General features: G+C 40.3%; 5 protein-coding genes across 7 annotated transcripts; 1 reads left to right on the top strand and 4 right to left on the bottom strand.

The window, feature by feature from the left end:
* Window positions 1-44,163: 44,163 nt before the first annotated feature.
* Window positions 44,164-53,510, top strand: KCNV2 (potassium voltage-gated channel modifier subfamily V member 2). The gene is made up of 2 exons (XM_070736267.1): window positions 44,164-45,498; window positions 53,229-53,510. Exons 1-2 carry the CDS (start codon window positions 44,164-44,166, stop codon window positions 53,508-53,510), a joined length of 1,617 nt encoding a protein of 538 aa, XP_070592368.1.
* A 31,361-nt stretch (window positions 53,511-84,871) lies between these two features.
* PUM3 (pumilio RNA binding family member 3) lies at window positions 84,872-130,626 on the bottom strand. 2 transcript variants are annotated; one of them, XM_070742601.1, is made up of 18 exons: window positions 130,377-130,626; window positions 127,787-127,872; window positions 125,665-125,844; window positions 125,139-125,274; window positions 124,645-124,720; window positions 123,253-123,346; window positions 122,960-123,026; window positions 120,089-120,263; window positions 116,158-116,261; window positions 114,710-114,788; window positions 112,120-112,218; window positions 110,599-110,652; window positions 109,888-109,968; window positions 103,892-104,034; window positions 98,159-98,381; window positions 93,692-93,779; window positions 90,663-90,753; window positions 84,872-85,289 (listed from the first exon to the last, which is right to left on the bottom strand). In XM_070742601.1, exons 2-18 carry the CDS (start codon window positions 127,860-127,862, stop codon window positions 85,157-85,159), a joined length of 1,899 nt encoding a protein of 632 aa, XP_070598702.1. In that variant the 5' UTR covers window positions 127,863-127,872; window positions 130,377-130,626; the 3' UTR covers window positions 84,872-85,156. The 2 variants fall into 2 exon arrangements, with proteins under 2 accessions (XP_070598702.1, XP_070598704.1); XM_070742603.1 differs by having other exon boundaries at window positions 125,665-125,841; window positions 130,377-130,620.
* An 11,702-nt stretch (window positions 130,627-142,328) lies between these two features.
* LOC139162347 (histone-arginine methyltransferase CARM1-like) lies at window positions 142,329-213,319 on the bottom strand. The gene is made up of 13 exons (XM_070742600.1): window positions 212,764-213,319; window positions 185,827-185,952; window positions 182,120-182,226; window positions 181,131-181,235; window positions 176,788-176,898; window positions 168,008-168,185; window positions 165,653-165,743; window positions 152,823-152,904; window positions 149,579-149,664; window positions 147,286-147,375; window positions 145,420-145,557; window positions 143,965-144,054; window positions 142,329-142,594 (listed from the first exon to the last, which is right to left on the bottom strand). Exons 1-13 carry the CDS (start codon window positions 212,927-212,929, stop codon window positions 142,585-142,587), a joined length of 1,380 nt encoding a protein of 459 aa, XP_070598701.1. The 5' UTR covers window positions 212,930-213,319; the 3' UTR covers window positions 142,329-142,584.
* Window positions 213,320-233,513: 20,194 nt separating this feature from the next.
* On the bottom strand, window positions 233,514-453,569 carry RFX3 (regulatory factor X3). 2 transcript variants are annotated; one of them, XM_070742599.1, is made up of 17 exons: window positions 452,975-453,569; window positions 345,523-345,647; window positions 319,403-319,500; window positions 308,609-308,867; window positions 296,364-296,438; window positions 289,056-289,237; window positions 286,380-286,499; window positions 273,760-273,881; window positions 268,981-269,093; window positions 267,271-267,386; window positions 266,696-266,850; window positions 251,516-251,613; window positions 247,731-247,880; window positions 243,798-244,006; window positions 242,023-242,176; window positions 236,777-236,819; window positions 233,514-234,466 (listed from the first exon to the last, which is right to left on the bottom strand). In XM_070742599.1, the coding sequence occupies exons 2-17, from the start codon at window positions 345,637-345,639 to the stop codon at window positions 234,228-234,230; spliced, it is 2,250 nt and encodes a 749-aa protein (XP_070598700.1). In that variant the 5' UTR covers window positions 345,640-345,647; window positions 452,975-453,569; the 3' UTR covers window positions 233,514-234,227. The 2 variants fall into 2 exon arrangements, with proteins under 2 accessions (XP_070598700.1, XP_070598699.1); XM_070742598.1 differs by having other exon boundaries at window positions 234,134-234,499; window positions 452,975-453,057.
* Window positions 453,570-472,224: 18,655 nt separating this feature from the next.
* Window positions 472,225-476,902, bottom strand: LOC139159581 (collagen alpha-2(I) chain-like). The gene is made up of 3 exons (XM_070736889.1): window positions 476,803-476,902; window positions 474,462-476,398; window positions 472,225-472,494 (listed from the first exon to the last, which is right to left on the bottom strand). Exons 1-3 carry the CDS (start codon window positions 476,900-476,902, stop codon window positions 472,225-472,227), a joined length of 2,307 nt encoding a protein of 768 aa, XP_070592990.1.
* Window positions 476,903-528,822: the final 51,920 nt, after the last annotated feature.

Here is a 528,822-nt window from a genome sequence, read left to right as displayed (position 1 = left end):
AGATTAGAATGGCCCCCACCCTCCTTGTGTTTCGCAAATTACTCAAGACCCACCTTTGTCACCAGGCATGGGGGAGTTAGGATATTCCTTCCCCTAGGCCATTACAAGTTATGTATGGTACGTTTGTGTGTATCTTTGGTTTTTATAATAAGGGTTTTTAGTTGTTTTATTAAATTGGATTGTTACATATTGTTTTTTATCATTGTTGTTAGCCGCCCCGAGTTTGCGGAGAGGGGCGGCATACAAATCCAATAAATAAACAAACAAACAAACAAATAAATAAATATATATATATAATGAAAGATGCTAGACAGAAAAGAGGAGGGGGGGGAGAGAGAGAGAGACTACCAGCATACATGGAAATATGCTTAAATTCCATCTCCATGAGTACAAGGCAGTCTGGTCACTGGAACCAGCAATGTCTGGAATAGGACAGGTTGCTCACCTTTATCTGTATGTTTGGGTTTCACAATGTATTTACTAAGAAAAGCCATGCCATATAGTATTAAAAGTTGTTGCCTTGATCTCCCGGCATATTTCTCTTCTCTCCGGGATGCTTTGCTTGTGTTCATTTCTTGTTTTAGATCTTGGTGTCAATATCCTTGACGGAGGACCCTCTCTTGATCTCTTGCAAGCCTGCATGGTTAACTTCAGAACTATCAGCATGTCGTTCATGTATTTGCTGTTCTCATAGGTATATATCAGTATCGGGCTCCTATACAGTACGGGCTGCACTGCGCTCCGGTAATAAAATGGGAGCTGCGCCTGCAGCCTCTGGTGTCCAGCATGCGCGCATGTGCATCCCAGCAACATTTTGCTTCTGCACATGCACAGGAAGCAGAATCTTGTTAGACGACATGCGTGAGAGAGAGATTTCAGTGTTTTTTTGCTTCGGCCTGGTATAACATAACATATTTAACGTATTTTTGTTTATAATAAAAAGGAAGAGAGACTAGTATGGATCTATTTTGAGGTCTTTTGCTCTCTTCAGGTAGCCATACTTTTACTGGGATTGAATCTGGGGGTCTGCCTTGCAATATATATGTGTATGTATACATGTGTGTGCGTGTGGTGTGTAGTGTGTAAGCAACCTGACACAGGAAAAGGCCCAAATATGCCTAGACCTATATTTGGGTTTCTTCTTCAACATACAGGGGTGCGTTCAAAAAGTAATGGAATTTTTTTTTTTAAAGCAATTTATTGAACAGATTTGCACAAATACTTAAAATTCTTCAAAGTACTGTCCTGGGGCCTCTACACATTTTTTCCAGTGACTCTGCCATGACCGGTATGCACCCTGGAAGGCGTCTTCAGGGACCTCTCACAAGGTCTTCGTCACAGCTGATTGGATCTCTTCCACGGATGAAAAATGGGTTCCTTTCAGGGCTGGGAACAAAAAGAAGTCTGCTGGGGCGACGTCAGGACTATGGGGTGGTGGGGCAGCGTTGGCACCTGGCGTTTGGCCAAGAACTCGCAGACTCATAACACGTTGTGGCAAGGCATGTTTTTCGTCCACAGAAGAGATCCAATCAGCCGTGATAAAGACCTTGCAAAAGGTCCCTGAAGACGCCTTCCAGGGCACGTTCCGGTCATGGCAGAATCTCTGGAAAAGATGTGTAGAGGCCCAAGGACAGTACTTTGAAGAATTTTAAGTGTTTGTGCAAATCTGTTCAATAAATTACTTTAAAAAAAATAATTGCATTGCTTTTGAAACGAACCCTGTACATACATACACACGCACGCACGCACGCACGCATCTTCCTTTTTTCAACATTGTTGGTTGTGATCTCTTCCAGAATACTGATATATAAACAGTTCAATTCGAATCAATTTCCGCAAGTTCTTCTCTGGTAACTGTGTGCTTTTTGGAATAATGGTGTCCCAGGTGGCTTCAAACCTTGCGAGTATAAATTTCTACAAGAGAGATATTATGCAAATAAGATCCTCATGGTCCGAAGAATGATAGCACATCCCCTTGGATTATAAAGTCAGTTGTTAAAGTGTCAGTTCAGTTTTACCGCACAAGCTTTCCGTCTTATTTAATGATAAAGAATCCTTCTGACCCATCTTGCCTCGTGCAATCTTGGAGGATGATGAGCAATTATCTGGGATGTCTGCACACTGGGACTCTTTGCGTGACGAACAAAAATGATTTATTAATATTGGGCCTCCAGCCAGGAAGCAATCCATCCCCAATTTTAAAAAAATCAATAATCAAAGAACAATTAAAAGCACATGAAAGTAATGAAACAGGCATGCATCGTGACATACTATACAAGTAGCCCTTCACTTACGACCACCATTGAACCCAAACTTCTGTTGTTGTTAAGTGAGATATTTGTTAAATGAGTTTTGTCCTATTTTACAACCTTTCTTGCCCCAGCTGTTAAGCGAACCGATGCAGTTGATAAGTTAGTCACCCGGTCATTAAGTGAACCGGGCGTCCCCATTGAGTTTGCTTGTCAGAAGGTCGCAAAAGGAGATCATATGATATTGGGGCACAGCGAGGGTCATATATATGAACCAGTTGCCAAGCATCTGAATTTTGATCACAAGATCATGGGGATGTTGCAAAAGTCATTGATTGTGAAAAGCGGTCCTAAGTCACTTTAACTTTGAACTGTCACTAAACGGAACTGTTGTAAGTCAAGGACTACAGTGGTACCTCTACTTAAGAACTTAGTTTGTTCCATGACCAGGTTCTTAAGTAGAAAAGTTTGTAAGTAGAAGCAATTTTTCTCATAGGAATCAATGTAAAAGCAAATAATGTGTGCAAACCCATTAGGAAAGGAATAAAAGCTTGGAATTTGGGTGGGAGGAGGAGGAGGAAGAAGAGGAGGAGGACAGTCGCTGCCCAGAGCGAAGGGAGCGTTTCTTTTCTCTGGGCGCTGGCAGAGGTTTATTCCCTCTCCAAGTGCCCAGAGAAAGGAAAATGCTTCGTTCGCTCTGGACTGCCAAAGCCTCTTTAAGTGCCACCAAAAGGCTCCTCTGGCAGCCCAGAAAAGCCCGAGATGGCCAGGATTAAAGGTGGGATGGCAGGAAACTGGCCGGGCCTTCGTGCCGCTGAGTGAGATCATCCAAGGGCATGGGGTGAGGTATCATCAGTATGCTGATGATACCCAGCTTTACATCTCCACCCCATGTGCAGTCAACGAAGCAGTGGAAGTGATGTGCCGGTGTCTGGAGGCTGTTGGGGCCTGGATGGGTGTCAACAGATTCAAACTCAACCCTGATAAGGCGGAGTGGCTGTGGGTTTTGCCTCCCAAGGACAATTCCATCTGTCCGTACATCACCCTGGGGGGGAATTATTGACCCCCTCGGAGCGGGTTTGCAACTTGGGCGTCCTCCTCGATCCACAGCTCACATTAAAGAAACATCTTTCAGCTGTGGTGACGGGGGCGTTTGCCCAGGTTCGCCTGGTGCACCAGTTGCGGCCCTATTTGGACCGGGGGTCACTGCTCACAGTCAGTCATGCCCTCATCACCTCGAGGCTCAACTACTGTAATGCTCTCTACATGGGGCTACCTTTGAAAAGTGTTCGGAAACTTCAGATCGTGCAGAATGCAGCTGCAAGAGCAATCATGGGCTTTCCCAAAAATGCCCATGTAACACCAACACTCCGCAGTCTGCATTGGTTGCCGATCAATTTCTGGTCACAATTCAAAGTGTTGGTCATCACCTATAAAGCCCTTCATGGCACCGGACCAGGGTATCTACGAGACCGCCTTCTGCTGCACGAATCCCAGCGACCAGTTAGGTCCCACAGAGTGGGCCTTCTCTGGGTCCCATCAACAAAACAGTGTCGTTTGGCGGGCCCCAGGGGAAGAGCCTTCTCTGTTGCGGCCCCGGCCCTCTGGAACCAACTCCCCCCCCCCCGGAGATTAGAATTGCCCCCACCCTCCTCGCCTTTCATAAGCTCCTTAAAACCCACCTCTGCCGTCAGGCATAGGGGAACTGAGATATTCTTTCCCCCTAGGCCTTTACAATTTATGCATGGTATGTTTGTTTGTTTGTTTGTATGTATGTTTGGTTTTACAAATAAGGGTTTTTTAATTGTTTTAGTATTAGTTTTTAGTATTGGATTTACATGATGTTTTCTACTATTGTTGTTAGCCGCCCCGAGTCTACGGAGAGGGGCGGCATACAAATCCAATAAATAAATAAATAAATAAAATAAGTTTCCTGGGAAATTTTTCCCGGCTCAGGTTCTTAAGTAGAAAATGGTTCGTAAGAAGAGGCAAAAAAATCTTGGAACATTTGGTTCTTATCTAGAAAAGTTCTTAAGTAGAAGTACCACTGTACTTGTATTTACAGGACCAATATATATTCTAGAAGCACACTTCAAAAAAACGAATCTTTTTTGGTATACTGCAGATTTAATAGCATGTTTTAGGATTTTATCCTGTATTGATATTACATAGGTCTTTCCCCCCTTTTTTCCCTTCCTTCTCTCCCCCCCAACATCCCTTTCTACTTTTTTCCATTATTGTGAGGTACGTTTCAGGTGGGCGTTGCCTCTTCTGCTGCTACCTGTGCGCTGTGCATGCAGCTCTGTGTCTCTGCTGTGTTTGCGCGTGTTTGTGCGAGATATTGCTTCTGCGCATGCTCAGGAAGCAAAATCTTGGGAGGGGACTCGTGCAAGAGACAGATTTCAGCGGGGGGTTTTTTGCTTTCGTGAATGCGCAGAAGCAAAAAAATTAAAATAGTCAAAATCTCACACACGCATCCTCTCACAACATTTTGTTTCCTGCGCATGCTCAGAAGCAAAATCTTGGTCAAATGCACACATGTGCCAGAACTGCACGAGCAGCTCCATTTTCGCTACTGATACAATGGCGTCGACTGTACCAGTAAGAACCCACTATTGGTATGGTTACTGATGTACATTCATTCATTCATTCATTCATTCATTCAACAGTAATCTGTCACTACTTCGCGGTTCATCTTTTGCGGATTCGCTACTTCACGGGTTTTCAAAGGGGGCTTAAATCCATTACATCCATTGAAAATTTAAAATCCATTAAAAATTCATAAAATTCTTCCACAGTACTACTGTACTCTGTTAAAGAAACTGGTAGGATGTCACATGTAGTTCCAGCTGAGAAACATTATAGAATGACTGTTTAATGCAAAGGGTGAATTTTAAAGTCCAAATACTCGTTTAAAAGTACAAATACTCATTAAATACTTGAAAAAAAATCTTTCCTCTACTTCACGGAAATTCGTTTTTCACGGGTGGTCTTGGAACGCATCCCCATGAAAAACAAGGGATTACTGTACATCGATAATAAAAAATAATTTAAAAAAGCAACTGAACACCAAGAGGAATAGAACAACTCAATCTGTCTGTGGGCGGCATTGGTACTCCAGCCAGTAATTAAGTTAATCTTTTTTTTGCACAGTCGGAGCCTGATTACCTCCCACTAGTGTATTGTAAAACCATAAAGATATCGATAAAAAAACCAATCTGGGCAGAGTTTTTATCTTTCCTGTTTATCAACACATGTTTAAACCATTTCAAAAAATGGAGGGATAACCTAATGAACCCCAGGCTATCAATTCCTGATATGGTGTAAAAATGTGTAGATACATAGACACACACACACCACACATAAAGTGGTGGGGTTGTTTTTTTAAAAAAAATAGTTTTTATTAGTGTTTAAAATTAAAAGAAAGTATAAACATACAAACAATAACAAGAAAAAGGAAAAAAGAAAAGAAACATATATATAATATTATAAGTACATTTACAAAAACATCAACATCATACACCTTCCTTGTATTCTTTTGTTTTCTTGTTTTGGCAAATACAGCCATTAAAAAAGTAGAAAAATCATTTCGGTTATTAAATTCTTCAAAATATTAAAACAACAATTTGTTTTCAAATTTCACACTGAATTTGACTATTTCAATCATATAAATTTTTGTACCAAAGATTAAGATAAGGCGGTAGGAAAGATAACAAATATATTGATATAGAGAATTTGATTTATGACCATTTTTCACACTTGCAACCGTTGCAGAATCCCCGTGGTCAGGTGATCAAAATCCCAAAGCTGGCTAACTGACATATTTATGATGGTCGCAGTGTCCTGAGGTAACATGATCACCTTTTGCGTCCCTCTGTCAAGTAGCATCAATAAGGAAGCCACATTCACTTTACAGATTGCCAGATTTTACAATTTGCACATGACTGCTCCAGTGCCAGTTCTATGGGTGCCACCATCTTTTTTCTTCAATTTTTCATATTTTTTACTTCGTGTGCTGCTGCTTCTTCTTCTTCTTCTTCTTCTTCTTCTTCTTCTTCTTCTTCTTCTTCTTCTTCTTCTTCTTCTTCTTTCCTTCTCCTTCCCTCTTTCCCTCCCTCTCTCCCTCCTTCTCCTTCGTCCCCCTCTCCTCCTCCTCTCTCCTCTCTCTCCCCCTCCTCCTCTCCTCTCTCTCCCTCTCTCTATATATCTTCTTCTCTCTCCCTCTCTCTCCCTCCCTCTCCATCTCTCTCTTCCCCTCTCTCTCTCGGGATCTGCTTTCCCATGTCTGCGGAGAGGGGCTGCATACAAATCTGAATAATAAATAATAAATAAATAAATAAATGTGTTGAACAAGGTCTCCAGAACAGATAATCAGGATAACAAAATAAATAGGAAGGGACCTTGAAGCAGGAGATTCTATAACAAGCGGTGGAAGTGATGTGCCGGTGCCTGGAGGCTGTTGGGGCCTGGATGGGTGTCAACAGACTCAAACTCAACCCGGATAAGACGGAGTGGCTGTGGGTTCTGCCTCCCAAGGACAATCCCATCTGTCCGTCCATTACCCTGGGGGGGGAATCATTGCCCCCCTCAGAGAGGGTCCGCAACTTGGGCGTCCTCCTCGATCCACAGCTCACATTAGAAAACCATCTCTCAGCTGTGGCGAGGGGGGCGTTTGCCCAGGTCCGCCTGGTGCACCAGTTGCGGCCCTATCTGGACCGGGACTCATTGCTCACAGTCACTCATGCCCTCATCACCTCGAGGTTCGACTACTGTAATGCTCTCTACATGCGGCTACCTCTGAAAAGTGTTCGGAAACTTCAGATCGTGCAGAATGCAGCTGCGAGAGCAGTCATGGGCTTACCTAGGTATGCCCATGCTTCACCATCACTCCGCAGTCTGCATTGGCTGCCGATCAATTTCCGGTCACAATTCAAAGTGTTGGTTATGACCTTTAAAGCCCTTCATGGCATCGGACCAGAATACCTCCGAGACCGCCTCCTGCCGCACGAATCCCAGCGACCGATTAGGTCCCACAGAGTGGGCCTTCTCCGGGTCCTGTCAACTAAACAGTGTCGGTTGGTGGGCCCCAGGGGAAGAGCCTTCTCTGTGGCGGCACCGGCTCTCTGGAACCAACTCCCCCCGGAGATTAGAACTGCCCCTACTCTACCTGCCTTCCGTAAACTCCTTAAAACCCACCTTTGCTGTCAGGCATGGGGGAACTAAGACATCTCCCCCTGGGCATGTTTAAATTGTGTATGGTATGCTTGTGAGTGTGTATGTACTATATGGGGTTTCTTTTTAAATCTTAAATGTTTTAAATGTATTCAGATTATTTATGATTTGTTTTTCTCTGCTGTGAGCCGCCCGGAGTCCTCGGAGAGGGGCGGCATACAAATCTAAATAATAAATAAATAATAAATAAATAAATAAATTTTGGACAAGGATAAAAACCCTGCTCAGTTGTTAGAAAAGGGGAAAATTCAAACACACAAATAACATGGATGAAACCAAGCTCAAATAGCTGGAAGGTGATAAAAAATGTGTGTCATAATATCACCTGGAGATAACGATGCTGATTGGCCGAAACAATCTGGGATGAAGAGGTGTACCCAGTCTAGTCAAAATGTAAATAATCGACTTTAGATTAATTTACTTTTGTTCCTGTAGCTCTCTCATTGTTTACAAGAACTTTGGAATTCAGTGATAAGCAATTCAGTAAGCAGTATCAGATCGTCCTCCTTCTGCCGGTGACCAAATTGAACAGGAGGACTGCATCCATATCTATCAACTCTATATCTCATGCAAATTGTGCAATATTTGGGTGGAGGAAGTACAATTAAACAAGATCACATTAACTTGTCAGAGGCTTGATGTAATCATTCAGAGATACCAGCATTTGTCACTGTTCCTCATTCACAACCCAGTGATTAAAATAATTGACACAGAGCAGTTTATAATAGTTTCCTGCCTCTCCCATTCCATTTAGTTAGGACCTACACAGGCTAACATCCTGCCAGATTGTTTAACTATTGATGTTCTTACTTTTGGATGGAATATCTCATATCAGGTGATCAGAGGGTATATATGTAGCCTTTGACTTGCCACCATTTGTTTAGCGACCATTTGAAGTTATAACAGCACTGAAAAAAGTGACAAAGCATCTGTCTGTAGAGAGTCTCAGTTACCCAGCAATCTTGGCACTAAAATTCACAATCTTCCAGTTTCTAGCCTGGCGCCTTAACCACTAGATCAAACTGGCTTTTAAAAAAAACAAACCTTTTTTTTACATTCTAATAAAACTTGGATCATGTGGATTTTGCATAAGCTATAAAAATATTGGCATGAAAGAGGCAAACATTTTGAAATGTACATGTAGGGTCATAGCCCTTACACTATTTGAGCTCTTCGTACATTTAATTCTCTAAACCTTGACTGTACATCATCACTAGATGGCACAACCTGGTTTGTTCTATCTGATCACTGCTAAGTCTTCAGGAAATTATTATATTGTATCATACGGATTTCTTAAACTTCAGTTGTTAAATCTGAGGTGGCCTGAGATTTTACAGAAGTCCAATTTAATAAAAGGATTCAGAGCTAATTCTTCAAGCCAATACAGGAAAGAAATATCACTGAATTCTGGGATTTGCTGTGATGTAACCTTTAATTTGTATTTCATTTGTCTTTTTTCCATTATGCTACCTTAGAAGGGAATAGAATCTAGTTTAGACCCAGTTCAAAAATAAAACAATAAAGATTAGTAAAAGATTAAGCTTAAAACTGTTCAGTAGGCAAAACAATCCTGTTTGTTTGTTGTTTATTATTTGTTTATTATTTATTTGGATTTATATACAAAGGTTCCTCCAGGACTCCATTTGAATGTCCCAAATTTGAGCATTCAGATAACCAGCTAGCTTTAGGAACAGTATTTTCTGTCCACACTAATTTGATTGTAACAACAAAAATTCCTTCTGTCATTTCAAGTGGGAGAAAATTTAAATTAGGCATAAAAGTCTTCATATAATATGATATGGCAAAGAATTAAAAGATTTAGGGTACACCTTGAATTCTTGCCTGTTTGCTCTATTTGGGTACTTTCAGAATATCCCGATTCCAAAGAGATCCCGTGGAGATGCTTTCAGAGATCAGAGAACAGGGATCCAGTGCTGGATTCTGGATTCGACCCTCTGTGCTCAAATGAAGGGAAATGCAGAGAAATTGAATATATTTATTTATTTATTCAATTTCTACAGCTGCCAATCTCAGGGTTGCCTTTGATCTCGAGAAGTGGAGTGGGGACAGGGATGGGCTGGGTGCTGGAACGGTGGGAATGCTGTTCTGGTGGTGGCAATGGAGCATGTAGCTTGCCGCCTAGCAATTTCAGTAAAAATTACCAGGTTTTTTGCTGCCCACATGCACGGAAACAAAGAAACCAGCAATTTTTGCTGGCAGAAGGATGTCCATGCGCGAGATGTGCAGCAGCCGAATCTCGCCGTGGCGCCTAGAGCGGCAGCTAGGGCCAGAAGCAAAAGTGGCCTGCCTGAGCTCCGGCCGCGTAATCTGCTTTCTGCTCTCCCGCGCCAGAGGCATCTCTTGGCCTGGCGATAGCGCCCCGATCGAGTCGTGGCCTTTGGGAGCAGCAGCATTCGTGGAAGCAAAAAAAGCCGGTAATCACATGTCCTCGCGTGAGATTTGGCTTCTGCGCATGCTCAGAAGCTGAATCCCATTCCAGTGGCACCGGGAATGGTGGCCCATCGCTGAGTTGAGGGCATGGCTGTGTGTGTGTGTGTGTGGCCAACTCGACATCACTCATGTCGAAACCTGTGGTTGCCCAAACGTTCTGCCAGTGAAAATGAAGCTCAGAAGGCCCACATGCAGCCCAGCTGAGCTCCATTTTTTCTGGCAGAGACACTATGGAACAGTGCTTCACTTTTTCCAGGGCAGCTCCGTGAGCCAGATCCAAGCACCCCATAGGCTGGATCCTGCCCGCGAACCTTGAATTTGATACCCCTGCCTTACAAGAAGCCAAGAGGCTTAGGGTCAACCTGGATTCTGAGGCAAGAATGTTTCAGAGGGCATGGAAGGCGTATCCAATATTCTATGGCTTGCTTATATTATTTATTTATTTATTTATCTATCTATCTATCTATCTATCTATCTATCTATTTATTTATTTATTTATTTATTCAATTTTTATGCCGCCCTTCTCCTTAGACTCAGGGCAGCTTACAACATGTTAGCAATAGCACTTTTTAACAGAGCCAGCATATTGCCCCCACAATCCGGGTCCTCATTTTACCCACCTCGGAAGGATGGAGGGTTGAGTCAATCTTGAGCCAGTGATGAGATTTGAACTGCTGACCTGCAGATCCACCAGTCAGCTTCAGTGGCCTGCAGTACAGCACTCTACCTGCTGCGCCACCCCATAACATGTCCAACCTGCTGGACCAATTTAGATGGGTAGAAAGAAACCATTGGGAGAAGACAATCACTCAGAATGCTATTTTAGAAGCTACATCTGGTGGGCCTTCATGCTTTGCAGTGTTTCAGATAGGATTTCAAAAAGGCATTTCAAAATACCAAAGGTGCAGCCTCTCACTACAATCCCTTAAGAGCAACCACATCTTTTTTCAAGATCAAATGCGGAGGCATCAACAGAATCCCAGGAAAAGATTCAGCTGCTTTAATAAATTAAAAATCATGCTTCTAGGTGTTTCAAACCCCTTTTCCAAATTATTCTGAAGTGCTGCATCTCTCTGTTCGCTTCAGCTGAACCTTATAGTAGCTGTTACTTGGGAGGATGGCAGCAAAGTTGACCATCCCCTGAGGTAAGGCAGGACTGTGTAACAGTCATTAAATGTTTATGGTTAGGATCCGTAGGGATAGAATTATATTTTTTTTCTTGGTAGATGGATAACTGGTTCACTAAGCCAGGTGGAAATTATAGCTTTTGAGCTAGGTGAAATCATAGCTTTTCCACAGGAGGAGGATATGAAGCATGCTACATTAGATGAAAGAAAATAAATCATCTAACTAATGATTATCCAGCTGTCTTCCCCATATCCAAAAATAGAATATAAAGGCTGTTGGTTCCTGATATTTACAGATTCTGAAGTTAGAATCTGAAATTGTCTAGTCTGTGTTGTGGTTGGCTCTGGCCCAGCTCCTGCCCCAGCAGTGTGGAGGTGGATGTGGGGGAAACATCCACATGCCACAGGTCTGTTTTGCTTCCGATAGAATCTCCTGACGAAGGCTCCTCTGGTGAAGGAAGCGTGAGTAGCAGGGAAGGGGGGAGTTTGGCAGACAGCCCAGGAGGAGATCAATCATCCTTATCATCCCTGGATTCTGAACAAGAACGTATGACAGATCCACGCATGTGGAGAGTGATGCATAGGAGAGAACAACTGAAGGATTATTACAGGAGATAAGTGAGGCCACCTGTGGTTGGGTGGGGCTGCTGTAATTAGTGCTACAGATAAAAGAGCAGCATGCTGGTTTAGCCTCGTAGCAGTTTATCTGATTCATAGTTTCATCAAGATCGTGGTTTTTGCTGTTTCCCTGTTCAAGTTTGTGTGTGGACTTTCTGGACTTTAGAATTGGACTCAATTTCCCAGTTATTGGGTGAGCAATTGGATTGCATTTAATCTGTGCCTTGTGTGTTATCAGAAGATCCCTTTGACATTTAAAAAGGGATCTGTTTCTGTTTTTCTGTTTGTTAAAGACTTTTGGTTTTCCTTCTATCGTATGGTGTGTGTCTTTCTGGACTAATTACCCTGTAATTACAGGCGGTTGGGACACGCCGGCAGAACAGTCTGTAGAGCAGTGGTTCTTAACCTGGGGGTCGGGACCTCTTTGAGGGTCGAATGACCATTTCACAGGGGTTGCCTAAGACCATAGGGGAAAAAACAAATTTCCCCTGGTGTTAAGAACTAAAGCTTCTATTCTGGTGCCTTAGAATATATTTTTACAATCTGACCAATCAGGCGTTTACAGTGGGGGTGTCCCTCTGACCTTCTTGTCAATCATCTTAAAGCTCTGTTGGGAGAATTGGCGCTAGAGTTATGGTTGGGGATCACCACAACATGAGGAACTGTATTAAGGGGTCGTAGCATTAGAAAGGTTGAGAACCACTGCTGTAGCAAGTAATCAGAAGCCATATTCACCCAAAATGTGCTTATCAAATAAATAGGAAAAATGAATGTAATTGTTCTGCCGGCGTGTTTCAACTGCCCGTAATTACAGGGTAATTAGTCGAGGAAGACACACACCACACGATAAAAGGAAAACCCAAAAGTTTTTATAAACAGAAAAACAGAAACAGCTCCCTTTTTAAAATGTCAAAGGGATTTTCTGGTACACACAAGGCACAGGTTAAATGCAATCCAATTGCTCACCCAATAACTGGGAAATTGAGTCCAATTCTAAAGTACAGAGAGTCCACACACAATCTTGAACAGCACAAAAACCACGATCTTGACGAAACAATGAATCAGATAAACTGCCATGAGGCTAAAGCACTAGGTTACACTTTTATCTGTATCACTAATTACAGCAGCCCCACCCAACCACAGGTGGCCTCATTTTCTCTTGTAATAATCCTTCAGTTGTTGTCTCCTGTGCATCACTCTACACATGTGTGGATGTGTCATTAATTCTTGTTCAGAATCCAAGGATGATACAGATGATTGATCTCCTCCTGGGCTGTCTGCCGAACTCCCCTCTTCCCTGTCACTCACGCTTCCTTTGTCAGAGGAGGCTTCGTCGGCAGATTCCGTCGGGAGCAGAACAGGCCTGAGGCATGTGGATGTTTCCCCCACATCCACCTGCACATTCCTTGGGGCAGGAGCTGGGCCAGAGCAAACCACAACAGTAATATTCCCAATTTATGAACATATCACATAAATGAGAATTGACCAGAAAGCCCCCCCCTCTTTTTCTCTTTCTCTCTCCTTTCCTCCCTCCTTCTCTCTCTCTCTTTCTCCCTCCCTCCCCCCCTCTCTCTCCACTGCCTCCATCCCCCATATATATGATATGTGAATTCAGATTGCTCAGGACTTAGGCAAAAAGCATGAAAATAAGTTTGGTAATGCTGATTTCCTCATTTTGCAAATCCCGTATCCCCTACCAGATTCACATAGAGAAATCTACAAGCTTTTGTCAAGTTCTTTGTCGTTTTCTTCCTCTCCTGCAGTTTATCTCTTTCATCAGGAGAAGCCACCAGTTACTTTTCATACTTTTCATTTTTAAATCTTGAACACAAGATTTAAACAAGCATATTAGGCAGCGAGGATTTTTTAAAATCATGTAGAAAATGTCCTGAATAAATGCTTGTTTAATTTCAACAACAAAGTGAATTTTTAAAGAACCATTTCAGGCTTCAGATGTCTTTTCTGGCCCTTCAGCAATTAAACAGCAGACTTACAAAAATGCAAGCAGCAGCTTACTGCATCTGCTTACAAGCAGCTGATTCTAAATTTATTTTGAGGTTGTTGTTTTTTTAAGTGAAATGTCACTTTGGGCTCCTTGGTACTCTCTGAGCTTGGTTATTTTCTTGCATTTTATTAGAAAACTAGGTAATGAAAAATATGCAAAAAACCCACCATGTTCAGATAGCACCAAGGATCAACAGCTCAACCCTGAGCTACAAATATTCTCTTCTATCCTGCTACATCCCACATGGTGCAATAAAAATCGAGACTGAAGTGAGTTCAGCACTTTATTCCATAGAGCAGGAATTTGCACAAGCTGCAGGGAGAATGACAGCTCTGCCGACCAATGAAAGGATATTGAATCTGCCGCCGCTTTATTTGCCAATCAGCAGTGGCTCTGCTAATTTGGATGTACCTTCGTACGTAACATATCCATAAATGGCACTTTTGGATTTCCCCTCCATTCTATGGTGAGACTTTTAAGTTATAATATTACCAGAATAGAATATGATTCTATATATTCTATTCTCCTTTTTTTATTCTTTTCTTAAAACCAAAATCATGTTAGTGATTCGTTTGCATCTGTTTTGAGTTCTACCTCATCACATGGTCAGAATTCTATAAAATATTTGAACTGTGGCTGCCCCACAGATTCGGACTGTCTTTCCCCATATTTTGCACTTAATCTTGCATTTATCCATCTCTACTCCAAAGTTTCCTTCCCTGGATTCCCAGAGCTATTTCAGATCTCAACTCTAGGTACATGGAGCTGTGATTTTTCTTGCCCCGATTAGTATTAGATGATGCTGTACTTAAGTTGCCATTATACTTATTTAATATCACCTCTGCTGACTTCAGTATTGAACATAAGAATCAAGAAACATTTCATCACTGCCTTTCTCTAAGAGGGGGAAAGGAGAAAGGAAAAGGGAGAAGAGTGAGACGAGAGAGAGAGAGAGAAGGAAAGGGGGGACGACTAGAATTCTGACAAATGCCCACAAGCTCCACAGAACCTCTAGCATTTCAAAGAAATTGCAGCTGCACTTGAAATAAAGTGGCTGAGCTGGCAAATTCCAGAGGAGGAGGATATGAGATCACACAGATGTGGATCTATTTATTTTATTTATTTATTTTGTCAAATACGTACTTGTAATATACATAGATATAACACTGTTTATATACATAAGATCAGCGGTCCCCAAACTATGGCCCGCGGGCCACATGTGGCCCGCTGAGGCCATTTATCCGGCCCGCGGGTGAGTGACAGGAGCACATCTAATTTTCCATGAATAAAATGAGGTATTTTGTTAGTAATTAATATCAATCATCAAAAAAGTTGCATACGTTTTTTTTCTAATTTTGTCATCCAGTTACATTCATTTTCTTTTAATTAAATTCCCTCCTCAAAAAAGTATAACACCAATTATATTTCTAACTTATTAACCATTATGCCAAAGTGCTTCCTTCTTTCTTTATACATTTTTCTATAAGCCAAGAAAACCTTGTATAGCCAATCAGATGTTAACAAAAGAAAATTAAAAACAAAACATAAACATATATGAATTTCAGACTTCTTTTTTACTTTAAAATAAGGTATGTGCAGTGTGCATAGGGATTTGTTCATAGGGGTTTTTTTATAGTCCGGCCCTCCAACAGTCCGAGGGACAGTGAACTGGCCCCCTGTGTAAAAAGTTTGGGGACCCCTGCATAAGATGGGTACTGATAAGAGGGAACAATTGGACAGGGATGGTAGGTACACTGGTGCACTTATGCAAGCCCCTCACTGACTTCTTAGGAATTGGGTGAGGTCAACAGTGGATAGTCTAAGGGTAAAGTTTTGGGAGGTTGGTGATGAAACTACAGAGTCAGATGAGTTCCAAGCATTAACCATTCTGTTGGTAAAATTGTATTTTCTACAGTCAAGTTTGGGGTGGTTCACTTTGAGTTTGTATCTGTTGTATGCTCATGTATTGTGGTTGAAGGTGAAGTAGTCATTGACAGGTAGGACATTGTAGCAGATAATCTTATGAGCTATACTTAGGTCATGCAAAAGGCGATGTAGTTCTAAGCTTTCTAAGCCCAATATTTTAAATCTGGTTGTATAAAGGTATTCTGTTGCAAGTAGAGGAATGGAGGACTCTTCTCATAAAGTATCTCTGGACACTTTCTAATGTATTTATGTACAATATGCGGTGTGGGTTCCAGACAGATGAGCTGTATTCAAAATTGGTCTGGCTAATGTTTTGTATGCTCTGGTTAGTAGCATGATATTACCGGAGAAGAAGCTGCGTAAGATTAGGTTAACAACTCTTGAAGCCTTTTTAGTGATGTTGTTGCTGTGGGCTTTGGCACTTACGTCATTTGATATGAGTATTCCAAGATCTTTGACAGAGTGAGGATCTAAATCCAAAGAAATGTGAAAATCCTATGTGGAAGGATCACTTTGTTCAGAGGGATCTGCTTGGAGTTCACTAAGTTCACTAAGCTTCATCTTGAAGCCTTTTTAGTGATGTTGTTGCTGTGGGCTTTGGCACTTACGTCATTTGATATGAGTATTCCAAGATCTTTGACAGAGTGAGGATCTAAATCCAAAGAAATGTGAAAATCCTGTGTGGAAGGATCACTTTGTTCAGAGGGATCTGCTTGGAGTTCACTAAGTTCACTAAGCTTCATCAGCCAGCCTGAATAATTTAGCATCAATCATAATTTTAGTTCTTCCCTAATCCAGGTTTGACCTTTTGCAGTCTGATGTAAGTGCTAAACAGCTGGGAGGGTGCCTGGTGGGGATATTTGGGGGTAACCTATGAATAAATTGAACAATGCAGTCCCATCAAACTCTGTTCTCTCTCTGGCTTCTTTTAAGCCTTCACTTAAAAGGAGCATTTGCCGAGTTCCTTCCCTTCTCTTTGCATAAACCTCTCCAGTTCATTAAATTCTAACAATCTCAATGTTATAGCCATGACAGCATCCATCCATTTGGTGTCTCTCAACAGGGGGTGTGTCGGGAAAGCATTTCATTTGGGAGTCAATTCTTCAACGCTTCCAGAAAGTGGGGCATCCTTTTTGATCTGAAAGGCATCGCTCAGTTTCTAAAGCAATCAAGAACCGAGCTGAACAAACTTCCATGTAGGTGTTAGTTAGATTAACTAACAGGTATTTTGAGATGCGGAATGAGGCGTAGACCCTGAGAATTTGAATTCAGAACACTGTGATTCAAAGACGACAGTGCCATTTGTCACAATATCCTAAGGGATGCAGAACAAAAACCATTTTCTTCAAATGTTCCTCAGAAGCTGTTGTAGCATGTCTATGCCATCTGGCTTTAGATTGTATCTGCTGCCTGCTCCATATTCAGCAACTTTGTTTGTCATGGCACATATTTCACGATTCTGTAGAAATGGATTCCTCATTTAAATAACGATCAAATGGAAAATAAGTTGGGGGTGCTTAGACTTCAGTGGCTTGGCTACTTATGGAACTTTTAGATAAGCAGCAGACCAATTTGTAAGTGTGAAAAATCAGTGAGAATGAACCAAGAGGCACATGTCAAGTAGGCCCATCAGACAATGCCTTAGGCAGAGCCAGGTCATGGGCCAGTCTGACTCCAAAAGAGTAACACTTAAGGCAGGCCTGGGCAACTATGGCAATTTTACGACCTTAGGATTTCAACTCCCAGCATTCCTGAGCCAGCCATGCTAGCTTAGGAATTCTGGGAGTTGAAGTACACAGGTCATAAAATTGTCATAGTTGCTTACCCTTGCTCTAGGCCAGTAATGGCAAACCTTTTTACCCATGGGTGCCGAAAGTGCGTGCGTGTGTGCTATCACTCATTGACGAGTGTTCACACCTGGGGAGGGTGAAAACGGTCTCCCCCTTCACCTGGAGGCCCTCTGGCGGCCAAAAATGGTCCGTTTCCCAACTTCTAGTGGGCCTGGTAGACTCATCTACAAGCTTTTCTGGAGCCTGAAGAGGGCAAAAATGCCCTGCACCCCAGTCCCCTGGAGGCCCTCTGTAAGCCAAAAATGCCCTCCCATAGCCTCCCTGTGAGCCAAAAATCATCTGGCCAGCATGCACATGCATGTTGGAGCTGAGCTAGGGCAATGGCTTGTGTTCCAGCAGATATGGCTCCACGTGCCACTTGTTGCACCAGTGCCATAGGTTCGCCATCACTGCTCTAGGCTTTCGGAGCCACCTATGGAAAGTAGGGCTGAATCCAATAGCTTCTGTATGCTAGAACCATATCAATAGAGCGATGACACCATATGTTGATTTAGGTTGGAAGTTCAAGGAAAGCATTTAACCTTTTCCAGAGTATACAATTCTAGATTTGATTTGATTTGATTTGATTTGATATGATTTGATTTGATTTGATTTGAGATTTGATTTGAGATTTGATTTGAGATTTGATTTGAGATTTGATTTGAGATTTGATTTGAGATTTGATTTGAGATTTGATTTGATTTGATTTGATTTGAGATTTGATTTGATTTGATTTGTATGCCGCCCCTCTATGTGGACTCGGGGCGGCTAACAACAGTGATAAAACAACATGTGACAATCCAATAGTAAAACAATTAAAAACCCTTATTATAAAACCAAACATACATACAGTTGTACATCTCCACCCCATGTCCAGTCAACGAAGCAGTGGAAGTGATGTGCCGGTGCCTGGAGGCTGTTGGGGCCTGGATGGGTATCAACAAACTCAAACTCAACCCAGACAAGACGGAGTGGCTGTGGGTTTTGCCTCCCAAGGACAATTCTATCTGTCCGTCCATTACTCTGGGGGGGGGAATTATTGACCCCCTCAGAGAGGGTCCGCAACTTGGGCGTCCTCCTCGATCCACAGCTCACATTAGAAAAACACCTTTCAGCTGTGGCGAGGGGGGCGTTTGCCCAGGTTCGCCTGGTGCGCCAGTTGCGGCCCTATTTGGACCGCGAGTCATTGCTCACAGTCACTCATGCCCTCATCACCTCGAGGCTCGACTACTGTAACGCTCTCTACATGGGGCTACCTTTGAAAAGTGTTCGGAAACTTCAGATCGTGCAGAATGCAGCTGCGAGAGCAATTATGGGCTTCTCCAAGTGTGCCCATATCACTCCAACACTCCGCAGTCTGCATTGGCTGCCGATCAGTTTCCAGTCACAATTCAAAGTGTTGGTTATGACCTATAAAGCCCTTCATGGCACCGGACCAGAATATCTTCGGGACCGCCTCCTGCCGCACGAATCCCAGCGACCGGTTAGGTCCCACAGAGTTGGCCTTCTCCGGGTCCCGTCGACTAAACAATGTCGTCTGGCGGGACCCAGGGGAAGAGCCTTCTCTGTGGGGGGCCCGACCCTCTGGAACCAGCTCCCCCCTGAGATTAGGATTGCCCCCACCCTCCCTGCCTTTCGTAAACTCCTTAAGACCCACCTTTGCCGTCAGGCATGGGGGAACTAAAACACCTCCCCCTTGCCCATGTTGTTTTGTTGATTGATTGACTGTGTGCCTGTTTTTTATATATACTGTTTTTTATGAGATTATTAATTTAAATTGGAACTGGATGGGTGGGCATTGGATTTGGTATTGTGTACTGTACTGTTTTTTATTATTGTTGTGAGCCGCCCCGAGTTTGCGGAGAGGGGCGGCATATAAATCCAATAAACCTAAACCTAAAACATACCATGCATAACTTGTAAAGGCCTAAGGGGGAAAGAATCTCAATTCTCCCATGCCTGATGGCAGAGGTGGGTTTTAAGAAGCTTACGAAAGAATATTCTTCCATCCCTAAAAGAAATTAATTGTGAGGAAGCAGGATCTACTTTCATTTACCTCAAGCTTGAATAAATCCACAAATATTCTCATTTGTGGTTTCTCTCCATTTTTTCTTGCAAGGTTTGGCACTGGAGGTGGCTGTTGTGGCTCACCAACTGCCAGAGGAGCTGGCGGCAGACTCAGATGATCAGGAGGTTGGGTAGGAACCTGGGCCAGTTCTGGAGTCTGGGGAAGGCTCTGATGGATACTCTATGTCTGACACAGAGATAGTGCCAGAGTTGTCTGACATTTCCCAACACCGGAGAGGTAGCTGCCTTTGGAGTCTGATATAAATGAAGAGGAAGAACAGCTGGGGCCTGTTCCAGATACACGTATGCACAGAGCAGTTAGGAGAAGTAAACAATGGAGGACAAGGAGTCGACTCCAGAAGCAAAGCATACGTGGATGCTGAATGGCCCCTCCCTGGCTGCGGAATAAATAGAAGGAAAGGGGGGTGGTTGTCATAGGAGACAACAGTTCGTATTTCTGAAGATTTTGTTCATTGTGTTTCATGCATCAAAGACTGCTTGCCAGAACTTAATTTGCAACCTTTTGCAGCTCACGGCCTTGCAATTATCACAAGGAATTGATAAGGTTTGTTGCTGCATTTTAACCACACCTGGAGTACTGTGTTCAGTTCTGGTCACCACACTTCAAAAAAGACATTGAAACTCTGGAGAAGGTGCAGAAAAGAGCAACCAAAATGATCAGGGGTCTAGAAACCAAGACTTACGAAGAGAGACTGTGGGAACTGGGCATGGATAGCCTAGAGAAAAGGAGGGCCAGAGCGGACATGATAGCAGTCTACAGGTATACGAGGGGTTGCCACAGAGAGGAGGGGATCACTTTATTCTCCAGGGCACCAGAGGGCCGGACGAGGAACAACGGCTGGAAGCTGACCAAGGAGAGATTCCACCTGGAAATAAGGAAGAACTTCATGACGGTCAGAACGATCCACCAGTGAAACCAGTGGACGTTGTGAACTCCAATACTCTGGACATTTTTAAGAGGAAATTGGACTGCCATTTGGCTGGGATGCTATAGGGTTCCTACTTGGGCAGGGGGTTGGACTTGATGACCCGCATGGTCCCTTCCAACCCTAACAATAAATAAATAAATAAACTCTTTGCAGGACTTTTGTTTGGACTTTTCAGTAGGTGAATGCCATTAATTCACAAAAGGGGTTTTTTGTGACAAGGCATCTGTTTCTTGCTTCAGCTAAGGTTGGGTCAGAACAGTAGCTTCGCTTCAATATAGAACAAGGTGATAGTTCTGGTGCTCAAAATTTGGCCATTCACTCTGCTCAAAAAAAATTAACAGAGCCAAGAAACCACATAGAGAGAATTTTCTCTTCTAATGATGTTTGGTAAGCCCTTGGTCACTGGTCAAGCCGTGCAGTGGTCTCCTCCTTAGAATATGGCTATGATAATAATGTATTTATTAATCATTGGTAAAAGAGGAAGAAAAAGCAAGCAGAGGGAGACAAGGAAATAAGGGGATAACATAAATCAGCTATAATAATAATGCTGGTTTATAGGTGTTGTGGTTGGGTCGCAGCCAGGACCTCTGACAACAGACTTCAAGCCAGATGAACCAGGTCCATCTGGGCATGGTCGGACTGTGTGGCTGTCAGAGGAGTCGGACAGTGAGGAGGAGGGAGAGATTGGGTGTGAGGAGCCTGCAGAGACTATAGAACCCCCAACTGAGGCTCTGCCTGGGTCTGGTGAGGAAGAGGAGATGAGGGATCCTATCCTGGACGCAAGAGTCAGAAGGATGTGGGCGAGGCAAGAGCAGTTACGCAGACTCAGAAGGAGGACTTGAGCACAGCTGTGTGCAGTCTGTACTCCCAGGATGTATATAGCATGGAGGAATTGAGAGGTTCCCTTTGCAGAAAACCAACATTTGATCCTTCGAAGGAAGAGAGCACGTGAAGAGTTTTTGCCTATTGTTTAAACAAACCTTGCTGCAGTTCTGGACAATTCTAAGGTTAAAGAATCCTGTGAGTAATTCTTGGCTTTGAAACCATTTGTTTTGGAATCTATCTTATCAACTCTGCCTCCCGCTTGAACTTTGTCAATCAAAAGACATTCCTTGGTTCTAATTTGTGCTTCTCAACAAACCTTATTATAAATAGACCATTTCATTTCGAACCTCTGTGTCTGAGCTTTAATTGGTGGTTAATTACTGGTTGGTTGCCATGTGAGACAGAACAATAGGTAGTCCTCAACCTGCGACTGCAAGTGAACCCAACATTCCTGTGACTAAGCGAGATGGTTATTAAGTGAATTTTGCCTCAGTTTATAACCTTTTTTGCCACAGTTGTTAAGTGAATCATTGTAGTTGTTCAGTTAGTAACACAGTTGTTAAGTGAATCTGGCTTTATGTTTGTGTTAGTTTTCTATGAAATTTATGTTTTTAAGTAATCTTCACTTCACTTAGCAGAGTATTATCATAGCAGAATTGTGAAACACAATGTATATTGGGCACATAAATACACTGACTCCAATATAAGCTTATGTATTTTATTTCTTCTTCTTGATGGAACTTGTTTCATGTTTTCACAAATAACAATTTGACAGCAGAATTATATTTCTCTTCTCAAGTAATAATATATATACACAGTTCTGGTACTTCATTTAGATCCTATCCTAATCCTAAATATTCTATCTGTGAACATTATATATATATATTCCCTCACAAACTCTAACATTAAGATAATATGTAATGTTATTCTTTCATTTGTTTTGTTTGTATGTTTGTCTATGTTTTTTCTTTTTTGTTGTTTTGTTTTTAATGTAAATAACTAATAAAGACATTTTTAAAGAAAAATAATAAAAAAAGAGAATACGTTTTCTTTCTGTGATGCAGATTCACTAACCAACACACGAATGAAAAGAATTCTCCCTTCCAACTGCCAAAACCAAATATATACCAGTATGCAAATTAGCCCCCCTGTACCATTCTATTCCCCCTTTTCCTGCTGTATGCTAACAGTTTGCTCATCAGGCGGTTGCAAAAGGTTGACCCCATGGCCTTGGGACATTGCAATGGTCATGGATACATACCAGTTGCCAAACATCCAAACTTTTATCACAAAACCATGGGGATGCCGCAAAGGTTAATAATAATAATAATAATAATAATAATAATAATAATAATAATAATAATAATAATTTATTGGATTTGTATGCCGCCCCTCTCCGCAGACTCGGGGCGGCTAACAACAATAATAAACACAACATGTACAATCCAATAATAAAAACAACTAAAAACCCCTATTGTAAAACCAAACATACACACAAACATACCATGCATAACTTGTAATGGCCTAGGGGGAAGAGCTATCTCAACTCCCCCATGCCTGGCGGTATAAATGAGTCTTGAGTAGTTTACGAAAGACAGGGAGGGTGGGGGCAGTTCTAATCTCCAGGGGGAGTTGGTTCCAGAGGGCCGGGGCCACCACAGAGAAAACTCTTCCCCTGGGGTCCGCCAAATGACATTGTTTAGTCGACGGGACCCAGAGAAGGCCAACTCTGGGGGACCTTATCGGTCGCTGGGATTCGTGCGGTAGCAGGCGGTTCCATGTGAAAAATAGTCATAAGTCACTTTTTCAGTGTCATTGTATCTTCAAATCAAAGGGTCACTAAAGAAATACAGGTAGTTATAGTCAGGAGACTACCAGTACTGATTTACTCCAAAGGTTTTAAAACTCTGAAGCAGGCCCATTCTAACATTCTAAACCGCAGGTGGCATTTTGAAGTAGAATTTCCCCGTCGCTTCCCTTCCATCCTGCCCCTCAAAACTAGGAAACATTTCAATTCCCCACCCGATTAATTCTTCTCACCACATTTATTCAGTCAACCTGGGTGAGAAAAAAGCTGTTGGGTCTCATCAGCACATTAAGTGTTTCATTGCTCTGTGTACAGTATAATTCTAGGGTGATTAATTAGCTGAAGCACTTCAGATCTCCCAAACAGAGCAAACCGTTAATGTAATTGAATTTTACACCACAACAAATTAAGAGAGAGAAGCAACCCACCACATAACAACTTTTTTTTTCTTTCAGTTCATTAGCAAAGGCATAAATACTCCTAAACACAAGGTAGCCAAATAGATTTTCTTTCTGAAATGGAGCAATGCTGCATTTTCACGGGACACTTTAGATAAGGATAACAGTATATCTTGATCACTTGTTTCTCTCCGGTTAAAGCCATTCCTAGATTTATTTTCTCTTGGGGTTATTTTTTTTTGTCTTCCCATGTATACATTGCTTTGAAAGTCAGACTTGTGTTAGGAATCTGTTAGGTCAAGGAAGAGTTTAGTAGGCTATTTGGAGAATGTTTTCTTAGAGGATTAGCCATTTGTTATAATCCGAAAAATGCAGTATTTTCCAAAGTACCTGAAGGCAAGTCAAGAAGCAATCGATGGAAACTAATAAAGGAGAGAACCAGCCCAGAACTTTCCTGACTGTGAGAACAATTAACGAATGCAGCAGCTTGTCTCCAGAAATCGTAGGTGCTCCATCACTGGAGTTTTTACACTAAATAGACATTTGTCCAGAGTGATATAAGGTCTCCTGCATGAGCAGGAGGTTGGACTAGAAGGTGCCTTCCAACTCTGTTATTATGTTACCAGGAGAAAAATTTTGCTTCTTCTAGGAGTCTTCATGAACTCACTCTCATCCACTCCTTTCTTCCTGTCAATCATCCTGCTCATTCTTGCTAGTTCTCTTGGAGATAAATCTGAAGGCCACATGAATTCTTGTGAAGAGCAGTGTAATGTTTTCCCTGTTGTAAAATACCAGCAGGACTTCCTTCATCCCAAATCCTGCTTACCCTCATTGAATATTGCAGTAAAAGTATTAGCTGTACTGGTTATCAAGGATATTGTACCTTGAAGGAATAGAAGAAAAGATTTTTAGTTGATTAAAAAACAGCTTCGACACAAATTGATTTCTGTACTGTGGTTCAATCCATTCATGCAACTTGAAGAAAGTTCTACTGATTTTAATAGGTCTTATTTCTCAGTAAATGAGCTCGGAATTGTAGCCCTTAACTCCTTCTTAAGGAAATAACCTCCTTAAGCATGAGAATTTTGAATCAAATTATTTTTGCTGTCTTTTCTGGCATCATCTCATACAGAAAGCCTTTGTAGTTGCACTTCTGTGCATTAGGCCTCTGTGCATTAGGCCTCAATTGTTTATCAGATGATCTGATCTGTCAGGGGGGAATGGTATGCTGATCCAATGTTTCCCAATAAATTGAATATGAACAGTGCTGCAGAAAAGTGTTTGAGTTAGTTTATTATCTTAGAGGATGACTACAGTCTGGTTGAACGCAGCGGTGGGTTGCTCTTGGTTTGGCCTGGTTCAGCGAACCGGTACTGGCGGCGGTGGGAGGGTCTTCCCACCCACCTGGGACGCTTCTGTGCATGCGTAGAACTGTTGCACACACAAACCGGTAGCAACCACTACTGGTTGAATGTCCTGACCACCAAACATTGCTTAAACATTGTTAGAGTTTTTAGAAAGATTCTTGAAATTATAACTGAGCCAAAAAGAGGATTTCAATTAATATCTTTCTAACTTTATATGGCAGTTAAATGGCGAGTGGCAGGGTGGGTAGATGGGCAGCGAGCGGCTGAACCACCACAAGCAGCAGGGCAAATGGGCCCCGAGCAGCAGGGCTGGGTGGACAGGCCACAAACGGAGGAGGTCACTTACCTTATTTTTGCCAATTTGGGCCTTTTTTGCTTCTGCGCATGGATGTTCAAAACTTACAACCAGGGATGGGCAGCAGGCAGGATGGTGTGGAACACAGTTCCACCAGCAGAAATGAAGATGTGTGCGCAGCTCCAGCTGATCAGTGACTATCATTTCCTGGATTACTGGTCTTGGCTTGGCTCTCTTTTTTTTCCCCTGCTGCTGCTGTTGCATCTGCGCTCCTTGCTTTTTTCCTCTTTCCTCCTTCCTGGCCTTGGGCAAGCTTCCCTCTCTCCTGCAGGGCTCCCCTCCAGCCTCATGCGGCCACCTCCCACCTGAGGTGCAAGCAGAAGGCGTGGGTGGAAGCAGCACTGGCAGCATTTATGCTTCTGGAAGCACCCCTCGTCTAGCTACACAGCCTGAGGTGGGGGGGCAACCCAGGAAAGAGAGCGCGGGAAACGTGAACCAAATTGTCACCCCAGCGAGCAACACGGGTAATGTTGTAAGTCGAGGACTTAACAGTTCACTTGAACGATGATGATCATTCAAGCCACTCCCACCTGATCACATGCTCGGCAAGCCACTCCTACCCAGTCAAATGACCATTAAGCCACACCCATAAAATAAGCCACGCCCACAGCGTGGCAGTAAAATTTTTGGCTGCCCATTAGTGCTTACAACCATTCATGTAATGACCATTTGATGGCACAGAAAAAAGTGATTTAAAAATGTAAAATATCTAATACTACACATTGCAACAGCTGCAAGAATCGCTTACTCGCAAAAATGGAAGAACCCACAGATACCCAATGATAAGGGAGGCGGAACCAATGAAGATGTTCCGCCCCAGACGCCTGATGGACCCAGAGGGCTTTAAGACGGTGCTTGGGGTTATTCCAGAGGCACTCATCCACAGTTCGGCGGAGTCTCTTGCGGAGGCCTGGAACACGGCTGCTGCGGAGGCTCTTGACCGGATTGCGCCTTTGCGACCCCTCCGTGGTGCTAGACCCCGTAGAGCCCCATGGTTCAACGAGGAGCTCCGGGAGTTGAAACGCCAAAAGAGACGTCTAGAGAAGCGATGGAGGAAGAGTAGGTCTGAATCTGATCGAACACTTGTAAGAGCTTTTATTAAGACTTACAAAGTGGCGCTCAAGGCGGCAAGATGCGCGTACCATGCCACCTTGATTGCATCAGCGGAATCCCGCCCGGCCGCTTTGTTTAGGGTGACCCGCTCCCTTCTTAACCAGGGGGGAGTTGGGGAGCCCTTGCAGAGTAGCGCCGAGGAGTTTAACACGTTTTTCGCTGATAAAGTCGCTCAGATCCGGGCCGACCTCGACTCCAATTGTAAAACAGAGTCGACTGACAACGAGTCAGTCGAGGTGACTGGGGCACGTACTTGTCCACCTGTCTGGGAAGAGTTTGATCTGGTGACACCTGATGAAGTGGACAAGGCCATTGGAGCTGTGAGTTCCGCCACCTGTCTACTGGATCCGTGTTCCTCCTGGTTGGTCTCGGACAGCAGGGAGGTGACACAGAGCTGGGCCCAGGAGATTACCAACGCTTCTTTGGGGAGGGGAGTTTTTCCAACACTCTATAAAGAAGCGCTCGTGCGCCCCCTCCTCAAGAAGCCTTCCCTGGACCCAGCCGTTCTTAATAACTATCATCCAGTCTCCAACCTTCCCTTTATGGGGAAGGTTGTTGAGAAGGTGGTGGCACTCCAGCTCCAGCGGTCCTTGGAAGAAGCCGATTATCTAGGTCCCCAGCAGTCGGGTTTCAGGCCCGGTTACAGCACAGAAACTGCTTGGTCGCGTTGATGGATGATCTCTGGAGGGCCCGGGACAGGGGTTTATCCTCTGTCCTGGTGCTCCTCGATCTCTCAGCGGCTTTCGATACCATTGACCATGGTATCCTTCTGCACCGGTTGGAGGGGTTGGGGGTGGGAGGCACTGTTCTCCAGTGGTTCTCCTCCTACCTCTCTGGCCGGTTGCAGTTGGTGTTAGTGGGGGGTCAGAGGTCGGCTCCGAGGTCTCTCCCTTGTGGGGTGCCTCAGGGGTCGGTCCTCTCCCCCTTGCTATTTAACATCTACATGAAACCGCTGGGTGAGATCATCCAAGGACATGGGGTGAGGTATCATCAATATGCCGATGATACCCAGCTTTACATCTCCACCCCATGCCCAGTCAACGAAGCGGTGGAAGTGATGTGCCGGTGCCTGGAGGCTGTTGGGGCTTGGATGGGTGTCAACAGACTCAAGCTCAACCCGGATAAGACGGAGTGGCTGTGGGTTTTGCCTCCCAAGGACAATCCCATCTGTCCGTCCATTACCCTGGGGGGGGAATTACTGACCCCCTCAGAGAGGGTCCGCAACTTGGGCGTCCTCCTCGATCCACAGCTCACATTAGAAAACCATCTCTCAGCTGTGGCGAGGGGGGCGTTTGCCCAGGTTCGCCTGGTGCACCAGTTGCGGCCCTATCTGGACCGGGACTCATTGCTCACAGTCACTCATGCCCTCATCACCTCGAGGTTCGACTACTGTAATTCTCTCTACATGGGGCTACCTTTGAAAAGTGTTCGGAAACTTCAGATTGTGCAGAATGCAGCTGCGAGAGCAGTCATGGGCTTACCTAGGTATGCCTATGTTTCACCATCACTCCGCAGTCTGCATTGGCTGCCGATCAATTTCCGGTCACAATTCAAAGTGTTGGTTATGACCTTTAAAGCCTTTCATGGCATCGGACCAGAATATCTCCGAGACCGCCTCCTGCCGCACGAATCCCAGCGACCGATTAGGTCCCACAGAGTGGGCCTTCTCCGGGTCCCGTCAACTAAACAATGTCGGTTGGCGGGCCCCAGGGGAAGAGCCTTCTCTGTGGCGGCACCGGCTCTCTGGAACCAACTTCCCCCGGAGATTAGAACTGCCCCTACTCTTCCTGCCTTCCGTAAACTCCTTAAAACCCACCTTTGCCGTCAGGCATGGGGGAATTGAAACATCTCCCCCTGGGCACGTTTAATTTATACATGGTATGCTTGTGTCTGTTAGTATATGAGGTTTTTTAAATCTTTAAATATTTTAATTAATTGGATTATTTATGATTTGTTTCACTTGTTGTGAGCCGCCCCGAGTCTTCGGAGAGCGGCGGCATACAAATCCAAATAATAAATAAATAAATAAATAAATAAATAAATAAATAAATAAATAAAGAAATAATCAAAAAAAATTATGAATGCGCAGAAATGGACAGATTAACTATGGAGTTAAGTGATCAAAAGGACTCTGATTATTATTCAATCTGGATGCAGTAAGGGATGGAGCATTATAAAGAATTGTATGTACAAATGTATAAATATAGAAAATATTGATATGAATGTAAATATATGGATGTTGACCCACCTGTAAGTACAAAAATGTAAATATTCAAAAAAATCAATAAATATATATATTTTAAAAAAAATAAAGAAAAAAGTGATTTATGAACACAATTTTGGGTTCAACTGTGCTTGTAAGCCTAGGGCTACCTGTACCATCTTCCTATCCTTTGATACTAGAGAGATCTTCCCAATCAGCCCATCTTTATCTCATATGCATTCACTTTTCTTCAGAAATGATGCAGGCTAAGACGGGCTTTCTATTCTCCTGGAACCCTGTCTCTTGTTTACCATTATTCCTACCTTGGTGTCACTTGGTCAGCGTATTTTCTATCAATGCACAGCTGCTTGATATCTCTCCTTATTTCCCCTACTCTCAGAAAGCAACAAGCGCTTCAAAATATAGCTCTCCGTTAACAGTTAAGGTACCGTAGTTCATATCCTGATGGAATTCTTTACTCTTTCTGCTTATTCAGGCATCACACAGACAGCCACCTGCTAATAAAAGGGAAGATGAAATGTAAAACATCAAGTCTTTAATGCATTATCTGTGTAAAATAGGGGAATGGAATTGATTAAAGCTTGAACGGGAAAAGAGTTAATCCAAGGCCAACATGGGGTAGTAGTTAATGTGTTTGATTAGCAAGCTTTAAATTTCACTCCCTCGGCAGGCCTATCTAGATGACCTTGGCCTATTCGCTAGTGATTAGGCTATCCTAGCTCTAAGGCAGAGGTGGGTAACTATGGCAACTTTACCACCTGTGGACTTCAACAAGGAGAATTTTATTGACAATTAGAACAATTAGCCAGTGGAACAACTTACCTCCAGAAGTTGTGAATTCTCCAACACTGGAAGTTTTTAAGATGATGTTGGATAACCATTTGTCTTAAATGGTATAGGGTTTCCTGCCTCATCAGAGGGTCCCTTCCAACTCTGCTATTCTATTCTATTCTATTCTATTCTAAAATCAGACATGCCACTAAAAGGCAAAATCACAAAACTATGTCTCTTTTACTTTGGCCATGTCATGCGGGGAAATTCGCTGCAGAAAGCAATTATATTTGATGGCCGGATACCATGAAAATTGACACAATCCAGAGCATAGAACAATTTCAAAGAACTAGTACATGTTCAGAAGTTATGGAGAGATCTGACCCATAGAATCGCCAAGAATCGGACACGACTGAATGGACAATATCACCATCGTTATATCTATTAAAGAAATGAAAAATACATAAGGAGATTTGTTGGAGTGGGATTTTAAAGCTTTACCAAGGTTGGTCTGCTTCATATCATAATATTTGTCTTTTGGTAGGTTGCTCTTGCTTTGGGGACATACCGTGTTTCCCCGATAGTAAGGCAGTGTCTTACTATCTTTTTACCCCCAAAAGCCCCACTGTGTCTTACTTTGGGGGTATGTCTTACATCTCCCCGCGCGCCTTCGCCTTCCAAGCTCCCCGCGCGCATTGCTTCCAAGCTCCCCGCGCGCCTTCGCATTCTCCCCGCGCGCCTTCGCCTTCCAAGCTCCCCGCACGCATTGCTTCCAAGCTCCCCGCGCGCCTTCGCTCGCCTTCGCTCGCCACCGCCTCTTCCCCTGCCGAAGCTCAGCTGCAAGCGGCCAGCGAGGCCGATCGGATCCGAGGCGAGCGACCGGAGCTGCGCCCTCCTTCGCCCGCCTCCTTTCCGCTCGCCTCGGAGCCGCTTGCAGCTGAGCCTCGGCAGGGGAAGAGGCGGTGGCGCCGCGGCGAGCGAAGGCGAGGGGCGCACAGGGAGCTGCCGGAAAGGAGGCTGGTGAAGGAGGGCGCAGCTCCCTGCGCGCCCCTCGCCTTCGCTCGCCGCGGCGCCACCGCCTCTTCCCCTGCCGAGGCTCAGCTGCAAGCGGCCAGCGAGGCCGCTCGGCTCCGAGGCGAGCGGAAAGGAGGCGGGCGAAGGAGGGCGCAGCTCCGGCCGCTCGCCTCGGATCCGATCGGCCTCGCTGGCCGCTTGCAGCTGAGCTTCGGCAGGGGAAGAGGCGGTGGCGAGCGAAGGCGAGCGAAGGCGCGCGGGGAGCTTGGAAGCAATGCGCGCGGGGAGCTTGGAAGGCGAAGGCGCGTGGGGAGAATGCGAAGGCGCGCGGGGAGCTTGGAAGCAATGCGCGCGGGGAGCTTGGAAGGCGAAGGCGCGCGGGGAGAATGCGAAGGCGCGCGGGGAGCTTGGAAGGCGAGCGAAGCTGCAAGCGGCCTCGCTGGCCGCTTGCAGCTGAGCTTCGGCAGGGGAAGAGGCAGTGGAAGAGGCCACGGCGAGCGAAGGCGAGGGGCGCGCGGGGAGCTTGGAAGCAATGTCATCGCCCCCCCCCGCAATACCGTTTATACCGTGTTTCCCCGAAAGTAAGACATATGTCTTACTTTCGGGGTATGGCTTATATAAGCCGACCCCCCTGAAACCCCCCATATGTCTTACAATCGGGGGGGTCTTACTATCGGGGAAACACGGTATATTAGCTACTAAGTTGGGGAAATTAAAATGCGGGTCCTGATTAACCCTAACCCTGATCAACCACGGAACCTGCTGTGGGATTTGTGGATTTCAACTCAACCTAATACCCTCCCATGAGAGGGTATAAATGCAATGCAATGCAATGCAATCCATGCCTAAATAAATGAATGAATGAATGAATGAATGAATGAATGAATGAATGAATGAATGAATGAATGAATGAATGAATGAATGAATGAAATTCTGTTTATTAGAATTGTAGGCCACTTGGGGATTTTTGAAAATTAATATAATTTAACAAAATCTGGACTTTTAGGCGGTCCTAGAAGATACTGTATCTCTCTCAAAGTGTGATCCCAGAATCCTTATTGCTTATTTGATACAATTTATTTTTTATTTTATTTGTTTTGTCAAGTACCTTTTGGTGGTATACAAGGATATAATAATATTTATATACATGATACTAGTAAAAGAGAAACATTAGGACAGGGGACAGAAGGCACTCTCATGCACTTATGTATGCCCTTTAAATTAATCAACAATCAATCCAAGTTCTCTGGACCTAAAATAAAGAACTATCTTCAACAGTTTATGCAGATATTTTCACATTCCGCATTTACCTGACTTTTCAAATGACCTAAGTACTAAAGCCCACTGCAACAACATCGCCAAAAACGCTTCAAGAGTTGCTAACCTAATCCTACGTAGCTTCTGCTGCGGCAGTCTCACTGTACTAACCAGAGCATGCAAAACTTTCACGAGACCAATCCTTGAATTCAGCTCATCAGTCTGGAACCCACACCGCATTTTGGACATAAACACTCCAGAAAATGTCTAGAGATACTTTATTAGAAGAGTCCTCCACTCCTCCACTCGCCACAGAATATCCTACGCAACTAGATTTACAATCCTAGGTTTAGAAAGTTTAGAACTACGTCGCCTTAAACACGACCTAAGCATAGCCCATGAAATCATCTGCTACAACGTTCTTCCTGTCAATGACCACTTCAGCTTCAACCACAACAACACACGAGCACACAACAGATACAAACTGAAAGTAAACTGCTCTAAACTCGACTGCAAGAAATACGACTTTAGTAACCGAGTAGCTGATGCATGGACCTCACTACCTGACTCTGTAGTATCATCACCTGACCCCCAAAACTTTACCCTCGGACTATCCACTCTTGACCTCTCCTGTTTCCTAAGTGGTCATTAAGGGGCGTGCATAACTGCACCAGTGTGCCTTCCGTCCCCTGTCCTAATGTTTCTCTCTTACTAGTATTTTTAAACTCAGAGATGTACTGTACATTCAGAAACCAGTATTGGCATTTGTGGATTTAGAAGTTAATCCTCCCTCGATAATAGCATTCTATAATTTTCAGTTGACTGGCAACCCTGGAATGTCCCATTAACTCTCAGCCTTAATTTAGAAAGAGCCACAAGTTTCTTCCTTGCTTTTCTCCCAAGTGGTCCTTGGCTCTTTCTTCTCATTCGTTGGCCATTTGTTTTGCGTCACCATGCAGATAGCTAACATTCTTAGGGACCTCTCATGCAGTGAATGACAGATTACAGCTTCCTGTCAAGGCTCATTTAAGACACTCTCTCTCTCCCCCAGGACATTGGCTGGTTGCGTCTACCGAAATACCTGCACCGTTTAAAAATAAAATACTTGAAAATAGCAAAGGGAAATTATTATAGGGGTAATTAAGTGGCATTGTGTCTGGAGAAATGGACAGGCTCTCTCTTTGATGCTGGGTTTTACATAAGAAGCAAGAAACTAATTTCTGCAAATCTTTTCACCTCTCATAATGGTCACCATCAGGGGTAGGCAGTAATGGGCTGATGCCCCCACAAGGGGGACACACAAGGAGGGAGGGTGGTAAGTTAGTGAACTATTTAATGAATATTTAATAGTTTTTTCATTGTTCGTCCTTCTCTAGTACCTTAGTATAAACCTTAATTATTTTTTAAAACAGGAAATACAGTAATTAAATAGTACGTTTTTACCCATAAACATTTTAACCATTTTAATCATTATCTAGAACTCAACTTTTGTAGCAATTAAAGAAAAGTGAGCTACTTGCCTAATCTGTTATCATACAGAAACTTGTGGGTTCAATGTTATTGTGCTCCTCAACAAATAATCCTTTTTGTGGCTGTTCAAATAACGTGATTTAATCAACTGAAAAAGAATCCAAGCATCTATTTGAAAACTTGGCAGGGAAGCCACTCCCACCCAGTCACATGACCTTTAAGCCACCCCCGGTCACCTGATTGTCAAGCCACTCCCACCTGGTCACATGGCCAGCAAGCCACGCCCACAAAATAAACCACACCCACAGTGGTAGTGCTCCTTAGCAAATAACGCTGCCTATCATTTGTCCTTTTTTGTGGCTATTCAAATAATGTGACTTAATCAACTGAAAAAGAGTCCAACAACCTATCTTGGTTAGTAAGCCACTCCCACCCAGTCACATGATCTTTAAGCCACTCTTGGTCACATATTTGTCAAGCCATTCCCACCTGGTCACATGACCAGCAAGCCACACCCACAAAATAAGCCATGCTCATAGCGTGGCGGTAAAATTTTCGGCAGCCCATCACCATGGGTAGGTTCTAATTTACCTTGCTGCCAATTCACTTCATAATGTGCCATATGGGTACACAAAGAATCCAAAAAAGGCAAAAACAAAATGTTGACACATACACAGTGCTAAAAACTCAGTTTCTGTGCATGCACAGAAGAAGAAAAATTTCCAGGAACACCCCCCCTTCTTTTAATAAAAAAATCCAAATAACAAATCCTCAAAAAAGATGGTGGCTTCAGCAGACTGGTACTGACAGAACCAGTCCCATGACATAATTGCAGATTGCTACTGGTTCAGGCAAACCAATCCAAACCAGGAGGGACCCATCTCTGGTCAAAAAAATATTCAATTTTTAAATAATGTTTTGCTGTACTGAAAGGTTCTGCTAAACTCTTGCCTAAACTACAAATCTATTGTTATTGCAGTACAGTTAATCCTGGACTCAAGACCACAATTGAACCCAAATTTTCTGTTAAGTGTGAAATAAGTGAGTTTTATTCCATTTTACCATGATTGTTAAGTGAATCTAGCTTCTCCATGACCTTGGGATGCAGCACTAGTCATAAATATTATCCTGAATTTTAATTCAGGATGATATGAAGATTCATACTATGAAAAACAGTCATGTCACTTTTTTCTGTACTCTCATGGCTTTCAATGATTATGAACCAACTGTTATAAGTTAAGGACTACCTGTACTAAATTTTTGTCACTTTAAGGCAGCATAGATGGACTTTGCTTGGACAGAGTTTTGCGGGTGGAGTTGTGTGACCTTGCCCAAATGGGCAGGGCCAAAAGCAGAATTGGCATAACCAGAGCAAAACATACCCTGTTCCAAAATTATGTGCATTGTGACATATTTTTAATCAATTAATTTGGTCGATTTCTTGAAACTTTATTGTTCTTTCTTTATATACTCATTATTTTTAAACTATCATGTGGCCCTAAAAGAGCCCAAAGAGAACCTCCCCCCTTAATATCTTGTATGTTACAGACACACGAAAATAATATAGAATGTTTTTCCATCAGTGACTTATGTCATTTTACAATGACAAGTGAAGTGGCAGCCACTTGGAACTGGCAGTGATATAATTTGCAGCCAACCTCTGGCCCCAGCCTCAGCACAGAGTCATCACATTTCTTGAGATTCATAGCCTGGAAAAGTTAGTTAAGATCCATGGCCCATTTCTTTGTTTTTTCCTTCTCTCTCTCTCTCCCCCTCCCTCCCTCCTTCCTTCCTTTTAAATGTTTTTATTGCATTTTTCCAATTTAACAAATACAACTTTTGCAAAACTGTGCACATTTACATTTTATAACATTCAAATTTAAATATATTTTATACATTTTAACTATACATTTTAATTCTACTTCTATGTATTTTAATTCTACTTCTATTTTATTTCTTTGTTCTCTTTTATTAGAGAAGTATGTAATGTATACTTCTCGGGGCAGGTGATGGTGTTTTGCATAATTTGTTTGGATTCTATAAACCTCATCCATCTCATTTATAACATCTTCCCCCCCCCCCTGGAGGGTTTCCATCATCAATCCCACCATTTGCTCTCCCGTGTCTTCTTTCATTTCCACATTTTGGAACCTCAGGTAAAAGGAGACTCTATCCATCTCGAGATGTATCAGCAAACTCTCTAAGTCTTTATTTACTACCATCATTTTTTGGTCCACCCGGTCTAAGTTTTTTCCATTTGCTGTTTTTATTTCCACTAATTTAATTTTCTGCTCATTCCTTTGTATCACCAACTTTATTGTTCACAGTCTGTATATCACTTTTCAGGTCTCCATGGATTTTTGTCATTGAGTCTTCAGAGAAAGGCAGCATACAAATCTAATAAATTAATAAATATAATAAATATAAATAATAATAATAATAATAATAATAATAATAATAATAATCTCCTGAAGATTCATCATGGTTCCCTGTATCATTAAAAGAGTTTATAATATCATTTGCGGGGTCACATTAGAGCTTGATTTTTCCATGGATCGCATCCATTCTATTGATCTCTGCGTTGATGGAGAAGCCATTGCCACAGAGTTGGTGCCACATTTTTCCCTGGTCTCAATGTTGTAGTAGTAATGCTCATCATTTCTTTCAGAATTCTATTTTGTTCTCTCAAAATTTTATAAATCTTTTCCCATATTACCATTCACCACATTTAACAATATTAATATTTTCCTTCCATGCCTCTTTCCATCTCCTCAAAGCACATCTGGCATCGGACCAGAATATCTCCGGGACTGCCTTCTGCCACACGAATCCCAGCGACCAGTTACCGTATTTTTCGCTCTATAAGACGCACCTGCTGATAAGACGCACCTAGATTTTAGAGGAGGAAAATAGAAAAAAAATATTTTGAGCCAAAAAGTGGGCTAAAATATTTATTACAATAACAGCGCATTTGAAAAACGCTTTCCCAGGCAGCCGGCTTGCTGGCCGGGGAAGCAAGCGATCCGGGACTGTGTGGCTTTGCGCCGTGAGGACAACAACGGCGTCCCACCACCCGTTCCTGCAGACGCGCTGCCTTGCGCCTCGTTTCCTCTTCCCGCCGCCGCATTCGGAGCCCGAGAGGGGGAAAGAGAAGAATGGAGAGAGAACCGCGCGCCGGAGGCGGACGCCGCTGCCGCCTCAACAGCAGCCACGGGAGGGGAGTCGCTGGAGCTGTCCCCGGACTTTCCACAAGCCCAATGCCGCCAGCCCACATGCCCGCCTTTCCCCACAGCGGCAGCGGCGGCGGCGGTAGTGCTGCCCAGCACTCCGGCATTGTCCGGGCTTCTCACTGCCGCCTCAACAGCAGCCACGGGAGGGGAGTCGCTGGAGCTGCCCCCGGACTTTCCACCAAGCCCAATGCCGCCAGCTCACATGCCCGCCTCTCCCCGCGGTGGCGGCGGTGGCGGCGGTAGTGCTGCCCAGCGCTCCAGCGTTGTCCGGGCTTCTCCCGCCACGTGCAGCCCAGCAGCTCCCTCCGGCTGGCGGCGGCGGCGGAAGGCGAATGCGGCTTGGAAGCTGGCTGCTGGGATATCGCCGCCCCCCTCTGCTCCAGCGCCTCCCCCCCTCCCTGCATCTTCGCTCCATAAGACGGGGCTGATTTTTCATCCTACTTTGGGAGGAAAAAAACTGCGTCTTATGGAGCGAAAAATACGGTAGGTCCCACAGAGTTGGCCTTCTCCGGGTCCCGTCGACTAACAATGTCATTTGGCGGGACCCAGGGGAAGAACCTTCTCTGTGGCGGCCTCGTCCCTCTGGAACCAACTCCCCCCCAGAGATCAGAATTGCCCCCACCCTCCTCGCCTTTCGTAAGCTCCTAAAAACCCACCTTTGTCGTCAGGCATGGGAGAACTGAGATATTCCCTTCCCCCTATTGTGGTTAGCTCTGGCCCAGCTCCTGCCCCAAGGACTGTGGATGTGGGGGAGACATCCACATGCTGCAGGCCTGTTTTGCCCCCGGTGGAATCTGCTGATGAAGGCTCCTCTGACCAAGAAGACATGAGTGACAGGGAGGAGGAGAGTGTGGCAGACAGCTCAGAAGGAGATCAATTATCTAGCTTCTCCTTGGATTCAGAACAAGAGTTAATGATACAGCCACACATGCGGAGAATGATGCATAGGCAACAACAACTGAGAGATTATTATCAAAGAAAATGAAGCCACCTGTGGTTGGGTGGGGCTGTGGTAATTAGTGAGGCTGCTATAAATAGCAGCCTGTGGGTTTGGCCATTATGGAGGATTATCTGATCGTTGTGTTTCGTTACTGCTTTACTGACTTTGACCTTTTGTGTGCTGATTTTTCCCCGCTTTGAAACTAAACCAGAGCAAAGTGTGTTTCACTTTGTGAAAGAAGAAGGACTGTGAATTGCCTCACAGCTGCAAGCTAAGTATCATAGAACTGATAAGGGACTTGTACAAATTACCAGTTTGTTTGGAGACGAGTGCTCTTTGCTATACCAAAAGAGGGCTTAGTTTAAGTGAATTTTCATTATAAAGAAGATTGTTTTGAATTTTCAAACGTGTGTGTGTCTGAAATTTGTACCTGTGCATTTTTGGGAGGATTCTACCAGAGAGCCCAACAGAACACCCCCTAGGCCTATACAGTTTATGCATGGTATGCTTGTGTGTATGTTTGGTTTTTTAAATAAGGGTTTTTAAAATTATTTTAAATATTAGATTTGTTACATGTTGTTTCGTTGTTGTTAGCCGCCCCGAGTCTGCAGAGAGTGGTGGCATACAAATCTAATAAATAAATAAACAAAAATAAATCTGACTGAACCTAATATGCTGCACCTCGACTATCTTATTCCCAGTATCAGCAAGTCATGTTTTAGCCCCTCTAGCCAAATATTGCTTATCTATATGCATTATAATTATTACAGTGACGTCAGAAACAAAGCAAATGGAAGCGATCCACTTACCAATCCTCTTTCAATCCCAATTGCATGCCAAAAACAAAGATCATCCCAGGAATTGTTTTCATCTGTTTTTTGGGAGGGGGGGGATTCCACAAATTAATTGCAAGGCAGAATTCAAAGCTTGCATTGAGAGGAGGGGGTGGAAATTAAAATGAATTAAATGAAAAGGTCACATGATCAAAATCTTATCAAGTTCTCTGTTGTTTGTTCATGGCAAATGTTCAGGAGTTTGTGCCAATACATATTTGACATTCACAGCAACCCGTAAGTCAGATTTAAGCTGTTGGAGCCTAATACACGTCAAGCAGCTGTGGAAATGTATGAGGGGGGGGAGAGGGAAAGAGAAAACCTTCATGTGATATACAAATATGGGGATTTATCTAGAGCAGTGTTTCCCAACCTTGGGAACTTGAAGATACAGTGATACCTTGTCTTACAAACGGCTCGTCATACAAACTTTTCGAGATACAAACCCGGGGTTTAAGATTTTTTTGCCTCTTCTTACAAACTATTTTCACCTTACAAACCCACTGCCGCCGCTTGGATGCCCTGCCTCCAGACTTCCATTGCCAGCAAAGCACCCATTTTTGCACTGCTGGGATCCCCCTGAGGCTCCCCTCCATGGGAAACCCCACCTCCAGATTTCCATGTTTTTGTGATGCTGCAGGAAAATCCCAGAAGGTGAATCCCAGCACCGCAAAACGGGCGCTTCGCTGGCAACGGAAGTCCGGAGGTGGGGTTTCCCATGGAGGGGAGACTCAGGGGAATCCCAGCAGCACAAAAATGGGCGCTTCGGCTGGCAAAAGGGGTGAATTTTGGGCTTGCACGCATTAATTGCTTTTCCATTGATTCCTATGGGAAACATTGTTTCGTCTTACAAACCTTTCACCTTACAAACCTCGTCCCGGAACCAATTAAGTTCGTAAGATGAGGTATTACTGTATTTGGACTTCAACTCCCAGAATTCCCCAGCCAGCGAGGAATTCTGGGAGTTGAAGTCCAAATATCTTCAAGTTGCCAAGGTTGGGAAACACTGCTCTAGAGAACATGCCACTGAAATCAATGGGTCTTAAAAAACACTTTCACACGCCAGCCTTACAAAACCCCATAAGCGCAAAAATGATGTTCATAAAGAGTTTATTACAAAATGCCCTTTGAGGAAAGACAAAGCAAAGCAGATGGCCATATGCCACACATATGTGATTTTCAACCTCTACTCAAGATAATCCCAGGAACAGAAGCAGAAAAAATCCTATCCTGAGACTTTAAAGCAGATGTGGGAAATTTGTTACGTTCTAGGTAGGAGTGAACTACACCAATTCAGCTGGTGTGGCCAGTGGTGAAAAAGTCTCCTGAAAAAAAAGCACCTTTGGGACAACCATGACTTGAATGACTGAGAATCTCTACAGACATTTAGCTATATGATTTGGGATGGATACACTTTGAATGGTGTGGGAGTAGGAATGGATTTCCAGGGTGAAAATTGCAGATTACTGTTGTGGTTAGCTCTGGCCCAGCTCCTGCCCCAAGGAATGTGCAGGTGGATGTGGGGGAGACATCCACATGCCGCAGGCCTGTTTTGCTCCCGATGGAATCTGCCGATGAAGCCTCCTCTGACCAAGGAAGCGTGAGTGACAGGGAAGAGGGGAGTTTGGCAGACAGCCCAGGAGGAGATCAATCATCTGTATCATCTTTGGATTCTGGACAAGAATTAATGACACATCCACGCATGCGTAGAGTGATGCATAGGAGACAACAACTGAAGGATTATTACAAGAGAAAATGAGGCCACCTGTGTTTGGGTGGGGCTCCAGTAATTAGGGATGCTACTATAAATAGCAGCATGTGGGTTTGGCCTTTGTGAAAGAGTATCTGATCGCAGTTGGTCAGGAATCCTGGGTTGCTGGTTTCTGGACTTTGCTTGTTGATTTTTCACGCCTTTGAAAACAAAGCAGAGCAACGTGTGTGTGTGTTTGTGTGTCTCAATTCGTTGGAAGAAGGGGTGTGAAGTTTCTTCACAGCTGCTAGCTAAGTACTTAATGACTGCTTAAGGTTAATTGTACAGACTACCCGATTGTTTTGGGACGAGTGCTCTTTGCAATACAAAAAGAGTGCTTAGTTTATTTTGACTTTTGGGATAAAGAACATTGTTTTGAATTTTCAAACGTGTGTATGTCTGAAATTTGTACCTTTGAATTTTCGGGAGGCTCCTGCCAGAGAGCCCGGCAGAACAATTACAAGAACCAGGAACACAACTCGGGTGACTCTGAGGACACAGATAAACCTCCAGATACTTCAACAATCCTCTAAAACAGTGTTTCCCAACCTTGGCAACTGGAAGATATTTGGACTTCAACTCCCAGAATTCCCCAGCCAGCATTTGCTGGCTGGGGAATTCTGGGAGTTGAAGTCCAAATATCTTCCAGTTGCCAAGGTTGGGAAATACTGCTCTAAAAGGATGCAAATGACCAGCTTTCTGCAAGGAATATAAATCCTTCCATTCTCTACTATCCTGTCAGAGCTAAAGAAGCCTCTTGAATGAGGAGTGAAACATCTTTAAAAGAAAAAAACAAGAAAGTCCCATTGCCTCCTGAAAAAGCACCTTTGTGACAACCATGACCTGGATGATTGAGTTATTCCAGTGGTGAGTCATTCAACATCTGGAGAGCTGCAGGTGTTTCTCCTTTACAGATACAATTTGCAGGCACTGAAACACTAATGGACTGTAACATGTTTGTGGTTACAAGTCTAAAGGCCGGTACATCAACATTTGTGAAAAGTATTACTTCACTAAAGATTAAACTACTACAACTGGGGTGAGAAACATATTTCGCTCTGAGAGCTAAATTTTGCCTGAGCAAATACAGCAATGATCACCAGATGACAATGATTGGGGTCAAAGGCAAATGGCAGGGTCATCTCACCTACTACAATAAACCATTCTATATTCTGTTTCCAAAGACACCCAGTTAGTAATTGTACAGATTAAGCTGGCATGCATATTATGTTGTGTTTTGCCTAACATGTTCTCCCTTGGTTAAAGCAATAAGCAAAAAAACAAAGCTATGTAGAGCATAAGTCCATTGCATTGAATCAGGTACTGATAGCATGAAATAGTTGACTTCTAGCTTGAGGTCTGACCAGAGGTAGGTTCTACCGTGTTTCCCCGAAAGTAAGACAGTGTCTTACTTTCTTTTTATCCCCAAAAGCCCCACTATGTCTTACTTTCAGGGTATGTCTTATATTGGAAAAAAATTGTCGAATTTTTTGTTTTAAACATAAAATTAACATTTATTAACAACCTGAACAGACGGAGGCGGCAGATGCGGTGACGTATGGAGGGGGGCGGCGCGGAAGTGGGCAGGAGGCGGCGCTCATTAAGATCAGAGGGAGGTGGCAGACGCGGCGACGTATGGAGAGGGGGACGGCGCAGGCGTGGGCAGGAGGCGGCGCGCAGCTAGATGAGAGGTAGGCGGCAATACCCTCGTGTTTCCCCGAAAGTAAGACATATGTCTTACTTTCGGGGTACGGCTTATATTAGCCGACCCCCCTGAAACCCCCGATACGTCTTACAATCGGGGGTGTCTTACTATCGGGGAAACAGGGTAATTTACCCCGCCACTGGTTCGCTTCCTTCCACACCGCGCAGCTATGCTGTGTGTGTGTGTGCATGCTCAGCTTCTGGGCATGTGCAGAAGCAAAAAACAGCTTCTGCACATGTGCAGAAGTGAAAAACAAGATGGCGCCTCTGAGAGAGCCAATTCAGAAGCGTGGTCAGCAGCCATCACTCCTAGCATGGTGAGCAGGGGGAAATTCCCGCTACCAGTTCTAAAGAACCGGTCCGAACTGAGAGGAACCCACCTCTGAGTCCAGTGAAGGGCTACCAAATTTTTTTTTTTTAATATTATTTATTAATTTATTCAAAAGGGAAGGGGAAGGGGGCAGTACAAAATCAAGCGGAGCGGGGAGGAGGGGAAAGGAAAATACAAGTATAATGAGTTTAAAGGTAAAAATTACAGAAAATTACAGAAGTCCATTATATTCTCTAATATATATACATTGTTATGTAGCATTTCATATTATTACAGTATTTCTATTCATGTTTCATTCTTTGTTTACATTCCAATGAGCAGATTTATTATCTATACCATACGTTACTTAATAATTCTATTCAAAACATTTAAATATAATTAGTCTTACTGTGTTCCATGATTATTTTTTTTTTGTTTTTTTGTCCGGTATATAATATGCTTAGGTTAGTAAGGGATTGTAATTTTTAGAGAGTGTTTAAAGGGGTAGGGATTGGGTAGAAAGGAGGAAATGGGGTGGGAAGGGGGTTGTCTGCATCAATAGCAGACATTGAGTTTTAATGACTTGTCGTTCTTATTAAGCAGTGAGTATAGGAAATGAGAATAGTAAAAGATGTAACAGTTAAAGTTAGGATACGATTAGTTTTTTAGTGATTATGTAGATATATCAGGAGAATTGAACCCAGACAGCTTTTTAGTTGTTTCGTATTCTAGATATCCATTGATACCATTTCTCCCTACCAAACTTTTTACCACCACACCGTAGGTGTGGCTTATGCAGGGCGCCCTGCATTTTCTTTCAACATCTTTCAGTGGAAATTGGGTGCTCTGGGGTGGAGCTCCATTTTCGCTACCCTACTATGCCCCCCCATCTAGGCAGCAGCCCATCCCTGTCTGGGTCTGACCAGGCATAATCCACCTTCTGTCTTCACAGATGTAAGGACTAGAACCTGGCTTGATGATAAGATTTCCAAATTAAGGTTCAGCAACCAATGTCCCTTTCTCTGTGTCCAGTGACAAGGTATATGTGGCACAGTTACACACAAGGTCATATGCTGAAACGTCCTTCCGGTCAACGACTACTTCAGCTTCAACCGCAACAACACAAGAGCACACAACAGATTCAAACTTAATATTAACCGCTCCAAACTTGACTGTAAAAAATATGACTTTAACAATTGAGTTGTCGAAGCGTGGAACTCATTACCGGACTCAATAGTGTCAACTCCCAACCCCCAACATTACTCCCTTAGACTCTCCATGATTGACCTCTCCAGGTTCCTAAGAGGCCAGTAAGGGGCGTATATAAGTGCACTGATGTGCCTATCGTCCCCTGTCCAATTGCCTTTCCTTATATCATATATCATATATATTCTCTCCTTATCTCTTTCTCTCTCTCTCTCTCTCTATATATATATATATATATAATATATATTCTCTCCCTATCTCTTATATCATATATATTCTCTCCCTCCCATCTACTTCTCTTCTTTTTTACTTTCTATCTTTATATATATTACTTAATGTCTATTCTCTTCCATATGTATTGTATATTGGACAAAGAATAAATAAATAAATAAAATAAATAAATATTCTGGGTCGGTATTTCTCAGACTTAGGAACTGTAGGATGGGTGAACTTCAACTCGAAGAATTCTCCCTCCATCTCCAAGTAGCTAAGTTTGAGAAACTCTGCTCTGAATTAACCTGGATCTCTGCACTACCATTGAAGTGACAATTTGGAGCATTAACAGAAATTGGTGTCAACTTTGCTCCCTGTAAAATCCGCTCCGGCCAATAGAACAGCTCTACAAGCACGGATGGATCACACTTTGAGGAGGAGAGGAGGAAACCGAGGACATTTGAAAGGAGGGATTTCATGGGAGAAAACCAAGGCTCTTCTTCATTCTAGAAATATACTGAGAGGATCCCAATAATGATATATTGATTTTGATATACTTACATTTAAAAAAAAAAAATTATCCAAAGATTATTGGCTCTGTAGACCTTCACGTCACAGATAAAGGGAGCCGAAGCTAAAATAGGATAATAGCCTTTAAATCCCCTTCTGTAACTACTCAGTTCTTCCCTGTCAGCAAGATTAAAGCGATCAACAGCAGTGTCTCCATCCCTGCCCCCCCTTTTACATGCCTGCATCCCATCCTGAGTTTTAGCAACAACTGGAGTGAGTGAAGAGTGACCGGAGTGAAATGTGAGGCTGCAGCTCCAGTCACGAATGCTCCGGGCAGGAAGAAGCAGAGCCAGAAAGCCCGTGGCAAGAAGCACATCTGAAAACGTGGGTGGTGGGCTAGTAAGCGTCACCCATGAGAAATTTCAGTCAAAAGAAGCAACTTTCTATCTCTGATGGAAAAGCACCTGAAACGCCACTGGAATCTTCCAAAGAATGCAAGGCAGCCGAGCACATAGACACCCAAGCGACAACTCCCTATGGATTGCAGTTGTCCCAGGAAACTGAGAAGTACTTGGGTGAGGAAGAGGAGGAGGAAGAGCCAAAGAGACTCCTTTCGATATTTGCATTTGACCCCACTTTTGCTTCTGGGACATTAGCTTCCTCCTCGGTGCTCAACATTAATGTCGGTGGCCGAACCTACCATCTTACGTACCAGGCAGTGGCCACCTATCCCAACACCCGCCTCGGACGCTTGGTTACTTCCACCGATCGCCATTGCCAGCTAGGCCTCTGTGATGACTACGCAGCTCAGGGGGATGAGTATTTCTTTGATCGAGACCCTGCGGTTTTCCAGCTGGTCTACAACTTCTACGCTTCCGGGGTGTTACAGGTACAGAATGAGCTGTGCCCCCACAGCTTCTTGGAAGAGTTGAGCTACTGGGGAGTCCGTCTGAAATACACGCCCCGCTGCTGTCGGATCTGCTTCGAAGAGAGATGCGAAGAGCTGAATGACCAACTGAAAGTGCAGGAGGAGCTCCGTGCTCAGGCGGCCGTCCAGGAGAGTGAGGCTCTCTTCTGCCACATGCGCTACGCCACGCAACGGTGGCGCCTTTGGAACCTCATGGAGAAACCCTTCTCTTCCACCATGGCCAAAGTGATGGGGGTTGCCTCCAGTTTCTTTGTTCTCATATCCGTGGTGGCTCTTGCTCTCAACACAGTCGAGGAGTTGCAGCAGAAGGACAAAGCCACTGGAGAGCTGCGGCCAGTGTTGGAACACGTGGAGACCTTCTGCGTGGCCTTCTTCACTCTAGAGTACATACTGCGGCTGCTCTCTGCCCCTGACATACACCGCTTTGCTAGTAGCGCTCTCAATGTCGTGGACCTCATTGCCGTCTTGCCCCTCTACCTCCAGTTGTTGCTAGAGCTTTTTATCGATGAGACCCACACTGGTGGGCATGGGTCCCAGCACGAACATGAGATCGAGAAAGTGGGGCGGGTGGGCAAAGTAGGGCAAGTGCTACGCATCATGCGGCTGATGCGCATTTTTCGCATCCTGAAGCTAGCCCGCCACTCCACAGGGCTCCGTGCTTTCGGCTTCACCCTGCGCCAGTGTTACCAGCAGGTGGGTTGTCTCCTGCTCTTCATCATCCTGGGCATCTCTGCCTTCTCAGCCATGGTCTACACGGTGGAGCATGATGTCGTCAGCACCAACTTCACCAGCATCCCTCAGGCCTGGTGGTGGGCTGCCGTAAGTACCCGCTGTGCTCTTCAGAGACCTGACCCTTGCTTCTTGCTCTTTATTTAGAAAAGCTGCTTGTTATGAAAGCAGCAGGATATGCCCAGATTTTGAACATCTGTTCTGATTCTTTTGGTTTTAGAGGAGATGTAAACGCCGACACCCCACCCCTCTTCCCGCTGTAAGCTTTAGTGCATCTGTTTCAGTAGATCAGTCTGTAATCATTGAAGCTCAGCTTGGACTGGATGTCTTTTTGTGGCAGCATTCTGTATGGGTGGTCTTCTTGCAGCACTCAAGGCTGTTGCATGAGAAAGTAGAGAAAGGAAAACACATTGGAAGTTTCTGTATCCTTTAAAAAATAAAATCCAGAGTTTTCTATATGCCAACTGACAGCTAGCTGTTGCTTATTTATGGAGGTAGTAAGGATAGCTTCACCTAATAATGTACCAAGAATAAGTGAGATTGATGCCCACAAAAAGTGTAGAACTTAAGAGTTGGAGCTGCCCTTTGTCTCTGAAAAATCAAGAGACTGGCGGACGATGTGACATCTGATCACAGATGACAGACAAGAAGTTCCTCAGAAGGTTCCCAAAACAGCTGACAATAGACTAGAGCATGAGATGATCTTTCTTTTTAATTTTTATGAAGCCAGTAACAATGGCCAAAAATAACAAAATGGGAGAGCTGGCTGGGTCACTAGATTGCAATGTGATACGGAATTTATAATTTATAGACCTGTTGTTGAAACACAATAGAGGCTGCCACTAGTGATGGATGAAAATTGTATTCCCAATAAATCCGGTGTCTGAGATAAACAACAACTGGGCAAAGGTGTGTCCTGAAAATTTCTCCATGATCTTTTCTCTCAGCTGTTCTTTGCTAAAATGCCAGGGTTAATCAAAAATGGAAACTGGAATTATCATCTTACATCAAGAGCTGGCTGGCTGGCTGGCTATTCTGCCATATATCCAGTGTTGGCTTTGCTCCATGTGGTGCAATATGCATGCATCCCATCTGACAGATTCCGCATTGGGATATATACAGCTTTCTACATATACTTATAGGAGAAAATGCCTTGGGTTACCTTGATTTACTCCTTGAATTGAAAAATAAGTCTACCATTTAAGAAAGTTCAGGAACACCGTTATTGTCCAATAGGAAAGTTAAATGGTTCTGTAAACAGCTGCATCCAAGGCGATTATAAAATTGCAGTGACTCTAGCATCTTCTCCAGAAGTTGTCAATTTAGGAATACATAGCATGCTACGACACATCTCCACTAATGCTTTCCCTTTGAAGCTAGAGGACAACAGTCAAAGCATCAGTGCTTTTTTCAGATGAATGTGGGCTGACTACTTGTTTATGATCATCCATAATTTGCTTAATAATATCACCCAGAATCAGAATACCAACTAATAGAAAGCAAAGTATTATCATGAATAAATCCTTGAAGATGAATGGGTTTTGCTCAATTCTAATACTTGCTGGTGGATATTAAATAACACACCTGCAATATATGTTATTCTGCATATAGGTGATATATATATATATACACACAAGCAATTCTTTCTCCAGTAATCCTGCTAAATTGTCTGGAGTAGCAGCTGAAGACAAGATTCTTCACTGACCACAACATGCAATTGTTTTGAGTTTCTTTCAAATGACAACACTAGTTGTGACTTGTTAGACATCAGAGCACATGCTATATGACTCCTTTCACAGGTTCCTCTTGTACTGTGTTTCTCAATCTTGGCAGCTTGAAGATGGGTGGACTTTAAATCCCAGAATGCTCCAAACAGCCAATTTTGAGAGTTGAACTCCACTCAAGTTGCCAAGGTTGAGAAACACTAGTGGATGCAAGTCCATACAGCTTCACTGGCAGGTTCTGACAGGTTCTGGAGAACCGGGAGCAGACGTTTTGAGTAGTTCGGAAAACCGGCAAATACCACCTCTGGTGGCCCCAGAATGGGGTAGGAATGGAGATTTTGCAAGTTCCTCCTGCCAGGAGTGGGGAGAGAATGGAGATTTTGCAGTATCCTTCCCCAGCCACGCCCACCAAGCCACACCCACTAAGCCACACCCACTAAGCCACACCCACCATGCCACACCCACCATGCCCACCACGCCCACAGAACCAGTAATTTAAAAAATTGGATTTCTCCACTGTCATAGGTCCCATAAGCCATGACATGTCATCATACAAATGATTCCTGGTTTGTGGACCGACACTGGGCTGCGACACGCCAGAAACTGGACTGTGCAAACAAGTGAAGCCCCATCTGTGGAATGCAGCAGCATGCGAAACCATGCCCACCCCTCTCCGATCTGCAGGGGGGAAAACTCAGTCTACAGAACCAGTCCCTGGTACCCAAAAATTGGGGGCTACTGCCATAGATAATGATCCCTAAGCAAAATTAGAATGGAATGGAATGGAGTGGGCTGGGTTGAGCTGAGCTGGGCTAGGCTAGACTAGACTGGACTGGACTGGACTGGACTGGACTGGAATGGAATGGAATAGAATAGAATAGAATAGAATAGAATAGAATAGAATTCTTTATTGGCCAAGTGTGATTGGACACACAAGGAATTTGTCTTTGGTGCATATGCTCTCATGTGCCTAAAAGAAAATATACCTTTGTCAAGAATTATGAGGTACAACACTTAATGATTATCATAGGGTACAAATAAGAAAATTAAAATTTCCCCCAATTCCTAAAAAGAGAAGAGAACAGGAGCCTCTTTACTAGAAAAATAACAGCCTTTGATCTGTGTCAGGGCACAATCGAACTGTTTTAAACTAGCTAGCCCAAACCCCCAACACTTTACCCTTAGATTATCTACGGTTGACCTATCCAGATTCCTAAGGGGCGAGTACAAGTGCACTAGAGTGCCTTCCGTCCCCTGTCCTATTGCTCTCCTATATCTCCTATTCCTTTCTTCCATTCCTATATCTCTTCTTCTATTCTTTCATTGATATGTTCTATTACTATACCTTCTTTTCTATTATTTCTTAGATATATTTTACTATGAGTATCTCCTCTATAATCTTCTTCATGTATTTTACTATGTGTATATAGATATATACCCACTAAAACCCTCATTGTGTATTGGACAAAATAAGCAAATAAAATAAAATAAATAGCCTGACTGGCATCGGAGCCAGCCTTGTTCTTGCATTTCCACGCACGAAGCACTGAGGAAGAGAAAGAAACCTCCACCCCAGAGTATGTACAATCACATGTATAATTCAAAGCAGCGTTTTTCTTGATGATCCGCTTTCCTATCCCAGCTGTACCTAACATGAAAGGGGATGAAATCACACCAAGAACAACGCAGAGCTACTTTCCTATGCTCTCCAGGAAACCACATGAGTGAAAAATGCCGTTGTGTAACCGCAGGCTATTGTCAATAACACGTCTCCCTTTCATCTTGTTGTTTATTTTCGGAGCTATTTCTCTGCCATTTACATTCGATTCCCGTGAGCCAATTTCCATTGGGGCCCCAGACTAATCCCATTTCTCTCAGGTGCGCCCTGCGAACAAATCAGACTCCTTTTCAGGAATAGAAACAATCCCAACAATTAAAAAATATATAGGATTTTCTCCTATTTGCACTTGCCCCTAAATCTACATGCAAATCACCTCTGTGAGAGGATGTTCAGCAAGCTTTCGAAAGGCCACAAAGCTGTGATGGTTTGACACAATAAAAAACAGAATTTGGTCTCACCAGGAAAGCAGGAGTAGATCATTTAGAAACAATTTATTATTTTTATTTTTTATTTATTCATTTGTCCAATATACAAATATATAGGAAGAAAAATAGACATGTGATAATATAAAAGAGGGTGAAAGTGAACTTAGAGGAGAGGATATATGAAAGGAAGAGAATATATATGATAGGTGAAAGAAAAGAAAGACTATTGGACAGGGGACGAAAGGCACTCCAGTGCACTTATTTACACCCCTTACTGGCCTCTTAGGAACCTGGAGAGGTCAATCTTGGAGAGTCTATGGGAGAAGTGTTGGGGATGACACAATTGAGTCCGGTAATGAGTTCCACGCTTCAATAACTCGATTGTTGAAATCATATTTTTTACAGTCAAGTTTGGAGCGGTTCGTATTAAGTTTGAATCTGTTGCGTGCTCTTGTGTTATTGCGGTTGAAGCTGAAGTAGTCATTGACTGGTAGGACATTGCAGCATATGATCTTGTGGGTAATACTCAAATCGTGTTTTAGGCGCCGTAGTTCTAGGCTTTCAAGGCCCAGGATTGATAGTCTATTTTCGTAGGATATTCTGTTTCGAGTGGAGGAGTGAAGGGCTCTTCTGGTGAAATATCTTTGGACATTTTCAAGGGTGTTGATGTCTGAGATGTAATATGGGTTCCAGACAGATGAGCAGTAGTCAAAGATGGGTCTGGCAAAAGTTTTGTAGGCTCTTGTGAGTAGAGTGAGAAGTATGCAGTGAATTGTGAGTTTTACTTTTTTGAGTATATGTCGGACAATTCATCCTAGGGCTAAAGATTGGCTCAGCCCTGGATTGATTATTAAACAAAATAAACATGCACAGGTGGTCCTCGACTTACAACAGTAGCCGTTCAAAGTTACAACAGCACTGGAAAAAAACGATTTATTACTATTTTTCACACTCGTGACCATTGCAACATACTCATGGTCACGTGATCAAAATTCAGATGCTTGGCAGCTGGTTCATATTTATGACGGTTGCATTTTCCCAGGGTCATGTGATCACCTTTTGCGACCTTCTGGCAAGCAAAGACAATGGGAAAGCCGGCCTCACTTAACAAGCATGTTACTGACTTAACAACTGCAGTGATTCGTCGGTGATGAAATCCAATTTTTTTACTACCGGTTTTATTTATTTATTTATTCATTTGTCCAATACACAAATACATAGGAAGAGAATAGACATAAAGTAATATATATATATAAAGATAAATGTAAAAATAGAGGAGAAGATATATGAAAGGAAGAAAATATATATGATATATGAGATAAAGGAAAGACAATTGGACAGGGGATGAAGGGCACACTAGTGCACTTATGTACGCCCCTTACTGGCCTCTTAGGAACCTGGAGAGGTCAATCGTGGTTAGTTTAAGAGAGAAATGTTGGGGGTTAGAGGTTGACACAATTGAGTCCGGTAATGAGTTCCACGCTTCGACAACTCGATTGTTGAAATCATATTTTTTACAGTCAAGTTTGGAGCAGTTTGTATTAAGTTTGAATCTGTTGCGTGCTCTTGTGTTGTTGCGGTTGAAGCTGAAGTAGTCATTGACCGGTAGAACGTTGCAGCATATGATCTTGTTGGGCAATACTTAAATTGTGTTTTAGGCGCCGTAGTTCTAAGCTTTCTAGACCCAGGATTGTTAGTCTATTTTCGTAGGATATTCTGTTTCGAGTGGAGGAGTGAAGGGCTCTTCTTGTAAAATATCTTTGGATGTTTTCAAGGGTATTAATATCCGAGATGTGGTATAGGTTCCAGACAGATGAGATATATTCTGTGAATGTAGGTTGGTGGATGTGACAGGGGAAGGATATTGCAAAATCTCCATTCCCACCCCACTTTGGGGCCAGCCAAAGGTAGTAGTTGCCAGTTCTCCGAACTACTCAAAATTTCCACTACTGGTTCTCCAGAACCTGTCATAACCTGCTGGATTTCACACCTGCTTATGAAGCAGTATGGACTTGCATTAAAACAAAGCTGGGAAGCCTAGGGCTTCCAGATGCTGCTCCAATTGTTTTCCAGAACCTGTCAGAACCTACTGAATTTCACCCTTGTAACTCACTTAACTGTAGCAAGAAAGGTTGCAAAATGGAGCATACAAATGTTTCATATAGCAACATAAATTGCATTCAATTGTGGTTGTAAATCAAGGCCTACCAGTACTTAGGGCACCAAGAGAAAGGGGACACCCCAGATATCATGCTTTTAACTAGGTGGGCTTCCTCTTTGCCGGCGCTAATGGAACATTCCCGGCGACTGGCACGAGTGCGTGCACGTCTGGCAGGTGGGTATGCGTGCATAAGCACGAGATTTGGCTTCTGTGCATGTGCTGAAAGCCAAATCTTGCGTGAGGATGTGAACGAGAGCAAGATCTTGGCAATTTTCGACTATGTTTTTGCTTCTGCACATGAGCGGAAGCAAAAATCCTGCTGAAAATGGGCAAAATCTCGAACGCAAGAACATCCTCGTGTGAGATTTCGCTTCCAGGGCATGCACAGAAGTCAAATGTCACACGAGCATGTGTCAGGGTGCAGAGATGCGTGCACATCTCCATTTCCACTAATGGATCACCAATCCCACCCATACCAGATGCAACCCACTACTGCCTTTAACCCTTTCATTGATTTTGGTTTTTAGCACTGACTGAGTTTTAGTGTCAGGTAAGCAATGGAAAGGTCAAAGGGCACCTTTGCTGGACCAATGCTCAGATCATCCGTGGGCCTTTTTTCACAACTGAGAGCTGTATTTTCATATTAAGATTCAGCTTCAGGGGACCAGGCGTATCCCTTTTAGGGAATAAAATTCCTTTCAGGGAAGACCAATTTTTCTCCTTTATCCTGGCTTCTGGTTGAGACTTATTTAAAAGCTTAATGCAAGAGACATAACAGATTTGTGTGCATAGTTTAAAACGAAGCAAGTAGCAGATATCAGGTTTTTTTGACACCAAATTTTATGGGCAAAGATTGCAGTGCAGGATATGGGAACTTCCAAAACAAGAGGGAATCTAGTGGCACCATTCTTGTCCTAAAAAATACTAGTTAATTATGTTCCTAACAGGAACCAGGCAGACCCCAGGGTTGAAGGCCACCCTTAAGACTTGCTATCTAATGATATGGGTTAATCCTGCTGATGAATTAAGAGTCTGTTTTAGCAGGTTTTTATAGATATTACTGTAATTCAACAATGTGGGACCCCATTTTATTATTTTGATAATCTAAGACAGTGGTTCTCAACCTTTTCTTCACCAGGTAACCCCTTTAAATACCTTTTGTGGCCATGGATTGTGGTGGCCATCAATCCCCAAGACTTAAGATTTAAATAATAATATTTCTTCACGGTTCATGGACTTCCTATGACATCATCATAGGCTGCCCTTCCCAAGGACCTGCAGACAAGAGTCGGGGTGGCGCAGTGGTTAGAGTGCAGCACTGCAGGCTACTTCAGCTAACTGCTAGCTGTAGTTCAGCAGTTCAAATCTGACCACCGGCTCAAGGTTGACTCAGTCTTCCATCCTTCCAAGGTGGGTAAAATGAGGACCCAGATTGTTCGGGACAATACAGTAGTACCCCTAGATACGAGCATAATTTGTTCCAGAAGGGAGCTTGTATGTCAAAGCAACTCGTATGTGGAACAAATCACTTTAGACTTTGTTTTTCCCCTCCGAGATAACCAAAAGCAAGGATTATTGCGCCACCTAGTGGATGCTCGGCTCGTATCCTGAATTTGAGCTCGGGACTAGAACAGAAATGTCTGTCCCCTCGTGGCTCGTATCTTGAAATACTCGCATGTAGAGCAGCTCGTATCTAGAGGTACTACTGTATTCTGATTCTATAAACCAATTAGAGAGGGCTGAAAAAGCGCTATGAAGCGGTATATGTCTAATATTTTAAAAAAAGACTGCAGGTTGAGACTTGAGAACCATTGATTTATGATCCTCAGTCTAAAAGTCCACTCCTTGCTCTTCTGAATGATTTCCCCCACTTCTTTATTTACCTAAAGGTAAGCCTTTGCACTGTGGGATATGGAGACATGTATCCGGAAACCCACCTGGGACGGCTGTTTGCGTTCCTCTGCATCGCTTTTGGGATCATCCTGAACGGCATGCCCATCTCTGTCCTCTACAACAAATTCTCGGATTACTACGGCAAGCTGAAAGCGTATGAGTACACGGCTATACAGAAAGATCGGGGGAAGGTGGAATTCGTCCAACGGGCCATGAAGAAGATGTCGGAGTGTTACGGGAAGCAATCAGCCCCATCTTCAAGCCCCAGATACAATTAATACAGATGGCCCTCGGCTTACAACTGTGCGTTGAGTGACAGTTTAAACTTACGACAGAGAAAAAAAAGTGACACGACTATTTTCACACTTACGATGGTGGCACCATTTCCATGGTCACATGATCAAACTTCGGATGCTTGGCAAGTGACTCCTATTTGCGACAGTTGTCCCAGGGTCATGTGATAATTTTTGGCGACCTCCTGGCAAGCCAAGTCCAACAGGGAAGACAGATTCACTTAACAAGCGAGCTGCTCACTTAACAACTGCAGTGATTCGCTTAACAGCTGTGTCGAGAAAGATCGTGAAATGGGGCAAAATTCACTTTAACATTTGACTCATCAGCAGAAATTTTGGGGTCAATGGTGGTCGTAGTTCAAGGAGGAGGAGGAGGATCAGTATTGGGTTCCTACCTGGATGGTGGGAGGGACGGCGCACAAGTAGCGGAAATCGATCTGCGTGCGCAGCTCTGGATGACCGGCGTGCATCCACATCAGAGCGAGATTTGGCTTTTGTGCATGATGATGTAACAAAAGGGCTTTTGGGATTCCTATTATGGCTCTGCCTGAAGTAGGTAAATCTTTGTTATGTAGAATAGAATAGAGTAGGCTCAGGCCTTCACGGCCCATTGACAAAGATGGAGGGGGAGCTGCTTTGACTTTAAAACATGTTTCTCCTTTTCTCATCCAGGGAAAATATAACATTCTGCCCCTTTAGGAGAGGGGTGGGTGCAGGGGTGAAGGCCAGCAGGTTTTGGCAGGAAGTAAAATCTCGTGAGAGGAAACACAGGCACGTGAGATTTTGCCGATTTTTCAGTGATTTTTCACCGAAATTGTTCTGCTGGCATGTCCCAACCGCCCGTAATTACAGGGTAATTAGTCCAAACAGACACATACCACACAATAGAAGGAAAACAAAAGGTCTTTATCAACAGAAAAGCAGAAAAAACTCCCTTTTTAAATGTCAAAGGGGTTTTCTGGTACACACAAGGCACAGGTTAAATGCAACCCAATTTCTCATCCAGTAACTTGGAAATTGAGTCCAATTCCAAAGTCCAGAAATTCCACACGCAGTCTTGAACAGGGAAACAGCAAACCACGATCTTGACGAAACTATGAATCAGATAAACTTCCATGAGGCTAAACCAGCACACTGCTCTTTTTATCTGTAGCAGTAATTACAGCAGCCCCACCCAATCACAGGTGGCCTCACTTATTTCCTGTAATAATCCTTCAGTTGTTTTCTCCTATGCATCACTCTACGCATGCATGGATCTGTCATAAGTTATTGTTCAGAATCCAGGGATGATAAGGATGATTGATCTCCTCCTGGGCTGTCTGCCAAACTCCCCTCTTCCCTGTCACTCACGCTTCCTTCGTCAGAGGAGACTTCGTCGGGAGATTCTATCGGGAGCAAAACAGGCCTGTGGCATGTGGATGTTTCCTCCACATCCACCTCCACATTCCTTGGGGCAGGAGCTGGGCCAGAACTAACCACAACAGAAATCTTATGCGCCCGTGTGTCTTCTCGTGAGATTTGCTTCCTACGCATGCACAGAAGCCAAATTACATTCCAATGCACACGCGCGCCCAGCAGACATGCATGCACGCCCACCAGAACTGCAGTGGTTCACTTAGCAACTATGGCAAGAAAGGTGATGAAAAAAGGCAAAGTTCACTTCATAGCTGTCTCAGCAACAGAAACTTTGGGCTCAGTTGTGGTCGTAAGTTGAGGACCACTTTTATTGACATCTCTATTGGCGTGGCAGATGCTTTGGAGACTGACAGGCAGAAATGTGCCCATTTTACTACATAATTTTGATTGCAAAGAAGAACAGTTGGAAGCACCTTTCTTCTAGTCTTCCATAGTCCAATTTAATCTGAAAAGTACAATGTTGAAGATTCATTTAATTGGATAAGGAATGCCAAAATCTTCCAGATGTTCAAATTCACATATGTTATATACCCACATTCATAACAATAATATTAGGGCCAAGACAGTCACTTTGTTTTTTCTTTATGATTTTCTTCATCTCTCTTTAACCATTTTCTGAATCTAGGGCATATGAAATTAGATTTAGTGTGCCAGGGTAAATTTTAGAAATAGTTTTGTAAGTAATAAAATACCAGTGTTTGCTAACTGATGCCCATATATAAACTAAAGTGCGATACAGCTTCCAATATAACAACTGTAGCATAATTTACTTTAATTCTTTGATTTGTTTGGTTATATTGGTTCCTTGGCTTTATATACTGCTCAAAAAAATAAAGGGAACAATTAAACAACACAATTACTTGGAATACACTAGGAATAACTCCAAGTGAATCAAACGTCTATGAAATCAAACTGTCCACTTAGGAAGCACCACTGATTGACAATCAATTTCACATGTTGTCAGCACATTCAACTTTGTACAGAACAAAGTATTCAATGAGAATATTTCACTCATTCAGATGTAGCATGTGTTCTTTGAGTGTTCCCTTTATTTTTTTGAGCAATGTATATTATTACAGAGAAGTCAAACTTTCCCTCGTTGGCACCTCTGGGGTTTTTTACCATAAGATCCCAAATTCCTAACTAGCTTGATGTTTGGCCAAAGGGCAAACTGAGCATCTTGTAGAGTAAAGCTGCTCAAGAGAGATTTCACACCAGATAGACTGTTGACTTCCTCACATAAGAACATAAGAAGAGCCATGCTGAATCAGGCCAAAGCCCATCGAGTCCAGCATTCTGTGTCACACCGTGGCCCACCAATTGTCCATGGGGATCTTGAGCAGAAAGAGGAGGCAAAACCCTCCCTTTCCCTTGACCCCCAACAAATGGTACCCAAGGGAATCCTGCCTGCCTCAACCAACATAGAGGCGGCACATGGACATCTGTTACCAATAACCACCAATAGGCATCCATGAATCTATCTAATTCTGCCTTGAAGCTATGCAGGCTGACATGTATTGTGAGGGGCTAGTAACTGAGCCTCTCCACCTTCTGGAATGGAAGAAATTCTCCACACCTTTGGTGAAGTCAGTGCTGCAACCTTCAAGAACAGTTTTAACCTCAAAGGTCAAGTCTGTGGGTGAATACTCTTGCATCAGACTGATGTCATTAGTTCTGTTGAGACGATTTTAGGTAGATAAATAAATACATAATACATATACACTGCCTATGCAGTGGTTAGAGTGCAGTAGTGCAAGCTGCTTCCACTAATCGCCGACTGCCAGCAGTTTAACAGTTTGAATCTCAGCAGGCTCAAGGTTGACTCAGCCTTCCATCCTTCCAAGGTGAAATGGGTAAAATGAGGACCCAGATTGTTGGGGGCTATATGCTGACTCTCTGTAAACCAGTTAGAGAGGGTTGTAAAGCACTGTGAAGCAGTATATAAGTCTAAATACTATCTAAATGCTATTGCTATATACAGATGATAGATAGATGATAGATAAGATAGATAGATAGATAGATAGATAGATAGATAGATAGATAGATAGATAGATAGATAGATAGATAGATAGATAGATATGTAGGTAGGCAGGTAGGTAGGTAGGTAGGTAAGTAGGTAGATGATAGAGAATAGATAGATAGATAGATAGATAGATAGATAGATAGATAGAGAATAGACAGATGATAGATGGATAGATAGATAGATAGATAGATAGATAGATAGATAGATAGATAGATAGATATGTAGGTAGGCAGGTAGGTAGGTAAGTAGGTAAGTAGGTAAGTAGGTAGATGATAGAGAATACATAGATAGATAGATAGATAGATAGATAGATAGATAGATAGATAGATAGATAGATAGAGAATAGACAGATGATAGATGGATAGATAGATAGATAGATAGGTAGGTAGGTAGGTAGGTAGGTAGAGAGAGAGAGAGAGAGAGAGAGAGACAGACAGACAGACAGACAGATAGATAGATACCAGAGATGGATGGATGATATTTCACTCAAATGTAGGAAAGGGAATTTATTGTTAGTCGTGGATAATTCATTTCAGACCAACTCCAGTATTTAAGTCAAAACCAATAGGATAGAATTTTCTCCCATTATTTTTGGGATGGTAGAAATGATGTTTGACCCTTCCTTCCTTCCTTCCTTCCTTCCTTCCTTCCTTCCTTCCCGTCTCTCTCTTTTCTTTCTTTTCATGCTTTAAAGGTTTACAATAAATATTTCTACTTCCTGCTTCAAAATATTGTGCAACTACATTATCTCTTTTCAACAACGTAGATGGCTTTGAGGACCACAAAAATAGGGAACTAAGGCTAATTCCTGACAGAGAAGATCCAATTTTGGAGTTACTACCGAAGGAAATAATTTGGCCAATTCTCCTAGCTTTGTATAAACGTTGCATCCAGACTCCTGGCTGGACAAATCACTAGGGAAGAATTACACTTACACTGCAGTTACTGCCAGTGCGTTTCCAAGATCAATCCAAAGTGCTGTTTGTTATCATTATAAAGCCCTAGATGATGCCGCACCAGTTTGTGCTTCTCCAGGCTGGCCATTTGTAGAGGCCCTGTGAAAAGTTTTCCCAATTCATGGAGATTAAATTGCACTTTGTTAGTCCCTACTCAGTGGAATATCCCCACCCCTTTGTCAGAATTGAGAAAAGAGATCTTTTGGAAATAACCCAAAGCAGTTCTATCCCAGTGAGCCTTTGGCTTTTCGATCATGCTTTTATTGTGATGACAGTTCTTTTGGGGTTTGTTTCTTTAATTATAGGCCACCTGGAGCCTTTTGGGATTGGGGTTGAAATAATCGATTCCCCCTCGATTTGAGTCATCCGGGAGAATTGGTACCTGAATACGATGGCCGGCTTGGTCAGTTTAAAGTGAGACGCCAATTTGCTAGTTAAAGTGTCCCATGAAACTGAGTTGGCCGGTAGCGGGTCAGTTAAAGTTTGAGCCAGGGCATAAATTTCTGAGCAGCAGTAGTTTAGGAAAATTGCCCTCTTTCGACCGCTGTCGGCGTTTTTCATACCTGCTGTTTCAAGGAAGACCTCGAATTTCCCCATGTGGTCATCCCAGGAAGACTTCTCGGGGTTGAAATGGTCTGGTACTTTTCCTACAGACAGGTTATCCATTCTGGAGTACGTAGGTAAGACCTCCTTCATCGCCAATGAAAAATACTGACACTGGAGTCAGATTAAGGCAAGGTTTATTCACCGCATAGCAGAAACAGAGCTGCTACACGGAATGTATCCAGGCGCGAACTGCTACAGTCACGGCTTCCCGGCTTTTTATACATTGTTTCTTCCCGCTCAAAATAACTGACGCGCATTTGAATTTCCCGGGCTAAGTTAAACCAATCACCATTCAGCAGTCTTCTGACACAACTATTTACCTGAGGTTAATGAATATTCAACAGGGGTGGATTAAAAGTACCAGTGAAGAAGTGAATTCTTTCAATAGTCTGCACAATAGGTTTACTTTTTCACTCATTCTCTACTGGCCAGAACCAGGTTATCTATGCCCGAAGACCGCTACAGTGCAGTCTGAAAATGAAGCCTCTAAATCAGTGTTTCTCAATTTTGGCCGTTTGAAGATGTGTGGACTTCCAACTCCCAGAATTCCCCAGCTAGCAACGCTGGCTGGGGAATTCTGGGAGTGGAAGTCCACACATCGTCAAACGGCCAAAGTTGAGAAACACAGCTCTAAATATTCCGAGATTCCACATTAAAGCTCAGCCGGTACCCTTGTTGTATTTGTATTGTATTGTATTTATTAGATTTGTATGCCGCCCTTCTCCGAAGACTCGGGGCGGCTAACAACAATAAAAAGACAATGTGAACAAATCTAATATTAAAAATAATCTAAAAAACCCCAATTTAAAGAACCAATCATACATACAAGCATACCATGTATAAATTCTATAAGCCTAGGGGGAAGAGAAATTTCAATTCCCCCATGCCTGATGACAGTGGTGGGTTTTAAGGAGCTTGCGAAAGGCAAGGAGGGTGGGGGCAACTCTGATATCTGGGGGGAGCTGGTTCCAGAGGGTCGGGGCCACCACAGAGAAGGCTCTTCTCCTGGGTCCCGCCAAATGACATTGTTTAGTTGACAGGACCCGGAGAAGGCCAACTCTGTGGGACCTAACTGGTCGCTGGGATTCGTGCGGCAGAAGGTGGTCCCAGAGATATTCTGGTCTGATGCCATGAAGGGCTTTATAGGTCATAACGAACACTTTGAATTGTGACCGGAAATTGATCGGCAACCAATGCAGACTGCGGAGTGTTGGTGTAACATGGGCATATCTTGTTAACATGCAGGAAAGAAATCACAAAGTAGGAAGATAAATACCCCCATTTTCATACGAATCCCATGCTCAGATGTTATTATGGAGATTGCAGCATATCAGAGAAGGGTTTTTGTGTCTGACTATGAGATTCCCCCTGCGCGCTGTTCTTCAGATGCATGAATGTCTTTTCATCTGCAACCAACATGGTCTCTGAGCCTCAAGTCTTGAATGATAGATCAACACATCAGGAAAGGCTTTGTTAGACAACTGGGAATCGAAGGAATGCAGCGAGGCTCAGAGGTCTCCAACCTTGGCAACTTTAAGACTTGTGGACTTCAACTCCCAGAGGCAAGGCGGGCGCTTCCAAACCGGGTAGGGAAGGTAAGTAGATTTCACCACTGTTGCCAAGGTTGCAGACCCCGGTGAGGATTCATCAAAGACACATTTATTCCCAGATGCTATCTCAGCCTTAGATTAGTTGTGAGACAACTAGATGACTTGTTTTGCTGAACATTCATTTTTTAATAAACTAAATATTGTATGTCCTGTGCTTGCTGGTTCCTACTGAATTATGAAAATGACCAAATTCTCTGCTGACAATCCAACTGCGTCTCTACACTTCTGTCCCTTAAGAAAACTGATTCAATATATATCATATTTTTCAGAGTATAAGATGCACAGGAGTATAAGAACCTATGGCACCTTAGTTTTGAGGGAGGAAAAGAGGGGAAAGAATCTGTTTTATATTCATCTGGCTAGCATCCTTAGTCTGGTCAGGTTGAGCACATTATTTTATCCCCTGGTTAGGGCTTAAAAAAAACTTTATTCAGAGAGAGTAACAATGAAAGAGCTTGCAAGCGGGTAAGAGCTGGGAATATTGTTAGTACCTGATTAGGGCTGGAAAGAAACATTTTGAGCAAGTTAGAGCAATGAAAAAAAACATGCAAAGACTTAGGGCTTGGAAAACATTCTTTGCAAAGAGTAACAATAAAAGAGCCTGCAAGGTAAGAGCTGGGAAGATCATTAGCACCTAGTTAGGGCTGGAGGGAAGAAGCTACATTCAGAGTATAAGACGCACCTGAATTTTCAGCCACTTTAGGGAGGAAAAAGGTGCATCTTATAGTCTGAAAAATACAGTGTGTGTGTGTGTGTGTGTGTGTATATATATACATACATGTTTTTTTGCTGAATTTGAAAATTAAGGGAGACTAGGATAGATCTATTTTGGCCTTATTTTGGCCTTATCAGCTAGCCATACCCACTGGGACTTGAACCTGCAACCTTTGCCTGGTAAGGCAGAGAATTATCCTCTAGGCTACAGTAGCCAATCCCTTCAGCTCTGCACCAGGGAAGGGTTACATATAAACATTCCATGTAAATTGTTGCATAGCAAAGTTTGTATGAACACAGCAGAACACTTCAAATGCAAATGAGATAGTTTATTGGTCAAAGAAAGAAGATGATACTCTGCAGAGCTATCCTCGAAGTACAGTCCCAAAAGTGGCTTGGTGCCAACAGTTCCAACAAAGCTGTGGCAGTTCAGTTGAAGCAATGTCCATTAAAAAACGGGAGGATCTTTCTTCATATCATTGTGCCACCAATTTCACCTTTTTAAGCTCCCCTAGTTCCTTTGTTAGTTTTCTTTCTCGTTTACCCATAAGGCAAGATTTCTGGAATTTGCTGAAAGGGTTTTCTTTTCTATTTGAAATTCCATTCTAAACATTACCGGTACAGTAGAGCAGTGATTTTCCAAAAAAAAATTGAGCCACAACACATTTTTTACATTTACAAAATCCTGGGGCTCACCACCAAACAAAATGACACAAAATGACACTCTAACACAGGACATATTATACATATAGCATTGTGATGCATTGTATATCACCCTCTGCAGGGGCCACTTATAAAAAGAAAAAGGTCAAATATCTATATACACCATCAGGATAGACATAACCAGCTGAGGCTGAGGCTTCATCTAATGGTGGCAACATTTACCTCCAGTCCTGACCAGGATTAGAAATCGGGACCATGGGGAGAAGTAGCAGCTTCAATTACTCGCCGCGACCACACAATGACAAGTACGCGGCAGCTCAAGCGGGAACCTTCCTGGGTGTGGATGAGAGGCGGCCTGCTATTGGTTCATTGCTAGTGGTCGGGATGAATCCTAGAAGGTGATTGGTCAGTGAGCGTTCCCTGTGCCTCCACTCTTCCTGTCACTGATAGCTGGAGGGATTGTGAGGGGGATGTTTATGTTTGGATGGAGGCGGCTGGCGGCTGGCCAGATAAATGGCCTCTGCGCATGCGTGAAAGCAAAAAAATTGCTGAAATCTCACACATGCACTCGTCCCCTCGCAAGATTTCAGTCCGTTTTTGCTTCCTGCACAGGTGCACAAGCAAAAACATGATGGGAGGCTGGTAATAGCAATAATGGCAATCTGCCCCTGATTCTAATGGAATTGTTATTGTTATTGTTTATTAGACTTTGATTTGATTTGATTTGATTGGATTGGATTTATATGCCGCCCCTCTCCGCAGACTCGGGGCGGCTAACAACAGTAGTAAACAGCATATGACAATCCAATATAAACAGTTAAAAACCCCTATTGCAAAACCAAACATACAGACAGACATACCATGCATAAAATTGTAAAGGCCTAGGGGGAAAGAGTATCTCAATTCCCCCATGCCTGGCGGCAGAGGTGGGTTTTAAGAAGCTTACAAAAGGCAAGGAGGGTGGGAGCAATTCTAATCTCTGGGGGGAGTTGGTGCCAGAGGGTCGGGGCCACCACAGAGAAGGCTCTTCCCCTGGGTCCCGCCAAGCAACATTGTTTAGTTGACGGGACCCGGATTCGTGCCACCCTTCTCTGAAAACTCAGGGTGTAATAACAGAGTTGGAAGAGATCTTGGAGGTCTTCTAGTCCAACCTCCTACTCATACTAGTCCACATCGTTACAGTCAAGTGGTTGTCCAATCCTGTGGTGGATTCCAACTTATGTAACCGGGTGCGCTGTTCTGGCGGGGTCTTGCAGATTGAGAAATGACGGCACGACAGCTCCAGTGTTGTCTTCTCTGGCCCGTGCCTGTTCTGCCGGCTTATGACACAAGCCTTCAATTAAAGGTAAAAATAGCCAAAGCAGACACACACAAGGGAAAATGCAATAATAGTTTCTTATCTTCTGTAATACTTTTGAAGCTGTTCTCTCCTATGCATAGCTCTACGCATGCGTGGGTCTATCATTGTTTCCTCATCCGAATCTAACTAAGATAAGGAGGATTGGCTTCTTCCTGGGCTGTCTGCCAAGCCCCCCTCATCCATCTCACTGACACTTCCTTCTTCAGAGGACAATTCACTGGTCGACTTCGTCGGCAGCAAAACAGGCCTGTGACATTTGGATGTTTCCCCCACATCCACCTCCACAGTCCTTGGGGCAGGAGCTGGGCCAGAGCTCACCACAACACGTGCTCAGCCAACTTTTTTTTTTAATCGTGGTTTTCGGCTCTCTGCACATGCACAGAAGTAAAATTGTCCTTCTGCGCATGCGCAGAGAGCTGAAATCATACAAGAGGATGAACATACGGTCACGATGCGCATCGGTAGCAAAAGGTAAGGGCAACCCACCTCTGGTCCAATATCATTTTTAAACCTCCAGTGTTGGAGCATTCACAACTTCTGGATTCAGACGTTCCCCTGATTTGTTTGTTTGTTTGTTTGTTTGTTTATTTATTAGATTTGTATGCCGCCCCTCTCCGTAGACTCTAACTGTTCTAACTGTCAGGAAATTTCTCCTTAGTTTTAGGTTGCTTCTCTCCTTCATTAGTTTCCACCCGTTGCTTCTTGTAAATTCTAAATTCTATTTTACCTTAAGAGTGAAAACACAAGATTCAATACTCATTCTAATACAACACAGTTTCCTACCAAGGACATTATTGTGAAACCAGAGTATTTTGGCAGCAAAGAAGCCTCTAAGTAAGTAAAAAAAACCTTAATAACTAAAAAAAGGAGGGATTCTGTCCATTCCTATCTCCAAATTAGACCTATAAACTGCTCAAAAAAAAAGGAATACTTAAACAACACAATATAACTCCAAGTAAATCAAACTGTCCACTTACACAAACTATAAAATCAAACTGTCCACTTAGGAAGCAACACTGATTGACAATCAATTTCACCTGCTGTTGTGCCCATTCAACTTTGTACAGAACAAAGTATTCAATGAGAATATTTCATTCATTCAGATCTAGGATGTGTTATTTGAGTGTTCCCTTTATTTATTTATTTTGAGCAGTATATAAGAGATAGGAAATAGAGAGAAAAAAGAACTCAAAACCTTATGTATCTTATAAGCAACTGTTGTTTTGCATATTTGCAATATCCATCTGGATAAATACCTGTGAAGGTGACATTGAAATCCATTGGTATGAACAGGAAACTAACAATGGGCAAAAAATAGACACCAACTTCAATGGGCTTGGGAACGGGATGAAAAATATGTTGGGAATTGATGGAAACTGTTATGTTTGTTCTTTTAAAATGCTGTTATGTTTGCAAGCTGTATAATAAAGGTGATAGGTGATTGGAGCAGGGCGACCAATAAGCAGCCTGCTAGCACAACCAATGGGAAGCCTGGGCGCGACCAATGAGGAGCCTCCGGGCTCAGCCAATAGAAAACTCCAGCGCCAAGTCTTGAAACACTGTCACCAATCCCTGTGCTAGTAACCATGTATATAAGGTGCGGGTTATGCTACTTGTTTCCAATTTTCACTTATACATCGAGCTGGTCACTTCAACTGTTCCTGAATGTTAATAAAGAGCTATTAGCCTTTTCCCGAGCCTCCAGCCTCTGATTTAACAGAAACCCTCCATAGTCATGAATGGGCGGGGAGGAGGGGACTCCATACTGGGCAGGGACTGTGTTGTTGGTGTCTATTAATAAGCCCAGCGATAAGACCTTTTCCAGCCACAGACTCTGGGCGGTCCTGAAACACATCAAGTGATTTGGAGCTACTACAACAACTCTGTTATCACATTCTCGAGATGAGTGTGAAATACAATTGGGAAGCTAGCCAAGAGTAGGGAAGGGGGGGGGGGAGAGAAGCTGTCCTCCAGTGAAATAGCTAGTAGACAGAAATATCTACAGAATCTACTGTTGTTGGCAGCCCCAGGAGATTATGCTTATCTATCAATGGAAAGCAATAAATTCAGCTAGCACCTCTCTCTCTCTCTCTATCTCTCTCTCTCTCTGTCACACACACACACACACACACACACACACACAAACACCATCTGTTGTTTTTCACTTCAGAAACTGAAGCACACACCGTGCTTCAGAGAAAGAGTTGCCGGGAATCTCTCTAACACATTTGTATCCTCGGAAGGTCTAAGGATGTTTGTGGTTCTTACAGTGATAAATCAACTGTGTTTTTCTAAAACGAAGAAGACAATGAAATCACAACAGCCTTCTTGGGCAATGCCCAGCACCTCCAATTTATCAGCTGAAGTTTGCCAACTGCAGCCAAAACCAGTCCTGGAGTTTTCCTTCTCCCCATAGGTGTTTGCATATGTCACACACTTGTGGGTGCATGTAAATATATCTGCAAAAGAAAACAACAATGAGCAAGACCAGGGCAAACAAGAGAATAGCCACTGTTTAACAATAACTGCATGTAAAATAAGGTCTTGGTTTTAAATGAATTGCTTCTCCATCTGCATAGGCCAACTGGTCTCGTTTACACAGTGAAATGCCATGACACATGCACAGTTTCTTCTTCCTCCCATTCTAAGGAAAAGGGACGGAGGTGGAGAGACAGCTAAAGAGAAGAGGTGGCTGCTTTATCAAAGGGTGAAAAAAAGAGGGGAGAGAAATAGATAGGTAGAGGCCTCTGTCAGGTGCGGTCAAAAAAGTCAAGATGGCAGCCACAAAGTGCGATCAAAGCCTTGACCATTATTATGTGGCCACACACATTTTTGACCATACTCTCTGTTGTGGTTAGCTCTGGCCCAGCTGCTGTCCCAAGGACTGTGGATGTGGGGGAGACATCCACATGCCGCAGGCCTGTTGTGCTCCCGGTGGAATCTGATGATGAAGGCTCCTCTGACCAAGAAGACATGAGTGACAGGGAGGAGGAGAGTGGGGCAGACAGCTCAGAAGGAGATCAATTATCTAACTCCTCCTTGGATTCGGAACAAGAGTTAATGATACAGCCACGCATGCGGAGAGCGATGCATAGGCAGCAACAACTGAGAGATTATTAGCAAAGGAAATGAGGCCACCTGTGGTTCGGTGGGGCTGTGGTAATTAGTGAGGCTGCTATAAATAGCAGCCTGTGGGGTTGGCCATTGTGGAGGATTATCTGATCGTTGTGTTTTGTGCCTGCTTTACTGACTTCGACCTTTGTGTACTGATTTTTCCCCGCTTTGAAACTAAACCAGAGCAAAGTGTGTTTCACTTTGTGAAAGAAGAAGGACTGTGAATTGCCTCACAGCTGCAAGCTAAGTATCACAGAACTGATAAGGGACTTGTACAAATTACCAGTTTGTTTGGAGACCAGTGCTCTTTGCTATACCAAAAGAGGGCTTAGTTCATTTGGATTTTCGGTATAAAGAACATTGTTTTGAATTTTCAAACGTGTGTGTGTCTGACATTTGTATCTGTGAATTTTCGGGAGGATTCTACCAGAGACCTTGACAGAACACCAAAAATTCTGCAGATAGATATCAAATGACAGGAAGAGATAACTTGGTGGGAAAGAAAAAGAGAGGGAAGTTCCCTTTAGAGGTTTCTGTAGCACAACATTCAGCAGGGATCAAAGTTATTATTAATTTTGAAGCTAACCTTCTAAGTCTTCTTTTTTTCCTAAGCGGCATTTCCACCTTCAATTAACCTAATTTGTTACCATTTCTTTTCAACAGATGTCAGGAAATGCCTTGCTATATATCAGGGAGCAAAACTTTATTGGAGAGGTATAACAAGCAGGAAGAGGGAGATTGTGATGCCCTTATATAGAGCGCTGGTGAGACCACATTTGGAGTACTGTGTTCAGTTCTGGAGACCTCCCCTACAAAAAGATATTGACAAAATTGAACGGGTCCAAAGACGGGCTACAAGAATGGTGGAAGGTCTTAAGCATAAAACGTATCAGGAAAGACTTAATGAACTCAATCTGTATAGTCTGGACTCTGGAGGACAGAAGGGAAAGGGGGGACATGATCGAAACATTTAAATATGTCAAAGGGTTAAATAAGGTTCAGGAGGGAAGTGTTTTTAATAGGAAAGTGAACACAAGAACAAGGGGACACAATCTGAAGTTAGTTGGGAGAAAGATCAAAAGCAACATGAGAAAATATTATTTTACTGAAAAAGTAGTAGATCCTTGGAACAAACTTCCACAGACGTGGTTGGTAAATCCACAGTAACTGAATTTAAATATGCCTGGGATAAACATATATCCATCCTAAGATAAAATACAAAAAATAGTATAAGGGCAGACCAGATGGACCATGAGGTCTTTTTCTGCCATCAGTCTTCTATGTTTCTATGTTTCTATAAGTTGTAGGCTATTCCTGGGCAGTTTGATTTGGTGCACACAAGACAAGTATCCATTTCATTTTCGGCTATTATTGAAATGGCGCTGCCCTCTACATCTGTTGGAACTACAACACTGAGTATTCCCATCAGTATAAGTATCAGTGTGAAGCTTGGAAAGGCTGTTAGAGCACATGTTCCAATATCCAGGAATAAGCTTGCCTGCAGATATTGTAGCCTTTCAGAATAATATTTCCAAGGTTTTGTAAGGGGGAGGATTCATTACAAGAAAGCTGTTTAGCTTTTAAAGTGATAAAACACAGAGGGTGATGAGAATAGAAAGGGGCTGCTGAGGCCACTTTGTAAACTGTCTTTATTTCACAAATCGTCTTGCAATTGAGAAAAAAAAATCGCATCTATTTTATTGTTCAGTGCATAAGATAAAGTTAATGAAATGTTTTTGCTGACGTAGAGAACGATGTGAAATTATGAGGCCCAAGAGATCAAGCTGAATAGTGACCTAAGACATAGTGCTCAACACTGACCCTACAGACACCGAATTACAACTTGTGATTCCCACACAGAAGAACTTTAATCCCATATCTGAAGACCCTCTCTGGCAATCCCTGGTTTATATTTAGGATTTGGGAAACTGGGATTGAGATTCTCTCCACAACAGAAACCAAAACCAAAATAAAACCCCAGAATAGAACAAAACCTGGTACTGTACTCAGTGAGTAGTGTTCTGTCCGGACCGGTTAATTAGCACTAATTAATCCCCAATGAAGACTCGAAAGCAAAGTCACTTTGTGTAGTTGTCTATTTACAAAGAAATGTGCTGGAAACAGCAATAAAATCATAGGAATGTCAGGCCAACTGCCAAAAGTTCCCTGTGATCAGCACAGTTCAAAACAAGCGTAAGTAATAAATTCAAGTCATTACTGTTCGGCGTTGACAGGTACTCACAAATGCCCTCAAAACTTGGGATTTCAGGATTGCCGAAGGATTTAAGAGAGAGACTCTTCAGCTGCTAGTTCTCTCTCTCCATATAGGAATGTTGAACTTCTGCACCAAGGTTTCCCATCATCCTCCCTTTTATACTCTCAGTGATGACAAGCTGTGTATAGAAGTATTCCATCTCTAGATCTACGTTGCTGGAGATATTCTTGTCTCCCATGCATTCTTCTTACCCTAGCGTCTAATATTGGGTACAAATATCTCCCTCCTCATCTGACTCAACCATTAGCACAGCTGGGGGTTCTGCAGCCTATGGAGGTTCCCCAGGCCCTAACTCTCCCTCAATCTCGCTGTCTGATTTCTCTGGTAAACCCACTGGCCTATGATACACAGATGGACCTGGTTCATTATCCTCAAAGTCTAGGCCAAAGGAGCTGGATGCGAGCCAACCACAACAAGTAGTACGAGTAATGCCCACTTAACAAACATTTCTTTAGCAACTGTTTGAAGATACAACAGCATTGAAAAAAAGCGACTTATGACTGGTTCTTTCACTTACAACCTTTGCAGCATTCTCATAATCCCATAAATTGAAATTTACGCACCTGTTCTATCGGGCTCTCTGGTACAATCCTCCCAAAAATTCACAGGTGCAAATTTCAGACACACACACATTTGAAAATTCAAAACAATGTTCTTTATAATGAAAATTCACTTAAACTAAGCCCTCTTTTGGTATAGCAAAGAGCACTGGTCTCCAAACAAACTGGTAATTTGTACAAGTCCCTTATCAGTTCTGTGATACTTAGCTTGCAGCTGTGAGGCAATTCACAGTCCTTCTTCTTTCACAAAGTGAAACACACTTTGCTCTGATTTAGTTTCAAAGCGGGGAAAAATCAGCACACAAAGGTCAAAGTCAGCAAAGCAGTCATGAAACACAACGATCAGATAATCCTCCACAATGGCCAAACCCACAGACTGCTATTTATAGTGGCCTCACTAATTACCACAGCCCCACCCAACCACAGGTGGCCTCATTTTCTTTGATAATAATCTCTCAGTTGTTGCTGCCTATGCATCGCTCTCCGCATATGTGGCTGTATCATTAACTCTTGTTCTGAATCCAAGGAGGAGCTAGATAATTGATCTCCTTCTGAGCTGTCTGCCCCACTCTCCTCCTCCCTGTCACTCATGTCTTCTTGGTCAGAGGAGCCTTCATCAGCAGATTCCACCGGGGGCAAAACAGGCCTGCAGCATGTGGATGTCTCCCCCACATCCATAGTCCTTGAGGCAGAAGCTGGGCCAGAGCTAACCACAACAGCTACCTGACAATATTTCACATTTATGATGGTCACAGCAACAGTAAGTGACATGATTGCCATTTACAATTTTCCCAGCTGGCTTCTGACAAGTAAAAGCAACAAGGAAGCTAGCAGGACCTCCCAAGTCACAGTCACTCAACCGCTGGGTGAGATCATCCAAGGGCATGGGGTGAGGTATCATCAGTACGCTGATGATACCCAGCTGTACATCTCCACCCCATGTCCAGTCAATGAAGCAGTGGAAGTGATGTGCCGGTGCCTGGAGGCTATTGGGGCCTGGATGGGTGTCAACAGACTCAAACTCAACCCGGATAAGACGGAGTGGCTGTGGGTTTTGCCTCCCAAGGACAATTCCATCTGTCCTTCCATTACCCTGGGGGGGAATTATTGACCCCCTCAGAGAGGGTCCGCAACTTGGGCGTCCTCCTCGATCCACAGCTCACATTAGAAAACCATCTTTCAGCTGTGGCAAGGGGGGCGTTTGCCCAGGTTCACCTGGTGCACCAGTTGCGGCCCTATCTGGATCGGGACTCACTACTCACAGTCACTCATGCCCTCATCACCTCGAGGTTCGACTACTGTAATGCTCTCTACATGGGGCTACCTTTGAAAAGTGTTCGGAAACTTCAGATCGTGCAGAATGCAGCTGCAAGAGCAGTCATGGGCCTACCTAGGTATGCCCATGTTTCACCAACACTCCGCAGTCTGCATTGGCTGCCGATCAACTTCCGGTCACAATTCAAAGTGTTGGTTATGACCTTTAAAGCCCTTCATGGCACTGGACCAGAATATCTGCGAGACCGCCTGCTGCCGCACGAATCCCAGCGACCAATTAGGTCCCACAGAGTGGGCCTTCTCCGGGTCCCGTCAACTAAACAATGTCGGTTGGCGGGCCCCAGGGGAAGAGCCTTCTCTGTGGCGGCCCCGACCCTCTGGAACCAACTCCCCCCGGAGATTAGAACTGCCCCTACTCTCCTTGCCTTTCGCAAGCTCCTTAAGACCCACCTGTGTCGCCAGGCATGGGGGAACTGAGACATCTCCCCCGGGCATATACAATTTATGAATGGTATGTGTGTTTAGAAATGGGGTTTTAAAATGTTTTTAGTAGAAATTTAGATTTGTTGTAAATTGTCTTTTGCACTTTGTTGTGAGCCGCCCCGAGTCTGCGGAGAGGGGCGGCATACAAATCTAAACAAACAAACAAACACTTGCGAATAACATGTCTCCTTCAATGAATGGCCCCAGGACTGATTTAATGTCATAGGTTGGCATGGTCATATGTGACGTTTCACTTTATGCTTCCCTTAACAATGGGGTTGCTGGTTTCAATTAGGGCTGTTAAATTACCTATTGGGACCTGAAGTAGGAATGGAGCTTTGGAACCAGAGTGTGGGAGAGCTTGTTGTGGTGTCACAAAAACATACAGAGAGCTGCTCACATCAAATTAAAAACAGCTTTCTCTTTTTAGATCAAACTTCTCCTTTTAGATCAAACTTGCCAATCTTAGTCTTAGCTAAGTTACAATGAGAATGTTTTGAAGAATGAAGAAACATCTGTACCTTCCAATTTGTGGAAGAGAATCATATGGAAAAAAAGGCAAAAAACCAATGCCAGTCTAAAAGATATTTTATTGAACCTCCTGAATACACTTAATTTTATTCAAAGTTTATTGAACTCAGTGCTGATCACTTTCTGGATATGGTGCTGTAGAAAGATTTTGGCATGTGCAGCGCTGCTTGTAGTTCAATAAACTTAAGGACATTACTGGAATCAGCATGTCCTGGTTCAAACACCCCTTGAACAATTGTTTGGGGGAACCTATCAGAAGCCACTTTTATCTATCACTGGTGGGGGGGAAAATAGCAGTCATGCAAAGCATCATAATGGAGAATGTTGTTGGTAGTAGTTCTAAGGCTAAAGAGTATCAATGTACATTCCATATACCGTATTTTTCAGAGTATAAGATGCACCTTAGTCTTTGGGGAAGAAAATAGGGGAAAGAATCTGCTTACCAGGTATTCATCTGGCTAGCGTCCTTAGTCTGGTCAGCTTCAGTACATTATTTTATCCCCTGGTTAGGGCTTTAAAAAAGCTTTATTCAGAGAGAGTAACAATTTGCAAACCAGTAAGAGCTGGGAACATAGAAACATAGAAACATAGAAGACTGACGGCAGAAAAAGACCTCATGGTCCATCTAGTCTGCCCTTATACTATTTTTTGTATTTTATCTTAGGATGGATATAGGTTTATCCCAGGCATGTTTAAATTCAGTTGACAATATCTTTTTGTAGGTGAGGTCTCCAGAACTGAACACAGTATTCCAAATGTGGTCTCACCAGCGCTCTATAGCAGGATCACAATCTCCCTCTTCCTGCTTGTTAAACCTCTAGCTATGCAGCCAAGCATCCTACTTGCCTTTCCTACCGCCCGACCACACTGCTCACCCATTTTGAGACTGTCAGAAATCACTACCCCTAAATCCTTCTCTTCTGAAGTTTTTGCTAACACAGAACTGCCAATACAATACTCCGATTGAGGATTCCTTTTCCCCAAGTGCATTATTTTACATTTGGAAACATTAAACTGCAGTTTCCATTGCTTTGACCATTTATCTAGTAAAGCTAAATCATTTACCATATTACAGACGCCTCCAGGAATATCAACCCTATTGCACACTTTAGATTCATCGGCAAATAGGCAAACCTTCCCCTATGTCACTCACAAACATATTAAAAAGAATAGGACACAGAACAGACCCTTGTGGCACACCGCTTGTAACCTGTCTCTGCTCAGAATACTCGCCATTAATAATAACTCTCTGATGTCTACACTTCAGCCAGCTGCAAATCCACTGAACTATCCAGGGATTAAGTCCAATCTTCACTAATTTATCTATCAGCTCTAATGACAATACAATGCTAGCATCATTAGCACCTGGAAAGAAACAGTTGGAGCAAGTAGAGCAATGGAAAAAACCCTGCAAAGACTTAGGCCTTGGAAAACATTCTTTGCAGAGAGTAACAATGAAAAACCTTGCAAGCCAGTAGGAGCTGGGAACATTGTTAGTACCTGGTTAGGGCTGAAAAGAAACTTATTCGGATCAAATTAGAGAAATGAAAAAAAAAAAAACCCTGCAAAGACTTAGGGCTTGGAAAATGTTCTTTGCAGAGAGAAACAATGAAAGAGCCTGCAAGGTAAGAGCTGCAAGGGAAGGTCATTAGCAGCTAGTTAGGGCTTTGGGGGGGGGGAAAGCTACATTCAGAGTATAAGACGCACTCAAATTATCAGCCTCTTTTAGGGGGGAAAAGGTGTGTCTTATACTCTGAAAAATACGGTATGTCACATTTCCAGATGTGTTCTTAGAAATACACAATTTCATTTTCAGAAACCGTAGGCTCAGATGGTCTTTCAAAACGTTAACAGCGTGAAAACGGGGTGGGGGGAACGAAAAGCAACTCCCCATATCTCATTCTTCCTTCAAAGAGTTCAAAGCTAACTAAATGGAAACATTTGCTTTCATCCTCCTCTCAAATAGCTGGGCGTGAGGTTGAACCTATCTCCCCCTGACATTGACACGAGGTGAATTAATGTGAGAAGTAATTTAGGAAACTGTCCCGGCATTCAAGTTCAATGTGCTGTTTGCTTGAAGAATTTGGCAAGGGTGCTGCTGCTATGCAAGATAAGAAATTCCATTGCCCTGTTCTCAAGGGCTTTGGGCGCAGTAGACATGGAAATTTGCACATTAAATATAAACATGCTCTTGACATTTCTGGGTTTCAAGGTCCTCCTGGAAACTGCGAACTATTTGTTGAAGAAACAGAAGCAACCCCCCCCCCCAAAAAACACCCCAATTTCCCAAAAGAAATAGTGTCCATATTCTGAGCAAAACATAACTTTGAATTACTCAATATAATTAACTAAGTAGGATAAAGAAGTACCCTGTACAAAGAGAAGCAGTTTAGGAAGCCAACCACAATACAACTAATGTGGAATAAGGTCTTTCTAACAGTAAGTTGTGTGAGATGGCATATCAGCTACTATAGTAGAAGGCGCTTGCCTACTACACTTATTCTCTACGTTTTGTAGGCCTTCAGCATTCTCATGTAATACGGTAGGAAATCAAGGCCAGATAAGTGCGGCCATGGAGCAATCCCTTATGCTAAAGGAATTGGACAACACAAAACATGTGTCTCTCTTGCTTCGGTTCCCTGTGTTGACTTTGGATTGGGTTAAGAGGACAAAGATTCACCAGAAACTGGGTTCCAGGAGAACTCTTGTCGTCCCTGAGCTGGTGGGGTGATTTAAAACAAAAAACAAAAAAACCTCAGTAGAATTTAGCAATGAAAGGCTTTAAAACGGTACAAAATAGTTTCCAGGAAACAATTGCAAGAGGAAATAGATTGGTTTCTTCATTTTGCCATTTGTGGCTTGGATCCCTGCCCCTTTTGGTTAGTAAAAGCCATTAATTAATTAATTAAATAATTAAATAAATTAATAATAATAATAATAATAATAATAATAATAATAATAATAATAATTTATTAGATTTGTATGCCGCTCCTCTCTGCAGACTCGGGGCGGCTCACAAGAGGCTGGGTTTGGGTGACAATTAGTACACTGTTTGGGAAAGAATGAAGGAGAGATGGAAAGAGGGAGGGAGGGAACGAAGAAGGGAGAGGGAGGGAGAAGAGGGAGAAAGGGGGAGGGAGAGGGGGAAGGAGAGAGAGGGAGAGGCAAAGGGAAGGGGGAAGGATGAGAAAAGGGGGATGGAGAGGGGGAAAGAGAGGAAAAGGGAGAGGGAGAGAGGGAGGGACAGGGGGAAGCAATGAAGGGCTACCAAAATTTTTACTACCACACTGTGGACGTAGCTTATAGAATAGAATAGAATTTTTATTGGCCAAGTGTGATTGGACGCACAAGGGATTTGTCTTGGTGCATATGCTCTCAGTGTACATAAAAGAAAAAGATACATTGGTCAAGAATCATGTGGTACGACAGTTAATGATTGTCATAGGGGTCAAATAAGCAATGAAGAAACAATCAATATTAATAAAAAATCTTAGGATACAAGCAACAAATTACGGTCATACAGTCCTAAGTGGTAAGAAATGGGTGATAGCAATGATGGGGGAAAACTAGTAGTAATAGACGTGCAGATTTAGTAAAAAGTTTGACAGTGTTGAGAGAATTATTTATTTTATTTATTTATTTTGCCCAATACACAATAATACACAATGAAGGTAATAGAGGACACCTTTGAGAAAATAGAATTAGAGAAAGAATAGAAGAGAGAGTATAGGATAAAATAATCAATGAGAGAATAGAAGAAAGATATAGGGATAGAAGAGAAGATATATGGGATATAGGAGAGACAATAGGACAAGGGACGGAAGGCGCTCTAATGCACTTATGCATGCCCCTTACTGACCTCTTAGGAATCTGGAGAGGTCAACCGTGGACAGTCTAAGGGTAAAATGTTGGGGGTTAGGGGATGATACTACGGAGTCCGGTAATGAGTTTCACGCTTCAACAACTCGATTACTAAAGTCGTATTTTTTACAGTCAAGTTTGGAGAGGTCAATATTGAGCTTGAATCTGTTATGTGCTCTTGTGTTGTTGTGGTTGAAGCTGAAGTATTTATTTGGTAGAGTGATGTCGTTCGGGAAAAAACTATTCTTGTGTCTAGTTGTCCTGGTGTGCAGTGCTCTGTAGCGACATTTTGAGGGTAGGAGTTGAAACAGTTTGCAGGACTGCAGGGACGCCCTACATTTTCTTTCAACATCTTTCAGTGCAAATTGGGTGTTTTGGTATTGGGCTCCATTTTCACTACTCCACTGTGTTCCCCCCCAATCTGGGCAGTAGCCCACCCCTGGGGGAGAAGGATGGGAAGAGGGGGAAAGAGAAGGAGAGGAGGGGAGAGGGAGAAGAAAGAAAGAGAGAGAGAGAGAAGCAGCCAGATCATGGTGGTAGTACACACTTCAAGCTGTCTCTTAATCCAGCTATGTTGGACAACTGCAATCCCCCCCCCACCCCATTTTTAGAAAAAAAACCTTAACAACTGCAGTGATTCACTTAACAACCGTGGCCAAAAAAAGTTCACAAAACGGGGCAAAACTCACTTAGCAATGCCGTGCTTAGAAATGGAAATTTTGAGCTCAGTTGTGCTTGTATGTCAAGGGCTAGATTAGAGAGACAGATGCTAAGGATTTGAAAGGAACTAGATACAGTTCAAACCGAGATATTTTATTACAGGAAGAGTTGGGGGGGATTGGAGAAGATTAGGAACTTCAGCTATCAAGCAACAACTGATGACCTGCATGAAATACAGCAGTTTCCTCTGCTTCTAACTCTGAAATTACTATCTCTTTGGGTGGGATGGGTGAGAGGCAGATAGAAAACTTGGGAAAATGTTGATTCTCAGGTTAAATTTATCAGGTCCTAAAAAGATACCAGCCAACCAGTCACTTCTGTCCTTGCTGTAAAGTATTTTTTGGCTATCTTTTAAAGATACCAGACAGAAAGATTACAGTATTTGCCATGATACCAGACAATAAGGTCACCTTCGTTCTATATTTTTTTTAAAAAAAAGATGATAAAATGGATTTTAAAAGATACGCCAGTGAAAGACAATCAATATTGCAAAAAGAAATATCAGCAAGTTTTTGTGGGGCCCATCCTTAGGTAAACAGTGATAAACAAAGAAACCAGTTCAAAAGGAAACAGGTCTATATGCCCATGTTTATATACACTGAGTAGATGGACCGTTCATTCCACGATGAGGGAATGCTGTCCATTTCCACAATCCTGAAGGCAGAGAACATCCAATTGCTTGCAGTTCTTTTCTAGACCTTTCAGTTTCTGCTTTTGAAATCTTTGTAAAAAGGAAATTGGCCCAAAGCAACATTTCAAACCTAAATTACACACATGCACCCTCCTAGTTTGAAGGAAAGTAAAAGAGTAAAAGATGCGGCTGCGAGAGCCATCGTGGGGCTTCCTAGATTCGCCCACGTTTCTGCAACACTCTGCGGCCTGCACTGGCTGCCGATTGGTTTCTGGTCACAATTCAAAGTGTTGGTAATGACCTTTAAAGCCCTACATGGCACTGGGCCAGAATACATCCGGAACCGCCTTCTACCGCACGAATCCCAGCGACCGATAAGGTCCCACAAAGTTGGCCTTCTCCGGGTCCCGTCAACCAAACAATGTCGTTTGGCGGGCCCCAGGGGAAGAGCCTTCTCTGTGGTGGCCCCGGCCCTCTGGAATCAGCTCCACCCAGAGATTAGAACGGCCCCCACCCTCCTTGTCTTTCGCAAACTTCTTAAGACCCACCTTTGTCGCCAGGCATGGGGGAGTTAAGTTATTCTTTCCCCCTAGGCCACTACAAGTTATGTATGGTATGTTTGTGTATATGTTTGGTTGTTTATAATAAGGGTTTTTAGTTGTTTTATTAAATTGGATTGTTACATGTTATTTTACCATTGTTGTTAATTAAGGGGACACTCAAATAACACATCCTAGATCTGAATGAATGAAATATTCTCGTTGAATGCTTTGTTCTGTACAAAGTTGAATGTGCACAACAGCATGTGAAATTGATTGTCAATCAGTGTTGCTTCCTAAGTGGCCAGTTTGATTTCACAGAAGTTTGATTTACTTGGAGTTATATTGTGTTGTTTAAGTGTTCCCTTTATTTTTTTGAACAGTATATATATATGCACACACACACACACACATATAAACACTCATACATGCATACACACACATATATATGTATATACGTATATGTATACATCAGTATATGCAATTCTGGTGCAATGGCTCCAGTCTGTCTTTGCCAGTCTGTGCGCGCTGCCATTTTTTCCCCATGATTTTCAGCTCTCTGAGCATGCGCAGAAGGAAAATCGTCCCTCTGCACATGCACAGGAGCAAAATCGCACTGGAGACACATGCACACGCATCAGTGCAATGCATGTGAAACATCAGGGAAAGGTAAGCAACCTGCCTCTGATATACATGTACATACACATACACACACTGGTGTGCAGTTGGAGAACATCTGCCCTAACTCATACGTACTTTCAAATTAATTGTTTAAATTCATTTGTGGAAGAACTAGCATTGAGCAAATCTCATATTCATTTTAGGACACTTTACATCAAAACCATTGAAATGGAGGATCGGCAATCTTGAAATGGATGTTTTGGCTTGGCCAAATCTCTTTGGAAAAGTAGACATTGGGTTTATTAAAAACAAAGCATTGCAGCCAACGTTAGACTTAGAACGTCTAATAGACTTAGAATACTTATTAACAGGAACAACAAAGAAAAAAAATCAATAGCATAGTGGAGAGAGGGAACATTAAACCACGCATAGGCAATGTAGATCACTCTTCACCCACTGACCTCCTGGCCACCCTCGATTTTATCTTTCAGCTAGTTGAAAAGTTAAAAATAAATACAAACCTGACACTCCTCAAAACAATGCACCTCCCTTTAGTATCCGTTTTGTTTATAAGAATGCCATTAGGGCCTCCATGGAGCTGCAAACTACCCACCAAATATAAGACCGTTGGAGGCTGCAGAAGGGCACTTATTTTGGAACTGTTTCCAGATGTGCACACATACTTGTGGCAGGATGTATTTGGGTCAGGGGAACTCACCAACACTTTAGAGTACATAGGTGTTTTGTGAACGGCCACTCTCATTATTGCTTTTAGGAGCAGACGAGCCCTTTGCACTATTATTATTATTATTATTATTATTATTATTATTATTATTATTATTATTATTATTATTATGTCAGTACAACACAGCAAACAAGATCACTATGCTGGATTTCGTATTTCATCACCAGTCGGGTTCTTCCCAAGCACCTAGGACTGCGTGATGTAGCGGCGAATTATGTTTGCCAATCCCAGTAAAGCGGTCTTTTGCAATTGACAGATGGAGATTTTGTCAATTCCGATGGTTTTCAAATATCCGCTGAGATCCTTTGGTACTGCGCCCAGCATGCCAAGTACCACTGGGACCACTTTCACCGGCTTATGCCAGAGTCGTTGCAGATCGATTTTTAGATCTTCGTATTTCACTAATTTCTCTAGCTGCTTCTCCTCAATTCTGCTGTTCCCTGGGATTGCGATGTCGATGATCCATACTTTCTTTTTCTCCACGATCACATTATTATTATTATTATTATTATTATTATTATTATTATTAAATTAAATTTGTATGCCGCTCCTCTCCAAGGGCTTGGAGTGGCTTCCAACAACAGTACAATTTACAAATCCAATATTAAAGCCAGAACATATTAAGAAATTGTTAATTAATTGTTTTGGGAGAGCAACAGAGGTGGGCTGCTAAGGTGGAATGGTGATGTGTGCTCGTCCCCATGGCTCTGAGTGCTAGCGGAGTCCAGCGCAATTCTGCTACTGTACCTGGGCAGGTAGCGAAATAGCGCATGGACATGCAGGTGCGCTCCCTGCCCAGGTGCAGTAGCAGAATTGCGCTGGATTCTGCTAGCACTCAGAGCCATGGGGACGAGCACACGTCACCGTTCCGCCTTAGCAGCCCACCTCTGGAGAGCAACATACTTTTAGAACACTAAAATCCCACTGAATCCAGAAAAGGTTGCCTACCATGATGTTAAAATAATTTTTTGAAAAATTTTATTTATTTATTTATTTATTACTTAGATTTGTATGCCGCCCCTCTCCGAAGACTCTATCCCAGATGGGTTTTTTACGAAACCCAACAGAAGTCATGGAAACAACCTTTAAATGTTAGCTGCTGGAAGCAACAATAGAAGAATAACAGAATAACAGAACTGGAGGGAACCTTGGAGGTCTTCTAGTCCAAATCCCTCCTCAAGCAGGAGATTCTATGCCAGGGATGGCAAACGTATGGCACAGGTGCCACAGGTGGCACGCAGAGCCAAATCTGCTAGCACACGACCCTTTGCCCTACTTCAGCTCCAATGTGCAAGTGTATGCCAACTAGCTGATTTTTGGCTTGCAGAGGCAAGAAGGGCATTTTTGGCTTCCAGAGAGCCTCCGGACGGATGGGGCAGGACGTTTTTACCTTTTCCCAGTTCCAGGGAAGCCTTTGGCATTTGGGGAGAGCGAAACACGAGCCTACTGGGCCCACCAGAAGTTGGGAAACAGGCCACTTCCGGCCTCCAGAGGGCATCAGGGGGGCTGGGGGAAGCTGTTTTTGTCCTCCCCAGGCATTGGATTATGGGCATGGGCACAGATTCTGGAAACACTTTGTCTTTTTAAGACAGCTCATTTTGACAGGTGTGCAGCTGTCTTTTGTAGCAATATTTCTTTCCACCATCATTTGGTTGTACTTCTACCATGGAGTTGTAGGAGGACAACAAAGATTTGCTTGAAGTCATTTTCTACTGACCTTTGCACACAATAAGGCAATATTAAACCAATATGTATTTTATATCCCAAGAGACAATCCTAGTACGAGACCTTTAGGCGCTCATCCTAAGCGCTTGCAGGTGTTCTGGATGCAAATGGTTGCATCCCTGCCAATTAACCTAGTTGAGATTAATCTTTGAGCTTTATCCTGGCCAATAATTCTTAGGACTATGGTTTAGTCGGTATAGTGTTCCCCAGGCAGACAGTTGGTTTATTTGTCCTAGCTCTTTTGGCTGTGTAACCTTTAGGACAAGATTAGCGAGCATATTTGCTTACTTACAATTCAAAAGTCTGTTGTGTCAATGCAATTGGCCAAATATCACTGGCACTGGTGTGCATTCTCTCTCTCTCTCTTTCTCTCTCCTTCTTTCTCTCTCTTTCTCTCCCTCCCTCCATTTCTCTCTCTCTCTTTCTCTCTCCCTCCCTCTCTCTTTCTCTTTCTCTCTCTCTTTTTCTCTCTCCCTCTTTCTTTCTCTCCCTCCCTCCCTTTCTCTTTCTCTCTCTCTCTCTTTCTTGACCTCCCTCCCTTTCTCTCTCTCTCTCTTTCTCTCTCTCTCTCTTTCTCTCTCCCTCCCTTTCCCTTTCTCTCTCTCTTACTTTCTCTCTCTCTCTTTCTCTTTCTCTCCCTTCCTCCCTTTCTCTCTCTTTCTCTCTCTCCCCCTCTCTCTCTTCCTCTCCCTCTCTCCCTCTTTCTCTCCCTTTCTCTCCCTCCCTCCTTTTTTCCCTCCCACCCCAATTTAGGATTGCATTTTATAAATCATTTTAAAAGGGGAAGAGGAAATTCATTTGCTGTTGCTCTGCTTACCATGACTGTCAGGCACAGGCAATCTTTTTAGACCATGGAGAGGCTGAAAAGCGTCAGGTGAGCTTGCTTCTAAAATGGTTGCCAAGAGATTATTGCCAGGTCCCAAAATGGTTGCCATAGCAGACATGGCAAGTCCTAAAATCCCAATTCGGCAGAGAATGCTCTCTTTTATATAGATTTCTATCATGTTATATTACTTGTTGTAAGCCGCCCTGAGTCTCAGGAGAAGGAAGACATAGAAATAAATAAATAAATAAATAAATAAATAAATAAATAAATAAATAAATAAATAAATCAAACAAACAAACAAACAAACAAACAAACAAACAATTTTAAAAAATTCTCTGAGTGCAGTGCTTGGAGATTCAAACGCATTCCTGGAAATTAATATATGAGAGAGTCAGGTTTTGCTTTGTCATATTTTAATTCTTGAGACTGTCGTTGGTTACTCATTGGGCTATTTAAAAAATGGGTCAGAAAATAGTATTCCACTTAAGCTAACGAAATGGAACTTGTATGGGAACAGCATATAAATGCAATCATATAAAAGATCTTCCATTATACAGAACAGGCTTCCTTGAGATAGCCAAGGCAGTTGTGTCTTCAATTAGTTAATTCGCAGAACAAGATTTAAACAGGCCTCTAACAGATCTCAGCCTCTGCTAATTAAGGAGCCATTAATTAAGATGTAATTAAATCCTAACCAGAAAAGGCTGGGGAAGCTCGCATTGGGTGCAGAGTTGTGCTCCCAAGCTTGTAGGAATTTTGGCAAAGATCTGGCAACCTTGAAGCTTATCTAAAGTCAGCAATGAAAATGGGATTTTCAAAAAGAGAACCAGTACATGAAAAAGGGTTAAGTCAATTATAACAACATCAATTAGTTACTTTCACCAAAAAAAAAGCATCTTAAATTACCACGCTGGACTGGAAAACTCTTTTGCTGAGTGTGATTTTATTGGGTCAGAAAACGGCAACTCCAGTAAAACCAGTAACTCTGAAAGGATATTTCTGTTGTCCCACCAGACCTTTGCCAAGGACCTTCTGTGAAACAAGGCCACCTAGTGGTCACCTAGGAGATATGCCACCTCTGATGTGGGGCCTGGCTTTGAAATTTAATTTACGGTAATTTATTAGACTTCTATGCCTCCCAATCCCATGGAATTCTGGCCTTCTGAAGAGTTTAGTTTTCTGAGGCACCTGGGCTCTGATGTTAGCGGAGTCCATTGTGTGTTTGTCTTGTGCCGTGAGATGGTTGATGGGGACATGTGTCAATTTTTAATTATTTTATTTATTTATTTATTTATTTTGTCCAATACAAATTGAAAGTTAAAGAGAATAAAAACATGTACCGGTAGTAGTAAATATCATGGAAGGGATAGAAGAAGAGATATGAGAATAGAATAGTGTTCCCTCGATTTTCGCGGGGGATGCGTTCCGAGACCGCCCGCGAAAGTCGAATTTCCGCAAAGTAGAGATGCGGAAGTAAATACACAATTTTTGGCTATGAACAATATCATAAGCCTTCCCTTAACACTTTAAACCCCTAAATTACAATTTCCCATTTCCTTAGCAACCATTTAGATTATTACTCATCACGTTTATTTATTAAAGTTTATTTTAAAAAATGTTTTTTAAAGGCAGATGAGAGTTTGGCAATGACATATGACGTCATCGGGCGGGAAAAACTGTGGTATAGGGGGGAAAACTGCGAAGTATTTTTTAATTAATATTTTTGAAAAACTGTGGTATAGACGTTCCACGAAGTTTGAACCCGCGAAAATCGAGGGAACACTGTACATCAATGAAGAGTAGAGGAAAGGATATATGAATGGGAGAAAAGATATATAAAATATAGGAGCGACAATTGGACAGGGGACGGAAGGCACACTACTGCACTTATGCTCGCCTCTTACTGACCTCTAAGGAATCTGGAGAGGTCAACCGTGAAAAGTCTAAGGGAAAAATGTTGGGGGTTGACACCATGGAGTCTAGTAATGAGTTCCACGCTTCAACAACTCAATTTATGTGTTGCTTTGCGGCTTTTGCCATTATTTTATGTACTGGCTTTGTTGGCTGCCTGGAGATATTTGATAAAAATGGGTAACCATGTACAGATAGTCAAGTTGCAACAAAAACTGAGCCCAAAATGCATATTGCTAAATGAGGAATTGGTTAAAAGAGCCGACGTGGCACAGCGGGTAGAGTGCAGTACTACAGGCCATTAAATCTGACTGCTAGATCTGCAGGTCAGCGGTTCAAATCTCATCACCACTCAGCCTTCCAGCCTTCCGAGTTGGGTAAAATGAGGACCTGGATTGTGGGGAGCAATAGGCTGGCTCTGTTAAAAAGTGCTATTGCTAACCTGTTGTAAACCGCCCTGAGTCTAAGGAGAAGAGCGGCATAAAAAATTGAATAACTAACTACCTAACTGAATTTTGCTCCGTTTTATGACTGTTATCGCCACATTTGTTAAGTGAATCACCCCAGTTCTTAAATTACAGGTTAAATGAATCTGGTTTGATTTGGCTTGTCAGAAGGTTGCAAAAGGGGACTCCCCTTGCACACACACACTGCAACCATCATATGAGTCAGTTGTGAAGTTTCCGGATGCAAATCACCTGACCTTGGTTTGCTGAAACAATTGTTAAGTGGGAAAAAAAGGTCAAGTCACTTTTTTGAGTGTAACCTTTGTAACTTCAAATGGTCACTAAATGAATTGTTGTACGTCTGGGATTAGCCATAAATTATTTAAATAATTAAAATAGACAAATAGGTAATCGGTAAATTCAATAAACTGGATTTATGGAAAAGCTTCTATCTATCAGGCTTTATACAACTGGAACCTGAAATGTAGAACACAGTCTAGGTCAGTGATGGCTAACCTTTTTCTCATCGGGTTCCAAAAGTGCGTATGCACATGGCAGTATGAATCCCAGCGGCCGATTAGGTCCCAGAGTTAGCCTTCTCCGAGTCCCGCTGACTAAACAATGTTGTCTGGCGGGACCTAGGGGAAGAGCCTTCTCGGTGGCGGCCCCGTCCCTCTGGAATCAACTCCCCCTGGAGATTCAAATTGCCCCCACCCTCCCTGTCGTCTGCAAGATGTTAAAGACTCACCTATGTCGCCAGGCATGGGGGGATTAACTCCTCCCTCTCTTCTGACTATAGCACTTGAGAATGGTGTGATTGTGTAGTATTGTTTTAATATTAAGGGGTTTTAATTCTAGTTTTATTAATTGGATTTGTATCATTGTTTATTGTACTTATTGTTGTTGTGAGCTGCTCCGAGTCTTCGGAGAGGGGCGGCATACAAATCTAATAAATAATAATAGTAGTAGTAGTAGTAGTAATAATAATAATAATAATAATAATAATAATAATAATATCATCCGGGAGATCAAAGGAGACAGGAACAAGAGTCATCTAGATCAGCAGTCAAGAACTGGTGGTCCATAAACCACTGATAGTTTGTAAGAAAATTTTGGTAGTCCACAGGAAAACTATTTGCATTTTTTTTATTGCACTAAATCAGGAGTCTTCAAACTAAGCCCCCTGGGCCGTATATGTGCGATGAAATTTGTATTGCTGCAGAGAGTCTCCCCCTTCAGGGGGACAGAAATTCCGACTTGCGGTCTGCTTCAGCCTCCTGGTATAGGGCTTTGGGCGAAGGCTGGAGGGAAGTGGTGGTGAAGAGCCACGAAATCTCGTGAATATGCATGTCCTCACGCGAGATTTCGCTTCTCATGCAAATCTCACGCGCACCCAACTCCCATCCACATGCCCACCACCCACCCGGAGACGCTCCGGTAAACAGAACTAAGTGCAGCCCCCCACTGCATTAGACCAATATTGCCTTTTGTACAACTGCCTTTGTTCCACCCACGCTGACCAATAATCCCAGTGAAATAGGTTTAGAGAGGATGCCTGGTTCCAAATCACCCAAGGAAATCTGCAGGACTAAGGGAGGACTACCAGTAGTACCTGGTCTCCCTGTTCCTCGCTTAATACCGTAGCTATGATATCATACTGACTCCAAATAAATAGTGGGAGGTTAGAAACAGAAAAGAAATTTGAGTAGCAAAATTCAAGAGGCCATACATTGGAAAAGGTATAAGAATTTATTCGCAAATTAAATTGTGTAATGTGTTTTGTCAGTTAACCCAACACTGTCCAAAATCTTCTCCATTTCCATTTCTTTTAAAAAGGTTGTCTGGTTGTCATAGAGCAGGGTTATATCAAACTCGCAGCCCGCAGGCCGGATGCATCATGCGCTGGCCACGCCCACACCCAGTTTAACGAAAGGGGGAAAGTCCCGATATGTCATGTGATGCTGCCATGACGACATGAGTTTGACAGCCATGTCATAAAGGAACTGAATGATTATTAAAATTAGGATAATAATTTCTCCAGCAATGCCTTTGCTGCTGCCGTAGAGTTTTTAGTCCTTTTTAGTTTTGGAATAACATTCTTTAGTCCATTTTTTACTTGGGTTGCAACTTCTTGATCAGAGCTCTGAAGAAGGCTGTAAGAGGAAGAAAAAGAAGACTTAAGGTATGTTTTAAACAGTATCCTTTAAAAATCAAGAATTATTACAAGCTGAATTAATACATGACAGACAGATCAATATACAACTGAATAGTTCTCTGTTGAAGAAAAAATTGGGACATAGAATGTCTTGGGAGACAGAGACCATGATTTTTAGAATTTCTTTTCAGGCTTGCCACAGTTTCTCAGCTCTTCCATGTAACAAACGTTGAAAGTCCACGCCCCCATTTCCCATACACCTTCCTTTATATAGCCTGGAAGTGACATCACACCCCAAGACATTCTCTGCTGTTTTCCTGTGTTAGCAAAAGTTGGCGGTGAACTTCTGTCTATGTTTTGATTTATGAGAAGACAGTTATCTAGGAATATGATCAGGATTTAGTTTTGGCATGCTTCCAAAATGCTGAATCGAGGCTGGGTTCTTAATGATATAGAACTGTCTGCTTCATATGCTATTTAAAAACTCTGCATTGCAATTTATGTATCCTGCTTGATTGAAAATAAAGAGTGAGTTTTATTTTCTAAGAAGTGATTTTCCGGGAATTGGAATTTATCGGAGACCCATGAGCAGAAAGGAAGTAGGTATTTATTTATTTATTTATTTGATTTGTATGCCGCCCCTCTCGGTAGACTCGTAATAATAATAATAATAATAATAATAATAATAATAATAATAATAATAATAATAATTCACTTTATATGTTCTAATTGTCAGGAAAAAAACAGAGTCTTTGTGTATCCGAATGTTTTTTCAATTAAGTTAAATTTCTTAAATAGGACTGCATTTACTCTCAGATTTTATTCATTAGGAATATTTTCATACAACTTCAACTGTTTGGTCTATCTGGAGTAGGCAACCTCAAAGAACACCAGTCGCCAGGTCAATTCTTAAAAATGATCATCTGCATCTTGAATTACAACTAGAAACAAAGCAACATCTAATACAGTTCCTGAATCATTGATATCATCTGGCAACATCAGTTTATTCCAGTTAGCATGCAGGCCACTAGTTGCTGGTTCTGGATGTTCTTCAAGGGTAACCCCACATGCAACATAGTAGTCCACCCATGATGTGGCAAGCACCCCTTCTAACTCTAGGAATTTGTGATCAGTTGAAACTGAGCCAAAGGCCCTTCTAGCCATAACTGCTGTTTGAGCAGGAGCTGAGAGTTCAAGGGCACCCCAAACAGCATGGTAATAACACAAACCATCTAGAACTAAGAGTGATACTATCCTGCAGTCTAGTCAGCTCTTGAACCCACAGCAACTCAGCCTTGCAAGCAGTATTGAATCTCAGCCTACTTCTCCCAATTTACACACTCCTCCCTGACAGAGATGTATAACTGGCACAATCATTGATATTTATGTGCCTGAATAAGGCAGGTGAAATAAATATGAAACAGGATTTGGGAAAGGGATGAACTGAAGCATCCCATACCAGAATATCTTAAGGCCTCAGCCTCTCCTTCCGCATATACTCTTGACTGTAACTGCCTACTCAATGAATTGAACTATCACAAAATGGTTTGCCCAAGTGTCAATTATTGCCAGTAGGCAAGAAAGAGAGCATGGTTAGAGATATCAAAGGACATTGAAAGATTGCTCAGAATTATGTGCTACACCAGTGATGACGAACCTTTTTTTCATCGGATGCCAAGAGTGTGTGGCGCACTATCACGCATGTGTGAGTGCCCACACCTATAATTCAATGCCTGGGGAGGGCAAAAACAGCTTTCCCTGCACCCCGTAGGCCCTCTGGAGCCTGGAAAAGGCCTGTTTTCCAACTTCTGGTGGGCCAAATAGGCTCATGTTTCACCCTCTCCAGGTTCCAAAGGATTCCTTTGGAGCCGGGGTGGTGCAGCAGGTAGACTGCTGTACTGCGGGCCACTGAAGCTGACTGTAGATCTGAAGGTCAGCGGTTCAAATCTCTTCACCGGCTCAAGGTTGACTCAGCCTTCCATCCTTGGGTAAAATGAGGACCCGGATTGTGGGGGCAATATGCTGGCTCTGTTAAAAAGTGCTATCTCTAACATGTTGTAAGCCACCCTGAGTCTAAGGAGAAGGGCGGCATAAAAATTGAATAAATAAAAGAAAAGCTAAATAAATAAAATTCCATGGAGCTGTGGGAGGATAAAAACGCCCTCCCCCTTCCCCCCGGAGGCTCTACGGAAGCCAAAAATGCCCTCCCAGAGGCTCTGTGCGAGCCAAAAATCAGCTGACCGGCACACACATGCGCGTTGGAGCTAGTGCAACGGCTCGCGTGCCAGCAGATATGGCTCTGTGTGCCATCTGTGGCACCCGTGCCATAGGTTTGCCATTACTGTGCTACACACATCTAAGCATTATCATAGGTCAACAATGTGAGCAACCTATGCTACTTCCATCCCATGTTCAGCTATAAGCATTGATTCTGATTTTTGCTTTAAAAATAATTTGAAAAGAGGTAAAGGGAGAATTGTATTTGGGTTGCAAATTCACAAGGGTATCATGATTAATAATGGGATGGAAAATGGAAAAAAAAACCCTTTCATTACTTATCCAGGGAAATTAAGCAGGTTTGTTTGTCTGATTTTATTTCAGTGTGACTATGGTGGCCTGCAAAAATCTTCTGAAATTTTTATAATATTCCACTTAAACTGCACATCCAACCTTGTGTTTTTTTAAAAAAAAATCAAAAAAATCATGATTCTGCCAAACAAACAGAAGGAAAGAATTAAAGTAGCCTGAATTGAGAAAAAAGACATCTGTTTTTCCGTATAATCCAAAATAGTTCTGCCTTATCTAAGTACTCGACCTAGTATTACATATTTGAAGAGATTACGTAAGTTATATAATATGCATACAGATGACTGCAATGAGCCTTCTAGGATATTTTGTCTTTACAGGCTTGTTACTATTTTAGGAAGGACACGTATGGGTGTAAGCAGCTACCAAGATTACCAAAACATTTGGAGCGGAAATTTAAGCTGATTACACAAATCATGAGAATTTCTCAAATTCTCATACAACGCTAGAGCAAGATACGGTATAAATACTCTACCTCTGCTTCTGAATCTACATTATTTTTATATTATTATTATTATTATTATTATTATTATTATTATTATTATTATTATTATTATTAATTAGATTTGTTTGCCGCCCTCTCCGTAGACTCAGGGCGGCTCATAACAGTGATAAAAACAATACATGGTAACAAATCTAATAATTAAAATCTAAAATAGCAGTTTTACATTAAAAAGTCTAAAAAAACCAAAACCCAATAGATAAAATACATACACATTAGATCAGTGTTTCCCAACCTTGGTAACTTGAAGATTTTTGGACTTCAACTCCCAGAATTCCCCAGCCAGCGAATGCTGGCTGGGGAATTCTGGGAGTTGAAGTCCAGATATCTTCAAGTTACCAAGGTTGGGAAACACTGCATTAGATACATAAGATACTGGATGGGTTGTTGTATCAAATACAGAGATCTGCAGGGGTTCTGAAGCAGACCAAGATGAAAAATTCAGTAGGACATCTCCCAAAGAAGTCACTTCTTTTTTTATAGTCACACAATTGCTCATGGAAATTCAGGAGGCTGGATATGCCTCCTTTAGGGAACGAATGGTGCTCAAGTTCAATTTGAGCTATCTTTGCCTAAACTCTGGATTCATCTAATTAAATACATGGCCAGTTACGTTATTTATTTATTCAATTTTTTTATGCATTGCTAATCGAGCTTGGCTAGGAGAAGCAATACATTTTGGAGGGACGCGGGCCAGGGGTACTGTCAGACTGACAGGCACTTTGTGTGAGCCTAAGGTAGGGAAACCAGTAACTCCAAGCAAATCAAACTTCTGTGAAATCAAACTGTCCACTTAGGAAGCAACACTGATTGACAATCAATTTCATTTTGTTATCAGCACATTCAACTTTGTACAGAACAAAGTATTCAATGAGAATATTTCATTCATTCAGATCTAGGATGTTTTGAGTGTTCCCTTTATTTTTTTGAGCAGTGTGTTTTAAATAATTATATATATGAAGATGCTGCAAATAGTTTGTTTAATATCACATTGATTTATTCTAAAACAAAGCTGTTGTGTTCTCAGGTTTGTTTGCTTCAAGTTATGTCAATAATTTCAAGAAAACCGCTTGTCTTAAGAGCACAAACTTCAAGTTCATTTGCGATGTGTACTGTATATAAGAGAATCAATAATGTCTATATTATTCACATTTCTGAACAAACAATCTTTGTAGGTTGCTTGATTGAAATAAGCCAAATTACCACATTATAGAGAAAGAATGTGGTACTTATGAAGGCTGTGACAGCAGAACCTCTAGACATCATAAACTCCAGGACAGACAAATTATTACCTTCAAAGAAAGACAGTCCACTGGGACAAAACTATCAACAGCAGTTTGATTTTTTTTAAATGTAGCAAAGTTTCAGCTTACTTCCCTTGTACATAATAATAATAATAATAATACTCTGTAAAAAAATAGACGAAACAATCTATCACATACTCAGCTGCTGCAAAAGGATCGTAGACTGACTACAAGCATAGACATGATGCTGTGGCACAGATGACCCACTGGAACTTGTGCCGGAACTACCATCTACCAGTGGCAAAGAACTGGTGGGATCATAAGCCCGAAAATGTGGTCAAAAACTACTGTGGGACTTCCAATTTCAGACTGACCGAATTTTGAAACATAATACACCAAACATCATGATTGTGGAGAAAAAGAAAGTATGGATCATCGACATCACAATCCCAGGAGACAGAAGAATTGAGGAGAAGCAGCTGGAGAAATTGGCGAAATAAGAAGATCTGAAAATCGAGCTGCAACGACTCTGGCATAAGCCAGTGAAAGTGATCCCAGTGGTCCTTGGCACGCTGGGCGCAGTGCCAAAGAATCTCAGCGGATATTTGAAAACCATCGGAATTGACAAAATCTCCATCTGTCAATTGCAAAAGGCCGCTTTACTGGAATCGGCAAACATAATTCGCCGCTACATCACGCAGTCCTAGGTGCTTGGGAAGCGCCCGACTGGTGATGAAATACGAAATCCAGCATAGTGATCTTGTTTGCTGTGTTGTATTGACATAATAATAATAATAATAATAATAATAATAATAATAATGATGATGATGATGATGATGATGATGATGATGATGCTAAAAGCTAAGTAATGAAACTTTGAAGATGATTCAATAAGTTAACTGCAGTGTGCTTACTGGCAGGAATGGTTACAGGCACTTCTTAAAAAACAATGATTTTAAAATATTAATATTAAATAAGTAGGTCATTGCATAAAACAAACCCACACGGATGTTCAGTAATCTATAAACTTTCTACATACCGGCACAGAATAATTGCACCACGATTCACATCCACCCAGGACTTTAGGAGATCAATTCCCACATGTTCTATCAGGATTCTTGCAAAACATCCTGTTTGGGAGAATCCAAAGCAGGCATTATACATTTACCATCTCAGATCAGTTACTAATTAATATTAATCAACACATCTGCTTTCGCTAAAGAGATACCGATTAGATTATGCACAATGATGGTTGGTAGCATTCAGGACAGACGCGCTTTCAATCTAATTTTCTACGCTATTCACATATGCACATATTTGAATTCAAAGAAAAAGAAATTTATCCCATGAACTGCCTTGGAAGGGCATACCCATCTTTTTCAGAAATACTTTTCCATTCCTACTATGAGCAATTCTCCCTGTTCTTGGAGCCACATCACTGAGAGAAGTTGTTTTAATTAAGGCAGCCCAAATGGAAACCAGGACCTTGTTATTTTGCCCAACCCTCTACCAATTAAAGGTCTATTGATTAATTTTACCCTGATTAACAGATATTAACAGATAGAATGCAGCTGCGAGAGCAATCATGGGCTTGCCTAGGTATGCCCATGTTACACCAACATCCCGCAGTCTGCATTGGTTGCCGATCAGTTTCCGGTCACAATTCAAAGTGTTGGTTATGACCTATAAAGCCCTTCATGGCATCGGGCCAGAATATCTCCGGGACCGCCTTCTGCCGCACGAATACCAGCGACCAGTTAGGTCCCACAGAGTTGGCCTTCTCCGGGTCCTGTCAACTAAACAATGCTGTTTGACGGGCCCCAGGGGAAGAACCTTTTCTGTGGCGGCCCCGACCCTCTGGAACCAGCTCCCCCCCAGAGATTAGAATTGCCCCCACCCTCCTCGCCTTTCATAAACTCCTTAAAACCCACCTCTGCCGTTAGGCATGGGGGAATTGAAACATCTCCCCCGGGCCTATACAGTTTATGCATGGTATGTTTGTGTGTATACAGTAATACCTCGTCTTACGAACCTAATTGGTTTCTGCGGGAGGTTCGTAAGACCAAATGTTCGTAAGACGAAACATTGTTTCCCTTAGGAAAGAATGTAAAGTCAATTAATCCGTGCAACAACAAAAAACATGCAAAAAAACGCTGCCGCCCGGCTGTCACCTTTTGAAACAGCCAGGGGGGACTTCTCAGCGTCCTCCTGAACCCGAACGCCAAACCTGAACTTCTGGGTTCGGCGTTCAGGAGGCCTCTGAGAAGCCCCCCGGCTATTTCAAAAGGTGACAGCCGGGCGGCGGGGCTTCTCGGCGGCCTCCCGAACCCCGACGTTCAGCAAAAGTTCGGGTTTGCGAGGCCGCCGAGAAGCCCCACCGCCCGGCTGTCATCTTTTAAAACAGCCGGGGGGCTTCTCGGTGGCCTCCCGAACCCCGAACCTGGAAGTTCGGGTTTGGCGTTTGGGTTCAGGAGGACGCTGAGAAGCCCCCCGGCTGTTTCAAAAAGCGACAGCCGGGCGGCGGGGCTTCTCGGCGGTGGCGGGTTCGTAAGAAGAAAAAAGTTCATAAGAAGAGGCAAAAAATTTCTGAACCCCGGGTTCGTATCTCGGGTTGTTCGTAAGACAAGGGGTTCGTATCATGAGGTACCACTGTATTTGCTTTTAATAATGGGGTTTTTAGTGTTTCTCTTAAATCATTAGATTTGTTATATACAGTGATCCCTCGATCATCGCGAGGGTTCCGTTCCAGGACCCCTCGCGATGATCGATTTGTCGCGAAGTAGCGGTGCGGAAGTAAAAACACCATCTGCGCATGCGCAGATGGTGTTTTTATTTCCACAGCAGCAGCGAGGAGCCGAAGATTGGGTTTCCCCGCCGCCTCGCTGCTGCTGCTTGTCCGCGCGCGTGCCGCCCGCCCCCCGCGCTGTTGCTGGGGCCGCTTCTCAGCTGAGAAGCGGCCCTGGGGTTTCCCCCGCGCGCGCGCGTGCTGCCCGCCCCCCGCGCTGTTGCTGGGGCCGCTTCTCAGCTGAGAAGCGGCCCTGGGGTTTCCTCCGCGCGCGCGCGTGCTGCCCGCCCCCCGTGCTGTTGCTGGGGCCGCTTCTCAGCTGAGAAGCGGCCCTGGGGTTTCCCCCGCGCGCGCGCGTGCTGCCCGCCCCCCGTGCTGTTGCTGGGGCCGCTTCTCAGCTGAGAAGCGGCCCTGGGGTTTCCTCCACGCGCGCGCGTGCTGCCCGCCCCCCGTGCTGTTGCTGGGGCCGCTTCTCAGCTGAGAAGCGGCCCTGGGGTTTCCCCCGCGCGCGCGCGTGCTGCCCGCCCCCCGCGCTGTTGCTGGGGCCGCTTCTCAGCTGAGAAGCGGCCCTGGGGTTTCCTCCGCGCGCGCGCGTGCTGCCCGCCCCCCGCACTGTTGCTGGGGCCGCTTCTCAGCTGAGAAGCGGCCCTGGGGTTTCCTCCGCGCGCGCGCGTGCTGCCCGCCCCCCGCGCTGTTGCTGGGGCCGCTTCTCAGCTGAGAAGCGGCCCTGGGGTTTCCCCCGCGCGCGCGCGTGCTGCCCGCCCCCCGCGCTGTTGCTGGGGCCGCTTCTCAGCTGAGAAGCGGCCCTGGGGTTTCCTCCGCGCGCGCGCGTGCTGCCCGCCCCCCGCGCTGTTGCTGGGGCCGCTTCTCAGCTGAGAAGCGGCCCTGGGGTTTCCTCCGCGCGCGCGCGTGCTGCCCACCCCCCGCGCTGTTGCTGGGGCCGCTTCTCAGCTGAGAAGCGGCCCTGGGGTTTCCCCGCGCGTGTGCCGCCCACCCGCCCACGCCGTTGCTCGCGCCTTACCGGGGCAAGAGGGGGAAGACCCAGGGAAGCCTCTGCCCGGCGGGGAAACTCCACCATCTACGCATGCGTGGAAGGGCACGCATGCGCAGATGGTGGAGTTTACTTCCGGGTTGAAAACTCGCGATATAGCGTTTAGCGAACATCGAGATCGCGAAACTCGAGGGATCACTGTATTGTTTATTATTGCTGTGAGCCGCCCCGAGTCTACGGAGAGGGGCGGCATACAAATCTAATAAATAAATAAATAAATATTCCAACATACCTTCTCTGCCAGATTGACTCATCTTCTCATCTTGTTCTATTAGCCACTTAAGCACCAAATGACCGGCTGGATGTTCAGCAATGTGAAGCTTCAAAATAAAGCATGAACATGTCAAGATCTCACTGGCCTCACTCTTCAATTATCATCACTTGTGCAGCTTTTTAAAAGTAGGATCAAGTCATACAGCATGTACAGAGGGGGGGAGTATTTAGTCAGCCACCAGTTGTGCAAGTTCTCCTACTTAAAAATATGACAGAGGCCTGTAATTTACATCATAGGTAAACCTGAACTACGAGAGACAACATGAGAAAACACATCCAGAAAAATCACATTGTCTGATTTGGAAAGAATTTACAGTATTTGCAAATTATGGTGGAGAAATTTGTCTCTCATACTTGAGGTCTACATATGGTGTCAATTAAAGGCCTCTCTCATCTTTTTAAGTGAGAGAACTTAGCACAATTGGTGGCTTTTCCCCCACTGTAGGAAGTGTCCCATGTACCTACTCTTCATATAATTAAGTGAAGCTGACTGTAGATCTGAAGGTCAGCGGTTCAAATCTCATCACTGGCTCAAGGTTGACTCAGCCTTCCATCCTTCTGAGGTGGGTAAAATGAGGACCCGGATTGTGGGGGCAATATGCTGGCTCTGTTAAAAAGTGCTATTGCTAACATGTTGTAAGCCGCCCTGAATCTAAGGAGAAGGGCAGCATAAAAATCAAATAAATAAATAGGTAGGTAGGTAGGTAGGTAGGTAGGTAGATAGATAGATAGATAGATAGATAGATAGATAGATAGATAGATAGATAGATAGATAGATAGATAGATAGATAGATAAAAAGTGGCCCATTAAGTAATTGGTGGAGAAATAGCAACAGTCTAAATTTTAAACACTCAGAGATCTTGGTGGTCACTCAGAATAGAAATGTACTTCTTTTTTGGGGGGAGGGGGATCAACCAGCTTGAGTCTCAAATATTATTTTGAATATGTTCTATCACTTTCATAATTCTTGAAGGCACTAGCCGGGCAAATTTTGTAAAATGCTTCAGTTAGAGGCCTTCCCTGAACTCTCGGCCTGTCGCTCCATCTATTCCCTTGAGATGTCTGGATTGAGCCCAGATATCTCAAGGGAACAGAAATGAAGCTCACCCCATTATACACAACTCTCACAAGCTACTTTAGTTCTGCTTTCGATTTTTCTGCCTGAATGTATGGAAAACAATGCCCGATTGAGGGAACTAGTATGTCTAGTCTAACAAAAAGATGGTGACATGATAGCAATCTTCCAGTAATTGAAGGCTTATAACAGAGAAGAAGTACTAGATCAGGGGTAGGGAACGTTGGCTCTTCTATGACTTGTGAACTTCAACTCCCAGAATTCCTGAGCCGATCATGCTAGCTCGGGAATTCTGGGAGTTGAAATCAATATGTCATAGAAGCACAGCTGCTCAACACCTACTTTGCATCAGTCTTCACACAAAATGGAACCACCTACCAACCAACCTGCAAGTCTGCAACAAATAGCCCCGGAACTGAACTCAACATAGACAAAAACACAATAAGGGACTACTTGTGGGAGCTCAACGAGTACAAATCACCAGACGGACTTCACCCCAGAGTCCAACGTTCCCTACCCCTGGTCTAGTACTTCTTCTCTGTGACAGGCCTTCAACTCTGGCTTGCTTGCTGAGGAATTCTGGGTTCTGAAGTCCACAAGTCTTAAAGTTGCCAAGGTTGGATACCCCCTGCTCCAAAGCACTTGAAGACAAAAGTAATGGATGGAAATTCATTAAGAGAAATCCAACCTAGAACTAAGGAGAAATTTCCTGACAGTGAGAACCACCGTTCCCCGTAGGCTGCGTGCGTGAGCATGTGCACGCCCTTTTCCATGGGCGTGCAGTCCCCATCCCCCTGCCAGCCTGCGGGGGGGGGCAGGGGCGGGGAGGCACCGGCAGTAGAAGGCGCTGCCCCCCGCCCGCCCGATCCGCCCCCTCTTCCGCCGAAAGAAAAGTGCGGAAGCTGCCTCCTTGAGCCTCGCGTTGCTCCACCCCACTTCGTCCTGCCTGTCATGCTCTGTTGTGTTTTCGGGGGAGAGCGGCGGGAAAGCCCTGTGCCGGCCAGGAAAGCCGGCTTTGCTTTCCGTGAAAGCAGCACGCCTTTTAAACACGCTGCTTTCCTGCACCTCTTTCCTGGGGGGGGTGGCCTCCTCCCTCCCCCTGCCCAGGAAAGAGTTGCAAGAAAGCAGCGTGTTTAAAAGGCGCGCTGCTTTCACGGAAAGCAAAGCCGGCTTTCCTGGCCGGCACAGGGCTTTCCTGCCACTCTCCCCCGAAAACACAACGGAGGTCCAGGATGACAGGCGAAGCGTGGTGGAGCAACGCGAGGCTCAAGCTGGTGGCGGAAGACCTCTATTGTGTTTTCGGCTGGGGGGGGCAGGCAGGAGGACCTTCCTGGCTTTCCCGGGCAGCTGGCTTGAGCCTTGTGCCATTCAGCAAAGCCAGAGACGTGGAGAGAAAGGAAAGAGAGGGAGGGAAAGAGGAGAGGAAAGAAGGAGGGAGGGAGGGAAGGGAGAGAAAAGTGAACGAGAGGGAGAGAGAAAGGGAGGAAGAGAGGAAGGAAGGAAGAGATAAATATAAAGGGAGAGAGGGAGAAAGAGAGGGAGGGGAAGAGGGGAAGGAAGGAAAAGAGAAAGAGAAAAAAGTGGAAGGAAGAGAGAAGGAAAGAAAGAAAGGGAGAGAGAGAAAGAGACAGAGAGAAGATAGGAAGGAAGAGAGAGTGAGAGAGAGCAAGAAAGAAAGAGTGAGAGAGGAGAGAGGAAGGAAGAGAGTGAAAGAGAGGAAGAAAGCAAGAGAGAGAGAGAGGAGTGGAAGGAAGAGAGAGGGAGAGAGAAATGATAGAAAAAGGGGGGGAAATGATTGAGGCAGAGAATGACAGGAAAGAGAGAGAAACAGAGAGAGAAGTGACTCTTGATTTAAAGCATATGGTAAAAGCACTTAAATAATAACAGAGGAAAAACCCCAGCCCTCACCTGTTTTTATTAATAGTTATGTTTTTGGATTTGCTGGTTGTTTTAGTTTTAATAGCAATAGAGTTTTGTTTTGTTTTATTATTAATTTCTTTTAATAAAAAAGTAGGGATTTGTTTTATTTATTTATTTGTTTGTTTGTTTGTACTTCTATGCCACCCAGTCCCAAGGGGACTGCCGCTCAGACACTATACTTTTCCGCCCACCCCGGAAAAAAATTAGAGGGAACACTGGTGAGAACAATTAATCAGTGGAAGGGCTTGCCTTCAGAAACTGTGGGTGCTCCTTCATTGGAGGTTTTCAGGAACAGATTGGACAACCATCTGTCTGAAGTGCTACAAGGTGTTCTGCTTGAGCAGGAGGTTGGGCTAGGAGACCTCCATGGTTCCTTCCAACCTTGGTATTCTATGTTCTAAAAGAGAGTGTGTGTGTTGGTGGAAGAGGGTGACAGAGCACAAAAGCATATGAGGCAGAGTACTAAGCACTGCCCTGCCCTTTAATCAAGTCCTGATCTTCAAGTATCCAGGCAAAAATTTGAACACAGTCAATGCCAGAAAAATACATTGCTCAAAAAAAATTAAAGGGAACCCTTAAACAACACAATACAACTCCAGGTAAATCAAACTTCTGTAAAATCAAACTATCCATTAGGAAGCAACACGGATTGACAATCAAATTCACATTTATTTATTTATTTATTTATTTATTTATTTATTTATTTATTGATTGATTGATTGATTGATTGATTTGATTTGTATGCCGCCCCTCTCCGTAGACTCAGGGCGGCTGTTGTGCACATTCAACTTTGTACAGAACAAAATATTCATTGAGAATATTTAATTCATTCAGATCCAGGATGTATTCCTTGAGTGTTCCCTTTATTTTTTTGAGCAGTATACATATTAATGTAATATTGTGGAGTCATGCGCACATTTGAATCGAAAGTAATATAAATGAATTCTGTCCCAACAAAGCAAAGATGCTTCAGTTTGGTGCAAGCACCTTGTGCAGGATGTTGATGGTTCATCAGGAAATCCCGTGGTTCTTTGTTGACTCTCATGGTAGCTATGCAGGAAAGTGTGTGGTTGAGTTAAAGATGGGACAACATGGAGACATTCGGTGATTACACGTTGTTGCTATTCTTCTTTATGCCTCCTTAAATTAAAACATGAATTTTCCGAGCCTGTGCAATAACTCTGAGACCAGGAAAATTTATGGAGTTTTTTTATGCAAGTTCCTGAAATTCAGAGTAAAACTCCAAAATACAACATGCTGACTAGAGAATTCAGGGAACTGAAGTCTACACAAGTCTTAAAATTGCCCAAAGTTGTGATACTCCTACCCTAAACAACCACTGTGACCTCAGGGAGAGGAGTGAACAACAATGAAAGAGAAATCTGCTCATCTGGAGCTGCTTATTACCGTCTGCTTTCTGTCTAGATTACCTGTCCGTCTTCTCCCCCCGGGATCATCTTTCTTGCAGCAAGACCAGCGATGGCTTTCATGGCTGGCTGGACATCGCCGACAGCAGCCTTGAGGATGCCCGTCACTACAATGAACGCAGCCTTATCCATCACCATTTCTTCAGCATGTGCCTCAAGGTGTTGCAATAGGGGAGGTGAAATGGCTTCCAGGAGCTCACCGTGGCGAACCTCTGCATCCTTTTTGCTGGCGGAAGAAAGAGACAGAATAAGAATGTTTGCTTGACCAAAAGAAGAGAATTGTACAAAATTCTGATGCTCAAATTTCATATTCTTCCCAGAATGATCTCCCAACAACAGATGAGATTTACACTACAAATCACAGTCCTAGAGCAGCAGTCCCCATGCTTTTGGGCACCAGGGACTGGTTCCAGAGAGCAAGGTTTTTCCCGTGGACCAGAAGAAACATGGTTTTGCAGGCCACCTGTTTGCTGGCATTCCACGGACCGGTGCAAGTCCATGGAGAGGGAGTTAGGGATCCCTGCCCTAGAGATCAACTGTGATCATGCACTCTGTGCACTGGATCTTTGCAAATACTTAATTCGTTCTGTGACTATTATTATTATTATTATTATTATTATTATTTATTAGATTTGTATGCCACCCTTCTCCGTAGACTCGGGGCGGCTCACAACAGTGATAAAAACAATACATGGTAACAAATCTAATAATTAAAATCTAAAATAAGTTTTACATTAAAAAGTCTTTAAAAAAAAACACCCCAATATATAAAATACATACACACAGTCATATCATGCATAAAACTACATAGGCATGGGGGGGGGATGTCTCAGTTCCCCCAAGCCTGATGAAAGAGGTGGGTTTTAAGCAGTTTGCGAAAGGCAAGGGGGGTGGGGGCAATCCTAATCTCTGGGGGGAGTTGATTCAAGAGGGTCGGAGCCGCCACAAAGAAGGCTCTTCCCCTGGGTCCCGCCAGATGACATTGTTTAGTCGATGGGACCCAGAGAAGGCCAACTCTGTGGGACCTAACCGGCCGCTGGGATTCGTGCGGCAGAAGGCGGTCTCGCAGATATCCTGGTCCGGTGCCATGAAGGGCTTTATAGGTCATAACCAACACTTTGAATTGTGACCGGAAACTGATCGGCAACCAATGCAGACTGCGGGGTGTTGGAGTAACATGGGCATACTTAGGAAAGCCCATGATTGCTCTCACAGCTGCATTCTGCACGATCTGAAGTTTCCGAACACTTTTCAAAGGTAGCCCCATGTAGAGAGCGTTACAGTAGTCGAACCTCGAGGTGATGATGGCGTGAGTGACTGTGAGCAGTGACTCCTGGTCCAGACTAGGTTCTTAAATAGAAAAGTTTGTAAGTAGAAGCAATTTTTCCCATAGGAATCAATGTAAAGGCAAATAATGCGTGCAAACTCATTAGGAAAGAAATAAAAGCTCGGCATTTGGGTGGGAGGAGGAGGAGGAAGAAGAGGAGGAAGACAATCGCTGCCTAGAGCGAAGGGAGCGTTTCTTTTCTCTGGGCGCTGGCAGAGATTTATTCCCTCACCAAGCGCCCAGAGAAAGGAAAATGCTTCGTTCGTTCTGGACTGCCAAAGCCTCCTTAAGTGCCACCGAACGGCTCCTCTGGCAGCTCAGAAAAGCCCGAGATGGCCGGGATTAAAGGGGGAATGGCAAAAAACTGGCCGGGCCTTTGTGCCACTCTCAAATTTCCTGGCAAATTTTTCCGGGCTCGGGCTCTTAAGTAGAAAATGGTTCTTAAGAAGAGGCAAAAAAATCTTGAACACCCGGTTCTTATCTAGTAAAGTTCTTAAGTAGAGGCGTTCTTAGGTAGAGGTACCACTGTAAGTTGTTTCTATCTAAACCAGTAAATCATTTATGGAGGAGTAAAGTGTTTATGAAGCGTATTTTAATGAGAAAAATGCTAGAATAGAGAATTCAGCTTTAGGCCTGAGGCAAGTCTCCTTAACAGCCGCACGGTTGCAATCCACAGTTCAGGCTCCATTTCCTTGACTGCTTTTAATTTTTAAAAACCAAGGCTGGTCAGCAAGAAAGTGATTCACATGGCTGCAATTAGTGTCACTGGAAAGAACTTCAAGAGAAACAAACGATGGTGTGACTCTGGTGGCTGCTATGCCTATGGCCTGCGGAGGACCACTATTTTTACACAATTAGCAGGTGGTGTATGTGGAGGTGCCATGTAATTTACCTGTGGGATGATATCAATCAAAGCTGTCTGTAGGCAGTGAGTATATTTATGTTAGGAATGAAGGTGACACCTTGCTTCTCTCTGTAGGATTTTGATCTATGACCCGAACATTCATTTGTTCATACTTGCAGTGTTTTGTGGTGTTTTTAAAATAAAATACCCTGCCTCAAAGAGGATCCAATAACAATTGCCTGAAACCCAATTTAATTCTTTTTACAATGTTTTATTGCACAAATTAATTAAAAGAAACCCACACACAAACACATGAATAATAAACTAATAGAAACAAAATACAGTGATACCTTGTCTTACAAACGCCTCGTCATACAAACTTTTCGAGATACAAACCCAGGGTTTAAGATTTTTTGCCTCTTCTTAAAAACTATTTTCACCTTGCAAACCCACCGCCGCAGCTGGGATGCCCCGCCTCCGGACTTCTGTTGCCAGCGAAGCACCCGTTTTTGTGCTGCTGGGATTCCCCTAAGCTCCCCTCCATGGGAAACCCCACCTCTAGACTTCCGTGTTTTTGTGATGCTGCAGGGGAATGGAATCCCAGCAGTGGAAAAACGGGCGCTTCGCTGGCAATGGAAGTCCAGAGGTGGGATTTCCCAGCGAGGGGAGCCTCCGTGAAATCGCAGCATCGCAAAAACACAGAGGTCCGGAGGTGGGGTTTCAAGGACTTCGATGTTTTTGTGATGCTGCGATTTCACTGATGCTCCCTTTGCTGGGAAACACCACCTCCGGACTTCCGTTGCCAGCGAAGCACTCATTTTTGCGATGCTGGGATTCCCCTGCAGCATCGCAAAAACACAGAAGTTTGGAGGTGGGGTTTCCCATGGAGGGGAGCCTCAGGGGAATCTCAGCAGTGCAAAAACGGGCGCTTCGGCTGGTAAAAGGGGTGAATTTTGGGCTTGCACGCATGAATCACTTTTCCATTGATTCCTATGGGAAACATTGTTTCGTCTTACAAACTTTTCACCCTAAGAACCTCGTCCCGGAACCAATTAAGTTTGTAAGACAAGGTATCACTGTACCAGGAAATGGGGGACATTAATTAAACCTTTTTTAAAAAATTGATCAGAATGCCTCTAAGTCTTTTTTTTCCCTTGCCACATTTTCAGAAACCACATGCCACTTCGATAAACTATTGATATTGGGGTCTCGCGTGCTCTCTGAACTTGATTATTTTCTTGCAGATATTTCATTGCCAAGGAAGCACCAAGACTATTCCCACCTACAGAGCAAGTCACTGGAATATAAAAAGAGAGCAAACCTCAGCCCCTATTAGCACTGATGGGAGTTACATAGCTTGATATTGAAACATTCACAAGAAAACAACCAAGGGCTCCTCATTTCAACCCTGCACTACTGTTTTCAGCCCACTGCTATACAGTGGCACCTCTACTTACGAACTTTTCTAGATAAGAACCAGGTGTTCAAGATTTTTTGGCCTCTTCTCAAGAATCATTTTCCACTTACAAACCAGAGCCTCGGAAACTGTAACCAGAAAAGGCAGGGGGAAGGCTCCGTGGGGCCTCTCTAGGAATCTCCTGGGAGGAAACAGGGCTGGAAAAGGCGGGGAGAAGCCTCTGAGGGGCCTCTCTAGAAATCTCCTGGGAGGAAACAGGGCCAGAAAAGGTGGGGAAAAGCCTCTGAGGGGCCTCTCTAGGAATCTCCTGGGAGGAAACAGAGCCAGAAAAGCCAGGGAGAAGCCTCTGAGGGGCCTCTCTAGGAACCTCCTGGGAGGAAGCAGGGCCTCCACCCTCCCTGTGGTTTCCCCAATCGCACGCATTATTTGCTTTTATATTGGTTCCTGTGGGAAAATTGCTTCTTCTTACAAACCTTTCTATTTAAGAACCTGGTCACAGAACGAATTAAGTTTGCAAGTAGAAGTACCACTGTATGTTTGGTGTTCTCACAACAATGTACAATAAACCTCTGGCTCCCCCATTACTCATATATAAACATGGAAACTAAATGAAAGTGAGCCTGCCTATCTCTTGGTTTTATCTTCTATTAGTGAAAAGACCTTGAGAAAAAATTCATTTGTTTTTCTGTAAGTACAGTGTTCCCTCGATTTTCGCGGGGGATGCGTTCCGAGACCGCCCGCGAAAGTCGAATTTCCGCGAAGTAGAGATGCGGAAGTAAATACACTATTTTTGGCTATGAACAGTATCCCAAGCCTTCCCTTAACACTTTAAACCCCTAAATTACAATTTCCCATTCCCTTAACAACCATTTAGATTATTACTCACCATGTTTATTTATTAAAGTTTATTTTAAAAAAATGTTTTTTAAAGGCAGACGAAAGTTTGGCAATGACATATGACGTCATCGGGCGGGGAAAACCATGGTATAGGGGGGGGAAACCGCAAAGTATTTTTTAATTAATATTTTTGAAAAACCGTGATATAGAAGTTCAGCGAAGTTTGAACCCGCGAAAATCGAGGGAACACTGTATTCTTTCACTGAGGTCTTTAGACACTGGCATTTTCCTGTCTTTCGTAAACTACTCAAGACTCACTTATACCGCCAGGCATGGGGGAGTTGAGACACCTTTCCCCCAGGCTTTTTTATACTTTGTTTTATGTTTGGTATGAATGTGCTGTTTGGTTTTTAAAATAATGATAGGCTTTTATATGTTTTTTAATATTAGATTTGTTCCACTGCTATATTGTTTTTATTGCTGTTGTGAGCCGCCCCGAGTCTTCGGAGAGGGGCAGCATACAAATCTAATAAATAAATTGCTAAAGGCTGACCTCCACCCACAAATTCTGCAGAATCTCCCCTGGATTCAATAACATCACTTAGCCTTGAATAGGTTAGATTCTGTACCCTTGGAAGATTTTTTTTTCCAGAAAAAAATAAGTGATATATGAAGCCAAGATGCAGTTAACCAGATAAAAACAGATAAAATGTAAGAGTATTGAAATGAATACCAAGAAACGAATCTAGTTCGTATTATAACAAGCTGTAGGGAAAGCATAACAGGTATTATTCTGCCAGTGTTGAAATAAACACCTGCTGTTCTTATTTGTCACTTGACTCCCATGGCAATAAACTTATTATTTTACCAAATCCACTGCAAGCAAATGTGATCGAAATCCATAGCAAATTATCCAATGTGAAAGCCACTGTTTCCCACCAAAATGCTACCTTACGCTTTAAAAAAATATACCTTGCTATGCCACCTTTTAAGGTCATTTACACACAACAAAATATACGTCAAATTCCACTTTGCACAGCATTCTTTAGGCCAGTGTTTCCCAACCTTGGCAACTTGAAGATATTTGGACTTCAACTCCCAGAATTCCCCAGCCAGCAAATGCTGGCTGGGGAATTCTGGGAGTTGAAGTCCAAATATCTTCAAGTTGCCAAGTTTGGGAAACACTGCTTTAGGCAGCTGCATAGCTATAATTCAATCAGCTGGGATTTATAAGAGTGAGAAGCAAGCACCTCTTCAGACACAACCGGAGAGGAGAAGACGCAGAAATCTCAAGAAATTGTACCCACGTACCTGTGAGCATTTTCATCACCCTGTTGCAGGATTTTGATTATTGCCGGGGAAAAATATGCTGGGTCCCGTGGACGCAATAGATACAGCAGAACTTTCCTTCCATATTTGTTGTTTATAACAGCGGCTAAATTACTATTCAATTCCTAAGTGTTGCGTAAAAGATAAAACATTCTGTTAGCAATATTTTTTTTCTCAATTTCAGCTTGGGTTTGTTTTGGGTTTTGGGTTTTTTTGCAAAGAAGCCAGTTCTTTTATCCTTATTCAAATGCTACCTATGACTTAATATGCTAATGCTACAAATCATGGACAAGAATTGATTAGCCATAATGATTGATGGGAATAACATTATCACCATTCTCTTCGGAGAGGGGCGGCATACAAATCTAATAAATTATTATTATTATTAATTATTATTATTTTCTTATACAGTAGTACCTCTAGATACGAGCTGCTTCACATGCGAGTATTCCAAGTTACGAGCCATGACGGGAGCGAAATTTCTTTTCGACACCCGAGCTCAAATTCAGGATACGAGCCGAGCTTCCACTAGGTGGCGCAAGAATCCTTGCTTCTGGTTATCTCGGAGGGGAAAAACAAAGTCTAAAGCCATTTTTTCCAGATACGAGTTGTTCGACATACGAGCTCCGTTCTGGAACGAATTAAACTCGTATCTAGAGGTACTACTGTACCCTCCCCATCACATGCTATCTTTTTTTTTTCCATTTCAAAAGCCGTCTTTAGCAACCCTACAGATATTTTTAAGTATGTATGCATGCATGCATGCATGTATGTATGTATGTATGTGTTGGATTTATATACTGCCCCTCTCAGAGGACTCGGGGCGGCTCAACATATCAAAACAACATAACAATACATCTCAAAATCCAGTTAACATGGCTAAAAAAGACTTTTAAATAAATATGAAAGGACAATGCTGTTTCATTTTGCTGTTCACAAGCCTGGCTCACCAGGGGGGAAAAAGAATACATCAGAAGTGTAAAGTCTAATTTAAGATGCTTTCCCTATGACATCATTTCAAAATATTTTGTTTTGTGGCAAAGGAAATTCGATGTTAGTCGAATTTAGTCGAAGGTAAAGATATAAGACTTCAATCATGGTCCCCTTTCTTCAGTTTACCCACTCTAATTTTTAAATCGGCTGTCCTCTAATTTCATTAGAACCGATAGGTGCCTCAAAAAACTGACATCTCACAGCTTCTCCATCAGTGGAAAATTCAAACTCATCAGTTTCACCACTGAATCAGGGCAGCATTTGTTTCAACTTTAACTTGGTAGCATCTAGGTTACTCTGCTAAAGTCAGAAAGCTAAGTATGACCAGACTTGGTTAATATTTGGATAAAAAACCACCAATAAATGTCAAGGGTATAAGTTAAGAAATCAACAATCATCCGGAGACAATACTTCTACTGTAGCCAAGAAAACCATACAGTTATGTCACCAGAAGCTGAACTCAATTCAATAGTATCTGTATCACCTTTGTATCTGTATCACTTTTTACTGGAAAACTCAAATATGACAATAGCTAAGTGGTGTTCAGCAAACAGACTGAGAGAGAAATTTCAAACCCGTACATATTCAAGACATGCACAGCAGTGGTGAAAACCAATTTTTTTTTTTTTACTACCGCTTCTGTGGCTATAAAAAGAAAGTTACAAGGTGGTTGCTCTGAGATGATCTAAAAAACTTCTAAAACATCAAAAGTTATTGCCACTTTGATTAAGATGTCCCTTTAAAATGAATTATTAGCCACATACCTGATCTCTCTCTCTCTGTGCTGATTTACAAACAGCGTATCTGCTAAAATAGCCTTTTAATTTTTACATTAATACATGTTAAGGTAGACATTTTTAGCTGCAGAGGCAGACAAACAACTAACCATGGAGGGCATTTACTGACCACTGGCATCATGGACACAAACTGTTTCAACTCCTACCCTCGAAACGTCGCTACAGAGCACTGCGCATCAAGACAACCAGACACAAGAACAGTTTTTTCTCAAATGCCATCACTCTGCTAAACAAATAATTCCCTCCACACTGTCAAACTTTTTACTAAGTCTGCACTTCTATTTCTACTAGTTTTTTCTCATCATTCCTACCATCCTTTTCCTCCCACTTAGGACTGTATGACTGTAACTTGTTGCTTGAATCCTAAATTTTTTATTAACATTGTTTCTTCATTGCTTATTTGACCCTTATGACAATCATTAAGTGTTGTACCACATGATTCTTGACAAATGTATATTTTATTTTATGTACACTGAGAGCATATGCACCAAGACAAATTCTTTGTGTGTCCAATCACACTTGGCCAATAAAGAATTATTTATTATTTATTCAATTTATGCCGCCCTTCTCCTTAGACTCAGAGCGGCTTACAACAAGTTAGCAATAGCACTTTTTAACAGAGCCAGCCTATTGCCCCCACAATCCGGCTCCTCATTTTACCCACCTTGGAAGGATGGAAGGCTGAGTCAACCTTGAGCCGGTGATGAGATTTGAACCGCTGACCTTCAGATCTATAGTCAGCTTCAGTGGCCTGCAGTAATTCTATTCTATTCTATAAGGTATGGCCTTCAAGGACAGGAGGAAGAATTGCAGCCAAAGCTGCAGTCAGATAAGAAGGTCTTGAATCTGGGCCAATAAATCAATCTGAGTAAATGTCTCGGACAAGCAGGATTCTGTTACTACAGTTATTACAATAAAAGGAGTCTTGACCTAAATGGCAAGTTTACTCTACTTTGTTGGGCTGACAGTAATAAATAAACCATCACAAGCAGTGTGTGTGTGTGTGTGTGTGTATGAGTGTGTGTGTAATAGACTGAACTGCTAGTGATTCGTCTACTGCATTCTATCACTGCAGAAAGAAATCCACTATATCCTTAAAACCCACCTCTGCCATCAGGCATGGGGGAACTGAGATATTCTTTCTCCCTAGGCCTTTACAATTCTTGTATGCTATGAGTGTATGTATGGATGTTTGGTTTTACAATAAGGGTTGTTAGTTGTTTTAGTATTGGATTTACATGCTGTTTTTTGTTACTGTTGTTAGCCGCCCCGAGTCTACGGAGAGGGCGGCATACAAATCCAATCAATCAATCAATCAATAAATAAATAAATAAATAAAAGATCCTTGCTTGAAAGCTCCATGAAGACAAAAGAGGAATATAGAAGACATGTCAAGGATCCTCCATACTCAGCATGGTTCCTATTTGGCCACTGGATCTTGAATGAGGACAATGGGAGACTTGTGGATTTTAATTCCAAGGATTCTAGGACCTGAAGTCCACAATTGTTAGTTATCAAGCTTGGACAGCCCAGTCCAGGGGTCCCCAAACTTTTTACACAGGGGGCCAGTTTACTGTCCCTCAGACTGTTGGAGGGCCGGACTATAAAAAAAACCTATGAACAAATCCCTATGCACACTGCACAAATCTTATTTAAAGTAAAAAACAAAATGGGAACAAATACAATATTTAAAATAAAGAAGTAATTAAATAATTAAGTAATAAAGTAATTTATACTTCTTTATTAACAAGTAAATTTAAACTTAAATCAACAAACTCCCTCCATTTCTCCTTCCTTCCCTCCCTCCCTCCTTCCTCTCCGCTTCTCTCTTCCCTCTCTCTTTTCTTCCTTCTCTCTCATTTGTTTCATTTTCCTCTCCCTCATTTTCTCATTTTTCTCTTTTCTCTCTCTCTCACTCACTCTTTCCATCTATCCCCCTTTCTCTCTTCCTCTCTATCTCTCCCTCTTTCTCTCTCTTTCTTTCTCTGTCCCTCTCTCTCTTTCTCTCTTTCTTTCTCTCTCCCTCTTTGTATCTCTCCCTCTTTCTCTCTCTCTCTCCCTCTCTCTCTATCTCCCTCCTATCCTCCCCGCCCCTTGCCTCTGTACCACCTCCTCGCTCAGCAGCAGACCGCGGTGAGTTGACAGGAGATTCGGGAGCTTATTATATCTATTGATAAAATCTCGTGGGCTGCCGCAGGCCGGATAAATTGCCTCAGTGGGCCGCATCTGGCCCCCGGGCCGTAGTTTGGGGACCGCTGGCCCAGTCCATGGAGAGAAAATCCTAAGCACTTGTCTCATATTCTTTGTTTGCCTTCTGTCATCTTTTTTATTTCAAGATATACTGTATTTTTGGAGTATAAGACACAGCCTTTCTTCCCCCCCCCCTTAAAAAAGGCTGAAAATCTGGGTGCGTCTTATACTTTGAATGTAGCTTTTTCGAAGCCTTTCCCCCCCCCAGCCCTCACCAGGTGCTAATGGGTTTGCAGGCTTTTTTTCATTGCTATTCTCTCCGTAGAATGTTTTTTTCCAACCTTATATTTTTGCAGGATTTTTTTCATTGCTACTCACTCCGAATAAGGGTTTTTTCAACCCAACCAGGGGATAAAATAATGTGCTGAAGCTGACCAAATTAAAGACGCTAGCCAGATGAATACCTGGTAGGCAGATTCCCCCACCCCCTTATTTTCATTCCCAACAATTAAGGTACATCTTAAACTCCGAAAAATACGGTAAATGAAAGCATTAAAGTGCCCCAATATTTTAATCCACCACATAATCCTTCATTGGTACACCGAAATACAATTTTAAAATTTCTACTACAAAAGAAAAAAAAAGAATGGAAAAAAAGTATTATTTCACCTAAATGGCCAAGAATAGTGATGGGCGAACCCAACGGTGTTCAGGTTCGGCAAGTTCGGATGAACTTTACGCAAAATTCAGCTGAACCCGAACCGGAAATCCCTCCCATGAAGAGATTCCGGGAGCGGAGCTTTGACGTCACCGGCAGGTTGCTAAGGACGCCAAGGTGATCACCGCCTGGATTCCATGGAATCCAGGAAGTGATCACCTTGGCGTCCTTAGCAACCTGCCGGTGACGTCAGAGCTCCGAACGCCGAACACAACCCTGAACCTTGCCCGAAGTTTGAAAAAAATTCAGGTTCGTGTTCGGTATACAGTGTTCCCTCGATTTTTGCAGGGGATGCGTTACGAGACTGCCCGCAAAAGTCGAATTTCCATGAAGTAGAAATGCGGAAGTAAATACACTATTTTTGGCTATGAACAGTATCCCAAGCCTTCCCTTAACACTTTAAAAACCCCTAAATTACAATTTCCCATTCCCTTAGCAACCATTTAGATTATTACTCACCATGTTTATTTATTAAAGTTTATTTTAAAAAATGTTTTTTAAAGGCAGATGAAAGTTTGGCAATGACATATGACATCATCGGGCGGGAAAACCCATGGTATAGGGGAAAAAACTGCAAAGTATTTTTTTAATTAAGATTTTTGAAAAACAGTGGTATAGACGTTCCGCAAAGTTCAAACCCGCAAAAATCAAGGGAACACTGCACCGAACACCGCAAAATTTGGTACGGACCCGAATTGTGTGGGTTCGGTTCGCCCATCACTAGCCCAGAAGCCAACCGCCACAACAATAACTTGGATAATTCATTTTTCATTTTAAACAACAAAATGAATACAAGGAGTCCTCGACTTACAACAGTTTCATTTAGGACAACAGCACTGAAAGACCTGATTTAGGATTGTTTTTTCAGTTATGATCTTTTCAGCATCCCCATAATTATGTGATCAAAATTCAGATGCTAGGCAACTGGTTCGTATTTATGACGGCTGCAGTGTCTCGGGGTCATGTGATCACCTTTTGCAACTTTCTAACAAGCAAAGTCTATGGGGAAGCCAGGTTCACTCAATAAGTGGGTTACTAACTTCCCACCTGGAGCAATTCACTTAACAACTGTGGCAAGAAAGGTGGTAAAATTGGGCAAAACTCACTTAATAAATGTCTCACTTAACAACATAAATTTTGGATTTAATCGTGGTCGTAAATTGAGGACTAACCTGCAGTGTATATAATGTTTGTATAAAAGCAATGGAATTTCCTACATTACTTATATTATCTGCTGGGTGAATGATTAAAAATGATAATTGGAAATCGTATTTACTTACAGATATAATCAATTGTTTCACAAGTTTAGTATCATCAATGCAGTCAAATGCTGCCGGCAAAACCAAATGTGAAAATTCACCCTGAAACAGGATTCAAAAATTACAAATATAAGACAAAAGCCAAAACAATTCTTGAACACTAGTTCCTAATTATCCAAAGTGATCATTCATCTTATTTATTTTAACAGGTTTTTTTTTGCTAAAATATTTAAACAAGGTGGTTCTTCAAAGAAAAAAACAACAATCCAGCCCACCAAAATATCAAACCTCTCAAACGTCTTATATAAAGCTAAATTCCAATGCTCATTTATTTAAAATTAGCAAGTAAACTCTGTGAGACTTATTCCTCAGTAAATTTGCTAATGATTATCTTTCTGGATACCATTTTTAAAAAATATATTAAACAAATTGTATTGATTTCTTGCCACATAATTTCTTTTAAATTTATCAACATTTCTTAAAACTCTTCCTTAAACACATGTATTGGCGATGTTTACATATATGTAACAAAATTACAAACATAATTGTCACTATTAATTTCTTCTGAATTCATATTGGAGTAAAACAGTATTCCAGAAATGAGAACATGAGTGAAAATCTAAATTTACATTGAAGGAAACACTACTGAATACAAATAAGTTTATTTCTAAGTAAGCATAAATTAAGATTGCACTGTAAGAGATTCCAATGTGACACATTAAAAATACTCACTGTAGCTATTTTTTCAACATACGTCTTCATTGTTTTTACAATCACTTTTCTGTCCTAAATAGCATGAAATGAAAAAGTAATGTGAAGCTTCACACTTTAAAATACATTTAATATAATATGCTATGAAATCAGGCTGCTGTCTTTAAAAATTATCAGAATGAAATACAATATTTAGGAATCTATATCTGGATAGACATCCACAAGAGCAGTTGGAAACCATCTTTATACTGTAATATAAGCAACTAACCCTCTGCTTCTTTCAATCTTCAAATCATTATATAAGTGAAATACGTATAATGCTTCATGTTTCATATTCTACTCTTTATGTCAGTCTGTATATCAGTCATGCAAGCCTAGGTTAAGACTGTAACGAAATAAATTACTGTTTCCTTCAGAACTGTTCAATTAGCAAAACTGTTCAATTAGTTCAATTATGAACTTCCCAGAACTATTCAATTAGCAAATAGCATGAGCATTTTCCTTTCTTAATTTCTGCTTTTATCTTTTCCTACTTTTTCTTAATATATGTTCAATGGTTTTCTTTATGCTTACACATTAAACAAACTTTGTTAAGGTTTCCCAACGTTAACAACTCTTAAGAAATCTGGGCTTCAACTCCCAGAATTATCCAACTAGCCTTGGCTGGCTTGGGAATTCTGGGAGTTGAAGTCCACCACCATTAAAAGTTGTCAAACTTGGGAAACCCTGCATTAAACAAAATATATAATCACACACACACACACACACACACACACATATATATATATATAGACACACACACACACACATTGGTACCTCGTGATACGAACCCCTCGTGATACGAACTTTCCGATATACGAACCCAGGGTTCAGAAATTTTTTGCCTCTTCTTCCAAACTTTTTCTGTCTTACGAACCCGCCGCCCGAACGCCGAACCTGGAAGTTCAGCAAAAGTTCGAGTTCGGGCGGCCGCCGAGAAGCCCCACCGCCCGGCTGTCGCCTTTTGAAACAGCCTGGGGGGCTTTCTTGGCGTTCTCCCGAACACCGAACCCGGAAGTTCGGCAAAAGTTTGGGTTCGGCGTTCGGGTTCAGGAGGACGCTGAGAAGCCCCGCCGCCCGGCTGTCAGCTTTTCAAAAGAGCCGCAGAGCTGTCGGGCCGGTCGGGAGGCTCAAACAGAGGTGGGGAATCCCAATAGGGAATTCCATGGGCGGAGCTTTGACGTCACAAAGACGTCCTTCCTGGAGTCCATGTTTCGGCCGGCCAGGAAGGACGTCTATATATATATATATATATATATCTACTATGAATCAATCTATATCTTTGGATAAGTTAAAGTTGGTAATAGACTGAACCCAACCCCTAAACTAACCACTCAACTTATCCTTTTTGGTGCTTCTCAAAAACTAATTCCAACAAGGGCATGGACGTTTCTCTATGTGAAACAGTTGTCAAAATATACTGCATTTTTGATTGCTGCATCTGAGATAACCAGTTCACCCCAATGCATAATGAAAGATGTTCTACACAAATATGCACAATACCTTGGGAGTCCCATGCCACAAGCAGTGCATGGCTACCCTGGCGCCATCATGGGTGTGTGCCAAATAAATGACAGCTTCTCTAATTGCTTCAATCATTTCCTAGAGACAGAGAATATTGTTTTAGGGAACAGTTTCAACAACCCACCATTGTCTCCAGTAAATAAAACTTATTTAATCTTCAGTGCTTTCTCTCACAACAATACTGGTAATTGGTTTAGGTATTGGGCAATCTGTATTACTTCCTCTACACCCTTTAAATCAGTGTTTCCCAACCTTGGCAACTTGAAGATATCTGGACTTCAACTCCCAGAATTCCCCAGCCAGCGAATGCTGGCTGGGGAATTCTGGGAGTTGAAGTCCAGATATCTTCAAGTTGCCACGGTTGGGAAACACTGCTTTAAATAATAGCCCTGTTCCTAACCTTGAATCAATGCCTGCTTTCTAAAAGAAAAGTTTAATTTGGTGTGGAATCTGTTAACTCCCAACTTCACTATTCCAGGTTTCTAGGCCCCGCATCACATTTTACACATAAAAACTAAGTTGTATTAACAAAAGCATGCATGAAGAAAGAATTTCATTTATTTGTAAATATGACACAGAAAAAAAAACCTTTAGACAATTTAATGTAAGGTGACTGGCTTCCGTTTCAGTTATAAGTGACTAAGATGTGCCAGGAAGTAGAACCGGATATACATCCTATTGAAAAAACAGCAAAGGAACACTCCGAGTGTAGTGAGGTTGTCAGACCTGACTCAGCAAGCAAAGCTGCGTAGATTCAAACCAAAATATCCTTGGCTGGACTGGATTATTTTGTTGTTGCTGCTATTATTGGAAAGCCCAAACTTTTTTTTTGGGGGGGGGGGAGACAGCACTAAGTATCTTGCATGACATTTACCGTATTTTTGGAGTACAGTGATCCCTCGATTATCGCGAGGGTTCCGTTCCAAGACCCCTCGCGATAATCGATTTTTCGCGATGTAGGGGCCGAATCGGGGTTTCCCCTTTGCGTGGGCGGGGGGAAAACCCCGATCTTCGTCTGCTCGCTGCTGCTGCGCTGCCGAGCAGATCAGCTGCTGGGCGGCCGAAGGAACCTTCCCTGGGTCTTCCTCGCTGATGCCCCCGCTCGCCCGCCCGCCGCCCGCCAGCAAGAGGGGGAGAGATAGAGAAAGAGAGAGAAGGAAAGAAAGAGATGAGAGAGGGAGGAAGAGAGTGTGAGAGAGGAAGAAGCAAGATAGAGAAAGAGAGAGAGAAAGAAAGATGAGAAAGGAAGAGAGTGACGTCATCGGGTGGGAAAAATCGCGATATAGCGTTTCGCGAAGATCGAGATCGCGAAAATCGAGGGATCACTGTATAACAGACCTTTTTCCTCTCTAAAAGAGGCTGATAATTTGGGTGCGTCTTATACTCTGAATGTAGCTCCCCCATTCCCAGTCCTAACTAGGTGCTAACAATCTTCTCAGCTCTTACTCTGCAGGCTCTTTCATTGTTTCTTCTGCAAAGAATGTTTTCCAAGCCCTAAGTCTTTCCAGGTTTTTTTTTCATTGCTCTAACTTGCTCCGAAGAAGTATCTTTCCAGCCCTAACCAAGTGCTAATGATGTTCCTAACTCTTAATGGCTTGCAAGCTCTTTCATTGTTACTCTCTGCGAAGGATGTTTTCCAAACCCTGTATTTGTAGGTTGTTTATTCCCCCATTCTCTACTTGTGCCAAATGTTTCTTTCCAGCCCTAATCCGGTATTAACAATGCTCCTAGCTCTTACCGGCTTGCAAGCTCTTTCATTGTTACTCTCTACAAAGAATGTTTTCAAAGCCCTAAGTCTTTGCAGGGTTTTTCCCCCTTGCTCTAACTTGCTCCGAATAAGTTTCTTTCCAGCACTAACCAGGTACTAACAATGTTCCCAGCTCTTACCGGCTTGCAAGCCCTTTCATTGTTACTCTCTGCAAAGAATGTTTTCCAAACCCTGTCTTTGTAGTTTGTTTCCCCCCCCCCCCCCCATTCTCTACTTGTGCCAAATATTTCTTTCCAGCCCTAATCAGGTATTAACAATGCTCCTAGCTCTTACCGGCTTGCAAGCTCTTTCATTGTTACTCTCTATGAAGAATGTTTTCCAAGCCCTAAGTCTTTGCAGGGTTTTTTCCATTGCTCTACTTGCTCTGAATGTTTCTTTCCAGGTGCTAATGATGTTCCCAGCTCTTACTGGCTTGCAAGCTCTTTTATTGTTACTTTCTCCAAATAAAGTTTTTTTAAAGCCCTAACCAGGGGATAAAATAATGTGCTGAAGCTGAACAGACTAAGGATGCTAGCCAGATGAATACCTGGTAAGCAGATTCTTTTCCCTATTTTCTTCCCTCAAAAGTAAGGTGTGTCTTATTCTCCGAAAAATATGATATATGGTATATGTATGTGTATATATCAAGTAAGGGTATGGCTAGCTGAAGAGAGCAAAATAACTTGAAATAGATCTATACTAGTCTCCCTTCCTTTTCATTATCAGCAAAAATATGGTAAACTCTATTTAACATGAAAACAGATTAAAAACATATGTAATGAATGTATTCACGTAAATACAGGTTAATGGATAAATACTTACAGATCTCTGTTTAGGGACAGCGTAAGTAAAAAAATCCAAAAAAACTTTATGTACCAATGAATGCTTTATTACAGCTTCTCTGTAAAGGGAAAAAGAAGACTATATAAAAAAGAACTATGTATTTACTGGATATAAAATATTTGCAATAACACAAAGAATGGCATTTGCCACATATTTTCATTTCTAAAATCCCCTGATCCAAGATGGCGCCGATGACAGCTGCCTCAATGAAATGCTCTCAAATGGTTTCTTTATTTTCTATTATTCTCTGCGGTTCTCTACAGATTTCATACTCACGAGACCATCTGCTAAGAATTAAGCAATGTTTCCTTCATGAGCAGCTGTCCGTAACACCCCCCACTACCACCGCCACATCTTTACAAATTTATTTATTTATTTATTCGATTTTTATGCCGCCCTTCTCCTTAGACTCAGGGCAGCTTACAACATGTTAGCAATAGCACTTTTTAACTGAGCCAGCCTATTGCCCCCACAATCCGGGTCCTCATTTTACCCACCTCGGAAGGATGGAAGGCTGAATCAACCTTGAGCCGGTATTGAGATTTGAACTGCTGACCTCCAGATCTATAGTCAGCTTCAGTGGCCTGCAGTACAGCACTCTACCTGCTGCGCCACCCCGGCTCTCTATAATCTATAAATTCTAACACAGGAGGAAGCTAATTCCCTGGAACTATGGATCACCAAAAGTAGACAACAGAGACGGAGAGATAAAAGGGCAGGAATCTTAATTATATTAAGGACTAGGGGACAGCTAGAAACAAGAACATTTTTTCCCTAACACCATCACTCTGCTAAACAAATAATTACACCACCACTATCAAACTATTCACTAAGGCTACATTACTATCACTATTAGTCTTCTTATGGTTTACCCATGTGCTCCCACTTCTAACTGCAACTTGGCTGCTTGTATCCTTATATATTATATATATTAATATTGACAGTTTCCTAATTGCTTATTTGTACCCTATGACAATCATTAAGTGTTGTACCTTATGATTATTGACAAATGTATCTAGTCTTTTTATGTACGTTAAGAGCATATGCACCAAAGACAAATTCCTAGTGTGTCCAATCACACTTGCCCAATAAAGAATTCTATTTTATTCTATTTGTGGTTGGATCAAGACAGTAATTTCAGAGGAAAAGCTTCAGTGGGATCTAAGCAGGCTGGAAGCAGAAATTGTCTATCCATTTTGTGTGGGGTGGGAGTAAAGAAAGACATAATAGGTGTAAGAATTTGGGTTTTATAGGGATGGGAGAATTTCCCATAAAGTCAACAGGTTTTCATTAGATCTTTACACCATAATGAAAATATCCTGCTGTGATTAGTAGAGAGATCACCATTTCAAATGGATTTAAGGAAAATCCTTTAAAACAGAATTTCAATTATTCAAGCATTCAAGCAGTTGTACATTTCTTCTTACTTTTGAGCCATTGGGGTAAGGATCTGTTTCATCTCATCCATAATGGCTTCTCGCTTTTCGGGCTGAATTTCTAGCACTTTACCCAAGGTGGATTGATCGACTGTCTGAAACAAGACAGAAAAATGTATAGAACCAAAACAATGAAGAAAACAAAATTATAGTCAGCTGTGACTTAATCTGCAACTCTGACTTTGCTGGATTAATTCAAAGGCTCTAGAACCTCAGGCAAAACAAATCAATTGGGAAGAACTACTTGAGTAGGAACTACTACCCTGTTTCCCCGAAAATAAGTCACCCCCGAAAGTAAGACGTAGGTTTCATAGAATTTCCTAATATAAGGCATCCCCCGAAAGTAAGACGTAGGACGTGTTTCATTTTGCAGCATTCCCGAACAGAACATATATAAGATATATTTGAAGAAAGCATAATTGTTGTACATGGAAATAACGGTATGGTAGTAGTAAGAAATTCTTGATACGATTCACAGTTGGTCTGGTTATGCTGGTTTGTGATGACAACTACTGTACAGTATATAATAAATGTTTATATTTTTTGTTCAGCAATAAAAGTGAATTCTTCTTCATTAAAAAAAATAAGACATCCCCTGAAAATAAGACGTAGCACATCTTTGGGAGCAAAAATTAATATAAGACGCTGTCTTATTTTCGGGGAAACAGGGGTACATCTGAAATAACTGTATTACAAGGGTTCTTGAAACTGAACTCCTTGAAAAGCTACTATTTACTATGGAGTGCCCAGCCTAACTGCAAAGTGGATACCACACAACAAAGTCACTCTGAACTGACTCTCTGAAAGAAACTTGAGGATCAAAAAATGACATGTAATCATACCCTACTTGATTCAATAAACATATCACAATAAACCTATGAACCTGAAAGGCATCCATAAAAACACTTGCTGCAAAAAAAATAATAACACGGTTGTCCCATAAGAAATTATTAAAGTTATAAAATACTAAAGAATATTATTCTTGAGACTATGATAAACATAATGGCACATATGCAATACCTTCAAAAATACCTCATTAATTGTTAATAGCCTTTTCTAGAATATATCTATCAAAATGTCCAAACTTCCTGTTAACATACTTTCTGTTTAGTATCATACTTTTTGGAGTATAAGATGCACTTTTTTCTTCCCTAAAAGAGGCTGAAAATTTGGGTATATCTTATACTCTGAATGTAGCTTTTTCAAAGTTTTTTTTCAGCCCTAACCAGGTGCTAATGATCTCCTCAGCTCTTACCTTGCAATCTTTTTCATTGTTACTCTCTGCTAAGAATGCTTTTCCAGCCCTAAGTTTTGCAGTTTTTTTTCATTGCTCTACTTGCTCCAAATGTTTGTTTCCAGCCCTAACCAGGTGCTAATGATCTCCTCAGCTCTTACCTTGCAATCTTTTTCATTGTTACTCTCTGCTAAGAATGTTTTTCCAGCCCTAAGTTTTGCAGTTTTTTTTTCATTGGTCTACTTGCTCCAAATGTTTGTTTCCAGCCCTAACCAGGTGCTAATGATCTCCTCAGCTCTTACCTTGCAATCTCTTTCATTGTTACTCTCTGCTAAGAATATTTTTCCAGCCCTAAGTCTTTGCAGGCTTTTTTTCATTGCACGACTTCCTCCAAATATGCCTCTTTAATTTGTCACTCTCTCTGAATAAGGTTTTTTTAAGCCCTAACCAGGGGATAAAATGTGCTGAAACTAACCAGACTGAGGACGCTAGACAGGTGAATACCTGGTAGGCAGATTTCCCCCCCTATTTTCCTCCCCAAAAACTAAGGTGTGTCTTATACTCTGAAAAATACAGTACTTACTATTTAAAAAATATTTACCAACCTGCTTTAGACTTAAGAATTCCGATAAAACAGATTATTGTGTAATGGAATTTATCATTTTAAGTTAAAACAAAGTTTGAAGTATGACACTTCAATTAGAAGTTTCTATTTTTTAAAATTAAAATTACATATGAATGTTAGCCATCTGCTCACTTGTAACAATTTACAACCCATGCTCTACAAAATACTTCTCCTGCCAATATAGGTTATGTTCCAAAATTTTATACCAAGGAGATTAAAATACACAAAAGTTTTCAAGCTGTTGAAATCAACTTTCAGAACAAACGACATGTTAAATTCAACATTTCTGATACGGTCATCGTTGGCTGCATTCGTTTGGATAACTACTATTTTGAGTGCATTTATTTTACTAAAGTTAAAGGTTAATTAAATATGAAAAGATATCCATTTTTTTCACAGCTGAAAAATAAGCTCCATAATTAAGAGATGCGAATTTTTTACAGCCCAAATGTTGTTGGGGGTTTTTTTTTGGGGGGGGGGGTGTTCTTGGTTTCCTAAGTTGGTCTTGACTCCTGGTAGTTGCAGGGAGTTTTCATGGAAATGTTTCCTGGACTCCCCCCACCCTCACTGCCAAACCCTAAAACAATGTTTTTCAAATAGTGGGGCGGGCTCCCCTGGGGAAGCGTAAAGTGATGCTGGGGGGCGTGTGACTCCGGGCAACGTACTTTTTTTGCTGCAGGGAGTAGGGTATTTTTGCACTGAACAATAGCACACAGCACAGAGTATATATGAAGTGCATATAACAAACCCTTAAGAGACACCATGAATTTTTTTTAACAAGGATGAAAAGAAAGGAGGAGACAGAGATAATGCGACAAACTTAAGTCTCCTGAAAACTAAGCTTTGTAATATGACGAAGTGTATATAGGGTTTGGATTCGCTGTGACTACTTTCTGTGAAGAAAGACCAGAATGTTTACTGTGTCAAAAAATGTTGGCAACAAACAGCATGAAGTCAAATAAATTAAAGCGTCACTTAAACACATTACGTGAAATATTTATTTCTAACTGGGGGGGGGGGGGGGGGGAGTAGGAAATAAATAATTGAGAAACACTGCCCTAAAGGAAAAGGACTGGCCCAAAATCATCTACAGGTACTCCCCGACTTACAACAGTTCATTTAGCGACTGTTCAAAGTTGCAACAGCACTGGAAAAAGTTACTTACGACCATTTTTCATACTTATGACCATGCAGCATCCCATGGTCATTTATATTTGGATGCTTGGCAACTGGCTAACATTTGTGATGGTTGCAGTATCCCAGAGTCCTGTGATCCCCTTTTGCAACTTTCTGACAATCAAAGTCTGTAGTTTTATTATCAATGTCTGCCAACGAATGTGGAATGCCTGTCTCTGGTTGATATGACTAAGCAAATCTACTTATTTAATCAGTTTAAAGAAATGATTATTTACTCAGCTTCTGTTTATCTAAGTTAATTAAAACTCTTGTTTGTCTAAAGTAAAAAGTTAATTAGACACTCTTGTTTAGTTAGCAATCACACCTTGATATAATTTGTGTGTATACTACATGTCATATATTAACCATTTAGCATTGTAACTAAATTAGCAAAGTTAATATTTTATACTTGTATACACAAGAAAATTGTTATAAAAATTAAACAACAGTCCAAGAAAGGCAGGGAACTTCTAAACACGTGGCAGCTCTGCTCAGAGAGATCTTTCTTCCTAACTTGGACATGCTTTGCTCAAAAAATCATGTCTCTGTGTTTATGATTTATACAAATGTCCATAGGGAAATCAGATTCACTTAAGAACCGTGTTACTAATTTAACAACAGCAGTGATTCACTTAACAAACGTGGCAAGAAAAATCCAAAAATGGAGCAACTCAATTAACAAAATTGCAACATAAATTTAAAGTTTATGAGAGAAGCTAATGGTTTGTGTGCCCCAAAGAAGCAATGTGTCTTGGAACTAATTTTCCCCCCCGCTGACTTGCCTGCCCTTCCTTTTCTCTCATAATTGAAAAGTCATTTCAGATGTCAGATAGGACTAAGAAAAGCACAAAAAGTTTTTGAAGGAAAATCAGTGTATCAGTAATCACCTTGTAGACCTGGAATGTATTACCATAAAGCTCCTCTGTCAACATGTTCCGCTGTTCGAGAATGGCTTTATCATTGTAGGCGTATTCCACCACTGTGGATGCTTCAGCATGCCGTAACATCTTTTTAACCTCACCTTTAAAGCTTTTGATTATTTCCGCAATTTGTGGCTTTGTTCTATTTCAAAAATAAATACAGCAGATAAAGAGAAAATAGGGACAAAGGAAAATCAACCAAGAGTTTTAACTCAAGAGTGAACTACTTTTTCAGTCTGGAAAATTCATTACAGTGATCCCTCAATTTTCGTGGGTTCGAACTTCGCGAAACGGCTATACCATGGTTTTTCAAAAATATTAATTAAAAAATACTTTGCGGGTTTTTTCCCTATACCATGGTTTTTCCTGCCCGATGATGTCATACGTCATCGCCAAACTTTCGTCCACCTTTAATAAATATTTTTTTAAATAAACTTTAATAAATAAATATGGTGAGTAATAATCTAAATGGTTGCTAAGGGAATGAGAAATTGCAGGGGTTTAAAGTGTTAAGGGAAGGCTTGTGATACTGTTCATAGCCAAAAATAGTGTATTTACTTCCGCATCTCTACTTCGCGGAAATTCGACTTTCGCGGGCGGTCTCGGAACGCATTCCCTGCGAAAATCGAGGGAACACTGTATTTCCAACTTAACCCTGATTCATAGGGTCATAGGGATCATATATAATGATGATATACTACCATCTAGAAGTGAGTCTGACATATCTGGGTCTTTTTTGTTCTGTTTTTCCCCATACATTTGGGGGGGGGGGGTTAATAGTTAAAGGCCACTGTTGGGGAGCCTCATCAGTTTTAGGTTATGTATGCCAAATTTTAGGCAGGATTGGAATTAGCCTTTCACACTAAGAGGAATTTATAAGGAATTTATAAATAGTCAAAGTTACTTTGCACATGAATTGTTCATCCACAAAAGAATGGCATTCCGTTTGGAGTTATTCTGGCAAAGAATCTCATATTTAGAAAAATCAAACCAGCATTTCTCAGATACTGAGCAGGCATCAGAAAAAAAGCAAAAAAAAAAAAAAAAGACCTCACTAAATTATTTCTGAACAAATTTCACAAAAGTGACAGTGATTCTCCGAAGCATGTTTATGAACGTGGTGGAATCATAAAATCGTCCATTTACACTTCTATTTTACAAAGCCCCTTTTAAGACGTTCGACAACAACACAAATCAACAACAGGATGGAAATTTTGGAGCTACACTTGGACACATGTAAGCAGAAGGCCAAAAGCAGCTTTGGAACAGCTGTGTATATCTGAAAATAGAAGTACTTTAAAAATGAAAAATAAATATTTTATAAATGTATCCATGTATTGAAAATTGCTTTCCAAAGATCTGCACAATCTTGTTAAGCTTTGCCCAGAAATTACTGTTATAAAAATAAAGGTATGACTAATGCATACAATTATTACAAACCTGGAATATGAATAACTTTAATTTACAAAAGAGAGCTACACATTGCTAACATTTTTGCTATGTGTTTAGAAGAAGAAAAATGTAACAAAAGAAAGTCAGCAGAATAATTTTTGTTCCCTTATTGCTTTCAGTTCCTTGTATCTTCAATAACAGGGTTTTTTCATTGCTGGGATATCTAGCCTAATTAGGCATATTTTCTGATTTATTTATTTTTTTACATTTACTATTTTGGGTCTGTAATATAGTAAATGATTTAGCTTTACTAGATAAATGGTCAAAGCAATGGAAACTGCAGTTTAATGTTTCCAAATGTAAAATAATGCACTTGGGGAAAAGGAATCCTCAACCTGAGTATTGTATTGACAGTTCTGTGTTAGCAAAAACTTCAGAAAAAAAGGATTTAGGGGTAGTGATTTCTGACAGTCTCAAAATGGTGGAACAGTGCAGTCAGGCAGTAGGAAAAGCAAGTAGGATGCTTGGCTGCATAGCTAGAGGTATAACAAGCAGGAAGAGGGGAATTATGATCCCGCTTTATAGAGCATTGGTGAGACCACATTTGGAATACTGTGTTCAGTTCTGGAGACCTCACCTACAAAAAGATATTGACAAAATTGAACGGGTCCAAAGACAGGCTACAAGAATGGTGGATGGTCTAAAGCATAAAACGTATCAGGAAAGACTTAATGAACTCAATCTGTATAGTCTGGAGGACAGAAGGAAAAGGGGGGACATGATCGAAGCATTTAAATATGTTAAAGGCTTAAATAAGGTCCAGGAGGGAAGTGTTTTTAATAGGAAAGTGAACACAAGAACAAGGGGACACAATCTGAAGTTAGTTGGGGTAAAGATCTAAAGCAACATGAGAAAAAATTATTTTACTGAAAGAGTAGTAGAACCTTGGAACAAACTTCCAGCAGACGTGGTAGATAAATCCACAGTAACTGAATTTAAACATGCCTGGGATAAACATATATCCATTGTAAGATAAAATACAGGAAATAGTATAAGGGCAGAATAGATGGACCATGAAGTCTTTTTCTGCCGTCAGACTTCTATGTTTCTATGTTTTTGAAAAATTAAGACCTGATCAGACTGAGACTTGATTCTCTACCCTTTTCAGTTATTAATCTGTTTCATGGTTTTAAATCCATTTTTTTCAAAACCTTGAATACCCCTGTTTAGGGAAGCCTTTTTCAAATGTAATTTTTAGAGAGCTTTTGTATAGCAAAGGGAAAGGGATAACTATATATTCCACATTGTTCTAAAGAAAAGTGTTTCAGAACCCAGTTTTTAATTTTTCAAATTCAAACAAAACAGGAGGAAAACAAGCACTGTCGCTCTTTAGTCAAAAGTGAGGCTATGGAAGAATGGAAGTACAAGGGTGCACTGACTACTTACCCATACATGAGAAGTTTCTTCACAATGTTCCTAGAATACTTGGACTTACTTAATTCTGTGAAGCTTTCTGTGGGACGGAAAACCATAGTGAGAAACTGTCCCCATGAAGCAGTGTTTCCCAACCTTGGCAACTTGAAGATATTTGGACTTCAACTCCCAGAATTCCCCAGCCAGCGAATGCTAGCTGGGGAATTCTGGGAGCTGTAGTCCAAATATCTTCAAGTTGCCACGGTTGGGAAACACTGCCATAAAGTATGTTAGAGGCCAACCCGGACTCTTTGAAGAAGTGTTACCTTTTAATTCTTCAAATACTTCTTGCCTTTGTTCTTCACTGCCAAACTGAATGTAACACTGAATGACACGTGTGGAGTCGTGAGCAAATGCCATCTGAGGAGAGAGAAACTTACATGTCATTTAGGTAGAATCTTATTTAGTGCATCTTGGGACATGATCGAAACATTTAAATATGTTAAAGGGTTAAATAAGGTCCAGGAGGGAAGTGTTTTTAATAGGAAAGTGAACACAAGAACAAGGGGACACAATCTGAAGTTAGTTGGGGGAAAGATCAAAAGCAACATGAGAAAATGTTATTTTACTGAAAGAGTAGTAGATTCTTGGAACAAACTTCCAGCAGACGTGGTAGATAAATCCACAGTAACTGAATTTAAACATGCCTGAGATGAACACATATCCATTCTAAGATAAAATACAGAAAATAGTATAAGGGCAGACTAGATGGACCAGGAGGTATTTTTCTGCCGTCAGACTTCTATGTTTCTATGTTTGTTGCTTTTTAAATATTCAGCAATAATGTAAATAGATTATTGCTATAACTGGTGGAGTTATAAAGAAATACAATAATGTACGACCAAAAGCAAGAGTACCAAGAATGGTATGGCGTTTCAAAAAGAAATAAAACTAATCTGAAACCTATTTCTTCAATAACTTACACTTCTCCAAGATCTGGAATGCCAAGCAGTTCTTACAAATTGTTACCTTTCTAATGAGCTCACTGTATGTTAGCCTCCTACATATTTTATTCTTTCGTAAGTCTCAGGAGTAGTGAAGGACTGCAAAAAAATGTACTACCACTGTGGGTGTGGTTTATTTTGTGGGCATGGCTTGCTGGCCATGTGACCAGGTGGGAGTGGCTTGACAATCATGTGACCAGGGGGTGGCTTAAAGGTCATGTGACTAGGTGGGAGTGGCTTCCCTGCCAAGTTTTCAAATAGATGCTTGGATTCTTTTTCAGTTGATTAAATCACGTTATTTGAATAGCCAGAAAAAGGATAAATGATAGACAGCATTATTTGTTTAGGAGCACAATAACATTTTAAGGTTTTGTACTGAACACACAAGGTTCAGTATGATAACAGATTAGACAAGTAGCTCAATTTTATTTAATTGACATAAAAGTTCAGTTCTAGATAATGATTAAAACTTTTATGAGTAACTCTGGATAGCTAGTGATAGCTATCTGTCTATAGCAAAATAAATTATGGCAAGTTTATGCAAAAAAAGAGAAAAGAAATGAAATCGTCCAGATTTCAGCTCCCTCTCCTATGGAGAAAATAATACATCTTTGAATAAACTTGTTTGCTATTCACATATTCACTATTCAGCAATTTATGAATTGCACTGCTTCTACTACATTTCAAAATATATACATGCTTTATATTTCTTACATCTTTAATTTTTCCATGAAGTAACTTCTGAAGATCACACAACAGCTTCTTGCGGTTTTCCTTGTCGCAGTTTTTTCTACAATTGCACCCAGGAGTAAAGCAATAGTTTATTATTTTTGTTTTGACAGTTCTAATTCTGTTAGCATTCTTAAACTATCAGGACAAATGTATTTACAACACCACACAGATTAACTAAGTACACAACAATAACCAAATAACGTATGAGTTGAGCCTTCTGGGCATCAATTATCTCCTTCTCTATTATATTTTCTTTATAAGATGCTATCTATCTATCCATCCACCGACACACCCTCCCTCCATTATTACTAATATATTTATCATATCCAAGCATCAACCGAGCCCTTAATTTGGCAAAAATGATCTCTGACTCTTCAGAAAGATCACCTCTGCACAAAGACTAAGTAAATTTCTGCACTGAAGAAAAAGAAAAATAGACATTAAGTTATTAACTATACAAATGTGGCAATAATTACCGCCGTAGAGCTTCCCAAATCTGTTTTCCTTTAATAATTATATCATAATTAGTCCTGTCATTCAGCTGACGGCTCTGTTTTAGCTCCTTCTTCTTCTTCTTGATATCACCCCACTTAGGCTTTTTAGGTTGAGAGCCTAATGATAAATAAATAAAGTAAAATGCAGTTTTAGAGGAGATTAATATGTAGTGAACACCGTCTGTACTAATTAATACTGCACCAAATGTTTAAACTTATGTTTTTCTGGGTTCTCATCCAAGATCTTCAACTAATTTTGGTTCATTTTGTCCTAAGTGTAATTTCAGCAATGTCTGGTCTTGAAGAAACAGCTAACTTTTAATTCATTTAAAACCTGTATAAACTGGTCAGTGTTGAATCAAAGAATGAGTCTATTCTGATGTGTCTGATTTGGAAGTGTCAGAGGTTCTTTTATAGCCTTTCTACCCAAGGACCCTTTTTAAAACTGTAAAACTGCTGAAGGAAGATATTAGATGAGTACATTTAACTTTCAGAAGCACATTCTTACCTTCTGTATCACCTTGAAACTTGCGCTTTCTGGAAACATTTCCTGAGAGTTGCTTACTTTTCCAAGGTTTCATGCCAGTTTTATCAGGTTTTTTGCCTCCTTTTCCGGTTTTCTTAGATTTAAATTTGGGTTTGATATCTTCATTTTTTCTAATGACTCTCTTTGGATGACCAGGATCTGCTTTAATGTTTTAAAGAAAGAGTTCCCAAAATCAACAAACTATTTGTTTACATCTCTAAGTATTATATTGTATTTATTCTTAACCCATCTTTGACAATTTAATTCCTAGTCTCCAAGTACTTTCATCAATTGAAATTAAACTGTATTTTGTACAGTTCATATTGTTGCTAAACAATGACCAGAATACCTCCGAGACCGCTTTCTGCTGCATGAATCCCAGCGACTGGTCAGGTCCCACAGAACTGGCCTTCTCTAGGTTCCATCAACTAGACAATGTTGTTTGGCGGGACCTAGGGGGAGAGCCTTCTCTGTGGGGGCCCCGGCCCTCTGGAATCAGCTTCCCCCAGAGATTCGCACTGCCCCCACCCTCCTCACCTTCCGTAAGAATCTGAAGACTCATTTATGCCGCCAGGCTTGGGGCCATTAGATTCTTGCCCCCTGGCCAATGAATGTTTTGATAGGATGTTGAGCGAATGGAAGGATTGTTTTTTATGCTTTTGGGGTTTTTAGATTTTTAATTAATTAATTGGATCCAAGATATTTTATATTGTTTATTACATGTGGTGAGCTGCCCCGAGTCCTCGGAGAGCGGCGAGAGAAATCCAAAAAATAAATAAATAAAATAAATAAACATACTTAGATCATGAAAAAAACTTGTTTGGTTTCAAACAAAATATTCAAAAGATAGAAAAACCAGTATACACAAGCATATAAATTCTAATTAATAACATGAGGACTCTAGAAAGAAAGAAAAAACTGTTCTGCAACATTTAGATACTGTATTACAAATGCCAACCTCTGCCAGTATATATGGAATAATTACTATGCAAATGAGCAACTATTAAACTTGCTATCAGTAGTAAAGATAAATCACACATCCAGAAGTCTCAATCAACTACTCCTAAATGCAAATGGGACTCGAAGTTGTAGTCCAGCAGGATCTAGAACAGTGGTTCTCAACCTTTCTAATGCCGTGACCCCTTAATACAGTTCCTCATGCTGTGATGAACCCCAACAATAAGTTTAGTGCCAATTCTGCCAACGGAGCTTTAAGCTGATTGGCAGGAAGGTCAGAGGGATACACCCACTGTAAACGCCTGATTGGTCAGATTGTAAAAATATGTTCCAAGGAAACAGAATAGAAGCTTTAGTTCCTAACACCATGGAAAATTTGTCTTTTCCCATGGTCTTAGGACTTAGGCGATTCCTGTGAAATGGCCGTTCGATCCTCAAGTGGGTCTCGACACTCAGGTTGAGAGCCACTTATCTAGACGGATAAACTGTATGTCACAGAAGTGAATACATTCCCTCAAATTCTGTAAATATTTAAGTACTGTACAGTAGAGTCTCGATTATCCGACATAAATGGGTGGGCTGATAGTTGAATAGCCGAAAATGTTGGATAATCTAGAGGGTCTAAGAAAAGCCTTGAAATCACTATGAATTGCAAACGTATTGAAGTTTTATTGCAAGTTTCTACTCCATTGATACAACGACCTTCTTGCTTTTCATTACAATGTTTGGGGCTCTGCACTTCACCTTCCCCATCACGGCTGCCATGTTTGGAGGCATGTCTGGGGGCTCAGAAATGCCTACAGCCATGCCAAATAGCATCGAATAATCCGGAATGTCGGGTGACTGAAGGATGGATAATCAAGACTCTACTGTACTGTATATCTTTTCAAGTGACGGCACTGATGAAATGACCCTTGGCTACAATGTAAAGTAGTGAATATACAGCTTGTATAATGTAGTGAATATACAGCTTGTATAAGTGTAAATGTGCTGTCCCCTCAAAATAACACAACACACAGCTAAAATCACATTTCCTATATTTTATGATTTTTACCTACAAATATCTATTAAACCTATTCTTATCAAACACAATCCACCACCCATGTCAGATTTAGAAAATGTGTATCTTGTAATATACTTATCTCACCATTATTCTTTGTTAGCTTCTTTTTACCACGCCCAGCTTTTCCACCTTTACCAATAAATTTTCTTTTGGTGTCCATTAATTTAATGCTGAAAAACAGAGAAAAGTATCGTGACTGGTTCCCGTATCCCATTCCTCATAAATACATAATTCAAGATTGCAGAAGGTCTAGAAATCAACTTTTTCCATTCTGAAATGTGACAGATATAGATTGCGACAAGCCCATAACTCTCAGTCAACCCGTGCAATGTTGCTGAGTTATTTAAATGTCTTTGAATTTTAAGACATTTAAAAGTATCAAGGATATAAAAGTATAAAAGTCTGCAATAGACAAAAAGGCAATGATAAATTTGACATTTCATCTTTGATGTTTTTTTAACTACTTTTTGTGAGGTTGCAAGTTGCTGTCAATTCATTAGATAAAATAATTGGGATTAGTATATTTTTTTTACAAAAACAATATAAATACTAGTCATATCACATCAATGTGGCTGGAGATCTAAAAGTTTATGGAAAATATTTAAAAAAATAATTTAGGAAAAAATAGCACCATTTTGATGGATTCTATTAGAATCCATCAAAAACTCAGGACTATTACCATGGTTGGGAATATATTTTCAAACCATCACATTGGCATTTGGACAGATGTAAAACACTGCCTTATAGCGTTATGCCAGAAATATACCTGGTATTATTTTTAATATTTTTATTGTCTACGTGGTAAATACTCTACAAATAAACAGCAACAATTACCTGAGGTTGCCTTTGATTTTAGCCAGTAAAAGAGAGCAACCTTGGAAAGGAACCGTAAAACTGCAAATAAGCCCCAAGGCCCTTAATAGGAATTGCTAAGTTACTCTTTTCAGTTCACCATCTCCAAGCTTCCCAAAAGATTATTACACTGTTACTGTGTGTAGTTTCATGGTGTTGCCTCAGATGGAATTTATCTTATTAGATTTTCCTCCTGCCTGCACTTTTAAGAAACCCAAGGCAGCAAACATTCATAATTATTATAATTTATTATATTTGTATTTCTTCTCACTCCACTTTCGCCCTCCAAAGCAACAACCTTGTGAGGTGTAGCTTGGATTTAGAGAGAGAGAGAGTGCGACTGGTCCAAAGACACCCACTTGGCTTTCGTTCTTGAAGCAGGACTCGAACTCCTGGTTTCCAGCCTGGTGCCTTAACCACTACACAAAACTGGCTAAGATAACTTTTACAGGCTAAGAAAAGTTGACTAAGATAAGATCATTTCAGGACGGGTTGGATCAGAAAAGGGATGGATCCACTATTCTTGATGTCATAAAAGCTTTTATTTTTATTTTTTTATTTTTTTATTTATTTGGTCAAGTAGGTACTGTATTGGTAGTATACAAAGATATAACAATGTTTATATACATGATATTAGTAAGAGAGAAACATTAAGACAGGGGAGAGTAGGCACGCTGGTGCACTTATGCATGCCTCTTACTGACCTCCTAGGAATCGGGTGAAGTCAACAGTGGATAGTCTAAAGGGAAAAGTTTTGGGGGTTAGGTAATGATACCACAGAGTTAGATAGTGAGTTCCATGCATCAACTACTTGGTTACTAAAGTCATATTTCCTGCAGTTTGTACGACTTTAGTAACCGGGTAGCTGATGCATGGAACTCACTGACCGTAATATCATCACCTAACCCCCAAAGCTTTACCCTTAGATATCCACTATTGACCTCTCCCGATTCCTAAGAGGTCAGTAAGGGGTGTGCATGTGCACCAGCGTGCCTTCCATCCCGTCCTAATGTTTCTTTTTTACTAGTATCATGTATATGAATATTATTATATCTTTGTATACCACCAATATGTACTTGATAAAACAAATAAAATAAATAAATAAATAAAAATAAATACTGTATCTGTTGTGTGCTGGTTGGTGTGTTATTGTTATTGAAGCTGAAGTAATCATGGACAGGAAAGACATTGTAGCAGATGATTTTATGGGCTATGCTAACTTTTTATATATATGCAACCATCAGGGTTACTTTTACAAGAAATAGTTCATCTTCTACCGCTTATGTATATGAGAAACTGTATGCTAAGGTCACTGGATCACAATATTAGAAGGATGAACAAGAGCTGAAAGCCCAGCCAGGCAACCTCCACTGATCCCACTACTGTACTGGGATATTATGGGAATTGTAGTCTAAACCAAGGGTCACCAACCTTGGCTACTTTAAGACTTGTGGACTTCAACTACCAGAATTCTGAGAGTTGAAGTCCACAAGTCTTAAAGTAGCCACGGTTGGAGGTCCCTGGTCTATACCCAGCTAGGACAGTAATCAAGTCATTCCTGCCTCGGGGATAATCACAAGGAGGGAAACAGCTATCGTACAGAATGCCTTCCCCAAATTTGCCTTCCTATTAATTTGCGCAGGAGGAACGGGTAGCAACAGATGGACTACAACTCCCATAAGCCGTAATAAAGCGCAAGGAGCCCATGCAAGCTGAGGAAAGAGCCCATCGGGCTCAGCGAAGATATGTCTCGGAGAGCCTCGCTCGAAATTCCCAAACCACAAGTCAACCGCCGCCGTCTAACACTCGCAGGAGGACTCACCTGCTCCCGGCCGCACGTGTCCCTCTCCTTCCGATACTTCTTCTCTTGTTTTCCCCCCTGCTTCCGGTTACAGGCTACGTTTTCTCAGTCGATCTTGCTCGACAGCGACTCGCGGCTTCGCGACTGTGTCACAAAAGCGCGGCCGTAAAAAAAAAAAAGCAAGGCGGAGCAATCTCCAGCGGCGGGATTACAACTCCTAGACTGGAGGGAACCGAAGACGCTTGAAGCGGCTCTTCCGGTTCCCAATTGAGCCATGGCAGCTGACAGAGCACCATGGAGATTGAGTGATAGAGTGGCTTTATCGAGTCACATCCGGCCTTCTGCTTCCAGCGTAGTTATAGAATGTAATTCTTTATTGGCCAAGTGTGATTGGACACACAGGGAATTTGTATTAGATGTACAGTATATGCTCGCAGTGTACATAAGGAGAATAGAATACATTCATCAAGAATAAAAAGATACACTTAGTGACTAATAAGCTATCAAATTGTAGTGGGAACCGAAAGCAATAATTTTAAAGTGCTACGTTGGCTGGGTTTCGCTGTGATCGAAGCAGCCGTCGCCCATAGATCCGTTCTTCAACCTCATGCTCCTCCTAAAGCGGTTTCATTTATTTATTTAATTCGTCAAGCATGTATTAGATAATTTATAAAAATACACTGCTCAAAAAAAGGGAGAACACTCAAATAACACATTCTAGATTTGAATGAATGAAATATTCTCATTGAATACTTTGTTCTGTACAAAGCATGTGAAATTGATTGTCAATCAGTGTTGCTTCCTAACTGGACAGTTTGATTTCACAGAAGTTTGATTTACTTGGAGTTATATTGTGTTGTTTAAGTGTTCCCTTTATTTTTTTGAGCATGATTGGATACATGCAATGGATACAAATAAAAGGGAATATTAGGACAGGGACGGTAGGTACCCTGGTCTATGTGCTTATGCATATCCCTTAAAGACCTCTTAGGAACTGTTAGGGGTTGTTTTTTTTAATTCTTAGGCATATTGTGCAGTTTCCATAATTCTCCAGTCTGGGGAGCAAAATATTGAAGTCCAACCTGGCAGAGGGTTGGGAAAGACTGCTGTAGGAATTCAATTCAATTCAATTTATTAGATTTGTGTCCCACTCCTCACCTAGAAAAATGAAATATCTTAGGAAGTATTTTTAAAGACAGAACATTATATAGAATATCACCAGAAACATGCTTTTAGACAAGGAAAAAGACTCACTCTTAGTAGCCACTGCCTTGTCAATGTGCCATCAAGGAATGGCCCAGCTCACCTTCCTTAATAGCTGGGCCAATCTATTCTACATAACAAACAACAACCATATTAGGAATTGCCCAAAGCCTTTTCATTCCACCATTACCCAGCAAAGGGTCAGCCAAACTTGAACTTAAAAGCACAGCCTAGAGAATTGCTTCTGCATGGCACCGAGTGAATCTGACAACCAATCAGAGTGCATTTTTTATACAGGAACAGAAAACTCTGAACTGGGGCCCAGCAGAAGTTATAAAAACTCAGATATTTTTAGCAACCGCCCTTATTTTTCCTCTGGACCCAAAATCTGGAAGCATGTAATCCACCTTTTCTGTACAGGAGCTCATGCCATGTACTCCTGTGCCATGTCCTTCTGTCCACCATTAAACCTTCTTTCCAAGCAACCGCCATGAATCCAGTGTTTTTTTCCCCACTTGAAACTGAACCCAGAAAAATAATACTTCCAACATTGGATTGCAGGACTTCTGCAATAGAAGTCTGGTTTCTGTATTTATTAATATATCTCATCTTTCCTTTTAGGGGTTTGAGGGTAAGGAGTGCTGTCTCCTCCCCTTCTTCCTATACCAGTGTTTCCCAACCTTGGCATCTTGAAGAGATCTGGACTTCAACTCCCAGAATTCCCCAGCCAGCCAGCGAATGCTGGCTGGGGAATTCTGGGAGTTGAAATCCAGATTTCTTCAAGTTGCCAAGGTTGGGAAACACTGTCCTATACCACCAACTCAATGAGTAGATGGAGATCATAAAGGGAGAAAATAGGTTCTTGCATTTAGCATCATTATTAACAGAATAGACAATTTAGTTGTCAAATCTCTTCTTAAAAACTTTCAGTGATTCAGGATCTACAACTTCTGGAGGCAAGTTGTTCAACTGATTAATTGTTCTGTCAGGAAATTTCTCCTTTAGTTCTAGGTTGCTTCTTGTCCTGCCTTGGGGTGCTTTAATTTAGAGAATAGCTTGATGCTTGACTCCCTCTTCTTTGTGGCAGCCCTTCAGATATCAGGACACTGCTGTCATGTCACCCCTAATCTTTTAATTAAACATTGTTGATCTTCTCTACGCTTTCTAGAGTTTCAACATTTTTTTTTAACATCACTTCACATAATCTTGATTCTATCCCTCTGTTAATGCAACCTAAAACTATTGGCTTTTTTGGCTGCTGCAGCACAGGACTTATTCATATTTAAGTGATTATCCAATAGGATTCTAAGACTGTTCAAGAGTTCCAAATCATTATCAATTGAGCCTACATCTGAAGATTGGTGGTCTTACTTGGGGGAAGTGATACCTGCCTCCCACTGTGTTATGAAATTAAAGACCCTCAGGTGCTGTTCACTTCTCAGTTTGAGCCCATTAATGAGTAAATGCATAGCTGCTGTTAGATGGAAAGCTTACAGGATGTCAATTCAAAAGGCATGCCACTGTAATTTTTTTTGTTTTGTAAGAACAGCAATGAAAGGGGACAGTTGTGGACTTTCAAAATGGAAAATGATGTCTTTGAATGATTGAAACATGGGTTTTTTGTGTGGAGCTCAGCAAATCATAAGTATTTGGATGACTTTGTTATAGGTGGTTTTTTTTTAAAAAATGTTTGTTTGGATTTCTATATTGTTGCTTTTTAATATCCTATGAGTTGCCCAAGGTTGCGAGAATGAAATGAGAGACCATCTACATTGCTAAAATACATACAATGTTCCATGCTGAAACAGTATCTGCAATCCAAGAACAGGGTGAATTGGAGAACAATTTTTCAAACTTCATAAATAAAATCAACATTTTATCTATGCCACAAGACTTCAGGTTCATCATAATTTTGTATATAAAGTGATTTTAAATAATAATTTTCAGAAATATTAACATTCTTCCAGCTGCCAACCCACAGAAGTGTACAAGCTATGGGTATAAATAGGGAAATTTTCTATGATCCAAATAAAGATTATCACAATTTTTCTGTGTTACAGCCAGAAATTAGCAGATGTGGCCTCCATTTAAAAAAAGGCACATCATTGGATTATGTTCAATTATGGAGCCATTGCAGATGCACAAACTCTCCCAGACATATGTATGGTGATGGGTATCCTAGTTATTGTAACACTACAGTCACTTGTCATGTGATCCATTGTTTTGTCTCTTCAGAGCCATCTTTGTGCTGGCCTTGTCTAGACTAATTTGTCTAGCAAATTAGTTTCTTGGTTTATGTGCTTGAAAACCATGCTGTAGGAATCCTCTTTACTAATTTGAATTTACCAATTTGAAAAAGATGTTGTATTTATTAAAGTCAAGCTAGAGTGTAGATGACCAAATTAGTCATTGATTTAATTTGAAATCCCATCTTTTTATGCCATTTTATGTTGAATAAAAAACAGAGCCACCACCAGATGGCACTCACATTTCAGTCAAAGCAAAGTTACACTTATATTTGCCCAGAGAATTAAGTATAATAGTAATACTTTGAATAACACTTGGAAAAATTAATTCTTACATATCATTGTGTTGGTTATGACCTATAAAGCCCTTCATGGCATCGGGCCAGAATACCTCTGGGACCGTCTTCTGCCGCACAAATCCCAGCGACCGGTTAGGTCCCACAGAGTCGGCCTTCTCTGGGTCCCGTCGACTAAACAATGTCGTCTGGCAGGAGCCAGGGGCAGAGCCTTCTCTGTGGTGGCCCCAACCCTCTGAAACCAGCTCCCCCCAGAGATTAGAATTGCCCCCACCCTCCTTGACTTTTGACTTAAAACCCACCTCTGTCGTCAGGCATGGGGGAATTGAGATATTCCTTTCCCCCCAGGCCTATGCAAGTTATGCATGGTGTGCTTGTGTGTATGTTTTGTTTTTTAATAAGGGATTTTTTAAATGATTTTTTAATTATTGGATTTGTAATATATTGTTTCTATTGTTGCTGTGAGCCGCCCCAAGTCTGCGGAGAGGGGCGGCATACAAATCTAATAAATAATAATAATAATAATAATTAATACGTGTGTTAGTCTTTCAAAAAAACATTTCTGTCTGATCATTAGCCTTGCTCTGCTTCATTTCCTTCCTGTCTCTCTCACATGTTCTTCCCATTATAGCAAGTTCAGGCTAGCCCACTGCAGGAGTCCCAATGAAGTCTGTCCAATTTTAAGTGAATCTGTAATATCCTTTGCAGGAGCAACAATAACTTACATTATAGCATCCCATCCCTGGGAGATATCCTGGAAGGGTGGAACAATTTGATTCATTCTATAGCAAGTGTTCTATGCAATATTGTTGCATATGTTGATAAGTTCTTAATTGCAAAAACCCTTGTTTTAGGTTAGTCAAGGCCTACTTAAATTATGAAAAGGTCAGATATGCCAATTTGGGGTCTCATTTTTAACTGCAAGTAGAGGAAGATATTTTTTTCATGAACAACAATTTTCTGACATTATAAAGGGATTGGTAATGGAATAAACATTCCTAGATTTCTTAAGTTACATGGATTGTTATCTCCAATGGTCAACTTGCTAAGCAGAACAAGCAGAACAAGGTAATTGAAACAGATGTCCATGTGCCGCCTCTATGTTGGTTGAGACAGACAGGATTCCCTTGAGTACCATTTGTTGGGGGTGAAGGGAAACGGAATATTCTGCCTTCACTTTCTGCTCAAGATCCCCATGTACAATTGTTGGGTCACTGTGTGACACAGAATGCTGGATTCAATGGGCTTTGGCCCGATTCAGCATGGCTCTTCTTATGTTCTAACATAGTCTGATAATAATGATGCAACCTTACATTGTGTTAAAATATAAATTATGTATATTAGATATGGCCTTTTAATAGAATATTTCATTGTGAACATGGTGAGTCTAAAACTGTGATGGTGAACCTATGCCACGCGTGCCACAGGTGGCACATGGAGGCCACTCTTCCGGCACGTGAGCCATGGCACAGCTGAGCTCCGCTATGCCCGCGCACTTCCTGCCGGCCAGCTGATTTTTGGATCTCTGCAGCCCTGATGTTTAATCAAAGTGCAGTTAACACTGTATACAAGCCATCAAGAATGTAACTATTTCCAACAGGAATCGGAAGTGCCTCACAGGAGCAGATAGAGGTAAATCCTAGAGAGGCAGGAAATGCATCACTGAACAATGAGATGAATGCTAGAAAGGAATAAAGCTGCATACAAGGCCAATATAACACCTGTAACAGACTGGCATTGAGGCAGATTCCCATTATCACTGCTAATGGTGCGCTGCGCACATAGCTTCACTTCTCCTGTGTGTGCGCGCATGCATCCCAGTGTGGTTTGGTTCTGTGCATGCAGAAGGAAGCAAAATCTCATGTTGGTACATGCACACAAGATTTCAGTAATTCTTTTGATTCCGTGCATGTGCTGAAGCAAAAAAATCACCGAAATCTTGCACAGGAGGATCCCCTCGCGAGATTTTGCTTCATGCGCAAGTAAAAACACTGGACACATGCATGTGCACCTAGGAGTACAGAAGCTGCATGCACAGAGCAACTTTTACTACTGGTGCGCTTTCTTTAACCGTACCAGTAGCAACCCACTACTGATAGACATGCGCAGGAGGGGCAAGCGTGTAGGGGGGGTACGGTTCCAACTGTACCTTTTTTTTTGTCCCAGGAGGTATTTGGGAGGCCTGCTAGGCCCAAAACGGGACATGGCGATGCGCACACATGCATGGGGGAGAAGGGCACACATTGTACTGTGGGGTGGGCATGAAGATGTGCGCTGTCCTGCACACATGTATGCTTTTGGTACGCAAGGACACAAGGGTTCCCCATCACTGGCCTAAGACATTTTGCTGCCTGTGAAGAACTTGATGACACTATTTTTCCAAATCGTTGATTGAAGGTAGCCAAAGTTGGTACAAATTCAGTGAGGTAATGTGTTCCATCATAGTGAGGTAATGTGTTCCATCAAATTCACAGTGAGGTAACGTGTTCCATCATAGTGAGGTAATGTGTTCCATCAAATTCACAGTGAGGTAATGTGTTCCATCAAATTCGCAGTGAGGTAACGTGTTCCATCATAGTGAGGTAATGTGTTCCATCAAATTCAGTGAGGTAACGTGTTCCATCATAGTGAGGTAATGTGTTCCATCAAATTCATAGTGAGGTAATGTGTTCCATCAAATTCACAGTGAAGTAACGTGTTCCATCATAGTGAGGTAATGTGTTCCATCAAATTCACAGTGAGGTAATGTGTTCCATCATAGTGAGGCAATGTGTTCCTTCAAATTCACAGTGAGGTAATGTGTTCCATCAAATTCAGTGAGGTAATGTGTTCAATTGTTTAGACTTAAGAAAGTTAAAAGTATGTTGTACGGACAATGAATGGAAATGCTTGGGAAGCCCAGAATGAAAAGCTGGAAGGCTGTAACTGCTGCCCTGTCATGGAATAACTTGAGGCAGTGAACCCTTTCTGGTGGAATGGTCTGCAGAGTTCCATAATTTACAGAAATACCTTTGGGTTTAGGATAATACAAAATGTTTTTAATGCAACGAACATGGCCAACCCTGAAGAAGCCACACAATTTTTCAGCCGGAAATGTATTGTGGACTACAAACAGATAAACGCAATGAAAATATCGTCTTCAGGTAAGATTGACTTTATGAAAAATGTTATAAACAGGAAAAAGGTAAAGGATGTTTCACATAAACAGTGTTCCTATTAAATGAGCAGAACTTGCAGTAGAAATGGCAAAAGAATCATGGTGTTATGATTAAAATGAAGTGGGAAAGGAAGAGTGGAAAAAGTTAATTACATTTTGGGTAGAATTCAATAGCTCCAATTGAATTCAGTGTATCTTATTCTTAAAAGTGGTTACAGGATTACATATAGAATCAAAGGATGTTCAAACAAGTTAGGAAGATGGATATTGATACTCCTATTTGCAATATCACATTCTGCAACCTGTAGTTTTTTCAACTTCTCCATCTTGATGCAAATGCTTAGAGATACTTTGACCTGTTTGAAAATACACTGCTCAAAAAAATAAAGGGAACATTTAAACAACACAATATAACTCCAAGTAAATCAAACTTCTGTGAAATCAAACTGTCCACTTAGGAAGCAACACTGATTGACAATCAATTTCACATGCTGTTGTGCACATTCAGCTTTGTGCAGAACAAAGTATTCAATGAGAATATTTCATTCATTCAGATCTAGGACGTGTTATTTGAGTATTCCCTTTATTTTTTTGAGCAGTATAGATTTCCTGGTGAAATGGAAAATAATATCAGGTTCAAACCTAATTTACAGTTTGGCTCGGCAATTTGTAAAATAGCCAGCAAACACTGAGCCAAGTGTTCAAAAATAGTCAGAACTACTTTTTGGATAATTGTTTATTGTTTCAATTAGAAACAATTGTTTTATCACAATGTGCTATTTCTATTGTAGAATTAATTGTAATGGTTTAGAGAAATAACTACAGTTGCTATAAATAAAAAATTATTCTAGACTCGCCCACCCTTTTCAGAGTTACTGATTAGTTTCTTTTGATAAATATAATCTATAGCTCCTTAGTGAACATTTCAAGATGAAGTGGCTCTGGAATTCAGTTTATACGATTCTTTTTACAACATCTCAATAATAGAAAAGGCAAAAGAAATCAATCAATCAATGGGTTATTCATCTTGGTATAATAATAAACAAGGTTAAAAGGTTTATGTTAACAGAAGATCAGTCAAGGCTGCATTATTTCTTGCTTGTCAAGATGTCATGTTATTACATTAGGTCAGTGATGGTGAACCTATAGCATGGATGCTACAGATGGCATGCGGAGCCATACCTGCTGGCACCTGAGCTGTTGCCCTAGCTCAGTTCCTACGTACATGTATGTGCTACGTACATGTATGTGCTGATTTCTGAGAGGGTGTTTTTGGCTTCCAGACTGCCTCTGTGGGGGATGTGGGGGTATTTTACCCTCCCCCAACTCCAGTGAATACTTTGGAGCCTGGGGAGAGTGAAACACGAGCCTACTGGGCCCACCAGTGTTCTGGTTTCTGGTAGAAATTTAGCAATTACAAATAACTCTTATTAAATGCATTATATCTTGAATAAAGAAACTCCATTTATTTCTCTGCTCTTCTGGAATTCAAACACATTTCATATACGCACTTATCAGTTGGTCCGTTATCTCCCTTGACTGCATTTCTCACATTCCTTCTCCACTTAACAAGATTTATTTTCCTAAATGCACGATCTCTAAAAACAGCAGCCCTGACTGTTAATCACACAGAATACTTTTGCTTACTTGAGAGCGGCAAGAAAAAACATCCATTTTTCTCATCGGCAACGTTGACACTCCACCCTTCTTCCCCACTGCCCCCCTGACGTGACAAATACATCACTACAGTATTTAACCCATTCCTCTGCTTAATATCTTCTTCCACACCTCTGTTCTCTACGTTTTTGGGCCCTTCTGAATTTAGGGTTAATCCAGCGAGCGTCTGATTCTCCCTCGCTAGATCCTGAACTCATAGCCCCATCCTGTGGCTGGCCTCCCACCTGTTCTACTACCTGTAACCCCGGGCCCCCCACTAATTCATAAACACTATCTGAATCAGAGTCCTCAATATCTTCATCATCCTCCAACTGACCAGGAGTATGAACAACAACCAGAAGTTGGGAAACAAGCCATTTCCGGCCTCCAGAGGGTTCTGTGTGTGAGAGTGTAAAGCTGTTTTGCCCTTCCCAGACACTGAATTATGGGTTTGGGCACTCGCGCATGTGTGATACCATTCACGCACACACTTTTGGCACCCGAGGGAAAAATGATTCGCCATCACTGCATTAGGCCGTGTCTTGCTTCTTTTTTTAAGACATTGAACATTTGTGAATGTCTAATATATTTGGTTTAAACCTGGTAAGATTACACTGGAAAGTGATTCCTAGCTACCTAGCTATCTATTTATAATTGATTCCATGACTTTGCATGGGACCCAGCATAGTGAAATTGGTCTGTAGTTATCAACAAGAGATGGGTCTCCTTTTTTGAAGATGGGGATGACCATTGCTTTCAACCATAGCTTAGGAAGTGTGCTGGTTCTGAAGGATTTTTTGAAAATTATGCTATTTATCTATTTCTCTATCATCATCTATCAATCATCTGTGTCAGGAGTGTCAAACCGGTAGCCCTCGGGCCAGATGCATCACACACAGGCAACGCCCACTCCAGCTCCACAAATTGGAAAGTCGTGAAATGTCATGTGACAGCAACATAACAATGTAAATTTGACACCTATGATCTAAATCAATCATCTATCAATCATCTAAATTTATAGGCTGCCCATCTTGCTCTCCAAAGCTTCCTTGAATGTTTTTTTTTTAAATTATGCAATCCATCTGAATGTGATGCACTACTTAGGTATTTAAACTATGCCAAATGCTAGTTTTGATGGGAGGACAATTACTCTTTTTTCACACATATTTTTTCCTTTCCTTATTTGTGGGGGAGGTTTAAATTTCTCACGCCTTGAAGCAGTTATACAACACAGGATTACCTTTCACTGCCAAATGCTTTTGGAAATGTTCCATTTAATAATTTTTGCCGTATATTTTCAGCTAATTCTGTCTGGGAGTGATGCTTTTAAAACTGATAATTTGAGACAAAGCCAAATCCTGACTATTTGCTGGTTGTTGGATATATTTTTTTTTTTGGTGGTGACAGATGAATGTGTCTCAACTTCATTTTGAATTATCTAAAACATAATGTTCACTTATTTCAAACAGTAATGAAACACGTGGCATTTGAGAATCCTATCTTGTTTTTCAAGGAAGCTTAATTTTCTTATTTAGATTCTAAGGTCTTTTTTTCCCATGGCAGCCAAATGATATTTTATTATCTTTGAAGATTTGTTTTTGTTTTTTGTTATTTAAATGTCTAGTTAAGTAAAGTTGTGTATCTAAATTGCCTGATTATTTCCTGCAGAGGTATGTTTTTTAATTGATTATGGGCCATCGATTTGTTGTTCACTCTTAGTAATTTGCCCTTTCAGGCCTTCGACAGTGCATTCATTAACATGCCACTAAGTCCCTCTACCTTGCTGCTGGTTTGTTTGTTTGTTTAATTCAACTTCTATGCCACCCAATCCCGAAAGACTCAGGGCGGCTTACAATAAACAATATAAATACAATACAATAAAATGAAGTCGAATATAAAATCTAAAAACAACAAAACCTTCATTAAAAACCCACTATAGAACAGTCACAACAACATGCATACATACCATTCATGCAATTTGGCCATGATGGTTGTTAGTTTATGGCCCCCAGACCTGCCAGCAAAGCCAGGACTTCGTGGTCTTACCGAAGGCCAGTAGGGTGGGAGGAGTGCGGACATCGGGGGGAGGGAGAGTTGATTCCATAGAGCTGGGGCAGCAACAGAGAAGGCCCTCCCCTGCGGTCCTGCCAACCTTCATTGCTTGATTGTCTTCTCTTCTTTCCTTCCACTTTTCCCAGTACTACAACTTTCTCCAAAAGAACCTTTGCATCATGTGTCTGAAGAAGGATAACTTGAGCATGGTCAAGACTCCAGGTCAATTTTTTCAATGATCCATTTGTTTATTTTCTTGGCTATATCCAGGGTGTTCTCAAAAATCTCCCATACCAAAATTCTGAAGTGTCAGTACTGTTTCTATTCCTGCTTCTTTAAGTCCAACTCTTCCTTCACAGATCACCACATTGCTTGCACTGTTATGATCTTTGTAGACACATTGCAGCATCTGAATTTTTTTTTCAAAGCCTTCAGTAGATGTAGAGCTATCATATATGGGATGCATAATATATAGGTGATTTTCTTTTTATCTTGCTACGTTCACTAATTTCCTTGAAATTGTCAAGATTATTAAAGTCTTTGATCCAAATTTTGTTTGCAAATCTGTAATCTGCAAGTCTTTTTGATGCTTTGGGGTCATTGATAAGAGTTTAGCTTGCCCTTTGCTTTCTCCCATTACCACTTGTGATCAAGTTTGTAGGCATTTTAGGATTGGATAGCACACTTTGCATATTGAGATACATGTGCTGTAAACAACCAGAAGTATGTAATCCAAATGATAGCCTTTCTTTGCTGTAGGTTTCCAAGTACTTAAACTTAAATTGAGCTAGCTGAAAATAAATTCTAGATATGTAAATGTTTTAATATTTAAATTACATTGGCCATACTAAAAGAGAGTGAAGTATAATATATTAGGTTTTTGCTCTTATTATTCATATACACACACACACACACACACACACACACACACGGGGTAGGTTACATTAAAAATATTTCATGGAAAGGAACAAAAGTAAAAAGAATGTCAGCATTACAAAGAGAAACCAAATACAATCTCCCATAGCAATCCAATTTCACTTAAGTTTGAACAAAGATAATGTTTGTCCCAAATATTGCTTTTTCTAAAAAACAACTGGACTTTCTTGCTTTTTGCTATGAAAACATTTTGCTTCTCATTCAAGATGAGTAAAATGTTTTGAAAGAAAAAAAAAACAAGAAAGCCCAGTTGCCTTTTGAAAAAAGCACTTTTCGGGCAATCATGACCTGGATGATTGAGAATCTCCATCGACAAATAGAATAATTCCAAAGAGCAACGTGGGAGTAACATTTCAAATTTATACAGTACATATTTACTTGGTCCTGCTGATAGATTCCACCATAACAAATTTCAATGCAAAAGTGCTACGTCAACCAAGTATCATTTATTCATTACAGTGGATTACAGTTCCAAACAGATGTGTTTAAATGCTGGAGATATACATCTGAAAAAATAGTTTTCACAAATATTATACAATGTGTAGAAAATATTTTATTTTTAATACGTACATACAGATTTCACAGAAGCAGCAATGCCAATATGCTCGTATTTAACTGTTCGTAAGACTCCTTGGTTTGTTTATAATCCTGGCTGTTCTTCCAGCAGGTTACTTTCATCAAATCTAAGCGTACCTATAAAAACGTTTTCAGAAAAGTAAAAGTTGGATGATGCATACAAGATGTTTCAGCAGGTAGAATTTGCACAATGAAAGCTCTATCTGGATGGGTGCAATGACATAATGAAAGCCACATGCCTTCGTTTATTTTCACGGAAATCACCACATGGCCATAAACCTAACCTGCATCATATCATGGTGGCTGCATCATCTCATTCACAATAACGATCACAAAGAAGACATTATGAGAAAACTGGAGATTAAGGGGAACCTAATATTGCATCAAGCCAAGTGGGGGAAACAAAGTATGAAAATTGGAAAAATGAGGGTGGGCGATGTCCCGCTCTAATCACTTATAGATGACAAAAGTTTATGCACTGGGTTCATTGCTAACAAGCAATTTTTCATCTTCCTGAGAAGAGACAGCATTAGATACTTATAAATTCTTAGATAGAAATAATTTTATAATTCATAGCAATTATGATTCGATTGGGATGTTTGATAGCAGGATTGCAGTGGGCTACTTAGGGTTTTAAAGTACAGTGATACCTCGTCTTACGAATTTAATTCGTTCCCTGACGAGGTTTGTAAATTGAAAAGTTTGTAAGATGAAGCAATTTCCCCCATAGGAATCAATGTAAAAGCAAATAATGCATGCAAACCCATCCCAAAAGTCACCCCTTTTGCCTTGCGCCGCTAGGAATCCCCGCCTCCGGACATCCGTTGCCAGCCGAAGCGCTGGGATTCCCCTGAGCCTCCTCTCGCTGGGAAACTCCACCTCCAGACTTCTGTTGCCAGCCGAAGTGCTGGGATTCCCTTGACCCTCCCCTTGCTGGGATTCAAAGCAGAGCCAGCAAAAATGAAGGGAATCCCAGCGAGGGGAGGCTCAGGGAAATCCCAGCAATGCAAGAATGGGCGCTTCGGCTGGCAATAGAAGTCTGGAGGTGGGGTTTCCCAGCAAGGGGAGGCTCAGAGAAATCCCAGCAATGCAATAACGGGCGCTTCGGCTGGCAACGGAAGTCCAGAGGCAGGGATTCCCAGCGAGGGGAGGCTCAGGGGAATCGCAGCGCTTCGGCTGGCAGCAGAAGTCTGGAGGCGGGACATCCCAGCAGCGGCGGCTCGGTTTCATAAGGTGAAAATAGTTCGGAAGAAGAAGCAAAAAAATCTTAAACAGCAGGTTCATATCACAAAAAGTTCATATGAAGAGGGGTTCGTAAGACGAGGTATCACTGTACTTGTAATAGTTGTGTTTTAATTATTTCATTGTTTTTTATTTCTGCTGTAAGTTGCCCTGAGTCCCATGGGATTGGGAGGCATATAAATCTAAAAAATGAATGAATGAATGGATGAATTAATTACTGAATCAAAGCTCAAGGCACTTCTTACCTAAAGAATGGATTCTTCAAATCAAGCACATTGCCTGATTTAAAGCCTGTCTCATCCACTATGGCAACAATCTGGATATCATAACTCTGCCTGCATGATAAATAGGAAACACAGTTTTAACATAAGCAATCAGTTATGTAATCTTTATTGAACAATAAGTGGGTGGATAATTCTTTTTTTATTTTATTTTATCATTTGACCCTGGAATGAAATTACTATTTTGTGTTGTTTTGTACACATTCTGCAGAACTTTTTTCATCATAAAAATGTATTAGCAGTACTAAATTTGGGGGTGAGGGCTTTCCAACGCAGATACAAGAGAAACATTTGAGTTGTGTCATGGGTTTATGTCACTGCAAAAACAGAGAGATTGGATTTGGGAATTAATGTAGCTGTGAGGGGCCCTGGATGCTCTGTGAGCTTGTTTGGTTTTTTGTACACTTTCCATTACCCAATCTAGGGAACCTAGGGAACATCATCGGCAAACTCCACTCCTTACCAGCACTGATGACATTACCTAGTTTGCCTGCAAGAAAACAAGCAAGCTCGGAGAGCACCAAGGAAGCCATCACTTCAACCTTGAGCTACAAATGTTCTCTGTCATTGGCAACGTATTTGTCTTTGTAATACATATTTTCGAGACTCTTCAGTTGCCAATTTTTGAAGAATGAGCTCACACATCATTGATGCATAACATTATCAGTAATGTTGTAAATAATGTTAAGATAAAATTGAGCTATTACAAGCAGGTCCCTTTGGTAGAAGTACTCCTTGAGTTACAACTGTTTATTTAATGACAGTTGAAGTTTTGACAACTTCCAAGAAAGCGATTCATGACCCATTCTCAAAGTTATGGCAGAAAAACAGTATACTACAACAGATACAGAACGTCTACACTTCTCTGTTAAAAAGCCAAGTGCTTGAGATGTAAAAAAATAAAATCAGACCAAGATAAATAACTTCAGAATTTTTCTACCTTTAATATAACATAGCAGCTAAAAGGAATTCAATTCAAAAACATGCTAATATTTCAGGAGGAAAATTACAATAACACGGATTCTTTGAAAGTGGTTATGTCTTCTGGGGCTTCCATAACCCTTCAGGCAACCATTGGCCTCATAGAGGTCTTTAGATGTGCCCACTAGCCTCCCAAACCTGGAGATTCTGGACAACTAATTTCTAGTGTACTGTATTAATATGCACACACTGATTCTTATTTATATATCTCTTTTTTTTTTTGCAGGTCCTACTAGCATATTTTTCCCCAGCTAAACAACATCAGCTGCTATATCGGATTGCCCAAAATACACCTCTATTGATTCCACCAGTGTTAAAAGTAACAGGAAACAACTAATGTTATTCCACTAAAAATAATTATTCCACTAGACATGACATAAGACAGCTGGACAGAATTAACCTTTCGTGCAACCATGAAAGAAATCTACTTATACTTACCGTTTATTTGCTACAAATAAAACTTCCCCTGAAAGCGTCTCTCCTTCTTTGGCAAAGAGAGGCGTTTGAAAAAGGCAGCGCACTTGATACCAATGGGTCAGAGGCTCTGTTGGAGCAGTGGAGAGCCAAACGGTTACCCTTAAAATGAGAAATGAATGGAAAGAAATGGAAATTAGGGTTGCTGTAAAGCAATTTTCTGAATGTTCAAAAAAAATAAAAAGATAATAGCACAGGTCCTACGTTATTATTTTATGAACATATGAAACTTCCCCTTAATAAAAAGAGTTATAGTTCCCAGAACAAGTGCTTTCTTCAACAGAACATTTAGGCTCTAAATATATGTTCTAAAAATATATTCTAAAACAGTGACCCCCAACTTTTTGGACACCGGGGACCATAGTTCCCTCTAAGTTGAGCAGTGAGCAATCACTCACTTAAAAATCATCATCAACTCAGAGTTTTCCAAACCTGCCCAGAAGCTGAGAGGGAAAGAGTGAGAGGGAAGGAGAGACAGAGGAAGAGAGAGAAACAGATAGAAAAAAGAGAGGAAGGAAAAGAGAAAGAAAAAGAATGGGAGTAAGGAAGAGAGAAAGAAAATCAAAATCTAGTTTGAAACTAGCTCAACTATTTAAGTGGCATTTTGATATTGATAGAGTTGCCCTATTATGAGCTCACTGTTATAGACACACAGTACAGTATTTTATTTTGAAATTCTCTGAGGCAAAACAGGGTGGGTTTTTTGTTTGTTTGTTTGTTTATTTATTATTTCTGTGCCGCCCAGTCCCGAAGGGACTGCCGCTCAGACACTATACTTTTCCACCCACCCCTCAAAAAAATTAGAGGGAACACTGCCAGGGACCGGTTTCATGGAGAAAGGTTTTTCCGCAGACCGGATGGGGCACGGTTTTGCATGCTGCCTATGTCCCACTGATGGGCCTTCCCTTGTTTGTGTGGCCTGATTGCTGGCATACCACTGACGGATAATGTTCCACGGACTGGACTTGGGGACCCCTGCTCTAAAATGACAAAATAGACTTAGAATCTGGTAACATATTCAAGACTGACCAGGTTCATTGGAGTATAAGCTTTTGATGATGGGATCTTTTGCTTACAAAATTATATGTTGTTGTTGTTGTTGTTGTTGTTGTTGTTATAAGCTTTTGATGATGGGATCTTTTGCTTACAAAATTATATGTTGTTGTTGTTGTTGTTGTTGTTGTTATTATTATTATTATTATTATTATTATTATTATTATTATTATTTAGATTTGTATGCTGCCCCTCTCTGTAGACTCGGGGCGGCTTACAGCAATGATAAAAACAATATATAATGACTAATCTAATAGTTAGAATCTAAAATAACAATAATACATTTAAAAAGTCTAAAAAAATCAAGAAACCCCAATAAATAAAAACATACATACAGTCATATCATACACAAAAAACTACATAGGCAGGGGGAGATGTTTCAATTCCCCCACACTTGACGACAGAGGTGGGTTTTAAGGAGTTTACGAAAGGCAAGGAGAGGGGGCAGTTCTAATCTCTAGAAGGAGCTGATTCCAGAGTGTCGGAGCCGCCACAGAGAAGGCTCTGCCTCCGGGTCCCGCCAAACGACATACTATAATATTGGTCACTCCTGAAGGTGCAGCGAGATGCCTAGTCTCTTTTATTGCCATGGATTTTGGATTCTTTCCTTCCCTCCCATCTGTCTTATAAAGTACTAATTTATGGATGACATCCTAAATCCACTCAGGATGTGATTTGCTTTTTGATTGACCGCATGCTCTAAAAGAGCCTCAATTAATATTTATTTTTGATGTGGCCAACTCAATCAGTGTCGGAAAGAAGGAAAAAAATACATACAGTGAGCCAACAAATGCCACATCAAACCAAAATGCCAAGCCGTGAATTAATCCAGATTGCATCATTTGAAATACAAAAGGGATTTCCACTCTGCAGAAGGAAATAAGAAAAGATTAACATTATTAGAAAACCGCAATTAAAAATATGAGCGTGTCATGAAGCTCGGCATCCTTAAAACATCTATTTAAAAATCAAATTAAATAGATTTTCATCCAAGGAACTGTATCAAAAATAATAGCTTTTCTGGATTAAATATTTACTGAGCATATTTACTAAATTTAGAAGCATGTAATCCTTTAAAAAATGACTAGAGCCCAAAGGCAAAGAAAATTAATTTATTTCAGCTGAAGCCATCAATACCCACAGACAAAAAAAATTTCCTATGTTCATTTGTACTCGCATTACAAGACTAAATTTTGTGTTGGTCTTGTAATAAGAGTTTAGGAAAAGAAAAACAACCTTTCTTATCCAATTATCTAAGACCTGCCTAAATTGGATGACCTACGATAAAATGCCAATGCACATGGGTTGGGTCACTTTATACTCAATTACCTTCCACTCTAAATAACCATAATACTGTGGTTATTCTAGTAGAGCACTTTTTCTTTCTTCCATTCAATTGTGTCCAATTCTTGGAGACTGTTTGGACTGGTCCCTGCAGTTTTCTTGGCAAGGTTTTTCAGCAGTGGTTGGCCATTGCCTCCTTCCTAGGGCTTAGAGAAAGGGCTAAGGTCACCCAGCTGGCTTTGTGTCTAAGGCAGGATTGGAACTTAGGCTCTCCTAGTTTTTAGCCTGATTATTATTATTTATTATTATTTATTATTATTATTTATTAGATTTGTATGCCGCCCCTCTTCAAATACTCGGGGCGGCTCACAACAGTAATAAAAACAATATAGTAGTGGAACAAATCTAATATTAAAAACATAAAACCCTATCATTACTTAAAAAAACCAAACAGCACATTCATACCAAACATAAAACAAAGTATAAAAAAGCCTGGGAGAAAGGTGTCTCAACTCCCCCATGCCTGGCGGTATAAGTGAGTCTTGAGTAGTTTACGAAAGACAGGAAGGGTGGGTGCAGTTCTAATCTCCGGGGGGAGTTGGTTCCAGAGGGCCGGGGCCGCCACAGAGAAGGCTATTACCCTGGGGCCCGCCAAACGACATTGTTTAGTCGACAGGATCCGGAGAAGGCCAACTCTGTGGGGCCTTATCGGTTGCTGGGATTCGTGTGGTAGCAGGCGTTTCCGGAGGTACTCTGGTCCAATGCCATGTAGGGCTTTAAAGGTCATGACCAACACTTTGAATTGTGACCGGAAACTGATCGGCAGCCAGTGCAGGCCACGGAGTGTTGAAGAAACGTGGGCGAATCTTGCAAGCCCCACAATGGCTCTCGCGGCTGCGTTCTGCACGATCTGAAGTTTCCGAACACTTTTCAAAGGTAGCTCCATGTAGAGAGCATTGCAGTAATCGAACCTCGAAGTGATGAGGGCATGAGCGACTGTGAGCAATGACTCCCTGTCCAAATAGGGCTGCAACTGGTGCACCAGGCGAACCTGGGCAAACGCCTTCCTCGCCACAGCCGAAAGATGATGTTCCAATGTCAGCTGTGGATCGAGCAGGACGTCCAAGTTGCGAACCCTCTCTGAGGGGATAAGTAGTTTCTCCCCCCCAGGGTAATGGACGGACAGATGGAATTGTCCTTGGGAGGCAAGACCCACAGCCACTCCGTCTTGTCTGGGTTGAGTTTGAGTTTGTTGACACACATCCAGGCCCCAACAGCCTCCAGGCACCGGCACATCACTTCTGATGCCTTAACAAAACCTGCTTTCTAGAGCCCATTACTCTCTAGGACAGTGGTTCTCAATCTTTCTAACGCCACGACCCCTTAATACAGTTCCTCATGTTCTGGTGGCTCCCAACCATAAGTCTAGCACCAATTCTTGGAACAGAGCTTTAAGCTGATTGGCAGGAAGGTCAGAGGGACACCCCCACTGTCAATGCCTGATTGGTCGGATTGTAAAAATAAGTTCCAAGGTGCCAGTATCGAACATTTACTTCCTAACACCGTGGGAAATTTGGCTTTTCCCATTAGGCAACTGCTGTGAAATGGTCGCTTGACCCCTAAAGGGGGTCCTGACCCCCAGGTTGAGAACCACTGCTCTAGGATAAGAAAGAACTACAGATTTTGAGTGTATCCCTACAGTGACTATATTGCTAATAAAATGAAAACTATGCCAACAAATAGTGGTTTAAAATGGAACAGGATAAATGGAACGATAGATGCTTACCTATGCAAATCTTCCTCTTCAGCTTCTAGAAAACTGACAGTGTATTTCACAGTCCGGGCCATCAAAATTCTAATGTCAAATGTGTCCTGCAAATAAAAATGGAAAAGAAAGAACACATATCATGATCTAGAGTGGGATTGAAAACTAGATCTGACAACTTCCATATGAAATCCAAATGTTAAATGTAAAAATAAATTTGTTGAAATCTTGTGAAATCAATGTTTTCAAATGATTTTTCGTAAGATTTTAAGATAGAATCTCAAGGTTTTATGAGATATTCGCATTTTCAAGTGAGATTTTTACAATCTGTAATTGGGTTAGGCAACATTTTAGTGAGTGTGCACTTGTGTAAGAAACAAATTGGAGGTAAGCTTAAGAATTCCTTCCTTGTATATATCACCAACCCAACACCAAGCCAAGCCAAAATAAATGTTAAGTCTCCTTCAAGTCAAACTAAGTTCCTGTTTTCTTCTTTGGTAAGTCCATTCTGTTTTCTTTGTAGCATGGAAGTGATTTATTTCTGCCAATTTTTAAAAAAATAATCCAGTCTAGCCTACAGCTCTGATATTTCCTACAAATCACTCATCCAGATAATAACCCATCCAGGTAATTATCAAGCATGTAAAACTTTGGGACCAGTCAAATTAATCTTGAAGTGTAAAAGAGGCAAAAGCTATTTATTATTATATAATAGAAATTGGCTCATTGTAAAGACACAAATAGCAGCTCCAGAGCTCCAGACATTCCTACATAATTCCACTTGATTTTTTTTTCTCCTGTTTTTGGAAAAAATATAGTGAATAAAGAATATACATTTTCATAAATTAACCTGTTATGCCTTTCACTTAAAAATCATTTTCATAAACACGTTCTACCTAAACTCTTCTTATCCAAATAAAAGCCTCTCAATTCATTTCAACAATAAATTATAGACTTTTCACTACTTTGTATCAGATTATCATAAATTACATATTTTTTAAAATTAGCAATATTTGCCATTGATGAATATTTTCAAGCAATCAAATAACACAAATACTCCCGCTAAAGCCTGGGCCTGTAACAAAAAAAAATTAACAGAGGCAAAGGAAATTTTGCAATATGGTTAAAATAAAACAACAATGACATAAACTAAGCAACTATTCATGGGATACAGTTTCTTTCCTTATTTTGGACATTTTGGATTGGAAATACAGACAGTCGTCAGGTTACAATGGTAATTGGTGCCAGAATTTCCATTGTTAAGCAACATGGTTGCGAAACAGGACATCATGTGACTGCATCACTTAGGAGTTAATCCCTGCCACCATTAAACTAAGATTGTGATCAAAGCAAGGATCTCCTTTTAATTTCCTGCAAGCTTCCAATAAGCAAAGTTCAAGGCAAGGCTGTAAGGAAATGTTAAGTCCTAGTTGGCTTGCAAGGAGGCCAGCAAGGTCGGAGAAGGTGCATAAGGATTGGCGTGGGGAATGGCTGGATTTGGGGTCGGGGATTGTTCCAGACATGCACATGCATTATGATGTATGAGACCCCTAAGCTCTCATACTCAAGAGGTGAAATGCTACTGGTTCAGATCGGTTTTCCTGAACCGGTAGTAAAAACTGTTCGTGTGAACTAGTATTTCCGATGATCACCTGCGCAACGATCAGCCATGCCATGCTATCTAGATGAGCTAGAAGGTAGGATTTCCTAAACCGTGGGGCACAGCTGATCCTCCCTGTCACTGTTCTACTTATCTTTACAGACTCTGCTGGCTTCAAAATGCTCCTTTTTCAGCACTGCATGGTAGTGCAAAGCAAACCGGAAGATTTCACCCCTTCATAGCCAGGCTCCCTCAGGAAAAGATTCCAGGAATATGAGGGACTTACCAAAGAGATTTACAAACTTCCACCTTGACTTTGTGGGAAGCTAGCAGGAAGGATCGCAAGTGGGGATCACATGAAACGGGATCTTGCAACCGTCATGAGTGCAAATCACTCACGATCCATCTGGGCCCCAGGATGGCCAGAACTTTGAAGGCTGATCTAAATACAGGTAGTCCTCGACTTACAACCACAACTCAGCCCAAAATTGATGTTGCTGAACGAGATGTTTGTTAATGTGAGTTTTGCCCCATTTTTCGATTTTTCTTGCCGTGGTTGCTAAGTGAATCACTTCAGTTCTTAACACAGTTGCTAAGTAAATCTGATTCCCTCATTAGCTTTCCTTGTCAGAAGGCCGCAAAAGGGGATTACATAACGACTGGGACACTGCAACCGTCATGTGAGCCAGTTATCAAGGGTCTGAATGTAAATCATGGTGACCATGAGAATTCTGCAATGATCATAACTGTGAAAAATGGTAAAACATCATTTCTTTTTCAGTGATGCTGTAACTTTGAATGGTCACAACATGAACTGTTGTAAGTCGGGGACCACCTGTATCAGCTGTTGAGCATCCTTGTGACTTCAAATGGTTATTGACCAAGTGTTTGTTAACTGAGGACTAGTTCTATACAAAAAAGGAAAAATGTAGGAAGAGTTAAGGACAGAAGGTAAAGGCTGCTTTTAATTGTAATGAATGACTCAGACAGGATATTGTAGGCCAGTGATGACAAACCTATGGCACGGTGCCACGGGTGGCACATGGAGCCACATCTGCTGGCATAAAAGCCCTTGCCCTAGCTAAGCTCCAAAGTGCATGTGTGTGTTGCCCAGCTAATTTTGGCTCACACGGAGGCTCTGGAAGGGCACTTTTGGCTTCCAGAGAGTGTCCGCAGGGATGGGGGAAGGGCGTTTTTACCCTTCCCCAGCTCCAGGGAAGTCTTTGCAGGCTGGGGAGGGCGAAACATGAGCTTACTGGGCCCACCGGAAATTGGGAAAGAGGCCATTTCTGGCCTCCAGAGGGCCTCCGGGGGGCATGGGGAGCTTTTTTCGCACTCCCCAGGCATTGAATTATGGGTGTGGGCACTCTCGCATGCGCGATAGCAGGCGTGCATGCTCTTTTGGCACCCAAGGAAAAAAAGGTTCGCCATCACTGTTACAGGCTAACTTTAGTAAGCTGTAAAAGAGCAAAATGAGAATAACTTTTGCTAAAGCGAGGACAATCAATCAGTGACAACTTTGAAAGACTGAGTCTTTTTGAGGGACATGTTCTGGGAAATCTTGAAAGTTCCCAGATGGGGAAAAAATGGCTGACTTCGGAATATAATGCAAAAGAAACACAAAGCATTTTTTAAAAAAGAAAAGAAAAATAGCAATTAACTTACTACAATGGGCTGTCTGAAGTACTCATCTACAGCTGCATTACGGAGACCGGACAGATTTACCCCATAAAAACATTGCTGATACCTGGAAGGAAGAATGTATTTGTTTTCCTTTTTAAATTAAATGCAGAGAAAGAAGCTTTATGGAGCTCATATAACATTATCAGACCCATGCATATTATTAAAACACACACACACACACATACACACACTGAAGACTGCCCAAAGCATTTTTTTAATTGTAAAAATGTATATTCTGGCTCAGTGTGTTTGTTTATTGCTAACTGTTTTATGGAGTAATTAACGCTGTAAAAAAACAAAAAGCCTAGAGCCTTAAGCAATTTGGTTAAATTTTGAAAGAATTAATGGTCACCATTCAGCTACAACTTAAATTGTGGTACTTATGTGCTACAGCTCGTTAAACCTTGAGCTGGTAGGTAGAAGCTGGCTTTTACAACCATATCATTCATGGAATCTGGATATGGATCTCACAGGTATTTTTCTTTTCAGAGGAAAATAATGTTTTTAGAGGCAAAACAGATGAAAGTTCTCTAAGTAAGAAAGCAGAAAAATAACTTAGCAAGGATACCCCGGCCCTTGGAATGGATTTTAAACACCGAGGAAGAATTATAACTAGGCAAGAGAATAGTCCAGGCTTGAACCAAATCACAATGCTCCTATATCAGGACCATATAAAGGTGAAACTCGAAAAATTAAACTGTCAGGCAAAAGTTCATTTCATTCAGTAATGCAACTTAAAAGATGAAACCTAATAGAAAGACTCATTACATGCCAGGTAAAATAGTTCAAGCCGTGATTTGTCATAATTGTGATGATTATGGGGTACAGCTCATGAAAACCCCAAATCCACCATCACAGAAAATTGTTCTATGTACAATCTTTGTTTTATTGATCGCATGTAATATTCTAATTTTCTGAGATGGTGGATTTGAGGTTTTCGTGAGCTGTACCCCATAATCATCACAATTATGACAAATCATGGTTTGGACTATTTTGCCTTGCATGTAATGAATCTGTCTCACATATTACATTTCACCTTTTAAGTTGCATTACTGAAATAAATGAACTTTTGCACAATAGTCTAATTTTTTGAGTTTCACCCGTATATGAATGAAGATGAAAAGGAATGGCCCAAAAAGATTATAGCAGATTTTATCAATCAAAGACAGCAGCAAAGGCATAATGGAAATGTTCAATTTTTGAACAAAGGTTGTGCTCCACATGGATCTCAATAGTGTTGATGTCGAATACTTGGGCTCGCACAAAGAATTGTTTCACAGGATTCTTAATTCTGGGCTAAGGGCAAAAGAAGTAATTATAGATTTGCGACTGATGCCATTCTGATCATTGCTATCCACTAGAAGGGTGACAACATTTTGCAAATGGGTTATTTTCCCAACTAGAACTATATATTGGATAATTAAATAGCAGCACACTGATCTATAATTAGATATCTATAATACAACATTCTACTAGCTCAGGACTTTTAATTTAGTTAACAAAAGAATGAATAGGCCTTTTAATTCAATTTATAGACAAAATATATGATAAGCAAGAGCAAGGAAAAAGTGACTTCTCCATTTCAACACTTTTCAGAACAAAAATGTAAATTAAATGGATATCGAGAGCCATGGTTTTGAGGTGTACCTTAAATAAAGGTAAAACTACAAAAGCTAGCACATACAATGGTACCTCTACTAATGAACTTAATTCGTTCCGTGCCCAGGTTCTTAAGTACAAAAGTTTGTAAGAAGCAATTTTCCACATAGGAATCAATGTAAAAACAAATAATGCATGCAACTGGGGAAACCACAGGGAGGGTGGAGATTCTGTTTCCTCCCAGGAGATTCCTAGAGAGGCCCCACGGAGGCTTCTCCCCACCTTTTCCGGCTCTATTTCCTCCCAGGAGATTCCTAGAGAGGCCCCACGGAGGCTTCTCCTTTTCCAGTTACAATTTCAGAGGCTCAGGTTTGTAAGTGGAAAATGGTTCTTAAGAGGCAAAAAAATCTTGAACACCCAGTTCTTATCTAGAAAAGTTTGTAAGTAGAGGCGTTCTTAGGTAGAGGTACCACTGTATATCCTTTTCGACAACTGGTACATTTAATAAGTAAGAAAACATAAGAATCTGAACAGCTGTGCCATTATTTAGCCAGAATTCAAAAGAACCTGGATCCAGGTGGTGTAAGTGGTGGATAGTGCAATGTGATAATGGCATATTAATTCGAACAGCCTTTTACAAGTTTCTTGTCTGCAGGAAATAATGAGAATAATGGACCAACACATCTGGAGGATAAGCAAGTTAGGCAAAGGTGAATAAAAACTTCTTCAGCCATGTCTCAGTAGATTTATGTTGTCAATTTGAGGACCTACCTCTTCTTTTTCAAATTTTTGCTTCACCGAGTTCAGTATCTTTATTGATGCATCATATCAATTAGGCTTTTATTGATCTTAAATGATATTTCATATCAACATATTGCACATATGTCATTCTCACACGTCAAAATTTATTACCACATAAAGCACGGCTACAAATACTGATGTTCATGCAGAAGTGGTTTCCAGGGTTGAGTGCAACAAAATCCAATATTCAGAAGTTCCAAAACCTCAACAAGTCAACATCACATACTCAATAATTTTAGAAAGTAACAAGCAGAAATCCATTTTCATTGGAAAATGACAAGTTACTACGAGAGAAAGAAGTACACATTCATTCAAACAAATGAGACCCCAAGGAATGTCTGCTAAAAGCACACTTCTCAACACAACGAGAATTACTGCTGTACAAATAATTTTGAACCAGACACTTAGCATTATACAGTTAAATGGAAAGTAATTTAGGTGGAGTTAGTTCTATAAGAAACCACATTTAAGATAAAAGTAAAGATCAACTTAGTATGGAGGAGTCAGAGTAACCATATTGCTTTTGGAGATATTTTAACAATGTATTAAGTCAATTAAACTAAATCAGAAAACATAATAACACATAAGTTGTGCAAGTTTTCTCCAACAGAAAAATTACATCTAGGCAACAAAATACAACAGCTATAGAACTAGTTTATGTTTACTACCTTTAAAAAATAGAAAGGCAACAACATATTTACTGTTACAAAAGAACTGTATAGTCCTATATTTATAGTTCGCTTTCCACTTACAGAACTATAAATAAAGTGATTGAATATTTTGAGCCAATCTTGAACGATCAGACAATAATATTAAAGTTAAGCTTTTATATTTATATATTTCTGCCAGAGACCTTAGAGGGATCAAAATCTTCAAATTAAATTTGGGGTGATAGATGTACTAGTACCAATTTCTTGCAAAACTATGGGAAGAGTTTGACATTACTTTCTTTGAGAATGTATTCTGAAATTCCCAATCCATCCTAAAATCCTGGCTTATCCACATGATCTCACATTTAAATTTTAATCAGAGACCATCCTTATTTAGCTTTCTACATTAGCCAAAATATTTGTAAAATAAATGTTTCACTGTGTGTACAACTTGTAAAGAATAAAGAACTTCTAGCATTGCAAAACTAAAGTAGATGATATTGCTCCCTGCTAATCCTCAAATATTCCAAAAGATATTTTAGATCAGTAATGTCAAAGTCATGTCATCACAGCAGCATCACATGACATAGCAGGACTTTTCCCCCTTCACTAAGCCAGGCATTGGGGTGGCCAGTGTATGATAAATCAGACTCATGTGCCAACTATGGAACCAACTACCCCCCGATGTCCGTACCGTTCCCAGTGCCAGCAGGTCTATTTTAATACAGGATTTTATAGTTTTAGATTATGTTTGACTTCTTTTTATTGTTCTGTATCTATTTCTATTATTATTGTAAGCTGCCCTGAGTCCTTTGTGATTGGTCGGCATAGAATTAGAATAAATAAATAGATGGATGGATGAATGAATAAATAAATAAGTTTTACAGCCCTGTTCTAGATGATAAGGCTTCCATCTCTTAATCCTTTTAAAATGTACCCAAGATTAATTCAGGCTGTTTGCTTATCTAATCAAGCATAATGACACTATAAGTATGGTCATATCCCTCTATTTCAAGTACTATATAGAAACCCAAGAATTGACTGTCCATTCATTTTTCAGACCTCTGACTAATAAGTGAGCATAGTGAGAACAGGTGGTTACTGTAAATACAAGGCAATGTTGTAATACACTGAAATTGTTGAAGCTGCGTTGTTGAAAGTAGCATTTCTCTTCTAAAGATTAAAAAAGTAGGCCCGGGGTGGGGGTGGGGGTGGGCTGTGACATATAGGCATATTGTAATTGCAGTCTGCAATCATGGTGTCATACAATTTGTTAGGGGTGGGGTTGTGACCATGTCTGTTCTAGATCTGAACTGCACCATCAAGATGGTAAGAGGGAAGTGCCTATATCCTTTCTCCAAGTACGTGTCTCCATTCCATAACCCTGTTCTTAATTTTCCATTTTGTTACCAAGCTGATCTACCTCAAACTATAAAATACTCTCTACTCCGGACCAGATTATCTCAGGGACCGCCTTCTGCTGCACGAATCCCAGCGACTAGTTAGGTCCCACAGAGTGGGTCTTCTTTGGGTCCCGTCAACTAAACAATGTCGCTTGGCGGGACCCAGGGGAAGAGCCTTCTCTGTGGCGGCCCCAGCCCTCTGGAACCAACTCCCCCCAGAGATTAGAATTGCCTCCACCCTCCTTGCCTTTCGTAAACTGCTTAAAACCCACCTCTGCCGCCAGACATGGGGGAATTGAGATACTCTTTCCCCCTAGGCCTTTACAATTTTATGCATGGTATATCTGTATGTATGTTTGGTTTTATAATAAGGGTCTTTAACTGTTTTTAGTATTGGATTATTATTATATGCTGTTTTATTACTGTTGTTAGCCACCCCGAGTCTGCGGAGAGGGGCAGCATACAAATTCAATAAATAAATAAAAAGATTTCTGCTTGGTAAGCTCATTACCATAAAACTATAGTTTTATAGTTTTATGTATGGTATGCGTGTGTTGCATGGTTTTTAAATGATGGGGTTTTTAGATGTTTTTTAATATTAGATTTGTTTACATTGTAACACTGTTGTTGTTGTTATTATTATTGTTGTGAGCCGCCCTGAGTCTTCGGAGAGGGTCGTCATACAAATCTAATAAATTATTATTAAATTATTATTATTATTACTATATTCTTACAATTACAGACTAATTACTTTTTTTTATTTTTCTGAATAGAGTGTAGCCAGGGGACTGTTACCTGTTTTATTATTTTGCAATTTTTAGTTTAGTTTTTTACATGTATATTTAACTAATTACTGTATATTTGTAAGAGCCTACATCTGAAGGTCACATCTTGTACATCATAAGTACAATGTAATGAATGGGCACGTGGATCTGTATGTACATACACAAATAAATTAAACTGCATACACTTATCTGCGTACATCTGTGATAAATTTAAATTTATGTTTGCAAATGGAAGTGCATAATTATTATAAGTAAATTTGTGGAAGCAGTAGGAGAGAGACAACTTAAAAGGAAGTGCAAAGAGAAGATGCTATAAATAATTTTCTCTACACATCATGAATTATCATGGGCTCCTCAATTACATCTTTTTAATGAGCTGTTAAATGACTCCTAAAGTAAACAAGGGCCTAACAAAATCCATCTTAAAATGCACTGCAGACATCTGTCTGTGTATTAATAAAAAGAACACCGAATAATTAAGGAGAATTTAGAAAGTCTTGTTGAGATTCCCAGTTTGGAATAAATTATCTTGCAGGTGTTCCAGTACCTCTCTTTCTATAAATATTGGGTGTAATTGTACTATATGATTGGCTTTGTATGCAGCCATTCAACAGGAAAAAAAAGTGGAACAGAGGGGAAAAAATATCTTGTGCTCATTTTGTTGTATTGTAAAAGGACTGTGTCATCTTAAAACTCAGGCAGCATCCACACTGCAAGACTAGCCACGTAGCAATAATACACAATACCGTGGAAACTTGTGATAATTCGCAGTAGTAGTGGTGGAGAGGGGAATGTTGGCTTTTCAATGAAGGAAAGCAAGAAACACAAAAGAAAGGTTTCCAGAGTAGGCGCACATAAATGCATTGATACAGCCTATCTTGACCTTGAAAATGACAATAAGAACATTGGGGGGAAATGTACATAATGCCATATTTGTTTCCCTCCGCTGGGATCCATTATAACATTTCATAATGATCAGCTATGCCAGCGATGGCAAACCTTTTTGTCCTCGTGTGCCAAAAGCGTGCACACATGTAGGGCAGCGCATGCGTGCATTCCCATAGAATGCGCCCCGCACATGTGTGCATAAACTCCCCTGGGCCCCATTTTGGGCCTACAGGCCTCCCTGAAGCCTCCTGGGACAAAAAAAAAAGAGGTACTGCGCACGCCTACTCTGTTACAGGTGTTATGTCAGTCTTGTATGCAGCTTTATTCCTCTCTAGCATTCATCTCAATTGGTCAGTGTTGCATTTACTTCCTGTTATATTTTTGATGGCTTGTATACTGCAATTATAAGCTGCAAGCAAACTATTGGCTGGCGAAAGCTGATCTATCCACTTACCTGGGAGTAAGTCACACTGGACAAAGTGGAGTTCAAGGCTACCGTCAAGAATAACAAGAACCCATGCATCTGCCCAGCCCACCTGGCCGCCTTCTCTTCCGGGCTCGAAGCAGCATGCTACTGGGAAAACACTCTAAGTCTGGGAAAATCAATTGAGAGAGACCACGCATGTTCCCCGGGATCACACATGCCTTCCTGGGATTGCTCTGCACACACCCTTTGGGGGCCCACCCCACTATTTGAGAAGCACTGATTTAGCCCAAGCTAGATACCCTATGACAGTGATGGTGAACCTATGGCACGGGTGCCACAGGTGGCACGTGGAGCCATATCTGCTGGCACACAAGCTGTTGCCCTAGCATGCATCTATGTGCCAGCCAGCTGATTTTTGGCTCACACAGAGGCTCTGGGAGGGTGTTTTTGGCTTCCAGAGAGCCTCCTGGGGGGATGGAAGACGTTTTTACCCTCCCCCAGCTCCTGGGAAGTCTTTGGAGCCTGGGAAGGCAAAATACAAGCCTACTGGGCCCACCAGAAATTGGGAAACAGGCCATTTCCAGCCTCCAGAGGGCCTCTTGGAAGCGGGGGAAGCGGTTTTCGCTCTTCCCAAGCATTGAATTATGTGTGTGGGCACTCGTATGTGCACGCATGTTCAGCACCCGAGGAAAAAAAGGTTTCCCATCACTGTCCTATGAAATATAAAAGGGTCTGGTAGCACCTAGCAACTAACAATGGCTTTTAAAAGGTAAAAGCTTTTGTTAATTACACCTCAATTCATCACATATGGTTAACGCTGTATCTTTCAAACTTGGCAACTGTAAGATGTATGGACTTCAACTCTGGGTGAATTCGGTGAGTCCACCTCTACACCTTTCAAATTTGCCAAGACTGAAAAACTATGGGTTAAACCAGAGTCCCCCAATGCTTTGCAGACCAGTGAGGGGGATGGGATAGTTCATGCAGGCAGCCGGCAAGTGAGCGTGGGATGCTTACACTCACGCAAATGGAGCATGCGCATGCACGCCTGCTGCTTACACAAGTAAGAATGCGCATGTACACTCACTGGCCTTTTTCCACCGCCCAAGTTGCAAATCCCTCATGGCCCACAGGCTGGGGACCTCTGGGTTAAACTGACACAGGATTTAAATAAGAATAAAGGGAGGGGGCAGATGCAAAGGTAGGTGGAAACGGTGATTATGCTAGTCCAATAATATATTAAAAGACCACCATCCTAATGCATTAAAACCCTTAACAAAATCTGTGTCTTAACAAAATCTATGAAATTTTTTGCTATTTGTTTGTTTGTTTAAACACTTTATATATATTCTTATATAACAATGTCTTTGATCTAACTTAAAGCAGAGGAAAAACTCAGAGTTATAGTAGTCCGGGAGTCACTTGTGCCAAACAGTAACTGACACCTTCCCCACAAATAGTTTAAGAAATCACTGGAATCAATGAAGGAGAATGTTTGCAGCTCAGGGTTGAAAAGAGATGTTCTTGGTGTTTTCTGAGCATTTTGTTTTCTTGCAGTAAATGCCACATTTATTTCAGGTTCAAAACAGAACAATTTCCCTATTCCCTACACATTGTTTCAATCAAGCAGTGCCCTCCTTCGTTCACACTTTTATTTTCATGCCATATGCTTTTATTGGTTATTTATTTATGTATTTATGTATTTACTTACTTACTTACTTACTTACTTACTTACTTACTTACTTACTTACTTACTTACTTACTTACTTACTTACTTACTTACTTACTTACTTACTTGATTTTTATGCTGCCCTTCTCCTTAGACTCAGGTCGGCTTACAACATAGAAACATAGAAGACTGATGGCAGAAAAAGACCTCATGGTCCATCTAGTCTGCCCTTATACTATTTCCTGTATTTTATCTTAGGATGGATATATGTTTATCCCAGGCATGTTTAAATTCAGTTACTGTGGTTTTATCTACCACGTCTGCTGGAAGTTTGTTCCAAGGATCTACTACTCTTTCAGTAAAATAATATTTTCTCATGTTGCTTTTGATCTTTCCCCCAACTAACTTCAGATTGTGTCCCCTTGTTCTTGTGTTCACTTTCCTATTAAAAACACTTCCCTCCTGGACCTTATTTAACCCTTTAACATATTTAAATGTTTTGATCATGTCCCCCCTTTTCCTTCTGTCCTCCAGACTATACAGATTGAGTTCATTAAGTCTTTCCTGATACGTTTTATGCTTAAGACCTTCCACCATTCTTGTAGCCCATCTTTGGACCCTTTCAATTTTGTCAATATCTTTTTGTAGGTGAGGTCTCCAGAACTGAACACAGTATTCCAAATGTGATCTCACCAGCATTCTATATAGCGGGATCATAATTTCCCTCTTCCTGCTTGTTATACCTCTAGCTTTGCAGCCAAGCATCCTACTTGCTTTCCCTACCGCCTGACTGCACTGTTCACCCATTTTGAGACAACATGCTAGCAATAGCACTTTTTAACAGAGCTAGGCTATTGCCCCCACAATCTGGGTCCTCATTTTACCCACCTCGGAAGGATGGAAGGCTGAGTCAACCTTGAGCTGGTGATGAGATTTGAACAGCTGACCTACAGATCTACAGTCAGCTTCAGTGGCCTGCAGTACAGCACTCTACCTGCTGTGCCACCCCGGCTCTTTGGATTTCCGAAACTTGGAATGATTGGAATCATTGTCATGGTTCCAGGTAACATCCAAATTTAAATCAGAGTCCAAGTCAAGGCATTCTTCAAAGTTCCAATTTACTTTTGGAGCCATCCTGGCATCCACACCGGGGAATCCAAATCTGAGCTTCCCACCCAGTTGAAGGTTCACAAGCCTTGCCCTCCACCCACAAACATGTCACGTTGCCCATTCAGGTTGTGCCAGCATGGCAACTCCTACTTCCCCTTCCGCCCAGGTGGTGGACATAGGATAGCCTTGAACTTCTCGAAAGAATGCTTTGTGGCTGCATCTGCTCCCTCGTGAAATCACCCCTCCCAAGTTCCCATAAACACCAGGCCTTCTCCTGACAGTGTGGCAATCGGTTGATTTATCACCAACCTCTGCACCAGCTTGACAACCGCATCATCCTCAAAACACTACATCCTCAATGTAATCCAAATTAATTTCTTTATTGTGGTGTCTCCAAAGGGAATCATAGTAAATTATTTTAGCCGAAACATAGAACCAGATGACGCAAACAACATAGAACTCCAGCTAAAAGTACAGAAAGTCCTTGACTTATGACCACAATTGAGCCCCAAATTTATGTTGCTAATGAGAAATTTGTTGAGTTTTACCTCATTTTACAATTTTTCTTGCCACGTTCGTTAAGTGATCACTGCAGTTGTTAAGTTGTTAACTGAATATGGCTTCCCTACTGATTTTTCTTGCCAGAAGTTCACAAAAGCTGATCATGTGACCCTGAGAAACTGCAGCTGCCATAAATATGAACCAGTTTTCAAGCATCCAAATGTAAATCATGTATCATGGGGATGCTGCAATGGTCATAATTGTGAAAAATAAGTCACTTGTTTCAGTGCCTTTGTATCTTTGAATGGTCAGTAAATGAACTGTTCTAAGTTGAGGACTACCTGTATTCCTCACTTTGTAACAAGCTGGAGAGATGAGAACTGTTCCAGGGGGTAAAACCTTAAGACACACTGAATTCAACTTAAATGTGATAGGATATCAGAAGTGTAGTAATTATAGTAATTAATTGATACAACAGTGGTGGGAGGGGAGGTGGGAGTCTGCCTATTGAGATGATGTGGAACCAGTAGTGGGTTGCTACCAGAATGGTAAAGGACACTGCACTGGTAGCAAAAGTTGAGCTGCATGTGTGGGCATGCGTCCCAGCATGTTTTTGCTTCTGCGCATGAAGAAAAATCCCGTGATAGAGATTTCGGTGATTTTTTGCTTCTGCCCATGCGCAGAAGCAAAAAAAATAACCAAAATCTCACACGCGCATCCCCTCGCACAATTTTATTTCTTGCGCATGCGCAATGATCAAAAACATGCTGGGATGTGTGGACATGCACACAGGAGAAGCAAAGTTGCACGTGCAGTGTACCGGTAGCAACGGGAATGGGAATCCACCCCTGGGTGGAACGGTTGCTTTTGTGGAGACAATAAGAACATGAGAACATAAGAAGAGCCATGCTGAATCAGGCCAAAGCCTATTGAGTCCAGCATTCTCTGTCACCCAGTGGCCCACCAATTGTCCATGGGGATCTTGAGCAGAAAGAGAAGGCAAGACCCTCCCTTTCCCTGACCCCCAACAAGTGGTACTCAAGGGAATCCTGCCTGCCTCAACCAACATAGAGGCGGCACATGGACATCCGTTTCAATAACCACCGATACACTTGGCATCCATGAATCTGTCTAATCCTGCCTTGAAGCTATCCAGGCTGACAGCTGTCATGACCTCTTCTGGAAGTGAATTCCATAAATCAACAACCCTCTGGGTGAAGAAATATTTCCCTTTATTTGTCCTCGCTTTCTTACCTATGAGCTTTAGGGAGTGTCCTCTCGTCCTAGCATTGTGCAATAGAGAAAAGAATTTTTCTCTATCCACCTTTCCTATCCCATGCACTATTTCATACACTTTGATCAAGTCACCCCTTAAACGCCGTCTTTCAAGGCTGAAGAGACCAAGTCGTTGCAATCTGGTTTCATAAGGGAGGTGCTCCATTTCTTTGATGATACATGTTGCCCTTTTTTGCACCTTTTCCAGTTCCATTATATCCTTCTTGAGGTGAAGCGAACAGAACTGTACACAGTACTCCAAGTACTGTGCACAGTACTCCAAGTCCAATAACCTGGTCCTAAACACCAATAAGACCAAAGAGCTTATAGTGGACTACAGAAGGAACAGATCATACATCCAGCCCTTGCTTATCAATGGAGACCAAGTGGAACAAGTGGCCAGTTTTATGTTTCTGGGTATTATCATAAAAGAGGGCCTGACCTGGGACATTGCAGCACTGGTCAAAAGGGCCCAGCAGAGATTATACAATCTGAGACTTCTCAGAAAAGAGAAGTGGTTGCCCTCTCCCCTCTTTGGAAGAACTTTATAGCTCCCGCTGTCTTAAAAAAGCTCAAAACATTGTTAAAGATCCATCTCATCCTGGGTACTTTTTTATTTTAACTATTACCATCTGGCAGACGGTACAGGATAATAAAAACAAGGACAAATAGGCTGAAAAACAGCTTCTCTCCCAGGGCAATAACCATATTGAATTCCACTGTATGGTGCAATATTGGGTTTTCAATTTCCATTATACGGAATGTAAAGGATGTATATTTTTTGTGTTTATTTTTATTTAATTTCATTGTACCATGTGCAATGACAATAAAATAAAGTAAAGTAAACTAATTATAGGACATGGATGCTCTCTCCTATTGTCTAGTTCCATTCTTAGATTTTGCTATGTTCATCATCCAATCATATATCATTTCCTACTTTAAGGAAAATTCTTCATCATCAAGCAACAAAGTAGGGGCTTTTTTTTTTTGAAAAGACAATGAAGGGACAACATTCATTCAGCTTCTAACATAACCTCAGCTAAAGCTCTGTAATGAGAAGATTCAATCTTCAAATCCAACTTCACTATTAGAGTTCATTTCCAAAGCATGTGAGTAAAGTATAAATTATCTTATTTGTTTCTGATTTATGGCTATCACAAAATTACTATTTCAGTAGCATTAGTACTATTGTCTGTTTTCATTTTTCCTCCCAATTTTTATTTGTTTGATTTTTGTACTGTGACTCAATCAATAATATATTAATCTTGACGTAACACTGTCACTAAATGTTCTTTGCTTTGACCACCATATTATGTTTGTTTGCAGGTAATAGTCTCACAATCTACAACCACTGCTTTCCTAAGAATTTATTGCCTATAACTAAGAAGGCATCAAATGGAGAGCAGCAATGTGACCTAGGCATCAAATTACTAAATCATTGCATGGTATTGTAATTATTGTGCAAATAATATGACTGTAACTTCTCATGGCCTCTTTAAAAAGTGTGTAAGGATATATAAATAAATACAACAATAGCCCTAAGAATCAACTCTAAGTGCTAAAATTGCAGACCAACAAACTAAGTATTTTGCAGTTACTTTTCAGCATTGTTTTACGGTTCCAAGAACCTGTTTCATTTGAAAATTTCTACTAAATTGCCAGGTAAAACACCTTTTTGTGTGAAAAAAGTGAAACAATTATTACCAAAAATTGGCTCTGGAGTAGTGTTCCATGTAGAGTTGTTCATCGGAAAAAGGAGCCAAATGAATGTCACTAAATGTTGGAAACATCATTCCTGGTGAACAAAAGATAATATATACAGTAGCAAAGTTCAAATCTTCTATGAAGTCCTTAAAAATTTAGTGGAAATATCCAAGAGGCATTATTTACTATCCATCCCATACATTTTTTTTGTAAATTAACAGATATTAAGTTTTGCTTTAATTTTTATCACATTTTAGTAAATTTATTGACAAGAGAACACTTATGATGATAATACAAACTTACTGCCACAAACTGATAAAACAATTCATATTTTTGGCTTATTAACAATTAGATACTTAAATAAAATCCTTAAATAAAAAGCAAGCATGTATTTTAGTTCATCCACCACTATTGGAAAAATGGGATTATATTTCTTAAACTGAAGATTCAAAATATAACTTACAATAAATAATTATTGCTAATCTACCGGCAACTTTTTCAGGAGTTTATGGTACATAATATTAGAGATTGTATTTTAAAAAGGATATTAAGGAATATCAAATGACCACAAAGCATTTTACAAACTTTATGCCATTTCAATGCAATGTACCACTGAATTATGACCACATTACAGAATTATCCTTCACCTAAATACAAGATTAACTCAACATTTGGGAATGATCAGATGAAAGTATTTTAATAGGTAAATTGTTTAATAGCTTAACAATGTAGAGAAATAGCACATAGAAGAGATAGGATATTTAAAAGAAAACATACATCTTTTAAATTAATGACTGTTAACTAGAAAGATAATTGATTCGTTTTTTGTATTTTGTTAATACTTTCAAAAAGGTATTGATTATACATTAAAAATCTAGAGCTCTTTAGTCTGAAGCAAATCACTGAACTCAGTTTTATTCAGAGTAAATTGTTTCAGTTTAGTAATATTACAATAAAAAGGCAACTCTTCTGATTAAATAATGTAGAGAAAAATATATCCTTATTGTCCCTCTTTATTCTACAAATGAGGAAAAAATATCACTAGGACACGGCTATTGAAATAGGATTTAAAATTTAGGACAAGAACCACAGAAGGGCACATTTAAATGGAACAATTAGGCCAAACTAAAAATTCACTTTAAGATGTAGATTAAAAATTGTGGTTCCCAGGTTAGAAAAAGGCTTTGGGGGAAAAAAAGCAGAAAGCCATTCTAAAGTGCTCAATTTTCTACACTGTACACTGTATTCAACCCCTCTGTTTATCATACATAATTTAAATAAATAAACAAACGAATGAATGATTGAATAAATAAATAAAGTAAAAGAAATAAAAGAAATCCACATAAAGTGATGCTTTATTGATAAAGCTTGCATACATGTATTACTTTTTTTAAAAAAAAAAATTCTGCTTCTCATTAATCCATATTTTGATGCCACCAAGGCAGAAAGAAATAACCATTAAGATCTCCTTTGACGACTTGTGTTAAGATTTTAACCTAATCTGGGAACCATGTTACCTTGGCATCTGGACCTAAAACTAGGGAGAAGGCTGGGTAGGAAAGAATCATTTAATCTATTGGCTGCATCAAGATACCGTATTTTTTGGTGTATAGGACACACCTTTTTCCTCCCTAAAAGTGGCTGATAATTAGGGTGCGTCTTATACTCTGAATGTAGCTTAGCCCTAACTAGTTGCTAACGATCTTCCCAGCTCTTACCTTGTAGGCTCTTTCATTGTTTCTCTCTGTGAATAATATTTTCCAAGCCCTAAATCTTTGCAGGTTTTTTTCCCCATTGTTCTAACTTGCTCCGAAGAAGTTTCTTTCCAGTCGTAACCAGGTGCTAACAATGTTCCCAGCTCTTACTGGCTTGCAAGCTCTTTCATTGTTACTCTCTGCAAAGAAGAATGTTTTCCAAGCCCTAAGTCTTTGCAGGGTTTTTTCCATTGCTCTACTTGCTCCGACTGTTTCTTTCCAGGTGCTAATGATGTTCCCAGCTCTTACTGGCTTGCAAGCTCTTTCATTGTTACTCTCTCAGAATAAAGGTTTTTTTAAGCCATTAATCAGGGGATAAAATAATGTGCTGAAGCTGACCAGACTAAGGACGCTAGCCAGATGAATACCTGGTAAGCAGATTCTTTTCCCTATTTTCCTCCCCAAAAACTAAGGTGTGTCTTATACTCTGGTGCGTCTTATACTCCGAAAAATACAGTAACTTGAGGAAGAAAAGCAATTAATATGTAATACTGAAAGTGTGCTGAAAGAAAACAAGCAGTCACTAGTAGCTATATTTCATAAACATATTCTTCTGCCTGTGAGATACAGACCCTCAGAACCTGCAGATGTATAGACTCACCATTGGACTTCAGCCATTTTTTGGAATGAAGGTAACTTTCCAGCATCCTTTCGTTGAATAGCATGTAACCCATGGGCTCAGAAACAATAACATCTACACTTTCAGGTAGGGTGATTTCCTCAATTTTTCCTGAGAGAATAGTGATCTTATCAGCCACATTGTTACTCTGGACTAATATCTGTAAAGCAATGAAGTAGTAGAAATAAATATATGTATTAGCTGTGTTGATTCAGAGATAAGTTAATGCAATATCAATTTGATGGATTAATGGAACTCTAGCCATCTATCTTCACTTATCTTTTTATGGAATCCCCCCCCCCCCAAAAAAAGTTATACAGTATACGGTAATTAATACAGCATGTTTTTGCATTCTGTACTGTATGCTCAGTTTGTTAAGTACTGCAAGTCGGACTCAAAGTTAAGTTAATTAAGATATTTATTATCAAATTTATGTAGCTACCCATATCATTGGCATATCTCTGGGTGGAGTAGAATAAACTGAACTATTAAAATAAATCTTTAATAACCATTAAAACAATTAATATAAAATTTAATTAACACAGAAGAAGACACCAGAATCTCATATACAATATATATATATATACAGTGTTCCCTCGATTTTCGTGGGTTCGAACTTCGCGGAAAGTCTATACCACGGTTTTTCAAAAATTAAAAAATACTTTGCGGGTTTTTTCCCTATACCATGGTTTTTCCCACCCGATGACGTCATATGTCATCGCCAAACTTTTGTCTGCCTTTAATAAATATTTTTTTAATAAACTTTAATAAATAAACATGGTGAGTAATAATCTGAATGGTTGCTAAGGGAATGGAAAATTGCAATTTAGGGGTTTAAAGTGTTAAGGGAAGGCTTGTGATACTGTTCATAGCCAAAAATAGTGTATTTACTTCCGCATCTCTACTTCGTGGAAATTCAATTTTCGCGGGCGGTCTCGGAATACATCCCCCATGAAAAGCAAGGGAACACTGTATGCCATATAACAATTCCCTAGGAATACGTTTTCACTGAATGAAAGATACAATCATTACAGTTTTATTTTTATTTGTGTTAATTAACCTTCATGTTCCATCTTTTTAGTACCACTGCAGAAGGCCAGTATTGTTCAGGTATAAATCCTGAATTTCTTTCCATTACCTAATCACAGTAGTTGGAAGAAACCAAAGATACCTTATCAATGCAAAGAGTCCTTGCCTTCTGTTACTACTGTGTAAATTTATGGAAATATTTGATCTCTTTCTTGAGTTGTTCTCAGAACCATTATACTGCCAAATTTTTACATTGAAAGCATTTCTTGCAACAGGTTAATAAAAGATTTGTCCATGAATATGGCAGTTAAGATTAATAATGAAAAGACAGTTTATTGAATAGATCCTAATAAAATTATCTGCATATTTTGTTAATTGTAATTCTAAGGGATCAAAGTAGATAATTTTATCCAAACCTTTACAACCATAGCTCTTAGCTTCTCAGAAATACCATAAATTAATCCCACAACTAAGTAATACAAAGTTGCTGTGATAATGTATTTATGAATGTGCATGAAATTAATCATCCCTGCAAAAAGAGGACTATATTATTTCTAAAAACGATTTAATGATATTCTGTACAATATTGTCACACAGATATTAGCAACAGTAAGCACCCAAGGACTTGTGATGTTCCCCAATTCCTCTTTTCTGTTTCATACTTCCAGATCTTTTCAAAATACGGCCATTATCAGTATACTGCAAAATGCTCTCTGTAATTTGAGGCAAAGCCACCTTTGTATGAAGGTGGGTTACAGAGCATGATTATTAAAATGCAATTAAAACGAATGCAAGCCAACCAAAAGTTGAGTAGAACAGACGAATCATTTATCTCATTAATACAGTGAATGGTTATTCAAATATCTCCTTGCAGTGATGTTAAATTATTGTACCTATATCTGCTTTAATTTCTGGACCAGAAAGAGAGAATATTGCGTTTGGCAAACTGTGAACTTCATGTAGCACCTGCAGGCATCCAGTGCTTCTATTGTTTGGCTTTCTGTATATCCCTAGTTAGGTTGTATTATCCTAATAATTTCTCACAGTCCATTAAGCAACAGTCTGGCTGGTTTTTAAGATCATGCTGCGGAAAGACATCAGTATACAGTGGTACCTCGAGATACGAGTTTAATTCGTTCCGGACCTGGGCTCTTAAATCGAGCAGCTCTTATCTCGAACGACTTTTCCCCATAGGAATTAATGTAAATAATTTTAATTGGTTCCAGCCCTCAAAAAACTCACAAAGTTAGTCTAAATTATGCAGAAAGACATGTTTTTAATGAAGAAATGTACATGTACATATAAATGAATAATGAAGTTTCTTTCACTTAACTTGTAAACTTTCTTAAACTTTTAAATTTACATATGTTCAACTTCTCTGCCACCCAATCCTGTAGGACAGAGGTCCCCAACCCTTTTTGCACCAGGGACCGGCTTTAAGCGATCAAGAGAGGAATGGGTGAATGAATGGACGGAGGGTGGGAAGGAAGGAAGGAAAGAGGGAAGGGACAGGAACAGAGGAAGGAAGCAAGGAAACTTATGAAAGGGGAGAGTAAGAGAGGAATGAGTGAAGGGAGGGAGGGAGGGAAGAAGGTGGGAAGGAGAAAGAAAAGAAGAAATAGAGGAAGGGAAGGTAAAAGAGAGAAAGAAAAAGAGCAAGAAAGAAAGAAAGAAAGAAAGAAAGAAAGAAAGAAAGAAAGAAAGAAAGAAAGAAAGAAAGAAAGAGGGAAGGGACAGGAACAGAGGAAGGAAGCAAGGAAACTTATGAAAGGGGAGAGTAAGAGAGGAATGAGTGAAGGGAGGGAGGGAGGGAAGAAGGTGGGAAGGAGAAAGAAAAGAAGAAATAGAGGAAGGGAAGGTAAAAGAGAGAAAGAAAAAGAGCAAGAAAGAAAGCAAGAAAGAAAGAAAGAAAGAAAGAAAGAAAGAAAGAAAGAAAGAAAGGGGGAAGGGACAGGAACAGAGGAAGGAAGCAAGGAAACTTATGAAAGGGGAGAGTAAGAGAGGAATGAGTGAAGGGAGGGAGGGAGGGAAGAAGGCGGGAAGGAGAAAGAAAAGAAGAAATAGAGGAAGGGAAGGTAAAAGAGAGAAAGAAAAAGAGCAAGAAAGAAAGCTGCAAGCACCCCCCCGAGCCCCCCAGGCCGGCTGCAACCTTTTAAAACACGCGCGCCGCTTTGCAGCTGTCTCCTGAAGCCGAACGCGGAAGTTAGCGTTTGGCTTCAGGAGACAGCTCCTTGGCGCTTGTATCTCGAATTTGGGCTTGTAAGTAGAACAAAAATATCTCTCCCCTCCCAGCTCTTATCTCGAGTTGCTCTTAAGTAGAGCAGCTCTTATGTCGGGGTTCCACTGTAATTCCCAAACAGAACTGAAGTCCTGATGCTTTTTCAAGTAATAGTGGTGGACATTAAAAGGACATTTAAATAGACTAATTAAACATTGTAACCCAAATTTTGTACCCATCTAATCATTTTACTGTTTCTTCCTCCAATTCATCAAAAATTCATAAAGTTTACTGTTTAGTTTATAATTCCCCAATATCATAATCTTATCAAATTCTCAGTTGCCTGTTTGAAATTCATATTGTTTCTGTTGTATCTTGAGATTTGCCTGTTACCTAGTAAGTTTACAAACAGGAGATTGCTGAATGCTGGTTGTTGTTGTTGTTGTTGTTGTTGTTATTATTATTATTATAGTACAACACAGCAAACGAGATCACTATGCTGGATTTCATATTTCATCACCAATCGGGCGCTTCCCAAGCACCTAGGACTGCGTGATGTAGCGGTGAATTATATTGTTGTGAGCCGCCCCGAGTTCTCGGAGAAGGGCGGCATACAAATCTAATAAATTATTATTAAATTATTATTATTTAAGTCGTGGTCAGCTGTGAAGAGGGCAATTCCAGGCCTCAGCCAGAGGCAACTGAAGACACAATCTCCCCAAATCAATGATCACCTGGGTAATCGGATTCCAGTTTTGGGCTACCGAGAGGTCACCGTAAAGTTCGGCCACCATGCATCAAGCCTGCAACTGAACATCACTCGCGACCAGCTATTTGGCCTTGACTGGTTCGGCACGCTAGGAAAGGGGGTGATCCAGATCAATGCTATTGCTGCCAGCATTGATTTTGCTACCAATTAATTGTCATACAAGTTGCAGCCATAGAGCTGCACACAATTAATTGGCATAAAAATTAAATAAATAAACAAACAAACAAGATGATAGATAGTTAGATAGATAGATAGATAGATAGATAGATAGATAGATAGATAGATAGATAGATAGATAGATAGATAGATAGATAGATAGATAGATAAGCAAGCCGTACTGGTAATAACCCACTATTATTAACCTGGTATCCCTTCCTGTGGCAGAAACAATTTTATAATTCATGCTCTGGTACTTTCCATATACATTGTTATATGCTATGTGAAGGTTTGCAGATGTTGCATGACTAACCAGTTCTAATCACTGAGGATATTATTTTACCAATATTGAAATAGATTCATTATTTATTTAAATTCAGCTCCTAGTGCTTGCTATCCATTAATGTTCCCCAAATGGGGAACGACTGCTGCAAATTCTTGAAGTTGCCAGATTCAAAACATCTGGATGACGCCAAGTTGAAGAAGGCTGCCCAACTCAATGTAGAACACAGTTGTCTAAAAAAAAAAAAATTTCTGTACCATTTTCTACATCTACTGAGGTCATCTTCGAAAGGCTTTTTTAAAGCATCCATATTATTTCTGGGAAGGAAAGTTACAAAAAACTATAGTAGGCTTTTCCTAGCAGGAGTCCAAAGTTTATCCAGACAGGCACGATCTGTGGCTATTCTTCAGCTTTTAAGCATCAGCCAGAAACTTTTCAAATTCTTTAATTAAAAGTGAATTAAAACACTGGGTTTTAATGTTTACTATCTGTTGTGGTTAGCTCTGGCCCAGCTCCTGCCCCAATGAATGTGCAGGTGGATGTGGGGGAGACATCCACATGCCGCAGGCCTGTTTTGCTCCCAGGAGAATCTGCTGACAAAGTCTCCTCTGACCAAGGAAGCGTGAGTGACAGGGAAGAGGGGAGTTTGGCAGACAGCCCAGGAGGAGATCAATCATCTGTATCATCCTTGGATTCTGAACAAGAATTAATGACACATCCACGCATGCGTAGAGTGATGCATAGGAGACAACAACTGAAGGATTATTACAAGAGAAAATGAGGCCACCTGTGGTTGGGTGGGGCTCCAGTAATTAGGGCTGCTGCTATAAATAGCAGCATGTGGGTTTGGCCGTTGTGAAAGAGTATCTGATCGCAGTTCTTCAGGAATCGTGTGTTGCTGTTTTCTGGACTTTGTTTGTTGATTTTTCATGCCTTTGAAACCAAAGCAGAGCAACGTGTGTGTGTGTGTGTGTGTCACTTCTTGGAAGAAGAAGGGGGGTGAAGTTTGTTCACAGCTGCTAACTAAGTACTTAATGACTGTTTAAGGGAAGTTGTACAGATTACCTGGTTGTTTTGGGACGAGTGCTCTTTGCAATACAAAAAGAGTGCTTAGTTTATTTTGAATTTTGTGATAAAGAACATTGTTTTGAATTTTAAAACGTGTGTGCATGTCTGCAATTTGTAGCCTTGAATTTTTGGGAGGCTCCTACCAGAGAGCCCGGCAGAACACTATCAGTGTTTTTATTTATTATTTTAATAAGAATATTAATCCTTGAAGAAAGGGGAACACAGACATATTAAAGAAATAAGAAATTTATTGGAACAATATAGATCTAATACGTCTTCCCCAAGCCACAATTTTTTAAATAGAAAAAAACTTGATTTGGTCCATTAAATAAAAAACCTTGTCTGAAGGCATATGCAACAAGCATCTGGAAGAGTGTGAGCGTCTTCTCTTTGGGCCTCTGTTCAAAAGGAGACCAGCTGCCAAATCTCCCAGAAAGACCTCCCTTTCACCAGCCTCGTGTGCCAAATGCCTCTGTACTCCTCAAGGACTAATTCTTTATTTCTAATGATCCCATCAGTAGTTGACCTGTCCCATTACTGTACAGAACATTTCCCTTATGCTGGTTGCTCCTGTGCTATGTTTGTACAAGTGCCCTCCATAAAATTTCATCCATGTTTAACATCACATTATTTCTCAGACTTTGCAAAAGTAATTTAAAATTTAAATCTGACACGGCTATTTGAAAACATCTCATTATTTCTGTAGAACATACTCCCGGCTAAACCTGGGAACACAGTATTGAAAAGGTCCACTCCAATGATACAGTAATTCAGTTAATTCTGTAAATAGAACCTAAGCAGGTTCAGTGGGATTTATTTTGATATCAAATTTAAAAGTTCAGCTTTAATCCTAGCATCCAGCTTTCCCTAGCCTCTTATCACAAGGCGTGTTGTAATATATCCATATAATTGAGGCTCTATGAAACAGATCTGTAGTCCCATACCATATGAAGGTAAGAGACGGGGAAAAGCTGCTTTAATACTTTTTTTAAAAAATGCACCATTTAGCAGCATTCGTTTGTGATGAAGAATGTTTCTTGAAGCTATTAATTCAAGAACAAAGCCATACAAGAAAGATCTAAAAGCCAGGTAGGTAAACGAGGCAAGCTAACTACAGTGATACCTTGTCTTACAAACGCCTCGTCATACAAACTTTTTGTGATACAAACCTGGGGTTTAAGATTTTTTTGCCTCTTCTTACAAACTATTTTCACCTTACAAACCCACCGCCGCCACTGGGATGCCCCGCCTCTAGACTTCTGTTGCCAGCAAAGCACCCATTTTTGTGCTGCTGTGATTCCCCTGAGGCTCCCCTCCATGGGAAACCCCACCTCCGGACTTCCGTGTTTTTGTGATGCGGCAGGGGAATCCCAGCAGTGCAAAAACGGGTGTTTCACTGGCAACGGAGGTCCGGAGGTGGGGTTTCCCAGCGAGGGGAGCCTCAGTGAAATCACAGCATCACAAAAACACAGAGGTCCGGAAGTGGGGTTTCGAAGACTTTGGTGTTTTTGTGATGCTGTGATTTCACTGATGCTCCCTTCACTGGGAAACCCCACTTCCAGACTTCTGTTGCCAGCGAAGCGCTGGTTTTTGCGATGCTGGGATTCCCCTGCTGGGATTCCCCTGCAGCATCGCAAAAACACAGAAATCCGGAGGTGGGGTTTCCCATGGAGGGGAGCCTCCCAGCAGCACAAAAACGGACGCTTCGGCTGGCAAAAGGGGTGAATTTTGGGTTTGCACACATTAATCGCTTTTCCATTGATTCCTATGGGAAACATTGTTTCACCTGACAAACTTTTCACCTTAAGAACTTCATCCCGGAACCAATTAAGTTTGTAAGATGAGGTATCACTGTATTTGCAATGGTCTAGTGTAGTGGTAAGGGCTGAGGCCAAAGGCCAACTGGAGATTTCCAGTTTCCTCTCCCAGAGACTTTCTACTCTCCTGTCCTGCCTTCCTGTATTGGAACAAATGCTTGGTAGTTTTATAGTGACCATCCGTTTTCTGCTTAGAGTAGCATTCTAGGTGACACTTTACCTCTTAACTTCAGCATGTGGGATCTATAGGGAATCCTAAAATCTGTACTGACAAATCAAAGAAAGCAAGATTTTTAAAAAGTGGAGGGAAATTCTACTCTGCCACTTATTGTAAGTCTGGTAAAGGCAGTTCCTCGTGTAGCAACTACAATTGAGACCAACAACTTGGTTGTTAAGGAGAACAGTGAAGCTATAACTGTTCTTCAGCTTTGCTTTACAGACACACAAGGTTATAAACGTGAGGACTGGTTGCAAAGTTACTTTTTTATGACCATCATAACTGCGAATGGTTGCTAAACAACCCAGTCGCTCAACGAGGACTACAGGATCAGTATACATTTTACATGTGTCCTGCAGGTGAAGCTGTCACCCTAATTGACCAGACGGTTAAATGTGGAGGTGAGAAGTTCAGACATTCACCTTGCCAAGATTCTGTTTAATGTAACCTTACAATCAAGTAAAATTGCTCATTCTTTTTCCTGCAGGATCCAATCTGGATTGGTCACCGGGACCAACCCAGATTGGACCCTGCAATGTTATTCTGGGATGCATGTTTTTGTCTTCATTCATTGTTTTGTTTTGCCCTGAAATATGCCCAATATTCTTGCTTGATTGTGGATCCATTCAAGAATAAGAGAAGCTGCTAGTTAATTTAAGTGCTTTCACAGGAGATGAGTTTCAATTACCAAAGGTTTTAGTGTATTTCAATATGGGGGGGAAAGTCATTGAATAGTAGCCAATAAAGATAGCTCTATTCAAAAGTCGTCACTTTAAAAATCAGTAGTACATTCAATTCTTATTCCTTGTTATTAATTTATCTATGAAATGATTCCAGCTTCATTTGCATTATACTGAATAGGACTATTTCTCAAAATATTAATCAGCGAGGATGCATTGTATTTGTCAGCAGGGATAGTGATCCCCTTAAATCTGCCTCTGGCATCAATTTTCACATAGATCTCTAAATGTCCTAGTTTGTAGTTGCTTAAGCGGCAACCGATTTCACTGAAATAATCAAAACATTTTCATTTAACATGTACCATGAAAGTGAATTATGCTCTTCAAGATACGATCCTGATGAAACACTGAAATAAAATGGAGCTAAATTATTTGACCACCATTATTTCAGTTACAAATACTTTGTTTTCTATGCACACAGCAAAGCAAGCAAACACAGTTGCTCATCAAATCTAAAATACTCACCTCGGCATATTTGGCCACGGAGCTAGCTTCAACAGCATAAACCTTTCTAGCACCCGCCTGCAGAGCGAAAAATGAAAGAATACCTGATCCACATCCAACATCCAGGACCACCTTGAAACAGAAAAAAAAATGAATGGGGATGAACATGCCACTGTATAAGGCTTTATTTATATTCTGAATCTTATCAGCAGATTCGGAAAATATAAAAACCCTCCTGCCAATCAAGGCTATCAAATATTTACAAATGCTATAGGTGACATTGCCAATCATCAAGATCTCCTAACTAAAACAATGCTAAGGTTTTCTTCATGAAATTAAAATGTGACATCCGATTCGTAACATATTTCTTTGCATAATTTTTATTAACTATGGTACAAAGAAATGAATAACATGTCTTGAAAGCACAAGCTATGACAAATTTGAATAACCTACACCTAAATTGTAGGGGGGGGGGGTTGAAGGGAATTCAACATTTACTGTAGTCTTGCTATTTTATTTCTTGACAAAAGCATTAATGTAGGTGGGAAAAAGAAGCAAGAACATATATTATTATATATAAGTGGTGGAAGTGATGTGCCAGTGCCTGGAGGCTGTTGGGGCCTGGATGGGTGTCAACAGACTCAAGCTCTATCCTGATAAGACGGAGTGGCTGTGGGTTTTGCCTCCCAAGGACAATTCCATCTGTCCATCCATCACCCTGGGGGGGGGAAAGTTATTGACCCCCTCAGAGAGGGTCCGCAACTTGGTCGTCCTCCTCGATCCACAGCTCACATTAAAGAAACATCTTTCAGCTGTGGCGAGGGGGGCGTTTGCCCAGGTTCGCCTGATGCACCAGTTGCGGCCCTATTTGGACCGGGAATCACTGCTCACAGTCACTCATGCCCTCATCACCTCAAGGTTCGACTACTGTAATGCTCTCTATATGAGGCTAACTTTGAAAAGTGTTCGGAAACTTCAGATCGTGCAGAATGTAGCTGCGAGAGCAGTCATGGGCTTTCCCAAATATGCCCATGTTACACCAACACTCCGCAGTCTGCATTGGTTGCCGATCAGTTTCCAGTCACAATTCAAGGTGTTGGTTATGACCTATAAAGCCCTTCATGGCACCGGACCAGATTATCTCAGGGACCGCCTTCTGCTGCATGAATCTCAGCGACCAGTTAGGTCCCACAGAGTGGGCCTTCTCCGGGTCCCGTCAACTAAACAATGCCGCTTGGTGGGACCCAGGGGAAGGGCCTTCTCTGTGGTGGCCCCAGCCCTCTGGAACCAACTCCCCCCAGAGATTAGAATTGCCCCCACCCTCCCTGCCTTTCGTAAGGTTCTTAAAACCCACCTCTGCCGTCAGGCATGGGGGAATTAAGATATTCTTTCCCCCTAGGCCTTACAATTTACGCATGGTATGTTTGTATGTATGTTTGGTTTTATAATAAGGTTTTTTTTAGTTGTTTAGTATTGGATTGTCACATACTGTTTTTTATCACTGTTGTTAGCCGCCCCGAGTCTGCGGAGAGGGGCGGCATACAAATCCAATAAGTAAAATAAATAAATAAATAAATAAATATAAATTATTATTATTACAGTGTTCCCTCGATTTTTGCAGGGGATGCGTTCCGAGACCACCCGCGAAAGTCGAATTTCCGCGAAGTAGAGATGCGGAAGTAAATACACTATTTTTGGCTATGAACAGTATCACAAGCCTTCCCTTAATACTTTAAACCCCTAAATTACCATTTCCCATTCCCTTAACAACCATTTACATTATTACTCACCATGTTTATTTATTAAAGTTTATTTTAAAAAATGTTTATTAAAGGCGGATGAAAGTTTGGTGATGACATATGACGTCATCGGGTGGGAAAAACCGTGGCATGGGGGAAAAAACCACGAAGTATTTTTTAATTAATATTTTTGAAAAACCGTGGTATAGACTTTTCGCGAAGTTCGAACCCGCGAAAATCGAGGGAACACTGTATTATTATTATTATTATTATTATTATTATTATGTAACAACTGTGTAGATTGTTTTATTATTTTTCCACTTTTGCTAAGTAGACTCTTAAAGGAATTTAAAAAGAAATGCTTCCAACATTGCTTTTTGACTTTAGGTTAGGAATATATTTAATGGAATAAAATACTTTGAAAAGCATTTGCAAGATCTACCTGTGTTACATTGATAATCCTACAGCATATGTTCTTGCTTCTTTTTCACACCTACATTAATGCTTTTGCCAAGAAATAAAATAGCAAGACTACAGTAAATGTTGAATTCCCTTAAAAAAAAAACCTTACAATTTAGGTATAGGTTATTCAAATTCGTCATATCTTGTGCTTTCAAGACATGTTATTCATTTCTTTGTACCATAGTTAATACAAATTATGCAAAGAAATATGTTACGATATACTATTACATAGTCAAATGCATTTAAAAAATTGAATATAAACTATTTATGCTTCACCAACACCACATTCAAACAGAGGGCTGAGTAATGCCAGACTGAAGGTAGGGGGTATATGTTGTGACCCACAATATATTTGCTTCAGAGAACTCTAGCAAAACAGCAATTTGTTGCTTCTGTTTGAAATCAGAGAATGATGGAAAAGGCAAACAGTAGAAAGCAGAAGAGACACATCATTTCTATAATGAAAATGTCTCACATCAGGGGGCTGGGGCATTGATCTCACAGCTCTAACTGATCTAATGAACAGACACGAATTTGGTTGGTGTCACTCAGCCTGAGGCAGATGTATCGAATGTGCTGTACATTTCTCAATCAGCCTGCAGGTGAATCCCAGAATTATTCCCTCCAAAGAGGGGCCAGGTAACTGGAAACAGGATCGCTGGGCAGATATCTACTGACATAATAGAAGTGGGGAATAGAAACACAAGCTTCCTAACAGACAGGAAGCAGCATATGAAGCTAAGAAAAATCACATCAGATACATGTACAATTAGCACAGGTGCCCCCCAAGGCTGTGTACTCTCACCACTTCTCTTCTCTCTATACACTAATGACTGCATCTCAAACGATCCATCTGTTAAACTACTGAAGTTTGCAGATGATACAACAGTGATCGGACTCGTTCGATACAATGATGAATCCGCATACAGACGGGAAGTTGAACACACTTAAAACCATAGAAATGGTGGTAGACTTTAGGAGAAACCCTTCCACCTCTCACAATACTAGACAGCACAGTATCAACAGTAGAGACCTTCAAATTTCTAGGTTCTATCATATCTCAAGACCTAAAATGGTCACCTAACATCAAAAACATCATCAAAAAAGCACAACAAAGAATGTTATTTCTGTGCCAGCTCAGGAAGCTCAAACTGCCCAAGGAGATGCTGATACAATTCTACAGAGGAATCTTTGAGTCTGTCATCTGCACCTCTATAACTGTCTAGTTTGGTGCTGCAACCCAACAGGACCGACACAGACTTCCGAGGATAATCACAACTGCAGAAAAAACAATTGCTGCCAAACTGCCTTCCATTGAGGACCTGTATACTGCACGAGTCAAAAAGAGGACGGGGAAAATATTTACTGACCCCTCACATCCTGGACATAAACTGTTTCAACTCCTACCCTCAAAATGTCGCTACAGAGCACTGCACACCAAGACAACTAGACACAAGAACAGTTTTTCCCTGAATGCCTTCACTCTACTAAACAAACAATTCCCTCAACACTGTCAGACGTTTTACTAAATCTGCACTTCTATTCTACTAGTTTTTCTCATCATTCCTATCATCCTTTTCCTCCCACTTAGGAGTGTATGACTGTAACTTGTTGCTTGTATCCTAAGATTTGTATTAATATTGATTGTTTCTTCATTGCTTATTTGACCCCTATGACAATCATTAAGTGTTGTACCACATGATTCTTGACAAATGTATCTTTTTCTTTATGTACGCTGAGAGCATATGCACCAAGACAAATCCCTTGTGTGTCCAATCACACTTGGCCAATAAAATTCTATTCTATTCTATTATTACCACGAGGAAGGCTCTAATAGTGGCTCCAGCCTGTACTTGAGCATCCTCATTTTCCGTCATTCGCAAGCAGTGCACTAGGCATCGGTTCACCCTATTCATGTGCCTTAGCTCATGCAGGAACCATGGAGAGCTCCAGGATCCATAGGAACAGAGGTTGCAGCCAATCTTCCATTTCAGGCAGCCATCAAGGTTTTGGCCAAATGTGTGTTGCACAACTTCTGCAACGCCACCAAGCTCCTTCTGGATCCAATCGTCATCATCTGGGTCTGGCTGATCCAATGTTATGGCCAACTTTGTAAGAAAATACATATAGATATTTGAAACTCAGCAGAAAGGTAAGGCTCACCTTATCTTTAAAATCTGTATGATTCTGAAGTATTGCTCTGTGATATGTAGCTGTCCTTACAAAATCCTGCATCATATTTTGTTGTTGAGATAAGCATCCATAAAACTAGAAAGAAAAGAGGAGAAATGTAGTTGCTACAATTTGCCTACAGCCGTGATGGCAAACCCACACCCATGCCCCCCATACAAGCACATAACCCCTACACTGCCCCCTCTGCATACGCAATGGGCTCCTGAAGCCTGGGGATGACAAAAAACCAACTAAACAGAAAAGTTCAGAAATGAACGTCCTATTGGCCCATTTTTCGCCATCCCCACACTCCAGGAGGCTTCCTGTAGCCTTGGAGAGAGCAAAAATGGTACAAAATGCCAACCAGAAGTTGGTTGGTTAATTTATTCAGGAGGCTTCCTTGAAGCCTTGGGGCAAGTGAAAACCAGAAGTTTGTTTCTGAACTTCCATTTGGCCCATTTGGTTGTTTTTCAGCATCCCCACACTTCAGGAGGCTTCCTGAAGCCTTTGGGCAAGCAAAAATGGTACAAAATGCCAACCGGACGTTGGTTGGTTAATTTATTCAGGAGGCTTCCCTGAAGCCTGGGGACAATTAAAATGGTCAAAAAGAAGGTCGAAAATCAGCTGTCTGGAGCTAACATAGGGTAACTCCTCACGTGCCTTCTGATATGGCTCTGCATACCACCTGTGGCACGCGCACCATAGGTTCGCCATCATGGGCCTATAGCGATATACAAAATAAGAATAAAGTCTTTCCTGCAGAAACCCAAGATAGTCCCCTAAATTGCAATAAATATTGGTGATGAAAAAACCATAGCAACTGATTTTTAAAAAAAAATTTGATTAAGGCATAGGTTTTTAGCATTTGTTAGTTAGACTTGTATGTCGCTACAAGAATTTTCTTTTTTCTTTTTCTGCAACAGGTTATCCTAATCCCCCTGGGAAATATTGAATAAAATTATGAAACAAGAGTTCTGTACCTGAAAATACTGAGATGCAGAGGAGTCTTCTGTTCTCTGGCTGAATACAGAATGTTCCTTATTTATATTCCTACAGCTGTTCAGTGTATTTGAAAACACGTTATATTCTGAAAAAGAAAGAATGAAGCTAAAGTATAGGAATATAAAACACAAAACCAAAGCAGGCAGGTGACACAAATGTAAGAAAGGTAACTAAATTATTTCCAAGGAATGTGTTCTTTATTCTGCACAAAACATAATTGCTGTAAAATTTCAGTAAAATATGCCATAGCTGTAGATAGTAATTATATTGTCTACTATTTTTTAAACACTTCCGCCCTTAAAATAGCTCAACGGCTGGATTCTATCAATGAAATGGTAAACTCATCTGCTACAATGTCTTTTCTGTCAACGACTACTTCAGCTTCAACCACAATAATACTCGAGCACACAACAAAAACAAACTTAAAGTAAACCCCCTCTAAACTTGACTGCAGGAAATACGATTTTAGTAACTAAGTAGTTGATGCATGAAATCCACTACCAGACTCTGTAGTATCATCACCTAACTCCCAAAACTTTACCCTTAGACTATCCAATGTTGACCTCTCCTGATTCCTAAGAGGTCACTAAGCATAAGTGCCTTCCGTTCCCTGCCCTAATGTTTCTCTTTTACTAGTATCATGTATATAAATATTATTATATCTTTGTATACTACCAATACATACTTGACCAAAAAAAATGTTTTAGCCTCTAGTCCCCTAATCATCTTTGTCGCTCTTCTCTGCACTTTTACTAGAGACTCAACATCCTTTTTGCATCATGGCAAAATATTACTAACTTAACAACTGCAGTGATTCATGTAACAATTGTGGAAAGAAAGTAAAGTCTTTATTGAACTTTATGGGGCAAAATTTACCTAACAACCATCTTCCTTAGCAACATAAATTTTGGATTCAATTTTGGTCATAAGTCGAGGACTATCTGTATTGACAAGACGTATTATCAGTCATACATCCTCAGGTATTCTCTCTAGAGACAATGGCTTGTTTAAAATATCTGTAGCAGATGACCAACTATATGAACTTGACTGAGTCACTGATATCATCAAATGCCATCAAACCAGGTATTATGCTCCCTATCTAAAGAAAAGTGGCAAAAAAGTGGCAAAAGTCTCCAAGTAGTTTGAACCTTTGAGTAGACTCAAAGTCTAGTACTGGTTCCAACAAGACTGACTGCACCAATTTCTGGAGCATCTGGCAAACTGGAAATACATGAATTGACATATTTTTCCCCCTCTAAAACTCTCTTAATATTTACCCAAGAAAATCCTTATTGGTATTTCACTCTGGTTTGACCTATAGATAATCCTCATTTAATAACCACAATTAGGAATGGCAATTTAGCCATTAAGTGAAGTGGTCCCAAGTGACACAGCAGCTGGGCTTATGATCTACCTTTGCTTTAGAAACTTGTGAAGGTTACGAAGGCAAAGGTTTGTCATAAAGCTACTTTTTTATCATTGACATAACTACAAATATTTTCTAATTGAGGCAATTACTAAATAAAGGTTAGTTGTATTATCTCTAAATCTTAAAGAACCCACTGGCCCTCGGGTAGCATAAGAGGGGGAAAGCTGACCCAAGACATTTTCTTTCTCTGACAAGGTGGTATTGGTAGAAGGAAGTATTATGTAACCCATAATCAGAAGTTCCATCAAAGGAGTTCTGAGGGCATGATCAAAAAAGGAGAGACATTTCCTGTCATCTACCATCGTGCATCCTCTTTTCAGTCATTCACTCTAATCAGTCTCTGTAACTTAGTCCTGAGGGAATTACTGAAAGCAATAGCAAATTATTATTTATTTTTATACCTATTAATGTTTTTGATTCATCACCTGAGTAACAACCGTATTAGCGTAATAATAGAGGAGTGAATGGCCGTTGATGCCAGTGTTACTGGATGCTGAGGGCCTTCGTGTCAAGAAAACTCAATAAGGAGTTAGACTAAGTCCAGGGGACAGAACAAAGGTGTCCCACTCCGCAGGAGTGCAAAAGTAAACACAGCCAAAGGTAATAAAAAACCTCCCCACCAGGCCGATTAAGCAGAAGAAATACGACCAACTGAAAACGATAAGGCAAGGCAATTACGCAATTAACTGGAAGCCTTATCACCGCTTCTCTGCTCGGAGCCGAGCCCAGGAGGGCTGGCTGGAAGCCAAATTGCTTCGTCGGTAGAAAGGACTAATTACTTATCTTTTTGCTGTGGATTTAGAGGTAGAAGAAGGGGAGGTGTTTGTTTAGAGAGGAGCTGAGCCACCAAGCGTCCTGCCGGTAGGAGGACTGAGTGAATTCTGGGGAAGGGGCGGATCCAGCAATCTGTTTAAAGACAGGCTCGGTCCTATGTGGATTGGACAGCGAGCAACCGACGTGACTGCTGGACCCGCTCCTCCAGTATGGAGAATGTTATATTCTGTGATTTATTTTTCTAGCTGCTAGTATACTATTATATTTATTTGCTTCACCCTGTTTTTGCTTGTTTGGTTCTTTTAAAATTTGCTGGAAATATTGTGGAACTAAACTGAATTGAAAGCAACAGAAATAGCACTTATTGCTTCCTGGTGTCTCTAAATATCATCCAAAAATTAAAACTGATCTTCCCTTCCCTCCTCTTGGTGCCAGGTCTAGTTCAAAGTTTTTCTTTAGAAGACTGAGATGAGTAACATCCATTAAGGCTACCAAAGCAAGATAAATTTATAGCTCCATCTTCCCGTTTATATTTTATTTCCATAAAATTTCTGAAGCCGGTATTTATACAGAAATTGGCTTACCTGCTGAACATTTGGACTATTGTGGAAAAGTTAGTAGTTACAGTTAGTAGATGGTAGTCTACACTTTTATTGCTTAAATTATTCTAGACTAGGGGTCCCCAAACTTGGCAACTTTAAGACTTGTGGACTTCAACTCCCAGAATTCTCCAGCTGTGAGTTCTGTGAGTTGAAGTCGACAAGTCTTAAAGTTGCCAAGTTTGAAAACCTCTGTTCTAGGCGGCTAGCTTTACTTTGCAAAAAAAAAACCTAACTAAAAAAACTATTTTATGGCCATCTTGATGCTATTCAGATGTTGCAAACATGTTACACAGGAAGCAGAAAATACTACGTATGATTTACTGCTGTCTAAATGGTAGAAACCGGATGCTGGAATATTAACAATCCTCTGCATGAATTCAGTTAAAGCTAACAGTTGTCAAAATAAAGAGGGGAAAAAACAGGAGATGGAAAACTTAAATCTCAGCAAGTCTCAATATAGAATGATGCAATTCTCAAATAAATCACCACAAATATTCCATTATAAACAATTAACAGGACTGTAGACTTTTGGTGTTTGTGTGTGTAAATGACTTAAGTTAGGCTTTAATGTCACCATCATTTGAATCCTCTTGAAAGGTATAACCTCTCTACAAACATCAGCAAAGATAAAACATATACAGTCAATGAATTGTCAAATTAAACTCAGGAATAGGATAAATCCAATTTGATTTTTAAAAGCTTGGAACAACAGGTTCTCTAGAATGTCAAATAAGGACCAATCAAATCAAGTAGTGAGTAGCTAGCTGGTCCAACAGATCTAACACCTGAGAATCTTTGATTAACATGGTAGCTGACCTCAACAAATATAGGACCAGAGAATACAAAAATCTTCGTATATATATAATATCTAGCCACTTACCAGAATGTGATGTGAATTGTAGTAAGGCGCTGTTGTAACCAAGTGTTATCAAAATGGATTCTTTTCCTACACGGCAATATTCAGTATCTTTATTAACCAAGCATTTATATACACAAACACCATCAACTGCAGGGAGAGAAAAAACATTTATAACAAAAACACATGAATATTTGTATTTTATTTATTAACAATATATAATGTATATAATATTATTTGTTTATTCTTCTTCGCAAGTTAATTTCTGAGTATGAAGTCTACTACAAGTATCTTCTTGTTGGAGGAATATGAGCAGCAGTACCTAGGGTTGTAAGATTCTTCCTATGTATTCAAGATCCTATCTTATATAGAACTGTATAATCATACTTGGACAAAAATGAATTTGGGTAATGCCTATTGGCCAAATGGATTGGTATTCTGCATTGGCTTGAGTTTGCTTACAGAAGTGAAACACACAATGTTGGTGAACTAGATTCTCTGGCTGCCTTGAAGGAGTTCTTGGAATCTACATCCAGACCCTCCTATGAACTCTGCCACAGTTCTGGGGAAAGCTTTTGTGCTTGTCTGTCTCTATCAATTTAATACTCCAAAGAATAACTTTTTTTGTACTAGTTTTCTTGGGAAGAGGAAATTGGCAGACCTCTTGCCCTGCTTTTCTCTTTAAGCTAACTAAGCAGGCAAAATGATGACTGTGGAGCATTTGGTAATCTCTGACAATGGACGCTTGCTTGTAGACATTTTATTACCCAACTAGGTAACGTCAGTGCAAGTGAGTGTGGGACTTCCTAGTATTTATGTGCAATAGTTTGCTGATTTTGATAGTTTCCTTCTATCGGAATGAGGGGGTGAAGGGGAGAGGGTGAATGAACTATTAAGCTCCGTATCAGAATGTGTGAGCTCATTTTTCTAAGAAATGCAATTCTTTATTGTATGTACCAAGATTAAAAGAATAAATTGGAATCAGAAATGCAATGGAAGAAAGGGAAGCAAATGACATTTGGAAATTACATTTTTTTGGGGGGGGGGTTACATAAATATTTGTTCCTTAAGAAAGGTAATATATGCACATACACACATAAGTAGACAAGATGTAACTAAGGCACACAGCGGAAACACAATCCAAAATTGTAATGTGCATCTAACTTCAGTCTTCCTCATATTCAGAGTTGGGCTGCTAAGGTGGAACGGTGACGTGTGCTCGCCCCCATGGCTCTGAGTGGTAGTGGAATCTAGCGCAATTCTGCTACTGCACCTGGACAGTGTTGTACATACTCCTGGTCAGTTGGAGGATGATGAAGAAATTGAGGACTCTGATACAGATAGCGTTTATGAATTAGTGGTGGGCCCGGGGTTACAGGTAGTAGAACAGGTGGGAGGCCAGCCACAGGATGTGGCTATGAGTCCAGAATCTAGCGAGGAAGAATCAGATGTTTGCTGGGTCAATCCTAAATTCAGAGGGGTCCAAAAACGTAAGGAACAGGTGTTTGGAAGAAGATATTAAGGGGAGGAATGGGTTAAATACTGGAGTGATGTATTTGGTACATCAGGGGGTCAGTGGGGAAGAAGGTTGGAGTTTCAATGTTGTAGCCCTAAAATGAAAGGCGTTCAGCTCCCAAGCAAGCAAATGCATTGTGTTATTTTACAGTCATTTCTGCTGTTTTTGAATCATGCTGTGAGTACATAAATCTTGTTAAACAGAGAAGGCTGGGAGGAATGTATGAGGAATGCAATTAAGAATGATAACGGGAGGAAGAGGAATGTGCTAGTATGAACTGTATTTTGAATACGGAAGAGAAGAGAAATAAAGATGGAGTTTCTTGGTTTATGAAATACTGCATTTAATAAGAGTTATTTGTAATAGTTAAAGTTCCACCAGAAACCAGAACAGGCAGGTAGCGAAATCTCCGGCGGACACACAGGGGCGCCCATCATCGTTCCACCTTAGCAGCCCAACTCTGCTTATATTGCTGTATTTTTCTTCAATTTGCCACCTAAGGTGCTTAGGGATTTTGAATTTGATTTACTTGGCTTGGAGCCAAACCAATCTCCAATTCCTTCCACGAAATAAAAAAAGAGACAAAGACAAGATGGAGCTGCCCCTTTCTCTTTCTAAACGCTAACCTAATAGGAGATTCCCCATCACCACTCCTGATTGGCTGAACTGCGTCTGATTTCCCCATGGTTTTATTCCATGCTTATATTGCGAAGTAAGTTTTGATTGACAGAGCAAACTTAGGGTTTCTTTCATTCTTTTCAGGTCTCAACTTTTACAATATTTACTACACTAATAAATCTATTTTTAAAAAGCATTTGTTACAATTCCCCAGTGATAAAGCAGTGGCAATGTTAAGTATACATAAAACATTAAAGCCCTTATGTTAGAAGGGTTTTCCTTCCCCCAAGACACATATGAAAAGAGGGCGTGAAACTTTTAGTAATAGAAAACAAATGTTGCTTCTAAATATCTCTGTGGTCACAGGATATATGGATGAACTTGAAATTTGAAATCTTTTTTTATGGTTCAAACTTTACTCTGATGATATCACAAAATGCTTTTGAATGGCTTTAGTTCTAGGTTAGCAGTGGGGATAGCTTGTGTCTCTTGCCAGAAGAATTATAAAAACTGGAATAAGAAAAAAAGGGAGCCTGTTGGAAGGGTTCTTCCACCTCTTCAATGGCCTCAGAAAAACACTTGGAAGAAGCTATAGGCCAAAAAGGGCAAAAATCAGCATCATGATTTTTGAGAGGATCAGAGTAATCTTTTCTGGAAGCCCTGCCTTAATGGCTTTCTCCATTGCTAAGGAAAGACTTATAATCCTTCACAACAATAGGTGAAGCTGACCTAAGAGCGAAACCCACATAATCTGAAATTGCCAGAAACAGCTTTGAAGTTCTAGATGCCAAAGTGTAAAGATTTTACATGTCTTCGACGCTCAAGTGTAAGAGAGGAGATTATTATTTTAACAATATTACAGGTAAGTGCACTTTAAGAGCATTTAACTCACAGGCCTGCGAAAGAGACAAAAGCAACACCGTGGAGACTCTGAAGGAAAAAAGATACAGTAGTCCCTCGCTATACCGCGCTTCACCTACTGCGGCTTCACTTCATCGCGGGTTTCTGAGGAAGCCGATCGGCAGATTTAAACAGCCCGCCGAACTCGATCGGCAGGTTTAAAAAAAAATAAAAAATCTAAAATAGTAAATGCTGTATTTAAATACTGTATCTAAAATAAATACTGTGTGGGAAGGGTTTATAAACACTTAAAACAATGAAAACTACCAAACAATTACAATATAAATACTTAAATAAGTACTATCAGTCAATAAATTCCCCATCGCGGATTTCACCTATCGCGGCCAGGTCTGGAACGTAACACCAGCAATAGGCGAGGGACTACTGTATTGCCAGAGTACATTTATTATTTTTGTTGAGTGTAAGTGGGAAAAGTGTTGTTGTTGTTGTTGTTGTTGTTGTTGTTGTTGTTGTTATTATTATTATTATTATTATTATTTATTGGATTTGTATGCCGCCCCTCTCCGCAGATTCGGGGCGGCTAACAACAGTGGTAAAACAACATGAACAATCCAATTAATAAAAACAACTAAAAAACCCTTATTATAAAAAACCAAACATACACACAAACATACCATGCATAACTTGTAGTAGCCTAGGGGGAAAGGATAACTTAACTCCCCCATGCCTGGCGACAAAGGTGGGTCTTAAGTAATTTGCGAAAGACAACGAGGGTGGGGGCCGTTCTAATCTCTGGGGGGAGTTGGTTCCAGAGGGCCGGGGCCGCCACAGAGAAGGCTCTTCCCCTGGGGTCCGCCAAACGACATTGTTTGGTCGACGGGACCCGGAGAAGGCCAACTCTGTGGGACCTTATCGGCCGCTGGGATTCGTGCGGTAGAAGGCAGTTATATACTAAATGTGACTCAAAAATAGATAGAACAGAAATTGGGGGCAAGGAGAACCTCTCTACTGAATAATTCTTGTTGCGAGAACTATGATAAAATTAGGATGTGCTTTTTCAAAAAAAAATTAAGCCCTTATCAGATAAAATGATATTATATTAAAAAAAAACAAAGTTACTTTGAGACAAAAATACATCCTTGTTTTGTGGATGAGTAAATAATCCATCTGACATGTACCGTACTTCAAAGCAAAGACAGTAGCAAACTCTTTAAAAAGCAAACTGTCCCTTTTCTATGTTCTTAAAGCATACTTCTTCTTAAAACTGTCTTTAGACTTTCTACCATATTTGACAGATTTTTTTTTACTATTGCTGCAAACAGTGGATACTAAAATTGCTGCTGACTGCTAATGCATAAGCAAGCATTAATATACATTTAAATATATGGCAGATTTCCTAAAGCAGAAAACAAAGACTGTACAGCTATATAAAAAGCTATATAGTGGATTTCCTCAAATACTTTCCAACAATTCAACTTGACTGCTTTTTTCCAGTATAAAGTACAAAAATATACATGCAATCAAGCCCTAAATGCAAGAATCTTGAAGAACAAGTTGTGCATAACTTTCCTTTAACAGCTCAGTGGTATTTGAAATATAAAACTCTACTTTTTTTCTTGGAAATCTGCCAAAACTGTCAGATTCTTTACTTGAAAATATTTATTTATAACTTCTCCAGTTTGTTGATATGTGTTTTCAAAATGAACAATTTTAATAGAACGACAAAAGTCTGGTGGGACTTAATATTTTACATTGATACTACACAATCTTAGTCAGAAGGGTGAGATAAGCCACATAAAATATATAAAAAAACTATTGCCTGCTGTTATTTTTATTTATATAGCCACTGATGTCAAGTGGTAATTTCAATTTATTTCAGGCAAAGCTAAAGCAAAGGTACTAGCTTAAGTCAAATGCAGATACCATATATACAAGGTTCTTATTATACTCATTAAGGAAATTTAGAATAATTCTGTAATTATCTACATTAATCCTGTTCTGCCGGGCTCTCTGATAGGAGCCTCCCGAAAATTCAAGGGTACAAATTTCAGACACACACACACACGTTTGAAAATTCAAAATAATGTCCTTTATCACAAAATTCAAAATAAACAAAACACTCTTTTTGTATTGCAAAGAGCACTCTTCCCAAAACAACGGCCAAACCCACATGCTGCTATTTATGGCAGCAGCCTAATTACTGGAGCCCCACCCAAACACAGGTGGCCTCCCTTATTTCCTGTAATATGTTCTTACTTGGTCTCTTCTATGCATAATTCTGTGCTTGCGTGGGTCCAAAATGTCATTATCTGAAGCTATAGAAGATGAGGAAGATTGACTGCCTTGGTTGTGTGCCAAGCCCCCCTCTGCCGAGTCACTCCCACCTTCTTCTTCGTCCAAGGAAACTAAACTCTGAACTGATTCTGTCGGCAATAACACAGGCCTATGACATGTTGAATTTTCCCCTGCATCCACCTCCCCATTCCCTGGGGCAGGAGCTGGGCCAGAGCCAACCACAACAAATCCAATATAATTAACTCAGACTTTATATCGAGTCTCAGGATAGCAAATACATAAGGTAACTGAGCTATTCACTTTGCAGGTCTTCTCTGGAAGAATGCCCATTGAATGAAAAGGGTGGTGCATTTAGCTTCACTGATCACTTTATTATCAGACTGCCAAGATGGATAATAGGAGTCCAATCTTTTCAATTTTATGATACAAAGCTATTTTATTTACTTAATTTTAAAAGATATATATGCTACCTAAAGCTTTCCAAAACTGTGTATGATAAATATTATTTTTAAAGGACTTAAAATAATTACAAAATCAAATGAGGTAATAAACTCAAAATTCAATTATATGGCAAGATAAACTGATAATTATTATAATAACAGAAATAGCAATAGCAATAGGACTGATATATCGCATTGTAGTGCTTTATAGCACTCTCTCTGTAAGTGATTTAGAAGCAACATATTGTCCCCCAACAATCTGGGACCTCGTTTTATGGACATTGGGAGGATGGGAACATCGTTAGCACCTTGTTAGGGCTGGAAAGAATCCTTTGGAGCAAGTTAAAACAATGAAAAAAAAACCCTGCAAAGACTTAGGGTTTGGTAAACATTCTTTGCAGAGAGTAACAATGAAAGAGCCTACAAGGTAAGAGCTGGGAAGATCATTAGCACCTAGTTAGGGCTGAAAAAAAGGCTTTGAAAAAGCTACACTCAGAGTATAAGACGCACCCAAATTTTCAGTCTCTTTTAGGCAGTTTTATACTGTCTAAGATAGTGGTGGTGAACCTATGGCACAGGTGCCATAGGTGGCATGCGGAGCCATATTTGCTGGCATGCAAGTCGTTGCCCTAGCTCAGCTCCAACATGCATGTGTGTTCCGGCCAGCTGATTTTTGGCTCGCACCCAGGTTCTGGGAGGATGTTTTTTGCAGGGGTGGGCAATTAATTTTGCTGTGGGGCTGCATCACAAATTGGGCTGGCTTTAGAGGGCCGGACTAATATAATTAACTCAGTTCTACTCACTACTGTGTATAGTATACATATGCTATCTTTTCATAATCAAACAGTACGTTAAACAATGCAAAGATTTACAATTAGTGATGGGCGAACCCAACGGTGTTCGGGTTCGGCAAGTTCGGCCGAACATTACGCAAAATTTGGCCAAACCCGAACCAAACCCGAACTCGAACCTGAAGGGGGAATCCCTCCCATGAAGAGATTCTGGAGCTTTGACATCACCGGCAGGTTGCTAAGGACGCCAAGGTGATCACTTCTGGAGCTTTGACATCACCGGCAGGTTGCTAAGGACGCCAAGGTGATCACTTCCTGGATTCCAACAAATGCCACCATTTAATTTCTAGCTTTCTTAAATCAATAGGAGTTGGATTTCATTTAACAAAGATACTAATTATTCATGCATTCTATCCTGTAACATCCCAAAGAGAAGCATTTTCACAGACTATACACTTTGATGTAGAAGCCGGCTGCTAGCAGCGAAGACAAGGTAGTAATGCCTTGATGAAACATTAAAGATATTCAGCGCCTCAGGAAAATGCTCTATTAAACCAGCCCACGGTAAAGTACACGCTGAAGTTTTATTCATCTATTTCTCCCTGCTCATTGTGGTTGACTGCTAAAAGATCTCCATCTGTAACGGAGCGTCTCTCTGTGTCAATCTGAGAAACATAATATTCTACAGACCCTATAATAGATTTCTGCATGTCTGTGTTTTTGAGTTGTTTCCTGGGGAACCATACGGCTCTTCAGTTAGAACATCAGAAATAGCAGACATTTTTTTCCCCAGACGACGGCGTGTCTTTTCCAGCAAGTGATCATCACAGCTACAAGAATGTTCAAAGGTACATTCTGTAAAAGGGTATATTCCACACAGGGTAAATTGACTTGCTTTACGCCAAGATGAAAAGAATGGACATGGCAACAAATATCATACAATCTTTTACAGCCAACAGGGACTTCAGATCGTGCAGAATGCAGCTGCGAGAGCAATCATGGGCTTTCCCAAAAATGCCCATGTAACACCAACACTCCGCAGTCTGCATTGGTTGCCGATCAGTTTCCGGTCACAATTCAAAGTGTTGGTCATCACCTATAAAGCCCTTCATGGCACCGGACCAGGGTATCTACGAGACCACCTTCTGCCGTACGAATCCCAGCGACCAGTTAGGTCCCACAGAGTGGGCCTCCTCCGGGTCCCATCAACAAAACAATGTTGTTTGGCGGGGCCCAGGGGAAAAGCCTTCTCTGTGGTGGCCCCGGCCCTCTGGAACCAACTCCCCCCGGAGATTAGAATTGCCCCCACCCTCCTTGCCTTTCGTAAGCTCCTTAAAACCCACCTCTGCCGTCAGGCATGGGGGAACTGAGATATTCTTTCCCCCTAGGCCTTTACAATTCATGTATGGTATGTTTGTATGTATGGATGTTTGGTTTTACAATAAGGGTTTTTTAGTTGTTTTAGTATTGGCTTTACATGCTAAAATAAATAAATAAATAAATAAAATAAAATAAAATAATAAATAAAACAAACAAACAAACAAACAAACAAACAGGAAACATGAGGAGATTCTTATTGGATTTTTGGAGCAGAATGTTTTCTCAGAGTAAGAAACTTTGAAACCCCCGTGGTGTGGATTGGAAGCCAGGCAACGAAGCCTCTGATTAATGGCTTTTGAACAAATGACATTGTCAGCTATAAACCCAGTTTGTGGTTCCTTCATATCTGCTGGCAAAATCCATTTATAACAGCAGCAAAAGCACAAAAACAGCAACACAAAAGCCATTATCTTGCTAGCAAACATTCCTTGCGACTGTAGCCATTTGATCTGAGCAACAAATCTCATAATCTGAATTGTGAAATAGAAAAGTTGAAGGGGGGGGGGTTTCAGGTGCAGCACGGAAAACATGGAAAGAAAGACACAGAAACATAGAAGACTGACGGCAGAAAAAGACCTCATGGTCCATCTAGTCTGCCCTTATACTATTTCCTGTATTTTATCTTAGGATGGATATATGTTTATCCCACGCATGTTTAAATTCAGTTACTGTGGATTTACCAACCACGTCTGCTGGAAGTTTGTTCCAAGGATCTACTACTCTTTCAGTGAAATAATATTTCCTCACGTTGCTTTTGATCTTTCCCCCAACTAACTTCAGATTGTGTCCCCTTGAAAGATAAAAATTGTCCACTAACTAGACAAATCAAAATAGGTGCAACGTATTTGCCCAAACAGGGACTCCTTCAAGAGTATACAAAGAGTCCAAATTATACTTTAATCTCATTCTTCTGGCTTTTATTGGACGTGGGTTTCTCAATCAGCATCTCCTTGTTCTAACAAACATTTAAAAGAAACTCTTAATTTTTTAAAAGAAACCCCCCCCCACACAATCTCTATGGATTCAGTATAGAAGGCAGGGCTCAATATTTACTTTTGTGAAAAGCCACCCCACCCTTAAGGGCTCCCCATGCTTTCTATTCACCAACACACAATAGCAGCAGTCTTTTTTCCAAAAGCCATAGAAAATTTGGCATTAGTTTTCTAAGATACACAGAGATAACATCATTCTTCTCAGCATCTGTGAACTGCATACTTAGTGCACAGCAAACAGAAGATGGTCTATATCCCAGCTGCATTCTGTTTCATTCTTTTCTAGCAGCATGGTTCAGTGGCTAATATACTGGATCTGTGCCCGGGATATTTTTTTTCAGAACTCAACTGAGGCAAATGCTCAAAAATGGCTTTAGGAAAATCAGTAAGTAAAAGTAATACTGTAATGCTATAGGTACCTTGGGGGAAGAGAGGGGCAACATGTTTTACATTTTCATACCTTCGTCCTAAGCTTTCATGGGATTTTGAGGTCATCTTATTCAAGGGCAGTGTACTTTTGTGATATTTTGTTGAAAAGTTGAGGGTTAGCTTATTTGTGGATGATCTGATCTTCAAGTACAGTGTTCCCTCGATTTTCGCGGGTCCGAACTTTGCGAATAGGCTATACGTTTTTCAAAAAATATTATTGCGGGTTTTTTCTATACCACGGTTTTTCCCGCCCGATGATGTCATACGTCATTGCCAAACTAATAATTTTACAAATAAATAACCAAAAAAATTTATTGTTAATAAATAATTGTGTTTATAACTATCAGTATCACTTAGTGTCTTATTCAATGGTGAATACCAGTAATAATAATGGTGAGTAAATGGTTGTTAAGGGAATGGGAAATGGTAATTTAGGGGTTTAAAGTGTTAAGGGAAGGCTTGTGATACTGTTTATAGTCAAAAATGTTGTATTTACTTCCTCATCTCTACTTCGCGGAAATTCGACTTTCGCGGGTGGTCTCGGAACGCATCCCCGCGAAAATCAAGGTAACACTGTACATGAATATATTTTTTCTATGTGTGAGGCCCATCTATCCATCTATGGTTAAGAACTGCAGTAAAATATTAGGACATCATGTATTTAAGCATAGGAATTTTCTATAAGATAGTCTGGCCAGGATATCTATCAACCATTTTTAGAAGTCTATTTGTAAACCAAAATTTTACCGGAAGTCCTTTTGATATATGAAAACTGGATATAGAAACATAGAAACATAGAAGTCTGACGGCAGAAAAAGACCTCATGGTCCATCTAGTCTGCCCTTATACTATTTTCTGTATTTTATCTTAGGATGGATATATGTTTATCCCAGGCATGTTTAAATTCAGTTACTGTGGATTTACCAACCACGTCTGCTGGAAGTTTGTTCCAAGGATCTACTAGTCTTTCAGTAAAATAATATTTTCTCATGGTGCTTTTGATCTTTCCCCCAACTAACTTCAGATTGTGTCCCCTTGTTCTTGTGTTCACTTTCCTATTAAAAACACTTCCTTCCTGGACCTTATTTAACCCTTTAACATATTTAAATGTTTCGATCATGTTCCCCCTTTTCCTTCTATCCTCCAGACTATACAAATTGAGTTCATTAAGTCTTTCCTGACAGGTTTTATGCTTAAGACCTTCCACCATTCTTGTAGCCCGTCTTTGGACCCGTTCAATTTTGTCAATATCATTTTGTAGGTGAGGTCTCCAGAACTGAACACAGTATTCCAAATGTGGTCTTACCAACACTCTATATAGCAGGATCATAATCTCCCTATTCCTGCTTGTTATACCTCTAGCTATGCAGCCAAGCATCCTACTTGCTTTCCCTACCGCCTGACTGCATTGTTCACCCATTTTGAAATTTTGTTTTATGGTGTCCAGAATCTGAATTTTGACCAGTATTTGCTATGTGCTCTTCAGGATTAATCCAAAATTGAGATTGTTACTGACTGGAAAAAGTCAGCTGGACTGACGGCTGGAAAATTCATTAGTCATTAGTTCCAGAGGTGAGATCTAAAGGAGGAATAATTCCTGTAAGCCACATAAACTTGTCTTTAAAAATATATGCAGGTGGCTTAAGATTTATAAAATAAACTTAGCTAGTTCATCACTGCATCAATAAACAGCAGATGCTGCATCGAGGTTTTCAAAGTATTATTCCAATATTTAATTTTATAACCCCATTGAAAATATTTATTGCAGAATTTACACTCTGTTTATTCAACATGTAATTAGTACAAGCTGCTATCATTTGTAAACAGCACATGACCACTTTGAATTAATGCTGTAATCTCTGACTTTTAACTACAGTTAAACCCAAAATTTAGGTTGCTAAGAAGACAGTTGTTAAATGGGTTTTGCCTCATTTTACAACCTTTCTTCCCGTAGGTGTTAAAGGAATTACCACACTTGTTAAGTTAGTAACACATTTGTAAAGACTACTTAAGAACCTGGTCACAGAACAAATTAAGTTCGTAAGTAGAGGTACCACTGTATTTATATTACAATATTAATTATAATACAAAATGGCTTCCCCATTTTGCTTATCAGGTCACCAAAGTTGATGACATGACCCTAGATACTGTATGAGTCAGTTGCCAAGCATCTGAATTTTGAACTTGTGGCCACTAAGATGGAATAATGGCCATAAGTGTGAAAAACAGACACAAGTCACATTTTTCAGTGCCATTGTAACTTGGAAGAGTCACTAAATGAATGGTTGCAAGTTGAGAACTACCTGTAAAGGCATAGAAATCTTTCTCCCACAATGGCTAAACATGATCTGATACAATGATGATGATGATAACAACAATAACAACAACAACAGAGTTGGAAGGGATCTTGGAGGCCTCCTAGTTCAATCTCTTGCTTGGACAGGAGACCCTACAATACTTTAGACAAATGGTTATCCAACATCTTCTTAAAAACATCCAGTATTGGAGCGTTCACAACTCTTGGAGGCAAGCTGTTCCACTGATTAATTTTTCTGTCAGGAAATTTCTCCTTAGTTCTAAGTTGCTTCTCTCCTTGTTTAGTTTCCACCCATTGCTTCTTGTTCTACACTCAGGTGCTTTGGAGAATAGGTTGAACTTTCTTTTCATTAAACTGCACATACCCAGTTCCTGCAACCATTCTTCATATGTTTTAGCCTTCGGTCCCCTAATCATCTTTGTTGCTCTTCTCTGCACTCTTTCTAGAGTCTCAACATCCTTTTTGCATCGTGGCAACCAAAACTGAATGCAATATTTCAAGTGTGGCCTTACCAAGGCATTATAAAATGGTATTAACACTTCACGTGATCTTGATTCTATCCTTCCGTTAATGTAGCCTAGAACTGTGTTTTTGGCAGCTGCTGCACACTGCTGGCTCATATTTAAATGATATGATATATTATATTTAATGTATTATAATTAATATTGTAATATAATACAGTGGTACCTCTACTTACGAACTTAATTTGTTCCATGACCAGGTTCTTAAGTAGAAAAGTTTGTAAGAAGAAGCAATCTTTCCCATAGGAATCAATATAAAAGCAAATAATGTGTGTGATTGGGGAAACCACAGGGAGGGTGGAGGCCCTGTTTCCTCCCAGGAGATTCCTAGAGAGGCCCCACAGAGATTTCTCCCTGCCTTTTCCAGTTATAGTTTCAGAGGCTTCGGTTTGTAAGTGGAAAATGGTTCTTGAGAAGAGGCAAAAAAATCTTGAACACCGGGTTCTTATCTAGAAAAGTTCATAAGTAGAGGCGTTTGTAGGTAGAGGTACCAATGTATAACATAACAGAAGATTACATTACACACGCACACACACACACACACACACACACACACATATAAGGAGATCAGGCAGAATGTGTTTCATGTTTACAGTAGCAGGCTGTTTCAGTAGGCAGTAGAACAATAATCTGATTTCTTAAATATGACATAAGTATAACTTTGAATTATTGTTATATTTTTAATACGTCAGAAGGCTCTTCTTTTGGGGATGAAATTCAGAGAGAGCAGATGTGTGTTTCTCCTGATAAAATCTCTATAATAGAAATAGTACATAAAAACAAATTAAAATGAATAATATTCCCCCATTTCCTTAAAAAACAGCCCCCACTTCTATAAATATTTTTAGCTCCAACGTGGTATTTATAGAAGTTTTTTTTTTTTTAAAAAAAAAGCTTTTGAAATGTTTGCATAACAGCAGTCCATTCTAACATGACAAGAAAATTGGAGAGGAAGATTGTACTGGCCACAAATTCACTTAAAGTAAACTGGGTTTTGCTATATCATTCAGATGTAAATGTCTCCCTTCGTTATCATGTTCACATTTTGCTGCTAACTTATTTTACTGATGAGCCAAGGCAACAATAACATTAGAAAACTAATATGATCTTAACACTTGACGATTTGAAATAAAATATAATGTACAGTGATACAGACACCAGGCTGACTGGAGGCATCTCTAATAACAACTACTCTCCAAAAAGACCTTGACGCTGTTTCTGAGTGGTCTAACACATGGCAACTCCAAATCTCAACTAGCAAATGCTCTGTCCTACACATTGGGAAGAAGAATCTGAACTCCAAATACGAACTGAATAATCAAATCATCACAGATAATCCCCACTCGGTTAAAGACCTTGGTACACTAATAGCAAAAGATTTAAGTGCCAAAGCCCACTGCAACAATATAGCCAAGAAGGCTTCAAGAGTTGTAAACCTAAGCTTCTGCTCTGGCAATCTCACACTACTTACCAGAGCTTACAAAACTTTTGACAGACCCATCCTCGAATACAGCTCATCTGTTTGGAACCCATATCGCATCTCAGACATTAACACCCTTGAAAATGTCCAAAGATACTTCACCAGAAGAGCCATTCACTCCTCCACTCGAAATAGAATACCCTACAAGACTAGACTTTCAATCCTGGGCCTAGAAAGTTTAGAACTAAGACGCCTTAAACAAGATCTAAGTATTGCCCACAAGATCATATGCTGCAACGTCCTGCCTGTCGGCAAATACTTCAGCTTCAACCACAACAACACAAGAGTACACAACAGATTTAAACTTAATATTAACCGCTCCAAACTTGACTGTAAAAAATATGACTTCAGTAACCGAGTTGTCGAAGCGTGGAACTCATTACCGGACTCCATAGTGTCATCCCCAAACCCCCAACACTTTACCCTTAGATTATCTACAGTTGACCTATCCAGATTCCTAAGAGGTCAGTAAGGGGCGAGTACAAGTGCACTAGAGTGCCTTCCGTCCCCTGTCCTATTGCTCTCCTATATCTCCTATTCCTTTCTTCTACCCCTATATCTCTTCTTCCATTCTTTCATTGATATGTTCTATTACCTTATCTTATTTTCTATTATTTCTTAGATATATTTTACTATGAGTATCTCCTCTATAACCTCCATCATGTATTTTACTATGTGTATATAGATATATACCCACCAAAACCCTCATTGTGTATTGGACAAAATAAAATAAATAAAATAAAAATAATAATAAATATTTCAGGATCAGCTAAGTAGACAAAGGCAAACAGAAAGAAAATAGAGTATTCCACCAGCCTGGGTGTGTGTGTGTGGAGGAGGTCTAGGTATTTGGGGGGTGGGGAGGGAAGCAGTGCTGGAGAGGTCTCCTTGTGTGTCTGATTAGAAGGTTAGGGAGGAAAGTTCTTATCATAGACTGGGTAGCTGAATGGGCATGTTTATAGCCGGCTCAAGGTCAACAGTTTTTGCAGAACAGATGCAAAGGCTCATCAATAGTGGGTTGCTGCATGGACAATCCGGTACGCAGTCCCAGTTAGAAAAATGGAGATGCCCAAGCATCTCTACATCCCTGATGTGTCCATGTTGGGACCCACATGAGATTCGGCTTCTTTGCATGTGCAGGAAGCAAACTCTCATGCAAGGATGCATTAGCTATGAGACATTAGAATTAAATGCAAGTCTGACCTAAACAACCGCCATGCCTTTCATAAACATTTTTTACATTTCAATGCTTAATTAGGAGTTGGGGTCTAATTTGAACACAACTCAAAAGTTCAAGCTCATCAGAGTTTAAATCGGCAGCTCAATTTGCTTCCTACAACTTTATATGTCAGAGTTCAACCCTCAAATATCTGCAATACAAAGAAAAAAAATAAGACCTGCATGCGCGGAAGCAAAGAAATCGCCTAAAATTGGTGAAATCTCGTGCGCGTGAGCGTGCTCACATGAGATTTTGCTTCCTGCGTATGCGCAGAAGCCAAATCTCATGCCGGCATCCGCACGCACCCACGGCCATTGCTAGGAGCGCACCGGTAGTGCTGAAGGATGGGAACATCATTAGCACCTTGTAAGGGCTGGAAAGAAACCTTTGGAGCAAGTTAGAACAATGGAAAAAAACCCCTGCAAAGACTTACTAGGATTTGGAAAACATTCTTTGCAGAGAGTAGCAATAAAAGAGCCTGCAAGTTAAGACCTGGAAAGATCACTAGCACCTAGTTAGGGCTGAAAAAAAGGCTTTGAAAAGGCTACATTCGGAGTATAAGACACACCCAAATTTTCAGCCTCTTTTAGGCAGTTTTATACTGCCTACGATAGTGATCGCAAACCTATGGCACACTGCTGAACATGTGCGCACATGATATCTGGGGGGGCACTGGGGTTGGGGGGCCTGGGGGCATACAAATCAAATCAAATCAAAACAAACAAACAAATAAATTGGACAGTCAGCCAGGGTCGTTGGGGGGTTTTCTGTCGAGCTCTCTGGTAGAATCCTCCCGAAAATTCACAGATACAAATGTCAGACACACACACATTTGAAAAGTCAAAACAATGTTCTTTATACCGAAAATCCAAATGAACTAAGCACTCTTTTTGAATAGCAGAGCACTCATCTCCAAACAAACTGGTAATTTGTACAAGTCCCTTATTAGTTCTGAGATACTTAGCTTGCAGCTGTGAGGCACTTCACAGTCCTTCTTCTTTCACAAAGTGAAACACACTTTGCTCTGGTTTAGTTTCAAAACGGGGAAAAATCAGTACACAAAGGTTGAAGTCAGCAAGGCAGGCACGAAACACAACGATCAGATAATCCTCCACAATGGCCAAACCCATAGGCTGCTATTCACTAATTACCACAGCCCCACCCAACCACAGGTGGCCTCATTTTCTTTGATAATAATCTCTCAGTTGTTGCTGCCTATGCATCGCTCTCCGCATGCGTGGCTGTATCATTAACTCTTGTTCTGAATCCAAGGAGGAGCTAGATAATTGATCTCCTTCTGAGCTGTCTGCCACACTCTCCTCCTCCCTGTCACTCATGTCTTCTTGGTCAGAGGAGCCTTCATCAGCAGATTCCACCAGGAGCACAACAGGCCTGCGGCATATGGATGTCTCCCCCACATCCACAGTCCTCGGGGCAGGAGCTGGGCCAGAGCTAACCACAACAGGGGGGAAGGATTTGGAATTACTTTCTATATGCATTTTACGTGCCTTTGGCCTCAGATCTTGCTTTCAGTTTGTTGTTATCCATTCTTATTCATTAAAAGTACCTTTCTCTAACATCATGGAGTTGGGAATCTTTCTTTCCTGGATTTGGAGCGGAGGCACATCTGACATATTTTGACTTCAATTCAAACAGGTGTTTTGCACTTGTCTTTCCCCACAATTGTGAGGCAGCTATAGATGACAACAGTAGTATCCCAGGAAAGGTCACTGCTGCTTTAAAGAACTGCAAATAGGTACTACATTTGGATTTACATGCTCCAAGGCAGTGTTTCCCAACCTTGGCAACTTGAAGATATCTGGACTTCAACTCCCAGAATTCCCCAGCCAGCGAATGCTGGCTGGGGATTTCTGGGAGTTGAAGTCCAGATACCTTCAAGTTGCCAAGGTTGGGAAACACTGCTCCAAGGCACCTGCTTGGATTTCAATTCGAAGCAGGCAACCCATAAACTGAGCCCACAATTCAGTCCTTACGGATTTGTGTACTGCAATACAGGTAGTCCTCGACTTACAACAGTTTGTTAAGCAACCGTTCATAATTATATCATCATTGAAAAAGCGACTCATGGCTACTTTTCACACTTTTGACAGTTGCAGCATTTCTGTGGCCATAAGATCAAAATCTGGATGCTTTGCAACCAGTCCATATTTATGGCGGTTGCAGTGTCCTGGGGTTATGTGATCACCTTTTGCGACACTTCTGGCAAACAAATCCAATGGGGATTAAAGCCAGATTGACTTAACAACCGTGCCACTAATTTAACACTTGCAGGGATTTACCTAAGAACTATGGCAAGAAAAGTAATAAAATGGGGCAGAACTCACTTAACAACAGAAATTTGGAGATCAATTTTGGTCATAAGTTGAATACACTCCTAGAGTTTGCAGGAGGTGCATCTTATCTAGTTACACGGTCAGCTAAGAAATTATGGACACAGCCGTTTGGTTACATGTTAGTTCACTTTATTGATTTGTTGTTCATATAAATGTCTGAGCTGACTCTAGAAGCAAATGGGCTATATACCTCCTGCAAACACTGCCGCAATAAAGCAATAAACCTAGGCTTCTCTGCTAATGTGAGAGGCTGATCTCATTTCTATTAGCCTTCAGTCAATTGCAGACCACAGTGGGGGGAAACACACACACACATTACAAGGGGGTAAAAAAGAAGATAATTTTTATACATTGCAGGAACAGCTTACCTATGGAATTGATTCAGCTATTGTCCCCACAGGTAGCACATACTAAATGAAAAATATAGCAACATTTGGGCACTGTTTGCCATCGTATTATTCTCTGCTTCGGAGACAAATGGATATCTTCAACAGAGCCTGGAGAAATATGGCCACAACCAGATAGGTGGTTTAACTTTCCTCCAGGAGGTACAAAGTCTGTCAGCATAATTTGTTGTGCCTGTTGTGTCTAAATTGCAAGGCCAATGAGGGAGATCCTGTCCTCAATGTGGGGAAAGTTAAGGAAAGCAATAGGTGATTTCCTACTAGCAGGAAAAATATTATACGTGCTTGTTGTGATGTCTTGGGATGAACTGGACTGGGTAAGAGGTATGTTCCAATAGAAAGCTAAGCCCAGAACCGTATTAATAAGTGTTCTACCACCGCCCTTAATTGCAGGGTAATTAGTCCAGGAAGACACACACCACAGGATAAAAGGGAAAACCCAAAAGTTTTTATAAACAGAAAAACAGAAACAGTTCCCTTTTTAAATGTCAAAGGGATTTTCTGGTACACACAAGGCACAGGTTAAATGAAATCCAATTGCTCACCCCAATAACTGGGAAATTGAGTCCAATTCTAAGAGAGTCCACACACAATCTTGAACAGCACAAAAACCATGATCTTGACAAAACAATGAATCAGATAAACTGCCACAAGGCTAAACCAGCCCGCTGTTCTTTTTATCTGTAGCACTAATTACAGCAGCCCCACCCAACCACAGGTGGTCTCATTTTCTCTTGTAATAATCCTTCAGTTGTTGTCTCCTATACATCAGTCTACGCGTGCGTGGATGTGTCATTAATTCTTGTTCAGAATTCAAGGATGATACAGATGATTGATCTCCTCCTGGGCTGTCTGCCAAACTCCCCTCTTCCCTGTCACTCACGCTTCCTTGGTCAGAGGAGGCAAAACAGGACTGCAGCATGTGGATGTTTCCCCCACATCCACCTGCACATTCCTTGGGGCAGGAGCTGGGTCAGAGCTAACCACAACAATAAGTATATTCATTTGCCTGAATCTGATTCACAAAAGTAAATGGAGACTTTTCACCTCTCTTGGTTTCTTGGAAAATCCTCATTATAGCAATAGCACTTAGATTTATATACCACTTCACAGTGCTTTACAGCCTTCTCTAAGCAGTTTACAGAGTCAGCATATTGCCTTCAACAATCTGGGTCCATTTTACCCACTGCGGACAGGTGGAAGGCTGAATGAACCTTGAGCCTGGTAAGAGTTGAACTGGTGAACTACAGCCAGCAGAAGTAGCGTGAAGTACTGCACTCTAGCCACTGCACCACCAAGGCTCATAGCTCACTGAGCTTACCCAACCTAGATAGTCCTCAACTTATGACCACAATTGGTTAATGCAGGGGTCGACAAAGTTGTTCAGAATCTAGGAGCCAGCCAAAAAATTTAGGAGCCAGAATTTTTTTTAAGCAAACTTGGTTTTTTGCCGAGTCTCCACCTGACATCGCTTTCACCCCCTCCCCCCCGGCGCAGGCCTGGCTCCGCCGAGCCGGCTCTGCTGTACTCCCGTCGGGATCCGAGGGGAGACCGTTAGTCAGAAACCGAAACAGAGAAGAAGGAAAGGGAGACCGGGCCGGGGACGCGGGGGAGGGGGGGAGGGGGGAGGAGCGGTTACTGGTCGGAAGTCACCGCGCACGCAGCCGGAGGAGGAATGAACAAAACCTCACGCCGGGAGGGGAGGGGCTTCCGCTTCTCTCCGAAGGCGGGGTGAGCGGCCAAGATCGGAGCGTCTGTGTGCGGTGGGGGGGAGTGAAGGGGTTCGAGTAGGAGGCGGAATGGAGGCAAGGGGGGAGGGAGAGACGCACGCAAGCGCAGGGGACGCTGGGAAAGCAGCTCGCTCCGAGGTTGATGGGCGGAGCTACGGAAGCCAAGATGTACCATTTCTGGGCGTAAACACAAGGCAGGAAAAATATACTGTATACCAGTGATTTTCAACCTTTTTTGAGCCGCGGCACACTTTTTATATTTACAAAATCCTGGGGCACACCACCAACCAAAATGACACAAATCTAATAAATAAATAAATAAATAAATAAATAAATAAATAAATAAATAAATAATAAATACATACATACATACATACATACATACATACATACATACATACATACATACATAAATAACCCCCTCATATATACAATCCCATGTAACATCCCCTTATAAATACAGTCAATCATCAATCATCCCTCCTGAAATTTATACCACTGTCTCATTTATGGGTACTTCTCCTGTCTTTCCCCCTTTTCTCTCTCATGTTTCTCATTTCTCTCTCTTCCTCCCTTTTTCCCTCATTCCTTCTCCCTCTCACTTCTCCTCTTTTTCCATCCCTGTCTCTCTCCCCCCCTTATGTGTGTGTATGTATACACACTCCAACCATTTCCAAAACCAGTTGAGGGCTGGGTTTTTTTTCTCTTTTATCCTTTTCAAAAACAGGTGTGGGCTGGGGTTTTTTTCTTATTATTTGGATGCTTTTTACCATATGCTTCAAGAATCACCTCTCTCTCTCTCTCTTTTGTTTCTCTCTCCTCTCATTCTCTGCCTCAATCATTTTATCATTTCTCCTTTTTTCTCCCCTTTTTGTTCTCATTTCTCTCACTCTCCTTTCCTCTCCCTATCTGTCTTGCTTTCTCTCTCTCTTGCTATCTTTTTCTCTCTCTTGTTCTCTTATTTTCTCTCTCTCTCTCTTGTTCTTTCTCTCTCTCATGCTTTCTCTCTCTTGTTCTTTCTCTCTCTGTTGCTCTCTCTCTTATTTTCTCTCTCTCTCTCTCTTTCCTTTCTCTCATTCCCTCTTTCTCTCTATCCTTTCTATCTCTCACTCTTTCCTTCTCTCCCTCCCTTTCTCTCTCTTTCCATTCCCTCTTTCTCTCTATCCTTTCTATCTCTCACTCTTTCCTTCTCCCCCTCTCTTTCTCTCTCTTTCCTTTCTCTCATTCCCTTTCTCTCTATCCTTTCTATCTCTCACTTTTTCTTTCTCTCCCTCCCTTTCTCTCTCTTTCCTTTCTCTCATTCCATCTTTGTCTCCTGGGGCTGACTGCGCCTGCCCTGCACCCCCCACCACGGAGGGAAAGCATTTGGCATCGGCACCGCCAAACCCCCCCCCCTCCACAAGCAGCAAAAGCCTCTGCGACTGAGCCGGAAGGCAAACGGTGCACCCCGCCGCTTAGGCTTTTGCTGCTCCTGGGGGGGGGAGGATTTTCTCCTCCCCGCCCCCCCGGCAGCCAAACGTCGCTGGTGCAGGAAAGCAGCGTGTTAAAAGGCGCGCTGCTTTCACGGAAAACAAACCCGGCTTTCCTGGCAACGGAGGATGACAAGCAGGAAGAAGCGGGGTGGAGCAACGCCAGGCTCAAGCAGGCAGCTTCCGCGCGTTTCTTTCAGCGGAAGAGGAGGAGAGGGAGCGGATCGGGTGGGCGGGGGCAGCGCCTTCTACTGCCGGCGCCTCCCCACCCCCGCCCCCCCCCAGGCAGGCAGGGGAATGGGAACTGCGCGCCCATGGAAAAGGGCACGCAGGGGGGTATTTTGGGGTGTGCGGGTAGCGGCGGCGGGCAATAGCCGGGGGGCGGCTTCTGCAAGTGGGAGCTCCAGGGCTGAAGCCTCAGCCCTGGAGCTCCCACTTGCAGGAGCCACCTCGCGGCACACCTGGCCATGTCTCGCACCGGTTGAAAAACACTGCTGTATACACATACAGTACAGCAGGCAACATTTTCTAGGCGCCAGACAACATTTTCTAGGCGCCACTGGCGACCAGGCGCCTGGGTTTGTCGAACCTTGGGTTAATGCACCTTAAAAGTGTGCAGGACAGTGAGTTCGATTCCTAATAGAGGCTTAGAACCCAATGGAATAACGTCTGGTTACTCATATCTAATGAGTTTTAATACAGTAGGACAGAAACGGTTATAGTGTCTCCTGGTATCAATGTACAATGTATAGTCCTCAATGTATGACCACAATTGAAAATCTCTGTTGTTAAGTGAGACATTAAATGAGTTTTGCCCCATTTTATGACTTTTCTTGCTATACTTTTTAAGTGAGTCACTGCAATTTATGTATGTATGTATGTATGTATGTATGTATGTATGTATGTATGTATGTATGTATGTATTCATTCATTCATTCATTCATTCAATTTTTATGCCACCCTTCTCCTTAGACTCAGGGCAGCTTACGGCATGTTAGCAATAGCACTTTTTAACAGAGCCAGCATATTGCCCCCACAATCTGGGTCCTCATTTTACCCACCTCGGAAGGATGGAAGGCTGAGTCAACCTTGAGCCGGTGACGAGATTTGAACCGCTGACCTTCAGATCTACAGTCAGCTTCAGTGGCCTGCAGTACAGCACTCTACCTGCTGCGCCACCCCAGTTGATAAGTTAGTAATCTGATGGTCAAATGAATCTGGCTTCTCCATTGACTTTTCTTGTCAAAAGATCAGAAAAGGTGATGACATGACGCTGCAATTGTCATAAATATGAGCCAACTGCCAAGCATTTGAATTTTGATCACATGACCATGGGGATCAGGGGCAGATTCCCGATTCCGCTGCTACCACTGCACTGCGCCTGCAGCTTTGCTCCTGTTGCGGACGCGCGGGCATGTCCCAGTGAGATTTTTCTTCTGCACGTGCGCAAGAAGAAAAATCTTGACATTTCAGTGATTTTTTTAAAAATTCTGCACATGCACAGAAGCAAAAAAATCACCGAAATCTCACGCATGTGTCCCCTCGCGAGATTCTGTTCCCTGCTCATGCGCAGAAGCAGAATTTCACTGGGACACAAACACGCAGAAGTGAAGATGCACATGCAGCTCAATTTTCACTGCTGGTGCACTGTCGTTATCTGTACCGGTAGCAACCCAACACTGATGGGGATGCTGCAAAAGTCCTAAGTGCAAAAAACACTCATATGTCACATGTTCCAGTGCCATGGTAACTGTGAACGGTCACTAAATAAGCTGTTCTAAATTGAGGACTACTTGGTATTTACAACACTCTGTGGCCTGCATTGGCTGCCGATCAGTTTCCGGTCACAATTCAAAGTATTGGTCATGACCTTTAAAGCCCTACATGGCATTGGACCAGAGTACCTCCGGAACCGCCTGCTACCGCATGAATCCCAGCGGCTGATAAGGTCCCACAGAGTTGGCCTTCTCCGGGTCCCGTCGACTAAACAATGTCGTCTGGCGGGCCCCAGGGGAAGAGCCTTCTCTGTGGCAGCCCCGGCCCTCTGGAATCAACTCCCCCCAGAGATTAGAACTGCTCCCACCCTCCTTGTCTTCCGCAAACTACTTAAGACCCACCTATACTGCCAGGCATGGGGGATTTGAGGCATTTTTTCCCCAGGCTTATTATAATTTATGTTTGGTATGTATGTGCTGTTTGGTTTTTAATTATGATAGGTTTTTAAAGTTTTTTTAATATTTGATTTGTGCCAGTATAATATTGTTTTTATCGTTGTGAGCCTCCCCGAGTCTTCGGAGAGGGGCAGCATACAAATCTAATAAATTATTATTATTATTATTATTATTATTATTATTATTATTATTATTATTTATCCTCTCTCATCTTTTTTTCTTGCTCATCTTTATGTCACTATTTCCCACACACACAAACACACACACACACACACACACACCCTTCTTCTTTCTCACACTTTCACTCACTTTTCCATTTGCTCTCTCGTGCTTTCTCCCTCTTTTTTGCTTCTCTATCTCTCTACCCCCCCCCCCTAAAACAGCTGACTGGGAACTATTAGCCAGTGATGGATGGAGGATGGCCTTGCTTATTCAGTACCACTGCAGGCTACATGTCAGCCAGAACGTTTTTTAAGTATATGTCTAGCTGACTCATGTTAGACTGCTACATCTGTATAGATAAGTTGGATTAATAGACCATCAAAGTCCCTTCCAGACCTACGATTCCATCAATGCTTGGCACCTGGTCATTCCTGCTTCCCAAATGAAAATGGCCACAGAAGGAAGATCCTAGGAACTAGAGGTAAAAGATTTGCTTGTAGCAGCCAAAAGCAGCAAAGGAGAATTGGATTGATTCTAGCTGTGGTCAATGCTTCTGTAGTAGGTGCTGAAGCACCACAAATTGTACCTAATTGTGCAGCCTGGGTCAGCAGAAGATGGAAAACACTTTTAACCCTGGATCATATAACTACAAAGTTAGGTGGCCTCAGCTGTGGGCTTTGGATGAGAAGAAGGAACTTTAGGAGGACATGTCCTTAAAGAATAATTGGCATGGTTCGGGAATACAGTAATCCCTCGCTACTTCACGGTTCATCTTTCGCGGATTCGCTATTTCACAGGTTTTCAAAGGGGGCTTAAATCCATTGAAAATTTTAAATCCACTAAAAATTTATACAATTTTTCTACAGTAGTACTGTACTCTATTAAAGAAACTGGTAGGATATCACATGTAGTTCCAGCTGAGAAACATTATAGAATGACTGTTTAATGTAAAGGGTAGGTTTTAAAAGTCCAAATACTCGTTAAATACATAAAAAAATATCTTTCTTCTACTTCGTGGAAATTCATTTTTCACGCGTGGTCTTAGAACGCATCCCCTGCGAAAAACAAGGGATCACTGTATGTGCTTAGCCTCTGTGGCTGCTTGTTCTGTTTATTTACTATTGGAATAGGTGTAACCAATTAGTTATGAGACATTAGAATTAAATGCAAGTCTGACCTAAACAACCGCCATGAATTTTCATAAACAATTTTTACGTTTCAAAGCTTAATTAGGAGTTGGGGTCTAATTTGAACGCAACTCAAAAGTTCAAGCTCATCAGAGTTTAAATCGGCAGCTCAATTTGCTTCCTACAACTTTATATGTCAGAGTTCAACCCTCAAATACAAAGAAAAAAATAAGACCTGCATACATGCTATAGTTGGTTTTTCCAGTTCTTTTAGAAAAGATAAACATCTAAGAGTTGAGAAGTTGCAACAATTCCATGACCAGCAAAGAGCTACAAAATAGTCTTCCGTATTGTATCTGTTTATTTATTAATCAAACAAGCATGCTGCCTGACTCCCGTTGATGCTGAGTATCTCATAACAATCAAAGCAAGGCAACTGCCACAAAACCAATTAACAGAGGGGAAAACAAGAGAAGAGACCACAAGGACCACAGATTGGACAAAGCAAGGCATCTCATCCTCCTTTGTTTTGTGCTATGCCATTTACTTTATTCCACAAAGTGGGAAGGGGGAGAGTAGTTGGGAAGTCCAAGTATATCCAACACAAAGTTCTTAGGAAAATCCTGGCAACTTTTTACAAATCTAGAATAATAAAAATAAAATAAAAACTATCAAGAATATCTACCCAACTCTATGCCCATGAATCAACATATGTTCCGGCATATCTCCTTCCCAGGGGTTATCAACCTTTCTAATGTCACAACCCCTTAATATAGTTCCTCATGTTGTGGTGAACCCCAACCATAAGTCTAGTGCCAATTCTCTCAACAGAGCTTTAAGCTGATTGGCAGGAAGGTCAGGGTGACACTCCCACTGTAAATGCCAGATTGGTCGGATTGTAAAAATATGTTCCAAGGCGCCAGAATAGAAGCTTTAGTTCTTAACACCATGGGAAATTTGTCTTTTCCCATTGTCTTAGGCAACCCCTATGAAAGGGTCATTCAACCCCCAAAGGGAACCCGACCCCCAGGTTGGAGATTCTCAGTCGTCCAAAATTCCAAATCATGGTTACATCCCAAAGGTACTTCCCCGCCCCCCAGGTGGCAACTGACTTTGTTTTTCTTTGAAGACTCCATGAAGCTCCTTCAGTTCTGGCTGGTTCATAAGGTAACTTCCTCATCAACCAGCCAGAACTGAAGAAGCTTCTTGGATGAGAATCAAAATGTCTTCAAAGAAAAACCAGAAAGTCCAAGTTGAAGAAGAAAAATAAGCACCTTTGCAGGGTAAAAAGAGATTATTTACGAGCGTGAGAGTTTCCCCACAGAAGGACCCTCAGCCCAGTTTCCATGATCAGCCCCCAAGCACTTGGGGGGAAGGCGGTCAGGGAACCCCAAAACCCTGCACACACAAGTTCCCCCCATCACATCCTCTGAATCAACACTGCTCTTGCCCCCATTTCCTCAACCAGTTGTAGGAATGTGGGAAACATTGTTACGCATGGTCGCTCTTAACTATTTTAAATGGTCTGATGTCTGTTTTTAGATGTTCCCTATTGTTTTTGGGATATTTTTTCTGTTGTATCTTTTTTACCTGTATTGGCTGTGAGCCGCCCAGAGTCCTCTGGGAGGTGGGTGGCATATAAGTCCAAATAATTAGAGAGAGAGAGAGAGAGAGTTGACGGATAGAGATACTGTAGATAGATAGATAGATAGATAGATAGATAGATAGATAAGATAGATATATAGAGAAAGAGATAGATAGTTGATCGATAGAGATATAGAGATAGATAGAGAGAGATAGAGACAGAGACAGACAGATGATAGATAGGTAATAATAATTAATAATAATAATAATTAATTAGATTTGTATGCCGCCCCTCTCCGAAGGTAGATAGATAGATAGATAGATAGATAGATAGATAGATAGATAGATATAGAGAGAAAGAGATAGAGATAGTTGATCGATATATATATATATATATATATATATATATATATATATATATATATAGAGAGAGAGAGAGAGAGAGAGAGAGAGAGAGAGAGAGAGAGAGAGACAGACAGAGAGAGAGAGAGACAGAGACAGAGAGAGACAGAGAGAGACAGACAGACAGAGAGAGACAGACAGACAGACAGACAGGTAATAATAATAATTAATAATAATTTATTAGATTTGTATGCCGCCCCTCTCCGAAGGTAAATAGGTTGATAGATAGATATAGATAAAAGTAAAATAAAATAAAATAAAATAAAGTAAAATAAAATAAACCGGCCCGACCCCTTTTTCTCCATCGCGCCCAGCCAAAAAGCAAGCCGCCGCAATCCCTCGCCGGGGACCGGGCAAAGGAGGAGAGACCTAGAGAAGCCCGGCCGCTGTTGCCGGTCCTGCCGCTCTCCCACCCACCTCCACCCAGCCATTCTAGGATTGGAGCCTAAACAAGGCGGAGAGGCTCCTCTGGACAAACGAGGCAGGCGAGCGGCGGCTCCCCAAGAGGGCCGCCGAGAGCGCGCAAACTTTCCGCGGCGCTTCTTCTCCTCCTCCACCACCTCCTCCTCCTCTCCGGGATGAGACGAGCCTTCTCTCCGGGACGCTCCTTTTCCGGCCTGCCGGCCTCTCTCTCTCTCTTTTCCCGCCCTTTCCCCGGACCGGCCACACCTGCCCGCGCCGCTCGGCTTTTTACTTAACCGTCTGTCACGGCCACCTCGGCGCCTCCGTCCCGCGCGCAGAGCTCCAGGCGGAGGGCTCGCTGGGCGGGCGGGGAGCTCCGCAGCGGCCCTTCCCGGAGCTGCTCCTCATCGAGCCGAAGCAGCCGGACGCTGCACTGCAGAAGCTGGGCCGGCGGAGCAGCCATAGACGAGGCCGCCGCCTTGGAGAAGGGGGCGGCGGGCGAGACAGGCGGCGGGAGGCGGCTTCTGGTCGGGGCGCCTCGGCTCTTGCGGGTCGGCCGAGGCTAGAAGGCCGGGCAGGAGGGCGAAGAGGCGGGCGGGGAGCGGCGGGCTTGTCCTGCCGAGCGAGCTCCCCATCGGAGATGCAGCCGCCGCCGCCGCCACGCTTGCTCGATCCGGCATCTGCAGCGAAGGGGGCTCGCTCTCCCTCCCGTTCGCCTCCCTCTTCCCGCACTTCCTCTGGCGGAGGGGGGCGGCGAAAAAGGTCCCTCCAGCGAAAAAAACGATTTGCGCGCTCGCAAGACGCCCGAGGGGACGTTCCGGCGAGCAGCGCGGTGCTGTGGCTTCGCGTTGGCAAGAGCGACGCCTGCCGGCTGCCTTTGAAACGGAAGGCGAGGCCTTTTTTTGAGGAGTTCCAATCCATTGCCGATGACAGAAGCCTACATAAATTGCACACCCGAGTGCTCGGGGTAGGCAAAGATGGCTCTTCTGTGAGTTGTGGACTTCAACTCCCAGAATTCCTGAGCTAATCATGCTAGATCAGGAATTCTGGGAGTTGAAGTCCACATGTCATAGAAGAGCCAACTTTGCCTACCCGTTGGTCCAGTCAGTCTGTCTGTCCATTTATACCAGTGACAGCAAACCTATATCTATATCTCTTGTTCTATTCTTTCATTGATATGTTCTATTACTATATCTTCTTTTCTATTATTTCTTAGATATATTTTACTATGAGTATCTCCTCTATAACCTTCATCATGTATTTTACTATGTGTGTATATATATATACCCACTAAAACCCTCATTGTGTATTGGACAAAATAAATAAATAAATAAAATTATTTTATTTAACAAGCAAACATAAAGACAAAGAATAACAAAAAGTTGAACATTTGTAACAGAAAAGCAAAGAACAAAACTAAGAAAAGAAATGATACAATATAATATAAATAATACAAATAATGTGAAAGAAAAAATATATAACACTATTAATGACATTTCACTAATGTTCGCTTCCTTGACAGTGTAATATTCTTAGTAAAAAAAAAATGTGTAGATATACAAATTGCATATAAGTAAATACATATATTCCTCATCACAATTTTAATGTAAGTAGGTTCATAATTTTTTTCCTTTTTTCAAGCCATATATAGAGGGAACATTGTCTTCATGCCCAAGCAGCAGACTCTATACCAGTGACTTCCAAGCACCCGCTTTCTGCAGCAAATGAGCTAGCAGCGCGTAAAGCTCTTCCCCTCTACCCGCATGCTGTTTACCACCAGCTCTTCACCCCTGCTCTGCATCCAGGTAGCAGCGTCTTATTGATCTTGGGTATGTGTGCGCGCAGAGTCGGTAACAGCATGCAAGTAGTGGGGAAGCTCTTTTTACACCCTCACCTCATTCTCTGCAGAAGCGGGTACCTGGAAGAGCTTGGAGGGCAGACTCCTTTTGAGTGTGCGATCAATGTCAGGTCGTATAATTCAGTGTTGAAGCTATGTAGTTTCTGTCTGGGTCACTCCAGAAGCCAATACCAACCAAAAAAGAGAAGCCAGACACACTGGTAAAAGGCAAAGGCAGTTTTATAAAATTCAAGAAAAACACAGGTAACAGAAAATGTCCTTACAAACAGGAAAATGCTGTATCATCAGATATATCCACGAAGGCAAAAGTCCATGCAGCAATACAGAATTCTTGCTGCCAAGCCAAGGCTGTAGATAGCAGACCTACATCTCCCACGGGTCTTCCAAAGCTGCTGGGCCACAAGCCAGGAACAGAGACGCCGAGAAACAAGACAGGATAATGCAACTCCAAACTGATAACACTCCACATGGCTTCAAGGGCTTGCCTGCCTTTTAAACCCTGCTAAGGAGGACCACACCCAAGCCCAGCTGTTTCTAATCCAATGGTGATAATATTTCTTTAACTGCTCCTTTCGTTGATCTGAACGTCTCTGTCTCATGTCAATGACAGCTTGTGTGTCATCACCTAATGACTCCAAGCTACTGGCTGGGGAGAGCCCCCCCTCCGGGGCTCTCCTGCTGTTCTCCTTCATCCCATTCCTGATTTTCCTCTCCCCCATCCAACTGTTCAGCCCCCTCCTCTTCGCTGTCATCCTCCTCCGGGCATGGAGCCAGCAGAGACACAGCTGGTCCCTGAGCAGCCTCAGGCTGAACTACAACATGTAGGGAGATTGGTTTGGAGAGACCTGGGACGGCCAAGTCCAGTATTGGGTTTTATTTATTTATTTATTACTTAGATTTGTATGCCGCCCCTCTCCGAAGACTCGGGAGACAGCATTCCTGGTAGGGAAAATGGAGCGGTGTGCACACTCTACATCCCTGATGCATACATGTGTGTGCCCGCATGAGATTTGGCTTCTCTGCATGCAAGGGAAGTCAAATTTCATGTGAGGTTGCTCACACGCAGGAGATTTCACTGATTTTCAGTGGTTTTTTTTTTTTGCTTCTGCACAAGTGCAGAAGCAAAGAAATCACCAACAATTGGCAAAATCTCGTCCGCCTGAGCAACCTCGTCCAATATTGGGCTTCCTGGACATGCGTAGGAGCTGAATCTCATGTCGATGTGCCCGCGCCGGTCACCAGGAGTGCACCAGGAGCGCCGGCGAACGGGGACCCTTGCCTGGTCCAGTCTGTTTCAGAGGAGGAAGATGGCAGGAAGGCTACGACTTGGCCAGGCCCACCTGCCTTTTGGATTTCATCCTTTCTCTCTCTTTTCCACTCTAGGAAGGAATAATAATAATAATAATAATAATAATAATAATAATAATAATAATAATAATAATAATAACAACAACAACAACAATAATAATTTATTAGATTTGTATGCCGCCCTTCTCCGAGCACTCGGAGCAGCTCACAACAATAAAACATCATATACAAATCCAATGTTAAAAGTCTTTAAAAAACCCCTATTAAAAACAGTCATACACCCCAAACATACCCCACCCATAAGTACCAACAGCGGGTAATGGCTGGAAATGACTGGGAGGCTCATGTCGGCCTCCTTTTCTCCCTTTTCCTGCTTGGGTTTCAGGACACCTTCAATGTAAAATCCCACCCCTGGCTATGGGCAAACGACCAGGGAGAAGCAGGCAGTGAGAGGAAGCACAGGAGATGCTCAACAGCCTGGATTCTGCCTTGCCACGAGTTCCGACAAATTCCTTGTGTGTGCAATCACACTTGGCCAATAAAGGATTACAGTGTTCCCTCGATTTCCGTGGGGGATGTGTTCCGAGACCGCCCGCGAAAGTTGAATTTCCGCGAAGTAGAGATGCGGAAGTAAATACACCATTTTTGGCTATGAACAGTGTCCCAAGCCTTCCCTTAACACTTTAAACCCCTAAATTGCAATATCCCATTCCCCTAGCAACCATTTAGATTATTACTCACCATGTTTATTTATTAAAGTTTATTTAAAAAAATGTTTTTTAAAGGCAGACAAAAGTTTGGCAATGACATATGACCTCATCGGGCGGGAAAAACCGTGGTATAGGGGGAAAAAACACAAAGTATTTTTTAATTAGTATTTTTGAAAAACCGTGGTATAGACGTTCCGCGAAGTTCAAACCCGTGAAAATCGAGGGAACACTGTATATTCTATTCAGGAGCTCTTTGCCTTTTCATGGCTTGAAAATCCAGCTGGAAGGGAAGAGGAGGGGACAGGGGGCTTGAAAATGGAGCCAGAGCCACCACTGTCACCACCACCTTCCTCCTCCCTCCCCAGGTTTGCCTCCTCCCAGTAGGAGAGAGCCTAAAAGCTGAGTCGCTAGTCAGGCTCCCTCCCGAGGTGGGGAGACACGCCACCAAAGCCCACCACGGCCACTAAGGTGAGGAGATTAAACCAGCTGGCTCCCACACTCACCCAGGTTTTGGTTTGACTACCCCACCCCCTTGTGTTCTGAAATGAGTCAGGCCCATGCACTTGCAGAAGCAGCAGCAGTGACACTGAAGGTAATAAGAGTAAGCGGGGTCCACCTGAGCGGGCCAGTAGCCCTTGCCCTTCACCCTGCAGCTGCCACTGCTTTTCTGGGGTAGTGGGTCTGCACAGGAGGAACGCTGGCAGCCAACTCAGGCACACAGGGTAGCATTTGCTGGCTGGGTGGGCAGCCACCGGCACTACCTGCTGCTTCTTCTTGGCTCAGCTGGTGACAGAGCAGCAGGCATGATGGAGGTCAAGGGAGGCGCTGGGCCACCTGCGGTTGACTTTCTACCTTCACCATTTTGATTGAGCTTCCCTCCCCCCCCAAAAAAACCCTGGACCCCAACAAACATCCATTGTTTCAGTTAAAATGCATGGTATGTTTGTGTGTATGATTTTGCTTTTTAATAAGGGGTTTTTAGTGACTTTTAAATTATTAGATTTGTTATACATTGTTTTATTGTTGTTGTGAGCCGCCCCGAGTCTACGGAGAGGGGCGGCATACAAATCTAATTAATATTATTATTAATAATAATAATAATAATAATAGCGCCCGACTGGTGATGAAATACGAAATCCAGCATAGTGATCTCGTTTGCTGTGTTGTACTGACATAATAATAATAATAATAATAATAATAATAATAATAATAATAATAATAAAAAATAAAATAAAATGGAATTTGCCCATTAGTCCCTCAGAGATTGACTCCAGCTGTATTGGCATCCCAGCCCCTTACCTTTGGTGTGTCTTCCTAGCTGCTTCACCGGGACCTTTCGGCTCTGGTGCCAGGAAACGGCTGACATGCCTCACTTTGTCCCTCTGACAGGGCAGCCAAGGTCTGGAACTCCGCAGCTCAGCGTATGTGCACAGCTTTTGGAGGAGGCTGTTCTGTCCCAGCGCCCAGTCCCCAAATAATTACACACACACAAACATCCAAACACAATTTGTTTTAGTAATTAATGCAAAGTCTCCTAATAACTTCTTAGGAGCACAAAAAGCAAAAGAAAGACAGAAGTTATTCTGTTCATCTTAACAGCTGGCCAATGTCCAAGAGTCTTGGCAAGTCTTACTGTACTTGGCACAAGTCCCAAAACAAGAACATGCAAGAAACAAGATCCATGCTGGAATGCAAACTGGAAAGTCAAGATTCAGAAGCAACATTGTTCCCTGACACTATGTTTAAAGTGGTTAGGACTTAAATAGTCTAAGGGTGTGGCCAATTAGCCTGCAACTCTACTCTCGAGGAGACCTCCTCCAGAGTAAACCTTCTTGACTCTTGGCAGCCCTGCATGCTCCTGCATTAAAGAAAGGAGTGGCTCCTCCTTTCCCCTCACTGCCAAGAGGTGCTGGAGGTCTCCAAAGGCCCTGGCTACACAGGCTGCTGGGGGCCACAACAGAGACTTTCCTGAAGCCTGGGGAAGTTGAAAACAGCCTGGCCTGTCTGGAAGGCTGAAATCAGCTGGCCAGTGTGCGTATGTGTACTGGAGCTGACAGCGCAATGCCCTTGGATATGGCTCCCCATGCCACTTGGTGCCCTGATTTTGCTACCTGGCCAGGTGTAGTAGCATAATTGCACAGGACTCCGCTAGCACTCAGAGCCACGGGGGCAAGCACACATTCCCGTTCCATCTTAGCAGCCCACCTCTGAGTTCATCATCACAGCTCTATGCCATTCCAGACAAATGGCAGTTCAATTTCTTCTTTAAAATCTCCAGGAGCACCTACAACATCTGAAGGCATGAAGTTCCACTGATTAATTGTTGTCTCCATAATTCTAGGTTTGATCTCTCTCTCTGATAAATCTCCACCTGTTGCTTCTTATCATGCCTTCAAGTACTTTGGAGGATAGATCGATCTTCTCTTCTTTGTAACAACCCTTCAAATATCGGAAGATTCCTATCATCAAATCTTCTAGTCCTTCTCTTTGTTAGACAGACCTTCCCAGTTTCTGCAACCATTCTTCACATGGTTTAGCCTCCAGTTCCCTAATCATTTTTTCAAATCGGTATTACTTCTACTTGTCTTAAGTAACATTTGCTATTCTATTCTGCTCTCTCAATCTGAGAGAGATCAGAACTGGTGTGTCCATAGGAATGCCCAGCATCATCAAAACGGTAGACACACAAGATTGACACTGATGCTTTTGGTAGACATGTAACATAGATTTAAAAAGGTATGTCCACCATTTTTACAGTATTGACTACCTCTTCCCCTCAATGACCTTGGTTCACAGCCACTGCTGGGGTTCTTGTAAGTAGCTAGTATCTTGGAAACACCTTTCCTGAGTTTTAATAATGAAAAAGCTTTTGTGGAGCATTTGTGAAGCTCCCCCTGTAATTAATCTCTTTCAAGGTCATTGTTATCAAAATGGAGAAATGGGAAATAGAGAAAGTCAGGCTTTTCCACCAGGAAAAATCAGCAGCAATTTTTCTGGTTGACAGGTTTTAATTCTGCCTCCATTTTTTTTCACATTTTGGCAGCTCTTTCTATAGAGGGAGGTGGGGGGTGGGAAGGAGAGTTTTAAGGGCAGCTGGGATACAAAATAATTCCATCAGACAGAAAGGGAAAATATATATTTAATACAAAACTAAAATTACAATAACAAAACAATAAAAAGCCTAAGCAAAATGTTCATATTCTGGGATATGTGAGAATATACATTACAGAATATAGTTGAACATCTTGTGAGTGATTGACTTTTCCTTGGGGCTCATAACGATATTGCCAAATAATGCAGATCCTTAACTGTCAAATAGATTTCCCAGTTTTACCTAATGCATTTATCTTACATCAAACCTGTCCCCATTTTATTGAGACCTTCAGCCTATCACACACAGATCGTTTATTATATCCACAGTTCAGAGTTGAAAAACCAAACATGTTGAATGTAATATAAGAATAAAAACACAAAACAAGAATGTTGCACTTGATCTGTGAACAGTGCCTAATTTCACAGGCAATACAGTTTGGCTATGTTCAAGGTAACTAATTCATATTGGTCAGATAACAGCCGTGCATTTTTTTAAAAAATCAGAATTTCTTGGGTATTTGTACTGGGTAAAGAGTTCTAAGCTTTGCTCAATGGTAATCAATGAAGTTAATCAGAAGCATAATTATAATTCATTAAAAAACTATCAATAATTCCCAAAAACACTCATAGGCAAACTGAGAGGATGTTTGGACAAAGTTTGGATCAAAGTTTGAGCTAAGGAGGTACTTTACTTCCTAGGTACCACACAGTTGATCCTCTTTGCTAGTCTTCATGGGTTGACCACCAGGGCGGTAGAGCCTGCTCAAACATGTGGGATACATTTTAGGAAGAAACAACAGATTTGTTAAAAATAAATAATTCACCACAAATATCTTAGATCCGTTGTTGTTAGGAAAAATCAAAAGAGAATACACTATGTTGGTTACCTACGACTCCTGCATGAGGTGGGGAGACTTGATATAACAAACTTGAAAAATTAAAATATAAGATAAAGAGATCAGGAATTATTTAATTAATTTCTCTGTTTATTTCTAATTCTAAAATTGTCTATCGGTTCCTTTCAAACATAGATATCTTTTTCCTTTTTAACATTTCAGATGACAGACAGACAGACAGACAGACAGACAGACAGACAGATCTAGGCATTTTTATTCTTAGATATATGGCTTCCAAGCATTTTTTTAAATTGTGAACCTCTGCTTTTTTACAGCAATATCTCTGCCCAGGAGGTGTCACTGTGTGGTTAAAAATGATATTTCCACTGGGTAGCAGCTTCAAAAAATAAGAGTAAGAAAAAAGTTTTCGAATTCTGGAATTGTTTAATATTTTTTTTTTCTAATAGGACCAGCATTATTAAAATAGCATTAAATTTACTGGAAAAATTAAAGGCTGAAACAATTCTTAGTAGTTAAATAGTTTTTAATATAAATTATTCTGGATTCTAGTCGTTTGTTTATGTCCTGCCTATATTGTTGTTGTAATCAACAACAATAAAGGCACTCACATTTTAAACATTTCAGAATATACATTTATATAAATTGCATTTATAACATAGAGGTAACTTACATTTGTAAATGAATATAATAGCTGACTCAGCTATAGTCAATACTACATACAGGACTTATTTTTTTGCCAGCATAATGGATTCCCTTCTTATGCAATTTTCCATAATCACAAAAGTATTTCAAAACTGTGATTCTTAAAATTTGGAGGACACAAAAATGCAATGGAGGAAGAAAGCAGCAAATAGAAACTACGGTATGTGAGATAACTGAAATGTCAGTATGCCCATTAGGATATTATTTATTTTATTTATTTTATTTATTTTATTTATTTATTATTTAGATTTGTATGCCACCCCTCTCCGCAGACTCGGGGTGGCTTACAGCAAGATACAGCAAATCATGACAAATCCAAATAAATTTAAAATATTTAAAAAGATTTAAAAAGATTATGTCCTTTAGGGCAAACCATGTTCTGCAAAGTACAGAAAATAAACAAGAAATAGTAATTCAGCCAAATTGAGGCATGAGATAAGAAAAAGAAAAGGAAATATACCAACACTGTTCAGTATACTTCGCTATATCTTCCTATTCTTCCTAAACGTTCTTGTTCCATCTAACCACAATTTCTTCTTCCTTTCACTCCATTCGCTCTTCCTTTAAATTGTGTGGTTTGATTGTTTACTCTTTCTGACCAGACTATCTCTTGAGTCCTTCGTTCACTCACTTGCATATTCAACCCATATTCATTCTTGGCCCAACCTCTTATTTTATCGCACATAGTTACTCGTCTGATTCCTACTCCATTCAATTTACTTTGGTATCCCTCCTGAAGGCTACAATTCTTATTTCCATCTAAGAAATAAGAAGCATGCTCACATATACAGCCATTTGTGCCAAACGTTACCACACATTAATTTTCAAAAATTAAATGGCTTTAATGTATTGTGCTTTTGGGTTGTCCAAAGTACAGTACAGTACTACCAGGATGATTCGACAGAAAACAAGCATATGGCTCTTCCCTGGTAGAAGCTGATTCGGAGGCAAGCCTGTAGCCTAGAAGTTAAAATCCTGCCTTGCAGACAGAAGTCTACAGGTTCAACCCCCGGTTCAACCCCCGGGAAGGGTATGTCTAGCATAATACTAGAGCTCTGGAGCAGGGGTGACATTAACTTTTTCAAGTGTGTGTGTAAAAGCTAAATACCACTCACTCATCATGAAATCTCTAGAACTGTAAAATTGTAAAGCCTACAAACTTGAAACTTGGCACATACAGTATGTTCCTCTTGGCTTCTAGGTGCTAAGAAAGGAATTTTCAAAATGACCCTTAGTATTTCTTACACTATTTTATTAATTAACACACTTTGATGCTAAGGAGTTAGACCTTATACTTTCCTTCCTCACCTGAAAATAACTCTGTTCCAGCTGCCAGTTGCCTTATACTAACACCCTCTGATGCTACCCCTTCATTAAACTGTGGCCAGTGCGTGAATCACCCGACCTGTGCGCTGGGAATTTAGAAGTTCTACTTCCCCTCCCCACCTGAAAATAACTCTATTCCAACTCCCAGTTGCTTTATGTTAACTAAGGATGCTAAGGAGTTACACATTCTAGATAAATTTTCAAGCTTTAGATGTCAATGTATCAAGCCTGATTGTAATTACTCATTAATTTTCAAGCTTTAACTGTCAATTTATCAAGCCCAATCAGTTTTGTAGCAAAGCATGGGTATCCATACACACACACACACACACATTACATATATACTAGTATACATTGTTCCCTCAATTTTCGCGGGGGATGCGTTCCGAGACCGCCCGCGAAAGTCGAATTTCCGTGAAATAGAGATGCGGAAGTAAATACACTATTTTTGGCTATGAACAGTATCACAAGCCTTCCCTTAACCCTTTAAACCCCCAAATTGCAATTTCCCATTCCCTTAGCAACCATTTAGATTATTGCTCACCATGTTTATTTATTAAAGTTTATTTAAAAAAATATTTATTAAAGGCGGATGAAAGTTTGGTGATGACATATGACGTCATCGGGCAGGAAAAACCGTGGTATAAGGGAAGAAACCGCAAAGTATTTTTTAATTAATATTTTTGAAAAACCGTGGTATAGACTTTTCGCGAAGTTCGAACCCGCGAAAATCGAGGGAACACTATATATAATTTCTTGTCTTCTCTAGAGCTTTGGAACTTTCTCATGATGTCCACTCCAAATATTAATGGGTCTAATCTTGCTTATTGTTTACAGATCATCCAAAGCTGACTAAATGCTGCTAATGCAAAAAGAAGAAAAAGAGGTGCACATGAACGCGAACAGAATCTGATTCAATTTTTAGGCAAATGTACATGAAAGTGATATTATGAAACAGCCATGCCCATCCCTAGAAACTGCAGTTTAACATTTGTCATTTGCATTTTACATCTAATATTTTGGATTACATTCCATAGTTAGTTTAGGTAGTGGGGTTGGGTTGGGTTTTTTGGGGGGGATATATATGCCTTCAAGTCAACATCGAAGCCCAGTGACTGCATCAAGAAATCTCGGCTGTTTTCTTGACAAGATTTCAGAAGTGATTTGCCACTGTCTCCTTCATGGGACTGAGAGAGAGTAATTAGCCCAAGATCACACATCTGGCTTTAAGTTTAAGGTGCAACTAGGTTTTATGGCCTTCCTGGTTTCTAGTATGGTGCCTTAACCAGTCCCCAACATGGCTATCAATAGAGATTTAGCTAGAATTAAACTGCCAAGAGTCCGTTATTAACTTAGATTTTAGAGTTAGGTAACTAATATTTTTTTTAAAAATCATTGAAAGTGAACATAGTTAAATCCAGTCACATTTCAATAATTATCAAGCCATCCCTAGCAAGTGCTTCTCTTAATTACTTTTGTGATATTTATGTATCTTTGTAGGTGTTAGAGTGTGAAAATACATGCAATTAACAGTATTAATTACAGGGAGCTGCAGCATAACTCCAATAATGTAACAGTATAATTCTGATTAAAACTACCCCAAAAAACAACAAAGAATTTGCCAATTTTTGTTTTGGTTGGCTGTCAAGTAAAATAGAAAAAAAGGGTAAGTGAAGAAAGCGTAAGAAAAAAATATATCCAAGTATGTTAGTCAAAGATGGTGCTAAGCAGTAAATTAAATGAGTTTAGTGATAAGTCAGCTGGACCCAATGCCTTATGGAGAATTAACAATTCTCCTTTGGAAGATACGAGCTATTATTTCATTAATTTTGATTTTATTGATTTTAAATTGCTTTAGTAAAAGCATAAAGCTATTGTTTTCATTTTAATTTGTTATTTAGAATGCAGCAATAGCGATAGTACTTAAGACTTATATAATGCTTTGCCTTGCTTTCCAGCCCTCTCTAAGTGGTTTACAGAGCCAGCCTATTTTCCCCAACACTCTAGGTCTTCATATTACTCACCATAGAAGGATGGAAAGCTGAGTCAACCTTGAGCCGGTGAGAACTGAACTGCCAAACTGCTGTCAGCTGGCTGTCAGCAGAAGTAACCTGAAGTATTGCATTCAAATCTAATGCTACCAGGGCTCCTTAACAGGACATTCCAAATCCAGCAGAAATTAATTGCCCATTTCTTGGTGGCTTTTCCCCCTTTATCTACAGTGATAATACTATAATACTATAATCATTTATAGTTATTGACTTACCTCCTTGCATCCAGTTTCAACAGTCTCATTAGCATAAGAAAATAAAATTCTGCCTCTGCCACGCAGCAATTTGCCTCCTTGCAGCTAGTTTCACTTTCAGTTTTAGCATCGGACCAGAATATCTCCGAGACTGCCTTCTGCCACACGAATCCCAGCGACCGATTAGGTCCCACAGAGTGGGCCTCCTCCGGGTCCCGTCAACTAAACAATGTCGGTTGGCGGGCCCCAGGGGGAGAGCCTTCTCTGTGGCGGCACCGACTCTCTGGAACCAACTCCCCCCGGAGATCAGAACTGCCCCTACTCTTCCTGCCTTCCGTAAACTCCTCAAAACCCACCTTTGCCATCAGGCATGGGGGAACTAAACATCTCCCCCTGGGCACATTTAATTTATACATGGTATGCCTGTGTGTGTGTCTGTTAGTATATGGGGTTTTTTAAATCTTTAAATATTTTAATTAATTGAATTATTTATGATTTGTTTTACACTTGTTGTGAGCCGCCCCGAGTCTTCGGAGAGGGGCGGCATACAAATCCAAATAATAAATAAATAAATAAATAAATAAATAAATAAATAAAAGTGGCCTGCCTGTAGCCTTCTGAATCAATGTGGGTTGGGAGGCTGAAAATCAGTTGCTTATGCTAATCAGGCTCTGTACTGTTTGCTGCAAGAAGGTAAATTGCTGGGAGGAAGAAGCCAGAGGGTGGTGTATAAGACGCACCCAAGTTTTCACTATTTTTGTGTGTGTGTAAAAAGGTGCATCTTATACAGTAGTACCTCGTGATACGAAACCCTCATTATACGAACTTTCTGAGATACGAACCAGGGGTTTGGAAATTTTTTGCCTCTTCTTCCGAACTTTTTCCGTCTTATGAACCCGCCGCCCGAACGCTGAATCCAAACATTCGGCAAAAGTTTGGATTTGGGTGGCCGCCGAGAAGCCCCGCTGCCCAGCTGTCGCCTTTTGAAACAGCTGGGGGGCTTCTCAGCGTTCTCCCAAACGCCGAACCCGGAAATTTGGCAAAAGTTTGGGTTCGGCGTTCGGGTTCAGGAGGACACTGAGAAGCCCTGCAACCCGGCTGTCAGCTTTGCAAAAGAGCCGCGGAGCTGTCGGGCTGGTCAGGAGGCTCAAACGGAGGTGGGGAATCCCAATAGGGAATTCCATGGGCGGAGCTTTGATGTCCTTCCTGGAGTCCACGTTTCGGCCGGCCAGGAAGGACGTTTTTGTGACATCAAAGCTCCGCCCACTGAATTCCCTATTGGGATTTCCCACCTCCGTTTGAGCCTCCCGACCGGCCCGACAGCTCTGCGGCTCTTTTGCAAAGCTGATAGCCGGGTGGCGGGACTTCTCAGCGTCCTCCTGAACCCGAACGCCGAATCCGAACTTTTGCCGAACTTCCGGGTTCGGTGTTCAGGAAAATGCCGAGAAGCCCCCTGGCTGTTTCAAAAGGTAACAGCTGGGCGGCGGGGCTTCTCGGCGGCCTCCTGAACGCCGAACCCGGAAATTCAGCAAAAGTTCAGGTTTGGCGTTTGGGTTTGGGAGGACGCCGAGAAGCCCCCCGGCTGTTTCAAAAGGCGACAGCCGAGCAGCGGTGCCCAGCGGAGCGCCATTTTTGCAGGGGGGGGGGTTCTTGCACGCATTAATTGACTTTACATTGTTTCCTATGGTAAACATTGTTTTGTCTTACGAACTTTTCGCCTTACGCACCTCCTCCGAGAACCAATTAAGTTCATAAGACAAGGTATTACTGTACTCTGAAAAATATAGTATATTATACATTGACAGCACTATTCTTAGAAAGGAACAGTGATACTTCTTCAAAGAATACTTCTTCTTCTACTACTTTTTGGCTCCTTGAACCTGGGCATATTAATAAGTGTGATCCCTATATTTCAAAGTATAAATGCAATTGGATTTCCAAATGTTCAATAAACTTTTAAATATTGTGCCTGCTTTATGTGGACTGATGCAAATCATGTCGTGCTGTTAAGTTTAAAATAGCTGCTCTTTTCTTGGAAAACAACTGTGAGAAAATACACCATGTATCTCTATCAGAGACTTCTGTAATCTATTGTTTAAAAATGGAAACATTTCAAATATTTTTGTAACAAGAAAACAAATTTATTGATTTTAAAAGACAAGACACAATTTTGTTTTGAAAAACACAAGAAAGCTAGCCTGAGTTCAAGTCTGAAATATTCAGAAAAATCCTACTATCTTTAGTATGTTCCAGTCATTTGTTTAAACAACACACTAAAAGTTAATATATATTTTTATAATTATAAAAGTTCCCCAGTTATTGTACAGTACACAATACAAATTGCCCACAAACTATTATTTAGCTCTTGCCAATTTTGAGAGGACATGATATACTAAAAGATTTAGCATTTTCACAAAAATCACATCAGGAAATACGTATTTACAGAATCAATACATTATACAAAACCCATCACGTTATTTTGTAAAGATGTTTTCTTTAAATAATTAAAAAGTATATTCAACTGTAATCCAAAAACTGGAAAAGAACATTACATTATCTCACACATACAATCTACAAAAAAGTTGCTTACCTCATTTACATTATATATCCAGTCAATTTAAAAATAAAAAAGATCCAATAAGTTCTACTAGTGTTTCCTGCATTTCTGTGCTTGTGGGACTGAAAAGGATAATCTTCCGCTTAACAAAATAAGTGATGGCAATTAATCCACCCAGGGGGGGAAAAAAGAAGGAAAACAAATATAAAATAAACACAAAAAAAAGAACTATTAAAATAAGATAGCCCTGAGTGATAGTAAGGTTATTTATTGGTAAGAACTGAAATTAACCAATTAAATAGGCACAAACTTCCCAGGTTTTTACAAAGGCACACAAAAGGTTTTTTTTTTAGTTTTATACCCTCACTAGTTAATTTTCTTTTTAAAAAAAATCAGATCTCTAATGGAGAATCTATACTTTTTAAGGTTTAAGAGACATTAATTTATTTTTCATATTCAAAGTTGAAAATATTTTTATACTGTTGTTTGAATTTCAGACGTGTATTCCAATCTAGATCAAAATATCAAATTCTCAAGCTATCTGGAGTTTTGCAAACAGGCAACTTTCACTTCCAGTAAACATACTCCTTCCTGTAAAGTTAAAATTAAACCTGCATTTCAGTTTCTCGATTTAAAGATCTAGAGAAATTTCTATGTGCTGCTGCTATTATTATTATTATTATTATTATTATTATTATTATTATTATTATTATTATTAATTATTCCTCTACTATAGACTGCGCAGGGGTATTTTTGTAGTAAAAAGTTGAGGAATTGCTATTTAAATAATAGCTATACAGATGCCTTTTTTTTTGGTAAGATGATTATAAATGAAGATTCACTAATTTCAAAGAAGCAATCCAATTTGGGTCTGTGGATTAATCAGGCAAACTAATATTTGCCACAGAGTTTATTTCTGCAAGTCATGCTGGTTTGCCAATTGAGCAGCAAATCACACAATCAGCTACCTCATCCAGACCCTATTATGGTTACAACAAATTCATTTCCTCAACTTCAAATAGCTACAGTGAGCACCCTAAAAGCATTCTGTTCTGTTGTTTGTAATAAACTTCTCTGTGTATATATATATTTATACAAATCTGCTCAGCAGCAGCTCTTAAACAAGTTGAAAGAGACTACAGGGGAATGCAAGGTTTGTTATCAACTATGTATATTAGTAGGTTTTATGATAAATTATTAATTTAAATGAGCCATCCTTACCAATTATTACTCAGGGCTTCTAATCTCAACATAATTTAGTAAACAAAAGAAAAAGAAAGCTAAAAAAGCAAATAAAATTGTAGACAAAATTTCTTTAAAAACAAGGAATGTTATTTCTGTTGAAAGACCCTAGGTAGTGACTTTGAAAGTGGCTTCTAACTATTTAGTAAAATTGGTAACGTAAACTTAGATCTACTGGCACACAGAATCACTAGCAGCAATGGTCAATGCATGCAAACTGAGAAGCATTTACAGAAAATTATTAGGAATAAATTCATAAACCCTTTGAGTATTGCATTTATGTTTCATTGTACATTAATTTGAAGAGCTTGAAACAAACAAAAAATAAAGGTTTGCTTTTTCGTCTTTGCCTTGAACTAATGTCCAGTGTCTTTAAAATAAAAATAGAGGGAGCATGGGATGTTTACTGAGAACTGCTTGGGATCAATGCACTTGAATGCTGCACTATAGCATCTGCATTCTAAACTTACACAACTTGATACCCACCAAATCAAATGCACAGCTAGGAGCTGCTACTTGTCAATATACACAACTGCAGTAATCCTGGACAGGCAGCAAAACCATAAGTTTGGTTCAGCCTGATTTGGGGTAGCATACATAATTTGTAGGCAGTGTCTGTCTTGGTTGGCTCCAAATCTGATCTAGAAAATGATTTGATGTAAGTCTAATTCTTATATGTTTTAAAACCCGAACACTGTCTTAAATCTGGAATTCCATAAAAATACCCTTGTCTGTGTTCAGTAATAAACTTGGAAGTGGTATAATGGTAAGCCTGTCTGCATACACACAAATAGCATGAAATAGAATCTCAGTTGAGGTTTTCATGCCCTTGGAAAGGCAAAATACAACTTGCCTTTCAATTGCAGAGTTTTGCAATAGAGTATCCAATATACTTCCAAGTCCAGACAATTTTGTGACTATGGATAGATACATACACATCCTTTGGCAACATCCAATGGATGGTAGTGGATAATAATGGTTTAACTCCAAAGTTCAAATCTTTGACATACAGGTTATATTTACATCTTTTGACACTAACTAATGATTTCTCAACTACCTGGAAATAATTTTTTTTAAAAAAAACAAGCATTTAATTGTGAAATGTTTTGAAAGCCAACATCTTGGATCAAAAAACCTATAATGGTAGAAATACTTGCTTCTATAGGCAGTACATATTAGGGAAAGGAATCCTTTGTGCTTCCAGATGTTGCTGCACGACAGATCCCACACATTGGTCATCCAGGCCAATGGTGAGGCATGTCAGATATTGTGTTCCAGCTGCCTGTGAACAATCATATGTTCCCCACTACCGGTAAAATGGCAGTCAATAAATTAAACTCAGATGCCTTCCTCAACGTATTTAATGCTGAATGTTTTCAAGAAAATCAAAACACAGGGGTCCTTAATAGATAATGCCTAGGATGGTTCACATTTACGTTCAGATTATATAGTAGGGGGAAATTATGTTGCTTTATGGAATGGGAGGTAGTCAGTAGTCTCTGGTGAAGCACAAATATGAATATGTATGTATGTATGTATGTATGTATGTATGTATGTATGTATGTATTGACTCTATTCTGGGGAGTGGGCATTGTGCGCTCATATGATCTCAAGACTCTAAGAGATTCACATCAATGATATTTACTTACAATGCTCAAAGGGTTAATTCAAGGCATTACCATAAAAAGAATGTTCTGATACTAGAACTAAGCACTGGATTTATGCTTCTGTTCCAGTTTTTTCTTTTAGTCACTAAACAAATAACCTAGCAACAAGACTAGAATTCCTTTTCCTTTAAACCATATACACAGAGACACCTGTAATGCAGGAATGAGGGCCCAGTTTTCAAAAACTGGTACTGCTTTCACAAATCAGCATTAAGTGTTCTCAAAGTGTTACATCGTGTTATTTGGCCTGTCAAATCTAGGAAATGATTTAATATTTTTTCTGAGAAAACATTTGGAAAAAGTGTTTCTAAAATTTGTGAATACCTCATTTTTAAATTAAAGAGATTATATGTAGACTTATGCATCCTCAGTACTGTTTCAACTGCTACCATCCATTATGAACCAAATGTGTGTAATACTGCACAGCAGTACTGTAGAATTTTTTTAAATGGATATATTATTTCTAAAGTAGTGTTACAATTACATGTGATAACACAAAAAAATAAGCACAAAGAAAAAAAATGCAGGACAGGACAAAAACAGATTAAGGTGACAGCACCAAAGATTTTGCATTCCTGAAGAGATTATGAAAACTGGGCCCTGTTTCTGAATATGAATTTTCAATGGAATCATCAGTATTGATCACTGCATTACTTGTTCAAGAGCCAAAAAGTCTTAATTAATTTTTTAAAAATAGTATTTAAAACAACTTTTTAAGACAAATTGTCCTCAAATATTATTAGTTCATTTTCTTGCAATGTTCCCCAAAGTGCCTCAATTAAGCTATTCCTCAATTTTATTTTAGTTTTTGATGAGTACATACTCCTTGATTATTAAGATCATACTGGATTCATGGCATAATGTGAAACCATTTACGGAAACTTCAGTGAAAAATGTATGGCATGGCATATCAAGTACAGAGAAGCTGCAACCAGAAGAGAAATTTTGGGAAGCCCTACTATTTTCACAGAACCCTAGGGCGTTTGCATGGGATTATCTGAATCCCAGCCCTCATATATTCCATTTTGAAAAATGAATATAACATATAGGCACAAGTAGTACAGTGTCAGAATGCTATCTAGGATAAGCTGGTTTATACTGAAGAGCTTCTGAAGATAATGCAAGTCAGTTGGCCATTTGATTTATAATTCCTACTAGACCCCAAAAAATAAAAAATAAAAAAATTAGTCCGGAACAAAGATGCACATGAACAATGATTATTCTGATTCATGATAAGCAGATGTTATCTGCATTGCTGACTTATTGGAGCATTTCAGAATACATTCTGGACACTGACAGGTTGTGAAGTTACGTTATTTGTATGGTCCACAGCAGACCAGAATTCCAGGATATGATGTTAGATAATGATAAATATCAATCTTTTTGGCACATTGAATACAGTGATCAACTGGAAGGGAAGTTGTCTGGAAAATGTATCATAAAAATTTACAGCCCTGTCTCTCTCAGAAAAGTAAATTTGCATCATTTTCATGAACAAAATTTGCATGAACAAAATTTGCATGAACAAAATCCAGTATTCAGGACAAAAGAAGACAGTGATACAGAAACACAAGTTTGTCATCCAGGAAGGATAGTACCAGTAAATAAATCATATTTAACATAGAACTTTAATAGACTCTCAAAAAAGATGCTGAAAAGTGTTTCTTTGTTTCTACATTTAATTTTACTGTATTTAAGTGTAAACATTTCATAATGCACAATGAGCGTGAGGAACTATCACAGCTTAGTTTTTAAAAAATTGGTGAGGGGTGTAGGTGTGATGCATTTTGATGGTAAAAAATAAGAATATATTCCAATAGCAGAAAGAACTAAATTATAATGAAATATATCGGCATGTTTAACCAAATGGCAGGAATTGCTAGGCACAATACCTAGTTCAGCCCAATTTTGCAATTCTAAGCAATTCTTAAAGCTTAGTTTTGAAGTAGAAATAGTCAAATAATAAAAAAAGGAAATCTTTAGGTATTCTTGATATATGCAAAATCAAGGATGCAAACTGTATACTAAAAATATACCAAAAATTACACCTGCTGTTCAAGCATTTGGTGATAATCTTGAAAACTGTCTTTCAAACAAACAATAAACAAGACCTTAATATTTTATATAAGTCTTGCTATAAACCTGTAAATCTTCTTTGTGCTTTCCTTTATTTTTGGTTTGTTTTGGTCAAACTAAGGAAATTCACATGTCTTTAAAATGTGTAGCCCATTCTAACTAGAACAGCTTCATGAGAATAAAAGGGAAACAACATATACTATGAATGAACCATTAAATAAAATAGCAGACTGACACCCCCCCCATCACCATATGCACTATTGAAACTATACGCTGCTTTTTTAAAAACGTTGCTTACGTTACTTTTTGAAATTAAAAGTAGATAAGGGTTTAGAAATATATATATATGCATATATATTTATATATAAGTATATAAATTCTTGTCTGGGAATTAGCTAATCTATTCTGTTGACCTTTGACACTGTTAAAGCTAGTTTGTTTTCCACCGTTTTCCCCGAATCCCACCCCACCCCAGAAAATCTGATTAGTAATAAAGTGAAGTTCAGCTATAAATAAGAAAGAAAAAGGCTGTCACTCTAAGAGGGATAGTATATCTAATTTTCTTTTAAAAAAAATCTTGATATCTGTAGTATGTAACCTGCCCTTACTGTTTTAGGGAATCTGAAGGAAAGAAGGGTAGAAAGAAGAAAGAAAGAAGACAGGCACACTTTGTTGAATCAATGTCAGAGTTATTAACAAGAAAATCTTAGCTTCAGTTCTGTTTAAGGCACCATGTAATAGCCGAGGTACAATGATCCCTGATGTACATTCTTAAATGGCAATGGTCCATCTAGCCACCTATTCAAATTCTACGCAATTGGGAAATAAGTACAAGTGACATGTGCCAGTTTCACTGCCTTTAAAACATTTTATATAAAATGAAATCCACTTAAGAACCAGGAATTATTCTGAGCAAAATTACAATGCAGGTTGCTACATTCCTTGCATCCTATAAACTATCTTTAACAAGAGCAGCAGGTTGAACTATCATGAGGAAAAGGACATAGAATTAAAAAGTCATCTGAAAGGAATGGTTTCCTGCATGTCCAGTTCAGCATAAGTAGCACATACACTTAAAGAAGGAATCAAGATGCTTTTTTTTAAATAAAAAAAAACTTCAGTAGCCAACGTCCCCACTGAAGAGCAGAAAGCATCTGGGTAGTGGTCCCATATGTATATGAGGTGCAGAACCCAGCAAATGCTTCTGTAATTTAACCTCCACTCGTTCAAAGATTATCACGTTCTCACTGGAAATCAAAGATGCCTTAATTCGATTCTTGTAAAACTCTTAATTAAAACGAATGGAGGTTGCACAGAGTCAGTTTTTGGGCAGAATGTACCTGAAATCAGTAGTCTTAAGAGAGAGGAACTAGTATCCCAAAAAATTTGAAACTGATTTAGGAAGCTTGAATTGTCCATAATAGTGTCATCTGTACCTTTATTAAAGTACACATTACCATGTGCTATCAGAGCTCTCATTTATCCTGCAAACAGTGAGAATCTCTCTTCCTCTGAGAAAGAAGACAATCTATGTTCTCTAGAATTATAATAAATCTTCCAATATATCTGTTGAGCACTCTGAAACGTATCAAAATAGTTATTTTCCAGTTCTCTCCAATGAAAGCTGCCTTTTAATAATAATTCTAACGCAGCTGCTATCAAACGAGCCTGCCTCCAGTGTAAATCAAAGAGGAGAATTCTTGATATTTCAGAGTGCAATTAATTAAAAACCCTATTTATACGAAATCACCATGACTAACAGTTAACATTAAAATATTTTGTAAAAACTATGAAAAAAAAATTAAATTACTTTTAATTATAAAGAGGACAAAAAACATTAACATTAATCTTCGCAAAAATGCTTCTTGACTTTTGAAACTAAGAAAAAATTCATATTAAGCGGCCAGTGTAAAATGATTGTATTTACCTTCCCCCCCTCCCCAAATCTGACCAAATACATAGACCCATTCCATTTCACAACTCCAGCAAAAGTACAGATAAAATTTGACAATAGTCGACTTTCAGAAATCTTTTTTTTTTTTTGCATCCCTTCCGTCCCCTATGATATGCCCAACATCAAGAGGGCTAATACAATCTGAAAAAAGAACTTTAAATATTTGTTAGACCGCAGTATACGTATTTCCAGTTGCACTACACTGTCTGATCGTTTGAGTAGCTGTGACAATGTGCTCATTGTGAAGAGGGTTCAAAAGGTTCTGCTGTACTCCAGCCTCGAGTACCGGCTGCAGGCAGCCCACCTGAAAGGCCTGGCTAATTTCAGTCTTCTCTCGCTTGGCTTGTGGCTCTCCAGAGTCATCCAGCTCTTCATCTATTTCACTTTCAACTTCACTGCCTTCATCTGCACAAATAAAATCACCATGAATCCTGCAATCTGAAAGAGCCATGTTACAATGAGATAGAAAGGCTTAACAATCCTAGCAAAGTGTCAAGTTATTGGTTACCGGTTAGGTCCCACAGAGTTGGTCTTCTCTGGGTCCCGTCAACTAAACAATGCCGCTTGGCGGGACCCAGGGGAAGAGCCTTCTCTGTACTTGTACTTGTAGATGAATGCTTATTCCATGGCAGCATCCTAAGCTTCCATCGTTAATTCTGCTATGGGGGCTGCAAGTAAAGGAAGCAATCCCCTTTCTGTGAAATAGAATTCATTTGTGTGGAAATGAATCCTTCTGAGCCCAATTTATTTTACCATGTTTTGTAACTTCTTGAGTGGAGACTGCTATCTTACTTCCATAATGGATCACTAGGACTTGAACCAGTGGACAAGTTCAATATTGTACAGGTAATCCTCAATTAACGACCATTCAGGAAATGTCTCAACATACAATGGCACTGAATGAGTGGTAATTACAATTGGACCTGGTACTTATGGCCGACACAGCATCCCCATAGAAACATAGAAGATTGACGGCAGAAAAAGACCTCATGGTCCATCTAGTCTGCCCTTATACTATTTCCTGTATTTTATCTTAGGATGGACATATGTTTATCCCAGGCATGTTTAAATTCAGTTACAGTGGATTTACCAACTACGACTGCTGGAAGTTTGTTCCAAGGATCTACTACTCTTTCAGTCAAATAATATTTTCTCACGTTGCTTCTGATCTTTCCCCCAACTAACTTCAGATTGTGTCCCCTTGTTCTTGTGTTCACTTTCCTATTAAAAGATTTTCCTCCTGAACTTTATTTAACCCTTATTTAACCCACAGTCACAAGATTGCAATTTTCAACTTTCCCGCAAGCAAAGTTAAACGGAAAGCTGGCAGGGAGTCATGTGAACTTTTTGCTCAATGACAGCAATCAGGACCACCATCACTAAGTAATATGAACACATGTCTCAAAGGTGCTTTTTGAAAAGGCAACTGGATTTTCCTTGGAGTGTTTCCAGTTCAGTTCTTTAGAACTGAAGAAACATGTTTAATAAGAAGCAAAACATCTTCAAGGAAAAACAAAATCCGCTTGCCTTTTGAAAAAGCACTTGTGGGACAGAATCCAGCTGCGAGAGCAATCATGGGCTTTCCCAAATATGCCCATGTTACACCAACACTCTGCAGTCTGCATTGGTTGCCGATCAGTTTCCGGTCACAATTCAAAGTGTTGGTTATGACCTATCAAGCCCTTCATGGCATCGGACCAGAATATCTCCGGGACTGCCTTCTGCCGCACAAATCCCAGCGACCGGTTAGGTCCCACAGAGTTGGTCTTCTCCGGGTCCCGTCAACTAAACAATGCCGCTTGGCGGGACCCAGGGGAAGAGCCTTCTCTGTGGCGGCCCCGGCCCTCTGGAACCAACTCCCCCCAGAGATTAGAATTGCCCCCCACCCTCCTTGCCTTTCGTAAGCTACTTAAAACCCACCTCTGCCGTCAGGAATGGAGGAATTGAGATTCCCTTTTCCCCTAGGCCTTTACAATTTTATGCATGGTATGTCTGTATGTATGGGGGGTTTTTTTTTATATTAATGGGTTTTAATCGTTTTTAGTATTGGATTATTATTGTACGCAGTTTTATGATTGCTGTTAGCCGCCTCGAGTCTTCAGAGAGGGGCGGCATATAAATCCAATAAATAATAATAATAATAATAATAATAATAATAATAATAATAATAATAATAAATAACTGTGACCTGGATGACTGAGAATCTCCATAGACAGTATGATCACATGTCTTTTTAAAATTTCAAATTACACTACTTACAATGGAGTTTCCAGTCCCAGTTAGTGTTGCTAAGTGAGGACTACCACTACCATACCAAATTCAGTTGAAATTTGTTCATGCTGTCAATAAATTAAATGGATACTATGTTTCATTGAGTGAGAGAACCTTTGTATGAGATTATCTTTCTCAGAATCCCACTGATTGGATTCATGCACCATACAAATTATAATGTGGCTAGATTGTGGATTAGTGTGTCATATGAGACCCTTGTCAATTGCAGGTTACTTAATAAAACATAGTTAAAATTATAGTGACACTGTAGTTCACTAGATCTTTTAAAAAGGTCTCCCAACCTTCAAAGGCAACTTTCAGATTAAGCAGAAATACAAAAGAGTGAATAAATTAAGAAAACAAGGAGTGGCACACAAATAAAGTAAACAAATATATTTAAATTTTCCTAATAAAGTAGAAGATCTGTAGTATGCGTATGCTGACCTTTGTCCATGTTTCCAGGAGACACAGCATTTAAATCACCAAACTGTGGAAGAAAATCAAAGCAGCAACTTTTAATACAATACATTGTACCAGCATTTTCCAGATCAGTTAAATCCTCTCTGAAATCTAATCATATCCATGTTTCCCAAGAAATAGGAGTATTTTTATTCACAAGTGGAACAATTACAACATCCTTCAGATTATGCCGTTCTGGTGGGAGTGGTGTGGAAGTGTCTATGACAATTCTCTGTGTTCAACTTGCCATGGCCACCTTCACCAAAGACAACTAGGCATAGCCAACTTGCCTCAGCCAACTTGCCAGGGAGCCGCTCATCAAGGCCAACTTGCTGTATGACTAGAGTCATAGTTCCCTCTAAGCTGAGCAGTGAGCCAAATCGCTCACTTAAAAATCATCATCAACTCAGAGTTTTCCAAACCTGCCCAGAAGCCGAGAGGGAAAGAGTGAGAGGAAGGAGACAGAGAGGAAGAGAGGAAGAGAGAGAAACAGATAGAAAAAAGAGAGGAAGGAAAAGAGAAAGAAAAAGAATGGGAGTAAGGAAGAGAGAAAGAAAATCAAAATCTAGTTTGAAACTAGCTCAACTATTTAAATGGCATTTTGATATTGATAGAGTTGCCCTATTATGAGCTCATTGTTATAGACACACAGTACAGTATTTTATTTTGAAATTCTCTGAGGCAAAACAGGGTGGGTTTTTTGTTTGTTTGTTTGTTTATTTATTTATTATTTCTGTGCCGCCCAGTCCCGAAGGGACTGCCGCTCAGACACTATACTTTTCCGCCCCCCCCCCCCCAAAAAAAAAATAAATTAGAGGGAACACTGACTAGAGTTACACTAATACAGGGGCAGCCTGCTGGGAGTTTTCAGGAGTTTGGGAGAACCTTTAGCTAACAAAATGTGCAGTTCAGAGAACCCCAAATTCCACTCCTGGCTGGTCCCGCCTACCTCACCCTGCCCCTTTCAGGAGCCCCCAGGCGGCCCATTTTGGATGCAGGTAAGCACAGGGTGTAAGCGGATGCTCAGGGAGGGTGAAAAATGGGCCAACTGGACGTTTGGGGAAGAGGGCCTCCGGAACCTAGGGAGGCTATTTTTCCCCTGATGGAGGCTCAAAGAAAGCCTCTGGAGCCAGGGGAGGGCAAAAACGCCCCTCCCCGCTGTGGTGCAGGAGGCTGACTAAGCCACGCCCACCATGACCACACCCACCCAGCAACCGGGGAGACAACCCCTTGTTAAAATTTCTCTAATATCAAAGAAATGGTGGAATAGAATCATTAAATAGGGATAAAATGAAATGTGAATGACAAAAAAATTAAAATATTAAAATATTTATTTAAAACAATTAAATAGTTAAATTGCCCCGCAATGAATTGGCCATGGAGAGCTGTTCCGTGATGAGTTGGCTGCGGTGAGTTTCTCCCATTCCTTCCAGGGTGGTTCAGGAATGTCTGGAAGTGAATCCTTCAAACTAAAAATGGTTTAGAACTTTTTCTTCACCACAGAACCCCTTCTTTAAATAACTTTTATGGACACGGACCACCAAAACTTGACTCAATATCTAAATGCTAACATTTTTTCAAGTCTTTGCATGATCCCATTGTGACAGCATCATAGCCCAGAGGGATCCGTGAACCATAGGCTGAGAACCACTGACTTAGAGTAGATTTGTAAACCATTGGTTTACAGAAGCAATCTAGATCTTAAAGAGGCTTGTTTCTTCTGAAATGCATATCCAGCTTCTGGTTTAAAAAAGAGACTAACAGGAATGGAACCAGAACATTCTGAAGTTGGAAATCAATGACTTTGGCTCATCTTTGGTCATCTCCAAATCATTTCTCATAATTATTTGACTTTCTAATGCTCATTTCTCATGAAACTATTCTGTGCACTCTGATGACCCCCAAAGCAAAACATTTATCTATCTATCTATCTATCTATCTATCTATCTATCTATCTATCTATCTATCTATCTATCTTTCTATCTATCTATCTATCTATCTATCTATCTTTCTATCTATCTATCTATCTATCTATCTATCTATAAATCTATCTATCTATCTATCTATCTATCAATATATCTATCTATCTATCTATCTATCTATCTATCTATCTATCTATCTATCTATAAATCTATCTATCTATAAATCTATCTATCTATCTATCTATCTATCTATCTATCTATCTATCTATCTATAAATCTATCTATCTATCTATCTATCTATCTATCAATCAATATATCTATCTATCTATCTATAAATCTATCTATCTATCTATCTATCTATCTATCTATAAATCTATCTATCTATCTATCTATCTATCTATAAATCTATCTATCTATCTATCTATCTATAAATCTATCTATCTATCTATCTATCTATCTATCTATCTATCTATCTATAAATCTATCTATCTATCTATCTATCTATCTATCTATCTATCTATCTATCTATCTATCTATCTATAAATCTATCTATCTATCTATCTATCTATCTATAAATCTATCTATCTATCTATCTATCTATCTATCTATCTATCTATCTATCTATCTATCTATCTATCTATCTATCAGATTTGTATGCCGCCCTTCTCCGTGTGTGTGGTAACACATACCACAAAGCCTTCTATTCTAAAGTTAAATACATACCTTATTTTGGAATGACAAAAAGTTAAATAGTGAACAAAATACTAAAAGGAGCTAGATGTATTGCCCAATTCTTTGTGAATAAAAGTAAATAATACTTGCTGCCTACTTTGAATTTATTTTCATAATGCACCCTTCATTTTGACCCAGAAAGCAAGAGTAATGAAATATATGAAGAAAGGATATTTGCACATTCTTAATATTTAAACATAGTCAAATGTGTTGATGCTTCATATACAGATAAAACCCAAAAAATTAGAATATCATGGAAAAGTTCATTTATTACAGTAATGCAACTTAAAAGGTGAAACGTAATATATGAGAGAGACTTATTACATGCAAGGCAAGATAGTTCAAGCTATGATTTGTCATAATTGTGATGATTGTGGGGTGACAGCTCATGAAATCCCAAATCCACCATCTCAAAAAATCAGAATATTACATGCAATCAATAAAACAAGGATTGTACATAGAACAATATTGGACCTCTGAAAAGTATAAGCATGCATATGTACTCAGAACTTTGTTTGAGCCACTTTTGCAGCAATTACTGCCCCAATGGCTTGGCATGGAAGCTATCAGCCTGTTGCACTTTTGAGGTGTTATGGAAGACCAGGATGCTTCAATAGCAACCTTCACTCTTCTGCATTGTCTCTCATCTTTCTCTTGGCAATGCCCCATAGATTCTCTATGGGGTTCAGGTCAGGCGAGTTTGCTGCCAATCAACGACAGTAATCCCATGGTCATTGAATCAGGTTTTGGTGCTTGTGGCAGTGTGGGCAGGTGCCAAGTTGTCCTGCTGGAAAATGAAGTCAGCATCCCCATAAAAGCTCGTCTGCAAGAAGGAAGCATGAAGTGCTCCAAAATCCCCTTGTGGACATCTGTGTTGACCCTAGTCTTAATGAAGTATAGTGGACCAACACCATCAGATGACATAGGTCCCCAAATCATCACAGACTATGGAAACTTTTGCATCTCATTTGGAAATCAAGGACTCAGAGTGTGGAGAGGGCACACACTCCAAGATGCTTGAAGTCCATTGTGAAGTTTCCACAGTTTGTGACTTCATTTTCCAGCAGGACTTGGCACTTGCCCACACTGCCAAAAGCACCAAAACCTGGTTCTATGACCATGGGGTTATTGTGCTTCTGGCCAGTAAACTCCCCTGACCTGAACCCCAGAGAGAATCTATGGGGCATTGCCAAAGAAAGATGAGAGACATGAGAGCGAACCATGCAGAAGAGATGAAGGCCGCTACTGAAGCATCCTGGTCTTCCATTACAACTCAGCAATGCCACAGGCTGATAGCTTCCATGCCATTCTGCACTGAGGCGGCAATTGCTGCAAAGGGGCCCAAACCAAGTACTGAGTACATATGTATGCTTATACTTTGCAGAGGTCCGATATTGTTCTATGTACAACCCTTGTTTTATTGATTACATGTAATATTTGATTTGGGGTTTTCATCAGCTTTACCCCACAATCATCACAATTATGACAAATCACAGCTTGAACTGTCACGCTGTATATTGACAGCCCTTCAGAGACATTTAGTAATGAAACAGTTAACTAGTGTGCCTTATTGGATCCTCCTCTTATGTCGCAATATTCTGCCAACCTCTTTCCTCTCCCTTCTTCTTCTTAACCTCCATGATGTAAGATGTATATGTTCTCCTGTCCCTCGAGACAGTCTTTTATTTGTTTTATCTCTGTTTTTAAAATAAATATCTTGTTTAAAAAAATGACTAAGGCTTCTATCCATCGACCTCCGGAGTTAAGGTCCTAACAGACTTTAATTTCCATGACAAGAACTATCTTTCCTTGCGTGTAATGAGTCTCTCTCATATATTAGGTTTCACCTTTTAAGTTGCATTACTGAAATAAATGAACTTTTGCACGATATTCTAATTTTTAAAGTTTCACCTGTATAAGATAGATCATTACTTTGTGCTTCAAAAAGGAACCATTACCTTTTCCCAAGTTCTCTTGAAATAAGTTTATGATGTAACAAAAATAAAAAACCTAATCATCATCAGCCTCACCATCATCAATTAAAAATGACTATTGGGTGACAGAAAAAAAATCTTACTAGGGATGATAATATTACTATTTATTGTTCATTTCTATGGATACAAGAAAATAGATTTCATTATTATTTTTTCTCTCTTTGAGTGTCAATCTGCTGGTTGAAAAAACAAGGAGAAAAGTTTGAATATTTTGCAATTCAAGAAGATTATAATTTAAAAAGAAGGACCACAGATTTCAGAAATGAGCATAAGATTTCAAAAATTTGCACAGGACCTGAAAGGTAACAGCAAAATAGTTGGTCCAGTATTTAGTGTGATTACATATAATCAGAATGTACAAACAAAAGAAAATAAATTTCTGCATGAGCTTTGTATGGATTCAGCTTAACTGAAACTTGATGACATCCATTATATCTAAATCTCAGATGAAAGGAATTTAATTATAACTGATCCACATTTACCTCCTAGAAAACACATTCATTTAATTACGTATAACTTAATGAGATAATTTCTCCTTTTTGATGTTAAATTATCTGGTAAAGGATGCCAACTGTAGACTGACCTCTCCCATGACTGCAATAGGTGTCTCTCCTGTGGCTTGAGCAACCCGATGTTCAACTAAGTAAAACATATATTCATCATATAACAGACGGATCAGATGAAAAGAACCAAAGCTAGCAGCACTGCGCAGAGTTAAATCTCGAATCACCATTGAGCTATATTAAGATGAAAATACAAATGAAACACATTATCATCCAATAAATATGCCAGAAATTTCTGACACATCCAACATAACTCTAACAATTACATTATTTAAGCCAGGACAGGACAAAAAGTAAAAAGTAAAGTTAGGTTTTTTTTGTTAGGAATGAAAAGGGTTATACTACATGTTATACAACATGCTTAAGACTGGCCAAGCTAAAGCAAGTTGTAGGCAGGGCGATCCTTTTCTTTTCCAACTCTTTCTTTTCTCTGTCTCAAGATTCAGATAACTCTCACCAGAAGTATAAACTAATTTTCCTAAATGGATTTTAAATGTGACTAATGTATACATGAATCTAGGGGAAGGCAACTATGGCAATTTTGTTACCTGTGGACTTCAAATCCCAGAATTCTTGCTTAGGTGAAGGGCCCCATGGGACCTCTTGATTGTCTATCTCTTATTATCTTGAATTTGTATTCTAGGCATTGCATTTAGACAGCACTTGAATTATTATTATATAAATGGTTCATCATATACAACATTTTCATTATTGATTGCTGGATTACATCTGTTTCTCTCCTTTCTCTTTAGAATACAAATTCGGCTTAAAAACAACATCAACTAAAAATGAAAACATAAATTATATTTGTAAACTCAAAATGTGCTTAAATGTTTTCTGTCGGTGGCAGTAGCCCCTGAAGTTAGGATATTAGAAACTGGCTGAAGCAGGCTTCTAGAGTGGTCTTCACCTACTTCCTTTCTTCTTACTTTGGACGCAATAGAAATGGGTTACTTTAAGCAAAGAACAGGATGAAAATATAGTCCCACTAAGGCTTAATTAGAAAAGAAAGAACTGGAGGGAAGAATACATACATCCAAGCACCACTGCTGCTTATTGACATATCTTTCCCCCCATCACCACCACCATCCAATACTACTGTTACTAGAGATATGGTAAATTAACAAAGATGTACAGCCTAATCTATGATCACTCATGGCTGAGAGCTATGATCCGGTTGCAGAGGTGGGTTCCTACTACTGCGCCCTCGTGCAGTAGTCCGGTATTGGCCCACTGATTGCGCAATTTGCATGCAACAGCTCTGTTGCTGACTTTGCTGGGCCACCATTTTTTTCTCCAATTTTCACAATTTTTTTTGCATATGCGCAGAAGCAAAATCGCAAGGGGGGATGCTTGCCCATGCACATTTTTGGGTGATTTTTTGCTTCTGCACATGCAAGGAAGCAAAATGGCACAACGGGATGCACATGCACGTGCGATTTTTGGTGGGTTTTTTACTTCTGGGCATGCGTAGAAGCAAAATCATGCAAGGGAATGCTCGTGTGTGAAATGTTGCAATGTGCTCACAGAGCCCTGGTATGAAGATAAGAGGAACCCACCGCTGTCCGGTTGGTATACATTCAAAAGTACATTGAATTTCTGCGATGCTTTAAAAGCAGCTATGTGTCTTTTCTCGGGACCTGCTGTGTGATTCTGACGAAATAAATATTTAAAGAAGTGGCAAACAGGTGCTACGTGCCCATTTCTACACATTTCAAAGAACCTTTGAACTCAAAGCAGTGCATTACCCTACTGGACTGAGACAAAATATAACCTCTTTAATCAGGGCACTGACCTGTAGAAAGACCACTTTAACAGAAACTGGCGTGCTGCTTTAGGAAAACTAGGTCTTCCTTCATATGGTTTCAGCGCTTGCATCATTACATTATCAAGCCAGGCAGCCCACTGCTCCAGAGTGCTCTGCTGCTGAAGAGTCATCTTGAAATCTGTTTCTAACCGTTGTACCATGTTGTCATCACACTGGCACACCCAGGAAGCCTGCTCCTGTACCAATTGAAAAACAGTTTAACAGTGGAGCTTAAAGTGCCCAGTTTAAATTTAAATTTAAATTAAATTAAATTTAAATTTAAATTTGCCTAGAAGGGAAAACAATGCGTAAAACCAAAAAAGAGGAAAGAATAAATATTCGGTGAACAAATCAAGGGATAGAGGACATCTGTATTTTCTTCCAGATAATAAAATAACACTTTTATTGCTCCCTCCTTGTGCATTGTCTGTGTGCATGTTTGTGTACTGGGAAACTCTGGATAGGTTGTATCTCCTCCACTTGAGGTGTTATGACTTGAAAAGACAGCGAAGGCTTAGAACACAGGTGGGCAACTATGGCAACTTTATGAGCTATGGATCTGAAGGCCACGGGTGTTATAGTTGCCATAGTTGCCCATCCCTGGCTTAGAACAAAGCAGTGAATAGCATTCTGAGCTTAACTACCCATCCCATAGGGATGAAAGGATGGAATTTTTTTCCCTAGAATCATTTTCTCAACAGTTCCTAGCTCTCGATCTTATTCATTTTCAGATTCAATGTTTTTTTCAACTGCTTCTTCCCACACAATGAACTCAATCTAACTTTGTTTACTTTTCATCGAGTCATTTGGCTGGCAGACCCAATCCCAAGCTCTCCTTCACAGAATGCTTTTCCAACATTCTGTTGATTTGGAAAAGATTGAAAAATGTTTCAAAAGTGGAACAGTCAAAGAAGAGAGAAATGGAACTGCTGGACATTGGAATGTTTTAGTGCAGTGATTTTCAACCTTTTTTGAGCCGCGGCACATTTTTTACATTTACGAAACCCTGGGGCACATTGAGCGGGGGTGGGGGTGGGGGGTGGGGCTAAAAAAAGTTTGGACAAAAAAAATTATCTTCCTCCCTTTCGCTCTATTTCTCTCTCCCTCTTTCTCTCCCCTTCCTTCCTCTTTCTTTCTCTCTCTTCATCCCTCTTTCTTTCTCTTCATTCCCCTCCTCTCTTTTTTGCTCTCTTTCTCTCTCCCTCCCTACCTCTCTCTATGTCTTTCTCTCTCTCTCTTGCTTTCTTTCTCTCTCTTGCTCTCTCTCTTTTGCTTTCTTTCTCTTGTTCTCTTTCTCTCTCTCTTGCTTTCTTTTCTGTCTGTCTTGTTCTCTCTCTCTCTCGCTCTTTCTCTCTCTTGCTTTCTTTCTCTCTGAGCTTCGCGGCACACCTGACCATGTCTCGCGGCACACTGGTTGAAAAACACTGTTTTAGTGAATGGGTTGCATTTTTAAAAAATGATTTCAAGTAGGCTGCTAAACGTATTTCTTTCTGAAGCTTTGGCAGTCAACAGGTGGAAAGCAGAGTAGTTAGGGGCACTGTTCACTCTAAGGTGTGCGGCCGCATGGCCGTGCGCCCCAAAATATCCCCCCATGCACCCTTTTCCAAGGCTGTGCAAGGAGCCGGGCGTTGGAGTTGGGTGGGGGAAGTGCCGCGCATGCTCCCCATCCCCCTGCCAACCCACGGGGGGGCGGGGAGGCGCCAGCAGTAGACATGGGTGGAAGGAAAGGGAGCCGCGGCCGCCTCCCCACGGTGCCTCCGGCCCCTGGCCTCTTGCAGCTGCCCCCTGCCCGCCGGATCCACCCACTCTCCGCCTTTCTCCTCCACCTCCTCCCGCCTTGGGGCGCAACTTCTCCTGCGGCAGTGGCTGCAGCGGCGGTAGCGGCTGTGGCTTCTCCTCCTCCTCATCCGCGCTCCCAGCCAGGGGGCTGCGAGAGGGTTTTCTCCATGCGCTTCAGGAATGCCCGCCCCGCCCCTCTCACAGCCCCTTTGCTCGGAGTGTTTTCATCTCAGGCTGTCAGCAAAGGGGCTGCAGTAGAAGCAGGGCAGGCGTTCCCGAAGCGCTCGGAGAAAGCGCTGTCGCAGCCCCCTCGCTGACAGAGAGAGCTAGAGAGCAACAGAGAGAGCGAGATAGAAAGAAAGAGAGAGGGAGAGAGAAAGTGAGAAAAAGAGAGAGAGAGAAAGAGGGGTGAGAGAAAAAGAGAGAGCAAGAGAGAGAGAACAAGAGAGAGAAAGAAAGCAAGAGAGATAGAAAGAAAACAAGAGAGAGAAAGAGAGAGAAAGAAAGCAAGAGAGAGAGAAAGTGAGAAAGCAATAGAGAGAGAGAAAGAAAACAAGGGAGAGAAAGAGAGAGAGAGCAACAGATAGCGAGAGAGAAAGAGAGGGAGAGAGAAAGTGAGAAAAAGACAGAGAGAGCAAGAGGGGGAGAGAGAAAGAGAGAGAAATGACTCTTGATTTAAAGCATATTTATACATGGTATGCTTGTGTGTGTGTCTGTTAGTATATGGGGTTTTTTTTAAAAGCTTTAAATATTTTAACTGATTGGATTATTTATGATTTGTACTACTTGCTGTGAGCCGCCCCGAGTCTTCGGAGAGGGGGCAGCATACAAATCCAAATAATAAATAAATAAATAAATATGGTAAAAAGCACCCAAATAATAACAGAAAACCCCCCCAGCCCTCACCTGTTATTGGAAATGGTTCAAGAGTTCTCTCTCTCTCACACACACACACACACACACAAGGGGGGAGGAGACAGGGATGGAAAAAGAGGAGAAGTGAAAGGGGGAAGGAATGAGAGAAAAGGGGAAGGAGAAATGAGAAACAAATGAGACAGAAGGGGGAGAGACAGGAGAGGGACCCAGAAATGAGAACAGTGGTAGAGGAGGGATGATTGATTATTAAATATGGATTGATTATGGAATATTGGTAAAATATGTATTTAGGTGTTTAATATTAGGATGTATTAATTTAAAAAATTGGATTAGAATTTTAGAACTACAGTATATAGAATTGCATAGGTAAAATTAATGGAAGATACATATGATAAATAAAGGGTTTATGATATGTACTGTATGGTTTTATGAGTTTGCATTATGAATTTAAAATATACTTGGAAATGTAGAAGATTGATGAAAGTTAATAATAGTAAATGCTAAGTGCCTGAAAATTAATTGAGCTTGGAAATGTTGAATGAAATTATAGGAAAGTATAATTTATGGAAATATATTAATTGATGCATTGGTGTTCAGATAGATTTTCATAGTATTACTAGATTACTATAATACTATGATAAATATTTAAGAAATGAAGATTTTAAAGCATGGATTTATTAATAGTTGTCGTTTTGGTTTTGCTGGTTGTTTTAGTTTTAATAGTAATAGATTTTGGTTTTGTTTTATTATTAATTTCTTTTAATAAAGAAGGGAATTTTATTTATTTATTTATTCATACATACATACATACATACATACATACATACATACATACATACATACTTCTATGCCGCCCAGTCCCAAAGGGACTGCCGCTCAGACACTATACTTTTCCGCCCACACCGAAAAAAAATTAGAGGGAACATTGTTTGGGGGGAGATAATGAACTACAGAAATCTCTCATGAATATTTTCTTGCAGAAACAAAATATTATTTTGGCAGGTTAGACTGAACATTTCCTGGCATCCCTGAAGTTCAAATGCAAGGGCTTTAAAAAAATTTATGTTAGGTTTTTTACCCCACTTTTATTATTGTTTACAAATAACTCAAGGCAGCAAACATAGCTCCTCCCTGTCCCTATTTTCTCAACAACAACAACAACCCTGCCTAAGGTGGGACTAGAACTCCCAGTCTCTCGCTTTCTAGTCTGAGGCCTTAATGACAGAATCAAAGAATTCTAAACAAAGCTTCCATGTCATCTCATACCTGGACATTGGCAAAATCAACACGGTTGAGGTCATTGAGCATCTGGTTAATCTGAGAAGTGTTTTGCAAGACAGCTCGGGCTGCCTGAGCCAGATGATTAAGAGATGTGTATCTTCGCAGAGTCTGAGCAAAGGCACTTACAGCGGCAACCTGTGAAAAATGAAGAAAAAGGCCTGAAGACTCCTGTTCTCTTATAAAGTTGGTGCTGGTTAGCAACCTTTACAAATAAATGATGTTTATTGAGAGATACACTTTATGCCCAAACATGCCAATACAGTGTTCCCTCGATTTTCGCGGGGGATGTGTTCCAAGACTGCCGCGAAAGTTGAATTTCCGCAAAGTAGAGATGCGGAAGTAAATACACCATTTTTGGCTATGGACAGTACCACAAGCCTTCCCTTAACACTTTAAACCCCTAAATTACCACTTCCCATTCCCTTAACAACCATTTACTCACCATTATTACTGGTACTCACCATTGAATAAGACACTTAGCGATCCTGATATTTATAAACATAATTATTTATTAACAATAATTATTTTTGTTATTTATTTGCCTATACTCTGACAGATTTTGAATTTAAATTGATTGTACCCCCCCCAAAAAAGGAAGACACACAAATGTGCATGCAGACACACAGAATAGCAATAGCTATAGCACTTAGACTTATCCTCTGTACCAATTCACAGTGCTTTACAGCTTTCTCTAAGTGATTTAGAGTCAGCATATTGCCCCCAACAATATGTTGACTCTAAACCTCATTTTACCCGCCTCAGAAGGATGGAAGGTTGAGTCAACCTTGTGCCTTGTGAGATCCGAATTGCCAAACTACTGGCAGTCAGTGATCAGTAGCCTTCGGTACTGCATTCTAACCACAACACTACCACAGCTCTTAATTCAGACGAAAGTTTGGCGCTGACATATGACAGGAAAAACCGTGGTATAGAAAAAAACCAGTGAAGTATTCTTTTAATTAATATTTTTTGAAAAACCGTGGTATAGGCTATTCGCGATGTTCGAACCCGCGAAAATTGAGGGAACACTGTATTGTCTTATAAAGATATCTGAGTTTGGACATTGAGGGCCGCATATTATAAAACTGTTTGTCATTCATGCTAAGCATGGGTAACATCGCAGGTTGAGACCACTGATTTTGGAGCACATTGAGAAACAGGCTCGGATCTGGAATGAAGTCTTGTTCTGATACTGAAAGAGGTCTCATTCTGGCTCTTGAGAAGGAGGCACTGCTCTCCTGTAGAGTGCTCATCCCCCAATTGGGCCCTGGCTTTAGCCTTATGAAGCAGAGCCTTAAACAACCCCACAGGGAACAGGGTAGAGAATGCGGGAGTGTCTGAGGTGAAATACTCATCCTCAGACAAGTCCATGTCTCCTATGGCACCTTCCTCTAAATTAGACTCCTCCCTTGCAATGGAGCAGTTAGCTGACTAGCTCTCAGCATTACGGGCTGAACCGTCTGCTGCTGAGGCAGGTGTAATGCCACAGGGAGTGGCTGTGGTACTGAGGTACCCCCGGAAATTGCCTCAGAAATGTAATTTTTAATGTTCTCAGGGAGATCTGGCTCCTGTCCTTCCATTTGGCATATGCCAGTGGCTGTAGGTGTAAAGGTAGCCACAGGAGGCATTTGGGCTCTACATAGGTTTGGTTGCCATCTATATGTAGCTAACAGCCAAAAGGATTTTCCTCTATTTCTGTAATAACAGGCAAAGCAGGAGAGGGAGACAGCTCATGAGTGACATCTGGAAGTCAAGATTGTAGAGCCAAGCGTTCTTGGATGGCTGGTTCAGACAGAGAGATAGGCAATGACAGCTTAGTTCAGTGATGGCAAAACGTGTTTTCTTCGGTTGCCGAAAGAGCATGGGTGTGTGCTTTTGCACATGTGTTGAGTACCCAAACCCATAATTCAATGCTTGGGGAGGGTGAAAACAGCTCCCCCCCCCCGGAGGCTCTCTGGAGGCCAGAAACGGCCTGTTTCCCAACTTCTGGTGGGCCCAGTAGGCTCATGTTTTGCCCTCCCCAAGCTCCAAAGGCTTTCTTGGAACTGGGGGAGGGTAAAAATGACCTCCTTCACACACACACACATGGAGGTTCTCTGGAAGCCAAAAACACCCTCCCAGAACCTCTGTGCGAGCCACAAATTAGCTGGCCAGCACACAAATGCATGTTGGAGCTGAGCTAGGGCAATGGCTCGCGTGCCAACAGTTATGGCTCCATGTGCCACCTGTAGCACCCGTGCCATAGGTTCACCATCACTGGCTTACCTGATTGCTTCCTGTACTCTTTAGCAATGTATTTTTCTAAGGGTTTTTGCCTTTTCTCCTGATTTTTTAACTCAGCCTTAGAGGGATGGGTTTCCTTGGGCTTGGAGAACTTTGAGCCCCTCTTACCGCCCATCTCTGACCCAGTTTTGGTCTTTTTTGATAAAGAGGAGGAGGCACTCTCCTGTGACCTGGCAGGCTAATCAGCCATTTTGACAGCCTCAATTAACAAGCAACCAGGCAGGGTCAGATTAAGTTCTGGGGTATGTTTAGCAGGACAAGGCAGGGACCCAATAATTCCGAGGCTTTACAGTTAAAGGAGGTGTTTGCTATGCTGGGAATCTCAGGGATTAGCCAGGCCACTCTCCAATATCTCCTTAGAAAACCACTAATTATGGGTGGCTAGCTGGGGCAGACCCAGTGCAGCCAGCTCCAACATAATTCTGTGCAATCCTGCTACTTATGGGCGGCTAGCTGGGGTGTATCCAGGACAGCCGGCTTCGATAACATGGGCAGGCAGGCTCCTTTGTAATCTGATTTAAATGCCCAAAGTTTCACTCCCACATGAACAGATCAGTAGCGCTTTAAAAAGCACACAACACTGGAAAGGTACCCAGATACCCTCAGACAATGCAATAAGTATAGGTATTACTATATTTTTAATGTTTAATATGCTAGTTCACAAATATTTTACATATATCACACTACATTTAGTGGAAAATTTGTATTATTACATTATTTCTTTCTCACGAGCCATCTTGGGGAGGCCTCACATGGACACAGATGGGTAACCAGTGATTTAGACATGAGTAGAGGAAGAACAGTATAGACTGGCAATATAAATTGCTGCCAACCCGCCTTCCATTGAGGAACTATATACTGCACAAGTCAAAAAGAGGGCGGGGAAAATATTTACTGACCCCTCACATCCTGGACACAAACTGTTTCAACTCCTACCCTCAAAACGTCGCTACAGAGCACCGCACATCAAGACAACTAGACACAAGAACAGTTTTTTTTCCAAACGCCATTACTCTACTAAACAAATAATTCCCTCAACACTGTCAGACTTTCTACACTTCTATTTCTGCACTTCTATTCTACTAGTTTTTCTCATCATTCCTATCACCCATTTCCTCCCATGTTGACTATATGACTGTAACTTGTTGCTTATATCCTAAGATTTTTATTAATATTGCTTCTTCATTGCTTATTTGACCCCTATAACAATCATTATGTGTTGTACCACGATTCTTGACAAATGTATATTTTATTTTATGTACGCTGAGAGCATATGCACCAAGACAAATTCCTTGTGTGTCCAATCACACATGGCCAATAAAATTCTATTCTATTCTATTCTATTCTATTCTAAAATCAAAAGCAGATTCTAGGCGGGTTTTTTTAAAGGGTTCTTTTGTAATGTATTTTTAATAAATAATATAGAGGAGGTAATGTAATACCTTTTTTGTTGCAAATGAGTTTGAAAGCAAGAGTAATTAGCTTACCTTGGTTTGAATCATTCTCTGGGGAATATTGTTCATGGCATTGGAAAGCCAACCTTCAAGGCTTTTTGCAAAATTGCGAATGGCTTGGGTCAAGGCACCTATACATGAAAAGTAAGCACACAATAAATGATAAAGAAAAAGTCAAGGCATGAATGTATTGACACATCAATGTCCTTGAATATTACAACTAAATCATAAAGGGAGAGAGCAAATGCTAATGCACGTTACTAATCAACACAGAAAAAAAACCACCACATAATTATAAGTAGCACTATTCTAGCACAGCATTAAGGTAACTTGAAATGGCTGAGTAAATACAAACATACTTTTCAAGTAGACAGCTATTTGAAGTTACAACTGCCAAAACATCTTAGGGAGATATTTATGTGAGCGAGATTCGAACAACTTGACCTAATGGACAGATATGGGAGATTTCATTCTATACCCTAGAATAAGCGTCTCTACATTTGCAGAGCGGCAGAGGTAGAAGACCTGGCTCACATCCTATTTGATGTGACGGAGTGAGAAACAGGTATTTTGGTCTACATGCCAAACGAATGACACATTGGGATTCCCATATCAAAACAACTTACTTCATGTGTAGCCAGAACCTGAAAATAACATGTAACAAAACACAGTGCTTAAACAAAAAGTTTTGGTTGAGATCTGCATTCATGGGACTGATTGGGGTAGATTGCAGGGGTGACACCAAAATATAATTTTATCATATTTTATCTATATCTTAAATTATTGTATTTTATTCCAATTTCATTTTAGATTGTATTTTATTCCAAATTCATTTTAAATTGCTTTTATCAAGTTTTAGTAATAATTTAGTAATTGCACTTTTATATGGCCCAAGGGCTAACCAATAAAGATTCATGTTAGGTCATAGTACAACATCCTGTACCTATAGAACAGCAAATCTTAAAGGCTGCAGTGACTGCTCTTATTAAAATGCTAATCGTGTCTCTATGCTGTGCAACTTTGGACTATAATCAGAAATTCTTAGTATAAAGGAGCATTTTGTCATATTGGACCCAATATCATCCTCAAAATGTGGGATAAAATATAGACCCCAGATCAGGATCAGTGACAATCTTATTCTAGCCTATTTATTATTTCAGGAATGGATTTGATCCTGCTGTGAAGTTAAAGTAATAAATTGTTCACTCTTAACTGTTTTTATGGTAGGAAAAGAATGCTAATATTTGGATGTACTGCATATTATGCATCATAATATTTTATTCTGTACTGCATATTATGCATCATAATTTGATCAACAGCGGAAAAATAATTTGTTGGGTAAACATTAGTTTTCACAATGCAGTGTCTTACAATGTATTATTTGGTTTTAAAAAGTAAGCATGAAAAGGCCTGCTAAGCAGTCACTGAATGTTTAACTAGTCTTGAAAAATATATAGAGATTTTCATCCTATAACCCAATTGAAGAAATTGTTTTAGTACATTGTAACATTTTATGACTAATGTGATCTTTCAGTATTTCTCTTTAAACAGGAAATCTTTATCCCTCATCTATTTGAAATTTACACATTTATAGACACCCTGAGATTTCCAGAAGTATATGATATACTACAGTGTTTATTTTTTGTAAAACAGCATTAGTTTTTTGTTCCCCAAATCAGAGTCAATTGAGACTTGTCTATTTAATAGCCACAACATACTGGCTGTTAGGAGGAAAAAAAGGAAAGGAAAACCGAGGAATAGAGTATTCTGTGGGAAGACATGGCAGGCTAATCAGAATTGCAGCAGATACAGCTTGCTTTGGTCCTTTCCAGTATACGGAAATGAATTTATATGATTTCTGTAGTCAAATGAATTACGTTATTTACATAGTCAAAAACAGAGTTAGACATACAAACACAGACAAAATTACAGCCATGTTTTGGAGAAGACAAGTCTTCCAAAACTATTAAAAAATGAATGTGAAAAATCCCAGGACTGGGGCAGAAGGGGACACTCTGATGGCTCAGTGGAGAAAACATGGACGGCTGCCTAAACGTCTGAGCAGAAATAGTGCAAGTCCTTCTGATATAATTCAGAAATCAGGAGGAAGCCAATGATACTTTTTCCAAGTAACAACTTTTACTGAAAAGCATAAACATTTGTGAGCTTCATCTTATCCTTTATTGTTGTTGTTATTGTTGTAGTTGTTGAAAAAGCTGCTATCAGACCCCTCCTGATTTTTTTTCTCCCTAACATAAATGGCCAAGGCTATCCTTTTTCCATTGTAGCTGGGACGCCAATCTCCCTTTCCTTGCTGCAGAAAGCTGGAGGACTCCCAAGATGGCTTTCACAAGTGCCAGAGAAATCTGGCCACGCAAAGTGGCTCAAACAACAAATGAACTGGCTACTTTCAAGACTCTATTACAGAAAGTGTGCCAGCCACATTCCCTATATGCACCACAGAAAATTACCTCAGTAATGTCATTGCTACATTAGCTTGGTGCCTATACAAGATACAAATAAAACTTAAAATTATAAATTAAAAAGAGTAAATATTTATTTACTTACTTACTTACTTACTTACTTACTTACTTACTTACTTAATTAGATTTGTATGCCGCCCCTCTCCGCAGACTCGGGGCGGCTCACAACAATAACAAGAACAATGTAAGTACAAATCTAATAATTTAAAAAACACTAAAAAACCCATTATTAAAAGCAAACCTACGCACAAACATACCATGTATAAACTGTATAGGCCCGGGGGAGATGTGTCTGTTCCCCGATGCCTGACGGCAGAGATGGGTCTTAAGAACTTTACAAAAGGCAAGGAGGGGGGGGGCAGTTTTAATCTCCAGGGGGGAGCTGGTTCCAGAGGGTCGGGGCCGCCACAGAGAAGGCTCTTCTCCTGGGTCCCGCCAAACGACATTGTTTAGTCGACGGGACCCGGAGAAGGCCAACTCTGTGGGACCTAACCGGTCGCTGGGATTCGTGTGGCAGAAGGCGGTCCCGGAGTATTGTTTAGACCAGTGATGGGCAACCTTTTGAGCTTGGTGTGTCAAAATTCGCCAAAAAACCGAGCATAACTCAGGTGGTGTGTCACCTTGAGAAAAAAACACTCTCACTCTCTCTTACTCTCTTCCTTCCTCTCTCATCTCTCACTCTTTCTTTCTTTCTTGCTCTCTCTCTCTCCCTCTCTCTCTTCCTTTCTTTCCTTCTCACTTCCTTCCACTTTTTTCTCTTTCTCTCTTCCTTCCTTCCCCTCTTCCCCTCCCTCTCCCTCTCTCCTACTCTTCTCCTACTCTTCCACTCCTGCTTTTCTTTCTCCTCCTCCTTCTCTTCCTCCTCCTCTCCTTTTCCTCCTCTTCCTCCTCCTCTCATTTTTCCTCTTCCTCTTCTCCTTTTCTTTCTCCTCCTCCTTCTCTTCCTCCTCCTCTCCTTTTGCTCCTCCTCTTCCTCTCCTTTTCCTCCTCCTCTTCCTCTCCTGCTTTTCTTTCTCCTCCTCCTCTTCCTCCTCCTCTCCTTTTCCTCCTCTTCCTCCTCTCCTTTTTCTCCTCCTCTTCCTCTCCTTTTCCTCCTCTTCCTCCTCCTCTCCTTTTTCTCCTCCTCTTCATCTCCTCCATTTCCTTCTGGTTCTCCTTCTCCTGCTCTTCCTTCTCCTTCTCCTCTTCCGCTTTCTCCTCCTCTCCTTTTCCTCCTCCTCTTCCTCTCCTTTTCCTCCTCTTCCTCCTCTCCTTTTTCTCCTCCTCTTCCTCTCCTTTTCCTCCTCTTCCTCCTCCTCTCCTTTTTCTCCTCCTCTTCATCTCCTCCATTTCCTTCTGGTTCTCCTTCTCCTGCTCTTCCTTCTCCTTCTCCTCTTCCGCTTTCTCCTCCTCTCCTTTTCCTCCTCCTCTTCCTCTCCTTTTCCTCCTCTTCCTCCTCTCATTTTTTCCTCTTCCTCTTCTCCTTTATCTCTTCCTTCCTTCCCCTCTTCCTCCCTTTCTCTCTCCCTCTCGTTCACTTTTCTCTCCCTTCCCTCCTTCTTTCCTCTCCTCTTTCCCTCCCTCTTTTTCCCTTCTTTCTCTCCACGTCTCCGGCGGGCAGACGGCTTTGCTAACCGGCACAAGGCTCAAGCCAGCTGCCCGGGAAAGCCCTGTGCCAGCCAGGAAAGCCGGCTTTACGGGAAAGCAGCGCGCTTTTCAAATGTGCAACTCTTTCCTGGGCGGGGGGGGGGCGCCCGAACAGAGGCGGCGGGGGGGGGGGGGGGGTTCAAGGGACCAAAAGCCGGTCCTTTTCGCGGCTGCGTTGTTGCAGCATCTGAGGCCGCCGCTGCCTCCGCCTCCAGGCGAAGGGATCTCCTCGGTGGGCGGCCTCGGAGGCTGCAACAACGCAGCCCCGAAAAGGACCGGCTGTTGGTCCCTTAAACCTGCCGCTGTCGCCCACTGCGGAGATCCCTTCGCCTGGAGGCGGAGGCCTCAGACGCTGCAACAACGCAGCCCCAAAAAGGACCGGCTGTTGGTCCCTTGAACCCGCCGCCGCCACCTCTGTTTGGGCGAAGGGATCTCCGCAGTGGGCGGCAGCAGCTTGAAGAGACCAACAGCCGATCCTCATTGAGCTGAGTTTCCTTTGGCTTCCTTCGAGGCAGCAGGTGAGCTTTGCAGTTTTACCTCGAAGGAAGCCAAAGGAAGCTCAGCTCGGGGGCGGGCCTGAAGCAGCCGCCGCCTACTCCGCCCCACGTTTCAGCCGCGCGAAGAAGCAAAAAAGCGGCACTGGAGGGACCAAGACGGTCTGCAGCTGAGCATCTGGAGGAAGAGGAGGAGGAAAGCCAGGGGGCGGGGAAGAAAGCGGGCCTGCAATTGGCCAATTTCTTGCCTTCAGGGAGAGGAACTGCTGCTGCTCTGCCATAGGGTGCTTTCCTCCCCGCCCCCTGGCTTTCTTCCTTGCCACCGCCAGACGCTCAGCAGCAGAGTGGAGGGGAGATTCGGGAGCAGCCGCGTGTCACCAAAAATGGCTACGCGTGTCAGTGCTGACACGCGTGTCATAGGTTCGCCATCACTGGTTTAGACTATAGTTATTTCCCACAGAAACCATTCTTTAGAATAGTATGAATATTTCATAGGCTAAAAGCCTATTAATTTCCAGAGATGTATCTGACATTTGATTTTAAACTGTAATAAATTGCAACATAGATGTTATATATTTTCCTTTAAATCAAACTAGCTAAATGGATGGTTAGATTACACTAGAGATTTAGAGATTATCAGAATAAAACTACTTACCCTAGAATATAATATTAGAATGAAATAGCAGCTGTACCATAATACTTTTATAAGGATTAACTAACAAGTTACAAAACAGCGGCTCATTATTTAAGAGTACCAAAAATAATAAAAGGCTTTATATAAGCACATTACTAAAAATGTTCCAACTTTAAAATTAAACAGCAGAGTGGTAGAAAGATGATCAGGTAAGATAAAAACCCGTAAAATACTATTTTAAAAATACAAAAAATACTTTAATAATTAACCATTCCAGAGGAGTCCCATTTCAAATCAATCCAAATAATTTTATTTCAATCCCCAAAATATTTTTTGATTTGTATGGCATCTTTAGATGAATAGAATATATTGGAACATAATGGAGCAGAGCAGAACAAAATAGAATACTGTACTTTGTTTAGCAAAGTGTGATTAGAAACACAAGGAAATTGTCTCTGGTGCAAAAGCTCTCAGCATACATACAAACAACACAGTAATAACAACAACAACAAGGGGGGTAAAAATTAAGATGATAGATGAGAAAGATAAGAAGAGATAGATTGTGAGACAGACAGACAGAGATAATATAGGTAGTCCTTAACTTGCAATCATGATTGAGCACCAAATTTATGTTACAAAAGAAACATTTGTTCAGTGAATCACTGCAGTGGTTAAGGTTAGTAAGATGGTTGTTAAGTGAATCAGGCTTCTCTACTGATTGCTTGTCAGAAGCGCTTCAAAGATAATCACTTGACTCCGGGACACCGCAACCATGATAAATCATCATAAATATGAGTCAGTCACCAAATGTTTGAATTTTGATCACATGACCACGGGAATGCTGCAACGTAAGTGGGGGGAAAGGTCATAGGTCACCTTTTTTCGGTGGTGTGGTAACTTTGAACAGTCACTAAATGAACTGTTGTAAATCAAGGACTACCTGCAATCCACTCAAAAACAGGGAAGTCCTTGTTAGCTGTGGATAGCTCATTTTAGACAAAGTTCAGTAGACAGGACAAAGCCAACAGGATAGAATTTTTGGATGGTGGTGGTAATGGTGTAGCCCAGGAGTAGGCAAAGTTGACTCTTCTATGACATGTGGACTTCAACTCCCAGAATTCCTGAGCTAGCATGATTGGCTCAGGAATTCTGGGAGTTGAAGTCCACAAGTCATAGAAGAGCCAACTTTGCCTACCCCTGGTGTAGCCCATTCTCTCCTTCCTCCCTTGTACAAATACTGAATAAGAGGATAAACCATATGAAAAGAAACAAGATGGAACAACTGTTTGTGCAGAAATCTTCAGGTTCTAGAATCCTTCCAACTTTAGCTCTGGGTGGGACTGCACTGATCCTGAAAGAATAGTTTGCAGTCTGGACTATTTTAGACTTGCAGGTCCTATTAGTACTGCAGATGGAAAATATAGCCAAGATGATGTTTGCCCAGCTGAATCTGAGGGCCAGCTGTGGCCCTTTTTGCATCAGGAGTTACTGGCAACAATAATCCATGTCCTTGTCACCTTGTGTTTGGAGTGTGTACTTCTCTTTATGGTACTGTCCTTGAAAGGAAATCTGGTAGCTTCAATTGGTCCAGAATGCCACTGCCTGTCCAGTACAGCAGCATAATGTCATGTCTACAATACTTTACACCAGCTTCCAATATCCTTCCAGATCTAGATCAAGGTCCTGGTTATAACCTATGTAGTCCTTTGTGATTCGGATCCTTATTAGCTCTGAGATTATTTGACTCAAGTAGTAAATTTATATTCAGTCTATTTAAGCCAAGATTCTCTTCCTGTGACAAATCAAAATAGAGGATGCCAGGGAATAGGTCTTCTGGGTTGTAACTTCCGCTCTGTGGAACAGCTTTGTTAATGTATGAGCAGAGTAATCCTTGTTTACCAAGGTTGTGGACACAGAGAAATGTTTAGATTGAGATTAGTTGCGAATAAGTACTCAGCCACACGCAGATATACTAACTTGAATTAAAGTTTACTTTGAGAAATAGCATGTTCAGATAAACAGTTTAAAGTCATACCCATAATAAATTGAATAATAATCCAAATATTACCAAGTACATAGTCTTTCTTATACGTTGTCTTTGTCATAATCAAAGATATCAAGTCTAAACACATTTTAGCTATAATACATGACTACAATACAGAGCATGAAGAGAATTGCAAAGCAAACCTAACAGTGAGTAGCTATTAACAATGAGTAGCCAGACAAAGAGAAACAGAGAAGGTGGCTCATAGAAATAAGCTATAAACTCTAGCTCCCTCTTGTGGTACTCAGCAACACCTGCAGCCAATATATTGCCAACCTAACAGTTATGGACAAGCTTTCCCTCCCCTTCCTGCCACTTCTCCAGATAACAGTTCTTCTGGATAATGACTACAGGTTAGTGGAAGCAGCTAAATTATGAGATATAGTCGGAAACCACGTGTGAGTTTTAATTTTTTCTGGTCACTGAATATTATATATAAATTGCCCCTGATCAGAAGAGGTAGCAACATACAAATTAATGTCATACATAAAAAAATAAAATAACGAGTTACACTGGAGTGCAACATTGTGAAATGATGAGTGATTTACTATAGCACAGTTGGACTGACGCTAGCCAGATATAGCATTTGCAATTGTAATTTCATTAGCAATAAATGAGAGAACAGAATTCTGTTCTTGCATTAACAAAGATGACTTTTCCCCCACAATATTGCTTTCTACTGTCTTTTGTTTTTCTAATAGTTTCCACCAGAACTGCCATCACACCCCAGATTTTCAAAAACTAGTATTACACTGGCTACCTCCTACAGAATATATTGTTTAAAATTTGTGGTTTCTCCGTGTTCATTTTGATACTCTATAATTTTCCTATCTTTTATTGTCTAGCACCCTATCAACTCCTATAGAGGTTTCTGGTGTATTTAAAAGCAGTCACCATCACCAGCAACTTTGTTCCTAGCAAGGCATTTCTAAAATAAGAGCCTACTAACATTGACAAATATTTTGTCTAGAACAGGAATAGAGATATTTTTAAGCCACAAATTCATATGCCCTCAAAAAATATGGCCAATGTTTAGAAGTTATAGGAATTGTAGTCTAAATTGTTTTAAAGGCAGCAGAAATGTATGATCAACTTGCCAATTTGAGGTAGCCCTAAGTACAATTATTCTATTTCCCTTGCAGTGCTCTTGCTATAATATCGAAAGATCACAACACTGGGGCACAATGTAGACTAGACTACTTGTGGTGCGCCCTGAGCAGCAGACCCCCCCAACGCCAAAAGTACCCAAACGCGCGCAAACCTCACCGGTGCAAAAAAAACAAAAACAAAAAAGTGGCACTGGAGGGACCAATACGGTCTGCAGCTGAGCGTCTGGAGGAGGAGGAGGCGGAAAGCCAGGGGGCGGGGAGGAAAGCAATTGGCCAATTTCTTTCTCGCCTTTAGGGAGAGGAACTGTTGCTGCTCTGCCATAGGGTGCTTTCCTCCCCACCCCCTGGCTTTCCTCTTCCTTGCCGCCGCCAGACGCTCAGCAGCAGAGTGGAGGGGAGATTCGGGAACTTAGTATATAGATGGTAAAATCTCGTACGCTGCCGCGGGCCGGGTAAATGGCCTCAGCGGGCCGTAGTTTGGGGACCGCTGGTCTACACATTCTAGCTGCAGGATCTTCCAACAAGAAGCAGCAGCAGGAGTACCGAAAATAAAAACAATGGTTAATGCTGTATCCTGTTATGCTATATGAAATAATGAAAAACCAGAACACTGTTTTTTAGACTGTACAAATCCTTCACAAAAGAGCCTTCAGAAAACAAGGAGTGTTTATGAAACATCAATTTTTTACTGACTAACACATCCCACCTCTGCCACATCTTTTTCTGAGTGTAAGTGCAATTGAAGTGTGCTGGGCGGTTTCTGCATGGATGGTAGATGGCTGTACTTCTGAAAAAATAACTAGGGTCTGGATATAGACATTATTGTTCCAATGATTCAAAAATGGATGTTTTGTATGTCTTCCCCAGTCCTTTTAAAGGATGTGCACAATACAGCTTTAATTCTTAGCACTCAAATATTCTTCAGTTTTATTTGAGAAAGCTTGCAAGAGGAATAGAACAAAACCAATATAAAAATGGACTTAATAATAAGGCTTAAAGCTGTTAAAATGACTTGAATGTGCAATTTCAACTTTATAAGTGCACTTTACGATAGGGAAAGCATGAAAATCAACACTCTCTCTACCCTCGCAGATTCCTAGATGCCACATTCATTCATTTAAAGAAAGCATAAATTCAACTAAATAGCTTTTGATTCAAAAATTCTAAGTAAATCCTCCCCTGCTGGGGGGGGGGGGGGAGAGGCTTCCAATCCTCCTACACTTTCCTGGCAAATCACATGTCACTAATCTTAGTTATCCCAAGAACTTATCAATTTTTTCCTTCTGTCTCCCATCAATTATAAAGATGAAGATTTAAAATACGGTAATATATCCAACATGTTCCAATGCACTGTACCATAGTTTATTGTCTACTAATACACTTGTTGATATTACTGCTATTTTAGAAACAAATAAACAGATAATTACTTTTCTCTGCTATAAAAACATGGGCTTTCTATATCTGAATACATATCACAAACCAATAGAGCTACTATTATTATTATTCTTTTTTACTATTATTCTTTTTCTACTATCCTTGATAATAATAATAATAATAATTAGATTTGTATGCCACCCCTCTCTGAAGACTGATGACAGGAACGGGTAGATAAAATACAGGGCCAACTTCCTTCACTACACCCCCAAATCTTGAAATCCACTAAATGGCCCGATACAAAAGACAGATGCTTGGAATTGAAATATATTGTGTTCAGACACATTTTTGAATGCCGAAAGAAATAATTATAATCCTGAATTCTGTTGGCTACCTCAAGGTTTTTCATTTTTGCAATTTAATACAGAAAAGGGGGATCATCTTATTGTTCCTATTGTTAAACAACAGGTAGCCAAAAATTCTTCCAGACTTTCTGAAAAGCATACAGATCTACTCAAAACTGTGCCTATAGACATCTCAGCAAACTATAAGTATGCTGTATGCAAATCCCATCTTTATGTACTTGTGGCCTGATATTCCAACCCAAATAGATACATCATGCTTGTACTTACTGTCTACTCTTGGTCTAAGGCAACTTTGAACCCCCAATTGTACTCTTGAATGTTATGTTTGAACCTGTTTGATGTCATTCAGAAGACTATTAAAATAAATGTTTTGAATCCTGCATAACTAAGTTATCACTTTCACCAATGAGCATCATTAACGAATAACTGCTGATACATTATAATGACTGAAGAGACTATGATCTTGCAAACCTTTTGATAGGGACTGGACATTCCATTTAATATTTTCAGATGAAGTCATATTACTAATTGGAACCAGAGGTGGGTTGCTCCCGGTTCAGACCGGTTCTATAGAACTGGTAACAGAAATTCCCCCTGCTCACCAAACTGGGAGCCATCGTCAATTGGCCATGCCCCCAAATTGGCCTATGGCACCGCCATCTTATTTTTGATGTCTTTTGCTTCAGCACATGTGCAGAAGCTTGGTTTTTGGTATTGTGTATGTGTGCACAGGACATGGCCACATGGCATAAAATGCACATGCACACACAAATGGCATGGGAGGACATGAATTAGCAGTGCAGTTAGAACACACCCCTGGTTGGAACCCTAAAATGGCTTCAAGATTAAGATAACCCTAAATAAAACTACTCTCATGCTATTTTTCTTTTTGTAGATGCTACTGGGAGATTGTGAGTTCTAGTTCTGCCTAAAACACGAAGCCAGCTGGGTGACCTAACACAAGTCATTTGCTCTCGGCCCTAGGAATGCGGCCATCGCAAACCACTTCTGAAACCTTGACAAGGAAATTTCAGGGACTAGTCGAGGCAGTTGTGAGGAGTCAACAAAGACACAAATGCACAGAAAGAGACACGTACACACAGACGCCAGTATCAATTTTAAACAAATTTAAATTATTTTAAATAAGTAAGAATTAAGCCCGTTGAAAAAGATAAGATTTTTTAAAGGCCTTTTAAAAAGCAAGCAAACAAACAAACAAACAAACCCACAGACAGCTCCCCTTCATTAACAGGAAAGTGCATTCCGGGGATCTGCCGGGACAGCTACAGCAACACTTGACCTGGTTTACTGTAAGAGAAGTCTCTTACAACTCTAAATGAACTTCTTCAAATGATCTCAGGGAGCAGAAAAGAGGTGAATGCTATTTGAGTGTTTCTTTCCAGAACCTGGTCTTCTGCCATATAGGGATTGCAAGCTAATAACCATTGCCTCATACAGTATCTTGCCTCAGTCATGTAATATCATCTCCTTTTGTTCTTCAAGGACAAGTTGGTCTGTTGAATTCTACATTACTTAAAATTTGCTCCAGGATTGTATTAGGCTTTTGCCAGAACATTAATTGGGATATATTTTCTGAATTCTGCTTGATTTTACAATCTTTCTTGCCACAGTTGCTAAGTGAATCTCTGCAGTTGTTAAGTTAGTAAAGCAGATATTAAGTGAATCTGGCTTTTCCATTGACTTTGCTTGTCAGAAGGTCACAAAAGGTTATCACATGACTCCAGGGCATTGCAATCACGAGTTACTCAGTGTCTGAAAATGATCATAAACCACCTTTTCAGTACCATTATAACTTCAAAAAGTCACTAAACAAGTGGTTGGAAGTCAAAGACTACCTGCAATAAGAAAGATGACTATTATACGGTTCGTCTCATTCTTTTTTTCCCTCTTTTTGGAGAACCACCTTAATTCATCTTACACTTGAGTAAATATGTTCAATTATTTTATTAGAGCTACCATCATTTGAACTTTATGGTTAATTTGGTTTTGGGTTCTGCATATGTGCATTTTATGAAAAGCAGTCTTCCAAAAGATCTAGATCCCCTTTAAGCCTGCATTCAGCTATTCTCTCTTCCCATTCTGTCCAGATGCCAATTGTGTGTTGGCCAAAGAGATCACCGAACAGAATTACTTAATTATTTAAGTAAAAGAGAACAGCCAAAGAGAAATATAGCACTGGGGTTTGACAAGCCAATGACAAAGAAAGTGGGCAAGACAGTAAAATTCCCCTCCCCCCATACCTTTAAAAAAATGTCTAAAATCCATTCTCTTGATCTGTAGTGATGCTCCTGAGCATCATTTTATGATATGATGTCTGGATGACTTAATAACAGCCTAATTGGGGCTGCATAACATCAACAATGTAGACAAGGATGAAGGAATTGGTTTCAAGTCCCAGAATTCATTATCAGTACAGCCAACCTAATAAGATGATGTTGGGGAACAAAATTAGGAGAAACACCATGTTCTCTATAATCCAGAGGTGTCAAACTCATGTTGTCATTGCAGTCACGTGAAGTATGGGGACTTTCCCCCCCCTTCACTAAACTGGGCATGGGCGTGGCCAGCACATGACACATTTGCCCCGTGGGCCGCGAGTTTGACAGCCCTCCTATAACCCATCTTTACCCACCTACCTCCTGTCTACCCTCCCCTCTCTCTTTCACTCTCTGACTCTAAAAATGCAGGATATTAGTGCAATGGATATTGGGGAGGGTTGTCCTGTCTTATAATATTTCACTGATATCTGCAGGATCAATTCAAATTTCATTGAATTGATTTGAATTTGATTTGAATCAATTTCAAAATATAACACAAAGGAACTGCAGCTGGATTTGATAGTGCTTTAAGGTGTAGAGTCTACAAAATCTCAACATATCTTTCATACTATTTAATATATCTATCAAGCTGCTGGATGAAGTCACCTAGACAAGGTGATTTAAAGATGTCAATGAAACAAAGCTTCCTCTTTCGCCCTCAAACTCAGCAGTCTGAATACTGAATAAACTGAACTGAATTTTGACAACATGGTGCTCAACAATTGGTAGTTTGTTGATCAATTACAAAACAAACAAATAACAGAATTGTGGGAGGGACATCTTTAATGGAACAGAATGAAAACACAGATCCAATTCTTGACTAATTGTAAATAACCAGGATAAACGATCATCTGCAAGTTGTTGTTGCTAATTCAGTTAATATTCATTTAACCTCAGAGATGTCATTCAGATTAATTTTTAGACCACAGCAAATGTTGGTATTTAGATTTCCAATGTTAAATAATGTTGTCTGTTACTTTCTGGGGTTAAAACAAACAAAATTTCCATGTGTTTGGTTATAACAACTCTTCAATTTTAGAACAATACAGAAGACATCATTGACATGTGACTGTGCTCCATAAGAACACTCACATTATATGAAAAATAATATGAATAGCAAGGTTTTATTCAGTCTCTTTCATAAGTGAAAGAGATGTACTCTCCTTCAAAGATAGATACACATTTTCTGAATGTTTATAACAATTACTATAGTAACATTTCTTCTGGCTTCAAAAGAAAAATGCTTTATATGTTATGGATTCCTTGGAGAAACAAATGCATCTAACTGAATTACAAAATATCTGTTCACAGAACACAATGAGGGTACAATTACATCAATTTTTTCCCCTCTCAAAACTATTGACTATTACTATTAATGGGTTGAACATTCAAAATTTATTATAGTGCTCAGATAATGTTTTACAATAGAAATGTGTTTGGTTAAAAACCACAGTAAATCAATTTTCTGAATGGAACAACAAACTACACTGCATTGGCCTAAATAATTGCCTCACTGAAAAAGAAACTGTCCTCTTAAAAGGTTTTTCCCCCCCAGCAATGGATGGCTAATCAACCTATAATATTTGCAAGATGTTGTATCAGTGCTGCATTTTTAAAAGATTGAAAAACTTGCAAAATTACCGCAAGAGTATAAGACACACCTTAGTTTTGGGGGAGGAAAATAGGCGAAAGAATCTACCTACCAGGTATTCATCTGGCTAGCGTCCTTGGTCTGGTCAGCTTCAGCACATTATTTTATCCCCTAGATAGAGCTGAAAAAACCCTTTTTCGAAAGGAGTAGGAATGAAAACAAACCTGCAAAGACTTAAGGCTGGTGAAAAACCTTCTTTGGAGGGAGTAGGAATGAAAAAATCCTGCAAGTTGGGAGATTGTTACTACCTTGTTAGGGCTGAAAAAACCTTTTTCGGAGGGAGTAGCAATGAAAAAAAGCCTGCAAGTAAGGAAGTGCCGGAAAGATTTTTAGCACTTCGTTAGGGCTAGGGGAAAAAGCTACATTCCATCCAGTATAATAACTATAAGACCCACCCAAATTTTCAGTTCTTTTAGGGGGAGAAAGGTGTGTCTTCTACTCCGAAAAATATGGTAATGGAGAAAGAAAACATTAATGCTACATCTATGGCAGAGTTGGGATGGATTGAAATACTGAATTCAGATGGGTCACACCTTTTTCTATTAGTATACTGACACAGATTGTGATATAACCACACAAGGAGAGAAAGTGCAGTTGTTTCATTTGCCAATAATATATCGAAAAGCTTTCTTTTGGTGAGAAAGTACTACAGACACATTACACAGTTGGAGATTTACGACTATAGGCTAGCTGGTTTCCTACTTGAAGTAGGAAAAATATAAAACAAATTTGACATAACCCTGCCACCCAAACTCTTTGAGTCCTCACATCTATTTCACAGACCAGGAAAAATGTTCAAGGAATATTTCTTTTGTTCCATAAAGCAAAAAATTTGCTTCATGGCACTCAAAAAAACCCAACCCCACAATTCAAATAGTTCCCGCTAGATGTTGAAATCTAGGTTTAAGAAGAGCTGTCGAGCATTTATGTGTATGGTGTATTTTTCTACACTCAGATTAAAAAATGATCACAGTCACACTATTTCTATAGCTTTGAAAATCACTCCTAACGGGTTCCTTGGAAGGTACAGTAGGAAAAAGATCACCAGTAGGAAAAAAAAAATCCTTACAAGACGTCATCTATATTCAACTTACTAGGAATAGGTCTAAGGACGTCAGGAATGAGAATCTCCACCAAAGCCTGGTACATCACATGGTCACAGTTACACATCCATTTCAGAATTGACTCATTTTTGCACAGAGTTATCAGCTTTGCTTTCGGAAGTCGACTTTCTATTTCACTCAGATTGCTGGTGTGAACAAATGTATTAAATGAATAAATGAAAATGCATTTACATGAAGATTAAAAAAGAACAATGGCTTTTACAAATAAAACATTCGAGATGTCTGAAACACGCTTAGTTGCCCTGAGGTGTTTTGTGCTGTAATGGCTGATACATGGCCTCCATAGTTTTAACCAAGGTGCACAGTTTTATGCAGCAGTGATCAGAATGGGCTTTGAATTTGGAAACATCCCGTGAGAAAATAACTTGTTCCTATTCGCAGAAAATAAAATGATATGCATACAACTATATGCTGCAGCCCTCATAATAAAGTGATTTTTATTTTATTTTAATAATTTAAAGGCCAGAATTCCTTTGGATGTAAAAGGTAGATTTTGTTTTGTTTATTTATAAACCGAATACCCAAGGTCTAAGGTAAATACTAACCTTGGCTCAGTGATAGTAGTGCCATCAGTTGTGGTTGAGGGAGAATAGCGCCAAAAAGTCTGCCACAATTTTTCTATTAGGCTAAACTGAAGGTTCACTACAACATCCAATATTGCCTGAAAATCCAAAGCAAATACCGGTTTGCATGTTGACTTTATTTAATGATAAATACCATGGCTGCAATTTATAAGGAAATAAACCCCAGAAAGCTCAGTGGGACTCGTTTCCGAATAAATTTTTTTCGCACTGCACAATTATGCAGTACTTGGGTCATTCGATTGGTCATTTTCATAAACAGGCTTATTACATGGCATTCACACGGATTATCCTTATAATAATTTCTGATATGAAGAAAAAAATATATCCTGCCTTACAGAGAAGTTAAGTAAAAAATATAGATAGTAAATGACAATGGAAAGGCTGACCTACATAAATTGAATGATGTCAGGTAAGTAGTAATTTTAAAGGAGTTCCATAATTATCAACTGAGAAAGGAAACTATGTTGATGTCTAAGTTGACACTGTCCACTTTTTAACATTTGAATGGTGTTCTAGACAGCAGAAGATGCTCTCCTCATAAAGTACAAAGTAATTCTTGAATCCATCACCTTCTGCACTGAAAGTGAGTAGCCTGATGTTGTCCAGGTCTTTTGGATCATTCTCCAATCCTTTGTAGTAGCTGTGCTTGATGTGCAAAGATGAAGGTAAGTCCTAATAACAATAGCAATAGCATTTAGACTAGTGTTTCCCAGCTTAGGCAACTTGAAGATATTTGGACTTCAACTCCCAGAATTCCCCAGGCAGCATTCGCTGCCTAGTGAATTCTGGGAGTTGAAGTCCAAATATCTTCACGTTGCCAAGGTTGGGAAACACTGATTTAGACTCATATACCATTTTACAGTGCTTTACTGCCCTCTATAAGCGGTTTACAGAATCAGCATATTGCCTCCAACTATTAGGGTCCTCATTTTACCCACCTCAGAAGGATGGAAGGCTGAGTCAACCTTGAGCTGGTGAGAATCAAACTGCCAAATTGCAGTTGGCAGTCAGCAGAAGTAGCCTGCAGTACTGCACTCTAACCTCTGCACCACCATGGCTCATGGTGATGGGCTAATGGCATTGGGCTTCTCTCTCTCCACATTCTAGAGCAGAGGTCTCCAACCTTCGCAACTTTATGAGGTGTGGACTTCAAATCCCAGAATTCCTCAGCCAGCCATGCTGCCTTGAGAATTCTGGGAGTTGAAGTCCACAAGTCTTAAAGTTGCCCAGGTTGGAGACCCCTGTTCTAGAGTGTATGTCAGGTCCCTCAACTATTCTCTATATAATTCACGTTAAAATAATTGCTTCATCCAATAATCGTATAATGGTTCAGATCTTTCAGCACTGTTAAAGACAATTTTGTTCGCAATATTGATTTTGTTTTATATCTGGAGTCTTCTGTTTTTGCCATGGCTTAACCATGACTGATCTTTATGATGGCAGAACTTAATATAATGCAAAGAAGTCTTTAAAAAGCAAAACCAGCTTTCTATTTTTTTGTTACGCCCACAGCATTTTAGACATACAGTATATATTATGTGAAGCATTATTTCACTTAACAACTTTTTCAGAAAACAGAAGCAGGAAGGAATGGAGAAAATTGAAATTTTGAATTTCATAAGAGGGACTCAAAGGTAAAATGACTTGTTTCGTAGAGTCCCTCTTCCTTACCTCACAGTGTTCTCGATAGAGACTCTGTAAAGACTTAATATCCTCAAAAGTAGTACCATCTGGCAGTGAAGAGATTTCAACTTCTCCAAACTCTGGAAGTGCTCGAGATGCATCTGTATCCATGACAACCCAATAAAGGAAATACATTGGACTGTGTCAATCATAATATAATTAAGAAAACAATGAATACAATGAAACAATGAATAATATTAAGAAATAAATACCCCTATGTGTTGAATTCAAAACCAAAAGCAGAAATATTTGGCAAGATGATGTATCATTTAATTTGTTTGCAGTTTAAATCAAGAGTCTATAATTCTAAATTAAATACTGTATTTTAAACAAAATAATCAAATCTGTTAAACATATGCTGAATTCAGTGGAATAATAAAATGTCCAAAGAGGGAAATGTTTCTCCTAATGTTCTATTACATTCTAACTTCTTTTAAATTCAATTCTTTGGAACTAGTCCAAAACTATTGGGAATTATAAAAAACATTTCTGCCTGTTATATATGTCAGTTTTCCAGGTACTGTATATGAACAGCAGTCTCATGCTATTCCTTTTTCCTCTAGTATAAACATATACAATTTCTCCTATTTTTCCTCATAAAATTAACGCATTTTTCGGAGTATAAGATGCACAGGAGTATAAGACACACTTTAGTTTGGGGGAAGGAAAACAAAGGAAAAAGGGCTCTGCTTCCCAGCAATTTGCCAAACAGCACAGATGATATACACTGTTTGCTGTATATTTCTGTGCATGTGTGCCTGACCCATAGAAATAGCAAAGAATTGGAGAAATGTACATTACAGCAGTATATTAATCCCAGAAAGTTTTCTTAAATGTAATCACACTAACTCCTCCCAATTATTTAAATAGATCTACTCCAAACATGACTAAGTGAGGGTTTAACTCAGCTGTATTATCTTAATACTAAAATAGGACACTGTTACATTTCAGATTATACTTTTACAAATCTTTAAAATCGAAGTGGCTTTCTGGAAGTATTCTCTGCTATTTAAAAGTAGGGCCTCTTCAGAACAAGTATTTATTTTAAAAACCTTCTTCATTTTGTTAAGTTAATAATAAAGCAGTCTTTAAAAAAATAAGTCTAGTAATTTGATCATTCTATAGGCATTTATAATTATTGACTTACTCCTTGCAGCAAAAAATAAACAGTGGCAACTTCAATCAATGAGTTGAGTGTTGGGAGACAGATAATCGGGGCTTGTGCTAATGAGGCTCTGCTGCTGTTTGCTGCAAGGAGGTAAATTGCTGGCAGGCAGAGACCAAAGAATAGGGATGGCTGGGTGGGGCTACATTTGGTGTATAAACCCATGTTTTCATCCTCTTTTGGGGGTTAAAAGGTGCGTCTTATACTTTGAAAAATACAGTATGTTTTATATATCATTGATCATTTTCAATGACCTCATCTACCCCATTCTAATGTATTTACATTTATTTGAAAGTGAAGCTAAAAGTGAGTACATCACTCAAGATAAGGTCTAATCATTACAGAACAAAGCACAGCTTTTATTTCCCTTGAACTGAGAAACGCATTCTAAAATTCACACAGCTACAATTGCATTTGCTTAATTACTTCTCAATTGAGATACAGAAATAAAGTGTCTTAAAGTCATCAATTGTAATCCTTTTAGTCTCTTCTTTACACCCATTATCATATTTGCCTCCTTTAATGACAGCAAAAATAAATGGATTTGATTTGAATGCATTTTAACAGCTGCCCTCGGCTAAATTCAATATCAGACTTTGTTTAGTACAATTCCCATATATTTAACTAAATTCCCTCTGGCCAGGATGAATTTCTTCAGAGTTATTGCCTGCAATAACAGAGGTTCGCTAAAATATTACATCTGTGGCATGCCCAGTTTGTCAGACTCAATGCCATTGAATAAAAACACTATCAATTCTTGAAAATATAGCCTTAATTTCCTCAGGCAGTGCATCCTAGTTTGCCCTCTTTTCAGGTATGGCATCTTCTGACAGGACTACCTTATCTCTCTGTATGCCAGTTTTGGCTGAGCCAAGATATTTATCATTTGATTATCTCTCTCCCACTGGGTCTTCTACATTTTATTAATGCGTTAGATTTGACTCTCAAACTATGAATTGCCTGACTGGAAAAAAATACAACTCTCAATAGGCTTGAATATTCAAGATGATGATATGTGAAAGTGGTATTATTGATATAGATCAATAATTGTATATATGCAGGGATGGGCAGTGTTGTGGTTCAGTCTGGGACCCCTCCGGGAATGGCTGACCTTCTGTCGGTTTCCAGCTCAGAGGGAGAGGCTGAGGAACAGGAGGTGCAGACTGACGAGGAATCCCAGGCTGAAGAAGAAGGACAGCCAGAGTCCCACCAGGGGGAGCTCTCCCCAGCAAGCAGCCTGGATTCCTTAGGGGAAAATGCTCAAGACATCATAGATATGCGACAAAGGAGAGCTAATCAGAGACGGACTCAATTGGCTAAGTATTTCCAGCATTAGAGGTCACAGCTGGGTTTGGGTGTGGTGCTCTTGGGAAAGGATAAAAGGCGGACCCACCCTTCCTGGCTTGTGGAGTTTTATCTTGGAGATTCGTGAGACCTGTCTGTGAACTTTGGTGGCTTACAATCCTGGTTTGTGCCTTGGACTATTGAAACCTTGGGGGGGTGTGCCAGCAAGAAGCTTGTGGTATTGACTGGACATCAGGACCCTGCTGTAACGTATTATAGCCTGTCTGTTGTGAAGACAGGTTTTCCTTTGTGCTTATTTTTTCCAGCTATAAAATACTTTTGGCTTTTACCAGAGTGTCTGGCTGTTTTTTCAGTTGGTGTTGAGGTTTGGGAAAACCCAGACAGAACAGGCAGGAGGCGGGACAGCGTTCCACCGCTGTACATGGAGCTGTGTGTGCAGCTCCATCACCGCCGGCTGTGGATGCGTCGTGCATGCAAGATTCGGCTTCTGCGCATGTGCAGCAGCTGAATCTCGCCGCCCCAGTCAGTAGCAACAGCTCCCCCTGCTAGGTGGGCCCAGAGAGCGCAGCACTAGTCTGGCGGGTGTGGGGCGCCTCTACCCGTGCTGCTGGGAGACAAGGGGAGTGACAGGGGAGTGTCATCCCCCCGATGAGCTGCTCTCCTTCCTGGAGGATTTCTTCCCACTGGCGGCTCCTGGCCAGGACTGACCGCCACCACGGCCGTGTCTTGTAGGACCCAGCCTGGCGGCTGCCCCATAATAGGCCCAGAGAACATGGTGCTCATCCGGTGAGTGTGGGGTGCCTCTGCTGCTGCTGCTGCAGCCGGCTGGCAGCTGCAGGGCTGGGTCCTAAGAGGCATGGTGGTCAGTCTTGTCCGGGAGCCACCAGCAGGAAGAAATCCTCCATGAAGGAGCAGCTCATCAGGAAGACTCTGGTAAGAGAGTTACGGGGATGACGGGGGAGTGTTGTCTCCCTGATGAGATGCTCTCCTTCCTCGCGGCCGGGACTGATTCAGGCCACAACTCTGCATATGCGCAGGAAACTGAAGGATGGGTGCGCATGCACCCCCTTTACTGGAATGTTCCAGTAGGGCTGGTAATGGCTGCCCTTTACTGTATATATGTATACATATATGCGTGAGTGTAAATACAGAAACAATCAGTGATTAGGATTAACTGATTCGGAGAACAAATAATCCTAAAGTAGCTCATGTTGCACATATATGTTCAAAGGCAATAGCTTGAATATGTCCTATCTATCGCTTGGTTTTTTTTGTCTTTTTTTTTACTATATTGGGACATCTGTTGTTGCTAACCTACTGTAAGAAAAGAACTGTATGAAGTTCTGAAAGAACTTCTCTAAGAAGTACGTAAGAAGCAGAGTTAAAAAGGGGATCATTCTAAAATAGTAATGGCAAACCTATGGCATGGGTGCCACAGGTGGCACGCAGAGCGATATCTGCTGGCACCTGAGCCATTGCCCTAGCTCAGCTCCAACAGGCATGTGTGTGCCAGCCAGATGATTTTTTACTCACACAGAGGCTCTGGAGGGGTGGGGAGGGCATTTTTACCCTTCCCCAGCTCCAGAGAAGCCTGGGGAGGCTGAAACACGTCTTTTGGGCTCACCATAAATTGGAAAACAAGCCATTTCCGGCCTCCAGAGGGCCTCCAGTGGGCGGGGAAAGCTGTTTTTGTCCTCCCCAGGCACTGAATTATGGAGATGGGCACTCGCACATGTGCGATAGCACATGCGTACGCTCTTTCGGCACGCAAAGAAAAAAAAAGGTTCGCCATCACTAGTCTAGAACCTTACATAGCCACAACTGAACTAAATCCAATCTCTCTTGAATTATCTATCCAAACAGGTACTAACCATTACTTGAGAAACTTTCTGTGCATAGATTTTTTAGCAATACTGTAAATCAGATTAATTGGACACCAGGACCTGATCTTTTGCCCCTGATAGCTATAGATTTTACATTCCAGCAAGCATAACCAGAAATGCTAGTAGTTCAACCACATCTAGAAATTCACAGCCTTTCTTTAAATTAACATATTTCAGAGAGTACAATCATAGAACAGAGGAATAAAATGGTCTTATTCTCTAGTACAACAAAAGAATGTGAGAAAGTGCACTTGACCTACAAACCTAATGAAACATTCAACACCTGTTTTGTTATCAAGTTGAAGCAAATCCATTAAATACTCTAAACTAGTCCTATTAATTAAGATGGATTGTTGAAAAAATCCCCACCCCTTCTGTATTTTAGCTAAAGATGAAGTTTCTTTTTCCACATACCCAAAAATTGTTGATGATGCTGACTTTGAGCAATCACAGTTTGTTCAACAGATGTGCCTGTTTGCTGACCACTTGTTGTAAAACCATCTGAAACTCCATCCACTTTCTGCATAGGTTTGTACCTAAAATGTATTAAAGGCAACATAGGCAACATAGCATTTATAAGATTACTACAAGTATTTTTCCTCCGGGGAAAATGATGTATATTTATATTGCTTTCAGAAATGTTTGTGATGAATTCCATGAAATAAGCAGTAAAAAGATAATTGTTCTCTTTAGCTGTTCAGCATAAATGTCAGCATTTGCTTTTCTATAGGCACTTCATGTAGCGTGCATGTAAGCTGGATGATTACAGATAGCTTTGAATTCTTTTAATGATATACGGTAAGCAAGTGGATTATTAGATAATTACAGAATAGAATTAGCTTTAATTTTTCAGTGTGGGTTCAAACTGCACATATTAATTCCCAGCATCTTTTTATTTAAAATGAACAGCTTGCTACCCTTCATTACGTGGATTCTCTTAATTAACTTAGAAGAGCAGATCCACAGATTGACACCAGTGTGTTCCCCCAAAACACTTGGTTCTCTCCCCAGTTGTCAATTCATTTTCCACATGATCTGAAGAAGAGAAATAGCTAAGGAAAGAAGCCCAGGAAGAAAGCTTGTTGTGTGGCCCGCTGGCCTTTTTTTACATTCTATGTAAGATCATCGAATTCTAACCAAGTTCGGCAAAATCCTACACTTCTCCCATTCCTTGAGGCAACAACTACAGTTCCTTCTCAGCTAGAGCAGCCTGCACATCTTTATGACAAATACAAGTGATCCAATCGTTTGAGTTAATTAGCTACCTGGAAAAAAATATATATTTAAAGTTCCAGCTTTTATATTTCCCAGTTATTCCTTTAGCCTTTACCCGTTTAAAGGCATAATGGTGTGGTCCAGTGTTAATGGCCTTTGCACTATTTCTTGAGAAAGATGAGCAGTGTAGAAGCATGAAAAATAAATACATAAATAAAATTCATAATTTTGCTTCTTTGCCCAGTTGGTTAGGCAGCTTTGGTAGCCTAAACACTGAAATTGCCTTCAGTGGGAAAGTAAATACATAGATTAAATGACTAGTGAGAGATCAGTTTCTTTAGCAATGACTTCTTCAGTCCCACATTTCTTCCCCTTATTTAGAAGATCCTGATCTCGCTACTCTATCACCTGCAAGGGAATGCTTTTCACCAACATCACAATATAGTGTTGTGGACATATGTAGTAGGAAAATCCAAGTAAGGAGTATACAAATGCAGGCAAACAAACAAACCCCAACAAAGCCAGAAATCTAACAGGTATAAAATGAATTCATAGTTCAGAGAAAGAAGTCACTATATTTTAAAGCAAGTTTGAGAAAGCACAAAATTAAAACCAATACATATTGCTATAAGCACTGTTTTAAATACAGTAGCTATAGTAGCTATATTGACAATTACCCAGTCTCTATGTTGGTCTATAAATAGTTAAAATGATAATCATTTCATGGCAGCTTCAACCTGACCTCAAAAGCATAAACAGTACTCATTTCTTCAAGAGGTTGTGTTTTCTGGTTTAATTATTCCATTTGGTAACTCAAACCATACCTTTAACAATATCAAATCAAAGTAACAACTGTTTTAAGACTGTACTTGTTTATCACAATAACAATTCCAGAACTTACAGGAAAAATTAAGAAAGTCTGTTATAGTAGTTGTGCAACCAAATACTGTAATACTAGCCTTTAATACCTTAGAGTTGTAGATTATAATTATTACTCTCATTCTTTTGTGTTAGTGTGCATTTTGAAATTTGAAAAATTGCAGCTATGGAATTGATCCTCTTTCTCCATCACCATTTTTTTCTAACATACTTTTTCTTACTTCTTGTTTATCATCTTTTACTCTTCCTATAGCCATCACACATCTTGGTCATATATCCAAAATTATTATTTTTATTATTTATTAGATTTGTATGGTGGCCTAAAACATCCTTAACTCAGGTCTGAATCTACAACTTTTGTCTACCCAGGCCATATAAGGTTTTCTCCATGATGTATTGAAATCAGTCAAGTTTATTTATGTTTATACTTGACTCACTGAAAGTAGTTGCATTTGAGTTAATTAGGACATGATCCACATTCTTTGCATGAATCTAACTGGAGTGGAATGGAACAGAACAGAATAACAGAGTTGGAATGGGTCTTGGAAATCTTCTAGTCTGGACTCAAGCAACAGTGATGGAAGCAGTATTGCAATGCAAGTCTAATCCTCTTTTTACATGCATTATGACATCCCATGCTGAAAAATGGTATAAATTGCTGCTGGTCCCACAGAAATAAAATCTAAAATTTAAGTATGACTAAAGTAGCCTGAATATAAGCCTTCAAATTTACAGGCAAAATAAATAAAGAAAAAAAACATTTCTACAAACATACTTAAGACATAGTGTTGTCTTGTCACAAATTCACATTCCATACATGCATAATCATTTGCACTCAGATCATACTTACAATGTTTTACATATATAGCTTACAGAGATACTATACTGTACTAGTTATTGCAAAATGAATCAGTTAGTTTAAAAACTTCACTCTAGGTTCAATCCAGACTGTTATGAAATCTGAATTGATTGTGTTTTATCTTGGTTTATTTACAAATTACTGACATGAAATTCAGCTTATTTTTTTATTTTATGTATTTACTCACTTTATTTATTCTATAAAGAGAATATAAATAACTGGATGATGATTTAGATCAGTGGATCTCAACCTGTGGTCCATGGATCCCTGGAACCCCCTCAATGTTGTCACAGGGAATCCGTGAAGGTTTGAAGAAATGTGATCATTTAAATCTTGAGTTAAATCTTGGTCCACCGTGGCCATGGTCTATGGCATCAAAAGGTACTTAAATGGGTGATTAAAGAAAGATAGAGAACCACTGAAGAGCCATGGTGGTGCAGTGGTTAGAATGTAATACTGCAAGCTATTTCTGCTGACTGCCGGCTAATTGCAATTTAGCAGTTCAACTCTCACCAGGCTCAAAGTTGACTTAGCCTTCCATCCATCTGGGGTTAGTAAAATGAGGACCCAGATTGTTGGGGACAATATGCTGACTCTGTAAACCGCTTAGAGAGGACTGTAAAGCGGTATATAAGTCTATGTGCTAGTGCTATTGCTGTTTAGATGATTAATCAGATATCTTTTTATGTTTTAACAAAAGTCTATAGTCATTGTTAACATGGAAAATGGCAACCTTCCTAGAAATGATTTAGTACAAATGTTACAAGCTGTTCCTAGCTGCTTCTAAAAGATTCTTTGAAGAGAAGTTTATTACATGACAATTAAATCAACATGCTAAATGAATTATTTCAAAATCCAAATTTGTTGAGAAAAAGAGAGAGAGAAAGCAGGCTGCTCAGAACATGCCTTGCATTTGTGCTACCGTCCTCCTGTCTCTTTAAGCCAGCCAGCACAGCAAAATTGGCTAGAAAAGCTGTGTAGTTTTTAAAAAAGGACAATTAGGGGGGGGGGGGCGGGGGAGGAGAAGGTGAGAGAAGAAAGAGTGTGTTTGTGTGTGAAACTAAAGCAGCCAGAGAGGTAATTTTCTATAGCAGAATTCCCAAGGAGCAGTATTCCAAATGAATACTGGTAGGAGATAAGAAATAATAGGTGGAGGAGGAGTAGCAGCATCAGAGATAAGTGGAGTAATGATGAGTAGCGAGTACAGGTAGTCCTGAACTTACAACCACAATTGAGTGAATCTGGCTTCCCGGTTGATTCTGCTTGTTAGAAGGTGGCAAAAGATGATCATGTGAGTCAGTGACACTGCAACCGTCATAAATGCATACCGGCTGCCAAGTGCTTGAATGTTGATCACGTGACTAGGACAATCACTTTTTTCAAAGCTGTTGTAACTTTGGTCACTACATGAATGTTTGTATACTGAGAACTGCCTACAGTAGAGTGCAATGTTCCCTCTAATATTTTTCCGGTGTGGGCGGAAAAGTACAGAGTCTGAGTGGCAGTCCCCTTGGGACTGGGCGGGATAGAAGTATAAGTAAGTAAGTAAGTAAGTAAGTAAGTAAGTAAGTAAGTAAGTAACTAAGTAAGTAAGTAAGTAAGTAAGTAAGTAAGTAAATAATCCCTTCTTTTTTATTAAAATAAATTAATAATAAAACAAAACCAAAATCTATTACTATTAAAACTAAAAGAACCACCAAAACCAAAAACATAACTATTAATAAAAACAGGTGAGGGCTGGGTTTTTTTTTCTCTGTTATTATTTAAGTGCTTTTACCATATGCTTTAAATCAAGAGTCCCTTCTCTCTCTGTTTCTCTCTGTTTCTTGTCATTCTCTGCCTCAATCATTTTCTCATTTCTCTTTTTTCTCCCCTTTTTTCTATCATTTTCTCTCTCGCTTCCTTACTCCTCTCTCTCTTGCTTTCTCTCTCTCTCTTGCTTTCTTCCTCGCTCTCACTCTCTTCCTTCTTCTCTCCTCTCTCTCTCTTTCTTGCTCTCTCTTTCTCTCTTCCTTCCTCTCTCTCTCTCTTGCTTTCTTTCTCTCTTTCTCTCTCTCTCCCACCTCTTGCTCTCTCTCTTCTTCTCACTTTCTGTCTTCCTCTCCCCTTTCTATCTCGCTCTGTCTGTTGCTCTCTCTCTCTTGTTCTCTTTCTCTGGTTTTCTTTCTCTCTCTCTCTCTTGCTTTCTCTCTCTCTCTCACTCTTTCTCTCTTGCTTTCTCTCTCTCACTCTTTCTCTCTTGTTTTCTTTCTCTCTCTCTCTCTCTTTCTTTCTCTCACACACTTTCTCTCTTGTTCTCTTTCTCTCTTCTATCTCTTTCTCTCTCTCTCTTTCTCATTTTCTCTCTCTCTTGCTCTGTCTGTTGCTCTCTCTCTCTCTCTCTTGTTCTCTCTTTCTCTCTCTTCCTTTCTTCTCTGCGGAGGCCGGTGAAGTTTTTTCTTAGTTTGAATGTTCCGGGCGGGCTGGCAGGGGGATGGGGAGCATGCGCACGCCCGACATTCAAACTAACTTTTGCCAGCCTCCGCTGTGAGAAGAACGCCTGCCTGTAGCCCCTTTGCTGACAGCCGGGATGAAAGCGCTCTTGGCAAAGGGACTGCAAGAGGGGCAGGGTGGGCGTTCCCAAAGCATTCGGAGCAGCTAGCGGCCGGATCAGGAGGACGAGAAGCTGCAGCCGCCACTGCAGCCACCGCTGTGGGAGGAGCCACGCCCCAAGGTGGGAAGTGGAGGAGGAGAAAGAGAGGTGGCTCTGGCAGGCGGGCAGGGGGCAGTGGCGAGAAGCCAGGGGCACGAGGGGGCCGGAGATGTTAGGGGGGCGGGGGCGGCCGCGGTTCCTTGCACGGCCTTGGAAAAGGGTGCGCGCGGGGTTTTTTTGGGTGCACGGCCATGTGGCCACGCACCTTAGATGGTACATTGGTAGTGTGTGAATGAGTGTACAGTGGTACCTCTACCTAAGAACGCCTCTACTTATGAACTTTTCTAGATAAGAACCAGGTGTTCAAGATTTTTTTTGGCCTCTTTTCAAGAACCATTTTCCACTTATAAACTCGAGTATCCGAAAGTGTAACCAGAAAAGGCAGGGAGAAGCCTCCGTGGGGCCTCTCTAGGAATCTCCTGGGAGGAAACAGGACCGGAAAAGGTGGGGAGAAGCCTCCGTGGGGCCTCTATAGGAATCTTCTGGGAGGAAACAGGGCTGGAAAAGGCAGGGAGAAGCTTCCATGGGGCCTCTCTAGAATTTCCTGGGAGGAAATAGGGCTTGAAAAGGTGGGGAGAAGCCTCTATGGGGTCTCTGTAGGAATCTCCTGGGAGGAAACAGGGTGTCCACCCTCCCTGTGGTTTCCCGAATTGCATGCATTATTTGCTTTTACATTAATTCCTATGGGAAAAATTGTTTCTTCTTACAAACTTTTCTACTTAAAAAACTGGTCACGGAATAAATTAAGTTCGTAAGTAGAGGTACCACTGTATATGTAGGGGGGTCTGCACTGTGCTGGCTCTTTTGTGTTTGAGTTGGGCATACTTAAAAGAATCTATGACACATTGGTTGGAGAGGTGGAATATTAAATAAAAAGACGTGGTATCTATAAAAAGGTGGTGTATCAAAAACATCAGTAATGCATGTGGTTTAAACTCCAGGAGTTCATTAAGCACTCCATGAAAAGATAAATCCTAACTGCAAAAGTAACAGGGTTTGGCCCTTGCAGATAAACCCTAACTCTTGCACTTTGTAGGAAATACCCAACAACTTAGCTGCTGAAAGCAGACCTCTTTCCAAAGCCCACACCAAACAAATGTGAAGAAGGCAGAAGGGGCAGATTCTCCCTTGGAAGAGACAACTCCTTTGGTAGAGGCAGGTATCCACTATAGTTAATGCCTATAGTTAAATTAAAGAAGGTAGATAAACCAGAAATGGGACTAAGCTCAAATACATTACTTGGGCCAATATCATTATATTGTGATGATCCCATTGTGGCTTTGATCCAAACTAGTAACTATGGAGAAATATATAATTAAATTTGCACAAAATTAATTAACTTGAAAATAATATCTAAATTCAAGGACACACTCTTTAAAAACAAACTAACTGAACAGAGCAATAATAAGTCAGGAGATTTCAAAGATTTGGTTGAAAGGCTACTGCTTATAACAGTGAATTTTAAAACGCATCACAGATTAATATTTCTAAAGGATTTCAGACAGCACTGCAACAAATAACAGAAGAGCCTGCCCCTTTTCACAAACTGAATTAATGCTTTGTCAATGTTAATTCTTTTTCCAGTGCTGCTAAACTGAAGACATGGAAAATGAAAACAGTACAGAGCAGCTGGGTTTGCTATTTTGGCTAATTTGTTCTAGCACAAAATATTTACTAACCTAGCTACTGCAATCAATGGTCCTCTTAAAGAGCACAGAATAGACTGAAGCTTTTCGAGTATTCACCACTTAATTATAGCAAAAAAAAAAGTGGCAGTCCGAAAAGAACAAATAAACTGAAATAATAAGCTGTTTTTAAAAAATAAAGTCTTAGGAACACTGAGTCCCAGTCAGCATTCCTTAGAAAGAGGAGAATAATTGGGAGCTCATAACCAGAACATGCAAACAGAAATAAGACTTTTATATGCAAAATTGTCACGATTGTATTGCACAAACACATTTAAGAGGATTATTTGGCTAACTGAGAGAGATTGTTTTTTTCCTGGTTGACTAGGATATGCATAATATAGCCACCCCTTCTAAGGCCCAGTTTGAGAGAAAGAACACCTACAATTGCAGCCAACTCACTGGATGAAGTGATTAACAATTGGGCAGAATTTCTCAGCCAACAGTTCAGTCCCAGTCAAAGATCTGTACTGGGGTTGGGGCTTTTTAATTTGTCTATAAATTATCTTGATGAACAATAAACTACCCAAATCTGCAGAGGTCAGAGAGATAAAGGCCCCCAAAGAATATCTTTAAAACTCTATCAGTAAATAACCAAATGGAAATTCTAATTCAAGTGATGCACATTGGAGCAAAGACTTCAAGTATAAACTGATACAATTTGAGCTGAATTTTAATTAAACGAGGGGAGGGGGAATCTTGCCGTCATACTGGATAGCTCAATGCAAATGTCAGTTCAGAGTGTCGCAGTCTTCAAAAAGGCAAAATTCCAGTCTCAAAAACATTTGGAAAGTGATTGAAAATAGAACTGGCAACATTGTGATGCTCATATAAAGCTACAATAAATCTGTGTCTGGAAAAGATATAAAACAAATGCAAAAGAGCAATCAAAATGATTGAGTCGTTTCTTGTGAGAAAAGTGTAATTTTTTGGGAATCTTTTAGCATGGTGGGGGGGGGGGGGAAACAAGAGGAATATGATTGGAAGGTATAAAATTATGCATGGAGATTTAGAACAGTTCAAAAGTACTTTTTTCACACGGGGTTTGAATAGCCTCTGGAACTCTTGCGGAAAGGAGCACTGAAACATTTCTAGCAGGGAAACAGTAGCAAGAGAAAAGTGTCTCCCCATGTCCGGCTTGCAATCACCTTAGAGCACGTGTGTAAAACTTGCTATGCCATGTTGTTGTCCCGTGAAATTTCACAATATTTTTCCCATTCATGGAGCTGGGGTGGGCGTGGCCTGCATGTGACGCCTCTGGCCTATGGGCTAACAGTTTGACACCCCTGTTCTAGAGGCATATGAGGACCAAATATAATCCTGGACCAGATGAACTTTGACCTGACCCAACAAGGCTATTCTTATTTTTCATGCAACTGCTGCACAGATACATTCTGATTAACAACCACTTTTGTTGTTGTTAGATTGGTATCCTAAACCCAGAGTAGCATTCTATACTCATTTTAAAAACAGTCTCGTTCAATCCCCATAATCACATGAAAGTTTTTACCAAGATGAGAGGATTTCACTAAGATAAAATATTAAGAATCTTAAGTAATTATTTTTATAGAAAGAATAGCATCATATATTATTATTGTGGTTGGCTGCCCTGTCAACCAGATATTTACACCAAATTTGGCATTTTCATCCACCTATCAAATCCTTCTCAAGAACCAGGGATATTCAGATTAATTTTATTACTTTCAAACAAGGCACATAATTCCTAAGCAGTAACATCTCCTTCATTTTAAACATGTCTCTCAGTGACTCTACAAGCATATCTACATAGTCATTGTTGTTGCAACAATAAACAAAGTTGGCAAGAAAGGATTGCTAACACTTTGAAAATAGGCTCAGTTCAATGGTGCGAAATGTAAGTTTTTGCGCTTTTTTTTTAAATTTTTATTATTTATTTATTTATTTATTACTTGGATTTGTATGCCGCCCCTCTCCGAAGACTCGGGGCGGCTCACAACATGTAAAAAGACAAATCATAAGTAATCAACAATTTAAAATTTTAAAGATTTAAAAAAACCCACAAACTAACAGACTCACACACAAGCATACCATATATAAATTCAACGTGCCCAGGGGGGGGGATGTTTCAATTCCCCCATGCCTGACGGCAAAGGTGGGTTTTAAGAAGTTTACGGAAGGCAGGAAGAGTAGGGGCAGTTCTAATCTCCGGGGGGAGTTGGTTCCAGAGGGCCGGTGCCGCCACAGAGAAGGCTCTTCCCCTGGGGCCCGCCAACCGACATTGCTTAGTTGACGGGACCCGGAGAAGGCCCACTCTGTGGGACCTAATTGGTCGCTGGGATTCGTGCGGCAGGAGGCGGTCTCGGAGATATTCTGGTCCAGTGCCATGAAGGGCTTTAAAGGTCATAACCAACACTTTGAATTGTGACCGGAAACTGATCGGCAGCCAGTGCAGACTGCGGAGTGATGGTGAAACATGGGCATACCTGGGTAAGCCCATGACTGCTCTCGCAGCTGCATTCTGCACGATCTGGAGTTTCCGAACACTTTTCAAAGGTAGCCCCATGTAGAGAGCATTACAGTAGTCGAACCTCGAGGTGATGAGGGCATGAGTGACTGTGAGCAGTGAGTCCCGGTCCAGATAGGGCCGCAACTGGTGCACCAGGCGAACCTGGGCAAACGTCCCCCTCGCCACAGCTGCGAGATGTTGTTCTAATGTGAGCTGTGGATCGAGGAGGACGCCCAAGTTGCGGACCCTCTCTGAGGGGGTCAATAATTCCCCCCCCAGGGTAATGGACGGACAGATGGAGTTGTCCTTGGGAGGCAAAACCCACAGCCACTCCGTCTTATCCGGGTTGAGTTTGAGTCTGTTGACACCCATCCAGGCCCCAACAGCCTCCAGGCACCGGCACATCACTTCCACCGCTTCGTTGACTGGGCATGGGGTGGAGATGTAAAGCTGGGTATCATCAGCATATTGATGATACCTCACCCCATGTCCTTGGATGATCTCACCCAGCGGTTTCATGTAGATGTTAAATAGCAGGGGGGAGAGGACCGACCCCTGAGGCACCCCACAAGGGAGAGACCTAGGAGTCGACCTCTGTCCCCCCACTAACACCGACTGCAACCGGCCAGAGAGGTAGGAGGAGAACCACTGAAGAACAGTGCCTCCCACTCCCAACCCCTCCAGCCGGCGCAGAAGGATACCATGGTCGATGGTATCGAAAGCCGCTGAGAGGTCAAGGAGCACCAGGACAGAGGATAAACCCCTGTCCCGGGCCTGCCAGAGATCATCCATCAACGCGACCAAAGCGGTTTCCGTGCTGTAACCGGGCCTGAAACCCGACTGCTGGGGACCTAGATAATCGGCTTCTTCCAAGGACCGCTGGAGCTGGAGTGCCACCACCTTCTCAACAACCTTCCCCATAAAGGGAAGGTTGGAGACTGGACGGTAGTTATTAAGCACAGCTGGGTCCAGGGAGTGCTTCTTGAGGAGGGGGCGCACAAGCGCTTCTTTATAGAGTGATGGAAAAACTCCCCTCCCCAAGGAAGCGTTGGTAATCTCCTGGGCCCAGCTCCGTGTCACCTCCCTGCTGGCCGAGACCAACCAGGAGGGACACGGATCCAGTAAACAGGTGGCGGAACTCACAGCTCCAATGGCCTTGTCCACTTCATCAGGTGTCACCAGATCAAACTCTTCCCAGACAGGTGGACAAGTACGTGCCCCAGTCACCTCGACTGACTCGTTGTCAGTCGACTCTGCTATACAATTGGAGTCGAGGTCGGCCCGAATCCGAGCGACTTTATCAGCGAAAAACGAGTTAAAGTCCTCGGCACTACTCTGCAAGGGCTCCCCAACTCCCCCCTGATTAAGAAGGGAGTGGGTCACCCTAAACAGAGCGGCCGGGCGGGATTCCGCTGATGCAATCAAGGCGGCATGGTACGCGCATCTTGCCGCCTTGAGCGCCACTTTGTAAGTCTTAATGAAAGCTCTTACAAGTGTTCGATCAGATTCAGACCTACTCTTCCTCCATCGCTTCTCTAGACGTCTCTTCTGGCGTTTCAACTCCCGGAGCTCCTCGTTGAACCATGGAGCTCTACGGGGTCTAGCGCCACGGAGAGGTCGCAAAGGCGCAATCCGGTCAAGGGCCTCTGCTGCAGCCTCGTTCCAGGCTTTCGCAAGAGACTCTGCCGAACTGTGGACAAGTGCCTCTGGTATAACCCCAAGCGCCGTCTGAAAGCCCTCTGGGTCCATCAGGCGTCTGGGGCGGAACATCTTAATTGGTTCCGCCTCCCTGCGGGGAAGGATTGGAGCCAGGAAGTCAAGCCGTAGTAGAAAATGGTCTGACCATGACAAAAGCACTGCTTCTAAGCCCCTTAGTCTCAGACCATTACTCAGTTGCTCGGAAAGGAATACCATGTCGGGTGCGTGCCCCCCCTCATGAGTCGGACCCCGTACTACTTGAGTCAGGTCCATGGCTGTCATGGTGGCCATGAACTCCTGTGCCAACCCAGAGGTTTCGCCGAGTGACGGCAGGTTGAAGTCCCCCAAGACAATAAGTCTGGGGAACTCCACCGCCAACCCGGCTACCTCCTCGAGTAGCACAGGCAGGGCTTTTGACACGCAGCTGGGAGGCAGGTACGTGAGAAATAAGCCCACCTGAACCCCTAGGTCCAACTTCATCAAGAGTGACTCGCAACCCGCAATTTCCGGAGCAATGAGTCCACGTAGGCAAAGGCTCTCCCTGGCTATAATAGCCACTCCTCCCCCCCTTCCCTGGGGTCGAGGTTGATGCCATATCTGAAACCCAGCTGGGCAAATTTCAGAGAGAGGAACACCTCCCTCTGGGCCCAGCCAGGTTTCAGTAATACATGCCAGGTCGGCCTCCTCATCCAGGATCAGATCCCGGATGAGGAGAGCTTTGTTTACCACCGACCTGGCATTAAGCAGCAGCAACCTGAGTCCAGGGCTTAGGAAAAATCAGATGGAAAGGCACAGGGCACTAGTGCTTGCAAGAAGAATCCAAGTACTCTGGATTAAGCATGAGCCACCAATCTGGCACTATTGCCATTAAAGCCAATGTAGTTTTGGGCTGCATCAACAGAGGCACAGTGTTGAAATCACAGGAAGTGATAGTACCACTCTTTGCTCCACTGGTCAGACTGCACCAGGAATACAGTACCATGTCCAGTTCTGACTGCTACAGCACAGGTAGTCGTCACTTAACAATCATTTATTAAGTTAAGTGCAAAAGGCCAGCAGCTGCCTCAACATGTCTTGTCAAAAGCATCAGAAAGAAGATGGCAAGAGTTAGCTGGGAGCAGCAGCGGTAGACGGTGGAAGACGGCCAACAGAGCAGAGATAGGAGGGAAGATAGGTGGGTGGGGGAATTGAAGTAGAGACAAGTGTGGCAGTGCAGGAGACGTATGAGGTCCCTGCCTAACAACAGCAAGTGTGATCACTGGACCAGCAGTTGCTAAGCAGTGCAATCTCATGATATTTTGCTTAAAAGCTGCTTCATTTAATGATGGAAATTTCAGGCTCAATTAAGATCGCTAAGAAAGGACTATCTGTACATATCAAAAACATTCCACTTTCAAAGTCCACGATTGTTGTTCTGGTCCCTCCATTTTATTTGTCATATAATTCAGATACTGCAATGTCCTACCCCTACCAACATTGAAATCTACCAAATGCAAAGTACTTATTTTAAGAATACTTTACCTTTGTTTCTGCTGCATGGGTTGCTGTCTCATAGCCATATATTGCATGTCCTCTTGTAGCCGATTAAGAGGAGAGTCTGGCTTGACACGAATCCCATAGTAATGATATTTGGAATTCCCCCTTTGGGAAAAAGCAACCAACAATCAATAGACAACCACTGGGATGTTGCTGAAATAGCACAGATCCTGAGCTATGGTAACATTAAGGCTGCTTCCAAAGAGGCAGTTCACAGAGCAATGGCTGGCATTCCAACTTTCCCTTCTAAGTCAAACAAAAGGGTAACAAGCAGAAGATACTATATGAGAACACACTCACGCACACACCTGAGATTTATTTATGTTACTAACACACTTGCATTTCATAGCCATCCAAACAAAGCTCCTGTTTGAGATTCTAACTAGCTGGCCATGCTGAAATCCTGTACAGTGGTACCTCATGATACGAACCCCTCGTCTTACGAACAACCCGAGATACGAACCCAGGGTTCAGAAATTTTTTGCCTCTTCTTACGAACTTTTTCCTTCTTATGAACCCGCCACCGCCACCACCGCCGAGAAGCCCTGCCGCACGGCTGTCGCTTTTTGAAACAGCCGGGGGGCTTCTCAGCGTCCTCCTGAACCCGAATGCCAAACCCGAACTTCCGGGTTCGGCGTTCGGGAGGCCGCCGAGAAGCCCCCCGGCTGTTTTAAAAGGTGACAGCCGGGCGGCGGGGCTTCCCAGCGGCCTCCCAAATGCCAAACTCGGAAGTTTGGCAAAAGTTCGGGTTCGGGAGGCCGCTGGGAAGCCCCGCCGCCCGGCTGTTGTCTTTTGAAACAGCCCGGGGGCTTCCCGGCGGCCTCCCGAATGCTGAACCTGGAAGTTCGGGTTTGGCGTTTGGGTTCAGGAGGATGCTGGGAAGCCCCCCGGCTATTTTAAAAGGTGGCAGCCGGGCGGTGGCGCTTTTTTGGCGGGGTTTTTTGTTGCACGGATTAATTGATTTTACATTGTTTCCTATGGGAAACAATGTTTCGTCTTACGAACTTTTAGTCTTACGAACCTCCCCCTGGAACCAATTAGGTTCATAAGACGAGGTATTACTGTATTTCATAAAGCCATTCACATACTCTAACTGTACTTCATGGTTTCTGGACACCATTGAGCATGTTTACTTCTCACAGGGACATTTAGAGAACATGAGAAAAGCAATACTAGTTAGGTTTAGCATCCTGTTTCCATAGCAGCCAAAGAGAAACCATAACCTGAATGGTATAGAATATGAACCTGAATATGAAGATAATATTTTTCTCATTTATTGTCCTATACAAAGGCAACACTTTTTAACTTGCTTACTGACATTCAGAACGAGGGTTATCTGGAAAGTAAGGTTACAAAGGATGTAGCTCTTGGAGGGAATTTTCGTTGCGGAAGTTGTTAATTACTATTGTGTAGCGGGATACCAACGGAAGTGAACGAGCAGTGCCAGTGATCAGTAGATCATTGACTGGCATTGTGGTGAAGGTTATAGATGATTGTCCTCACTCCATTTCCCTCCAAGTGTGAAGTGTGCGTGTAATGCTAAGGGCATGAACGCTGCCCAAGATTTGTGCGCGATGGGTGCCCAAGATTTTTTCGCCGATTGCTGAGTTTTAAATTTTTTTGCTGAAGGAGAATGGGTATGGAGCTATTGCATTGATTGATATTTGCTCTCTGGAGTATGGCGATAAGCTCAAGTTTCATCTCCTGTCCCTATACAGTTGAGAAAAGCCTCGCCTACAATCTAGAAATGGTCAAGAAATTCTCGAGAGGCACTGCCTCTGTTGATTTTGTATGCTTCAGTAAGAAACATAGAAACATAGAAGATTGACAGCAGAAAAAGACCTCATGATCCATCTAGTCTGCCCTTATACTATTTTCTGTATTTTATCTTAAGATGGATATATATTTATCCCAGGCATGTTTAAATTCAGTTACTGTGGATTTACCAACCACGTCTGCTGGAGGTTTGTTCCAAGGATCTACTACTCTTTCAGTAAAATAATATTTTCTCATGTTGTAAGCATCTTAGGCACCCATTGCAGCAGTGTTCACGCCCTTAGCATTCAGGTAGCATATTACAGCGCACACTTCGCACTTGGAGGGAAACATTTAGGACAATTAAAAAGAAATACATTTTTAAACAAGACATTTTTTTACACCAAATCTTTTGAAAGTCTGTATTAAAAAAATGCATGTAGCGTACAGCTATCCATGACAACTATTCCCTAAGTGACTTTACTGCACTTGCAGGCTCAATGCCATAAATACTACTTCCTCAAATTTATAGTGGGGAATGACTATGCGACTTGTTGACCAGACATTGAGTTGACCTAGTGAGATTCCTTTTACATGCTAATGTTGGCCTCAATGCATTATTATTATTATTATTATTATTATTATTATTAATTAAATTTGTATGCCGCCCCTCTCCGTAGACTCGGGGCGGCTCACAACAATAGTGACAAAACAATATGTAATACAAATCTAATAATTTAAACTAAAAACCCATAATTTAAAAACATGCACACAACACACCATACATAAACAATATAGGCCTGGGGAAGTTATTTCAGTTTCCCCATGCCTGACGGCAGAGGTGGGCATTACAATTGCTCTTAGATGGAGTAATATTTAAACCCCGTTGATTTTTTTTAGACCAACCTGGTTCCCAATCTTCTGGTCCGTAGGCCCATGAAAATTGACCGTATGAGTTTTCCAAAAGAAGCAGCATTGACAGGGTCCAATTTATGCTCCTGACAGTGTCTCAGGTAATGGTTGTAGAGAGTGCTTCTGGGTAGGCTTACTCCTTCTGCTGTTTCATAGTTGTCTAAAAGCCATTGAAGCTATTTCAGTTCAGGGTAAAAGAAAAAAATAAGACAGGTTCAAAGAACAATTAACAGGCTAAATAATAGTCACTGTCTGAAGCTTAAGGCATTAACTTCATTATAACTTTACAGATAATGGGGGGAAAGCAGAATCCGCTTATGACCCCAGACAACACTAAATACTTCCATAAAATAACTGCAATTTCATTTAAAGTGAAATAATATATACTTAGAGAAAAAGTGTTAGCCCTTGAGAAAATGTGAGCAATACTTATACAAGCCAAAAAGGAATGGTACTTATGAAGTGAATATAGTGTTTGTATTATGGGACCAGAAAGTTTAGGGTTATTGCTCAATTTTACTGGAATAATTATATTTTGCCTTGTTAAAGAGCAAAATCTGCTCTTACAAGTGATAAAGTGTTTAATTTCTCTGAAAATTCCATGTAAGCCAATTTCTCCACAATTTATTTCACAGGTGAACCAAGGCAGGTCTATGTTTAATGTTAATAATTGCATGTTAAGCAGTATATTTTACATACTTGTAATATACAGAGTTCATTATCAATGGAAAAAGGAAAAAAGTCAATTCCATGACATATAAAACAGGCCACCTTTATCATGAGAGAGCACAAAATATATTGTTTAATAAAAATCTCTTTAGCTTTGCTATAGCTTTAATGAAATGGAAATGCTTAGAAAGGGTTAGGGTTCCTTGATTTTTAAGCAAAAATCTACATTTCCCAAAAGTCTGAAAGTAAAAAATGGCATGTCTTCAAATAGTACCCTTTGACTCTGCAGAGTTACTGTAAAGATTCAATTGACAACAGGTGGTTCTGATATATCTCTGTTTGGGGTGTGACTGAATCATTTAATCACACTATCAAAAGAGGCAAGGAAAAAATAATACATTCTGTAGCAACATAGCCAGAATAAAGTCACAGAATCATGCACACATGCAACAGAAAGCTTAGGGGTAGTATTAATTGTTGCTGCTGCCGGTTGTTATTTCTGAAAGTTCCTTTGCCAGCAGCATCATGGCATAATACATTCATTTCTCTATTCCCAGTAGCAGCAGAGGAAAAACAATATACAGTGGTACCTCATGATACAAACCCCTCGTCTTACGAACAACCCGAGATACGAACCCGGGGTTCAGAAATTTTTTGCCTCTTCTTACGAACTTTTTTCTTCTTACGAACCCGCCGCCACCGCCGAGAAGCCCTGCTGCCTGGCTGTCGCTTTTTGAAACAGCCGGGGGGCTTCTCAGCGTCCTCCTGAACCCGAACGCCAAACCCGAACTTCAGGGTTCGGTGTTCGGGAGGCTGCTGAGAAGCCCCCTGGCTGTTTTAAAAGACGACAGCCAGGCGACGGGGCTTCTCGACGGCCTCCCGAACCCGGAAGTTCAGCAAAAGTTCGGGTTCGGGAGACTGCTGAGAAGCCCTGCCGCCCAGCTGTCATCTTTTAAAACAGCCGGGGGGCTTCTCAGCGTCCTCCTGAACCCGAACGCCAAACCCGAACTTCCGGGTTTGGCGTTCGGGGGGCCACCGAGAAGCCCCCCGGCTGTTTCAAAAGGTGACAGCCGGGTGGCGGGGCTTCTTGACGGCCTCCCGAACCCCAAACCCGAACTTTTGCCGAACTTCCGGGCATATGGGCTTTGGCATATGACAGACCCTAAACACTTCCAACTGTTCCACAATGTTGCATCACCATTCTTGTGGTTACATGATTGTGATCTGGATGTTTGGCAACCTGGTCTCTTCTATGACCGGTTGCCAAGCGCCCTGGGATCATGTGATGTCATGCACATGATGACATCATCCGCATAAAAGGGAGCTGAACTCTTTTGGTGGGGCGCAGAAACAGAGCTCAAATGCAGAGGGTGGGTTGGATTTCAGCAGGAAGGATTTCCAGTTCCTGAGGGGAGAGGCAGTGTGGTAAGGAAAGGAGTGCAGGGTGCCGTCTGACACTATCCATTCAGATGCTGAAAAATCCTGTATGGATTTCGGCAGGGAAAATTTTCAGTGGTCTCCCCCCATCCTTCATGTGGCACCCTACGCTTCTTATCTTGGAGTTAGCTGTGAGCCGCCCCGAGTCTTCAGAGAAGGGTGGCATACAAATCTAATAAATGATTATGATTATGATTATATGACCCTAGAGGTTGTTTAATGACCTCAACCAGGAGTGCCAGGATTATGTTTGTTGAGCAAAGCAGTCACGTGACATCTTGCTTAATGACCACTTCACTCAACAACCAAGATCCTGGTTTCAAATGCGATCATAAATCAAGGACTATCTGTACATCAGGCCTGGTAAAAACTCTGCTGCATCTCTGGTAATTATAATAAAAACTTTATGTGAAAATCAATATATTCAAGATCAAGGAGATGAAAACAGCCACACGTTAAAATTAGAAAGGTGGATTGAAAGGAGTTCCATTTCTGACTTGGCATGCTGTGCGCTTTTTTCCAATGCTGCTATAAAAGCACCACTTTAATCAAATCAGTGGGTCAGAATAATGGGTGCTATTTACTGTTGTATAGTCAACCTTCTTATTGCAGATTCATCTTTAACAGAGATACACAACCTCTAGGTTTCTCAACTGCTCTCTCTAATAACCTGCAGTATGAGTTTCCTACACAAAACAAGAATAGTTTTCGACAATGAAATTAAATTTTATAGAAAATAATCTGAATATACATTGTTAGCTTTATATACATTGCAATATATCTGTATTACATATATACATTGTTAGCTTCATTGTAATTGACAACAGTAATTAAAACATAGAAACGTGATTTTCTTGGCTTACTTAAAATTATTATAAATAATCCCATTGATATCGTTCAAAATACAGTACTAATAGTTTTAGGAATAGGAGCAATGCTACACTTTCAAATTTAAAACTATGACAATGCTGCATACCAACTAAAACTTGACTGTAATTTTGGAAGAGCAACTATTAATAACAGTTGACAATTACTGACCGAGTTTACAGTTGATAAGAAAATTTATTTACCTCCACACCACAATTCAGCAAGTTCTTTTCCATGTCTTTCCCCCTGCAACTAAACGCCAGTCTTTTTTGTCTCTCACATTCACTGACTGACCATTTCATGTTTTCATTCTCTGATCTCTAATTGCTATTACCATCCTGATATGGAGCAAGGGAAACCATAACCATTGTCTTTTGTTAAATACACTAATGAACTGAATATGCACTTCTCAAGTCAGAAAACCAAGAATGTCGTAGCTTAATGCACACAATTCATTAAAAATTAAGCAGAATGGATTAAAGAATCTATGCTCTTTCTATTTGTGCCAAAACGAATTAATGATGACAAAAGAATTTATGCATGTCACTTTTTTCATCCTAGATGGATCGTGAAAAATAAAACCTTTTCCCACTTTCTGGTACCTTCTTGGCAAACTTGCCTTTATAGATTTTTTTGGCTATGATATGGAGAAAAAATTGCCACTGGCTTCTTCTAAAAAAGTTTCTAACTTTTATAAATCAAGCCTACAATCCTAGTTAAGAGCCATGGTGGCACAGTGGTTAGAAGGCAGTATTGCAGGCTAAATCTGCTGATTGCTGATCGCCAACAATTTGGCAGTTTGATTCTCATTGGATCAAGATTTATTGATCATTCTGTTCTTCCAAGATCAGTAAAATGAGGACCCAGATTGTTGGGGACAATATGCTGACTCTATCAACTGCTTAGAGAGGGCTGTAAAATGCTCTGAAGTGGTATATAAATGCTATTGTTATTCCTTGGTGGTCTCCACTTACAGATTAACTAGAGATACCCCTGGTTAACTTCCCAGCCTAGACAGCTGCTTTCCCAGATAGATGATCCATCTTTAATTAATTCTAAATCCATGTCACTTGCCATACATATGGCCAACACAGCAGTATCAAGGAATTTTCTTAAGAAAGTTGCTTTCAGATTTCACTGACAAAGGATCTTCTGCACTAGATTAAACAGCAAGAAGTTCTATCACAGGCAAATACAGTACAGTATTTTTAAGGTAGTAACAATTAAGGTAATTAGTTAATGTAATTTCATATTTGAAACAACAACACATCAAGAATTTAACAGTTAGTCTGTCACATAATTATAAATGGATGCAGTGCACAACAAGTCTAAGGAAATAGTAATAGCAACAGTTTATTGATTAGTCTTATGGCCAAATAAATAAAATGAAATTAAAGTACATGATCTGATTCCTTGATAAAATAGATAAAATATAGTAAAATGCAGTGATAAAATACATGTGGTAACATCAAGATTCAGCATTGCCCTTAGAGAGTCTTGGCATATTTGGGTTTCTTCCCGTGTAAGTTTCAGAGATTTCTGGTGATGTTTCGACAAGGACCCACTCATCATCTTCAGGCTGGTGCTTCTGTCCTTGTGCTAGGGCGAACACAAGGACAGAAGCACCAGACTGAAGATGACGAGTGGGACCTCGTCGAAACGTCGCCAGAAATCTCTGAAACTTACAAGGGAAGAAACCCAAATATGCCAAGACATTCATACCTATGCCCGTGAAAATCTATGAAATATATCCCTATCCCTATCAGTGTTCCCTCTAATTTTTTGGGGTGGGTGGGCGGAAAAGTATAGTGTCTGAGCGGCAGTCCCTTCGGGACTGGGCGGCACAGAAATAATAAATAAATAAATAAACAAACAAACAAACAAATAAAAAACCCAACCTGTTTTGCCTCAGAGAATTTCAAAATAAAATACTGTACTGTGTGTCTATAACAGTGAGCTCATAATAGGGCAACTCTATCAATATCAAAATGCCACTTAAATAGTTGAGCTAGTTTCAAACTAGATTTTGATTTTCTTTCTCTCTTCCTTACTCCCATTCTTTTTCTTTCTCTTTTCCTTCCTCTCTTTTTTCTATCTGTTTCTCTTCCTCTCTTCCTCTCTCTCTCCTTCCCTCTCACTCTTTCCCTCTCGGCTTCTGGGCAGGTTTGGAAAACTCTGAGTTGATGATGATTTTTAAGTGAGCGATTGCTCACTGCTCAGCTTAGAGGGAACTATGAACCCTATCCCTATCCCTATCCCTATCCCTATCCCTATCCCTATCCCTATCCCTATCCCTATCCCTATCCCTATCTATCTATCTATCTACCTACCTACCTACCTACCTACCTACCTACCTACCTACCTACCTACCTATCTATCTATCTATCTATCTATCTATCTATATACACAGTATATATATAGGAGGAAATAAGGCAATCTATTATTCAGATCCCACTGGGCTGTTCATTCCAATGGGAATGATAAATGCCAAAGCCTAAGGGAGGGGCAGTCGAACAAAACACAAGCAATGTTTTCAGTGGCTTAGGTCAAGGGTAGGCAAAGTTGGCTCTTCTATGATTTGTGGACTTCAACTCCCAGAACTCCTGAGCCAATCATGCTAGCTCAGGAATTCTGGGAGTTGAAGTCCACATGTCATAGAAGAGCCAACTTTGCCTACCCCTGGAATGTACTCTCATGATATAGCAATATTTGGCCCTGGAATTCAACAAAGCAAATCTTGCTCTAGGATAGGCCCTTCCTAAACATTGTGTCAAACTCATTGAAAAGCATTTTTCAAATTGCAACTTTATTCTTAGACAACTAACTGAAAAATATATATTTGGCCAATACCTGCATGTCAATTTGAGCATTGATATCTAGGACTCTCAAGTTCAAAATTTCCTTTGCCTGGGAGGCCATTGAAAGAAAAACTAATGTTGTGATATAACTTTGATCAATTATATCCGAGCAAACAGAATTCAAATAATCTCAAGCAAGAAACAAATAACCGACAAAGGTTGATGCAGAATTAGTTTATGATTACCATTAGCATTGTAGCTAATCAGAATTTCCTTGTTCAGTTGTAGCCTACTCTAATTCAGGTTCCACAAATAAGGAATGGACATCAATTAAAAAAGTCACAGACCAATTATTAACAATAATTTTAGGAACTAAACACAAACACAATATTGTCTTGATAAGTCATTTAAGGTTTTGCTATTGACACACACTCCAAAACTGTGAATTAATTGCATGGCTCCTAGAAAGATTCTGCTGCCAGTGATCTAGTAAGCCTATTGCAAAGTACACAAGCAAATGGAGTGATATTTTGCCTCCCACCAGAATTAACTGGCCACCATGTCTTCTTGAGCACAGAAGCCATGAGATTTGCCCCTCAATTGTGACAGATCACCTCCTCCAGAATACAATGACCAAGTGTTCTGGCAAATGGGACCTAGGTGACAGTGCTGACTCAACTCTATCAAGTGTTTGGTCAACAAGACAACCTGAGTTCTGAAGCTATATAGCCTGTAAGGACTTTGACCTGGACTGGTAGAGAAAGCTAGAAGGAACCTTCTCCAACATTACTTATTGGAAATATTCAGCCTCTGAATCAGTCCTAGATAGAATTTTCAGTCCATCAAAGCAATTCAATTCAATTCAATTTATTGGATTTATATGCCGCCCCTCTCCGAAAATCTTGGTTGTTTCACACAGGTATACTACTTTCATGCAACATTTGTACCTTGCTCTAGAACCACTGTCAAATAAGCCTAGAGTACTGCACATAAATATTGAAAAGGTAAAAATTTGATCATACTGAAATTGTTCCATTTTTCTGTACACAAATTAAAAAGCAACTTACATACATAGTTCAAAAAACAGGGATTCAGATGGTCAAATTGGATGGGCCCAAAACTAAACCAATATTTGATTAGCTATTTATCAATTTCCTTATCTTATAGTAGATTGGACCAGGTTTTGCTTACATGTAACTTAAACTGTATTTCATCAGAATTATGAGATTTCAAATGACAATACAATTCCCATTATGCTTGACAATAAGATGAAGATTGTATTAACCTAAGGTGTATTCTGACTGTTTCTTCTGAATTGCTTTTAGTGATTCAGGGAAATCAAACAATTTTGGTGCACTAACATCTTGCATGGGAGGAAAAAAAGCTACTGTGAGAGTTCAAAAGTAGAAAGCAAAATTCAGAAGCTGGGGGAGGGTGACAAAACAAAACAAAGGAAAACAAGCATTTAGAAGACAAGCAAAGCATGCAGAATAAGCAAAGAGTTAGCTTACATGAAGAAGAGGCAACTTACATGGCTGTTGAGAAGAGAGCTTCTGTGAGTGGACAGACCATCAGACTTTTGCAGTGTCTCAATCGCCATTTCAATCTGATAATAGATGTCATTAAAAAAAGGGCTCAAGACAAGATAGTAATAAAAGATAACTATAGAAATGTTGATAGATTGCTGCAGTTCAAAAAGAAACCTTAAGTTAAAGCAGATATTTTTAATTGATCACAGATATAATGCCAAATGTTTACACTAGCAAATTTTGTATCAGATTTTATGTCTACAAAATTCTTAAGAAAGAATCCCCTTACTCCCAACTTCCAATTCAGGAAAAAGAGAGGAAGATATGATTTTTATTTTTTTTTGCTAATCCACAATGCAAGCATCTGAGAATTGAGAGCATAGTATGCAACCCATATAAATAAATATCCTAGAAATAGATATGTGGCGAATGTAAAATATTTCAGCCTTACAAATATTCATCTCTAAGATACTTGATCTCAGCAGGACTCATCCCAACTAAATATGCATAAGAATAAACAATAAGAGTCAACTTGCTGAACAGACAATATGCACTCAGCATCTCTTGCCATGTAAAAATAATAAACAAGGATTTTTAATTAACATTACATTGTTAGCTGGGGGGGGGGGGAAAGGAAATATTTCTGCCTTCTTAGGATGAATCCAGTTTCTCAGAAAAAATGAATTCAAATCTACAAAAGTTCCCATTAACAAACCCCACTGCTCAATTGGAAAAAAACATGTTTTTTGCTTTTAAGTACAGCATATTAAGCAGCATCTTAACAAAACATATAAATATCGGCTGCAAGTATAAAGGACATGTGGTTCCTAGCCTTATAATGATGTCTTTACATAGAATGATTTTATCTAAGGTCCATTTAATAAAAAAAAGGTTTCTATATAGTATAACATAAAGGTTTTGTTATATGAAACATATCATAAAGTAAAATTTAAAATTAAAATAAATTCTCATTTTCTTTTAAGAGAGAAGTCTAAAAAGAAGCAAATGTCTTGGTTTAGAGTAAAAGAAAAAGCAGTATTGAAATTAATAACTGGGTAATTGGATTCCACAAAATAAAGAATATAATATCTTTTATTGAATCAGGTTCCCGCCCCCCCCCCCCCCCCCCACACACAAAAGATATTGCTTAGGGCAGTGATTTTCAACCTTTTTTGAGCTGCGGCACATTTTTTACATATACAAAATCATGGGGCACATTGAGCAGGGTGGAGTGGGGGGGGGCTAAAAAAGTTTGGACAAAAAATTATCTCTCTCTCTCTCTCTCTTCCTCCCTTTCACTCTATTTCTCTCCCTCTTTCTCTCCCTTCCTTCCTCTCTCTCTCCATCCCTCTTTCTTTCTCTCTTCCTTCCTTCCTCTCTTTTTTGCTCTCTTTCTATCTCTCCCTCCTTCCCTGCCTTTCTTTCTCTCTCTCTCTCTTTCTTTCTTTCTCTTTCTCTCTCTCTTTCTTTCTCTCTCTCTCTCTTGCTTTCTTTCTCTCTTGTTTGCTCTCTTTCTATCTCTCCCTCCTTCCCTGCCTTTCTCTCTCTCTTTCTTTCTTTCTCTCTCTTTCTCTCTCTCTTTCTCTCTCTCTCTTGCTCTCTTTCTCTCTTTTTTGCTCTCTTTCTATCTCTCCCTCCTTCCATGCCTTTCTTTCTCTCTCTCTTTCTCTCTCTTTCTCTCTCTCTCTCTCTTGCTTTCTTTCTCTCTTTTTTGCTCTTTCTATCTCTCCCTCCTTCCCTGCCTTTCTCTCTCTCTTTCTCTCTCTCTTTCTCTCTCTCTCTTGCTTTCTTTCTCTCTCTTGTTAAGCTTCGCGGCACACCTGACCATGTCTCGCGGCACACTAGTGTGCCACGGCACACTGGTTGAAAAACACTGGCTTAGGGTATTAGACCATTGCTTTCTGGATGGTAAACACTTGGATATTAATGTACGAGAAAATATGTTCTACCAGTGAACTACTGATTTATGTATCAAATCAATAAAGTTTAATAATGTATTCTTGAAGAAACCCCAAGTATTTTAATATGTAATAATCAGTTTTAAATTTTAATGTTTCCAAAGCAATTAATAATATAAAAGGATATAAAATTCTACCAATATTTAAAACTGTTTTCTCAAACTATGGTGGCCATATTAAAACAAAAACAAATGGAAATGGGGGTGGGGGAAACAAAACCTCTTAAAATTAGTTGGGAGGATGGGGAAAATATGGTCAAGAATGAAACTATTGATTCTATTTCTAGCAGTGCAGTGTGGGGCCTCCAATAACTATCCCAACATATTTACATGGTCATAATGGAGCAGAATATTTGTTATTGTGTCTCCTGACATTTTAAGGTTTCAATGGTAAAAATCAGCTGCTCTTTGAATCACAGCAAGTCTCTTTCAGTGCAATCCAATTTATACTATTATAGTTGTCTAAAAAGGCAGTAAGATTCTAAAATCGGTACAATACATAGATTTGATTTCCATTACATTTTCATGTAGACTGGGTAATTTTCCTTACATTCTACAGTATATTTTTCTATATCTAGGTACCCCCTCCCTCATTATCACAACAAAGCATATGACCTGCTGCCTAAAACACTTCAAAGAGTGTGTACACTATGTATGTCCATAAGTCCCACACTAAAAATATCAAGAATGAAAATGAAATGTTGGGTATAACTAACTGAATAAGGTATGGTAAATTAAATGTGCTATGTAAAACTATTGCATGAATACGATTTAATCAAATACACATATACCTTCAATAGTTTTCAGACATTATACACCCCCAATTTATACAATATATTTTATACCTATAAAATTTCTTGCTCCGCAATTTGGGAGCATTTAGTTTCTAATGTTCACTGAGGAAGTGAACCTCCAGGAGAGGTTCAGCAAATTGAAGACAGTTTTTTGAAAGCAAAGCCAATAACTATTACAAGGACCAAGAAACTGTGATGGAGAAGTTCTTTGGAACCTCTCCAGATAAAGAGAGGACAAAGACCACCCCCATATGTTCTGGACAGCTTCTGTCCATAATGAGACTGCATAGCAGTGGTTTTCTGCAAGTTGGGCGCCCACACTTTTAAATGACCCTATGTTTGCAAATCTCACTTTCTAACATCTTTTAGAAATTGCTGGTTAACTACTTCCAGAAAAAAAAATGGAATATTGTAACTTGTACAATAAAATGTTGGCACTAGTTATATATAACGGTTTTCTGCTTTGGTTTTTTTGCAAGACAAAATAAAATTAAGAAATTTCATGATTTCAAAGCATAGACATTAGAGGAAACGGATATCTTTACATAGAGGAAAGATTTACAAGTGTGTAGAATTTTGCAAAATGTTACAACAATGAAAATATTGAAGGACACTATAGAAAAATGGAAGCAGACAATAGTAGCCACAAAATCAACAATGTCAATAAAGGTATCTGCTTCTATGGGCAAAATTTGTCCAAAAGATATTATTAAAGAAATGATAGCCATAGAACAAATTTTACCTGACAAGATAGAGATGGTAACAAAAGTGGATTTAAAATTGACAGGCTAAGAGAATATGTTAGAAAAGGATGTTTCATTGGATTTACAAAAGGAACTGGCTGAGGTTTTAAAATTTAAAGAGGAAATACAAAGGACAAGAAAACGACCTGAATAATTTTTTCCTAGTGAATTTACAAAAACTCTATGTCATGGAACAAAAAGATATTAAGAGAAATCAAAGCCTACAACAATATTTATCTATTAATAGGTAACAGATAGGACAAGGATTTAAGAGAGAAATGTTTGCAACTTTAGGGTAAATTGAGATTAAATTTGTTTATAGTTGTTATAAATGTTGGAAATAACTTTATATTTATTTTCTCTTTTTTAGCATATTTTTACTTTCTTTCTTCCTGCACTTTTTTACTCATTTTATTTTTTAAAAGTATAGCTTCTATTACTTTACTATCATAATCAAAATTATTTGAGGAAATAAGTTACATGGATTTATATTACACTTTCTGATGTGTCTTTTCTATTTGATAATCATTATGTAGCCTTCGTGATTTATATTATATTATTTTATTACAGAGCAATATATCAAAAACATTATTTAAAAAAATCTAATCCTATAAATGATATCAGAAGGAGTAAATATGCTTTCAGCAAGGTTAGACAGTTGAAATTTGTTGAAGAATTATCCAAATTCATGGTTGCACACTTACATGTATGCAATAAAATCTGGATCCCTGACAATTTAATCTTCAGTGTCAAAATAGTCACAAAGTTTCTTTCTAGTTGCACACATTATTTTTGCAATTACTCAAATTAATGCTTTAATAAATACAGCATTAGTGACAATTATTTTAATTTGCAAATTTCACTTTGCATATAACAAAGGAAAATGTGATGTTACACTAGCATTAGATATTCCTGCAGTTGCCATTCACTAGTTAGATTACTGCCTTAGGCTTTTTGGAAAAACTCTAGGTAACAATGTATTAAAAGTGTATGTAAATAAATAGTGAATGACCCACTTTTTAATGCCTCAACTCCTATCACTGAACACCCGTCTCTTAGCAATTTTTTCAGAGTGTCTTCATAATTATCAATTTCAGAAAGTGGATTTTTTTCCCTAAAATTTTCACAGAGGATGCTATGTTATATTCTAAGGGTGGATAGAAAGAACGTTAATCTGATTTACGGGGGGAAAGGATTGATAGAAAAGTGTGATGATAGAGGACAAAGAGGAAGGAGGAAATGAAAAAGAGATGTTGTGTTGTCATATGCCCTGCCAGTGTGGCCAGCAAAATGGAAATTGGAAAGTGTGTGTATAGAAAGGACATGTCTGACATTAAAAAACATCTCGACCCAACTACTCCCAAGTTGTTAATAAACAGCCAAAATAGGCTGCAAAATTCATTTCCGAATTACTTTAAAAAGGTTATAAATTAACTCATATGAGTGGAAGGATACTTATATCTACTGTATTTTTCAGAGTTTAAGACGCACCGGAATGTAAGACGCTCCTTAGTTTTTGGGGAGGAAAATAGGGAAAAGAATCTGCTTACTAGGTATTCATCTAGCGAGCGTCCTTAGTCTGGTCAACTTCAGCACATTATTTTATTTCCTGGTTAGAGCCTTTAAAAATAATATTCTGAAAGAGTAACAATGAAAGAGCTGGCAAGCCGGTAAGAGCTGGGAATATCATTAGCACCTGGTTAGGGCTGGAAAGAAACATCTGGAGCAAGTAAAACAATGAAAAAAAACCCTACAAAGATGGGGGTTTCATTACTCTAATTTGCTCTGAGTAAGTTTCTTTCCAGCCCTAACCAGGTGCTAACAATGTTTCCAGCTTTTACCGCTTGCAAGCTGTTTCGTTGTTATTTGGAATACATTCTTGGCAGAGAATAACAATGAAACAGCTTGCAAGTGGTAAAAGCTGGAAACATTGTTAGCACCTGATTTGGGCTGGAAAGAAACTTACTCAGAGCAAATTAGAGTAATGAACACCCCCCCCCCTGCAAAGACTTAGAGCTTGGAAAACATTCTTTACAAAGAGAAACAATTAAAAAGCCTGCAAGATAAGAGCTGGGGAACATCATTAGCAGCCAGTTAGGGCTGGGGGGGGGGGGGAAGCTACATTTAGAGTATAAGCCGCACCCTAATTATCAGCCTCTTTTAGGGAGAAAAAAGGTGCATCTTATACACCAAAAAATACAGTAAGTATCTTTCTCACACTAGTGAGGTAGATAGTCTTTGATTTACAAATATTTGTTTAGTGACTGTTCAAAGTTATATTGGCACTGAAAAAAGCGACTTACAACTGTTGCAGCATCCCCATGGTCACATTGTCAAAATTCAGATGCTTAACAACTAGCATGTATATATGACAGTTGCAGTGTCCCAGAGACTTTCTGACTAGCAAAGTCAATGAAGAAGCCATATTCATTTAATATTCATGTTACTAATTTAACAATGGCCATGATTCACTTAACAACTGCGGCAAGAAAGATCATAAAATGGGACAAAACTCAATTAACAAATCTTGCTTAGCAACCGAAAATTTAGGCTCAAGTGTGGCCGTAAGTCAAGGACTACCTGTAATCCTGCATTATGTGGAAAGGTGACAAATAATGGCTTCATCTACACAATTCCCCTTCATATTTCGCCATCTTTAAGAAGGAATTCTTGGAATTTTTTCACTCTATCTGCATTTTCAACCTACAACTTCCAGAAATATGTAGGCCTTTTTAAAAATTGAGGTTTTTTTTTCCAATTTCAGATGATTCCTACAGTTGGTATCACATTCTGCATTTGGAACTATGTTATCCAAGTAAGCCCACAAAGTGTTATCTATAGATAAAGGAACAGGGAAATGATATAGTATATAATCCTGTATAGTCCTAGCTGGTCCTCTTTGAGACAAGAAAGTGAATGTATAATATTCTTGTTCAAGTTCCTCACTAGAGAAGTGGGATATATACCTTACTTCAAAATCACAGCACTCCTGAAAAATCTTCTAAGATTTTTCATCTTATTATGGAATTATTTTCCTTCCTTTATTATTCCCCCACACTCACAAAGCCCTAGCTGAGCGTGGTTATTATATATACCACTAAAGTATCAGGGAAGAAAGATCAGGTTTTCTCAACAAATTAATATTAAGCTAGGACAGAATGAATAAACTTATTAAAGTGAAAACAACATAGGAAGTCCATGCTGCAACTTTCTTTGAACCAACTCCCTTCCCAAAACGGCTGATGCTTAGTTGTTGTTTTCTGAATGGCCGTTTGCTTTCTTCAATATATTCCATTTCTGCATCTATCAATTCAATACTGTCTGCTGCTGATTAGGGCCTATAATGTCCTTTCCTTCCTTCCTTCCTTCCTTCCTTCCTTCCTTCCTTCCTTCCTTCCTTCCTTCCTTCCTTCCTTCCCTCCCTCTCTCCCTCCTTCCCTACCTACCTACCTACCTACCTACCTACCTACTTACCTACTTACTTACTTAATTGGGGCAACCTTTCTCCCTTCCCCATATAGATAGTCCTGGACTTACAACTGTTCATTTAGTAACCATTCAAAATTACGATGACATTGGGGGAAAATGACTTCTGACAATCTTTCACACTTACAACCATTCACCACACCCATGGTCACATGATCAAAATCCAGATGCTTGGCAACTGACTCATATTTATAGTGGTTGCGGTATCCTGAGATCACGTGGTTATCTTTTGGGACCTTCTGACAAGCAAAATCAATGGAAAGTCAAATTTACTTAACAACCATGTCACTAACTTAACTGCAATGGTTCACTTAAGAACTGTGGCAAGAAAAATCATAAAATGGGGCAAAACCCACTTAACAAATGTTTCACAGTGACTGAAATTATGGGCTCAATTGTAGCCGTAAGTCGAGGACTACCCGTAGTTGGAGAAATCAGAGACTTGATTCTGACACTTCAGTGGCTTTAAAAGAACGAGAGAGCTGTCAGGAGCTCTATGATTTTTCAGGAAAACCCACAGAAACTTGAGAATCCTCAGGTTTTCTTGCTGTTTTTCAAGTTTCTGAGCATGATAGGAATTCCCCATCTTTCTCCTAAGCCACAGAAAAGGACAGGCTACCTGAAGCTAGATATTAAGCTCAGCATACAAAAAAAGCTTTCTGTTTAGTCAGAAATGAAACTGAGTCCTCATTTAATGACTGTTGGGATCCCTTCTACAGATGGTTAAAAAAAAAGAAGAGAGAATAATATGTTGTAATAATGAAATGATCTGTATAAATTTGACCAGATACAAATCCGGTATATAATCTCTCCTTTCCTCTTCAATAGTAACAAGAGATATTAGATATATAAATATGAAATTTTTATTATTAGTTTCAAAATCTCTATATTTCGATTAATTCAACGCTTGCTTTTACCTATCTACATGACTAATCTGATCCAAGGTAATGAGCTAACAAATGTGAAATTAGTTCATATTCTCAACACAACTCCATCGTACACTCGCCCACCCCTTTCTTTTCCTTTTCTTTCTTCTTTCCTTTGTTTTCTTGCTTCTCCCCTCTTTCTTCTCCTATCTATTTTCTATCTTCCCTCTATCCCCCTCCCTATAAGTCTATATGTCTATTAACTGTTATACTTTTATATTTAGATATATTGCATTGTACTAAGACTCAACTGTTATATGTTTTGATTATTTTTTATGTTTTGTATATTTGTAAATTAAAAAAAATTAATTTTTTTTTTAAAAAAAAGCTTTCTACTTCTTTTGGGGAAGCAGAATGATGAGAAGCTCACAACCAAGATTAGATAAAGCTGAACAGCTGTTATCTCAAAGGTGTTTTTTCAAGAGGCAACTGGACCTTCCGGTTTTTCTTTGAAGACATTTCACTTCTCATCCAAGAAACTTCTTGGATGAGAAGCAAAACATCTTCAAAGAAAAATCAGAAAGTCCAGTTGCTTCTTGAAAAAGCACCTTTGGGATAATCATGACCTGGATGACTGAGAATCTCCATAGACATTTACTTGAACATCTGTTAGGCTTATTGCATTTTATGTTACATTTTATGCAGTTATATGAAAAAGCATACCCGACTGATATTTTTACATTTCAATACACTTCAGCGCAGAGATATTTGTTCTTTATTTCAACAATACTGATAGATTAAAGGCTTATAATATAAAAAATATCATGTATTGTTTATATTTTTAGTCCATTGTTGAATTTAAATAAGTATAAATGCAAATATTCTATATGGAACAAGTAAGAACTCTATATTCATCAGGTTCTGATGTTGGAAATATTGTTGGATAGAATCTGGGAGGAACGTGTCTTATTTAAACCTCAAGCGTTTAATTAGATTTGCTCTTTCCTGTTGAATTGTGTGGTAACACCATAGCTTAGATCCGTGATGGCAAATCTATGGCATATGTGCCAGAGACGGAATGCAGTGCCCTCTCTGATGGCACGCAAGCTGTCACCCCAGTTCAGCTCTGCCACACATGTGCACCCCACCAGCCAGCTGGTCTTTAGGGCTCTGTCGCGCATGTGCAGGGAGTAGGGCACATGTGGGGGGCATGCACTTGCCCGGGGGTGTGCGGGGGTACATGTGCATGCATGGAGGTTGGGTGGTGTGCGAGGGTCACATGCACATTGAGTGCATGCTTTAGGTACAGGGGTACAAGTGCATGCATGGAGGTCGGGTGTGTGCGAGGGTCACACACACATTGCATTTGGGGGGTTCAGGTGCATACGTGCTTTGGGCACTCGGTCCGGAAAAGTTTAGCCATCATTGGCCTAGATTAAAAGAGCTCTCTGAGGCCTTCAGAAAGAAGGTTATAGACACTGGGAAGGAATTTGAAAAAGATTGCCGCCCAAATGGACATTGATCATCCCACTATCCAAAAAATCCAAAAGAAGATTTTTAAATAACTGTCAATTTGCTCAAGCCATGCCATCCCAGCAAGTTCAATCTGAGAGCAGAACTGCTTAAAGAAGTCTCTATAGATTCCACAATTTCATCAAGTGACTATAAAGTAGCGTAGCTATTATTATTGCTGATGTGAAAGTGCATGAATCTACAGTTAGGGTAAAATTGTACAAATTAGTTCTATGCAGGAGGGATGTGCCAGAAAGCACATTAGGACAAAAATGTAAAAGGAGAATATTTGTAGTTGAACTGAAGGGTTCAGGACGCTCTCTAAGTTTGCTTGTTTTCTGGCAGATGTTTCTTTACCCAAATTAGGTAACATCAACAGTGCTGAAATTTTGTTCATGACACCTAGGCAAAGACCAGAATTTCTGGAGTAATATGTGCAGCACAAAGAGCAAGTTATTTGGCACTGTACCAAAAGACAAATTTGGCAAAAATGAAATACAATATTTCATCAGATTGATACCAATTGTAAGGCAGAGTGGAAGACATGTGGTTTGGGGCTACTTTGGTGCCTCAGGCCTGGCAACTCACCATCATAGAATCCAAATTCCTCATTGTATCAGAGCGTGCTTGAAGATAACATGAGACCATCTGTCTGAAGACAGAAGCTCAATCAAAAATGGACCTTGCAGTATGCCAATGACCTTAAACATTCCAATAAATTCATTATGGAATGACTGTGTGTGTGTGCGAATGAAAGGCCCTAGAATGACCAACTCGAAACCCAGATCTTAATCCTATTTAGATGCCATGTGATAATTTAAAATGGTTCCACAGAAGAATATAGTTTATCTGTTACATATTTTTTAAAATAAATAATTGCAAAGTAAATTTTTCGTAAGGTTTCTGTTCAATTACAAACCTTTATGCTTGAGTGAAGATAAGGTTTTGATATGTCCACATTATGTTGAAAAAAGAAACTTACTTTTTCATGTGAAAAAGTATATTTCAGAAACACAATATACAGTACATGAAAAATGCTTTTAGTAAAACATCACCTGGTAAACATTTATGCTGAAATTTCAGCAGATATTAGTATAGTTCTTTCTGATATAGCTAATTCTCAGTTTAACCTGTGATCAAGGATTTAATTCCCACTCCAGGAAATAATTAAAATGAAACCCTGAATAATTGTGATCTTGCTTAATCTCCCATTTCAAATTTAAGATCATGATGATTACCCTAGCTATTAAAAAAGTGAAGCTTTTTCAGTAAGCTAATAAAGATTTTGAAAACAAGGACTTTGCTAATAGTCTTCAATTGTCTACTTGTGTTGAACTATTTTTGTTCAATCAGGACAGCATCTCTCAATTACCCCTAACTCTTTGTATTTTTAATGTTACCTAATGGAAAATAACAATGCTAAAAATCTCATAAAATAAAATCCATTGTCTGTTTTCCTCTGAATAAAAGAATTCCCATTTGATTCTTAATAGCATGGTAGCAATGAAGTTCAACATTTCAAAATCTAATTTCCGCATTTCACTTGTTATGCTTTGTTACGTAGACTTGTAAACATCTGATGTTAGGATTTCTTTTTTAAAGGGAAATTAGAGAAATACTATCATCTACTCCACATTGGCATCATCAAGTAATTGATGAAATGGGGATTATAAAAAGAACTTGGCTGGTTTTTTTTCTATTTGTAATCCCATATAAAACCTATTACTGAGGAAGCTTCCATATCAAGTTGCAATGCACTACAGCCTTGAAACAATCCCCTTCATCTCATTCTATAATGTGACTCATCGTATTTTATGAAAGAGAAAAAAGTTTTTGTTGATGCAAAAATTATAATGAATAAAAGCAGAGCTAACATGATGCGGTTCAAAATAATGACTAATTCACAATATAGAAATAAATCTGAAATCTGAATTTACAAGCTACTGTTTAATCACTTGCTATTTTAATATCTATTAGTCATAATATTAAAAACACACAAGCAGCTTGAACATTTCTATCTTGTTCAAGCTTTGCAATTTTTTAATTAACTTTTTTCATTTCCCAAACAGATGGCACATGGAACAATTAGATAGGGTGCCACATAAAGCATCTCCAGTTGATAACTATATAATGCAGAGATCAACAAATTAAAATAAAACAACCAAGTGAACTTTATAAGCCGAAGGTTTTAAAGCTCCTATTGTTGAAGAATAGAAAGAAAATGTAACCTGTTGGATTCACTTAAATATACTAAATAATACAAGATTTATTTATATGTTTTTTAATTAAATGTATAAATACATTGGGAATTATATAATTTTTTCTTTCAACTAAAGATTCTATTCTTGTGCACCTTTGGTGATAGTTTAACCCTCTCTTTCTTTCTTTATTGACTATTTGCTTTAATTATGATGACAGGAATTATTTTTTATTGTTCATGCTATATAAAGACCATGAAATGAACAACAGCAATAAAAGTTAAAGTTGGTCATTTCTGCCATACATTTGCAAAACTTTCTATTCAGACATAAAAGAAGCCAATTCTGATACTAAAATTCTGCTCAGCAGATTTTTCAGATCTACTTATGTAGTGGTGAAATGTACAATTTCAGTGGAAACAAACTTTATTTAAAAACAAAGAACCAAACCTCTGGGCAATAGGAGAGTCTAATATACCTGGATAATAGTAAAAGTGCACATTGTTTCTTCTGTGTATTGTTGGCAAATTATTTGGCGTAAATATCACTGAACTCTGTTGTGTTGCAATTGTACAATTGGACTGCATCTCCTTAAGTAAACCTACTTCTGCAGCTGAGAACAAATACAATTAAAAACAAAATGGACAGAACTCTAGCTATAAACATAAAAAAAACGATCTGAATGACTTACTGTAGCAGGGGATGCTCGTGTTGTGTGCGTAACAGAATGGCCAGAGTTTTCCATTGAATTGCCAATCAGGTAGGTACCTCCAGTGCTGCTGATGAGCTGTCCTCCTGTGACACCCATCTGAAGGCCTCCAGTGCCCACCATACTATGAGAAGAGACTACTGTGGTCACCTGCGCAGAACTTCCTTGGGTATCAAAGTAATTCCCCCCAGTGTTTTGGCTGTACATCTGAGTTTCTGTGTAAGGATACGTTGTTGTTCGTCTTAAGTAAAAGAAATGAAAGAAAAGGTTACTTATGTGTTCTCCATATTGGAGGGCATCAACATTTTCATTTAAACTGTAACCAATTTACGCATTATCTTACAGCATTCACTAGGGTACAGTTGAACTTTACAATTTTAAGTCATTTATTGTTTGATCAGATTCATACCCGGAGTTAAGATAGAAAGAATTCTTCTTACAAAGAATTCTTCTTCCTTTCATCCATTATGAAAGAAAGAATCAATTACGAAACCAAAAGGTAGACTCACAAAGAATGATAATTTGATGTTATCCATTGAAATTTCACTGAGAGTAAAACCAAAGGTGCTTTTTCAAGAAGCAGTTGGACTTTCTTCTTATTCTTTGAAGACAGAGCTGAAGAAGCTTCTTGGATGAGAAGCAAAATGTCTTCAAAGAATAACAAGAAAGTCCAGTTGTCCCTTGAAAAAGTACTTTTGGAATAACTATGTCCTGGATGACTGAGAATCTCCATAGACACTTAGAGTAAAACTGAATGTCAGTCTCTCCAATTCTAGTCCTGCACTTCAAACATTGATAAAGTGATGAAATATTACCAAGCAATTGAAAAAACTAGCTGAAATTACAATTTATTTTTGTTAGTACATGAACACAATATAATCATCCAATGTATTATAAGTGACATGGCTTCAATGCTAGCATCAATCAAACTGAAGTCCATTTCAGGTCTTGATCAGTGCACAACACTGAGGACTGAGCAAGTGGGAACTAAATTCTTGGGGGCTGGGCTTGTTTACAGTCAATGGCACTTCTTGAGTCAAAGGCTATTCAGCAGTCTATGGCTATACAGTGATACCTTGTCTTACAAACGCCTCATCATACAAACTTTTCGAGATACAAACCCGGAGTTTAAGATTTTTTTGCCTCTTCTTACAAACTATTTTCACCTTACAAACCCACCACCATCGCTGGGATGCCCCACCTCCGGACTTCCGTTGCCAGCGAAGCACCCATTTTTTCACTGCTGGGATTCTCCTGAGGCTCCCCTCCATGGGAAACCCCACCTCCGGACTTCCGTGTTTTTGTGATGCTGCAGGGGAATCCCAGCAGGAGAATCCCAGCAGCGTAAAAATAGGTGCTTCGCTGGCAACGGAAGTCCAGAGGTGGGGTTTCGCAGCATTGCAAAAACACAGAGGTCTGGAGGTGGGGTTTTGAGGACTTCGGTGTTTTTGCGATGCTGCGATTTCACTGATGCTCCCTTCGCTGGGAAACCCCACCTCCAGACTTCCATTGCCAGCGAAGCGTTCGTTTTTGCAATGCTGGGATTCTCCTGCTGGGATTCCCCTGCAGCATCGCAAAAACACAGAACTCTGGAGGTGGGGTTTCCCATGGAGGGGAGCCTCAGGGGAATCCCAGCAGTGCAAAAACGGGCGCTTTGGCTGGCAAAAGGGGTGAATTTTGGGCTTGCATGCATTAATCGCTTTTCCATTGATTCCTATAGGAAACATTGTTTTGTCTTACAAACTTTTCACCTTAAGAACCTCATCCCGGAATCAATTAAGTTTGTAAGACAAGGTATCACTGTATTTAATATTTTGTTTGTGCAAGATTAGAAACCTTTTGGAACAATCAAGTAGTGAAATCATCCCAGCTAAGCAATATGGCAATGCAAGGGTAAACCTGCTATATTTTCTGAAGTTTCAAGGGTGGTATGCACATGGCACACACCCACACACTGATTTATTCCCAGCTGACTCTCTTAAGTTCTATGTAAATGTCACCACAATGATCTGTCGCCTTTTATAAATTAGTATTCCTGCCATCTCATCTTGCCTCAGCAAGTACCTGAGTTGAATGCGACCCTGAATTTTCTTTCATCTGATCATTCAGAAGGACTCATTTATCTGCAGCATACTGATCTTTGTCTGGAAGTTGCTATTTAGCTTAAAAACTATTTTACAGATAAATTTCTTTTTAGAAATAAAAGCCTCTTTCTTTTTTTGCAAATATTCTCCATCTAAATGCTCGTTAATTTCACATAGGTTAATTGCTAAGAGATTTGAACTGAAAGAACCTTGATTTAAATACCTGTTCATTCTATATTTATTTTAAATTTTGCTCTGCCAAACTAACACATCATTTAAAATATATTTCAGTTACATATAAACGTTCTACTAAATATACCGCTTGCAGATAATGCAGTCTTATAATATTAATACATTTTGATAAATTTAAAACCACTAATGATATATTGAGGCAAATTTTCCTTTTGAATCAAGAGTTTTCATAAAATTAAATTCTGTTTCTTTCTCTCTCTCATTTCACACACACATTTTTTAAAAAATTACATGAGTCCTTATAAGTATTAGAACCATTAACTGGTAAATAGATATTATGGGTTTTTCCAACTGACTGTTCTGGAAATGAAATCTGGGCATTATGTTTTGAAAGGGGGCTTATTATAAAAAGGGCAAAATTTATAGAAATGTCTGCACAAAGTTCTGTCCTTTATATAGAGAATGTTGAAGCACATATAAAAAGGCCTGAGCTTTATTCATGAGGCTACATCAACCATCCTTTTAAAAAAAATTCCCTCAATGGCCAAGATGCCATAAGACAGTATGACGAACCTATGGCACGGGTGCCACAGAGGCCACTCGGAGCCATATCTGCTGGCACACGAGCCATTGCCCTAGCTCAGCTCCAATGTGCATGTGTGTGCCAGCCAGTTGATTTTTGGCTCACAAAGTGGCTCTGGGTGGGCATTTGGCTTCCAGAGAGCCTCTGGAGAGATGGGGAAGATATGTTTACACTCCTATGGCTCCAGGGAAGCTTTGAAGGCTTAAACATGAGCCTACTAGGCCCACCAGAAGATGGAAAACAGGCTGTTTCCGGCCTCCAGAGGGCCTCTGGCAAGTGAGGGAAGCTGTTTTCGCCCTCCCCAGGCATTGAATTATGGATGTGGGCACTCACGTATGCTCAATAGCATGTACGGATGCTCTTTCGGCACCTGAGGAAAAAAAGGTTCACCATCACTGCCATAAGGATTACCCTACAAAGGGATATCTCTTCATCCTCATTACAGAAGCCCTGTGAATTATGTTTAGCTGAGACAAAATTATTGTCCCACAAATCACCTGTGAGTTTCCTGAACTTGGATCTCCTTTAGTCCAATACCTTAATTGCTACACATACTTGACAGAAGGTCCTACTGTTCTGAATACCATGCTATTCATAATTTCTAGTTATGCATTTAAAAATAATTGTGGGGGTTTTTGTACCAGGGTTAACAATACATCAGAGAAGCTGTCAACAGAAGAAATAACATAATGCAGTCAAAGACTGCTATTAATGAAAGACAGCTGATTAATGAAATCATATGATGGGGAAAACACTGATCAATTTTTTTGTATTCTGTATAATTTCAGAGGAATAAGGATATAAATACAGCTAAGAAAATCACTCAGAATTAGCAATAGCAATTGACTTTCGCAGGTCCCGACATTCGAGGAAAGTCTATACCACAGGTTTTCAAAAAATATTATTAAAATATACTCTATGGTTTTTTTGCACACCAAGGGTTTTCCGTGGCCGCCTGATGTACAATACTGTGCGTTTTAACTCCCCCCCCCAGCCGTCCTGCTTCTTTAAATAAAAGCTCCGCTTCCGCCCCAGTCTCCTGATCCCTCGGGAGACAGGAGAGGGAGGGGCACCGATCTCTGGGGTGGCAGAGGGTCGGAATATTCCTGTGTTGCTGGGAAGAGGCAGATATGGCGGGGGCCACAGAGCTAGCCGTTCCAGGGGAACGAGGGACCGTTGCTTAATAACGGTCCCTTGTTCTGGCTCCGTGAGCCCAATCTTGGGTACTGGTGATGAGTGTAACTCTGGCCCTGGGCTCAGGTTGCTGCTGCTTAACGCCAGGTCGGTGGTAAATAAAGCTCTCCTCATCCGGGATCTGATCCTGGATGAGGAGGCCGACTTGGCGTGTATTACTGAAACCTGGCTGGGCCCGGAGGGAGGTGTTCCTCTCTCTGAAATTTGCCCAGACGGGTTTCAGATATGGCATCAACCTCGACCCCAGGGAAGGGGGGGAGGAGTGGCTATTATAGCCAGGGAGAGCATTTGCCTGCGTAGAGTCATTGCTCCGGAAATTGCGGGTTGCGAGTCTCTCTTGTTGAAGTTGGACTTAGGGGTCCAGGTGGGCTTATTTCTCACGTACCTGCCTCCCAGCTGCGTGTCAAAAGCCCTGCCTGTGCTACTCGAGGAGGTAGCCGGGTTGGCGGTGGAGTTCCCCGGACTCATTGCCCTGGGGGACTTCAATCTGCCGTCACTCGGCGAAACCTCTGGGTTGGCACAGGAGTTCATGGCCACCATGACAGCCATGGACCTGACTCAAGTAGTACAGGGTCCGACTCACGAGGGAGGGCACGCACCTGGCATGGTATTCCTTTCCGAGCAATTGAGAAATGGTCTGAGACTAAGGGGCTTAGAAGCATTGCCTTTGTCATGGTCAGACCATTTTCTACTACGGCTTGACTTCCTGGCTCCAATCCTTCCCCGCAGGGAGGCGGAACCAATGAAGATGTTCCGCCCCAGACGCCTGATGGACCCAGAGGACTTTCAGACGGCGCTTGGGGTTATTCCAGAGGCACTCATGCACCGTTCGGCGGAGTCTCTTGCGGAGGCCTGGAATACGGCTGCTGCGGAGGCCCTCGACCGGATTGCGCCTTTGCGACCTCTCCGTGGCGCTAGACCCCGTAGAGCCCCATGGTTCAACGAGGAGTTCCGGGAGTTGAAACGCCAAAAGAGACGTCTAGAGAAGCGATGGAGGAAGAGTAGGTCTGAATCTGATCGAACACTTGTAAGAGCTTTTATTAAGACTTACAAAGTGGCGCTCAAAGCGGCAAGATGCGCGTACCATGCCGCCTTGATTGCATCAGCGGAATCCCGCCCGGCCGCTCTGTTTAGGGTGACCCGCTCCCTTCTAAACCAGGGGGGAGTTGGGGAGCCCTTGCAGAGTAGTGCTGAGGAGTTTAACACGTTTTTCGCTGATAAAGTCACTCAGATCCGGGCCGACCTCGACTCCAATTGTAAAACAGAGTCGACTGACAATGAGTCAGTCGAGGTGACTGGGGCATGTACTTGTCCACCTGTCTGGGAAGAATTTGATCTGGTGACACCTGATGAAGTGGACAAGGCCATTGGAGCTGTGAGCTCCGCCACCTGTCTACTGGATCCGTGTCCCTCCTGGTTGGTTTCGGCCAGCAGGGAGGTGACACGGAGCTGGGCCCAGGAGATTACCAACGCTTCCTTGGGGAGGGGAGTTTTTCCATCACTCTATAAAGAAGCGCTCGTGCGCCCCCTCCTCAAGAAGCCCTCCCTGGACCCAGCTGTCCTTAACAACTATCATCCAGTCTCCAACCTTCCCTTTATGGGGAAGGTTGTCGAGAAGATGGTGGCACTCCAGCTCCAGCGGTCCTTGGAAGAAGCCGATTATCTAGGTCCCCAGCAGTCGGGTTTCAGGCCCGGTTACCGCACGGAAACCGCTTTGGTCGCGTTGATGGATGATCTCTGGCGGGCCCGGGACAGGGGTTTATCTTCTGTCCTGGTGCTCCTTGACCTCTCAGCGGCTTTCGATACCATCGACCATGGTATCCTTCTGCACCGGCTGGAGGGGTTGGGGGTGGGAGGCACTGTTCTTCAGTGGTTCTCCTCCTACCTCTCTGGCCGGTCGCAGTCGGTGTTAGTGGGGGGTCAGAGGTCGACTCCTAGGTTTCTCCCTTGTGGGGTGCCTCAGGGGTCGGTCCTCTCCCCCTGCTATTCAACATCTACATGAAACCACTGGGCAAGATCATCCAAGGACATGGGGTGAGGTATCATCAATATGCAGATGATACCCAGCTTTACATCTCCACCCCATGCCCAGTCAACGAAGCGGTGGAAGTGATGTGCCGGTGCCTGGAGGCTGTTGGGGCCTGGATGGGTGTCAACAGACTCAAGCTCAACCCGGATAAGATGGAGTGGCTGTGGGTTTTGCCTCCCAAGGACAATCCCATCTGTCCGTCCATTACCCTGGGGGGGGGGAATTATTGACCCCCTCAGAGAGGGTCCGCAACTTGGGCATCCTCCTCGATCCACAGCTCACATTAGAAAAACATCTCTCAGCTGTGGCGAGGGGGGCGTTTGCCCAGGTTCGCCTGGTGCACCAGTTGCGGCCCTATCTGGACCGGGACTCATTGCTCACAGTCACTCGTGCCCTCATCACCTTGAGGTTCGACTACTGTAATGCTCTCTACATGGGGCTACCTTTGAAAAGTGTTCGGAAACTTCAGATCGTGCAGAATGCAGCTGCGAGAGCAGTCATGGGCTTACCTAGGTATGCCCATGTTTCACCATCACTCCGAAGTCTGCATTGGCTGCCGATCAGTTTCCGGTCACAATTCAAAGTGTTGGTTATGACCTTTAAAGCCCTTCATGGCACTGGACCAGAATATCTCCGAGACCGCCTCCTGCCGCACGAATCCCAGCGACCGATTAGGTCCCACAGAGTGGGCCTTCTCCGGGTCCCGTCAACTAAACAATGTCGGTTGGCGGGCCCCAGGGGAAGAGCCTTCTCTGTGGCGGCACCGGCCCTCTGGAACCAACTCCCCCCGGAGATTAGAACTGCCCCTACTCTTCCTGCCTTCCGTAAACTCCTTAAAACCCACCTTTGCTGTCAGGCATGGGGGAACTGAAACATCTCCCCCTGGGCATGTTTAATTTATATATGGTATGCTTGTGTGTATGTTTGTTAGTATATGGGGTCTGTTTTAAATCTTTAAATATTTTAAATTTGTCAAATTATTTATGATTTGTTTCCACGTGTTGTGAGCCGCCCCGAGTCTTCGGAGAGGGGCGGCATACAAATCTAAGTAATAAAATAAAAATAAATAAATTCTCAGAGCATTGGTACGCTCCACTTGAAGGTGAGCTTTACTGCCGCCCGCCGCTACCGCAGCGAGCACAGCAAAGCCCCCAGCTTGCCACCCCGTTGCCCCTGTGGGTTCTGGGGGTAAGTAAAACCAGGAATGGAGGAGGGAGGGGGAGAAAGGAAGGAAGGGAGCATCTCTACTTTGCGGAAATTTGACTTTCACGGGTGGTCTTGGAATGTATCCCCCGCGAAAGTCAAGGGACCACTGTATTTATTTATTTTATTTATTACTTAGATTTGTATGCCGCCCCTCTCCGAAGACTCGGGGCGGCTCACAACATTTATACTTCAGATAGGATTTTATAGTTCAGAAGTAAAAAGGAACGTCTCTAGATATTTCTGAAATGCAATATCACCAAACCTTACTGAGACTGGTGGAAGATGTAGCTCAGCAACAGTCAGAGCAGAGGTCACCAACCAGTGGTCTGCAGACTACAAGTGGTCCATGAGAAAATTTTGGTGGTCCGCAGCACACCCTGGTGGAAGATCTGCGCCAGGATGACCAATGGTCAGTCCTGTGACTAGAGCACTTAAGTATGGGACCAGCCAGGCAGCTTGCGGTGGGGCTGGAAATCTCCGCTATAGAGGGAGGTATGTGCAACTTGCAAATTTACAGGTGGTGAATGTGCAAGCATTAGCACAGCCCTTTGTTGGTGCTCTGCACACCTCAGCACATGACTTCAGCCCCGACCCAACTGTTTCTTTGCCACTGCTGTTGGTGCCTCCATTGCCATGCAGAACAGTTACATTTAGTGTGCTTCACAGTGGAGAAAATGGTGTCCTCTCCTTCTCCTGGAGCCCATTACAATGCAGAGCATTGGCTGCAGCCAGGTCTGGCCAGTGTCTTGGGACAGAGGGCAGGTCATGCATCTCCCTGAGCGACCGAGATGCATCCAGGATCAGCAAAGGCTGAAGAGACCCAGAGAATGCCGGAGTATCAGAATGAGAGAGAGAGAGACAGACAGACAGATAAACAGAGATGAAAGAAAGAGATGACAGAGATGGGGGGGAGAGATGAGAGACACAGAAAGGTAGAGGGAGAGATGAGAGAGTAAGATGCAGAGAGAGAGATGACAAAGAGATGAGAGAGAGAGAGCGCTGAGGAAAGAGAAAGAGAGATGAGAGACAGAGAGAAAGACAGACAAAAAGAGGGGAGGAGAGATGATAGAAAGATACAGAGAGAGATGAGAGAGAGACAGAGAGAGATGAGAGACAGAGAGAGATGAGAGATATAGACAGAAAGAGAGAGATGAGAGAGAAAAAGATACAGAGATGAGAGACAGAGAGAGAGCAAGAAAAATATACAGAGATGAGAATGAGGTGAGAGAAAGATGAGAGAGACAGAGACAGAGAGAGTAGAGATGAGAAAGAAAGAGATACAGAGAAAGAAAGAGATGAGAAAGAGAGAGAGAGAGAGAGAGAGATTGAGATAAAACGAGACAGAGAGAGATTAAAGATCCCAATGTTTTGTTTTCTTTGGGAAACAGGTCCAAATCAAGTGTTTTAAGATTGTAGAAACAGGAGGCCAAGCTAATTGCCTGAAGGATCCCATCCCGTCACTGGGAGTCCAGGCTCTTCAGCAAGCATCACTCTGGATTAATATTAGTGGTCTGTGGGATTTAAAATTATGAATTTAGTGGTCCCTGAGGTCCAAAAGGTTGGTGACCCCTGAGGTAGAGTATAAATCCCCCCTTCTTATTGACAATTACACCGGAAGGCATAGATAATCATCCACTATTCTACACCTTCTCCTCTGCCTCAATTTCATGATATATTGCAGAGATGTTAATAAGATGAACCTGACATAAATCTGTACACAGAAAAATATAAATGCAATAAAGAAGATTGACACATTACTATACAATGCTACATGTTGCATAAGATCTTACAATATTGTTTAATTAAATCCCAGTTTTCCACACAGGACTATTACCATTTCATAATGTGAAAATGATTGCCTATCAATACCAAATTATTTACTAGGTTTGTCCCATCATACCATATATGCTTACAATTCAAATTATAACTTAAATTTTATAGAATGCATTATATTATTAAATTGACAATTGCCAAAATCTTCCAAAAAAACATTCTTCCTCATATCAAGGGCATTATCAGACTTCTTACACTTTAGTCCTGACATCTGTGATTGGCAATATCTTTCCATGTTTTCCAGACAACAACTTTCTTGATGTAATAATTTAGACAGGTTTATTTAGAAATTAAGTTCTAAAGAACTATGTAAAATTAAGTTGCCAGAAATTGTGCTGAATACTGCAACTTGGACCTTTTGCATATAAACTTTCTATTGAATCACAGGCTATTAATGCTCTTTTCCAAAAGTAATTCTGCTTAAATATGGAAATGTTGCAATAAGATTGAAAGTATCAAAATCATTATAATCAAAGTACCTACAGTAGTATTCAACTTGCAAAGTACCTACAGTAGTATTCAACTTGGAACAGTTCATCACCAGTTGAGGTGACAAGGGCACTGAAAAAAGTGACTTATGACCATTTTTCACATTTATGATTGTTGCAACATCCCCCTGGTCATGTGATTTACATTTGTATGCTTGACAACTGGCTCATATTTATGATGATTGCATAAATTGAGGACTATCTGTGTATCTTTATGAAATGCAGAAAATTATATACAGTGATACTTCGTCTTACAAACGCTTCATCATAGAAACTTTTCGAGATACAAACCCAGGGTTTAAGATTTTTTTTGCCTCTTCTTACAAACTATTTCCACCTTACAAACCCACCGCCGCCACTGGGATGCCCCACCTCTGGACTTCCGTTGCCAGCGAAGCACCCGTTTTTGCGCTGCTGGGATTCCCCTGATGCTCCCTTCCATGGGAAACCCCACCTCCGGACTTCTGTGTTTTTGCGATGCTGCAGGGAAATCCCAGCAGCACAAAAACGGGCACTTCGCTGGCAACGGAAGTCCGGAGGTGGGGTTTCCCAGCAAGGAGAGCCTCAGCAAAATCGCAGCATCGCAAAAACACAGGGGTTTCAAGGACTTTGGTGTTTTTGCGATGCTGCAATTTCACTGATGCTCCCTTCACTGGGAAACCCCACCTCCGGACTTCCGTTGCCAGCAAAGTGCTCGTTTTTGCGATGCTGGGATTCCCCTGTTGGGATTCCCCTGCAGCATCGCAAAACCACAGAAGTCCGGAGGTGGGGTTTCCCATGGAGGGGAGCCTCAGGGGAATCCCAGCAGCGCAAAAACGGGCACTTCAGCTGGCAAAAAGGGGTGAATTTTGGGGTTGCACGCATTAATCGCTTTTCCATTGATTCCTATGGGAAACATTGTTTTGTCTTACAAACTTTTCACCTTAAGAACTTCGTCCTGGAACCAATTAAGTTTGTATCACTGTATTGTGTAATTTTAAAAAAAATAATATTGTTCTTTTGGTAAAGAATTACTTCATTTTGACTTTTGAAAATAAAAAGCTTTGATTTTAGAGGAAATGGCTTCTAGAAAATGTTGAAGACTATAGGGGAAAAAATCTGTTCAATTCTCTGTGATATTGGGGTGAAAATGTTTTACTTCCATAGACACCCAGATGTTTTACTCACATAGCTCCATTTGTGTAGACCGTGTCACTTCCCTCCACATACTGCACCTGGGCTGGATATACATGTTGCACTTGTTGCACAGTTTGTACTTGTTGAACCTATAAATAAAATAAGACTGTAAGCTTCGGGAGGGGGGAATTTATATATCTCATCTGTACAGTTTTAAGACTAGTGAGATATCATCAAACTGCACAGCAAATTTGCAGCCAAAAATTTACAACACAATAACAAAGATGCTGTTTTTCTCACAGGCAGCATATATTTATTTTCAAATGTACACATTGCTTTTCGAACTGCCTCCAGAGCTCCACATTCAATGGATAAAGGGACTCTATTATTTAGCAAGTTATTAATAGTTGTTACTTACCCTGCAGTGACACAAACGTATTTTAAAACATTTAACTAGTATTACAAAAGGATCTTGTAATACTGTATTTCATCTCTCTTGACAATCACATTTCCCTTATCGTTTGCTGTGTGATTTATGTACCACTGAAGTAAAAAACCATTTAATCATCATTATATTTTTCAACTTTATCTGGAGTCAGAGTTTAACATTATTCTACTTGCTAAGTCAGTGCCTAACAAATCATAAATGTAAAAGAAAATGCTAAACAATCATTCTATGAATTAATCAGGAACTGCAATATAAAAACTTGAATACATGAATCATGCTTTTTTTTAAAAAAAAAAACTGCCTACAAATATCTTCAAATTCAAAAACTATAATCCACTATTTTATCTTTCCTTATTGGTTGAAAGTACCATTTGTACAAAAATAATATAAGCTATTTCATAGCTTTTAATTATTTAGGAAACTAACTATGAACTATAAAAGGTTCAGGGTTGTACATTTGAAAAACAAAGCTGATAATAATAATAATAATAATAATAATAATAATAATAATAATAATGCTGTGGCACAGATGATCCACTGGAACTTGTGCCGGAACTACCATTTACCAGTGGCAAAGAACTGGTGGGATCATAAGCCTGAAAAAGTGGTTGAAAATGAGCAAGCAAAACTACTGTGGGACTTCCGACTTCAGACTGACCGAATTCTGAAGCATAACACACCAGACATTGTGATCGTGGAAAAAAAGAAAGTATGGATCATCGACATCGCAATCCCAGGAGACAGCAGAATTGAGGAGAAGCAGCTAGAGAAATTAGTGAAATACGAAGATCTAAAAATCGAGCTGCAACGACTCTGGCATAAGCCAGTGAAAGTGGTCCCAGTGGTACTTGGCACGCTGGGCGCAGTGCCAAAGGATCTCAGCGGAAATTTGAAAACCATTGGAATTGACAAAATCTCCATCTGTCAATTGCAAAAGGCCACTTTACTGGGATCGGCAAACATAATCCGCTGCTACATCACACAGCCCTAGGTGCTTGGGAAGCGCCCGACTGGTGATGAAATACGAAATCCAGCATAGTGATCTCGTTTGCTGTGTTGTACTGACATAATAATAATAATAATAATAATAATAATAATAATAATAATAATAATTTGCCACTACATCACGCAGTCCTAGGTGCTTGGGAAGCACCCGACTGGTGATGAAATAAGAAATCCAGCATAGTGATCTCGTTTGCTGTGTTGTTGTATAATAATAATAATTATTATTATTATTATTAGTATTAGTATTATTTATTAGACTTGCATGCCGCCCCTCTCTGAAGACTCGAGGGGCTTTTATCTCTCACTAGCTAAGGCACCTTGAAACGTTGCACAAGACATTATATAGGAGTTACAGTTCTCAACAATGACAAAGCATATTTTAGAACAGAGCACAAGTCTTTGGGGTTTAAAATTTATGAGAATCCCCTCTGGTACTTGGAAAGAATATCATAATTCAAGAGAGATTATCATGCAAAGCAGGGGTTGGAGGGAAAATAAAGCAGGAGATACTATGAAAGACAACTAAAGCTCTTTTCTTTTTGTTCTCCAAATTAATGTACAGTTCAAATTAAAATGTGGAAGAGCACCTGAATGTCAAGTCATAGAAAAATTCATGCAGCTTTGCCTGTTTTTCTGTTTGAAATGGAACCAGCAGGTCCCTAACCACACCATGGCTGTTTTCTCCAACACCAAGCCTTCTCACCTTTGGCTAGCTCTTTCTTCTCTTCTGGCAAAGTTAAAAACTACTACTACTTCTCAGAACTTAAAAGAAAAAAAAACTAACATCCATTAAACAGTAAAACTAATACAGTATACCGTAATGGTGGTTTGTTGCATTCTGAAGGTCTTTCCATGTGAGCTATATGCAAAAACTTATTTTCAGTAGTAGAGCTGGTGTTCTGCAATGCTTCCTCAGTCTGAATACTACACTGATTTTCTTTTGATGCCAGGCAAAAAAAGATTATTTTTCCATAGGTTCTTAAGTTTAATCTGCATTTATTCTGAAACTACTATTTTTTTATGATGTCTTTCATTGTTACAAATTAAAACAAAGCAAATCTTACAATCACAGACCAGAATACAGTACAAATATTGGTTGTTTAAAATATACACTAGTCACAATATAATAGTCAATCTAAATGTGGACATACTGGCTCTTGTTTTAAGTATCTTAGTTCAAATCAGTGCTATGGATTTATCAATTTTGTTGCTAAGAGACAACGTTTGGCAACTTAAAAAGTGCCTTTAGACTTTGTCAGCTAAGAGCGATTGAATGTAAAATTCGTTTATATGAAAAAATAAATAAATAGAGGCTGAATTTAACTGGCTGAGAATAAGGGTAAAATTGACAGTGAAGTGCCCATGGATGTGTTCAGTTCAATCTCATCTTGGAAACTTGTAAAACTCACCTTACAAAACAACTGATAGTAAAGCATTAAATTGAGTTCTGGACAATGCTCGTTAATATTTGGGGTAATCATCAAATGGAGCTAAGCTGTCAGACCTGAACTTTGGAAATAGCTAATGCATGATACTCATACATCTTAGAAGTTCCATTTTCATTTTGTGATTCTATGGACCACTCTCTGTGTTTAATTACCATTTTAGCATTATCTAATCCTAGAGATAAGAAATACTTGGCTAGAAGTCCAAAGAATATAATGTATGTGTAATAAGAAGAATAAGAATAGTAACAACAACAAATAGCATATGCCATTTCTCCAAAAAAAGCTGACCACCTAGTTAGTTGTTGCAAGAATATTGCCCAGGCAAACAACAACATGACAAAGTAGCAACAATGGAAGATCTGCAGGAAATACTATTTGCCTGCAAAATGAAAGCTGATGGGATCATAAAATAGTCAAAGTAAGAGAAAACGAAGAAGCTACATTGCTCTGGAACTTTATAATTCAAACAGTCACACATCTCCCTCCTAATCTGCCACATTCCAGACTTAAAAATGATATCAATAAGAAAGACAAAAAAGTAGATCAGTGTTTTTCAACCAGGGTTCCGCAACGGCCAGCCACGGGTTCCGCAACTTAATAAGAAGACAAGGCAAGGCAAGGCAGTTCCCCCCTTCAATCCTGCCCACTTCTGCAGCGGGGCAGCCTCTTCCTCCGCCTCGTGTCCGGCAGATCAATCATGCTCAACAGCAGCAGCCGCCAAGCAGCAGCAGGAGCTCTCCTCTAGCCCCTCGCTGCAGCAACGGGAAGAAGGAGGATGAGGAGGACAAGGAGGAAGCGGTTGCCTCTCCAGCACCTCCGACGCGGAGCTTATCAGTCCAGGGCTCAGCCGTGCCAGGTGGCTCAATGTTCTCTCCTGCTCATCCTCACGCCTCCTTCCCGTACCTGCGTACACGCCACCGCTCTCGGCCAAGCAGCCAACTCATTATCTCCCTTTTCCCTGCACAGGGCAGTGTAACAGAGCAGGCCCTACTACTCCCTCAAGCTCAGGGCCTGAGAGGGCAAGAGGAGCTTAAGGTGGAGCGGAACCCGTCTGCTCCGGCTTTGCCTTCACTCTGACCCTCTCACCGGCCCTCGCAGCCACCAAAAAATGGGGAGGGGAAGCGGGTGGAATGGAGAGAATGGCCTCCACTTATTGCCCCGCTCAGGCCTGGCATTCCTGGCGAGGGTACGCAGTGCAATCTCCCTCTCTCTCTCTCTCGCCCTCTCTCTGCTACTCCGCAGCCACAGACCCCTAGGTGGTAGCAGCACTTGCTGATTCTGCTATTACTATTAGTCTTCTCATCATTCCTATCACCGATCTCCCACTTATGACTATGACTGTAACTTGTTGCTTGTATCCTTATGATTTATATTGATTGTTTCTTGATTGCTTATTTGACTCCCATGACAATCATTAAGTGTTGTACCTTATGATTCTTGACAAATGTACCTTTTTTATGTACACTGAGAGCATATGCACCAAAGACAAATTCCTTGTGTGTCCAATCACACTTGGCCAATAAAATTTCCAATTTCAGCTTCAGGATGAACAGCTTAATGCAGTGTTTTTCAACCAGGGTCCTGCCAGAAATCTGACAACACCAAAGGGTTCCCCTGAAGAAAAAAGATTGAAAAACACTGAAGTAGATAGTGGACTTGGCAGAACTGCAAATAGGTGCAAAGTAGAAGAAAAGTAGAGAAAATCACAAAATACAAAAAACTGCAAATAGAAATAAAACTGTGGAAAAAGAAAGCAAAGGTGGTATCAATAGTAATAGCTGTTTTGAGTGTGATGATATATTTAATACTATCAAATAATATCTGCCTAGCCAGGTTCTTGGGAAAGACTTGAAAGGTTGTTGTTGTTTTTTTTAAAGGCAAATCCAATGTAAACATATGGGAGGAAGAGGAGGAGGAAATAAGAAATATTCAGCTCATAAAAGCTCTATTTGAATATAAACAACAATGTGACAGAGTCACCAGCAGTTAGTAACTTGGTGGCCTGGGTTGCTGGAACTGCTCGCAACTGAGGCCTGCCACACTCCGAGCCGGCTCTCTCGACAGCACCTTCTTTTTTTCAGTCTTGTGCATGCCTGTGCACAACGTACATCCGACCACACAGTGCAACACATCCATGAACGAACTGGCAGTTGAAGAATCCGGAACCCACCCCTGCTGGGCAGCCATATCAATTTCTTAATAAATAACATTTAAATACATTTCTTACTGTGCAGCACCATAATAGTTTAATGTATTTCAAACAGAAAAATGGGAATACAGCAATAGCATTTGAGATTTATTTACCGCTTCACAGTACTTTAGAGCCATAGTGGCACAGCAGTTTGGCAGATCGAATCTCACCAGGCTCAAGGTTGACTCAGCCTTCCATCCTTCCAAGGTGGGTAAAATAAGACCCAAATTGTTAGGGGCAATATATGTTGACTCTGTAAACCGCTTAGAGATGGCTGTAAAGTACTGTGAAGCAGTGTATACCGTAAGTCTAAGTTTAAATGCTTTACAGCGCTCTCTAAGTGGTTTACAGAACAGAATGTATCATACATTATTTCCTTTATTCTTATATGACTTTAAGTACAGAGTTTGAAATCCTGCTCAGGTCCAAATTTGTTCCCAAGTAAACTATTACATAAAGGATTTGTTTTCAAAAGGGTAAAACATACAGTGATTATTTTCTTTATTTTGTATGTTTGTCTTGCTTTTTAATAGTAACGTGTAAAGTGGAGGGGGATAAATATTTGCACCCTAAAACTTTTTGCATTTTGTAAAAGAAAAGAGTAGTGCCTTGCTAACTTAGAAATATAATAAAAGTAGTACTCAAGTCATGGACTACCTGTAGTACATTTCCATCACACATAAATGCCACCCTCTGGTAGGAAATCTAGCTGTTATTTGTCAGTGGTATAAACCACGCCTTCAGATTTCAGTTTGTAAGAGTGATAAAATTATTTGTACCTCACTAAAGTGGTGACCATGACCTAGCATGAGATGTGTGAATGAATCAACTGCAGACACAAATCATGCTGCTTTAAAATCTAATTTGTATATAAATGGAAAACTGCCAAGGAAGTGTGACACAGACACATTAGAAAACTTGTTAAAAATGAGAAAAGTGATAAAAAGGAAACGCACGAGAGTTAAAATTCTGTAGAATGCTTGGGAGATACTCAACCCATAATAATAGAAAGTACCTCCATGATTAAGAAGCAAGGTCAAGGAAGTGAAAAATGGCTGTAATAAATAGACGTCCTGCTCAAAGAAGGAATATGAAAAGCAACACAAACCTACATGAAAGAAATGCAAGCACAAATGCACAATGATGATAAGATAGAAAGACGGGGAGAGGAGCATTAGGAAGGTAGGTAGCTGGGCCTTTGTAAGACCAGGAAATTAAAAGAGTGCTAAATGTAGAGATTGTAAAGTACCTGAATGAGAGCATACCTTCATTGTGGCATATGCAAAACCATTGAGTTAACATCACCAAGAAATCACAGGAAGTAAGACAAACTGTAATGTCAAGAGGAGAAGTTCTAAATCTAATTGACAAATTTAAAACTAACAAATTGCTCAGTCCAGATGGTATCTACCTAACAGTTCTTAAAATAACTCAAGGTTAAAATTTCTGATTTAATAAAGGAATATACAACATGTCCTAAGGTCAGCCTCTAAAGCTGATCAAGTTCTAAAAAGAAATTCAGAGGAGATCCAATAATGTATAACTAATTAGCTTAACATCATTTCTAGATAAAAATACACTATATGAAACACTACTTATCAAGCATGAAAAAAAGTAATTTTTGACTGCTACTGAAATAACTTGTTCTTTGAGAATATCAGTAAGCCGAAAGGCAAAATTGATCCAAGGTACAAATGAATGTCCCAAAAACCTAAAGGAAAATCTGCAACCTGAATGCTGTGCACCAATCTGATAACTGTATTTAAAATAGAATAGAATAGAATAGAATTTTATTGGCCAAGTGTGATTGGACACACAAGGAATTTGTCTTGGTGCATATGCTCTCAGTGTCCATAAAATAAAATATACATTTGTCAAGAATCATGTGGTACAACACTTAATGATTGTCATAGGGGTCAAATAAGCAATGAAGAAGCAATATTAATAAAAATCTTAGGATATAAGCAACAAGTTACAGTCATACAGTCAACATGGGAGGAAATGGGTGATAGGAATGATGAGAAAAACTAGTAGAATAGAAGTGCAGATTTAGTAGAAAATCTGACAGTGTTGAGGGAATTATTTGTTTAGTAGAGTGATGGCGTTCAGAAAAAAACTGTTCTTGTGTCTAGTTGTCTTGGTGTGAAGTGCTCTCTAGCGACGTTTTGAGGGTAGGAGTTGAAACAATTTGTGTCCAGGATGTGAGGGGTCAGTAAATATTTTCCCCGCCCTCTTTTTGACTTGTGCAGTATACAGGTCCTCAATGGAAGGCAGGTTGGCAGCGATTGTTTTTTCTGCAGTTCTGATTATCCTCTGAAGTCTGTGTCGGTCCTGTTGGGTTGCAGCACCAAACCAGACAGTTATAGAGGTGCAGATGAAAATCAGAAAAAGAATCACAAAAACCATCAAGTTAGAGTAATTCCCTTATGGGGATCCTTATAAGCTAACTATCTTAGCTTTAAAAAGGGCAAGTAAGAAAGCATATTATAAGGATTCATGAAAATGTACCCATTTTTAGATAGGATAAATGGAAGAGGCAGAGAGAAGTGGCTTCAAAACAACAGCTCTTTATTTGACAACTATTTTCAACCCAGCAAAGGCTCCGTCTGACAGCCAGCCCTTTTATAAGGAGCTTGCAGACAGTCTAGCCAATCAGTATTTTCCCTCCAGAATAGAGGACCTGACTGAAGCCTGTGTGCTTCAGTCTGAGAATGTAACACCTCTCCCCTCTTAATTGGGCTAACCCAACATGTGAGGTAGTCACGAAGATAGGCAGGGCCTTTAGTCGGGCTTTCAGAACTGCGCAACTCAGTCGGAGCTAGGTAAGCAGTCAGGTTAGATGATCTTCTATTGCTCCCAGCCTCGACCAATGGAATTTCCTGGATTTCAGCCAGGGGTGTGGCTGGAGCTTTGAGGATCAGTTCGCTTGAAGCTCGCCACCTGGCATGAACGTCACTAGGTAAGTCTTTCAGACTTGGTTTGTTTGGGTTCTCTCTGTTAGGAGCGAGTGATCGCTCCTGATGGCTTGGCATTAGCTCAGAAATCAGTTCTGGTGGCCTAAGAATGGAGCAGTTGCATCAGCCTCAGAGTTGGTCAACATGCCGCTTCTAGCTCTACTCGTCCTCAAGCTCTACTTGGTAACAGCAAGAGTCGTGATCTCTGGGACTGTGACAGGAACCAGAGAGGATCCCCAGCATAGTTGTAGGTGCATACTTGATTCCCTATCCTAAAGTGTCATAGCTGACTTTGGAGTCTATTGGGGCCTCAGCAGAGTACTTAGGCTGTAGTCATTCTAGTTGGGATCATAGTCGGCAACCCATTAGAGGTTCAGAAGGACTTTTACCTGTGGTAGTGCTAGGAGTGATATGCTGCGCTAATAAAAGTTTACCAATTCGGGGACTTCCTGGTTGGCAAGGAGGGGCGAAGCAGCTGTGAGGAGGATCTCTCCTCCCCATGACTGCTATTTCCTTCGATTTCTGAGACCTTTCGGGGCACAGTTCGTTTGGAGGGCGACGTGGGTAATGAGGGATCATCCAGGCATCGATTGGTAAAGGCATTTTACAATCGGTGCGAAGGACACCCTCTCTATCGGAGATCAAAGGCGTCTGTCAAGCTGTCACCAGTATGGCGGACCTGAAGCCTCAATGAGCCACCGCAGAGGGAAGCAAGTGAGATAAACAGATTTTCAAATCTTCAGCTTATATTTGTACTGTTGTTGTTAACTTTAAGAAGAACAAGCCTGGCACAATTAAAATTAGACTTACTTTTATTTTGAAAAACACCCACCCCCAATCGGAGATCGGAAGAAAGAAAAAAAAACCCTTAAATTAGTAAAAGCGGCGAAGGCGAGAGGAGGGAAATGCCTGATATCTGACCAGATTTGGAACTAAAATATCTGAAGATCAGATCTCTGTAGGGGGAAGAGAATATTCCCAAGCATATCAACTTTGTGATTCTTTCATCTTTGCCTAAAAAAAACAAAACTGACGCAGACATCTAATTGACATTCACTTTCGCTGGGATTTACGAACCGGAAACTGCCTGGGTGAGCCGGAGTTCAACGTGGGAAATTTCTCTGTTTGTTGTGGTGATCAAAACCTTGAAGATTTAAACTGCAGCAGATAATTATTATACAACGGGATAATTATTATACAACGGGAGAGACGGTGATTTATAACTGAAGCGACGGTGAGGTTTGACAAGCAGCCGATAAGAAAAGTGAGTGGAGAAGTGAGCGGAGAAACCGGAACAGCACAGGGAGAAAAATCTGACAGAGAGAGTGACCCTGAACACAGCTAAACAGAAAGGAAAGATTTGTTTTGGTGAGACTCTGCTGTCGGGTTTTGGATTACTTGAACTAGTGAGACTTTACAAGATCTTATCTGGCGGCAGAAAGACTGTGACAGGAGTAAAAGACTTTAGAATAACGGCCAAATTGCAAGAGGCGAAGAGAACAGTAAATGAACTGACATCATATCCGGCTATTAAGTTGCAGTAGAAGATTTGGAACTTGCATATTAGGGGAGTAGGAAACGCTAAGCAGCAAAGAAAGTGTTTTCACAATTTAAAAAGTTAAAAATTTCCTTCTTTCCTTCCTTTTTCTTCCCTTTTTTCTATATTCTATGTTACAACCTATTAGTTCTCTTTTTATTTAAATTAATACATATATATTAAGGGTTTAGACAAATTATAAAATAGAAGTCTGTATTAATAGATTAATAGCATAGATAATACATAAGTATAGATTTAGACATAGCCTTATAGATACAGTGTTCCTTTTTTAAAAAAAAATATATATATAGCATATATATATATATAGTATAAAAATATTAATTGTTTATTATTATTATTTTTGATTCTTAGATATATTTACATAATTGTTAATAGATTAATTGTTTATAACTACACTGATACTCAGATATACTTATATTTAGATATTTAGATATATTTAATATACTAAAATAGTTATTAAGTCATTAAGTGCTATAGAAATTTTAATTAATTATTATAGAATTTGTAGCCTTGTAAAAAACGTTAACATTTCTAAGAAAAACAATAGAACTTTTAAAGTGCATAAATATTTCCTATGGTCATATGGAATAGAATATATAATATTTTAGAAAAGCAAAACCAGATTATAAAAGAAATGGCCAATTACCAGCCCAGAGGTGGTAAAAAAACAACCCCAGCCACACCTTCAAATACACTATCTTCAGCTTCTTCAGCATCACAAAGACAAATAGATGATATGTTAAATCCAGAGAAAGAAAAAGAGAAAGAAAGTTCCTCACTAATGCAAAATATGAATAAAACATTGACAGTTATGCAAGAAGCAATGCTGAAACTACAAGAACTTATTACCAATAACCACCTAGAGTTAAAAACTGATATCCTTAGGTTAGAAAACAGACTGGAAACAGCACAACTTGCAACACAGAAAAATGAACAAAAAATTACACAGGTGGAAGAGAAAATAGAACAGAGTGAGAAAAAAATTGAACAGGTAGATCAAAAACTTAAGGAATCCCATAAGGATCTCGAAAACTCCCTGATTCAGCTGGAGTTGGAACGATCTTCTTATTTTTTAAGATTTCAAAATGTGATAGAGACAGAGAATGAAAACTTAGGGGAGATTATGATAACCATAATTTCAGGAATATTACAAACCAGTCGGGAAGAGGTAATAAGTGAACTGGATGAAATTTACAGAATTAACACTAATTATGCCCGTAGAAACCGACTCCCGAGGGAGATCCACCTGAGATTTGCTAGAAGGATCATGAGAGACAGGGTATATGCAATTTCTAGAGGAAGGAAAATGACATATAAGGGTAAAGAATTAAATATATTAAAGCAAATCCCTAGAAAGGTAAGAGAGAGAAGGAGAGATTATAAGACACTAGCCTCTGTCCTAAACAAAAAAGAAATTACATTTAGATGGATTAATCCCGAAGGGATGATGATAAATATTGATGGCAGAAGAGTTAAAGTGGACTCCCTTGAAAAAGCACAAGAAATATACGAACAATTGGTTAACACTGAGATAGAGTTAGAGAGCGGGGAGAGATTAGAATCTAGTAAAGAAGAAGAAATTGAAATTGACAAACAAACAGGTGGAAGGACGGGGGAGACGGGGGGAGAAAGAGAAAGGGAAGAAGGGGCTAAGACCAGATCCCAAACAGCAGCAGCAGCAGCAGACAAATAGAAACAAACAAACAAAAGGAACTAAAAACAACCAAGAAGGAAAAGCCCTCTTTCTTTTATTCTTTTATTCTTGTTTATATATTCTCTTTCTACCCATTCAAAGCTAAATGCCACTGGGAACTAAACTAATTTCAATAAACATAAATGGTCTCAACAACAATCAGAAAAGAAAAAAGGTTTTCTCCAAACTCCTGAAACAGAAAGCACAGATAATATGTCTACAAGAAGTACATATCAAACTTGCACACAAAAAATATTTAGAATACACCAAATTGGGAGAGCTATACACTTCTCTAGATGAAAAAGAAAAGAAAAGAGGGGTAGCCACATATGTGAAAAAAGAATTAAACCCAAGAGAGATAAAAACTGACCCAAAAGGAAGATATATTATAGTAGAAGTAGAAATCAAAGGAGAGAAAATATTATTAGTAAATATATATGCACCAAATCATGAATTGAAACAATTTTATAAAAAAATACATGAAATATTATTACAATTTAACCAAACAAATATATGTATAATAGGAGACTATAACGGAATAGTGAACCAAAAACTGGACTACAAAATAGAAACCAAGAGTAAAATAAAAAGAGCCACACTACCAACCACATTTGAGAAAATGACGGATGAACTAGATCTGGTAGATATGTGGAGATTAATACATCCAAATGAAAAACAATTTACATTCTACTCTGCCCCACACAACTCTTTCTCTAGGATAGATATGGTATGGCTAAGTAAGAATATGCACAAAAAAATAAAATCTGTTGACATAGAACCAAATACGTGGGCTGACCATAACCCAATAACAATCACTTGGCAGGGGGAAAAGAAAGAATTTAGAAGATGGTCATTAAATACAAACCTACTTCGAGATGAAAAATATACAGAAATGCTAAACAAAGAAATAAAATTATTTCTAGAGGAAAATAAGAAACAACCCACCTCAACTCAAATACTATGGGACACACTGAAAGCATATACTAGGGGAGTTACTATATCATATACAGCTAAAAAACAAAAAGAAGAGAAGGCAGAATATAATCACTACGTAAATAAAATAGCCAACCTGGAAAAAACTCTTCAACAAAACCCAACAAACAAACAGACACAAATATCACTAAGGGAAGCTAAATCCAAAATAAATATATTAGAACAGCAAGAATTTATTAGAAATTTAAAACAAACGAAACAAAAATACTTTGAAACAGCTAACAAACCAGGTAGATGGCTTGCACAGAAAATCAAAAAAATGAGAAGCGAAAAATTAATTTATCAATTAGAGGATAAAGACGGGACAATACAACACATGGAACAACAGAAAAAGGAAATAATACAAGATTATTACAACAACCTATATAAAGAAGAACCAATTGAAATGGTAAAAATTACTAAATACATACAAGAAAATAATACCATACAAATTGAAGAACTCGATAAACAAATTTTAAATGAAAAAATTACTCTACAAGAAATCCAATTAGCATTAAAAAAACAAAAAAACAATAAAACCCCAGGGCCGGATGGACTCCCGGGGGAATTCTATAAAGGAAATAAAGATCTATTTGAACCCATATTACTGGAGACATACAATGAAATATTAGAACAAGCAAAAATTCCAGAATCCTGGAGAGAATCATACATAACGATGATACCAAAGGAGGGGTTAGACAAACAGAAAATAAAAAACTACAGACCAATTTCTCTGCTTAACGCGGATTATAAGATCTTTATGGTAATCTTAGCAGACAGAATAAAAGAAATATTAAATAAAATCATCAACACAGACCAAAATGGCTTTCTACCCTCCAGACAAATTTTCAACTGCACCAGGACAGTTTTAGACGTCTTAGAATATGGTGAAGCCCATCCAGGAAAACAAATAGCTCTTGTCTTCCTGGATGCCCAGAAGGCATTTGATAATGTTAATTGGCAATACTTAAATGAGTTAATTAGAGAATTAAAATTAGGTAACAGATTTGAAAACATTATCAAAAATATATATACCACCCAAAAGGCCAGAGCAATAATAAATGGAGACACTACAAAACCAATTTTGATAGAAAAAGGAGTCCGCCAAGGCTGCCCAATGTCACCCTTATTATTTATACTGACACAGGAACTACTACTAAATAAAATAAGAAATAATAAAAATATACAAGGAATTAAAATTAAAAAAGAAGAATACAAATTACAGGCATATGCGGACGACATGGTGTTCTTTTTAGAAGAACCAACCAGCTCTGGCCCAGAGCTAATCAAAGAAATTGAAATTTTTGGGGAATTTGCAGGTCTAAAAATAAATAAACAGAAAACAATGTTAATGACAAAAAACATGAGTATACAACAAATTAGGAAATTAGAAGAAACTACTAAACTCCAAACTACAAAAAAAATGAAGTACTTAGGATTAATATTAACAAACAAAACAATTACACTTAAAAAGGACAATTATGACAAATTATTGCAAGATACCAAAAAAAATTTAGAGAAATGGAAAGACCTACAAATATCAATGTTAGGCAGAATATCTGTAATAAAAATGGATATTCTTCCCAAATTTTTATATCTTTTTCAGACAGCTCCGATTAACTTGGAACCAAATTTTTTTAAAGAAATCAATAAAATCATCTCCAAATTCATCTGGCAAAACAAAAGGCCAAGAATAAAGTATGTGTATCTCCAAGATAATAGAATTAGAGGAGGCCTGGGGCTCCCGGATCTAAAATTATACTACAAAGCGGCAAGCCTAATTTGGATAAAAGAGTGGATTAACTTAAAAAATAAGAGAATACTTGTATTAGAAGGTCATGACTTACAAACAGGCTGGCATGCGCATTTATGGAAAGATAAATTGCAAAAACAAACTATATTTGACAGGCACTTGATCCGTAAATCACTACTAAAAACCTGGTACGAAATTAAAAATAAACACTACGACAAAATTCCAAGATGGCTTTCCACTATGGAAGCCATCATCTACCCAAATTTGATCGACATAGCCAAAACCATCCAGTACAGAGACATATTACACCCAAACGGGGAACTCAAATCTAGACAAGAACTGGAAAGATTAAATCATAAAATGGATTGGTGGACATACGCCCAAATAGAATCCAGATTTAAAAAAGACAATCAAACACCCGGTATTCAAAAATCTATGAACCCATTAGATAAGATTCTGATAGGAAATGAAAACAAACAAATAAGCAGAATATACCAAATACTTTTAGAACAGGAAAGAATAAAAGATACGACCAAAACACCAATGATAGCGTGGGAAAAAAATCTGCAACACGCCATCCATATTGCCGACTGGGAAAGAACATGGACCACAATATCCAAAATAACCCTTTCGGCAGCATATAAGGAAAACTATTACAAATTATTCTACAGATGGTACCTCCCACCGGCGAGATTAGCAAAGATCCACCCAACGTTATCAGACTCATGTTGGAAGTGTAAAAAGGAAAGAGGTACGTTTTTCCATATGTGGTGGTCCTGCCCCATGATACAAAAAATTTGGACAATAACTCATACTTGGCTCACAGAGATCACGAAAGAGGAAATAGAACTCACACCGGAAGCTATGCTTTTAGGAGTTTGGAGAAAACATTATTCAAAACAAACAATGCTCCTCACAACACATATTAACACCGCCACGAGAATTGCGATAGCACAACTCTGGAAAAGTGATCAGATACCAACGGAAGATTTAATTATAGATAAGATATATGCATGTGTAGAGATGGACGAATTCACGAACTCAATTAAGGGAAATAAATTAATAGAATCAAAAAGAACATGGCAAAAATGGCACGAATGGGTTCAAAAGAGAACATAAAAGCAACATAATATGAAACAACAGTACAATTGAAACGACCTACAGTTACCGTGTATAATTAATGAACGTAATAGATTTTAGAATTTAAAAATATAAAATACAATGTATATAATGAAAGAAAACCGGTCAAAACTTACTGTCAGAATGTTAACTGAGAATATGTATAATCTGTAATTCAAAATAATATGTGATGGGAATGACATAAGAAAAATTAATAAAGAGATTTAAAAAAAAAAAAAAAAAAGTTTACCAATTCGGGTTTGCCAATTGCCTGTGCCCATGCATGAAAGGGATTATTTTGCTGATTTCACCATTCTCTCTACTTGACCATTGCTGGGGGGATGAAATGGTGAGCAAAGGGGGGTGTCTGATCCTCTGTTCTGCTAAATAGTTTTCAAATTGTAAGGCCATGAATTGGGGTCCATTATCTGAAACCAGGACATCGAGCAGGCCGTGTGTAGAGAAAAGTCTCTGTAGCACCTTGATGGCCACCTCTGTTACGGTGATGGTCATGAGGGCTATTAGAGAAGGCAACCCCGCAATACTGACAGTTCATTTTGTTTGGTCAAACCTCTTTAGCCACCCCCTCAACACCCAGTGCAAACTTGGGCAATTATTTTGTCATTGGTAGAATGGCGTGCAACCTCAAGTGAGGTTATCAAGCCAAAGTCCAAGCAGTCAATTAGAAGCACAGGTGTCTCAGGTGTGAGGTCTTCCAGTAGCTCTGGCAAGAGTCAGCAGCTGAGGGCATCAGACACCCAAAGTCTGTCCAGGCCGGGGGATTAGCCAATAGCTATAGGCAGCCAGGAAGATGGCCCACCTAGTCATCCTGGGTGATAGCGAGGCAGGTGTGGGGCGGTTGCCTGTAATGAGTCTCAAAAGTGGCTTGTGGTCGGTGATCAAGTCAAACTGCCATCCATACTAATAGTTGGGCAATTATTTTGTCAAGCACTACCAAGCACTTGACCCCAGCCATCATAGCCAGAGCTTATCTGTCCAATTGACTTTAACTGCATTCCACAGTGGACAGAATCCTATAATAGGTGATAGGTGTCTTGATGCTGTTGGATAGGAGATGGCTGAGGACAGCCCTGAAACCAAAGGGTGAAGCATCGCGGGTCAACGCAAGTGGCAAGGTATGATTATACTGATTATATTGGACCAGGAGGCTGTCTGCAGAAAGTAGGCATTTGAGAGCTGTGAAAGCAGCTGCTTCAGTCCTTCCTCAGGTACATTTCGCCCTTTCCCCCAGCAGTTTGTGGAGGAGCCTGGCCACCACAGCCTTCTGTTTGAGGAAAATGCTATAGAAGTTAAGGAGCCTGAGGAACACTTGTCTGGTTCTGAGGAATAGAGGCATTCTGAATTGCCTTAATTTTTGAATTTACAGATCCCAGAGCTTTCAATCATATACCCTAGGAACTCTATCCTGTCTACTCCAATTAGGCATTTCCCCCTTTTAAGCTGCAAAGTTTTTGTCGCAAATTCGGGTCAGCACCGTCCTCAGTCTTTGAACTAATTGTTTTTTTGTCTTTGACCGAAATTAGAATATCATCAAAATATGGTACGACCGCAGAATTCTTTCTAACAGATGTCCCATAAGACTTTGGAACAGCCCGGGCGCTACAATAACTCTGAACTGGAGCCATGTATATTTAAATGCATCCCTGTGCATCATAATAATCAGGGCTTCCACAGTGGTACCATTTATAGGCAGCTGCTGGTAGGCAGAGAGTGCAACAGATGCTGAACCATAGGAACTGGATAGGCACTCTGCTGATGTGCCTCATTAAGTGTGCATTTATAATCAACACAGAGGCGAACTGACCTGTCCAGCTTGACTGGAGTCACTATAGGGATGTGATGGTGAACCTATGACACGCGTGCCACAAGTAGCACACAGAGCTATATCGGTGGGCACATGAGCTCAGGGTCCGGCATGCATGTACGTACTGGCCAGTTGATTTCCAGGCCTCCTGGGCACTCTGGGAGTCTGGAAACAGGGTGTTTCCAGCCTTCAGAGGAAATGGGTAATGCCCGTTTTTTCTCTCCTCAAACTCCAGAGCCTTTCAAGGAGGCTGGGGAGGACAAAATTGGTTATCTGCACCTCTATAACTGTCTGGTTTGGTTCTGCAACCCAACAAGACACACACAGACTTCAGAGGATAATTAGAACTGCAGAAAAAACAATTGCTACCAGCCTGCCTTCCATTGAAGACCTGTATACTGCAGAAGTCAAAAAGAGAGCTGTGAAAATATTTACAGACACCTCACATCCTGGACACAAACTGGTTCAACTCCTACCTTCAAAACGACACTCTAGAGCACTGCACACCAGAACAACTAGACACAAGAACAGTTTTTTCTCTGAATACTATCACTCTGCTAAACAAATAATCCCCTCAACACTGTCAAACTATTTACTAAGTCTGAATGTTTATTAATCTTCTCATTGTTCCCATCACCCATCTCCTCCTCCAAATAACTGTATGACTGTAATTTTGTTGCTTGTATCCTTACCAATTTATATTGACTGGTTCCTAATATGATTTGATTGCTTATATGTACCCGGACTTGTACCTTATGATTTTTGACAAATTTTCTTTTCTTTTATGTACACTGAGAGCATGTGCACCAAGACAAATTCCTTGTTGTCTAATCAAGGACAATACAGCATTGGCCAATAAAATTGTATTCTATTCTAATATTAGAAGAAGTAATTCAAGGAAGCTGACTAACAAAAGAAACAAAATGGACAAAAAGTGCTTCTTCACAAAGTCACAATCAAATCACAGAATTTCCAACTACTGTCACGAACTTGTACAGTGTAAGATGAAATAAATTCATGAGAATAATTAGTCATTATGCCAGTGCAGCATTTTCAATATCAAAGAGTGGAAGACTGTAAATTTAAAAGTCTAATAAAATGTTGTGAGAATTAGACTGTGAATATATTCTTTACACTGAAATGGAACATCAGAGCAAATTCTGAAAACAAAAGGTTCCTTGGTTCACTTGAAATTAAATGAAACAATGCACGTACAAGAATGAGAAGAATGTAAAAAGAGTTTTAAAAAGCATGTTAAAAAAAACCCAAAAGAAAAAAAAGTGAAGTCCAAGTATATATATGATTAATAGGAGAAAAAAGACTAATGGCAAACACTCACGAAAGAAAAAGCAGCAGAGAAACAGAAATTGCCAAATGAAATGATCAATGAATCATGCCCTCACAATCCTTAGGGAAAGTAGGATTTAAAAAATGTATTCCAAAAGAACAAAGTGGCTTCTTTTTTTAAAGAAAACATTTTGAAATGAAAAAGAGTGCACATAGATTTAATGCATTTGAAATTACTCCGAGGGGGGGAAAACCACCTAAAAGCAAAATGTGAAAAACTGACAATGAATTAAAATGAGAGAGAAATGAGGGGAAAGAAAATTAAGCAGAAATAAATTATGACAAAATGTTTTTTTAAAATAATAAGCCAACAAACAAATGCAAAACACATTATTAGAGAGACACAGCTTTTAAAAAGTGAGCCTCCAAACAAGTAAATGAATATTCAATCCCCTGGCTTTGCTTCTAATGAGCTTGCAATTTGAGAGACCTGTTGAAAGTAGCATTGAATAGATCAGAAGTGGGTTCTAAAGCCATTTACTATCAGTTTTGTATATACAATGCTTCTGTGCATGCGCAGTCACATCTCAGGTGGATGGGCCACTGGCACCACTGGAATAGGTGTGCGAATACATTCATGTGTGGACATACAAACACACACACACCACACAATTCCTCAATGATATGTTTGAAACCTGAAAATAGCTTATCTTATCTACGAGTATCCCAATGTTTACAAAAAAGAAGGGAGACTAAAAACTCGCCAGCTGGTATATGGTTTGGGGATGGAGATAGTGAAAGATAGTAGTGATCATGTTTACACTATTATCTTACTCAAAAGCCCTGGTTCCCAATGCACAATTTGATTTTTGAGGGGGGCAATTGGAATCTTGTTTAAACCAAGTTAATGACCTTTTAGGCTTCCTCTGCGTGAGTAGGAGTTCACTTTTTGATAGTAAGCATTATATATCACCGGGGGTGGGGTGTCATAAGGGTTTTAGAGATGCTTAGGTGTGGCATGGCCAAAAAAGGTTGGGAACTACTTCTCTAAAGGCAAATGCCTGAATGTTTACAAGAAGCCAGATAAAATATTAAATACACAGAATTCACATTCTGTGTTCAAAACGACACATTTCAAAAACCATTTTGCTAATGGAGATGGGGCACTGGGTCTTACCTGATGCATTCCTTCTCGGGTAGGTGGATATAGCATCCAAGAATGGGGTTAACTCCATCATTAGGTCCATCTCAGCAACAGAGACGGGACCTAACTGGCTCTGGCAGACTCAAGGTCCCGTCTCTGTTGCTACCCTTGGCAGCTTTGGACAAAGAAATGAAGCGACAGACTCTCATGTGCCATAGTCAAATAGTCATCATTCCTCCAGAAGTTCGAAGGCAGGCAATTAAAAGTCAAACACATAATAGGGTGGGGCTGGATGCTATTTTCACCCCCCTGAGAAGGAGCGTATTAAGTAAGACCAAGGCCCCTTTTCCATAGTGGTGGATATGGCAAACAGGAATGGGACCAAGCTGGCTGTCCTTACGGGTTGACCAGCTGTTGCAGGGGGTTTCCGGGCAGAAGATGTAGGGACAGATGCTGCCTATGCCGAGGAACTGAGGCTGATAGTGTGGGAGTGCAGAAGCCCCACTAAAAGACTGACTGTTCCTTTAAGAATCCAAACCTCTGCTGTGCCATGGCGGGGCATGGCGTAGCTGCTGTTGGGAGCATGAAAGTTCCACTGCACTTTTGCCAATGAGTCCAAGCAAAGGCCTGCCGTCTTCAGTGCTACCGGTGCGCCATCTGAGGCCACTGCAGGTGCATGCATGTCCAGGAGGCATGAGAGTTGTCTTCTGTGCAGCAAGCAAAATCTTACGCGAAGACACTTGTGCGAGAGAGATTTCAGCAATTTTTGGCGATTTTCTGCTTCTGCATGTGTACGGAAGCAAAGATATTGCTGAAAATCGCCAAAATCTCACTCGCGCAATAGTCTTCACACGAGATTTTGCTTGCTGGCATGCGCAGAAGCCAAATCTCACACTGATGAGCATACACAGGCCCGCCGCACACACCCATGCCCGTGGTGGCCTCAGAGGGTGCACAGGTAGCATCGAAGATGGCAGGCCTTCGCTAGTGTCAAGATATTTATGAGCTGGGAGAGCCAATGGTAACAAAGTCAGCCGATGAATAGGAATAGTAACTAAGTTAGCAAATGGGAGATAACCACTTCCGAGTCTGCGCAGAGAATCAAAATTGAATACTTAAGCTTAAGGCTGGACGTGGCTCACACTGCACTCTCTGCTCTCTTTCTTGTCCACTCCGTGCTTGTCTGCTGCTGAAATGAAACTAATTGTTCTCTGCTACCTGTAGCTGCTTGAAGATGAATTATATTGGTATTGTAAAATTTATTTCATCTATATTCTTGAATATAAAGAAGTTAATAAATCCAGCTGAATCAGTCATCTGTGTGTGCTTCTGGAAATGGATTTTTCTGTAACAAATTTTAATAGAAGGGTAGCAACAGAGGTGGGATTTAAACAGCTTTGACAGACTCAGTCAAATCAGCTAGCAGATGGAATTAACCCCATCTTTGAATGCTATAATTACAGAATTTTATACTTTTTTTCCTTTGATTTCTAAATCTACAAAACAACCAACTTTCAACCAAGTTTTAGTCTATGTATGTATGTATGCATGTATGTATGTTCTCCTCTCATTGCAGCTACTTGACCACTTGACCACTGGTATTGTAATAGGAAATTAAAGAAGTAAAAAGGAAGTGTTGAGAACTGATTATCAGGAAACTGAAAGTGTATAATACAGTCAAACCTCGTCTTACGAACCTAATTGGTTCCAGGGGGAGGTTCGTAAGACGAAAGGTTCGTAAGACAAAACATTGTTTCCCATAGGAAACAATGTAAAGTCAATTAATCCGTGCAACCAAAAAAACCCCCCGCAAAAAAACCGCTGCTGCCCGGCTGTCACCTTTTAAAACAGCCTGGAGGCTTCTCAGCGACCTCTCGAATGCCGAACGCCAAACCCGAACTTCCGGGTTCGGCATTCGGGAGGCTGCCGAGAAGTCCCCAGGCTGTTTTAAAAGGTGACAGCCAGGCGGCGGGGCTTCCCAGCAGTCTCCGAACGCTGAATGCGGAAGTTCGGGTTTGGCGTTCGGCTTCGGGAAGCTGCTGGGAAGCCGCGCGGCTGTTTTAAAAGGTCACAGCCGGGCTGGGGGGCTTCCCAGCAACCTCCCGAACCCCAAACTTTTGCCGAACTTCCGGGTTCGGGAGGTTGCTGGGAAGCCCCCCAGCCCGGCTGTCACCTTTTAAAACAGCCTGGAGGCTTCTCAGCGACCTCTCGAATGCCGAACGCCAAACTCGAACTTCCGGGTTCGGCATTCGGGAGGCTGCCGAGAAGTCCCCAGGCTGTTTTAAAAGGTGACAGCCGGGCTGGGGGGCTTCCCAGCAACCTCCCGAACCCGGAAGTTCGGCAAAAGTTTGGGGTTCGGGAGGTTGCTGGGAAGCCCCCCAGCCCGGCTGTGACCTTTTAAAACAGCCGCGCGGCTTCCCAGCAGCTTCCCGAAGCCGAACGCCAAACCCGAACTTCCGCATTCAGCGTTCGGAGACTGCTGGGAAGCCCCGCCGCCTGGCTGTCACCTTTTAAAACAGCCTGGGGACTTCTCGGCAGCCTCCCGAATGCCGAACCCGGAAGTTCGGGTTTGGCGTTCGGCATTCGAGAGGTCGCTGAGAAGCCTCCAGGCTGTTTTAAAAGGTGACAGCCGGGCAGCAGCGGTTTTTTTGCGGGGGGTTTTTTTGGTTGCACGGATTAATTGACTTTACATTGTTTCCTATGGGAAACAATGTTTTGTCTTACGAACCTTTCGTCTTACGAACCTCCCCCTGGAACCAATTAGGTTCGTAAGACGAGGTTTGACTGTATTATACACTTTCAGTTTCCTGATAATCAGTTCTCAACACTTCCTTTTTACTTCTTTAATTTCCTATTACAATACCAGTGGTCAAGTGGTCAAGTAGCTGCAATGAGAGGAGAACATACATACATGCATACATACATACATAGACTAAAACTTGGTTGAAAGTTGGTTGTTTTGTAGATTTAGAAATCAAAGGAAAAAAAGTATAAAATTCTGTAATTATAGCATTCAAAGATGGGGTTAATTCCATCTGCTAGCTGATTTGACTGAGTCTGTCAAAGCTGTTTAAATCCCACCTCTGTTGCTACCCTTCTATTAAAATTTGTTACAGAAAAATCCATTTCCAGAAGCACACACAGATGACTGATTCAGCTGGATTTATTAACTTCTTTATATTCAAGAATATAGATGAAATAAATTTTACAATACCAATATAATTCATCTTCAAGCAGCTACAGGTAGCAGAGAACAATTAGTTTCATTTCAGCAGCAGACAAGCACGGAGTGGACAAGAAAGAGAGCAGAGAGTGCAGTGTGAGCCACGCCCAGCCTTAAGCTTAAGTATTCAATTTTGATTCTCTGCGCAGACTCAGAAGTGGTTAGCTCCCATTTGCTAGCTTAGTTACTATTCCTATTCATCGGCTGACTTTGTTACCATTGGCTTTCCCAGCTCATAAATATCTTGACACTAGCGAAGGCCTGCCATCTTCGATGCTACCTGTGCACCCTCTGAGGCCACCGCGGGCATGGGTGTGTGCGGCGGGCATTCGGGAGGCTGCCGAGAAGTCCCCAGGCTGTTTTAAAAGGTGACAGCCAGGCGGCGGGGCTTCCCAGCAGTCTCCGAACGCTGAATGCGGAAGTTCGGGTTTGGCGTTCGGCTTCGGGAAGCTGCTGGGAAGCCGCGCGGCTGTTTTAAAAGGTCACAGCCGGGCTGGGGGGCTTCCCAGCAACCTCCCGAACCCCAAACTTTTGCCGAACTTCCGGGTTCGGGAGGTTGCTGGGAAGCCCCCCAGCCCGGCTGTCACCTTTTAAAACAGCCTGGAGGCTTCTCAGCGACCTCTCGAATGCCGAACGCCAAACTCGAACTTCCGGGTTCGGCATTCGGGAGGCTGCCGAGAAGTCCCCAGGCTGTTTTAAAAGGTGACAGCCAGGCGGCGGGGCTTCCCAGCAGTCTCCGAACGCTGAATGCGGAAGTTCGGGTTTGGCGTTCGGCTTCGGGAAGCTGCTGGGAAGCCGCGCGGCTGTTTTAAAAGGTCACAGCCGGGCTGGGGGGCTTCCCAGCAACCTCCCGAACCCCAAACTTTTGCCGAACTTCCGGGTTCGGGAGGTTGCTGGGAAGCCCCCCAGCCCGGCTGTCACCTTTTAAAACAGCCGCGCGGCTTCCCAGAAGCTTCCCAAAGCCAAACGCCAAAGCCGAACTTCCGCGTTCGGCATTTGGAGACTGCTGGGAAGCCGCGCGGCTATTTTAAAAGGTGACAGCCGCGCTGGGGGGCTTCCCAGCAACCTCCCGAACCCCGAACCCGGAAGTTTGGCAAAAGTTCGGGGTTCGGGAGGTTGCTGGGAAGCCCCCCAGCCCGGCTGTCACTTTTTAAAACAGCCGGGCGGCTTCCCAGCAGCTTCCCAAAGCCGAACGCCAAACCCGAACTTCGGCGTTCGGAGACTGCTGGGAAGCCGCACGGCTGTTTTAAAAGGTGACAGCCGGGCTGGGGGGGCTTCCCAGCAACCTCCCGAACCGAACCCGGGGTTCAGAAAAATTTTGCCTCTTCTTACGAACTTTTTTCGAGTTGCGAACCAGCGTTCGGGAGGCTGCTGGGAAGCCCCGCCGCCCGTCTGTCACCTTTTAAAACAGCCGCGCAGCTTCCCAGCAGTCTCCGAACGCCGGTTCGTAACTCGAAAAAAGTTCGTAAGAAGAGGCAAATTTTTTCTGAACCCCGGGTTCGTATCACGAGTTGTTCGTAAGACGAGGGGTTCGTATCTTGAGGTACCACTGTATTGGAAGAAGCTCATTTACTTCTAAAGTAAGTTAACATGAAGTACATGTTTACACCTAAGCAAACAAAGTGACTATGATTCCTGTTAGAGCCGGAACAGGTGTTATTCATTCTTCCCACGCATACTAATGCCCCATTCCCTTCTGAGATATCAAAGTGAAATAACAGTTCAATCACAGCACTTTTTCATTCAAACAGAAAAATTCAAAATATATGTTAATACGATAAAAACAAAGCTTCTCAGATACTGTTTCATTAGTCATTATTTTCACTGTCATTTGCAGAAGAAAATAATACCAAAACAAAGAATGTGTTAGTGTAAAATCTGTTGTTTCAAAAGAACAAATGGTGCATTAATTTATACATGCTGATATATTATATTTGTCAACAAAAGCAAAAGTAGACAACAATATCCACTACAAAAACAAAAACCATCTTGAATAACTAAGCACTTTACATTTTTTTCAATAAAATGCATTTCTAAAAGAAGACAAACCAGTGTCAGATTAATTCAGATTTATAAAGACAGCATATGAAATATGCTATTGAAGTACTTTTAAATAAGGCATGTCAAATTACAAATATATATAATCGGTGACATTTATCTGACATGCTTATGTTAATCACCACAGAAATCATGAATTTGCTGTTAGCTTAGGATAAACGTATAATTACACATATGACTGAGGTTAGCTTATCTAATTTTACAGTATGTGCTCAAATAGACATTCAGTTTAAATTGTTAACAAAACAATCTCTTTGGTACATTCTTGTATTTATTTATAAATGTTGTTCTTATCAAAAGAACAATTTATAGTTTATGCTTTTCAGGCATATGCAATCAATGCTTAAAATTTCCAAAAGGACTTTCCTTTCTTGGATAGTCTTATCCAGTTTCTCTGAAAAACAACAATGGGCTTTATTTTAGGAATACATTTAACCATCTCTCTCATGTCATTTTCCTGACATTAACCCAAATGCACCTATAACCACTCAGAGCTGCTGATAGCTCTCAGGAGTAAACAACCAAAACGTAAGCTGCATTAGAATAATTCTTCATTTAGAAATAACTTTCTTCATATATGAATCATCAATATCCCAAGTCTAACTTCAAGGTTTATAGAACTATTCACGTACATATTATCTTTCCCAACTTTCCCAGAAAAATAACTAATTGCAATCCCTAATGTCAAAAAGATGCACAAAATCCCAGCGACCGATTAGGTCCCACAGAGTCGGCCTTCTCCGGGTCCCGTCAACTAAACAATGTCAGTTGGCGGGCCCCAGGGGAAGAGCCTTCTCTGTGGCGGCCCCGACTCTCTGGAACCAGCTCCCCCCAGAGATTAGAACTGCCCCTACCCTCCTTGCCTTTCTTAAACTCCTCAAAACCCACCTTTGTCGTCAGGCATGGGGGAATTGAGATATCTCCCCTGGGCCTATATAATTTATGTATGGTATGTTTGTAGGTATGTCTTCTTAAAAATGGGGTTTTCTTAAGTACTTTAAATTTTTAAATTGTAAATTATTAGATTTATTATGAATTGTTTTATTATGTTGTGAGCCGCCCCGAGTCTATGGAAAGGGGTGGCATACAAATCTAATAGATAGATAGATAGATAGATAGATAGATAGATAGATAGATAGATAGATAGATAGATAGATAGATAGATAGATATTTTGGGAACCATGGTGAGAACTTATATGGACAGCATTAGACTACCAAACCTGGATTACTCTAAACAATTCATGAACGTATTCTTAGATCTGAGTAGCTTCACACATGCTGACATAAATATGATAATCATTTTGGACCTGTAGCGATAAGCAGTCGGAATCAAGAACAAGATGGACAGCTGCTCTCCTGAATAATGCATAAAGAAGTAATTCAAACTCTGCAGTACTGAAACAGCAGAACCCTTTTCAAGAAACTTATATAGGAGATTGAATTGGCAATGACCAAAAAGTTCATTTTTTTTTCAAAGACAACACAGCACCTACCTGTTGTTGCACTGGTAACTGCTGTACCACCTGGGTAGGTACAGCTGCTTGGCTAGCTACGGACGTCTGCAAAGTAACCGTCGAACCTGTATCCGACCCAGTCTCTGATGTCTGCATTCTTGTTGCTGTATGAGAGGTAAATATAAAATCATGGTTTGGTTTGGTTTGGTTTTGGTTTTTTTATGAGTATATAATCTCTTTAAACTGCCTTTATCCTACCAATCTTGACTGATCCCAAAAAAGCTAAGCAGGATTGGATCCCACTAAAATCATTGTTGTTTTGATGGGAAATAATCAGAAAATGCCAGTTTGTAGGCTAGAATGGGAAACAAACAAAACACTTTCTGGAAAAGAAGGCAAAGATAAAAGATAAAGAGCTAGTTTGATTTAGTGGTTAAAGCAACAGGCCAGAAGCCGGGAATCTATGAGTTCTAGTCCTGCGTCAGGCATGAAAGCTGGTGAGTAACCTTGAGACAATCTCTCTCTGCCAGTCCAACTAACCTCACAGGGTTGTTGTTAGGAGGAGCAAGGAGCATTAGCTATATTCGCTACTTAAGAGTTACAAGTAGACTTTGACTTACTACCGCAACTAAGCCCAAACTTTATGTTGCTAAGTGAGAAATCTATTTTTTGCCCCATTTTTCTTGCCACTTTTGTTCAGTGAATCACTGCACCTGTTAAATGAATCAAGCTTCCCCATTCTCTTTGCTTGTTAAAAGTTCACAAAAGGTGATCACATGATCTTGGGATATTGCAATAATTATAAATATGAACCAACGGTCAAGCATCCGGATGTAAATCATGTGATTATGGGGATGGCAGTGACAGTCACTTTTTTCAGTACCTTTCTAACTTTGAACTGTCATTAAATGAACTGTTGTAAGTCGAAGACTGCCTGTACTTTTAAAATCATAAAGGCAATAAGTAAATAAACAAACCAGCTTGAAACTCTTTATTTGTTTGTTTAGATTGCTATGCCACTTTTGGTAAGTGAATCACTGCACCTGTTGAATGAATCAACAGACTCAGGCCGACGTGGCCAAAGATCTATACCAACATATGAAACCAGAAGCTCAATTGAAAAGAGGTTTTATTTTTCCCACAGAACAAAAAAAATGGACAAAATTATAACCATTTGAACATTGCTGAATTACAACCTCCAACAACCCCACATTGAGCTGTGAGGAATTGTGTCAGTATCATTTGGCTGGTCACAAATTTCCGGTATTTGCCATTGACGAGGTGCTTCATTCATTTTAAAAGACTGCATCAAACAGTATTCTATGTTTTAAAAAATCCAGAAACAATGTTTTGCTGTCCGTTTTTATTTAATTTCTTCCTCATACAGTTATGATTGGGTAATTTCTGTTTGACCGTGTCCAGTGATAATTAAAATTATCATCAGACGATCAATAATTGCATTCATTATTTTCCTGTTCAAATTCCACTATTCAATGTTATTTGCTTCCTTGTTCCTGGAGCCTGGTTGGTATGTTACCTTGGGACTATTCCTGTCCCCCCCCCCTCCCCACCCTCTGGAGAGCTCTCTATTTACTACTTAGCTGTCTGCACACAAAATATGGATGCCTCCTTCCACATATTGGTAGCTTCTGGAATCTGTCCTCTGCTAATGCTCTTCTTCACTTTTGACATTTTATTTAAAAGCACCTTGAAGACTACGAGAGCATAGGCCTTTTCTGAGAAACTAAAACCAAAAAGGAATTTCCTCCCAAGGGAGGGATCAGAAAGGAAATTCTTCTTGGCCTTGTCTTTTGTCCTGAAGAATAATTCATCCTACGGAATTGGCTCTACTGTTCCAATGATCAAAAAATAACTGTTGGGACAATGACCAAGGCTTTGCTTTCTGTTACTGTCATAACTCTGAAGACTGTGGGAAGAATACTGAGCCAGGATAAGACATTCTGGACATCTAGTCATTTTATTTATGGACTGGTTTAGGGTCGTGCTTCTTAAGAAGATTTTTCCTTTGTTCCACATGGAAAAACTAACAGAATCAATACAGATGGTCCTTGACTTAAAACAATTCATTTAATGACCGTTCAGCACTGAAAAAAAGAAGACTTATAGCAACTGTTACTAATTTCACAACTGCAATGATTCACTTAACAGCTGTGGCAAGAAAGGTCATAAAATGGGGAAAAACTCACTTAATAATGATCGCGCTTAAGCACAGAAATTTGGGGCTCAATTGTAGTCAAAAGTTGAGGACTATGTATTGCCTTTATCAGCAAAGGGGAAAAAAAGAATTTCACCAAATTCCTTTCTGTGACACAACCTTACCTAACTTAAGTGAACTTAACTTAATCTTACTTAAGTGAATTGCCTCCAAGAAAAACTGCTATTTAAGATATTGCATATTGCTTTACCCAGATGTACTCCAGATGGACTTTTTGGCAAATGCTTGCTCTTTGCCCCAGTGGTTGCTTTGTTGAAGGACAATTTGATCCACTTGTTAACCCAGCAACTTAGGCAACAGTAATAAAAGCTGGCTGGCTCCTTAGATCCATGTAGCTTGCTAAAAAATATAAGGCCCAACCCAAAAACCTAAATGATGGAAAGATGGAAGTATGAGTTAAATAAGATGATGTCCTCCTGACTTTAAGTCTTTTCTTCAGAATTTTGCCCCCTGTATTTTCCATATAATGTAGCTCTTGTCTGATATCAGTTCTGTCTAGTAAGTCCCTATTGGTTTTTTAAAAAATGCTATATCCACTCATTCCCTTGGTTTGGGTCCTGCAGCCATGTTCCCTTCTTCAACTTTTTCTTTAACTAAATCCACAGTTTTGGATGGTTTTTCTGTAAATATTTTACTATTGTATGCGTTTTACTTCCATACTCCTTTAAAACACACACTCTCTCTCTCTCTCTCTCTCTATATATATATATATATATATATATTCAAATTTTTCATTGCTTTTCTTCCTTCTTTACCATTCCCCTAGAAATAATATAATACTGTCCAGATTTTTCCACAGGCTCATCACATACGGATATGTGTGTGTATGTGTATACAACTCTTTATTTTCTTTCCTTCATACAGTAGCATACGTTGTGTCCAGATTGTGTTCTGCTTGCAACAAGAACTCTTGTTAAGAAAGGTGGCAGTGTATGTTTGTGTTTTGTTTGTTATCCCTACTGTAACATCAAATGTTAATATTTGCATTTCTTTGCAAAAAAAAAATTGTAATACAAATCCCATTTTGCTTATAACTGTACTTCTATTTGAGAGACATAAAACCATTCAAGAGGAATTGGGAGATGGGGAGGGAGACAAGATGGTTACAGTCAGACACAGTGAAACGGAATTCATAAAAATATAGCTAGGATATAAAAGGACTATACAGTAATAGAGCAATTGTGAATGTGATCATTCAGAAGCAAAACATGGAAACCTTTTTTAACCTTTCACACAAGCTAACTTTTTATCTTTTATACAAAGTCTATATTTAAGACCTATCTCTTAGGGATGTTTTTTGGTAGTACAGTGATCCCTCGATTTTCGCGGTCTCGATTTTCGCGAAACACTATACCACGGTTTTTCAAAAAAATAATAATTAAAAAATACTCCACGGTTTTTTTCCCTATACCACGGTTTTTTTCCACCCGATGACGTCATACGTCATCACCAAGAGTCACTTCTCTCTCTTTCTCTTTCTTTCCTGTCATTCTCTGCTTCAATCATTTTCTCATTTCTCTTTTTTCTCCCTTTTTCTATCATTTTTCTCTCTCTCTCTACCTTCCACTCTCCCCCCTCTTGCTCTCTCTCTCTTTCTCCCTCTCCCTCTCTGTGAGAACGCCTGCCCCCACCTCTCCTGCAGCCCCCTCGCTGATAGCTGGGACAAAAGTGCTTCCCCTCCCTTTCTCTTCCTTTTTCTCTATCCTTTCTACCTCTTACTCTTTCTTTCTCTCCCTCCTTCATTCAATTTTCTCTCCATCCCTTTCTCTCTCTTTCCTTTCTCTCCCTCCCTCCCTTTGTCTGCCCTGCGCCACCCAACAGGGACGGACAGCCCCCGATCGTCGGTTCGTCCCCCCCCCCCACAGAGGGAGATCGGCCTGCGAGGGCAGTGGATCCGCGTCCCCAGCCACCGGAGGGAGATCGGGCTGGCAGGGGCGGTGAATCCACCTCCCCAGCCGGGCGGAGGGAGATCGGGCTGGCGAGGACGTTGGATCCGCGTCCCCAGCCACCGGAGGGAGATCGGGCTGGTGGGGGCGGCGAATCCACCTCCCCAGCCGGGCAGAGGGAAATAGGGCGGGCGGGCGGGGGGCAGCCAAAAATGGTGTTTTTACTTCCGTGCCGCTACATCGTGGAAAATCGATTTTCGCAGGAGGTCTTGGAACGTAACCCCCGCGAAAATCGAGGGATCACTGTATGTGAAACTACAACTTAGCCAATATTTTGTTGATGACGTGCTTTGAAGTAATTGTTAATTTAGTATCTTTACAATGCTCTTTTTAAGAGGTATTTGTTCCCACAACGAAGGCAGTCAGATTAATCTATTCTGAAAGGCTAAATAATCTTCCCTGCTGTTTAATAATAACCCTGTCTGTATGTTAACAAACTGTATGTGACTGCAAGAGAGACAAGTTGAATTTCAATCTGACTAGCCTTGCCTATTGCAATTGTCAGGGATGTCACCAGTCACACATGTTTATCTGACAAAAGACCTTTGCATTGTACCCAATTAAGCTGTTAGACATTGGTACCTGCTGTGGGTCTGGGCTACAGAAGTAACCTTAGATGAAGGATTATAAATACACCATAGTTTAAAAGAAGCCAAATTAATTTCTACAAGAGGAAAATAATTTTGTATTAACTGCTGATCATGACAAGATTAGCATTACTTTAAATTAAACAAAAGTGTTTCAATGTTCATCTTTAAAAAAAAAAATGTATTGGTAAAAACACACATTATTTGAAAAACACCTTGAGGATAATTTAATAAACTCAAGTAGTATAGTAGAAATCTTTTGTCTTCTATTCTTTATATATTATACCAGAATGGTTTACTGGATAATGGATCTGCTGCATCCATTGCATAGGCAAATATAGCATCTTAATAATAAACTACCGGTAGTTTTAGTATATATTTTTATCATGACTGCTGCTCTAAATACTAAAATTTATGAAATCTCAGTATCTACTTTAAATAACGATACGGATTTTAATTTGGTACACAAATCAAAGGCCTTTATTTTTTATTCAAATATACAATATTTCTCCCCACAGAAAGTAAAAATGTATCTACTTAAAAATTAAAATAACTTGATTAGTCACATGGAAAGCAAGTGAGCTTAATTATAAAAGTGAATGTTGTATGCAAGAAATTTCAAATTACTATTATTTTCCAAAATATTGTAAGAACATTTAGGCTATAGACAATCAAAGCATAATAGAGAACTATAGTTGGGTCATCTGTTGCCATAATTGGTGGACCTGAAGCTAATCTGATATGATAGAAAAGGAATATAGGCAAAAGGCAATCCCAAAGTGTCAGTGCAATGCTGAATGTTACACATATTATTTAATACTTTGTGCTACATTCTTATTCTATGAAGAACATGTGAGCCAGTTAATACTGAAGACTGACAATAAAAAGCTTTGCAAGCACTGGGGAATTTCATAATAGTAAAAAGGAGAGACTAGATTTGCACTGAAAAAAAATATTCCTTGTAATCTTTAGTATTTTATGAACTGTGACAGTATTGCAAGATACTGTGTTTAGAGGTGATTAATAATACATCTAAACAATTTAAAAACATCAGTGGTTTGATATTTGGCTACGTTTCTCTGACCACTGTGTGAAAATTGCTACTACTGGGCACAATCACAAAAATTGTAAAAATATTTTTTGTTCTGTTTTTCATATGGCTAATGTCATGGAATTCAGTTTTCCCAACGGCTGTTTGTTATTTTCTTTTCAAAACAATTCCCTAAGCTAGTCAAGAAACATGCATTAAATAGTTTTTCAATTTTAGCTAATCATATATTATCGCTGAATGCATATGAGCTATTCCTGTCATGTATATTTTTCTGGCTTCTTGTGCAGCATTTTTGGATTTTCTGCTAAAAGGTTAGCAGGAAGGCACCACATTAATAGTTTCAACCTTAATGAGCCGGGGTGGCGCAGCAGGTAGAGTGCTGTACTGCAGGCCACTGAAGCTGACTGTAGATCTGAAGGTCAGTGGTTCAAATCTCATCACCGGTTCAAGGTTGACTCAGCCTTCCATCCTTCCAAAGTGGGTAAAATGAGGACCTGGATTGTGGGGGCAATGTGCTGGCTCTGTTAAAAAGTGCTATTGCTAACATGTTGTAAGCCGCCCTGAGTCTAAGAAGAAGGCCGGCATAAAAATTGAATGAATGAATGAATGAATGAGTGAATGAATGAATGAGTGAATGAATGAATGACTAAATAATGTTAGTCACATTTAGCAGAGCCCTTCATGGCATCGGACCAGGATACCTGTGAGACCGGCTTCTGCCACACGAATCCCAGTGACTGGTTAGGTCCCACAGAGTTGTCCTTCTCCAGGTCCCATCAACTAAACAGTGTCATCTGGCGGGACCCAGGGGAAGAGCCTTCTCTGTGGTGGCTCCGACCCTCTGGAACCAGCTCCCCCCAGAGATCAGGATTGCCCCCACCCTCCTTACCTTTCGTAAACTTCTAAAACCCACCTCTGCCGTCAGGCATGGGGGAAATGAAACATCTCCCCCTTGCCCATGTAGTTTTTGTGTATGATTCGATTGTGTGTTGTTTTTTATATATTGGGGTTTCTTTTTTGGACTTTTAATCTAAAATTGTAACCTAGATTTTTAAATATTATATTTGTTACTATGTATTGTTCTTCACCATTGTTGTGATCCACCCCGAGTCTGCGGAGAGGGGCGGCATATAAATCCAATAAATCTAATATAATATAATCTATCCTTTGGGGTTCAACCCTCTACCAAGAATTCAACTTTGCACTATAACGAAGTAGATACAGTTTATTAAATTCACAAACTATCTAGATCTGTGATGGCGAACCTATGGTACATGTGCCACAGATGGCACACAATGCCCTCTATGCGGACTCGTGAGCTGTTGCCCCAGCTCAGCTCCACCAAACATGTGTGCGCTCCTCCTGCTGGCCAGCTCATTTTCAGATCTCTGCCCTGCATGCATGGGAGCAGGGCGCATGTGTGAGATATATGCACATCTGCATGGGGAGCAAAGGTGGGTCATGCATGGAGGAGCGGGACCCACAGGGGGCATGTCGCACAAGCATTGCATTATGGATTATAAGTACAGGGAGGCCTACTAGACCCAAAACGGAGCAGGGAGTGCGCTGCCGTTTCCCTGTGGCCCGTTTTTGCTCCCAGGAGGCTGCAGGAAGACCTACTAGGCCCAAAATGGGGGCGCACTGCATTATGGATGTGGTTTCAGCACGTGACAACAAAAACGTTAGCCATCACTGACCTAGATCCTAGTCCTCAATTGCTGCAAAAATGAATACTGTATATTAAAAGCATTAGCAAAATTATCACACAGTCAAGCTCCCTTAAGCTCTCAAAGCAGTCAGATACTGATAGTATGTCAGAAGAAGGCACCTAGGCCCAAGGAAGTCTTGCTATTTTAATTCCTACATAATTACTGCACAAATGGCTATTTAACTGTGGTGCCTTGGATTCTAATCTGAACTTCAGACATTGCAATCTGATTGATCCAAATGTATGTGCTTCCGATAGAACAAGTCAGATTTAAATCCAGTAATACAACATTTAATCAATGCGTACTCCTGAATAAATTAATAAAGTAATATTTTACTTGCCTTCGAAATGGTCTTTGTGTTACATTAATTGACTTGTAGGTAGCATTTGATTCAATGCAATGGGCAAATCTATGGAAATTTTGATGATGAATCAGCAAGTTATATTAAAATACTTACATGTAGGTCAAGGGTGCTCTTCTTGGAGTGGTCTTGTCTGATCACTCCCCATTCAAATAGGCATTAAATAAGGTAGCATTCCTGGTCTGCTGCTACTGTGTTTTCCCAAAATAATACCTAGCTTGATTTTTTAATGCATGCGCCAAATATGCCCCCAACCTCTGTTTCAGCCAAGAAACAAGCTCCAGATGGGCTGCTGGAGAAACAGAGGTCAGGGGCACTTGTCCATCCAGAGCTCATTTCTTGGCTGTAGAGGCCTTCCTGAAGCCACATGGACTCCTGCTGTATGGGACTGTCAATGTTGCGAGATGAGACAGTGGAAGACATTCCCTGAAAATAAGACCTAACGTCTCTTTTAGAGGAGAAAAAAAAAGATTAGATCTTAATTTTAGGAAAACGCAGTACTTAATTCCATAAAATAACTTCCATCCTCCATTGTTCACTATTTTGATTTAGAGGCCACCTGACTTCAAAATGACTTTCAGGGGTTTACATGAAAATAAGAACAAAGGAGAATGGAAAAAAAAGGGGGAAACAATGAAGTAATACTATACGTCGAAACGAACCCATTTCTTCTAAAAAAAAAACCTGGGAGAGTTATCCCACATCTATTTTTCATGTACTGATGATGTGTTATTTTTTGTTTACTTCAAATTGTCTAAAGCAACCACTAATAGCTTGCTGAGGCAAACACAAATTGGATAGTAATTATACTAAAAGTCATGTGGTTATCAAGAAATATAGTAATTGTAAATATGATTGCATGATAAGTAATACTGGCATCAAATAAAGGACTGCAAAAATATCTAGCAGTCATTTCCAAATCTTCCTGAAGACAAATAATGCAAAAGCAACACCAAAGCAAAAGCAGAAAAAAGAAATATATAAAGACGTGACTTCCAACTTTTATTACAAGTATAAACAAATTTACTGCCTCTTCATCTCATCTAAGGTTACAAGCATTTATTTCTTTATTCCGTATACCATCTCTATAAACAAATCCACAACACATTATTTTTTCAGCCCAGATATAAAGGTTGCCAGAGATAACATATTTCATTTAAACTTTGATCAAATAAACTACTTTATAGTCCTTTCTTTTATGTCTCTGTTACTTTTTACTGTATTCGAATATTGTTTTGGGCCAGTGATGGTGAACCTGTGGCACGGGTGCCATAGGTGGCACACGGAGCCATATCTGCTGGCACACAAGCTGTTGCCCTAGCTCAGCTCCAATGTGCATGTGTGTGCGGGCCACACAGAGGCTCTGGGAGGGCGTTTTTAGCTTCCAGAGAGCCTCCGGGGGAATGGGAGAATGCGTTTTTACCCTCCCCTGGCCCCATGGAAGCCTTTGGAGTCTGGGAAGGGCGAAACACGAGCCTATTGAGCTCACCAGAAGTTGGGAAACAAGGTGTTTCCGGCCTCCAGAGGGCCTCCAAGGGGTGGAGGAAGCTGTTTTTGTCCTCCCCAGGCATTGAATTATAGGTATGGGCACTCGCACATGTGCGATAGCATGCACACATGCTTTTTCGGCACCCAAAGAAAAAAAGGTTCACCAACATTGCTTTAGGCTTTCACTTCTCTTAATTTCTTCCTTGTCTCATCATACAGAGCTCTTTAAGATTTAAACCAGACTTCCTCAAGACTTTTATAAATCCAATAGAAAAAAAGATCCACGTCACATTTGTATTTCTCTTTTAAATTGTAAACACTCAACTTTAGGTCCATCAAAATATTCTTTTCTAACTCAATTTTCTTGGCCCATAGAGAGGAAATCTATTTTCAATACCACCAATATCTATCAATACCACTCTATCTTTTCTCCATAAAGTTTGTTCTAAATCTATCATTTCTTTAATAACATCTATCTATACAAGGAGACATTATTACCGACATTGTTGACATTCTGACTACTGTTTTCTGATTTCATTCCTCAAACGTCTTCAGGATTTTCATTTTTTTAAATTTTATTTTAAGAAATTTATATTGCCGCCTATTCGCACATGATGACTCAAGGCAGCTTACAAGCATTTTCATTGCTAGAACATTTTACAACATTTTGCATGTTTATGAATCCTCTATTTAAAAAAACTTAGTCCCTCTAGTGTCCAGTTATTAAAAACCAAAACAAAAGCTATTTTCCAGAGAAGCTGTTTGTTCTTTATAATTAATTTCAAAATCTTATTGGAAAAATGTAAACATTCCAATTTTAATACTTTTATTCCATTTCTAAAATCAAAATCTTATTCAGTTTCAGATTGTATAAATAATAATAATAATAATAATAATAATAATAATTATTATTATTATTATTATTATTAATTAGATTTGTATACCGCCCCTCTCCGCAGACTCGGGGCAGCTCACAGCAGCAATAAAACAATATACAATAACAAATCTAATATTAAAAATGTAAAAACCCATTATTTAAAAAGCATACACACAAACATACCATACATAAAACTACATAGGCCAAGGGGAGATGTCTCAGTTCCCCCATGCCTGATGGCATGGGTGGGTTTTAAGGAGTTTATGAAAGGCAAGGAGGGTGGGGGAAATCCTAATCTCCGGGGGGAGCTGGTTCCAGAGGGTCGGGGCCGCCACAGAGAAGGTTCTTCCCCTGGGTCCCGCCAGCCGACATTGTTTAGTCGACGGGACCTGGAGAAGGCTAACTCTGTGAGACCTAACTGGTCGCTGGGATTCATGCGGCAGAAGGCGGTCTCGAAGATATTCTGGTCCGGTGCCATGAAGGGCTTTATAGGTCATAACCAACACTTTGAATTGTGACCGGAAACTGATTGGCAAGCAATGCAGACTGCTTGTGATTATGTTTTTCTTTGATTTAGGATTAAAGGCAAATTTACCCAGCATTTTCAGGTCTGATGGTCTCTAACTGCTCAAAAGTAGTTAATGAGCAACTTCCAAAACTGATTAAAAAGAGAGATTTGCGAATCTTTAAAAGTCTCCTTTGTGGTTGTGAGAAAGATAGCTAACTCAGTTGTCTTCCAGCACTCAAACCTACTGTCCTGTCGGTTTCCTCAAGAGAAGCAGTTGTGTGAGCACTGTGCCCTATCTCACATCCTCCCCTTATCCAGAAAGGTTCCAAGGAATGGGTCTACTTATCAGTTTTTTGGTCTTGGCCATTGTCAGCAGCTCTGCTTTTGCAGAGCCTTCATCAGTTTGCTCTACTTATCCTCACTTCTCTGGAGTCAACCCATTCTAAAATCACTTCCTTATAATATTTGTTGTGTATGTATCTTTCTCATTCAAATATAAAATGCATTTCTCCACTACTCTGATGGCACTATTTTAACTAGTATCTAAACATCAAAGGAATCAACGTCAGATCCATTTTGATCCAATCACATATAACCTACAAACCCAAAAGATTAAATAAAGTAAAGAATAATAGAAATCCACAACATTTTGGCTGTGGATATCAAAGGGCCTGGGTTTTCACCTGTTTCTATCACTCACTATTTCTCTGTTTGGACAGCAATTGAAGATTAAGGCTCATAGCCGTCTCTGGAGTTCTTGGTAATCTCTGACCTTGTTTGTTCATTTTCTTGCAGATATTTCATTACCCAACTAGGCTGTTAACCTAATGAAGAAACCATCAAGAAACATTCTCGGGCAAACCACTAGTATTAAACGCCATTCCTTTCTAACATCGATATTACCTAAATTTTAGATAATGAAATGTCTACAAGAAAACATCTAAGCTCAGAGAGCACAAAGGACCTCACAGTTCAAACCTGAGCTACAAATATTATCTTCTTCTGGTACCCATCCATCTTTAGGCAATGGGAGACTACAATTTAACTTCTTCTTCTAATTATGCAGGCAAAATATTAATGACACTACTTGATCACCATGTGATATATATTTTTATTGTATAACCCCTCTGGTACCAAAATGCTTTATAGGATGACTCACAAAACATCATTTGTTTTAATAGTACTATTACAGCTTACAGATACTCTCTTTATCTCATTCATTGAAAAGTGCCAAAACCTTTTATGTCATGTCATGTTTCCAACTGATGGGAACACTTATGAAACCATTTGGCTTTCTGCTCTGCTTATCTCCAGACAGATGCCAACATGCATGATATGTTAAGCAAAGGTTGCGGGGGTATTTTGTAAAGTGTTCCAAAGTAATGGCTATTTAAATGTTCCAGCCTCTCCACTGGAGATTACATCTTATAAGTGTATTCACATGAGTGGTGCCACCTGGAGAAAAAAAGTTTCCCAGGCAAAAAAAAAAATTGGTATTTTTTTTTCACACTCTTAAGGTTCAAGCCGTAGCCTTTATTCAAGTACAGTATTAGAAAAATACCTTTAAGGCTCATATCCTAGACCACTTTTTAAAACACAGCATTGCTACTACGTGGGAAAGAAAGTTTCACTGTCAATCAAGTTCTCTTTTGTAGTTCAAAAAGGGGTTGTGGGTGTTCCTTGTCATTTCCATTTCCTGATCTGCCAGCAGCCAAAGCTAAATAATAAAATGTATCTATATTATGCAGTTAGAAAATGCTGAAAAGGGCATATTAATTTTTTAAAATGTGTATGCCACTAATTCTCATTTGGTAGAGACGGCTAATTAAGAGGACCAGTTGGTAAACCACGCATATCAATATTTCTAGAGGATAAAGTAAAACACCAAATAGTTTGCACTGCTTCTTTCTTCCGCTTTGCGTGGGAAAGTCAATATAATCTATAATACTGATACAAAATGTAGATCCAACCAATCTGTTATTTTTGGATGCTATGGACAGATATGGTTATGCTCTTTAATTTAAACTTTTTATAATGCAAATAAATATGGTCCACAAAGTATCTTGAGCATAGGGGTTGAATGTAATCATTCTTCTGCAAACAATTCTTCTCTTGAACAGGTGAACCTGGCTACAAGTACCATTCTTACGATGGGCCCAAAACCTGTTTTCACGGGTTTCTGTTTTCACAGAATTCTTGGCAAGTGAGCAGAACTAGCTCTGTATGTTCTCAGTGTCACATATCTGATGCACATTTCCTTGATAAATGAGATTTCTATTTAATCAATATGAGCAATAGTTATTGAACCTTCTGAAAACATCCAAGCTTATGGTACCCATTGTCACACATCCTTTCTTTTGTGGAAGCCCTTTTAGTATTCTTCCTTTCTTTGAAAATTAAAGGGTTAAAAGACACTCTTCTTATGAATCCCTCTTTTCATCCTGCCTTCCACAAACCCCAATTCTCCAAGCTACTAAAGACAGCAATAATTGAAAAAGTATATTTGAACTCAATTCTATTGTTAATTGAAGTTTTAAAATTAGAATTTTTTGACGATTGTTTATGTTGTTAATTGGATTGTTTTTCTACTGTTTTATTATGTGCTGTGAGCCGCCGTGAGTCCTCGGAGGCGGCATACAAATCCAATTAAACTTAAACTATTCACTTCATGAATTATATTATTAGCAGTTCATACTGAATATGGAATTTTTCTTCCTTCTATCTATTTATCTATCTATCTATCTATCTATCTATCTATCTATCTATCTATCTATCTATCTATCCTATCTATCTATCTATCTATCTATCTATCTATCTATCCTATCTATCCATCCATCCATCCATCCATCCATCCATCCATCCATCCATTCTTTTTCTTCTTATATATATATATATGTATGCAGGTGGTGATTTCTACTTATTGCCACTACCGCACGCATGTCCGGGCGAGATCTTGCTTCTGCACATGCGTGCGCATGTGAGATTTTGCCAATTTCTTTTGCTTCCACACATGCGTGGCAGCAAAAAATTGCTAAAATGTTATGCACGTGCACGTCCCTTCACATAATGTTGCTTCCTGCGCATACGCAGAAGCAAAATCTCACTCGGACGCAAGCACACGTGTGCCGGGGATGCGGAGCTGCATGGGCAGCTCCATTTTCGCTACTGGAGCTATGGTGTGGCCCGTTCCAGTAGCAATCCACTACTGTAATGTATGTATGTATGTATGTATGTATGTATGTATGTATGTATGTAGAAGTAAAACTCTGGAACGGCTTCAGCAATTTCGACCAAACGTGGTACACAAATGACTTACCCTCCTCCAGAGTCAAACACTGTAGGGAGAGTGTTTGCCTCTGTGTGTATGTGTGTGTGTGTGTGTGTGTGTGTGTGTGTGTGTGTCTGTCTGTCTGTCTGTCTGTCTGTCTGTCTGTGTCTGTGTTCCAACGTAAGTCTGGAAAGCCTGCACCTTTAAGGAGAGCAAGTGTGGCATCCTAGAGCAACATTTGTTTGTGATGTCATAGGAGGGGGGAAGGGAACCTGATTAGGCCAGTACAGCAGTAGGCCTATGAAGGCAGCCTGATTAAGCCAGTTCAGAGGCCTTTGATTGAGTGTGCCATGGCCTAAGCAGATCCCTAGACACACACCCACACACCCTGCTCTCAGTGCAGGGGCCAGATCTCACAGGAAACAGTTTCTGCCTGTGTTCCCAGGATCATCCTTCACCCCAATAAAGTTTGTGTCTCAGCAAAGTTTGGCTGGGCTTAGCTTTTCAAAGTCAACCATATGCTATATTGTTAGGCTGATAAGATGTAGAACATTTTAAAATTAGGTAGAAGATTCACTGTAGCAATAGATCTCGAAACTGCCCTTATATTGGCTACAACCTCTCAAGGTAATTAGAAATATATGAGAAGTAAGAATGTGTCAACTTTTCATCATCTTCTATTACATAGTGTGCTAGAAAAACTCAGATACATTATATTTTATTCCTTAATGCTTAGTTCTACAAAAATATAGAAATTTACATTAGTTGCTGTAGTCCATTCCCAATGCATACAGATATATCATTTTGAAAAATAAAGGATAGAATTTGTCACAATGGATATACAGGTCGTTTTGACTTACAACCACAATTGAGTCCAAAATTTCTGTTGTTAAGTGAGAAATTTGGTAAGTGAATTTTATCCCATTTTATGACCTTTCTTGTCATAGTTGTTAAGTAAATTAGTAATTAATTGTTAGTAATACAACAATTAGTTGTATTAGTAATACAACTGTTGGTAATACAATTGTTAAGTAAATCTGGTTTCCCCATTGACTTTGCTTGTAAGAAGGTCGAAGAAGTTGATCACATGACCCCAAGGTACTGTAACTGTCATAAATAAATCAGGTGCTAAGCAACTGAATTTTGATCAAGTGACCATGGGGATGTTTGCAAGGATTGTAAGTGTGAAAAACAGACATAAGTCACTTTTTTCACTACCACTGTAACATCAAAACGTCACTAGATGAACTGTTGTAAGTCGAGGACTAGCTGTAATCCTTTTAATACATCTTAATGAATCCCTGAATATATACTGAACACGCAATGTAAAAATAATATTCATTATTTTAAATGAATCAACATCTTTTAGATTAGATTTAAAACTAATCAGCAGGCTTAAAACACTGTAGGCAAAAATTGTTTCTAAATAGAGGCAAAAAGGTAAAATGAACTTTGCTCATTGCTAACAACTTTAATAATATACTAATAAAAGGGAATTGCCAGAATTATTAGAACATAATTTTTCCATGGCCAAAACATAGCCTGCATAGTCATCTTGAATCAAACCACCAGACTGACTCAAATTTAAAATAATATGAGAGCTATTTACATTTACCTGAGTAGAATCTGGCTGATATTATCTGGATTATGAAAGATTATCCCTGGTAAATTTTTGAGTGGGAGGTAATCAAGAGCTATGAGCTAGAGTAAGAAGTTGAAAAACAGAAGCAAACCATATCCATATCCTTTTTGCCATTAATATTACTATACCCAGAATTTTAGCTTGACTCATAAGGCACTGTACTTTAAGACAATTTATCCAAGGAAAAAAGGCCTTAAAATTACTCTTCTAATTTAACTGGAAATTGTTGTATGAGTTTTATCATTGTTAATAAGTGCTTCCTTTTGAGAAATATAGGAATAGCAAATGTTAAACTTACTTGTAGGAGATTTTTATTCTACTTTCTTTATAGTTTTCATCAAAACCAAACTGATTAGAACAGAACTATCATTTATAATAGCACACCATTTGAATAAGAGGTCAGTCAAAAGTTCTTTCCAGTGTTTTAAGTTGTGAAATTCTACCATAAGATAAAATATAAATCTTTCCACCAGGTGGCAGAAAAGAGGCAGGAGAAAAAATAGCAAAACTACACGAGGTATCAGACAGTCCTATTGGCCATAATTCTGGGAAACATTTTCAAATTTAATGTATCTTTGAAGAGTATATTGTTTGTTGAAACCTTAAATGGGTGACACGTCTTTTAAAATAGTTTAACTTGTCAACACAAGCATTAAACATTAAATAATTAAAATATCAGAAGTCAGCAAAAGATCTATCATTCACACTTTTCATAACTTCCAGTATGAGTAATTTGAAACAATTTCAGAAGGGGCATTGGTCTTCCCTGATGTGTTCCTTCTCAGGGGGGAGGATATAGCATCCAGGAATGGGTTAGCTCTGTCTTCTAGGCTGATAGGTCTGAGTCTGTCAAAGCTGTTTAGGTCCCGCCTCTGTTGCTCTCCTCACCAGTTTTTGACGAAAAAAACGAAGTGACAGACTTTCACGTGCCATAGTCTCTGATGTAAACTTCCATCAATAGGCCCCAGACCAGACAGACATTAGGGTGGGACTGGATACTATATCCACCCCCATGAGAAGGAGCATATCTGGTAAGACCAATGCCCCTTCTCCATATTGGTGGCTACAGCATCCAGGAATGACACATACCAAAGCTGGCTTGTCCATACAGATATTCAATTCAATTCAATTTATTAGATTTGTATGCCGCCCCTCTCCGAAGACTTGGGGTGGCTCACAACAATAATAAAAACAGTATAATAATGGAACAAATCTAATAATAAAATTATATTTAAAAAACCCAACAATTTAAAAACCATACAACACATACATACCAAACATAAAATATAAGAAAGCCTGGGGAAGATGTCTTAATTCCCCCATGCCTGGCGATATAGGTGGGTCTTGAGTAACTTGCAAAAGACAAGGAGGGTGGGGGCCGTTCTAATCTCCGGGGGGAGTTGATTCCAGAGGGCCGGGGCCACCACAGAGAAGGCTCTTCCCCTGGGGCCCGCCAAACAACATTGTTTGGTCGACGGGACCCAGAGAAGGCCAACTCTGTGGGACCTTATCGGCTGCTGGGATTCGTGCGGTAGAAGGCGGTTCCGGAGGTATTCTGGTCCAATGCCATGAAGGGCTTTAAAGGTCATTACCAACACTTTGAATTGTGACTGGAAACCGATTGGCAGCCAGTGCAGGCCACGGAGTGTTGTAGAAACGTGGGCGAATCTAGGAAGCCCCACGATAGCTCTCGCGGCCGCATTCTGCACGATCTGAAGTTTCCAAACACTATGTTCGGAATTAACCATAGATAGCTATGTTTAATTCTTGCTCCCTTACTCTTTGCGTACTTGTTACACAACTCTCCTGCAAAGGACACCTCTGCAGTGGCAGAGATATCCACCTTATGATGCCTTACGAATGGTGATAAGAAGCCTAGGTGGCAGGATGACAGACCTCCTCGAGGGAGTCCTGGGTAGCTGTGGTGTTTCTAGTTGAATGTGATGGCACCAGGAATGCCACCTTACAGGTAAGGTAGAGTAGGCTGGCTATGCATAGTGGTTTGTAAGGGGCCTCTGTGATGTAGTTGAGGACCTTGGACAAATGCCTGGTAGGGTACCTATGTACCACAGGTGGACATAAGTTGTTGCTCCCCTGATAAACTTATGGACCGTGGGATGGAGGGCTAAGGAATCCAGCCTCCCGCACAACAGTACTGATGACAAGACCGCCATCTGTCTCCTGATGGTGTTAGGCGATAACCCCCTATCCAGACCGTCCTGGATGAAGTCCAGAATCTGGGCTATTGTGGCTACCATAGGCACAATGTTCACCCTTTCATAGCACCCACAGAATGTCCTCCAGGTGGCATCATAGATACAGGTGGTAGAGGGTCTTCTAGAGGCCTGGATGGTCTTGATGACCCTGGATGATAGATTGTCCTCCATCAGAGCACCCCACTCAAGCACCAGGTGGTCAGTTGGATCAATGCCCCCTGGCTGATGGAGATTCTGCCCTGAGGGAACCTTCAGGGTTGAGACAATGATAGGTTCACCAGGTTTGCAAAACAAGGACATCTTGGCCAGAAGTGAGCTATGAGAAGGATTTCCTCTCTCTCTGCCAGGACCTTCCTGATGACCCGAGAGATGAGGAGAAGAGGAGGAAAGGCTTACAACAGGTCTGGAGGCCACGGAGTACAGAGTGAATTGATCCCTTCCACTCCCAGCATCACAAATCTGGTGAAAAACCTCAGGAATTGTGCGTTGCTTGGGGTGGTGAACAGGTCCACTTCCAGGAGTCCAAAGATGTTTGTCATCTCCCAAAATAAGGATGGGTGAAGGCACCACTCTGCATGGTCTATAGAGGCTCTGCTAAGCCAGTCTGCCTGCACATTGGCCAACCCGAATATATGCTCCGCCTGTATGGAGAGCAAGTGTCTCTCCCCCCCAGAGACCCAACTGCCCGGACTGGTCCATGAGGGATCTTGACTGTATGCTGCCCTAGTGGTTTATATGCACCTCTGTGGCCATGTTGTCTCATCATTATCAGCAGATGTTGGACAGAAACCGCCTGTTGGAAGTAGCGCAGGGCCAGATGGACAGCTCTGTTTGTTCCATCGTCCTTGGATCATCGGTGATGCCGCCTGGTGTGCCCTCTGGAGCAACTGTTCGGTCTGCCTGTCCTCAAGTCATAAAGACTTATCTAGGTTGCCCGGAATGGAAGAGGTCTGTAGAGCCACCACTGGGGCATCTATGGATGGAACCTGAAAGGTTCTTGCCAGATCTGATGCCACATGGTACAGTCTCTTATTGGCAGACAATGGGTGAAGGCCAGTACCAGGTGAGGCCCATTGTCTTTTGAGGACATATATGAACAGTTTTGGTGAAGGAACGACCTTCTCCTCCAATTTATGTTTCAGAAAGAGCGGATCTGTCATGTCTTGATCCATCTGCAGTTCTGGATCTGAGGTTGTTGTTGTTGTTGTTGTTGTTGTTATTATTATTATTATTATTTATTGGATTTGTATGCCGCCCCTCTCCGTAGACTCGGGGCAGCTAACAAGTAACAAAAGACAGCATGTAAATCCAATACTAAAACAACTAAAAAAAAAACCCTTATTGTAAAACCAAACATACATACAAACAAACATACCATGCATAAATTGTAAAGGCCTAGGGGGAAAGAATATCTCAGTTCCCCCATGCCTGATGACAGAGGTGGGTTTTAAGGAGCTTACGAAAGGCGAGGAGGGTGGGGGCAATTCTAATCTCCGGGGGGAGTTGGTTCCAGAGGGCAGGGGCCGCCACAGAGAAGGCTCTTCCCCTGGGCCCCGCCAAACGACATTGTTTTGTTGACGGGAGAAGGCCCACTCTGTGCGGCAGAAGGCGGTCTCCTAGATACCCTGGTCTGGTACCATGAAGGGCTTTATAAGTGATGACCAACACTTGGAATTGTGACCAGAAACTGATCGGCAACCAATTCAGACTGCGGAGTTTTGGTGTGACATGGGAAGCCCATAATTGCTCTTGCAGCTGCATTCTGCACAATCTGAAGTTTCCGAACACTTTTCAAAGGTAGCCCCATGTAGAGAGCATTACAGTAGTTGAGCCTCGAGGTGATGAGGGCATGAGTGACTGTGAGCAGTGACTCCCGGTCCAAATAGGGCCACAACTGGGGCAAAGCCAGCAGCAACTTTTGCTTTATACAGCAAGGACTTGAAAACAATTGTTTGAAAGAGACACGGGTACAATGGCTGGTCAGATCTCATACTTTCATCATCGGACTGGTCCAGATTTGGTGGACCTTCCTCCTCCGAGAAGTGTGACTGATCGTCTTGAGAGGAGGCCGAGGATCCCTGGTTGATTGAAATGCCCAATTAGCCTGGTGTACGAGAGCCAGGGTGGAGCCTGTGGAGGGAGGACCCCCCAGGAGCCGATGAAAAGTCCAGTTTCGATTGCTGCAGGCCAGCAGATATGCCCAGTCTAATCACCTCAGCAATGATACACTGCATAAAGTCTGGTATAATCAGAGCAGGCTCTGTGAGTGACCAGAGGCCAGTGGCCATTGGGGTGAATGTGGCCTCAGCCACAGTCTTGGTCCTGCTAGTAGAAGACTGGGGGGCTTCTACTATAAGTTGCTGGTCAGATATTGTACCCCAAAGATCTGGGCAAGATGTAATCCAGAGGTATCAGGTAACCTAGTGGCCAAAGCCTGGGAAGACCTGGCAGAGGCGAATCTGGATTCTGTAGGTATGGCAGTCCAGACTGGCAGCCTTGTCACCAATCTTGCTGAGTGCCTTATTGCAGCATTTTTAATAATTGTTGACCACCTTTGACCCCCTAGAGGAGGATGTCCCAGTTTTGGAATATTTGGAAGTCCATTTGGATCCTCCCTCCTTTCTGCTGCTCTCGGTCCCAGAATCTGAGGCAGAGATAGCAGAGGCTGAAGCCCTGGATTCCATTTTGAATAATTGCAATTTGGCGCCCAAAGCGTCTGTCAGTGATGAAGGCTGTCAAAATGTATTTATTTTATTTATTTATTTATTGGATTTGTATGCCGCCTCTCTCCGTAGATTCGGGGCGGCTAACAGCAACAATAAGACAGCATATAATAATAATCCAATACTAAAAACAATTAAAAACACATTATTATAAAAACCAAACATACATACAGACATACCATGCATAAAATTGTAAAGGCCTAGAGGGAAAGAGTATCTCAATTCCCCAACTGCCTGGCGGCAGAGGTGGGTTTTAAGTAGCTTGCGAAAGGCAAGGAGGGTAGGGGCAATTCTAATCTCTGGGGGGAGTTGGTTCCAGAGGGCCGGTGCTGCCACAGAGAAGGCTCTTCCTCTGGGTCCCGCCAAGCGGCATTGTCCATCAGCGCGACCAAAGCAGTTTAGGGACGCTAGGCTCAGAGATCTGGGAAGGTGGTGCAACTGCTGAGGAAGCGAGGCTGCTAATAAACGAGTGAGAGCTCTGCAAAACACTCAGGAAGGAATCTCTGAGTCGTGCAACACTCAGCTGTGCCCTTGTGGAGCATGGCTTAGAACCACTAAGAACGGGAGCGCAAAAGCTCATCTGTAGGGCTGGGGAGATCTCCCTCTCTCCAGTAAGCTGGCTTTGATGTTAACTGGTTGCTTACAGCAGCAAATGAAGAAGCACAAAGCTGCACTTAAGGAGAAGCGCTTAAATGCATCCTTTCTCCCTGTCGGCTAATGTCAGAAACATGCAGTTCCCAATGATAAGGGGAGGAATGTGGACTTCTCCCCTGGCAGCCCAAGAGTGAAATGGTCCCCTTCCGATCTAGCAGCTCTGTAAAGCATCTGGATGCTAAAAAGCAGGCTTGCAAGGCTCCAACACAGTTTCTAAGTTTGACAACTCTGACAAAATGGCCACCCCAATTGTTGTTTCTTTGGCACTGGAAAATTCACAGCTGTAAATCGGGCCGAAGCCCTCACCAGCTGTCAAATTAGTCTCTCCATTATTATGAGGAATGCTCCAATAAGGCTAGAAAGTCCTTAAGTTGTCGTTCAGATAGTTATGTGAAGCAAAACTTCAACCTATTTGACAGTTGAGAAACTGTAGCAGCTAAAAAAATGTATCTAACAAAATGTATCTAACAAAATGTATCTAACAAAATAAAATTCAATGGTGAAAAAAGTAAAGTTCTACATTTAGGCAAGAAAAACAAAATGCACAGGTATAATATATGTTGGTACCTTGCTCAACAGTAGTAACTGTCCTAGTGGACAACCACTTAAATATGAACCAGCTGCCAAAAAAGGCAACATAGTTCTAGGCTGCATCAACAGAGAGATAGAATCAAGATCACGTGAAGTGTTAATACCACTTTATAAGGCCACCCTTGGAATACTGTATTCAGTTTTGTTTGCCACGATACAAAAAGTATGTTGAGACCATAGAAAGAGTGCAGAAAAGAGTAACAAAAATGATTAGGGGACTGGAGGCTAAAACATATGAAGAACAGTTGCAGGAATTGGGTATGTCTAGTTTAATTAAAAGAAGGACTAGGGGAGACATGATAGCAGTGTTCTAATATCTCAAGGGTTGCCTAAGGGAGTCAAGATATTCTCCAAAGCACCTGAGTGTAGAACAAGAAGCAAGGGGTGAAAACTAATCAAGGAGAGAAGTAATTTAGAACTAAGGAAAAAATTCCTGACAGTTAGAACAATTGATTAGTGAAACGGCTTGCTTCCAGAAGTTGTGAATGTTCCAACATTGAAAGTTTTAAAGAAGATGTTGGATTACCATTTGTCTGAAGTAGTGTATTTGTCTCCTGCCTAAGCAGGGGGTTGGACTAGAAGACATCCAAGGTCCCTTCCAACTCTGTTACTGTTGTTGTTGTTGTTGTTGTTATCATCATCATCATCATCATCTGTTTTATGATCATTTTTATATCATACAATATTTTATAAAACTTGCCAAATTTTAATGCTATGGAAGTCATAAATCAAAGATTTGGGACATGTTCTGTAAATGAATCAATTTGTTCAAAAGCTGTTTTCCAGTAATGTACAATTTCCCCTAGGTTAAAGGTTATGAGAATGAGATATATAGAAGACTAGCTAAATACCCGTGCTTCACTATGAAACTACAGTAGTCCCTCGTTATACCGCGCTTCACCTACTGCGGCTTCACTTCATCACGGGTTTCTGAGGAAGCCGATCGGCAGATTTAAACAGCCCGCCAAACTCGATCGGCAGGGTTTTTTTTTTTTTTTTTAATCTAAAATTGTAAATACTGTATTTAAATACTGTATCTAAAATAAATACTGTGTGGGAAGGGTTTATAAACACTTAAAACAATGAAAACTTACCAAACAATTACAATATAAATACTTAAATAAGTACTATCAGTCGATAAATTCCCCATCGCGGATTTCACCTATCGCGGCCAGGTGTGGAACGTAACACCAGCGACAGGTGAGGGACTACTGTATGTGACGGGGCTTGATAAATTGAAACTTAAATCTTGAAAATTAATTAGTAGTTAAAAAAGGGACTGTGTTATTTCATTAGCGATGGTAAGCTAAGTTTCTATTACAGATGAAGACATTATTTGCATAGCATAGACTTTTAATTCTTCCTCAGATTAAGCACCTCTCTGTAAACAACATTCCTGGTTATGCTGTCTGGTTGGAGGATGACCATATTGTCAGCTGAGCTGACTCTGGAGCATGCCACATAGAACTGGCCATTGGAAAAACAGGGAGCTTCCCTTACGTTTGTTTTCCTAATCGCATCTGTAAATCTTTTCCTGCATTTTTTAACTCTTCCCCCTTTAATTGATGTTACAGTAGAAGAAATAGATTCTTCTGAACTGATGAGGAAAATGGAGACGGGGGGGGGGGGACTGTGCCTCTGCCTACCAGCATCTATTTGTATTCCTCTGGCTAGCATCCTGTTAGTGTGAGAAAGTTGAGGGCTGTTTGAAAATTCAAACAGTATTTTCTGTGTGAGCAAGAAGGAGCCTAGCTCAACAGTTATGTAGTAAAGTTGCTTGCTGCTGTGAAAGCAAAAGCGAAACTGAAACTCCTCTGCTTGTGTTTTGCACTTGGATCAGATTTCTTTTCCATTTGGAAGGGAGGAGTAGAAATCTTTAGCATCAGAGCTTGTTAATAACAATATAAGAAATACTCATGCTCCAATGGTCATTTTGAAAAATCCTTTCTTAGTGAGCACCTAGAAGGCAAGAAGGACATATATGGCAAATTTCAAGTTGGTAGGCTTTACGGTTCTGGAGATTTCATGATTAATGTGTGAGTGGTTTTTGCTTTTATATACGTAGATAATGAAGATTTGTCTTCCTAATTACTTACTTTTTAAAAAGTGTCTGGCCACAAAGAACACAGCTTAACTCTTAATAAGTAAATATAGTAGGCAGTAGGAAAAGGCAAGGTGATTTGAGGAAGATAATGAGAAAATACAGGTAATCCTTGATTTATGATCTTTCATGCAGTGAGTGTTCAAAGTTACCGTTGAGTTTAATAAATGGTACCTGCTTGTCAAAATTAAAGGCACTGCAGCAACCCTGCAGTTACATCCTCAAAGTTATGGTGCATGGTCACCCACCTAAATTTATGACTGAAGAGGTGCTTTAACTCTCTCCACCCATCTATCTTTTCCCCATCTCTGACCTTTTGGATGTCCTGCATAATGACATTTCTTGGCAGCGATGGAAAAGCTGGGTCTGAAATAGAGGACCAGTGCCTTCAGCTGGTCACTGTGCCCTTTCCCCAGAACTTTATTTCAAACCTAGTGTTGCCATTGCCTAGTGCCATCTCAAACCCCTCAGTGCCTCCAGCTGCCCCAGCCCCACAGTACAAAACTCCAGCTGCCACTACCACCATCACTCTGTACTTCTGGGTGAGAACCTGCCACACCCAGCTGGCCTTTACCACCTTCCTCTTACTGCTGATGAGGGAGCCCAGCTGGTCTTATGAAAGACAGCTGCTGGTTATGCCATTCAAATTGTACATTTCCTGCACATTCTTCCCTGGGTCTTCCTCCATTTGCACATACCATACACTTTCCTTCCAGGATCTTCCAATGCTCATCAAACACACACACACGCTGTCCTGGGGCTTCCTGGACTTTTATGCAACCTCCTTTCTGGGCCTTCCTGTGCTTGCACATACCCCTTCCCAGGTGTTTAACACACATACTGCACACTCCTTGCCCAGCCTTCCTGTGCTCACCCACATCAGGTTATGTGCAGTATATGCTGCCCTATGCATCCTATGTGGCATCCCATGAACTCCTAATACTTCCCACTTAAAAGATCTGTATGTCAACAACTGAATAAACAAATAAATAAACATCTTTGGGGCTAAGATTGACCCTCAATGATGGCAAATCTTTTTCCCCTCAGGTGCCAAAAGAATGTGCACGTGCATTATCGTGCATGTGTGAGTGCCCACACCCATAATTCAATGCCTGGAGAGGGCGAAACAGCTTCCCCCACCTCCCCGGAGGCCCCCTGGAGGCCAGAAACGGCCTGCTTCTCAATTTCGTGTGGACCCAGTAGGCTCATGTTTCGCCCTCCCCAGGCTCCAAAGGCTTCCCTGGAGCCAGGGCACAGTAAAAACGCCCTTCCTCACCACCCCCACCACCACCCCAGAGGCTCTCTGGAAGCCAAAAACGCCCTCCCAGGGTCTCTGTGTGAGCCAAAAATCAGCTGGCCGGCACACACCTGCACATTGGTTCTGAGCTAGGGCAACAGCTTGCATGCCAGCAGATATGGCTCCACATGCCACCTGTGGCACCCGTGCCAAAGGTTTGCCATCACTGCTCTATATAATGCTTCTTTCTTCACCATTTGTCAAGAATGAAGTATTTGGAATAAGCTACGGCATAGCAAAAATCACTTAAAAACCAGAAATGTGCAACCAGGTATTATAATTATAATAATAATAATAATAATAATAATAATAATAATAATAATAATAATAATTAGAATTTATTAGACTTGTATGCCGCCCCTCTCCGTAGACTCGGGGTGGCTCACAACAATAATAAAAAACAATATTATAGCGAAACAAATCTAATATTAAAAAAAAGCATATAAAACCCTATATTTAAAAGCCAAACAACACATACATACCAAACATAAAATATAAAGAGCCTGGGGGAAAGGTGTCTCAACTCCCCCATGCCTGGCGGTATAGGTGGATTTTGAGTAGTTTACAAAAGACAAGGAGGGTGGGGGCAGTTCTAATCTCCAGGGGGGAGTTGATTCCAGAGGGCTGGGGCCGCCACAGAGAAGGCTCTTTCCCTGGGGTCCGCCAACGACATTGTTTAATCGATGGGACCCGGAGAAGGCCAACTCTGTGGGACCTTATCGGTTGCTGGGATTCGTGCGGTAGCAGGCAGTTCCAGAGGTATTCTGGTCCAATGCCATGAGGGCTTTAAAGGTCATAACCAACACTCTGAATTGTGACCAGAAACTGATGGCAGCCAATGCAGGCCATGGAGTGTTGTAGAAACGTGGGCGAATCTAGGAAGTCCCACCATGGCTCTCGGGGCCGCGTGCTGCACGATCTGAAGTTTCCGAACACTTTTCAAAGGTAGCCCCATGTAGAGAGCGTTGCAGTAATCGAACCTCGAGGTGATAAGGGCATGAGAGACTGTACTTACTACAGTGTCATCTACAATCATTTTCAGATAGCAGACAGACTATTTTTCAAAGCCCCAAGTGCCTACCAGAGTGGGGGTTGGGAGATGATGCAGGAGCACCCTGGTGAATAGAAGTTATTAGCCTTTATGTTTCGAAAACAGATATAGAAGAGAATGGGGGGGGGAGAGATATCAGTTTGGTATCATAACTGAGAAATAAGCACTCATATATGCCTAGGATTAAAGCCGCTAACTTTTCTCTGGAGGCGCCTCAAATATCAGGCCTTAAACTATTAGAATAAATAGGAGAGTATGCCGAGGTTGTAGATTTAAAAATAAACAAACAAAAAACAAAAAATGGTCAAAAATATCACAGAAAAACAGAAAATTGACGGAGAAATTAAATTTTGAAATTGTAAAGAAAGTAAAACATTTAGGAATATATTTAACCTCAAGATGCATAACGATAAAGGAAGATAATTATTATAAATTTAAAAAAAAATTGAAGAAGACCTGGAGAAATGGAAAAATCTACAGCTATCATTAATGGGAAAGATCGTGATAATAAAGATGAACTTATTACCAAGACTATTATTTTTATTTCAGATGGCACTGATAAAACTAGAAAAGATATATTTTGATCATCTTCATAAAATAGTAAGGAAATTTATATGGCAAAGGAAAAAAGTGAGAATAAACACAATGCTTCTACAAAATGTGAGACTATGAGGATTTGGACTACCAAATTGGGAGCTATATTACCAGGCAGCAACATTGACTGAAATATAAGATTATTAACTCATGACTTACAATTGGGATGGCATGCGTTTTTGGGTTTGGTAGAAGTAAGATGCACACTTACTTTCAAAGTCATTATGTAAGAAATGCATTACAAGAAGTATGGGAAAAGATTAGAGATAAACATTATTTGAAAATATCAGTATGGTTATAGCCATCCTAAGATAAAATACAGGAAATAGTATAAGGGCAGACTAGATGGATCATGAGATCTTTTTCTGCCGTCAGTCTTCTATGTTTCTATGTTATCAACAATGAAAGTATTAATACACCCAAATATTAGTAATATTAGTAATATTCTTAGATATTGTTCTGGTTTCTGGTAGAAGTTTAGTAATTACAAATAACTCTCATTAACTGCATCATTTCATGAATAAAGCAACTCTGTTTATTTCTCTGCTCTCCTGTACTTCAACACATTCCATACATCACTCGGTCCATTATCTCTCTCTTAGCCGCATTTCTCACATTCCTTTTCCTGCTTCACTTAGACAAGATTTATTTTCCTTACTACATAACTTTGAAAAAACAGCAGCACTGACTAAATACAATACAAAATACTTTGGCTTACTTTAGCGTGGCGAAAACACATCCATATTTCTTTTTGGAAACGTTGAAACTCCACCCTTCTTCTCCACTAGCCCCCTGACGTGCCAAATACATCACTACAATTTAACCCATTCCTCTCCTTAATATCTTCTTCCAGACCTTTGCTCTCTACGTTTCTGAACCCTTCTGAATTTAGGGTTAACCCAGCAAGCGTCTGATTCTCCCTCACTAGATCCTGAACTCATAGCCCCATCAACACTATCTGAATCCGAGTCCTCAATATCTTCATCATCCTCCAACTGATCAGGAGTATGTACAACAGATATAAGGATATCTTAATGGACAAGGGGGAATTGAAAGGAAAACAAGAAATAAAAGAACAGGGGACTGATTTAGACTGGTGTACTTATATGCAAATACAAAGAAAATATGAAAAAGACATTAAATTATATGGTTTTTATTTAGAAATGACAGAACTGGATAAGATACTCACAGAAACAAATGAACACATAATTTAAAAATATACTCAGTATTGACCTAGCAGAAGAACAGGTACAAGAAAACAATGATAGTGTGGGCAAAAATGTTGGTTATTCAATTAAGTTAGATAAATGGCCACAGTTATGGGAAAGGAATTACAAATGAACAAAGTCTACAGCATATAAGGAAAATCAGCATAAAATGTTTTATAGATGGTATATGCCACCTGAAAAACTGGCAAAAATGTTTAAAGATAAATCTGGAAAATGTTGGAAATGCCATCAGTTACTTGGATATTATTATCATATGTGGTGGACATGCCCAGAAGCAAAAAATTATTGGATGGAACATTAAAACATGGTTAGAAAAAATGATACACCACCATATAGATTTAAAACTGGAACTGTTTCTTACCAGAGAAATTCAGTAAGGAAAATATATACTTGATTGTACGTGTGATAATGGCAGTAAGAATAGTGTTTGCACAAAGATGGAAAGCAGAGAAAATCCCTACGGGGGAAGAAATAATTAAGAATATATTGGATTGTGCAGAAATGAATAGATTGACCTTAATAATATAATAATTTATAATAATTTATTAGATTTGTATGCCGCCCCTCTCCGAAGACTCGGAGCGGCTCACAACAAACAATATACAGTGTACAAATCCAGTGTTTAAAAAATTGTTGTTAGCCGCCCTGAGTCTGCGGAGAGGGGCGGCATACAAATCCAATAAATAAATGAATGAATGAATGAATGAATGAATGAATGAATGAATGAACGAATGAATAAATAAACCCTTATAATAAAAAGCAATCATAGAACCCAAACAAACCATACATAAACCATAATAGCTGAGGGGTATATCAATTTCCCCATGCCTGGCGACATAGGTGGGTTTTCAGGAGCTTACGAAAGGCAAGGAGAGTGGGGACAGTCCTGATCTGTGGGGGAGTTGATTCCAGAGGGCCAGGGCCACCACAGAGAAGGCTCTTCCTCTGGGTCCTGCCAGACAGCATTTCTTAATCGACGGGACCCGGAGAAGACCAACTCTGTGGGACCTCTGTGGGACCTAATCGGTCGCTGGGATTCATGTGGCAGAAGGCGGTCCTGAAGGTGTTCTGGTCTGATGCCATGTAGGGCTTTAAAGGTCATAACCAACACTTTGAATTGTGACCAGCAGCCAGTAATGGCCGCGGACTGTTGACAAGACATGGGCATAACTAGGGAAGCCCATGATTGCTCTCGCGGCCGCATTCTAAATACTTAAAGAAAGAGAGGAATTGGAATATTTTCAGAGATGGGGTCAATTTTATGATTGACTGGTTGGAGAAGAGATATGTACAGAATAATATTGTAAAGAAAGATGGGTGAAATGTTATAACAAATGAAATGATAAATATTAAGAAATGAGAAATAATGGGGGAATAGGGAGAAGACACAGAAGAAGCACGCAGATGATGCACTGATGGATTAATTATGTATTGTATGTTTGTTTGTCTATAAAAATAAAGAACTTTATTTTTTAAAAAGCCTCTAACTTTTTCTAGTATTATTTACACTAATATTTTAATATTATTCTTATGATTCCAAACATTTGGGACTAGCAATAATAAAGTAAGTTAATTAAACCTCACTAGTTTCAAAGAACAGAACTGATGCTATTCATATTATGAATATGGGTCAGAGATGGCCATTCTGACACACATACCAGCTGATAGGAAAGTCTGCTTTATTAGATTTTATTTCTAATCCAAGAATTTTGACTTGACTTCATAGCGTACCCTACTATAGCAGCTAGCGATGATCAGTTGCAATGTCTCTTACTCCACTATAATATGCCCTTTTGTACCTGTTGCCTAGTAAACTGATTTTACTGAAAAGGCATAGCAGATGGTGCATGTTTGCTGCAACATTTGCAGTGACATACTATAGCCTGCCACTGTTATAAAAGGCATATATTCTGTGTCCCTCTACTTCCTATGACGTTCATAAAATTTCCCTTATGTCACCATAATTAAAAATACGGCTGTCAGCATATCAACAATATTTGTAAAAACCATACAATTCAAAATACTCTGTCATTTTGCTTTGTTTCTATAAAAATCATTTCATTTTCATTTCCATTGAGAAAGATGACTTTGGGCCAGTCCATCTCAGCCCAACTCAGCTCAAGAATTATTGCTACGGGAGGCAGCAGAGGGAGTATTAACTATGTTCGCTGCCTTGAGTTATTTATAAAAGTAACAAACGCAGGGTAAAAATCAAATGAAAACCTCTATGACTACCTGTGTAGAGAGGTATTTGGAGGGAATGGAAGAATTAAAAAAGGAAACTGGTGTTTGGAGGGAACTGGTGTTAATGAAATAGAAAACGCTCAGTATGTGTGAAATTTGTTGGATTCTAATACGTATAACAGAATTTAAAATGGCTTGCTTGTGCCCTAATCTCTTACTTCTCACCCCCAGGACCATAAAAATAGGTGGAATTATAGTTTGTGATGATTGTTACCTACCACTCAGCCTACAGATAAAATAGCCAAGGTAATAATAATAGTTTTAAAATGTGCTTGCATTGCTTCCTTTGTGAAGTACTTTTAAATTTTTTGCCTTAATAACATTATTAGGGAAAAAAGGCTACATACTGCCTCTACCTCCGTAAAACAGTAAACACCACAATTAAATGGACATGCAAAGAACACCCAAAGAATGCGCAATGTGCGCCAAATTCAACAAATTATCCCATAAAAAATAACATCAATCTTTGTTGTACAACTTTCAACACCATTAGTGGGTGGTTGGTCAGCCACTTCAAGCAATCCTGATCCACCCTTTGGCTTGGAGCAAGGAAGACATGGTTATCCAGGAAGTTTCAAACATGTAGACCATGGGCAGTGTATAGCATTCAAGTCATTTTCTGCAGCTAATATATTGGACCTGTACAGAAAATAACTCTATCTCAAGTTGCAAAACAGTTCATCTTCATCATTCTAAACAATGATACATGACATATTGTTCTAAGTACAGACCAAAAGAGGAAGAAGTCCTATTCTGAACTCATAAAATTCAAAAGCCCCGATTTCAAGGTCAAGAACCTTTGAGATTATGATATTTCACTCTCTCCTCACCTGGAAGTCATTACCTGCGCCTGGCATGATTAAAGGTGAATTTTCAGTTAGTCACTGAAGAAGAATGAACGTCAAGATGTGAATGGCAAAGGGTCAAGTTTGGTGGTGCCACAGAAAAGGTGCGATGGTTCTCTGTGTGTATAATATTGTGCTTTAAACATTATACAGTAATTCAAATTTATGTTACTTATTGACACCTTTATTATGTTTTTATTTTTATATAGTTAAGTGCTTGGAGACGTAGCAGTGTCAATTTAATCAATCAACCAGGATTATTTGCATATACGTTTTATATGGGCGTCCTCCTCGATCCACAGCTGACATTGGAACATCATTTTTCGGCTGTGGCAAGGAGGGTGTTTGCCCAGGTTCGCCTGGTGCACCAGTTGCGGCCCTATTTGGACAGGGAGTCATTGCTCACAGTCACTCATGCCCTCATCACCTCGAGGTTCGATTACTGCAACGCTCTCTACATGGGGCTACCTCTGAAAAGTGTTCGGAAACTTCAGATCATGCAGAACGCAGCCGCGAGAGCCATCATGGGGCTTCCAAGATTCGCCCACGTTTCTTCAACACTCCGTGGCTTGCATTGGCTGCCGATCAGTTTCCCGTCACAATTCAAAGTGTTTGTCATGACCTTTAAAGCCGTACATGGCAATGGACCAGATTACCTCCGGAACCGCCTGCTACCGCACGAATCCCAGCGACCGATAAGGTCCCACAGAGTTGGCCTTCTCCGGGTCCCATCGACTAAGCAATGTCGTTTGGCAGGCCCCAGGGGAAGAGCCTTCTCTGTGGCGGCCCCGGCCCTCTGGAACCAACTCCCCCCGGAGATTAGAACTGCCCCCACCCTCCCTGTCTTTTGTAAACTACTCAAGACTCATTTATAGTGCCAGGCATGGGGGAGTTGAGATAGCTCTTCCCCCTAGGCCATTACAAGTTATGCATGGTATGTTTGTGTGTATGTTTGGTTTTTATAATAGGGGTTTTTAGTTGTTTTTATTATTGGATTTGTTGTGTTTATTATTGTTGTTAGCCGCCCCGAGTCTGCGGAGAGGGGCGGCATACAAATCCAATTAATTATTTATTATTATTATTTATTATTATTATTATTATTATTATTATTATTATTATTATTATTATTATTATTATTATTATTGCTTCAGAAGAGTCCGCCTACAACTGCTTGAAAATAAAGGCCATTGGTGTTATTGTGTATTTGGCAACCCATACCCCTTGACTCATCATTTTAGAGATATTGCCTTACCAGATTCCTCAATGCTTTCAACTATGGCAGAACTTGTAATATATTTGAATTTAAAAAAAAAATCCAGGACATATTCAGAGGTGTATTGGCCTTGAAAATAGCCCATGTTGAACTGTATAGCACAATGAAACATCAGGAGTAAATATTTTATGATGTTTTGTATTATGTCATAAAATGCTTTATCTTATGGCATAAAATATTTTATAACATTTGTCAAATTACAAATCTGGCAGTCATGGATCCCAGATTTTTCTACATGAAACATCTTGGTTGAAAAGGTTTTGCTTCGTAATGCACCATTTCATCCAGTAAAAGGCTACACACAGACACAAGATTTTTAGTAGTATAGATACATCTCCGTCAACAATTGAGATGATTTTCTTATGAAACAAAGAAAATCCTCCAAAAACTCAAACCGTACTGCAAATGTTCTATTATTTGGTAAACCCATTAAGACAAAATTCCATTTGATCATTTTGAAATTCTTTTAGGAAAATAATCCAGTCCTGAAATATTATCATTTTTCTTAAATCACTAAATTTAATGTAGTGTTAGAATAACTGTTTTCTTTGGTCTCTAAGAGCCTCTATTTTGTTAAGCAAATCAAAACAAATCAAAATCTTCCTAAGAATTGCCACCCAGATTGTGCTTACTGTTTGTTTGACTTTTCCTAACCATACCCCAGAAAATGAGTTTAGCTATATCTGAATCTATAATAACAGTTTTGGGGAAGCAATTGTCCCTTCCCTGCTGCAAATTGCTCTGCATATTAACTTGCTCCAATAAATTGACCTCGTATCCTAGATTCTTAGCTAAACTGTATGCCTACTTAACTCTCCCAGTTTTCCAGAGTATACCAACATTAAAAATTCTTGCAGTCCATATATATGGAGGGTGCTTCGGCTAGGAAAAACTGCTTAAATTAAAGCATTTTATTTATTAAATAATTTATTGAACTAATTTATATAACTGTCCAACATATATGTAGGTGACTTTGGTGATTACACATAGATAAAGCATTGTCTGTATATTCTTTTAATTCCCTATGAACTGTCACGGATGTAAAAGTCCGTTTGAACTTTACACCGTGGAGGTGATGGATTTAAGAGATCCAAGCATTGTTATTTCAAAACAAGCTTTCTTTTATTATAAAAGTAGAAAATAAACAGCTCACATCATGGAGTCTTAAGAACAACGGGGATAAGCAGAACAACAAGAAGAAGAAGGCGGAAGTGACATGGAGGATGTTACATAAAATATGGGAGTGATTAATGACAAGGCACACAAGTTAACTCTTTAATTACTGAATGTCTCTGTGGCTGGCAATATTCAGCGTGACATGAACATCCCTAAACTAAATTGGCTTTTGGTTCTCCTATAAGTAAATTGTTCTGATGGATTTCTACTCAACAAGCCTTTCAGTATCTCCAACACGACAACTCTCTATTTTCACTAGCTTCCAAAGCTTCACTTGGTCAACATAAACTAATCCACTTCCACCATTTCCTTGGCATTCCCTTAATTTCATAATTGATAAATTGTATTTTTCTTCATTTTAGGTCAGGGGTTCCCAATCCCAACCCACAGTCCATGGACCAGCACCGATCCATGACATGCCTGAAACCGGGCCACATAAACAAGCAAAGCCCCATTCACAGATTGCAGTCAGCACACAAACCCATGTTCCTTCCAGTCCATGGAAAAACCTCTCTCCACATAACCTGTCCCGTGTAACCAAAAAGCTGGGGGCCTCTCTTTTAAGATATACAGAATTACTGGGCTGACTTGTGCTACAGGATGGGCACACTAGCAATTTATTTCTATAAGGAAGTGGACCTTTCTTTATCCTTTTATATTTTGCACAAATAAATCTATGAATTGATTTGAATGTGAACGTTAATCTGATGACATGCAGTCCACCACTTCTGAATATATATATTGGAATAATAATACTCTAATGTTTGTGGGTTTGACTAAGAGTTTGCATGAATTCCTGCTCAAATTAGAAGCAATTTCCCCAGATTACTTATTAATTTACAAATCTGTGTCATCCTTTTGTGAAAACATCCTTCATTCTGGCATCTGGTCATACAGATACGCAGTCTATGTTATGAGCATACATCTTAACTAGATATTTGTAAACAGTACATAAGAAGAACCAAGCTAAGTTTGAAAAGTGAGGCTGGAGGTAAGAATAGGAGGACATGATGGTAAAGCGGAAAAACTAGAACTAAAAAGACCAGCAAAGATAAGTCAAGCCTCAAAATAAGTCAAAACTGCATTGGCAGTTCTGTGTTAGCAAAAACTTCAGAAGAGAAGGATTTAGGGGTAGTGATTTCTGACAGTCTCAAAATGGGTGAGCAATGCGGTCGGGCAGTAGGAAAAGCAAGTAGGATGCTTGGCTGCATAGCTAGAGGTATAACAAGCATGAAGAGGGAGATTGTGATCCCCTTATATAGAGCACTGGTGAGACCACATTTGGAATACTCTGTTCAGTTCTGGAGACCTCACCTACAAAAAGATATTGACAAAATTGAACGGGTCCAAAGACGGGCTACAAGAATGGTGGAAGGTCTTAAGCATAAAACATATCAGGAAAGACTTAATGAACTCAATCTGTATAGTCTGGAGGACAGAAGGAAAAGGGGGGACATGAGCGAAACATTTAAATATGTTAAAGGGTTAAATAAGGTTCAGGAGGGAAGTGTTTTTAATAGAAAAGTGAACACAAGAACAAGGGGACACAATCTGAATTTAGTTGGGGGAAAGATCAAAAGCAACATGAGAAAATATTATTTTACTGAAAGAGTAGTAGATCGTTGGAACAAACTTCCAGCAGACGTGGTTGGTAAATCCACAGTAACTGAATTTAAACATGCCTGGGATAAACATATATCCATCCTAAGATAAAACACAGGAAATAGTATAAGGGCAGACTAGATGGACCATGAGGTCTTTTTCTGCCGTCAGTCTTCTATGTTTCTATGTTTCTCTTGCTGTTGGATCTTCCTTTGCAATTAATGAAGAGATTATCTACTTCATCCATGGCTTGCATTAAGTAGAAAGCCATGGTAGACTTCCCTAGTATCTTATCCACTCTTCCCCAGCACTTTGTTTTTTAGCCTCAGCTATGCCCAGCATCTCTATATACTAAGTGGAGGGAGTGGCATCAATAAACCACACCCTAAAGTCTTTTTTTAAAGCTTCTTTTTAATCACAGTCACTTAGAAGCAAAAGCAGGTCTCAATTTTTTTTTTTTGCTTTTGCACTGACAATCAAATAGAGCAGCCAGTGACCAATGGAGGAAAATGCTCATAAAGACAGTGTCTCCTCCTGTCAACCCATTCAATGGTTTTCAGTATTAGCTAGCAAACAACTCACCCCAAACATAATTCCTCCAGCTCAATAATGTACGCAGTACCTATTTTTTCAGAGGATGTCTTCAGAAGTATGAGGAAATTATACATGAATAATTCTTTACCTCAACCCTATTATTTTTACCTCCCCTGCTCTCTCTCTGTATTCCCTGCTCTTTTTTTATTTTTATTTTTTTGTATTTTTGCACACTGACATTTTACTTTGTAAGGAATATTTCAGAATCCTTCTAGAGAAATACCACCGAATTTTGGAAATGAGCTTGTCTTTCATTCGCATCTGTCAAGTGACCTTATACATGCTTCTTTCAATAAACCTTCCTTCCTCTGTTTAACTAAAGCTCAGGGTTTTATCAGAAATACAGAGCAGACTGCTTCTTCCCAAGTCAGTCCTTATCTTTGCCATATTTATGACTTAAAACCTCCAGCAGCATATATAATATTAATCTTCATCACTTTGTTTTTATTTTAGCCTATTTCTTCCTGGTGGCACCTCTAAAATAAAAATGTTCAGTTTTAATCAGAAGTTTTAGAAACTGACTGTAGAATAATATATGAAGTTAAATTCTCTACTTTTTTTTTAACTACTCAACCAGATTATTCTTTAACTAGCTCTCTGTCTTTCTATTCAGTGATAATAGTGTAAACATAACAGGCCTGAGATAGGGTTATAATTAACAAAGTGATCCGCTATATATAATCTGAGAACTAGTCTTCCTTGCTCATTTAATTTCTCTGGTTCATAATGTTCCGCATGAGAATTCATTACTTCACCTTGACAGTTTTACTTTTTGTTCAGATGGAATCAAATGGAACAAACTGAATATAGAACCTATAGAGGCAACAGATGGAATTACTTCTTCCATTTAAATTTTACATCTTACAGCTTGAATGTGTTCCTTCATTTGGCAATACTTCTAAATTCTCCAGCAGCAGGAGCATATGGATGTGTCTTCATCTGCTATAGAAGCCCTGGCCTTTCCTGGAGAAAATGAGTCTGATCAAATAATAACAATTCATATTCAAAGGACCACAAAATTATATAGAAAATGCCCATTGTTCAAGCTATCTTTGTCAAACAACTTAGATAACATTACTTTGGGCCTCTCTGATTTGCATCTTATCTGAAGCCCTAAATAATTTGGGACTTAGATACCCACTAGAACGTGTCTTCTCTGATCCTTAAACTTGAAGTTAATCCTAAACTTTGTATCCTCAACTTCGGTGTATGTTACCATCCTGAATATGCTCATTTTTCTTATTACTGACACAGGTCCTTTGTTCTTTCTACATTCTTAACCTTATTTTCTTTATTCAAATACAGTGATACCTCATCATACAAACTTTTCGAGATACAAACCCGGGGTTTAAGATTTTTTTGCCTCTTCTTACAAACTATACAAACTACAAACTATACTATACTACTATACTATACTATACTATACTATACTATACTATACTATACTATACTATACTATACTATACTACTGCTGTACTATACAAACTACAAACTACAAATCCAACGCTGCCACTGTAATGCCCCGCCTCCAGACTTCCGTTGCCAGCGAAGCACCCATTTTTGCGCTGCTGGGATTTCCCTGAGGCTCCCCTCCATGGGAAACCCTACCTCTGGACTTCCGTGTTTTTGTGATGCTGCAGGGGAATCCCAGCAGCACAAAAATGGCCACTTCACTGGCAATGGAAATCCGGAGGTGGGGTTTCCCAGCAAGGGGAGCCTTAGTGAAATCTCAGCATCGCAAAAACATAGAAGTCTGGAAGTGGGGTTCCTATGGAGGGGAACCTCAGGGGAATCCCAGCAGCACAAAAATGGGCGCTTCGGCTGGCAAAAGGGGTGAGTTTTGGGCTTGCACGCATTAATCGCTTTTCCATTGATTCCTATGGGAAACATTGTTTCGTCTTACAAACTTTTCACCTTAAGAACCTCGTCCTGGAACCAATTAAGTTTGTAAGACAAGGTATCACTCTACTAGCTTTTTAAAAACACACAAATAATTGAAGTAAAATATTTTTTTTAAAAAATCTATGATTCTTATTGTTATCTGACAAATCCCAATTCTTGTAATTACAGATGTTTGTGATAATTGCTACCATCAATCTATGTTTACTGATTAGCACAAATGAAATGCAATTCATGTCTTCCAGTGTACAAAAGCAAGATGAGTGAGGAAACCTGCTGGAAGCAACGGAACGGTCAAAAGTGACATTATAAAGATGCAGATAAAGGAATTGCGAAAAATTATAGGAGGTTCTAGCAACTACAGAAGATATATCCAGCAGCTGAATGAGAACTTGAAAAAATGAAGTTGAACAAGCCCAAGAGAGAAATCTGAGATCAGAGTTATACCACCTATTTTAACTTCCAAAGAAATCATGAATTTTTCAGAGTAGAAAATGCTCCAGACTATAAGGCCTGTTCGGGAGAGGAAAACAAGAAAAAAAAATCTGCCTTTGCCTCCCAGCATCCATCCATCTGGCCCATTCACCACTGTCCAAGGCCATTAGCCATTGCTGCCCATTTGCCATCACCCTCTTTTATGCACATTATGTCATTGATACCTATAATCATTCCACTGAGGCTAAGGAAGTATACAGTGGTACCTCGAGATACGAGTTTAATTCGTTCCGGACCTGGGCTCTTAAGTCGAGCAGCTCTTATCTCGAACAACTTTTCCCCATAGGAATTAATGTAAATAATTTTAATTGGTTCCAGCCCTCAAAAAACTCACAAAGTTAGTCTAAATTATGCAGAAAGACATGTTTTTAATGAAGAAATGTACATGTACATATAAATGAATAATGAAGTTTCTTTCACTTAACTTGTAAACTTTCTTAAACTTTTAAATTTACATATGTTCAACTTCTCTGCCACCCAATCCTGTAGGACAGAGGTCCCCAACCCTTTTTGCACCAGGGACCGGCTTTAAGCGATCAAGAGAGGAATGGGTGAATGAATGGACGGAGGGTGGGAAGGAAGGAAGGAAAGAGGGAAGGGACAGGAACAGAGGAAGGAAGGAAGGAAACTTATGAAAGGGGAGAGTAAGAGAGGAATGAGTGAAGGGAGGGAGGGAGGGAAGAAGGTGGGAAGGAGAAAGAAAAGAAGAAATAGAGGAAGGGAAGGTAAAAGAGAGAAATAAAAAGAGCAAGAAAGAAAGAAAGAAAGAAAGAAAGAAAGAAAGAAAGAAAGGGGGAAGGGACAGGAACAGAGGAAGGAAGCAAGGAAACTTATGAAAGGGGAGAGTAAGAGAGGAATGAGTGAAGGGAGGAAGGGAGGGAAGAAGGTGGGAAGGAGAAAGAAAAGAAGAAATAGAGGAAGGGAAGGTAAAAGAGAGAAAGAAAAAGAGCAAGAAAGAAAGCTGCAAGCACCCCCCCGAGCCCCCCAGGCCGGCTGCAACCTTTTAAAACACGCGCGCCGCTTCGCAGCTGTCTCCTGAAGCCGAACGCGGAAGTTAGCATTTGGCTTCAGGAGACAGCTCCTTGGCGCTTGTATCCCGAATTTGGGCTTGTAAGTAGAACAAAAATATCTCTCCCCTCCCAGCTCTTATCTCGAGTTGCTCTTAAGTAGAGCAGCTCTTATGTCGGGGTTCCACTGTACATTTGCATTTGTATACATCTTAAACTAGTAGCAACTGGAAGCTATACAATAATTGCAAATTGGAACTACTGTACATCTATGTTTTTCTCTAGTATTCACAACTTTAAAATATTTTAGTACACTGTTGTTGTTCTCTTTCTTTCTACATTGTACCTTAAAAACTGGAGAATAATTCTCAAACTGGAATTCATAAATAACTTCTCAAAATTCTAAACATCTCAGGAAGAAACTTTGAAACACTCTAAAGAATGACTATAATAAAAATGTTTTTATTTATTTATTTATTTATTTATTTATTATTTAGATTTGTATGCCGCCCCTCTCCGCAGACTCGGGGCGGCTCACAGCAAGATACAGCAAAACATGACAAATCCAAATAAATTTAAAATATTTAAAAGGTTTAAAAAGAACCCCATTTACTAACAAACACACACACAAACATACCATGCATAAATTGAACATGCCCGGGGGAGGTGTTTCAGTTCCCCCATGCCTGACGGCAAAGGTGGGTTTTAAGGAGTTTACGGAAGGCAGGGAGAGTAGGGGCAGTTCTAATCTCAGGGGGGAGTTGGTTCCAGAGAGTCGGGGCTGCCACAGAGAAGGCTCTTCCCCTGGGGCTCGCCAACCGACATTGTTTAGTTCCATTTTAAATACAATTCCCAATAAATAATTAAATTCTGGGTTTGTTAAACTAATCCTTGTTGTTAAACTAACGTCCATATTTACTAATTGGCTTTTCTGAGTATGTTCACATATTATACCAAACTGTAGTTTAACCATTGCTTTTTATGTTATTTGGCATAATTTGTAAGCCATGTTAGCTAGATTCATATAGCATGCTGAACAATAGCAAACTATGTTAAGACTTAATGTCATATAAACACTTGCAGTAATTACATCTTAGGAATATTATAGTTTTCTGCCTTTCTATTTCTCTCTCAGATGGCTCATGGGTAAGCTACTTGAGACCCATAGCTATAAACAAGCTTGCTCTTGGAGCTGCTGGAACACTTGTGCTATTTTTCCACAAGCAAGCATACGTGACAAGAATGTACCAGCATCATTTTTGTTTTTGTTTTTAGCCTCCATAAAAACTTTGAATCTAAAAATTATTCCACTTCTGGAGAAAAATGTATTCTTCTGATTTTTTCAATAGCATAGACGTAGCCAAATAGATGACAGTGTGGCCGGAAAAATAGCAATTTCCAGAGGTCAGGCAGGAGCAGCTCATTGGCAAAGGTCCGAGTTCCGATGGAGGTAGCCTGGTCCCTTGACTGGTGGAGGTTCCAAGCCATCAACAGGGGCTTGTCTGTTCCGGGAGTCTGATCGTCTCATAGTAATGACAGAAGCTAGTTCATTTGGTTGGGGGGCTCACCTCCACTCACAGATGCCCCAAGGGCAGTGGAGCCAGAAAGACCGAACCTGAAATATCAGTTGGCTAGAGCTCAGGGCTGACCTTTTGCCATTTCTAGCAGTCGATTTTGGGGCATCACCTTCGTATTCCCTTCGACTGTGGGATGAAAGCTGAGGTTTTCCATTGCAAAGGCCTATGAACTGCAGGCCCTTCTGCTTCCCATGTGGCCATGACTGCGGCATGAACTATGACTGCGGCATGAACTACACAGGCCTCTATCGAAGAGGTCTGTCACACAGCTACATGGTCATCTCCATCTCCCTTTATTAGGCATTATAAATTAGACATTTGCACCCCTGCTGTGGTGGCATTTGGGTATTTCAAAGAGTCCACAAGGACCAGGGAAGCTCGGACCAGGCTACCACCCATCTGTAAGGATAAGCCAGTTTTGGTATGTCCCATTCCTGGATGCTATATCCACTACTATGGAGGAGGGGCATTGGTCTTACCTGATATAGTATGCAGCCCCACCCTAATAGCAGTCTAATCTGGGATCTGTAGGAGGAGAACTTTACTTCATAGACTATTGGCACGTCAAGTCTGGCACTTCGTCTTCGTCAAAAGCTGGAAGGGATAGCAAAGTGTCCTCAACAGCTTTGTCGGACTCAGTCCAATCAGATAAGCAGACAAGGTCAACCCATTCCTGGATGCTATAGCCACACCCGTGAGAAGGAGTGTATCAGGTAAGACCAACGCCCCATCCCTGTTCCTTCTTCTCTGCATCTACACTCCCCAAAATAAAGTATGAAGCAGTTCTTTAAACTGTTGGCCTGATTTCCAATAGGTATTTCTGGAGACAGAGTAAATCACTGAACAGAATGCCTATGGTAACTAAGTTATTATGTCAATTACTTGGGCTTAAATCCGGATTGCTTTTTAAGTGGTGGGAGGGGAAAGGGAGAAGGGACATTATTATTATTAATTTAACATCACACTAATAATTACGGAAGTAGTTCCTATAAGCATTCGTTTCTTATCAAAAAAGTCCCATGTACCTATTCTATTTATACCTGAAAAGAGTCTTTTTTTAGTTGTACTTTTCTCTTCTTTTGGCAAATGTAGCCTTTGATTCAGAAATATTTTAATAGGAAACTTCTGTTATCTACTTACAAATAAAGCCAACACTGAAAAGTGGAATTAATGAGATTAGGCAGCAGCAGTCAATCAACCAACATATACTTCATTTAACACTGCAATGCTATGAGGAAACATATATTAAAACATAATATGGTTTCCTGAACCTGAGATTCTTCTGTCAGAAGAGTACAAACCACTTCTGGAAAACTTTGCCAAGAAAACTGCAGTAACTAGTTGAGGCAGTCTCAGAGAATCAGGCAAGATGAATGGAAGGGGGGGAAAAACACCTATGCTAAACTAATTTTTTTTGCAGTATCATGTCAGAGTGTGCGCAGTGTGAAGGCATTTCCAATGCTTAAATCAGTGGTTCTCAACCTGGGGGTCTAGACCCTTTTCGGGGTCGAATGAGTCACCTAAGACCATAGGAAAAGACAAATTTCTCATGGAGTTAGGAACTAAAGCTTCTATTCTGATGCCTTGGAACTTATTTTTATTTTATTTTATTTATTTTATTATTTAATTTTTATTTTATTGATTGATTTATTGATTGATTGATTGATTTGATTTGTATGCCGCCCCTCTCCGAAGACTTTTACAATCCAACCAATCAGGTGTTTACAGTGGGAGTTAAATTAGGGAAGGCACAAATCTTAAACATTCCATGTGGTTGTTGCATGGAAGACAGAGAGGAAGAGAGGAACAAACAAACAAAATAAAATCTCCAACATTCTTATATATATATGATCTGAGTCCTACAAGATTGGGCGGCATATAAGCCAAACAAATAAAATTAATTAAATTGATTTCTTTGTGTTTTAAAATCAAAAGTAGCATCTTCTGGCCAAATTTGACTCCCTGTTCTGGCCTTAATCTGAGTCCATTCCTTGCTCAATCCCTTTTCATACCAGCGAGGAAGGGCACTTGCCTCTCATCCTGAGCTACCAGCAAAATCACCTAGTGGAGATCCAGGTCTGACCCTCGAGCTACCATTTCCCCTGTCCCTTTCAGATATGGGGTTCACTTTGACCAAGCTGGGCTCTATCTGCTGCAGCACCTGCTGCTTCTAGCCTTCCAGTTTTTTGGTAACTCTGTCCCGGAGGGGACTTTGCCTGTTCCTGACAAAATAAGGGCTCCACCTCTCCCTTTCACACCATTCTGCCCTTACTCACTCAGCTTCCTTTCTCTTCTTGCATACAATATGTAACTATCCTAATCATACTTAGTTTCAAGTTATGAAGACCGGAAACTCAGACAAAAAGTAGAGATCTGACTGATAGGCTATTTAACGTAAAACATTGCCGCATTCCATTCATCTACTTTTTATTATTTGGATCTTCCTACCAAGAAGTCATGAATGAAAAAACGGTGCCCACGCTTTCATATTTCCCTAATAAACTGGGGACTTTGAACTTAAAAAAACCAAAAAAACATTTTGACCTCTAATAAGTGCAATATATTATGACAATACAGTGGTACCTCAAGATACGAACCCCTCGTCTTACGAACAACCCAAGATACGAACCCGGGGTTCAGAAAAATTTTGCCTCTTCTTGCGAACTTTTTTCGTCTTACGAACGCCAAACCGGAACTTCCGGGTTCGGCGTTCGGGAGGCTGCTGGGAAGCCCCCCGGCTGTTTTAAAAGGTGACAGCCGGGCAGCGGGGATTCCCAGCGGCCTCCCGAACGCCGAACCCGGAAGTTCAGCAAAAGTTCAGGTTCGGGAGGCCGCTGGGAAGCCACGCCGCATGACTGTCACCTTTTAAAACAGCCGGGGGGCTTCCCAGCAGCTTCCCGAAGCCGAACGCGGAAGTTGGTGTTCGGCTTCGGGAGGCTGCTGGGAAGTCCCCCGGCTGTTTTAAAAGGTGACAGCCGGGTTGCGCGGCTTCCCAGCAGCCTCCCGAACCCCGAACTTTTGCCGAACTTCCGGGTTCGAGGTTCGGGAGACTGCTGGGAAGCCGCGCAGTCCGGCTGCCACCTTTTAAAACAGCCGGGGGGCTTCCCAGCAGCCTTCCGAAGCCGAACGCGGAAGTTTGGGTTTGGCGTTCGGCTTCGGGAGGCTGCTGGGAAGTCCCCCGGCTGTTTTAAAAGGTGACAGCCGGGCTGCGCGGCTTCCCAGCAGCCTCCCAAACCCTGAACTTTTGCCGAACTTCCAGGTTCGGGAGGCTGCTGGGAAGCCCGGCAGCCCGGCTGTCACCTTTTAAAACAGCCGGGGGGCTTCTTGGCGGCCTCCCGAACGCCGAACCCAAAGGTTCGGGTTTGATGTTCGGCGTTCGGGAGGCCGATGAGAAGCCCCCGGGCTGTTTTAAAAGGTAACAGCCGGGCGGCAGCGTTTTTTTGCGGGGTTTTTTGTTGTTGCACGGATTAATTGACTTTACATTGTTTCCTATGAGAAACAATGTTTCGTCTTACGAACCTTTCGTCTTATGAACCTCCCCCGGGAACCAATTAGGTTCGTAAGACGAGGTATGACTGTAGTTGGAAATTACCATTATTCAAATTGTCAGGATTGATTCCAAATTTCTCTTTACATTACAGTATAAGCTGTTAACCTCCGCCCCCACCCCCTGAAAAAAAGAAAAGAAAGAAAGAGGAAAAGTATGGCTTAGGTGTAGTAGCTAAAAACCTTGATTCACTTCTCATTAAAAGTTCTCAGATAGTTTGGATTCCTTAACTTAATTCTCTAACTTATTTGCAGTAAAAAAATGTTTTAAATTATTATAAAATGAAGCTTTTATGTTTATATCACTAGGGCAACTGTGAAGTAATCATAACAGTTGTATCATTTTAATATGAGAGTCCTATACACAAATAATACAAACAACACCTGCTCTTTACTTTAATTGCCAGTCTTTAGACTTACCATTTATTATTTTCCAAAATTAAAGAACAGAAGCTGAACAAATGTTGTCCAAATGTTTATACCCCGTGGCTGTCAAAAACTTAACTAGTTAAGCTGAAGACCCACTCAATGTCAAAAACTGAAATTATGGACAGGTACATCCAAATTTCTAACATTTTTACCATTCCCATCCTTTCTCCTCAACAGCAGTCTACCCACACACATACACTTTTCACACAGCATAGTTGATAGAACAGTATGACAGACTTCTGACACCGAACTAAATTTGTCTAGCTGCCACTGGCAACTTATTCATAGCCAGTGTCTCCAGAAGAATGTGCAATTAATAGCTACCAAGCTCTCCTCATTATGTAATCCTGGAGATTTCAATTATTCTTGGAGGGGTTTTTTGTGCCTCAAAGTACAACTCTTTAAAAAAAAATACTTAGTGAAGTACAAATGTTGATCTCTCTCTTTTTTTTTTTTTAAGTGAAATGAAATGAAATGTGCAGAAAACACCGAACCCCCAAAAAGAACTGATCTAATTGTGGATAGATTAAAATGTCAGATTGATTTAAGGAAGCTTTTCTCCAAATCTGTTAATTGCTGGCTTATGTTATACTGATATATAGCACTTCCATAATTCTTTTAACCTTTCTTTCTCTACAGCTTTTTACATCCAACTTTGTATTATTCCTGACATGTCATGCTTTTGGATCCATTGTGAAGTTGCATGGTTTGCATACTTGAGAGTTTAACTTTCATTTGTTTTGTTGCCTTGTACTTAAAGCAAAAAAAATTACCTAGGGACCTTTTCAGGATTCTGGTGCAAGTATTATATAATGCCTTATCTAGGCATTTAGTTTCTGAGAAATGGGGGGGGGGGAATCTGAATTCAGACAAGTTCACTGTGAAAACCATGACAACAATTTGTACTCTTGCTTTATTATTGCATCTGGCATGGTCACTCTTAGAAATTCAATCTATTATCGTTGCTAGGCATCAGTTGCTGTGCAACCTAAAAGGGTATGTTGTGCGTTCAGACTAAGAAGCATTAATAAACCTGTAGGCCTCTGTCTACAATTCTAAACAGCATGGCCCAAACCTTAAAGTGCTTGGTGCGTAGTCAGTATACTTCAAACCGTAACAAAATGAGAACTGAAAGAGAAATATGGAATTTTGGTAAACTCTAATAATGCAATTATATTTCTTTAAATGCTTGTTGTTATTTGCTAAGAGTGTATCTAGGTTCCAAACCTTTAAAAATGACTATATTGAAAGATATATTCCAATATGCCTTGAAACTACTTTCACGTGCATACACATAAAATTACATAACACATACGCATTAGAATTTTTAGAAATGGCTATGATCTATAAAGCAGTGCTTCTCAAATAGTGAGGTGGGCCCCCCGGGGGGGGGCGATGCCAGGGGGCCGGGTGAACCTGGGGAACATGCAGGGAGAAGGGGGTTTTGTACTAAACAATAGCACACAGAACAGAGCAGGAGGTACAGGGTGCATTCAAAAAGTAATGTAATTATTTTTTTAAAGTAATTTATTGAACAGATTTGCACAAACACTTAAAATTCTTCAAAGTATTGTCCTTGGGCCTCTACACATTTTTTCCAGCGACTCTGCCTTGACCGGTACGCGCCCTGGAAGGCGTCTTCGGGGACCTCTTGCAAGGTCTTCATCGCGGCTGATTGGCTCTCTTCTATGGATGAAAAATGTGCCTTGACACAACGCACTATGAGTCCGCGAGTTCCTGGCCAAACACCAGATACCAACGCTGCCCCCCCTATAGTCCTGACGTCGCCCCAGCAACTTCTTTTTGTTTCCAGCCCTGAAAGGAACCTGTTTTTCGCCCATAGAAGAGATCCAATCAGCCGTGACGAAGACCTTGCAAGAGGTCCCCGAAGACGCCTTCCAGGGCGCGTACCGGTCATGGCAGAGTCGCTGGAAAAAATATGTAGAAGCCCAAGGACAGTACTTTGAAGAATTTTAAGTGTTTGTGCAAATCTGTTCAATAAATTATTTTTAAAAAAATAATTGCATTTCTTTTGGAACGCACCCTGTATGAAGTGAAGATAACAAACCCTTAAGAGACACCATGGAAAAATATTTAACAGTGATGAAAAGAAAGGAGGAGAGAGACAGAGATAATGAGACAAACATAAGTCTTCCGAAAGCTAAGACGAGGAAATATGATGACACGTATGTAGCACTTGGCTTCGCTGTAACTACAGTGAGAGACGAGGAAAGACTGATATGTTTACTGTGTCTAAAAATGTTGGCAGTGGACAGCATGAAGCCAAATAAATTAAGGTGCCACTTAAACACATTACACCCCAATCAACTCTGATAGGCCACTTGAGTTTTTTCAGTAAAAACATGCTGAATATTGCAAACAATCATCCCAGCAGAGAATTTTTTTTGGGGGGGGGCAAAATGTTTACTTCTTCCTGGGGGGGGGGCGTAACAAAAAATAATTGAGAAGCACTGTTAAAAAGCAACTGTAAAAACTGTTAACTCTTCAATTATTACCAAACTAGAGTAAATATCATTTTTGCCTCATGTGAGTTACGTTTATTTAAGCTTGGAGAGGCTGGGAGGGGAAAAAAGTTAAAAAGTTGTTTCATATTTTTCATCAACCACTTATAATTTTAGAATAGAAAGATCAACTACTTCTGAGATCCTTGGCACATATCAAAGACTTGGTAAAATTAGCTTCTCAGATGCCCACAATATGCTTAGTAGAAGCAAGAGAGGTCCGGAGCATTACCAATCCAAGGTCAAATGCACAAATAATCCTGTTTCACCATTGAAGGACAAAATCAGTTCATCTTTTAGTAATCTAAGTTCCTACCTCAATTGTGGTCATAAATTGGGGGGATTACCTGTATAACTAAAAGTGGACAGTCTCAGAAAAACTCAGTGTATTTTTGCCATACAAGAAATAGGAGGGGAAAATCAAAACTAAATAATAAATAAATCATAATTTCAAATTTTATACAGAACAAATTTTCTATGTTACTTGTGCAGGAAATGGAAGTAGCCACTACATTTAATTAGAAATATCTTTGATTACTAGAGAATAAACTATAAATAGTGATCTTAGAAGCCGATGTCTTAGAAGAACTTGAACGATTAAAGATAAATAAGGCAATGGGTCCAGATGGCATCCACCCGAGTTCTTAAAGAACTCAGATCTGTCATTGCTACCCCCCTGACTGATTTGTTTAACCAATCCTTGTTAACAGGAGAAGTTCCTGAGGTTTGGAGAATGGCTAGTGTTGTGCCTATTCACAAGAAGGGCAGTAGAGAAGAAGCTGGTAACTACAGGCCAGTTAGCTTGACATCAGTTGTAGTTAAAATGATGGAGACTCTACTCAAAAAGAGGATAAATCAGCACCTAAAAAACAATAACTTATTAGACCCAAATCAGCATGGCTTTACTGAAGGCAAATCATGTCAGACTAATCTCATTGATTTCTTTGACTATGTCACAAAGGTGTTGGATGAAGGTGGTGCCGTGGATATTGCCTACCTGGACTTCAGCAAAGCCTTTGATACGGTTTCACATAAAGAGCTGATAGATAAATTAGTGAAGATTGGACTTAATCCCTGGATAGTTCAATGGATTTGCAGCTGGCTGAAGCGTAGACATCAGAGAGTTATTGTTAATGGCGAGTATTCTGAGCAGAGACAGGTTACAAGCGGTGTGCCACAAGGATCTGTTCTGGGTCCTATTCTTTTTAATATATTTGTGAGTGACATAGGGGAAGGTTTGGTAGTGAAGGTTTGCCTATTTGCCGATGACTCTAAAGTGTGCAATAGGGTTGATATTCCTGGAGGCGTCTGTAATATGGTAAATGATTTAGCTTTACTAGATAAATGGTCTAAGCAATGGAAACTGCAGTTTAATGTTTCCAAATGTAAAATAATGCACTTGGGGAAAAGGAATCCTCAATCTGAGTATTGTATTGGCAGTTCAGTGTTGGCAAATACTTCAAAAGAAAAGGATTTAGGGGTAGTGATTTCTGACAGTCTCAAAATGGGTGAACAGTGCAGTCAGGCGGTAGGGAAAGCAAGTAGGATGCTTGGCTGCATAGCTAGAGGTATAACAAGCAGGAAGAGGGAGATTATGATCCCACTATATAGAATGCTGGTGAGACCACATTTGGAATACTGTGTTCAGTTCTGGAGACCTCACCTACAAAAAGATATTGACAAAATTGAACGGGTCCAAAGACGGGCCACAAGAATGGTGGAAGGTCTTAAGGCTTAAGCATAAAACGTATCAGGAAAGACTTAATGAACTCAATCTGTATAGTCTGGAGGACAGAAGGAAAAGGGGGGACATGATCGAAACATTTAAATATATTAAAGGGTTAAATAAGGTCCAGGAGGGAAGTGTTTTTAATAGGAAAGTGAACACAAGAACAAGGGGACACAATCTGAAGTTAGTTGGGGGAAAGATCAAAAGCAACATGAGAAAATATTATTTTACTGAAAGAGTAGTAGATCCTTGGAACAAACTTCCAGCAGATGTGGTAGATAAATCCACAGTAACTGAATTTAAACATGCCTGGGATAAACATATATCCATCCTAAGATAAAATACAGAAAATAGTATAAGGGCAGACTAGATGGACCATGAGGTCTTTTTCTGCCGTCAGACTTCTATGTTTCTATATCTTAAGACTGCATAAGTATACCAGTGATGGTGAACCTATGGTATGCATGCCACAAGTGGAACATGGAGCCATATTGATGGGCACAGAAGCTCAGGTCCGGTGGGCATGCACACACCGTCCAGCTGATTTTGGGGCCTTCTGAGCCCACTAGGAGTCAGGAAACGGGCTGTTTCCAGCCTCCAGAGGAGCTAGGGAAGGCTTGTTTTTTGCTCTCCCCAAGCTCCAGAGCCTTTCTAGGAGGGTGAAAATAATTTCTTTCCCCCAATAATAGTCCATTTCAAGTAGGCAAATGGGCTGGTTCTGGCCTCTCGGGGGGGAGACTGTTTTTGCTCTCCCCAAGCTCCTAAAGAAGCAATGATGCCTAGGGAGAGTGAAAAGCAGGCATGCCATTGGGTGCCAGGAGCGGGGACACGCATGCATACATGGGAGCCCCCGCATGGAATTATGGATGTGGGCACACACATGTATGACCCTCAAATGCTCCCCATCCCCCTTTTTAGCACACAAGCCACAATTTGCTATCACTGCAGTATACAGTTGAGCCGTTGAGCTCTAACACTTTGCTCCGTATGTTAGCATGAATGTGACATGAATGAGTGTGGTTATATGGTTTTATGGTTTGGGTTTTTTTAGATTAGTTTTATAATTGGACTTTAGAATTGTTTCTTTGTATTGCTTTTATATGTTGTGAGCCGCCCTGAGTCCTTGGAGAAGGCCGGCATATAAGTCTAGATGGATGGATGGATAGATGGATGGATGGATGGATGGATGGATGGATAGAGATAAATGAATAAATAACATTTTAATGAGGCAAATTGTTTTATATAAAAATGTTCATTTAGTTTGAATTTACCAAAATGGAGATCATGTTTTTCCTCAAATAATTTAATTTTAAAGAGAAAGAGTGTCCTAGATTTATTGAGTATATGCTAATAGAATCACTGGTGGGTTTTTTTCCTACTTAATCCTCCTTCAAAATAAGTAAAACATTGTCTTCAAAAATGTGTTAATTTTTCCAAGAAAAAAATATTTAACTGAAGTCATTTTCAACTAGTGTAAGCACTTCCAAATGTTCAATTGGGGGGGAAAAACCCCCAACAGGTAGTCCTTGTTTAATAATCACTCATTTAGTGACCATTTGAGGTTCCAATGGTATAAAATGAGAAAATGTATGACCAGTCCTTATAGTGGCCATCACAGCACCCCTATGGTCATGTGATTGTGATTTCAGTGCTTGGCAACTACTGGTAGCTCGCAATTATATTGACTGCAGTATCTTGTAGTCATGTGATCATCATTGGTAACCTCCAGTCCAATTTCTGGCAACAAAGTCAATGAAGAAGCTGGATGAAGGTCACATATAATGATCATGTGACATTGCGATTTATGAGCACTTGACGTTCACTTAACAACAGCCACTGTGTCTTAGTCCAGTCATATGACTCTACAACCTCACCAATTAGCAACAGAGTTGCCAGTCCCAATTACCATTGTAAATGAAACACCTGTATTGGAAAAAAATCTTGGGATTTTTTTTTTCAATACAGGAGTTGGGAGGAAAGGAGGAAAAAAGCAGCTTTAAATATTTTTCTGGGATTTTGTTACCTGGGTTTTCCCATCTCATAGTATTATTCTTTCCATGTTTATAACTACTTTTATTTTATTTTTCAGTCTCTGGATATGAAGCAAAGACAAATGGGCTGTGCCTCCAAAGGTTCTGAACTACGACACCCATATTCTTCACCCAGAATGACCAATAACAAAGAATTTCAATAGCTGAAATCCAAAACAATGGAACGATGGATGTCATGTTGCCCATAACTGAGTTAAAATAATACCTGTTAATTTAGGTTTGCCAATTCTAACAGCTGATAAAAATATGTTAAAACTAAATGATTCAGTGCCTTTCTTTTTAGAATAGTGAGCAAAAAGTATTGTTCAATATATAATAAAAATAATATAAGAAGAGAGTAACTCAGGAACAAAAAATATATATTAATATCGTATTACTCCTTTATGAAAACAAATCAAATGGGGGGGGGGGATCCACCCTGGACCGCAGAAGGCTCCAGTTTGAATAATATCCCTTTATTAGAAATCGTCTTTTAAAATAAGATTCCATCAGATCAAAGAAAATAAACTGACAGCATACATATTGATTAGAAGCCTTCTACATAGATTTATGGAGAATAAATTTCAGACCAATTTCTCACCTAATTCAGAATGGTGGCTTTGAAAGAAATCAGAAATACAGTAGATTTAAAATACATTTTGATTTCATCAGAGTTTCTGATCATTCCACATGATTGTACCACAAGTACATTGGAGAAAAGTAATTAAAAATGTTATCATAAGATGGGCACACAGCTGGCTAAGAAGCTGTAGTGCCCAAGAGGGCTAATTAAAGGATCACTGTCAAGCTGGGAGGAAGTAAAAAGTAATGCTTCAGTTCACAGGGATCTGTCTTAGGTCCAATGCTGTTCAACATCTCCATTAATTACTCAGATAAAGATTTGTAGAATACTTATAAAAATTTCAGGAGACTCAGAAATTGGAAAAATCGCAGACACTGTAAGGATAATAATTCATAAACAGATCTGATCAGATTAGAGCCCTGGGCTATGAATGACAAACTGAAACTAAAGCATGTTAAAAACTGGACATTAAAAAGAACCTATAAATACAATACAAAGCAATAATGACAATATTTGAATATCTGAGAAAATAATTTTTTAAAATATATTTTGTATTAGTTTTAATCATGTAACTATATTTTTATAAATACTTATAGAGAAAAAAATTAAAAGTATACAGATCTACTGCAATGTAATTGAGACAACTGCTACACATATGAAAATTTGACATATATATATATGTCAAATTATATAAATATATTTATATACCATATGTCACATGTTTTTGCTGAATTTGAAAATTTTATATATATACATAGTATATATAGTATACAAGAATTATAGTATTTTGTTCTTGAAATAAACCATAAAATCCATCCAAAATTTGATAAAATTGTACTTTCTAACTCTGATGTGTTATTAACTTTGTAATTTTTCTAATGCAACCATTGAAGAGTCCTTAAAAATCCACAACTCAGTTGTTATGTTATCTTGACTTTTCCACTGTTGCACAATTAATATTTTGACAGCTAAGATTAATAAATATATAACAAATTACAGTATTTTTCAGCTTTTGATTTGGTTTGTAAATAAATGCAAGCCTAGCTCTGGTGAGTATTTGATTCTTTGATTAGTGATAGCACTTATCTTCCCCAAAATATTATGCTGGGAGAGTTTAATTTTATCCATAACCACCATAAATTAAAAAAAGATCCTTTTGGTCAATCTTCTTACATTTGAAAGAATAATTTACACACACAAACCACAAATGAAGTCTATATGTGTACCAGGATAATATTGCAATATTTAATCTGGGTTGGTCATTGGGATTAGAGGTTTTGTCTTCTGAGTTTTTGGATTTGTGTTGGAGCCCATTCTCAGGGAATTTCTCTCTAGCGCTAGAGAGAAATTCTCTGAAGGTAGGCTCTAGCACGAGTCTGAAAATTTGAAAGGCAAAGCTGCTGATTCTGGTGACCAACCCAGATTAGATCCTGCAACACACATACCAAGCTAACAGGAAGATGTATAATCTTCTTTTGCATTTCTTGCCCTGAAACTGAAATAAATCTGCCCAGATTCCATAACTTCTGCCAATTGGTCTTCTTTATGGAATTACCAAGATCAGTTTCCTTTAAATCGGGGGTGGCAAACTCAAGGCCCACGAGTCAAATTCCACCTGTGCTGGCACATGGCCACGCCAAGCTACATTTTCACTGCAGAAGGCGGCAAAAAACAGAGCCTCGATGAGTGGTATCAAGCTGGCCATGTCCCCCGTCCCTCCCACCCTCCCGAGATCACACACTTTCCTGACGCGATCCACAATGAAATCGAGTTTGACACTCCTGCTTTAAACCATAGGGTGAATCCCTTATTTCTGATTGCAGTAATATCTTAAATATTTTAGAAATTGTTCCTTTTGATTGTACTAATGAAGTATTAAATTCATGAAATTGATATATGTCCTTGTTGAATCTCTAATATTTCTACTGCTCAAAAGAGATTTAATTTGACAGCAGAAGAGCCATGGTAACTTCTCACTTATGAATTGCTCATTCTGATCTTTATTAAAAGGTTTCCTATTATTATAAAAAAGTTTAGTTTAAAGATTATTATTGTTATCTTCTTACATATTACAAAATTCCTGTGCAAATTTTTTTAAAAAAAATCTATTTTAGATGAATTACCAGAAATGTCCTATACAAAATGTCATATCAAACATAATGTTGTCAATCACGGAGTAATTAGATAACTATGAAGGAAATAAGACTACATTAAAGTAATCAATTCAAACCACTATAGTCTACTATTCAAAAATAGATTTGAATGTCAATTATTTTGCTGGATCCAGAACTATGCCTCTAACTGGATACAGATTTCCTCCTGAACTACAATGTTCATATCGGGGATGGGGGGAAGCAGTTCTTATTTGTTTGAAGTATAAATGAGGGGTTAAGTCAAGCTTTTGCAAAATGGGCAAAAGTACAAATATGGTATATAAAGGACAACCCAAGAGAATAGGTGCACAGCTTTAAATACTTAGGAGTGTTTTTCCATCCCAAAGGAATCTCGAGGACTTGTCATTATGTCTCCCAGTTGACATGAAGATCTGCAACAGCCCTCAAGCAAACTTGTTTTTAATGAAAGAACGTGAACAGGCAGACTTGACATTTTCTATGCTAAAAACTTTATCAAACATTTTATTTATTTATTAATCTAACTTATATGCTGCCCAACTCCTCAAGGACTCTATATGGAGTCCATGTTCCTTTGCAGGAACAAACTCCCTAGAGGTGATTTCTGAAGTCTACATTTGCTGCACCCAGAGGTGTTATTTAAAGCAAATGAACGAATGAATAAATGAATGCATGCACACATAAATTAAGGAATCTCTTCTCCTGAGTCCTCATGGGAGTCTCCAAAAATGGGGATGATGATGGTGGTGATGATGATGATGACAATAATAATAATAATAATAATAATAATAACAACAACAACAACAATGGTAGTAATAATAAGTGAAATAACTAGAGAAATTAGTGAAATATGAAGATCTAACAATCGAGCTGCAACGACTCTGGCATAAGCCAGTGAAAGTGGTCCCAGTGGTCCTTGACATGCTGGGCACAGTGCCAAAGGATCTCAGTGGACATTTGAAAACCATCAGAATTGACAAAATCTCCATCTGTCAATTGCAAAAAGCCGCTTTACTGGGATCAGCACATATAATTCGCCACTACATCATGCAGTCCTAGGTGCTTGGGAAGTGCCCAACTGATGATGAAATACGAAATCCAGCAGTGATCTCGTTTGCTGTGTTGTATTGATGATGATGATGATGATGATGATGATGATGATGATGATAATAATAATAATAATAATAATAATAATAATAATAATAAATTAAATTAAAAAAAAGTTGGAAGGGACCTTCTAGTTCAATTCCCTGCTTGGGGAGAAGACCCTACACTACTTCAAACAAATGGTGATCCAATATCTTCTTAAAACCTTCCAGTGTGGGAGCATTCACCATTTCTGGAGATAAGTTGTTCCACTGATTAATTGTTCTAACCGTCATGAAATTTCTCCTTAGTTTCTTTTATCATTGATTAATTTCCACGCATTGCTCCTTGTGCTTTGGAGAATAGCTTGACTCCCCCTTCTTTGTGGCAACCTCTGAGATATTGGAACACTGCTGTCACGTCTCCCTTAATCCTTCTTTTCATTAAACTAGACATACCCAAATCCTGAAACTGTTCTTCATATGTTTTAGCCTCCAGTCCCCTAATCAATTTTGTTACTCTTTTCTGCACTCTTTCTAGGGTCTCAACATACTTTTTGTATCGTGGCAACCAAAACTGAATACAGTATTCCAAGTGTGGCCTTACCAAGGCATTATAAAGTGGTATTAACACTTCATGTGATCTGTTGATGCAGCCTAGAACTGTGTTGGCTTTTTTGGCAGTTGCTGCATTTCTGGCTCATATTTAATTGGTTGTCCATTAGGACTCCAAGATCCCTCTCATAGTTACTACTGTGCACACGAGCATGGAGAATAGAAGCTGCATGCACAGCACAACTTTTGCTACCAGTGCGCCGTCCTCAACAGTAACAGTAGAAACCCACTACTGTACTGTGCTTGTGCAAAAGATCCTTCTGTATCTTTAGGCTATCTTCTGGAGAGATCGCTATTCCTACTAGTTTGGTGTCATCTGCAAATTTGATGAGTTCCCCAATTATCCTCTTGTCCAAGTCATTGATGAAGATGTTGAAAAGTACTGGGGCTAAGACAGATTCCTGGAATATTCCACTGCATATTCCCGTCCACGTAGATGCAGTTCCAGTGAGCATTACATGTTGAGTGCAGTTGATCAGCCAGTTTTGAAACCATCTGGTGGTATTGCTGTCTAATCCACATTTTTCTACTTTATCTAGTAGTAGGTTATGGTCTACTTTATCAAATGCCTTACTGAACTCCAACTAAATTATATCATTAACTCGTCTGTTCTGCTTAGAGACCGAGCTGTTAAATCTATGGCCACACCCCATCTCATTCCTCTCTGGCCACTTTCGTCTTGGTCTCAACTTAGAAGAGACATGTCAAAGTGCATTCTTGGATTGAAGATCTCAGGAACAGGTCGTAGTGGTCAATTTCTAGAAATATTTCAAGAGCACAGCGGTTTGCTGCATGCACTCCAAAATTGTTTTTTCTTTTTCCTTTCTTTCCATGGCAGAAGATTCAGGCTTGTTCTCAGAAGCCGCATGATCACTTTTTAAGACTTCAGTGTGGCCAGGCGAGTGTGCTGGTTAATCCGGTTCTTGGCCTAGCTGCCACTGCCGTTTTGTTTTCCTTGCAGCTGCTTCCTGAAGAGAGGACTTTAAATGGACACAATGAGTGGTCATTAACTAAGGAGTACCTATAGAACTTATTCTTTATGACGTTTATCAGAAATTTGAAAATTCTCAATGAATATGAAAAAGCTTAAGGAAACATGAAATATATATTTGTTTATTTAGCCAATGGACAGTGAAATAATAATCAATGTTGAAAAAGCACACCTCATCTAAATCATTCTACAATGTAAGATGTCATATTATATAACATTTTTAATTTTTTTAAAAATATATACAGTATTTTATTTTGAGATTTATAAGGCCATTCAACTTAAACCAGTATAACTCTGAGCTCTTACAGAATTAAAATGCAATAATTTACTGTGAAGAAAAAACAAAGAAAATCATATAAATAATAGATGATATTTAAGCTTAAAATGTAAAATGGCAATCAAGCACACAACAAAACAACCACAGGTGCATTTATACATTAATCAGGTGTTCTCCCGAGGGCTGTGGACTTAGGGTACCATCTGATCTTTAAGTGACCTTGTACTCCAAGAAAGGAAGAAAACAGATAAATGTGAATAATTTTCCCCTTTTGTTTATTTGTAAAATTTGTTGGCCACTCATTTTACCAGGAGGTAACTCAGGTTTATCACATTAAACATGATAATCTTACTTTTAGAAGTATTTGGTATCCTAAATACTACAGGTTACAGTTATGTATCTCAATTTTCATCCCTGATGTCACAAAGTAGGCAAAATAGCAATAGCACTTACACTTTACAGTGCTTTACAGTCCTCTTTAAGCGGTTTACAGAGTCAGCATACTGCCCCTAATAATTTGGGCTCTCATTTTACTCATCTCAGAAGGATGGAAGGCTAAGAAAACATTGAGCCTGGTGGGATTTGAACTGCCAAATTGCAGTCAGCTGGCATTCAGCAGAAGTAGCCTGCAATACTGCATTCTAACCACTGTACCACTGTGGCGCAGTATTGCAATACAGTAATACCTCATGATACGAACTTAATTGGTGCAAGGAGGAGATTCGTAAGACGAAAGGTTCGTAAGACGAAACATTGTTTCCCATAGGAAACAATGTAAAGTCAATTAATCCGTGCAACCAAAAAAAAACCCCGCAAAAAACGGCTTTCGGCGACTGCTGGGAAGCCGCGCGGCTGTTTTCAAAGGTGACAGCCGGCCTGGGGGGCTTCCCAGCACCCCCCCGAACCCGGGTTCGGGGGGTGCTGGCAAGCCCCCCAGGCCGGCTGCGACCTTTTAAAACAGCCGCGCCACTTCGCAGCTGTCTCCCGAAGCCGAACGCGGAAGTTCGGCTTTAGCGTTCGGCTTCAGGAGACAGCTGCAAAGCGGCACGGCTGTTTTAAAAGGTCACAGCCGGCCTGGGGGGCTTCCCAGCAACCTCCCGAACCGAACCCGGGGTTCAGCAAAATTTTGCCTCTTCTTACGAACTTTGTTCGAGTTACGAACCGGCGTTCGGGAGGCTTCTGGGAAGCCCCGCCGCCCGGCTGTCACCTTTTAAAACAGCCGCGCGGCTTCCCAGCAGTCTCCGAACGCCGGTTCGTAACTCGAAAAAAGTTCGTAAGAAGAGGCAAAATTTTTCTGAACCCCGGGTTCGTATCACGAGTTGTTCGTAAGACGAGGGGTTCGTATCTTGAGGTACCACTGTATTTGTGAGACATTGTGCAGAGGCTAGGAGAGCAATAGAATACTAATCACAAACAATCAAAAGTCAGGCCCATTGGTTGCTAATCTTAAAGCAGGTCCAACTGATACGAAACCTGAGAAAGAACAATCCAAACCATTCCAAGATTTCCACCTCAATAAAAGCTCACCAATAAATGAAGATTGACAACTTCTAATGCAGTTTCCAAGATTCCGATTTTATTCTTAATACTAGATTTATTAAGGACATCTAGTGAAAATCTATCATGTTGTCCAGTAATGTGGGGCTTTAACAAGATCCTATTAAAATTTATTTCACTTATTTTACAACTTTATAAATCTTCAATTTAAAAGAATAATTTTTGAATCCCTAAAACAAGAACCCTGTATTTATAACATGCCCAAAAGTGCTTCAATACCTGCAATTTTAGATTTATAGATTCATGGGTGATAAACACAGAACTGAACTCATTAGCAACAGTTGTCCATTTTCAAGATACTGTACTTGGTTTTGGAAATGCTGTTCTAAAGCAGTCTGCCATTTCACTCCTGCACAAAGTAATAAAATGACCACCAGCCACCAAATTTCCCTACAATCTCAATTCTCTGCTATATTTCCATATATCTCTCATGCATTTTTTTAATCATTTTTATTCCTTTTCCAGGACTCTGAAACCTAACCCCTTTTCCACAGACTCTCAATCTCACTTTGTTACCCAGCATGAATATGCCTGAGAATGAAGTCTACTGTGTATATAGAACAACATACCTTGAATACATTCACAAATTAATATACACATCTCCAGCATACTGAGTCTTGATTATCTTTTACATCACCTCCTCCTATGGCTCTTATTTGACCTACGTCTTTCAGGCATATGGAGTTATTACAGATTCCTTTTTTTCACACTATGTGACACATCAATTAACCTTTGACATTTTTAACTGATTTTAAATTTATTGAATCTAAAAGTTTTCTTCCAACTGCTAATCTGTATATTTTTCTGTTGAAATACTGGTACTCTTCCCCCCATCCCATCTATCTAGTTTCTAGATTCAATTACTTTCTTCTATCTTATGTATTTAATGCTATACTATGCACTAAAAATCAATAAATATTCCACAGCAAGCAACCTGCACTGAGAGGACCTATTTCCTGATTCTCCCCACCCCCCTTGGTTTCTTCCTTTCTTGGGAGGTGTAAGTTCAACAGACAAGATTCAGGTTCAGATTCAGTCCGAGAGTCCTGAAGGTAATGAATCTGCAAAGGGCTACATAACTAATAACCATAGCCTTGAATTAGCCTCAAAAACATATAGACATTATCTTACTTACAAACAGATTATCGCAAGGCATGGGGGAACTAAGACATCTCCCCCAGGCTTTTTATATTTCATGTTTGGTGTGTATGTGCTGTATGGTTTTTAATTATTGGGGTTTTTATATATTTTTATTATTAGATTTGTCCCATTGTTATACTGTTTTTATAACTGTTGTGAGCCGCCCCGAATCTTTGGAGAGGGGCGGCATACAAATCTAATTAATAATAATAATAATAATAATAATAATAATAATAATAATAATAATAATATGTTCCAAGAGGTTATTTGTAAATCTGTTTTATTTGCAACTCAAATGAAATATATGCAGTACAGATTTTGCCCTGCATGGGCAACTGGAGTTGGGAGGTTGGCAGGGGGAAGTTGGGAGAAGTCTGGAGGGGGTTGATTTCTAGCATGTCACGTAAAAACGCAGTGCACCGAAACTTGTCCTTTTTCCTCCTTCTTGAAATTTTTTTTTCACCCTCTCCTGCTGCCACCTAGGATTCACTAGACCACTGATGGCGAACCTATGGCACAGGTGCCACAGGTGGCACACGGAGCCATATTTACTGGCATGCGAGCTGTTGCCCTAGCTCAGCTTCAATATGAATGTGTGTGCTGGCCAGCTGATTTTTGGCTCACACAGAGGGCATTTTTGGCTTCCAGAGAACGTCCGAGAGGATGGGAGAGAGAATTATTACCCTTAAAGGAAGCCTTTGAGCCTGGGGAGGATGAAACATGAGCATACTGAGCCCACCAGAAGTTGGGAAATAGGCCATTTGTGGCGTCCAGAGGGCCCCTGGGGGAGGCGGGGGAAACGGTTTTCACCCTCGCCAGGCATTGAATTATAGGTGTGGGCACTCGGGCATCTGCCCATGCTCTTTTGGCAATTGAGAAAAAAAAGGTTTGCCATCACTACACTAGACCCTCAGTTTTTGCTAAGATGCTGCGGTTTGTGTGGGGTGAAAATTATATTGTGTCTGCCAGCCTAAAGGGTCCGGGGAAGTTGAGTGACGGTGGGAGAGGGTTGGTTTCTGGGTCACTAGGTACGTATTTTGCCAATACAAACAAAACTGTCTGTCTTCTTCCAACTTCCTAGTGTGGGCAAGGTTTGTTCATATTGGCAAAAGTCATCTACTCAAAAGTTCACTGATAGAGTAATGTCTGCCTTGTAACCACTATACCTTCTGCAACATTTATATTATCCTTTTCTACAGTATTGACTAGACAGCAGAAAATAGTTTCACAAACCTTTGTAGTTTCTGTATAGTTTTCAAAAGTGCCAGGTAACATGATCATGACCATAGTACGAGAGTCACCCAGAAAATAATGCACCATTTTTTCCTTCAACAATTATTTATTGAACACAATGAAACTTACACACAAGAAAGAATGATGTTTCTTCTACACTCCCTATTTTCACACACAATCTCTGTTCCTTTCTATGGCTTTCCTCCAGCAAGACACAAGGGTGTGTATGCCCTGTCGATACCACTCTTTGTTCTGATCACGAAGTCATTTCTGTCTTCTAATGGCCTCATCCTGTGCCCAGCAACTAACTGTACTTCTGTTGACTGCAGATTCTCCATAAACTATACACAAACTTTTGTGAATGTTCCCAACAGTTTCTTTCTCCGCCATGAGAAATTCAATGACGACACACTGTTTGTAACGTACATCATTTACAGATGCCATTTTGAAACACTGCTGTAGCTATGCTTTCTGTCTGAAGAAACGCAAAATTTACACACGCACTCCTGACAATTCAAATAATGTATATCTAAAGTTTCCTATTCATACCATTACTATAGGCTGAGAAAAAAAATGTGGTGCATTATTTTCTGGGCGGACCTCGTACAAGTAGTTCACAATTTATGACGATTTGTTCAGTGATGGTTTGAAGTTATATCACTGTTAAACAAAGGGTTAACACAAGATCCATACCCAAAGTTGCAGTTGCTGCAGTGCCTTCATGATCAAAACCTGGTCACTTGGCAGTCCTCCCACATTTAAGACTCCCTCATATGTCTATCTCCTCTCTATTTATAGAAACATAGAAACATAGAAGACTGACGGCAGAAAAAGACCTCATGGTCCATCTAGTCTGCCCTTACACTATTTCCTGTATTTTATCTTACAATGGATCTATGTTTATCCCAGGCGTGTTTAAATTCAGTTTCTATGGATTTACCAACCACGTCTGCTGGAAGTTTGTTCCAAGGATCTACTACTGGGCCATGGATACTCTGCATTCCATTACCCCACCTGATTTTTGCCATTTTCTTTCATCTAATGAGAGATGTCTGCCCTGGCCGTTCATGTTGAAAAGCCTCCTCAAACCACACTATTGGACTGGGCTTGGGTTGAGTTTCTTTCCGTGCCACAGATCTGGAGTTGCTGCTTACTTCTTATAGCAACCCAGGGTAAAAACCAGGAGACTGTGAGTTCTATTCTGTATTTAGGCATTGAAGGATGCTAGGTGATTTTGGGCCAATCTCTCTCAGCCCAACTCACCTCACTGGGTTCTTGTTGTGAGGAAAATACTGTAGGAAGAGGGAGGAGTACTAGGTATGTTCATTGCCTTGATTTATTTATAAAAAATAGTTAAGTGTGGGATAAAACAAACAAAAATGTGGTGGCCAGAAAATGTGATTGATGATCAAGTCAAGTCTGTACCTGATCATATTATTAAGGAAGTTCTCTAGAACAGCAAATTGTGTTTTCCTAAATATGGAGATAGTGCTGAGGATCTTCCAAAAATTGTTGAAAGAAACAATCAAAACTATTTTATCTTTTTTAAGCTCTGTAGATCCTTTGCCATTTCTGTCATCTATAGAACTCAAACATTTGATCTTTTTAAGAAACATTTTTTAAAAAATAAATCTTCCTTTCCCCATCTAACACATTTACCATGCTAGCCTTCTCTCCATTTTCTTCTTTTGGCATCTTGTTTTCTTTCCAGTTAGCTAAACATAATAATACCTCTAGATTGTGAATTATTTTGATAATAAATTATTCCCATCACTGAGTTGCACTGCTACTCAAAAACTCCTGATAATTTACTTATGATCATAAAAGCCGGCAGGATGATTTTAAGTCTGGAATCTGGCAACCCAATTAAGCTATTTAAACTTATTATCAACCAATAATGACAGACCAACATGCTATACTTTGCAGATTCCATTTTAACAAATAATTTCTGCCACAAAAAATGTATAATTCATTATGACAAGTAAATGGTACACAACTTAAAAGTTCTGTAAGCAATTATTCAATAGATCAAATTCATTCATCCAACAGTATTTTTAAAAAGCAGGTGTCCGACGTACATGCAAAAAAGCTCACATCAAATAAGATGTAATAGTCAACTAACATTTCATCATGCCATTGTTTATCATATTGCTTTTTTAAATTTCAGAGTAAAGACTAATCCAAAGGGATCAGTTTAACAATGCAACCATATCCCTAAGGAAGAGCCATGAATATGTTAGCTATATATTCTGAACGGCTAGCAATTCAATGCAATTTTTCATGTCCAAATATATGCTATGTGATCGGTTCATCACATCTACTTTCAAATATTATCCTTATCTATTTTCAACTGACTTATTTTTCTGAGGTTCCCCCTGAGATGTGGATGGCCTTCACTATGCTATTATTTAGAAAAGCTGTGAAAACCTGGCTTTTCTCTGAGGTCTTCAGCAAGGGAGAGGGAAATCCTTCACTTCATCACACCTGTCATCTTTATTTTTATGCTTTATTGATTTTATGGTGATTTCTGTAATTGTTGTAAGTCATCCAAGACATGAGTCAGGCAGCATACAAGTTTAATAAGTTATTATTATTTAGTCAGCCAGATATTTAAATTGGCTTTGTCATTCTTCATGTCCTTCCCAAGGACCTAAGATTGACAATGTTGTTTGATAATTAACATTAAAGATATTGTTGCAGGATGTAAGCTGTTCCAAATAAAGCTGCCTTTTGCAATTGACAGGTTGAAATTTGTCAATGTCAATAGTGTTCATGTGGTATTCCAGATGTTCTGGAATTACACTGAAGATGCCAATTACTATTCAGTTTTTTTGGCCCAGTTCTTCTATTTCTATTAGCTGGTCTTTATATTTTGTGATTTTCTCCAGTTCTTTCTCTTTCCTTCTGTTATTTCCAAATATTGCAATGTCCCTATCCAGATGTGTGTGTGTATGCCATTCTTAACAATTAAATCTGAGATGTGTGGCAGGTGCTTATCTATTTGAATTCTAGAGCATCAGAATATTTTAGCTTCTTTTTTTAAAAAAAATATGGTTGAACACAGAATCAGTCAGAAGTTTAGATGGTATCTGGCATTTTTATCCACCAATCAAGTCCTTCTTGAGGACCTGGACAGGCATTGGTATTATTATGGGTATACAGGCTGAATCCAAACAATTTATATTCAAAAGGAACAATTTTAAAAGACAGCACAAATTCTAGAATTCATCTTCATTTCATGGAAATGAAAAAACATAATAGCCTTATATCCAAATCAAATAAAGATTGTTCATTCATTAAGCTCAGAAACAGTGCAGCCAATGTATCAGAGATCAATAAATTATGCTTAAGAATCAATAGTTGCAACTAGGACCAATTGCCATAAGCTTGATATTTCCAATCTGTTTTTATACCATTAATTTTTGTTTAACGTTTCTTTAAGCATATGTTCTACCACTTGACTTGCTTGATCATCAGTAACACATTTAAAGGCAATTGACATATGCAAGCCTCAACTTGCCCTGTTTGCTGCAAAGTGCCAAGGTCTTTCAATTGAGGTACAACTACAATCGCTTTCAACAATTATTTCCATTTCTCTTTATTACATGCGTCCTTAATTACAAACACCCTTCTGTTGTACGTTTCTTTCCATTACCCTCCCTAGAAATGCAAACACATAATGAGAACTGGAGATTCTTTTCAGCATTTATAACAAGAGAACATTATTCACTTTTCAATTTTTATATATTTACTTCCCTGTCGGTATATTATTTTAACATACTTCCTTTAAACTATTGATTAACGTCTATTACTAGCCATCAGTTCAACTTACTAGCCTAGAATACATACTGCTTTTAGTAGTTTAATTATATGCTTTGAATTTCTGATAAAGATTGATATTTCAGACAGCATTTCATTTAAACTATTCAACTTGGTTAGTATTGGTATCATACAAATGGCATTATTGGCACGTACTTTACAAGCCACATGGTGTCTTCCATGCTACTCTTGAATTGGGCAAAAGCAGTTTTAATAATTCTCAATTTTTAAAAAAATGATTGTAGACGAGCAAGCTGAGCTAGAAGGCAGGGTTAAACATGTCATCAGATTGGAGTCATTATGTTCCCACAAGAGACTCAGGTGCAGCCTTCCTTGAACTCTGCTGACCCATATCTAGCACCAATTTAGCTGTGACCATTAGTTGACTAGATTCATGTATAGCAATAATAAATTATTCTATGCTTTGAACTCAACAAGTTCCTGGTTATCTGCGTCTGATATAATACAGTTAAACAATAAAGCAATATCTGTACTGGGTGTTAAAAAATATATATACTGAGCTAGGTCACTGGTTCATTAGTTTAACATTGCCTATATCAAGACTACAGCATTCCAGATGCTTTTTTTAGTGGTGCTGTGCAGTGTATTGGATTCAAACTGAAAAACATGCCTTGCAGTGAATATGGATACTCATATAGCACTTACTGGCAACTCATTAAAGCAGCCCTCATCACTGAGACCAAGACTAGAATGTGATGCCTTCTGTGACCAGAGCTTATGTTTATCACTGAAACTAATTAGACTAGCCAGGTGTCTAAAAACTGGGACCTCATGTTCAATCCTAAACATAGAAACATAGAAGACTGACGGCAGAAAAAGACTTCATGATCCATCTAGTCTGCCCTTATACTATTTCCTGTATTTTATCTTACAATGGATATATGTTTACCCCAGGCATGTTTAAATTCAGTTACTGTGGATTTACCAACCACGTCTGCTGGAAGTTTGTTCCAACGATCTACTACTCTTTCAGTAAAATAATATTTTCTCATGTTGCTTTTGATCTTTCCCCCAACTAAATTCAGATTGTGTCCCCTTGTTCTTGTGTTCACTTTTCTATTAAAAACACTTCCCTCCTGAACCTTATTTAACCCTTTGACATATTTAAATGTTTCGATCATGTCCCCCCTTTTCCTTCTGTCCTCCAGACTATACAGATTGAGTTCATTAAGACTTTCCTGATACGTTTTATGCTTAAGACCAGCGGTCCCCAAACTATGGCCCGCGGGCCACATGCGGCCCACTGAAGCCATTTATTCGGCCCGCTGGTGAGTGACAAGAGCACAGGGAAAAGAGAGAGAGAGAGAGAGAAAGAAAGAAAAAGGGAAAGAGGGAGGGAAGGAGAAGTGGAGAGGAATGAAGGAGGGAAGGAAGGAGAAATGGAGGGAGGAAGGAAGAAAGAAAGGAAGAATGAAATAAATGGAGGGGCAGAGGAAGGAAGGAGTGTTTTGGGGAGGTGTATTTTTTTTCTCTCTCTCAACATACATTCAAACAACACAGTGTACCATCTAATTTTCCATGAATAAAATGCAGTATTTTGCTAGTAACTAATACCAATCATCAAAAAAGTTGCAAAAGTTTTTTTTTCTAATTTTATCATCCAGTTACATTCATTTTCTTTTAATTAAATTCCCTCCTTAATGTTCCTTCAAAAAGTGCAACACCAATTATATTTCTAACTTATTAACCATTATGCCAAAGTGCTTCCTTCTTTCTTTATACATTTTTCTATAAGCCAAGAAAACCTTGTATAGCCAATCAGATGTCAACAAAAGAAAATTAAAAACAAAACATAAACATATATGAATTTCAGATCTTCTCCCCCCTCTAAATAGTACGTTCCCATTTTGTTTTTTACTTTAAAACAAGGTATGTGCAGTGTGCATAGGGATTTGTTCATAGTTTTTTTTTATAGTCCGGCCCTCCAACAGTCCGAGGGACAGTGAACTGGCCCCCTGTGTAAAACGTTTGGGGACCCCTGCTTAAGACCTTCCACCATTCTTGTAGCCCGTCTTTGGTCAATTTTGTCAATATCTTTTTGTAGGTGAGGTCTCCAGAACTGAACACAGTATTCCAAATGTAGTCTCACCAGCGCTCTATATAGAGAGGTCACAATCTCCCTTTTCCTGCTTGTCATACCTCTAGCTATGCAGCCAAGCATCCTACTTGCTTTTCCTACCCCCCCGACCACACTGCTCACCCATTTTGAGACTGTCAGAAATCACTATCCCTAAATCCTTCTCTTCTGAAGTTTTTGCTAACACAGAACTGCCAATACAATACTCAGATTGAGGATTCCTTTTTCCCAAGTGCATTATTTTACATTTGGAAACATTAAACTGCAGTTTCCATTGCTTTGACCATTTATCTAGTAAAGCTAAATCATTTACAGACGCCTGCAGGAATATCAACCCTATTGCACACTTTAGAGTCATCGGCAAATAGGCAAACCTTCCCTACCAAACCTTCCCCTACAAACATATTAAAAAGAATAGGACCCAGAACAGATCCTTGTGGCACACCGCTTGTAACCTGTCTCTGCTCAGAATACTCGCCATTAACAATAACTCTCTGATGTCTACGCTTCAGCCAGCTGCAAATCCACTGAACTATCCAGGGATTAAGTCCAATCTTCACTAATTTATCTATCAGCTCTTTATGTGGAACCGTATCAAAGGCTTTGCTAAAGTCCAGATAGGCAATATCCACTGCACCACCTTGATCCAACACCTTTGTGACATAGTCAAAGAAATCAATGAGATTAGTCTGACATGATTTGTCTTCAGTAAAGCCATGCTGATTTGGGTCCAATAAGTTGTTGTTTTTTAGGTGCTGATTTATCCTCTTTTTGAGTAGAGTCTCCATCATTTTAACTATAACTGATGTCAAGCTAACTGGCCTGTAGTTACCAGCTTCTTCTCTACTGCCCTTCTTGTGGATAGGCACAACACTGGCCATTCTCCAATCCTCAGGAACATCTCCTGTTAACAGGGATTGGTTAAACAAATCAGTCAGGGGGGTAGCAATGACAAATCTGAATTCTTTAAGAACTCTGGGGTGGATGCCATCTGAACCCATTGCCTTATTTATCTTTAATCGTTCAAGTTCTTCTTTTTCTTCTAAAAAAAATGTTACTATTGTCGGGATGTTCAGTTCTTGGATTCTGCAGAGATTTAAATTAATACTTTACTACATTTGAATGCTTAACAAAGTTCATAGTTAAGGACACAGAATAAAAGATATAAAATTAAGGCAGGACAAGAAAGAAATTCTCAAATTAGTTAGAAAGGAAAAGGGGAAATCCACTTAAATTAGTCTTTCGTAGCCCTAATTCATTTTATGTGCCAGTTGTGGCGAGGCCCAGATCAGGATGTCCTACTTATGTTCCAAATGGATTACTGTAATGTGCTTTACATGGAGCTACCCTTGAAAAGTATTAGAGGCATCAGCTGTTGCAAAATGCCATGGTGTGAGCAGTTCATGTGTGATCCAAGGACTGAATAATATTACACCTCTGCTGCACCAGCTGCAATAGTTGCCCATTTGCATGGTCTTATTTATTTATTTATTTGTTTGTTTGTTTGTTTGTTTATTTATTTATATTTTTTGTTTTGTTTTTTAAAAATTATTTATTTTATTTTAATATTTTATTTATTTATTTATTTTATTTTATTTATTTATTTTTATTTTTTATTTGTTTTTATTTTATTTTTATTTTATTTTATTATTTATTTTATTTTATTTTTTTAATGCCGCCCTTCTCCTTAGACTCAGGGCGGCTTACAACAGGTTGGCAAGACACTTTTTTAACAGAGCCAGCATATTGCCCCCACAATCCGGGTCCTCATTTTACCCACCTCAGAAGAATGGAAGGCTGAATCAACCTTGAGCCGGTGATAAGATTTGAACCGCTGACCTGCAGATCTAGCAGTCAGCTTTAGTGGCCTGCACTACTGCACTCTACCCACTGTGCCATCTTGGCTCAAAGTGCTAGTTTAAAGTCATGGCATGGGGTCAAGGTATTTCAGAGACCATCTCTCCTCTCCCTGCTTATTTCTACCCCATCAGTTCTGGCAGAAGAGGCATGTGGCAAGTCCCATTGGCCAGGGTATTTCATCAGGTGGGACCTAAAAGAAAAGCCTTTTCTGCCATGACCCCTGACTTGTGGGACATTCCCCTACAGTGAGGCTAGCCCCAAACCCCATTGGCCTTTAAAGGGTCTTTAAAACATGGATCTGCCAACCAGCTTGGGGATCCCGTGACAGAGTAGAGCCTACTAGCTGGCTATGTGACAACAGAATACACAGTTTCTATGCTTCGCTGCCATTTTGTTTCTCTGTTTTAATTAAAATTGGTGGCTTTAATTGTTTTAATGTACTTTGATTGTTTTATTATGTATGCTGCCAAAAGTCATTATGGGAGATAGGCAGCTATATACATGTGATTAAATAAATACGTAAAGTCCCTAAGTATCTTAACAGCACAATTAGTCTTAATAATTCTTTCAAGCTGTTGACAGATTCAAATATTCATATGACTGCCTGGTTTTTCAAATCAGAGCCAATCTTACTCAGATATACTCTTAAACCTTTATCTGCTAGCTTGGCATATATTGCCCGCACTTACAATTCTCTGGTCATGTCAATTGATTTTTTTTTTTTACTTGACAACAGCATGGTTTGGAAAATTAATCTATGTACAAATCAATTACTTCTGAAATAAACAAATGTTTTTATAATACATAAAAATGCAAGTTTATGTGATGGAAGGCTTTTGAGTCAAAAAAATTATCTGTAGGTTTTGAAAAAAAAATCATGGACTATGCCGAAAGGTCTAAATTGACTATGGAACTACAAAGTAGGAATGATACGGATTTTTATCAAGCCTGGGACAAGTGGTACAATTGGTTAAGGCAAAAAAAAATCTACAAATATTACAAAAAGACTAAATTCCAACAAACCAATCTTTAACAAATGACAAAATACAAATCATCGTTATAACTACTACCAATAATACATAAAATCGACATACAATATTGGATGACCAGAACGACTCCCAAAATAAACTTGCAACAAATCTTTAAAACATCAAGAAGGGAATTAATACTTCAACTATTCATACAAATTTGATGTCATACTAAATCACGATACCTTCTTCTTCTACCTCTCTCATTCTTTCTTTTCTCCTTTCTACCCTTTTTTTGATACTTCTCTCCTCTATTATTCACTTTTTCTTCTCACTTCTTTTCTTTCTTTCCTTTTCTCTTCTCTCTCCATTACCTCTATGATTATGGTATATTGTTGTATGTTCCAAAAGTACTAACCTTTACATTATGCACTGTTGATTTATTTTATGCTATTCTCTGTGTTTTTTATTATCGCAAAACTTAATAAAGATTATTTTATTTTTTAAAATGCAAGTTTAAAGTGAATATTACATTTTTAAAAACTGTGTTGTTTGTAAAATTAATAAATTTCTTTGCTTGTGAAGATGTTGCAGGTATTGGAAATTCATTAAGAGGTATCACTACTGAATTAAATGTTAATAATTATATATCAGAGTAGCTTGTTAAATTTAGTCATATTTCTGGAACAAACGCAACAAAGGTATGGCATCAAACACATCCTTTACCATCTTCCTTAAATTTCACTTAGAATATACCCCTGGATCTTTAAACAGTTGCACTACTATATTACTAACAAACCATTTAAATTTTGAAATACACATTGAATAGTATTTTAACAGGAATTGTCAAAAAGAGTTTATATTAATTTAGATTCACAATTATCAATTAACTCACACCGAAGATATAGAAAATGAGTAGAAAATAATCTAAAACAATAAATGTCATGTGCAATGTCATAGTCTGGCTAGTTTATCTGGGGGTAGAGAGTTAACAAGCATACAAAACTTTTATTCTATGTATAGTATCTATTCTGCATTGAAATAGTGAACATGTTATATTTTGTACCTTTCTAATACTATTTACTAATTGCATTTTATTCTTTTCATTATTTCTGAGTTTTACTGAGTCTAAACAACCTTAGTATGTCTTGGGAAAACAGCTTCAAAACCCTTGGTTTGTATAATTGAATTTAGATATTAGTACTATGGTGCTCAAAAAAACATCAGTCATGAAGGCAGAATCAGGCTACCTTGACTATACAATCAAAGGATGGAGATTTCTTGCAATCAAGACTCCTAAAACCAGATCTAAACAAGTATAATTTCACAAACTGGACTTGAAATATCACAAAAAAATAGATCAGAAAAAGTGTACGCTCTCATTGCATGAATAGACCAAGATTTTCTACATATTATTATTACTACATTAAACTATGGTTTATCACTTTAAGGAAACCATGGAGCATTTTAAAAACTTTTTGTATGATGAAAACATATTCCTAAGGCTGACTTTTTAAAACTTTGACATTTTATTTGTTTGTTTGTTTGTTTGTTTGTTTATTCATTTATTTATTTATATGCTGCCCCTCTCTGTAGACTCCATAGACATGACTGAGATGAACCCCAAAAAATCCCTTTTCTTAAAAATTGACACTTCAAGCTATAGTAATAAGAATTACAAACTAAATATTGTTTATCAATTGACAATCAGAAAGGAAAATAACACTTATAACCTATTAACTAAACATAAAAATCATGTGAAGAGCAGCTGAAGTATTTCCTGTGAGAACAATATCCAGATACAAAACTGCATTTTGTTAGCTTAGTCTTCAAATATTTTACTCATCTACTTTCAATTTGTAAGGGACTACTAAAAGATGAAAGGAATCCTCCATCACACTTTTGCTTAGCCAGTATTATAAAAATCCATACTAGACTAGGCATATACAACTCTTCTATCCTTAATGGATAGAAAAGGACATAGCCTTCTGCCTATCCAGTCATCAAAGTAGAAATGGTGCAATTTACTTGTCCCATTGTTACTTACTTGGTTTTATTATAAATGTCCAGAAGAACTGAATGTCCTAAAACATGCCTTCTTCTAGATGACAAACAGACAAAGCTTTTGAAGCCATATGTGGCAGAAGCAAGTTAAGTACTAATTGTCCCAGGTGTCAGAAAATTAACCAAATTGCACTAGGTTTTTTTATTCCAAAAATACTAAATACGAATATTCTCTCTGTCCCAGCAGTGATTAAAAAATATATTGAATTAAGTAAATCAGTAAGACAAATACACAATTTATTTGTATTTTATTGAAACATTTTGTTTGCTTGAGGTATTTTCTCAAGTAAATTCCATTTCACATATTTTGTCCTTCCCAAAAACAATTTTATTCATATTTACAGTTCAGAGTTTTGTTCCATAAAAGAATTGTGAAAATTAGCTGCATTGCAATTTACAATTCCATTCATAACATAATCCTTAGCATTAAATCCTCCTCCTTTTCTTTTGATAACAAGGACATTTAAACTTATTTTGATTTTTAAAAGCCATTAAAATTGAGAAAATGAAGCAGCATGCAAAAGAGTTCAAGTACAATGCTTTAGGAGTTCACGACAATCATTTTTAGTCTTTCTTTTTTGAAACACAACACCCACAGGGCAAATGTACAATTTCAAAATGGAGTAAAACAGCATTATTTTTGAGCAGAGCTATTCTGATGCTTTTCCAGGTAATTTTATTGGAACGTTGTCTTCCAACTCAACACTAGATATTTTGTTTAAATAAAAAATCCCATTCAGCTATTGGCTACTGCTGAGTTATCTGCTGGGACAGGGTTGGGCAACTGCAGTAGGCTATATAAATGATTGAGAAGCCATACTGGATTTTAGATTGCAGCCGACCAGATGCTGAGATAGGATGAAGTGTGCTTTGAGGGATCTGTGAATAGACTGGACTCTTGCTGCAGTACTGGTGAGTACAGGGAACCCTTACTTAACAATTGCCTTCATTAGCAATTGTTTGAAGTTATAAAAGCATTTTAGAAAGTAACTTTGCAACTAGCCCTCACATTTATGACCACCTCAGCATCCACAAGGTACATTTCAATCGGTAGGCGTTTATGACCATCGCAGCATCCAGAGTCACACAATGATTTCAGAGTCGGCTTCCAACAAGCAGAGTCAATGGAGAAACTTGCAGTAAAATCGTAAGTCATAGACACATGAGGGATCTCATTTAACAACTGTTCTGCTTAGGAACAGAACTGCTGCTTCCAAATTAGATGGTCAAGCAAGACTACCTGCATAGAATTGACTGCCCATATTTCAGACAACAACACAGATCTATTCCAAACTTTTGGTTTTTATATTTTGCATTTAACTTTAAAGCTATATAATGAGGTTTATTGGTTTTGTTCCTGTTCTGTTGATGTTGAACTAATGTTACAGTTGGGACAGAAATTAGGAAGGACAATCTCCTGGACTCTATGGAAATAGGAATTGATTTTTGGCACAAAGACAGGGTTCAGCTGAAGGACTACTTAATCAGAATGAATTACACAGAGATCTTCCTTCGCTGACAAAGCCGTGGTGGCGCAACAGGTAGAGTGTTGTACTGCAGGCCACTGAAGCTGACTGTAGATCTGTAGGTCAGCGGTTCAAATCTCATCACCGGCTCAAGTTTGACTCAGCCTTCCATCCTTCCGAGGTGGGTAAAATGGACTATGAATGTTAATATGCTTGTCAAGAAGGCACAAAAGAGGCTGTACTTTCTGAGAATGCTCAGGAAGATAAATTTATCTCAGCATCTATTGTTGTCCTACTATCGCAGCACCATTGAAAGTGTCTTGACATATGGCATTCTAGCTTGGTATGGGAGCAGTTCTGTAGCGAACAAAAAAGCTCTACAGAGAATTATTAAAACTGCCCAGAACATCATTGGGCTCCAGCTACCCGCCCTGGATGACATCTTCACATCTTGCTGTTCTAGGGAGGTGCATAGTATTCTCTCTTTTTTTTTAAATATTTTTATTGATTTTCTTAAAATAGACAGATGCACATACAAACATTGAACATAAAATGGGGATACATTTTCCCCGCTTATCTTGAAAGTGTAAATTCAAATACAGAAAAAGAATACATAATTAGATATATATTGAATATTTTTTTAAAAAAATGCTAAATTTGAGTTAAGATTTTTCACATTGTTACTAATATATATATAAAACTATATTACTAAAACTATATTACTAAATATCTTACTATATTACTTATATATAAACTAATTCTACCTTAGTCATTAAACAATAAATTTAAACTAATGCTAATATTATTATTACCCAAGTAAAAACAAATACAACAAGTTAACTAAAAATAGATTGTACTGTATATCTTATTTTTTCTTATCTATCCATTTATAAACATTGTTCCATGCTTCATAAAACTTAGTATCTTCTTGATCATTTAAACGTCTTGTCATCATATCCATTTCAGCGCAATCTAATAATTTTGCTATAACTTCTTCTTCTTTGGGAATTTCTTTCCCCTTCCAATTTTGCGCATACGTGATTCTAGCCGCTAGGAGGTGCATACTATTCTCAAAGACTCTTCTCATCCTGCTTACAATCTCTTTGAACTGTTGCCTTCTGGCAGAAGTTACAGAACAACTAGAACTCGGACCACACATTTCCTGAAGTTTTTATATGCCACTCACCCCAAAAAGGACTTAAGAGTGGCTAACAATAGTCATAAATACAGCAACAATAAAAACACAGCAATAAAATCAACAGTGCAATAAAATCTATAATATCCTTAAAAATATCCATACTTATAATCAATCCTAATTCCAGGCCTGCTGGAAAAGCCAGGTCTTAACAGCTTTCCAGAAAACCAGTAGGGTGGAAATAGTACGGATCTCTGGGGGCAGTTGATTACAAAGGGTTGGAGCCGCCACAGAGAAGGCTCTTCCCCAAGGCCCCACCAGCCAACATTGTTGGGCAGACGGGACCTGGAGAAGGCCAACTCTGTGGGCCCTTACTGGCCACAGCAAGATATAAGGCAGGAGGCAATCCTGTTAATAGTCTAGTCCTAAGTCATTTAGGGCTTTAAAGGTGATAACCAACACCTTGAATTGCGTTCAGAGACCGACTGGTAACCAATGCAGCTCATGTAAAGTTGGAGTAATGCGGGCATACCTTGGTGTGTGTGTTACTGCACATGTCGCTGCATTTTGTACCAGCTGAAGTCTCAAAACACTCTTCAAGGGTAGCCCCATGTAGAGCGCATTGCAATAATAAAGATTATTGTATAATACATAAAAATATTATATGTATATACATATACATACATACACATACACACACACACATATACGTGCACACACGCACGTCTTCTGTTCATTAATCTTGCCTCTTTCCCTTTAAAGTTCAATTCCCTTTAAAATCAGAACCAAGTCAGCTGCAAAAGCTCTTAACTTCTATGTCCCCTTTTTATTCTTTATGCTTATAAGCCTCTCATGTTGTTTTACGTATAGATAACTTCTTCCAAAATCTTAAATAAGTAAGTCCAGTTCAAATTATCAAAAGCTTTCTCTGCATCTAAAAAGATCAAAGCTTGCTTTTCATTATGTTGTTTCAAATATTTCAAAATATTCATCATAGCTCTAACATTATCCTTTAAATATATTTTAGGAAATAGACCCATATCGATCCTCATGAATAAATGCTTGCAAAACCATTCTTTGAACTAAATTTGTAAGTAACCTGTGGTCACTCTTCAATAATAATATGTATAATTTCTTTTTGAGGTCAAATCTTATCTCTTTTTAGATATTTATGTTATACAGATGATTTTTGTCATTATCTTTTGTTATTAACAAATAACCATTTGTTCAGCATCCATTCAAAATTACAACAGTGTTGAAAAAAGGAAGATATTACTTTTATCCAAAGTTATAGCTGTTGAAGCACCCCATTGGTCATATGATAAAAATCCAAGCACTTGACAGTACACCTATCCATCCTTATAACTGCAGTTATCTTCCCAATCTAGACCACTCTGCACAGCACCACTCAGAAGCAGCAATCATAGCTGCCCATGGCCCAGATGAACTTCAGTACCTTGGACCTTTCTCTTTTTCTCTGCATCATGACTTCCCTTGCCATCTACAAACAGGCATCCATTCCTTCTGCAAACCACATCCCACTGGAAATCATCTGGTCTTGCTCAGATTACAGAAAAAGGGAAAATCCAGATTGGAGAACAGTCCTCTTCAAAACTTTCTTTCCCCAAATTGCATATGTGCCATTCCTATTGCACAGTATGAGGGCTTGAAGAGGAAAAGGAATTTTTAAAAATGATCTTGTGTCAGCTCATTTTAATAACTTCAGCCAAACAGGCATCAAATCTCCATAGCAACTAAAACTCAAACTCCAGTTCTTTACCTTATATTTCGTTATGAATATTCCTCCAACTAAATATACTTATCAAGAATAAACAAGCATTCTCATGTCAAACTGGTCTCTTTAACTGAGTTGGTAAAAAATTATACCACTACATTTGTATCAAAAGTAAAAATGATTTTTTTAAAAAGAGTAAGGAAAAAGTGTCCCCTTATCTGTTTTAAAACGTTCTGATATCTTCTCTTAATTAAGCTTTTTGCAAATAGTTCTTGAATCTTTCTTTACATCAAAGTCTCTTTTCTTTTTTAAGAAGGTTTAAGTTCACCAAAAGTAGTCTTACCTTTGCTACAGAAACCTGGTTTTCCAAATATATAACACTTGAAGCTAAAAAATGAAGCTCTAGCCAGTAGTTACTAACATTAATTCCTTTTGAATTTGGAACACCAGACTAGCCTTCAACTTTATTCAGTTTAATAGATTGGTTTTTCCCCCAAGTCTTGCTACAAGATATTTAAAAGAATAAAATAAACTTCAATTCAGGGTAGAAAACTTGTCAGTGGCCAAGCTCTTCATACTTTTCATGGTAAGAAAATGGAAATTCATCTTCTTGGAATTTTTTTTAAATTTCCCAGCCTCACCTACAGTACAGGTAATCTTCAGAAGCCTTCTATCCTACATTTTGGTGCCTTCAAATTAAATTTTAACTGATTTATTTATTTATTTATTTATTTATTTATTTATTTATTTATTTATTTATTTATTATTTGATTTGATTTGATTTCTATGCCGCCCCTCTCCATAGACTTGCTGCAGTTTTATTGGCAAATCTTTCAGAAGTTGTTTGTCTTTGGCTAATTTCAGGGTTGTCAAACTCAAGGCTTGCAGGCCACATCTGGCCCATGGAAATGGCGAATGACTGTCCCAGAGTGCCTCTGCCAGCAAAACTGGAGTTTGGGTAGGGCGTGTTCACTGGTGGAGGGCTAGCAAAACAAACTAAAAGCAAAACAAAATGAAAGGAGAAATGCTTTGCATTTCTGCATCCAAGAAAGGATAGGAAAGGAAAAAGGGAAAGAGAAAAGACAAATTTAAAAAAGGAAAGATGGGAAGAGAGCAAGGTATGAAAAAGAAGGAAAGGGGAAGGTAGAAAGGAGAATGAAGAGGGAGGGAGGGAGGGAGGGAGGAAGTCCTGCTTTAGCACTTGAGCAGATGGTAAGGCTCCTCTGGAGAACAAAGGTTTAACATTCTCCCTGGTTTAGCCTTTCTCTATGGAGACAATGGATCCCCCCAGCCCTGCCCAACACGAGTGATGTCCGGCTGGCCATGACCCCCCAGCCTTGCCCCCCCAGATCAAACACAACATTGATGCAGCCCTCAACGAAATTGAGTTTGACACCCCTGAACCTACTTCTTATGGGTGAGAGAGTATGACTATCCCAAGGTCCCACAATTGAGCCGAGGTAGCGCAGTAGGTAGAGTGCAGTACTGCAGGCCACTAAAGCTAACTGCTAGATCTGCAGGTCAGTGGTTCAAATCTCATCACCGGCTCAAGGTTGGCTCAGGCTTCCATCCTTCCGAAATGGCTAAAATGAGGACCCAGATTGTGGGGGCAATATGCTGGCTCTGTTAAAAAGTGCTATTGCTTACATGTTTTAAGCCGCCCTGAGTCTAAGGAGAAGGGTGGCATAAAAAAATCGAATGATTGAATGTATGTATGTATGTATGTATGTATGTATGTATGTATGTATGTATGAATGAATAAATAAATTAATTAATAAATTAATTAATTAATTAATTAATTAATAGGCTTTATGCTTAAGGAAAAAGTAGAATGTTTCCTGGTTTGTAGCCCCATACCTTAATAACTACACTATAAACTATAGAAACTGACTTTCCATCCTATATATTATTAGTTAGGCTGAACCTGCTTAGCAATCAAGTCCAGACAAGATGAATTACTACATTCTGAGACAATCATATACTAACTGCCACAACACAAGATGGACAGTAATACAGTTAGTTCTTGATTTATATGATGGCCTCATAAAAAATTACTTATAACCTGCCCTCAGAATTATTATGCCGCAACATACAAGCAGTCTCTTGAGTGTATTTCGGGTGCTTGGCAATTAACTCACATTTGTAAGTGGTTGCAGCATCCCAGTCACATAATCGTATTTTTCAACAAAGCTACAAACAAAATGTCCATTGAATATGCCAGATTCGGACTTGTGATCACAAGATTTACTTTATGACTATAGCAACTTGCTGAACAATCATAAAACAAACTAGTCATTTAGTGATTCAGTTTACAATTGCAATAATTTATCATCAAAATCCTGGTTGAAGTGTGATCATAAGTTGAGGACTACCTTATTTTATTTATTTATTTATTTATTTATTTATTGATTGATTGATTGATTGGATTTGTATGCCGCCCCTCTCCGTAGACTCAGGGCGGTTAACAACAGTAATAAAAAACATCATATAAATCCAATATTAAAACAACTAAAAAACCCTTATTGTAAAACCAAACATCCCTACAAACAAACATAACATGCATAAATTGTAAAGGCCTAGGGGGAAAGAATATCTCAATTTCCCCATGCCTGACGGCAGAGGTGGGTTTTAAGGAGCTTACGAAAGGCAAGGAGGGTGGGGGCAATTCTAATCTCCGGGGGGAGTTGATTCCAGAGGGCCGGGGCCGCCACAGAGAAGGCTCTTCCCCTGGGGCCCGCCAAACAACATTGTTTTGTTGACGGGACCCGGAGAAGGCCCACTCTGTGGGACCTAACCGGTCTCTGGGATTCATGCGGCAGAATGGGGTCCCATAGATACCCTGGTCCGGTGCCATGAAAGGCTTTATAGGTGATGACCAACACTTTGAATTGTGACCGGAAACTGATCGGCAACCAATGCAGGCCGCAGAGTGTTGGTGTTACATGGGCATTTTTGGGAAAGCCCATGATTGCTCTCGCAGCTGCATTCTGCACGATCTGAAGTTTCCGAACACTTTTCAAAGGTAGTCCCATGTAGAGAGCGTTACAGTAGTCGAGCCTCGAGGTGATGAGGGCATGAGTGACTGTGAGCAGTGACTCCCGGTCCAAATAGGGACGCAACTGGTGCACCAGGAGAACCTGGGCAAACGCCCCCCTCGCCACAGCTGAAAGATGTTTCTCTAATCTACTACACTGCTTTTTAAGTGGACAGTTTGATTTCCCAGAAGTTTGATTTACTTGGAGTTATATTGTGTTGTTTAAGTGTTCCCTTTATTTTTTTGAGCAGTGTATATTTTAAGAGGCTAGCTTTAATAAAAAGGCTCCGCTGCCCTTCAGGAGAGCTTCTTGCTATGCGCAATTGAAAATCATGGGGTTAACTGTGTGGGAGAGATCCCTGACAGCTACCCTGACAGCTGAGAAGTCTACTGTCCAGTGGCTTGAGCCAAAGCCCTCGCCACTGAGGTGATCCCAGCAGCTCAACCAGATGTCTGGGAGTCAGCCGGGTTAAATACTCACAAAATTGAAGTGTTTTATGTAGAAAGGATCCAAGAATGTTCCTGTCAAAGGTTGGTAAAAAGCGCTTGACATGTCTGTCAAGCTGAGGGACTGAGCCAAGAGCCCTAGAAACAGAAGCCTGTCCTCACACTCTGACAGATTCAGTTCAATCAGATAAGCAGACAAAGGCAACCCATTCCTGGATGCTATCACCACCATTATGTAGAATGAGACATTTTTGCCTGTTTTTGGCCTGCAGAATTGCTGCTGGATGTGAGGGAAGTGAAAAATGGGATACACAGATGTCCCAGGAGGCCAAAAATAGACAAAAACTGCCTGTTTTTCACCTCCCCCCACGAGAAAGAAAGAGAGGGGAAGGGAGGGATTTTTCAAGTTCCTTGGGGTTGAGAAGAATTGTTTTAAAACTGAGTTAGTGGACCACAAATTGGTCACACCCATCTAGCCATGCCAACCATCATATGACCACCTAGGCAGCTGGTCTGCCCCCCCCCCCAACAGTCTCAGGGATTGTGAATTGGACCCATTTAAAAAGTTTGAGGACCCCTGCTATACAGCATATATCTTCCCAATCTAGACCACTCTCTGCACAGAGCACCACTCAGAAGCAGCAACCCTAGTTGTCCATATCGAATCATCCATAAAAACACATTGCAGCTCTATTGTTAAACAATCACAACAAGTAATTTTAGAGAAATACCAACAGAGCAGTTCCAGGATTAAATTACAACAGGAACTAAAAGAGCATCCTCTCCCATTGTTCATAACTCTCTCTTGTAATAGGAACATGGCATAAGTGAATTTTACTTACCTTTGCTACCGGTTCAGGAATAGGAGTATGGGTACGCAATGCTTTTGTGCAGAACCTTCTGTGCATGCACAGTGTTTTTGATGACATAGGGGTGGGTGGGTGGAGCCTACTGCCACCACCGCTACCAGTTTGTCGGATCTGGGGCGAGCCAGTAGCAACCCACCACTGGAATACGGTCTTCGCAATGGCTATATCCAGAATCAGGAATTCTCTGTCAAGTGAAACCAGGCTACTTCCTGCTCCTTGGTCTTTTTGCCAATGGGCAAATAATTTTTTTATTTAAATCAGCTATTACTTGAAGTATGTTTGAATTTTATATTTTACTTATTATTGTAAAATGCTTTAAGTGCTAGAATGAAAGCAGGATCTAAACTTAAAATATACAACTTTTCTCCTAGTCCCAGTGCTACCTATTTCCATTCCTTTCCCCCACTACTATTTCTATTGAGAGAACAGCACACAGCCCTGGCAACAACTGACTTTCCTTTCCAACCCCACCTTTTAAAAAGACACAGTATAAGAAATCTGCAGAATATGTAATACAAGCAATCAGTCAAGATTAAAGCTAGTTCAAGCAAAAGTAAAAAAATAAGGTGCAAAATATTACTAAGTTAAATAAAGTTCTCCATGAAAAAGAGGAAACAGTTAAAATGCAGTCTAGGTATTGTAAGTACTAATACTGTATATTAACAACATTCTTGTAAACCCTCTTGCATAAAAAAAGCTCTGTAAGATTTTCAATGAAAATGCAAAGAAAATGGAAGATGCACAAAATATAATAAAATAAGGACTGATAAGTCAATTAAAACTTTAATTTGTAACTGGCACCTAGAATGTATGTATTGGACAGATTAATCTAGACATCTATGGTGTCAATTAGACACTGATACTTAAACTATTCCCTTTTAAAGCCTTCTGGCTTAAATATCAACTCTCAAGCTGATTAACATACATTAAAAATTAATGTTGCCATACTATTGAAAGGACCTGTCCGTTTTAAGTTCCTACCATAAAATCATACATAATATCTAAAATGTCCAGGACAATATTGTTTCTTGGTCTGAAGAGTACGATTCCAAATTTTAAAAACACGTGGAAGGCAATAGCCATCTGAAAGAATGGTTGGATAAGGAAACTAGCAAAACTTTACGCAAAGAAACATGCAATTTATGAGCCATTGAGGTGGCACCTACCCTTTTCCCCCAAGATAAAACATTCCCTTATAGTAAGTACGATTGGGCTTTTGAGTATACAGCAATAAGGTCAAATGCTTATTTCAGGGTTCAAAAAAAAAATATAAGACAGGCTCTTATTTTCAGGGGGAAACGGTATACAGTATGTGATTCACAAATATTTCAATGAAAACCTGTGTGGTAAACTAGCCTTTCCAACTTTAAACTCCTCCAAATAGTAAGACTACATTTCCCAGAATTTACAAATTAAGCAGTTGTTGGAGAGTTATACTGAAACTAGATTTGAGTTAGTTGGATGACTAATTGATTGACTTAGAGACAAGGTGTTGCAGGATGCTAAGATGTCTCACTGCTTTCGCAGTGTTCATTGCTTTTTATATAGTTTTCCAAGCAGCAAAACATAGAAGAATATAACAGCATTTTTACTGGTGAATTTTCCTTGCCAATACTTAAGAACATCCTTTGATACAACCTAGGTGAGATCATGTACCAGCCAGGGATAAAGTCCTAAATAATTCTGGCTATGTGAACTGGATGAGATCACGTAGGCATGAGAGGCCTATTAGAGTAGGCATTTTGCTGAACACAACTTTCACATGGCTGCTCTCTCTACAACTAATATGGTTTAATAGTTAGGTTTACTAAAAGATTAAATTGTATTAGAAGAATATAAAAGAGGGAAAACTGTAATCATTACTGGAATTAATTTCTTGGCATATAATGCTGGAATCAAAAACAAATAAAATATACATTTCAATTAAGTCACTATACATGCCAGTATATAGTTTCATCTTGGAATAAAGGTTCAAGTAACAGCAATGCTTTTAATGAAAATTAAAACAGAAGTAAAGCAAAGTAATGGCATTTAGAAAAGAGTTTGAAAACTACTTACATCAAACAAATGGTAAATTAATATTCAAGTAGTAATTTAAGTTGTGTTTCCTAAAATACTTGGTAAAAGTTACCAGTTGACAATTCTGAATCAATTAATTGAGCAATGTGTAGTGAGTATAACAAGTTACAATTTGCCATATTGTACTGCTTTATCAGTCACTAACCAAGATGGATAGAATCACAGAATGGGAGAAATTCACACACATCCATTCAGTCTGAGGACTAAGTCAAAGTTGGGTAATTAGAGTCAGAGGTGGAGCTTCACAATTTGACAGACTCAGTCTTATAGACTGAACAGACGAGGTTAACCCATTCCTGGATGCTAGCTCCACCCACTATAGAGAATAGTAAAATAGTAAAATTCATCTTAAATACACACCAGTTGCTGAGCATCCAAATTATGATCATGTGACCTTGGGGAAACTACAACGACTGTGAAGTGTGAAAAATGGTCTTATCAGTGCTGTTGTAACTTAGAACAATCACTAAATGAATGTACGATTCGTCTAGGACTACCTGAAGACTATCACAGGAAAAACTCGCCTATATGATTCTGATATTTATAGTACAGACACGGTACATTCCAGCATTAGATTATCTTTTCCAAGGCCTGATGACTGCTCTACCAAGGTGCTAGTCTGTTGTGTATTCTTGCCTCCTGGTAACTTTTACTATTATTGTGTTGTAAGCTACACAGAGTCATTTTAATAATGAGAAGGATGGCATATGAATTAAATAAATAAATAGTCAAACTTAAAAGGCAGAAACTAAATACCAATGTAATATCTTCATTGTTAATTCTGGGTGTGACATTATTGCACACATATAAAAACAGTGGCTTGTGTCTTGACAAATAGTCTTAGCTATTGCTGACTGATTCAGGAGATGTACAAAACATGGTAAACTCAAAGTGGCTCCTCTGACCTTGGAGAAAAAGTCTAAAAAAAATTAGAATAAATAGTAAAATATCTAGAATTATTGTTTTAGGACTTGCAATATCTCACAGTGGTTTTGAATTTTTCAGTGCTTCTAAAGTTCTCATTCTTCTACGTGCTACGATCAATCAGCCTATTCTTTTGCATCTTATGATTATGTTTTTTTCCGTGTCAGTAGAACAGCAGAGAACAGTTACAGTCTTGCTGCTATTGCTTTATAACAGATTTAGAAGAGGAAAGAAGTCAGTCCTAGGGGAAAGCAGCATATGGCTCAAGGCCTGGAAAGACCTTTTGGAGTCTGGCTTGAAGCTGGAAGAGAGGACCAGGAGTGCTGTGATTGATCAATTGTGACTGGAGTGCCTAATGCTCCTCAAGCTTTGCTGATGATATCTGGTTGCCTGCATCAAAGAAACTCTCCCTACTCGTGTTTTAGTTTTAAAACCAGATTCTTAATTTAGTGGGAAGAGAAATTCCATCGGAGTCTAGACAAGATCTCCCAATCAAGAAAATGAGATAGTGTTTTTTCCTATGTTGCTCCTCTTCCTAAAACAATGGTACCATCAGTTTCCTCATGGACAAAGCAAAACTAGGTGCTCTGGACCAGCTTCCCGAGTACAAGTAAAGGAGATGGTTAGAGGCAGTCTAGTGTAATAATTAAGGTATACTATACTAGAAAAAAACCGGTGAATTGAAATGAATTATGAGTGACTTTTAGGTCCACCCAGGTTGTTGTGGAGAGAAGTAGCATTGGCTTATCTGAACGGTCTTATCTGTGCACTGTAGGGAGAGTCCAAGCAAGGGGTAACTTCATCGGTTGTCATGGGGACTGAGTTAACTGATTTAATTAAACATGCCCTCTCTCTCTCTACTCTTGCTGGTATACCAGCTAACCTACACACATGCTTGCAACAAGTAAACGATCTTTAGTTTTAAGGAAGATTCTAAACATACAAAACTTTAGTTGTTTGTGCAAAATGGTGGCTGAGCTAATAAATACATCCCTCTTGCACTGAGTCAACTGGGTCATCACAGCCAGTGGATCAGAGAGAGAAGGTCCATGCTTAATTTTAAAAGAAGGCTGCTGTGGCTTAGAGGTGGAGCTCTTGCCTCGCAATCAGGAGGTTGTGAGTTCGATCCTAGTAGAGGCAGATGTAGGACTTCCTATTTGGGCAAGGGTTTGGACTAGATGACCTGCAAGGTCCCTTCCAACTGTTAATCTGTTAAATCTGTTAATTCAATCAATTAACTCAGTCCCTGTGACAACCAATGAAGTTAACCCTTGCTTGGAGTCTCCTTAGCAACACAAAGGAGAATAGGAAACATGTACATTATTCTTTGAGTTATACAAAATACGGGGAAGTTATAAACAATCTAAGACCTCTGAAGACCAGAAGAACATTATTCCCGGATTGACTGATTACTGATGATTGAAGAATATTTTAAGATCTGATCTATTCCATTTTGTCTATTCCATCTACAAAATTAATTTATACTAATTTATAATTTAGCTTATATAACTAGCCTATATTGTATATATTTATATTTTAATGTTTTAATGTTTTAATGCTTTTAGATTATTATTACTACTATTTTATATTGCTATTAATTTAATTGATTTTTTAACGTAGTGGGGTCTAAAGTAATGGATGACTGGGATAATCAAAATTGGGGTTATGAATGGAACGACTGGTATGATTGCATAGGTGGGGGTGGGGGGGTTATGGTATGGATGAATTCATTGATAGTAGTGTGAACGAGAGGTTTGGCCCACCTGACGCTCGGGAGGCGGGAGAGGAAGGGGCACCGATCTCTGGGGGGGCAGGGGGTCGGAATATCCCTGTGTTGCTGGGGAGAGGCAGATATGGCGGGGGCCACAGAGTTAGCCGTTCCAGGGGAACGAGGGATCGTTGCTTAATAACGATCCCTTGTTCTGGCTCTGTGAGCCCAATCTTGGGTACTGGTGGTGAGTGTAACTCTGGCCCTGGGCTCAGGTTGTTGCTGCTGAATGCCAGGTCGGTGGTAAATAAAGCTCTCCTCATCCGGGATTTGATCCTGGATGAGGAGGCCGACCTGGCATGCATTACTGAAACCTAGCTGGGCCCAGAGGGAGGTGTTCCTCTCTCGGAAATTTGCCCAGCCGGGTTTCAGATATGGCATCAACCGCGACCCCAGGGAAGGGGGGGAGGAGTGGCCATTGTAGCCAGGGAGAGCCTTTGCCTGCGTAGACTCATTGCTCCGGAAATTGCGGGTTGCGAGTCTCTCTTGATGAAGTTGGACTTAGGGGTTCAGGTGGGCTTATTTCTCACGTACCTGCCTCCCAGCTGCGTGTCAAAAGCCCTGCCTGTGCTACTCGAGGAGGTAGCCGGGTTGGCGGTGGAGTTCCCCGGACTTATTGTCTTGGGGGACTTCAACTTGCCGTCACTTGGCGAAACCTCTGGGTTGGCACAGGAGTTCATGGCCACCATGACAGCCTTGGACCTGACTCAAGTAGTACAGGGTCCGACTCACGAGGGAGGGCACGCACCTGACATGGTATTCCTTTCCGAGCAATTGAGTAATGGTCTGAGACTAAGGGGCTTAGAAGCACTGCCTTTGTCATGGTCAGACCATTTTCTACTACGGCTTGACTTCCTGGCTCCAATCCTCCCCCGCAGGGAGGCGGAACCAATGGAGATGTTCCGCCCCAGACGCCTGATGGACCCAGAGGGCTTTCAGACGGCGCTTGGGGTTATCCCAGAGGCACTCGTCCACAGTTCGGCGGAGTCTCTTGCGGAGGCCTGGAACACGGCTGCTGCGGAGGCTCTCGACCGGATTGCGCCTTTGCGACCTCTCCGAGGCGTTAGACCCCGTAGAGCCCCATGGTTCAACGAGGAGCTCCGGGAGTTGAAGCGCCAAAAGAGACGTCTAGAGAAGCGATGGAGGAAGAGTAGGTCTGAATCCGACCGAACACTTGTAAGAGCTTTTATTAAGACTTACAAAGTGGCGCTCAAGGCGGCAAGATGCGCGTACCATGCCGCCTTGATTGCATCAGCGGAATCCCGCCCGGCCGCTCTGTTTAGGGTGACCCGCTCCCTTCTTAATCAGGGGGGAGTTGGGGAGCCCTTGCAGAGTAGTGCCGAGGATTTTAACACGTTTTTCGCTGATAAAGTCGCTCGGATTCAGGCCGACCTCGACTCCAATTGTAAAACAGAGTCGACTGACAACGAGTCAGTCGAGGTGACTGGGGCACGTACTTGTCCACCTGTCTGGGAAGAGTTTGATCTGGTGACACCTGATGAAGTGGACAAGGCCATTGGAGCTGTGAGTTCTGCCACCTGTTTACTGGATCCGTGTCCCTCCTGGTTGGTTGCGGCCAGCAGGGAGGTGACACGGAGCTGGGCCCAGGAGATTACCAACGCTTCCTTGGGGAGGGGAGTTTTTCCATCACTCTATAAAGAAGCGCTTGTGCGCCCCCTCCTCAAGAAGCCCTCCCTGGACCCAGCTGTGCTTAATAACTATCGTCCAGTCTCCAACCTTCCCTTTATGGGGAAGGTTGTTGAGAAGGTGGTAGCACTCCAGCTCCAACGGTCCTTGGAAGAAGCCGATTATCTAGGTCCCCAGCAGTCGGGCTTCAGGCCCGGTTACAGCACGGAAACCGCTTTGGTCGCGTTGATGGATGATCTCTGGCGGGCCCGGGACAGGGGTTTATCCTCTGTCCTGGTGCTCCTTGACCTCTCAGCGGCTTTCGATACCATCGACCATGGTATCCTTCTGCACCGGCTGGAGGGGCTGGGGGTGGGAGGCACTGTTCTTCAGTGGTTCTCCTCCTATCTCTCTGGCCGGTCGCAGTCGGTGTTAGTGGGGGGACAGAGGTCGACTCCTAGGTCTCTCCCTTGTGGGGTGCCTCAGGGGTCGGTCCTCTCCCCCCTGCTATTTAACATCTACATGAAACCGCTGGGCGAGATCATCCAAGGACATGGGGTGAGGTATCATCAATATGCGGATGATACCCAGCTTTACATCTCCACCCCATGCCCAGTCAATGAAGCGGTGGAAGTGATGTGCCGGTGCCTGGAGGCTGTTGGGGCCTGGATGGGTGTCAACAGACTCAAGCTCAACCCGGATAAGACGGAGTGGCTGTGGGTTTTGCCTCCCAAGGACAATTCCATCTGTCCGTCCATTACCCTGGGGGGGGGATTATTGACCCCCTCAGAGAGGGTCCGCAACTTGGGCGTCCTCCTCGATCCACAGCTCACATTAGAACAACACCTTTCAGCTGTGGCGAGGGGGGCGTTTGCCCAGGTTCGCCTGGTGCACCAGTTGCGGCCCTATCTGGACCGGGACTCATTGCTCACAGTCACTCATGCCCTCATCACCTCGAGGTTCGACTACTGTAATGCTCTCTACATGGGGCTACCTTTGAAAAGTGTTCGGAAACTTCAGATCGTGCAAAATGCAGCTGCGAGCAGTCATGGGCCTACCTAGGTATGCCCATGTTTCACCATCACTCCGCAGTCTGCATTGGCTGCCGATCAATTTCCGGTCACAATTCAAAGTGTTGGTTATGACCTTTAAAGCCCTTCATGGCATCGGACCAGAATATCTCCGAGACCGCCTCCTGCCGCACGAATCCCAGCGACCGATTAGGTCCCACAGAGTGGGCCTTCTCCGGGTCCCGTCAACTAAACAGTGTCGGTTGGTGGGCCCCAGGGGAAGAGCCTTCTCTGTGGCGGCACCGGCCCTCTGGAACCAACTCCCCCCGGAGATTAGAACTGCCCCTACTCTTCCTGCCTTCCGTAAACTCCTTAAAACCCACCTTTGCCGTCAGGCATGGGGGAACTGAACATCTCCCCCTGGGCACGTTTAATTTATGCATGGTATGTCTGTGTGTGTGTCTGCTAGCATATGGGGTTTTTAAATATTTAAATATTTTAAATTTGTCTGATTGCTTATGATTTGTTTTTACATGTTGTGAGCCGCCCCGAGTCTTCGGAGAGGGGCGGCATACAAATCTAAGTAATAAATAAATAAATAAATCTGATTGACATCATTTCTGACTGCTAGCAGAGATAATCTAAACGTCTATATTAGCAACCTTTAAACTGAAAGATTCCTAAATATCATCCTATAGCTGGTAATGGTGCTTTTGAAAAAAACCAACAGGTCACATGCCTCCTATAAAGTGAGAACACCACAGCAAATATGCACTCCATTAACTTGGATATTCATGTTCTGCTCTGATCATTGCAAGGCATGGGTTAACAGGGGAACAAACTCTAAATCAGTAGTTTTCAACCTCTGTGATGCAACATACAGTACTGCGCTGTGGTAAAGTGTCCATAGGTGTGCCACATCAATCAGAAACCCACTTCTTGTGACATCACTAGGAATGGACTACCTTCTCATGTAATCACAGAATTTCCAGTTTCACAACCTGGAAAGTGAAACGTATGAAATTTGTGCCATGAGATGAAAAAAGTTTAAATTCTCTACTTTAAATCAATATTGGGAACACTTCTGTAGGCATAGCGCAATAGTCCTTACGATTATTGGCAGCACCAGGCAAACTATGTTGCTAGCTAATAGTAAGATTCCAGAAGCAGGCCAAGCTGCCACTGCAATGCATAAACAGCTCTTGCCAGGCAGGTTTAAAAAAAAAAAAAATAAGGCATACTAACACATAGATGATGGTTTAAATGACCTTCTTGATGCTGCTTATCCCTAAGGTACAAAATCCCCTTGGTCAGCATCTTCATCAGGCACTGTAAAGAGTAAGCCCTACAACTTCTACACACAGGAGTACAAAAATACAAATCTCCTCAGGATATTTGGTCTAGTATTTGTAGAGTGGGCACCTCTTTCCTCAAGTGTCTTTCCAGCCCCTGGGAATGGAGAGTCTCAAGTTAGATTGTTATTGTACAGTGTTCCCTCGATTTTCGCAGGTTCGAACTTCGCGAATAGCCTATACCACGGTTTTTCAAAAAATATTAATTAAAAAATACTTCGCGGGTTTTTTTCTATACCACGGTTTTTCCCACCCAATGACATCATACGTCATCACCAAACTTATAATTTTTGCAAATAAATAAGAAAAATAATTATTATTATTATTAATAAATAATTATGTTTATAAATATCAGGATCACTAATTGTCTTATTCAATGGTGAGTACCAGTAATAATGGTGAGTAAATGATTGTTAAGGGAATGGGAAATGGTAATTTAGGGGTTTAAAGTGTTAAGGGAAGGCTTGTGATACTGTCCATAGCCAAAAATGGTGTATTTACTTCCGCATCTCTACTTCGCGGAAATTCGACTTTCGCTGGCAGTCTCGGAACTCATTCCCCGCGAAAATCAAGGGAACACTGTAGTTCAAAAAATATTCATTTTTACTTATTTATCTAATGACCCTTTCCATCAAAACCCTCATACTAGGATTACGTCCTGCCCTTGAAAAACCTGTCACCCCCACATGCAGTCAACTTAAAATCTACATTTTTTTCCAGTAAAACTTTGACTCCAAGTGATGTGCCTGAAGCCATTTTTTCAGACGTTTTTTTTAAAGCCATTTTGATTAGTAGTTTTCTGATTATTTTTATGTTCTGGGTTGTTGTTTGCTGAATCCTTCAGGGGCAGATTATAAGCACTGTAAATAAATACCCTCAATCCTCCATCACTCAAAAATGTATTGATTTGCCATCACATTCTGCTTTTATGTGTGTGCTCATTTGCTATATTTTCCAGATACATCAGAACCAGAGGAGAGAACTCAATTCTCTGTAAAAACTCCACCACACACTTTTTTTTAAAAAAAATAAGGAACTGATCCACATAGAGAAACATTAAACATTGGATCATATATCTTGGAATATGCTTTATTGCCTTTATATAGACAGGGATACAAATATTATTGTGTGCTATGTAGCTTTTCCTAACCACCACATTTAATTGGGGTAGACATTTGTAGGTGAAGCCAGGAAAACAAAGGAAGCTTGGAAAAGCCCGTAGCATTAAAATACTGTACTTTTTGGAATATAAGATGCACTCCCCCCACTCTAAAAGTGGGTGAAAATTGTGGTGCATCTTATACACCGAATATTGACAAGGCCCCGCCCACCCGCTGGCCCCCACCCGCTGGCTGTTTTTTGGCCTCCACATACTCCATTTTAGACATGTTACAGGCTGCGGAGATTGCCGCAGCACATCGCCACCAATCACCGCCTCTGCCCGTTGTGTTTTCGACCTCCATATGTTGCGTTTTCAGCCTCCACACACCCCATTTTTTGCCTCCGTGCATCAAATTTTCGGCCAGTATTAGGTGGCAGGGATTGACCCCTGCCGCCTGGAACCGGCCAAAAACGCAACATGCAAAGGCCAATAACAAGATACACAGAGGCAACGATTGGTAGTGATGTGCTGTGGCAATTCCTGCAGCCTGGAATGGATCTGAAATGGAGCGTAAAGAAGCCAAAAATACGACACTTGGAAGCAGCAATGGGCTCTGGCGATCTCCGCAGCATGGAACAGCTGATTGGGGGTATTCCAGGAGGCCGTTCCAACTGCCAATCAGCTGTTCGTGCTAAATCAGGCTGTGATAATGTGCTGAAGTTGACCAGGTTGTTTGCTGTTTGCTGCAAAGACACTAGCCAGATAAATACCAATGGATGCTGGTAGAGAGAAGATGATTTTTATTTTTGTTTTCTTCTCCAAAAAAAGGTAGGTGCGTCTTACAGTCCAGAGCACCTTATGCTCTGAAAAATACTGTACTTCAGGAGACTCTTTCTAATCCCACAGACCCATAACTGTCTTGAAAGGATTCTTGGAAGACAGAAGTGACATAGGAGCCTGCTCAGTCAGACTGTTTATCCCAAAAAAATTCTGAAGAAGAAAGTATAAAAAACCTAGCAAAACCATTCCTGAAACTTGCTTAGCTGGAATCTTACTTCCTGTTTCTAAACTGTCACCACTAGGTGTTTTGTGGGGAAATTCCTAGTATTTTTAAACTGTGTACATTGGTACAATTATTATTCTAAATAATTCGTTAGAAATTTCTGTAATAATAGAAAAAAATAAATGTGTACAGTAGTTGGGGGCAGGATTTTCTGCCCTCCTTCCAGTTGATTAAATTAAGCATTAAATCTATTGTAGGATCCACATCATAGTTTATTTTATTCTGCTTCAAAAAAGCAAGAAACTATACCATTAATTTTTCATAACTGCACCATGAAAATTCAGTGGCATGAATTAAGCAGGATTCAAAGCTAAATTCAGCCCACAGGCTGCTCATTCTGTTCTAGATTCTGGAGGAATTTTTCATTACCATAGCAAGTTTTGAATCTTTTTTTAAAAACGTACCATTTATAGGTACTTTATGCTGGTTTTATAAGCAAACTAATGACTATTATAACTAGAATGGAACTCCAGCATTTCTTTTTTCCTGTCAAAATAGGCAGATTATGACTTGGTTGTGCTGCTGAGAAATTAAACACCTGCAATTCTCTGCTGTTTCTCTTCCAAACTAAATTACTCATATGAAAAAAGTATGGAGGCCCGATGGCGCATTGGTTAGAATGCAGTCTTGCAGGCTAACTCTGCCCACAACTTGGTGTGTGATCCTGAGCGGCTCAAGGCTGACTCAGCCTTCCATCTTTCCAAAGTCGGTAAAATATGCTGACATTTATAAACAGCTCAGAAAGTGCTGTAAAGCACTGTGGAACTGTATATAAGTATATGTGCTATTGTTATGGTATTTTATTTGCTGCTCACTTACTGATTGCATATGGAATGAGTGCACAATGGATTTCAGTTATATCGTAATGACATTTCCATCTTACATTTTGATTTATGCCTTGGATTATAATCATGATTAAGGAAAGGTAACTAAAGTTTAATTTTGATTAATGAGTGGTAGCGTGTTAGAATTGGTTCTTACATAAACCTTCATTCCTATTACAATACAATAATAATACTTTTGATTTTGCCTATAAATGACGATGTACAATGAAATAATTCCCCATGCAAGAGCTGGCATGACTGAATTATACGATTTGACTACCTTGCTATAATTTCAAGCACGTTTATAATATTGAAGAATTACTGAGACATATTTCTAGGCAGAGATTTAAAATCAAGATAATCACCTATTTGATCAATTTTGGAAAAGGAAAAAGCCTAGATTTGCATCAGATTAGCTCTTTCACAGGGAATTACATAGTGCATAGTTATATATAAATGCATAGGCAACATCAAAAGCACAATTATTACATTGCAGTAGAGATGAAAGTTGATATAAGAACTAATTCTAATATGCCAATATTCAATCAAAATTAAAGCATAAATTAACTGGATTAAGAGGAGTGGATTGAACGACTGAGGAACATAACCAGGGAGGCATTATCCTCAGAAAATTCAACCCCATCCATAGAGCTATGGGACTAAACAACCCATCCTGGACCCTCATTCCTTCGATATGAGATAAAATAAAAGTTATAATTAATATAAATACTACAAGCTTACACAATTTTTATTGGAAGACCTTGCTTAATAACCAGGAGCTTAGCAACTGTTCAAAGTTACTATGAACCTCAGAAAAGCTACTTAGGGCCAGTCCTCAACACTATGGCTGCTGTACACAAGAGGGATCATATGATGCTAACAGGTGCTTGGCAGCTGGCTCACGTTTACAACTGATTACAATAGCCTAAAGTCAAACGACCATGATTTGCAATTGTACAATTTTCCAACAAAAAATGGCAAAAAACCCAACCAAATAAACAAACAAACCTTGGATATGCTGGATTTCCTTAACGATCACATTGCTCACTTAACAAACCATGTGATTTGCTTAGCAAACAGTGACTGAAAATGATCATGAAATCAAGTCTGGTCACATGGCGTCTCAGCTTATGATCACAACAACCACTAACTGAAATTCTACACTACATTGTGAATATTTATTAGATTTCTATGTCGCCCTATTCCTCAGACTCAGAATATACATCGAAGACTATCAGTACTTAGAAGTACCCTGTTTCCCTGATAGTAAGACACCCCCGATTGTAAGACGTATCGGGGGTTTCAGGGGGGTCGGCTAATATAAGCCGTACCCCGAAAGTAAGACATATGTCTTACTTTCGGGGAAACACGGGGGTATTGCCAGGGGGGGAGCCCGATGACGTCGCTTCCAAGCTCCCCGCGCCCCCCTCGCCTTCGCCTCACCGCGGCGCCACCGCCTCTTCCCCGGCTTGGCAAAGCGAAGGACGGCGCTGGTCCGAAGCGAGCCGAGCGGGCGGTGGCTTGCAGCGAAGGCGCTCGTTCCAGCAACCGAGTCCTGCCGAGGCTCGGCTGCAAGCGGCCAGCGAGGCCGACCGGCTCCGAGGCGAGCGGCCGGAGCTGCGCCCTCCTTCGCCCGCCTCCTTTCCGGTAGGCAGGTGGGGCTGCCCAACTGCGCAGAGCGGCTCCTCCCCTCCAGACACACGCTTCCCCGACACGCGTCTGCGGCTCCACGCGTGCACGCCGCTTGGAGCCCTGAGGTTGAACTTGGAAAAGGGCTCACGAGGCTCCTGTCCCGCGGCTGCCCTTCTGGACTCTGAGGAGATGCCTTCGGGAACAGAACCCTTTCAATTTTTTTCCAATGTAAGACATACCCCGAAAGTAAGACGTAGTGGGGCTTTTGGGGGTAAAAAGAAAGTAAGACACTGTCTTAGTTTCGGGGAAACACAGTATATGCCATTTAAATGAGACAAATTGCATAAATTCATATAGAAATGAGCTGAAATTTAAAATATTTAAACAAACCACTCAACATTTTCCTGAAGAAATACATTTTAATATGAAAAGTATATACAGAAATGTCCAAAAGTTATTTGTTTTCGGAGTTATATAAACTGTAGGACAAAGAAATCATGTACTGGGTTACAGACTAGAGTTAATTATTATATTATCACATTCATGTTAGCCTGTCTTCTCTAGGCAAAGTCTGCAGTATCAATGACAACTTAAAAACAGGCTACAATTTTCCAGCTGCTTGTTATACTGCTATATGGAGCCAATACAATTTACTCCTTTAATATGTATTTAGTTATTTTTCTTCAGCCTCATGTAAGAGCCTATAGGGTAAATTATACGATTTTTTAAAAAAAATATTGAGACTGCTGATTCTAAAAATAAGTCCCTGCAGATTCACAATTCTGTCAAGTTGGCTATCTATTATGCAGAAATACATCTAATATAATGGGCCTTTAATCACTGAAAGAGCAGTAGTGACAAATAACCAATGTTAACTATTATCTTAAAAACTTTAAAAAAATGTTCTTATTCCTAAATAATTATGTAAAATAAAGAACATTACCTGTATAACAGTTTTTAACATTAATCCAATCCTTGAGCAACATGCCTTTGAAATAATTATTTTATATAAAAATAAATGCTAATGGGAGATGCAACTGTCACTTTATAAAGCAGATTATTTGAATTATTTTTATTTATACAAATTGAAACACTGTTAAATAACTTCTCCCCTATCCTCACTCCAAAAGAAGCAATCCTTTTTATTTTAAAAAAATCCTAAAAGGATTAGGAAGAGATATATGAAACCGTACCATGAGGTTTTAGATTAATAAAATATTCCATTTGGAGTAAAATGTGAGGAGAACATAAAGAAAAGAAAAACATAAACTTATGTTTTGCTGCTGAAAAATATAGAAGATGCCATATGCTTTGGATGGCCCTTTTGTGAGCCACTGGAAATCCCAACACAAGAAATAAAAGTAACACCTGTTTAAAGCAGCCATCTGTCTTCACAGGCTGAAGAAAACTAGTATTTCCACATAATCCTGATTTTCAAACTACAGAGCTAAACTGCACCTGGGAACACTTGTACAAATACTGTTCACAACTCTGTTGCTTAAATGCTATAAATAAAGCCATTATCAATGACTGTATATACTGGAAAAAATATGCATCTTAAATGCAAACAAGCAGTTTTCAGTAAGTTCCTCCCATTATGTTTAAACAAGACTAATTGTTCTATTGATAATTGAAACATGCATTTGGGGTTCTTAATATGAGCTTCAATTCCTTTGACATGGAACTTGAATTTTAAAAACGCACACTGACATTTAAATGAAAGTTTGCTTTAGTTCACTGTAGTATCAACATTCACTCACAATCTGTCAACTTAAATGCTGAACAATTTCTTCTAAATTATCATTTTTAAGGGGTTTTGAGGGAAGTGTGCTGTTTTATTTCATACCAATATAGATTACTGTAAAAGCTCCTCTCCAATCCGAAATTTATGTTTAAATATACTGCTGCGATAGTTTTATTAACTGAGGATAGAAAACAGAAATTGGAATATGAAATTTTTATTAATGATATTTTTTACATTTTTACAAAGATACCCTGATTTTTCATTTGCTCTAATCCACACATTAATATTGCTGTTTCTGTTCTTTCAAACATATAGAGCAGTGTTTTTCAACCAGTGTGCCGCGACACACTAGTGTGCCGTGAGACATGGTCAGGTGTGCCGCGAGACATGGTCAGGTGTGCCGCGAAGCTCAGAGAAAAAAAGCAAGAGAGAGAGAGTGAGAGAGAGAAAGAAAGCAAGAGAGAGAAAGCAAGAGAGAGAGAGAAAGAAAGAAAGAAAGAGAAAGAAAGCAAGAGAGAGAAAGAAAATGAGAGAGAGAGGGAAAGAGAGAGAAAGAAAGCAAGAAAGAGAATGAGAGAGAGAGAGAAAGAAAGACAGAGAGAAAGAGAGGGAGGGAAGGTGGGAGAAAGACAGAGGGAGAGAGAAAGAGAGCAAAAAAGAGGAAGGAAGGAAGAGAGAAAGAAAGGGATGGAGAGAGAGAAAAAAGAAAGGGAGAGAAAAAGGGAGGGAGAGGGAAATAGAGTGAAAGGGAAGAAGAGAGACAGAATTTTTTTGTCCAAACTTTTTTTACAAACACCCCCCCCCCCCGCTCAATGTGCCCCATGGTTTTGTAAATGTAAAAAATGTGCCGCGGCTCAAAAAAGGTTGAAAATCACTGATATAGAGAACTCAATAGTATATTTTTATCATTCTTTAGTACCAGGAGTGATACCTTTTGCGTTGAGTTTTCTGCAGATTCTAATTACTGGCCCTCTTAATATGTAGCTAGAAAAAAAAACAATTAAATTAATCAGGGCACATCATACATTTTGGACAAGAAGGTCTTTATTCATTGTGGCTTGCTTTTTTCGCTAAATTTTACTAAACTGCTGTAACAAACAGATTTAAAATTTTGTAAATTGGCATTGGATATGTGCAATCACTTGTAAAGTTTAATCGCTTTTAGCAGGCTCAGCTTGTAATTTAAGCACAAGTTGCAAAGTTAAAATTTATATGAAAAGACACAAATTCAGATTATTTAAAAGATAAACAATATTGCAAATCTCAAATACTGTACTTTTGCTTTTGATACATGGTTTTGGATACAAGCAAAATTTGCATACATCATGCAAAACGAACTGGAAACAACCCATTTTGAACCTGAATCATCCAATTCAGCTGTTTCAATGAACAAACTGGATGTAAATACTGTAAAAAGGGCTGAAAGAGTTCTTTTAAAACTCAAAACACAAATGAAATTGGGCATTTTGCCCTAAAAGTGGGATGCTTTGAATTCAAAATTGGTCAGTTTAAAATGTTTTGTAAACAGTATGTTTATTTTTATCCTTGTTAAAGAAATTATCAAGACCATTAGATTGACTACAAAACTAGGGAACAGATCAAAAACATTGTCATCAAGATTCTTCAGGGGCAGTAGAGTATATAGTTTTGTTTTTTAATTTAACAATGAAAACACTAGAACTGAATTTGGTGAGGAGTCAGTTGTCTTTCTTTCAAGACTAAAATGTTTAGAATTTAACATTTCTGATGAAAGGTTGTTGGTTTTTTTGTTCATTTGATATTCAAGTGAAGGTACACAAAGGTGAACTTTGATAGTTTATAATAATATTTTCCCATGTGATTAAAATTTTGGAATTTGTAAACATAGCAGAAAAATTGCTCTTAAATAGTCATAGGATTTATAATCTGAAGCTTAATCTAAACTGTTGAGACAATGATGTTTTGAAATTTAAAGCATATTAAGTGTTTTAAGGATTCAAAAATAAGAAACATCTTACCATGTTCATGTATGATGTATTTACATATAACTGAAAGGTAGCATACTTTTCTGTGTCCATCAATCTTCCCTAACCTAATAACCTTTAGATGTATTGCAGTACAAGTTTCAAAATATTTATTTATTTAATGTATTTATTAAAACAATTTATATAAACACATCCCATAAAAGTTACTCTAGTCTAGTAACTGCATAATTTTTTTCAAAAAAAATACATAAAATATGCCCAGGTTTAAAACATTTTCAATCCACACAACCAAAACAAATTAACCCATCAAATAGAGATTATATAGTTGAGAAATTTTGCTTCAATATATTTAGAAGTGACAGGTTACGTAAGATAGTTCTAGACAAAATCGAGGTGTGCATTTAAATACATGCTGGAAAAGAAGAAAATCTTAACAGTGGCCAAATAAAATAGAGCGTGTAAATAAAGCAAGTTTACTAGCATTTCTAAAAATGCCTGTAATACATCACTCACATTAGGCTACACTGAAACAATATATATTTCCTATCCTAATGTGATAGTTTTTTAGGATTAGATTCTTTAAATTTTAAAGAATTTCTTTCTAATTTTTATTAGAAAAATAATTCATTTAAATATTATTTATACTTTTTAGTACAAAAAAATCAATTTAAATTTAAATGTAATAAAAACAGTATCAATACCTACAATCCATAGTTTTGAGGAGCACTGTGGCTCACAAAGTTGGAGTGCTGGGCTGCCGGTCAGCAGGCTCACATTCAAGACCCATCACTGCTGTGGGGCGAGTTCCCATCACATGTTCCAGCTCCTGCCAACCAGCCATTTGAAAGCGGGCTATCACAAGTAGATTAATGGAAACCACTTTGGTGGGCAACATCATGGGGACATGAAAGGAGCCACCAATTGGGCATCCCAAGGGTAATGGTGATATCACTGGCAAATCCATTTGCCATGGAAGCCCATAATTTTAAAAATCCATAGTTTTAATAAGGTGAATCAAATGCATTTAAGAAAAATCTTCATCCCACTCTGATTGGCACATATTTTAAAAATGGGTAGCCTGCCTAGTATTAGTCTATAAGAACAGTTAGGAGCAATTGAGTCCCACCCAACTGGCAATTGCATTGACAAATGATTGACTGACTGATAAAGTACAATATATAGAAACAAGAACATTTTCTAAGATTCCAAAGCAAAATAATTTAAGAAAAAAGAAGATATTAGATTATTAGAGTTGGTAGGGACCTTGTAGGTCATCTTGTCCAACCCCCCACTCAAGCAGAAGTCTCTAGACCATTTCGGACAAATGGCAATCCAAGTGTTGGAGATATCTCAGAAGAAATTTCATAACATCCTCAAATTTAATCTAATATAGTCTATGTCACCAAAGTCCACTCTCCGACAAATAAATTTCTGATGTGTACCTCCTTAAAAGCAACCCAGAATTTATGAAAACAGAATACAGTGTTGCAATACAATATAGCACATGATACAGATTCCCTTTTACAAAGAGAAAACACTACATACCAACATACCAACATACCATGCCATTCGAAACATTCTTTACCCCTTAAAAAGCATTCAAATATCCACCACTGGTGGTCCTCATTTAACTACCACAATGGGGACCAGCAACTTAGTCATTTAGCAAAGTGGTCACTAAATAAAACCACAACCGTGCTTATGATCTTACTTCAACTTTTCTTTTTTTTGCTTTATAGACCTGAGAAGGTTGTAAATGTAAGGACTGGTCATAAAGTTATCTTTTCACCAATTTTATTGTGAGCGGACACTAAACAAGGCAGATGCTAAACAAGAACTATCTATATAGAATTCCGTATAAACACTATAGCTATTATATCCCAGACTAAAAATTGTTGTTCTTTAACTCTACAGATACAGTGGAACCCCGACATAAGAGCTGCTCTACTTAAGAGCAACTCGAGATAAGAGCTGGGAGGGGAGAGATATTTTTGTTCTACTTACAAGCCCAAATTCGAGATACAAGCACCAAGGAGCTGTCTCCTGAAGCCAAACGCTAACTTCCGTGTTCGGCTTCAGGAGACAGCTGCGAAGCGGCGCGCGTGTTTTAAAAGGTTGCAGACGGCCTGGGGGGATCGGGGGGGTGCTTGCAGCTTTCTTTCTTGCTCTTTTTCTTTCTCTCTTTTACCTTCCCTTCTATTTCTTCTTTTCTTTCTCCTTCCCACCTTCTTCCCTCCCTCCCTCCCTCCCTTCACTCATTCCTCTCTTACTCTCCCCTTTCATAAGTTTCCTTGCTTCCTTCCTCTGTTCCTGTCCCTTCCCCCTTTCTTTCTTTCTTTCTTTCTTTCTTTCTTTCTTGCTCTTTTTCTTTCTCTCTTTTACCTTCCCTTCCTCTATTTCTTCTTTTCTTTCTCCTTCCCACCTTCTTCCCTCCCTCCCTTCACTCATTCCTCTCGTACTCTCCCCTTTCATAAGTTTCCTTGCTTCCTTCCTCTGTTCCTGTCCCTTCCCCCTTTCTTTCTTTCTTTCTTTCTTTCTTTCTTTCTTTCTTTTTCTTTCTCTCTTTTACCTTCCATTCCTCTATTTCTTCTTTTCTTTCTCCTTCCCACCTTCTTCCCTCCCTCCCTCCCTTCACTCATTCCTCTCTTACTCTCCCCTTTCATAAGTTTCCTTGCTTCCTTCCTCTGTTCCTGTCCCTTCCCCCTTTCTTTCTTTCTTTCTTTCTTTCTTTCTTGCTTGCTTGCTTGCTTGCTTGCTTGCTTGCTTTCTTGCTCTTTTTCTTTCTCTCTTTTACCTTCCCTTCCTCTATTTCTTCTTTTCTTTCTCCTTCTCACCTTCTTCCCTCCCTCCCTCCCTTCACTCATTCCTCTCTTACTCTCCCCTTTCATAAGTTTCCTTGCTTCCTTCCTCTGTTCCTGTCCCTTCCCTCTTTCCTTCCTTCCTTCCCACCCTCCGTCCATTCATTCACCCATTCCTCTCTTGATCGCTTAAAGCCGGTCCCTGGTGCAAAAAGGGTTGGGGACCTCTGTCCTACAGGATTGGGTGGCAGAGAAGTTGAACATATGTAAATTTAAAAGTTTAAGAAAGTTTACAAGTTAAGTGAAAGAAACTTCATTATTCATTTATATGTACATGTACATTTCTTCATTAAAAACATGTCTTTCTGCATAATTTAGACTAACTTTGTGAGTTTTTTGAGGGCTGGAACCAATTAAAATTATTTACATTAATTCCTATGGGGAAAAGTCGTTCGAGATAAGAGCTGCTCGACTTAAGAGCCCAGGTCCGGAACGAATTAAACTCGTATCTCGAGGTACCACTGTATTTTTGTTTACAGCCATGGTGATTTGTCCTTTTCTTAACACAGAATTCTAAAAATTGAAAACACATAAGGAACCTACATTAATGCCATCAAGTTTTCCCCTTATATAAGTGCACAATAGTATCTTTAGTTTGCTGCAAGTTTGGGAGATAGGTGTAACTTCACGACATAAAGTTCAACAAAAATGACAATGGGAAGATGGGAATTAGATTTATACCAGGAAAACAGTTCAGTAATGAAAAAAGATACTTAGGACCCCTGGATTTTCCCCCCCTTTGTGATATTTAAGAAATGGGTTAACTGACTTTTGAAAATGATCCAAGCATAATTTAAAATATCCTTTTATCAACAATAATGTAAGCTGAAAAGTTATGCCTTACTAGAGTTCTTAAATAATAACATTAGTTCATGCAAAGTAGTCTAAAGTAAATGAAGACTCCTTTTACACACACACACACCCTATCCTGCATTCTTCCTACAACTTCTATTTTCATTCTTTATTTTCCACAATTTCCACAGCCAATTGTAGGTATACAATTCAGAGAATTCTTACAGCAGATGCAAGTGAAAGCAGCATGAGTTTCCCAGGAGTATTTTCCATTTTCTATGAGCAATGAATGCCCTCCTTGAAAGCATGCTGTCAGTTCATAATTTACATCCAAATCATATATGTTTGGTGTTAACTAAAAGAAAAATGAATCCCTCTCCTCCCATTAATTAAGCTTTAAATGGGAAAGTTAGCTTACATTTGTCAAATTGGAACCTATATTAACCAAAAGGAGAGGATTAATAGGACTGGAAACTTTAAGCTGCAACATAAACAAGTGACCATAATGGTGGCAGAAAAATGGGAGCACCATTGCTTTTCCCCATTGAGAGCAAGCATTGTAGAATAATATGTAGAATCAGTAGAGAGCCTCTTTTATACATAGGATCTATATATATTTTATGGAGTCCTCCATTTAGTGAGGCAAAAACAAAAGCAGCAGTTTCTTTTCCTGTACTACAACATCTCACACTCTACACTAGAGAGCAAGAAGCAGGGAATGTTCAATGTTTTCTCTCCCCTTCCCATGAATGGGAATATTGTAAGATTTCATGATTTGACAAGAATGAGAAACCTAAGCTTGCTTGCTTTTTTATTTAAGAGATTTATTTAAGTTCACTTCCCACCTGATGAGCTACAACTCTCACTGCAACAGTAATTAAGAATATTAGAAAACAATAAAAACAACACACACACCACACCAAAAAATCAACAATGTCCAGTACGTTTTTTTAAAAAAGCCAGCCATGGGGTCAAACACCCCCCCCCCCCCCCACACACACACACATTCTATCATAATGCTTGGTGGGAGGCAGCCAGTGTTATCTCAATAAAACAGTTATAATCTTTGGTTTGGAAAGTGTTATTAAGGCTGTCCCAACTTTCATCAGAATACACTCAGTGAAGAGGAGGGAACCACATCTCTGAGTAATTTATTCTACTATGAAATGGCTCTTAATGTTAGGGGGGGAAAACATTCAGCATAGCCTCAATCTATTATTATTCCATGTCATTTCTAGAATAAGAGCAGGTCTCTTCTGTGAGTTGTACTTTGACATGTTGAAAGTGTGCTGTTCTACTGCTAAACCTTTTGGAAGACATTTCTATTCTTCTGGCTAACAAATATAACAGTTACTTTAGTTCAAATCCAGGGGGGGAAAGGATGCAGAATATCGGACCAGAATATCTCCGAGACCGCCTCCTGCCGCACGAATCCCAGCGACCGATTAGGTCCCACAGAGTCGGCCTTCTCCGGGTCCCGTCAACTAAACAATGTCGGTTGGCGGGTCCCAGGGGAAGAGCCTTCTCTGTGGCGGCACCGGCTCTCTGGAACCAACTCCCCCCGGAGATTAGAACTGCCCCTACTCTTCCTGCCTTCCGAAAACTCCTTAAGACCCACCTTTGCCGTCAGGCATGGGGAAACTAAACATCTCTCCTGGGCACGTTAATTTATACATGGTATGCTTGTGTGTGTGTTTTCTATTACATGGGGTTTCTCTTAAATCGTTAAACATTTTAATTAATTGGATTGTTGTGACTGTTTTTACTTGTTGTGAGCCGCCCCGAGTCTTCGGAGAGGGGCGGCATACAAGTCCAACTAATAAATAAATAAATAAATAAATGCAGAGTTTGGGAAAAATATGCAAAGGATTGAACAAAAGACTGAACAAAAGAGCAAAATTTAGGGGTTCAGAAATCCTTCATTATGCTCCAGAATAAGAGACCACACCATTAAACTCAGTATAACTTATTTCAGAATAAACATTCAGAGCTTTATACTTGCTAAGCCCAATACATTAACCTTTTGAACTTTCTAAAGTTTCTTTTTTCCAACCATCCTACTTTCTGTACTTTTCTCCTTTTTTCTTTTTCCAGAATTGCTTCCATTTACCACATTTCCATTCTCTTTTCTTTCTCCCTTTTTTGCTGTTTTTGCTGTTTCTTTTTCAATTATTTCACACATAATCACTTTTAATTAGCAAGGATACTTTCAATTAATACTTTAATTATTAGTACTCATTTTGAAATGTAAGTTCTGATCAATGGATATGTACACGTGAATGTGCACACAGACAAGTGCGCCACTTGCATATACTTGATGGGGTGGAAAAAAATCTCTAGAATTAATCTCAAAAATAGTTATCAAAATAATAGCCAATTAGGTATGGAAGCTGGACATTTGAGGTGTTCTTACAATAGTTTTATGTTTAATGTTTCTTTGGGATTGAACTTTTTCTACTGTTTTTGAGTTTTATTTTAAGTTCAAGATCCATTTGGAGATGTATGGTAACTCTCATAGAGTTTTTTCTGCCTTTTAAACATTTTCCATTTTTTTCTAAAAAAGAATAGATAGCATACCTAAATTTCAATGTTCTGCATTAAGGATATGTATCCTACTCTATTAAGCCTTTAGCCATCAGTTATAATCATTAAAAAACAATTATATGTTACTTATAAGAAAAGAGCAAGAAATCTCCAAATAAATAAGACTTAGTTACCTACTCAAGAACATGGACTAAGGCAGTGTTTCTCAAATAGTAGGGTCGGCCCGCCTGGGAGGTGCGGAGCGATGTCAGGTAGGACACATGACTTCAGGGAACATGCTTTTTTGCCACAGGGAGTAGGGTTATTTTGCCCCGAGCAATAGCACACAGAGCACAGAGTAGGAGATATGAACTGCATATAACAAACCCTTAAGTGATACCATGGAAAAGTATTTAACATGGATGAAAATAAAGGGGGAGAGAGATGGAGATAATGAGTGTAAGTCTACCGAAAGCTAAGATGAGAAAATATAACAAAATGTATGTAGCTCTTGGCTTCACTGTGACTACGGTGGGAGACGAGAAAAGACCAGTATGTTTACTGTGTCTAAAAATGTTTGCAGTGGACCGTATAAAGCCAAATAAGTTAAGATTCAATTGAACACATTACACTCGAATCACACTGATAAGTCGCTTGAGTTTTTTCAGCAAAAACGTGCTGAATATTGCAGAGAATTGGGGGGGGGGGGGAGCACAAAATGTTTACTTCTTCCTAGGGAGGGCTTAACAGAAAATAATTGAGAAACACTGGATTAAGAGCTGCCATGCCACCTGGAATGAAGGAGAAACTTTTTAACAGCGAGGACAATTAACCAGTGGAACAGCTTGCCTTCAGAAGTTGTGGGTGCCTCATCACTGTGGGGTTTTAAGAAAGACAATCTGAAATAGCAATTGCATTTAGACTTATATACCGCTTCACAGTGCTTTTACAACCCTATCTAAGTGGTTTACACTACAGAATCAGCATATTGCCCCCAACAATCTGGGTCCTCATTTTACCCACCTTGGAAGGATGGAAGGCTGAGTCAACCTTGAGCTGTGGTGAGATTTGAACCGCTGAACTACAGCTAGCAGTTAGCTGAAGTAGCCTGCAGTACTGCACTCTAACCACTGTGCCACCCTGGCTAGCATAGGATCTTCTACTTGAGCAGGGGGCTACACTAAAAAACTCCAAGGCCTCTTCCAGCCCTATTCTGATGGATTTATTGAATGAGCTGAAATTTATTGAATAAGCTGAAATAAAATGAGCCGTTATATCCACTTGATCTTCATCATAGCAATAAAAAGGAATTGAGTAAACTATTCAAATCTTTTTCATCTTCTGTAGGTATGATGGATGCTAGTGGAAATTATGATGTCTACCACAAACATAAGTTGTCTGATAGGGTGCTAAATAAAGATATCAGTTGGGTGTCAAAATAGGATAAACAAAACTGAGATCCATGTATAAAGTATATATGAATAAGGGTCCAGTTATGTAACTTGAAAATCTTAGATTAATTAGCATTTGTGATTTTTAATTTGACATCCTCCTGTGGTTCAGTGAGTTATGTCAACAAAGAAAATATACTTTTCTTACATTATTTAATAAGTCAAATAAGAAAAGATATGGAATCCCTGTCTCAACAAACTCACATATTTACCTTCTGAACTACCCAAAAAACCTTTTCTCAATACTTTAGGTTAGTATCGGGGCATAATGTATTTTCTTACCTAGAGAAATAGCTCATTGTGATACCTTTAAAGTTAACTTTTCTACAAAAAAAATTAAAATGTACATTAATATTAATCAAAGTAGCCCCCTGAAAGCACAAAAAGTAACACTATGGAATCTGTCATTTTAAGATACAAAAGAAAAAACATAACAAGCTGATTAGCTGATCCGAAAAAGGTTCACTATTTGCATTGTAAGTTTGCGCCATGCATCATACTTTATTAATGCACTAAATAATATATTCGAGCTTTGAATCTATGGCGCATTGTACTCTTAGCTATTACAAAATATACAGCTAGAAAAATACTATTTTTTCTAAGTTTATAAATTACAAATTTTAGTTTAAAGTAAGACAACAGGTGGATGCAACCAACAAAAGGAAGCAGAAAATTGCCACTACTATAATAAGAATATAAATAGAAGCAACAATTAATTAATTTGTACTCTGAATATAAAATAATTTGCAGTGTACATATTAATACCTAATGAAAGAATAATCTATCCATTTCTGTTTTACAATAGTTTTCAGAATGTTATAATATACCTTTCATATATGTGTGTTTGTGTGTAAATGCACATAGGTACACATAAACACCGTAATAAGTTCATGAACTAAAATGAGACAATACATGTCTTATTCAGAAAAAAAGGCCAAAATCTCAATAATCACATAGCTGCTTTGCATCTGACAGACTAAGAAATCATATACCCTTCAGGGGTTGTTTTATCAATATATTTTGTTGGCATTGTTACAACTAACATTCTATTCAATACAGATTTCACAACTGTGGGAAAAAATTACAGTTAAAACAGTCTCTTTTATAAGTAGTTGTCAAATTAATAGAATGTAATTAGGAAACCTAGAATCCCTTCCAAAATCACAATAATTTCAAAAAGGGAGCTGCAAGATATTTAGGTTGCGTTCTAAATAAAATATGAACTCCGATGACCAACATTAGTAATTGAGAAATGTTTCAATACCATGTTAAAAACCTGGAGCAGAGTGGGTCAGGTGCAAAGTAACTGAATGTCAACAACGTGTCCCACTGAGGTGTATAAGAAATATTACCTTTTGTCCAGGAAGAGCAAACAATTACCATATGCTCCTGGTACAAACCTACAAGTCATAATTAGCAACTACAGTGATGGTTAAACATTCACATGTTCCAATTCACGAGATTTGTAATTCTTTATGATCGACTTAATGTCAGCATTTAAGAAAAATAAAAAGACACAAGAGTAATTAATATACGTAAAAGCTACAATAATTAAGAAGGTTTCTGAACAAATTTATCCCACCACTTTCTTGTATCTTTTCATTTCACATACAAAAACATCCTAAATAAACATAATTTTCAGACCAGGAATGTTACTTGCATCTTTTACCCCAAGCTTAATCCAGGGAGAATCATAACAAATTGAAATTATACACATGCATGAAATCTGAATTAAATCACACCTCATGAATTTCTCAAAAATTTCTCTTATGTCTTTCAAATCAACACTGTGTAGTATTGCAGTGTGTTTAATGAACAAGAGAAAGATCTGCACCACAAAGATAATTGCCTATGAACGATCAAGCTTAATGTCAATATGTAGGAAACAACCTGCTCATAATAAAGTACTGAAAAGGTTAAAAAAGCAAGTAGGGTGAGGATGATCAGAAGCAGAAGAAGAAAAGTTCACAAGCATGGGGGAAGTCGACCCAATCCCCAGTTGGAAGTCCAAGGCCCACACACAAGTTCCACAACCCCTAAATCTTCTATATCAAATCCCCAATTCAAAGTTAAAGCATGGGACTCCCCAGAGCATGGACAGCCACCTTATTTCCCCTTCCTCCATTAACTCCCTAAAAACAACAATATGAGGCACATTAAAAGGAACAAAAAAATACCACCCCACTCCCCTCCAGACACCTTATGGGGATCTTTTAGGGAGCTCCCCCCCACTTCACATTCAATTTCCTTTCCATGTTTAACCCCCCCCTCCCAGTGCAAACCATACCCACTTTCCCATTTCAACTCCACCACAGCCACTACGGGGGGGGGGGGGGAGAGAAGTGGGGATATATAAAGAAAGCACAAAACAGGCCGGGGGAGGAATCACACACACACACACACACATACAGTCTCACACATAAGACACATTACAGCCCCCCTCCCCCCGTTTTGCACACATTCAAGTGATTCAGCTCAATGGAGCAACTCCAGGCCGGTTTCTCGATGGAGAAGGGGGGGAAAGGGGGGGGGAGGAAGAGGTGGAGGGGTTGCACATTACAATCACATATTCACCTGGGCTGTGGAGGGCTGTGGTGGTGGTGATGGTGTTGCTCTTGCTGCTGGAGGTTGTTGTTGTGGGTGATGATGAGGATGGGGGTGAGGCTGGGGGTGAGGAGGAGCAGCAGCAGCAGCAGCAGCAGGAGGAGGAGGAGGTGGTGATGGTGGTGAAGGAGGAAAGGAGCCGTTGTTGTTGATGGGTAACAGTCGCCAGGACTACGGTGACTATGGCGCTTGATTCACAAGGCAACGGTTGCTATAACTCACAAAAGGGAGAGAGCGAACGAGAGAGCGAGAGGAGGAGAGGAGGCGGTGGCCCAGCCTCACAGGTCCGGAAGAGGCGGGGCTTTCGGCATGAATGATAAGTCCGTTTTCCCTCTCCCTCCCCGCCGAGATGAAGAAGGGAATTGGGGGGGGGGGAGGTGAATCTTAACGCGTCGAATGGGGTGGGGGGGTTGAGGAAGAGAGAGAGAGAGAGAGAAGGGAGGGGGGATTAATGCGGGGTTTCTTCAAGTACATATGCGTGTGGAGGAGGAGGAGCGCGTGCGTTCCCGAGGAACAGTTGGATTCGCACGCGGCTTCGAGAGAGACCAGCACGCTCGCTCGGAACAGCGCGCGGGCTGCAATCAACTCCCCTTTCAACGGGAGGACATCCAAGGGGCGGGACTACCATTCCCGGCTCCGGCGTATTGGGGGTGGGTGGGTGGGAATGCCTGGCAACGATCCTTTTTATTATTTCCGGTGGCGGGGGGGGGGATGAAAACGAATCGAAGCCGCGCTGATAATATCCCGCCTGCGGAGAGCGGCTGAGCATTTAAAGGTGTAGCTTGTGGTTCACTTGAGGGGAGGGGGGGGAGGTCTTTCTTTTCCCGCTTTCGCACTTCGTTGCCGCTTGGGAGAAGGCGCTATGGGAGAGCGTTCTCGTCACAGGGCCCCGGTTTCTCCCTGATCTCTCTCTTCTCTTCCCTCCCCGCCCTTTTCGGGGCGTTTAAAATGGCTCGGGTTGACTAGTGCCGCCGCCGTCGCCGCCGCCATCTTACGCGGAGAAAGTGCGGCAACCAGGAGGTTTTGGAGGTCTCCTGTGGTTCTGAAATGCGGGGGATGGGCAGAAGCCAAACCGCCCTTTTCCTGGCCGGGGAGGCGGGAGGGGAGGGATGCTTGAGGGAAGAGGAGGGGCCTCCGCGCTCGCGGCAAGCGGGGGGGATTACCGCTCGGCCTGCCCGTACCTCCGCGCCTTCTCCCCTCAGGCAGACTGCGGGGCAAAGATGCCCCCGGGAGATGCGCGGCGAGGAGGCCGCCCGAGCTTCCGCCGGTGCTAATGAGGCGAAAGGCAGCAGTATAAGGCTGGGGAACCCTATTTCTCGGCGGCGCCCAGATTTGGTTTCGCTAGGCCTCCACGATGAGAGGCCGGAGCTCTTCCTTTTTTGCTCTCCTTTTTTCCTCATACTTTTATGTTCTGGTCTCTCTCTCCCGGAAAAGCATCCCAGAAAGAGCTCGGTACAGGGAGACCTCGACTTACGACCACGTTTGAGCCCAAACTTTCTGTTGCTAAAGCGGGATGTTTGTTAAGGGAGTTTTGCTCATTTTACAACTCCAAGTCACAATTGCTAACTCAGTTGTTAAGTGAATCTGGCTTCTCCTCCAATTGACTTTCCTTGTCAAACGTTGGATCAGATGACCTTGGAGCACAGCAATGGTCATAAGTATGAACCAGCTGCCAAGCGTCTGAATTTTAATCACATGTTCATAGGGATGCTACAAGGGTTGTGGTTGAAAACAATGTCATAAGTCACTTTTTCCTGGGTTGTAACTTGGAACAGTCACTAAATGAACTTGGTAAGTTGAGAACAACCTGTAGTTTCTGGCATTTGGTATTCACCTGCCATCTCAGCAGTTGCCATCTGCCCGTATTTCAAAGAAAAGGCCCCCCAAAAAACCCTCACAGAAAGTATCGCTTCAGCTTCCCCTGAAAGAAAGGGATTCTTTCAGTAGGCCCAATGGCCTACTGCCCATCGGGCTGTTTTTCAAAGATCACAGTTTTTGACGTCTTGTTCATTAATGTGAAATCAAAAAAATTAATACTTCCTATAGCTCAACTTGAATCACAAATACAAATCATGATCCTATATTATCCATATTGTTGGATTTGGAGACGGGAGTGCTGTGAGAGGCAAGATCTAGATCGGATGAGGAGAATAAAAAGAATAATACAACCAATATTGACTCTGTTTTTGTTTTCCCAGGAATGTTTACAGTAGAAGTGTAAACTATGTATGCAAAGCAATAAGTTAGGGTTGGGCATAAAATGGTATAAATGGGAGATATTCAAAAAATGGAGTGAATTTTTGCCCAGTTGTAGGAGGATCTCTCCTTTCCTGGCTTGGATGCTGTTATTTGGACTGGATTTGGCTCTTGTTATCTAACTTGAGAAGATATTAAAAAGAATCCAACGAAGAACAACTCTGCATGTTGTCATACTGTGGTGGTGAAATGTTAGGAAGAATTGGTTTTGTATTATTTTGTAAAGAAAGAAAGGGAACTTACTAAGTGTTCAAAGACCTGTGGTGCTGCGTTAAGGATGGGAACAAGCTGTTCTTTCTAGGGCATAAGAGGTTTTCAGATCAGCCAAATAAAAATTCAGTAGAACATCACAGAGTGTTGCTTTTTGTTGAGAATAGTGAGCTTTGGATGCAAACTGCATCTTTTGCTGCATTAATAGCATTTTTAAAGAGTAGATTTTAGAAATGGATGATTTCTAATAGCACAAGTAGTTCTCAGGATAGAGGAGCTGGCTATGTCTTGCATTTACTTCCAGCATTGTCTTCTTTTGTAAACTTAGCTTGATATTTGTTTATTTATTTTGTGTCTATCGTGAGTTTAACTAGATTTAAGTACATCTATATAAAATTAATCTCATTCAAAACAAAAGGTCTGCTCCAAGTCTACAATACTCTGAAATATTCCGTGTCCTAAAAATCGAGATGATTATCTCCCTAATATTCAGGAGGGAATCAATACCACAGATTATTGAGTGTTTTAAGTGTACTTCTTTACCAATTTTAGTCTTTTCTGACCCACTCCAGGATGGCACCTTACAAAACTCTGCTAAAGCATTTTTCATAATCAACTTCTCATTACTACCCAACCAGTGAAGGGCTACCAAAATTTTTACTACAATACTATAGGCATGGCTTATGCAGGACACCCTGCATTATCTTTCAACATCTTTCATCTTTGGGTGATCTAGGGTAGAGCTCCATTTTCGCCACCCCATTATGTTACCTCTCTACGGAGAGGGGCGGCATACAAATTTAATAATAATAATAATAATACCCCCTGTCCGGGCAGTAGCCCACCCCTGGTACCCACCATTAAAAAAACTGCAAAGCAAAGAAAAAGGATCTTAAATTAGCTCTTACCTTTGCTGTATTGTCACCAACTTTCTGATGCCATCATGTGCTACCTTGGAGATGGCTAGCAGAATAAATTGCAGTTCCAGTCTTTGGGAAGTTAACTACAGCTACCCTGTCAGAGCACAAACTACTATTTTTATGCCATGCACTGGGAAAACTAGTACTACAATGCTCCACAAGATTGGCAAAATAAGTTGGGGAACAGGTGTATCAATGTTTATAGGAGTATGAGGCAAAAATCAAAATAATCTCCTAAGAGCCTCAATTTAGGTAAGTGGAGAGATATAAATATAGTGGTAGCTTTTAGTTTTGTTGTTTTCCATTGTAGAATAAAATCCAATATTGTTCACAATATTATGCTGTGGCTCAGTAGTTAAAGAGGCTGAGCTTGTCATGACCCGAATACCTCATGACAGGGTGAGCTCCCATTACTTGCCCCTGCCCCTGGCCACCTAAGGTAATTCTGTGGTCCTTGGCATATAGTCATGCTGGCCACATGACCACTGAAATATCCTCTGACAATCCTGGCTCTTTCAGCTAAGAAATGGAGATAAGCACCACCCCCTAGAGTTGGACATGACTGGACCAGGGCCACTGTTACCTTTACCTTTTTATTGTTCAAATGGAAGAGATAATCCCATTAAGTCACATAGAATCATTTTTATTGAAAATATGCAATCTTGGGTTTATTAGGAACAATCCCAATATTACATTACTCAGCATTGATGATCATAAGTAGATCTCAAACCAGTGTAATGATTGGAAATTAGAGAAAAGCTATGGGGCTTTTTCCCATCTGAAAATCTTTCACTAACAATATATTGTATACACATGTTATCCTATAATACAGTCAGATGGCAACAGAGAGATTCTTTAGTTATAACAGGCAGAACCCTACAAGCAGGAAATAAAAACAAGACCTTTTTTCTGCCAAAACTGCATTAATACCAGTCAGCCCATATTGCATGAAGCTACAGGTACATATGCAGAAGTAAAGCTTAAATTGAACTGTAATCTGAACTACTGCCTAGGAAGATCAGCACCAGCTGCATAGGGACAGCACTCAACATGGCTCACAGATGTTCCCTTCAGGAAACCCTAATCACTTTTACAAATATTTTATCTCGTATTAGGATCTATAGACTACTTAAAATATTCTGAAACTCTTATTAATTTATCTCCTTTCTATCTGGATTATCGTATTCATTGTATATTCTATTGTATCATTAAAGCATAACTGATAAAACCTCTTTGTTTTATCAGATCCAGAATTCATCTGACTATGACCTTGAGCTGCCAAAATTGTATAAAATTAAATGCATACTCTATTTTTGTTGAAACAGCCATTTCATATTTGAATAATGCCTATGTATAAAACCAATAACTCATGTTTCACATTGCCAAAAACCTGTCTTATGACATCAGCTCATTTATTCATCTGTCTCATAATGTCTACCTTAATTATTGTGTTTTTGCTATTTTAGATGGGAATCTGTACCAATATTATTTGTAGATACTAGAGATTGAACTTCTTATTCCTATGTGTCAACCACAGCCCTTCCTTCACCACTCATTTAATATGGAAATAATATCTCCATTCCTAATAATGTCCACTCCACCCAAAATATGTGCAGACTTTTAACATGAGATTTTTTTCTTGACGTTACTGGGAATTCAACCATATGTCCTAGTTTGTCAGCAAAAACACAACTGCAAATTGTTGTGATTTCCTTGGATTAAAAATAATAATTGTAGAGAATTTTTAATAATAGAAAACTTTTGGGGTTGAATAGAACATACAAAAATAAAACAGAAGGTTCTAAATTTAAATGTGAAATCAATAATGAATTCTTAACAGGGAGTTTCAATTAACATGAAATAAAAGATGTGGCTAATAATTTTATAATGACTAGCTATAGTTAAAAAACAAATATTTCCTTAGATAAAACAGACTTAAACTCATTTTGTCAAAAGATACTTAATTTGGAGGAAATTGCATAATCTGATTAACATTCAGATGTCACAAGCACAGATTTTTTTTTTCTGCCTTGCATACAAATAATGAAGTCTAAATTAACAAATGACAACAAGGTAGCAGGAATAGCCAACACTCCGGAAAATAGGCTTAAGATACAGAAAGATCTTGAGAGACTTGAACATTGGGCAGTATCAAACAAAATGAAATTCAATGATGAAAAAAAGTAAGATTCTACATTTAGGCAACAAAAATAAAATGCACAGGTACAGTATATGTGGTATCTTGCTCACTAGTAGTAATTGTGAAAGGGAGCTTGGAGTTCTAATTGACAACCCGTTCTAGTTGATAGCCATGAGCCACAGAGTGCGGCAGCTCCCAAAAAAGCCAACACAGTTCTAGGCTGCATGAATGGATAGAATCAAGATCACATAAAATCTTAATACCACTTTATAATGCTTCAGTAAGGCCACACTTGGAATACTGCATCCAGTGTTGGTCGCCACAATGTAAAAAAGATGTGGAGACTCTAAGAAAGAGTGCAGAGAAGAGCAACAAAGACGAGTAGGGGACTGAAGGCTAAAACAAAGAATGGTTGCAGGAACTGGGTATGTCTAATTTAATGAAAAGAAAGACCAGGGATGACATGATAGTAGTGTTCCAAGAAGCTCAGAAGTTGCCACAAAGAGAGAGTCAAATTATTCTCTGAAGCACCTGAGGATAGAACAAGAAGCAATGGGTGGAAACTAATCAAGGAGAGAAGCAACCTAGCACTGAGGAGAAATTCCTGACAGAACAGTTGTGAATTCTCCAACACTGGAAGTTTTAAAGAAGATTTGGATAACCGTTTGAAGTGGTGTAGGGTTTCCTGCCTAGGCAGGGGGTTGGACTAGAAGACCTTCGAGGTCCCTTCCAACTCTGTTGCTCTGTTATTCTGTTAATATAAAATCATGTAAAGTATTTGAGTCAACATATCTATATACCAGCAAGATAGAACATTAAAAATAAATACAATGTTTACATCAGATCTTAAATTATAGAACAGATGTGGTTCATCACACTAATCATAACACATTTATTGGCTTAATATGATATTTGAACTTAGCCATTGTTATTTGTTTAGCAATATATCTAAATTCTTGTGAAGTGCCATCAGCTTTAGAAACAAAATATTGGAATTTATAATGTCTACACCCAGTTCACCAATTGTATTGTCCTGTGTAATTAACTATAAACCAACAGTTCTATACAATAATATCCCATCTACACTAACATCTTACTTTAAAAGCATGAGAGACGGTGAGGAGTAGAAGAGAGCTTACTAAGAATATGAACCAAATGGCTTCAGAAGGAATAATTTATACGATTTTTAAAATTAGATGTATCCAATCCATGTATACATGCAGATAAATAAAGAAAACATATCTGCTTTGCTTATGATAATCCAGTGAAATTGTTGCTTTTTTAAATATAGTATTTCTATAAATCATCAGAGACTGAAATATTCTGTTTCTAGACTGAACCTAAGTCCTATTACAGCCTGCCATGCATAATATCAATCAGTTTTATATTGATCATGGATTTCATTTTATCTTTCATAGATGTAGCTACATATCAGTGATATATTGCTTCAGCAATATATTTCATGGGAATACTTTAGAAGAAATACTATAGAAGAAATTTGCAAATTTCTTTAAACATAATTTATTTCCCATTTAATCCAAACTAACACCTTTGCCACCTTTTAAAAAATGGTTCTGATGTCCTTTCTTCACATATCTAGTCTTTTTCTCAGGTTGAGGTTTAAATTTTCGCTTTGCTTCCAATAACCTCACTCTAAAGCTTAAGCTGAACTATGAAACAGATGGGCAAAATGCAAAACAGTGTATTTTAAACGTAGTTAAATTTTACTTAATACTGTTAATTCTCCGTATAATGTATCTTTTTTCATATATTTCTCATATTTACAACAGTGGCAAGGCTCTAGGAACTGCAGCTAAATCTGTGGGCATTTTAAGTTGTATCTCATTTTGATACAAGTATGTTCCTTAGTCAAAATTATTAGGCTAATACATATGAAACTTAGGACCTTTCTGTTATCATATCACTAGTTTTGTTCTTTTGATTCTTTAGAGACTGTTAAAGACTTCATAATTCCAATTACCTTTTGGAAGATTTTAACGTTATTGTTTATTACAGTATGAAATGATCTAATTTTTATTGTTCATTTAATCTGAATATGATTATGTATTTTCTAACATTTAAGCTGCTCTGGTAATGTTAACACACTAAAGGGAGATGTGTATAACTTATTAACTATAGGTAGGTAGGTAGCTAGGTAGATAGAATAATCTGTTCAATAAATAAATCAATTCCATGAGCCAGCGTGATCCAGACAATCTGCATCGATTTCGCAATTGGTAAGAATTGAAAATAACATTGTATTTTGCATCTTAATTCTTGACATTAAGTTATTTGCTATTCTTAAAGCAAAATCATTGACTTGAGTTGAATTAATACTGTGATAAAAGATATAGAGGGTGCGTTCAAAAAGTAATGCAATTTTTTAAAAGTAATTTATTTGCACAAACACTTAAAATTCTTCAAAGTACTGTCCTTGGGCCTCTACACATTTTTTCCAGTGACTGCCATGACCGGTACATGCCCTGGAAGGTGTCTTCGGGGACCTCTTGCAAAGGTTTCGTCACAGCTGATTGGATCTCTTCTATGGACGAAAAACGGGTTGCTTTCAGGGCTGCCTTAATCAGAGGGAACAAAAAGAAGTCTGCTGGGGTGATGTCAAGACTATAGGGGGGTGGGGCAGCGTTGGTACCTGGTGTTTGGCCAGGAACTCGCGGACTCGTAGAGTGTTGTGGCAAGGCGCATTGCCATGATGGAGTTGCCAGGTAGCTGAGATGTCTTTTCTCGTCCTGATGACCCTTTTTTGGAATCTTTCCAGCACATGCATGTAGTCAGCAGTGTTAACTGTCTGTCCTTGAGGAACAAACTCTTTATGGACTACTCCTTTACTGTTGAAAAAGACAATGAGCATTGTTTTCACTTTTGATTTGCTCATTCTTGCTTTTGGGGGCTTGGGAGACTGGTCGGTGTGCCACTCAGAGCTTTGGCGTTTTGTTTCTGGGTCATATTCAAAAACCCAGGTTTCATCACCAGTGATGACGTTGTCCAAATAATCAGGTTCAATCTATACGTTGCAAAAGTTCACTTGAAATTTCCGCTTGGTTGGTCAATTCCATTTTTTTGTGACATGGTCAGCGCGCAGAGGTTTACAGTAACTGACATCCAACCGCTTCCACAGCTTGGAGAGCACTGAGACCGGTTTTGTGGCAAAGCTTAACGTCCCCCCTGCCTACTCCAAGTGCTTCGGTCCCACTCCGACCAATAGGAGCTGCGCAGGAAATTCAATTGCATTACTTTTGGAATGCACTCTGTACAAAATACGTGAAGAAAATGATTTAGTTAATTAAGAATTTGATATACAGTAATCCCTCGCTACTTTGCGGTTCATCTTTTGCGGATTTGCTACTTCACGGGTTTTCAAAGGGGGCTTAAATCCATTAAATCCATTGAAAATTTTAAATCAATTAAAAATTCATAATATTCTTCTACAGTACTACTGTACTCTATTAAAGAAACTGGTAGGATATCACACGTATTTCCAGCTGAGAAACATTATAGAATGACTGCTTAATGCAAAGGGTGGGTTTTAAAAGTCCAAATACTTGTTAAATACATTAAAAAATATCTTTCCTCTACTTCATGGAAATTTGTTTTTCACGGGTGGTCTTGGAATGCATCACCTGCAAAAAACGAGGGATTACTGTATTCATAATTTGAGGTTTACATTATCCTGTCTCAAACCTTCTCTTTTTAGGATTGTTAGTAATGAGAGGTCACTCCCTAGTCCTCTCCTTTGTAGATTGCCAAAGAGCTCTAGTATTCAATGTGTACATGGAAACCCTGGATGAGATCTTTGTCAGTTAGGGCTTTGGTTTCATCAGAAGACTCAGAGAAGGACAAAAAGTGAAAGATCAGAAGAGCTAGCGCAGTGATGGCAAACCTTTTTGCTTGTTTGAAAAATTCAGAAAATGACTTTGCTGGCATATCACATCACACATTCCTTAGACAAAAGAGAAACAATTCTCTATATCTTCCCCCCTCCTTCGCACACATCTAGCCTACCCTGAACAACAGCACTGGACAGCAGTGCCAAGGTGGGCCTTAAATAGAGGCCCCAATCTTGGGCAATGGACAGTTTGCTCTCCACTGCTCAGAATTCCCCAGAATCTGACATGTGCCATTTAGCTTCAGGCAATGTTCGCTTTCTGTAGACAGATGTTGCAGACCACCTGAGGCTGCTTCTGGTCACCCAGACATCCATTGTTGAAGCAGCTTTGCAGAATGCTCTTCTGTGGCCTTGGCAGCCTCTGAAAACAGTATGTCCGGTTTTCACAGAATTTTGGGAGGCTCTGGAGGCCCCGTGAGAGCACTCCCCATTCTAATGCAGCCTCTGCGATTCATGAGAAAATGGGACATGCTTTCAACAATAGTTGTTGAGTGTTGATAAATGCTGGCATGTCATTCAAAATGTCATGGCGTGTCATCTCAGAGCTAGGGTGTGGCTGCAAGGAGCAAGAGAAGGCACAAAATCAACAATAGTTGAAAAAAACATCTGCAAACATTATAGAATTAAAAACCACATGTATTATTTAGGGGGGGAAATTGCACAAAGGAGCCATTGTGCCTTCAGAGATCCACAACAGATAAATTTGTTCCATGGAATTTATGTACTAATGTTGATTTCAGGCTTGACTCACCTACAAGAACTAGTTTATGTAAAGATCCATCAGCTGATAATATTGATGCATATATCTTAGGCTATGATAACATTTTAAAGAATAGAGTCATCCGAGTATTAAAATGCTTTTAAAAATCTCATTCTATGTTGTGAAAAAGATTTAATAGGTTTGGTTCATTCTTAAATAAAACTTCAGTTCTGGACTACCATTGGTTTGAATAACATAGGTACTATCTGGCTCAGCTCCTGCCCCAAGGAATGTGGAGGTGGATGCAGGGGAAACATCAACATGTCATAGGCCTGTTTTGTTGCCGGCAGAGTCAGGTAGTGCAGTTTCCTCGGACGAAGAAGAAGGTGGGGGTGACTTGGAAGAGGGGGGCTTGGCACACAGCTCAGGAAGCCAATCTCCATTATCTTCAGTCGATTCGGATGTGGAAGTCTTGCACCCACACAGGCGCAGAGTTATGCGTAGAAGAGACCAATTGAGGACATATAGGAGATAAGAGAGGCCACCTGTGTTTGGGTGGGGCTCTAATAATTAGAGCTGCTGATACAAATAGCAGTGTGTTGGTTTGGCCATTGTGGAAGATTATCTGATCGCAGTTCTTCAGGACCGTGTTTTCCTGTTTTCCGGACTTCGTTGATTTTTCATGCCTTTGATACCAAAGCAGAGCAAAGTGTGTGTGTTTCAGTTCATTGGAAGAAGGAGGGCTGTGACGTTTCTTCACAGCTGCTAGCTAAGTACTTAAGGACTGATTAAGGGAATTGTACAGGCTACAAGGTTGTTTTGGGGACGAGTGCTCTTTGCAATACAAAAAGGGTGCTTTGTTTCTTTTGAATTTTGTGATAAAGAACATTGTTTTGAATTTTCAAATGTGTGTGTGTCTGAATTTTTTACCCTTGAGTTTTCGAGAGGCTCATACCAGAGACCCCGGCAGAACAGTGGCTGCAGAAGAATTAAGTAATTAGATCAGGGTCACATAATGGCAAATTACATTACAGAGGAAATCTTTCCATGGGATTGGTGAGGATATATTCTGCAAGTCAAAAAAATAGTACTTGGTATTGAGATTATACTGAGATTAGTAACCTATCATTCACAGTTCCATTAATTGACAATGAAAAATTGTAATTGATTAGGCTGCTTATATAATCAGATTTGGGGACCTCATGCTGGAAACACGTTTGGAATACATTATGCCACGGCAGATATTTAGATCTGATGCATGAATCAAATTAAATTTGCACATTCCATTTTTAGCAGTATCAAAAGAACTTCATAAAAAATTCTAAAGTCTGTCATTAGATTTGATAAATTGAATATGTGTTACTTTTGCAGAATTGGTCGTAATTTGAAATGTGATCTTCCTTACCAAAGAACTTTGGACTATTGATTCATAGTAATAGTAGTAATAGTAGTAGTAATAATAATAAGCATAGTGAGAGCATTAGCAAAGGATGATGGTTACAAATACCTAGGCTTATTGGAAGCGGATAACATCTTGAATGAAAGAGTCAAAGAATCACCACAAAAGGAATACATCAGGAGGGTTCACAAAATATTAAAATCAAAACTGAATGCTGGAAATATAATTAAAACCATTAATACATGGGCAGTTCCAGTGATAAACTTCTCAGCTGGGATCATCAACAGGACTTTGGCTGAACCAAAAAATTTGGGCCAGAAAATACTCAAACTTTTGAATATATATTATGCTTTACATACATGAAGTGACATTGACAGGTTGTACCTGCCATGAAAAATGGGCAGAGGGCTATTGCAAATCCATCAAATTGTGGAAGAAGAAAAACAAAGTTTGAATCATTATGTGAGCAAAGTACAGAAAAATTGCTGCAGGCTGTGAAAACAGAACATAAAAACAACAGAAACAAAGGCAGAATATAAGGAAAATCAGAGGGATAATAGCTTAAATAGATGGAAAACCAAAGCTTTGGATGGAGAACATTTGAAAAAAATTGAAGGAAAATGTGACAACAACCTTACATGGGCATGGCTTAAGATGGGAATCATCAAGAAAGAAATGGGAGGTTTAACACTCGCCGCTTAAGAACAAGCACTACAAACTAATGTCTTGAAAGCAAAGATACAAAAATCCACTGACAATCTGAACTGCCGACTTTGCAACAACAAAGTTGAGAATGTTTCACACTTAATATGTGAGGCCAGAAAAATTGCGCAAACTGATTACAAAGCTAGGCATGGTCATTATGTAAAAAAATATAATTTATCTGTATCCAAAAAGTCACGGGAGCACAAAATGGAAAAAGTTACTAAAAATGAGACTGTGACGATCTTGCGGGACTCGAATACAGATAGATTGTCATTTGGAACACAACACGCCAGATTATCGAGGGCTGAAGAATACAGTTTATTGATATCACTGTACCAAGAGATGCCAGACTCGAAGAAAAAGAACTGGGAAAAAATTATGAAATATCGCGCCCAGTAGCGGGTTGCTAGTGTACATTGACGGACGGTGCACTGGTAGTGATTGCTGCACAATGTGCGCAGTTTCAGATATCTTGCTTGTGCGTGCATGCGTCCAAACATGTTTTTGCTTCTGTGCATGCACAAGAAGCAAAATCTTGCAAGGGTATGCACACACAAGGCATTGGACCAGAATATCTCCGAGACCGCCTCCTGCCGCACGAATCCCAGCGACCGACTAGGTCCCACAGAGTGGGTCTTCTCCGGGTCCCGTCAACTAAACAATGTCGGTTGGCGGGCCCCAGGGGAAGAGCCTTCTCTGTGGCGGCACCGGCCCTCTGGAACCAACTCCCCCCGGAGATTAGGACTGCCCCTACTCTTCCTGCCTTCCGTAAACTCCTTAAAACCCACCTCTGCCGTCAGGCATGGGGGAACTGAAACATCTCCCCCTGGGCATGTTTGATTTGTGCATGGTATGTCTGTGTGTGCGTCTGTTAGCATATGGGGTTTTTTAAATATTTAAATATTTTTAAATTTGTCTGTTTACTTATGATTTGTTTCTACATGTTGTGAGCCGCCCCGAGTCTTCGGAGAGGGGCGGCATACAAATCTAAGTAATAAAATAAATAATAAATAAATTTTGGTGATTTTTTTGCTTCTGCACCTGCGTGGAAGAACAAAAATGCTGATCTCTCTCTCACACACACACACACACACACACACACACATCCCCTCGTAAGACTTTGCTTCCTGCGCATGTGCAGAAGCAAAAACATTCTGAGATGTGCACGCACGCAAAATAATTGAAGCTGCCTGCGTAGCGCACCAGTAACAGCGGTAATAGGAATCCACCCCTGATCGCGACCTAACCATTGAAACTACACGGCTATGGAAGAAGCATGTAACAATGACACCCATTGTCATTGGGGCACTTGGTACCATATCCAAAAATTGGTTAGAAAATAGAAAAATTCTTGCTAAGTACACTACGAACATGTAATTAAAATATATATATACCTGATGAAAGCAAACAGAGCAAATAAGATAAAGGTATGAACTTCTAGACGAACATCTGATTTCTATGTTACTTATATATTCTGCTTCTATTTTCTTTTGTATGTTATTTTAAAAAGACAAATTGAATTTTGATATTAACTAGCTAGCTAAAGAAAATTTACACAGTTTCGGTAGAATTTATAGACTGATCCTGTACTTGCCTATATTTTAATATGTATTTGTGATGTACTGGTTTTTTTTCTTTTTATATACGTATTCTTTTCTTTCTTTCTGTGTATTATATTTATATTTGTAAATAAAAATTTATTTTAAAAAAAATTCACAAAAGACATGAAGAAATTGCAGCTTCCTGTAATAAGATTAGCGGAACTGCAAAAAACTGCGCTATTTGGAACATCATATATTTTAAGAAGATACTTGGTTGATACCTAGGACACTGGCAGCAACCCGGATTAACAATTAGCACCAGCCAGTGGTATTTGTAATACTTTTTAAAATATTCAGTTCAGTTGAGTTTCATGTTTAATGAATAAAAGAGACAATAACAACAACAACAACAATAATGTCTGAAGTATACAGTATGTTACTCAAAAGTATTAATATTTAACACACTAGCTACTGAAACACTGAGATAACACGTTTCCACTCAAGATAATTGATTTGTGATGCTATAATGCCTACAGTATTTGTAGGTATATTGTATGATACCACAATTATAGACTATACAGTACATTAAACATGATATCCTTCACCCATAAGAAATAACACTTTAAAAGATTACGAATTTGGAGACAAGTAGAATTAATGTGAGAGAAAAAGATTATATGTAAAATAGTCATTCCTGACAAAAGATTTAACTGAGGTTAATTATTAAACATGTCTGTCATAGCTGGGAAGAAAAATATTCTGCCAGGGATATGGTGATACTGCAGCCTAAGATTCAGTCAGAAGATCAAAGCTGAATACCAAAAAAAACCAATATCAATAAAGCAGTATAATAAAATCGGAAGAGGTGAGGTGAAACAACTTTGTCCCATTTGGTTACCCTTACAGAAGTGAAGCACCATTCCCATCAATCCCAGTCAATATGTCCATCTGGAATAATCATGCACAACATTTAAAGGTTGGGAGATCACCAAGCATATATCCCTCAAAATGGATGAGTCTACCCCCCAAACAATCAATTGTATGTACAGCTATATTAATTAAATGCAGGAGGGGAGTTGAAGTAGATTTCTTAAGCCAGTGACCCCCAATCTTTTGGGCACCAGGAACTGGTTCCATAGAGTGAGGTTTTTTCATGGATCAGAGGGGTCATAGTTTCGCATGCTGTCAGCACCCCATGGATGGGGCTTCGCTTGTTTGTGTGGCCTGGTTTCTGGCATGCTGCCGCCACAGATCAAAGGTTGGGGACCCCTGTCCTAAGGAGGAATCCCATTCTTCTCATAGGTGAAGGGAGCTAAAGCCAGAAGGTGTTGCTTTCCTAATGTAGTGCCAGTGCTCTGGAATAATTTCTTAGTGGAGATCAAGCAAGCCTTCTCTTCCCTTCCTGGTTTTCATGAAGATGTTACAAAAGGAACCATTTCAGAAAGCATTTGAACTGAGGTCATGCAGAGAAACGTCTTTTCATTCTTTTCTATAACATTTTTTCTTATTTTAATTTTGACTCTATTGGGTTTGTTGGTTTGTTATATTACTGGTATTTTTAAAAATCATATTGTGAATGATTTACTTTTCTATTGTATGGTATTTTACTGCTGTGGGATTGTAGTAGGATATACATTATTATTGTTGTTGTTGTTGTTATTGTTATTATTATTATTATTCAAGTTCAAGCTTAGTTTTATTGGATTTATATTTTATTGGATTTATTATTATTATTATTATTATTATTATTATTTATTAGATTTGTATGCCGCCCCTCTCCGCAGACTCGGGGCGGCTCACAGCAGCAATAAAACAATATACAATAACAAATCTAATATTAAAAATCTAAAAACCCATTATTTAAAAAGCATACACACAAACATACCATACATGCAATTAATAACTGTAATAAATCAATTACCTCTGAGATCTTTTCCCGGCTTGTGATTCCATGACATGCATGAGAGCCAATCTGGTTAGAAGTTAAAGGTGCTTGCCAGAGGTGGGTTCTTCCTGATTTGGACCGGCTCGCCCAAACAGGTAGCAACCTGCTGCTGGTGACATCACGATGACATCTTGAAACCGGTTCAGTCAGTGCCAGTCCATGGGTACCATCATCTTTTTAAAAAAAAAATACTTTTTTTTCTGAGCATGCGCAGAAGCCAAGTTTCTGGCACTGCGCATGTGGTCAAATATATGCTACTCTTTCTTTGTCCCATTTCCCAACAGTAACCTTGTAAGGTGAGTTGGGCTAAGTGATTGGCCAACAGCTGATTTTTATGCCTCAATCAGGACTAGAAGTCACAGTCTCCTGGTTTCTAGACAAGTACCAGGGGTGGGTTCCAACTTACATCGCTGCCAGTTCACTTCCTCCCTGACGTGAGGTTGTACCTTATGGGCATGTGCGTGCATCCACAAAGCACATGCCCATAAGGCACAACCTCACGTCAGGGAGGAAGTGAACTGGCAGCGATGTAAGTTGGAACCCACCCCTGGTACTTGTCTAGAAACCAGGAGACTGTGACTTCTAGTCCTGGTTGAGGCATAAAAATCAGCTGTTGGCCAATCACTTAGCCCAACTCACCTTATAAGGTTACTGTTGGGAAATGGGACAAAGAAAGAGTAGCATATATTTGATTTACTAACAAAGGCAATCAATCAGTCAATCACTCAATCTCCCATATTGAGTCTGGCAATTTAGAGTAAAAACTTGAATCAAAGGTGAGCCTTGGGCTTTTATGAAGGTTTTGTATACAGATAAATTTTTGCACAATTATTTAACATTTTTACAACTCTTCTCTATGTACTTTGGCTTTGGGTCTTCTACAGATCATTTATTATTTGCAACTAATGCAAGTCTCACCTATCAGTATCTTTATCATTGATGCTAGTTGACCAATTCCTTCTGCATGGAGTAGCAGAATCTGCCAAGGCACTGTAGGAAATAAAAAGTGCTTCCACTTCCTGCACTGGAAAAACTACTTAATGACATGGTTGAGTTTCTAGATAAAGTTGATATTTACATAGAATGTAGGCTCACATGATTAGTCAACTTATAGAATTCCGAAGAAGTCTAGTCTTCTCAGATGCCTGTTTCACCAGATGGGATGAAGAACAGAATAATGCTATCCCCTTCTCATCTTTTCTCAACCTTCCAGTTTTTGCCTAAAAGTCTGGCAGGTTTTCACATTTGTTGGAAAAAGTGGGTTGCTTAAAGAAAGAAAAAGCTGTATTGTTCATAATTAAACTAATAGATCTTCAAGCTGAATACACATAATTCAAGGATAACAGAGGCAAGATTGAAACAATCTTTGCTTTCAGGACAGGCAAGAATTTTCTGCACTCAAGCATAAATAAGTTTTAAAATGGCTAAAACCTAGAATACTTTCATGCATAATGGAAGAAATCACTGAGAGAATGTAAAAAGAAAATGATTGATCTTAATTACAGTTTTTTCTCTGGACATCGGTATTGTATTTTTTTTCTAAAGGTGGCCATTTTGTATCTCTGTAATGGCTGATAGAAGAGAAACTCCCATTTCCATTGTGGAAAAAAAGAGAGTTTAAGACAGTATTTGCAGAAAGTTAACAGCTTCAAAATCTCTTCTGACTTTTTAGTCCATTTCTCTGGATCTTTGAACATTATGAGCTATCTTAGCTTAACTCTGTTTTGCCAAAGCAAACACGCCATTCTTTTTCATGTTTTAATATAGTAATAATAAAAATCAACATTAGAAAACCTTTTCTGACAGATATTGTAATATTCCATGATAAAATGTAAAAAGTTTAATCAAAAGATTTTAATATCTAATGTTGGCCAATTTGATTAAATCTGTAGACTTCATTTCTTAAGAAAACTACAATGATATTGGTTTACTTAGCGAAACAGTTAATTCCAGCTTATTATTATTCCTTTCACTGTATGCCAAATAAATTTTCATCTCATACCAAATAATTAAAGCGTGATTATAGACTGAAAGTGAAATGGTACCTTGATACCGCAACTTTGCAGTAGTAATTTCATTTGTATCGTGGTAGGCAATGAAGAATTAGAAATGTATGAATACAGGCTAGTCAGATAACAAAGTGTCACAATGTTAAGGCAAGTGTTTAGACTTTGGAATAATCAAAGCCAAAAATAGCAAATATGGATGATCATGTATTAAACCAAGGATAATGTTGATTAGCTATTATAAAAACAATGACATTTGGGAGATTTCTATTTTCAATCCTGCCTTTTTGCAAGCAAGATGATTAAAATGGCTAACAAAACAAGACGAAAACCATTACATATACATCAACATAATTAAAATACATATACAAATGCTGAAGTTGTCTTAACATCAAAAGGCTAGATTGAAGAAATCCAATCTTAATTGCTTTTCTAAATATGGAGAAAACGGCAGCCAAATTTATTTTCCGAGACAATAGATTTCATATCTCAAAGCAATGCAGGATAAGACATTCCCTGTGTTTAGCAAACCTCTTTGGAAAACATCTTGTAAGGAACTTTTTTCTGCACAGCTTTTGATAGATTCATAACCAAAGGATCAACCCTTGTATAAAGGATCAACCAACTTTAAAACATTAGACCTAATGTCTTAAATTGTTCCCAGAAAACTACTTTTAAGCATTACAGTTACCCTTTAAATTGTGTACTTCTTAAATTTTGCAGTGAAGTTCTGGATCCTAAAGTTGTTCATAGAAATGCAATTGTTTATGAAACATGCATGTAAAAAAGATGTCACTAATGAAAGGCAGGATGCTGTCGGCTGTATATGAATGCTTGCTTAGGATCAGTAGCATCTGGACAAAAACATGCAAGAATTCATAAAATCCAAAACGAAATATTTTTAAAGAACTTGAATGTCCCTATATCAGCTGTGCATATGATCTAGGCCAGGGGTCTCCAACCTTGGCAACTTTAAGACTTGTGGACTTTAACTCCCAGAACTCTGGGAGTTGAAGTCCACAAGTCTTAAAGTTGCCAAGATTGGAGACTCCTGATCTAGGCCGCTCATATAATTCCCATCAGGGTAGAAATTTTCATAACTCTCATTGGACAGTGAAGAACTTTTGTGTGCTGCCCCACTCACTCACTCTCTCTCTCTCACACACACACACACACACACACCTGTGGTTTAATGAGTTTATCAATCTTCCCCAGCAATTCTCTTCACCAAAATCCAGAACTGTCCCAATTAAGTCCAGCCATGAGTAGACAGAGTCCACAGAGCAATGGCCAAATAGTCCACAAAGCACTTGAAAGTTGGTCAAACAAAATAACTCCACCAGACAAATTTAAATCCACCAAGCAAAACCTAAATCCATACACAAGAGTGATTATAAGGCAAGAAAAGTTCAGGGTCTCCAATACACAATTTAATTCCAAATTCCATAGGGTCAATCCACAAGGAAGCAGGAATTATGACAACCAGACACAAAACTAGAAAACAAACACTTTGTTCCCAGCAACACCTCCATCCATCTGCTGTGATAAATAGCCAACCTCCTGTCCACCGCCTTGCATCAAAATCTTGATGTACCATCTTGCATCAAGATGTGCACCATCTTGCATAAAGATGCCAACTTCCTGTGCATTATCTTGCATCAAGACTACACCTCTTGAGTAGTCTGGCTGAATTTCTCCACTCCTACTTTTTCTCTGTCCGGAATGAAGTACAGAAGTCAGTTCCTCCTCCTCTTCATTGGTTGTCTGCCATGGCAAACTTTACTCAGCTGGAGTCTCAGCCAAATCCCTTCTGAACAGCTTTTCAGAACCATCAATCAACTCAGTTCCTGACATGCCAGGAATTGGCTCCTCCTCCTCTGAGTGAACATCTGAAGAGTATCTGGGGAGTCTTCCAAGGGGGGCATCACAATTGGGGAGTTCCCTCTCTTCTGGTTGACAGTAACTGTTCTCCATTGTCCTTTTAGCCTGAGCTACTGGCCACCCAGATGCTGGAGAAGCATCTAAAGTACTTTTCAGCCTCATATACAGTAGGCTTTTTATAAACACGAGTTTAATGAACATTTGAAAAGGCATCAGATGTATTCTTTAAATATGGTTTTAGTGTATTTTTGAAATAGCTCTATAATTTTGTTTTTTTTAAAAAGCAAGGCACCCAAGTATCAATCTAGTGCTGCCCAGGAGATGGATTTTAACTGGAAGGAGGAGCCAGGATGATCTGTGTGTCTGTTGCTGACTCTGGATGCATTACATGTTTTCTGCTACCTCCACTAAGTATAGATCTTTGTTAAGGAGTGTGCAGAACCCTTTAGTTATCAAGGACATGCACAGAAGAAAATGGGATTCCAGCAGATATCCAGGAGATATGAGTAATTATTCAGTCATACAAAGCAGATACATTAAAGTTTATAAAATAGTGTTGACATTTAGAAATAGCACAGTCAAGTTAAAAGGTCCAGTCATCTGCATTCAAATCAGTCAATATCTCTTAATACAATAACATTACAAGCCTGTCTTTGTCTTCCATATCAGACATACATTACAGCTTACAAATACATTAAACTACCATTGAACAGTACAAGTACAAGTAGTAGGGGTGAGTACAAGGGGCGAGTACAAGTGCACTAGAGTGCCTTCCGTCCCCTGTCCTATTGCTCTCCTATATCTCCTATACCTTTCTTCTATTCCTATATCTCTTCTTCTATTCTTTCATTGATATGTTCTATTACTATACCTTCTTTTCCATTATTTCTTAGATATATTTTACTATGAGTATCTCCTCTATGACCTTCATCATGTATTTTACTATGTGTATATAGATATAGACCCACTAAAACCCTCATTGTGTATTGCACAAAATCAATCAATCAATCAATAAAAATAAATAAAAAATAAAGTCCTACATGGCATTGGACCAGAGTACCTCCGGAACCGCCTGATACTTCACGAATCCCAGCGACCGATAAGGTCCCACAGAGTTGGCCTTCTCCGGGTCCCATCGACTAAACAATGTCGCTTGGCGGGCCCCAGGGGAAGAGCCTTCTCTGTGGCGGCCCCGGCCCTCTGGAATCAACTCCCCCTGGAGATTAGAACTGCCCCCACCCTCCCTGTCTTTCGTAAACTACTCAAGACTCACTTATACCACCAGGCATGGGGGAGTTGAGACACCCTTCCCCCAGGCTCTTTTATATTTTGTTTTATGTTTGGTATGAATGTGTTGTTTGGTTTTTTAAATATGATAGGGTTTTATATGTTTTTTAATATTAGATTTGTTCTACTATAATATTGTTTTTATTATTGTTGTGAGCTGCCCTGAGTCTTCGGAGAGGGGCGGCATACAAATCTAATTAATAATAATAATAATAATAATAATAATAATAATAATAATAATAAATAAATGAACACACTGAGCTTACAACATCACTCACAGTGAATCAGCAGAAAGAACAGAATGAGCAGAGAGAGAATCATGCTTTCTGAGAAAGAATGCAAGCGCGCCCGTGTTCTGGCAAGGTTTTTTGGTTCCACGCATGCGTGGAATTAAAAACCTTGCCATAACATGGGTAGACCTGTGTCTCTGTGCATGATTTTGCTACCTGCACGGGCACAGCAGCAAACACTCTGCTAAAACTCACAGGACCTCCAGAGCCGCAGAGGCAAGTGCGATTTGGCGTTCCGGCTAGTAGCCCACCCCTGCTTCCACCCCCACTTACATTGGATTGTCCAGCAAGACCTTCTGGATTGGATTGTCCAGCAAGACCTTCTGGATTGGATTGTCCAGCAAGACCTTCTGGAATGGATTGTCCAGCAGGACCTTCTGGATTGGATTGTCCAGCAGGACCTTCTGGATTGGATTGTCCAGCAAGACCTTCTGGATTGGATTGTCCAGCAAGACCTTCTGGATTGGATTGTCCAGCAAGACCTTCTGGAATGGATTGTCCAGCAGGACCTTCTGGATTGGATTGTCCAGCAAGACCTTCTGGATTGGATTGTCCAGCAAGACCTTCTGGATTGGATTGTCCAGCAAGACCTTCTGGATTGGATTGTCCAGCAGGACCTTCTGGATTGGATTGTCCAGCAAGACCTTCTGGATTGGATTGTCCAGCAAGACCTTCTGGAATGGATTGTCCAGCAGGACCTTCTGGATTGGATTGTCCAGCAAGACCTTCTGGATTGGATTGTCCAGCAAGACCTTCTGGATTGGATTGTCCAGCAAGACCTTCTGGATTGGATTGTCCAGCAAGACCTTCTGGAATGGATTGTCCAGCAGGACCTTCTGGATTGGATTGTCCAGCAAGACCTTCTGGATTGGATTGTCCAGCAAGACCTTCTGGATTGGATTGTCCAGCAAGACCTTCTGGATTGGATTGTCCAGCAGGACCTTCTGGATTGGATTGTCCAGCAAGACCTTCTGGATTGGATTGTCCAGCAAGACCTTCTGGAATGGATTGTCCAGCAGGACCTTCTGGATTGGATTGTCCAGCAAGACCTTCTGGATTGGATTGTCCAGCAGGACCTTCTGGATTGGATTGTCCAGCAAGACCTTCTGGATTGGATTGTCCAGCAAGACCTTCTGGAATGGATTGTCCAGCAGGACCTTCTGGATTGGATTGTCCAGCAAGACCTTCTGGATTGGATTGTCCAGCAAGACCTTCTGGATTGGATTGTCCAGCAAGACCTTCTGGATTGGATTGTCCAGCAAGACCTTCTGGAATGGATTGTCCAGCAAGACCTTCTGGATTGGATTGTCCAGCAAGAACTTCTGGATTGGATTGTCCAGCAAGACCTTCTGGATTGGATTGTCCAGCAAGACCTTCTGGATTGGATTGTCCAGCAGGACCTTCTGGATTGGATTGTCCAGCAAGACCTTCTGGATTGGATTGTCCAGCAAGACCTTCTGGAATGGATTGTCCAGCAGGACCTTCTGGATTGGATTGTCCAGCAAGACCTTCTGGATTGGATTGTCCAGCAAGACCTTCTGGATTGGATTGTCCAGCAAGACCTTCTGGATTGGATTGTCCAGCAAGACCTTCTGGAATGGATTGTCCAGCAGGACCTTCTGGATTGGATTGTCCAGCAAGACCTTCTGGATTGGATTGTCCAGCAAGACCTTCTGGATTGGATTGTCCAGCAGGACCTTCTGGATTGGATTGTCCAGCAAGACCTTCTGGAATGGATTGTCCAGCAGGACCTTCTGGATTGGATTGTCCAGCAAGACCTTCTGGATTGGATTGTCCAGCAGGACCTTCTGGATTGGATTGTCCAGCAAGACCTTCTGGATTGGATTGTCCAGCAAGACCTTCTGGAATGGATTGTCCAGCAGGACCTTCTGGATTGGATTGTCCAGCAAGACCTTCTGGATTGGATTGTCCAGCAAGACCTTCTGGATTGGATTGTCCAGCAAGACCTTCTGGATTGGATTGTCCAGCAAGACCTTCTGGAATGGATTGTCCAGCAAGACCTTCTGGATTGGATTGTCCAGCAAGACCTTCTGGATTGGATTGTCCAGCAAGACCTTCTGGATTGGATTGTCCAGCAAGACCTTCTGGATTGGATTGTCCAGCAAGACCTTCTGGATTGGATTGTCCAGCAAGACCTTCTGGAATGGATTGTCCAGCAAGACCTTCTGGATTGGATTGTCCAGCAAGACCTTCTTTTAAACATATAATGTGATATCAAACTCAAATGCATTGGACAGGCAGGGATGCAGCCTCAGGTTAGGATGAGGCGGACATGCTATCAGTTCTCCTCTGTTATTTGCCTGTCCATGCACATGAAAAAGAAATAATCATAATTATCTGAAAATTATCTAATTTTTTGAGCAATCACATATTGTAATTTGAAAGTTTTGGGGGGAAACAACAATCTCTCTGACACAGGACTTTCTTCAAAGAAAATGCCTACTCCAATTTCATGCATAGAAATAGTTATTTATCTTCCAATTAAAAATTAGCTTGATTTTCTTTTCTTTTTTTGCATTATAACAAAAGATGCAGACCTTCAGTTTGTGCCTTAATCAGTTCTATAGGTCTCCTCAAACATTTTCTTTTTTACTTGAACGTACCCCTTTAGTGTTTGTGATGCCTGTTTGCAGCTTTGCAGCTTCTTGTTCTGGATAAAAACAGCTTAATTTTTTCCTGTTTTTTCTTAGCATGCAAACACACACATACACACACTCACACACACACACACACACACACACACACAGAGACCAGTAAGAAAGATCAATCTGCCATCTCTACTTATTGTTTGGATGCTGGCCTCCGATAGGAAAGATAACACCTTCAGCATTTGATTCCAATTAACATTTTAGAGCAAGGAGAAATAATGAGATAATATTGGATTGCTAGCTTTCAGACCCTAGCAGATATAGCTTGAGTGAACATTGATCCTTTGAATATTTAAGAGACAGGGAAAGCTTTGCCAGTGGCCTATTGTTTTCTGAGGACTAAGAGAAGTGAAATATCAATAATCATATTCAGTCAAATCTAAACCAAATGGGTTTGTAGGATTCAACAAATAGGTATGATGATGAAACATCTGGTACACATACAGCTATTTATGTATGTGGTACATACATGGGTTTGTACATACAGATGTACAAAAGATAAATGGACATTCTGATAGTGAACATATTGTGGGAAGGAAGTAGGGGTACAATAGAAATCCAAATTTGATAGTGAGACATAATATGAATACATGTCAGCCAATGTGTTGTCTGTCTAGCTCTATGTTGTTTTGGATATAACATAGAGATAGACATTTGGGAGAGAATATGAGTACAGTGGTAACTCTACCTAAGAACGCCTCTACTTAAGAACTTTTCTAGATAAGTACCGGGTGTTCAAGATTTTTTTTGCCTCTTCTTAAGAACCATTTTCTACTTAAGTACCCGAGCCCGGAAAAATTGCCCAGGAAATTTGAGAGCGGCACAAAGGCCCAGCCAGTTTCCTGCCATTTCCCCCTTTAATCCCGGCCATCTCAGGCTTTTCTTGGCTGCCAGAGGAGCCTTTCGGTGGCACTTAAGGAGGCTTTGTCAGTCCAGAGCAAACAAAGCATTTTCATTTCTCTGGGCACTTGGACAGGGAATAAATCTCTGCCAGCGCCCAGAGAAAAGAAACGCTCCCTTCGCTCTGGGCAACCCAGAGCAAATAGAGTGTCTTCCTTTTTCTGGGCGCTTTGAGAGGGAATAAACCACTTTGCTGTGGTGATTCCCTCACACTGCCTCCCATACATCTGGCGCGAGGTTGCCTCCCAGAGCATCTGGGTGTGGAAAGGCAAAAAGGGGCACTTCGCCCCGGCTGGATCAATTCGGCTTCAGCCAAACCGATGTGAAGGAAAGGCGCCAGCTACAAAGCAAGCAAGCGAAGAGAGGAGCCCTTCAGCATCGGAAGGAAGGGGAAGCAGGTAGCAGCAGCAGCCGAAGCCTTTCGGTCAAAGAAGCGGGAGGTTTCCCCCCTCTCGCCCACCTGGGTTTCTCTCTCTGGTGCAGTGTATGAGAGGCAGGCTCGCGCCGAGTGTATGAGAGTGCTTACTCCTCCTCACCGCCTCAGTCCCTGTTTTTTTTTTAAGCCTTAAAGTTTTGATAAAATTTTGGATTTTTTAAATTTCTCTCACTGCACCTTCTATCCTCAGCAGCGACCTCCTCTTCTTCCTCTTCCTCCTCCCACCTAAACTCCGAGCTTTTATTTCTTTCCTAATGGGTTTGCATGCATTATTTGCCTTTGCATTGATTCCTATAGGAAAAATTGCTTCTACTTACAAACTTTTCTATTTAAGAACCTGGTCACAGAACAAATTAAGTTTTTAAGTAGAGGTTCCACTGTAACTAGTATTCAATTTACACTATGTCATAATTTAAGAGAGATTTTTTTATAAAATGATATATTGTTTGTATATGATATCAGAAATGCACAAAGGTATTTCAAATTAGTATTGGAAATGCGAAAAAAATGAGGAGACATTTTATCATGCATGGTGAACTTGTGAGAAAGCCAAGAAATTGTATAACGATGCAAAGGATCTTAAAGATTAATATTGCTAGAAGACTAAAACTTTTTTATTGGGAACGTATAGATAATGAATTAGAAAAGTCACGGTAGGTTGATATTAAATACAGTACTCGCAGGAGGATCATTGAATGCACAATAATGGAAGAATAATTAAATTCCCAGTGTGGAGAAATGTATTGTAAAAAGAATTTTTCGAAATGATGAAAGTGAGCTGTTGGTCAGAGAACAAACAGCAATATTTTTGACAGACTGGAAGTCTGACAAGGACCTTTTGCTGAAAGAAGGAAAAAAGAGATAATTTATGAATCTGAAGATTAAGAAAAGTGTTGAGTTAATAAATGAGTGGAAATATTGCCAAAATATTTAATAGGGAGGAGCAATAAGTTAGTGATTATCTGTTGTAAAGAAAGTCAGAAGTCATTTACATATTTCCTAATTTTAGTTCTATTTTTCTGTTCTTGCATTTTTTCTCTTCTTTCCCTCCTCTCCTGCCTTTTATATTTTTTTTGTATAAAAATATACTGTTAGACTTTTTGTATAAAAGTATAAATTCTAAAAAAGATAATGAGTCTCATGAATGCTTAGCTCTTTAGAAAAATTGTACTTTGAAAACAGGTGGTAAAATGTCTTATTGAAAAGTTTGGGTGGAAGCCAGGATTAAAAGTGTAAACTAATTAATGTGTAATTATTGTTTTTTCAAGTTGTTCTGACTTCAAATTAAATTTGGTCTTTTAAAGTTCCCTCTCAAGTATGTTGTTTCTTATATATACTTTGGAGAAGTATTAAGAAACAAAAAGATGAAAATGTCTTGAGAAATGTCCTCTTTGTCCCTTCATAGCCTAGTCCAGGGGTAGGCAAAGTTGACTCTTTTATGACTTGTGGACTTCAACTCCCAGAATTCCGGAGCCAATCATGCTATCTTGGGAATTCTGGGAGCTGAAGTCCACATGTCATAGAAGAGCCAACTTTGCCTATCCTTGGCCTAGTCCATCACTCCATTGCCCTATGACTGAGAGCCCCTTGGTATCTCCTGCCTGTTCTTAGCTAAAACTGGAAATCTTAGTCAAAGTTCTGTGAGGCTGAAATTGTCAGTTTACCGTACAATTATTCTAGATTGTAAGGAAGAGGCACTTATGGCTGATTTGTTTGTGATGTAACTTTGAATTTTGATGGTGTAGAATTTGCTACATTTTGTTCGTTTTGCCAGGTATTGCATATTAACTTGGTAAATGCCACTAACACTTAATTGAGCAATTGACACATCTTTCCATTGAGCAATTGACACATTTTTCCATTCCAGTCACAAAAAGTGTGAATGTTTTTTTATTAAGGGGTTATTAAATGTGGTTCTTTAAATTGTTTTGTTGTACCCCATCCAGAGTCCTTTAGGCGGCATATAAATTGGATAAATGAATGAATGAATGAATGAATGAATGAATGAATGAATGAATGAATGAATGAATGAATGCATTCTGTATGCATTGCTGGAAATATCTTGATTCCCCCTCTTAGTCCGAATTGGCAAGATGATTAAATTCTGTGCATTAAAGGAGCAGCTGAACGGTTAATATATAAGCCCATTGCTATCAAGAGGAGCAAGCTACTATCCCCAACTGCTGTAAGGAATAATCAGGGTCTTTTCTTCAAATGTTTGACATAGTCTTGCAGAATAAGCATTGCGAGCGAATTATACTGACCTTTAACGATACCCTCATACTATAACATCAGTAGTTAAAATAATAAATGTCAAGAACTCATATTTAGAGCAAATAATGTATGGAAGGCATACTACACCTAGTTCTCGGTTAACAATGGCAATTGAGACAGGAACTACCATTACTAAATGATGCAATCACATGGCTGTAATGCTTAGCAACAACAATTCCAGCACACCCCACTTGTCATGATTAAGCAAATCCCATGCTGTTGTTAAGGATGGACATCAAGTGGTCACTATTTGAGATCTCCTTGTTTCCCCATTGTTTTTGCTTATTGGCCTGGGGCAAAAATGTTCCCAAATGGTGACCAATTGATGGTGGGACACTGCAATGTCATAATCATGATCCAAGTATCAAGTGCCTGAATCATAACCACATGACCATGGAGACATCCAACAACTTGATAAAGCCACACTTAGAATGTTGCATTGGATTTTGGTCACCACGATGTTGAGACTCTAGAAAGAGTACAGAGAAGAGCAACAAAGATGATTAGGGGACTGGAGGCTAAATCATATGAAGAACGGTTGCAGGAACTGGCTATGTCTAATTTAATGAAAAGAATGACTAGGAAAGACATAATAGCAGTGCTCTAATATCTCAGGGGTTGCCATAAAGAAGTGGGAGTCAGGCTATTCTCCAAAGCACAAGAAGCAATGGGTGGAAACTAATCAAGGAGAGAAGCAACTTAGAACTAAGGAGAACTTTCCTGACTGATCAATCAATCTATGGAATTTCTTGCCTCCAGAAGTTATGAATGCTCCAACCATGGAAGTTTTCAAGATGATGTTGGATAACCATTTGTCTAAAGTGGTATAGGGTTTCCTTCCTAAGCAGGGGGTTGGATTAGAAGACCTCCAAGGTCCCTTCCAACTCTGTTATTGTATTCTAACCATAATGCTGAGGATGGGTCACAGATACTGCTCATTCAAAGCTATTGCAAGTTTGAATGATTGCTGAACGTGTGGACCACCTGTAACTAGTTAACATACAACATACAGTTCCTCCATCCTCTTTTCCTCTTTTATTTTTAACTCTCTCTTTTAACTGACATTCCAGCAAAATTCAAATTCAAACTCCTTTCACCTTCCTTTTTTTTCTGTCACCCAGTTTTTCCCTAATGACTTTCCAACACTTGAAACGAGCACAACTAATAGTGGTACTATTAAAAGCAGAATACAGTACAGTACTTGAAATGCATTATTCCAATAGCCGTGAATCTTTGTGAATTTTTTCACACAAAGTAATTGGCCACAAATCCGTAACACTTTTTAATACCATTCACATGATTTCCTTTCTGAAATTATTTGTAAATTCACTTCTTTCTTCTCCCTTTTAATTTTTTTTTTACAATGTTGCTATTCATGCGCAAACCGTTTACTTGTCAATGAAATGAAGGCCATGACATCTTAAATAACTCACCTTACTTATCACCCACCAGGCCCTCTGTTTTGCCTTTTGGAAATTTAGATTCCGGAAGGAAGTTACATGGGTCACTGCATATATTTCAGCATTATCTTAATTTCCAAAAATTTTGGGGGGGGGTGTCTCAATGGCCCCAAAAGAAAAGAGAAGCTGAGCAACAGTAGACTCCAGAAGGGCAAAATTAGAAGTTACAGACTTTAATTTCTGGGAATTGGTTATTTTTATAATTACCCACACCTGCTTGGCAATCATTTTGTGACTCCCAACCAATCCTGATAACTGAATGCAAGCATACTTAGAAACATAGAAACATAGAAGTCTGAAGGCAGAAAAAGACCTCATGGTCCATCTAGTCTGCCCTTATACTATTTCCTGTATTTTATCTTAGGATGGATATATGTTTATCCCAGGCATGTTTAAATTCAGTTACTGTGGATTTATCTACCACGTCTACTGGAAGTTTGTTCTAAGGATCTACTACTATTTCAGTAAAATAATATTTCCTCATGTTGCTTTTGATCTTTCCCCCAACTAACTTCAGATTGTGTTCCCTTGTTCTTGTGTTCACTTACCTATTAAAAACACTTCCCTCCTGGACCTTATTTAACCCTTTAACATATTTAAATGTTTTGATCATGTCCCCCCTTTTCCTTCTGTCCTCCAGACTATACAGATTGAGTTCATTAAGTCTTTCCTGATACGTTTTATGTTTAAGACCTTCCACCATTCTTGTAGCCCGTCTACTTTCTCTCTCTCTCGCTCTCTCTCTCTTCCTCCCCTCTCCCTCCTTCCTTCTCTCTCTCTCTGATTTCAACTCCCAGAATTCCCCAACTAGCCATGCTCTAAACCAGTGTTTTTCAACCAGTGTGCCGTGAAACAAGCTCAGAGAAAGAAAGCAAGAGAGAGAGAAAGAAAGAAAGAGAAAGCAAGAAAGCAAGAGAGAGAGAGAAAGCAAAAGAGAGAAAGAGCGAATGAGAGAGAAAGAACAAGAGAGAGAGAAAGAAAGCAAGAGAGAGAGAGAAAGAGAGGGAGGGAAGGAGAGAGAGAGAAAGACATAAAGGGAGGTAGGAAGGGAGAGAGAAAGAGAGCAAAAAAGAGGAAGGAAGAGAAAGAAAGAGGGATGGAGAGAGAGAATGAAAAAGGAAGGAAGGGAGAGAAAGAGAGAGAGAGAAAGAGAGCAAAAGGGAGGAAGAGAGAGAGAATTTTTTGTCCAAACTTTTTTTAGCCGCCCCCCCCCCCCCCGCTCAATGTGCCCCAGGGTTTCGTAAATGTAAAAAATGTGCCGCGGCTCAAAAAAGGTTGAAAATCACTGCTCTAAACCAATGGGAGTTCAGTATAGTGTTTTTGCTCTAACATACAAGAAATGTGGAGACAGTAACACGTGCCATTTGGCATAATCTGGAAAATATTGGACTGCAGAGATGTATAGATGGACATTGAAAATAAAAGATAAAGGAGATACAGACAGAATACTATTCAACATAGAACAGGGTTTATCAATGGTTAGAGATAAGAGTTTGAAGTTAAATGAAGAAATTTTATAGTTATGTGTAAGTAAAATATGAATCTTGTCTATAAGTATGCTAGTAAAATTAATACAATGATAAATAAGGTAATATAATTATAAATATTGCTATAATTATTATTTATTTGTTTGTTTGTTTGTTTGCTTGTTTATTTATTTATTTATTTATTCAATTTTTATGCCGCCCTTCTCCTTAGACTCAGGACAGCTTAGAATATGTTAGCAATAGCACTTTTTAACAGAGCCAGCATATTGCCCCCACAATCCGGGTCCTCATTTTACCTACCTCGGAAGGATGGAAGGCTGAGTCAACCTTGAGCTGGTGATGAGATTTGAACCACTGACCTTCAGATCTACAGTCAGCTTCAGTGGCCTGCAGTACAGCACTCTACCTGCTGCGCCACCCCGGCTCTATTACATGTACAGTGTTCCCTCGATTTCCACGGGGGATGCGTTCCAAGACCGCCCGCGAAAGTCGAATTTCCGCGAAGTAGAGATGCGGAAGTAAATACATCATTTTTGGCTATGGACAGTATCACAAGCCATCCCTTAACACTTTAAACCCCTAAATTACCATTACCCAGTCCCTTAACAACCATTTACTCACCATTATTACTGGTACTCACCATTGAATAAGACACTTAATGATCCTGATATTTATAAACATAATTATTTATTAACAATAATTTTTTTTTGGTTATTTATTTGCAAAAATTATTAGTTTGGCGATGACGTATGACGTCATTGGGTGGGAAAAACCATGGTATAGGAAAAAAACCGTGAAGTATTTTTTAATTAATATTTTTTGAAAAACCGTGGTATAGGCTATTCGCGAAGTTCGAACCCATGAAAATCGAGGGAACACTGTATTATCATTATCATTGTAAGTATATCTGTTTTATTTAATTTTTTGTAGAATGAAATCCCTGGACAATACAGTGTCTTCAAAATGTTTATAAATAAAAAGCTTGACTTTTTTAAAAAAAAGGATAGTGTTTTTGCTCTAAGATACAAGAAATGTGGAGACAGTAACTTCTCACTTGGCTTCCAGTGTGGAGGAAAAGAAAGGAATAAATCGTATAGGCCCATGATGTCGAACCTATGACATGTGTACCACAGGTGGCATGCGGAGCCATATCGGACGGCACGCGAAACTTGGCCATGTGCTAGCCAGCTGATTTTCGGCTGTGGGAAAGGCTGTTTTAACCTCTGGAAGCTTCCCTGAAGCTCCAGAGGGGGGGGGAAAAATTGCCCAGCAGAAAAAATGGAAGTTCAAAAAAATGCAGTTCTGGTTTGCTGTTCTGTTGTTTTTTGCACCCGGGAAGCTTGCTGAAGCCCCGGAGAGCAAAAAAAAACTCACAATGGGAAAACCAGAAGTGCATTTTCCAAACTTCTGATTTTCCCATTGTGCTAGGGTATTTTTTGCACTCTGGAGCTTCAGGAAGCTTCCCCGAACCCTCCAGAGTGCAAAAAACAGCACAACGGCAAAGTCTGTTTTTCCAAAGTTCCGGTTTGCCCGTTTGGGCATTTTCTTCACCTACCAGGCTTCAGCAAGGCCTGTAGGCATGGGGGAGGGGCACAGTGTGGTGTGCATGTGTGGTGGGAGGGAAGAGGTGTGGGCACAAACACACACTCCTTTTGGCACTCAAACCAAAAAAGGTTCGCCATCACTGGTATAGGCTCTCTAAAGATAAGGGTCTGAATGACTGAAGCAGGGATCCCTAATCATGGCACCTTTAAGACCTGTGGACTTCAACTCCCAGAATTCCCCAACCAGCCATGCAGGCTAAAGAATTGTTGTAGTTGAAGTCCACAAGTCTTAAAGTTAACTAAAGATTAAGCCCAGGTCTACAATTATCCATCCTTATCTATTAGAAATTCCATAGTTCTTCAGATTAAAATTTGACTAGGATAAGTTATTTAGACTTATTCCTTTATCCTCTTACTACTTTCAGGGTAACTTCTTCCATTCATTCTTTCCACTGAAATCTATTGGGATTTCCTACTGGTCAATGACTACTTCAGCTTCAACCTCAACAACACAAGAGCACACAACAGATTCAAACTTAATATTAACCGCTCCAAACTTGACTGTAAAATATGACTTTAACAATCAAGTTGTCAAAGCGTGGAACTCATTACCGGACTCAATAGTGTCAACCCCTAACCCCCAACATTTCTCCCTTAGACTCTCCCCGATTGACCTCTCCAGGTTCCTAAGAGGTCAGTAAGGGGCGTACATAAGTGAACTATTGTGCCTTTCGTCCCCTGTCCAATTGTCTTTCCTTTATCTCATATATCATATATATTTTCTTCCTTTCATATATCTTCTCTTCTATTTTTACATATTATCTTTATATATATTACTTCATGTCTATTCTCTTCCATATGTATTGTGTATTGGACAAATGAATAAAGAAAATAAATAAATAAAAATTATTTGTCATTGATTTCAGCCTGAGAATAGAAGTGTCCCTAGTTTTGAAAATGGCTGATGAGGATACAGGAAGTTACCCACCTACAAATAGAATTCACACCGGAACTTCTCTTAGGAATATTTAAGAATAACTATACTAAGAGCATTAAATATCTCATACTTCATATCACCACAGAGGCTAGTATCACTTTTGCCCGATTTTGGAAAGATTTGGGACTACCCCTCCCAGAAAGCATAATAATTAGCAAAATTTATGAATGTGCTGAGATGGACAGGCTAACAATTGACATGTGAGGCCAGAAAGAGTATTTTGAAATATGGAATAGATGGTACCATTGGATCGAGCATAGAAAAACAAAAGTAAAAAAAGAGTTAAAGTAGAAGCATAACATGCAAATATGTATATAGAAAGTATAAGTATTTTAGCTATTGCAATAATGCAATATCAGTACAATATGTCCAAATATATAAAATGTGAGGTTACTCAAAAAAAGAAGATGCAATGATGTAACAATGCAGAATCACTTATTGTATTTATTGTATTGTTGTTTTTGCAAAATAAATTGGAAATTAATTATTATTTATTATTATTATTATTATTTATTGGATTTGTATGTCGCCCCTCTCTGCAGACTCGGGGCAGTTAACAACAATGATTAAAAAAACAACATGTAACAATCCAATTTAATAAAACAACTAAAAACCCTTATTAAAAAAAACCAAACATACACACAAACATACCATACATAACTTGTAATGGCCTAGGGGAAGGAATATCCTAACTCCCCCTTGCCTGGTGACAAAGGTGGGTCTTGAGTAATTTGCAAAAGACAAGGAGGGTGGGGGCCGTTCTAATCTCTGGGGGGAGTTGATTCCAGAGGGCCGGGGCCGCCACAGAGAAGGCTCTTCCCCTGGGGCCCGCCAGACGACATTGTTTGGTCGATGGGACCCGGAGAAGGCCAACTCTGTGGGATCTTATCGGCTGCTGGGATTTGTGCGGTAGAAGGCGGTTCTGGATGTATTCTGGCCCAATGCCATGTAGGGCTTTAAAGGTCATTACCAACACTTTGAATTGTGACCGGAAACCGATCGGTAGCCAGTGCAGGTCGCGGAGTGTTGCAGAAACGTGGGCGAATCTAGGAAGCCCCACGATGGCTTTCGCAGCCGCATTCTGCACGATCGGAAGTTTCCAAACACTTTTCAAAGGTAGCCCCATGTAGAGAGCGCTGCAGTAATCGAACCACGAGGTGATGAGGGCATGAGTGACTGTGAGCAATGACTCCCTGTCCAAATAGGGCCGCAAAAAGAAAATGGCTGATGAGGAACAAGCAATAAGTTGAGTAGGTTCAATGGTGTGTTGCATTTTCCTCTTCCTCAATACAGTATTTGGGATGGGATTTTGTGGGGGCGGGGGAACAGTTTGCCTGATGGGCAAAAACCTTGGAGGGAAAGATCTTTCAGTATAGTGTTGGAATTTTTGTTCGTTCACTGCATTTTTCTTCACTGCAGACCTCTGCCAACTAAGGCAGAAGTATGTTTCATTGTGATGAAAGGAGAGGATATGATAGCACCCTTTTTCTTAACTGCAATTTTCAAATTGATTTTTCAACAAACCAAGACAACCATTTTGATTAAACTTGGCTTTTCAGCAATTCTGAATGAAAGCGCTCCAATTAACTCTCCCCATCTGCTTTTCCATTGATAATTTCTGAATCTGAATAGAAATCAAAATGTTATATTCTGCACCAGTGATGATTTAATCCAAGCTTATTGCCTTATATTTATCTCTTCCCTACATATTTCCCCCCACAGCTCCTCTTTTTTTTTTTTTAAGAAATGAGAGCATCCTATCCATTTAAAAAAAATTGAACCACAGAACGGAAAAAAGTTTCACCATCGTGACTTGACTGTAGTTCTGGAACAGTTACCCTTGCAGTTCTGGATTTAAGAATCTAGCTTGACTTAAAACTGAACCTGTAGGGAATTGTGAATTGTACTCTTTGAGTTGCCATCTGCTACTTTATTAATGTCCTACAGTAGGATGTCCAACGTTGACAACTTTAAGTCCTTTGGAATTCAACTCCCAGATTGGAATTCAACTCCCAGAAATCCAGAAGTGTTAAAATTGCCAAGATTGGACACTCATTTTTTATAGTAATGAGAAAGAAAGAAAGAAAGAAAGAGAGAGAGAAGAAGAAGAAAGGCAAAAAAGAAAGAAAGAGAAGGAGGTGAGGAAAGAGAGAGAAAGGAAGGGAGGAATGAAGGAAGGACAACAGAAAGAAAGAAAGAGGAGAATGAAGGGAGGGAGGGAAGGAAGGGAAGAGAAAGAAAGGGAGAAAGAAGAAGAAAGGAACGGAGGGAGGAAGAAAAGAAAGAAAGAGAAGGAGGGAAGGAAAGAGAGAAAAAGGAAGGGAGGGAGGAAGGAATGATGAAAAAAGAAAGAAAGAAAAAGAAAGAAAGAAAGAGGAGAAAGGAAGGGAGTGAAGGAAGGAAGGAAAAAGAGAAAGAAAGAAAGTGAGGAAGAAATAAAGAAAGAGAAAGAGAGAAAGAAGGTAGATAAGGAAGGAAGGAAGAAAGAAAGAATGAATGAATGAATCCTATTAGACTGCCAGATCTTAGTGGTTGAAGGACTATTTGAGGGATCAAAGGTACAAGGTCTCTGAATACTAGTGGCTGCTGGACAGGGTGATCATTCTGATGCTGTTTTCACCTTCCAAGAAGCAGTGGCGGGAAGGATTTACGAGGACAGGGAAAACCGAACTAGAGAAGCTGTTGGACTGATCAAGCACAGCCCTTCTTTTTTTTTTTTTTTTTTTTTTTAATATTTTATTTATTGATTTTTAACAATTTAAAATCACACAACATAAAACAGTGCATAGTGAAATGTGAATTGTGCCCATCACCCCGACATACACACATTCCCCACCACCAAATTGGGGGTATTTCTTTTTTAATCCACTTAACCCAAGAGCAATATATCTGTCTACATATTATAGAGTGATTCTAGTTTATTTCTTGTAGCTTGGTCTCGGATTCTGCTCGTCATATATCGTCTTACCTTGTCCCACCGTCCAATCAGCTGTCCCAAACCAGTTTCATTATCCAAATTTATCCTTTTTTCCATAATTTCAAATTGAATATGATCCACCATGTACCTATACCAATTTTGCATTGTCCATTTTGTCGCATCCTTCCAACCCAAAACTATTACTGCCTGAGCACTTTCTATTGCTGCTTTTTTTATTTCTCTAAATTCTCCCATCGCATTGCTTTTTACTAATACTGCCATTTCCTTAGTGATTGTCCATTGTATATTTAACATTCCATTGATATCCTCTTTCACTTTTTGCCAAAATTCCTGCACTATCGGGCATTCCCAAAACATATGCATAAACACTCCTTTATCTTGACAACCATGCCAACAATTCCCCCTAACATTCTGCTGAAAATGTGCAAATTGAACGGGAGTAAAATACCACTTATGTAATATTTTCCTTCTCATTTCCCTAATTCTTGTATTTTTAATTTTCCTTATATCTTCTACTATATTTTCCATTTCTTGTACCTCTACTAATATCTCATTTTGCCACCATTTAGTCAATCCATCAATCGTGTCCCCATCTGACTGTACTAGCAGTTTGTATATATTAGTTGCTTGCGCCTTTATCCCCTCACTTTTTTCTCTTATTATTTTCTCTAACCCTGTCTCCTCCCGCCATAATACTTCTTTATTCTCCCTTTCATTTAGATATTTACATATTGCATTTATTTGTAGCCACCTTCCCTTACCTAACCACCATTCTATGCGATTTCTACTTGGCCTGCCATCCTTCTCGTATAACTGTTCTATCTTAGTTATCCCTCTTCCCTTCAACTCTCCTATAACCCTGTTTAAGTTAATTTCGTTTTCTCTATTTATTACATAAAGCGATGACAGTTTAGATTTATATAATCCTATTTTCCCTTGCCATTTTTTCCAAATTTCCATAGTCCCTTTCATTGGGCCTATTAATTTTCCTATATCTCTCCTATTCCACTTCCTAAAAATTAATTCTCTATTATTCATCCCGTTTATCTGTTTTTCCAATTTCGCCCATTTATTTTCACTTAATTGCAACTCCATTAACCTTTCCATTTGAAAAGCTTCCCTATACAGCTCCAAACATGGAACACCCCATCCCCCCTCTTTTTCATTCGCAATTAACCACTTTTTTCTTATTCTTGGTCTCTTATCTTCTTCAATCCAATAATTTAATTTTTTGTCCCACTCTTTAACCTTACATACCGATAACCCCCCCAACAGCACCTGAAATAGGTACATCATCTTGGGAGCTATCATCATTTTTAAAGCTCTTATTTTAGAGAGTCTCCTTAGCTTTTTATCTTTCCAGCTCCTCATCTGTTTCAACATTTTCCTCCATGTTATTCTATAATTAATCTCTTCCATTTTCACTGGGTTTTTTAATAACCAAATTCCCAAATATTTTATTTTTTTAAGTCCTAATTTCAACCCTGATTCTTTCCTAATTTCTATCTGTTCTCTCGGATCTGTATTTAAACACATAATCTCTGATTTTTCCATATTAACCGACAGTCCCGATTCCTGCTTAAACTCTTGTAAAATATTTATTATACCTTTAATCATCTCCATCGGGGTCTGGGTCAATATAATTGCATCATCTGCAAATAAATTTATTTTCATTTCTAATTTCCCTATTCTATATCCTGCCCAAGTGTTATCTTGTCTTATCTTATTAGCTAAGATCTCTATTGCTATTACGAATAATTTTGGAGACAGAGGGCATCCCTGCTTGGTGCCGTTTAATATTTTAATACTCTGCGTTCTTTGTCCATTCACTCTTATATATGCTTCATTTCCTTTATAAATCTCTTTTATAGTTTCACAAAATTTTTCCCCCATATTTAATTTGTTACATAATTTATATAAATAACTATGGTTAACTTTATCGAACGCTTTATAAACATCTAATTTCAAAATTCCCAATTTCCTTTTAGTAGCGGTAGCATGGTGCATCACATTCATTACATTTCTAATTGGTTCACTTATTTTCCTTCCCTTCACGAATCCATATTGATCCTCTTCAATTATTTTTGGTAAAATATTTTCTAATCTATTTGCCAGTATTTTCATAAATATTTTATAATCCTGATTTGCCAAACTGATCGGACGGTAAGACCCAGGCTCTCTTAAATCTCGACCCATCTTCGGAATGGTAACAATTTCTGAAAGCTTCCATGTCTGCGGGATATCACGATTTGACAATATATTATTAAACAATTTCCCCAAATGCGGCAGCAAAACATTCACATAAGTTTTATAAAATTCCCCTGTAAACCCATCTGGGCCCGGTGCTTTGGCTTGTTTTAACCCTTTAATTACTCTAGCAATTTCATCTTGTGTAATTTCTGCATTCAAAATTTGTTTGTCTTCTTCACTTACTATTTTCCCAACCTTGAGGACTTCTATCTTCACTTGCTCCTCTTTATACAAATCTTCATAATATTTCCTCATTATCTCCTCTAACTGGTCATTACCATATCTAACCACTCCACTGGTGTCCCTCAATGCTAAAATACATGATTTTTCTTTCCTCTTCTTCAGATATCTCGCCATTTGCTGCATTGATCTTGTCCCCCAACTCTGTATTTTTTGTCGCATCGCCATTCTCATCTTATTCCATTTAATCTCATCATACACCATCAACTGTTTCTTTTTCAATTTCAGTAAACTATTCCAATCTCTACTTTTCGTCATTCTTAACTGCTCTTGTATCAAATCTATTTCCCTTATCTTCCTTTCCCTCTCTCTACCCCACCTCTTCCTAATATCTGCTTCCATACATATGCATTGTCCCCTCATGAAGGCCTTACATGCATCCCATACAATTGATTGTTTAATACCACCCACATCATTAATTCTAAAATATTCTGATAACTCTGTTTGCAATTTCTCTTTATCTTGTTCCCTAGCAGTTACAACTGCATTATATCTCCAAATTTTTTGATTTCGTTCCTGACCTATTTCCAATTCTGCCAATAGTGGGGCATGATCTGATATCCATATACTTTTAATGTCCACTTTTTTAACTTGTATATTACCTCCCCTGTTCATTAATATGTAGTCTATGCAGCTAAATGTGTGATATCTTGCTGAATAATATGTAGCTCTGTTTAAAATATCTGCATGTAGATCCACCATATTAAGTCTATTTAAATGTAACATCCTGCTATTTGCATTCCCATTTGTTAATTGCATATTAAAATCTCCTGCCAAAAAAGTTGAGCCCTCCTTAAAATTGTCTAACTTCTTCTTAGTATTTATTATAAATTGTTTTGTTTTCCCATTTGGGGCATAAATTGCTGCTAATGTCAACTTCTTTTGATTTATTTTCCCTTTAACAAATATCCACCTTCCTTCTCTGTCTTTCTGAATTCCCACCTCTTCAAAATTAACCCTCTGATGAATCAGAATCGCTGTGCCTCGACTATTTTGCGTTCCTCTTGACTCAAACACCCATTTCCAATTTCTATCATTAATCAAGTTATCCCTTCCTCCCCTTCTTTTATGTGTTTCTGTCAAAATCATAATATCCACCTTATATTGCTTAGCCATCCTTAATATCCTAAAACGTTTCAAATCCGATCCCAAACCATTCACATTTAAAACCATTATCTTACACTCCGTCATAATATACCAAAAACACCCTTTTCCCCTCTTGTTTTGCCCTTGGTTTATATTTTTCCCTTTTCTTTACCCCTATTACCCCCCCCCAACGTGCCTCCCCCTGTGCTCCCCCCACTGAGAGGGGAGAAGACAAGAAAAAACCTTGCCCATACCTGAGGCACATTTTCTGGATTGCGTTCCCACTCAAACTAGCTCCTCTTTCAACCCTTTTTAATTTTATAAAAGAGAAGATTTCTCCCCCCCTCCTTTCTCCTTTAAATAATTCCTTCTTTAATTTCTTCTTTAATTTTAAATTCTTAAACCCCCTTTTTCTTCCCCTTAGACTTCCCCCACTGAATGACAGATATACAGGAATCCCAAGGCATCTCCAAGAAAAATAATAATAATAATAACAACAATAATAGTAATAGTAATAGTAATAATTCTTTTCCTTTTCCTTCCCCCCCCCCCCACAACAAGACAAGGGACCAAACACCATCACTTTCTGGCTCTCTTCTCACGCTGAGCCCGTGTTCTTCTCTGCTCCTTTCTGATGGCCTCCACCTGCCCGCTTAACTCCTTCAGCTGCTCTTCCCTTCGTCTTTCCTCCTCATCAGGGGTACTCCGACCGTCAAAAGCCTCTTCTTCTTCGTATGCTAGTGCTCCAGTTTCATCAAACTTAATCCCCAGTTGATCCAGCAAAGCCTTTCCCTCCTCCAATGAGCGTGCTCTGTACATTTTATTGTCCTGGAACACCAAGATGGCCACTGGATAGCCCCAGCTAAATCTGGTTCCACTTTGATATAGCCGGCTTGCAATTGGTTTCAACACAGCTCTCGCTCTCATGTTCTTATGTTCTCATGTCACTGGGCTGAAAACTTCTGCCTGGCCTCCTATACGCTCCCTTTTTCCTTTCTTTCCCAGCTCCGTGTACTACCTCCTACCAATTTCTCCCTCCCTGCTCTTAATTGTTCCCCTTTTAAAAAAAGATATAACATTTGTTAATAAAAGGATCGCATTTTTTAAAAAAACACTGAGATATTGGCATCCCTTTTCTGAACGAGTGGTCCTGCCCAACGGAGGTGTGTGGCTCTCTGCCCCTCAAACCTGCATCTGATCACAATGAGATCCTCCTCCTTGCAAACCGAGGCTGCCGGCGCTGTTTGCTGAGCTCCTGGCAGGCTGCCTTGTTAGGACTTCATTAACGCCGACTCCTGTGAAGCAGGGGTCAGGAGACCTCTGCTGCTGCCAGGCGGCTGCGCTCAGCCGCTAATGGGGTTCAGGGCTGCTCGGTGACTTTTCAGCAGCCAGTTCCCCAAGCAATCTGGGCTAGTGAGGATGAGAGAGCAAGGAAAGAACATGCGGAGCAATTGGGGATGGGCAGGTGGGCAGAAGAACTGGCCCATGGCAGTGAAGCTGATGCCTTGCCTGCGTTGGGGGCTGCAAGGCCTAGCGTGCACAATCATGGGAATAATGGGAATTATAATGGGAATTAGGGGAATTATAATGGAATAATGGGAATTATAATGGGATTATGGGAATTATAATGGAATAATGGGAATTATAATGGGAATTATGGGAATTATAATGGAATAATGGGAATTATAATGGAATAATGGGAATTATAATGGGATTATGGGAATTATAATGGGATTATGGGAATTATAATGGAATAATGGGAATTATAAAACCGTGGTTTAATGACTGTGGAGGACCCTGAGCCAAGAGAGGGCTTTCTTAAGAGTTTCTTTCTGAAATAACAAGCCTTCCCCCCCCCTTCCCACGAACCAGGCCTAGCGCCTTGTTCAGAAAGTCACACACCCAGTACTTGCCTTCTGGAAGAACCGATCAACCCCCATTTCAGGAAACACAATCATGGTTAATGGGAATTATAAAACCATGGTTTAATGCCTGTGGAGGACCCTCAGCCAGGAGAAGGCTTTCTTAAGTTATTTCTTTCTGAAATAACAAGCCTTCCCCCTTCCTCAACCAGGCCTAGCGTCTTGTTCAGAAAGTCACACATCCTGTACTTGCCTTCTGGAAGAACCGATCAACCCCCATTTCAGGAAACAGCAGGGAACACTGGGGGAAAAAAAATCATTTCACCCAGGAACAGGCCTCATTCAGAGCACATTACAAAATGCACCTAAACAGCTTCGGCTCTAGATTCCACCCAGCAAAACAACAGCTTGAAGGAGAAGCTTGTGTCACAGCAATTCCTTCGAAAATATGCATAGAATGTTTATTCTTGACGAATGCTTAAAAAAAATAATCTATGGGTCTGATGTGAATCAGAATGGGATTAACATTTATGAAATAATCTACTCTCCGCGGTCTTTCTGGGGGAACATGATACCCTGATTGCTTACCTCTGCTCTTTTTGTGTTGTTGTGGTAGCTGCTGCTGAACAGATTGCGGTTGACTGGTGCCAACGTCGATATTAACCGGGTGTAATGATTCTTGTTAGAAAGCTCTACATTGTGGTCCCAAAATGTGTTATGGGGGAGAGGTTTAAATGTCTGGCAGCTCAGAAAATGGAAAGGTTTCAGCATCTTCTCCTAACCAGCAGGTGCTGAACGGTGCCTTGAGCTCCTACATTATTTCCATTAGGACTGTGATTGTGCTGCAAATTTAAGAAAAATAAACAAGGGCACAAGAAAGATAAGGCTATGGTAGCTGCAGATCTAAAGGGATTTAGGCTTTGTTTTTCAACCAACTGTCATTCACAAAGTAGCATTTCTAGATCAGATACAAACTTAAAGTAAACCGCTCCAAACTCGACTGCAGGAAATACGACTTTACAGTAGTAACCAAGTAGCTGATGCATGGAACTCACTACCAGACTCTGTAGTATCATCACCTAACCGCCAAAACTTTACCCGTAGATTAGATTAGATTAGATTTATTGGATTTATATGCCGCCCCTCTCCGCAGGCTCAGGGCGGCTCACAACAATGGTGAGGAACAATACATAGTAACAAATCTAATATTTAAAAATCTAGGTTACAGTTTTAGATTAAAAAGTCCAAAAAAAGAAACCCCAATATATAAAAAACAACACACAATCGAATCATACACAAAAACTACATGGTCAAGAGGGAGATGTTTCAATTCCCCCATGCCTGACGGCAGAGGTGGATTTTAAGAAGTTTATGAAAGGCAAGGAGGGTGGGGGCAATCCTGATCTCTGGGGGGAGCTGATTCCAGAGGGTCGGAGCCACCACAGAGAAGGGGCTTCCCCCTGGGTCCCGCCAGACGACATTGTTTAGTCGACGGGACCCGGAGAAGGCCAACTCTGTGGGACCCAACTGGGATTCGTGCAGCAGAAGGTGTCCTGGTCCGATGCCATGAAGGGCTTTATAGGTCATAACCAACACTTTGAATTGTGACTGGAAACTGATCGGCAGCCAATGCAGACTGCGAAGTGTTGGAGTAACATGGGCATATTTAGGGAAGCCCATGATTGCTCTCGCAGCTGCATGCTGACCTCTCCTGATTCTTAAGAAGTCAGTAAGGGGCGTGCATAAGTGCACCAGAGAGTGCTTTCCGTCCCTTGTCCTAATGTTTCTCTTTTACTAATATCATGTATATAAATATTATTATATCTTTGTACACCACCAATATGTACTTGACAAAACAAACAAATAAATAAATAAATAAAATAATAAATAAGTCATTTTCACTTCTCCAATTTTCAAGTAAGAGTACTGTAGGTTCTCACATAAATGACATTGTTGGACCTCACAGAATCCCTTCATCTGGCTAATGGAGGAGTCCCAAAACCAGCCTTTTCTCTCTCTGGCTTTTCTGTTAATTCCATCTTTGCTTTAGCATCATGTCAGAATTCAGCCCCTTCAAAGTCTGGTGCAGAAAAGGGAGGCACCCTATGCTCAAGACTGAGAGAAATCCCCTTGAATGGGAAACAACCCATCCTTCTTTAATATCTTGGGCAATCAAACCAGCAGAAAATAAGCTTAAGTCCTGTGCAGGGATGCTAGGTTTTGAAAAATGTAATGGCTAATTTTATCTGCAATCAGCCCTGTTCTGCAAACAGGGATGAAAAGGCTAATTGACACTTAATCCTTTTTTATCTGGGCATCACAGAGATTAAGTCCTAGAGCAGCAGAATTGCAAACTTAGAGACGCCTGAGGAATTTCACTTCAGTTTCCCTTTTTACTTTTCAGTATTTATTTGTTTGTTTGTTTGATTGATTGATTGATTTTTATGCTGCCCTTCTCCTTAGACTCAGGGCGGCTCACAACATGTTAGCAATAGCACTTTTTAACAGAGCCAGCCTATTGCCCCCACAATCCGGGTCCTCATTTTACCCACCTCGGAAGGATGGAAGGCTGAGTCAACCTTGAGCTGGTGATGAGATTTGAACCGCTGACCTTCAGATCTACAGTCAGCTTCACTGGCCTGGAGTATCTAGCTGCTGCACCACTCCAGCTCATTTATGAACAAGAGAAGGTATAAAACATAGAAGAAAGGGATGGAGAAACGAGCCTCTCAGTTCTGGTCAAATCACTACAAAGATATTATTATTATTACAGGCAGTCCTCAACATAGGACCACAATTCAACCCCAAATTTCCATCGCTAAGCGAGACAGTGGTTAGGTAAGTTTTGCTCTGTATACCACACAGTTGTTAAATGAGTCACTACAGTTGTTAAGTAAGCAGCACAGTTATAAAGTCAATCGGGCTTTTGCGTTGACTTTGCTTGTGAGAAGTTTGCCAAAGGGGATTGCATGACTCTGGGACACTGCAACCACCATAAATATGAGCCAAGCACCTGAATTTTGATCACGTGACCAAGAGGATCAGGCAGGAGTTGCCGCTCCTGTTGCTACCAGTGCACTGTACGTTTAGCTTTGAGTATCCGGCATGTACCCGGATGAATCCCAGCGAGATTTTGCTTCAACGCATGGGCAGGAAGCAAAATCTCGCTGGGACGCATACAGGCACATGCCGGATACTCAAAGCTAAACGTGCAGTGCATGAGAGAAAATTTGGCAAATTTGGCAATAAAATCACCAAAAACTCACGTGTGCCCATCCCCTCAGAAGATTTTGTTTCCTGTGCATGTGCAGAAGCAAAATCTTGCTGTGACATGCACGCTGGACATCCATAGTTTTGGGTATTCAACGTGCGCCTGTGTGCGTCCCTGCGAGATTTTGCTTCTGCGCCTGCGCAGGAAGCAAAAATTCACAAAGGGACACGTGTGCGTGAGAGAATGACAATTTTGGCCCCAAAAATCACCAAAATCTTGCTGGGATGCACACGCCGAACACCCAAAACTGTATGCACAGCTCCCATTTTACTAGTGGTACACAGTGTGGCTCGCACCAGATAGGAACTCGATGCTGAAGGGGATGCTGCAGCGGTCGTAAGGCTGAAGGCGGCCATAAGTCATTCTTTCCAGTGCCATTGTAATTTCAAACAGTCACTAAACAAACGATTGTAAGTCAAGGATTACCCATGTTGACTGATCAGTTATTTACCAAAAATGACTGCTAATTACTTTGGGCATGATAAGGATCATCTAGTTACAGTTAAAGATCGACTGACTAAATGGTGGCAAAATGAGATACAAGTAGAGGTACAAGAGATGGAAAATATAGTAGAAAATATAAGGAAAATTAAGAATACAAGAATTAGGGAAATGAGAAGGAAAATATTACATAAGTGGTATTATACTCCCGTCCAACTCGCACACTTTCAGCCGAATGTCAGGGGTATTTGTTGGCACGGGTGTCAAGATAAAGGAGTGTTTGTGCATATGTTTTGGGAATGCCCGATAGTGCAGGAATTTTGGCAAAAAGTGCAGGAGGACATTCATAGAATGTTAAATACACAATGGATAATTACTAAGGAAATGGCAGTATTAAATTAAATGCGATGGGAGAATTTAGAGAAATAAAACAAGCAGCGATAGAAAGCGCTCAGGCGGTAATAGTTTTGGGTTGGGCGGCATAGAAGTAATTAAATTAAATTAAATTAAATTAAATTAAATTAAATTAAATTAAATTAAATTAAATTAAATTAAATTAAATTAAATTAAATTAAATTAAATTAAATTAAATTAAATTAAATTAAATTAAATTAAATTAAATTAAATTAAATTAAATTAAATTAAATTAAATTAAATTAAATTAAATTAAATTAAATTAAATTAAATTAAATTAAATTAAATTAAATTAAATTAAATTAAATTAAATTAAATTAAATTAAATTAAATTAAATTAAATTAAATTAAATTAAATTAAATTAAATTAAATTAAATTAAATTAGTCATGCAGAAATTTCCTCAGTCCCCAGTCATGTGTTCTTAGCAAATCTTTGGAAAACAAGTAAGGAAAATTGCACGGCAGATGGGGGCAGCGCAACATTACAGTCCTGCATAGAACACAAAGGAAATAAGATATACACAACCCCGAGAGTTAATCCAACCTTCTCCTATTCCTAATTTAGAGTCTTCTTTTTCATTTTTACTTGTGTTGGCACACATTTTTTCAATCCTTGCCAAGCACCATTCTTATTAGTAATTTTTGGGTTGCTACTTGTGTGCCCTGCTGTCATTGAAGGGTTGCAAAAAATTTTTACTACCACACTGTGGGCATGGCTTATTTTGTGGGTGTGGCTTGCCAGCCATGTGACCAGGTGGGAGTGGCTTGCTGACCATGTGGCCAAGGGTGGCTAAAAGGTCATGTGACTGGCTTAATGGTGGCCCACTTGATATCACTCATGTCAAGGGTTTGGGTTAGTCTTAGGGTGCCTGGCCTCTCCTCGCCTCAAAGAGATACAATTTCCCTATCTATTTACTATTACTGAACATCCAAAATATGCTATTTAATTCTATGTATATATGCTGTATGTGTACATACATATTACACACAGGCACACATTATCTACTACATAAACTGTGTATCTATACACACGCGTGCACAATTCTTCTAAAATTATACACATTCAACTTCATTTACTGCAATAGGAAAAACATACCCAGAGCCCAGAAGGCAAAAAAAAGAAAAAAAATCAAAAATTTTCTACCGGTTCTGCGTACCTGACTCGTAGGACCTCATCACTGCCTGTTATATATCTGATATGGGCCAAATACCCAGAGTGTCATAGCTATTGTTGTCCCACCCCCTTCCCAAAGCCATATGTTGTCAGCTTCATAGTCTAAGACAGTGTTTCCCAACCTTGGCAACTTGAAGAGATCTGGACTTCAACTCCCAGAATTCCCCAGCCAGCGAATGCGAATGCTGGCTGGGGAATTCTGGGAGTTGAAGTCCAGATTTCTTCAAGTTGCCAAGGATGGGAAACACTGGTCTAAGAGCACAAGGAGATTCCTAAATCCTCAGTCGTCCTTGTGTATATTTGTAAAACAGACCAAAAGAACAGAGCCATCTGGATGAGTACAGTTTGGGCTTTTGGAGAAGAGGAACAGATGCATTGACTGTTAACGTGGAGAGAAGGGAACATCAATAACATTGGCTGCCCCTGTGCGTGTTTTCAAATATGCCTCCTGATGTTCCAGCAGTTCCCTCTTAAGAGGATGGCATTGTTTCTTGTTTTCTTGTAAAAGGTTCAGAGAGGGCTCCATTGATTTGCGCCCACGCAGGGTCATTCATACGTCCTCAAGTCCCCGACATGCCAAAGAGGCACTATGCACGCTGGGTACACAGAGCCCTCCCCTGCACATTCTGTGCTCAAGTACCACTCTCTACCTTCATGTGAGTCATGAAAGAAACTAAAAATGGATTTCAATCCTGAATATGACTTGTTCACCCTAATCTCGGCTCCTTTTTGGATAAAGAAGAGTCTGTTTGTTTATTTATTTGCCAAACATGTAAAAGGTAGCAGGTATAGGTATAAACATAAACATAAGCAAAGTAAGTACAGATAAATGAGGACAATAGGACATTAGGAAAGGGACAGTAGGCACAATGGTGTGCTTAAAAATGCCCCTTACAGATCTCTTAGGAATGGGGTGAGGTTTGACAGTAGATAGTCTAAGGCCCTGGTTCTCAACATGGGGCCTCCGCCCCACGGGGGAGCAATTTGATTTTTAATAGGGGCAGTTGGACCCTTGTTTAAACCAAGTTAAGGCCATTTTAGGCTTCCGCCAAGTGAGGAGTAGTTCACTATTTGAATAGTAAGAATTATATGTCACAAGGGATGGGGGGTATCTGGATTTTAGAGATGCTTAAGTGCAGTGATGGGCTAAAAATTTTTTTACTACCACACTGTGGGTGTGGCTTATGCATTTTGTTTCAACATCTTTCAGTGCAAATTGGGTGCTCTGGGGTGGAGCTCCAAATTTTGCTACCGGAACTGCGTTCCTGATCATTCCTGTAGGAGCCCATCACTGCTTGGGTGGGGCAAAAAGGCTGGGAACCATTGGTCTAAGGAAGTGATGGCGAACCTATGGCATGGGTGCCACAAGTGGTATTGTTGTGAGCCGCTCCAAGTCCATGGAGAGGGGCGGCATACAAATCTAATCAATATCAATAACAATAACAATAACAATAACAATAACAATAACAATAACAATAACAATAACAATAACAATAACAATAACAATAACAATAACAATAACAATAACAATAACAATAACAATAACAATAACAATAACAATAACAATAACAATAACAATAACAATAACAATAACAATAACAATAACAATAACAAACAATAACAATATGGAGCCATATCTGCTGGCACACAAACTCTTGCCCTAACTCAGCTCCAACGTGCATGTGTGTGCCGGCCAGCTGATTTTAGGTTCACACAGATACTCTGGGAGGGCATTTTTGGCTTCCAGAGTGCCTCTGGAGAGATGGGGAGGGCAATTTTACCCTCCCCCAGCTCCAGGGAAGCCTTTGGAGCCTGGAGAGGGCGAAACAGAAGCCTACTGAGCCCACCAGAAATTGGGAAACGGGTCATTTCTGGCCTCCAGAGGGCCTCCAGTGGGTGGGGGAAGGTGTTTTCATCCTCCCCAGGCATTGAATTATGGGTGTGGGCACTTGTGCATGCACAATCGTATGCACAAATACTCTTTTGGCACCTGAGGGAAAAAAGGTTTGCCATCACTAGTCTAAGGTTACAGATTTTGGGGTTTGGGGAAGAAACCGTGGAGTCGGGTAGTGAATTCCAGGCATTGACCATTCTGTTGCTGAAGTCATATTTTCTGCAGTTGGGTTTGCAGTGGTTTACATTAAGTTTGTGTGCTCGTGTGTTGTCATGGTTGAAGCTGAAGTAGTTGCCAAAGGTGGGTGACAAAGCCCAGTTGAGAAGCAGTGTCAATGTTTTATTAGAGCACAAATCAAGAGTAACTGGTCCTTCCCCTTGAATTGTATGCTTCCGTTATCTGGATCAGGAGCAGAATTAGCTGGTACAGTGGTACCTCTACCTACAAACGCCTCTACTTACAAACTTTTCTAGATAAGAACCGGGTGTTCAAGATTTTTTTGCCTCTTCTCAAGAACCATTTTCCACTTACAAACCTGAGCCTCCAAAACTGTAACTGGAAAAGGTGGGGGGAAGCATCCGTGGGGCCTCTCTAGGAATCTCCTGGGAGGAAACAGGGCCAGAAAAGGCAGGGAGAAGCCTTCATGGGGCCTCTCTAGGAATCTCCTGGGAGGAAACAGGGCCAGAAAAGGCAGGGAGAAGCCTCGATGGGGCCTCGAAGGGGCCTCTCTAGGAATCTCCTGGGAGGAAACAGGCCCTCCACCCTCCCTGTGGTTTCCCCAATCACAAGCTTTATTTGCTTTTATATTAATTCCTATGGGAAAAATTGCTTCTTCTTACAAACTTTTCTACTTAAGAACCTGGTCACGGAACAAATTACGTTCATAAGTAAAGGGAACCACTGTACTGGCATTTGGGCAATAAAAAAACATGGAAGCTCCCTAGCTGTTTTCTTCAGGATCACTAATTGTGATAAGTAAAAATATTATTATTTCTGTGGAAAATTGCAACCTTTGATAGCCTGATTCATTAAACTCTGCATCAAATAGAACCTCTGCCAGTAACTTAGACAATAATATTTATTTCAAAACTTGAGTTATTGTAAATCATCCCATACTGGCCCTGATTGGATGGCAGTGACTTACCTTTATTCTCAGGTTTCTTGGAAATCAAGAAAAACACACGGATTAAGTTTAACAGAATTGAGAAAAGAAGGTTTTCAGACAAAGCTAATGAGGACTAGATCTGCCCTTGTGGGGTGGTGGTAGTGAAGAAATGGCGTCTCTAATCTTTCTGCTTTGTTAACAAAAACAGCAGATCTCCTGCTGTCCTCACAAACTACCAGGGCCACCCGCTGGCTGAACTCCCAAAAGTGCACTGGCAACTTCTGTGCATTTTATTACTAGCAGGTTATGTGTATTGTTGCTACATTTTGTGTTATTTTTACTTTCAGAAACTGATGATTGCTCAGTCCTGCATGCCGTCCTTTACTTTATTCCTTTACTTAGTAATTTAGGCTGAATGTTTATCTTTTTTACTTAAGAGCTGAACATGTAACTTTTGATAGGGCTGGTTTTAGATAGATAGATAGATAGATAGATAGATAGATAGATAGATAGATAGATAGATAGATACGGTAGATAGATAATAGATAGATAGGCAGGCAGGCAGGCAGGGAGGCAGACCGATGGTAGATGATAGATAGATAGATAGATAGATAGATAGATAGATAGATAGATAGATAGATAGATAGATAGATAAAGATAGATAGATAGATAGATAGATAGATAGATAATAGATAGATAATAGATAGATAGATAGGCAGGCAGGCATACAGACAGACCGATGGTAGATGATAGATAGACAGACAGACAGACAGACAGACAGACAGACAGACAGACAGACAGACAGAAATGGTTGGTAAATCCACAGTAACTGAATTTAAACATGCCTGGGATAAACATATATCCATCATAACCTAAAATACAGGAAATAGTATAAAGGCAGACTAGACGGACCATGAGTTCTTTTTCATAGATAGATAGATGAATAGATAGATATAGAGATACACAGACATATATAGATATACATATAGACATAGAAATACACACACGTACATATATTATATACATACATACATACTTATACATACATTCATACACATGTTATACATATCATTTAATTGGTTAAGAGCTTTATTTTAAAAATTTAAAATAAATAAAAGGTTTAAATAAAGTTTAACTATCCATCACTACTAATTTTCACTTATCTTCAGATTCTTGGTATCAAACGCGCTAGATACTAAGTATCTAAAATGGTAGAGATTTGGTACCTATCATATTACTATTCTAATCTCTTTTAAAAGAAGATTTAATAAATTGGAATAATGTGGGGTAGTTCGTAAAGCTTTACAAACTAGAGTTTTCTCCTAAAGACATCTTTATTCTGGAAACATTTATTTAAAACACAGTAATATTATTTTAATTTAGTTATTTTTTTTTTAAATGTCTGGGATAAGGATTCTACCTCATTTGTTTAATATTAACCAAATATATGCAGGTTTTGTTTTGCTGATATCCTTGCTTTATTTTTCAGTCCTTCTAGCATGCAACATTGTTAGTTGTTTCCATGGTGACTCTAATTGATTTCTTTCTACTGTTTTTACAGGCTTTTCCAAGGTTTATACAATATATCCTTGTTGTAGTTATTTTTATCTTTGTAGGATACACAACATTCCCCTGCAAACAAAGATTGGAAAGTAAAATTATGCAGGGGTGCACAAATTCCCAAATATTTGGGCTGGTTCTGCATAGGATCTCAACCACTAAAGCCAACAGAGTCGGTCCATATCAAGATGAATAAGTCATGTAGAACCTCTGGCTTTGGGAATAGAAAGCAGAACAAGTCGGCCAGCTGACAATACAAAATGTTCTGTCTCCCAAATGAGTGTTTCTGAATCAGAAGTGGAAGTAACACACTGTTGTGATTTTTCATATGAGAGAGAGAAAATGCTAGAGCAAAAATTGGGGCATCTCTGTGTTACACATATAATCATCCCTGTATCGGCATGTCCCCTTTTTTATGTTCCTTTGAGTGACAGCCTTCATCATTTGTTGTGAACACTTGAGTTGATGTTTTCCTACGCAGTCCCAGCCCGGCCATGAGGTAGAGTGGTTGACTGCCCATCATGGAAGATCACAGATCCTGAATTTGAAATGGGTTGGAAAGAGACGCCAACTTGTTCTTCATCTCAAGCAACTGAGGTCGTGTGTTGATCAGAATCTCATAGCATCCATCTACTCCTCGGTTTAATTGCATCTTAATAACAGAAGGAAGCTGGTTGGTAACGGCAGTCTTAAACTATAATAAGCAATAGAACTGACTTTAAAATACATTCATTGCATTCGAGCCCACACTTTCTACCTGTCAGAAGGGAATGTAAGAAAAGGAATGAGAAATTCATAGATAACGTTGAAGTTGGTTTAAATTTCATTTCTGAAGTGTTACAGATGTGCTTATGAGAGTCTATCTATAATGCTAACCAGACAATTTTCCCATCATCCCCAGTGGTTAGCTAGTGCATCTAATTTCTGATGAAAATTTTCACACACTAAAAACCATGATTTGATCTATTTTGATCTGAATATTGCCCTGGGACACCCTCAGTCCTCCATCTCCCTATTCAACACAGATGTGGAATGAAACATCTATAAAAGATAAACAAAAACATATCTAAAACATCCAGTGAAGGGCTACCAAACTTTTTACTACCACACTGTGAGTGTGTCTTATTGTTTGCTTGTTTGTCTGTCTGTCTGTCTGTCTGTCTGTCTGTCTGTCTGTCTGTCTGTCTGTCTGTCTGTCTGTCTGTCTGTCTGTCTGTCTGTCTGTCTATCTATCTATCTATCTATCTATCTATCTATCTATCTATCTATCTATCTATCTATCTATCTATCTTTCCTTCCTTCCTTCCACCCACCCACCCACCCACCCACCCACCCACCCACCCACCCACCCACCCACCCACCCATCTATCTATCTATCTATCTATCTATCTATCTATCTATCTATCTATCATCTATCTTTCATCCATCCATCCATTTATTATTTGTTTGTTTGTTTGGTTTGTTTTGTTTGTTTGTTTGGCTTCTATGCCACCCAATCCCGAAGGACTCAGGGCAGCTTACAAAATAATATAATACAATTACAAAATTGTATTCTGCATTGGATTCGCTGCATTTTCTTTCAACATCTTTCAGTGCAAATGGGGTGGAGCTCCATTTCTGCTACCCCACTGTGTCCCCCCCCCACCCCGTTCCGGGCAGCAGCCCACCCCTGAAAACATCTATGATGATGGCATGTAATTTTGTTGTACAGGATACAATGGCAATAAACTAAACCAAGCTAAAATATTATAATTATTGGTTGAATGCAAACACAAGACATATTTTTCCAATCTTCTGCTAACGATCAATCACCTGATGCTCAGGGGTTGGAAAGAAGAAAAAATTGTTAAGGGAACCTGCAGAAAGAACGTGGGAGCTCAAGAACCATCAACTTTGAAATATATTTCCCCTATGGAAATGATTCAGAGACACTAACATTTCACAGACATTCAGAAGCATTAGCACATTTACAAATCCTACATACCACTTATATATCTCTTTATGTACATAAATGTTATATGTGTGTTCCATGAAAGATAGAATACATATTCTATTCTATTCTATTCTACATTCTATTCTATTCTATTCTACATTCTATTCTATTCTATTTTATTCTATTCTATTCTACATTCTATTCTATTCTACATTCTATTCTATTCTACATTCTATTCTATTTTATTCTATTCTATTTTCTCCTCTCTTCTCTTCTATCCTATCCTACCCTACCATACCCTATCTTTTCTTCTATCCTATCCTATTCCAGTGATGGTGAACCTATGGCATGGGTGCCACAGGTGGCACGCAGAACCATATCTGCTTGCACGCGAGCAGTTGCCCTAGCTCAGCTCTAACATACATGTGTGTGCTGGCCAGCTAATTTTTGGTTCACACAGAGGTTCTGGGAGGGCGTTTTTGGCTTCCAGAGAGCCTCCGGGGGTGGGGGAGGGTGTTTTTACTCTCCCTTGGCTCCAGGGAAACCTTTAGAACCTGGGGAGTGCAAAACACAAGCCTACTGGGCCCATCAGAGGTTGGGAAACAGTCCGTTTCTGGTCTCTAGAGGACCTCTGGGGAAAGGGGAAGCTGTTTTTGCCCTCCCCAGGCATTGAATTATAGGTATGGGCACTCACGCTTGCACAATAATGCACATGCACACTCTTTCGGCACCCGAGAGAAAAAAGGTTCGCCATCACTAGATGTCAATAGGACGTTTTCTATTCTTTAAATAGGTGTGTGTGTGTGTGTCTCTCTCTCTGTGTGTATGAAAACATCTATAGAGAGGACCTCATGGGTAGTGATGCTGGCTGTGGAATGTGGGGAGTCAAAGTCCATAGGTCTTAAAGTCGCTGGAGTTGGACAACTTTGATTAGAAGGTCACAAACTGTGCCACTCATGGCTCCCTATAGAACAGTGTTTCCCAACCTTGGCAGCTTGAAGATATTTGGACTTCAACTCCCAGTATTCCCCAGCCAGCATTCGCTGGCTGGGGAATTCTGGGAGTTGAAGTCCAAATATCTTCAAGTTGCCAAGGTTGGGAAACACTGCTATAGAACACTGCTCGAAAGCATGGCTTTCCCAAGCAAAGTGTGCTCCCATGCAACATTCCTTATTTCAGAATGCCAATGAATATGTCTAAATATTGCATAAATAATGACCCTTTGGCCATAGGTGCCTCTGGGTGGAAAGCTTTTCTCTATCTAACTTAAAGCTCTACTTTCAAAGTTTCCAGCAATGCAGAATTATACACTTGGTAAATGGTAACTATAGCCCCTGGTAAATGCACACAAATGCAAGAAAATGAGTTGCTTTATATTACAGCAGTGGTTCTCAGCTGGGGGGTCGGGATCCCTTTGGGGGACGAATGACCGTCTCACAGGGATCACCTAAGAGCATGGGAAAAGACAAATTTCCCCTGGTGTTAGGAACTAAAGCTTCTATTCTGGCATCTTGGAACAAATTTTTACAATCCGACCAATCAGGCGTTTACAGTGAGAGTGTCTCCCTGACCTTCCTGCCAATCAGCTTAAAGCTCTGTTGGGAGAATTGGTGCTAGACTTATGGTTGGGGGTCACCACAACACAAGGAACTTTATTAAGAGATTGCGGCATTAAAAAGGTTGAGAACCACTGTATTACAGCATCTCTCCCTCCTCCACCAATGTGAATTTAATATGCATTAAGATGCATAAACATTTTCTTTCCCTGAATCCTGAAATCCGATGATACCTCATCTTACAAACCCCTCGTCATACAAACTTTTTGAGATACAAATCCAGGGTTTAAGATTTTTTTGCCTCTTCTTCCAAACAATTTTCACCTTACAAACCCACCGCCACTGCTGCGATACCCCGCCTCCGGACTTCTGTTGCCAGCGAAGCACCCATTTTTGCGCTGCTGGGATTCCCCTGAGGCTCCCCTCCATGGGAAACACCACCTCTGGACTTCAGCAGCGCAAAAACAGGCACTTCACTGGCAACGGAAGTCCGGAAGTGGGGTTTCCCAGCAAGGGGAGCCTCAGCGAAATCTCATCATCACAAAAACACAGAAGTCTGGAAGTGGGGTTTCGAGGACTTCTGTGTTTTTGCGATGCTGAAATTTCACTGAGGCTCCCCTCGCTGGGAAACCCCACATCCGGACTTCCATTGCCAGCGAAGCACCCATTTTTGCACTGCTGGGATTCCCCTGCTGGGATTCCCCTGATGCATCACAAAAACACATAAGTCCAGAGGTGGGGTTTCCCATGGAGGGGAGCCTCAGGGGAATCCCAGCAGCACAAAAACGGGTGCTTCGGCTAGCAAAAGGGGTGAGTTTTGGGCTTGCACGCATTAATTGCTTTTCCATTGATTCCTATGGGAAACATTGTTTCATCTTAGAAACTTTTCACTTTACAAACCTCGTCCCGGAACCAATTAAGTTCGTAAGACGAGGTATCACTGTACTTCACGTCAGTCCTGCCTGCTGGTTTCTCTTGCTATCAGCAGTGTATTTTGATATTCACATTTTTTCCTGCATTTCCTTCAGCATCAAGGACTTTTTTTGTGTGTTCCACAAAACTTAGCGAGGCCATTTCTAAAAAGAGTTTGAATGTCTTAAAAATACATCTGAAGCTTTAATGCCGTGTAATTATCTTGTCTGCTACCTCATCTGCTGTTTAATCTTCCATTCCTTCCTGTGACATTTTATGACAGTCTTTCCCATATGGCTCCTTCCAGCTGTGCTGATGTGAAGGTAGCCAGCAAGGCTTACTGGCCAGGAACTTTGGGAGGTGCAGTCCTCCCTGCACATCTGGAAGGAGCCAGGCAAAGAACAGTTGTTTTATGCCCACTTTTTTTTGGAATGTAAAACTTCATTTTTTATTGAATGGACATCATCAAAAATGCTATTCTGACTACATTCTTCTTTCCATAATTTCTTTACTCTCTGGCTTGTTCTCTCAAGTATTGTCTTTACATATGTAAATTAGATCTGATAAACTCTGGAAAGACAATATTAATTTATGGCTAGGTAGAAAAATTATGTGGCTTTTCCCAACTTTTCCTACTGTTGGAATAAATATCCATCAGAATCACTGTGAACATATGCACCAATGACAAATTATTTTTGTGTCCAATCACACTTGGCCAATAAACTATTTTCTGCTCTGCTCTGCTCTGTTCTATTTGATTCGATTTGATTCGATTTGATTCTAGTCTAGTCTAGTCTAGTCTATTCGATTCTAGTCTATTCGATTCTAGTCTAGTCTAGTCTAGTCTAGTCTAGTCTAGTCTAGTCTATGGGAGGTCTATGAGGCCATGTTACTTCTGGCCGTAGGAAACCATTCCCATAGCCTCAAGTCTCCCCACCAACTGCAAAATCTACATTACAGTATGAGTGATGTTGACTTACTGTATTTTTCAGACTATTAGATGCATCAGTGTATACATAGAAACATAGAAGATTGATGGCAGAAAAAGACCTCATGGTCCATCTAGTCTGCCCTAATGCTATTTCCTGTATTTTATCTTAGGATGGATATATGTTTATCCCAGGCACGTTTGTTGAGTTGTGTGATTGTTTTTAATAAGGGTTTCTTAACATGATCTGTTTTAATATTGGATTGGTAGACTGTATTGTTTATTGGAAGCCGCTCTGAGTCCTCGGAGAGGGGCAGCATGCAGATTAGATAGATAGATAGATAGATAGATAGATAGATAGATAGATAGATAGATAGATAGATAGATAAATCGGTTACTGTGGATTTATCAACCACATCTGCTGGAAGTTTGTTCCAAGCATCTATTACTCTTTCAGTAAAATAATATTTTTTCACGTTGCTTCTGAACTTTCCCCCAACTAACCTCCAATTGTGCCCCCTTGTTCTTGTGTTCACTTTCCTATTAAAAACACTTTCCTCCTGAACCTTATTTAACCCTTTAACATATTTAAATGTTTCGGCCATGTCCCCCCTTTCCCTTCTGTCCTCCAGACTATACAGATTGAGTTCATTAGGTCTTTCCTGATAAGTTTTTATATGACACACCAAGATTTCAAAGAGGTAAGTAAGAAAAAAAGTCTCCCAGGAGCACTCCCAAACTCTCTGTGAACCCTGTTTTTTTTGCAAAAATAGGCCCATTTTTTTCAAGAATGGGGGAATTTTTGACTTCCCCAGCCCCTAGGAGCAATCTGCAGGCCTCCAAAACCCTCTGCACACCCACTCTTTTTTTTGCAAAAATGGACCTGTTTTTCACCTGTTTTTGCAAGAAACGGGGCAGGCAGAGGGTTTGGGAGGCCTGCAGAGTGCTCCTAGGGTAGTGATGGCGAACCTATGGCACAGATGCTACAGGTGGCACACAAAGTCATATCTGTTGGCACATGAGCCGTTGCCCTAGCTCAGCTCCAACGTATGTGTGTGTGCCAGCCAGCTGGTTTTCAGCTTACACAGAGGCTCTGGGAGGGCATTTTTTGGCTTCCAGAGAGCCCCCAGGGGGATGAGGAAAGACATTTTTACCCTTCCCTGGTTCCAGGGAAGCCTTTGGAACCTGGGGAGGGTGAAACACAATCCTACTGGGTCCACCAGAAGTTGGGAAGCAGGCCATTTCTGGCCTCCAGAGGTCCTCCAGGGGGCGGGGGAAGCTGTTTTCACCCTCCCCAGGCATTGAATTATAGGTGTGGGCACTCACGCATGTGCAATAGCATACAAGCATGCTCTTTCGGCACCCCAGGGACAAAAAGGTTCACCATCACTGTCCTAGGGGCTGGGGGGGAGGCAAAAATCCCCATTTTGGGGGGAAAATGTCCAATTTTTTTCCAAAAATGGGTGTGTTTTTGCCTTCCCCCAGTCCCAGGAGCACTCTGCAGGCCTCCCAAAACTTCTGCACACTAATATTTGCAAAAAACAGGATCATTTTTTGGAAAAATGGGACATGGGTGTGGGGCTTTGGAAGGTAAAAAATGGCTGTATTCTGTGTATAAGATGCACCAAAATTTCCACCTTCTTTTATGGGGGGAAGGCATATCTTATACTCCAAAAAATATGGTACTTTAGGGAATTGTCAGGACCAGACTAAGACATGATTTAGACTTCTGCCTCACTGCATGTGGGGAAACTTACACATCTTTTGTTTGGAGATGGATGCATAGCAGTTGCATTCATACTTCATTGGAGGTCTCTCCCCTAGCTGCTCCATTTTGTTGTTTGAATGTGGTTTGCCTTCTATTTGCCTCCCAACAGGAAGCCAGATTGATCAATCAGCATGCAGGATGGGCATCACATAACAGATCAGTTGAGATTTGGGAGGTGTTTGCATCAGCCCATTGACAAATGTTAAGTTCAGATACTGAAGAAGCAGGAGACCAGCAGTGAGACTTCAGCTCTTTATCAGTTATAGTGAGCAAACATCAGCCCCAGCCTGTTTTTGGCAGGGCTTTAAATAGGGAGCCTTTTTGGGAAGGAGCCAATCAGAATCTCCCTGCTCCACTTCCTTGTCGGACTGGAGTAAAATTTCCCAGCTTCTCAAGACATAACAACAAATGCCTGCAACCTACACTTACCCATCAACCCCTTCACAATGTAGGTATGTGTTGATACCTACACACAGTTGCAGGCAAATCTAAAGCTTGAGCATGGTATGCAGAGTGATCTGAAGACTCTAGAGCATTTTTAAAACATTATTGAATTATTCACTATCATACAATGGTAGGTGGATCTCTTCAAGGTGCTACATCTTCTTGAGTGCTCTCGGTGGGCAGGATCAAACTCAATTGCTAAAACCATTGTCTGTGATGATTGTATAATCTACCCATGACACTCTATGGAAGTCAAAGTTGGACTTTGAAGAAGCAGGCTAGGAAGAATATTGGTGCCTTGAACTGTGGTTGGAGAAGACTCCTGAGAACAGATCAGACAGTCCAGAAAATAAGCTGATGGATCACTGAACAATTCAACTCAGAGTTTTCATTCAAAGGAGAAATAACGAGAGACAAATTCTCCTACCGTGGGCACATTAGACCTAGCTTTTTTTTAGAAAGCAGCAACCCTGGGAAAGGAGGGAGGAAAGAGAAGAAAATGACCAGCCACAAGAAGGATGAATTCAATAAAAGTTGCAATGTGCACTATTGGAAAAATTGAGATTAGGGCCATGTCACAGGGACATATCATCATGGAGAAAATGGATTTATGTCGTCTCTAGGTATTAAAAAATGACTTGATGGCACACAATTAAACAAAAAATAATGTGTGCACATGGATATATGTACTTAGCGCTGAATTAAAGAGATTGAATTGTAGCCCATCCTTGGGCAAAGGTGGTTCAGTGCCTTAGGGCCAGTTACTCTCAGGAATAGAAACATAGAAGGGCCAGTTACTCCCAGGAATAGAAACATAGAAGACTGACGGCAGAAAAAGACCTCATGATCCATCTAGTCTGCCCTTATACTATTTTCTGTATTTCATCTTAGAATGGATATATGTTTATCCCAGGCAGGTTTAAATTCAGTTACTGTGGATTTATCAACCATGTCTGCTGGAAGTTTGTTCCAAGGATCTACTACTCTTTCAGTAAAATAATATTTTCTCATGTTGCTTTTGATCTTTCCCCCAACTAACTTCAGAATACAACAACAACAACAACAACAGTTTCATACATCCTATAAATGTTTTTCTTTATTTGTTTGTTTGTTTTGTCTAGTACATAAGGAGTAGAAGTAACATATCAATATACATGAAAAATGGATTAGAAAAGCATTGGGATAATAGAGAAAAAAAATGAACATTAAAATAATGGAGTTCATGTCCGTGATGCAAGTAAAACATAAAGAGACATTTGGACAGGGGACAGGAGGCACTCTGCACTTATGCACACCCCTTACTGACCTCTTAGGAATCAGGAGAAGTCCACAGTGGACAGTTTAAGGGTAAAGGTTTGGGGGTTGGGGGATGACACTATAGAGTCAGGTAGTGGGTTCCATGCTTCGACTACTCTATTACTAAAGTCATATTTTTTGCAGTCGAGTTTGGAGTGGTTAACATTAAGTTTGAATCTGCTGTGTGTTCGTGTGTTGTTGTGGTTGAAGTTGAAGTAGTCATTGACAGGGAGGACGTTGCAGCAAATGGCAAGCCATTTCCAAAAATTGTGCGAAGAAAACTGCAGAGGCCTTCTCCATGCAGTCATCAGACATTGTTCTGCCGGCTTGTCTCAACTGCCTGTAATTACAGGGTAATTAGTCCAGGAAGACACACACCACATGATAAAAGGAATGTGGAGGTGGATGTGAGGGAGACATCCACATGCCACAGGCCTGTTTTGCTCCCAGTAGAATCTGTTAACGAAGTTTCCTCTGACCAAGAAAGCGTGAGTGACAGGGAAGAGGGGAGTTTAGCAGACAGCCCAGGAGGAGATCAATCATCTGTATCATCCCTGGATTCTGAACAAGAATTAATGACACATCCACGCTTGCGTAGAGTGATGCATAGGAGACAACAACTGAAGGATTATTACAAGAGAAAATGAGGCCACCTGTGGTTGGGTGAGGCTGCTGTAATTAGTGCTACAGATAAAAGTGCAGCCTGGTCTTTTAGCCTCATGGCAGTTTATCTGATTTATTGTTTCATCACAATCGTGGTTTTTGCTGTGTGGACTCTCTGGACTTTAGAATTGGACTCAATTTCCCAGTTATTGGGTGGGCAATTGGACTGCCTTTAACCTGTGGCTTGTGTGTACCAGAAAATCCCTTTGACATTTAAAAAGGGAGCTGTTTCTGTTTTTCTGTTTATAAAAACTTTTGGGTTTTCCTTTTATCGTGTGGTGCGTGTCTTCCTGGACTAATTACCCTGTAATTACGGGCGGTTGAGACACGCAGGCAGAACAGAGACTATGCGAGGAAGGGCAATTTGGTCCACAGAGAGGAATGTGAGACTAGGCTAGTGATTGTAATTTGGACCCTCTAACTTCCCTGCCATCCATAAAGCTACCCGACTATGTGTACAATTTATATTTTCCAGAAACCTAAAGGTTACTTCCTTGAACCAATCTGACTTACAGCTGGCGATTTTCATCCTGACATGCTGGTGCACAACAATATTTTGCTCATTCACCTTTAAAAAACAAAAAAGAAGTGATAATCATATTTTCTACTGTCAAATTATTTTTTTATATCAGTTAAATGTCAGACCGGTATATTTTTAGTGTGTTGTGTGTGCTGCTTTTTAAAAATACCAGTTTGCTAAAATGCTTCTCTGTGAAATTGCTCTCGCACATAGAGCTTTGGTTTAAATAAAGACATTTTCCACAGAATAATGCTTGAAGAATTCCAGATACAAAACATCATGCTCTTTAGCAAATGAGAGTTATTACGTAAGTTGCTTTCTCTGTTAGAAACCTTTTAAATCTACATTGAAATCATCTCTGTAGTTTTATTATCTGAAGAGCTATTGTTATCTCTAAAAAGATTATCTCTATAACCAGTAATCACAGACTAAACATTAAAAAGTGTATAAGCATATGGAATATTTTTTTTAAAAAAAACATTCTCTTTTTGTTATACGACTCAGAGAATGTACAGAATTTCATTGTGAGAAGCATTTTAAAGCTGTTATCTCAATGCAGTGCTAAATTTATTCACCAGGGGTCATCAAAGGTCTGGATTTTCTTTGTCTACCTGTTGACTCAAATATATGTATTTTTAAAAATCTCCAAGTTTCCATAATAAATTAGCATTCAGGTTTTTTTCAGCGCCAATCAATGGCAGTTCTATAGATACGCTCAAGGATTATTTTGAATATTCCCCATACAGTGATACTTTCTTTATACTTTGCAGAATATTCTTTAAGTGCAGCTACAAAAGATGATGATAATGGTGATTCTGACAGAAAGTCCCTCTTTGTTAAGCCTCAAATTATTAATAAAAGTGACAGCAATAAAGGTTGCATTTGGTGAAGAAAGAAGAAATGTGAAAAACAACTTTTGAATCATGCTATATTTCTTTGCAGTTACATATTTACCCCTCGAATTAAATATTCTAGGACAGTGATGGCGGATATTTTTTTCCTCAGGTGCCAAATGAGCGTGTGCGTGCGCTATCGCACACATATGAGTGCCCACACCCATAATTCATTGCCTGGGGAGAGCGAAAACAGCTTCCCCCACCCCTAGGGGCCCTCTGGAGGCCAGAAGCGGCCTGTTTCACAACTTTTGGTGGGCTCAGATAATGGAAGCATACAATTCAATGGGGAGGACCAGTTACTCTTGATTTGTGCTCTAATAAAACATTGACACTGCTTCTCAACTGGGCTTTGTCACCCACCTTTGGCAACGACTTCAGCTTCAACCACGACAACACACGAGCACACACACTTAACGTAAACCACTGCAAACTCAACTGCAGAAAATATGACTTCAGCAACAGAATGGTCAATGCCTGGAATTCACTACCTGACTCCGCGGTTTCTTCCCCAAACCCCAAAATCTTAGACTAGTGATGGCAAACCTTTTTTTCCTCAGGTGCCAAAAGAGTATTTGTGCATATGATCGCACATGCACAAGTGCCCACACCCATAATTCAATGCTTGGGGAGAGCGAAAACAGCTTCCCCCACCCCCAGGGGCCCTCTGTTTCCTAACTTCTGGTGGCTCAGTAGGCTCTTATTTCGTCCTCCCCAGGCTCCAGAGGCTTCCCTGGAGCCAGAGGAGGGTAAAAATGCCCTCCCAGAGCCTCTGTGCGGGCCGAAATCATCTGGCCGGCACACACATGCACTTTGGAGCTGAGCTAGGGTATCGGCTCGCTTGCCAGCAGATATGGCTCCGCGTGTCACCTGTGGCACCCATGCCATAGGTTCGCCATCACTGTTCTAGGAGAAATTTAACTTGCGTGTTTAAAAGGTCATCACCATGAACTACAGATAGTCCTCGATTTGCAACCGTTCGTTTAGTGACCAAAGTTACAACGGCACTCTAAAAAGTGACTTATGACAATTTTTCATGCTTACAACCGTTGCAACATCTCCATAGTCATGTGATCAAAATTCAGATGTTTGGCAACTGGTTCCTATTTACGACTATCGCCGTGTCCCAGGGTCATGCAATCAGCTTTTGTGAGCTTCTGACAAAGTCAAAGGGGAAGCCAGACTCACTTAACAACCCTCTTCGGAGAGGGGCGGCATACAAATCTAATAAATTATTATCAATTAATTAAATTATTCACAACTGCAATGATTCACTTATCAGGAAAGACTTAATGAACTCAATCTGTATAGTCTGGAGGACAGAAGGGAAAGGGAGGACATGATCGAAACATTATAGTTCATCAAATCATATACCAAAATGTCCTACCTGTTAACGACTACTTCACCTTCAACCGCAACAACACACGAGCACGAAATCGATTTAAACTAAATGTCAACCGCTCCAAACTTGACTGCAAAGAGTAATCAATGCCTGGAATGCGCTACCTGACTCTGTGGTTTCTACTCATCCCAAAACCTTTAGCCTTAGACTATCTACAATTGACCTCTCCCCCTTTCTAAGAGGTCTGTAAGGGGCGTGTATAAGTGCACCACTGTGCCTACCGTCCCTGTCCTATTGTCTTCTTTTGTTACTTTTTATCATTACTTATCTAATGTTTTATTTGTACAAATTACAACCCTATATTTGTTTGACAAAATAAATAAATAAAATAAAATAAAATAAATAAATAAATAAGATTCAGGAGGGAAGTGTTTTTAATAGGAAAGTGAACACAAGAACAAGGGGGCACAATCTGAAGTTAGTTTGGGGGAAGATCAGATGCAACGTGAGAAAATATTATTTGACTGAAAGAGTAGTAGATGCTTGGAACAAACTTCCAGCACACGTGGTTGGTAAATCCACAGTAACTGAATTGAAACATGCCTGGGATAAACATATATCCATCCTAAGATAAAATACAGGAAATAGTATAAGAGCAGACTAGGTGGGCCATGAGGTCTTTTTCTGCCGTCAATCTTCTACCGTGTTTCCTCGAAAATAAGACACTGTCTTATATTAATTTTTGCTCCAAAAGTTGTGTTACGTCTTATTTTAGTGGGGTGCCTTATATTTCTCAAATAAGACAAATTCACAGGCCGAAAAGCTGACACCCCCAAAGAAAGTGTACCGTACGGTACACTGATTACAGTATGGTACCTGTCAGTATGGCACCCACCCACACAAACGATGGCACTTATATGGTACAACAGTATACCCCTGCTATTGCAGCTTCCGGCCACCAGAGGAACTACAGTCTACGCACTGTAGTGGAGACTGTAATGGCGGTGAGACAGCAGCAGAGTGTGTCTGCTGTACTGGACGGTACAAAGCGATGGAAGGGGCCAGCAGGGGACTCCACATTATTATGGTACCGCTATGAACAGTTTTGAATGGTACCGTATGTATTTCCACCGTACCGTATGTAAACTTGACTACGCCTTATTTTCAGGGGGTGCCTTATATTAGCAAATTCTGCAAAACCTCTGACATGCCTTACTTTCAGGGTACGTCTTATTTTCGGGGAAACAGGGTATGTTTCTATGTTTAACCACTGTGGCAAGAAATGTCATAAAATGGGGCAAAGCCCATTTAACAAACGTCTCACTCAGTACACTAAATTTTGGGGTCGTAAGTTAAGGACTGCCTGCATAAATTGGAGCAGATAAAACATTTCATGCGGATGAAATTTTAGACAGAAATACCATTTTCATACCAAGCAGCCTGCAATGCATGTGCATGCCAATATTTACAAGAATGTTGCAATATAGCCCATTGTTTAATTCTTTTTTAAAAAAACGCTTATATTGCAAGTAAGTATGCCAGCTTCTATCTTTATCTCTCTGCAATTTGCAAAAATGCAAAAACTGAGAAAAGGAGTATAGGAGGCATCTTGCATAACATGAATTACAGACATTGTGGCATGTTTTTGCCAAATCAGGAAGCAGCAGGGCTGAAAAGATTTCATCACATCAAAATAACGAATTTTGCCAAAGCAAAGCTGATAAACTTATCAGTTTGTACTCTTAATCTGAATTGGGAGAAAAAGCTTACAGAATCTATATTTTCTTTCAGTTTGAATTCATTGTGACTATCGAATCAATGATTGCGTACAAAGTTAAAGGCTGTTCGTTTTATATTATTTTCAGAATGATCTATTATCTGACAGTCTGATCTGTTATCTGACAAAGTCCCCAAATGTTGTAATCTTGGAAAAGCAACATGCCTCTTTTCTTTAGGCAAAGATTGGAAAGAAATTTGGATATTTTATTTCCTCTGCCCTCTATTCAAAGAAGAAATTATATAACAAAAAAACTGACTTCAGAAAAAAAGGAAACCTTTTACAGATAATCCTTGACTTACAACAGTTCATTTAGATTGTTAGATTTTATTAGATTTGTATGCCGCCCCTCTCCGAAGACTCGGGGCGGCTCACAACAATAATAAAAACAGTATAATAATGGAACAAATCTAATAATAAAATTATATCAAAACCTCCAACAATTTAAAAACCATACAACACATACATACCAAACATAAAATATAAGAAAGCCTGGGGGAGATGTCTTAATTCCCCCATGCCTGGCAATATAGGTGGGTCTTGAGTAACTTGCAAAAGACAAGGAGGGTGGGGGTCGTTCTAATCTCTGGGGGGAGTTGATTCCAGAGGGCCGGGGCCACCACAGAGAAGGCTCTTCCCCTGGGGCCTGCCAAATGACATTGTTTGGTCGACGGGACCCGGAGAAGGCCAACTCTGTGGGACCTTATCGGCCACTGGGATTTGTGCGGTAGAAGGCAGTTCCGGAGGTATTCTGGTCCAATGCCATGAAGGGCTTTAAAGGTCATTACCAACACTTTGAATTGTGACCGGAAACCGATCGGCAGCCAGTGCAGGCCACGGAGTGTTGTAGAAACGTGACCGTTTAGTGACCGTTCAAAGTTACAACAGCATCAGTGAAGGGCTGCTGGCTCCCGATGTTACTGGCGCACTCTGTGCACCGCTCCGCTTCGCTTCTCCAGTGTGTATGCATGCGCGCCCAAGAAAATTTTACTTCTGCAGATGCACAAGGAGCAAAATCTCATAAGGGGACATGCACACTTATGCGATTTTGGTGGTGTTTTTGCTTCCATGTGTGTGCAAAAGCAAAAAATCACTGAAAATTGCTAAAATCTCACATGGCTGCACCTCCTCTCATAAGTTTGTTTCCTGCGCATGCACATAAACCAAATCTCGCTTCGAGGCACACGCGCACCCACCTGTCACCCAGAGCTGCGTGCGGATCGCCATTTTCCCTACTGGAACACCTGTCACCCCCCCCCCCACGAGTCCAGGTAGGAACAGCACTGAAAAATGTGATATATGACTAGTGTTGGGTGAACCGAACTTGCAAAGCCAGTAGAGAAAAAGCTGGTAACTACAGGCCAGTTAGCTTGACATCAGTGGTAGTTAAAATGATGGAGACTCTACTCAAAAAGAGGATAAATCAGCACCTAAAAAACAATAACTTATTGGACCCAAATCAGCATGGCTTTACTGAAGGCAAATCATGTCAGACTAATCTCATTGATTTCTTTGACTATGTCACAAAGGTGTTGGATGAAGGTGGTGCCGTGGATATTGCCTATCTGGACTTCAGCAAAGCCTTTGATACGGTTCCACATAAAGAGCTGATAGATAAATTAGTGAAGATTGGACTTAATCCCTGGATAGTTCAATGGATTTGCAGCTGGCTGAAGCGTAGACATCAGAGAGTTATTGTTAACGGCGAGTATTCTGAGCAGAGTCAGGTTACAAGTAGTGTGCCACAAGGGTCTGTTCTGGGTCCTATTCTTTTTAATATGTTTGTGAGTGACATAGGGGAAGGTTTGGTAGGGAAGGTTTGCCTATTTGCTGATGACTCTAAAGTGTGCAATAGGGTTGATATTCCTGGAGGGGTCTGTAATATGGTAAATGATTTAGCTTTACTAGATAAATGGTCAAAGCAATAGAAACTGCAGTTTAATGTTTCCAAATGTAAAATAATGCACTTGGGGAAAAGGAATCCTCAATCTGAGTATTGTATTGGCAGTTCTGTGTTAGCAAATACTTCAGAAGAAAAGGATTTAGGGGTAGTGATTTCTGACAGTCTCAAAATGGGTGAACAGTGCAGTCAGGCGGTAGGGAAAGCAAGTAGGATGCTTGGCTGCATAGCTAGAGGTATAACAAGCAGGAAGAGGGAGATTATGATCCCGCTATATAGAATGCTGGTGAGACCACATTTGGAATACTGTGTTCAGTTCTGGAGACCTCACCTACAAAAAGATATTGACAAAATTGAACGGGTCCAAAGACGGGCTACAAGAATGGTGGAAGGTCTTAAGCATAAAACGTATCAGGAAAGACTTAATGAACTCAATCTGTATAGTCTGGAGGACAGAAGGAAAAGGGGGGACATGATCGAAACATTTAAATATATTAAAGGATTAAATAAGGTCCAGGAGGGAAGTGTTTTTTAATAGGAAAGTGAACACAAGAAAAGGGGACACAATCTGAAGTTAGTTGGGGGAAAGATCAAAAGCAACATGAGAAAATATTATTTTACTGAAAGAGTAGTAGATCCTTGGAACAAACTTCCAGCAGACGTGGTAGATAAATCCACGGTAACTGAATTTAAACATGCCTGGGATAAACATATATCCATCCTAAGATAAAATACAGAAAATAGTATAAGGGCAGACTAGATGGACCAGGAGGTCTTTTTCTGCCATCAGACTTCTATGTTTCTATGTTTCTATATAGTAATAGAACATATCAATGAAAGTGTTGTGGTTCCGTCTGAGGCCCCTCCGGGAACGGCTGATCTTCTGTCGGTTTCCAGCTCAGAGGGAGAGGCTGAAGAACAGGAGGTGCAGACAGACGAGGAGGAGGAATCCCAGGCTGAAGAAGAGGGAGGACAGCCAGAGTCCCACCAGGGGGAGCTCTCCCCAGCAAGCAGCCTGGATTCCTTAGAGGAAAGTGCACAAGCCATAATTGATCTGCGACAACGAAGAGCTACTCAGAGACGGAATCAATTGGCTAAATACTTTCAGCATTAAAGTGGCAACAGCTGGGTTTGGGTGTGGTGCTCTTGGGAAAGGCTAAAAGGCAGACCCACCCTTCCTGCCTTGTGGAGTTTTATCTTTGAGAGTCGTGGGACCTGACTGTGAACTTTGGCGTCTTGGAATCCTGGTTTGTGCCTTTGACTATTGAAACCTTGGGGGGGGGGGTGCCAGCAAGAAGCTTGCTGTATTGTCTGGACATCAGGACCCTGCTGTACCGTATTATATCCTGTCTGTTGGGAAGAACAGGTTTTCCTCTGTGCTTATTTTTTCCAGTTATAAAATACTTTTGGCTTTTACCAGAGTGTCTGGCTGTTTTTTCCAGTTGGTGTTGAGGTCTGGGGGAACCCAGACAGAACAGTAAGAATAGAAAAAGAGATATAGGAATATGTTCTGTCTTGTTCCCCCCAGACGCCAACACCAACCAAAAAGAGTAGCCAGACACACTGGTAAAAAGCAAAGGCAGTTTATATACTGGAAAGCAAACACAGGTAACAAAAACTGTTCTTACAGACAGGAACACGATGAAGCTTCACAGAGGTTTCACGAAGGCCAGGCAATAAAACAGGATTCTTGCTGGCAAAAACAACACTGGAGATAATAAAACCCACGCCTCCCCCAAGTCTTTCAGCCTTCTAGGCCACAAGCCAAGATCAGAGACACCAAGAATTGAAGCAAGGTCACAGGACTCTCAGTTGATAACTCTCCACAAGACTGTAAGGGCGGGCCTGCCTTTTCAACCCTGCTGAGGAGAACCACACCCAAACCCAGCTGTTGCCAATTCAGGGATGGAAATACCTTTCTAATTGGCCCCTTCTTTGAGCTGCACGTCTCTTCCTCATGTCTATTATAGCCTGTGCGTCTTCATCCAATGAATCCAGGCTACTAGCTGGGGAGAGCCCCCCCCCGGGGGTCTCAGGCTGCTCTCCCTCCTCCACTTCCTGATGTTCCTCTCCCCCGTCTGCCTGGTCCTCCCCCTCCTGGTCACTGTCCTCCTCCTCTGGGCATGGATCCAGCAGAGCTCCAGCCGGTCCCTGAGGAGCCTCAGGCTGAATCACAACAGAATAGAAGAAAGGTATAGGAGATATAGGAGAGCAATAGGACAGGGGACGGAAGGCACTCTAGTGCACTTGTACTCGCCCCTTACTGACCTCTTAGGAATCTGGATAGGTCAACCGTAGATAAAGTGTTGGGGGTTTGGGGATGACACTATGGGTTCGGCGAACTCATACGAACTTCACGGCAAAGTTCGGCCAAACTCGCCGAACCTGAACTTCGTTGGTTTCACCCAGCACTACATATGACCCCTAGTTCACAGTTCTGCCTTTTGTGGCATCTGCAACATCTTGTGATCAAAATTCAGATGTTTGGCAAGTGGTTCATATTTATGATCATTGCTCTGACCCAAGGTCATGTGATCACCTTTTGTGACAAGCAAAGTCAATGGGGAAGCCAGGTTCACTTTACAACCAGGTCACTAACTTATCAACTGCAGTGATTCCCTTAACAACTGTGGCAAGACTAGTCATAAAATGGGGCAAAACTCACTTAACAGATGTCTCACTTAAAAACAGAAGTTTGGGCTCAATTGTGTCCGGAAGTTGAGGATTACCTATATTTACTCTCAGTCTATATATCTAACAAATGGTTGAGCCTTAACATGCTCATCTCCAGTCATTCATTGTCCATAAATCAGATTCTACAACACCTCTTTCCGAGGAATAGCACCGGTCCACTAGAGCAAAGGTCTCCAACCTTGGCAACTTGAAGACTTGTGGACTTCAGATCCCAGAGTTGAAGCAAAGCTGGCTGAGGAACTCTGCAAGTTGAAGTCCACAAGTCTTTAAAGTTGCCAAGGTTGAAGATCCCTGCACTAGAGGGGCCTGATTGGTTGAATTGGTGCATGTTTTTCTTCCAATAGCAATCGATGTTGCTTCCTGCACTGCTTAGTAAAGCTTTTGAATCTCCCCCTCGATTTCCAGAATTGAGTATCCTAGTCAATCAACTGTATGTCAATTGAGCAGCGCGGCACACAAAATATCTGTCATAATCTTCCTTTGCCTAGTATCCGCTTAGAGAGGGATGTAAAGGACTGTGCAGTGGTATATTTATATATTTATGAATTTATTTGAATTATATGTCACCCCACTTCTTGAGGACTCTGAGTTTACAACCAAATACAGTGGTACCTCTACTTAAGAACGCCACTACTTTTCTAGATAAGAACTGGTTGTTCGATCTTCTTAAGAACAATTTTGTACTTAAGAACCTGAGCCCGGAAAAATTTCCCAGGAAATTTGAGAGTGGCACGAAGGCCTGGCCAGTTTCCTGTCATTCCCCCTTTAATCCCAGCCATCTTGGGCTTTTCTGGGCTACCAGAGGAGCCTTTTGGTGGCGCTTAAGGAGGCTTTGACAGCCCAGAGCGAACGAAGCATTTTCCTTTCTTTGGGCGCTTGGACAGGGAATAAACCACTGTCCTCCTCCTCTTCTTCCTCCTCCTCCTCCCACCCAAATTCCGAGCTTTTATTTCTTTCCTAATGGGTTTGCATGCATTATTTACCTTTACATTGATTCCTATGGGAAAAATTGCTTACAAACTCCTGGGAGGAAACAGAGCCGGAAAAGGCAGGGAGAAACCTCCATGGGGCCTCTCTAGGAATTTCCTGGGAGGAAACAGGGCCTTCACCCTCCCTGTGGTTTCTCCAATCGCATGCTTTATTTGCTTTTACATTGATTCCTATGGGAAAAATTGCTTCTTCTTACAAACTTTTCTACATAAGAACCTGGTCACAGAACGAATTAAGTTCTTAAGTAGAGGTACCTCGTACAACAATACCCATTAAATATAAAATATAAAACCTCCTTAAAAAGTACTATAACCCCCCCACACACACACACACACATACACACGCAAAAACCCCAGCATGAAACAATTTAAAATACAGAATTAGCAAGCAAAACAGCTAAAAAACTTTACATGTCTTTCCTGGTGGGATTCAAATAACATACCATCTGATCAACGATCCCAGGCCTGCTGGAAAAGCCAGGTCTTTATGGCTTTACAGAAAGCCAGTAGGGTGGGGGCAGTCCAGATCTCGGGAGGTAGATGATTTCAAAGAATTGGAGCTGCCACAGAGAAGGTCCTCCCCTGCAGGCCTGCCAGCTGACACTGTTTAGCTGACGAGACCCAGAGAAGACCAACTCTGTGGGCCCTAATGGGTCACTGCAAGCTATGCGGTAGAAGGGGGTCTCAAAGATAGTCTGGCCCTAAGCCATGTAGGGCTTTAAAGATAATGACCAACACCTTGAATTGTGCCCGGAGACCAATTGGAAGCCAGTGCAGTCCATGGAGAATGGACATAGTGTCGATGTACTTAGGTGCACCCACAACAATTCATGCAGTATAGATATAGATATAAATTTAAACTCTATTGCTGTTGCTATCTTCCAGCAGCATCGAGAATTCTGGGAGTCTCATCAGAACTGGAAACCAAGATGTAGGAGAACAAAAAATAATCTTGAAAGTTATCCAAAGTCGTCTCCCATTCCTACTTTGCCAAATGGGAAAGAAATGGCTTCGGACTGGGAAACTGTCACATCCATCAAATGTACAATGGAAAAAACTTAGGGCAGGGGAGGTTGTGAAAGTGCCTCTATGTCCTTCTATTCAATTATGGTGCTTTCTTTAGCTGGCATAGAATGTAATTGTCAGGATGTTTGATGATCAATGAGATGTTTGATCCATGCTTGGATCACCAGTTCTGGGCCAGTTACTTTGGTCAGTTATTTGTTTTCAGGTTGAATGCAACATTCTCTTTCTGAACTGTAACCTTAAATGATTTGGGAATAGTTTAGATGCAGAGCTGCATGGATTAATATGAGCCTTGATGAGCTTTGGGATAAACCTCAAAGGATTGGCCAAGAAACCTTAAATAGATACATACTATCAGAAATACTTTATTTTCTGTGATGGCTCCACATCTGTGAGTCACCTCTTAGGAATTTAATGTTTTTTTTAAGGCAGATTTTAAACTTTTCTTCTGCCACTCAATTGGTTATTAATGTTTTAGTCTAGCATTTTCACTATCCCTGGCCAGCACATGGAATAGAATAGAATTCTTTATTGGCCAAGTGTGATTGGACGCACAAGGAATTTGTCTTTGGTGCATATGCTCTCAGTGTACATAAAACAAAATATACATTTGTCAAGAATCATGGTATAACACTTACGTAATTATTGTCATAGGGGTCAAATAAGCAAACAGGAAACAATATTAATAAAAATCTTAATGATACAAGCAACAAGTAACAGTCATACAGTCATAAGTGGGAGGAAATGGGTGATAGGAATGATGAGAAAAAATTAGTAGTAATAGTAGTGCAGATTTAGTGAATAGCTTGACAGTGTTGAGGGAATTATTTGTTTAGCAGAGTGATGACGTTCAGGAAAAAAAACTGTTCTTGTGCTAGTTGTCTTGGTGTATAATGCTCTATAGGGATGTTTTGAGAGTAGGCGTTGAAACAGTTTATGTCCAGGATACGAGGGGTCAGTAAATATTTTCACAGTCCTCTTTGTGACTTGTGCAGTATACAGGTCCCCAATGGAAGGCAGCTTGGCAGCAATTGTTTTTTTCTGATTAGTTCTGATTATTCTCTGAAGTCTGTGTCGGTCTTGTTGGGTTGCAGAACCAAACCAGACAGTAATAGAGGTGCAGATGACAGACTCAATGATTGGGTGGGGCTGCTGTAATTAGTGCTACAGATAAAAGTGCAGCCTGGTGTTTTAGCCTCATGGCAGTTTATCTGATTCATTGTTTCGTCAAGATCGTGGTTTTTGCTGTTCAGGATTGTGTGTGTGGACTCTCTGGACTCAATTTCCCAGTTATTGGGTGAGCAATTGGACTGGATTTAACCTGTGCCTTGTGTGTACCAAAAAAATCCCTTTGACATTTAAAAAGGGAGCTGTTTCTGTTTTTCTGTTTATAAAAACTTTTGGGTTTTTCTTTTATCATGTGGTCTGTGTCTTCCTAGACTAATTACCCTGTAATTACGGGCGGTTGAGACACGCCGGCAGAACAAGAGGTAAACTCGATCCCCCACACGAAAGGGGGATTGGCAAGATCTGTGCCGATCAGCCTGTTTCTCATAAGCTTTTGTGGCATCAGCAAATGCTTTTTTTTGCAACCTCTTGAAAAAGCACCTTTGGGAGAAGACTAATAAATTTTACTAAATTACCCATTGTTCTACTGGGCTCTCTGGTAGGAGCCTCCCAAAAATTCAAGGGTACAAATTTCAGACACACACACACATATTTGAAAATTCAAAACAATGTTCTTTATCACAAAATTCAAAATAAACTAAGCACTCTTTTTGTATTGCAAAGAGCACTCGTCCCAAAACAACCAGGTCTGTACAATTTCCCTTAAGCAGTCATTAAGTACTTAGCTAGCAGCTGTGAAGAAACTTCACACCCCTTTTTCTTCCAACGAAGTGAGACACACACAAACACTTTGCTCTGCGTTGGTTTAAAAGACGTGAAAAATCAACAAACAAAGTCAAGGCACGATTCCTGAAGAACTGCGATCAGATACTCTTCCACAACGGCCAAACCCACACGCTGCTATTTATAGCAGCAGCCCTAATTACTGGAGCCCCACCCAAACACAGGTGGGCTCTCTTGTCTCCTGTAATATGTCCTTACTTGGTCTCTTCTACACATAATTCTGCGCTTGCGTGCATCCAAGACGTCTTCATCCGAATCAATGGAAGATAAGGGAGATTGACTGCCTGGGCTGTGTGCCAAGCCCCCCTCTTCCAAGTCACTCCCACCTTCTTCTTCGTCCGAGGAAACTAAACTCTGAACTGACTCTGTCGGCAATAACACAGGCCTGTGACATGTTGAAGTTTCCCCTGCATTCACCTCCACATTCCCTGGGGCAGGAGCTGGGCCAGAGCCAACCACAACACCCATTAAAATAACTTGAGGTATCTATAAACTGGATTTCCAGTTGTGGTAGAGCTACAGCTCCTAAATCCAATCCAAATTCAACCAGGCTTACTGGAAATTGTAGGAATCAGAATCCCATCATGCATCTAAACTAAATCTGAACAATCTTAAATGTGAAGGACTGGTTTGGTTTTGGCATGCGGTCCTTCACATTTAAGATTGTTCATATTTTTCCCCATTATGAGCCTGCTTTTCTTTTATTGGAGTGATTCAACATGGGTTCAATTTTATGTCTCCTCTCTTTCCATGGTTTCAAATATCTTCTAGAATTAATGGGCTATTACTCAACAATTCCAGTCCGAGAGTCTGCGTTTTCTCGTGGCAAAGTATGAAACATTGTTATCAGCCTGGACATTCATAAGCGGAAACTCAACAGTTCTCTGTACCTTACCTATTTATTATATTAATTTTCATAGCCCTTAGTCATTCTTTAGGCCTGATCTTGCAGGATAACCTTCAAAGGTTTCAATGAGTCTAATCCAAAGAAGCTTTGCAGTGCTGCTCTAGTTAGAGAAAGAATTAACAAGCCAAATGCCCTACCTTGTATGTCATTAATAATACTGGGACTTTGGGGCATTTTTGATAAAATCAGATGGGGGGGGACCCCAATCCCTATCCAGTTTTTCCCTGAACGTCATCACTCTACTAAACAAATAATTCCCTCAACACTGTTAAACCTTTTAATAAGTCTGCACTTCTATTTCTACTTGTTTTTTCTCATCATTCTATCATCCTTTTCCTCCCACTTAGGATTGTATGACTGTAACTTGTTGCTTATATACTAAGAGTTTTATTAATATTGATTGTTTCTTCATTGCTTATTTGACCCCTGTGACAATCATTAAGTGTTGTACCACATGATTCTTGACAGATCTATATTTTCTTTTATGTACACTGAGAGCATCTGCACCAAGACAGGCCTGTTTTGCTCCCGATGGAATCTGCCGACGAAGCCTCCTCTGACCAAGGAAGCGTGAGTGACAGGGAAGAGGGGAGTTTGCAGACAGCCCAGGAGATCAATCATCTGTATCATCCCTGGATTCTGAACAAGAATTAATGCATACATAGAGTGATGCACAGGAGACAACAACTGAAGGATTATTACAAGAGAAAATGAGGCCACCTATGGTTGGGTGGGGTTGCTGTAATTAGTGCTACAGATAAAAGTGCAGCTTGGTGTTTTAGCCACATGGCAGTTTATCTGATTCATTGTTTCATCAAGATTGTGGTTTTTGTGCTGTTCAAGATTGTGTGTGGACTCTCTGGACTTTAGAATTGGACTCAATTTCCCAGTTATTGGGTGAGCAATGGGAATGCATTTAACATGTGCCTTGTGTGTACCAGAAAATCCCTTTGACATTTGAAAAGGGAGCTGTTTCTGTTTTTCTGTTTATAAAAACGTTTTGGTTTTCCTTTTATTGTGTGGTGTGTGTCTTCCTGGACTAATTACTCTGTAATTACAGGCGGTTGAAACATGCCGGCAGAACAGTTTTCAGGTGTTTTTGGAGCTCCTTTGGCATTTTCTCCTCAGAAAACAGAGTCTTCAATACTGGTACCCTAACCAGGGTTCTCCAA

The sequence above is a fragment of the Erythrolamprus reginae genome, chromosome 2 (assembly GCF_031021105.1).
Source record: "Erythrolamprus reginae isolate rEryReg1 chromosome 2, rEryReg1.hap1, whole genome shotgun sequence".
Lineage (NCBI taxonomy): Eukaryota > Metazoa > Chordata > Lepidosauria > Squamata > Dipsadidae > Erythrolamprus > Erythrolamprus reginae.
Note: the sequence above shows the minus strand (reverse complement) of the source record. Positions and strands in the feature narration are given on the sequence as shown.

What these genes read in the sequence shown, in the direction of transcription:
- KCNV2 (XM_070736267.1), top strand. Translation starts at nt 44,164, where the DNA reads ATGAGAAATTTCAGTCAAAAGAAGCAACTTTCTATCTCTGATGGAAAA. An exon ending in AGGCCTGGTGGTGGGCTGCC is followed by an intron (nt 45,499 to 53,228) that starts GTAAGTACCCGC and finishes ATTTACCTAAAG; the next exon opens with GTAAGCCTTTGCACTGTGGG.
- PUM3 (XM_070742601.1), bottom strand. Translation starts at nt 127,862, where the DNA reads ATGGACACCAAAAGAAAATTTATTGGTAAAGGTGGAAAAGCTGGGCGT. An exon ending in CTGTCCCTAAACAGAGATCT is followed by an intron (nt 112,219 to 114,709) that starts GTAAGTATTTAT and finishes CTCTGTCTCTAG; the next exon opens with GAAATGATTGAAGCAATTAG. An exon ending in ATGTTGAAAAAATAGCTACA is followed by an intron (nt 109,969 to 110,598) that starts GTGAGTATTTTT and finishes ATCCTGTTTCAG; the next exon opens with GGTGAATTTTCACATTTGGT.
- LOC139162347 (XM_070742600.1), bottom strand. Translation starts at nt 212,929, where the DNA reads ATGGCTGCTCCGCCGGCCCAGCTTCTGCAGTGCAGCGTCCGGCTGCTT. An exon ending in AAAATGGCTGAAGTCCAATG is followed by an intron (nt 165,744 to 168,007) that starts GTGAGTCTATAC and finishes TTTGTTCACCAG; the next exon opens with GAATGATGTTTCCAACATTT. An exon ending in TACTCCAGAGCCAATTTTTG is followed by an intron (nt 152,905 to 165,652) that starts GTAATAATTGTT and finishes TCTTCCTTCCAG; the next exon opens with GTATCAGCAATGTTTTTATG.
- RFX3 (XM_070742598.1), bottom strand. Translation starts at nt 345,639, where the DNA reads ATGCAGACATCAGAGACTGGGTCGGATACAGGTTCGACGGTTACTTTG. An exon ending in GTCTACACAAATGGAGCTAT is followed by an intron (nt 308,868 to 319,402) that starts GTGAGTAAAACA and finishes CTTTTACTTAAG; the next exon opens with ACGAACAACAACGTATCCTT. An exon ending in ACCAGAAGATTGGGAACCAG is followed by an intron (nt 286,500 to 289,055) that starts GTTGGTCTAAAA and finishes TTTTTCCCAAAG; the next exon opens with GGGGAATTCCAAATATCATT.
- LOC139159581 (XM_070736889.1), bottom strand. Translation starts at nt 476,902, where the DNA reads ATGCTAAGAAAAAACAGGAAAAAATTAAGCTGTTTTTATCCAGAACAA. An exon ending in CACTAAAGGGGTACGTTCAA is followed by an intron (nt 476,399 to 476,802) that starts GTAAAAAAGAAA and finishes GTTTAAAAGAAG; the next exon opens with GTCTTGCTGGACAATCCAAT. An exon ending in GTCTTGCTGGACAATCCAAT is followed by an intron (nt 472,495 to 474,461) that starts GTAAGTGGGGGT and finishes TTGCCATGGCAG; the next exon opens with ACAACCAATGAAGAGGAGGA.